Raw genomic sequence first — 468,895 nt, forward strand, 5'->3', positions numbered from 1 at the left:
TTTTGTCTATTTTATGCTGATGTGTACACTTATTTTGTTCGTTGATCGTTCTGTATAGTGACACGTTTCGAAGTGATCTAATAGACGTAATGCAACGAGATTATCAATGTCTGAAAGAGATATAAGGCATTGAGAATTTTGAGAGAGAAACGTCTCGACGTGCGGGCACGTCTTTCCAGCGCAAGTGGTTAATGAAAATATTTGTGTTTTATTTTTGAAACAAGCATAGGAATATAGGGATTTATTTGATCAATAAGAATCTATTTCGTTGTCAACATGAAGTTCGTCTCCATACAAGCTTAAGCTCGGAGCTTAAGCTCTGTCACTCAGTCATAAACACTTTTCATTTGCATTCTTCATTCACACCTTAATCTCTCGCATACCCTACGTTATTTTTGTTTTCTGTTATTGTCGAGGATGCTCGTGGTCGATCGATGGATCGAGCTTCTCGTAACATGCACATTGTGTGACGGCTGAACCTTGTCCGTGTATTCGAAGGACTTCCCTTATGGTGGGAGGAACTAAGTGCAAATGTTGATTTCGATACGATACCGTGCTCTATTCGTTGCGTGCGGCGAGCTGCTGCGTGTCGCTACGAGGTAGTTGTGCTAGATGTTTCTACATTGTGGGATGAATGGTTCATTGTGCGTGCGTGCGGGCGACCAGGTCGTGTTGCGACGGACCGGCGCGATGTTTGGTAAATAGCGTGACTGCGTTTGGAAAATCTTAAGTGACTGAGAGAATTCGAGGAAGAGTGTCCGGAATCGAGCGACTGAACCGTCAGAAAAGCGTGTACGTGACTGCGTTCAGACAGTAGGAAGTCAGATCACAGATAGTACAACATTAACCCCTTTGCCTATGATTTCTTTCTCAACTCTGATCGATACGGCTACTTTGTCATTAATAATTTATTGGAAAAAGAGAAAAAATTCTAGGCATATGTTACGTCTATATTTCCGTTTAAGTATAATAGTTGATTACAGAGGAAAAATATTCATTTTGAATTCGAATGAACTGAGTAATACATATATTTGTTGAATCATAGTGAAAATCTTCATCACGAGTCTCACTCGTAGTTGTAGGGCAAGGGGTTAAAACGTAACAATCACCACAAGAACCAAGTCTACCTTAGCACCTACTCATTTCCTAAGTTTTGTTTCCGATCATTCGGGTGGTCGAGAAGTATAAGTTTATAAGTCGGCACACCACGTGCAAATGCCTACAAAGCTCAACATCGCTAACATCGACAATCGCAGCGAGTAAAAACTGCAGAAACAAAAAAGCTGGGCCCTTCCTCCTCCTTACAGTTTTCGCAGAGTGGGGGTGTCGTCTAGGAAAGGGCGAAGCGAGCTAGTGTGACTGCAACTAATGGCTGGGTCCCAAGGAAATAACGTACGCGTCGAATTTCGTGTCCCGGCACGAACCAGATGCGTCTACAGCTGTTGCTTCCTATTTGTAAGGGAAGTTGGGAAGGGTCAGGATGGTTCTTCCCGGACAGAAATACACTTGCGTGGTAATTGTTTAGTCCATCGCGAGCAACGACTTTGTTGGTCTTGGAGGAATGCGGCTGACGAGCATTGGGCGTCTATAGACGTCGACGTGTTAAAGTGAAGTGGAAATACGAAAGAAGAGAATTCTACAGCGTCTGAAGGGAAGAAATAAAAAGTAGGCGTAGCGACAAGTCTATGGGGAATAATGCATACAAAATTACGAGGGCTGGAATACTGGAATTAAACGGAGGAAAGATAAGGGATCTGAGAATCCGAGAAGATTGAAAGTAAGAGAAAATAATGTATAAAATATGTTCTCGCGAGGAGATCGAGGAATGTCTAAATGTAGTTGAACTAAGGAATGGAGATGAAACGGGGCGACAAGGGAGGCAAAGAAACGCGGACAAGATCGATGTAGTGGGAATGAAGGGAATGGGATCACGGTGAAGAACAAAGGGGTTGAAATATGTGAAAGCGACTTTGGAACGTAAATATGGTAAAAGAATAATATTACTCGAAGTATCTGCTCGAAATTGCGGAACAGCGATGTTTTCAAACGAAAATCAGCGTCTCGCGGATATCATCACCTCGGGGATAGAATTTTTATCCGAAGACTCCCGGGCTTAATGAAACGAAGCAGGAATAATATTGAAAGGGCGAGAAGAATAATAAAAAGTCAAGAAGCAGTACTACAAGAAGTGATAAAAGAGTAAGAAACTCTAATAAAAGACGTCTATGAAAATCCTGAAAGTGATTAAAAAAGTTTCCCAGTGGTCTTAGAATATTCCTTTGCCGAACTTTGCGATAGATTGTAAGAAAGAAATGTTTACAAGGATATCGAAGTTTGAAGCAATTAGCGCGTTGAATGTCATTTGTATATAAACAAACGATTTAATATTATACTTTTTTCTATCTCGCGTATTTTGCTCTACGAAATCGCGTTCGACGTGTTAAGAACGCAACTGTTTCGCAAGTGTTCACACAGAGACAAATTGTGGCGTTGCAGTGGCTCCGATTCGGTAAAGGAAATCGGAAGAATCGAATGGGACGCGTAAGTACGTTCGCTTTTTTCCAGGCGTCTCGATCGATGGTATTTTTGCTGCCGCGGAAACACGTTCCCAAGATTGAAACGTTTGAACGTATCGAGGAGATTCGATAGGCGGGCGAGAAACATTTATATCTGACTTGAGTAATGATCGCGGCGTGAATCTGCGATACGTGAACGTTATTCCGAATGATGTATAATCGCTTCCTCTAGCTGGAGGATCCAGCGTTACGTGCAACGTACGTTTCTGTTGCCAGCGACCCACCGAGTCGTGAATATCGAGAGAAGTAACTTCGATGGGAATAATTAACGTGGCAGCGAAATGATATTAACCCTTTGCACTCGCAAGTTTTTCTTTGGAAATATTTTTACATTTTCTGATGAGACAGAGACGATATTTTGTTAAACTGACTTGCAGAGAAATCACACGTACATTGAGGAAAGCTATTTTATTTCAATATTTCTCAAATTGATGCATTATATGAGGTATAATATTAAATGTCAAATTTTATAGTTTTACTGTATGAAATCAAATGAGTGGGAGTCACCTCTCGAGCGCAAAGAGTTAAAGAAATGATCTGTCTCGATACATCGAGAGAAAATGATTTATAAATGAATCAAACGAACTTTGAATTGCGTGAATGTGATGTCTCAGTTATCACAAATGTCTGATCAAAACTATTACCAAAAATTGTAGAGAAATGTATGATATTAACACTAAAACAACCGAGCAATAGGAATGATTTATTTCTAAGGTTTTAGAAAAAATAGAACAATATATATCTCGAGATTCGATGGGACCCTTATTGTTGTATCTATACAAATACACAAATTTAACAAATTTCAAAAGCTTTGTCAGAATTTACGTTCTTGCAAACTGAACATTCTAAAATGGGTCTAATTGACTAGTAGTTTTAGTGTTAATATTAATTTTGAGTGTAAATGAAAGTTTCACGTAGAATTTCCAGTAGAAATGGATAAGTGAGATGTGGTTGTCAACCCTTTGCACTCCGAGTGTCTTCTACATTTCCTTTTCGATAATTTTACATTGCCTTAAGTGGTTCATTTAAAATCTATTTCGAAAGAAATTAGTTAGCTTAGGTCTTTGGAAACATGTCTGTTCTTTTTACTAATATAATTAAAAATTGTATAATAATATAATTTTAAAATGTATCAAAATAGAAAATAGAATAGAAAATAGAATAGAAAAGCGCACTTTTGAATAAATCGGATGTCGAGTCGTACTCGACGCAGAAGTGCAAAGGATTAATCAACGTGGTTGATTTATATTCGAATTGTGAGTAACCGGAACGGAGTGACGGAGCGTAAGCAACGAATTTTCGAAGTTCCATCATGAAATTTCGGTTCGATGGAGGCGCAAATATTTTGATACTCGTCGTGCCGAACATCGCGGAGACCCGGTGTTTCGCTAACGTCAGGCAGGCGTTCGCTGATGGAACCCGGACAAAGACGCGAAAGTTTCTGCTCTTGAAGTTCAGCACGCCGTTCATGTGTACGCCCGGCACACACCTTCTTCGGGGAGAAATTTTCATGGCCGGCGTTAAACGAAATTTCATCGGGATCGCGCGACAGCGTGCAATATTTCCCTTGGAAGAATGAGTGATATTCGGGCTGCGGAACGTTCGCCGGATATTAACTCTAAATATACATTCCCGCGAGAATGCCGCGCGCCTCGTATTCATCGTGAACGGGATTCAGATACTTTGATGGAAAACAAATTTCTCGTAAATCTGATTCGATCGAGAAATTGGTTAAATAAGAGTTTCTTGGATAGAAGTTTGGGCGGAGCAGGTAGATCGAAGATTGGGTATGAGAGACAGGTTGATGGAAGGAAACGTAATCATAGGAAATAAATTAATCGAAAAGTAGGAGTAGAAGATAGATAAATGGAAAATTAGGTATAGACAATAGATAAATAGATCGAAAGCTAGGCATATAAGATAGATAAATAAAAAATTAAGCACGCAATTGACTAGATAAACAAATCGAAAACTAAGCGTAGAAAATAGATAAATAGAAAATTAGGTATTGACAATAGATAAATAGATCGAAAGCTAGGCATATAAGATAGATAAATAAAAAATTAAGCACGCAATTAACTAGATAAATAAATCGAAAACTAAGAATAGAAAATAGATAAATAGAAAATTAGGTATATGAAATATACGAATAGATAGAAAACTAGCCCAAAAAATTGGTAAATAGAAAATTAGGCGCGAAAAATAGATAAATCGGAAACTAAGCATAGAAAATAGATAAATAGAAAATTAGGTATACAAAATATACGAATAGATAGAAAACCAGTACGAAAGATAGACAAATAGAAACTTATCCACGCAAAATAGACAGAAAATCAGTCATCTAAAATATCCGAACGCATCAATCACAGAAAACGGACATCGCCAGAAGCTCAATAAAAACGACGGACGAATCTAAAATTAATGGCACAAGATGAATACACGAACAGCGAGAAGATTAGCCGCATCTCGAGCTCCCGTTGCTCCGGCCCAAGTACCAGAAGGAATGTTTCGCTTAGGTCCCTATTAGCCCGAACAACGCCAGGCAGCTTTGACTCGGCGGCACGATGTATCCGTTCCGGTAGTTGGATAAGTCTTGATTAAATCCCGGCCGAGCCGGAGAGTCCGCGCTGCAACGATCGCGAGTCCCGCGCGAGTTATATCCGCATTAATTCCGTGGCCGGCATCCAGCGAAAATTTACACCACGGAATTAATTCCGAATTCGCGGGATTCATCCATCAGCGGCAGGCCGGGCCTCGGTTGAACGCGCGCGCGCGGACGATCCCCGACGGTGGATCCCGCCGTACCGAGTCTGAATCAAGTTTCGTGACGCGAGGATAATTCAAAGTTACAGAAACTGGTCCCCCGGTGCCACTCCCGGCGAATATTACGTCGCGGGGATACACCCGCGCCGAACGAGACGGAAACTTCGCGGCGCGCCTGTAATTGGAGCGAAGATCCACGGATCCGCAACCGCGGTCCCCGGGACGCGTTCCGGAGGCTGCGAGCCATTCATCGCGGACAAAAGGGGCCTCGAGCAGCCCACTCGTGCCTCTCCTTTTTCGTGGACGAGGCTACAGCCCCGTCTAGGTGCCGCGGAAAGTGTCTTCTCGAAAGCCGATCGCGCTAGCGCGCCGGAGCCCGTTCGGAGTCGGACTCTCATTAAAAATTCACGCGAGCCGAGCGGAGAGCGCTCTCCGGGCTTAATCAATCAGGAACCGCTTAACCATTCGGCCGTCTTACTTCTTCCCCCCGTCGGCCGGCTGAAAAGTCGGCCGAAGTGTCTGCCGGTCCTCGCGGGCTCCATTATCGCGTCGAGACCGGCTTTGAGGTCTGCCGGCTCGCCGATGCTTGACGAATAGCTCACTCGCGCATGGTTCCTTTGAGATCTATTATCATTGCGATCGATTGGCGTTGCCGCTTGTTCGCCGAATAATTCAGCGGGATTAATGCCGAAAGTTGTCGACGTTGAAATTTCGAGGGGTTTATACTGCGCCGAACGTATCGATTTCAAACGCCGGTTTTATGGATGGAACTCTGACTTCGAAAGTATGAGCGATATAAACGAATGTTTCGGAAGTTGTGGAGCACGGAGCTAAGCATGTGGTTGTGTTTGTTTACGTTATGGGCGTATTGTGAAGTTTTCTCAATGATAATACCTCGCGTTTCGATTTTGACGGTGGAAATAGAGGAACGGGATTTATTCGTGTAAAATTGTTTTTCGAATGAAAATCGTTCTGTGTAGCAGTGACTATTTAAGACGTTGGTAATCGAGCTTCGTTATATGCAGAGTCGAATCTTCGAGTTCCGTCTATGGCGCCGTCGCCATAAATAACCTGTTCGGCTCGCCGACTAACGAGCCGTTCGCAAGTACCGTGACATCCGGCGATCGAACCGTATCGGATCGCACGTGAAAAAACGCTTGATCCGTGGAGCAAGGAGGACTCGACGGTGCATCGAGAAATCGAGTCAGACGGGTCACTCAGCAGATTACATGTTTAAATATGAATAAGCCCCTGGAGATGGCTAGAGGGGACGGGGGAGATGAGACGGAGGATACAGAAACGATGGCGGGAACGTCGATAATTTAGCGCAATCGTGATAATTCAGCTGAAATGCAATTCCACCGCTGACAACGGAATCTCCCCTCCCCCCTCCGCCCCCGTTCGACGTTATAAATTTCCGTCTGGCGGCCGGCATTACCGGCGAACGTTAAAAATTCCTGTAAAATACGGCGCCCCGTCAAAAGTCTGATCCGAACTTCTTCGGCCCGATAAATCACCGGAAATCTCTGGCTCCGTCAAAAACAACGCGCGCCTCCCGCGGATATGAATCATTATCTACAAACAAAACGGTCGACGGAATTTCTTCGAAATTCTGGCTTCCCGACGGCCAGTTTTGTTTTAATTATCGAACGGACGGGATGGATCGTTGATCTCGCGATATTTAGTTCCCGATTTTCTGCGGGATTAATCGAAGTTTCTTCAAAAATTCAATTTTCTGTGGAACAGAATGCACAACAAAAGTCAAAGTAACCATCCCCATGGCAATTTCTCTAAAGAAAAGTAAAATTACAAGCTCCCCGAGGGAAAGCTGAAAACAAAACGAAACAATGAAAACTACGTTAACGCTGAAGCTACTAGACAAATTCCTGATTTGTTCTTTTTGCGATTGTTAAACAGATAACTGATGCTCCTCTGAGAAACGATTAAAGATTTAGTACTACGCGAACTGAATTATAAATTAATTAAAGTCTTGATAGATGCACTTTCGAAGTTTCTATAGGGGAATTTCAAAGTCAATTTAACTGCTAGGTAGCTTTAGTGTTAACATCGGATCTCTTATTGTCCCTTTTCTATTTTGCACTTTTTCACCTTTTTCTTTTACATGTTTAGGGGTCAAACGGCAAGTGCGCCGGTTTAATTATCCGCTGTTTTCAACTGCTGCGATACTATCCTTTGATGGAACCGGGAGCGCAGCAATGTGTGTGTTCGGATTCGGCGCATATGCGTTTCCGCGTCGCTTGCCGGTGAAAATGTAAATTTACAGAAAAATTCGAGGTCCAATTATAACGCTGGATATTACGTTCGATATTAATTAACGCTTTGACCGGCACTTTAGCCGTTTGCTGGCGGCGCTGTTCTTCAAGCGCATATAAAAACGAATGTTCGCAGTCGCGGGTCAAAGGGAGGAAATTTTGAATGAATTCGCGAGATAGAAGAAGCTTCGAAGCAATGCTTTATTAATGCCTTGCTTTGGAATCTGAACTTGGACACGTTGCAAAGACGAATGTAGCGAGCGTAAATATTCTTTGTTCCCTATCAATCGAATGGAAGCGTAATTTCGTGCTCGCGAATACCGAATTCACTCACTAAACGCTTGATTACCACAATTACGTAATTCCCTGCTGGCCAATTAACAACAAACACTGCTCACTGAGTGTTTGCGATGAGTGCGAGCGAGAAGAATGCTTGTGGAGGAGAGAATGATTTTTGGGAGAGGATGCCAGTAAGAGAGTGGCGGGGGAGGGTCGTGTGTTGACCTCCGTGGCGTTGAGTTGTACTTTTACGTGTTGTCCGTGTTGTTTCCATATTTTATATTTTGACCATAGCTTTAGCTTTATTTTATTAAATACATATATCTATTCCTAGCTCTCGATTACTCCAGATCCACCCTTCCAATATTTATACCATAGTAACAGTATAGTATTAACCCTTTGCACTCGGAAGTTTTTCACTAGAAACATTTTAACATTTTCTGATATTTTGTGAAGCTAAATCGACGAGAAATCACGCGTACATTGAGGAACAAAGCTATATTATTTAAATATTTCTAAAAATCATGTATTATAAGAAATATAATATTACATAAATTTTATAGTTTTACTGTATGAAATCAAGTGGTGAGTGAGAATCGCCTCTCGAGTGCAAAGGGTTAAACATCAAACATTATAATGTCACTGTATCGAAGCAAGTGGCGATCGAGAGTCACCCCCGAGCGCAAAGGGCGAAAATCAACGGTTCGACCAGGAATCCAAGTACACAACCGAGTGTCGATTATCAATCGTCGGATGAAACGCGAAAGGGGCGCAGGGGAGGGGAAGGAGAAGAAAACGCGAACTTCGAATTACCTGACGAAGAGAGAGCGTCGGGTAAAAAAGGAGCCCGAGCCCTCGAGGTTCCCTAATGACCGAAACCTGACTCGCCGCGTTTCAGGAGCCATCGGCTCGATTACCCTCGGAATTAATGTATGAATTAGGTACACACGGGGGAGCGTTTGTGTGCCGTGCGCCGCCGTCGATCCTGTCTCCTCCCCCGCGTACGTGTTGCCCCAGATTCCGGGGCTCTCGAACGACCGACCGGCCCATTGACCTCCCCGGCGGTCGGGCGCGCGAAGGATCGCCGGAAAATTCGCGGACCACGCGGAATGAAAAAAAAAAAGAGACAGAGAGAGTCGAAGAAGAAGAAGAAGAAGAAGAAGAAGAAAAAGGGGGGCGACGCGAGGGGTCTAACAACCGGGCGAAGGAAAAGTAGCTCGCGCGGCGATAAAGCCACGGCCCCGAGATCGATGAGGTCGTATTAATTATAACAACCCGGAAGGGCACTCGAGGAGCAACCACTTCCGGCCACTCGACCGCTTCTCTCTTTCTCTCTGCTTACCCTGCTGTCTTTTTCCTTTTCCTTTTCTCTGTTACTCTGTTCTTTTTTTTCGTTTTATTCTCTTTCCTTCTCTCACTGTCATTCCGTACAATTTTTCTTCTGTTCTTGTCTATTTGTCTTTTCTCGTTGCTTTTCTGTTACTCCGTTTGCTCGTTTTTCTGCTATTTTAGTTCTCTCCTTTCTTTCGCTGTCTCTTCGTTCTTTTCTTCTCCTTTTCTAGTATTTTCTCATTTCTATTTTCTTTTTTCTGTTACTCTCTTTTTCTTTCTTTCGTCTCTCTTCTGCTTCTTTACTCTATTCGTTCGTCTCTCTACTATTGTATTTTCTCCTCTTTCTAATATTCACTATATTTTTATTACTTTTTCTCCATTTTCTAGTATTCTCTCATTTCTATTTTCTCTTTATCCTTTCTTTGTCTCTCTTCTTCTTTGTTACTCCATCCGTTCATTTCTCTGCTATTTTTGCTCTCTTCTCTCTTTCACTGTCTCTTTGTTCTTTTCTCCTTTTCTAATATTCTCTGATTTCTATTTTTCCTTTCGCTGTACTCTCTTTTCCCTCCTTTTGTCTCTCTTCTGTTTTATTACTCTATTAGTTCGCCCCTCTACTATTGTATTCTCTCCTCTCTCTGACATTCACTGTATTTTTGTTACTTTTTCTCCATTCTCTAGTATGCTCTCATTTCTATTTTCCCTTTTCCGTCACTCTCTTTTTCCTTCTTTTCTCCCTCTTCTGCTTTGTTACTCTATTCGTTCGTCTCTCTGCTATTTTATTCTCCTCTCCTCTCTATCCTTCACTGTATTTCTGTTACTTTTCCTCCGTTTCCCAGTATCCTCTGATCTTTATTCCCCCTTTTTCCCGTTACCCTATTTTTGTTTCCTTTCCGCTCTCTATCTCCGGAGGAAACGGAATGCGCCGAAAAACCTTCTGACTACTCGTTGCTGCTGGAACGAGTATCCGAGTGGAGCGACAACCAACCCTTTCCGCTTGTGTTTTTTTCCTCCGTCAAGTTCGCTCCAGTCTTCCCGAGTAAGTACCTTGTACGTGACACCGGTGGGATTAATTATACATAAGTATCAACTAGCTCAGTTTTTATCATTTGCTGTTTGCGCGTTGGATTTGGGTTGGTTGGCGTGTGTTGATTACGGCTGGGAAATTGGGATCGCTGTGCTCGTACGCTCAGGGTGTCAATTAAAACTGTCTACTTAAATTTCTCACATACGTCTATAAAAATCGAGCGTCTCAATTACTACTAACTTATCAAATTCTAACGCATTAAATTTCATATAACTTCGAACCAGGCAATAATTTTCAATTAAATTGTAACATATGAAATCTAATATAATTTACAACCAGGAATTAATTTCCCTACAAAATATTTCCTATAAATAAGCGACACAAGTCTCGTTGCAAAATATTTACCTACATTCCTATATTACTATCACTACTACATTTAATAAAAATGATTTCTATCCTATTCACTCCATGAACAATACTTGAACTATAAACAACACGCGTCCGATCGAAGAATTGCGTGCGAAGGAAACATCGACTCACATTCGACGCGCAGGGGCTTGAAAGTAACGCAACATCGAAGCGAACCACCGGCGAGCATTGAAAACAGCTCACATTTCCTCCGCGGCAACGGCGCGTTCGTATTGCGACGATCCTCCCAGCAAAATGTCGCGTGAATAAATTTATCCGCCCTTCAAGAGGCGACGCGGATGAGTTACTATCCGTTTACATTCACGAAAATTCTCTTATTCCGACGTTATTGAGCGCGAACCGTCGCATTCGAGTTCACGGCGATCTAATATAATGCTCTCGCGTTCGAAGGAACGCGTCCACCTTTTCTCCCCGCGCCATCTTGAAGGATGTCGAGCCAAACTCCGTGTCCGGGTATTAATTCACTTTTAAATAAGCTACGCCGGCGGTTTCCCTTTTCTCCGCCCTTCCGACTGGGTGTTTTTTTATTTTTTAATTAAAACGCGCGAGGTTTTAATTAAAAGTACGTATTCATTGACACGGTCCCCGGCGGTGGGGATATCTTGAGACTTCTCCGCGCGGCGCCGAAGAAAATTCTGAAGGGAAAACAGGTAGGGAAATGCGGGCGCGTCATTTGAAAGCCGTATAATTTAAGCTGCCGCTGAATATTCCGAAAGTTACGTGGCTTCGATGTATAATACAGATCCGGGGACGTTTTGCACGAGGCCTTTTAAATACGCCATCTTCGCCGTTAAACGGGCATCCCTCGTACGTGTGGCGTTCCTACGAATTGTCCTTCGACACTCCGATTTTCGTTCGAAATAAACGAGAAGTATCATCTCTTTTTGTTTCAATTTTTCTCACAAGAGAAAGTTTCGAAAAAGAAATCGTGGATATAGAAATCAGTACGGTCCTTTCATTTTGTATGCAGAATCGAAGTGAAATAAAAACGATCGGGATTTCCTTCTGAATCGTTTCGTCTCGAAGAAGATTTCGAAGGGAAATCAAGACGCGTGCACGTAAATCGCCTTCGTTCCTTGATTTTATACGCAATTCCCACGCGAGATAAGAGAGCATCAGCATTTCGGCCGAGCCGTCTCTTTCGGGAGGAAGTTTCGGAGGAAGGAACACACGCATACAGAAATCGCTTCCCTTTATCCATATTTCATGGCCGATATTTCGTCAAGCAGACGTTCAGCCGTTCCTCCGTCTTCTCCGTTGAATGAGTGGAAACTATGGGGGAAAGTTTTGAGGGTCACTCCCGCGGGACGCTGTCGAGCACAGTCATCAAAACTGTCCGTCGAAAGCATCGCCGGTGGAGCTTTCGCATCGCGCGGCTGACTTCGAAACAATTTTTCTTGAAACGAAGCAATGATAGGGGAACAGGAAAGTTGGAACTGCGAACGGAAAGTCTGTGTCTTCGAGGCTGAAAAAATATTCTTTGGAAACTGAGAATCTTCATGAATATATCGCTCTTATTTCGCAATACGTTGAATCGAATTAAACAATTTTCATTCGAAATCTACGGTCAATTCAACGTCGAACAATTTTTCGGTTGAAAATGGAACGACGCGTTTATCGCAGTTAAAAAGTCAATTCAACTGCTCGGTAGTTTGCAAAATATTCGCATATCTTGTTATTGTTCCATAAATATTAACCCTTTGTACGAGAATATTTTTCTCGACAAATATTCATTATTTTCTAATGAAATATCAATGATACGTTTCATAACTAACATAAAGAAACACCTTGCTCAAATTAAGTACCAGAACTATTTTAGTCCCATGTGTTGCATTATAGAAAAATTCAACACTGAATTTAAAATTTTATCATTTCCATGGATCAAATTAAATGGCGACTGAAAGGCGCCTCTCGACTGCAAAGGGTTAAAGAAGTAGTTCCAATCGAACGTAATATCTCCTAACCGGTGTCGCAGTTGGAAAACTTACAAAGGCTCGAATAAAAGCTTCGATTTCCCGTTTCCAGCACGCAATACATGAGTCTCTCCCTGGAAAGGAAAATTTTCCTACGTACTGCCGAGGCGACAGCCAAAGCGCGGAGGGACGTTGGTCGGCGCAAAATGGCACCGGGTTCTCGAAACGCGCGAAAGTGTGACACGGCGTACAGTCTCGAGAGGTGGGAAACAAATGGAGGGTGGCGAGTAGCGTTGTGAGGGTAGGGATCGAGGGTTCGCCGGGTGTCGAGCAGAGGGCGCTGAAAATCCAACAACATGGCCGTCTAACACCGACACCCCGTGCAAGTGTTCGCGAAGCTGACCAGCCGGATTTCGAAGAACCGAGGAAATATCCGCGACGAGGTCCACGGACACGCTTGATCAGTGAGTAGCAATAATTCCCTAAAAACGCGTCGCCGATCGGCGCCGCGGGGCGGCGAGCGCGGTCCTCGTGCAAAAACAAAGGATATCGCGACTCGATCTGCGTGCTTTGTCCGGCGAAGGAAACGAACCCTCCTCGCGTGTGTCTACGCCGCCCCGCGCGCTGGTGTGCGTTGACATTGCCGATCAATAGAGCCGATGGCTATTGCGATATCGCATCCTCGATCGACGATTGGATCGATGAGCGTTCCGATCGTTGGAATATAAGATTCGATGGGCTCTCCGTCCGGCTACGCGGCGGAATTTCGGTTACCCCGGACTGTTTGCGGCATAAATAGCGCGTAACCTCACGCAACAGTGTCAGTGACTCGTTAGTCATCCCCTTGAGCCTGTGTTTACCGTTCGAGACGTATGTAGCTGGCACCGTCGCATAAATTTGATCCTGTAGGGTCGATTGTTATCGAGGGACGAGTGAATCATTCGTTTTGGATCGATGTGTTTTGGTTCATCGGGCGAGGCTTATAATTGAGTTTGTTAATTTGTGGTTGGTATTTTCGCATCGTGTTTAACTTGGGAGGTTTGGTACGTAGGTTTGAGTTTTGTTGGGTTGAGGTTATTTCTTATATTATTGTGTATATATTAATATACTGGTAGGGTAAAATCATGTTCGATCAGTGACGAAGTGAATTCGATGGAGGATTAGTCAACGACGAGTAAGACCTGAAGTTTCCTATGTGACATCGCTCGAGTGTACACCATCGATCAGCAAGGTTTTCTCGGCTGTTTTATTTTCTCCAGACGAGACGTGTATATAATAAACAATTTAACAAGCCATCACGAACAGAGGCGGACATTCGGTTTCAGTGACACGTGTGAGTGTTTCTGTCCGTCATCGAGACCCTCGTTTTGGTCGGGCGACCCCCTGCACCCCCGCCGCCTCGCGAACGCCAGCGAACGTTTCTGCGTCGTTGATTCTTTTTCCCCTTTGCTCGAAGAGAAGAGTACGCGTCAATAACTTCTCCGTCTTCTATAGTGTTGTTTGTTGTTCGATTTTGTCAACTAGACTTTTACTGGCGATCCCGTATTATTTTCTAAATTATTTCTCCTCCGATAACTGATATATCATAATTAATAACTTCGTGGATGAATTTTCACTAAAGAATTAAAATATTTTGCGATGGATGAAAATAGATTTTGATAATTTTTTAAATTTTAATGATATTCATAATAATTTTATTAACGCGGAATGTTGCTGATAATTTCTGTATCTCGCATTCCCTTTTTAATGATTTCTTCCCTGATAATTGATGTATCATAATTAATGGCTACACGGCTGTGCGCCCATCCATTGGCCCCAGTTCACCGGAATATTAAATTATTTTTCCACGAAACGCGATACGTAATTTCTGCCGCAAATTAACTTGAGAAATAGGCGGCACTTGCGGTATAGGAAGCGACATTAATTTCGTAGCTAATTTGAAGGTACTGTGCGTTCAATTAGAAGGTCTAAACTGATTGCTTCACGTGACCCACTTCGCCTCGTTACACGTGTTGCACGTGTAAACGAAGATCCTTGTGACGCGAGCGTTCCTCGTTTTTCGACTATATTAATTCGTTGCCAGTTGAATTTAATTAGTTAATGAATTTCCATCAAGAAAGCCCGAGCGTTCGATCTCTGTCGTTATTAAGCTCGCCCTTTTGTTCGAACGAAGATTTCTTGTTCACTGCTGGGTTTCCCACTTATTAACACGTTCACCGCCACATCGGTGATCGAAGGTTCTAAATGACAAGGAAATAATTATAACTTGAAGGAGAAGTGATGTCGAATGAAAGCGTATATTACTAGATAACAATGTAACGTAATTGTGATACCAAATAATAAATAATTCTTCCTGTCTGTATGCTACAGGAAGAACAGTGGCAGTTAGCGTGTTAACTTCGTCTGTGACGTAGAAATTCAATGAATGATTCCGAGAAAATTGCGATGACTTCGGTAGGAGGCGATTAGTAAGTGGAACAGGTCGATATTAAATCGATCAGGCCCGGTTGCCGGGTTCAAAGGAATGCGTCTCGCGTGTTTGCCAGTCACGTTTGACATTTCACGCGATTGTTTCTCGCCCCGTTCCGACAAAGCTACTAGGACTCTGAATCGCTTTAATCCCACCGTGGCAGTGCATATATCAACAGGTGTAGAAGTTTTCACGCGACTCGATAAACGCTCCCTACGAATCGCATACCGATATTCCGTGAATTACTCATTTTTATCGTATTTGTATGCAGTTTGAAAAATTACCGATAATTATTTGAAAAAGTATTCATTATCTTTTAGATACACTGGTTGTTATTACGGATTCAGTTCTGGGATGATGGAATTAGTGAAACTACGTTAGTATGATCGAAGATAAGAATAGCCTACTTAATTTTCAACATTTTAGATTTACATTCGTCTCGTGCTACAGAATCTATTTGCTTGATTATAGGGACGAAGTGGCCTACCTGTCAGACAACATTACAGTCAATCTATCCTATGAAACATTGGTCTATACAATTCATTTGTTTGATCAATGACTAGCCACTTTTACTTAGTGACTTGTAACCAATATAGGAACTATCATAGCAAATGACGCCAGCTTTCAATCATCCATGTTGTGTTAATATATTCTCTCAATTTATTACCTGTTTCTTTGTCTGGTCAATGACTGACAAACATAGGTCTTAGACAACTAGCTCCTTAGCTACCTAGCTACTTAGCCACCTAGGTACCTAGCTACTTAGCTACCTAGACACCTAGCCACCTAGCTACTTAGCTACCTAGCTACCTAGCTATCTAGCTATCTAGCTACCTAGGTACTTAGCTACCTAGTCATCTAGCTATCTAGCTACCTAGGTACTTAGCTACCTAGTCACCTAGGTACCTAGCTACTTAGCTACCTAGCTATCTAGCTACCTAGGTACTTAGCTACCTAGTCACCTAGGTACCTAGCTACTTAGCTACCTAGCTATCTAGCTACCTAGGTACTTAGCTACCTAGTCACCTAGGTACTTATCTACTTAGCTACCTAGCTACCTACCTATCTAGCTACTTAGCTATCTGTGGACTTAGCTACCTAGCTAAATAGCTACTTAGCTATCTATGTACTTAGCTACCTAGCTAAATAGTTACTTAGCTATCTATGTACTTAGCTACCTAGCTACTTAGCCACTTAGCTAATTAGCTACTTAGCTACTTAGCTACCTAGCTTTTAGGCACCTAGCTACTTAAGTAAGCCAATCACACAAAGGGAGTAACTAACTTGCCAGAGGCCGACGCTCATTTTGAAGGAGGTGGGGCTACCCTGTCAGGCCGAGGTTTATAACACATTATAAATAATATATTAAAAAAACTTTGCAGGACATTGTTCTTCACATATTCAACTATCTCAAGCAGCAGAAACATTTCAGTTTAGATAAAATTTTTAGAATGTCCTTTTGACTGGCTTGATCGGGCGCATACCCCACTGTGCGACACCCCTATCAAAATTCCATCGATTCTGAGGGTCGTGGCGAAACACTATCAGGCAGGGAGCTATCTTCCAGTGATTTTACCGAGCAATTTCAGCCTCGCTTTACACAGCGACGCTAAAACGCGCGCGGCCGGGAAAGGGAGTGGCCTGGCATCCGAGACGGGTCAGAAGTTTGTTTGGCGGTTTAGGATTACTCATCGACGCGAGTCCGTGCCGAATACTATCAAGATTGATGCCGACGGCTCGAACTTGCTCGCCGAAATTCGGCAGCTAAGCCCTCGCCGTTCCGCCAGCGGAATATCACGTTTCAACCGGGAAACGGGTCGACGGACGCGCACTCCGAGCGGCGTCGCGATATTTTTCACGCCCGCGAAACAAGACCGTCGCGACCTAAATCGTTTTTCAAGTGACTCGTCCGCGGAACACACTTTTTTTCTCCGACCGATATTTATAGGCCGCCCTTCCGACGATTCCTGCGATCCGTTCGCGGGGAAATATCAGCCGCGCTTCCGGCAATATAAATCTTTTAACGGCTTCGAGGGGACTGAGCTGCGTGACTTTTATGGCATATATGTAGGAAATATTTTTTTAGAAAATCTGATGTTCCATTGGAACGACGTAATATTTGGAATATGAAATTCTGATGCACATGTCTCGTTTAACACGTTCAGTGCCACGTGTACCACATGTGGTACACGTTAATTTTGTAACAAATTTTTAAGGGACACATAGTCAAGAATAGCTGTATACGTTACAAAGCACCGAAAACATGAAACGATATCAAAATATATAAAATTTAAAATAAACTTGAATATAACTTAATATTTTATTTAAAAAATCAATACAGTTCATAAGCAAAACAAAATTTCCGTGGCACGAAACGTGTTAAGTTATCGTTAGTGTTATTGAATTACTATTGAATCTTCTATTCTTATTATCAGATTATTATCGCATTACTATCGAATTCGTTATTTATATCAAATTATCACCGTACAATGGTTATTAGTAAATTTCTTACTCAGATTATTACCAGATCACAATGGCATTTCCTATACAAATCACCGTCGCGCAACACGATAGAAACAATGGCCCACTTTACAGATCATAATTCCGCAACGGCAATTCCGTCATCGATAAAAATCGGAATACTCTATTGTTCGGATACATCGATCAATGTTCGGCGGAAAACACGGAACAGAAAGTCGCAGGAAGTTATCCCTCACAGAGTAGCGACGGTCGCACAGATACAGGCGGAGGAACTGTAAGTAGCACGTGTCACGAATAAATCGGCCGCTGGCCAAACTTCCCGGAGAAGTTCCATCTGTCCAATTTCCGAATAACAGAGTTAATTACGTGTACCCGGAAAGTTTGCCTGCCGCGCGGTCGTTCTGTAACGATCGGTTTTCTTTCGTCGCCGGTTACAGGGCCGGGCGTTGTCCTTTGAAAACGGGACGATTGCTCCTCGCGCCGTCCTCCCGCCTTTCTCTTTCGTAACAGGAATCCCCTCGCCGCGGGGATTTCACGGCTTCCATGGAACTCGCCTTTAACGCTTCCCTTCGGCAGCCGGTCGATCCTCTTTATCGCTCGTACTTATTACGATCCGACCCCGGTAGGAAAATCGCGGCCATTTCTCAACCATTTCTGACCTATCTCGACTCGCCTTTTTTAGGCCACGTTCCGTAAGACTCGCGCGTCACCGGTGACAGGAGACTTGACACTTCCGAGCTTGATCAATTTTTTTATGATCCTCATGGACGGATGAGGGATGAAAAGGTGAGGGGAACGAGGAAGGATGGATGGGGGAGATGAGTAGTAAAAGGATAATGGATAGTTTCATTCAATCGAACAGAGACCTTTTGCGTTCGTCTGATTAACACATTCGCTGCTCCGTCCGATACGGAAGACGATAATAAAAGATTCTCGAAGTCTCGTTTATGACGTGGATGGGACAGACAGTTGAGTTTAGTGTTCATTCTTTTTTAATACTGTTGAGTTTTAGTTACTATAATCGACATGCCGTCGCGATAGCAAACATTTAGTTTTAGTCAATTTAGATGCGTACAATAGGCATGGAATTTTGTCTCTTTCGTCTTAACCCTTTGCGCTCGAGAGGTGGCTCTCAGTCACTTGATTTCCTACAGTGAAGCTATAAAGTTTGATATTTAATGTTATACTTCATATAATGCATCAATCTGAGAAATATTGACTTAAAATAGCTTTGTCCGTCAATTCGCGTGAATTTCTCGTCGAGTTGGTTTTACAAAATATCGTCTTCATCTCATCAGAGAATGTTGAAATATTTCTAGTGAAAAACTTCGGAGTGCGAAGGGTTAATAACCAAGGACGAGTATACTCGTTAGTTAGGTCAGGGTGTTATGCGTTGCCAAGAGGAGTATGCTCGTCCTACTTTCAATATGTTATAACATACAGGCTGTTGAATAAGCAAATTTTTGAAAAAAAGGATGTCGGGTCCTGATGCCTTCTCATTGCCAACGACGAGTATACTCGTCTTTGATTTTATGCATGTGATTATGTATGATAATATATGTGCTTTTATTAAGACATAACAGAACTTTGGTAAACAGTACTCAAAATATAAATGGCAATGGGAATAGCTTCATAGCTAGATTAACACGGTGGTTAACTACTTGAATAATTAGATGTTCATTAGTGGTGAATTAATTTTGCTGGTAAATGTAGCTAGAGTATCGAAACTCTTGTTTTTGTTATTGAAATTTGAAGACGTCTGACTATGCAGTGGTTGATACTACTGATGAGACGGAAGATGGAAATGTTTGTGTTTGGAAGTTAATAAGAAAGGTTGTTTTAAATATATTCGAAAGAGATTGTATTACTTAGGAAATTGCTATAGTATAGATAAGATTTTTCACGATATCCATAATAGACCGCGGTAATTTAGAAATAAATGGGTTTCACGGAGATTGTTGAAATTAATGAATCCGCGCCTGAGACCTTCGGGGGAAAATGCGCCGGCGGAACACACGCCGACCCAGCTGGATCGGGATCGTTTCAAAAATTCCAGCCCCGCGAATGAGAACGATGTAAACTCAACGAGGCTTATTGTTCACCAGATGAATGCAATCCTTTTCGGTACCGTTGAAAATTCCGTTTGAAAGGACCGGTTAAAAATTTCACTGGCTCCAAGCTCAACGCTGTACCAAAGTGCTCGTGCCTTTTATTAGTATCCCGGCGGGTAATGTATCGGGTAAGCAAAAAATTCTGGCTATAATGGAATCGATGAAAATCGCTATAACGCCGCTATAATGTCAGCGCTCTCGTTATCAAAATCTCGCTTGTATCTTCCACGACCCTAATGTATCAGACTAATGCAAGTCAATGAAAGAAAATGAAAATTGAACAAATGATTACGCCGATTAAATTTCAATGTTTCAATCGTTTTAAGCAATGGAAAATAATTATTGTAGAAAGAATTTTATTTGAAGCGATATAATTATTTCATGACAACTCACAATAGAACAATCCACAAATCAAACAACGCACACACTATTTATACACTCACACACTTTCTGAAACATATTTCGAATATTCTAGATTCACAAAAACGAACATTCTTAACACTTTGAACTCTGTAGGCTCCGATATTGCACCAAGAATAATATTAGATATTTTAATGAATCTTAAAGAAACTACCCTATAATTATCAGATTTTAACGCAACCAAATTTTCTGCTAAGAAGGAAAAAATATCTAGAAAATGTTATAGCATTTTTCATTTTCGCTAGGGATGCTATAAAAATTATCTGGAGTGCTAAGGGTTAACACAAAAATCAATATAGAGAAAATCCATTTGGTCTAGAATATTCCAATGCATTGAACATTCATTTAAAACGCGCTCACACACACGGTCAAGTCATTCATCTATTACACACGTTCATCGCTAATCAATATATCTATTCTCACACTCAAATACATCCATTATCGATGTCTGATTTATAATAGATATCGCTCTGTTTGATATGAATAGATTATCAGAGAATATTGGAGTGAATATGGTAATGATTCTACCGGGATACACCTGTCCGAATTAGTGTGGCGTCAGTGAAATTTCCCGGGGAAACCGTCAGCGAAATTTATTCCGACTCGTTTTACCGGAGCGGTTACTATTTGATATTTGACAGTGCAAACTTTCCTGGGAAGTCACCGGATTACCTCGTCACCCCGGGGTTCGGATTGCGGCTGATGCAACCACCCTTGTTCCCGAAACTCTCGCGAAAAGTCATCCCAATAGCGGGTGAAGTTCTTGCATAAAAGGATATGAAGCTCGGAGTGTTTGTCGTCCTCGAAACAATGCAACCCCTTCGGGCGGGGATTCTTCGAGGACAAGAAACTCCTCGGAGATTGTGGTGTGTTTAAGGGACAAAAAAGATCGAGCGGAAGAATAGAGCCGGGGAAGAATTCAAGTTTCGGAATTGCTCGGCACGGAAGGACGCGTGACATTATGAAATTACTAAATCTTGTAACATAACCTACATTCCAAATGAAGTAGTAAATGTTCGAACGATTCGAACGTACGAATGAAATTTACTCGAATCGCTATTTAAATCAATTTTTATTTTATTAATAAGTGTGTGAGTGTATAAATAGTGTGTGCTTTTGATTTGTGGATTGTGCTATTGTGAGTTGTCATGAAATAATTATATCGTTTCAAATAAAATTCTCTTTCTACAATAATTATTTTCATTTAGTTTTCAATGACTTTGTATTCCACAAACTATAGTAGCACGTTAATATAGAAGAATAATATAGTAACAATATAATAATATTATAAACATAATAACAGTGCATCGTAATAATTCCACCGTATTGAAATTACAATAATATTGATTGATACTAAAACCTACTAACTTTAGCAATATAACAATATTCATCGTTAACAAAAATATCACTTTAATTCAACAGCAATAGAACCATAAGAAAAACCCTGTCACGCCAAAAGTACAGGTCTGTAACAAGGTCCTCCATGTAATTTGCTGCGGCCACGCAAATCAACCCTTATTTCGCGATTCGTTCGAGAGGCGTCGAACCACGTATACACGGTAGGAATTAAAAATCATCGCTGGGTTTCGGTAGTCGACTTGGATACAGGTTGTCGAAATAAGACGACCACTTGGATGCGGCAGGGGGGGAATGAACGAAGTAGGTGGCGAAGTAGGTTGCACCGAGACCGGAGGGAGGAGTGGGCTCGGGGTGAAAATCCAGCGGATTCAATGGCCGTACACCCCTCGATAGAAGTGGACGGTCTCATGTCAGTGGCCCCAGCTAGTGCGCCGTCATCCTGGGCTCGCACCTTTCGTCCTAGTTTCTCCGTTCTTACCCTCGTTCCGACCACCCTTCCCGTTCCAACCCTTCCAACAACCTCCGAGCTTATCTTTCTCTCTTCCTCCTTTTTCATTTGGCATATCTTCGTTTTTTTTCTGTTATTGTGCTTCAAGCATTCGTCTATATTCTTGTCTGACTATGTATGTCTGTTTTCACTTCGAACATCTCGACTAACATGTTCATCTATTACTCTTTTTGAATTTGGTATATCTTTATTTTATTTTTGTCTTCTTTTATGATAATTCTTGAAGCATTCGTCTATATTCTGGTCTGACTATGTACGTCTGTTTTCACTTTGAACATCTCGACTAACCTTGTTCCTCTGTTACTCTTTTTAAATTTGGTTTATCCTTATTTTATTTTTGCCTTCTTTTATGATAATTCTCGAAGCACTCGTCTCTTTTCTGGTCTGGCCATGTACGTCTGGTTCTACTTACGAATGTACGACCAGTATTTCTCTCTGCTCTGCCTCCTCCCTTTTCCATATATCTTTATCTCGTTTATTTCTCTTGGTTAATTACGCGGCTCCAAGCATTCGTCTGCATTATGGTCTGACTATGTACATCCGTATCTACTTCGAGTTCCCATTGAATCTTCGTTTCCATTTTCCTCTCTTTGTATTTTATACGTGTTTATCTTGTTTCTGTTTTCTTCTTGCATTATACATTTCCAAGCATTCGCCAGGTTCCTCGCCTGACCATTCACGTCTGTTTCCACTTTCGAGTCCCGGTAAGTAAAGGCGCAAGAGAAATTTCCTGTTCTCTTTCCCGGCGGCCGGGACAGGAAACTTTTACGCGGGACTGAAGAAAGGCGCCTTCATGAGGTGGAAGTGGAAATTGATATTTCACCTTGGTTCCCCCTCAGCCCCGAACGCACGCCATTTATGGCTTGCAATTTTGTGACCCAGGATATGGCTTGATAAACGTTTCTTCCCTCTTGCGGAGGAATTGTTTAGTCGCCGGAGGAAGTGCTTATGCGAATTTTAAGCTCTTTCTTTGGACTTTGCAAACTTCCATATACTAGTTCCTGAAGTTTTAATGGTAAACCAGTTGTTATCCTGTGTTCCCATTTTTATGTGGCATTTTTTAAAAACCTTAAACATGAAAACGTTATCCATTAAAAGATGGCTTAACCCTCTATGGGCCGAATTTTTCTTCACGATTATAACAAAATCTATGCAGTACAAAATTAATAAATATCCACATATGAATACGAATTAACAATGTATTCAATACTTACCACAATTTCATCAAACGAATATATTTCGTAACTTTCAAGTTACAATGACGTTTCACGCCTGAGCGTATAAAAGTTGCAGTTAATCGATCACATTTTATTCACCTCTTTGAATGCAAAATGAAATAAATCAATAAGATGCCAATATACTGATATGTGACTTCAAAGTTACATGGGCTCACAGAGGGTTAAAATATATATAAAAAAGTTAGTACATCGAATTAGTCTTACTAAAAATCGTACAAAATTTCCTTAACCTATACCTGTCTAACAGTCCACTTCCCATTTGTTCATTTCTCTCGCAATATTCATACAACTTTCGTCACACCAGGAACATTATCATTTCATCTCGCCATTCACTGTCCATTTCTCCTCAGCGCAATCTCAACCGCCCCCGCCCTCCCCTGACGACGAACTCGAACTTTTCCGACCCAAAACTATAATCCCAGTTCTTCTTCTACACGCCATCGCGAATGTAGCGTGGACCTTCGGGACCGGAAGTTAAATGCGACCGTTCCAAATCACTCTTGAGCGGAACACGATAACCGCGAGGTCTCTTTTAATCTTTCTCTCTTTTTCAACGTTTCTCTCCTCCACTCTTTCTCCTCTTCCTCCCCGACGCTCCTCCTCGTCGTTCCGAACACATTCAGAAACCCGCGCGTCCTTGCTCCACTTTTAGCGCGATGGAGCCGCGCCGGTTTGTAAACCTTCGAGAGATACCGCCAGCTGGATTAACGAGTAAGATTACCCGGTCTTGTTTGCCCTTTTAATTCTTGGACAAATTCCGCGGGAATTCCGCGGAAGAACTTCCGACGAACATTTTAATTGCTTCTCGCGGGCATCGCTGGCGGCCCGGAGTTTTCATGGTCGCCGAACACCGTGTTTCGCGACGGTCCCCGTAACTCTCCCGCGGTGTTTGCGGGCCGAGTCTTGCTCGGTTGCGAATTTTCTGAAATATGCGACTTTAATTAACACGCGTTATCTCCGGGGACGTCTGACCTCGCGGTTAATGAAATATTCATACGGGAAGTTGTATTTCACATGCTGGATCTCGCACAGTTCTCCCTTTACCGCTGGGAAACTTTTGTCCGACCACGAACCGACTCATTCTACTTGTCGCTTTCGCACGCGCGAGGACACGGACGCGGATAATCGCGCATGGTCTTCTTGGAGTTTCACGCTGCAGTTCGAGCTTCTTGTTTCGCTTGGAACAATTGTTATCATTTTATTTTTATAGTATTAAAAACTTCTTGGAAACTTCACTCAACTTGTATAAAATTGTTATTGACGCGATACCTATTTATTATTCATTTACCTATTCATTATTTTACTATACGTTGAGCATAATAAATTGACGACTTTTGTTCAAAAAATATTATAGCCCGACCGTTTGATAACATTTGAAACAAATATAATAAATTTGAAATTTTTATTGCAATCTGTACACGAAATCAGCTCGTACATCATGTTTATGCTTGCCCCGACTTAATCGTGTACGGACATATTCTACTTGACAAAGTATACAGATATGTTATATAACACGCCGGCGTGCAAACACACGGCGAAACTGTACGTTGTCACAGATTACGCGCCGGGCAATGGTTGGCGACGACCCATGAATCTGCACAAAGCAGCGATTATTCTACTTGACGAATTACGTGACCCATCCGCCACAGATCAATTGCATTCATTCGTCTCCGCTCACGTTTCTATGGGGATAAATAATAGCGAATATTTGTGTTCGCGCTCTGATGAATCCCCTTTGTTTGGTGTCGTGAACAATTTCGGTTTCGCCCGGACAATACGTAAACAGTGGCCGAGCCCATTCTACTTGGCGACCCGGATACGAACCGGTTCTACGCGTCTGTGTATGGAAGTCACGTTCTACTTGCCTAATGACGCGTAATTTCGTTATCTAAGTCCGTCCGAGCACGTCCGTCTCATCCAAGTCTGATTTCGACCGGTTAGCTTCTACCCTTTCGCTCGTTGAACGGCTCCGCGTGCATTTTTCATTGCTGCAATCCATGTGATCTCATTGTGTCGAATGAATTGATTCTTTCTGTGAAATTTAATTTACCTGTACCCTTGTCTGATCATATATGAGTTACATCTATTAAAAATTTAGATTCAATTCTTCCAATTTTACTTAACCAGTTAAGTGTGGAATTTAGTTTGAAAAATCTCTCATTGCGCGCAATCAAATCAAATAATGAAGTGTATACTCGTTAAATGCTGGAATGCACTTAAAATACATCCTAACGAGAAACTAAAGCGAAACGAAGAAAAATCCATCGTTGGAAAGGTTAGCACCATTAAGAATTCTAAGATGACGTGTATACTCGTCAAACACAGTTAACTGGTTAAGGTATCAATCAAACATTTGATACATTAATTTCGTCTTTTACTTGACTGATCACACAAGCCACTTCTAATATTCTAACCATATTAACACTACCACGAAAAACAGCGTTTTCCGTACCACTTACACCTTCGTAACAAATATAAATAGGAATAATTATTAATTATCTACTATTGATGTCAGTTTTATGGAATATAATTGTTCTCAAGCCGTTTCAAAGCTCCGGTCACCAGTGACCACCGTGGCAATCAACGTGTTAATCCAGTGTAGGGTTTTTCCAGATGAGTGAAAGTTATGAGTCAGAGTAGATGTTGTAAACCACTGAACTGATGAGGATGCCTGCAAAACGGTTTGGAAAAACGTGGAGTGTGAATGAAGAGTGTTTGGGACCGAGTGGATGTTTTTGGGTGACCTGGGCTTAGTGCCTAGGAATTTTGTGTGGCTAAGGGTAACGAATGAGTGAGTGAGTGAGTGACTGAGAGTAAAAAGGGATGGAAGAAAAGGGAAAGACAACGACGGACAGTTATATTGAAGTCAGTCATAAGAGTCAGCGAGTTATAGAAATAAAGTGTTCTCCAGATTTTTGTTATTGTCACCAAGCGAGTGTACCTTTTCTTTGTTTATTCCCTACGGCAACACGTGGGATTTGTAATGAATAAACCCCATGATGCTTTCTATCCATTAATCATGCACTAATCAATTCCTGAACGAACTATTTAGGGTTAATGGAGCCAGGGAATGCAATCATAGAAAGCGGCCGGGGCGAGCGGGGAAAAGCGCGGAAGAAGCGTCCGCTGTTAGCGACAATGGCGCAATTAGGCAGAATACTTGGCGTGGGTGCGAAACGTAATCGAGGCGGATTGTGACCGGCGGCGCGGCGCGTGGGCTTTAAAATCGCTCGCAGAAGTTCACGAGCACGGGGAAATTGTGTTTCGGCTTCTGAGCTCGCGCGATTGGGTATCGGTCCCGGACCCGACCATCGCTGGAACTTCGATTACAGATACTAATTGGGATTTTGGTTGTGTTTTGTACCGTGGAGATGACGGACGAGGATTTTCAGGGAGTAGAATTGGATTGTGATGGGACATCGAAAGAGGAATTGTAGAATGCTTCTATTCGATGAACGGGGTAAGATGGAATGGACTATGGTAGTCGAGGCGTTAGTAAAATTGATAAGTATTTTTTTATGTTTAGTTAGGGGTGTATTTGATACTACATCTACCGAGCATTTAATACGATCAATATGCAATTCCTATAAAAATTGTAACAGTAGATTATTTTCAGTTTCTGACATTCATTATAGTACTGAAATGAAACTATTTTCAAAATCATTTAGAATATTCGATGCTTCGAAGATATGAATAATTGCTAAACAAGAGAAATCAGTCATTTTGACTGGTACGGTGGTTCTAGTGTTAAGGGGAAGTGGAAGTATTTATATGAGATTTCTGTATAATGGTTTGCATTAGGTCGTGCATTGAAGTGGCGTCACGGTTGGTGACTTCCATAGATATTGCTCTTGAAGGACTCATTATTTGTCCTATGATTTGTTGCTCGTCTTCACTCGATAGAACATTGATATTTATATTGTAGGAGAAAGAGAATTTTATTAGAAACAGTATAATTATTTCTTGGCAACACTTTCTAGAACGTTCTTTCATTACCATGCATTAACTTCACGTATATTTGGAATATTCTAGATTCAATATATCAAATATAATCAACATAATAAAATCAATATAATCTAGAATATTCCAAAGCTTTGAACATTCATTCAAAACACGCTCACACACACGCGTCATTCGTCTATTGCACACATTCATCACTCATCAATATATATATTCACACACTCAAATACATCCATTCCCAATATTATTTGCTAAGACTATATACTACGTAGAATAAGCTTGATGAACTGTTTTCATCGAAAATGGAATGAATTTACTAGTAGCATTCCAAGAAATCATATATAATGAAGATGGACGCGTCATTCGTGGAAATATTTAAATTCCCTTTCATCGCGTTGTTCCGTTATTACCTTAAAAACTTGGAAGCAGTTCCGGGCTGACCCGTTATAATCGTTTCTCGAGCTGCGAGGCGAAAGATTACTTCCATGACAGTTCTCGCGCGTTGTTGAGGGAATCTTTATTCGTTGTTTGTTCGCGGGACGCTTCGTTAATGCCATTCTAAGCCCTAGCGAGCAAATATTTGTCTGGTCTGCACGCTGAAAGCTTCGCTAACGACTGCGTTCCACGGGTGTCGCGCAGTTTGACTTCTGCTCGCGACGTGAAATATCTTCGGGTCGCGACCGGCCCGCCAGGACTTGCTGTTTGTCTCCCTGTATGAGTTTTAATGTTGACAATAGCTCGTACTATTAGGCGAGCAAGCTTGCCGACGCTTCGCGGCAAAAATTCTCCTCAAACTGGAGCTGCGCGGGACAACAGCCTCGGGCGGTTTACGTGTCGGTTCTGAAAGTCGAATTGTTGCCAGCTTCGAAGTAATCATAGCTGGAAACGTATGATTCCCTTCGAAATTGAGTTCGTGAATTGATTATCGCTTTATCGGTGGTCGAAGCTTGCCAAATGCTGATTCTTCGTCTCGAGGACTCTTGTATGGTTATGGTTCTCTTTAAAAATAGAGGATGGATGCAATTTTTCCTTTGAATACTGACCACTCTCGATACATAATATGTAAAAAGTCTTCGAAACTATCTCTTAACACGTTGAATGCCATGGGGGTCACCCCCAACCAAATCGAATTACTATAGTTCACTCAATTAGACCATGATTTGAAAACATTTCTATATTATAAATAATGCTAACCATTGTGGTGACATTCAGCTAGGTGAACCTGCGAGAATAACAATGCAATTCAATCAAATGATTTAATATTATATTTTTTCCATTTCAAGTATTCATCGCTAGAACGCAATCAGAAATCAGTACTTACCAAAAGATCACCCTCCCAACAAACTACCCGAAAGGACTCAGCCTTCATCCAAGTTTTCCACCGAAGCTTCTAATATTCCACTGATTTCGTTGGATTAAATGGAAAGTGATTTAGGAAATAGTTTCAACACTTAGAACGAATCTACTGTTAAACAGTATTGCGAAGGAGATTATATTCGTCAACTAAGACCTGTATTCAATTGAACTCACCCGTACGCCGGCCCCGCTCGGAATCGCGGCCAGAAATGAATCAATTTTTCATCCGGGAATGGGGATATCGCTTTAAATATGGTGTCCGCGGCCGTCCCAGTTTCCCAATAATCGCTCGGACGACCGAAAATGTAGTTCAAACGCCTCCCTCTCCGGCCGCCAGCCCGCGATTTTACATTCCGCGTCGGCGTCCGGTGCACGGGAACTCCGAGTCAGAGGTTCGACCGGCGGAAACAAGCGATGTATCGAAAACAATTAACCCTTTCGCGACGGCGCACCTGTACCATTCTTCGCCACTTCTCGCGACAGTGCGACTGACCATACTTTGCCACTTTTCGCGAAAGCGCAAGCGAACCATACTTCGCCGCCAATGTATTTATAGCTTCATTTCGAGTTCGTTGTTGAAATAAAATAATAATATAAAAAAACCAATAAGTGGCTGACGTATCGACGGCATCAGCCGCTGTGAAGTAATAAATGACTGCCGTATATAAGCGGCGTCAGCCTCTGTGGACCAAAAAGTGGCCGCCGTATATATGCGGCACCCGTCGCGAAAGGGTTAAGACACGGAGGCTCGGAAGGAGGTGTTTCCGGTGTGCCCTCCGTGTGTCGACCTATTTCCCCTTCGTCATCTACTCAGTCCCCAATCAACCCTTAGTCCCAAACCTTTTTCCCCAAACCACGGTTCGCTATTAGCTGGTACTTCGTGTATCCTATTTTTCTACACTTACTTTTCCCTGTAAAGCGAATTTTCTCATTCCTTATGTAACACGAATATTTATTTTCATTTTCGTTTTTCACCGATCCGATCGTCCCTTGTGAAAGGCCTTTCCTGTTGCGTTATATTTTCGCTGTGATATATCCTCGCTGCGAGGACTGTAGAATCGTAATAGAATTCGACTGTAGAATCGTAAATGTGGAATCGCGGAGTGCTCCGTGCGAGGACTGCAACCAGAATGCAGTCGATTTTGAGGGATCGGTTCCTCTCGGCGGCCGATTCCGTTATTTCTCGGAGAAAACCCATTTGCTGTATCCAAAACACAGGGCCTGGTCGCAGTCTCTCGCGTAGATTTCTTATGGCGTCCTTTTTGGGGGCGGACAGGGGACTTGAAGCGTTTAGAGGGATGATGCAGGGGCGTATCAGTTTAGAAATGTCTTCATTCTCAATTCCTGGATAATGACATGTTTATGCATCTGGATTTCCCTGAATTTCCCTCACTGCCCCTCCTGCTCTCCTACTTACCCTCGATTTCTCCATGAAAACCTTATAAAAAGGTTTTAAGCAACAGCAAAACAGTATTTTATTAGTATTAGTGACTTTTAAGGAGCCGGTGAGCCGCGCTAATGTTGCAATTAACTTGCAGGCGAAGATACTTTGAAATATAAAGTCTCCAACAAATGAAGTTAAATTAAATATCAATTACCTAATTAATAGGAAGAGATGCACGAGCTGATCTCTTGCTGTCAGAGTAATTCAATCATTTCCCTGCGACTCAGTCTTCCAAGTATGAACACTTCGTCTCTCCGAAACGCTGACGTTCGTCCGCAAAGGGTTAACTTGCAGGCGATTTTTATAAGTTTTTTGAAACTTTTATATTCCAAATATCGAAGCAGCTCTGCTAAACATAACCTCCCTGTTGGTGAACCAGTTATCAAATTAAAAGGGTAGAGAGCACTATGCTCTAGGTATCTTTCAAAAACCACCAGACTCAATCTACAGGTCAGTCCTGTCCAAAAAAAAACATCGAAACAGTATTGTATCGTCACTCTGCCAGAACTATACACGCCTGTGCATTATCGTAACATGCGACCGACATGGAATAAAAGTTCGCTCGAACGGACCTCGCGTTGCGTGATTTGACGATACGCGAGGACGCGACGATATCGATCGTCGAACCACGGAATTACGGGCGATGCTAATTCCCGTTAGAGATCGGCGAGCGTATCGCGGCCGGATCGCGTTTGTCGGCCAGCTAAGACTCCTCCTGGAGGAGTCGGCGGCTTTAAAGTCAGCCGCAGCTGCGCCAGGTCGACCGATAACGCGAAACTCGGCCACTGGGTCAACGACAGACGAAGCCCGGTGCACCCGCACCCGGGGACACACCTTTTCGTGGGAATGAACTACTTTCTTTGACCCCCTTCGCTTTCCCTCGGACTCCGAGCTTCTTCCTTCCCCCCGCGCCGCGTGCCCGCCGGTGGACGGAATCCTGGAATCTGACTATTCGCGTAACGAGAATTGAAGGTTAGCTACGCGTTGCTAAGTGACTGCTGCTATACGAAATGGTTTTCATTTGAGAGACAGTCATTCTCGGATCGAGCGTTCGAATTATGACACGGCTTTCGCGGTAAATCGTTAACTAAATTTCTGCTCGCACAGGTACAGCGATAAGGGTCCCATCGAGTCTCGAACGATATATTCTGATGTCTATGAAAACTCAGAAATAAGTCACTCAAATTGCTCCAGCAGTTAGTTTTAATGTTAACCCTTTGCGACTGGTAGTTTTAGTGTTAAAATACCTTCGTTTTACAGTCTTTTTTTTCTTGTGTTTTAAGGAGAGATGTAAATCAATTTTGGCAACTGAAGTGTTTATTGTTGGACCTCTCCGGAATTCGCGATTTACTACCCTATTCATATATCGTTGGAATCGAAGCAGTGTCCATTGTCATTGGAGAAACTTCTCGATATCTCCGTAATGTGAAGAAATATACAACCACCATATGTTTAGCTCTATACCTTACAACTTTTATCTGAACCAGTTGTTTGTATCACTCATACTTCTCAAGTTATCGAGTTTTCCCCAGAAAACGATCGTTTGGTCGCTCGGTTCGTGGGAGCATCGTGTTTTCCGCGGTTTTCATGAGATTCTCATGCGATTCCCCAGGTCCCAGCTGAGCTTTCTAAATATTCAGAAGACGCCACGGGAAGGGACTGCTTCTCGCATGGTTTATTATTTTTCTATAACTTCTTTCTTCGACGTTCTTGTTCGGTCGGGTTTTTTGGCGTTCAAGAGTTTCAAGATGGATGAGTTGAATTGTGAGGGGAGATTTCTTTTTCTTTTGTTCTTCGCGGAGGAATTTCGTGATGAGGGAATATCGAATTATTGCTCGATGGGAAGCGGAGTCTTGATTAATCCGGAAGAACCTGTAAACATTGATAGACGCAGCCACTCTCCGCGGAAATAAATTTCTCCTTTCATCCCTTGTTAGTTTCCCTCTGCTTCGTCCTTTCCCCGTTTTTGCCCCTTCTTCCGCCGAGGAACTTTGTAACAAGGAATTATGTATTATTACGTGGTACAAGGGACGACTTCGTAGCTGAGGTTAACCTAATAAACCAGTAAACATTGATGGACGCGTTTACATTCAGCCGCAAGGAACTACTGCTTCTATTTTCTTTTCCTTCGGAACGGGTTTATTATTTCTTTGTTCCTCGTCCATTGCGTAGTTTGAATTTTAATCAGATTCCTGATAATATTCGCTTTATATCAATAATCTCTCGTTGATATGATTATCGTATCTGTTTAGGTCTACGAAACGAGTGCTCAGATTGAATACAATTCAATGATCAGTTGACAACATCCATGATCCCATGAAATTATTTACAATACTAGAATACACTATTCAATTTCGAATCCATGCACAAGATACTGAGTTATCCCGAAAGTTTCTTTACATATCTTAATTCTCATAGTATTTCGCGTTTCGCGTTGTACTGTTTGACCCTTTGCACTCCAGACGCGCCTCTCAGTCGATTTTCTCCTTCGCTGGGAGTTCTGAGGGTTGAGATCATGTTCCGAGAGGTTTCGATTCCTTGGGGTATCTTAACGATATATTTTGTAATTAGAAAATGGCAGGTAGAATTAGTGTATTGAAGAGTTTTATCTTTTATGGTGCTTGTGTTGTGGTGTGGATAGTTTTATCCCTTTGAACTCTGTAGGCTCCAATATTACACCAGTTGTAATATTAAATATTTTAATGAATCTTAAAGAAACTTAAAATTATCAGATTTTCCGCACATCTGAATTTTGTACTACGAACGAAAATAAAAAATGGAGGAAATGTTATAGCATTTCTAATTTTCACTAGGAGTACTATAAAAGATACAGTTGCTTATAGATTACAAAACAATCTGGAGTGCTAAGGGTTAACTAACCGAACCCAGGAAAATCGTGAAGTTCGATGTTGAACATAAAATTTCGTATAACGCATCGAAACGTGATGCAATCAAAGAAAATGCTATTCCTCCTCAACGCATACTCGATTTCTCGCAAAGTCGATTTCCGGAAATGTCGTCTGCATCTCATTACAGAGCACCGAGTGTCTCCAGTGAAAAACTTCCCGAGTGCAAAGGGTTAATCGCGCGCTATCCGTCTAATCCACCGTCTTCCTCTAATCTCGTCTTCCTCTGAAACTTCCAGCGAACCGAACGATTCCGAGCGCAAAGGGAACTCAGAGCGCCAGCGCGAAGTGCATAAAATCAAAACGTCCCGTCGACCGGTCGACACAAAAATCCTTTGTCTCCACGAGTGCTGTCCGTTTCAGACGAGCCGAGAGAGCCGAAGCTAATCAAACTGGCGCCGTTCAAGTTCCCGTTCTCGAAAATGTCCAAGTCGCGCAGCAGCGACGAGAAGGACCGCGAGAAGGAGAAGGAGAAGGAGATGGACAGCGAGACGGAGAAGGAGGCCGAGGAGAACGACGCGGACAGCGAAAAAGAGGCGGCGAAAGACATCAACAAAGAGAGGAACAGGCACGAGAGATACGACCCGGAGGACAACGCGAAGGGGGCGAACGTTCAACTATCCGTGAACCAATTGCAATTGGCCACCGAGCTGGAATCCAATTTAAAGTCGCCGGCGTTTGATTCGAACAGCCTGATGGTGAGGAATGAACCGGCCATTCCGAGCTTCCCGCCCCCGTCGTACGAGCACGTTATCGAACAGGTGAGGATCTGGGTTATCGTCGGGGAATAAAGAATTATCCTCTCGCGCTCGAGCTACAATAACACGGGAAGCGAGCTAGCTAGCTCGCTCGCTTCATTAACACTAAAACTACCGAGCACTTCGATTGACTTTTGAACATTTCGCTACGGAAACTCCAAGAGTGCGTCTGTTCAGACTTTAATTGATTTACAATTCAATTGTGCTAAATGAATTTCTTTAATAATTGCAAAGAGAAGACATCGGGTATGGGTCGTTTGACCCCTCTGGTAGTTTTAGTGTTAACACGTTAAGCGCCACGAGAATCTTAAGCGTTTTCCCATAGAGTTTGCCTTTTGTAGCAAAGATAGGAATAATTATGAATTGTTTGGCGTTGCTACGTTTGCGTTACACTATTGTCAACTTAGTTGCTTTATTAAACATTCTTATTTCACATCGGTTGTCTTGTGTGTTACGATTGTTTTTTAGTAATTTAGAATTGTGCGGTGCTTTTCTATGCTATTTCTTTTTGTTGTTGTTTTTCAAATGACGAAAGCCACTTTGAACCAGTTCATTACAAGAAGATGCGCGTTTTGGCGTCCAGAAATCTTTGAGTAGCGGTGAATTATATGCATTGCGAAAATTTCTCCATGTATGAGAAATTAAATTTTTTTTAAATGATTCCATGTGTAACTTAATTATTTATTTTGTTTGAAAGCACTTTCTCACTATTTCGTAAATTTACGAGTTACGTATCTACGTAATATCTAATTATGTTCTCATAATTATGGAACTGGTCTAAGTGAAAATTTAGAATAATGAGTTCACCAGGTATTTTACATCAGATTATTTAAGCAATCGATATATAATTTAACGTCATCTACCGAAGGTTTCGTATATTTCGAAGAATCTTCGTCAAAGGGTTAATGAAATTCTACGTATATTTTAAATTTCGAGAAATTATCATTTTCTATGAAAAGAAGCTTAATGCGAGAATTGAAAGGTGATGTATTGTAATTTCGATGAATAGTATGGTACTTTGATGACTAATAAAGCGATCAACGGTAGAAAGTATCTGAAACACCGTTCGGTGACTAGCGAGCATCGATCAAACTATAGCGCAGTGAATCAGCGATCAGAATAACTCGGTGTGGCGTCGAGATAAGAACTGTTGGGAACTCATGTCACGTTCCATTACAATTTTAGACGCGATTGGAGCACGCGGCCGAGGCGCAGAAGCACGAGACCGACAAAAACAATGGGAACGAGGCGACGGAGGAGGACGGCAAGACGAAGGGGCCAAAGATCCTGCACAAGTCGAGCAAGGAATTCTACAGGGCGGTGGCGAAGCAGTGGGGAATCACTTGCAAGATGAGCGACCATTGCAGATGCTTGGATTGCCAGGTACATTTTCCGTCGACGTTTCTAATAACAATCTGTCCCTTGGAACTGGATTTACGGACGTTCATTCTGCAGTTTATTCTATTGGTTCTAAAACACGACATGTTTATTTATATAGATTGCACGAATGAAAATCGACTTAAACGGCTACTAAATATTGTTGAAAGTATTCAATATCCGTCAAATTGACGGGTTCCCTAGATCCAGTGATAATTAACGAAGTTTAAATTACCCATCTTCAAATTAACTACTAAGCTTCTAGTGATTACCGAAACCTGACACTTATATTTGATCTATTCAAACTTACAAAGATATTATAGTTAAATTAATAGTTATCATAGGAAAATTTATCAAAGATAGTATATAGTCTATTATAGACTGTAGTGGTCAGTCAGTAATCACTTAGTAGTCACTTAGTGATCTAGTCACTAGTTGTTATTTATTAATCAATGGTGATCGCTAGTAGGCGTTTAGTAATAAAAAATAATCAATAGTAATCATTTAGCGACCAATGGTGATCACTAGTAGTCACTTAGTAATCAACAGTTATCACTAATAGCCACTAACCGATCACTTAATGGTCACTACTTGCAACTTCCTACTTTAAAATAGTCAATTCCATCATTCCCAATTCCACGTACCACAAATCTTCCATAAAATCATTGTACCAGCAATCTTTCATGCAATCATTTTACCAGAAATCTTTCATAAAACCATTTCACCACAAATCTTTCATAAAACCATTTTACCACACATCTTTCATAAGATCATTTTACCACAAGCCTTTCATACAATCATTTTACCAGAAATCTTTCGTAAAACCATTCAACCACAAGCATTTCATAAAACCATTCTACCAGAAATCTTTCATAAGATCATTTCACCAGAAATCTCTCATAAAATCGTTTCACCACAACTCAAACTGTCCAGAGTCGTTACTTCGACTGCGAGTACGACAAGAACGAGCACCAGAAGACTGACGGTGGCCTCAGCGCCGGGACGCCGATGTTCATCTCCGGGGTGATGCAGAGCTCCGGCTGCGTCCTCTTCTAAAACGCCAGAAGCGAGGCTTGACACGGCATTTAGGGGATGATTTCCGTGGCGTGCCGGATGCTTCCGCAAGGGACGAGACGTTCACGTGATCGCGCACAAACCGGGCCGACTGTTTCCTAACGGACCAGAGAGAAAGCACAAGACGAACGCCAGGACCTTTCTACCATAGTCCTGACTCTTTCGAGTGGGAACGTTACGGCTAGCTGGATTTTCCTTAACGATCATCATCTAAGGTCGACTGATTGTACGGAGAACATTGATAGAGATGACCTTCGTGAGTTTTTCTTCGGGGACTCGTTCACGAACTTGAAGAACGATTCATAATCCTTGATTCGTCTGAGAAATGTTCGAGATATATTTTTGAATAGATTTTTTGAAAACGAACGATATAGCGATGCATTTTGTTCGAATGCCTTTCTTGACAAGAACTTGATCCTTAATATAGACGTTCGATGATCGTTCGTGGAAGATCGACAAGTCAATGTTTAATAATTACTCGTATACCGCGGAAGATTATTATCATCGGATTCATTATTTTCAAACGATTCGTTCGTAAGATGTTACGTTTATTCCGTTGATCTAGGATCTCGATGATATCGAATATTAATGTATTTATCTTCTTTGTCGATTGACGAGTGAATCAATGGAACTTGGACAAGGACTCCTAAGTGCTTAAGGGTTACGAGAATACTATTTTTGAGACATGCGAACGGGAAATTTGTAAAATCGAACGGTTACCGAGGAACGGAATCGCGTACGTCGAAGTAGACCCAGAGCAAAAATGCACGAAGAAATTCGCGTGAATGAGGATCGCACGAGCGTCGAGATCAACGCGAGCGAACGCGAGTCTCCGTTTTCAGCCGTAACAGCCAGGAGCACTCCGATAACGGATAAACAACGCGCGACGGTGTTCGCGAAGGTTTACCGTTAACGACAGCTCGTTAACTTATATTTTCAATAATCCATTGTACGCGTCGGGACAGCAAACGCGGACGCGGAGGCCGACGATTTCAACTTGTCAATTGTAATCATCGTACGATGCACGTTTACAGAATGATCGAGGAAGAACGGATTGGCAGACTGGGAACCGATTTCCATAGATCACAGACCAGACCTGTTCGAACGGTTGAGATTGTACAAAATAGTCGTTGCCCCATCGACATAGTGAGCATCTGACCAAACTTCTCGACGGTGTTAGCCGTCGATTGTCAACTGAACCACGTTCTTCGTGGACGATATAGTTTCCCTGGGAAATCGCGATAACCGATGAAACGAATCAACTGTTTGAGAGCTTGATTGTCTTTTCTTCATTTCGACTGATTAGCAAGATATTCCGACTGACGAGTGAACTCGACAGATTTGTTTTTTCATCCGAGATTCGTCGATTCTTGGAACTGTTTTAACGAGATTCGTTCAATGGTTCGTTTATTGGAATGGCGAGGAATTATGATTGCAGTCGTTCATCTGAACCAGGGACGTGGAAGACTAGCATAAATGTTAGAGATGTAAAACTGTATAAATAATCGGCATATTCGTCTCGAAATTTCCCTACTCTCGTAGATCACTGTTTTCTGACTCGAGGGATCGATTCCCATTGAACTTTCTACGTCGAGGAATGGAACAGTTTCGCTCGATGGCTCTTCTGACTCGAAGATGGCCAACGATGTATCGACACTGCTGTAACGCGCGACATCCTTCGTGAATTAAGTTCCAAATGTAGAAAATATTCCTTTCCCATTTGCAGTCGATGTGTATTTGGAATGCGTTTCGACATGGATTCTTTGACAACGACGAAATGGCCTATTAAATCACTTCTGCTGCGACTGTAATGATTCATCTGGAAGGAACAGTTCCCTTTTGAATATTTTTAAGGTAGATTCTGTCTGTCTACGTTGCGTCGAATAACGATAAGCTCAAAAATGATATTACCGATACATAATGTTACGATAAGCTCCGAATAACTATATTCTGAAGAAACATATTGAAATCAAATAATTCTAAATAGTTCACGAGGCTAACGTTCATAATTTCCCACGGATATCTCGATAATTTAGCGCAGAATTGTCTCCATTGCAAAATACATATTCCACCTCTACGATTTTTCGAATTATACGTATACATTAATCATTAACATTCTATTCTAACGCATCAAGACACAAATATTAGCAATTCATAGACTGCCCGAACAGTTCATTATCGCGAAAAATGGACGAACTGGGCTTCAAGCAGATCTTAACGATTTATTCGTGATTACCAAACAAACGAGTAACTTCGAATAGTAAATGATCTAACTATCTCCGAGTTCTCAAAGGAATTTTTACGAAATACTCTTAGACTAAATACTCTAACCAACATTAACACCGATAATCGATATTATCAGCAACACTAATTTTCAACGAATCCAAGTAGATTCACGAAAGATTCTTTCCGTCTTCCTCGAGAGCTCGGAAGATAGTTAGGCCATTCTTATTTCGAATCGCTCGTGTCACGATTGCATTGAAACGAGACATGCTCGGAGATATATTTTAATTAAAAGAAGTTGCTCTAGTAACGCACAATTCTATCCAGCGTCAGGTATCACTGGAACGACCAGAGGAATCTAGAAAGTGTATACCCGACGGATCGATATAATAGGATCGCATTCCTCGAGGTAGAAACTCAAGATCGATCGATCGGCCGGCCCCTATGATTTCGCTGCGCGGCCGAAGCACGTAGGTAGATCTCTGTAATTAACGATTGTAAACTACTGATTTCCGGCGGAACGCGGTCCGGGGAAATCGAAACTCGAAACACATGAAAGTATTATAGATCGAGCGTCGAGTACGCGTATACTCAATCGACTCGCGTTTAGCGACACTGCGGCGTGCTTGTTTGCGAACCACGCTCGTGTTTACGAGACGGCCGTGAATAATTCCGACTTCCGGCATCACCGAAACGATCACACCGAGCGGACAGTCTCGTTTTTCTCACACCGAATCGATCTCGTCGACGCTTCGCTGACCCTTTCAAGAGATTTCACGCTTTCACTTTCGACCCAGCCGCGACCAGCGATTCGTGAATTTAACCCTTTGCACTCGAGAGGTGACTCTCGGTCACCGCTTGAATTGATTTGCAAAATTGTAAAGTCTTATATATAATATTAAGCTTTGTACGATGCATCGATATATGGAATATTGAAATAAAATAACTTTCCTTCTTAATTTATATGTACTTCCTCGTTAATTAGTTTCAAAGGATATCGTCCGTATCTCGGAGAATATTGAACATTTCTAGTGAAAAACTTTCGAGTGCAAAGGGTCAACCGTTTGAGTGCTGAGGAGCGCCGTAGCGCTCTTGTGTTGTGCCAAAATTGCGGAGAGCGCTGTTTATCAGTATCAATTATAATTTTCTTACTATGTTTTTCGAGAGATAAATCGAAGTAAATTTATTTGAATGAATGCTATTTTTTTGTAATAACACAATATTTGTGATCTCGTTAGATAAGTACTTGTATTCATTTTTTTGTATACACACCCAATCTGTTCCGCATTTTTGGTAAATTATCCACAAAAGTTGTTTAGCATCCAAGCGGTTAATGAATAGGTGCGTGCGATCTGTTTTGAATGATTAACACGTTGAATGCCACGCGATTTCGCGGAGCGAAACATAGAGAAGGGAAGAAATATTAAATCATTTGATTGAATTGGATTGTTGTTTAGAATTGTCTCGAAATAATCATCGTTTCGTTGAATCAACTATAGTAATTCGATATGGGGTCGCACGTGACCCATAGCATTCAGCGTGTTAAAGATTAATGGTTGAATTATTAAAATTGAATTTATTTTAGTCATTGAAAATACATTAGATTGTTAAGAATTTCAGTTATTTCAATGGTTCAAATGATTCAACGAAATTTTAATGATTCAACGTGAACAAATTTTGTTTATTGCGAATGGATACGTAGTTCAATAATGATTTTCCTATGTGATTTTCGGACTCGAAGGTAGATCGTAGCAGGGTTAAGAAACTGGAACACTAGCACTCGAATATAATTGCAGTAGGACCTCGGTTAACCGAGTCACTGTTTTACTGCTGTACCTATTGTCCAGATTTTTCGAAACTATCTTCTTTTCATCGATACTAACGATAAGACACCTTGGAATGTATGATTCTATACGTGAACAGTGTATCTGTCATACTTTTAACACTAGAACTACCAAGCACCGAAATTGACTTTCTGAAATTCCTCTATAGAAACTACAAGAGTGCATCTATTGAAACTTCAATTGATTTACAATTCAGTTTGCGTATTGCCAAATCAATTTCTTTAATAACTTCTTAATGAAGAATCTATTATGTTATTAATAATCGTAAAAAGGAGAAATCAGTGGGTCAGTTTGACTCGTTCGGTAGTTTCAGTGTTAAACGGATCGTACCATTAAGGTAATCTATCTTGAAAGGGTTGAACAATAGAGGAAAGGACTAACGATGCAATTGATACTTTCAAGATGCTTTTAAAATCACTGCTTCGAGGAGGCGGTCTCCCGAACGAACGCGTTCGAAGTGAGCGCACACTTCGTTCCCAAGAGATCCCGCGATTCGCGCTCGTCGCGACATCGAGCGAACGAGACGTTAGATAGAGGGAAACACACACAAGTGAAATTCTCGACGAATTACATGCGACTCGATTGTCTGTGCACGATGTGGCTCGGATCAGTGCAACGAAGATTAAAATGTATCTTCTCCCTTTCTTTCGAGTATGAAAAGATGTTCGATCGAATTCTTAAGAATATTTTTCACAGAAAAGCGACCTTAACGAATATTTTACACTTTCGTTGAGTAACACGTTCCTCGATGCGTTTTATATATTCAACGATTCGTTGTTATTAAGGAAATAATCTTTGCAACATGAAATTCTCTGCACTCATCCGGATCGAAATGTATCTCGGACGTCGGTCACTTAAATGCGAAACATAATACAGTACCTGCCTATACTTGTCTTTTCAAGATACTGTTCTTTTGTACCTCGCGCCGAAAAGAAGACGACAGAATCGCGAACAATATATTATTTCGCGTGTGTATAAAATAGTCAGAAACCTGTGGACGACCCTCGACGCTCCCCCACCATTGCCAAATATCAGTTTTTCTATCGGTGAGAAGAGCATCCGTTTTTTACGTGAGATGCGAGTTTTCGTCGGTGCGGCGAGTTGTTCTCGTCACTTAATCGTTATTAATCTTATTATAATTCTATCGATTCAACGTCACAATTGCATCAATTGCAAAGAGTATACGATCATGTAAGCATCGAACGTCAACGCCACATTAGACTTCCACAAATTATTTCTCAGCCGAAACTTCCACAAAGATTCATTTCGAGGTGATTGCTCAATTGTTTTCTCGTCTCAGTACGAAACAAAGATATTAATTGTCTAGCAGTTTCAATCGTTGGTCGCATTGCAGTTTCAAACGAGGATTGACGAAAGAAACATTTGCTCATCTCACTCTCCTCCGGGAGCTTCCATTGAATCGACAACCATCAAACCGAAAGTAAATCGTCCAACTGAATGTTCACTAAGTCAGCTGTACGGCCACAGGAAGAAAAGACTATTTCGAGCATCGAGAACAACTCGTCGCGCGATCGTAGAACATAATTTTACTACCGTCACAGTCATGTCAAGATGCGTACACACCAGGTGCACCCGTTTCATTTACGATTAACGAAGTCCTTGGAAGCTTGCGTATGTGTGTGCGTGGGACGAGATGCTTTAGAAACTTAGAAGATGTATAGCGAGAAAGAGAGAGAGAGAGAGAGAGAGAGAGAGAGAGAGAGAGAGAGAGAGAGAGAGAGAGAGAGAGAGAGAATTCGCGTGTAGTTAGAGAAAGAGAGAGAAACAGATAAGAAGTGTGTATAGTATTTTTTTGGGCCACGGATTTTTCATTAACGTCGCCGTCGGACTTGTTAAACGAGCAAGATTCTAATTACGATCATTACCGTCGTACAACGCACGCACCGCGCCTAATGCAACGTTAATCGCAACAATTACCATTCGGGAGACTAATAATCTCGACTAATTATACACGACTTTATAAATTACATTTGTGAAACGAGAACGTTGAACGATAATTATCGTCGGGAGATAATTAACCGCCCGCCACGACTGTAATTTCGCAACGGAACGAGCTTCGGAATTTTCAGTGCGTTGCACGTCTATTCGTTTCTCGAGCAACGCGATTTTATGCGAGATATTACGGTACCTCGAGGAAAATGGGTGAAATCGGAATACGAGGATATCACGAGAACGAAGGAGAGATTACGTAGGATTGCCGTTACGATCGCGTTCAATCTGACGGCGGAATTAATCAAGGATCCGGCTGTATTTTAAAGAAACTTCTCGAGCGACCATAGACTTTAACGAATTAAGATTAATGAGCCGAGGTAGAGATCAACGGTAGAAGAGTCTCCTGAGGATGGCATGATTCGAGGGAATATTGAGAAACGTATTGTCTTTCGCTGTTGTAAAATGTCAATTCCTTCGCGAGAAGACACGATCATGTGAGCGGAGAACTTAATAAAAAATCTATAAATATTATATTATATTATATTATATATATATATATATATGAATATATATATATACATGAAAATATACAATTAGCGCGTAAGCTGCAACCTCAGAGCCTAGACGTACACTGTCTAGATAATTTATTAAGATTTTTCTATTCCGGTGATGTTCGATCGTCGCGTTCGGTTTTCTTTCGGGAAATGAAGAGGGAAAGGAGACCAGAAAATGGCAGACAGGTGACGTTTTTCGGCTTTCTCTGTTAATCGATGGACGGCGACGTGTACGGTCTTATTATTCGGCGAGCACGTTCGCTAAAAATTGTACGCGTGTGTCAATACATTTATTCTGCGTGTGTAACGCTCGTATAGAGATCGGACGGCCGTTCGGCGAACGGCCGTCCCATAGAAAATGTTGACTGTAAAACTCGATGTATTCTGGTAAGTCCGCACCAATAAAATCAGGCCTAAAGGACTGCAGACGCTCCTCTTTTCTTTGCCAGGGAAATACCATCGTGCTGGCACGATGTGCTTTAACGCGTTCAACCCGGCGCATTTTTTCTCTCTAAAAAATTTATTTGCTTCAGTACTTTTCACGTTATAGTAACAATCATCGGAATCTGAGTAGCTGTGTGAGTTCTTAAAAATACTGTGGTGACTGTTCTGTGGACCACCGGTGGTCCACGCTGGGTTGAATGTGTTAAGTGTACCACCAAGTCAACCAAGGAATTCTTCTCGGATTTATGGGTTTTTTGGAGTTTTTGTATTGCTTTGTACTTCTGTTTACATTTATTGGATATTAATTGATTCAGTGGTTGATTAATTAACTAACTGTACGTTAATCTTCTTTAGTACCAAGTTATTGGTTTTGACGTTTAATCCGTATGTATCTTAGTATTCTATTATAATTTATATGATTATTCGACTGATAAATCATCAACTTTTCAAGGGTATAAGCTGTTACATAATTGCATCGCATGAAGAAATTCATTACAGCACTCCCTTGCACCTTCTCAGATGCAACGGGACAGAGCAGAAGCATCCGGTTGCCTATATTTAGGCGTTTCCCTTATTCTAGCACGACGATAACGAAAATTCTGATCTTTTGTTAATAATTTTCAACGTCTAGATGGAATTTTACTTTTCTCCGCATCGACGAAGGAAATTGTAAGTGAAGGCTCGGCGGCGCAAGGTTAAAAATAAAACCACGAAGTCTCGCGTTCCGATTTTACAACTGGAAGAAACGTGCGCTAGCAGCGTGAGCGTCGAACGATTGTACAATTATAGCCGCAACCTTGCTCCTTTCCAACAATTTGTACCGTTGTACCTGACGTAAGCCGGCTGCAACAATTCCTGGCACGTTTTATTTACAGTCCACGGTAAAACCGACTCGCCGATGCGAGCCTCGACCTAGTCAACTCGAAATATCACTCGGAATCAAACGAGAACGACGGAGAGGAACACTTTCTGGTGATTCTTAATGAACAATCAATTTATTCTTACAGCGATCTGCGTGATATGAATCATAATATGTATTATACATATTCAGAAGCTGTAAAAAAAGAGCTTTCTGACCTAGATAAAACGAAGAAAGTAAATTCTTTAAAATTTTGCACCGAAGATGTCGAAAGACATCATTTAACACTAGGTTTACGGAACGCGTGAAATTGACGCATATTGGATTTTAGAAATATTATTTTGTAAATGTTTATCACACTAACATGTACCCCAATTACCTACTATCAAATCTCCAGATGCCACAATCTAAATAAACGAGCATCAATTCTTTTAGGAACAATAGAATGAAGTGTACAATAAATGCCCGTAAATCTAGTAAATCTAGTAAATCCCGTAAATCAAGATTTTCATCAGAAACTGCGAAGAAGTATAGTTGTTATTATGTGTATAGTCGATTTTCCGAGAAAACCGGTAGTCGAAATCACGTGAGTACAACCGATTCGACGAGGTCTAAGCGCGACGCGATTATCACAACTGTCCTTGGTGCAACGCTGCAACATCCTCGCGTAGACGCGATGCATTCCGGTTTTTTCTCGGATCGTAAAGAAGCGAATAACGCGTCGGACGAACCGAGTCGCTTATGTAGCTGAAACGAGTCCGGGATCTCGATGACGACACGACATCTTTCAGACGAGCGGACGCGCGTGTAAAACACTTGTCGCGCGTGTGCTTCTCATCCAGCCTCGTTTCGATTAGCTTTTTGTCGGTGCTCTTCTTATCGTGTCGTTTCAAATTCATTTTTAATTACACGCGATCATCGGGCACTTGAATCGAAGCTTTGACACTACGACTACCGAGCAGTTGCATTGACTTTTTGAAATTTCTGTATAGAAACTCCAAGAGTGCAACTATTGGAACTTTAATCGGTTTGTATTTCAGTTTGCGTATCGCTAAATCAATTTCTTGAATAATTTCTTAGAGAAATATCTGTTGTCCTTTTAATTTTGACGTATTTGGTGGGTTTAGTGTGAGACTTTTCTGAGTAATTGTCTTCGAATGTCAATCGATTGAAGACGCTTCGTATCAACTTTCGATTTGGAAAATGAAGAGAATTATTAGAAAATTCTGGTAGATGTTTAGTTGTTTCAAAATGAATTCCTGGAAAATAGTTGTTATGGCATGTAAAATAAGAATAACGATGATCATATTGAAAACTAACGTCACATATTAAATATACAATGTCCTTGTATTCTCGAGGAAGATGAAAATATTCTTCAGAAGCCATTCAAGCTGTTATGACTTCCAGATAACGCAAAATGTAGATCTCAATGGAAATTCGTTCTTCGTATAAAAACTTGCTAAACCAGAAGCTGCAGCAGCAACTGTTTTTTCGGTTGTTTACTCGAAACTGAAATAAAGAATCCTCTATAGTATCTGTACATTGAAAATCTTCTCAAATATTGCACCAATATTGCACCAATATTACACCAGTTATAATATCAAATATTTTAACGAATCAAAGAAACTACCCTGAAATTATTCGATTTTCCACACATCCAAATTTTCTACTGAAAAGGAAAATAAAAGATCGAAGGTATGTTATAGCATTTTTCATTTTTACTGGAGATACCATAAAAATTAGTCGCAGTTGCTGATAAATTACAAAACCGTCTGGAGTGCTAAGGGTTAACATTCGTGAAGAGCGTGAACAGTGATGAATTCCAATCTCAGCGTACAACTTTATCGATACAGCTTATTAAACACTTGTCTCCGCCGCTTCATTATCTCCTTCTTCTCGCTCTCCTCCGATAGCTTTCGCGTCTGTCTCTCTCCGGACCAGCACCAGTGGCGCGCCACATGGATAATCGTGGCCCTATCTTTCCCCCACCACTCGGGCACACTTTAAATTCCCCTCGTTCCCCATCCCTCGACACTTAGCGTGCTCTACACGTGTGCGAAAGTCGTATAAGCTTGTAGGAAACGCTACTTCCCTTCACGTTTCTTAACTGTTTCAGTGCTGGACAAATTTCATGGATATGCACAAAAAATGCGGAAGTGATTGGGTGTGTAACTAAAAATTAATAAGAGTAGTCATCCAATTTTATTAACCCTTTGCACTCGAAAGTTTTTCACTGAAAATATTTAACATTTTTCAACGAGATACAGACGACACTGTTTGACACTAATTTAACGATAATTCACAGATAAATTAAAGGATAAAGTAATTTTATTTAAATTTTCCCTATAGCAATACAAATATTCAATTTTATAGTTTTGCTGTATCAAATCAAGTGCTGTATCACTTCCGAATTTTTGGTGTATATCTAATTAGATAGAACAGTCAGCTAATTATATCCCGAATGTTGTATTATTACAAACAAAAATATCGATAAGTAACATTTATTCGAGTAAATTTACTTTTATCTATTTCTTGAAAAACATGGTAAGAGTAATTTTGACATAACGCAAGAAGAGCGCTATAATCCTCAACATTCAACCGGTTAAATAAATTAGCCCTCCGCGTTCCGAAGAAAAAGAACGTTCTGTTCGTGAATGAATTCGGCAAACGAACCTCGTTCTTCAGTGTTCCCTGTAAATTATAACGATAATTCGAATTAACGGTGACAAATAGAATACACGGACAAATATATCGGTCCTGTGTATTTTAATAATTTTCAGGGTTTCTGGAAACTCTCTCCTCCATAGATAGGGGGTGGAATTTAGTAGACGGTCGATAGGAAATTTTCGCTGCTAATAAAAGCTCTCTTTCTGTTTGTCCGTTTAATCGAACGAGATATCGCAGTAGCCGGATCAGGACTATTTTTAGGATCACTTATCGCCGAGCACCCCTTTGATCAGATTCACCCTCTTAACTCTCGTTATCAGCGGATCTAATTGAATTTATCTCCGCCACCCTTTCCCGCTGTAACCCTTTATCTCCCCCTGCTTATCAGCTATTCCGTGACGAAGTGAAATTTCGCTTATCCGCGCTTATTAAATCGCCCGTTTCCCCGTTCGCCCTTGTTAATTATCCCTACTCCGAGCTACTGCATAATTTCTTCCCTCCCCTTTGAACCCCTTCATTCGATCCACATATAACTCGATTTGAAGTGAATCGATATCCCAGAATTGCTTCGGCGAACCAAAGTCAAAATCTACAAAATTATACAAAAGAGAAAATACTTCTCAAGAAAATAAAACTCCCAATTAAAAACCATACACTGAAATACACATGAAAATCACAGTATAATTAACCATTCTTACCATTTGCACAAGTATTCCTTCAAGATTCTCTAATCCCAACAAATTAAATAAAAATAACCAACGAATCCCACAGCCCAACCATAAAGTTCAAACAGTTCTCAAATCATTCCCTTCAAACCGACACAAACTATACAATATTCATTCTCAAATTCAGTTCAAAATTTCCCTTGGAATCCACCCTACCGTCCAACGATTTAAGAGCACTGCCAATCCTATCCTCCGAAGGATCAACCCTTCATCCCCATCAATTTTCCAACACCATCCCAACTATCCTCATTTCAATCAATTATTCCGACCTTAATCCGGCTTTCATTTTCGTTCATTAATACCCTCCCTCTTCCTCCCTCTCTCTCTCTCTCTGCTAACAGCCCCCTCCCATCACGGCAGTTTCCCTCTCCGTCGAATAAGTCCTCTATTCTCCCTCTCTCCTCAGTGACTCTCACTCCTGGCGGGTTCGGTTGGCCGGGGACTGGCACTCGCCTGTCCATCGGTCTCGTCCGTGTCCCTTCGCTCGTCTCCGCGTTCGTTTTTGCGGCCAGTCAGCTCGGTATCGCATTATGCTACGGTCGCGCCGTTGCCCGTCGCTCCATCCCGCTCGTCTTTACCGCCGGTGCAGCCTCGTCGACGTGCCGCTACCTGGAATCGGTGCAACGTGACCCGCGCCGCCTGGCATGCATGCGCCAGGAAAATGGGAAAGACCGCCAGCAAGCTGAAATCGAAGCGGAGCCAGAGTCAGTGTCATTTTATTGTTTTTTTCTCCTTTTACGAATCCCAATCGTGCCACTTGCGCATCGATCATCTTGCCATTAACCGTTTGAGTGCTGCGGAGCGCTATAACGCTCTTGTGTTGTGCCAAAATTCTTCTGTTTATCGGTATCAACTATAATTTTCTTACTATGTTTTTCAAGAAATAAATCAAAGTAAATTTATCTGAATAATACTTTTTGATATTTTAATAACACAATATTTGTGATCTCATTAGATAACTACTCTTATTCATTTTTTTGCATACACTCACTTCTGCATTTTTGGTAAATATCCACAAAGTTGTCTAGCATCCAAACGGTTAAGGTTTCATGGAACATCGAGATCGAAGGTTTGAATTGTTTCCCGCTCGAATTTCGTTCGCGAAACGGGATCCCGGGGAATTCTCACTTGTCTCGATAGAAGTTGAGTAGAATGTTCTCTTTGGTAAACGTTGTAATCTGTTTTGGAGACTTTTAGTGATTTCATGGAAGTTTCAGTTGGATTAGTGACGTTGAGAATGGGTTTTTCCATGATTCTCTGTATTTGTAGTATTTAGTTTGAAGTTCGGGGGATGTAATGGTGCTTATGGAATGTTTTCGATGGTAGATCGTGTCGGTTCTATATTTGGAAGATGTTTTGAAATGTTTTACTGTACGTTGTTTTTGCGTTGGTAGTTAATCGGTTTGAGTGACAGTTGATCTCGCGTATCACGTTCGTGACGAGGTGATTCGGTTTCATGGTGAAAGGAAAGTGATGAGTCGATGAGGCTCGGCGAGCACGTGCTGGATGATTGCAGCGAATCTCGGGGCTGCGAGATCTCATGGATCGCTCGGAGGATGACGTTCGATCACGTAATTCTTTTTCAAGAGTTCATAAGGAATTTTCATGAGAGAACTTCCTACAAACAGTACTCCTCATTTATCCTACACTATATTCAATTTTCATACCACAAAGGTCCGATAAAACATGAAACTTTTCATCGGAATTATAAATTTCATTTACTAAAAAGAATCATAGCATATAATTACATTTTAGAGCAAAGAATATTTCCAAAACAGAATGTTTATGAATGACAAACAACGATCGAGATACGAAAGCAAATATTTATTTCTATACGCTCTATACACGATACCTCAAAATTCGACATTTCCATTGCACTAATGAACACCGTCCCATCGAATCGACCGAAATGTAAATAATTCGAATTCCGATTCGAACGTTGTTTCCAGTAACGACGGGAATTGGGATTTCGAACGAAACGATCGCAGGAGCACGCGAAATAAGGGGATATCGTTTTCGTTTGATCAGTGACGCGGCGCGTGACGTAAAATTGTTGCAAATGCGTTGTTTGTCAAACAGTCGGAGCGAGATAAAGACAAACGAACGCGTCGTGGGGTGGGGAGGGGGCCTTTATCGTTAACCGACGCCCACGGTGCCGATCGGCTCGCGGATCGGCGCTCGGGACACGTGTAGAATCGCGACAGACTGTTTTATTTCAAAATCGGAACTGGCACGGGGTATGCTAAACGTAGGATGTAGGTCGCGAGGTGGTTCCCTCATGCGCGGCCTCGCGAACGATAAATCAGCTGCCGCGAGCGCAGCGGAAAAACTGAAACAAACAAACGCGGACAAAGTATACGGAGCACGTATGAGCATAAGTAGAAACAATCCGTCTTTCCGTCGAAATTGTTTCGTAACATGTTCGCCACCAGCGTCGCATATTTCTGACGGGCGCACGAAATCTTATATTTTACATGAAGCAAACGAAATTAACCTTATGGATGTTGTTGCTTGAAGTTATAAGCTACGGTGTTATATTTGAGAACTGAACCGTTTGGATGCTAAACAACTTTTGTGTATGTTTACCGAAAATGTCTTATCTTATCGTTAGTATCGATGAAAAGAAAATAGGTTCGGAAAACATGGACAATAGGTACAGCAGTAAAACAGTGACTCGGTTAATCGAGGTCCTACTGCAATTATATTCGAGTGCAAGTGTTCAAGTTTCTTAACTCTGCTACGATCTACCTTCGAGTTAGAAAATCACGTAAGAAAATCATTATTGAACTACGTATCCTTTAGCAATAAACAAAATTTGTTCACCTTGAATCATTAAAATTTCGATGATTCATTTGAACCATTGAAATAACTGAAATTCTTAGCAAATCTAATCTATTTTCAACCACTAAAATAAATTCAATTTTAATAATTCAATCAAGAAAATCATTATTGAACTACGTATCCATTCGCTGGTAGCGAACGTGTTAACCCTTTGCAGTAGGCAATTGCGTGTCACGCAAGCGACAAAATATTGTTCAGTAATGTGCCCGTAAAAAATGAGAATGAGCTGTGGAGAAAAGAATTCAGTGACTCGGATATTGGACGGTGAATAAATTTGCATCAGTGTCGCGAGTAATTACGAAACCGTTAAACAGGAAGATTTCATTACTGAATATTTTATGTTAATGCCCGTAACGCGTGAATCGACCGGTGAAAGACTGTGATTAGGGAAAGAATGGACATTTGAAATGGTCATTACGCGGAAGATTCTTCGAAATATACAAAACCTTCAACATATGAAGCTGAATTATATATCAATTGCTTGACTAACCCTTTGCACTGCAAAAATTTGTCACTAGAAATATTCAATTTATTTTTATAAAGTATGGATGACATTTCTTAACACTAGAACTACCGTACCAGTGAAAATGACTGGTTTCGATTGTTTTGTTTCGCAATTACTGGTATCTATAATGAATGTTTGAAGAAACCGAAAATAGTTTATTGTTACAATTTTTATAGGGATTACATATCAATCGTTTTAAATCCGCGGTGGTTCTAGTGTTGAACTAACTTAACGAGGAATCTATTCACGAAATAAGGGGAACAATGGTATTTTATTTCCACATTTCACGCATCGACAGATTACTCGAGACTTAATGTTAAATACGAAATTTTACAATTCCGATGCACCAATCGAGTGGTGATTGAGAGGCACCTTTGGAGTGCAAAGGGTTAACAGGGAAAGAGAAACTCATTTGAGAGAAAAAATCATTTGCCCACTGTTAATGTATAATACATTCTATTCACATTCAGATTCCCTTTTTTTTTATAACTATAATTTTTATATCCAGAGTCGAAATATGAGTATACAGTTAGGCGAGTCGAAGATTCACCGATGTTCTTCCTGATTTTTATATTCGCGATTTCCCCATGAACTTTCAGCGGATCTCGTTGACTCGTTCGGCTCTGTCAGCTGTGCACAAAAACTGGGTCCAATTGAAATTCCTGTCGCGAGGTAAACGCGCATACAATTACGTGTCCACGGAGGAAACGGGGGAATCTCGACGCACGTTTCACGTGAATAAAACTTTTCGAGAAACGCTCGCGACTAGCGCGATAAATTCTCTGCGTCCGTCAAAACCGAGGATTATTTGAATTATTAACGCTAAAGCTACCGAGAAATTAAATTGTATTTTTGAATTTCCTCTATAGAAACTTCTAAATAATAAACCAAGAGCGACCAACCCGAAAATTCGGTCATCAAAATGTCGATACTCCAACGTTTCGCCCATGAAACAAGCAAACACGATAATCGAATGCTCAAAATAATATTTTACAGCCCGTCAATACCCTCGCATACTGCGGAGAAACTAAAATCCCACAGTTCAGCAGCAACTTTCAATCACTCTACCCGAACAAAAACCATTTACATAATCCGCATAAATTAAATTAATCTCCGACTCCTACCGATCTTTAAAAACAGCCATGTCCGAGCCTCTTTCGTCATTTTTCGAATACTGCATGCACGAAACGAATAATCGAAGCTCATGAATAATTAAATAATCGAGAGATTCGATCGACGGATGAGTCGCTAAAAACGGAGAAAAATAGAGAATATATTCCGTTCGGTACGGCCTCGGCTCGCGCGCAGCCGTTCCGACCTCGTAACGCGTATCGCGCCTCTTTCAGTCGATAGTGCCTCTCCAAACGTTGCATAGTTATCTCGGTAAACCGGCGACCTTATCAGTCGCCAGGTATTATGTCGACGAGAGAGCGAGCGACCGGCGCGCGACGCAAAACACACCTGCATTCCACCAGTCCGCTTTTTGAATCGGCAGGCCACCGCACACGGAGTCGTTCTTCTCCTCGTGTGTCCTGGCCTGTCCTCTCTCGAGTCTTTTTCTCTCAGCGGGGTGTCCTTTCTGTTTCTTTCTCCCGTTTCCTTTGTTTCCCTTTTCTACTTTTTTTGCCTTTTCCACGGGCGTAGTGGAATTTTTCACGGGTAACCGATGCTCGAGCTTTCGAGCTTTCTGGGAACGTTGCGATTGGAATTGGTAGCATTGCCGAGTGAAATTTATTTAAATTGTATTATTAGTATTATTATAGTTAGTTTAATATATTTTCCTTCGTTTCCCTTTTCTCCTTTTGAGCGTTCTCGGTTGACACTGGGAACGTTGCGATTGGAATTGGTAATATTGCCGAGTGAAATTTATTTAAATTGTATTATTAGTATTATTATAGTTAGTTTAATATATTTTCCTTCGTTTCCCTTTTCTTTCGAGTGTTCTCGGTTGACACTGTGAACGTTGCGATTGGAATTGGTAGCATTGCTGAGTGAATTTATTTAAATTGTATTATTAGTATTATTATAGTTATTTTAATATATTTTCCTTCGTTTCCCTTTTCTTTCGAGTGTTCTCGGTTGACACTGGGAACGTTGCGATTGGAATTGGTAGCATTGCTGAGTGAATTTATTTAAATTGTATTATTAGTATTATTATATTGTTACTATTGTTGTCATAATCATTTCAGTAATTTTATTGTGATTTTAATTACTATAGTTACTAAAATTCCTTTTGTAGCTGTTTCAATAGTTCGATCTTCCTTTGTCCCATCACTCGAACTTGACATAAAAAAATCGACTTCAAGAATTCTTTATTACTCAGAACGATCGTAGGAAAGATTTTCCAATCGGTACCATCGTAAAGTAAAAATCCCACGTTCAACAGGAACAATACAAAACCAAGCCATTCCTATTCCCAGATTACATAAAACGTCCAAACGACTTAATCACCGATCGGTAGATCCTTTCCCATAAGGAAATTACTACTCGTAATCAATGAAACCTTAATGCATATGAATTAGAGAGACACTCGACCGAGCAGAAAGAATTCAACGAGACTGCAGCAGTAGCCAGCAACAGTCGAATAAAAACACGATACGATGGCGCAGAGGGAACAACCTTTTATTCCCCAATATTTCTATTCGAACGGCCGGTGGCGAACGATCCGCGCGTCACTGGGCGTTCGTTTCACGAAACATAAGAGCGGAAAGGGTTAAGGGGCAACGCTCGAATCCCGGCGACTGGAAAGGCTGTCGAGAACAGGTTTATATCTGCTTCGCGCGCTAGAAGGCGAGCGAAGATAAACGGATCGAAGCGAAAGTGAGCCGAGGACTTCAGTTTCTGGCGAACTGCTCGCAGGATCCGCACGTGGCTTCGACAAAAGAGCCTCGCGCTAACTTCGCTCCCTGGGCCGGCGGTGAGGGGAAGGGAAAAATACGCACGCATACGTGCACACAGGCGGGAACTTCATAAATCGTAAGGACCGCTGCGCGAACGATCGTGGGCGGTTCGGCGTTCGCGTTTGAATGGGATCGGGAACACGATTGTCCGGGGCCAGTTCCGTGGTTATGCGCGTGGTCGTTCCGCTGCACCTGTGATCGCGTTCGGAACCAGCCGTGGAATTTCAATGGAAGATATATTGTGTCGTTGAGTGGTATTTGTCTGCGCGCGCTCGCCGAGCGCATAATGCAGATTTCGTGTATACTTGTTGTTTAGAGATTGATTTCTTGGGATTTTTGGTTGTCTCCGATGGAACGTTCGCTTGTACCGATATTTTCAAATGGGATTCATGTATATTGAGATGTTGAATATTATGTAGAATGTTTGTGTATCGGTTTTGTTTGTAATTGGTGCTTAAATGAAAGGTGCGACAGGAATTCTTGTATTTATGGGATTTATATATATGAAGAATATTATGTAGAATTTTTGTGTATCGGTTTTGTTCGTAATTGGTGCTTAAATGAAAGGTGCGACAGGAATTATTGTATTTGTGGGATTTATATGTATGAAGATGTTGAATATTATGTAGAATGTTTGTGTATTTTTGTTTGTAATTGGTGCTTAAATGAAAGGTGCGACAGGAATTCTTGTATTTATGGGATGAGCTTCGAAGATATAGGAGAATGATGGTATCGATGAATGTTAGTGATTTTGTTTGATTTTTATTGTAGTGTTTTATTAAGAGATAGAATTTTTATAGTTTGAGAATTTTGGTGATCGTGTGTGTTGTATATTTATGTGTGATATTTGAAGTGTAGTTGTTAGTATGATAATTGATGGAAGTGAATTTGAATGGTTTTGGAGTTATTGAATTTGTCTACGTGGTCGATATTTCCGTTCGCTGTAGAGTGAACAGGTGAACGGTGAACGCGAGGTTGCGACGAAGGGAAATGAAAGGTCGAGAAAGGAGAATGTGTTGAGAAAAATGGCTTACTGGTCGATTTTGTTGGGGAATGACGAAAATATAGTCAGTGGAACCGAGGAGACTACGGAAGAACCAAATTAATTCTAGTTTAACGAACACGGAATTTGAAAGAATAACGGAGAATTTCAATAAAAGAAAGCTATCCAGGGAACAATGCGTTGTTCTGGAGAATAATGTTTCCTCTTGTTCGAACAAGATCTTCATTATGGTTGACCTTCTCCTAGTTAACGTCTTGTTGTAAACAATAACTGCGGTGTGTCTTTGTTACATCGGAAATGGTCAAAATTATATTGAGTGTACCGACGCAGCAAGTGATAATTATAGAGAGAAATGAATGGAATAGAAAGAAAAAATTTTACTTGAACACTGAAATATTCAATTTGAAAAATTAAATACTTGAACGCTTGTATATTTAATTGAAAAAATTAAATACTTAGAAACTTGAATGTTTAATTAAAAAATTAAATATTTAAATACTGAAATATTCAATTTAAAAAAGTTAAATACTTAAAGACTTGAATATTCAATTAAAAAAATTAAATACATAAATACTGAGATATTCAGTTAAAAATATTAAATATTTAAATACTGAAATATTCAATTAAAAAATTAAATGCACAAATACTGAAATATTCAAATCAATATATTCTTCCGCGTAATAAAGTAGATGCAAAGAAAATCCAGATTTAACAGATACTATTTCTTCTGGAAACGTTATCACTAGAAAACTACTAAGCAGGAATGTGCCAATACTCTTTTGTTCCATTGCAGTTCGATAAATATTTTTCGCGACGGCCGAGAGACGGAATGATATCCGTCCGCGATACAATGGCGTCACAGTGTAAACGGTCTCGGTCGTTCCTGTGCCGTTGACAATACGCTTCGCGGAATAAGACAAGCGCGCGTGTATGAACAATATCGATAGGAACAATTAGCCGGGGATTGGGCACGCGGTTTGTGACGCAACGAGCGCGTTGACACGATTTAACCCGTAAGCGAGCGGTCCGGGATTGAGATGATCGTGAGCGACAAGGATCGAGGACAGAAAAGTAGTGGCATGCGTGAGTATTCAGAGAAATTCGTCTGTGGAACACGCCGACTGAAGCGACGGGCTAATCGTTTAAAAGCGTTGAAAAACAAGGAACGTCCGGAAATATTAATTGACAGAGCACGCTTTCCACGAGTGTTCTAATTACTTCTTCAGCCCGATCGAAAGAAAACATCGTGTAAAATACATAGAAAGTATTGGGATAAAATATTCTCTTATTTTTAACTATATAATATTTTTTATTGAAGTAATTATCTTTTTTATATTCCAAGAGTACGCTTTCCACGAGTGTTCTAATTATTTATTCAGCCCGATTGACAGAAAACATCGTGTAAAATATATAGAAAGTATTGGAATAAAATATTCTCTTATCTTTAACTATATAATATTTTTTATTGAAGTAATTATCTTATTTATATTCCATTGCTGAAAGTGTCTACTCATAATTATCTCCAACCCGAAGGAACACATTAAACATACTTACATTTCGCTGAATGGAATATTAATGTCGCAATTATAGTTCATGTGTTCCCGGCAGTTGTCCACGGAAGCACGGCTCGAAATAGGAAAAATAATTGGTGGATTTCTATTCTTCAGGCATAGCATGGAGCTTCCGGTTCCCATCTATGGGCACCCTGCAAAATCTAGGCGCCAGCGGCCGTCGTCGGAAGAGGAACGGCATATCCTCTTCAGCTTCTTGTAAGGAGCTCTATCAGAAGCGGCACACGGTTCATCTGCAACCGGAAATAATTATTCAAAAGCAGCCCTCCCTCATCGTGACGCCTCTGTCACCGGAAGACCTGCCAGAAGAGAGCCGGAGGTAACAGCATGTCAAATTAACCACGAACTTACCGTTTCACACGCGAACGACAAGTGTCTCCCATTCGAGTCACGGATCATCCTGTATTTTAATTGCAGTGAACCCCTTGATTGTCAATATTTTGAAACTCGTAAATTAGAAGTCTGCAATGTTTGAAAATTAGTACCTCAATGATCTTCATTTATAAAATTGCTGATGTTAGAAAATTAGTACCTCAACGATCTTCATTTATAAAATTACTGATGTTAGAAAATTAGTACCTCAACGATCTTCATTTCTAAAATCGCTGATGAACCCTGGACCATACCATGTTTAAACGTTTCAAATTTCAATAATCCTTTTACGAATTCTTGATTACTCCGAATGATCTTAGAACAGATTTTCCAATTAGCATCACCGAGGAAAAGTAAAAATCCCACGTTCAATAGGAACAATACAAAACCAAACAACTCATTCCTATTCCCAGATTACATAAAACGTCAACAACTTAATTACCGATCTGTTCCGTAAGAAAATTAACGAACCAACGACCTTCATTTCTAAAATCGCTGATGAACCCTGGACCATACCATGTTCAAACATTTCAAATTCCAATAATCCTCTTAAAAATCGCCAACATATAAGAATTCATAATTTCACGCAACTATTGTACACTTTGCAACCCGTTCTACGATTATTTAACTATTTAACGAAATCTACCGGTCGATCTATCGATCCATCGCCAATTCAGGGGACCCAGAGCTCCGAGAACCCAATCCTTTCAGCGACCCACAGTTCCACGATGCATCGGCATTCCCCGTGTCCCGGGCCCTGAATGCAACAGTCTTCGAGATACCGATCTACAACACCTTTTCCCTCAACCCCGTACGTCCGTGCATAATATACCGCGGTAAAAAGAGAACGAAACGGAACACAGACCTCAGGAGTCGAGGCCTTGAAAGGACTTTTCCACCGGAGTCGAGATTCTCCTCTTATAAGTTATGAATTAGCCTGTCGGAGGGTATGCCGGGTGCAGGAAAATAATAGAGGCGGCGTGTCCCGAACCGGTTTTCCTCGGTGTTAGCCTTCGAAATAACGCCCTGGCGGGAGATCAGAGAGCGCGGGAATCCCATAGAAACGGAACGGGGGAAACTGTGAACCTTGTACCTCTTTCGTAATCCTTTTGAGAATACACCGGGCGCTTTGACACGATCGTTGTCCCTGTCGTGTCGATCGGGCTGCGAGAGATTTATCGGAACGTCTGGAATGGCGATAAGACAATGATCGTTTACAGTCGAGCATTTGTCATTCAATTAGTGCGCGATTAAATCTGATACTTCTCGGAACGTCTCGAATTCTTGAGCGAGGACTTCGAAGGATGTCGCGAGAGATACTTCATTGAATGTATTGGTGTTTGAATATATTTCGTGAGATGTGTTACGTTATGAAATGTAGAGGTTTATATTCACGTTCGATGATAGAATCGATAACGAAGGTACGGCTGAATATTTATTCATTGTAACATAAGGCTTTTATCGCCATACGTTCATTCAAACTTCGACGCGTACGCGTATATTTTCGTCCGATGCATCTGCTTGTCTACGTCATGCAGAGCAAACGCGCGTCTACATATTTGCAATGCTTTGTAATCTTATCGTGTCCTTCCATTTTAATAGTACAGTCCTGTCATTGATCATATTGCAAATAGAGTCGCGCGAAGAATGTCAAATATTGTATCAAGATATCCGTTACACCCTTTCAAGAACTTTCTTGATACACTGTTTCCCTAGGGGATAGATCTGTTAGGGTATCGTCTTAAGTTGCGCTGTTAATTAGAAATATTAGCCACAGTAGGTTCCAGTTGTCTTCGGTTAATTTCAATGTTTCATGGACTCCTGTTCATCGAATTCATAGGGGTCAGCCGGGGTTATTTATGCAGAGCGTTCGGGGCGGCACGGGTCGGCCATATCGCGCAGCCGGCCGATGCAAATGCAGCCTGCAATCGTTGCAGGTTTGCATGCGAGATCCTGTCGCAATGACATTAGAGCTCGCAGGAAGATAAGGCACGCGGTTTACTTCTGCGAATGGCACGCTATCCGCTCGCATCTGAACCCTTTCCGTTGCTATTTATAACACCGTCGACTCCCAGAAAATTGTCCCCTCCTCCCCTCGACGCACTACGTAACACCAATTTGCAACGGTGACTGCTGCATCCCAAATATAGTCTGAGAATGCAATCCCCCATTCGAGGAACCTTTCCTTTATTCATGAAAAGAGCATCCTACAGTTTCTTCGATGTTCGAACATCGCACTAGAAAGTACCCTAATCTTCTGTATTATTAATTTCAATCTTCGATTCCGTATCAGGAGAGAATTTCTTGTAAACTCCTTAGGAGTATGATTATATTCACATGGATTAGCGAATTTAAAATAAAAATTGTCATAATTAAATCAAGGATGACTCAAAACGTCGATTAATTTAATTTCATTCTCGCACTGAGTTCGTTGAAATGAAGTCGCAATTAACACTAAAACCGATCAGTTAAATTGAAATAGTTTTTTTAAAGTTCCTGTATAGAAACTCCAAGAGTTCTTCATCAAGAATTTCTCAGGGAAACATCTGTTATCCTAATAATTGCAGACAGAAGACATCAGGAATAGGTTACTTTTATCAGTCTAGTAGGTTAAGTGTTAACACTAAAGCAGTTAAAGTGACTTTTCAAAATTTCTTTATAAAAACTCTAAGAGTGCACCTACCAGAACTTAAATTACTTTACAATTCAGTGTGCGTATTGCTAAATCAATTTCATCAAGAATTTCTCAGAGAAACATGTTATCTTTTTAATAATTGCAGACAGAAGACATCAGGAATAGAAGACACTTAGCTATGCAATTTTGCTAATTGCTATAGTACTTAGAAATATGAAATTTCATTCAAATTATCTATTTAAAATATATCGCATAACAATATTGATATCTGAGTGTTAATATGTACAGCAATATACGTTGATCTCACTGAAAATCTCCACCCGAACAATTCAGTTCTCTGAAAAGTCGCCGGTACGCAATGTGTTAAGACTCCTTTCCTGTTCCTTGATCAATCGATCCTTCGACTTCCCCGAACAATAGGAACAAAACAAGAGCACAGATGCGTTTTACGGGTTCCTAGACCCTTATCGAACGCTTTTGTCCGACGCAGGCGCGCGGGCACCCTCCGTGCAGCCTCCCTACCCTACCCAAACAGATCAATAACCCCCGCCGCCCCGGTGCTATCGACCAAACGTAACGCCGGCTGATAAGGAACCGAGACCCGAGCCGGCCGGCGTCGACGCTCCTCCGAAAAAAAATCGGGATAATCTTTCGCCGCGCGGTCTCCGATCGAATGCTCGGTGTCAACCCGACACTGAACACTGCTCGAGGACGAAGAAAACGGAGGCGTGGGTGAGAACGCGACGGGTGCGTCGCAGTGACGTACGAAGTGCATACGAATCTCGATGTACTTTCACGCGACGATCCTAGGGACAGATGATTTCCGGAAATTATGAGTTACGTTGAAGATTATAATAAACGCCATTGAAATTCGATACTTGTATTTAATATTCTATTCGATGTATGTTTAATGAGACTTTTGAAGGCATTAAACATGCATTTTGTATTAACCTCCATTGTACAGAACGATCGAATTCACCTAATAACGACATGCATAATACCTATATCCCATATTTATAATTCAGTCAATTTTCATAACATTCTCACTGCAATTTTCTCCCCTACCTTTGACTCGTAAATAAAACAATGTCCTTCATATCATCCCCATAATCAATTTCTACTTCACTATCTCTTCCAAAGTTGCGAATTCATTGAAAAATCACGCTCCACGAGTAAAAATTCCTCGAAACTAGAACCAGCATGAATATTAAATACTACTCTCCCCCATCCCCCCTGCGTCACAGCGACGCATCTCGCAAGGAACTCCGCTAGTTCCCCTCTGAAAATCCCCGGAATAAAAAAACTAATACATGGTGTCCAGAAGTCACAGAATCGTCTGTCAGAGGAAGAATGAAAATATTTTCGTTGACGCGGGAAGCGGTGTCGCCCCCCGTTCTATTAATACCCCACGAGGGCGCCTGCGGGGTCCTCCGAAAATACGGCCCTGCTCGCGTCGTGGGTTTCCACGCACATAGTTCAGTGGGGTGCGCGCGCTCGGCCGGTGAGCCGTGTGGCCAAACCCTATCCCTTGCCTCGACGGTCTCTCGCGTGTCCGAGGAAAACATTTTCCCGGCGATCGGCTTGAAAAAAACGTCGCTCCCGCGCCTCCGATCGAGGGTGATTGTACATGCACGCGGCGGGGTAGGGACGGGGCGCGAGATGTGAACGGTGCCACGGTGAAAAATCACTTTTTCGACGCAGGTCGTCGGAGGTGAGAGCCGAGGAAGAGGAGACGGCGGACAGAAGGGTGGACCAGGACGCGGGTTCCGGAGAGGCTGCCGGGAAAAGGGTTGACAGCGGCGACTATTCAAATTTACCCATGGTGAGTGGCTCTGCATTTTTCAAATGTTGCTGCACACTGGTTTCCGTTCGGCTTCTTTCGGAGGTTTGGGCATGGGTTCGGGATCCGGTGTTTTCAGGGACAACACCCCTTGTGTACAGGGAGGAAGTGACTAATGAGAATCTGTGAAGTTCGGGAAGTATCGGAAGCCTGTTAACCGTTTGCGGAGGGAGGTTCTTTAAAGTATACGGAACCTTGGGCAGACCTTGCTGAATTAGATATCGAATGCTTAAATAATGTAGAATAAGGAAAGCGTGTGTTGGTTTTTTGATGATTGAATAGTTAGATCGTTTGTTTGGAAGTTGGTATTACGAATATGGAAGTTTGATCGGTAAGGACACTCGTTCGAAAAGGGTTAATGAGGATTTTGGTGGGATTTTGGTAATTATTTAACTGTTGATTGAAAAGGATGTGTTTCGGAGGTTTGAAGGTTTTAGGGTGTGGATTGTGATTTGTGGTTGAAATGGATTTGTGGAATTCGTACGAGCTATTTCTGTAGTATTAAGGAATGAGGCTTCGTGGTTTGTGGATGTTTGGAGCGAAGATGTTAAGAGAGGTTTGGATAAATAGTTTGTTTCAATGATAAGAGATGGAATTAGATATTGTTATGATTATAGGAGATTGAATTGATTTTATCGATATAGCGACGATAGAACGTGGTCATCTTCGAGACGCGGTATTGGGGAATGAAGATATCGATGATCGCTTTGGAGAAACTCGTCAATCGGCTAATTCAGCGTGATCATAATTGGATCGTTCGTACGCAGCCGTCTTCGCGATCCGGGTTTCACGTGCGACAGAGTGTGTCGGTGATAAGTCGCGCACACGAACGCGACGATGATCTCTTTAGTGGCGAAGCACTCAAGGCTGTTCTCGTTAAGCCAATTCCGTGGTCTCGCAGAGTCGAGACACTTCGTCATTGATCCGTACGACTGTCTGCGAGGCTTACGAGGCAATCACAAAATGTTCAATTACAATTGTACCTCGCATCGATCGAGAGTGCAACGGACGTTACGGCGACCGCGTGTTTCGCGTGGATCTCAGATATTCAGATAAGATACGGGAAACTTGACATTTCTCTACAATGATTTATTCAATCGAATATTGACGATGTATATTATAAAGCTTGCTGAATGATTCGAGGATTGAAAGTAATTTATTCCACGAGCAATTATGAGAGGTTCGATTATTATTTCTAAACTTCGATCAAAAAAATTACGAAGATAGAAATGAGTGTTGTTCAAGGTTTAGTTCGAAAGAATAGTAGTATTCGTAAATTATAGAAAGAAAGTTCACGTTAGCACGAATATTGTGGTCTAGTAATGAAGTAGGTGTTCTCATTTCGAATCGCTGGTTTCTAGCGTGCATCATAGCCTACTGATTTAACATTCTCGGTCTGGGATGTCTAATTTAGGAGCCGCCAGAAGAGTCGACGCGTAAACTCTTGGAGCGGGAACTTCGACTTCTGGATCCGAGGGACCTAAGATCTCACGCTTGGTACCATGGCAGCACGCTGCGGGGCGGTAGAAAAGGAGCCGAGGCGGAAGTGCCGAACGACGGTGACTTTTTGGTTCGCGACTGTGCCTCCCAACCCGGAAACTATGTCCTCACGGTCCGATGGAAAGGTCAGCCTCTTCATTTTGTCATTAACAGGGTAAGTGATATTCGATAGACGACGTTTCAAACATTTGCAGCAGCTGTAACTGTCTGGAATTCAACAAGAAAATTATCTAATACAAAAGAATGGAATTGTGTAATCTCTAAAGATTGCATAAACATTCACTAGAAAACAAAGTCTCCATTTTACCTTTAGCTCCCTAAAACTTCTAGCAAAAGAAATACTTAACCTTTACCTTCATGATGTTAATTATTGAAGTAAATGAATCAATCATTCCAGATAAAATAGCTGAACATATTACCAAAGATATACATTTAGACGATATCTCTAAAGATTGCATAAACATTCACTAGAACTTAACAAAGTCTCCATTTTACCTTTAGCTTCCGAATACTTCTAGCAAAAGAAATAACCTTCATCTTCATGATGTTAATCATTGAAGTAAATGAATCATTCAAGAAAAAATAGCTGAACATACATATACATACATATACATTTAGACGATCGTACTAACGACCCTGTATGCTTTCCAGGTCGTGATCCAACCGGAAACAGTCTACGAAAGAGCGCAGTACCAATTCGAGGACGAAGCATTTGACACAGTTGCGGACTTGATAACATTCTACGTCGGCAGCGGTCGGCCCATCAGCCAGGCAAGCGGTGCTAGAATAATCACGCCGAAGCCTAGATCAGTCCCTCTGACCAGCGTCGCAGCGTCCGCGAACAGTCAACACTGTTCCAGCCCCTCCTCGTCATCCCTATCAACTGGGTCGCCACCTCGCTTACCTCGCAAGCAGCAACGCAGCCACTCGTTGACGGCCCAGCATCATCCAACGGATCAGCACGACGTTCGCCAAGCATTGAATCAACAAACAACGCCGCACATGCCAGTTCAATCCAGCACTCTGCCTCGAGTACCGCCAATTCAGAACCAACCGCCATCTTGCTCCCTGTCGCTGGGCCGTCAGAAGATCACCAGGGTCATCTCCGACCCAGCACTTCAACAGCAACAACAGCCTATCCTTCAACCGCCCAACTTGAACCACCAGAACTCTCTAGGATCAGCTCCCCCGAAACCACCTAGAATACCCTATGTCCCCAATCATCAACACCACGGGCATCATCATCATCACCACCATCACCACCATCACCAAGGCTACCAGGCATCGGGTAGCGACAGTGGAAACGGATCTGGGGACAGCGAGTTCGAGACTAACAACTCTGGAGGCACTAGCAACCCTTCAGGGTCTGCTCCTATCAAAGGAGTAGTCATCAGGAGCCATTACGCGACTAGCAACGATGGCATCAACGGAAACAATGGCAACGAATACGAGCTATCCGCGGAGGAGCAGTTGGTCGTGGCTGTGCCATCTTTGGAAATCTCTACAGCGCTGGACATCGAAGGATTTACTACTCTTTTGCTGCCTACTGGAGACCACAGGCCTCTCGACCCCACTGCGTTGAGAGGTGTCTCTGGAATGCTTCACGATTCGGCGCCCAGAGTGTTGGCTTCTCATCTGACGAAGATCGATTTGGAGCTGGCACTTCTGCCCGGCGCCGGGAGCAGGAACGGCTTGAGCGGCATCGAGTTAGCTACCTTGCCTCACGGCAGGCAGGTCAGAGTAGATCTGATCGAAAGATCTGAGTGCTTGAAACTGGTGGTAGCTGTGACGGTGTTAGCCGGAGCCACTGCCATCGAAAGAGCCGCGACTATCAGCAAGTGGATCAAAGTGGCAATTGACACGAAGACTGCGTTGGGCAATTTATACGGGTTCTGTGGCGTGATGCTGGGCCTGTGTCTGCCGCAGATACAGAGGCTAGCGAACACGTGGCATCTGCTCAGGCAGAAGCACACGGACGAGGCGTTCAGCTTCGAGGCGAAACTGAGGCCGACGTTGCGAGCTATGAACGAGTGCACAAATCCGCAAGCCCCGAATACCACGCTGCCACATTTGTTGCCTATTGCCTTGCTGGGTGAGAGAGGGCCCGAGGACGTGTTGGGTGTGTTTTGAGATACTTATCTTTCTTGTAACTTCTATAATCTCGGATAATGACTGATAGCGTGTATGATTGCAATGGAAAGCAAAAATTAAAGAAGACACTTTCTAGATATAAATCGTTATCAGTTTTTTATCGACTTGACAAGTTTTATCTGGCTATTATTTGATTACATAAATGATGACTACTGTGAGATTTATTTGAATAACACGTCTATATATAATTTCGTGTATTTCATAATGAGTAGTTAACATAAATATTATTTTCGTAGGAACGGCTGCGCCTTCGAGCCTAACAGCCGCCATCTTGTCGCCGTGGGAGAACTCCGCGCCGGACTGCGGCCTCTCGATCGTATGGTCCCACTTGGAGTCGGCTCGCAAAATGGCGGAGAACCTACCGTTGTTCCGCAGGAACGCGGAGATCGCTCTGGAGGGTTCCAGAAGTGACGAGTTACTTTCCGACGCGTTTCGAACCGAATTTCATATAAAATTTCTATGGGGCAGTCGGGGATCTACCGTGGCGCCGGAAGAGAGACACCTAAAGTTCACGCAAGTCCTCGACGCCATGTTCGACAAGTGTTCATCAAGCGAGGTGGCGGCCTAAACGACCAAAGCATAAATTATTTTGTATAAAACTGCGATCGGCGAACTCGTGCAGCGTAGACACGAGGACAAATGAATTCTTCTGTAATATTTCTGTCAGTAGCCAAGTTCAGTTGTTAACTTCAATTTTTGTACGTGAGTGTACGGATATTCTGCGAATTTCTATAATCTTTTCCGCTGAAAACAGTGAGTCAGGCGATAAGTATTCTCTCTTCTAAAATTATCGTTGCATGTGCTACTTCTAGGTTACCGTTAGTCATGTATTTACTTGTACATATAATTGGAAAACGATTTGCTTCGTAAAGATAAGCGCTTCGTCTTGTACTTTCCGAATGATTCTCAGTCTTTGTAAATAATTTCTGTGTTTCAACGAAGCGTTCATTCAAATGTATTCAAATTTCCAAGGTTCGTTATTCTGAGTGAAACAACTGAACTCCAAGTATAAGCTATTCTTCTAGTGTCCACGCTGTATGACGCTTCGCGTGGATCGTTGATGATTTTTACGAACTTTTTTCGAGAACAAACAAGAAGGGACCCGAACGAATTTCCGTTTCGCTTGATTTACGTGTAAATTATGATTATGTAATTATGTAATTAAATAACTGTAATTAATTGTAATTCTCACGATGAGTAGATGCATATTTTATTTAGCGAGGCTCGGCGACGAGCCTGTGTATACTTTAGTCCGACGGTGTTCGATTTCGAATCGCGCGCCACGACCAGCCATTTCGCGCAGTACTCGCTCGACCGGCGAAACGTTCTCTTTTTTATTGAACCGTAGCTCGTAAGGGAATCCGTGATCATGATTTTTCTATCGAGACGAACGATTCACGATTTAAATCAAATTCGGTCGTAACATAAATACGTTCGGATATATTCGACACTGTTGCGTATCATTGATCACATGAAGCAGTAAACTGATACCGTTTAAATTGGCTAGAAGTTGCTTTCTGTACACCGCAATTACGAGCATTCGCAATAATTACATTCGAAATATGTTTAATATTCACACTCGACCGTATTCATGTTACTATCCGATAAAAGGAAACGGTGACAACGAAACGGAGGAAGAGGAAACGCCCAAAAAACGCGTTCGTAGCAATAGATCGATCGTGTTCACAGCCGAGAAACAAACAATCAAAAGTGTAGCATTAACGCGACTGGAATTATAATCACAATCTTAACAATAAAACGTGTCATATTTAGCGGATAACGATTATCGAGCGTATCAAGGATGAATTGTTAATTAACGACTCGCATTTACCGTCTCGCGACAAACAGTGACGATATAATAATCAAACTCAGTTGAGGTATCATGTACTTAACTTTAACCGATTCTATATTCGGCCAATAAAAAAACGTTGTAAATGTTGTTTACGTTTGTTCATACTTAATATAATATACAAAATGAAAATCAACGATGTAATTGTTCTTCCATTTCCGGAGACTTGTAGTCTATAATAAGAAATGATTTATTTCATATGCGCACCTTTGTAATTCACTTTCGACTACAAATTTTGATCAGTCGGAGAGAAAGGTTGATCGCTGCTAAAAGTGACCAACTTTCCAACTTTCGCTACGTAAAATTCAAACTCGAAGTGTACACTTTAACATGTAAATGTATAATCATGAGAAAGTATTGAAATTCGCATCTGATAGAACATACTTCTATTGAGTTTTGCATCGCCAAATACAACAGTCAAAACGAATCTTAAATTCAGAGTCATTATGCTACTCTCAATTTATAATACTTTGTTAAGAGGAACACCAATTGCCCAAAAAGACCCAAGGAATCATATAAACTAATTTTTAAGGCACACCCGTTTCGCTGGATTCTTACATTACTTCATTTCCATTTGATTACAACAATTATTTTCTCCTAAAGGTATTAGCTATGTCATTTTAAGCTCGCCACGTTTAATCGTTGCATACCAAACGTCTTCAAATAGCAACAATTTTTTGGTTTAAAAATTAAAATGGACTTTCGGCTGCTCAGATCAGGTAAATACCCCACGGTGGTTAGGTCAATACTTATCATCTGTAGCAATGAATCTCAGTCGATCATACCTTGCAAAAGAATCATCTACTGTTGGTAATGTTACATGTGACACAGAAATGGTAATGGAGTTTCAACGCTTCAAAAAGTTAATTTTGCAAAATACTTTGAACGTTTATTCTAACCAAACACTCGCAGTATTTACTTTCTTATCGGTAAAAATATATTTAAGTAAATATATTCCTCCCTTTGGATATCCTCTTCTTATTCGTACAATATAAGAATTGTATGTTCAACCCTGTTTATCAACTCTTCACTGCCCTTACAACAAAGGAAGCACAATTAACTCTTTGCAATATACAATTTACAATATACAATTTACAATATACAATTTACAATATACAATTTATAATATACAATTTACAATATACAATTTACAAATTCTTTGAAATATACAAAACCTTCAGCAGATGAAGCTAAATTACATATCAGTTGCTCAACTAATTGACAAAAATGAAACTACGTACTGGTCTCTTGCTGTCTCAATAATTAAGTCATTTGTTTGTGACTTGGCGTTCCAAATATGAACATTTCATCTCACTGAAGTGCCGACATTCGTCTGCAAAGGAGTAATCTCCAGTATCTCATTTCTGAGCCGACTACCGATAATCACAGGTGAAGACGAGTTCTCTCGATAAGTAGTTATGAATAAACATGCGCAATCTTGCCTATCTTAAAAAGTAGTCTAAAGTGCATAGAAATGGAAAGAAATGTCCCCGTCCTCCGAATGTAAACGGTTTTTCATTATTTCTTCGCGGCGAACAAATAGATAAATTCGTTCGCTTCCTGTTTCGCGTGTCTGACAGTGAGATAATATGCGTGTATCACGCGAGAGCCGGGCAGCAGCATACAAATCATCGAACTCAACGTGTTCGGCCGTCCCGCTATGTTGACGTTTTGTGTGTCAAGTAGCTGTAATAGATATTCTAATCAAGGGGGTTACACGGTTAAAAGGGTCACTGATGCACGGTCCTTTCGTGTTACCTCTTGGATTTCCAGATTTTTCCATTGGGTCATTCTGAATCTCTCCCGGATGATTTGCAGATGCTCTGCGGACTCTCACTTCACAGAATCATAATTAATTCTTAACGCTAGATCTACCAGACAGTTCTTTTTACAGTTATTGAAAAGATAACGTGATTCTCTGAGATGAGAATCATGGGTAGAATCAACAGAAAAGAACACGATTCTCTGAGAAATTACCAAAGAAACTGATTTAACAATACGCAAACACAATAGTAAATGAATAAAAATCTCGATAGACGCACTTTTACAGTTTCCACAGAAAACTGTCAAACAGTTAATTCCACTGGTTGGTAGTATTAATAATAATATACTCGCCCTCATTTCTAATTTCCGTAGCATTATCTAAAATTCCCCGAATATTCGTTCCTAATTTGTACCTTCGATTACACGGATTTTATAAATCAATGTAACACGAACGGCTCGAATGCGCTAATACCGAACGATATTTATCTTTCCAATGACCAAGGAAGCTGAAAGATAAGTGGCTGGGTGCCTGAGAATTCATTTAATTAACGTTAATACACCCGACCGAAGTGAAACGATAAGGGAGCACGTACGGAAGCGTGAACAGTTATGCAATTTATTTTTCATTATCTTCCAACGGCGGTTATTACGTGTTTCCCAGAGGCGATCCTCAATTTTACCGATTTCCATCCTAAATCCGAACGGTCCGCATAGTGTTGCAATTACGGGAAGATAGAGGCTAATCCGCTAGCGGTCAAGATGGAAATAGGTGGAGGGAGCGGCATAGAATCGTGAACAGAAATCACTGGTTCACGCTCGCTGGTATGTCGATGCATTTCTGTGTCAGTGGTAAAGGTCTAATAGCGGGCCCGATTCTCCTATTCCTTTCGGCTTTATTATAGCTGCCGGTACACCGATAATTTCTTCAGGATCGCTCGCAGGGAACGGGTCCGGCGTTTTTTTTTTTCTGGCTCGCGATAGTATGTAAGTTCGGAGAACAGTGCTTAGCCTAGAAACTCGTTAAACGGAGGGACTTCCTAGTACGGTTCCGAAGTACCGAGGCTGTCAATCACTGCCAAACCGACTAACTCATGCAAATAAACTCACACGATAATTTGTCACTCAACATTGCGGTACCTGTGCGATCGAGCACGAGCAAAATGTAATGTAATTATGGATTAACCCTTTGCACTCGAGAGGTGACTCGGTCACCACTTGATTTGATACAGCGAAACTGTGAAGTTGAATATTTAGTATTTCAAATGAAACTTTGTATCGCTACAGGAAATATTTAAATAAAATTTGTCCCTTAATTTATATATGAATAATCGTTAAATTAGTTTCAAACAGTGTCGTCTATATCTCGAAGAATGTTAAATACTTCCAGTGAAGAACTTTCGAAAGGGTTAAAAGTAGAATCTACATTACTCCAATGAAAACTCTGTTGACATTAGATTCAATATACTATTCCAATTGCTTCAGTGATAATTCAATATCAGTTCTCGATATTACTCAATGATCACAGAAGGTAATCAGATTAACCATTACGTTTTAGCAATCACCGATACCGAGTAATCAAAGTACATTCTACCGAAATTTGTTCTGTCTAATACTCGTTAGGTCTCTTACTTCACTGGGTGCGTCATCCGGTGTACCTAAGAATATCTAAATCGCCTACGATCATTCATGCTCATCGGATCGTCTTAGGCATCCACGTTCACACGCGAATAGAGTAACTACCATGATCTTAATCGCAACGAACACTCGAAGGAGACGAGATTAAAAACATCGGAGGATCAGCTGTCGAACGATCCTGCGGCCGCTACGATATGCAACGATCGCCGACCGTGAAGCGATCGCAGGCTACAGCGCGTGACGCGCAATGAAAGATTACGCGCCCCCTTTGCGCAACAGCCACGGCTTTTTGACGCGGCTGTACTTTTCTTTTCGATGACTCGTGACCCAAAATTTTCGGTCCGAGGCGTCCGGAGCCGCAGCGGACCGAAAAATCCGCCATGTAGGGCGAACTCCTTCGATTATAGGCGGGCAGCCTCGATCATTATGTCGGGGCGCACGGCAATTCGACTCGGCAAGTGTGTCGCGTGGTCAACGACATTCGTTCGCGGCTCCTACCGCCGTTTTTCTCCTTTTTCCCCCCTTTTTTCGTCGATTTTGCGCCGCTCCTCCGATCCGGCCAGCTCGGCGCCAATTTTTTCCACCTCGGCCGGCTCCTCTGCGATCGATCCGACACGGAACGGAGAATTGGATCGGCAAATACGTTCACCGGAGGCACGGCCGACGATCTCTCCCGGGATCCCGGGTCGTTGCGGCACGCGGCGATTAGCGAGATCCTCCTAATAAGAAGACACCACGACAGCATCCCGCTACTGAAACAGTTATGATGGATCGCAGTTAGAGCGACGGTCCTCCGTTGATGGGCCGGACCTTGACAAAGAAAAGGAAAGCCTCGCGAAGCCAATCGGACGTTCGGTGCATGCGATTTTTGCCCGGAATCCTTGGGAATCGCGGTCGATTCGAGGACGAGAAACCGCTGACTCGGTATTCGCCTAATTTCTTGCCTCTTAAAGGGTTTAACACGATGGTGAGAGGCTCTGGAAAGGATGTCTGCGGAAATTCGACTTTTTTACAGGATAGAAAGATTAGCACTGGCGATCGTTGAAGGTGTCCGTAGTTTTAAAGAAGTCGAGTGACTGGAGGAACTTTCTTGGATATTAAGCGTTAATATCGATAATAGAGTTTCCTTGATGATTCACGTACGAATTACGATGAAAGTCAAAACTAAATTACATTAGATCACAGTTGAATATAGCGGAGAGCTATAAGATAGCCATCGTAATCTCGAAGCTTGTTTTCAGAAATAATTAGAGACTGCACAATCGAAAAAATGGCGTTAATCACGGTACAGGAAGCAGTCCACTTTCATTACGTCATAATTCGATCGTGGACGATCCCGGGTCCGTTGATTACATTAATGAAATTTTACTAAACGACCGATATCACAAGCTCGTGTTCCGCGATGCGAGAAGCTGGAAGTCGTCGTAATATCTCGAGCGCATGAATCGGAACAGGTTCGGAGACCAGCGCCGGGAATTTCTGCCCGGAGATCGGTGCCGACTTTTGGCCGGGAATAATTCGGTCGAGGTAAATTGCGAGCCTGGCACGTGAAGAAACTCTGTTTTAAAACTGGATCTTCGGGGTCCGTGGTGGACAGTGGCGGGAAGATTGGTCAGTGCCATTGAAAATAGTGCCAAAGGCGTGTGGTCATTGGCCGCGCGGTCTGCCCCCCACGTAAGTGCGCAAGCTATATAGAAGGCCCCGCTCAGAATTTCATCTTCAGAGTCGAGAGTCAGTGTCAAGGAAGTCCAGCTGAAAGTAACGAAGTGAGTAGTTCGCACGGCCGTCATTCTAATCCGGCCCCGGGTAGCGGGAACCTCTCTGCTAATCTCGGGAGCGATTGTACTTCCATCTCGTTCGCCGGCAACAATACATTCTTGCCCTGGAAATTAACCAACGTCGCGTTCTTCCGAAACTACGCGTACTCATTTTATCGTTCGTGTGAATCCTCCTTACACTTTACTCAAACTTTGGTTCTCTTCTAATTTCCTCCTTTCGCGACTGTCTTTCATTTATATGAACACACTATTAACTAAAAGTACTGTGCAACCTTACTCTGTAATAATTGAATCAAACTCGTTGAAATAAGAGGAATGTCCGTGGTATTGTAACTGTTCCTGTTCGTCGATCGCCTCGTAATGAACATTTGAAACTTACAATTCTTATACTAGATCTGTTTCCAAAGGAACGAAAGGTTCACAGGCAAGCTACGATCGCAGAAGTTAAAAAGTCACGGTTATTCGCGGCGACCAGGCATCAATGAAATTGCCACGCGAACAAGCCACGACGGTCGAGTGTTCCCGCCGCTTTCATTCAACTCCGAAGTTCGCGTACGCTCGCCTGTCACGAAACGTTCGGTACTATCATTTTTTCTCGCGTGATCGGCGCAAGGGCGTGCGTCGGTACGGCGCGACCGCGTTTCCCTGTAACGGTACCGGTCGAGTTCAACAAACCGGCAACATCTAAATACCGAGAAGTGGGCTAGCCGGTGCTGCCAGGGCGACCTTAACCGCTCCGGCACACTTTCCGGCTGTCGCGCACCCCGCTCGGTTTTACTTTTTCACGGTTTTCGTATGACGGTCAAGGTCTAACTGAAATGCACCCGGAAGAGCCGGAAGAGTCCTCCCCGGGGACCGGTTGTCACGAGGCTTGCGACGTTCTGTTGCAGAATGCAGCGCAACCAGTACGCGTCGTTGTTCTTGGTGGCTCTTGTGCTGGGGCAGGCGGCCGCGCTGCCGCAGAGCTCGCAGTACCCTCAGCAGGTCCAGCAACGCGTCAGGGAGGACCGGAAGTTCGCGGAGAAACCGAACGCGATGAAGAAAGTGGGCATCGACGATCTGAACGAGGTGAACTCCAATCAGATTCAGGTGAGAGTTAGCTACTCTTGTCGTTGCGACTTTATTTTGTAGAATGTTGGGCTACTTGCGATATTTATAACGCGCGTGTGTGTATGTGTGTGTACAAGGAGGAAGTAGATTTGTGGAAAGTCAGAAAATTTAATAGGAAATTTGTAAAGGGATGGAATATCCTGATCGCGTTAGATGAAAATGGTGTTTAGCGCTTGGAGCTCAGATTATTGACTTGTTTCAATAGGAAGCTAATGGCGGCAGCTTCTCCTGGTCCAACATGCTGGGAGTTTTAATGAGAATGTTGCTGGGACGAGTGGCCGGAGACAACGAAGCGAGCAAAAATGAAATTGAGGATGGCGTGCCGGCTAGTCCGTGGGCCAATGTGGTCGCAGTGGGTCTGAGAGTTATCACTGCTCTTATCGGTGGTCCCCAGAACGGCGATGTCGAGGGCATCGACAAAGGCAGCAACGATGGAAGTCCCATGCAGGTACTCATCGACTGAAGTAGAAGATGGAAATTGAAGATTCCTAGTTTGAGGTTTGATTTAATATAATTTCATTTGTTTGAGCAGTTCATCAGCATAGTGGTGAACCTTCTGGACGCTTTGAAGACTTCGTTCTCCCACCGCTCGTTCACAGCTAGGTCTGCTGGGAGAAGGGACACCGTTTCGGAGGCTGCTGTGGCGTCTATCACTATGTTCAAGGTACTCCATTCAACTTTTACTTGTACTTTTATTCAAATAGAATTGAACGAGTGAAATTTCATTAGCTTCAGCTACCTCCGTGCATTGCGAGCGAAATATTTGTTCGATAATCACGTGGAAGTCTCGACAAATATTCTTAGCCTACCTCTAATTCTTTGGCTTGTCTGATGTAGGGTTACATGAGGTCACTAAAAAGCTTCAACAATGTTGGCCGAGCTGATGACGAAGGTCAACAAGGCTGCGCCGAGCGAGCAATATGCGAGGCTAGCGCCGAGTGCGTATCGTTCGCTCAGGGGACGTCGTCCATCTTCTGTCAACTGGGATCGTAAGTGCCTACTTCGCGTTTACAACTTGTCTAATTATTAGACTGCGGATTTCTCTGTAATTTATTGCTTCTCGACGACTGAGAACCTTAAACTTTCAACTTAGATGAACGTAGATGAGTCCCCAACAGCTCTACAGCTGACACAAATTTACTTTAGAAGACATTTATCGATTAAAAGTACACGAGCGTCTGTAGTCTACTAATTGCTAAGCAAGCATCTACAGATCATTCGCTTATTTAATCATCTCGTTGAAGGTACGCGACCAGCTACATTCTCCAAAGGCAAAGCGGCATCGGATTCGAAGCCCTTTACGACGCGGGTCGACGCGGTCGCACAGGTCAAGACTGCAGAACCCTATTCCTAGACTGCAACGCAGTTTGAGGAATCGCGTCGTGACCATTCGTGGTTCCACAGACTGGCTCGGTCGCCTTCTAACACGATCGAAGGTCCTCGGACCCTGAACAACGGTCGAGCCAACGTTAACCGATTAATTGCGGCCAGCTGCAATTAATAGGTTAACATTATAGACTCGTTGAAATTTATGGAAAGCTCTCGGTGTCCACGGGACCTGGAGACCGTCCCGTGAACACTGACAGTTGAGCGAGTGTCAAGAGCAACGCTCATTCTGGCAGACCGAAGAGAACTCGAGGAACGGTCGAAGAACGTTCGATCGTTCCTCGAAGATCGTCGGGGTTTTATATTTATGTTAGTCGAATATATCAGATGGTAGAATTAGCGTGGACTTGTCAGGCGTGCACTGACACTGTCACATCGTATCCTTGCGCTTTATGTTACAATGTATTACGATTACCCCACATATCCAGGCAGACCGGTGCAAGTAGCGTATAAACTGAGAAAAGAGGAGAAGGATAAAGCCGGAGAGAAAATGAACCGAGGTCAGAATCGAGTTCACGTTCTTCCGGTACATTCTAGAACACGTTGGTAGTTGTTGCTATTTATACATGACTGTAAATAATGACGGATGTTTGTAAATAAATGTAAATGAAGTGACTTCAGGGAGACGGCGCTCTTTCACTTCCGAAGCCCAATCATCTTCCTCCTCTCCAGTAGAAAAAATTGCTTTTCAAACTGAACCGAGACCAGAAGATTCTGCGATTAACGAGCTAAAGGGAACGAGTTAAAGGGATACTCGAATCTCGATTTAACGCGTGAATATTGAATAATCTTCGCCTCTCCTTTCCACGATTCCCGTAACGCGGAAACGAAAATGGCGGCTGTTTGAGTTTTAAACGAGATCCGTAGGCAGGTTGGCTAGAAATTGAAATTTAAATATTACCATAATCCCAGCGTTCTCTTTTAATCATTAACCGGCCGAGGTAAGAACGATTTCGGCGCAGAAAAGAAAAGCTCCTCGATCGGCGGTGGCGTACGTGCATTCCGCCGCGGCGAATTCGTTCGAAATAAAAGTTGGATCATCGTAACCGTTAAATCTCGGCGAGGAGCACTTGAAAAGTAGACCTCCGGCCGTTTCAGTGATGGAGGATTGGTCAGTTCCATTGAAAATAGTACCAAAGCAGCGTGGTTATTGGCCGCTCCGTCTACCCCCACGTTGGGACCGCAAGCTATATAGGAGGCCCCGCTCGGAATTTCATCTTCAGAGCTGAGAGTCAGTGTCAAGGAAGTCTGCCTGGAAGTTAGCAAGTGAGTAGCAGAGTCCGCCACCGCGAACCGGAAGTAGCAGTCTCGTTTTCGTTTGGCATTTTCGAAATAACCCCCTCCCATCCGACGCTTTTCGACAGCTTCGAGCACGTAAGTACCGTACAAGTCGACGAAAACTTTTCCTTTCCATCGGTTCTGGACAAGCTGACGAGTTTTACTTTCGTACTTGATTACTCTAGGGTGTCTAAAAAATAAATCTTACAACGAAACGCGAATTCGACGACGCATATGGGAAATTTTAACGATTCAAGGCTTGCGCTGCAGCGCGAGTCAACACGGACGATTGTTAAATCCATTCTATTTTAGTGAATCGATTGTATAGAACGTAGCTATTTTTGAACTAGTTGTAGATTATTGATTGTTTTATAATATTTAATCGGTTCTAACAGCGCTAGGTTATTTTCTTTTGTACTTGAGAAGTTTAAGTATAGAAAAGCAACTTTGCAAGCAAATTTGAATGGGACATTTTTACCCTTCGTCTTAGATATTAGATCAATGAGGATTATTATAGTCATTTTATTCCAGTAAACTCCTAATGTACATTGGAATATTAACCATTTGTAAATGATCTGTATCGAGTTACTAGTGTCTAGTAATATAGTTTAACAAACTAGAGGAATGTCTCTAGAGCGGGAAGGATTTATGAGCTCCATCGTGCAGAGTGACTTCTAGAAAGATAAGCAGCCTCGAGTTCGTCTATAGTGAGAAAGTTCAAGTTGTTCCACAGGAGCGTGCAATTTTTCCAGCACTCCGTTCGCGACGGGAGCAGCGTTCACAAAAGGCCGAGCCGGGGAACGGGCCCGGAACAGGTAGAAAATGCTTCTCGCAGGTGTCAGGGTACAGTTAGAAATCGTTCGTGATTTTTCCGGCGCGCGTGTACCGTTTTCGAAAGGCGCGGCGCTCTTCGCGCTACGTGATCGCTCGCTCTATTCTCGTACAACTTATTCAGCACGCTACTAATCGCGATCTAATAACAGCGCAAATGAAACATTCCCGAGTAAACTCGAGCCATCGAAACTCTAACCAGTCACGTTATTTCCGAAGACGATTCCACTCTTCATTACCATTACTGCAACACCGATACAAGCTCATTAAGTTCTGAAATAACTGCATCGAAACATCTTTGCTCCGGAATCCTCAATCATTAGCAAAGCATACCGTTCCCGAGGATCTCGTAACAATGCAGTAATTCCAGAGTCTTCGGTGCATGAAGCAATGAATTTTTTACCATCAGATTTTCTCGGAACGCCCCTGGTACAGTTTCTTTTCCCCTTAATCATCCAAACGAAAATTTATCGTTACAGAATAGACATTTTCCACGTTCACATTTATCGCGATCGTCTCAGTGACCGAAAGTTTACAATCTTGTAACGGTCGAGTTTCCCATCCGGAATTTTCTTTTTCCCAATCGTCAGTAGAACATTTAAAATCTCGCGATAGACATTTCTCCGGTTTAGAATCCCTCATCGCTGATCATCTTCTCAACCAGAAAATCCACGATTTCGTAATGCTCGTTTGTCTCGTCGAGGATCGCCGGTTTTTTCGCCGATTATTCTCAACGAGCAGAAAATTTCTGCGATGTTCATGCGTTCGCGGCTTTCCATCCTCTTTCTCCGCCGCCTCTCCTTCTCAGCCGCCCAGTCGAGGAAGACGACGACGACAGTAGGTCGCGACCGCGTTTTCAGGTAACGGTACCTGTCGGGTTCAACAAACCGGTAGCTCCGATCGAGAAGTGGGCTACCTGGTGCTGCCAGGGTGACCTTAACCGCTCTGACACACTTTCCAGCCGCGGCGAGTCTTTCCTCCGCTGCGCGCCTCATTCGTTCGGGTTTATTCGTTCCGTGCTCGTGGGTCGCTTACTTTTCCTGCGAGATCCCAAGGACAATCTTACTACACGATCAAGGTCAGAAATTATAAAATAAATCCTCTCTCTCTCTCTTTCTCTCTTTCTCTCTCTGTCTTCGTCGAATTTATCTTCAGCTGTCCTTGGACCAGTCGTCGAAGGTCAAGGTCGTCGGATTAAAAAATTCAATTCGAATCGTTCGATCTATCATCGATTGTGTAACTGATTTTACTTGAGAGATTCTAAATTGATTTTAGGAAAGTAGTGATTTAAGTTCAACCGTGCTTCGAATAATGAGAATTCCAAGTTGATAGAATTCTACGTTCATTTATCAGTCAGTTAACTGTGGAATTTAGTTGGAAAAGCCTCTCATTCTGCGCGCAATAAAATCGAAAAATGGAGCGTGCACTCGTCGAATACAGGACGAATGCACGTAGAGTGTATTTTAATGAAAGATCAAAGCGAAACAAAGGAGAATTATGTTTATGTGAAAAAATAAAGAATTCATGACAGAATTAGTATCATGTCAAGCTTTACGATGTATACTCGTCAAATACAGTTAACTGGTTAATAAAAAGAATCAACCTTTAGCGGACGAATGTCGACATTTAGGCAAGATGAAACGTTCATATTTAGAAGATAAAGTCGCAAGCAAATGATTTAATTACTCGGATAGCAAGAGATCAGCGTATAGATTCTGCTTTTGCTATTATTTAAGCAATCAATACATAATTTAGCTTCATCCGTTGAAGATTTTGTACATTTCAAAGAATCTTCGTCCGCAAAGGGTTAATTGAAGGTATCTGTGCGTTGAATATCAAAGGGATTTCCGAAAATCGTGAGGAAGTTTCGTTTTATTAGAGGGAGATCGAGATTTTCTCATTTAGTTTAGCGCCCGGTTCTCGACAGATCGATTATAAGGATCGAACCGCGTGGGCTACTTATCGAATTCCGTGGACGGGGCGCGCGTGACACACTCGAGAACAGATTTTCTCCCGGACGAGTCCCGGATCCGAGCTCCTCCATTCTTGTTTTCTCTTTTGACTCATTGTCGTCACGCCGGGAGAGAGTCGCCTCCGAGGTTTTCGCGCGTTTACGCTCGAGATACCATCGAGGTGCGGACACCTTCTCCACGGCCGAACCGGAAGTCGCATCCTTCTCGATTTTCGGCAGTTGCTCGTCTTCCTTGCAGAATGCAGTACAGCCAGTACGTGTCGCTGTGCCTCGTGGCGCTTGTTCTTGGACAAGCCGCCGCCCTGCCGCAGCATCCCCAGTACTCGCCGCAGCATGTACAGCCTCAGCAAGTCAGGGAGGACAGGAAGTTCGCGGAGAAACCGAATGCTATGAAGAAAGTTGCGCTTGACGACCTGGATGACATCAGTACCAACCAGATTCAGGCGAGTGTCAATAATTCTTCCTTCAATAATACACAAAGGACATCATTTTCTCTATAACAGTCGAAAGGTACAACACTTTCTCAATAAGATACAGAAGACAGTTTTTTCATCGAATATCCGAAAGGCACTTTTTCTCCATAATATTCACAAATCGAGTAACATAGTTTTCCAATCGCTAAATTCAACGATTATTCTCATCATCGATCCCAATTGTGAGAAAGTTCATTCGAAATCCTAAATCATAGCAAGCGATGAAACAACGAATTATAAAAGTTGACATTTTGACTTTTGCTTTTCAAAATTGGAAGGGAAGATCTTAGATATCTTAAATATTACTATAATATTGTAAGTATTAGATGCGTAATACTGTTAAATATTAGACCATAGGAAGGTTTGTGATACGATGGTATCAATTAAGAAGCAACGTGTGTTAGATTCGTGTACGTCGAACCTCCGATTGATTTGTTCCGGCAGGAAGGAAGCAGTAGCGGTTTCTCGTGGTCGAACATGCTGAGCATGGTGATGCAGATGCTGCTGGGACAAACGGGTGGCGTCACCGGGCCCAGCAAGAATGAGATCGACGACGGAGCACCGGCTAGCCCATGGGCGAATTTGCTTTCCGTTGGTCTGAGATTACTTACCGCTCTGCTTGGTGGACCCCAACAGCCCGTCGACGGTATTGATAAAGTGGACAACCAGAGCAGCACGATGCAAGTAAGTTGACGATGAAGGAATGTCTGCTTTTCGAAGGCCAACATGATGTTTCATTCTCGAACTTGAATATCTACCAGTTTTAATATCTGTGCTCTCTTTTGCGAATGTTCTATTCTCAACATGAATACTACAAAAGTATTTTTTGCTTGCCATAGTATCCTTCGATCAGTCAGTCTTGTAAATTGTCCGCTGTTGGACACACTGTATAATTAGACAGTTGCAGAAGCTCCTGCTTAATAGATGCACCTTCCTCGCTTAGTTGACATGATGTTGTACTTATAAATTCCTATCAATTGTCTGTACGTTATGTTTTCAAATTCATCGAACGATACTGCGTCAATTAATCGAGGACTATTGTAATTACTAGACTGTGAACGTTCATGAAATTTCTAGTTTAACGGAATTAATCTTCGGAGAAGTGTGAAGATTGTAAAAACTTTTGTTATCCGTGAACAACGATCACAGTCCGGTAGTTAAGATTAGTAGCGCACCTATGCAGTAGATTGTATATTGCTGAGCATGAATGAGGCACGAAGAATTACATTTCCCGAATGTTATTCGAAAAGTACAATGCTTATGGTTTTTGTGTTTCACGCACACTGGTCCACAGAGGTATTTAACATCGATGCGTTTGAAATGGGAATGTTACACTCACCGAATGATATACATTTCGAAGTTTCTAAGTTAAAATGAAAATAAAATTTCTCAAAATATCTGAACTTTTAACATTAATTCTTTTACTTTGCAACTTTATAAACTTGAAAGTACAATGTATATTTTCTTGAAACTTCTTTTCGCGATCTCTTATCGTTTTCAAGATGATCTACGAGAAATTTGCATTTCTTTCAAGGGGTGGTTTCACTTTAAAGTGAAATTCGAAAACAATGGCAATGTATTAGACTCGTCTTACACACAGAGTTCCATAATTCTTTGCATTTCCGTGAGATGTCGATTTCTATCGCGAACGTATCGACTCGAAATACCTTCGTGGACCAGTGTGCACAGAACGAAAAACCAGAAGAAGATATAACGACGTCGTTAAAGAAGTCACAACGGTGTACAAAATCGGTTCGCGTCGCGAGCTGTTGCCCGCCTTAACGATGTCCCCGAGCAATTAGGGGCCGATCATTATTCTCGCACGGGGTGCGGTTCCGTTAACGATCTTCACGATTTCTAAACGATATAATTCGCCCCGCGCGATCACCGTTCACGGCCATTTTGGAGTAACTCGCGAAGTTACGACAGAACGCCGCGCGGCTTCCACAATTAATTAGCGAACCGAAAGCGCATCGTTGTGGCTGATCCGCGTAATTAGCATCGACGTTCACGGTTTGGTGTCCAACCACGACCCTCTTTGTATATAACAGTCGGAACTTGAAAGTTAGAGCACACGGCTGGTGTCGGTTGTTTAGGATATTTTGGCTGCGATGCTGGGCGCATTTCTGGGACGAGACAGGGACCCTAATCAGATTTATACCATGGCTAAAAACGCTTCCGAGGTTAGTACGCAAACGAACAAAGACTGTAAAGAGGCAGGTTTAGTGTTCGAGCTGTGAACGTTTCGCCAGACGATACAGTTGCGTAAATTAGGAAAAGAGAGGCAATAATTATTAGCACTGTCGGTTTGATTATTTGGAAAAGTCTGAAAATTTCGTTGATCGTCAGATCTGTGTGTTATATTTGTTATACTTTTCCTGATTAAAGACTAAATAAGATTTCGAGGAGTCGAGGTAAGATGAAACGAAAGGAACTACGCAGCCGGCGTAGCTACCGCCATCTTGTCGGTCCAGATGAGTAGTTCGATCAGTTCGTAGCGTCTCGGCGAAGCGTCGAGGGCTATAGTAGAAGAATACTTATGCTTTCCTCGTGTAGAACGCTTTCACTGTGTTGACTTAGCACTCTTAGTTACCGGCGCGGACCCTTTCATCTCGAATTAAAACAATTGTACAGAGTGTTCGGCGATCAAAGGGTCCAAGAGGATGCTCTTTAGATCTTGCGTTAATCGGATTCTCCTTAAATAGTTCATTAACATAGTGGTGAACCTTCTGGACGCCTTGAAGACTTCGTTCTCCCACCGTTCCCTGGCGGCGAGATCAATGGGAAAACGCGACACCATTTCCGAGGCTGCGGTCACCACTCTCACCATGCTCAAGGTAGACCTACGACGCCAAAGCGTGCTAATAAATTCACTCAACGTTTCTGCACGCCGAAATGAATGGTATCTTTGATGCAGGGCTACGTGAGATCGCTGAAATCCTTAAATAACGTTGGACGCGCCGAGGACGAAGGACATCGGGGCTGCACGGAGCGAGCCCTCTGCGAAGCCAGCGCAGAGTGCGTCGCGAAATCTCAAGGCACCTCTTCTGTTTTCTGTCAGTTTGGATCGTGAGTATTTTATTGATTCCTTGGATCACTCGATTACGCTGCTAATAGCTTTATAATGATTACCTTCAGAATTTGTAACTTTGCAATGCTTAACGTTACAATCATTAACTTTGCAATCTTCACCTAAGCAATTACCAACTTTGCAGTATGAACCTCACAACCATTAACCCCAAAACTGTCGCATCTCCAAACTTTACACAAACAAGAAGCTACTCTTCTAACACTAAAATTCAGCAACATTCGAGAAGTATACCCTGCTTCAATCCATCGAACAGCTCAACGAATACCCCAATCTAAACAAAACAAAGGAATTAACAGAAACTTTCCGTGTTATTCCAGGTACGCGACAAGCTATCTCCTGCAAAGGCAGAGCGGCGTAGCCTTCGACGCGCTTTACGAGGCGAGTCGACGCGGCCGCAGCGGAGAAGACTGCAGGACCGTTTTCCTGAACTGCAACGCCGTCTGAGAGCCCGTCATCCCGATTCGCTGAGTACGATTTAGGCCGCGCGGGACCAGACCAGCTCCACCATCCTCGATCGCGTTCGAAATTCCCCTGCCGCGGTCCCGACGCTTAGATCGCACTCAGACCGAAAACTAGCTTTACAGACGAGGGTGGAGCATACGCAAGGAACGTGTCGGAATCGCTTAGCACTCGCCGCGGATCTCGCCAGATCCTTCCCTCGAGGCTCTCGATCGACGAGCTCGGCGCATTCGTTCGACTGATTCGGTTGTCTTTCAATCAACTCAATTCTAAGACTGTCCAACGCGGGTGGTTCGTACACGAAAATTCGAACTGATACGAATGGGCCGAGTTCCTTCGGTATTTCTGCGCGACGACGATGACGACGGAGAACAATTAACGAACGATGTGCACGCGCGGGCCTGCGCGAACTTCGAGAACCGTTCGGACAGGCCTCGAGAGACCACGATATTTATTTCTATTTATTGAGTATACTAAAACCTAGCGGTAGGCAATCACTCGAAACCCGACCGGCTACGATGCGAGAAGGGAGACGGAGTTTTTCTGTTCGAATGCTTGAACGTGTTTTGAGGATTCTTGTTTCTTAGGATCGTAAGAGTTTTTTAGGATCACGTAAAACTAGGGCGTCGATTACTTTTATTACCAGACTGCGGCCGTTTATGCTAACGTAGATTCTCACGAGGCGGCGCGTCGTGATTCGAGTCAATTGGGTGTTCGGCTGCCTCGTTGAAAGGGTTCGGAGTCAGCGTACGATAGAGATCTTAGCGATCGTTAGCACTCGGATATTGATGATCGATCTATAGATGCATAAAATCCGCAGTCTACCTATTACTCACTACTGTTATAACTACTATTATTACGCGGAACTGATTTACTCGCTGCTTGCCGGCTAATTCGCGGCCCTCCTTCGCTATCGAGCGATCGTTGCGAGGATGAACAAAATGAGATAGTTCTGAAGAGATGGGATGAGGAGAAAACAGAATTTCGATGTACGAAAGTTGAACGCCGCAAGTACTTTCATTGAGCGAGTAAAAAAGCGCCGTGTAGTCGACGGTGAAAATGTTACGAAGCAATTAATCGAAATTAAAGGACAATATAGACAGATCGTCGTGCCTTCGTGAAATGTAAACGCGACCGGAAGTAAGTATCTCGAGATGACGGAACGCAATCGCGGTCTCCCTGAATCGACGAACGATAGCTTGACTTATCATTCCGTATTTAATCCCTAGTTTGTTCGCGGTTTTGCGAGACAGAAATTCATTTTACCCGGGGAGGAAGACGAGCTTAGGGCTGCTGGATCTTCGAGGCTCGGTAATTATCGGTGTGCCCGGCGGGTTTTCCGGCTCGATCGTCTTCGGCTTCCTCTGCGCTCGGAGGAGGAACGCTCCGCTCGAAGCGGTCGGACCGGAATCTCGCCGTTTTGAACGACCCTCCCTCCGATTTGAACGAGTTAACGTCTCAGGATACTATTATTCGTTTCCCGTCACCCGTCGGAACTTATCTAACTGTATATAGGCAATTATATACGCAATTAGAGACGGGTGAACCTTATCGCAATAGCCACGTTCTATTTAGCTCAGTTAGCGTTATCATCTAGACCTAAGGTGTATTTATATGCGGATTGTATTTCAATCATGCTAATAAACGGTATCGTTCGCAAGTTTCTTTGTCTTCTTCATCAATACCCTTTAACAATATTCTATAGACGCTTTGTAACAATAGCTGTCAATTAATAATGAATTAAGGGGAAACATGGTCCAACCTGTATCGCAATTTAATGTACCACAGAGAATTACAGAGTGAATCAAATTGAAAATCTGTATAACGAGGCTTTCATTAACATTTTCCTTTGTTTCTGGTGTTCGCAAGCTTCATAAAATTCAAATATAATTTACTTGATTGATCGTGTGAGAAGACCTTCACAGTGCATACAGTTAATCGAGCGATACAATTGAACCATTTCCCAGCAGGTTCTCGCGATTAACGAAGATTCGCAGTTTTCACGCGTTGTTTAACGCTGATGTTACCACGTAAACAGATCACCCAAGATTCTGTGATGTAAATTTACAAATGGGGGTGCGCGAGATGATATCAGAGACCTACTATACGAAGTTACTGTTCCACAACTGATTACTTACGTGCGCCTGTTCCAAGGCCTCGAGTAACTCCTACCATCGTCTAATATAATTAAAAGTGGAACTAATTTGTACGGTCACAAGGAAGTACAACGGAACAACCGTCCATTGTTCGCCGAAATCTGCCTCGACCTCGTTGATCGTCGTCATCAAGCAAAACAACGAGGACAACGCGCGCGTTTAAATAATGCAAGCAGCGGAAAGGCGAACAAAGTGACATTAGGAAGCGCAAAGCTGGCCACGCTACGTGACAGCAAACGGACTGAGCCGGCAGTTTGTCCGCCAGCTGAAAACAGTCTGTCACAACGCGTCTTGGAGACGAGTTGCGAAATAAGCGAGATTTATTTCAATCCTCGGTCACGATTCGTTCGAGGTTAGGCAACTGTCGTGATTGGACGCATCGTCACCGTGCCAAACGAACTGTTTACATTGTGATTATGATTTTAGATGACGTTGAAGTCGTTGATGAACTTTGGGAACTTGGGCAAGGATCACCGTCCCCCCGTCGAACGGTACCAAGGTGCTTCCAGAGGTTACCATCACAGTGGCTCCGGCGGATGGTATCGGGGGTAAATATAGCTAGTGTTCCTGTCGTAAACTTTTGTCACTTTTGTCTAGAATTATATGCTTGTTATTTTTTTCATGAAATTAGATATTTTAAAGTATGATAATGTAAGATGTAAAAAGAGTCAGAGACAATTGCGAATTGTGCGAATTTTCTTCAAACCTAAAATTCTTGAATGTGACAGTAGATAGTAAATTTCTTATTAGCGATGCTTGAGTAGTTAATAAAATAACTAAAGAGATATTTCTCTATCTTTCTGACTGTGCGAATAAAAATATTTCCAGAAACTCTAAGGGAAAAGGTGGAACCGGAGCTGCGCTCAGCGCCCTGACTTTGCTCGCATTTTTGTTTCTAATAAACGTGATGCAGGTGATTATCGTGAAATAAATCTTATCGTTTAGACTCGCTGTCATAATTATTAAAACAGTGTGAAAGACTCGAAACGCAGTTCATGTAGAATTTAAATAAATTATACTCGATTCGCGTTCGATTTTCAGCAATCGTTGCAGGATACTAATTCGACAATGCCGACGATGTCGCCTACTATGTTCGTGGTCCGTGAGGGCGAGTTACCGATAATAGTAGACGCGAAGGAAGAGAAGGAAGTGAAGAGGCAAGACGACGTGCACAAGACACAAGCGAAATCCAAGATTCAAAGGCTTAACAATCAGTATATTAAATAAAACGAATCGGTACATAATGATTGATACACGATAGTAGTCGAAAAAGGATGGAGAAAATCAACACGGATCGATCGGATTGGAAGCTGCTTCGCGCTCGTTAACAATCCATCTTTTTGACAAGGATCGCCGCCTTTTACATCGTATTAAGATAATATTTATTGAATCATTCTGTAACAATTCCTTAAACGGATGTGCTTTCGGAATACCGTATATAATTAGCGTACGCTCGTTATTCTCTTAATACACTCTCTGTACTCGTTTTTCTTTGTTTTTGTTCGCTTTTTTTCTTTTTTTTGGGTTAATTTCCACTCGTGTTTTCTATATATATATACATATACTTTGTTTTCTGTTCTCAATGGAATCAATATAATTAGCCGTATAATTTTCTTCGAGAATAAACATACATATATACAGCGAAAAATCTTGATCTCTCTTTCTTCCTTTCTTTCTTTCTTTCTCTCTCTCTCTCTCTCTCTTTTTTGGTTTACATGTTATTCGCGCGCGCGCTCGAACCTCGCGAACGCACGATCGAACGGACACTTCCGGTGGTCGACGCGTGAACTCAGTCGAAAGATTATTTATAAGAATAGACTCTATAGGAATAATTAATGCTGTTCCTCAGAAAATAACAGGCTTAGAGCCGTCCACGACCGACGCTACTCGCTTGTTACACGTGACGCTTTTTCTCTCTGCTTTGTGATTCTCACTTTTGTCTTCCTTCTGCATCTTTTCCCTCCCCTTTCCCCATTTTGCAAGATTGTTTGCCCATTCGCGTATTCGCCTCCTGTCAATGCGCGATTAAAGTTACTCGATTGGACTCCTATTTTTTGTGTTTCGCCAGTTTCCCCGTTCGAGCGTCTACCGACCTATTTTGCTGCTTCGCCGCGTCCAATATGGCGCCGCCGTTCCCGACAAAATGGCGCACGCGACTCGTTGCCCGCCGACGAAGACTCGATCGATACCGCGTCGAAAACCGTCCCATTCGAAACTCACTTTCACTACGCGAGTCGTTCTTTTCGGTTTCCTACGATCTTGAACAGATAAAAGAAAGCGAAAACAAACATGGCCTGCGTGTCTCGTTCTTGAACCGCGGACGGTTCCCCGCCACGAATTTGTACGTAATATTACCAGCTAAGCTTCCTGTACTAATTCACTTACAACTTTCCGAAGGCGAGAGAGCATTCTAGAGTCTAGAGGAACGCAATTCGAAACGATTGAGCCACCCGTCGATACGCGAACAAATTGTTTTCATTTTGTTTCCCTGCTTCTTTTTAATTCTCTTTCACCGGTTGGTTTTCTCGCTCTTCCTCTCACACACACGCGCATACACTCCCCGCGTTTCTCTCGCGGACGGGCTCTCCTTTCTCTCACTCCCTCTCATACCTCTTCTCAGAGCATTCCCGCGATATGCACTCTACGATGCTGTATTTACACAATGGTAGAAACATTTAAATACTCTTTTTTTTAGACTTCATTCGTTTCGTCGAGTCACTTAGAAAATAATCGTGAACGCTAAGGGGAGGCTGGATGTGGGTGGTTTACGGTGAATTCCAACAATACTCCTCCTTCGTATTCTCTTTTCGCCGCTCTGCCTGGAGACCAGAGAAGGGTTAACTCCTGCTGACAGATAGAAATCCATAGAATGACGGAAATTCGAAGATAAACCGCAATAGAACCTTTTCGCTATTCCCGTTAATCTTCCAACATTTCAAATTGTTAATCACGGTTAACTCGTCCTGATTTTGGTACGATTTTCAACCGCGATGTTTGCGGCACATTAACTCTTTGCTTTGCAATATACTTCACGACTAAGCTCGCTGAAGTTACTTTGTTCTTCACCATTTTTCAATAAGAAAGATAATTCTATATTTCTTCTTTTTATCAAATATAAAAGAAAAAATGTAAACCGAAAGGTTCCCATGAACTCAATTTCGTGTCATAGCCACGTGTTCAACTGTATATTACAGAGCAAGAAGATGAATTATTCAAGATCAGAACGAATCTTGTTCATCGAGGAATGAAATAACGACAGAGTCAAGTGGTTACACTGCGTTTTCTTCATTTTAAGTTGAAGATCTCCCTCGGAGAACAATAGAGTTTCGTCTGCGCTCGGCAGACGATCTCCAGGAGACTTCGCATCCGCCATTCCACGGCCGCGAACGCGAAGATAACGACGACGAGTCGTCTCAGAACAATGCCTGAACGTCCGACGAAGAGATGAAGCTACGCACATCGATATTCAAGGAAAAAACACTACTTGAGTTACGCGCGGCTAACGCCCAAAGGTTCTTCCGTTCACGTCTCGCTCTACGGTTCTCTTTGTCCAAGGGTGAAGGGTTTAAAAAGTAGAACGATTACTCAATTCCTAGACGCGCACGCGGGAGAACCCGTGGAAGAATCGGAAGTTCTTCCCACTTACGCACCGGCGCACCAACTTGGAACAAAAGCGTCGATCATCGAATTCGAGATTAACCGATTCGCCGTCGAGAAAGTCGATCGAACGTTATCTTGGATGCTAGGAATTTATTCGAAAGAAAACAATTAATTCACCGCAAGGTGTCTCGCGGTCGAACGAGCCGAGACGACAACCGGTGCGCCGCTACGGGAATCGCGTTTCCCCAGCGATTAATTCCGTTTTTGAACACAGTGTTTTCGTGAACAGAGCTAAACGTAGTCGAAGAAACGTAATTGAGCAGTGAACATGTCAAACGCGGCCGCGTTTCCTTTATTCTCCCGCGATCCTCTACGAGGCGATCGCCTGGCCGAGAGTACAGATGAGAGAGTATCGTCAATAGAGGTCGCGATTGACCAGTTTAGCTACGCTAACTAGTGTGTCCTCTAACGATCGACCAGCTACATGCATCGGCAACGGAAAAAAACCACGAACGACCGATTTTCGTCTGCCGGAAACGTTCACCGCCTGGAAAAGATCGCCTGTTCGAGGGCAGACCGGAGAATCGCATTCATCCTCGTCGCCCAATTACACACGCTGCACTGCGCTGCGGGTACCGTGGCTCGTCGCTCGTCCAGCTAAATCAACAAGATCCCTATCGACCGTAGACGATCCATATTACTTTACAATTACCTCTACTACCTTGTACTCTTTAGGTCAACTACCACGGGGCCGGAATCTTTCTGTCCAAAGGGAAGACAGCTGACACTGGGCTGCGCGAGACCAGAATTTTGATAGACCGAGACTTCCAGCAATAGAGATCTGAGTTCGAGTAGCTAACAGGTTGATATCCTGAGCTACGATGCTCGTGAAAGCGTAACTGAGTGACATTAAAAGTAAAATTAATATAATGGGATCGTAATATAATATAATGCCGTTGTTTTGCTGCAATAAATACAAATCCATAGTTTAGACTAATGTGATTCTAGAAAATGCGATTAATAGTCGAATGAAAGTGAAAACGAGAAGCTACTGAAATATACATTTGATCGCAATTACTAGCTCAGTTGGTAGGTCAAAGACACCGAGTCAGCTTTTCCCCTGCAGTCTGTTACGTTACGCGGTCGACGCCAAGCCAAGCGACTAAAGAACCGTTCAAGTCAGTCGTTTCGAATCATTCGAAAATTCTTGGCCGTCCCTGCGTAAAGTGACAGTCGGACCGATCGATTCCGACCGTTCGCGGCTGTTTGATTCTGTCTTGCGCCTAAGCTCGCTAACTAATCGCCGCCTTCGAGTTTCATTCTCGTGGCAAGCCGCTCCCGTTCCTGATCGCTCGCTAATGGCGGACGGTGGCTCGCGCCCGACAAAATGGAGATACTTGGGAAAAAGACTCGAATTCCATGGATATGAAGCGCACTCGATACTCGGACCACTCGCGCGCAATATTCTTAATTAATACTGATATAACGAACTAGCGATAACGCGCGATCGTGCGCGACCAACGAACTTCCCGCGATAATTGCCGAGATGATTTAACATCGATTCAACGATTCGTCGAGACGCAATTCTAACCCTTTGCAGTCGAAAGTTTCTCACTAGAAATATTCAACACTTTCCGATGAAACGTAAACGGTATTCGTTGGAATTAACCGATGAGAAGACATACATAAATTAAGAAACAAAGATGTTTTACTTCAATCTTTCACATATCAATGAGTTACACAATGTTTAATACTATATATAAGACTTTATACTTTTGCTATATTGTATCGAATGATGACTGAGAGCCCACTGCAAAGAGTTAAAAGACGCGTTCGAAGTTTCGCCACCGTTAAAACGTTATAACACCGTGATGTCTTCGAATCGAAAAACTTTGATTTAATCCGCCGATACGGAACTAATGGCGGCCATATTGGAAACCAGCCGTAACGCTTCGAATCGAAACGATCTGTGCCTCGACGGATAAACCGTTTCCTTTCGCTGAAACGCGTGCCCGTAAAATTCTCGCGGAATGAATGATAGCTTTTCGAATGATAGCGAATCGTCGAACGAATCGGGAAAACATCGCGTGCGTAACGTTCTCGAGCGCGGCAGGTCGTCGGAACGACAGCGATCGCGTAAGTATGCAGTTACTTTCAACATTCGATAAATTTTCTTAGCGACGCCAGACCTCTAGAGCATCACGGAAAAAACACTTACAGAGCTAAAAGTCCCTATCTACATGATATGAGAAGCTGATCGATGATTTGCCTCGGTGCACGGAGCCACCGTCCGCCGCCTCGACGGATGTCGTTCGCGCGGATGACTGAAACGTGCCGTTCTCTATACCGTTAAGGAAGCATTTTTGGTCAACGCGCGCGCACGCACACACACTCACACACACGTACACACACCCTCGCACACGCGCACACACGCACACAGTCTCACGCGCAGACACACACACGAGCAAGCATGCTTCTGTCCGTAAAAGGTAAACGTGAAATCTAGATAACGAGGAGACGAACGAGTTCTCGTGGAAGGTTGTACGCTCTTAGACTAAAAATCTCGCGAGAATGGTAACGTTCGACTATTACAAGGTAAGTATGTACAACGTGTTCAACGCACGAGAGACGATAGCAAAAAGGTAGCGGAACGCGCGGCCGTGCACGCGTTTCCGTGAAGCCGCGTCGAATGCGCGCGCTTCCGCGAGGAATCTTCCGAGCCGAAGATCCGACGGGGTTTCCGGGAAACACGGGCAAGGCTCGTTATCGCGACGAGTAAAGTCGAGGATAAGTGACAACAACGATCGAGACTGCTCGAGACGCTATGAGACACATTTCTGCGGCCGATCTACTCGCGATTATCCCTCACCGGACTCGTCTGAACGAGCACCTCCGTGCTGCGTCGAATTTTGAGTTGGCCCCTTGACGCGTTCACTATTGAACCGTCGATATGAATATCTGAAAATCGAAGTGATTCAACGGAACGGAAACTCCGAAGTTACGATTCATTGGCGATTGATCCTTTCGTCTTCTTGCATCCTGTAAATCCTACTGAAACTTGTTTCACCGATCGTGGATGTTCTATTTCGTATTTGAATAAAACGAACGGAACTAGAATGTATAGCTAGTTCAATGGTCAACGCGCAAGGAGGGGGGGTGGGCCGAAATTCGTTGATGAGTCTCGGTGAATCGAAACGGCGCGTGAAGGAAATGAAAGTAAAAAAAGGAGAGCAACGAGAACTCGGCCGAAGGAGTTCCAACGAGGAGGAGAATCTGTTAAGGGGAGAGTAAGGCGAGGAGGCATGCCGTGGAACAAATTATTGGTGCTGGATCTCGTCAGTCTCGTCCTGGGACACGATGCTGGACCTGTTCGACCGTACATCGAGGTCCATGCCGAACGGTTTCGACGAGGAGTCCACGAGAAGGGTTTGCGTGCCCTCCTCGATGCTCAGGCTACACTCCAACGAGCTGTCACTGAAAGTACAGAAACAGACTTCTACTCATCACTAGCGTCTTCGACGATTGTCCTATGGAACGGTGCCACTGTGACCGACGATCGTACCCGGGCGCGTTTACCTGACGACGCTGGCGTGATCCACGGAACCGGACGCCGGCATTGTGCAGTTGTCGCCGTTGCAGGATCGTTCGCCGTTGCTGCTGCAGGAGGACGACGTCCTTGTCGCGGCTGCTTCTCTCAGCGACGCTCTCCGCGACTCCTCGTGACACTCGCACCTGGAAAATCATTTTCCTCTCGTCAGCGATTTATTAGGATACCTATTATTACAAGAAAAAGGAATTATTAACAGATTAACACATTGTTGACCGGTCACGAGTTAAACCGTGTTTGCAACGCAGAAAAATAATATAATAGAAATATTCAAAGTTATATAGAATATGTCCATAGATTCATTGCAATGCACTATGTGTAAAGAAAGTATATTGAAGTTTATTTAGATTATTTCGCTTTCATATTTAATTGCGAAATAACCGGTGACATGGATAGCTTCTGCGTAAAATTGCCGGTCAACAATGTAATCTTAGGAGATTGAAATGACGACTTAAGAATCTATTCTATAGAGGAAATGTATTCTTTATTGAACTTCTGTTTCGATTAGAATTCAGATTATTAACTTTGAACTGTTAAAGTTGACGCTATTGGAGTATTAACATCGGTAAAGATACAATATATCAAAGTTGCGATAATGAAACTTCCAATGTTTCAAGATGACGATTCAAGGATATTGATTTCATCGAAAGTAAAGTTGCATTCTAATTCGGTATAGAGCGCTCACCTACACTCTTCCGGCTGTACGTAGCTGTAACCGCCCGATTTCGGCTCGTCCTCGGTACGCGGGATCGTCTGGATCCTCTTGGGGGCTTTCCTCTTCTCCGGGATCTCCTCGAAATTGATCCAGTTGCTAGGTCTGGCTGGTGCTCTCGGTGGCAGTGGCGGTGGACTCGGCGACTTGCCCGCGGCCTTTCGACCCCCATCGGGTACTTTGCCCGCGAACTCCGTGAACGTGTTCGCCGCGTGCTTCCGCGGGCTCTTCAGCTTGCGACTGTCCTCTCGCGGAAGAGATATCTTCATTTTCTCAATGCGACGCTCGTCGAGCGACGTCTGCATCACGAACTCGTCGAGGAGAGTCGGGTTTATGGGCGTCGTGGACCGCGGCCTCTCGATGGGTATCGTTCTGAACACGATTGATAAACCATGCTTCTTATTATTACTGCCAGCTCTAGATTTGTCTTGTAATTAATCGTCATCGAAATTTGTCTGATAATAAGTACTCCGGCGTTTTAAACGAAACTCCCTTAAGTTAACGGAGCAACGCCATATAAGCGGCATGGCAGTTTTACTTAATGAGTCCACTGCCGTGTATATGGCAAACATCATTTGATTATTTTTATCACTGTTATTCTCGTAATATTTACAACTAACAAAGATTAAGTATTTAAGTATTAAGCTAGGTCACATCTGTGAATTTCCGCTTGTTATCCACGTTACGGTATTTTTTCAAGTAAACTTGAAATACTTCCAGTCTGTTAACACTAGAACCACCGAACGAATCAAAATGTCCCATTCCTGATTTCTCCATAGAAAAATACAGTAGATGCTTTTCCGGGAGTTATTAAAGAAGTTGATTTAGCAATACGCAAACCGAATTATGAATCAATTAAAGTAATAGACGCACTCTTGGAGTTTCTATAAAGGAATTTCAAGAAGTCAATTTCAGTGCTCGGTAGTTCTAGTGTTAAGAGATACAATACTGACATAATCTCTTGAAATTATTATTACACTTCTTCCTTTACGTTATCGTCAAATAAAAAGGACAAATCATCGACCAATTACTACAATAAATGAACCCTCTAACTAGCCGCAATAATTCTCGTTAGAATCAAAACTCAGCCCCATTCTATGGTATACACACAGAATCCATAGTCTAATTCTTATCCTCCTCAACCTACCTAACTTCTTGAAGTCGTTGTTTGACAGGCAGGATCGGCACAGCCACGCTCTTCTCCAAAGGTAGGGTGGTCGGTATGTAGGGTAGGTCCTCCTCGAAGCTCTCCTCGTAAAACAATCCCTTCCTCTCGTCCGGCAGCTCTTGCGCGAGCTTCTCGGCCTTATTCCTAATGAACTCGATCTCGGAGTCCCTCTCCGACTCCGAGCTGTTATGATCCAGGTCCGAGATAACGCTGGGCGCTTTCGTGAGGCCGTCGTCCGGCCTCAGCCCGTCGTCGATCACCTCCGATTTCCTGCTCGGCTTGCTCTGCGCCGGTTTCTCCTTGCTCGGTTTCGGTCGCGCGGCCTCGTCGTCGATCCTCTCCGGCGGTTCGATCTGTTGCACCTCTTTGCTCTTCCTCTTCGGCTTGGTGATCTCCCTCTTCCCAGTGGAATCCCTCGACGAGCCACTGGACAGCCTGTGCTCCGACGAAGAGGACTTGCCGTCGGTCGGCGACGGTTTGATCGCGACCTCGGCCACGGTGACCTTGCCGTGAGCGCCCAGCTTCGAATCCCTGGAGGAGCTCCTGGAGATCTCGGAGTCCTTCGAGACGCTGCGCGATATCTGGCTGTCCCGCGAGTAGGACCTCGACGTGGTCTCGATCTGAGCCTCGGTCTTGATCTTCGAGGGCGCGGGATGATGCTCGATCGAGACCTCGGTCACTATGCTGCCCGTGCGAGGCTCCGACTCGTATTCGTCCAGCAGCTTCGTCGGCGTTTCCAGCGGGATCGAGACGCTCTCGGACGGCAGAGCCTCCTCGTAGTTCCTGTCGTCCGCGTGCAGGCTGATGAAGATCGAGTCGTCCTTGCGGCTGTCTCTGTCGGCGTTGAAGCGGAACTCCACGTTGCCGATGCTCTCCAGCGAAGGGTGCCCGCCGGTGTCGTCGAGATCGGCGCCGCACGCCGCCGAGATCGCCTCGTCGTAGCTCTTCTTTCGCTCGCGTTTCTTGAACAGGCTCAACGTCGACGACAACACCCCTTTGTTTTTCGAGTCTTTCCTCAGGCTCGAGCCCTTGTCCAATGACACGCGCTCGCGGGACTTCGACCTGCTGCGCAGGCTCTCCGTGGTGTCCTTTATCTTCGAGGTAAGACTACGTCGCGGCTTGGTGCTCGGCGACGGTGATTCTGGGCTCAACACACTGCTGTCTGTTCGGCCCTTAAAAGTTGAACACGCGGATCGTCAAGTACATGCAGTGTTTTGTTTTTACGCAGACACACCCTGCTCGACTAAGCTAGCGGATCTTCTACAAAGACAAAGCAACGAATCCATGGTGCGGGCAGAACGAAGCGGGCAAGCGTATACGCGCGGCCTGCGAGCGCTGCGGGACGATCGATCCGACGGGGGTTGACACGGTTCGCCGCGGAAAGATGGCACGGTGTGCGGATCTGACTGTTTCGAGTATACCGGGTTGCTTCGGTTAGTTACTAAAGTGAATGATTTTGATATGTTTGTCACTCAAATGGAGGATTTGATATGACAGGTGGCAATAATTAATCATGATCACCTTTAAATACTAGTCTCTTCAAAATCTTACATATTTAAAAAGTGCAATACCAATAGCAATTACTATCATTTCAAGTAACACGATAATTTCTCAATCCTACATAATCGTTTCAAAGAAAATTATTCAACTCTGCGGGTACAACGCAACTGACAAACTTTTAATAGTTAAACCGTTGATATCACGGAATCGTCGTTCCGCAAGGCTCGTTCAGCTGCGCTCAACACTACAGCGATGCTAGACGATCAATGCTACCTTGAAGAGGGAGGCGAAGCTGCTTTTCCTAGAAACGGAAGAGGGGCTCGGCGTTCGGGAGCCCTCGAGCTCCCGTACTTTCTGGTGTCTCGGTAATTTCGGGCTTCCCGTTACGCTACTCGTTGTTGGAGTCGTTTGCACGATTTCCTTGAAGTTCTGCGTCTTTTTCCTCTTGTCGTTGAAGTCCAGGCTCGCCGGCTTCTGGACCTCTTGGGTCTGATTCCGGCTGGCCGATTGTTGCGGCGTCGTTGTACCGTCCGTCTCCGCTGGCTTCTTCACGATCGGCACCTAGTAATGCAGGTAATTTCAAAAGAATTTAATTTCAATGATTATCATACTTGAAATAGAATGCAACGATGTGGTGACTGAATATAAATTTAGAGGATGATGTAGCCGATTTTACTCTTCGGATATCAGAAGATGATATCGATATCGATATCAAAGATGGAACGCAAAGTTTGGATCTGATTTACTCACTTCTATGTTAACCCTCTCCAGGAATCTCTTCGTGATCTCGACCTCCCTCTTGAAGATCTCCTTCCTCTCCTCGCGGCCCCGTCTCCGTGGTTTGTCCAGTGGGTCCGGCTTCAGATTTCCGTCGATCATCGAGACCTTTATGCTCTCCGGTATCAACGCTTTGGTGGTGTCCGCCTCGCGTTTCAATAGAATCTTCTCCAGGTCGTCGGTTTCTGGCTTCGACGGCTCTATCAGGTTGTCAGCCAGGGTCGGCTTGCTTCCGCAGAACGAGGTCTCCAGCAGGCATTTGTGCGGGCTTGGCGACCTAGCACAAACCATCTAATTTACTCAAATTTTCAACGTTTACGCTGAAACTCCTATAAAAATCCAAGTATTTTCCTAATGGGAATATCTGAATCTTCTCATAAGGCTTTCTACGTGGTTTTTAGAAGATTTTTGTAATTCTCTCGGTTATTGGTTTCATATATTACTATATTATTATATTACGATATTACTATATTACTATATTACTATATTACTATATTACTATATTACTATATTATTATATTATATATTATATTATTATATTATTATATTATTATCTTACTGTATTACTATATTACTATTTTACTATTTTACTATTTTACTATTTTACTATTTTACTATTTTACTATATTACTATATGTTATATCTGTTATATCTTAACTTCGAAACAAACATTTCCGTACTATTTACTCTACCAAATCTACAATCCATCCTCTCCCCACGTCATTTTAATCACGAAATAAATGATAAAAACAGCTGATTAAGCGAGGAAATCTCAATTCTCGTACCTGGAGGAAGTAGCCGAAACGACAGAGAGCTTGCCAGAAGCTCCCGAACCCTGGCTGCCCACGGACGACAGTCTCGACGTCCTGCCGCTGATGTTCAACAGCACGATCTCGGAGCAATTGCTATCCTTTCGTTCCCTCTCCAACTGTTTGCTACTGTAATCCGACAACGAGCCATCCTCCTTTTTCCTCTTGGCTAATTTCTTCGATTCTCGCCTGAGATCCTGCTCGTGGATCGGATCCTGCAGGTCCAGTTCCTCCGTGGACGATCTCAGATCTTGAGCGTCCTCTTTGTAACCCAGCGTCAGCTTGCACCCAGGTGGAGGCTCTCCGCCTGCAACGTTCATCGTCGGGACGAGTGTGAATGCGGCCCGCGCGACAGAGCGGTTCGATCTACGTGTAACACCGAGTCCAGGCAATCCGGAACTAGCTACTACCAAGTATCAACCTACTTCTATCGAACTATTATTGTCTACAATCGATAGAGTAACAGTTGGATGAACCGTGCCCGGATGAACGGCCAAGCATCATGCACCCCGAACTCTTCTATGGAAACGGATTTCACGAAGATAGTATACACTTTTCGTTCGTGTTGGTGGCAACTTTGAATGTATGAATCACTCTATCGGAGCTAAGGTAATCGAGTAACTGACATTTAGCATTCACAGTGTTTCGTGGAAAGTTGCTTCTTCGAGATTATAGAACGTGTTTAATGTTTCATTGGTAGCAACAGTTGGGTCTCTGCGTATGTCTACTAGAGTATGCTAGAGATCGAAGGAAGTTTCATCTACTTTTCAATAGAACTATGGATTAAAAGAAAAAATGTGTGAAATATTAGATACTAACAGATATAATGTTATAAACTACTACTTAGTTACTACAATAACTTGTAGAAATGAAATATTCCAACCCCTCGCTTCACGATACATTCTAACATCCATATCCTTGAAATTCTATTCGAACTTACGGTTACCTGACTCGATACTATCAAGCAAGGGGTTAACAATCACCAAATCAAGAGACCAACGATACTACAATATAAAAAACCATAGTATAAACTCGTTTCTATTTAAAATACAACTACCAGTCTCTCAAAGTGAGCCCTAGAGTACTTTCAACGCCTAAATACGTTAATAATCTCAACATCTCGATGCAACGGATAGAGGACTCAAACTCACAATCAATTCTTCACTACGTGTACTATTTCGAATAACTTTTTACTCAACACTGCCTTGTGACCGCCAACTATTCGAAGAATACGTCTCGCTACACCGCCCTGATTAACCCTAATAAGACCACGATGTGATTTTGAGTCACATTTCAACTTTTCACTGAAAGTTTTTGATTATTTCATACTGCATCTCCAAAAGTTTCTTTCGACTTTCAAAATTTGGGCCCGATGGATAAAAACAATAATCATTCCTTTTTCTCATAAGTGACTGAGAGTCACATCGTGGTATGATTCGTTGGAAAAACACGTGTTAAATATCCGGTGTTAACACATTGCGGACCGATAACGAGAAATCTCGTCTTTACATAAAGACACTTAGCAACTTCGCTAATTACCACAGTATTGGAAAAGTTTAATTCGAATTGATCTATTTAAAATCTATTACACAACAATATATCTGAGTATTTCTATGTATAGTGATACAAGTTGACCTCGGTGAAAATTGCCAGCCGCGCAATTCAGTTTTCTGAAAATTAGCCGGACCGCAATGTGCTAACAAGAGGACAAAGGGCTAGTTGACACGCCGGTTTCTATGGGGGCGGGTTAGGTGAAACGTGTTGCGTCTTCCTGCGGGGCACAATGTTTGCGCGCCGCGCGACAACGGTCGCAGGAATATGGGACGAAGTTTCAGAGCGCGGCCGAGTTTCTCCCACGTAACTCGCCCGCGACCTGTATTAATTCGCGGCCGCACGCAGAAACGGGGGAATCGAGCCTCGCGTTATCTCCGAGGACCATTTAGCGGGCACCGAGAACGTCTCGATCGATTCCCGGCCGCCGTTCTTCGCGGCGTCCCGCTGCGAATTCTCGTTTATACGACGCGAGGTATGGATTGCTGGGAACCACGATGTAAATCATATCCCTAGACTATTCTGCACCGATTAGTGAAATTATTGAGACATCGATGTTGCCTGCATTGTCTACAACGATCTTTCCATTCATTTTCCGCGATGGTACTTGCATCGGTTAAACCAATTGTGCACAGTGATATTTTCATCAATTAAATCAATTTTTTATAATGATATTTTCGTTAATTAAGTCAATTTTCTATAATGATATTTTCATCAATTAAATCAGTTTTCTATAATGATATGTTCATCGATTAAATTAATTTTCTATAATGGTATTTTCATCAATTAAACCAATTTTCTATAATGGTATTTTCATCGGTTAAATAAATTTTTTATAACGATATTTTCATCAATTAAATGAATTTTCTGCGATGATACTTTGATCGATTTAATCAATTGTGTACAGTGATATTTTTAAAATTCAATTTTCTACGATATTTTCATGAACTCCACCAGTCAAAGTTATAAACTATTGGAATTATTAAAATTATTGAAAATTTAAGGAAGCTTTTCTTCAATAAACTCGAATTCATTAAAAAATAGGTTAATAAGTAATAATGTAATATATTTAAATAATTAATCGTAATCTATGAAAACTGGCTGAATAAAATCACGAGAGTCTCGAAAGTTTCAAATATCGTAGCAGAAATGGATGGTACTAAAAGCGATAATGAATTCTAATTTATGTTAGCGAGAATGCATTTCCGACATGAATGATTGCACCGTGGCCGCGTAAGGGATTCAGATGTTAAAAGAAACGAAAGATCATCAGCCGCGGGGAATATAAATTATCTAATTTCTGACAACTTTTGAGTTACTTCGCCACGGTTCTCAGCACGCCATATGCAAACGAGATCAACCAGGAAAAAATAACAGTGTTTACCGGTGGGGTTGGCTTTCTTATCGCCGGAAACTATGGCTGCTGGAAACAGCAATCTATGGCTCGAGCCTTTCCGCCGCTATTTATGCACGAACAATGCAAGTTGAAGAACTTTTCAACCCTCGGAACACCGGAGGATATACGCTCGTTAGATAAACTTCAGGAAGAAAGTAATTAACCATGGATTGCAACGTACAACGATGAACCGAGGTATTGTACAGTAAATATTCCCGGAAAATTGACGTTCAACCACAGTTTCTCTTATTACTTCTCTAAAAAAAAATTGCTCGAACAGAATCGAAGTAATACGTCCATACTTTTCACTGAACGAACGGGAGGAATAACGAAAGACCGATATTCATCGAACTCGTTAAAATGGTTTGTTTCATAATATCTGTTAATTGTTCCAGCTCGCCGTTACGCCGGAATTCTACCGCAGTTCCAGCGGGGGAAGTACCTTTCAGTTATTTCAGGCAGTACATCGTACCGCATGCAATATTAAAATGCCACTGCGAAATTTGCAAGTGTATTCCATTCTTTATGCCCGATGTACGACTCCCGAGTACTTCCGGCCGACGATACAGCTAGGCAATAAACCCGGCGGGACCATAAACAAGATCATAATTCATACGCGATGCTGGGTTGATCTTATTTCAAAAATATTCGCCGCTGGTCCAAAGGGAGGAATTATTTTGAAACGGCGCACTTCGCGCCTTTCGACGGTCGCTTCGAACTTCAGCTTATTTTTACGGCTGCGTTAACTTTATCTCCTTAGACATTCCCTAGGCCCTTACAACGCGACGCTAACAGAATACTTGATTTTTACGATGAAAAAACTACGAATCTATGATTTAAAGATTGTTGAAATGCTTTATAAGACACAGAGTAGTGATATTGACATTAGAACTACCAAACCAGTCAAAATGGTTTCAATTTTTCTGTTTCGCTTATTGATATCTTCGAAGCATTGAATATTAAATGATTTTGAAAATAAATAGTTTCACTTGAATACTATAATGAATGTCTGAAGGAACTGAAAATAATAATAATAATAATGCTTTATAAGACAGAGTGATATTAACACTAGAACTACCAAACCAGTCAAAATGGTTTCAATTTTTCTGTTTCGCTTATTGGTATCTTCGAAGCATTGAATATTCGAAATGAGTTTGAAAATAAAGAGTTTCACTTGAATACTATAACGAATGTCTGAAGAAACCGAAAATAATCTATTATTACTAGAAAAAATAAAATACTACAATATTCATAACGATTACATTTCCATTGTATCAAATGCTCGGTGGTTCTAGCGTTGAACGGAACAATGAAGTGCATGTTATTTGTAATAATATACAATTTTCTATAGCAATCTGCTATTTGAGAACCAAAGGAAATTCCACCGAGACTGCCCAGAAACAGATCGTTACTGCTAAAACTGGAGGACTACAGCGTGTGCCGAATATTTTCTACGAAACCCCCGGGGAAAGCCGAGCCGCGAGACAAAGGCAGAGTCTCGGTATCAAGCTGTCATTGTTTGATTGCCACGTCCAACTTGAAATTTCCCGGCGAGAAGGGGAACCGTTGAGACGGACGCGGCCCGTCTACCGTTGGTATAATTGAATTTTGTCACACGCTTGTCCCCCGCTCCGCTCGGAAATTCAATTTTCTCGCGGTAACGGCACTGCCTACCGCCCGTTACAGGAAAGAAGGCGGGAAGGAGCACGCATTTTCGGCCCTTGCGTGCGATTCGTCGAAATCGTTAATTGAAATTGATACATTGCAACGTTCAATCGATACAGTTTCCTCAAAAGTGTGTTTGTAGTATCTATAACAAAACTATAGGCTGTACAAAGTCGTTTTCGTTTTACGTCATAAAGAGTTATACTGAGATTTATAATTGTGAACTTCCTGTGGTTCATTAAGTAAGAAACAGTTACGGGAGAAGCAATAAAATGTAGGAGAAAATGCTATAAAATTTGTCGAGAAAAATGGAACAAGAAGAAGCGGTAATACGCTAAGTGCAAAGTTTATCTGGAGAGGAAACGGTGTTAACAGCCGCGTTTACCAGCATTCCTCCCCTAGTTTCTTGCGGCGTAATTAAAAATCACCGGGAAACTTTCACGGCGCTAATTAAGGACCACCCCGTAGGAAAAGGCAACGGAACAAGAAGAAACTGGAAGAAGCGGGGATGAATTCCGAACGCATCCCGAACGTCGGGGCCAGTAACGAGCGGCGAGGAGAACATTTGCCGGATTGCACCCGCAGGACTTTTCAATATTCCCTCTAACTAGAGTCCAGAGACCGCTGCTGTGTATCACGGACCTTGGCGAACCATTGGGAAACAGAGTTTCTCGGGCGAAACTGCGGTAAGCCCGGCACGCATACAGGGTGACTGGAAAAGCGTCCGAGACTCTCGGGGGTTTACTGTGCTCGTCAAGGAAATTCGAAAGTACCACGTTGCTTAGCACATTTCTTTGAAGTTTTACAACAACGGAGAGTATCATTGGCATTACCACGTTAAGCGCCATGAAAATCTCGAGCGTCTTGCCGCTGTTATTCTTTTGTAGCAGAGAAAAGCAAGTAATTTGCTGTCGCAATGTTTGCCTTACACTATCAAGTTAGTCGCGTTATCAAACATTCGACGGTTATCTTGCATGTTACGATCGTTTTCTAGTCATTTAGAGGCATCAATCATCAACAATTAACATAGTGCTTAACGTGTTACCAGACTCGTATTAAAACAAAAGAAGAGATCGAAGCATCTTTTAGAAGCATGAAAACAAATTCTCGAATTCTCCTTCGAAATGATCGGAACTTCTTCGAAAGACGCACGCTATCCTTCAATTCTCAACCCTTCTTCCCAACCACCCTATAAGCTACACGGATCAGAAACGCCGAGGGATCGTCGAAAAACTGAAAACACGTCCGGCACGTTTCGGGAGCGGAAAAGACGTCGGGATTACCTGCGAGAAGCTCCCTCTCCGGCGTCGAGTCCCTGGAGTTACTGTCCTCATGGTGGGAGGAACTGCTCGCCCTGCTGATGTCAATTCGCGGTGTGCTGGGCGTCTTTAGCGAACTACCAGGCGTAGCCGGCGTGGTGACCTCGACGATGCCTGGCATTCGCGCAGCCGGTTCCCCCTGCATTCAAATTCGTAACGCTGGTTTTTCGCTCGGGTCACAGTCACTGGGGTGTGGTATTGATGGTTGGTGGTTGGTGGTTGGTGGTTGATTGATTGATTGATTTTTTGGTTGGTGGGTTAACACAGGTGTGTCAGCCGGCTCCCTGTGGAGGGATGCGTAGCTTCGATTTTTCGAACGGGGGAACACGCAACGATCGCCGAGTTCCTCGGCGAACGATCGTCGGGCGTGCCTCGCCCGAGGCGCAGCCGATTTGGAGAGGACTCAGGGAGGACACAGGTAAGGACTCACGTTTTCCACCTCGTCGGACAGGTCTTCGAAGGATGCTATCGGCGCTGGTCCAAGCTTCCTCTGATGGGCGCTCGATATGCCTGACGCCATATTTTTTGATAGCTCAGCCCTCGATGATGCTGCAAAACACCCTTTGTTTTAGTCATTTCTCTACAGATACGGGTTGCTCGGATTCGCTGCCTTGATACCTCAAGGTGACTGTCGGTTCGTCGATGTTTTAGTTAGTTCGTTTCTCCGTTAAGGAACGTTAAGGTTTTAATTTTCGGAAGTTTCAAGTTGATGCTTAGATTCTGGTTTGAGAAAGATCGGTCGAAGCGTTGCGAATGGTAGCTGAAATCTAGGTTTCAATGGTTTCAGGAATTGTCGAGGTTTTTACTGTGACACTGGATAGATCGCTTGTAAAGAGCATCGTCGCCGATCTTTAAATAGGACGCATTGTTCTCTGGTTCATGTTACCGCTATTAGAAGTCTGGTCACATCGTGTAACCGATACCTCCCACGCGCACCGAGCTGAAGGAGATAATCAGAGCCAGTGTTAGAACATTTAAGCGAAGGACGAACCGATTAACTCGCGCCACGTCGTTCAGGATGCGGGACATTGAGAGCCCTCGTCATCCGTCGTCGTTGATCGACCACCTGACCTCCAATTTTCTAACGAACCGTTTCTATCTACCGGGTGACCGAGAAGGTTACAACTTTTCGGCAGATTCATCAGTGAAATCTCACCACAGAATTGAAGAAATCTTTGTTTCCGTTGACGGAAACGATAGCGGCATCGATAGGTAGCAGAGGAAATTAACCCTGCAACAAAGTTAGAAGATTTAACAGACCATTGCAGGTTGAAATACGTGCACTACATTCCACGTAAAGGACAATTCGAAATTTCCGAAGCAATTTTCGCTTAAAAGGTATTTCCAAAATCCCTAAACAATTTTTCTGTAAAGGATATTCCTAAAATTCTTCCGCAATTTTTATACGGAAGATGTTTCCAAAATCCCTAAACAATTTTTCCATAAAGGATACTCCTAACATTCTTCAGCAATTTTTATACAAAGAATATTTCCAAAATCCTTGAACAATGTTTGCATAAAGAATACTCCTAAAATTCTTCAGCAATTTTTATACAGGAGAAATTTCCAAAATCCTTGAACAATGTTTGCATAAAGAATACTCCTAAAATTCTTCAGCAATTTTTATACAGGAGAAATTTCCAAAATCCTTGAACAATGTTTGCATAAAGGATATTCTTAAAGTTCTTCAGCAATTTTATACGGAAGATGTTTCCAAAATCCTTTGCATAAAGAATACTCCTAAAATTCTTCAACAATATTCATACAGAAGATGTTTCCAAAATCCCTGAGCCATCGTTGCATGAAAAATAATTGGACAATTCCTAAATAATACAGTCAGAAGACAGCTACGAAACATGCAACGAAAAACATTCCCAGCTGGTTGCAGGGAGATTGGACCGGGGATTTTTAACGAAGAACGGCCCGGGAAAGCCCGCAGCGTTCTCCGCGCCGTGCGACGGAATTAACCGGGCGTTGGTTCTCGGCGGAAACCGTAGGAAACCGTGGTCTCTCCTGCGAGCAAACATCCCGACAAGTTGACGCCGCAAACAAGCTCAGCACGGGGGAAGAGATTTATGCATATAATTGGACGCAACACCGTAGGTCGGCCCGAGATTTCCTTGGTGGTTCGATCCAGGCTGGCTTCAATAAAAATGCAAATGGCTGATCGAACGCCTTCGATCGCCGCTTCCGGGTAAAGATCGATTTATGGTATCAAATATGGAATACCGGTATGTCTGGAGCGTATCGTGTTCGAACGGATCCATTACGTTGTATATAAATATTCGTATTCGACTACCTACAACAGGAATTTCCAAATAACTACCCCAGAGTTCACTGTTAAATAAATCACGAAGAATTGGAAGACATACTTCGCATAGTTGAATAAATTGAATCACTAGAAATAATATAATTGGCAATATAATATTGCAATATTACCAAACTTCCATGTGTAAAGTTGCAAAGTAATTTAATCATTCGAACAGACCAATCCATAATTCTTTCTCTACCTGATTCGTACAATTTGATGCAGCCATAATTTTCATAATACTCAGAAACCACTGCTAATAAATTCCATAAAAGCTTCGAAAGTACTCGATAAGAATGCTTTATCCGCAACCGTGTTGTCTGGCTGGGTAATGTAAACCGACCTCGATCTAGTTCCGTATCGTACGAGCGATTCGACGAGAATCGAAATTCGACTGTCTTCGGAACTGGCATCGTATTATACGAGCGCAACGCCGCGGAGTTGAAAATATTCGGCGAAGTTCCGAAGGGAAGACGAAGGGGAACTCGTAGAGGACGATCGTTTTCGGGCAAGGTATGCGATTCCTCCTCCGTTGGCCTCTTTCGAACGGAATGCTGGAACAATCGGGCGACCGCCTTTACAAGCCGGGGAATGGAGTTTGTTCGAGAAAGCGGCCGGGATACATCTGGGGCAGAAACGAAGGGAAAACGTTGCGCGGCCAGAGAATGCACCGGTTTCATTTTTTCTATTAATGAGAGCCGGCGCTTGAATCGGTGCTCGTCGTTTTCAAAACTTTTACTCGCGACGGCACTCGAGGGGCTTCAGTATCTTGTTATAATAATAATTGAAGCGGGACACAACGGAGCGAAGAGTTTAACGAGTTTCTGAAGATCCCCGGATTCGTTTTTGAGCACTCGAAGAGTCTAGTGAGAATGTATATACAATCAAGTGTTTCTTCGAAAGACGAAGAGTCTTAGTAATCAGTGAACGGTCGCGTCTTAATTCTATTGTTGAAGCGTAAACCGAAATTTATGGAACAGATAATATATATATAGTTTTGAGATATTAATTTCGAAATATAATATTTCGAACAGTTTCAGCATCTTGAAATATGAGTAAATCTCGGCTTCCAGTTTGATTAAAAGAACAATTTCAACTCCGACGTAAGTCCGCGGACGATGGTCTCGTTAGAGGATACGCGGAGTTTCCCTAATAACCTTCAAACTCCGGTATAAAAGAAAATACGCTTTTCCCGGGGATAGATTCACTTGAGTGCACCATCCCACGGAAACGGTGTATTAAAGATTAATAACTTGAAGAGCTGTTCTCGGTCTCCTATGCATCTTCGTGCACAGGTGCATACATTTACCTGTCCCGAGAAGTTTCTATGAAAAACTTCCACACCGAAGCGAAATATCGTTCAATTCTCGTTTATCAACGCTACCAGACAGATTTTTCGACATATTCCCCAGGTGCGCGTTTTATCTTGACGTCCGATTAAAACTACTGCGAACTCGAATTAAACGCCGCGAACAACGAAATCAATGTTCCCGGACAGATTTTTCGACATATTCCCCAGGTGCGCGTTTTATCTTGACGTCCGATTAAAACGACTGCGAACTCGAATTAAACGCCGTAAACAACGAAATCCGATGAAGCCGCTGAAAACTTGGATAAAACGGAACCCGCCCGAGGATTAAGCACAGCAATTAATTAGCATACATTGCTGTATAGCTTCGATTGGTCGCCAGTTTGTCGTGGCAAAAACGAACAATATTAACTCACAAATTGCAGAGTTCATTGCGATTCTATTTTTTCGTTGCTTCCGGATCGATTTAATGGGAATATTTCCTTCGATTACCGGCCATGTAAACTTCTTTGTTTAGAGAAACTGCGATAGGAAAAGGTGCGCTAGAATTTAAGAGCAGCCTGCGAGGGAACATGGAAACAATAGGAACGGTAGCGTAAAATAGGCGTGACCTCTGTATGGGTCACGGTGGCTGATGGTTTAATTAGAGGAATGGCGCTGAGCTGGCGCCGATTTCGCGTTGGCCACGTTAGGAATTCCGCATGGAAAAAGGAAACTGGCGATGTAAGAAAGGTCGTTGATACGCTGAGTCAATTAGCAACGAAGTCTCGAGGGGCTCAGACGGAATCTCGTGCTTCAACGTGTTAAACACACCGTGCACGGCCGTTCGCTTCCTCGGCGAAAAAACCTCCCGGCGACGGTTCTCGCCGCGAGGCAACGACCGGTCGAACTTGACAGAGGGAAGTTAGCGATCGATACGAACAGGTTCGATTCGAACGGAAGGAACGATCGGAGAATATCGAGGATCGCTTGGGCGTCGGTAAAAATGGCGCGCGACGATGAGCGGGGTGTAACGAGCATTGTTGACACGGCGCATGCGCGCTTTAAGTCAATAATATTTAATCATCGGACTGCGGAAATTTACCCAAGGCCGAGTTTTCATAAATAAATTTGAAAATTTGTTTTCGCTCGTCCGTGCTGTCGGCGCGTTGAAAACGGGACGATGCGCTGGAATGAAAATAAATTCGCAGGTCTCGACGATGAAACTTTTCGTTATTAATTGCTTAAAAGATTTGCAATCAGGCAGGGGCAGGCGGTAAATGATTTCCCACGCCGTTTCTCGGCTGCATTTATCAATGTTAATCATATAAAAGCTCGGTTTCCGTATTGTGCGATGGAAAAGCGACGTTCACCACCGTCGGAACGAACGATCAGACGTCGTCGAGTTACATGTCCGTACGGGAGACGAATGTAAATATTAATCGAGTAAATTGCATCGGTGCAGCTTCAGTTTCGTTAATTGAAAGTCGCTTCGCGGGGCATCATAATTAAACGGCCCTTTAAAATCTCGCTTGTTTGCGTGCAGCAAACTTATCAATTACACGCGTTATTTGTCGCGTTTTAATGAAAGATATACTGAATATATAAACTGTGATAAAACATTGATTGGAAGCATATTTGGAGAAATCATTTTTAGACACGAATCGAATAAGAGCAATTCACCGTAAAATCCCACGTAGAATAGCAGGTATATTAGTCAAGAAGACTCTGTGATTTGAACATAAATACTCAGAAATATACAAAATCAATTCGATTGAATTGTATTATTATTGCACGCAATTCGATAGGATTGTTCATAATACAGAAATGCCAAATAATCGTCGTTTAATCGACTGAACTACAGTAATTCGATTTGGTTCACCGACCCCCGTAGCATTCAACGTGTTAAAACGGAAATCTGAATTCTCTGGGAATCCCGACATCTTGGAAACTCCATATGATTTCAATTTCTGTCCCGTTGTATACGAGGAAACGTGTCTGCGCTGTATCGTCGAAAACTTGAACTCTTCGAGATCGTAATCGCGGGAATGGGGCACGGTCGCTGGAACGAAATTAAAAGAGCAGACAAATAAGCGCGAAGGCCGTAGGAAAGTTTCGAAGGGAGGCGATCCATCCATCGCGCTGGTAATATCCTGAAAGTTGGAGAATTTGGCCCGGAGCCGAGCGAAAACCTGTATGGATTTAGAATAGGTCCGCTGGAAACCGTCCTCCAAGTTTCCACCGGCTCTTCCGTTCGGTTTGCGACTCGCGAATGATTTACGCGCGCGCTCCGCGGTTACGGTTTCGAGTCTCGAACGACCGTGGACTCGATTAACCCGTCCGACGAATTATCGTTAATTAACGGCGATAACCGGCCCCGTTATAACGCGAGAAAACAGCGCGAGCGATAGGCGCGTGGGCTCGTTAACACGATCCTCTGTGCGGAAAACGATGGATCCAATTTAAATATTGAACCGGTATCGGGAACTATCCTCCTGGCCTTTATTTTTCAGTTAGAACGCAATCAGCGGCAATCTCAGGGATCTTTTGGATAATCGCGCTCCGTAATTCTTCCGGTTTTGCTTCGATAAGTGTCGAATCGGCTGCACGCGTTTATGGTGTATGGAACTGTACAAAATGGAGGAAATCGTTTATCTTAAATAGTCAATGGTGTCGCTTTAAATTTTCCAAGCTATCAGATTTATGAATTTTGGAACATTTAGGTTTCTAGTTTTCCAACTTTTGAACCGTCAAGTCTTCGAGTTGTCCAAATTTTAAACCAAATTTTCAAGTTTTTAATTTTTGAACCTTCGAGTTTTCAAGATTTCCAGTGATTAAAACTTCAAACTTTCAACTTTCCAACTTTTAAACCTTCAAATCTTCAAGTTATCCAAATTTTAAACCAAATTTTCAAGTTTTTAATTTTTGAACCTTCGAGTTTTCAAGATTTCCAATGATTAAACCTTCAAACTTTCAACTTTCTAATGTATGTTCAACTTTCCAACTTTGAAACCTTCTAATTTTCAATTTTCCCAACCATTAAACCATTGAATTTTCAAATTTCCAAATTTTTATACCTTCAAATTCTCAAATTCTCATATATTCAACATTTCAACTTTTCAACTTTTCGAATGTAAATTCTTCATCGCGAGCCTTTCTCGATATGACAAAGCAAAAGATGAAGCAGACGTAGCAGAAACCCTGCAACGGTCACGACGAGCGGGTGAAACGACACGGAATTCGCATGCGTCGCTTGATAAAAGGATAGGATCTTCTAGGTGCCGGGCGTCTAACCATCCACAGACTTATACTACTCGAATGGCCACGGGTATATGTCCTTTGGAGCCGTCGAACGCAATTTCGTGGTCCGTTTGTCGAGGAGGCGAGCGTTTGCTCGTCCGTGGATCGACTCGTCTCGCTGAAAAAATGCTGGAAACCGTAACGTGTTTGCGAAGTCTGTTCTTCCGGGCGACGAGTTCAAAGAGATTAGCTCACGGTCTGCGGCCTCTGTTTTCGGTTACATTTGTCTAGACCGGTTAAAACGGTCTTTGTATCGCCTCCGACGGCTTTGTACGGCTGACAGCCGTGCCACCAGCCAGAACCCTTTCCCGCCCCTGCCACTTTTTCTTATTTTCGCCGATAAAACGCCGACTAAACGATTTTCATCGTCTTCCGCCGTCGCCCGCGCCGCGCGTTGATTCGACCCTTTGCCGCGTGGGATGTTACCGGTCCTTTCATCACGAACTTCGTGTCAACGTTATTCCGTGCAGCCATTACTGCACTTTGACACGTCGTTCCACCGATTTCTTTGATAAACGGATTAAACGTTTAGCAGAAAATGGATTGAACGTACGATCGACCGTGACGGAGTAAATCTTATAAACGGATCTCGTACGAATCAGTGAAACATTGCAAAGGAAAATTGAACGTCGGGTTTCTCCGGATATAAAACTGGAATGCGTTAATCCTTCGCGATCCAGTTCTGGCCGCAGCCCGAGCGTCGCGAACGATGCTTTACGAACTTTCGGGAAATTCGCAGTTCAACTAGTTAACGAACCCGTTGCCCGCGGAGCACGTTAAATTCCGGCCGAGGAAAAATCTAGGATCGGTCAAACGGTCTGGGAACTCCGGCGGAGTTCTAGAACTGTTAACAAAAATAGCGAGGCAATCAACGGGCTGCGAGTAACCAGAGAAAATTTGCATTTTTATAATCTCCTCCGAAGAACCTGGGGCCAGGTTACATGTCCTGCATTAATGCCCTTAATGGATTAGAGCTGAAAGAAAGTGGAATTACCGCATTAGCAATTCTAATGGATCGCAGATTTAAAAAAAGCGTAGAGAATTGCATTGAAATCTAAGTGTATCCTCCGAGGAACACGTTTCGTGGATAATCGATCGCGCCGAACTTTCTCGAGCGTGCGACCGTGGGTTTGTCGTCGATTCTTTCGGTACCAATTAGATGGTTCGAGTGGATCGAGTGGATCCTTTAAGGAACCCTTGATTTTTCAGCGAACGGCGACGTTCGGCCAGGGTTTAACGACTCCTGCGGACAAGATAGACGACGGTTAATGCGTGGGAGTGGCTGCAGAAGCATGGAATGCTGCCAATATCTGAGAAGTGTCTATTCCCGAAGGAGGATCGGCGGAACGGAACGACGAGGAAAGAAAACGAGAAGCGAAATAGGGTCGGCGAGATAGGGGTGGGCAGCCAAGAGAAACTAATAGCGGACCGGAAAAGCATCGGGACGCTCGCGATTCACGCTGCGTTCTCTGATAACAACGGAACGGCGCAATCGCTCGCGCGGCTTATCGGCCGGATCTGCTCTTAACGCGGCATCCAATTTAAACCGTGGAAGAGACAATCGATGGACAACTAGAGTGCTTTCCACTTCCCGGAAAGAGACTGACCCCGTGGAAAATGTGTTACGATACTCTCAATTGGTCGGCGTCCTTTTTAACTAATTAGACTTACAAATTTTTCTGAATTTAGTTGTAAGGATTAATGTGATATTGCTAATTAGTCACTATTTTTCTTGATCAATATTGGAGGATTAAATATTGTTCTTGTTAATCAATTTAATATCGAATTCTTCTTAATTTTATTTTAAAGAGAGTATTAAAATATTTTCAATTAATTACTATGTCTGATCATTATGAAGAGGATCAAGAAAAATAGTGACTAATCGAATTAATCACAGACATAGTAATTAATTGAAAATATTTTAATACTCTCTTTAAAATAAAATTAAGAATTCGATATTAAATTGATTAACAAGAACAATATTTAATCAATTTAATATCGAATTCTTCTGAATTTGATTTTAAAGAGTATTAAAATATTTTCAATTAATTACTGTGTCTGTCATTAATTCGATTGCGAAGGGGATACAATTTATTACTATATTCCCGATTAAATATTTTCCTTCTTAATCAATTTAATATCGAATTCTTCTTAATTTGATTTTGAAGAGAATGTATTAAAATATTTTCAATTAATTACCGTATCTGTAATTAATTCGATTGCGAAGGGGATACAATTTATCGTTATACTCCCGAATAATTATTGTTCTCAATTAATTTGATTCCAGAATGCCTCACAATGTTCCGAATTAATTGCTATTCTCCTCAACCAATTTAATTCCAAATAAATATTCGCGAGTAATTAGTATTTGCCCCGGCTCCCGTCGACCGGCGCGTCGCAAGAACCTTTTCCTTTCATTTCGAAAACCAACGGAACTCTCAATTAGTTCTATTCAACTCTACTTTGTCCAGGCTTTCAAAACACCATTCGAGCGTCCAACCGACGTCTCGATTGTTTCGTTTAACTGACCGAGACCTGTTACACGAGCCAGGTTAACCAACCGATGGTGCTCCAGGATGACCACGTTCCAATTATACGAAACGTGCTCCCCGATCTGCCATCTTGAACATTAACCGTAAAATTCGACTCTTCACATAACGAAAATTGAAGGTTACTGCGTTGCTAAGTAATCTATACAAAATGATTTTCATTTGAAAAATAAAGATGTGCAAATCAATTCCGTTTCTCTATTTCTATGACGTTGGAGTCGAAACGCAAAGTATCCATTGTCATTGAAATTGCATAATAACCCCATAATGTAAACAACAGCTAAGACCACCATATTTTTACCTCTATACCTTGCAACTTTTATCTGAAGCATTTGTTTATAGCACTCATATTTTTTAAGTTCTTCAATTTTATCGAACAGCTCCGAGATTCAGATTCATCGGGAACAAGCTCGAAGTCTAAGTGGCTCTTCCATTTTGTATCCGACGGTGGCCATCGATCACCGATCCCTCGCTAGGAAAGCACCCGACGTTCGCCGGATGTCGGCTCGTTTACAGGGCATTCGATTGTTTCGAGTGGCAAGGAATTTAATCAACTTTAATGAGACTCCTGTTTTATTTACACCCCAACGTGAACGCGTTCGCAGTCTCGCGAGCCGTATATGGGTCATGATTTTAAATGAACCGTTAACAAGTCGCGCGCAGTCGCGAGTATTAACGCCCGCCGCGAGTGTAATTAACCCGCCGGCCATTTCGAAATTAGCGGGACACAAACGCCACGGTCTTTTAAAGAAGACCGTTCGACCGGTCTTGAAACAGGTGTTGTTTTCCCGGCCGCGTTCGCGCAGTTAGCGAACCTCCCGTTCTCTTTCTCAGTCGGTGGGAATCTATATTCGTCCAGTTATCGCCGTCTTTTATTTTTACGCGAGGTAATGACATCACGCGCGCACTGGACACTTCGGTGAATTACGCGAATAAAGCGGAAGCTGGTAATCGGCCGAGAATACTGAATAACGCGGGGCACTTCGGGGGAATCCTGTTTTCCCGGTGATAGAGTTCAGACGTTTATTAAGCTGGAAGCTTAAAAGAAGGAAATCAGGGATGATCGCCACGTACGCCGCGACGCGCGACTTATTCCTCGCTTTCGTTCGAGATATATTATTTTTGGTCTACGTTGCATGCCGAGGAGCTACCCGCCGTCTAATCTCTTATTGAAACCACGCTGGCGAGTCCTTAATTCGCCATTGCTTTCCCTCGCGTCGCCGGCGCGCGTCTACTCTGATCGGAGTTCGGTTTTAAAATAGCCTTGTACGCGATTCTCACCCTTTAAGCACTCCGCAGATCTCGCACAGCGTTTCGTAATAAAGCCACCGATGCCGTTGCGATAATCTAGTAAAAAGCGCACTTGGTGATTAATTCCGAGTACTTGTTAATGCACTTTCTGTTCAAATTCATTAGCGGCCGCTCGCTCGGGAGCCGTTGCTCAATCTGTTGCGTGTTATAGCGCACATGTGCATTATACGCGCCTTTCAGCAAATATTTGCTGGAGGAGAACCCACTTCGCGAACAGTCTGATCGAGATGTTCGACTGGCTCCTCTGATGAATTTCTATTGGGAGATTCGTCGATTTAGAGCAGTCGTTTCGGTGATCGATGGATATGAGGCTTCTACGTTCCAAAACATCGGAAGATTCGTGTCTTCAAACATAGAATAAGACAGTATTAATTCCAAACTTCTCATTCTATTGTCCACGAATGTCCAACTCGCAAGGTAATTAAGATTCTTCAACCTATTAACTCGTTAAACTACTATTAAATCAAATCTACATTACATCACCTACAAACCCCTCAAACACAGCTACCTGAGCATCAAATTCCCAAAAAAATACAACTAGCACCTAGTCCTTTAACCTATTAACCCTTCACAGACGAATGTCGAGGTTTCAGCGAAATCGAACTTTCATATTTGGAATATGAAGTCGCGAATTATTTCATTTCTCAGACAGCAAGAGATCGGTATCTAGTTTCCCTTTTCAATATTAGTTCATTTGACATACAATCCAACTTCATTTGCCAACGGTTCTCTGTAGCCTCAGAAAATCAACGATAATTAAACATTAAATATCTTTTACACGAAACGCTTCAGTTTAATAAATCACCCTACAAATCTTTCGATGTACCCTTGTCCGGCGTCTAATAAATCACGGTTTCCAAAGAAAATCATCCCCAGAAATTTGAAAATCGTCCAGAGCCGAATCCAGGCGGGTCAAGTACGCTCTAACGGGTGTCCCAGCGGTTCGAGGCTGGCTACAAGGGAAATTGGAAAACCGTGGAGGCATCGGGAAGCGCTCGTTCCCCGATGCTCGTACACAGCGACGACGAGCTATAAATAGAGGGAGGCTTGTTAGCGGTTAGACGACGCGCTCGTACGCAGATACGTTGACTACGTACCGCGGCGGTGGTGGTGGCCGAGTAGACGCAGCGTATACACAACTCCCTTCTTTTTTTAAACCCCCGTGGAAGGAGCTCTGGCCGGCCGATAATCGTTTTCCACGAGCAAATGAACAGCCGCGCCCGGTGAATAATGAAACGGCACCGTGCCCGGCCACGATTTATGCGCCCGTTAGCCCGGCTCAACTTTAACCTCCCCCGCGACCCCTCTACAACCCTTCCGCACTGTGGACAGATCCCGTTTTCATTATATTTCCCATCGATTCGTTGCTCCGCTCGTTCACGTGAACGGAGTTGGACGAAACGTTGTTACGGTTAGGTATCAATCTCCTATAATCATTACAATATCGAGTTCAACCCGGTATCAGTGGAAGAAATTATTTATTCAAAGCTCTTTTAACCCTTTGCACTAAGAAGCTTTTCACTAGAAACACTGGACACTTTCCTATGACACGTAGATGACATTTGAAACGAATTAATTCTAGAAATTCATTGCAAAAATTACGAACAGCAATGCATAACCTAGAAGTTGCAAACTTCCGCTTTAAAAAATATGATTGCATTCTCAGTCAACAGTTGAACCAATAATTACCAAAATTCCACATACTAAAGTGTCTATTATCACTTTACGGACGAATGTCGACATTTTGCCGAGGCTGGAAGTCGAAATCGCGGCGACACTCAAACGGAAAGGGTTAAAACGCAACTTACATTCAATGGCGAGTCGTAGTTATTAATCAGGACGCGCTGCAATCACCTGTATTTCCAGTTTAGGTTAGTGATAATTGATAACTATGCAGGATAATTTGCGATCGAATCGACTGCACTGAAATTCTCGTCGGGTAAGCGTAATTAGATTTTATTTCGCCGAACTCTGCACGTGAACGCGGAGTACGATTCGACGGTAAAATCTGGGCCATCAATCGAGGGTGAAAACGCGTTACCGAGGCGCCGCGCTTTCATTGACGCGTGACAAACGAACGCTAACTACCAGATTTTTTCCCGGTGACTCGTTACGCTGTTAGTCACTATAGAATCTTAATTAACACGTCGATTAGCGAATTAATGCTCATCGGAATTCAAATCGAGCGAATTTCCTTCGGAAAATAAAAACTGAAAGGTCCGAATCTTTCATTCCACAGTTGTTCTATTACTCAATTACCTATAAACCAAATAATTCGAATTTTTAAGTCGCACCTCGTACGATTAGACTCTACAAGTTCGATCCGAAAATCATTTTCTTACGTTTCCATTATTTAAGATCGACTTATTCTTCTTATTCGATTATCATGTTCCAACCTGATAGAATGAACCCTTAACGAACTAAAACCGCCATATAATGACACTTTTACTTAATCTCCGACGCCGCATATAGCAAGCATCATTTTATTCATCACTGTTATAATATTTACAATGAACACGTTAAGACCGTGCTAGGTCACTTCTGCCAATTCCAGTCCGTTAAAGGTTAATTATCCAACTAACGAGAGACTCATGTAGTTTCTTTTCCTCTAGTATTCAAGATTTCGTTACATAATTCATTTGCTTATAAAAAGAAACGTTAAAAGCACAAAGTCTCGTCCGCGAAGAGTCAACCCTTTAACTGCGAACATCTACAAGCGTTATTAATTTGTTTCAGACAATGACCTAACAATACACATTAACTCGTTTGCTCTTCGCGTGCTGGCATCATGAATTTCCTGCTCAGGGAATAATCATCAAACTCTATCATCCAATGGAGGAAGAAGTCCATGATTCAAAGATGTAGGGAACTGGGTGCAGTTCTCGCAGAGTTGAACCCGGTAATCGAAACTCGACTGTATTGTAGCTTCATTTGCGCGACTTTAATGAGCGATCCCTCCCGCCGACGAAACCTACTTGCCGCGTATTGGATCACGGAAGCTTTGTTCGCGAGACCGTTTTGTCGGGCGAATGAAACGCGCGCGATTCCAAACGACACTTATACCGCTCGTTATGACGCGTACACCGAAATTCACCTGCGCCCGCTGAAAAGTTACGCCCGGTTTTATTCGCGTCACGGAATTGTTGCATCAATAGGACGCGAGGCTTTTAAACGGGCCACGCGAACTCGCGATCGTTAATTGCTTTTATTCGGCCCGATACCGCGGGCACGCGCGAAATTTTGTTCCGTCTCGCGGAACCTTAGCCGCGTGGGAGTTCCTCCAATCGTCGTGCATTCGATGAAAATAATCTGTGGTCGATTCCGCAACCGTGCTGTTTACCTTCGGCGATCCGTGGATTCCGGTGTCACGGATATTACGAAAGCAATTAGTCCGAGAATTTAAACTCTTAAACGTTTCAACTAATTCAATTCCATATTTCGGTTCTCTTTTGAGCCGATTAATGTGTGAAGCGATTTGTTAAATAAGTGAATTATATGTGAGTTCCATCATGCATTCAATTTTGAGACTAGTCGCGTTACGGCGAAAATCATTTTATTATTTCTATCACCGTTATTGCTGTAGTATTTACAATTAACGCATTTAGTATTATGCTGGATCACTTCTGCCAATTTGCTTCCGTTTGTTATCTATGTTACAGTATTTCTCGCGGCACGTAAACTTGAAATACTTCCGATCTGTTAATATCAAACGACAAAGCTCTCGATTATACATAATTAATTCGTTTGCGTTTCATCCGATTAACCCCTTGGCTACTGTCGACGCCCATAGGCGCTAAATTGTTATTGACAATAATTGCATCAAATCTCGCTTAGATCTATGTGCATTCTAATTCAACAAATACATCCTCCGTTAGTCGTATATTATACGTGATTATTTTAGATTAGCTTAATTTAGCACCATTCAGAGTTTCGATGGTTTCAATGCACTTTCGTGAAATACGCGTTGACACAATTCTGCTGTAGCCAAAGGGTTAACATCGTTTATATAGAACAAAGGGAAAACCTTCGATTATGATTCAAATTCTAAGACACATTCGTTAACACTTTTCGCTCGTTCTAACTTCAAGTTCCCAGAGTTGAACTCGTACGTTACATAAATGTGATTATTTTAAATTCGTTTAATTTAGCTCCATTCAGTCTCCATAGTTTCAATACACTTTCTTAGAAATACGCGTTGACACAGAATTCTGCGTAGCCGAGGGGTTAAGAGGGAAGATTCACCGAGCGTACAATTATTTTCAGCGGCATTGTACCTGATCCCCGACAGCGATCAACAAACGAACGTTCGCGAGCGTACAGCACTGTTTGGCAGCTCACCGCGTCTCAACAGGTCACCACACGCTCGTCCCAGCAGACACAAGTATCGTGGCACGGTACAATTATCAAACACCTCTGAGTCGCGGTTGAATCACACGGCCGCACGTATCGGAGCTCGCGACGAGCGTTTGCGTCACTGTTCCCCAGACCGCGCGCCGTACCATTTCGAAGCGTGACTGACGTGCGGACACACGCGCCGCTGGAAATATTTATTGCATCACTCTCGAATTTACGTACTGCCTGCGCACAATGCCGGGGACATTCGTAAGATAAAATCGAACGTTTCGAAACGCGTCCCCGTATAACGGCCACCCGGATTCCCGACGAGGCGGAGGGAAATATTTTCTTACCATCCGTCAGACGGATCGAGGATGTTTACGCAGTCGACGAAAGACGGACGACTTAGAGATGTGCTCGGTTTTTATTGTTCCCCTGTAACGTAATAAATCCGGAGATTTTGTTTCTCTTCCGAATTCCGGGCGGACATTTCGTTAACTTTGCTGCTGGCGCTATGCCTGAAATGTCTGATTCATGAAAGACGCGCATGCTTCTCTTGGTATCTGCTGTTTAGAAGACCTCTCAATCGAGATTGTAGCTACTTATTTCAGTGGGGCCTAGTTTATGCTTCTGTTCAGAATCGGCGAGTCGTGAATAAAAATACTCGACGTTGGATAACAGACGAACGAGGTGTTTGGAAGTTGTAATGAAGAATTAGGTGCAGATCGATATCGCATTGCCGGTAAGAAGAATAATAGGAGAATCAGGTGTTTGAAAGCTACGAAGAAAAATAAATGTTCAGGGATTGGAATCACATTGCGAGTTTGAGAAATAACTGAAAAATCAAGTGTTTGCAAACTGCAAGGAGATATTGACTGTTCACAGACGGAAATTACGCTGCGAATACCCATAAATGACAGAAAAATCAAGTGTCTGCAGGCTGCAAAGGGACACTGACTGTTCACAAATTGAAATTACACTGCGAATACCCATAAGTAACAGAAAAATCAAGTGTTTGCAGACTGCAAAGGAACACTGACTGTTCACAAATTGAAATTACAGTGCGAATACCCATAAGTAACAGAAAAATCAAGTGTCTGCAGGCTGCAAAGGGACACTGACTGTTCACAGATTGAAATTACAGTGCGAATACCCATAAGTAACAGAAAAATCAAGTGTTTGCAGATTGCAAAGGAACACGGACTGTTCACAAATTGAAATTACATTGCGAATACCCATAAGTAACAGAAAGATCAAGTCTCTACAAGCTGCAAAGAGACATTGAAATAACAGAAAACTAAGGTGTTCGCAACGCTGCGAACGGTTCGTCGCAAAGGATTAAAATACCCGCGTTTCCACGAAGACTGCCCCGTTCCCACAATTCGCGGAGGGTTCAAAGTCTCCGCGTCCCCGTGAAACCCGACGAAGCCTGTCGTTTCCACGAAGGAAGTCGGGTAGGGGGCGGGGGGGAAGAAAAATCCGGCCCGCTTGTTTTTATCTGGGATATCAGGCCGCGGTGGCAAGACGATCGCGCAGTAATCCAGGCCGTCCCGTGTATTTATAAACGTCCTTTTCATCGGACGACTTTCAAAATTCCAATCCCGTCTGGATATATATCGGCCGCCGCTGCGGGAATCAATACCATTGACGCACGGAAAACAGAAGGAAAAAGAAAACAAGAGAGAATCGGAACGAAAGAAAAGTGAGAAACATCCCCGTGCGACGGAACGCTTCGGCGACGCGACGTGGGCGGCGGGGAGGTTGACTCGAGGCGCGTTCCGCAAGGACGAGAGATTAATTCCGGAGACGGATGAAAAAGTCCGCCCTGCGGCCGGTAAACAAAGGCCCAGAGCCAGACGAGGTGGGCGAATTGTTCGCAAACGTGATTCGTCTGGTCCAATTAAATCTTTAGCTAATTAACGCGCTCGCGGGCAAGACGAGCGTGAAAGACGTAGCGTCTTTTGGGGGCGAGCAGCTGTGTCTGTCTTTTGCTATCGAGTACGGCGATGCTGTTTTCTGAAATAATACGCTGCAGAGTTGGCAATTGTTTCGGAGAACCGAGTTCGAAATGTTGCTCGGATCAGGTGAATAAATTTACGTTTCGTTGTGCGGTCTCGATTCGACAGGGTGTCTGCGAACTTGTTAACCGCTTGCCTTTCATTTCTCAACTATGATCGATGCAACCACTTTGTAATAATTTATTAAGAAAAACGGATCCAAAGGCATATTCTATATCAATCTTCGCTCCAAAGTAGGATAATTGATAATAGAAGGATAATATTAGATTTGAATTCAGAAGGATCGAGTAATGCTCGATTCCGTTTGAAATCTACACTACGTGTCTGACACGTTATTGTAAGGTAAGTACTAGTTATGAAGTTGAGTACTATGAAGTTATGAATGATTGATGTGTTACTAAATTAGTATGTCACGAAATTACTGTTGGAATATTACTGTACTGTTAAATTACTTTAAATTGCTATATCACCGAAACGAATGAATCACTGTGATAGACATTAGAGGTTTGTAAAACTGTCTGCGATAGATATTGCTGTCTGCAATAAATTTGAACTGCAGCAGTCAAGGATTGAATAACGAACGCAACGAACCGACTCGCGAGACAGCGCGACGAAACGTCGCTGAAGGAACGACGGGATAGATTGAAAGATTCTCTTTCTTCGTGGAAACCAGGACGCACCGTCGAAGAGGATGATGAATGGATATCGGTTGTTTGCGGATGTTTCTCGCGCGCTATCGGACGCGATTACGTGGGCGAGCTGAGCGCGCGGTGAGACGCGGATTTCGACTGGTCAGCGGCGGCGACGCGTGCTCTCTAGACGCGAACGGAATCGTCGACGCGACGGCGGCAGGACGACGTGTTCGCCGACGATGAGTCACGCGCTCCGTGTTGCGAGAATTTGAAATTTCGCGAATTCCCGCGGGGATACGTGCCACGGATCGTAAATTGCTAATGCTCGATCAATACGATTTTCACGTGAATTCCGATGAATATGTATTATTGCGGCGTTAACCCTTTGCGCACCGAGCAATTTTCAACCCTTTGTACTCCATTGACGCCTCTCAGTCGCCACACGATTTGGTACAGCGAAATTGTGAAGTACAATATTTAATGTTGAGTTTCGTATGCTGCATCTATGCGTGAAATATGCAAATAAGTCAGACTCTTTCTTTAATTTATGTACGATTTCTTAGTTTCAAGAAATGTTAACTTCATCGGAAAGTGCGTTGGGTATTTTCGGTAGAACACTCTTGGAATGCAAAGGGTTAATATGATGTTTCAGCAACCGCGACTCATTTTTGCTATGAGCAATCAGCTAGTCCAGGAGTATTTACAATAATGCGAGAGATTGAAGATCATGGTTTTTCGTTAAAAATTCAGTGATCTAATTTCCTTTATTTTACGCTTTTATAAATGAAGACGTAGTTTACTTTATAGAATGGTAATCTTTCTTCTGGGAAATTTGATAGAATTCTGCAGACGTAAATGGAAACTGTAACAATTAGTTATTCCGTTGGAATGAATTTTTGTTTCGAGAGTAATGAAACTTCCCGGTGACTTTTCTATTGTCTTTGAGATACTCGATGAATAACGCACTGCTAATGGTTAATAGATGAAAATCTGTTCCGTCGGTTAAGCCTTTGAATGGCTTCCGCTCGGAGTCTCGGCAAACAATAGACGTAATCTATTACACTGTCTTCAAATATCGCACGTAATGTATATCCCACGAACGATTTCGCTGGAAGAAGACAGACCAATTACGTCTGGTTTATGAAACAGTAATTAAAAGAACGAGCGTGTCAAAGAGGCCGTCTTCGTCAGCGAGATGTTCGAATTTCACATTAAGTCCGGTTGACCTTTTCAGCTCCCAATGCGAGGCCGCAGAGTGGAATTAATAAAACAATTTTATAAAATTATAATAAAGTTCATTTGTCAACTATAAAGTCGACCTTGCTCGTCCCATCGTACGGACAGCCGATTGGCTTATAAACTGCACGGTAAATCGATATTCCAAATTTATAAAGATTTTAATCGCCCTGATTGGAACAACGACGCTTCGAACTCATTATCAGACAGCAGACGCTCAAATAAATACCCTCCCTTAAACAGGCAAAATGTGCACTCTGTCGTATAAAATAAAAATATCACGATAGCTTATTAAACTCTCGTTTACTATAAATCGATCAAATCGACGGTTCATTGAGAACCGAAATGATTCAAGGAAATCATTTGAAAGATGCAATACATTACAAAAGTCTAAATCCCCAGTTTACCAATTAAGAATCCGACAATAATGAAAATAAAAGGAACAATTAAAACAGACGAGTTCACATAAATTTCCTCCCTACTTGACCAACTTTCTGAACAACAAAGGACATTACAAGGCAATCGTTCCTCGATAAACCATCGAAAGCACGAGCTCCATATCGAACGGACAAAGATCCGCAGATCTTGAAGTATTCCAATTTCGGCCGCGAGCCGGACCGCCCTCGATCGAGATTCCATTTCACGGGGTGTCGCGGAATTCACCCGCCGGAAAGGGAAAGTATTCCGACGGGCTCGCGGAAATACAAGGGTTGAATTCTTTCACGGATCGGTTCGCGGCTTAATCGACCGCCGCCCTCTGAGAGATCTCTCTCGTGGCACGGTGTGGTATTTTAAACCGGCACCATGATTTTTCATTGAGAACACTGTAAGGCTGGTTTCACGCGGTGATCTACGTATCGCGAAATATCGAATATCGAAAGTACTTAAAATGTTCGAAATATTTAATATGTTTAAACGACTTCTAATTTTTAGAATTATTCCCTTTTCAGCTAAGAATATCCTTCTTTCGTCATCTGAGAGCCTCCATTTTGAGTATTAAGGGAACAACGTGATACATAACCTTAAAAAGATTCCGACTTCAATTACTGAAAACTCAAAAATTATTTCCTTTGTACATGGTACTTAACACACTAGATTTACAGACATTAATATTACTGTATTCCCTCGCTCCTAGAAGAATGTTCGTTCACAGGTCGCGGAAATTAGAACTTCAAAAACAGGATTACATGTATTCGCATAATGGCACCAATCGAGATCGACTGGAATTCTTACGAAATAATATTCAAAAAATTCGATATCCTTCAAATTGCCAGGTTCCGTAAATCTAGTACTAAAATCTGCACGAAACACCGTGTTCCACGGGAATCGAATGAACGAGGAAACAAGGGCCATCAATTTCGATGCGAGAAGATCATCTAATTCCCGACAATTTTTCACTCACACCGCAATAATTCTCAGCGCGCCGTTCGTTCGCGCGTGCCTTCGTGTGAAAGCAGCTTAAGCGATGCACTCTCGATCCATATTCAGCTGCATCCACATGTTTCGCTCCATCGTAATGGCCCGGAAGAGGAGGAGGAGTCGGGTCGAGAGGGGAGGATGAAGGATCGAGGTGGGGGAGAACAGATTGCGGACGGCGTGTTCTCTCCGTGCAATTGATCGGATATATTTATCCTACGGTGGGAAATTAGCTTTGTTATTTTTACTGGCGGAGTCCTAATTCCTGCTTCCCGCCCTCGCGCCGCCGCCCTTCTTCGCGATGCCAACGTGAATCCGCGCTAATTAATCGAGTTCAAGGCAGCGATCCGGGGGCCGCGAGTAACCGCGCCTAGTTCCAGAAACTGGACTGTTCGGTCTTTAAACGGGATTCATCGTGTCGAGGGGGGATCAATGTTGAGGAAGTGCCACTTTGGATAGTGATATCGATTCGGTGGTATGCACTTCAATGTGGCCGATAAATTTGATAATCAGAGAGCGAATGAAGTATAAGTAGATAGTATTTAGTAGTATTTCATTTGATATGGTAATTGTTTGTAGGTGGTTTATTTAGGGGTGGTTTATTTATAATATGAAGAAGCTATTTCTATGCTAGGATGATCAAAGAATCGATTCGTGGTTTCCTTTAAATACATTATAAACGTCATAAACAAGTTCTGTTGACTGCGGAGCAGTTTTAATACACCAAAGATGTCGGCAAAGTGCTTTGATACAGAGAGAATACCGCATACGCGTATAATTCAATATTGCACGATAGAATTAATAAGCTGGTTAATAACGTACGAGACGCGCGAGGCACGGGAGCCTAACGTTTTCACAATATCTGCACAATTAATCTGTTCGATCTGAAGCATTAAATAACATCGAACGTACAGTTTGGTTTCTCTGAAAAAAATCAAAATCAAATTGAATGGTCGTTCGTTTTATTGGTAGAATTGACACGAAGCGGTATGACCTCAATTTGCTGTTAACAGAAATTCAGACTCCAGCAACAATGTCCCAGATACTCGTTCCAATTCGAGTTTACATCGTATATAAACTTCCAGCGGCCGGAAATCATGATGTACACAATTAAATTCGCTTGTATACTAGGAACAACAGAATCATCCCGTATCTTCGACCCTCTGGCGCGTTTAGGGGCTGGCTTCCCGATCCGGGGACGTTTTCCTTTCGGATCGATCCCGGATCATCCGATGCTAATTGGGTCAAAATTAGGACGGCCAGACGTCCCGACGTGCCCCTATTTCTGGTTCGACGTCCCGATCTCAAGATGTATTTTCGGGGTTATCGTAACGCTCCGATTTTCCGAATAGCCTTCGGCTATTATTTAACTCGATTGTTACGGTCGGACGTTGAACATTTGAATAATCCAGCGTTACTGCTACGCGACGCGATAAAGAAAATCCATTTGCAGTTACACGGCCAGTAAAAGATAACATTTCCTCGTTTTCCGTTATTTCCTTTCACATTTATTGATAATGCGTATCTCGTGTAATTGCAATAACACGGCGCAGCTTCGAAAAACCCCAACGCCGATGAACATTTATTTACAATGGAAATCAGAAGTTGTATCCACAAGCTTAATGTTTAATACAAATATATGACTTTTTATTAGGGATTTTTTAAAGTTGTACTATATTAACGCGATCACATGTATGTGTAATATGCATTCTAATATAAGGGTAGCTTCAACCCTTTGCGAAGATTCTTTGAAAACGAACCCAGCAGATGGAGCTAAATTATATATCAATTGCTTAACACTAAATTGACTTTTTGAAATTTCTCTATAGAAACAAGAGTGCCTCTACTGTAGTTTTAATTGACTTACAATTGTTTGCGTATTGCTAAATCGATTTCTTCGATCATTTATCGAACATCTGTTGCCTTTGTAATAATTGTAAAAAAAAGAAATCAGGGATGGGTGATTTTGACTCGTCTGGCAGTTTTAGTGTTAACCCATTGACGCACTTCGGTGCGTCATCCGCTCGATTCGAGTCAGTTCCGTCGAGCATCTCGCAGCCGTCGATTCCCCGTACACCTCTGAGACACCGGACGCGCCCAAAGAGCTGTTTCGTTTTTCCCCGGTTGAATGTGAAACAACGCGCCGGACCCATTGAGAAACGCAGCCGAGGCGAGAAATTCGCGCGAGAACCAGGACCACCCCGGTTTTAACGAGAAAGCTTTCCGAGGCGGGCGTGTTCCTCAAATAGAAAACATCAAATCGGGAGCGGCGATAAATTATTCAGCGCTTTCCCGCTGAACACCGTGTTTACACCTTGGAGAGTGAAAATCTGTGCCATTGGAAAGTATCTCCGTGGACTCTATTTTCTTCTATCGGTAAAATGTCTCTTGGTCTGTCCCGTTTAGAGATAAAACTCGAGATATCGTGACACAACGGATGTTTATATAAAAGCCTTGAATCCCCCAGAAAATCGAGAATTCGTAATTGAATTGAATATTCAATCGAGAAGCAAATCTGGGTGTGATATTGAAATACTATTAATTGTAATCTCAGAGACAAAAATAGTGAACCACTGGTATATTCTATAGCAGAACTATTTTCTTTACAAGTCCATCTAATCCAAGAAAGACAATTCCTCAAATACGACCGATCAAAAATCAACTTAAACAAAAGCGCAATATTCAAAATAAAGACCATTTTACTGCAACATATTAAGAAAGCAAAATTCCTTAAATACGAGCAATCAGAAATCAACTTAAACAAAAGCTCAATGTTCAAAATAAAGATCACTTAAGAAAACAAAATTCCTCAAATACGACGAATCGGAAATCAGCTTAAACAAAAGCTCAATGTTCAAAATGAAGACCACTTAAGAAAACAAAATTCCTCAAATACAATCAAAAATGAACTTAAACAAAAGCTCGATGTTCAAGATAAAGACCATTTTGCAGCAACATATTAAGAAAACAAAATTCCTCAAACACGACGAATCAGAAATGAACTTAAACAGAAGCTCAATGTTCAAAATAAAGACCATTTTGCTGCAACATATTAAGAAAACAAAATTCCTCAAATACGAGCAATCAGAAATCAACTTAAACAAAAGCTCGATGTTCAAGATAAAGACCATTTTGCAGCAACATATTAAGGAAACGAAATTCCCAGGCGAAATCAAAGTGATCCAAGAAGTAGATGCCTCCTCCATTATAACGATTCCGCCGAGGAGGGGCCCTATGGGCGAATTAGACGAGAGAAGGAGGATCTAAACGAGAACACGTAGGCCGCGGTGAACGCCAGAAAGCGACTTTCCAGCCGTGTTCAAGCTTTCCGCGGGCTCGAAAACTGTAGGGGTCGGTTAGAGCCCTCAGGTAAATAGCTCCTAACAACTTTTTCGCGCTCCGGGGGAGAAGGTGCGACTCTATTAACGTTGGAAGCTTTCCAACCCCGACGACGTCCGCGGTGAACGGTCTCGTCCCCCCCCTAACCCCTTCGTCTCGATTCGGCTCGATCGAATTCTGGAATCGTCCGAGATTCCTTCGGCGAGGAAAGTTAAGTGAAACGTTGCTTCTCGTGGGCAGCGATGACCTCGCAGGGTTGGCCGGGGTCCGAGGGGGCGGATGGAAGCGATGGAAACAGCGATTGCACCAGACGTGGCCGACGCCAGGAAGATAGCAGCCAGCTCCGTAAGTTACGTGCTTTCTTATCTGTCGCTGCATAAATAATCGCGTCCAGTCTACGCTCCTCTTTTTAGCCAGCTAATGCCGGGACTCTGGTAATTAAACTGAAGATTTTCTATATTTCCGGACCACGTTCCGTTGGAAAGATAATATTCAGCCTGATGAGGGTCTAACGCTGAAACTACTGTCAGTCGAATTTTGATGATAATATTTTGTATTTAACTCCTTGCTACTCGAAATCTTTAATTCAGGAAGCTAAATTCTATAAAGAGAGATGTGTACTTGTCTCTTGTTGACTGTTCCGATTACTTGTTTGCAACCTTGTAGATATGAAGCTTTAATGTCGGCTAAATGAAGTCATTCGTGTTGAATGCGTTGAAAGTTTCTCGTGCGACACACTGAACGAATTTGATTGGATCTGCGAGATGCTAGAAGGTGAAAAGAGCTGTGAATAATCTTGACAGCGTCTCTACTAGGAAAATCGAATCGAAGATCGCACGAGTTCGACGAGCGCTTATTCACAGGTCAACAAGTGTTAACAAGATTTCTAATCGACCGCTGCCATCTCCTCGATACGACAGAAACGAATCTCAACGATACTCCAGATACCGCGAGCCTAATCCGGGAAGATTGAAGCTCGCAGGGAAATCCTGCGTTGCTCGTCGGAAGTAATTTCTACTTTTATTTCGCGGGATTACGCGAATTGCACGCAAGCACTCTCGTGTACTGCTCACTGGCCGCGGATCAACGCTTTTCTCGGATTTATTGATCATTCCGGCACGGTTCCGCGGAAACGGCGCGAGTGCAGGTGTAACTGGAATGTAATAAGGCCGTTAAGAGAATGTGAAGGTTCAAACGAAACGTTGAGCCGCGAACGACGCTCGGAACGAGAATCGATGAAGACGATTGCGATCTATGAAACGAGGGGATCCGCGGCGCGGCGGGTCGTACGGATCACAACAATTTTATCCTCTCTTGACTCCTGACATTCGACATATTTATTCGAGACGTTCGTCGACGGTAATAATCAGATCGCTGCTGCCTCCGCGAACTGGCATTTCCATAATCCAATTCAAACTGGCGATTATCGGACGAGGATTTTGCTCTGTTCATTTATTCGGAGATCGTTACAGGATGAAACGATGTCGCGTTTGAACTCGTTAGCCGGAATAAGGGAACGAAAATTCACAGCCGAAAACGATACAAAAGGATAAATGAACCGATAACCGTGCAGTTTCCCGTCAGGTGGCCAGACGCGGCGCTTTGAAAGCCCGTGGCCGTTTTTCCGCTGTTCCTTCCGTTCGATGAACGTCAAACAACGACGCACAGAAGCGTGGCAGAGCTGGGCCCCTCATTCATCTGATTCGCGGATCTCGATTCGCGTGCAGATTTTTCACGGCGCGACGTTTCACGAGTTGCGATGAGTTTCGCGGCGAGACGGTTCACGCCTTCCATAGCAATTTATCTCGCGACTGTGTTCACTGGAATCATTTCGTCACGACCATTTCACCCGAAAGAAAATAGAATAACAATGTACAATAATCACAGACTAATACAAATCTAAACGTGTACATCAGATTCAAATTCTACTCTGCACATCGACAATCTTGACCCTTGACATTCGACAATCTCCATGCGGGAATATACAAAAATATTACCCTCAATATTCCCGTTTATCATCATTACACCGTACCAACATTGTTCCCGCATTTCGTCAATATTCCGTCGCTTCGCGAGCAGCCCGAGTGCACGGAGGAAATCGTCGACCGTTAAGGGGTTAAAGCAACATCCCATTCCGATCCATCGAACGCCGTGCATGCGTGTCGCGTTCGAACCGCAATCGCCGAGGGGTTAAGGCTTCGCGGAGCGAAAGTTCAACGGCGAGACCGATCGCGCGGAGATTAGAGCGGTTCGACGTCGCGGCTCTCGAAATCCGCCCGGTGAATACCCGGATTCCAGGTGAGGGGGCCGACCGATGCATTCTGCGCAGCGTAGATACAGGGATCAACAAAGGGAAAGACAATGGGTCACTGGCGAAGGAACGTCGGTGCGCGAGCTTTCGTCGGGAATCGTGCTCCCGGCGCGTACGCTCCCGAATCCCCGAGAACCAGGCCACAGGGGCGCGAAGGTGTCACTGCTCCGTCAACCAACGGCGACGAGTATCACGAGGAACGGACGGATCTCGGCCGCACGACACCGTCGCGGCGACGGGAATATCCGACGCGAGAACGGACGGAGGCTCGACAATTTTCTCGGGCCGTCCGCCGCGCGAAATAGGGTCGCGCGTACGTCCGGTCAATATTTTATCGATTGACAAACGCTCGTCCGTTAATCGGAATCAGGGTAGACGCTGGCCGAGCCAGTGATCGATTAGCGACGAGCTTCGGCGGATAGATCGCGGGAGGATCAGCCGTTCGCTCGGCGATCGATCGGCGAATCCTGTCTGACGGCACGGAACGCACCCCTTTAAACGAACCACGGGAACCCCCGGTGTCTCACTTACCCCAGTGCCGTGTCCTCCATGCCAACTACTATCGGGAAGCAATCGATCCCCCAGGTTCCCGCTACACCATCCTCCCCGATCGGCCCAGTTCGCTCGTCCCTGTCCGTTTGCTACTCAGCCGCCACTTTCTTCTCCCTTCTTCTCCTTCGCCTCCTCTTCTTCCTCTTCGTCGTCGTGGTCGTCTTCGTCGTCTTCGTCGTCGTCTTCGTCCTCGTCCTCGTCCTTGTCCTCGTCACCTCTTCCTGCTTCGTTCACACTCTCTCTCTCTCGATCTCTCTTTCTCTCTCTCTCTCTCTCTCGTTCTCTCTCGTTCTCGCTCTCTCGGCCTGGGCCAACGGCTACCGTGGACACGTCTCTACGCCCGACAGCTTACATCTTGACGGTCCGTGCCAGCTGTGTTCCGCAGGAGACACGCTCTCTCGGCCCTCTGCACCGACGCACGGCGACCCACGTCCTACTCATGCTCGCTGTCTCTCGACCGCGCACTCGCCACCCTTGCCCCACGACCCGCCGCGAGGCCAGGGGTGCACGACGAGCGACCGGGCCACCGGCACTACCCTCGACCCGCCATCTTTCGAACCCGCCGCGGACAAAGGGCTTCCGTTCTGGTTTTGTTTAACCCATTTATTCGTGCGCGCTCGTGCGTCGTTGGGAATCGGTCTTTTAACGCTGTCGCAGGAGATTCTTTCGGAGATGTTCAGTTGCTCTTGGAAATGGCCGTGATTCGCTGGGAATGCCTGGGTCTCATGGGGTTTCCCTGGGAATGCCGAGGGATGAGGTTAGTTATGTAATTGAGGAAAGGATTATTCAGTTCGCAAGATTGTTTCGGGAGAACGTGTTTGAAATATCATTCACTCAGCGTCTATTTCCGTTGAACGTTGAATATCGGCATCTATAGATTCCCTACTTTCTTGATGATCGCATTTCAAGTGTAAAGAGAATGTCCATAGGAAATTTATAATAAAAAATACATTGCACCCGATATCCCCTTTATTGACCCACTTGTGTCAGTCACGACAATCTCGTATCGAATCTATGGAAAATACCGTTCAACCCCTAACGATTTCGTTCGAATCGCTCACAAAAGCCTGCTGGTCACTATAAAACAAATTCCCATGAAGCACTGTTCTCGATCGCGTTTACTCAAAAATATCTACTCGAACTTCAAAATTACCTCCGCCGGAAGCGACATCATTCACAACAAACTTACCCTCCGACCTAACCGCGACCTCCATTCACCTTCTAATCTCCCTTCCCCGCTCGAATTCCCCGAAAATATTCCCAACGTCTTCTTCGACATTGTCTCGAGCCAGCAAGTCTGTTCGTAAGAGGGTTAAACTCTACCCCGTTCGCCGAGCGGAACGTCGACAAACAAGGGTTGTTTGTCAGCTGACGCGAGGTTCGCCGAAGGTCCCCGGTAGAATTTTCAGCGGGGGATGATCCTGCGGAGGGCAAATGAAACGAGGAGGCGACGAAGACGATCCGCCGGAGGAAGAGAAGGACAAGGGTCACGGGGCGCCGCGGTCGACGTGTCCTTCTCTGTGGACTTAGGCGGCGTAGTAGGGGCGCACGCTCCCCTAGGGTGGGATTAGTCACGATCCCACTCGGTCGTAAAGTTTCAAAGGTAAAAGGAAAAAGGTGGCGGCGCGGCGGCTCGTAACGAGCTGTCACCTCGCGCCGCTCTATTATTCCGGGTCGGATGATCCGCCATGTAATTGAACAGAATTTTCGCGGCGGCCCGTTAATTGTTTACCGTGTCCGCCGACGTGGACGGGTTTGCTCCTCTCCGATCGATCCCCCTTTAGAAACCGATCCGACATTGACGGCCAGCGGGAACGAGATCGCGCGGGGTAGGGCGCAATTAGAATGATTGAGCGCTGGTGACTCGCAGTGTCGGGATTACGAATCGATTCGAACGGGGCTGAAAGCTTCTCAGCTCGAACCTCGTCGCTGTTTGCCCTTTGATCCCGCGATTAAGCCTGGCCGACCTGCTGAATATACTTGGAAAGAGGATCACGTTGAGCAACGATGTTCTTAAGGGTAGTTCGGGCCAATTTATTCCGAGTACAATCGTTGTTGTATGGTAATTGCTCATGTTCGTTGATATACTTCAGGGGATCCTGTCAGGGAGAAACATATATTTTTGTCGATATACTTTGTTTGTACAATAGAATTATATATATGGGTAGAACAGATTTGCGTAAGGTATTCGTAAGGGTAGTTTGTGATACTTTATTCGAAGTATAATCAGTCTTCTATAGTGATTGTTTTCTCCTTGATGTACCTTAGAGGATACTGCAAATAATCGTCTAATGGTTAAAATCAATGTTAACAGTTAATTAATTTGTTATTCCAAGAAATCTTCTATGGAACTATAGGTGGTAGAACGATGAATCGTACGGGGTGATCGGGTTCGGGTGTTCCGCCTCTGCGCCAGGACTGAAGCTAGTCTCCCGGTTACCCTGTACAATGTCACAAAATTGAATTATTCAATGTAAACGTATCCGGCACCTGTGGTTGTTCCAGACTTATCTCCTTTTTTCATTGTATTTCACGGTTGCTCGGGGACACCGGTCCGATTCTAAATCGTGGAAACACGTACTGCGTTGCCCGCGTCAGCCAATCAGCGCGATGCCTCCCTTAGGGCCGTCGTGTCGGGCAGAGTCGCTCGGCGATCGATGCGCACACGTAGCCCGAGCGTTCCCGCTGAAAAAAACCAGTCCTCTCCTATGCAACCGGCACGAAATAATATACATTTCGTCAAGGTCGACGGATTTCCCGATTGAACGGTCTCGGGAATTTATTAACCCTCAGCCGCGGAGAAGCCTCGGGATTAAGCGACACTCGTAATTTCTATTTAATACAGGATAAAACTTCTGTTTTATTTATATCGGAACGAACGGTACTCGAATGAAACTCGATCTCTTGCCCATTAGAATCGCGTAAAAGGTTTACGACGCGAATAGAAATGATCGAAGCTACTTTAACATTTCCCTCGGCAGTTAAGGGTTACAGACCGGACACGTAGCCGAGCGGTCCCGACGAGTGAAAAGACGCCGCTGGTCTCATATAAAGATTTTATTTTCGTTAGTACGTACACGTTTGCGCCAGCACAAAAAAGGATCGTTATTATATAAAATCAGAATGATGCAGAGGTCCTTTTCCGAGACTAGACACATACAAGGGCGCAGGATCTCAGGGTCGACGGGTTACTCGTCGCGGCGGCATCGATCAAACGGGCTCGACGCCACCCCGGGCACACGGGGAACCCTGGAACCTGACGTCAACAACGTTCGCGATGCAGCGTGTGTGATCTTCGAGAATTACGTCGGCCGACTCTTCCATACAACCCCATCCCAACCCTGTCTTTTTCTTCGTAAACTGGACCGCGCATTGGAACATTCGAACTGTTCTGGAGAACGGAAAACCTGAACCCTTAAGTGCCATAAAATGTCTGTCAGACTCTTCTAAATTTTCATTTATTCTTGCCTGCTTTTGTTCTTGACTTATTATCTTCTTGTGAGAAGCACTCTTTGTATTATTGTCGAATATTCAATTACTCGGGTAAATAAACGGCCGTAATGAACATTAGTTTGCGAGATTTTTCACATAAGTCACGTCAGCTCGAACGTCTATGGTAATTAAGGGTTAAGGTGTCTAGAATCCCTGCCAAATCTCTGTTACCATTCGCGTATTCTAAGTAGACTACGAATCTTCATGCATTTATAGAACATTTGGAAACTCAAAATTGCACGTGATGCAACGGAAATATAGAAAATATCCGAAGTGTACTGCTTTGTAATATCCACTCTTGAAAAAGTCCTTTTCTATCGGAGTCTTTCTAATTACATCCTTAACAATCTGAATTTCCATAAAGATCCGCGATCAAATCGACTATCGCCTAAATAATAAATCCGATTAACAAAGCGGCTCCTGGTAACGAGTTTATATATGACTCAACAGTATCCTTCTAACGAAAGTGGAGAACAGATGTAATTAAGGTTTCCACAGTCGAAGCGTTCCAATGCTCGGTCGGACGCGCCACCATGAAGAGTCGACGAAGTTTGTGTCCGCGTTCCGGGTCGGGTCCGACCGGACGCGTGTTCATGGTATTTACAAGGGCAGTGTTAGAAGTATCCGAGTTTTACGCTAGTAAAAAGCAGGCACTAAGTGACTCTTCAAGGTTCTTCTTCCTCACGCGAGCCGAACACGCGACGTTGCTTCTCGTCCCGGTGTCTTCGCGCGCCAACGACCGGCCGGTGGAATTTATCCCGCTCTGTCGTGGACGACAGACCCACGGCATCGTTGGTAACACGCTCCACATTCTTCTGAATCCCAAAGAAAAAACAACATATACACCACGTGAAAGACGGTCGTAAATTAGCAGCTATAAAGTATAGAAAGTTCGCCGGTATACCGTGCCACGTTGTTAATTAACGCATTATCCGCCGGGCGGCCATTAATAGCCGTCGCGATCACGTCGAAAATGGCCTGATCACTGTCTTCGAACAATAGTCTTCGAATGATAATTAGATTTTATTGTTCAACAGGATTCGCTGACTCACGATTGTAATTGCCGTTGAAAGTTTGATTACAGAGTTCCCGGGATTATTGACCTTCGATTAAGCGTTTGATAACCACCGGCGAATAATGCGTTAAATTCAGCTAAAATTCATCCTCATTCTGGGAACCGATAATTCCGGGGGTTAAGTACACACCGAAAATGCATGGGATTACGACAGAACGTGTCATTTCGACGATCGGGGATGATCCTCCGACGCTGGATATCATCGAATGGTATGAAACATTTAAAAAAATTCTACTGACTGCTTCCGTCACCTCGTCGAATTTCATTCGAGACGAGATGACCATTGAACTGCGGATTTCTATGCACCTATGGGGAATTTGATAATACCAAATTCCACTGAATATGTAATACGAAAAGTACGTAAATTAAAATGTGTAACGAATTTTATAGTATTTCTTAGGAAGACCCACGTTCTATTATAATCGTACTGTTTTCCAATCATATTTCAGTTCTCTGCGAACAAGAAAACCTAAACTACTAGAACCAGAAGACCTAAACTCCTAATAACTCGAGTAATCGAATTACCCACCGTGACCTTCCGTTCTAGAAGTTCGAAATCATTGCGACAGTGCTCGTTCGCAGATTAAAAATTGGAATTTCTATAATCACCCGCAGTCCAACGACGATCGAGTCGAATCGCGACCAGCGTAAGAAGGGGACATCCCCGTCGATCGAGCACAAAAGAAAAAATTCGGTGCGCTTCTCGTGCGAACGACGCAAAGCCGCGTACCGTGTACACGTTTTCATCGTTTGCCCAGCCGCGTGTCGTCTTCAGCGCGATTTCCTCTTTAAAGAGAACCGGCTGCGGTCTACAAAAATAGTTCACTCTCTCTCTCTCTCTTTCTCTCTCATTCTCTCTCATTCTCTCTCTCTCTCTCTCCCTTTCGCTTCTCTTTTTTTTGTTTTGTATCGCGTTAAAAATTCATCCGCAACTAGAGCTTAAACTCGCTCGTCTCCCGGCGGAGTCCTTATTATTACAGAACATCGATCAACAAACTGGAGTCAACATCTCACTGCTCAACATCCGCCACAATGTACACAACAGATCCCACCCAGGTCCGTGATTCACTGTCGCTCTCCGCTCGTTTCGCCGACTAAATTGAATCAACTGGTCTGGTTAAGGTCTACGACGATGGATTCTTTTTTTTTTGATATTCCTCGTTCGAAACGTCAATGAACGGCTAATCGTTCTCTTCCTGGCCGTACAGCGGCTGCACGTTAGATGGATAGAATGCTTCCGCGTCGCCGCGAAGCGACGACAACGGTCGTCTACTACATTGGAAACGAAACTCGTGAATCTCGAGCGGCTACCTCGGACTAAGTACGTTTACGTTTATTCTCTGTTTTTTTTTTTTATCTTTTTTCGTTCGTTTGTTCCTTGATTTTCTCTCATAGGCTTGGCTGTGATCTACGCTAAACGATTAGTGCGAAGCTTCGGAGAAGAGTCGCGGGTTCTCCGCGACGTTCTCGGTGTAAAAAGGTCAACCGCGCCGGTCACGATCGATCCCGCGATTTCGACGCCCGCAACGCTTCGATCTGCTAACGGTCTACTCGAGTATCAAACTTGGGCCAGCGATATATTGGGACGACGGCGTTTCAACGTCGAAGTTGATCGTTCGTTCCCCTCGTTCGTCTGTTTTGCCACACGCGTCGCGCTCTCTTAACCCTGAAGAATCGACGATGAATACACAGTATCGCTAAAAAAAAGAACAATGTTTACTCGGTGAATGGTATATATAAAAAAATCCCGAGCGTCCCCGTTGTCGATCTGCCGATCGAGAAGCGGCTTCTTGTCCGGTTCGTGGGCCCGGTTTAATGGAGATCAGTCACCGACGATCGTCAGGTGTGCTTCGCGTCGTCCGACGATTCGCTGGCGAACCTTCTTCAGGAACGAATGGAAGACGTTGTCGAGGACGCGGACACGCAACGGTTCAGCTTGCTGTCGATGATGATCTCGTCGCCGTTACGGATGTTGTACCGGTAGAGCTGCTTGTTCGGGTACAGCATCTCTTCCGGACCGTACTGCGCCTTCATCACCTGGATACGTCGACGGGATGCATTAGAGAAGCGCACTTTCGCGGGAATCGGCACACGCTTGCACACAGTTTTATTGTATACCGTGTTGACCCTTGTGTCAATAGTCACGTTTCTAACATTCGATCAGGAGAGTACTGAATTATTATTATGGATATACAGATAGATGGATAAATCGATTATCATAGATTACTATAAGTATATAGATTGCTACAGACGGTTGTAGATAGAATAAATTAGAGATGAATATAGATAGATAGATGAGTATATAAATTACTATAGATAGATTGCTATAAATGACTATAGACGGATGGATACGTAGAGTACTATGGATTACTATAGGTATCCATCTAGAGTATAGGTTACTAGAGGCAGCTTGCCACGTATTACTGCATAGAGCTATAATTAATTGAACGTATTTCAATTTTTCTTAGTAGAGATTAGTAAGTTTTCAATCAAGAAATTCTCTTATTGATTTGTTCGCTGGACTAGAATCACTGCAACACGGTTAGCTGGATTATCAACACAAGGGTCGAGAAAAAGAAAGAAAAACAAAAGAACTTGGTACATCGGCCAACACTGTAGAAACAATTTACCTCTGGACCGTGTTCAACAACTTTCAATATTTTCGCGGGCTCGCCCGGGTTCGTGAGAGAACGCGCGGTTGGGGGGTGGATTTCTATATCGTGATTTCGTGCTTTTTAAGGGGACTCTCGAGAAACCAAACGTTCTGGAAAACAGAAGAGAACACCAGGTAAAGTATCGTAGCTCGTGTCACCTCACCTGGTCCACGTAGAACAGTCTCATCCGGTTCGCCGGGATTTTCACCATCGTTTCCAGCTTGGTTTTCAGCTCGAAAACCGTCCTGTACACGTCCACGGATCGTACCTACAATTTCCATTCACGTTTAACAAGCACCATCGGGTCGTCGAGATAAAATTAAGGAGGAAAGGAAACTTTCTTTGGCGAATTCGTTACGAAGCCATCTGTTCGATTCGGAAAACGAGAAATTAAATCGATTTACATCATCCCTTAACCATTCAAACATACACTAAAACATCATATCTAAACAGACAATTCAACAATATTAATTCTACAATTTTAATCAAGAATAACCAAGATTCCAACGAACAAGCCACTTTCCAATTTTAATTTGACAATGTTATGTCACTGATTCCTGAAACAAAGGATACAAACGTATAGTTTATTTATGAGAAGGTGCAGTGGAAATTCCTTGTCGGATTGGATGATGTAAATCGATGTTTAGGGGGTTGAACGATACGATCCGTTTCCAACGGCAACAAAAGAAACAGAAAAAAATTGGAAAAAAACAGGGAAATTTACCTCGACGAGATCTCCGTAAGTGAACGTGACCTTGACCCTCTTCTCGGGCTTCAGGTCGACGTGTACCAGCGGGTCCAGCTTGCCATGAATAGCCACCAGCTCGGAGTACCTGAAAACGGAAGGACTGGGTCAAGTTGGGGCACGCTCGTCTCGCGGCGACATCGCCGCCCGTGAAACTAGAATAGCTTTATGGTTTCTGGTTCGACTAGAATAGAATAGATGAATGCAGGGACCGAGAAGGAAGCGGCAGTTCATTCCCGGCGGGATTCAAGCCAAATTAACCCTTTGCATCTCGGATACGGCGCGGACATATACAAATCGTTGCGATCCAACGCGCCGGTCTCGAAGCGCCGCTCGTTGGAACAATGGCGGCAGCCTAATTTCAACGTTCCCTTGACGTGCAACGGAATAAGTAAATAAATAGGCGTGCGTCGGAATAATACGGCTCGTGAGACATAATAAATCTGGTCATCTATTTCCGAGGTTGCTGGAGATGAACGCGAAAGGGAATCGTGGGGATTTTATAGATTAATGATACGAATTTATAGATTGACATCTGGTAACCGAATGTGACCCATCCGTGTTTATAACGGAACGCGAGTGCCTGCCAAGAGAACCAGATTGAACTGAACATTAACACACTGAGTATCGCGATGATACTTCTGCTGAATTTTGATCGTTTGCTAAGAGACTCGCTGTACGTTTGATTCGATATTCTGTTCGATAATTTTCTATAACAAATATTAACACTCGAAATACTCGATACTTTCCAGTTGGATGTAGAGGAGATTTTGTAAAATTAATTTATCAAGAAATAAATTAGCAAGCTATTTCCTTTCAATATTTCACGTATTGATTCAGCATACGAAGGTTAACGATAAATACCAACGTTTCTAACTTTGCTATATCAAATCACCTGGGAGTCGCTTCTCGAGTACACAGTTAACTCCGTTGGAGATAGAGGTTCTCGTTTTCCTATCGATTCTATCAATTTACGAATGCCTATTACAAGGCACATTTACGAAGCAAGTGCAGTCCGAATTCAGCAGCACAATTTTTCAATGCAGCGTCGATGAGGTTGCAGAATCTACCTAGAAATAATCCTTGAGCAACATAGATCTAGTGGTTCGTTCGTTTGTAATTGAGACGCATTGCAGGAACGTTCAGTTTCGAGCGAAAACAGAAGAGCAACGGCTAATTAGGAGGCCGGCGTCAAGAAGTGGAAATGGAAAGACAAGAACCAGACACTGACGGATCTAAATTAAGGATCGAACGATTGAAAAGCGGGCCATGAGACCGGGTTGCCGCACCTTTCAGGCCTGTCCGCTTCCGGTTTGTCCATGTAGTACCGAATGAAGGCCCTTTCGGCGTCCTCGCGTTCCTGCGACGATATCACGCCGCCGCCGTTCAACGTTTCGACGTTCGGCAGCCTCGCGATCAGCAGCTGCCGCCTCTCGTGCTCGGTGTACTCTCGAGGACTCTGGAACATCAAGTTCGAACGTTTTTCATCGAGCACCGGACAGCTCCTCCGATGCAGGCGCGATAGAATCGAGACTCGCGGCCCGAGTTATTACCAGGCCTTCGTTCTATCTTTATCAACGACGTTATGTAACCTCATATTTTGGTGCTTAACGCGTTAGCCAGCTGGTGTATCGCTAGCAGCCTTTGTACTCGCGATGCTTCATTCGATGCGGCTCGCCCCTTTTGCGAGACATTCGAGAAATTAAACGAATCTTCTCGGCGGAGCCTTGTTCGGCGAACGGCGGACTGTTCTTTGTAATTTTAAATGATAATTTAAATGATACGTGAAGAATGAAAGGGAATTTGTTAACACTAAAACTACCGAGAAATTGTTCAGATTTCTATAGCAACTCCAAAAGCGCATCTATGGAGACTTTAATTGATTTATTTAATTTGCATGGTGTTAAATCAATTTCTTTAATAATTCTTCGATTCTTTTTTATCTTAATAATTTCAAGATAACTGGGAACGTCAGGAATCACTTTGACCAGTCTGATAGTTTTAATGTCGAAAGTACGTGAGTCTATTGGAAGATATATAAATTGAATTGACTTATGAGGAACCCTTTGATATAGACGATGAAAGATTAACTTCAAAGGATTAGATCAATGCCACTGGTCACTTAACATCCAGACCCCGACTCGAGCGCGTTTAATAGAGAGAAACGCGAGTCCCGACGATTGAGCCGCGTCAACTTGAAGAGGCTTGTTTTTGAAAACGACACTCGTGGACCCGTTTAAGTCCAGTTGACTTTGTGCCAAGATTTTTCTAGTAAAATGACGGAGATCCACCGGCACGTACCGGATCAACCTGCTTTAATGGTCTCGTATTTTAACGGCGCGAGTTTTACTGCCTTGCTCAACGCCGACGACGCGCAGGTTTGAATTCTTTAATAGGTCACCGGTACATCCGACGAACTCATTCATCCCCTTTACTTCAATGATAACCGTAACTCCGCGAACACACTGTAAACCCTCGACTAACACGATTAATCACTTCCAAATCGCGAAGCTTACAATTAGAAGGCACGAAAACGTAATGATCTCGTTCTGCATTATTAAAAATCGTGTCCTTTCATACAAGAAACATTGAATTTTACTAATAATAATTATTTCACCGATACAAGTTCAGTCTCTCGAAGTGTCCCACAACCGATTAAAATGGTACATTACACTCTAATCGAATTAAGTAACGTCGACGCGAGTTTCAAGGTGGAAAACCCCGAGCAAACCGCAAAAGATTAATAATCTGGTTGTCGCAATTTCTGACCGTGTTACCCGAGACTCCGTGTAACTCAAGCACCGTGTTACTCCGGGATCGCCGGTATATAGTGCAATACTCATCTCGCCGGTAAGAAAGCGTCAAAAGACGAACACCGGCGGGAAGACTGTAAAAAGAAAAAGTAGAATCTCCGTGGAAAAGATGCTTCACCTCGAAAAGGGGACAGCCCTGGATCCTCAACGACTTCAGAACGGGAAACCTGGCGAGCCTCTCGACGTCGTCCCAGGTGGACAATAAAGTTCCATTGACGTTCAAGAACCTGAGCTTTCTGAAGGGGTCGTGGGAGGACTTGATCGTGGTCCCGCTGGATTCCGATTCCGACTCGGACCTATCGTAATTGACCTTGCCCTCGCCGTATATCCTGTTCCCCTTGCCAGAAACGTTCTCGTCCGCGTCGAGATTGTTCATGTTCTCGTTGTCCTGGCTGAGATTCTCCTGATCCTTCTTCGTGGTGGTCTCCTCCTCGTTCGAGTTCCTATTGTCCACCAGGGCCAGGGACCTCAGAGGACACTCGGCCAGTACCAGACTCTCCAGATTAGGGAAAACGTAGCCCAACTTGGAGATCTCGTTCCAGATCTCGATAGGGTTCCCGGTGAAATGAAGTTTCTTCAGCGAGTGGTTCTCGTTCTCCGCCTTCTGGTAGTCGAGATCGACCGTTTTGTATTCGTTCAGGGACAGGTGCAGCTCCTCCAGGTTGCGCAGCAACCGGATCAGACCTTGAACCGTCGACCAGGACACCCTGGTCCCGTTCAGGACGAGGTTCTTCAGGTGATCGTAGCTGCCGTGCTTGATCTCCAGCACCTCCGCCAGAGAGTTGAAGCTCAGGTTGACGAACTTGATCTTCGGCATGTGCTGCAGGATGCCGAACACCTCCGTCCACTGGGACAGCTTGTTCTGCGCGAGGTCGAGCTCCTCGACGTTCTTGCATTTGCTGCGCAGCTTCTCGTCGTCGTTGCCCGCCGACTCGATGTCGCAGTCCTGGAGCACCAGCAGCGCGGGCACCGTGTGGCGAGGGGACTTTTTCGGGATGAAAATGCTGACCGAGAGGGCGGCCTTCGGCGAGCTCGACTCGGTCTCCTCGTCGGTGAGGGAGCAGTCGGTCGTTGAACTGCCGTACTTCAGCTCCAGCGCTTCCAGCAGCGACGGCATGTTTACTGCATTCTGAAAGAGGACAGAGACCGCTCTTGTTAGTCGCTCGCCGGGTTCAATTCAGTTTCGAGGCGTGAGGACGCTGGAACTGAGGCTGCATACGCTGTGTTCTCTGGGATGAATGAGGATCGTCGAGGAGATTATTGTTGATAGTGATTGGGAGAGTGATTTCATCAATTATTTACTACTCGAGATGTTATCGATATTCTTTGATATCGTAACTCTTTGGGCAACTGTTCCTTCGGTTCTAGTAAATCTAGTGTCGATCAAGTATGGTAAAATATCATGTACACTCTCTTAATTAGAAATATTCTCTGTCACTATTAATACCTTCAAGTATTACATCAAAATTGGTATGATGAGTTTATAAATTTAATCATACCAATTTTGATGTAATACTTGATGGTATTAATAGTGACTGAAAGAATATTTCTAATTAAGAGAGTGTACATGATATTTTATCATATTTGATCGACACTAGAGATTTAGAACCGAAGAAACAGTTACCTAAAGAGTTACGATATTAAAGAATAATATCGATAATTTCAAATACGTTTTGAAAAAAATTTCCTTTCTAGCCCAGTTCTTCCCAAATGCTTGAGTTTATAAATTTAAAGCATTTGGGAAGAAATGAACTAGAAAGAAAATTTGTTTCAAAATGTATTTGATGGAACTCTTATTTCTTAAATACATGTAAAACACAAAACGAAAACCATGCCAACATATATGGTTCTTATAGCACTTGGTATCACCTCAAAGGTGTAATATACACTGATATCGATGGATGAAAAAGTGGCTGAAAAAAGGAACGAAAGGTGGACCGGCAGATGTTTGAGGATAAAGAGACAAAGGGCAGTCAGAACAACCTGGCGCGAAGCGGCTTTCTACGCCGGGGAAAGAAAGACAGGGGCGTCGTCGTGGAAAGAACCGCGAGACCGGGCATCCTCGATGAATACCTGGTCTGACCATATCCGCTAAGGTCGCGGCATTGTCTTTTTGCGCGACGGAAAACCGGTACCGGTTCCCTTGTCGTCGCTGGAAAACGATTCTACGATCGAGCGTGTATCGCCCACGCAATTCATTCGGACAACGAAGCTCTCAGGACTAGTTTTATTCCCTTACAATCGTGTCGCCTCGTTTTACAAGAATCGCGAACAAAGGCCCGCGATATTTCCCCCAGGAAAATCTTCCGACATTTCCGGTCGCCAAGCGAAGCAAAAAGTCTATCTTTCAATCATTCCATTTCTCTTTGCCAAAACGAAACAATGAAACTAACAAACAGTGAAACCCATAAAAACGAAAAGACACATGAAAACCAAGCAATATAGATATATACCACGAATACCCAATCCTTTCTAAACAAATGGCATTTACGAAACGACACATTAAACTTAATTCATCACAATATTGAAGATACTCAATATTCCTTAACACGTCGAATGCCATGGGGGTCACCGGTGACCCTAAATTCAGTCACTGTAATTCTCTCAATTAAGTGATTATATGAAAACATTTCTATATTGTAAATAACGCTACCTAACGCGGTGACGAAAACAAACGATAATAACGACGCAATTCAATGAAATCATTTAGCCCTTTAATTACTCGAACAGCGAGAGATCAGCACTTAGTTTCCTTTTTTCTATTATTATTATTATTATTATATAAGCAATTGATATTATTCTATTATTATTATATAAGCAATTGATATATAATTTAGCTTCATCTATTGAAGGTTTTGTATGTTTCAAAGAATTTCCGACAAAGGGTTAATTCTTTGCACTCCAGAGGCGTCTCTAGGTCACCAAATGACTTGACACAGCAAAACTGTAAACGTTGATATTTAATATTAAACTTTGTATAATGCATCGATATACGAAATATTGAAAGAAAATAGTTCTCTTCCTCGATGCATGAGATTTCTTAATTCAATCTAAGAAAATGTCTGTATCTCATCAGAAAATATTGAATGTTCCCGGTGAAAAACTTCTGGAGTGCAAAGGGTCAATATTGCACTTTCTTCGTTTCGCGTATTCTGCGCCTCAAAGTCGCGCGGCGTTCAACGTGTTAACCGGTATAGCCGACAAGCAATCCTCCGAGTTCCCCATGATGAATCGCCGAAATCAACGTCGGTCGGAGTCACGGTGAAAGGACAATCGAAGAAAAAAGGAGCAACGAACGAGCGCCTCTCGAGGACGTCGCTAGCCGTACAGCGCGCGAGTGCAACGCGCGCTTCTAACAGGCTTCTCGTTGCCAGACCCGCAACGGAGAAAGTTAATTTCGCATGGCCGTTGAACCGATATCGCGATTACGTAGGGGAAGCCGGAGAGTAATGCAACGACTATTATGCCGGGGCCTCGTCCGCTCCTCCCCGCGCTCGCGCGTGTCGTCCCAAGCGTATCGCCTGCGCGCGCTCTTCCCGGCCGTGCACAATTTTCCAACGAGGGATGAAACCGGTGTCCCTCGAAGATCCGCGCGTTTGTCTTTTATCTTCTCCGATCCCTTGAACCCTTGTTTTTTTCTCCGTGTTGTTGTTGTTGTTGTCGTTGTAATTCAAACGATACACCGTTGGCGATTCCGCGTTGTCCCGCGATCGACGGCGCGATACGAAATTACGCCGGCCGAATTAGAAAGCGGGAGGCGCGAACGAACGCAGACGGAGCGTGGCGGTGTCGCGTCAAAGTTTCGCGTAAATGGAAACGACACGGTTTTGGACGATGTCCAACGCTCGCGGCCGCGTTCCTCCGCGACCGCTGCCACCTCGGATCTTCGCCAAATTGACGTAACTTTACCGCCCCCGACGCTCCGCGATATTCCGTAATCGTTCGTTACCGACGTGTCTCGCCGTGCCCCCGAGACTTTCTTTTTGTTCGTTCTTTTATAGAGATATAACTATATAATAACTATATATATAGTTATGGTATTGATCCGTGTGCATGAAGTAGGTATGGGAGAATTCATAATTGTTATGGACTAGTCTAGTTTCACTAATATCAGTTTTGATTCCTTATAGATTAAATACATATTGGTTTTATCTGTAACTATTTTCGCTTTTAGATCGTTAGAATCAGTTACAAATTTCAAGCGTGCGTTCTTAATAATCAAAACTGATATATCCAGTATGCACTAAACCAATGCAACCACAATTAGATATCTCTTCGGTTCTCATAACGGTTTCACTGAAGACCAACACAGGAATCGTTCAAAAATCAAAGTAACCAACTCTACTATTTATATACCCAAATTTGAAGTGTGAAATCTCTCGATTGGTTCTTCGCGCGTCACTTCGTCAAGTCGCAGAGAGAAAGGAAACAATTGCTGGACTAATCACTCCGGCAAACGAACAGCTCATTCGCGATTTCGAAACAGATGTTACTTTAAACCGCTCCGATCCCCGGATCTTTCCTCTATTATCCTTTTTTTCTCGCGAAATCTCGAGGCGAACACTGCCGCATTCCATTCGCCGCGATTCCCCGTGTCTGCCGCCGCCGTTTTCCATCGGCCGAGCGAACTCGAACGCGCCGCGCGAATCGGTTCAGGATGATACGGTAGAAAGCCTACCCCCGATCGCCGCGAAACGAACGAACCTTATCTCGGGGCCGTATCTTAACACTTTTCTACCCGGAACAACGTTAATTGGTTTCCTCATGTCGACAAGGAAAATATTTAAATGGCCCGTGCAGAGAATTACAAAAGTTATTGCTACAATTTTCAACATTCCCCGGAATGCCCGACCAATTGGCGAGCCGAGAGCGACTTAACGCGTTGAACGCCGCACGGTTTTATAGAGAAAATACACGAAATGGAAAAAGCATATTAATCATTTTATTGAATTGCATTATTATTATTGCACATTCATCTAGCTGAATGTCACAAAATTAAGTAGCATTATTTGTAATGTAGAAATGTTTCCAAATAATCGTTTAATTGAATGAACTATAGTAATTCGATTTAGTTTGGGGTCACCCGCGACCCCCATGGCACTCAACGTGTCAACAGATTCTCAGCTGCGAGTCGCTCGCTCCGAGAAACTCGGCTGATCATCTATGACAGCGCTAATATTTTTCTGCTCGGAAGACTTACAATAGTTCCTTTCATGTACAGGCTGATTGGCAGCGATCTCGTTAAAGTTTCATGAGGGAAAAAGTAAAAGAAAGTAAAAGGAATTCTTCTGTGTTACTCGGATCTTCTTATCGAAACATAATTGTACATTAATAACAGCGTTGAAGCGTTTCATGGAGGATCGTGGAGTCGTTCGAGCGGCTGCGAGACTTTCGTGAGTTCACGTGCGAATATTATCAATATATTATTTCAAATAAGATCGAAACATCGTGGAGCACCGTTAATGCTCGCGCTTTAAAGAGCCCCGAGGGATCATTAGCGCAATAAACGAACGAAATTGGCAATCTATTCGCAGGTGCTCGCTAGGCGGTAGCCAGTGCTAAGGAGTCTATTAAGCAACCATTAGGTAAAGCGTTAATTAGGAAGCTCGAGGTAGCGTAACTGTTTCTGGAGGTCTTGAAGCGAGCGAGGCTCCTTAGTTGCGGATCAGGTTCCTCGAAAACTTGAGTGGGAGGCGCGAAATGGCCATCGCGATCGAGGATCGCGACAGGTCAGCGGAGATTAGTCACTGGATACCGGGTGGCATGGAATCGTGGAAGGTCCTTCGCCTTGGTTCCTTTCCGGTCGAGGACGGGGCAGGAAGATGGGCCGGGAACAAAGTGTTTGCCTCCACGACGGCTGAAAACTGCAAAGTAATTATTTAAACGGCGACACTGCTTTCGAATTAGTATTTGCACCGTCCGTGGAAAGAAGTAGTATAACCTTCGAACGAATGGGATCGGTGTTCTGGGAATTCTTTACGCAGAAAGCTTGTTATTCGATTTCAGAAGTTTCTTAAATTAATTGGACAAAGATCATTCTAACTTAGCTGAGATGTTTACTGTCTCTAGTAGAACAGTATTTATTTGAACGAATTGAATCGATGTTATGAACATGATTTGCTTAGGAGAATATTTTTAAGTATCGAATGTTAAATTTAATTATTCTCGATAACAATGGTATTTATATTAATTAGATCAAATTATAATTCAATAATAAAATTGACGTGCTGATGATTTAGAATATTTTAAAGTATCGAATGTTAAATTAAATTATTCTCGATATCAACCGTGTTTATATTAATTATATTAGATTATAATTCAATAATAGAATTAAGGTTCTAACAATGTTTGAAACATCTGAAATCAGCAGACGTAGAGAACGTTTCCATTCGCTCGGATGAACCGTTCGATTTCGATTGACTATTTTTTTCCACGAACAGCACGGTCGCATTTGCGTCGATCCGAACCTTGAATGCCAAACGTCGTGATAATAACTATGCAAAATGATCCTAATGGAATTACACAACGCGTACCGTTGCATCACGCAATGTTTGTTAATCGAACTAACGCCGGACAGAGCAGCAACGCTGGCGTACGCTACTTTCTCCTCGGGCACTGATTTTCCGTGCACAATGCCAGACCGGCCGTAAGTCGGAGCGCACGAATCGAAATGGCGGTCGAGGCGGAAACCGGTGCACCGGGGAAACGATTAACGGGAACACCGGATAGCTTTAACTCGAATCGCGGCGCGTGTTCAATAGCAATCCACGAGCAATTTATATTCCAGTAACCTAACGATATCGTTTCAAAAATTCGTTCCCTAATTAACACCAGAACTACCGTACTAGTCAAACTGACTGGTTCCGATCTTTTCGCTTCGCAATTATTGATATCTTGAAAGCAGAATATTCGAAGTGACGTGAAAAATGAAGTTTCACTTGAATACTATAACGAATGTTTGGAGAAACCAAAAATAATCTACTGTTACAATTTGTATAGAGTTTACGTATCAGTTATATTAAATTCTCGGTAGATCTAGTGTTAAAGAAACATCGTCCCAAGACATTCTTTGAAGAAAGTGCAAGAAACGTACATATTCTCATCATTTTTAACAGATTCCTTTTCACCCTGTGCACTCGAAAGTCTACCACTAAATATATTCAACATTTTCTAGTCGGATCTAAAGAACACTCATTGAAACTGACTTAACGAGAAATCACACATAAATTAATACTAGATTTACAGAACTCGTCGATATAACGGATACTGAATGTTTTAACCCTTTGAAGATTCTTCGAAATATACGAAACCTCCAGCAGATGAAGTTAAATTGTATATCGATTGCTTAAATAATAGAAAGAAAGGAAATTATACACTGATCTCTTGCTGTTTGAGTAACTGAATCACTTTTTTGCGACTTACTTTTCCAAATATGGACACTTGATCTCGAAATGTCGACATTCGTCCGCAGAGGGTTAAACATTATTTAGTAGCAAGTCGATTTTAATTCGTGCAATTATGCAAACACGCATAATACGCTTTGAAGCTAAAATATTCATGTCTATAGAAATAAACACGTAGTTTTCAAGGCTCAATAGAACAAAGTGTAGAACAAACGTCTACAAATCCAGCGTTAAGGAACAAAGCCGTTCTATTTCACGTGTAAACGCATAACACGAAGTTCAATATCAAGTATCGAACTTCACGACTCTCCAATATGAAATCAAACGTCGATTAAAATTGGCTTCTCAAGTGCAACGATTAAATCCATTCGCTAATAAGCTCCGCAACGTATGAAACTTTGATTAAACCTTCCACGATGCATCTTTCAAAGGCAACCTGGTTTCTGTTCATCCTCGCTCTCCCTCTATTAATAAACCAACCGTTTTTACCCTGAATCTTATTTGCCTAATCGAAATCGGGTTACGGGAGATCAAATATTTACGCGGTTCGAACAGCTGACTGCCTGCCGAGTTCCGGTGTGGATCCAGGGGGCAGTATTAGGGTGGTGTCGCAGCGCACCGCGAACTTCTCGGCGAATCGCCTCGAATCCGTCGAAGGAGACGGGCAGATCTTCAAACGAATGTACACAGAGGAGAACCGTTTCGAGCGCGTCCATTGAAACAGGCTTTCCGGTGAAAAGCCGTTCGTCTGAATGCCTCGAGGATTCGAAAAGGAAGCGTCGCGTCGGTGTTGAAGCCCCATAAAAGCGCGAATTCGCTAGTCCGCGAGAGCGGGCTGCGTGGATCTAAATATACACGTCGGTGGTGACGGTTACGAAATGTCAAGCAGACGCCGCGGAGTACTGGGTCAGTCGGGAACGGCCGGTCTCGAGGAAAGACGACGCGGCGCAATCGAATCGGAGCTCGCGGAAACGAGCGTTTAACGCTGTTCCCACCGCGACCAGTAAAATAGACTGTTTTTAGAATTTCCATTAGAATCTCCTGTAGACAACGTAATCGAATCGCCTTCACGACTTTTCCTAAAATATGTGTATAAAACAGTTTTCAATATTCACACCTTTTGTTGTTTACTTTCTGAAAATTTGTAGTCTGTCTTACCTACCACGACCGGTCATTGTATCGGTAGAACGATTTATATCTTTTTGTAATAGTATTCTCTCAAAGACTCAGTTCAGGTACTATAAAGTCGTTACAAACGAAAGGTAATGTCGAATTGGTTGTTATCTTCATTCTATATTAAAAAATATCAGTCATTTGACTGATCCGTCGATTTCAAAGAGGAAAATATACAAAATGAAAGAATATAATATTAATTCTTTGGGGACGAAGATGCTTGGAAATATACAAAACATTCAACAGACGAAGTAAATCATATACCAATTGCTTAAATAATAGAAAAACCAGAAACGTGCTGATCTCTTGCTGTTTGAATAATTAAATCATTTATTGGCGACTTAGTGTCCCAAATATAAACATTAAAGTCTTCGAAACGTCAACATTTCATCTCGCCGAAATGTCGACAAATCATTTGATTGAATTGCATTGTTATCGTTGCACGTTCTAGCTAAATGTCACAAAATTAGGTAGCATTATTTGTAATATAGAAACGTTTCAAATTATAAAATAAATTGATTTACTGAGAAGCATCTGTTTCAATCATTGCAAGATAAAGGAAACAGCGATGAATTATTTAACATTGAATTACCGGACGCGTCAAAATGATATATTCCTGATTTCTTCATTTTGCAATTATTATAAAGATAACAGATGTTTCTCCGAGAAATGTTAAGGAAATTGATTTAGCAATACGCAAACCGAGTTATAAATCAATCAAAGTCTCGATAGATACACTCTCGAAGTTGCTACGTAGAAATGTCGAAACATCGATTTAACTGGTCGGTAGGTTAGCGATAATTATTTAAATCGATGCTTATCGAGCTGTCTTGGATATTTCTTATGGATCTCGTTACTAACAATTTCAGAAGCATAAATCAGAAAATCCAGTTGAAATATCCACGTTTCTTCTCCTTTCGAAGTTCGTTTCATAAACAGCGTCCTCTAGTTCCTCATTAAAAACTTACAATACACCGAACTGCCCCTTTCCAATCAAGAAACAAGAAAGAATGAAAACGAGTAAACAACCAACAAGTAAACCCCCTCAATTCCACTCTGCGAGCTGCCACTTTCAAATGCCAAAGCCAAGAAAACCAATTCCATCCGACAGGCAGATACAATCGACCGTCAATCCAAGGTATCCATCGCGAACAACTCGAAACTCCGAAGAAATCTCGAAAAATCGAGGTGAAACTAGACCTACCGATCGCTGTGGGATCGAGGAATATCAGCTACAGCAACAAATGAATCCAGAGTCTCGAGATTCCCCGGAATACAAGGGAACAAAATTCCGCTCGCCTCGGTATCCGCTCAAGGCCTTAGAAAGCCGCGGACAGCGCGGCGGAAAAGGAGCACGGCCCGTTCTCCGGTAGCGTATAGTCCACGCTCCACTATAATTTTCCCGTAATGCTTTTCGTCCAGGTCCGCGGAGAGTAACAAAAACTGATAAACGGATACTTTCTAACCGGCAGCGACGGCGCGCGCGCGCGCGCGATGAAGGAGAGCAACTGCGCAATTCTCGCTAGGCTCTTTTCCCCGTTGCGTCGCGGCTGCGAGAGCGATTCCGCGTCATTGGGCCAGCGGGGAAATTATTGGGGAAAATTCGGTTTCGTCGGAAACAAACCGGCGAGAGGGAATTATCGACGAAAGTCGTCGGCTCTCGACCGGCGCGCGAGCTGCGCAAAATGCTCTCGCCCGTCTCGGAATATTACTCGGTTCGCCAAGGTTGCCCGTTCGCCGAGAGCTCACGACCCGACAGCGTTACACACGTGCGCGGATGTATATCTGCCACGCACTTACAAAGACGGCCGCGCCTCCGCGGAGGGACGCCTATTTACGATACAGCCGCGATCCGCGAGCCTAGGAGTACCTAACCGCGCGCGGGATCGGCGTCTTCCAACCTTTTGTGTCTCTGCTCTCTGCTCTCGAACACGATTAACACTAGAACTACATGGATTTAACCCTTTGCGGTCCTGTGTCGAGTCAGACTCGACATTCTATTTTATTGCATCTACTCGTTTTAACAATTTTTTCTATATTTATCTGTATCACAATTGAACCATTTAGAGGTAACATTTCAGTGACTTCTAAATATTCTTGAATAAATAAATAGAACGTCATGTTAAGCTGTAATTGAATGAACGACGACGTGAACCTCAGACTGAAAAATCAAGAGCACGTAGTTCCTGTTTTTTCTATTATGTAAGCGGTTGATATATAATTTAGCTCCATGCAGTCGGAAGTTTCTTATTAGAAATATTTAACATTTTTTGACGAGGCGAAGACGGTATTCTTTGAGATTGAGTCGAAGAGAAATCGCCAGTATATTGAGGAACAAAGCTATTTTATTCTAATATTTCACGTATCAAGACATTACTCAAAGTTCAACATTAAATATTAGATTCTATAGTTTTACTCTCAGTCACTTGATTAGATACAACAAAACTATAAAGTTGAATATTTAATATTTCAAATTGAACTTCGCATCGTTACGTGAAGTATTGAAATAAAACACCTTTGTCGATTAATGTATCTATGAATTATCGTTAAATTAGTTTCAAACAATATCTCGTCAAAAAGTGTTGAATCTTTCCATTGAAAAACTTCCGAGTGCAAAGGGTTACGATTGATGTGTAATCCATATGAAAGTTGTAACAATAGATTATGCTCGGTTTCTCCAAACATTCATTATAGTATCGAAGTGAAGCTATTTATCTTCAAGATCATTTCGAATATTCAATGCCTTTAAGATATCAATCATTGCGAAACAAGACAATCGAAACCAGTCATTTGACTGGCACGGTAATTCTATTGTTAACCCCTTAACACGTTGACTGCCACGAGAATGTCAAACGTTTCATTGTAGCAAGATTTATTCCTTTATAATTCAGGAAAATGGTATTAGAAATAATGATTAATGTTTTGGTATTACGGTGCTCATATTATCTAGCTTCTCGTGTTTCCGAATATTTCGATTCAATGGCAATTTTCTCGTAATTATTTTAAAACAATTTGGAAGCTCTGGCCACCGGTGACCACCGTGGCAGTCAACGTGTTAACCCTTTCCACTGTCCAGTACCACTGGACATATTCCATTGACATACTTATAACGGTCCCTGCAATTGCAATCCACGCAGGAAATTGTTTCAAAAGATACCATCTGTTAGCTAATTTTAAATTATAATTTCTTTTCATAAGCTAATAAGTGAATCCATTACAATTGTATTTCTTTCATTTATTCAAATTGACTTGTTTCGTTCTATAAATTAACTTGGACCAGCCTACTAGCACTCCAATAAAAACAATGGACCATAAAGGGTTGACTCGTCAAGTGCCACGGAAATCTTGACCATTTCTCTGTACGGTTATCCTTCTTAGCAAAGAAACGTAGCAACAATTATTCACTATTTCATGTTACAGTCTTTACATACTATTATCAACTTAGTGACGTTATTAAATATTTTGATTCAACATTATTTTGCATGTTACGATTGTTTTCAATTCAGAAACATCAGTCATCTTACATGGAGACTCATGGAAAGATTTTTCATTCTGAAATTGTCAATGATGTGTCATGAACGTATAGCTTAAGTTCGGCCAATCAGCGAGGAGGGGGATGAGCACGGCGCACTCAATGATTTCGCGGTATCGCGAGGCTCAAGGTTAATCCTTCGCGCTCCGATTCGCCGCGATTGTTCTGAAGGAGAGCCTAGGATGTCTGGTTTATTGTTCTTAGGTGCACGGAACTGTCGGATGATGACTGAACGATGAGCGAAGAGGTTGTAAAAATAGAATCTAGACGCTGGTATCGCCTCTCGGCTGCGCAAATTATTGAGAATCATCGGGAGATCCTTGTTCGAAGCTAGAGCCAATGAGGAGTGATTAAACAGAATTCTAATCTCGAGAGGCGCTGCGATAAATCCGAGTTTCATATTCTGATAATCGTTCTGCAGTTAATAACTCGTAACATTCAGCGATACCTCTGATTTCAATGACTTATGTTCAATAATGCAGCTATTAATAATTATAAATAAATATTCTGAAGGTTACTCTACTGTTCGTAATTTATACTTTGATCACGGTTAATAATCAATAATAGACAACTTCCAATAGCAGTTCTACTCGTAACCATTTACAAATTACAATAACGGTTAAAACTCTGACAATTCGTAACCTCCAATAGTTCTACCTTTAATCATTCGTAACTTCCAACGATCACTCGACTATTAATGACTCTTAGTAACTCCTTAGTACTCATTGTACTGTTACACTCACGAAAATATCAACGATCCGATTCAGGCACCGAGCAAACTCTCGTCGAGCTGTGCAAAATCGATGTTTCACCGTGTCAGTCCCCGGCGATCGCGATAAAGAAGAACCAGTTCTCGCTTGAGAAACGCTCGGAGTGCAAGGAGTTAAAGGTCCCACGGTCTAGAAGGATTCGCATCGCCGGCCGATCGGTCGAACGATTTTCGCGAGGCACGTCGACGAAACGGAAACCGCGAACGGCGAACGATCGAAAGTAAAGGACGCGGATTGGGAAACGCCGCGCGCGCACGCTTGTATGCGCGCGTACTCTTTGTTCGTTTCTCGGCTTTTAAGAGCGTGTCTCGCATCGGTGCACGGCAATTATATCGATGTGTGCGTGAAAGCGGACAAGAGATACATCGGACACCGTTCACTGTGCATAGCGCGCGTCTCGCTGGTACCGTGGCTCTGCCGACTTCCAAAGGTTTCCCCGTGAGTCGCGAGCGTAGACGAAACTTACTTGGAACAGTTGAGTTGCTGGGAAGAAAAGGATTTTACCAAATAATCATTTCGATAATTGGATATCGATATTTTTCATGTATAATAGAAGACAAAAGTATATGATTTAATTAATGGTGCGATTAGTGGAATATGGATTTTAAATTAAGCTATGGAATTTTGAATTCATGACGTGCACAGTTCGTTGAGGTTTTGTTATCTAGAATGTTTAACCCTTTGAACTCTGTAGGCTCCAATATTGCACTAGTTGTAATATTAAATGTTTTAATCTTAAAGAAACTTAAAATTATTCTATTTTCCACGCATCCAGATTTTCTACTGAGAAGTAAAATAAAAGATCGAAGAAATGTTATAGCATGTCTCATTTTAGGAATACTATAAAAATTAGTTGCAGTTGCTGATAGATTACAAAACAACCTGGAGTGCTGGTTAATGAAACATGGAATTCGATTTATTTTGAACCTGGATTTTTCAGAAACTATTGTCTTATTCATATATACACACAATCGAATGGAATATCTGAAGAATCTACTAGGTTCAAAATAAAAATAGTTTAAAACTATTTAGCTTCTTTCATTCTATTGGTTCAGATAAACAGTTTAATAAACTCCGGCGTACAACGCGTATTTTCACCTATCACAGCTCTTGATTTTAAATAAATCGTACGTCCCTGAAATTTTACAGTACACTCTCCTGAATTCCAAACTGCTATCTATTATTCAATTTCCCCCTAGTTCTATCAGGCGGAATTCCTACCGCCCCGGAGGCGTGATCAAGATTGACACGTGAACCCGAAATGATTCATAGATCAGTCGGGTCCCACGTACAGAGCAGTTTCTCTCGTTCCGCGACGAATCTCGTTCCATTACGGAGCTCGAGAGCGAAGAAGGAGCAATTGCTCGTTCCGAGAAATCGTCTTCTTCAATTCCGTGCACCGATCGCAGAAGATCGCAACGAATTGTCGGGTCCTTTAGGAAATTCGCCAGCATCGACGCCGACGAAATCGATACACGCGATCGCTTCTTCGAATCAGGAACTCGAGGAATTTCGCTCGGTCGAATTCCGATGCAGATGCGTTTCTAATATTTAAAAATAAACAGCTGGCAGCCGGCCGTTCCGAACAGTTTCAGGACAATGGACGGCGTACCCGTTGTTTGCTTTCTAATCACACTGCGGCGTATTTTTGGCGTCGAACGGAGGCTTGCTGCAACGGAAGCCATTATTCCTGGGCATTATGACGATTCTCGTTCGCGCGATTTCGAGGATTCACCGTTCACCCCCACGCCGACGTTCCGTACGAAAATTTCCCGTCGACGAACCTCTTTCGCCGAGTTTCCAATCGTATCTGGCGATTTTTCGAAACGAACACCTGACTTCGTTGCGTCACCGACGTTGCGAAACTCATCTAATCCACTCGATAACGTAACGCGCAACAATTGGCAGGCTCCGCGAATTTCGCGTTACGCCAGCGCGGAAATTTAACGAAGTTTGGGAACTTCGGCTGCAGGAAGTCTATTGATCAGTCTATGAATCGGAGTACCAATACTCCGAAAGAGAGACAATAGGTTTTTCAAAGACCGTAACAAGGTTTTTTACTCGAGATCATTGGAGTGTTCGGAACGGAGCTGTTCAATACCTCCGGTTAATGATTTAAACTGTCGTTAAGCTATCGCGGAGCTTACATCGAAATCTACAACCGTTGGACTCGAAGTGGTTCTTTATCGCGATGCCCGGCGACGGAAAATCGATTTGGTCCAGTTCAACGAGAAGTTGTTCCGTTGGTAAATTATATCGGTCGCGTTTTCGCGAGTGTCATTGCAATGAATATTAACCTTCCACGGACAACGTCGATATTTTGATGAAATGTTCGTATTTAGAAGACTAAGTCGCGAACGAATGATTTGATTACTCGAACAGCAAGAGGCCAGTGTTTCCATTACTTAAGAAATTGATGTACAATCAATAGTTACATCTGATTTAACCCTTCGCGGACGAATGTCGACACTTTACCGAGATCAAACTTTCATGTTTGTAATACTAAGTTGCAAGCAAATGATTCAACTGCTCGAACAGCAAGAAACCAGTACATAATTTCCTTGTTCCATGTTATTTAGGCATTCGATGTGTGATTTGGCAGAATCTACAAAAAGTTTTGTATAGTTCAGGGAATCTTCGTCCACAAAGGGTTAATCCCTCGACACTAGACCTATCAGACGAGTCAAGCTGATTAAAACGATGCATTTCTGAGAGAAAAGAAATCCCTGCATCGTGCAACACTAAGAAGCGCATCAGAAGGTTTATAAATGTTTACATTTGGGAGACTAAATAGACAAACGATTTAATTACTCGAACACCAAGAGATCAGCAGGTAGTATCCTTTTCTTCTATCATTTGAGCAATGTTGTAAATTTAGCTTCATCTGCTAATCCCTCGACACTAGACCTATCAGACGAGTCAAGCTGATCAAACCGACGCATTTCTGAGAAATTTCAAAAGAAATCCCCGCATCGTGCAACACTAAGAAGCGCGTCAAATTGAAATTCGATTCGGAAAACGGTAAGCGACGACTTCTAAGAGGACTGTTCGAAAAACCGCCGTTACGTAAAGTTAAATTTAATCGTATGCACGAGCCATTTCGAGCTGCGAAGCTGTCGGGCCGGAATCACGATTCTAGACGCCACCTGATTCCGCATAAATTTCGCGCTTCCTTATGTCCGAGGAGACGTGTTGAAGTACAGTTCCTCTGAATCGCGTCGGCCTTGCCGCAGACAAGGAACGGCGCAATTCACACGAATCCGTGGCTCTTTGTTCGGGCTTCCTTCTTCGCCGGCTATTATCGTTCGACTCGGGAGACGTAGATAGGAAAAGTTTTCGTCCGAATAACGAGGCGAAACGATTATTCATTCGGCCGGCCTCCGTTACGAACGAAATTACTCACGCGACGCGGAACTACGGCGCATCTTATCAGCCCACGGACGCTCAATGGATCGCACTGTTTACGTAAACACACGATTTCCATGGCGCACCGCCAGATAGCCGGTCGATAACGCTTTATTACCAATAATCCATTACCCGGACCGTCCAATTCGAACAATGGATTTCACATTCTGTTTCGATTCTGCCTTTCAAACGAACGGTTCAACCCTCCGCGGAGAAAGATACTTCGGAATATTAAACGCTTTCGTGGAAAATTGAATTACACGTCGAACTCTCAAACGATACAGAAGTTCCGACCTTTCGTTTGGATATTCGCGTTATTTGTAACATTCGATTATAAATATCAGAGTTTAATATCAGTACAATTATCCTGAAAGGTTCAATATAAAAACAGGCAGACCATATTCCTTGCTTTATTCCTGTCTTTTCCAACGTCTGTCTAAGACAGACTCATTCCACTGAGCCTTAAACTTCGCAACAAGTTGCACAAAGAAGTGTGACAGCAGACTCTGACCGAATCCTGAGTCACCGTAATAGCCGTGGCAATGATTGAATACCCATAATTGCCAACGAACAAATCGTTCTGCCCGCGATAAATCTCCTCCTCGTTCGCGGAGCCGGTTCGATCGAGATTTCTCAATGAGTCCCGTAATCGAGATAGGGGGATTGCGACAGAGCACACTGAATCGAGGAAACGGCCGCGTCGCGATGAAAATACGACGCAGCGCGGCTGTCAAACTCCGGCTGGTGCGTAGATTGTCGTGTGCGCGCACAGCTGATTGCGATTATGTAAGCCTGCGTATCGCAACGCGCTGCGTAGCGGAGGCAGTGTCGATACCGTCCAGGCCCGACACCTGAACGCTCTCGTGCGAACGCTGGAAACGTTGCCTCGCATCGCGTCGATTGATTGCCAATCGAATCCCCTTTGAAAACTGCGTATCTAACTTTATCATAGACAACCCACGCTCATAATCTCCCTCCCTCCCTCTCTCCTCTCTCTCTCGCTGCGACGCACACGATAAGCGACATTCCTAGAACCTACTGAACATACACTTCGTAACGTTCCAACCTTAGACAAACAGTTCATGCGAAAGCAACGAATCACTCGAAATCCCAAGGAAACATCCACAGTAACCTCCAGCAGCTCTGACACCCTCAGCTATCAGCAGGGTTGCAGACACCCTAGACAGTGTCGTAGCAAGCTACACGCAGGCCCCAAGCGCTCCGCCCTCAATCCGAGCAGCTATCTTGATCAATCCCATTTCTATCCCCGAAATCCCCGCTGCGAAAGCCATAGCTCAGGTACCTGTTGTGGGAAGCCAGCCCTGATCTACGGTATATCGGAGCAGAAAACAGGCGGACGTGCCAGAGGTGCTATCTGCGCACGCTGATCGGACAGCAGTCGGGAGCCAGTTCCGCGAGCGGTTCTGGTTGGGAATCATTTTTGCGCCGCGGAGAAGGGAATCCGGTCGCTGGTCCCTCCACCGTGTCGCGGACACTTTAGCAGATCGATCGAGCACGGGAAGATTGAACGGGGAAGCGAAGACTCGAAGACGGGTACAAGAATACCGCGAGGGGTAAATCGGGTCAAGGATTCGCGTCGAAGTAGCGCGTAGTCGTATTAGTTCGGGGCATGCAAGATGCTGCGTTTCGCAGGTACTCACTGTTTTCCTCGTCCTATTATACCCGTCGCCAGTACACCGTTATCGCTCCAGACGGCCGGATGGGATTATTCCCTGCGGACAGGCCCGATCGACCTGGCTCTCTCTCTCTCTCTCTCTGTCTCTATCTCTCTCTATCTCTCTCTTTCTTTCTCTCTCTCTACCTGGCTAGGGGTGTATATATACGTGTATTTTCGTCCCCTTGCGTGGTTGTCCGTTTCCCGACGACGCACTCGCGATTTTTATATCGCCGTCATGAAACCGGACGCTCGCGCGCGACTCTACGGGGGGAGTCGGAACGGATTTTTCGGTGGAAAAAAAAAAATTGCTGAGAGGAGGAGTGGGTGTCGCGCACCGACACCACACGAACGTGCCGCTCGCCCGTCCACCGTTGAACTGATTTCTGGCTCCTTTGTTTAGTAAACAGAAACAGCTGAGCCGCGCTACTGGTTACGCTGGGGAAGTGGCGGGAGCTGGCCTCCTCTCACCTCTCAGCTCGCGGCGACCACTGCCACGGCGCAAGCACGCTCCGACGGGATGGTCACGTGGGATCGCAGAATGATCGGCCAATCGCTAGCGACTCTCTCGCAGGGCCGTACGCCGGCCTGGGAACAGAGGCGACGGATTAAAAATTTGACGTTTCGCTCGGTGACCGTTGTCGCTTGTGATTCGGTGGATATTTCGAGTTGTTTGGCAATTGGCGTTTGTAATTTTGGGATGTATACGGTTTGGTGTTTATGGAGTAGGATTGGGTGATGTTTTGGAGCGAGGATTGATTTTGGGTGGATGGCGCATCGATGGAGTGTGGGTTGTTTCTAAGTAGATACGCTTTGTAAATGGAAAATATTTTTAGTATCCTTGGAATAGTATACTGTTCTTGAAAGTTATTCGAGAAATTTATTGTAGGGAATGAGATCGAATAAAATATTTGAACCGCACGCGTTTGGAAAGTTTCTTTTTAAACGCATGGTTTATACGGATGTGCAGCGGTGGATTTATCGTTTACGGTGAATCCTCCGCGCGATTTTCTTTTTCGTTGCGAGATGCTTCGTAGACCGTTCCAGCGGCCGCGAGAGTCATTAGCTGCGCGGATAGCCGCCTCGTTATTAATTGAACGATGGAAATGGAACGCAACTGGAATTTCAGTGTCACGGGGAAAGAAGTCGCGGAAGATTTGATGAATGCGTCGATTGCGAAACTGCGTATATGTAAGTCACCGATGGTGCATAACAGAAATTATGTAACGTGGCCAGAGGAATGCCGTTAGACACGGTGTTAGGCGCGAAAACGCTCGATGACGCTGCGCTACTGCAACCTGTTTTACCGTTACGAAACTTACCGATTCGCGGAGGAACGGCTGCGATGAGCCACGGGCGCGTTTTCATTTTCACAAGAATCGCTAATGATTTCTACTGAACGGAGAAAACTGCGAATGACATGCCAGCGGTCTACGATCGGAAATGATGGTGCAACGGGCGACGCGGATAGCGTCATCTAGAATCGATAAAAAGATCAACGCCGTCAACCCGATTTCGTCCCTTAAACAATGTTATATTATTTATTGATACATAGAATTTATCAATAATACCATTAGCTAACAGTATTACACTTGTTCCTGCCTAGTTTACCCCCGTCAGGGGTTCTCATTTGATTCGGTTACGAAATTATAATACATACATGTGTCGGGGACCCGATCCCCTCAATCAACGCTCTTCTTTCTCTCTGTCTTTCTCTCTGTCTTTCTCTCCCTCCCTCGCTCTCTCTCTTTCTCGCTCTCTTTCTCTCACTTTCATCATTCTTTGTATACATCGCACTGATTACTATTAGATCACAATTACAGATCATACATACACGTATAATTACACATTACGACGTTACATACACGTGATCATGTATACATAATATATATTTTTGTATTTATATATTTATATATGTATAGATTTATAAATTACAGATCGGAGATTAGAGGTGATCTATTCTCGATTCATCGGGGGAATGTTTCGGTACACACGGTCGTCTTTGAGTCTCGATACCGGGGCTCGACGCGCCGTCCGGAAACAGCGAAAATCATCGTTAACGATCGAAAACGAAAGGAAGGTTCTCTAAACTAGGCGATTTCGCGTGCGTCTCGGCATCACGTGCTCGCAAACGAAACGATAGGAAAAAGAAAAAAAGGATGGGAATCGTGAACGGAACCGCTTCGAGTCCTGTTTAAATATGGGAAACCCGAAGCCTACGGGAATTTCGCTACCCCTAACGGTGTGTTCACGAACCTCGCTTACTTAAAGTTCGTTGATACGTCAGGCAATCACGTTACGACGAAGACACTAAAGCCTCGCGTTTGGTCGGCTAACGGTCGTCGGGAGTGCACGTTAAAGGAACGTTAATTAATCGTCTCATCAGCTCGAGCGAGAACCTCTGCGTGGTCCTTCGAATGGTACGCTCGTCGGGGAGTCGTCCCCGGTGTGTAGAAAATTGATTTTTTTCTTTTTTTTGTTTTGTTTTGTCGCGTACGGTTTGATAAAAAGCCTGCCGGACGAAATAATTGGATGCAAGCGCGGACAAAAATTCGCACGGGAAAGACAATGAAGGCGCGTTTTCAAAAGGGGTTCTCGATCTTTCATTGCTCGATTCGCACGACGAAACGGACGCTCTCGCTAAATCTTATTGATCGTCGATCACCACCGTTAATGACACCTTTACAGACTCTCTTCACCTGTACAGAACATTTTCTTCCTTCCGTTCCCTCTTTTGCTCGCAATTTTTCTTCCATCTCTTTTTTTTTTTGGTTTTGGTTTACCGTTAATGATAAGAACAACAACGACACTACTAGCTCTTTTACAATTAATCGTTTACAGTGACTCCAAATAACAGGTTTATATCTATTAACCTACGCAGTTTAATACTTTATGCGCGTGGGAACGGGTAATTTCTTTTTCCTGGAGATGCGGGGCGATGTTTTCAGGAGCGGCAACAAATGGAGGTCGTAATGGTTCAGCGAGATCTACCTTACCGACACGATTAAGCACCAGCGACAGCAACAGCGAATTTCCGATCGCGGTAAAGCGTTAAATAGTTTTAGGCTGTTAACAATAGCCTCTTCTGTTTGGATCTTCCTCGGAGATCGATTTTTTGTTGTTGATATTTTAAGCCTCTCCGTGCTTGAAATTATTAATCTTATTACCTATTCTTTGCTTATTACCGTGTGAGTCCACTTTCCGACAAAATGGCGCCTTCAATGGAACGTACAAGTCTAAAAGAAAACGCATCGTAGACTATTTTTGCGAAATGCCTGCGAGTGTTTAGGCAGTTACTAGTATATATCAATTGCAAATTTACGCTTACTGCTGCTTGCGCCGAAATTAATTTGTACGTTCGAATTTCTATCCGATAACAAACATTATTACCGTGGACTTAACGATAAAGATTCACACCAATGAATCATTGCAATTAGCCTTGGCACTGAAAGATGCAAATACGAATACATCGGAGATACTGAATTCGAGGCGTTCGCGAAAAGTGGACTCGGTTAAGTTATCTTGTGAAAGGCTTATCCATTGATTATGAATGCAGAATGATCTCGAACGGAGTCCTTAATCCGTATCGGTCGTAATTATAGTTCGGGACTCGATCGTTGTAACGTAGTTCATAGATCAATACTTCACATCGCGAGAAATCACGCGATTAAGCGGCCAGTAAATTATGATCGGCTTCTGAATGTCGTTCGACTATTCTCGTTCAACATTCCAGCAAAATAAATCTGGTGATCCGAAGAAAATCAATCTTGAATTACGACCTCCTCGCGCGGGCAACAGATCTTTGTGTTCTCTCTTTCTCTCGCTCTCTCGTTCTCTTTCACGCGCAATTCGTTTCAGTCACGCATGCAGCTAACACGCACCCACGCACGCACTTAACCCACACGTTGCATCGGAGAAACACGATCGGTAGGCATGCCGGTATATCATACATAAATTGCTAATTTAAATACCATTCCTAAGATATCTATCTATATACGCATCGTGTGTTTTAATCGGATTTCACTTCCCCTTTAAGTTCCACAGACGCCGTTCCGGTTCCATCGCACGACGGTGCGATATTACGCTTAGGTGAGATCACGAGCTGGAAACGTTTTATCTCGAGTCGGAGATGCCTCCCTCGAGATCCGTTTAATGTATCGAACGCAAACAGACCGTCACGATGACGCGGACGGAAAAGCTTTGGCGCTGCCTCTCAAAGAACGGAACCCAATTTTTACCCCTACAATTGCTTCGCAGCGACTTCGTCGACGGCTACGGCGTTCAATCGTTAATCACTTGAAGTCCTCGTTTACTTTGAATTTGTAGTTTCTCTTAAGCAGGCTATTCCAATACTTCATTCATTTCCTAATTGTATCCTTAGTACTTTAATTTCAAGCGTGTACGTAGAAATTGTTGTAAGAAAGCATTATGCGATAAAAATAACAGTGAAATTAATATTTATGATAGACTTAATGATCGTCTGATCGAACAGGCTTCCGCAATTATAATTTCGTTACACGACTTTCGACCAGTTGAATGTACTTTTTTCAAACAGAAACTCAAAAGGCAAAGTATGCGAAACGAGTGACCAGCGGACGCCATCTTGTTCCGCTGACGAAGCCACTGGGAAGACGCTATTACCTATGTAATAACCACGATTCGATGCATCGTCTCGCGCTGACACGGATCAGAGCGACAATCTATAAACCGACACGATCGCTTGATTAACCCTAGATTACCGCTAAAGTCAGTTGGCATATCGGCCGACATCTCTAAACGTCGTTGGATCTATAATTACACCCATATCCGTAGTGGGACGCGTGACCGGAGCTCGTGGGCGTCCGACGGGTCACGCGGTTTAATTCTTACAAGCTAAGGACTAGAGTGACTCTTCCAATCTCCTTTGCAGGATGAGAAAAAACGTTAAACCAAAAATCTTGAAAATCTTCGAAAGGAAACTTACGTGTCTACCCCTTCGCTCTTCCAGTTATAAATTAATGGCGGCGACCCTCGAGTCGCCGACCGACCTTATCCTAAAGAATTCTATTAAACTGCGATTACACTGGATGTGAATTCAGACGAGTTACCCGTTCGATAAACTCAATACTACTGAGTCGATACACGAAATCAATCAAATATCTACACAAATTCCTAGAAATCATATACGTAGCAACTTCCAGGCGTTTGTCCTCCAAAAATCTCGATGAACTCGATCAAATTCAGTCAATACGTCAATTGTCGATGAGTCGATGAGTCAAGAAGTCAGTCAAAACGAAGTACTCGAATTCCTAAAAGTGTATACACAACGATTTTCAGATACGAGTTCGTCGGAACGTCCATTCTACTGAACTAGCACGCGCCAAATGTAACCGCAGCCTTAATCCTCGCGCAGCTCTCGCGTGGAATCATTCTCGACGCTAAAAAGACCAAATCAGCGTCGGTCGATTTCACGCGAATTAACTAATCGACGAATGAAACTCGGAAACGGAAACTTACAGCTGTAAATTACAGATTAATTCGCGAAGCGTTCAAACCTGTTCTCGCGACCTAACGCGGTACGAAATAATGTTATAAGATCTAGAGAAATCGCAGGCGTACCTTTCATTCCGAACAGTCTTAGTAAGTACACTGATCCTCTTTCTCTCTTCCTATCTTTCTCTCTCTCTCTCTCTCTCTCTCTCTCTCACTCTCAAACGCAAACGCACTTTCTTTTTCTCGTTACCTTACGGTTACATTCGCACACGCACGCACACAGGCGAAACGATCATCACCCATCTCACTCGTTATAATTATTCTCTTATTTGCCTATTAACCGACGGTTATTCTCGATAAACTACGCTCTACGACTGAATAACATTCGATATACTTCCTCTGCAAGCTCAAACGATAAGATATGCGCGCACGATCCTCCGTAATTGCAACGATTTCCCTTAATTTAACAACTATTGTCCTCTGATCGACGTGTACCGCCGCGACGGGGTTTCCCGTTACCATCCGAGGAGCGTTTCGGGAGCAACGCGTGTTCCGTGTTCTATTCCGCGGACAAGAAAGGAACCGAGAAAAATATAAAGAAACATCTTCGACCGACTAGTCAACAACGATCTACGTTAAATCCACGCTTCCGCAGCGTCCGATCTCGCCCTTCGACGGGCAGCGTGGCAAAGCCTTTCGCCGCGCGTCCGTGTTTTACTACTTAGCAAGCTAAACCGAACGTAAAATCAGTATTGTCCTCCCTTACAAATTACTTGTTTCGTACGTACATTTCGTTAACTGCTATTTTGGGCCAAGCCGCGTACCCGCTGGCGCGGAACACGGGGAGCCGTCGTTCCTCCAACGAACGACGGCCGTTCTTCCTCGAGCTTGTAACGTTATCTTTAGTCCACACCGCTGTACACGATAATCGTATTATTGTATAATTAATTCGCCCATTCATTATTAATAGTTATAAACACGGGCCACCGCGCGGAAACGGCAACATCGGGACGATCGAAAGTAACACGCGAATCAAGCTAGATATTTCGTTGTGGGCACACTCTATACGCCAAGTAAATACGTACCGAACAAATGGGGCTGTCGCTAATCACAGTTGCAACTTTTATACGCTAAATCTATACACGAAAACCGGTGCAGTTTCATTTAACGCGTAACCCCGGATGTTACGGTTTCCATGCGACGCCGTGAGTTTTCTTGTTTGAGCAGGTGTAATATTGTCGTTCGATAAACGTTATAACCGTTATTATACAACAGACCCAAGCCAGACCAAGAATGTTCCATTCGGAGTCGTTCGGCGCTCGCGGGGACGCGGCTTAACGCGAAACTCGCGGCGAGGGCGCGTCTCGCGGCGTGCGTCGATCGAAACGAGCGAGGAAACGCAGCGACCGAGATAATACTGATGTGCGTTCGATGACGACTGGTTGGCCAGTCGCATCACGGAGGATTTCTCGATAGTTTCGTTCGTCGGGGTGTGTCTTCTTGAATGGATGCGGTCAGCGTTTCAAACTCGCCGCCGTGAAACCGCTCGCCGCGCGTCTTGTCACAGGCATCGTTTCCTATATATTCGTCCCATCTGAATGCCTATCGTCGACGAGTGATTAGTTCGATTGCGACTTGTCAGAGGTTTCCGCGGAAATTCGGTTGGATTTACTCGGAGTCCGAATCGAAATCGGAATCGGCTGGCGCCGAGTCCGACACCTCGCTGTGTACCTCCGGCGTTGATTCAGGGATCTTCTTCCCGATCGTCGCTGACACGTACGCGCCTGGACCTTCGCCCTGCGTATGCTCGATGCCGACTCTAAAAGGTGAATATGTTGATTTAGTCGATGAGGAATCGTAAAGAAGAAAATGGGTTGATTGAGGAAGTGGACTTAGTAGATTGCAATTAACAGGTTTGCTCGATGTGGATTTGAAAAGGTGAATTTGTTTTGTTTAGTTGTGGAATCGTGAAGAAGAAAATGGATAGATTGATCATAGAATTGGATTTAGCAGATTGCAATTAATATTTTTACTCGACACCAGCTCGAAAAGGTAAATATGTTTTGTTAGTTGTTGAGGAATCGTGAAGAAGAAAATGGATTGATTTATTGAGGAAGTGGATTTAGTAAATTGCAATTAACAGGTTTGCTCGATGCCGACTTGAAAAGGTGAATTTGTTTTGTTTAGTTGTGGAATCGTGAAAAAGAAAATTAATAGTTTGATCATGGAATTGGATTTAGTAAATTGCAATTAATATTTATGCTCGACACCAGCTCGAGAAGGTGAATATGTTTTGTTTAGTTGGATTTAGTAGGCAATTAACAGTTTCGCTCGATACTAACTCTAAATGGTAAAAATGTTTTGTTTAGTCGCTGTGGCGAAATTGCGGAGAAGAAAATAGATTGATTGATTGCGGAATTGGGTTTTTTCTTCTATTTAGGAATGGAAAGGTTGAACAGTGATGAAGAGAATTCGTGAAGTATCTAGATTTCATGATTAGGATTTTCCGTAGCACCTTAGAGATTAACTATGATAATTTTCAAGTTGATTAGTCGATAGGTTCGAAATTTCACAGATAAACTTTTCGTTCTCGAAATCTTCAGAACTGCCTGAAGCTTGGTGCAATAAAATATTGAATGAAATTCAGGAGGCTCTTATTTAATCCAACACCTGCTAGGAAGAAAATGAATGAAGGTCCGAGTTCTATCAGTAATTATCAAGATCTCCGTGCAACATTTATTTCCTACGTACCTATACTCATGCCGCGACAGGTTCCTAACGTATTTCTCCGGCGGGTCATCGCTGTCGGTGTTCTGAAGGCTGACGCTTCTCGCTGTCGTATGGGACACCTGGGTCGCCGGCATCGTGAACTCCACGTAGCAGTATTCCGCGAGATTTTCAGGTATCTGATCGTACGAAGTCAGAGCCATACGACAGACCAGTTGATGCGTCGTGTAAGCCCCTAAAAAAATTTGTCAATCCATACAATTTCTTGAATGCAACAGAAATTAAGGAATCAACATTTTTCCTAGCGACTGTTTCATATAAAATATTCAGAATATTTATATCAAAACATTTAAAATATGTACACTGAAACATTAATACTTTTAATATTACTAAATCACTATATTATTCAATATTTTTAATTTTTCAGTATAAATACTTTCAATACTTCAATATTTTTAATATTATTAAATCACTATATTACTAAATATTTTTAATGTTTCAGTATAAATACTTTCAATACGTCAATATTTTTAATATTACCAAATCACTATATTATTAAATATTTGTAATGTTTCAATATAAATACTTTCAATACTTCCATAATTTTAATATTACCAAATCACTACAATCCTAAACATTTTTAAAGTATTCCACCCGAAACGTTTCATACTTATCAACCTATACAACAACTACGTATTATCCGAATTTCGAAGGTAACAGGAAATCACCTTGACCCTCCTTCGGTAACCTAGGCATCCTCCACACGATGGCGCGATGTTGATGCTCGTATTTCGCCTGTCCCGAGGTAACTTCCATCAGCTGCGGCTCCAAAGTGTCCACCGCGCCGAGGAATCTCTCTATGCCTTTGATCTTGCCGGTTCTCCGATGGGCAGACTTCACCGACCCGTACCTGAAGTGTTTCTCGACCCTGAACAGGTAGATCCAGCACTCCGGGATCGGGAACCGGACCATCACGTCCTCGCAGGGCACTTGGCCCAGTTTCCTCGAGGCGAATCCTGGCACGAGGATGTCGGCCCTCAGCTCCACCTGATAACGCGAAAGGTTGGTGTCAATCCGAGCATGCGTGGGCGATCGCTAATCAGGCTCACAACGGACAAACACGACAGTACTGATGTATGGCGGCGGTTTTGGGTAACACGTCACAGGGTGATTAGTAGATTGCGGAGCTTTGTGCGTTTCGTATAATTCCGTTGTATTCTCAGTTTCATATAGTTCAATCGCATGAATTTTATATAATCTCGTTGCACTTTCTGTTCCACATAATTTCATAGTATTTCTAATTTCCTCTAGTTTCACTAATTTACAATTTCGTCTGGTTCCAGTACAACTGATCATGATGGAAAGAATTAAGTTGTACTATATTGATTACAATATTAATCTCTATACTAATTTCTTCCCGATATCCACGAAAATAATCTATTCTAAATACTATTCTACTCTAAACCCTCTAAAGTGACGTTGAACCGCGACCTGTACGGGTTAATCTACGCCCAGATCTACACAAACGTCCGCAGTCCGGTGATTACGGATCATGCTACATTAGCTAGGGTTTGGACATTACCTTGTTACCGGTAATGCACATTACGGCTTTAAGCTGAAGGGGAAGCTCCCTGTTTTTAGGCGGCCTGACACGGAATCGCATGAGTTCAATATAGCATGCATCGGGTGGCTTGAACCTTCAAACGGGTTAGTCATGGTTAATCGGCAGTCAGCGGGTAGACATTAGTCTCCGCGGAAGGTTCGCATGTCTTTCGATAGCGTGTGCCCGGGCAATCCTTTTTTTCCCGACTGAATTCGAGCAACTGATTCGGACGAAAGAGAGAACGACGATGGAACTTTCCGCGGGAGCTGATATATCGAGTCAGAGAATAATTGTTAGACAGCCTTAGTCCCCTGAAAGCGGCTCGACGAACGTACTTTATGATCCTCGACTTTTCGTACTCGTCCTGCTGGACGCATGCGTGGAACTCTACGTTCTCCAGCCGGATCCACTCTTCCGTGACCACCGGAATGATGTCGTGACGGCCCACTACTTCCTTCCCCTGTCGCCACATGTCGTTTATCCCCAGCTCGACGTCAGGCATGCCTAATGTAACAACAAATCGACTCTGAGGAAAATCTTCCGTGAAAGAAACAAGAGGAACATTTGAGACATTCGTTTGCGGTAGATGATCCAGATTGAAGTCATTTATTCTAATATCCTTTGTATTTAACCCTAATCGTATCACGTGTTTCTATAATCATACCACGATGTGACTCTCAGTGACTGAGGATAAAAGGAATGATTAAAATGTTACTGTTCTTGTTCATAGGGCCCAAATTTTAAAAGTCGAAAGAACTTTTGGAGATGCAATATGAAATAATCAAATAATTTAAGTAAAAAGTTAAAATGTGACTCAAAGTCACATCGTGGTCCGGTTAGGGTTAACGATAACACTGACAGAATATTCTAACCTGTAAGGAAACCCAAGAAAAACAGTCGAACGCGCGCAATCTGCTTGTCCACGTGGCCCTCGGAACTCTGCTCGACGTAGAGCTCATCCACCACGGTTATCTGCACCTCCTCCATCTTGTAAGTGAGTGCTCGATCTCGGTGAGCGGATAATCTAAACAATGCCTCCTCGATGGCGCAAGAGAATTGCTTCATGTCTTCGTACGTCTGGGAGCCGAGCTTGAAGAGCTGAGAGATCTATGATATTCAGGAAACAATCATTTGTAAATCACTGATCCACGAACTTCTTGGTATTTCTTATATAAACAGACAGTTGATCATATAAATTCACAATTTTGCAATGACGCGACAGAGTCCTAACGTCTCGAACTGTCTTCGCTAATCTCTATTAACCCCTAAAATGCTGAGTGGAGTCCTACAGGGCGCCCAGAAAGTATTTTTCTTTAATAATTTTGTAATTTTTTGCAATTTTTCATATTTTATGTATTTTCTCTTTTTCTATCGTCAAATATTATGGATGATTTTTTCCTTAATAATTTTGTAATTTTTTGCAATTTTTCATATTTTATGTATTTTCTCTTTTCTCATCAAGTATTGTGGATGATTTGTCTGTTCTAAAAACATTACCGTTATTTTGTTTTCAGCTATGAACATACTGGAGTCTCCTGGAGGACCCCACACAGCATTTTAAGGGTTAACTGCTGTATAAATAAGAACTATACCTGCGGCGCGTGTTCGACAGGAAGACCCAGCTTCTTCAGGTCGCTGCCGAACTCCTTCACCCCCTGGTAGTCACCCTGAATAGCATACGCAGCGAACTGGCTGAGCTTGTTCGTGAGTCTCTCAGCCTTGGTCACCTGACCCGGCCTGACCCCGGGGCGTTCCTTGTAGAAGATGTACTGCAGCTTCACCGTGAAGATCTTGCCGTATTGATCGAACTGTTGCGCCCCGATGTCGGAGACCGAGTAGCAAGGAAGCAGAGGCAGCTCTTGGAACGGATCTTTGTCGTCCTTATTGTTGAACAACTGGAGAACAGGATTGTCGGCCTGGTAGACGAGTTTCACGAAGATCTTCTTCCAGAACCGCTGACCGGTGATCTTCTTCTTGTTCGGCTGGCGCAGCTGCATCTCCCATCCGTCGCCGGTGTACGTCACCCTCGGGAAGTCTTCTAACGGCTGGCTGACGTCCTCGTCGAACAATGGCGTCGGTGGAGTTTCCTGAAAACGAGTTGATTCGAATGTCTCGAATTCCACCGAAGCGATTTGTCTGATTCTAATCGAGATTCTTCGGTTGAAGGATGACTCGACGTTGTCAAGAGGATTCCGAAAGTACCTGGGAGTCCGTCCTAGTCATCTCTGGCATCGGAACGGCCTCCGGCGGGACAACGGCTTCCTGAGCGAATCCGGACTTGTCGAAGGGGTTGAACCGAGGCGAGGAGTCAGCGTACGCGGTGTTCTGAGGACTCTTTGGTGGCGGAGCCAATACGGGGACTGATCCGTCCTCCATGCTCGCGGTGTCTTCTCCTGTTTTGGGTCTGTGGAAAGAGGATCATCAACATACTAAGATTTAGCTGATTTTTACGTAGGATTTCAACCAGCATTCAGTAGCTTTAGATATAAATCTTCTTCTCTATATTCATACTTTTCCCTATGAAATAAATTATACAGATCATCATTAACTCTCACTTGATGAAAACACTGAAGTCGGGACCCTCATCGGACTCCGCGGACTCCGCCCTCTTCAGCTTCGCTTCCTGCGGCGGCGCGGTCATGCTGAGGAACGAGTCGAACCCGTCAGATTCCCCGAAACCGGTCGCCGCTGTTTCCGAGCCGGTCACAGAGGAATCGCCCCAAACTGTCGAAAACACGATTCGAATTTACTCCCACGGGAAGCAGAGTTTACGAACATCTATATCATTCCATCGAACGCGAACTGACCATCGCTGGAAGTGTCCATCGCAGTCGGCCCTCCGCCGAAAGCATCCAGAAACGGGTCAGCGTTGGCATCAGGCTCGGCAGCCTTGTCGAACTTGGACGCGAAGATGTCGAAAGCATCTCCAGTGCTCTCGACAGCCTTGGTAGCGGCTGCGAACGTGTCCAGCTGCTCGTCAGCCTTGTACGGCTCGCCGGCAGGGAACTCGGAGGCCGGAAGTGGACTCGTCACTGGTGCAGCGCTGACGTCTTTACCGGTGTCCCCGAAATCACCGAGCAAATCGGACGCGAACGGACCGGAGGGCTTCGAGGAGGGTGGGCCGGTGTCAGCGGTGGAGAACAAGAGTTGCGTGGGCGACGGTTGCGGAGCAGAGGTCGAAAACGGTGAACTGGTGACGTCGGTGACTCCGAACGGAGCCGTGGTAGTGGTGTCGGTGACAGAGAAGAAATTCGACTCAGCTGTGGCGGTCGCGAGCTGGTCGGTCGCGGTTGAGAACAGTTCCGAAGCGGAGATAGCTGGTTGAGCGTCGATGGCCGCTGGAGCCTCAGCAGCGAAATCGATGACCTTCTCGTCAATGTCGCTGCCTACCACGCCCGTCGTCGAAACCACGGAAGGCCTTTTCTCGCTGGTGATGGACGCTGTTTCCTGGTAGTCACTGAATGTATCTTCAGCTGCCATCGCGGGTGCCTCTTGGTCAGACATGTTGGCGAACGGGTTGTCCTGAGCCGTGGTGGTTGACATTGTCACTCCGCTGACCAGGTTGCTCGCGTCCCCTGCTGCCATTGACGAAGAGAATATCGTGGTGGTCGTGGTGTCGGTGTTCGGCGCGTCGAACAAGTCTAGGATGTCCTGGTTCTGCAACAGTTCCATCGGAGCGGGTTTGCTGTCGTCAGACATCAGGTCCGGGACGTTCGAGTCTACGTCCAGGAGGTCTGCGAAGCTGTGCTCCGGAGTGGGGGATGGTGAGTGCATCAGCGTCGGGCTTGGAGTTCTGGTTGCCTGTAACGACCAATGGGACTTTAATTGTATGTACAGAAAACTTACAATATGTTTAACCTTTTAGCCACTGGTCGCCATTATAGTGGCTTTCATGTATATCATCTTTTCGAACGGTGTACCATTGCGGCACGATTCTCTAACAACTCAAGTATCATCGATAATAATGCACATTATAGTCTAACCTAACGTAATTGCTCACAGGATAATTCTGTCAGTTTCGAATTGCAGTGATATTACATGTACTGCCGTAGCTGAAAAGTTAACCTTTGCACTCGGAAGCTTCTCACTAGAAACATTCGACACTCTCCTATGAGACGTAGATGGCATTATTCGAAACGAACTTAACGAGAAAACATATTTTATAGAAATATTTCGCATATCGATGCATTATACGAAACTTAATACGATATATAACACTTTGTAATTTCGTTAAATCGAATCGAATGGTGTGAGACTCACCTCTCGAGTGCAAAGGGTTAAAAGCACAGTTCCACGGTTCATAATTACCAATTCTAAATGACTGCTCCGGAGCCCCGGCTGTAAAAGGATAAGTTGTTTAATAAGCTAACCTGTAGTCGATCCAACAGATGGTTAGAAGTCGCGTCCATCGCCCCGGTCACAGAGAGAATCAAATCTTTAGTGTGCTTAGGTGGCGCAGGGGGTTGCGGCCGCGGCGGAGGCGGCCTCGACGGCGCGACCTTTTCATTCTTGGGCTGCGAGGGTGGCGACGGGGCCGAGTGAGTCGCAGGTTGCCCGAAGATCTCGTCGGACGCGGGCGTCGGGGCCGCCGCGTCGAACAAGTCCCCGGGAGATTCGGATGTCACGAAAATGTTGGTGGATTGGCTAGTGAATATATTGGTCGCTGGTGTATCGGTGGTGGCGGGCTCGAAGCCTGCGCTCGGCGCGGACGTGTCGACGCCGAACGAGGCGAACGGGTTCGTCGAGTCGACGGTCATCGTCGGTTGATACGACTGGTCGCTGGCGAAGTTCAGAAACGGATTCGCCCCGTCCCCGCTCGCCCCGGTGTCCGTGAAATCCTGGAGGAACGGATTCGAGGCTTGCCCCGCGAGCCTGTCGTCCTCCTCTGCTCCGTAATCGTCCATCAGGAACGGGTTGCCTCCTTTGGAATCCATGATGGCGGACGATCGAGTCGGTGAACGGTAGAAGGTACTATTACTTTCAATAAATCGCAGTGTCGGTAGAGAAAGTCTTAAAGAGAAAGGATCAGCGCAGAAGCAATTGGAAGAAGATCCTCTTATTTGTCCATCAGCTCAGACTCTAGCAGCTTCAGCTCCGTCTTCCCGGGTCCTAGGGTGGCGAAGCTTGTATCGAACGGATCGACGTCCTCCCCGAAGACTACGCTCTCGTTCTGCAGGGGTGTGAGGACCTTGGTTCCTGGATCTTGGTCGTCGATGCACAGGAAGTCCTGGGACTCCTTCTTCTCTTCGGCTCTGGGATCGAAGTCGTCGATCTCCGGCACGCTGGCGGCGATGATCGCGGTTAAATTGACGGTAGGAGGTCGGACAGGAACTTCTCCGGAGATCTGCTGCAGCTCGCTCTCTAGGATCTTCAGCTCCGCTTTTCCGGGTAGGATGTTGGTAGCGATCGAAGTGTCGAAAGGGTCCTCGTAGGAGATCTCTTCCTCTTCGATAGCCTTGGACTCGATCCTCGGTGTCAGGGGCTTCGCGTCTACGTCGATCTCGGCGTCCAGCAGACTCTCCTGTCGCTGCGGCCGCCTCGGCTCCCTCTCCTCTTCGAACTTCTTCAGCACAGAAGTCTGCACCTCTTTGAGCTTCAAGTCGCTAGGCCTGACAGAGCCAGCCGAGAAGTCGCTCTGCCGTCTGGTCGGCTCGGTCTCGGCTCTCGGATTGAAATCGTGGTCGCTGATGCTGTGCGGCAGCTTCGTCTCCTGCTTCAGCAGCTCTGTTTCGATCAGCTTCAGCTCGGTCTTGCCGGGCGCTACCTTGGCGACGAAGCTCGTGTCGAAGGGGTCCACATCAGCCTCCTCCTCGTCGAGTGGCAATACTTCCTCGATGGATTTCTGGGAGTAATACGGTGTCAGCGGCTTCGAGGGCAGAGTCTTCTCTTCTTCGGAAGTGGCGAGCAGGTCTGGCCTCTTCGATGGAGTCGGCAACTCGAACGCGACGGCCTTGGCGGGTGCCAACTCGAGGACTTCAGGCCTCGAGGTCCTTCTTCCGCGGTCCTGGCCGGCAACCGCCTCTTCCTTCTTCTCTTCCTCGTTGAAGTCGACTTTGAACGTTGGCTGAACCGGGGCGCTTGGTAAAGGAGGTCTAGGCGGAACTTTCGACGGCGCGACTTGAGCTGCAACCACGGGTTGCTCTTCTTTCCTAGGATCGAAGTCGTCGTCGTCTAACTCTTCGCTGGTCGGCTTCGCTTGGTCTCCAAGTAGTTCTTTCTCCAGGAACTTCAACTCTGTCTTGCCAGGTGGGATCTCTTGCACCGCAGAGGTGTCGAACGGGTCCACGTAGGTGATGTCTTCGACCGGAGCGATCGGTTGGTCAGCTAACTGGCTGAGGTCGGTGGTGGATCCTCCTAGCAGATCCTTCTTCCCCCGGAGACCCGTCCCGCCATTCTCCTCTGTCAACAGTCCTGTCTCGTAGTCCCTGTTCAGGCCAGCTGGATCGGTCAGGGATATCGTCACCTCGGACACCGGAAGCTCCTCTAGCTCCTTCTCGATGAACTTGAGCTCAGTCTTGCCGGGTAGGATGTTCTCCGCGAAAGTGGTGTCGAAGGGATCCTCCTCGTCGACGAACGTGGCAGCCTCGAAGCTGGCCTCCGCGATCTCGTTCTGGAAGACTAGGCTCTCGGGTTCCTTGGCACCGAACGGATCCTCCGCCTCTTCGAGTCGCACGGGCGCATCCGGCGGGGCGTGTAGGTCGAACTCCGCGTCGTCTAAGTCCGGGATCTCCTCTAGGATGTTCTTCTCCTTGAGAACCTCGAACTCCGAGATGTCCAGAGGCTCGTTGGATTGTTTGGCCTCCGCCGAAGCTTCTTGGGCGGGCAACGGGCTGGTCGCTCGCGGCAGAACCGGGGGAAGTTTGGTTAGATCGACGGGGATGTCGGGAAGATCACTGTCATCGTCTAACAAGGTCTTCTCGACCTCGACGGGCTCGGCGGATACGGTTTCGGTTGGTAACTCGGACTCGCCGAAGTCGTCTAACAATAGGTCTTGCTGGATCCTGGGACGTCGGCCCTTCGAGATCTTGCAGGAACTGACGTAGTCGACACGGCCGGAGAGAACTTCGACCGCGTTCCCTAGGCTGACTAGCTTGTTGCCTTTCTTGTCGACTGTCTTGAGGACCTTTCGGTGAAAATAATAATAGTAAATAATAATAAAAAATAATAACCGAAGACGCGAAGATTCAATTTCAAATCGAAGACGTTAAACGTTGAACACGATATAAAACTCGATCGCGACAGTAAACATTAATCGTTATAGCCAACCTTGTCCGCGCTGGTAGTGTCGAACGGATCGTCGCCGGTGTCCTCTTCGGTAGGGCTGTCCGGTATGTAAGCTAGTTGAACGTCGATGTTCTGCAGAACGTCCACGTAAGTGGTGTCGAAGATGTCCTCGTCCACAGAGTCCTCCTGTTCATCGTTGTCATCCGGCACATCCACGAGACCGTCCTCGTTCACCAGAGGCTTCCCCTCCTTCCCCTTCCCCTCGAAGTCAGGCGGCTCCTCCTCGATCGGGTTGCCCTCCTCGTCGAAGCCCACCCACTTCTTCGAGCCCTTCTTGCCCTGCTCCTCTTGGCCCTCCCCCGCCTCCTCGGCCTCCTTCTTCTTGTCCTCCTCTAGGGGCGGTTTCCGCTGGAAGAACGAGGTCGACTTGATACGGTCGAGATCCCCCTGGGTCTTCTTTAGGATCGAGTCGACGCCGGCGGTCAACGCCTCGAACTTCTTCCACTCGTCGGAACCGGCGTTACTGGCCTGCTCGCCGGACTGCTCGGCCTTCTGCTGGGCCTCCGCCCGCTCGCGCCTATAACGCTCGAGCTCCTCCGGGTCGAACTCGTCCTCCTCCGCGCCCTTCTTCCCCTTCTTCTGCTTTTTCTTCTTCTTCAGGCCCTTGGTTATCTTGTGCATCCTCTAAGAGCTACAGTGGGTCGCGCGAGGCCTCTGCAATCAAACGATTTCCGCGGCTCAGGATCGCCTCGCCGGTCGGACCGTCGAGAGAGGATCGGAATCGAGAGTTTCCTCGAGAGAAATCTGCTCCGGTTGATTTAATCTGTTTGAAAGAGGAGACCCGAGGTTCTCCGAGGAGCACGGGCTGATTACATGCGGAGGCAAAAGTGCGTCGGTGCACCGTACGTCTCCTCTTTGACGAACACCTACCAGATCTCTATGCGAATTAAGATGCCGGAAGGGGGGTAGACGGTAAAGTAGGTAGATACTAGAATGGAACTCATAGTCTAGTTGACAACTACGGTACTTCGAATCGTGCTGGTGCGTGGGTAACCAAAGAATCTACCGAAGAACTAACAGTTGCGTTCGGAACTGGCCAACGGTCTGAACACCGAAGTTTCTCAAATGTTCGATCACTCGAATGAAAGAGTTACGACGTAGTCTTCTAAACTGCTTCAAACAACGCGCCGCAATCAAATTGGAACGTAAACAATCCCATCGCGGTGCCCAGAATCTTCGCAGTGGAGAAAGATGCCGGCACCGCCATGTTGGTCTAACCCCACGGAGCAATTCCCCAACATCAATCCCACCTTTCGACCAGTTCCTGCGCAACCACCGCTCGATCTCGAAGCGTCACAGCCAAGGGAAACTATCGTGCGGGATCTCTACAGCGTACAAAGTGGTCTACCGGCTGGTGAGAATCGTTTTCAAGCAGGATTCGACTCGAACGGAACCAGATGCGTGCGAAACACGGATGGCGTGCGGCGGATCGCGCGCGAAGGCCAGCTCCCACGCCGTTCCACGCCACTTTGCCGAGATCCTCGAATACTTGTTGCACACTACCGATCTTTATTTAGCCGGTCACACCTCGAACACGCCGCGCTAAATCCGTCCGGAACTTTTTCTCGACGAGCGAGCGAGCGAGCAAGCGCGCGCGCGCCCCGACAGACCAGCGGATCCTCGCGAAATCTAGAAGTTGCGTCGACCGGACGATCAATAAGAATCGGGAAAGGGCCAGGCGAACCTCTCCAGGAAGCGTCCTTCCGATCTGGCACAACGAACCAGTCGTCGTCCAAGTTTCCCGTGCAGGACCGATGCGAATCTCCGCAACGGACGCGTTCGCGTTACGGGATCGTTGCCAGAACTGCACGATCGATCGCAGTACCGTAACCGTGGCTGTTTCTACCCTGCTCCCTTTATTTTCTCGTTGCTACTTCGCCGTTGTTCTTCGATTCTCGCTGCCCGGAGGTGAATCGACGACGACGAACGCGACGGAACTGAGAAATGCAGATGTTCCGTGGATGCACCGTAGGTCTCGATACGTTTCGTGCGGATGATAAGGAGCTTAAAGGCTTACGCGATACGATGTTTAACTTATTAGCCGCGCTAATCCGTCTCGGACGGCGAATTTAATTAACAGTAGGAATTATCCTGATGACGATGCGTGATATCCTGTGTTCTTATTTCGAAATCGTTGATCGAACCTATGCGGTTTCCACGTTAACGAGGAATAGCGAGGAATATTTAATGTTATTCTCGGTGACGTAACTCGAGTTGATTAATTGCTGTTTCGCGAGAAGCATTGTTTGTTGAAGAAATATGAAAACATGGAATGTTGTACGGTATGCATGAGTTCCTGAGTACGTTAAAATGTACTCCGGACTCCCGAATTAATATAAATCTGTTCAATGAAGGCTTTAAACGAAGGTTTCACACGTTTCCTTTCCATTTAATGTTCAACCAGATATCCGATGAAAACTGTACGAAGTAGTTTCTAAAGACTTGGAATTCAATTTACAAACCACCAACGAAGTAAATTTACTTTTCATTTCAAATCGACCAAAATACCCAGTAGAAACTATGCAAGAAGAAAACCAGTTTTAAAAGACTTACTTGAATATTTACAATCCATCAACGAAGGCTCAACATATTTTCTTCTTATTCCAAATCGATCAAAATACCCAATGAAAACTGTCCAAAAAAAGCTAATTTTAAATTACTCGAATTTCCGGTAATATTCCCAATCTATAGCTCAACAAATTTTCTTCTCATTCCAAATCGATCAAAATACCCAATAAAAACTGTCCAAAAAGCTAATTTCAAAAGACTCGAATTTACTGGAATATTCCCAATCCATAGCTCAACAAATTTTCTTCTCATTCCAAATCGATCAAAACACCCAATGAAACCTGTACAAAAATCTAATTTTAAATTACTCGAATTTACGGCAATATTCCCAATCCACAGCTTAACAAATCTTTTCACTCCGACTCGAACTACCAACCGAAAGAATATACGAAAAAGACCGAGTTTCACGAATTTGCCTGAACATGCAGTGCACGGGCGAAAAAGTCGATAGTCCTCCAACGCTTCGCAGAAGCGACATAAAAAACGTTCGAAGTCGTCGGTTGAAAAGGGCCGGCAGCCCTCTCTATTCTATCTATTCGATCAAACAGGGGTCTACGGCACCGAGATTGACCAGCGGTGGTGTCGGTCGGCCAGCAACGTGTACGAAACACAGGATTCCGTCGATAATTGGAGGGGTGCACGTGCTCCAGATTGCTGGACAGGGGGCGGCCGCCGTGCCGTGTCGTGTCGTGTGCGCTAACAAACTCGTCGGCTATCGCGGCCCACCCTTGGCTCTACTAAAACCGATACACCTGCACGTAACAAACGGGAAGCCGGGATCGATAACGGGACGAGAATCGCCGCCGGAGCGTTCCCGTTCCCTTTTCTCGGCGGAAACGCGATCGACAGCCGATCTTACGGCTCGAACGATCCGGCACGAGATCACTCTACTTAGATACCCGGCGTTCGAGCATACCGAGGATTCTTGCCACTTTTACTTTAACGCATTCCCGTCATTGTTCGCCTCGGAAATTTCCAGCATTCGCGGGAGAACGAAGGGAATCTACGATTAAATCTGGCGAAACGCGATGAAGCTTGTAACGAAGTTTCCGGAAATTTAGGAATATTGAGGTAATGGAATTTTTGATGGAGGTGATCGAATCGCGTCTGCATTGGAAACTGCGTCAATTGCGTTTGAAATTCTATTAGCAGGAAGGTCGAAGTTGTATTCGGTGGAATTAGCGAGATTAGTTGTATTCTTATTAGAGAGATTTCGGGTATAGGTGGAATTGTTTGAAGATAATAATAAGTGGAGAAATTAAAAATAGAAGCGAGGTAAGGTTGAAAACAAGACAAAGATGTGTAAGGTCAGGGTTCACCGAATATCGAGCGTTGTCGTTGAGACTAACCCTTATACTCTTTTTGACATTATCTTTTATGGAGACGAACGTCGTGGAGGAACAGCGGAGGACGTTATTGAATCGACGCGATCTCTCGATAGGCATTCAAGTAAATATTGAAGTTCAAGTAGAATAGCTTACGTATTGACGCAGCAAACATGAAATCAAGAATTCCGATGAAATGGTTGAATCGATCAATGGTTGTGTAACCGATCAATGATTCCGCGAAGTTGAATTTGAATTCAGCGCGGCGGTTATTTGAATTTCAAACCGGTGACAAAACAAGCACAAACGAGAAGCTATAAACGAACGCGATTAACGAGTCGCGAATTAACAATTCCTCGAACGCTACTAGGTACATTCCTCGGCTGGAATATCGCTTCATCGGTTAGCTGCGTTGTCCCATTTTAAAAGTGTATGCCTAAATTGTGAGACACAATTTTTTCATAGGAATTTTATATACTTTTCCCTGTTAGCCTCTTAATATATTAAAATTCTTAAAATTTTCAACTACATTTTACTGTCCATTAAAATATCAATTTTCATAGTAAATGGTACATACACGCGATACGGCTAACGGTTAACGTCATTTCTAGAAATCGTTACCGCACACGGAAACCCCGTGTTTGCTCTGCGTCGAGCAAACGGTCGGGATAGTGGAAACAGTTGAACGCGAAGTGACGTCTCTACAGTATCGATACACGGGAGCACGACACGATAAGGTGTATTCTTATCTCCGGCAGCCAGATAATTAAATTTGGCTCGTGCCGCGTCACCGGGCTGAATAGAGATTATCGACCGGCACGGTTCGAGACCCCGCGGACTCGAAATCGAGACCGACACTTGTTACGAGTTAATTACCAACGATAGGCGAACGCTAATTCATCGGTGAACAGACGTGGGTGAAGCTCGAACGGTTTGTTTTACGAAGCCCTTCGCAGCCCTTAGTACAGCCGCCATGTTTGCGTGAAATGTGTACAAATTTGATTCGAGAGAATTCAACGTTGACCTTTACATCGATAACCAACGTTTCATAACGATGTATTGTCTTTAATTCAATCTAATTGAATATTCATCCTCGACCTCTAATTAATATCCTGTTCGTAATGAACATAGTACATCTCATATGCAAAAATATTGTAAAATCAATCCTCGTGTGTATTTTCTCATACTAATTAATACGCGAAAACAATGTACATCGATAGTATGTGATATAAACCAATCCTATTCTATATCTTCATCGTATAAATACTTCACTCGTCGTTACAAATTACGCTCGCAACGGAACAACTTCTATCACGGGCATCAATTAATTCGAGCCCCATTACAGCGCGAGAGCGATTAAGAGATACCGAGTAAACGGTTGATACACCGCTAACGCAATCGCGGGATCTAATCAGTCCACCCTATAAACAAATTCCAATCACGCTAACCTGTTCATGTTTCGTACGGCCGCACTCCGTCCGCAAAGCGAAGCGCGCGAGTTAAACGATCGCCGGGAGTTAAGCGACACGGTAGCCCACTTAACAACAATAACACGAATTATCGACTGGCACTCGTCGAAGCGAGGAAACGCACACCGTCGCCGGGCGAAGGAGTCGTTCCCGTCGCGGCGTCCGGAGAGTTCAAGGAGAGGATCCGCCGGAACGAGGTCGCGTAGCCGAATAAAGGGGTAAAAATGGTGCGCGTGCCGTTTTATATTTAGAAAATTCCCCCATACGGAATCCGGCGCACTCGGACCGCCGTGCCCTCGTGCCCGCACGCCGCCGTGAGCCGACGCGCACTCCGTTAACGCCGAATCGAGCTCGAAAACGCGAATACTTGGAACGCGTCCCGAATAAATTTCAATGGAACCACCTGTACCCGTGACACACACACCGCCATTTCGTCGGCCGTCGGCGGACGAGTGTTCCTCGAGGAACGGAGGACGGACGGGAGCACTCGAGGCCGGAAGCCGGGATTTCTGACGCGATCGAGAAACTTTCGGGCCAGGAGTATCGGTCCGATATCTCGCGGAGTTGTCCAGCGGACTTCCGGCGAAGGCGCACGCGTAATGCCGGCACGTCGACGGAGATCTCGTCGAGCAGACGCTCTTCGCCTGTCACGTCGCGACGGTGTGCGATTGGAAACCGTTCGTCGACGAGCGATTCCGCTCTAGTTACCGCTGCGAGAGATTCCCCGGTCGGTGATTAAACTTTGAGAGCGGACGAGGAGAATGAGAAGACGATGCTAGGGGTGCCGAAAGGCAGAGGGGAGTATCGACCAAGCCAGTGCTCGATGAGCAGCTTCATTATCGTCTTAGCAACGATCATCGCTGTGTCAGCTATGTCCGTGAATCCGCGGTCGAGGCGGATGGAATATTTCTACGTGCCTAGGAAAATGGAATCTGGAGCAGAGAACCTCCTGCATTCGAAGCGGCCTTGATAAGGTCCGATTGAACCTTGTAATTTTAATGGCACGGAATCTTTAGATGTAGAACGGTGTAATGGAAGCTACGCTTAGAACGGGGTTTGGAGAAGTATGGATTTTTCTCAGAATAAATTTAAATCGAAGTCTTTCATTGTTATATAATATTATAGAGTAGAGATTCTAGATCTTTCGAATACTATCCTCTAAGCTCCATCGAAATCATGAAACCTTGAATATCCTACTTCCCCCAAGAATCCCCCACTGAATCCCCTAACAGCACTATTCCAGAACATCGTAGAACCCTAGAAAATAGTCTCCCCGAAGCTACCCTTGAAGCTCCGACCCCTTTCCGACGTCATCCCCGTCCAATCGATTATGAAAATAGCCGAAGACCGACCATGAACCCCAGCCGATACCCTAAAACTCCCGTCAGAGACGGGGTTCGGCTTCGAAACCGTGGCGCACAGAATATCCAGCAGCCTTCTGGGATCGCTGCCGTGAATTGGGGTGCACGATCGACACGCGACCGAGCCGACTCCGGTATCTGGAGCGAATCAATCGCCGATGGAAGCGCAGGTGTCGTGCCGTGTCGTGTCGTGTCGTGTCGTGTCTCGCGTGTCTCTAGGCCTAGCCAGCTTCTACCGTACATCATTCCGTGGAGAGCAAAGCCTGACGGTGTAGTAGCCGCGGGGTGTTAACGCTACGTCCCCGGGGATCAGATCTCCGTCTATCACGCATCGGGGTGGTACTGTACTTACGATTCCAGCCTCGTCAGCCACATCGGTACGACGCACATTTTTTTCGAGTCATCCCGCGCGGCCGGGGTATCGAGAACACTGCTTCCCCTGCGTTTCGTTCGGCCGCCGGATGGATGACTGACTGACGATCAGAGCACACACTTTTCGGGGGTGGGTCGTGTGGATGTGTGGGTGGGAGGATCACGAGAACACCGGAAAGAACAAGTAAAAGAAAGATAGATAGGGGAGGGCTAGGAGACACTGATTCTCTCTCTCTCTCTCTCTCTCTCGTTCGCACACGCTCTCTCTCTCTCTCTCTCTCTCCCTTTCTCTCTCTCAACCTTTCTTTCGCTCTTTCTCCCTCTTCCTTTCACAGACTTTCTCACCCTTCTTCCTCCAGGATGGAGAGAAGTCGAGGACCGCGGAGAGCCGGGTGCCAAACCGAGGAAACGCGCGACCGCGAGCGAAACCCGCGTGAACGTCCGACGGAGCTTCCGTTTCTCTGTTCACGGTGTCTGGAAAATACACGGGAAAACAAGCCGGGCGTGGAGAGCCCCGCGAAGGCCCTGCCGAAAGCGAAGCCGACTCACCTCGTACTCTCTCTCCTGCGGCTCGGGCTATTTCCAGCATCGATCCGTCGACTCGCGGACGAAGAAACATGCGCGTGCACGGCTCGGACGCCCACCGACGCCCCCGACCGCCCCTGCCCGGCGATCCCCGCCGCGCCGACCCCCCGGCGTCCTCGTGCCCGCTCGCCGCCGCCGCCACCACCCTCCAGCGGCGGCCTGAAAACGCGGCGACGCGACGCGACGCGACGTACGCCGCGCGCCTACATTTCGGGATCGATTTTTTCCGACGAAATTCCGGAGCCCTTTCGTCGGAGACAATCGTCGACGGGACGAGTATGTATTTCCTGCGCTCGGGGGCTTTCGGGGGCTACTCGAGCGGGTTTGTTGGGATTGTTCGGGTGTTTCTTGGGGGTTGGGGGCTCAATTTGCTGGGAAGAAGTGAGTTTTCTCCTATTGTTCGATCGTTTTTCTGGGTTCCTTTGGATTGGCTTTTGATTCGAGGATTCAGAGGTTCATTTTCATGGAACGCTTTAAGTGTTAGGGGGTTGGCGAGGGCTGGCGCTGATTTATATTCGGTAATGGTTCACAGTTCCTGTGATGTCTTTTATTCATGAACAGATGAGGATACTTTCGTGGAGTGATCCTTTTCCGGGAGAAGTTTCCAGGTGAACCGAGTGCACGAAGGGAGGATGCTTTTGGTAATAAACGAAGGCGATTGATACCGTTTGGCTGGCGTGCGCGAAGCGTACCGCGGTGCTTCGACTTTGTAATGCAATTATGTAAGCTCAAAGGAAGCGGCCCGCGGTAATTACTCCGCGGGAAGCTTGGTATCGCTGTGTGACAACGCTGCAATTACGAAACCGTCGAGATCGGTGATTTAGCGTTGGTCGCGGGAACTATGCGAGCTCGCTCCTCGTTTTAGTTTCGTTGGAATTTGTAATGGCGTATCGATCAATGTAAGTTTAAATGGGAATGGGATATTTTTGTGCTGCTGGTGGAAACTGGAAATTGGGGCAGATTAGAGAATAGATCATGAAACATAGATAAATCGAGTAACGATGAGTAAGAATAAACGATATAATTAATAAGTTCAATTTCCTTTTTACCTGTTCGCACAGCCAACTTTCTCTTTTTAGAGCAGTTTCGGGACGGAAGCTTCAGGATATCTGAAAGAGGGAGGAGGGTATCATAGTTGGATCTGATTTTCATAGCGTGGGGAGGGGAGATGGGTGACGTAATCGAGATGGGGTGCAGATAGCAAGGAATCCTACTAGAGCGTGAACCTTTCGCAGGGATTTCATATCGGAACACAAAGAGGCAAGCACGTCGTACGGTTTCATTTATTGCTGGAATCGAATTCGTTTCCTGAAGGGTTGTAGCGTTTACCAAACATACACAAGGTGTTCCAGAAATCCCTTGCCACTGTGGAAAATAATTGCTCTTGCAAACGGTAACTCGAAGTTCTGAAATTGCACCATTGAGAACGGTTTCTTTATAAAATTAAGAAATTCCTCTGTACATTTATTTTCTCATGAAACCTTCGAACATTGCCGATTGCACTTTGATTCCTTCGACACCCGGTGTATATCCTCCACTCGATTATACCCCGCTTGCACATTAAGAACGGAGAATCACAAACAACTTACAGTCGCTAGTAAATCTCCTTAATGTCGTGGAACCGTCGTTAACCCCTCGCCTTACGATTCTGTTCGACAAATAAAAGCTACTTCATTGCTACCGATTCCCCAAGCAAAAAACGGCTCGCACCCTCATCCCACGAACCAACAGATCCCCGAAATAACCGTTCGCAAACGAGAAACGAAACTCTGATCCACGCGAACTGAATATTCGCACCCATTAAATGCAGCAATGAATCCTGGCCACGTCTCAATCTCGACGTTATAAGGCGAAAGATTAACCGACCGATAAACTCTCACCTAAATCACCTCCTCTTCGTCGCCTACACAACGCTCGTCGTCTCCTCGTCGTTCTGCAAAAAAAAGAAAACCGAGAAGAGGAACGAAAGAATTCGATCGCCTCTCGAGTCGCGTCGTGCGTGAACGGCCTGAGCGACAAGATGGCGATCGAACGCGCCCGGAGGTAGATCGATCGGGACTGGCGTGAAGTTGACAAGCGACCTTAGAAATATTACAGTAACTTTTATTTAACGAAATATATAACAGAATTATGGAGGAAACTGGAGGGAGTGGAACGGCGACACTCACGCGAGATCTCGGGATATCTCGCTGGCCCTTGGGATCGAAGTCTCGCGGTCATGTACATATGTATACATATTCATGTATATGTGTATTTTCGTATGTGTGTGTCAATGTATATGTATATATATAATATATATATTTATACAATTGGACCTCGATTAACCGAGCTTCTACGATCAGGATCGTTCAAGTGTCCACCCACGAGCTCGATAATCACTTAGATTGCACCCGAAGCTAAACGTTCTCCGTTTATCCGAACCGCTGGTCGCACGATCGATTCGGATAATCGAGGCTCCACCGTACAGTACTCCTACACGTCGCTAATCTCCGTTTGCTCTCCTATATTTACACAACGTCACTCCCGAGAAACAACAAATCTAAACGCGCGCGCGAGAGTTCAATCCCGAGGGCTTCGCTCCGAACGAAACGCATCTTCCGGTCTTCCTTCTTCTTTCAATCAACGCCGCGTAGCTGCCTCCCGGGAAAAGAATGAAACGAAAGATCCACGTGTTCCGCGAGTGGTATCGCGCGAGCGCGCGTCTCGCTTCCGGTGTACCGAGGCGGCGAGCGCGTTGTGCGCTCGCCTTTGATTCCCACCCTCGCTCGCTCGCGGCACTACGTGTCGTCCGAAGAACAATTAATCTGCTCTCGCTTTATTTTAGAATAGTTTCGCCGCGCGCGGTCGTTACGCTTCACCCTCGCGTTATTGCTGATTATTAAATACGCGCCGTCTCGCTCGTCGACCGTTTTTTTTCCGCTGACGCAGCGGGGTGAACCGCGGGGAACGGAGAATCCACGATGCCGCTTCGGAATATTTAACCGGCGAAGTGGTTCGGACTCGAGAGAACCGCGAAAGGGTTTCTCGTGTGATTAATCGCTGACGGGTTTCTTACGATTAATTACTAACGCTAAGACAACCGAACAGAAATCGTGAAGTTCGGGGGTCGCGGATCTTTCGGCACTTGTAGAAAATGCTACGGAACAAAGCCCAACGGTATATAGATTCTAACGAGTAACGAACACGGACTTAACATTCCTCATCTGGCGCAACGTTTATCTTCGGGCTTCCACTTTCATAGTTACTCCTCTCGTCAACCCCTTGTCTCGTAATCGCGAGTGATACAAGTTTCGAATGGAATTTAACAGGAATAAAATGTGTGACTGGAACATAGATTTCCTAGATTTTAGTGGATCATTAAGAAAGTGGATCATAAGACAAGGAGTTCAACAAATCTGCCTAAAAATCCGCAGCCCGATACAATGTCCTTTCACGTTCTGTTTTCAGCGTCAACAATCGTTGCCGAACGAAATATTCCTCGACGATAGCGAGTTTCTCGAGTGCAGTCGGCGACAAGATCCTTCGTTTCGAGGGTTCCTTTATTTCGAAGAACGTTCCGCGACGCGTGGAACTCCGGAGAAAATTTCAGTGTTCGCGGGCTGCCTGGCTGCGGCGGCCCGAGACTTCGGCACACGCGTGCGAGGAGAACGAAGAATCGTGCAGCCGTCTCCTGCACTTTCACCCTCGAAGGTTCACCCCGGACGCGTAACAAACCGACGAACGCTCGTTTGTTTCTTAAAGGGAAGCGGAAGCGATCCGTCCGACGGATCGGCCACGCCGGACGATATCTAAACGCGACGAGTCACACGATTCATTATTTCCGTGTTCTTTTTTTTTTTAATCTTTTGCTTTTCTTTAAACACTAACACACCACCGATTTTTTACTTTTGTTTTCTAAACGACCTTACACGAGACTCTCTACCGCATCTTATTGAATACAGTCGAACGAGGAAATCCGTGGCGTCCGCGGTTTTTTCTTCGTGGGATGAAAGGGGGGGGGGCGTAGGTGTAAACGAGGGGGAGGGTTCGGGATGACGGATGAAACAATGACGTCGCTGGACGAATACGAAAGAAGAAGAGCTGGAAGAAACGAGCACCGCGAAATCATCGTAGCCTCCCCCTGGACGAAGGGTTGGGGCAGTGGTTCCCAAACTGTCGTTTATTCGCCGCGTGCTTGGGAAGAAGTAAAATGTACGACGTATCTCGGAAGTAACGATATTTTGGCACACTCCGTACGTGAATTCGGGAACTCATTAAAAATGGATCTCAACCCTTTGCAGTCTTAAAGTGTTCTTGGCTGTTCACGTTGGAACTCGCATCGTCGACGATGCTCGGCTCGATTAGAATTCACGGGAACAGTTAGAAACGTGGAGAATTTAAAATCTATAAAATATAATCTTCCGTGCACCTTTCGTGTTTCATTCTTGAAATGTTTGAGTCTCTGTCCCGACGCTGATCGCGTCTTACAGGGCTCGGTTTGAGAACCACTGGTTTAGGGGGTCGGCGGGTTAGTCAACAACAAGTCGATCTTAACAAAATACACGCTGAATTTTGATACTCCTGTATCGTATCGTTCTCGCTCTCGCAGCACATACGTGTCCTCCGTGTGTCCGTGTACAAGTGTCACGTGTGTATGTGTGTGTGTTTTTACGCGTGCGTGTAAATACGTATGCGAGTGTATCTACCCGTGTGTATTCGTGTCCCGTGTGCGTATATACCGTACGTATATACAAAAAACCGTATATGCACCTATACATATAGATAATGTCTCTCTTTCAAAGTTGTACGTTTATTTTACACATAAAATCTGGCTGTTTCGTCGAATCAAAACGGAATCATGCTTTTTTTTTCCAATGTACAGAGAAGAATGTCGACAGGCGTTCGGTAAGTAAGTACGTGCGATTTTCAGCGCAATTTACACGTTACATACTCCGATTTCGCAGGATACAATCGGTAACGCGCGAACGCTTCGATGAAATATTCCGTGCGAGGATCCGAGGTGATCGACGATCCTCGGCGATCTTTTTGTGGGCCATTGAAAATCGATTGAACTGACGCTCGCTCGCCGCCGCCTGTCTGGATACGCTCGAGAAAAAGAGTACGGGTCGCAATAACAAACAGAATAAACGGAATAATCAGAATGATAATAATAATAAAAATTATATAATATTAATAATAATATAATATTAATATAATATTAATAATAATAATTAATAATAATAGTAATAATAATAATAATAATAATAATAATACTAAGGATAATAATAAAGATAAATTTCCTCTTATTCGTGATCTCTGTTTTTATACAAGTGCACAAATATTTACAGAAACAATGTTAACGACGAACAACGGGGGGTGTCGTTGAGCGTGTTCCGTAGACTTTTCCCACTGTCATTCATTTTCATTTTTTTCTCTTTTCTTCGTTTATATTCTCCTCTCGTTTGTTCGCTTATTTCGTTTCGTTTGCAATCTATCGATCATCGTTCCCGTTTCACGCGTGCTAAATATCACCGACCGCGAAACTCGACCGCGTCCACTCCGGCGGGCAACAACAAGACGGGGCTCGGGACGCTACGTTTTGGCACATCGTCGGTCCGCACACGCGTTCCCATCGGTCGATTGGCACAAATTGGAATTTCGAGCGCCGCTTTGAACGAAAGTACGCTTTCCATGGTTTCTTCCTTCCCCTTCGGCTGCCTTCTTCGTTCTCCCTCCCTTCGCCGCGTAAACCGAACACCGTCTTCCGACTTTCGGACAGCGTCCCGTTGCGTCGGGAACGCGGGACACTGGCAGAGCCGTCGCGGTACAATCGGATGCGAGGATTTCTTAAGCGAACGAACGAAAAAGAACGGGCGATCATGGCAGTTTGCGGTTGGACTCGGAGGTGTCTTGCCTTTCGACGAGAGCGAATGGCGATCGGTAGTTTTCAATTGGGAGACAAATTCTTGCTACCTCTAGGTGGGAATGTTCGTTTGAAATCGTGAACAACATCGTTGAAAGAATTATTCGTGAATATATTAGAATTGAAAGTTGTACTATGAGCAGATCAAGGGAATTCAAGGTTTCGCGATCGGTAAAAAGAATATTAAAATACAAAATGTATTGTAATAAAATATTGGAATTGAAATTTGCACAGATCAAAGGAATACAAGGTTTGCGATCGGTAAAAAGAATATTAAAATGCAAAATGTATTGTAATAAAATATTGAAATTGAAATTTGCACTTCGAACGGATCAAAGGAATAAAAGGTTTCGCGATGGCTAAAAAGAATATTAAACACAGAATGTATTAAAAACAGTACGCAATGAAACAGCTATTTAAATTTCATCAAGCTACCAAGATGATTAAAACCTTCCTTAAACTGCCATTCAATTTATATCAGTCAACTGATCATTGCACTAGTTTAGCCACACACTTTAGCAGAGCAAATAATTCCAAACGGACACTTCCTCGATCAACCACACGAAACTCCAACTTTGGAATAACAAATGAACATTTCGCATCGTCGATTACATTCAGTCGCAGTTCATTCAATGGAAAACAATTCATAAATCGTTGGCAAGAGCCAAGAAAACCACAAACATGTATCTAGTTGGCCGGTTCCGTTCCGTTCAATCGAAAATCCTTTCACGCTGTTTCGCACACGAGCCTAAGTCTATCGTATTAACGAGGTCTACGGGGTCAGGGAGGTGGATCGGAGGTCGGGGATGAGGTTTCGAGGTACGACTCACTTCCCTGAACAAACACGACGGAGAAAGAGAAAGAGAGAAGGAGGAGAAAGTGAGGGGAAGAGAGAAATATGGAAAGAGGATGTGTCTACGACGAACGATGATAGGGCTCATGGATAACTCCGTGTCGGCGAGGATCGCGGTCCGCGTTGAGTCTCGCCAACGTGCACGCCATCTTGTCGCGAGATGCTACGTCTAGATCCGCGACGACAGAACGTTGCTCCGTGCAACGCGAGTATCCAGTCTCGACCTTAGATATGTTGGCTCACTAGTCGCAAGCTGAAGAATCATAAGGGAATTCTACCCATGGTGCTCTATTAGTAGCTGACAGTGGCGCATAATTGAAAAGACGCATGCTATTGGTCACGCCTCGATCTACTCTCTCGAATACTCAGTTGTTTTTAACACTAGGTTTACGGACATTTACTGTGCGGTTTATTCTACTACTCCTAGAAAAATTCATTTTCGTTCATTCGGATTTTGGAAGTTAGAGATTTAAAAGTAGTTAATCAAAGTAAATATATACCAAATAGTGTCTGTAACATTCAATACGCGTCACATTGACGCGCTCCGTAAACCTAGTGTTAACATGTTGAATGCCATGGGGTCATCAATGACCCCCAACCGAATCGGATTACTATAATTCACTCGGTATGATTATTCGAAAAGATTTCTATATTATCAATAATGCTGCCTAATGCGGTGACATTCAGCTAGATGAACATGCAATAATAATGCAAATCAATGATCTAATATGATATTTTTTCGATTTAGGTATTTTGTTCTATGAAATCATGCGGCATTCAACGTGTTAATGTACGTATTCTCATTATGAATCATTGCTTTCATCTCGTTCTGTGTTCTCATCGACAAATGGATGAGAATTTTGAGTGGATCTAACCAAGACCAATAGCGTGTCTTGGATCTTATGGTCCTGGTTCTTGAAACAGTTATGGAGAATCGAAATAGAGACCTAACTGTTATTAGGAACCAAATACGATGTACCCAATAACAGTTATGATTTTATTTCGATTCTGTTTCAATCGGGAGGTTTTCAATCCCTCTCGGTTCTGACGCGTTGTTGGTCAATTATGGAAAAACGCAACGAAACTGATTGCGACGAGGATGTAATGATTATTAAACGTCGGGATTCGTTGCCCTGTGACTTTTCAGCTCGCGGATAGTCAACCGACACGTCTAAGCTCGAAAATACACGAATCGAGAAAGTTCTCCTGTCGCCGAACTTATTCTCCGCTTCGATATCGTCCGCGGGGTACGTCCTGTAGAAAGTTAGCGAGTGATCTGAAAGAAGGCCGATCTTTCAGCGTATCTTTGGGAAGAATCGTTTCGAACGCGGACTTCTGGCGTTTCCTTGGGGATCAGATTACAGTCGCGATTTAAACCTACTTCGAGCGGGCTGCCCGCGGTCCTGGGGAACCCCGTGTCCGTGGACAACCCGCGAATAAAGAGAAAGTGAGAGAAAGAGACAGAGAGAGAGAGAGAGAGAGAGAGAGAGAGGGAAGAATCCCGAGGGAAATGGTCGCGAATCGTTGCAACCTGTACGGTCGATTCCTCGGGACTCGAAAGGCTGGCGATCGTGCTTTCGTATATCCGAGGTCCAGTCGAGGAACGAAAATGATCGCGTGTACGCTCGTGTGCACGCTCGTGTGTACTTACCAGAGCTGGGCAGTGATCGATCACCTTGCCGTCACTTTTGTAAACGATTACTAACTATAATCGTTAGTCGTTTCTAGGATTAATCGGTGACGATTAGATAACGTTTAATATGCGATCATTAACACTAGAACCACCGTACCAATCAAAACGACTGATTTCGTTCGTTTTGTATCGCAATTATCGATACCTCAAAAGTATAGAATATTCGAAATGATCTTGAAATTAATCGTTTCACTTGAACAACGAATGTCCAAATCGAGAATTGTTAGAATTTTTAGGATTACATATCAGTCGTATTAAATGTTCGGTAGTTCTACTGTTAATCTGTAGTTCGTACGATCACTTTTGTAATAGTCCAATTGAATTTTTAGCGAATTGCACTTTTCAATTACAATTCACTTCAAATTTCGTGAAACGTGATCGAAGTCGCGATCATTCCGTGATTCGCTTCGATTATCTTAGACATTAATCATGATCGCCGGATTATCCGTTAACGGTAATCGTTAATCGTAGATATGACTTGACGTCGTAATCGTTGATTCGATCATCCTCTGCCCAACTCCGGCTTTCGCTCGACGCTTGAAACGGTTGCCGGTCGACGATCCTCGGAGAACATCTGATGGCACCGACGAATGCAACACGGAAGACTACGCCAAACCAGCGGTACTTGGAGTACGGATGGGTCTGGCTCAGGAGGTTTTTCGATACGCGGTGTGTACGTGTATATGTGTGTGAGAGTGTGTGTGTACGTGTGTATGCGTGTACGAAACGTTAATATTTTGTATAACAGGCACCAGATAGAAGAACGAGTCCTCGGGGAACTTCGGGGTCAGACTTTCGAGCTTGCTTGCCTTTCATTCTCTCTGGGTTTCGAACTTGAGAACCGGACCTGACGTGAAATGATCAGACTTGTTAGGAGACCAGGTTTCATTTGGGATACTGAGACCAGCCGAGAACCACTGTGTTTATTGTATCCAGGACGCTGGCACCCATTGAGGCTCCCTCTCCAGCGAATTGATCTCCGTCAGCAGATCGTTGTACGCTCGATCCGTGTCGATGTTTATGATGATCATGTCGAACAGGTGGCCGTACTTGTCCTCCATTTCTCGCGCTTTCTCGATTATGTCTTTCAGCTCTTCCTCCTTGAAGCTCTCGTTGTTCTTGATCCTCTTCTGCCTGAGCTTCTCCAGGCTGGGCGGCGCTACGAATACTACGTAAGGCTTCAGGTCCGAGTTGCGGAGGATCTTCAGGCTCTGCGGGTGGAGGTTCAGAACACAGATTTTCCCGGAATTCACCACGGTCCGTATCGCCTCCACCGAGGTGCCGTAGTACGCTTTCTCGTATTCACCGTGCTCGACGAACTTGCGCCCGAGGATGTCCGACTCGAACTGAGAACGCGAGATGAAGTGGTAGTCCTGTCCGTCTACTTCGGAGTCCTTCCTGGGTCGACTCGTGTCTGCGGGAGAACAACGTTTCAACGATCTTTCGGTAGACGGGAGGTGGGTTCGGCGGATTTGGGGATTGGGAGTGTTTCGGTTGACTTTGGAATTTGAACGGAGGAAGTTGAGATTTTACGTTTGAGACTTGAGATTTGAAACTTGAGATTTTGGGACTTGACAGTTGGCGTTTATAACTGGGGATTTGAAACTGGGGACTTAAGACTTGAGATTTGACATTTGTAATTTGAAATTTGAAATTTGAAGACATTTAAGACTTGAGATTTGGGACTTGATAGTTGGCATTTAAAACTTGAGATTTAACATTTGAAATTTGAAATTTGAAGACATTTAAGACTTGAGATTTAAGACTAGACAGTTGGCACTTGAGATTTGAAACTTGAGATTTAAAACCTGAGATTTAAGACTTGAGATTTAAGACTTGAGATTTAAGATTTGAAATTTGAAATTTGAAATTTGATATTCAACATTTGAAATTTGAAACTTGAAATGTAGCTTCCACCCAAAATCTCCTAATTTTTCAATTCAACGAACTCAGGCCTTGAAGCTTCTAAGCTTAATTCCAAGTATCCCAGACAATCCTGGATAGAATAATCTTACGAGGAATTGCCGCAGCAAAACGCTCGCTGTCTTGCATCAGTCTCTGTCTCAGCTCGTGTCGTCCGATATTCGGTGGTCCGATCAGAACGATAGGTCTCTTGTGGTCCGCCTTTGGATAGTACAACGCGACTTCCTCGTACGTTAGCACCTCCTCGCTGTCGTAATCTACGGAACACAGGCATCCCATTAACGAACAAACCCACCAATCAGTCGCCATTACAATATCCCATTATTAATCTACCGTCGATGGCAGTCGTTGCGTAATGCGGATACCCGTCGTCGTTGTAATTCGCCCCGAACTTGTTCCGTTTCTTCTTCTTCTGGTTCTTCCGGGCGCAGAGCAGCGTGCTAGACTTCTTCGAGCCTCGCACGGTCGACTTGTCACCGGCGATCGTTTGCTTCATCGACTCTCGTCTACGGTAAAAGCGATTGAAATGTTGCGCCGTGACGAAAGGTCGAAGATAAATTTGTCCGCTAAGTCCGGAACAGCTTTAACCACGAGCAGAGATCGACCAGTGTCGGTAGTTTTAAATAAATGACAAGCACGAGAGGACTCGGTCTTATTTAACACGTTGACTGCCGTCGTGTCACCGATAACCGATATTTCCGACTTACTTCACAGCAATTATAATGTCAGGAACTGATGTCGAATAAAACTATTTAATAGCATAACTACTTTACTTTAACTATTTTCACACTTGCAATATTAACCGTTATGATACTAAGTAATCAATAATTGAGTCGTTCAGAAACTAATACCGTTAAGCCGATTTTCTGATATTTTCTGATTTTTCTAAATCTCAATGGAATAAGTAATATTCTTAATATTATAATATTCTTTCGTTTCTTTTAGGTCATAAAGACCTTTTTATAGCTTCTGAATATGTATAATCACTTCGGAAACCGAAACATTAATTTTTACAATGTTTGCTTTTTGGTTAACATCATTGACTTCTGAGAGACCCAATTCTTCCTACGTATGTTCGCTAGGGAAGACTAAGTCATGTACAAAAAGAAAACTCGAGATTCCGTTGGCAGTCAACGTTAAATGAAACAAATGGATCCATTCATCACGAAACCGTAATTAAGTTATCAGCGTAATTTTAACACTATTTCTACCGAAGGTGTCAAAAGACTTTTGAAACTTTGACTAAAAGTTATTTTCTCAGTCTAATCATTCCTCAATAGAATTTCGGACATTCCCAATGTTTAATTGTATAATCGTTATTGGAGAAGTCGAAACGTTAATTCAGATCATACGACTAAACTTGTAGAATAATTGTAAGTTAAAATTTCAAAAGGTGCCTTTTGACAGCCTCGGTAGAAATAGTGTTAATACATTGCGTACTGGCTAATTTTCAGAAAACTGAATTGTGATGGCAATTTTCACTGAGGTCAACTTATATCACTACACATAGAAAAACTCAGATATCATATTGTTATGTAATATATTCTAAATAGATAATCAATTCGAATTAAATTTTATATTCTTTCAATGCTGTGGCAATTAGCAAAATTGCATAGCAAAGTGTCCATATAAAAACGAGATTTCTCGTTACCGGTACGCAATGTATTAAGTCCAGAATGAAGGAAAAATTGTATAATATGAGAAATAAAGTCCAGCTGACTTCCGTGTTCTGCCAAAGCTTTTACAATAATGAAAACATTTAACATTTAACCTAACATTTTATGATAATGAAAAATGGGATATCATATTGTTATGTAATATATTTTAAACGGATAATGAATTCAAATTAAATTTTATATTTTTTCCAATGCTGAGGTAATTAGGGAAATTCCACAGCTAAGTGTCTTCATATAAAAACTCGTTCTCGTTACCAGTACGCAATGTGTTAACCCTTTGCGGACGAATGTCGACGTTTCAACGAGATGAAATTTTCATATTTAAAAGACTAAGTCGCGAGCAGATGATTTAATTACTCAAACGGCAAGGGATCAGCACGTAGCTTCCATTTTTTATATCAATTAAGCAAATTCCTAGGTAATTCAGTTTCATCTGCTGAAGCTTTTGTATATTTCAAAGAACCTTCGTCCGCAAAGGGTTAATATACTCGAAACTGTACACAAACGTGGTGAAACTATCCCGGACTCAGCCTAATACGCGAGGATCGGCCGTCTTACTGATTCTGGAAGGCTTTGCTGGGTATCAAGCCAGCCAAAGTCTGATCCTCTTCGCCCTCCCGGTACGCCTGCCACCAGTTCGGGTCCTCCTGAGAGATCACGTGCAGCACGTCGCCTTTCTGGAAGCTGACGCCCAACTCCCGGCAAGGGATGTACGGATCCTCCTCGGGATCGTAGTCGAAGTGCGCTCGTATATGCTGTATCTGCGGAAAGAACATTGTCACGCTGATTCTTCAATCCCGCGTAATTCCGGTGAATCCGAAAGCGTCGATAGCACAACGCTCAGCCGTCGATTAATATTAATGAGCATTCATGAGTTACATTATGCCCACGTCGCGGGACCTCGCGCGTTAATGGCGTACGAGGATCTTCGGGGGATTAATAAAATGCAAATCTCGATAATATCTGGTACAGTCCCACTTCGCCGTTAATTCAATGAAGTCGCTCGCGATGGGAATTAGCTTTCACTCGACGGCCATTTAATTGAATTCCTTCGCAGAAACGCAGATCTGCGTGGGCACCCGTGCCGCGGCTACTTAACCAATGTAATTACATGTAATCAAGAATCGGAATGCGTTCGAATAATTTACTATTTATCGCGTACCGCTTGTTACACCACTGAATCGGATACCTGGTTGGTGTCGTCTCTTCTGTTCGACAAGTTGTTCCAGTGACTTGTGGGCGCCGGTAGCACGAGGAACGTTAAACTGCCTTGCATACCGGCTAGGATGTCGCAGACCTCGTTCACGCTCTTCCCTCGCATCTCCACGCCGTTCACCTCGAGGACCTCGTCGCCCTCGTGGAGGAGCCCCGACTTGTCCGCCGCGCCGCCGCGCACCACGCGACCTTCGAGACGAATTTTCTTTGTTTATCTTGTTTCGCTATTCCGTCTAACGTCGAACGTTATATTAAGAATATCCATCATTACTGACTATTATTATATTTATCGTTATATCCACCATTATATCCGTCATTATATCTACCATTAGATCTACCATTATATCCGTGATTACATCCATCATCGTATCTGCCATTATATCTACCATTATATCTATCATTATACGTACCCCATCCGCGATTACATCTATCATTAGATCTATTATTACGTCTATAATATCTATTTCACTCATAATACCCCACTGTCCTATAACTTCGGATCGTCCAATATTCCGAATCTAATCTGATTGGAGGGAACGACGGTGTCTCGAGTCTAAAGGGAACAACGAAAACGTAACCGCCGTACCTATAATGACGGCGTCACCCTCGTTCCTGACGGTAGCACCCAAGGGTTCGTTCGTCTTCTCGATTCTGATGATTTTAATGTTGTCCACCGCCCGGGGACCACCTCTCCAGCTGGACGTAGGACTGGGAGGTCCGCTCGGCGACGAGGACGAAGGACTCTGCTTCCTCTGCAATCCGTCCACGTACGAGACGATTGAATCGTGTGCGAGAAGCAGAGCCTCCATGTCGTAGCTCGTCAGGATTCCGTTCAGCTCCTCGACGGCTGTTATCGTTTCAGCCCCGCCGACACCTGTTGCCATCGACGACGATTGCCATTTCTCCAGAATCTCGACGCACTGAAACGTTGTTCCGTTTTATGGCGAACCACCGCCGCGCGCTTTCGTGAAATCATCCTCCCTCCGAGCGAATAAGAGACGAACGACCGATGAAAACATTCTTGATATTCACGGCCACGTTTCCTTCGCTTTTACGACGTCTGAGCAATCTTTGTCTAGATGCACCACGGTTCAAAGTGTACCGTGCGCTTTTGTTCGCCGTTTCGTCGGCTGCGAATCGTTTCGTTCGCGATTCGACGGAGAACAATGTTAACACTAGGTTTACGGAACGCAAATTGACGCATATTGGATTTAGGAATATTATTTTGGAAATGTTTACGCCGATTTTTATTGATGCGATCTCCAGTTTCCACGATCTAAATAAACGAGCATCGATTCTTTTAGGAATAAGAGAATGAAGTGTACAATAGATGCCCGTAAACCTAGTGTTAAAAATTGTAAGAATAGATTATTTTCAGTTTCTTCAGACATTCACTATAGTATTCGAATGAAACTGTTTATTTTTAAAATCATTGCAATATTCAATGCTTTTAAGGTATCATTGCGAAACAAAAAAAACCGGTCATTTTGACTGTTATGGTGGTTCTAGTGTTAAACTTCACTCGTTTCTTTCAATATCAAGTGTACTGTTTCAATTCTCTGTGTTAATGGAAAGCTTCTGCTACTAGGAATCGAATGGCAAGTTACATATTCATAAACTTGACTCGTAGTTGGGAAATAACATTGTCTACCGAGAACATTCGATAGTTGACGCTGGAACTACCGTGGAATTAGAGCGAGTCACTAATTTTTTACTAAGATTGGATCAGTCTCTCGAGAATTTCAATTCGAAGCGCTTCTTAGTGACACTTGCATAAATGCCGGCATTTCGAAATTTCTCAGGAAAGCATCGTTTTAATGATTGTAAAGTAAGAATCTTGGAACGAGTCATTTCTCTGGTAAGTCTAGTGTCAGGGGATTAACCCTTTGCGGACGGAGATTCTTTGAAAGGTACAGAACCTTCAACAGATGAAGCTAAATTGTACAACATTGCTTAATTAATAGAAGAAAAGGATATTACGTGATCTCTTGATGTTCGAGTAATTAAATCATTTGTCTACGACTTAGTCTCCCAAATATAACCATTTCATCTCGCCGAAATGTCCTTTTGTAGATTCTGCCAAATCACACATCGAATGATTAGATAATATGGAATAAGGAAATTATGTTTCTCGCTGTTTGAGCACTTGAATCATTTGTTTGCAACTTAGCATTACAAACAAGAAAGTTTGATCTCGGTAAAGTGTCGACATTCGTCCGCAAAGGGTTAACACTAGGTTTACGGGCATTATTGTTTATTCCATTGTTCCCGGGGAAGTTGATATTCGTTCATTTAGATTTTGGAAATTGTAGATGTAGAAATAGACAATCAGGAACGAAAACCGATTAAAACATTTACCAAATAATGTTTATAAAATTCAATCCGCGTTAAATTGACGCGTTCCGTAAACCTATTGTTAAATTAGATGTAATTATTGATCGTATGAATGGCGATCGACCAGTTGTCTCTTGTTAGGTTCAGTTTGATGCTTCTACGTACGTCCCGGGCCAAACTGGACGCGTCCTCCGTGTGATGCTTCAGAACTTTATTCGATCTCAACCTGTTCTTCAAGGCGTGGTGGGTGGCCAGGGCGGACGCGAATCGGTTTTGCACCAGCAACGTCCGCACTGCTTCAAGTTCGGCTTCTACGCCAGGACCAGAGATACCCAGGGCACCGGAAATGCTGCGCAGCTGAAGCTGTAGCCTCTCCAGGGTAGCGACCACCTCTCCGTACGCTGAAACGTGGTTTAAGGTATCATCACACTGCATTATATTCCATCATAGCGACAATCCTTTGCACTCGGGAGAGTTTTCGCTAGATATCGTCATTTTCCAATGAATTATATTAACCTTTTAGCTACCGCGAGACTAGCAAGGTTTGACACGGTTTGCGTATTATAAATGTATCACTGCGATTCGAGGAAGATAGAATTGTCCGCTGTGCAATTATGTTAGATTAGACTATAATGCGCACGACTATCTGTGACAAAGAATTGTGCTGATGTAGTGGTACAATATTCAGAAAGACGATATAAGGAAAGCCATCATGGCGACAATAGCTGAAAGGTTAATAATACTTCTTTAGCAACTTAAATATGAACAATAGAGATTAAGAGGATTCGATTTTAACATTTCATGTATATTTATGCGAACTTTAGTATTGAATATCGAATAATTTTACTACGTCAAAGTAGTCTTTAAAATGCAGAGAGTTAAATATTAATTTCTTCCGAGTTTCGGAGATTTCTGCAAGCCACGAATGCCTGGATATTCGTAGTCTTGTTGATGTGGCGTGCATGATCTTCGTAGAAAATGAATATATGTCGTTATTTAAAAAAAATATTAGGAAATTAGCCTCTTGGAGATTGGGTTAAGAGTTTGTAGAGCACTCTCGCCAAGTGGGCCGTGTCTGGGAAACTTAATTATAAGAAAATGCTGGTGCATGCTCATAAATTTCGGAATTTAATGGATTCACCGTCGATGGGATTTTCGGCTACTCTTTCCACTGCAATCGTGGAATTGAATTTATTAATTAAAAGGAAATCGACTCTGTTCGTGACGAAATTGTCAACGACGTTCGATAATTTGTATTTGTAATTCCTGCGAATTTACCAATTACCGAAGAGAACTGCCGAACAATTGGGCGTCGCGTTGCAGTGTCAAGAGAAGACGATTATTAGCTTCCAGCGCAGGGATCCCATGAATCCCGGAAGTACGAGGTGAAAAAGGGCCGACAATCGAATTATGGAAATATAAACAGGGCCTGCCTAAGTGGGCAGAGTGTCGTTACCCTGCCGTCGACTTGAGTGCCACCGTCAACGAGGATGGTGTACGCGCCGTCTGAGAAAAGGATGATCTTAAGAGACGCGGTGGTCGAGATGAAATGCGAGTGAAAAAAATGTCCTGGCGACATTAAGACGCTAATCCAGAGTACCCAGACAGACGTGACATCAGACTCGAAATACTTCCACATGTTACAAGGTGCAACGGAAAATTCAACGAAATTCCGTCTCCTTATAAATTTTACTTACATATTTCACAGAATTTCGCAATTTAGCAGGTGAATACACAAACTTCTAGAATCCAGTTAACCCTTTGCACTCGAAAGTTTTTTGCTAGAAATATTCAACGCTCTTTGATAAAATATAGACGATGCTTGCTGCGACTAATGTAAATAATCGATAAATTAAGAGACAAAGTAATTTACTTTGATATTTCACATAACGATGCGTTATACAAAGTTTAGTATTAAACATGAAACTTTACAGTTTTACTGTATCAAACCAAGTGGTGACCGAGAGTGCAAAGGGTTAATCGTATTAAATGCTCGGCAGTTCTAGCGTCAGCAGGGTTGCGGTAGATAATCATAATGTTTCGTCAATCCGAAGACTTACTGAGGGGCCTGGGAGGCTCCTCGACGTCCTGCACGGTGTTCGCGAACACATGGCTGGGCCTGGCGACGGTCGTCACCTCGTCCTGGGCGTACGCGGGATTCTCCTGTCCGGCGAGGCTCGTCGCGTGGCTCTCCAACGCCTGCAGCTTGGTCGATCCGCGCAGCGATCGATTGAGTATCTCCTGCCTCTCCTCTTCATCCTTCCGTTTCCGCAGCTGCTCCTACAATCAGATCATCGATTTACGGTCTTCCGAGACCCGAAGCCGCCTCGGATCCGACAATTTCCTGGAGCCCGTGAACCTCTTAATTCGATCTTCTTCTGGCTGCGACGACGCGAACCCAATCGACGACGAACGAATGACGCACAGCGAGACGGAAAACGGGAACAAAGACACCGTCGGAGGGCGACGGGGGCGGAGGGGGGACATTTAATTACCTTACCTCGTCGGTAACCACCGATTTACGTAATTTCGCGGATACGACCGCGGATGGAGCTATCGATCGAACGCGAACAGCTCGCGACGAGGTTCGTGTCGCGAGGAGAAAATCATTTCGAGACGATCCTACGGTAACGAGAAACGAGACGGCGAGCTCCGATCGGCCGCGGACACGATCGACGTATCCGGTGATCGGTATTTGTCAAGCGATCAGGCCTTTTCAGCGAAGCGGAGCCGCGATCGAGAGAGAACGCTCGACGACGACGACGACGACGACGACGCCGTGTCCTTGGACCTTCCGTTTACCTACCTCCTGCACCTTTCCCACGCATCTCGTGCCCGGAACGTTCGAGAAACTGGCAGAGCGGACAACAACACACCGAACGAAACGGACAACCGTAAGGGAGAGAATGAAAATGGGGGAGATGCGGCTGCTGCGCTGGCGAACATCCATGGAACGAACGGCGACTAGCGATCTGTGCTGAACGATGCAAGCGGTCCAACGGACTTCCGGCTGACGCGTCGAGTGCACGGTGATTTTCGTGCTTCAGCTGAGACGAACGTCTCGTCGAGTATTCGTTGCAAGAAAACATTGTATCGAGATGTTTCCTCTTTCGAATCGATTTGTAAGATCGTTTATGAAAATTATGAAAATTGTATCATTGGTGATTGAATCATTTGTAACTATAAATCTAGGTGAACTTGCAATTTGAATATAGATTAAACAGGAATGAAGGTGAATTGTATATATCAATTTAAGATAGATTAGAAATTTTAATAGAAATACAGTCGAATCACGGTTGTTTGAAATATTAATCAAACGAACGATTTACGATAACGTCGTAATTGCAGGTCACCGACGGCCACGCGATGTCGCCGAACGAAATGCCGGCCATCAGTGGCCGCCGCACGGCATTCGACGCGTCAATCCGAAGCGAAGCGAGAATTGCGCTGAAATGAAATCGATCCTCGCTATCGGCGGCAATAAATCCGCACGGGAATCGGCGCGATATCGGCCCCGTCCCGACACGGTTTCCCCGTCGATCCGCCGATCAACGCCCACCGGCCGATAACAGGCCCGCCGCGCTCGCGGAAAAATAGCCTGCGAAACGGCCGTCGCCTGGCCCGATTTATGTAACTCCACGGGCAGAAATACTTGGACGAAGCCCCGTTTACCCTCGTACGGCTTCGCGGGCGTCACCTCGTACCGATTCGATGGATTTCCCTCGCGGCGGCGAGCCGGGGGAAACCAGCCGAGCGTCCGAAATCGGGGGATCGAGCCTCGAATTCGCGCGAATCGATTGTATCTGCTCGGGGGGGCGGAACAGGGGTGACAAGAGCATGGTATCGAATGAGGCGGTCGCCCATCGGGCGTTTCGTTTGGTTTCCGGCGAGAGTTTTGCGCTCTACGTGGAATGATTCCGATTCGAACGGTGTAGATTGCGGAGCACGTGAACGACTAAGACACTTAACATGCAGAACAGTCGGGGACACACAGAGAACGCTAAGATTCACGGCCAGGCAACAGATCTGGAATTTCAGACGACGATGTGCATTGATTGGACAGGCTGAACCTGGAACCCGCGAACGTCGAGGGTTCAAGCTTGAACTCGACTGCACTGGAATCTTAGAGACGTGAGATCTAAGTTCTCTCTTCCGGAGAGCAGTTCGTTCAGCAATGGATTATCGGGTCTTGTATATTGACGCAGCGATGACGAGGGAATCGATAAGTTTTTCAATCTTATCTCTCGAACTTCCGAAATCGTCGAGCAAGGTATAAATTCAATAGCTCTAAGAACCATCGAACACCATCTACAACGTACAGATCGAGTCACACATTTTCCACCTCTAAGCAAATTCGAAGAATCTAGAACCATTCCCTCGAATGGCGCCAAATAGAAATAAAATCGACATCTGCGTTGAAACAGTATTCCAAACTCATAATACAACGTCATTCGCATCAACGTCTGGAAACACGAACACACGAAATTCCGTACGGTTCATCGGTGCCCAAAAATCCGACAGGCGAAGTCTCCGGGCTGCATTCCCAGCGATCCGGAGACTCTCTCGAGAAAAAAAAACCCGTTACGTTAGATCTCGCATCTTCCCTCGAGCATCTCCCGGCCGAGTGACGAGCACAGAAGCATCGGTATCTGGTCAACAGAAAAATAACGCGTTCCGTGCCAGAGGCTGGCAGCGATGCGAGCCTCGCGCGTATCGCCGGGATAATAACTGCAGGCGAGGCGACTGGTTATCGTTCACGGGGGACGATTCCCGATGGAACCGGCGTCCGAGTATCTGGTTTTGAGCGGCGCGTCGAGAAAAAATGCGGTTTCCCCGTCAACGGCCAGGGAAAAGCTCGTAGCGAGGTCATGGTTGGAGCGCCGCGCCGGTCGCGCGGGCCGGAGGGGGCTGAGTCAGCTTACGTTCCTCTACACCTATCGAAAAACATCGTAACGTTACACTCGAGCCTTGTAATCTTAGACCATTGTGCGCCGGGGGGGAAGCGGTTCTTTACATTCCAGACCACACTTGACTTAAGGTGGCCGGGGCGCGAGGGTTTTATAAGGCGGGCGTGTACCGAGAGCGCGGCGCGCGCGGCTTCGCTCCGCTTCTGGCATTTCTCACGCGCCCGCCTGCCTGCCTGCCTCGTATCGGGGGCCCTTTCTACTCCGGCCACTTTTGACTACGACACCGTACCACGGAGCTCCTTGAACTTCACTGGCGAACGAGCCGCCGGTTCTTTCTGGCTGGAGCCTGTTGATCCTTGGATCTACGGAGCTACGCTTTTTCTCGATATCTTCTCGATATATCAATAATAATAACGTAATTCAATTGCATAAGTTGGTACCACGTTATTTTCATTTTGCATATCTTCCTCGGCGAAATCGTGCGGCATTCAGCGTATCAACTATACATCCTATCATCCTCCATCTTCTTCGTTTGAGACTCGTCGTGGAGGTTGATAGGATGTATAGTTAACACGTTGAATGTCGCACGATTTAGCCGAGGAAAATATGCAAATGAAAATAACGTAGTACCAACTTATGTAATTGAATTGCGTTATTGGTATTGCAGGTTCATCTTGTCGAATGTCACTGCATTGGTTAGCATTATTTATGATATAGAAATGTTTTCAAATAATCAGTATTCAACCCTTTGCACTCGGATGTTTTTATTAGAAATATTCAACATTTCTTTCTTTCTTTCTTTTAACATTACAAATATTTAACATTGAGGAACAAAGCTGTTTTATTCAATGTTTCACGTATCGAGGCATTATACAAAGTTTAACATTAAATATCACATTCTACAGTTTTACTGTGTCAAATCAAGTTGTGACAGAGTCACCTCTCGAGTGGAAAGGGTTAATTTAGTGGACTATAGTAATTCGATTTGGTTGAGGTCACCGGTGACCTCATGGCGTCCAACGTGTTAATCCATTCGCATCGTACGAAAAAGTGAAAAATTGGTCCTCGCCACAAATGTTTCAATTGCATGAGAATAAGAATGGTTCGAGACGTATAAGAAAGTAAAAACGTGTATAGCGACAATTATTGCACTCGTAAAATGTGCCTTTCCCTTTTTTTGTGATGTACAAATTACACGGTAGCGCACATAATGCGCTTGTGATGCAAATGGGTTAACACGTTGAATGCTATGGAGGTCACTGCGGACTAATTACAATTATTATAGTTCACTCAATTAAACCATGATTATTTGAAAACATTTCTATATTATAAATAATGCTAACTAATGGCGGTGACATTCAGCTAGATGAACCTGCAATAATAACAATGCAATTCAATCAAATGATTTAATATTATATTTTTTCCATTTCAAGCATGTACCATTAAATCGTGCGGCATTCAACGTGTTAAAGCTTCGATTTTGATTAAATCGTTTGTTAGTGTGTTTAGTATACTCTGCTTGTTTTTGTTACTATAATTCGGTTTCTCTCTGAATTTCGAAGATTTCTGATGAGTTGGTTTAGGACTTCAGCAAGGTGATTGATACTCGTAAAATTGAGATTTCCCTCTAAACTACTCGAAGCACTGATCGTTCGCTATACTGAATTATTACGAAATGATTTCCAAGGTAAACTGCGATTCAGGTTGATCACCGACACGCGTACTCCGCATCTAGATCATCTACGAATCGAAGACAATCGTCGTCCCCTACGGTCGTTGCCGATCCGAAATGCGTCGCGGCTGTAACCGGTAGCACGGTGAATTATTAAAAAGGCAGCATTTGTATGCAAATTCGAAATTGATTCCCGTCAGCGCAACTGGTTCTCCGGGTCAAGATTTCTCTCGGAGCGATTTACCAGGCAGAAACACGGCAAGCGGCGATTAGAAAATTGCCTAACGATCCGCATACCGTCGAGCTCCATCCCACGGTCGGTTCTCTCTCCGAGCATCGTTTGCATACGCCTTTAAAAGCGCGTGCAACAGCTGCGCCGCGCCGGTTGTCGTAGGTATCGCCGATTAATTTCCCGGCGCGCGTGCAAACCGTTCGTTCCCCGGTTCAAATAGGAAATTCGAAATCTATAGAAACGTTGGCCGCGCCAACGGTCCTTCGGCGGCCATTGTGCGGCCGGGGCCGGCAATTTCCTGCGCGGACCCGCGGACACGCCGCGCGCCCGTCCCTTTAAACAACGATTCCGTCGATTCCGCCGCCTTTACAACCTTACGCAACGCTAAATTATTCATGCGGAATGCCAGAGCTGTGTTCCGCGTTGAATACTTCTCGCGATTACTGCCCGAAATACCCCTCTCGCCGACGCGCTCGCCATTATTTTGCTTTAGTGGCCAATTATCGACGCTGCTGGACTGGCTTCGCTGACAGACCACGGGGAAGAATAGAATCATTCTGGATGGAATCATGACATGGTTTCGATGTGAAAGAATCTTGGGAAATAATTAGGTATCTTTGATCTTTTTCGTGGGAAACTGTGGATCGTTTTATATATTCGTGTCTTTAGGAGTTATCTTGGGAAATGTTGAAAACCGAAGTTTGTTGGATTTCTGTTAGATTTGTTTATTAAAATTTACGTGTATTTCAGTGATGCTGAAGAATCTTGGGAAATGATTAAGTATCTTTGATCTTTTCCATGGGAAACTGGATCGTTTTATATACTCGTGTTTTTAGAAGTTATCTTGGGAAATGTTGAAAACAGAAGTTTCTTAGATTCCTGTTAGATTGATATTTGCTTGTTAGAATGTACGTGTATTCGAGTGACCAAGGTTCGAGTTCCGATATGACACCGTTGATTTACTGCTACTGTTTATTATAGGTTCAGTGACTCGCGCCGCAGGTGTTCCGTAGAAGTTCACGAGACTGCAGTGAAACGAAAACATTGCTAACGACTCGAACTAATGAATTACGTAGTGCACACGTCGTTCCTTATCTTTGCCAGAACTGGCAACTACGTGGCATGCAAGTGTTATTTCACTTAGCAACAGATCGGTTAACAATCGACATCGCCTCGGTCAAGCAGAATGTGAACGTGGCCGAGTGTCCTCCTCGCGAAACAATATCACTCTTCTATGTAATAGACCATAAATTAATCAAACATTCCTAATGCACACCTAACATAGAGAACTCGAATGAAAACCTATAAAACTCAAATAAATCTCGTACTGAACCAACCACGCTATTTCCCACGATAGACAAACCACAACAGACCTAAAATTTTTCATTCATCTTCGACTCACACAACCTCGTTAATTAATCCACGATCGAGAAGGCTTTCCTGAAACGTCAGAACTCCGTTCCACATCGTCAGAGACAAGGACTCCTCAGAAAAGCATGATCAACGACGATCTAGCCTCGAGCGGATCAATGAACACACAGGAAGGGCCACGGGACCGAAACCACGCGAGACGGCCGCGAACGGAATCATACCTGGTATTTTCTGATGGAGTGTAGCTGCTGCTGCGTGGGCTCCGCATTGGCGTTATCGGTGCTCTCCACATTATTGTTCTGCGTGGACAGACGTAGATTATCTTTCGGCGGCCTGGCTGGCGCCCTCTTTTGATCTCTCGGCGGTATGGCAGGTTTCAGCCCGTTCAGACCGGCCTAAAAATCCGTTCCGGAAAGAAACAGGCTCGCATTAATCCAGCCGGGAACCGGTGGCCGCCGCGCGATCGCGGCTGCGTCACAGGTGTACATCGTTTTAACAAAACTCCTTCGCCTCGGTGATTCGACAATTTCCATCGAAGGAGTCGCTCGCTCGCTTCGTTTTCGTTTCGTTTCGATTCGTTCCTCCTCTCTCCTCGTTGCCGAACGACCGGTCGTACGACCACGACGGGCACCCGTCGCGCGTCCGCTTCCGTTCTCGACCACGCGGAAGCGAACAACGCGAAGCTCGGAGAGGAACAGTTGGCGGAAAGTAGACGAAGAAGAAGAAGAAGAAGATGAAGAAGAAGAAGAGAGAGAAGATGAACAGGAAGAGAGAAGTGTGGCAGACGAGAAAGACGCGAGAGACAGAGGACAGCCGGGGCGATTGCACTACGAGAGACAGTTTCTACGGCTACGCGGAGAGTGTTCGCAATTGGCGCTGTCTACTTTACCATGCTTCCCAAGTCTACTAGTGTGTCCGTTCCGCATGCGATCTCTGTTGCCCCTTGTCCCGTGAGAAACGGAGTACTCCGTGCTCTTTGCAGCTTCGCTTGCCAGCGATCGAGGAATCACGGGGAACGTGTCTGTGCTCGTTCGAGGCTTCTTTTCTTCGCTGATTTTTTAGGAATCGCCGATGGAGATGTTGGAGTTTTGATATTTATTGTGGTAATGGGACGTAAGAGTCCCTTGAGATTTGCCTTTTCTAGAGGTTCGGAGCCGAGTGACTTAATTTATGATGGAACGATGAGATTGTAGATTTATAGATACTGAGCAAAATAGATTACCGAGTAGGATATTTAACATAATCTACACAAGAAAGCATGTAGAATAACATACTAACGAAGGAACATATTCCAATACTTTACACGTATATTTTAACACGCGTTCTGCTGGAGTCCGTCAAAATACCTGTCGACACTTTTTGCACGGTGACGCTCGCTCAAAAGAATTCTGCGCAGGCTAATGCTCAACGTTAACACGTTGCACGGTTATTTTGGACGACCGTCGTTACAGTGTATACCAGAAGAATCTCTCTTCAATATCGCAGTCAACATTGACTATATACTCAATCCCGTCTCATCGTCGCAAGAATCTGAGCGTCAACCCGTCCGAATACCACGAAGACAATTTCCATCAAACTCCATCTCCAAGAAGCCTCGAACAAGAGACAACTCCGTTCCATTGAAATCTCAATAGCCTAAGTTTCAAGCAACAATGAAAGATTCCCCGGTCACCACGAAGCCCGAAGAACCACCCGCACACTCCGTTTCAACGGGGCAAGGGCAGCGAGGAAAGGTCAAAGCAAGGTTTACCTGATGTCTGTCAAGTTGATCTAGTCCCTGGCACGAAGCGTACATACGTGTCCTCGAGGAAGCGTCCGAGGGGTTCACCAGTTCCGTGGTGTGCTGGCTCGAACCGCGTCGTCTCGCACCAGGATACCGTTTAGCAGGTGTCCACCAGGAGTTCGTTAGTCGGGCGAGATTCGTGTCCGAGTGGCAGGATCGGCGCAAGCCGGGTCGGAAGTGATCGGGTCGGGGACGGGTCAGCTCTGGGTTGCTCGTCGACGCGTCCCGGTTCACCGGTGGACCGCCGGGACAGCCCGGAAATAGCTTGGACCGTTTGTACTCGAGAGACAGCCGGGAATTTTTCTGGTTCTGCGCGTTGGGGGACTCGTCCAAGACGCTAAGACGCTCCTCGCTGACCCAGGCGGCTGGGTCCAGGCACCGCGGGCCGCGAGACATTTCGCGCAAGGAATTCCGGGAATTTTGATTGGTCTCCTCGACGAACGACAGCCGTCGCGACGGGCCGTTCGTCGAGCCTCCGGCGAACGTGCCCCGCGACGAGGACTCGTTCGGGCTGTCTCTCTCCTCGAAGACGACGCTGCACGGACCGTTCGCAGCGTCGCCGGGGAACAGGGACAAATCCCGCGAGAAACGCACTTGCAGTTGCTTAACCTTGGGACGGTCTACGATCAGGTTCTCCATGGACTCGGACCAGTCCGGCTTCGAGAGCGAACGGTTAGGACTCGAGCCGACGGTCTCGTCGTTGATAATGAATCCGAGGGATGCCGGGCCACGGACAACGCTCGGTTCGAGCCGTGAGCCAGCGCTCGGACGGAACGGCGGCGGGGTGTTGTTAGAGGGTGAACAGTGCAGCGTGCTCAAGGAAGCGTGACGTGGAAGCGTTTTGCGGTGACGTGGCTCGTGGTGGTGGTGCACGAAAGATAGAAAGCTGTCGAGAAGCAAACTCTTGACTTTGGACCTTACCTTCTTCGAGGAGTCGTGCTTTCTGTCTAGCGTGCGCGGTGCAGCGACGGTCTCGTCGCTGCTAGCCACGAGGCTATGATCGTTCGAGGGGATGCAAGGTGGTTGTGATGGTTGTGATGGTGGTGGTGGTGATGTTGGTGGTGTCGGTGGTGTCGTTTGTTGCGCCGACGACGGGGATGTTACCGCGGTACCGAGGCTAGTGCACGCGGCCGTACCGTCGTCCCCGGTCACCAGCAGGCCCACGTCGCGGTTCACGATCCCGTTACGCTCCCGTTTCGGCTCTAGAGTGTTCTGCTTGCTGTTCCCGGGGGTCTTGTTCGGCGGGGGATAGACGGGATGGCACTTGGTCACCGGCACGAAATCGGGCGGGCAATCGACGGCCACCTCGCGGTACGTCCTCCCACCGACCACTAAAAAGCTACGGTCAGCGTGATGATGCTGTTCGTGATCGGTGGACGCGTCGCTCCTCAACGTCGAGTAACCGCTAGAGATCTGCTGGTGCTTCTTCTTCTTCGGTCGCTGCCTCGAGGACGAGGAGAGGCTGCTGCCCGACTCGATCCCGACTAGATCCTCGTTAGATCCGGAAGATCGTATCAGCTCCTCCACGTCTAGACTCCTGGTTTTAGCTTTCAGCTTGTTCCGCTCCTCCATTTGTCTGCGGGTCTTCGTGCTTTTCGAGGACTTGCCGACGGTGTTCGTGTCCGACTGCAACTGTTCCTTGACCCTGGCCGGAGAGCCTCTGTCTTGGTCCCTCGGGAGTCTAGGGATGGTGCATTGCTCGTCGATCAGTCTGGTCAGGTCGGACACCTCGTCCGATCTCATCAGCAGACCCTGGAGATCTTGGAGATCTGCCAGCCCGTACGCTGGATTGTCGAAAGACGTCGCTTCCCTCGTTCTGCCGAACCTGGGAGCGACTTTGATCTCCGGGACGACCGGCCTGCAAGGAGAGCCTAGGTCTATTCTCCTGGCGTCGTACGTGGGCGAGTCTTTCCCTCTGTTCTTCGCGTGTCTCAGGACCAGACTGCTGTCCAAAGGAGCCGTGCTGTCCGACCGACCCGATGAGCTCCTCGGACTGGCTGAATCGTCGCTGCAGGTCTTGAGCATGGTCGGGTAATCCTCCTTGGCGAACGGGTAATCCTCCTCGACGTCCACGTCGACGCTGGACTCTTTCTGCCCGTTCGTGTCCTCGTTCACTCCTTCGTCCTCCTCCTCTTCCTCGAAGTCTTTGAAGGGATTCTTCAGGTCCAGCGAGCCCAACGTCGACGGACTGCGACGGTACTTATCGTTGTCCGAGTCTTTGGCGCAGTCCTTCCTGGACCGTTTACACTCGTCCTCGTCCTCGAGGCTCTCCGAACCGATCTTTAGCTCGATCTTGACCATATGCGGCTGGTGATGGCCGTTCCTCACGCACGATCGCACGCTAGAGTCCGTCACGTCCGTGTGCTCTAGGCTAGACACGATTTTCACGCGGTCCTCGAGGATGCGCGGAGGCGGCGGCGGCGGAGGCGGCGCAGGCGGTGACTTAAGGGTGTCGTTTTTAAGGTTTAGGGAGAGGTCGAGGTCGCTAGCTAGCTCGCTACGGGGGCCACGAAGCTCGTTCCTATAGTCGGAAGAGCAATTCTTTACCTTGTTGGGGTAGGCCTTCTGTAGAAGGGTGTCGGGTACGTCGACTGGTAGCTCCCGGTGAGGCCCTAGGCCGCCAGGGGCCCACATCTCATCGGGACCCAGTCCCTCCTGCGGCTTCTTCGCGTTGTTGTTCTCCTGCAGCTGGCCCTGTTGGCTCTGCTGCTGTTGCTGTTGTTGCTGCTGCTGCTGCTGCTGCTGCTGCTGCTGCTGTTGCTGCGAGTGTATGTCCGTCACGCCACTGCCGTTACGAATTCGGGACCTGTCGGACAAAGCGGAGAAGGTGACCTTTTTAACGATTTTCGATGCGTCCGGTGCCTCCATCCTGTTCACCACTTCTCTCTTTCTCTCTCTCTCTTTCTCTCTCTTTCTCTCTCGTTCTCTCCCTCTCTCTCTCTCTCTCGTTCTCACTCTCTCTCTCTCTCTCTCTCGCGCTCGCTCGTTCATCTCTTTTCTTTATCGAGATCTCCGGCTCCCCGCGTTCGGGGAACGCGGCTCTCCTCTATTCAGCCCGCGACCCACTCGCGCTATTTACAGAACGAAGTGGCCGCGACCGGTGCTTCGAAACTCGCCTCGAACCTAGACTTTTTTTTTTATCGAACTTTGATACGCGTGATTTCGTGCTCGATACGAAATGACGCTCGCTATGTTATGCTGACCGATTGACCTTCTTCGGGTGTTTATACAGTCGATGTTTGATTCTGTTTTAATTGTTGGTCGTTTTAGTGGTTTTCAGTGGAATATGGAGCCATCTGATATTCAACCGTTTATCATTGGAAGTAGAAAGACTGTCAGTGATAGATAGTATTGACAATTATAGGATGAATTACTTGAAACACCGTGACGACCAGACTGCAGAACTATATGCATTTACAGTGCATAATCTTCAGAATATCAATAAACCGTATTCTTCATTCGTATTTAATCTAAATGCACTTGTTTTAAAATCATTTGTGATTGACATGAAATTTCATTTCCAAACGTGTCTACGTGCATTTGAACAAATTTTTGCAGCCTGACAATGAACGTAACGGATCAGATGATAACCGTTCTACCACGCAGATTTTAATATTTAATAAATTATATCAAATCGTAATAATATAACGTGCACATTTTTATAAAAATATTTTGTACGACTGATGCGATTAATAAAGGTCCGAACCATCAGCTTTTGCGATCTCCGCTCAAATAAACGAAGCTTTAATGAAATAAGCATTCTATTATTCAAAAATTCCCTTGCCCGGTCACGTTCGTATCTCTATTAATTCAGACGGCTCCACTGTTTCCCCGCAACTTCGCGGATCGCAAGCTAATAAATTAATCGCGGAATTTCACCGGGAATTTCATCCACTGTTCATTTAATTCCAACGAAAATCGAAGAACTCAACGATCCGACACCGAATTAGAAAGTCCGACGATTCGAGGCAGAGTTCCACGGCACCGTGGCTCGTAACAATCGGAAATAATTAAACAAGTAACAGAGTACAGTTAACAAGACAGTGTAGGGATCGAAGACAATAAGAAAGACGAAAAGGGGGAGAATATCATAGCGACAAGACAACGATGGAAAGTAAATACAAGGTTGTTCGGTGCCAGGTTTACTTAACCCGTTAACCCGTTAAAAACCTCCCGTGGAGCGAGCAATTAAAATCGACCAACGACGAGTATACACGTCGAACGCAGAGCAAACACACGTATGATATATTTTAACCCTCGTACTAACTAACGAAACGTTCGAGTTCGTTCAAATCTCAATATTCTCAGATTCCCGTATAATCGTTCCATTTTCAGAACCGAAAAAAATTGAAATCCACGGTAATTTTCTCAAATCTCCACGAAAATGTAACAAATTCTGCTACTATAAAGATTAGTAAACAACTAAAATGTAGTAAAACAAATGAAGAGTTACATGTTTATCTAAAAAGGTAAACAGTTTATTATCAAAAAGATTCTTGTATTATATTCCCATATTTTGGCATAGCGTACCATTTTCAGAACCCCAAAAGAATTAAAATGCACAGTAATTTTCTGAAATCTCCACGAAAATGTAACAAATTCTGCTACTATAAAGATTAGTAAACAACTAAAACATATTAAAACAAATAAAGAAGAGTTGCATGTTTATCTACAAAGGTAAACAGTTCATTATCAAAAAAACTCATATTATATTCCCATATTTTAGCATAAACGTTCCATTTTCAGAACCCCAAAAGAATTGAAATGCACAATAATTTTCTCAAATCTTCACAAATATGTAGCAAACAACTAAAACATATTAAAACAAATAAAGAAGAGTTGCATGTTTATCTAAAAAGGTAAACTGTTCGTTGCCAAAAAAGATTCTTATCATTCTAAAATTCAAGATGACGTGTACACTCGTCGAACGCGATTAACTGGTTAAAATGTAACACAACGTTCGCTCGCAGTAATTGCGGATCAAAGGAAAAGCGGTGCAACGTCGAAGCTTTTGACGTGAACGCATCGGCATATTTCGGGGTGAGAGTTACGCTAACTACGGAGGAGCGGAGTGAACAATCAAGGGGTAAGCTAACGAGTTTTCTAAGCGCGTTTTCTTACGCGCGATCGAGGCCAGGCCGAGTTACAGCCACTTACCGGCGCGAAATCATAGTTCTAAACTGTCGGAGCCGCGGATGGTCCGGCCTCCGGTTGAAATTTCCTTCGGGAAAAGTTACCGTTCGACGCGCCTACGCGCGCGCCAACGGCATCGTTCTCCTGTCGAAGTTGTAAAATTAACCTCCCGCGGCCGTGCTTAACGAAACATTAAGCCGCCCCGTGAATTCTGCGCGAAGATTATTTTGAATACCGCCTCCACTTCTGGCACGTACACGCTTCCTTTTAATGCCGCTGCTATGCGGCATGGTTAATTAAACACGGGCTACTAATTTAGGAATCAAGAATTGCATTCGTTTACTCGCGAATTTCTTAATCGTGCGCTTCGCAAGAGGAATGATACAATAGTAACGGGAATTATTTTTTGTCAATTAAGTTCATTGGTAACGGAAGTGTAAATCCATCTAAATATTGTAAAAACAAAAAAAAAAAAAGATGTGCAAAAGTTCTGTTACTTTTAAGTACTTAGTCCGATATCTTAATCTCTCAGCATTGTTACGAGAACCATTCATTAAGGGATTAATCAATAAAACTATAGATAATAATAAACAGTATAATATTCTCTTCCTACGAACTTCATACAGTTACACTTTCGTTTAAAAGAAAATCCAACGCAACAAATGAAACGAAAATCGAGTCTCAGCGACGTTCGTCCCTCCGTAAAATGAAGTCTCGCGCGTTGCCACGATCGCCGCGCGACTGGATCATTATCGGAAAGGTGATGACCTTAAGGAGCGAGCAAGCAATGCATGAAAGCTCGCGATCGACGTTGAAGAGCGTGACGCGTCTCGGAAAAGGCTGCGTAAAAGTGAATTTTCACGCGACAATGGGTATCGGTAGAAAGCGCCCCGTGCGTGCAACCGCCCGCCCTTTTCACCGCGCGATTCCTCGCCCCGACCCCGTAATAACCGCGGGACGTCCGCTAGGAGAGAGCGGACATCTTGGAGAAACTTGCCCCGGTTTTCCACGACGGAAACCTGCTAGGATTCCGACAGGAAAACGAGATAGGACGCGCGCGCCGCTGTCCTATCGCGATTTTTCCGAATCTTCGCTCGCATTTTACCGAGTTTCCTCGGAACTGTCCACTCTTATCGAGATCAGACTCCTCCGCTAGGAGTCCGACAAGCGAAAGGCGTGAGATGGCCTCTCGAGATGAGGCGGGAAAGGGTTGGTTCCGAGTTTCATCCGTGAAAGGGATGAAAGAACGAAAGGACATTTGAATTGGGATTAATAGTGTAGCTTCTTAACATATTGCATTTTTATATAAAGACACTTAGCTGTGCAACTTCTCTAATTACCACAGTATTGAAGAAAATATAAAATCTAATTCGAATTGATTATATATTTAAAATATATTACATAACAATATATCTAAGTTTTTCTATGTATAGTGATATAAGTTGACCTCAGTGAAAATTGCCATTCGCACAATTCAATTTTCTGAAAATTAGCTGGTACGCAATATGTTAACCCTTTGAAATAGATAATCAATTCGAATTAAATTTTATATTTTTTTCAATGCTGTGGTAATTAGCGAAGTTGCATAGCTCAATGTCTTTAATGACATTAAATGAGAAATACTATAGTATATATAGAGTTTTTCACAGCTCTGTTTTTAGAACACTGTATGTGCAAGTAGCATTTAGTTTTAGTAACAGAAAATGGGTGAAAACAATTGTGGCACTGTATTATGTTGATGCAAAAATTTTGATGTTCGTAAGAGATAAAAGATCTCATCTGTTCGCTAGATGAACGAAAACCAAATAAAAACGGAGAAACCAGTGTCCTTCATATAGACTATAATAGTTTGAAAACATATTTGTTTTGAAAGAATAATCTTTCATTAATCACGTACAAAACGTCAAAATGGCGCACCGACTCAATACAAATATTAATTCAGGAATACGAAGAAATGGTAGTCGAGAAGAATCCGTTACACTTCGCCAAGACTTCCATTACGAATGAAATAGTGCAAAAACATCATAAAAATTCATTGCGTTTTTACTGTGCAAGATGTTACGTAAAATCGCGTTATGTCGCATACGCTCTGTAATCCACGAGTCAGTATGAAATACTCCAGTCCAGCGGTGTGTCTATTAAAAGTTAGCCCTTTGCACAAGTTTCTCACTAATATTAAACATTTTTCGACGAGACGAAGACGATATTCTCTGAAACTCGAACAGATGTCACAAGTACATCGAGGAACAAAGCTGTTGTACTAATATTTCACGGATCGATTAAACGAAGTTCAACATTAAATATCAGATTTTATAGTTTCATCGTGTCAAATCAAATGATTGTGAGTCACCTCGGGAGTGCAAAGGGTCAGATTCTATACCTCGACAGAGCGTCGACTCGGCGAGTCGACAAAGGATGAATGAAAATCGGCCGTCGATCGGCCGAGGAGGTATGTAAGTAAGTAATTAGGTTAATAAATCAATGAAAGCCACTCGCCGGTCTACGAAAGCCGAAGGGAGAAAGAGCGGACGGGTGAATAACGCGTTAGAAATTTCAGTCGAAAGTCGCGACCGACGCGGCGCGCGGCTATTCGATCGTGGGCCTCGATTGTCCGGCAAGCCGCGATCGCAGTCGTGTTCGTGGAATTTTATCGATTCAACAATTAGCACGTGCCCGCGTTCAACGAGAACTGCCCGGCTGTAACAGCCGATTTTTCTTTCAATTTTTTTTCTCTTTCTTTCTCCCTCTCTCTCTCTCTCTCTTGCTCTTTCTTTTTTGTTCACGGTCCGGAGACGAGCGAAACCGATGAAATTCCGCGTCGCTCGAAGAACTTCGCTCGTTAATTCAGCCCCGAAGAAAAAACGAGGAGACCGGTCGGTCAACGATTTCTCGTGTTATGGATACTTGCGGTAATTAGAAAAATCATGCCGGCAATAATAAATGACGAATAAACACGGTTAATGAAGCCCCACGTCTCCGATGGAACTGTTGCCTGACAGCGAGCGTGTCCCCGTTCGCGTGACACGGAATATATTATTTCATCGGGGCGTGTTTTATCTCTCGCAGCGGACGAATTTGATTAGCTTTGAACGGATTGCGAGTGGCGGGTCGGAAACGGTCACTTTCTTTTCGGATTTTCATTTGGGTCCGTTTGATAAGAATTCGATTTATGGAGACGTTATTCGTGTTTCACGGGAGGCTCGTCTTATTCGAGGTTTCAACCCGAGGTTTCACGAGTTTTTCAATGGGAGTATTCGATATTTTCTAATGAGACGCGGACGAGGTTTTCTGAAATCGACTTGTCGAGACATCGTGCGTACATTGAGAAAGAAAACTAGATTCTTTCAATGTTTCACGTATTGATTATGCGAAGTTTACTATGAAATATCGAACTACGATTTTGCTGGGTCGAATCAATAGACTGAGAGGCGTCTGTGGAGTGCAAATGGAATCTTTAATATTGACTGTTATTATGTTTTTATCTCTGAAGTTGGCAACGGCGAGTTGATTCAATGAATAGCTGAAATGATTAACCCTTTGTACTCGAGAGGTGACACCGCTTGATTTCATACAGTAAAATTATAAAATTTTATTTAATATTATATTCCCTATAATGCATCATTCTGAGAAATATTCAAATATAGCTTTGTTCCTCAATGTACGCGTGATTTCGTCGACTTAGTTTCACAAAATATCGATTTCATCTCATCAGAAAATATTAAAATATTTCTAGTGAAAAACTTCCGAGTGCAAAGGGTTAACGAAATTTTTCGATGAATTCTAATTGCAATTCTCGAGAGTAATGTTTCTAGAGTAGACTGGTCGTATAGTAGATTGTTTTCTTAAAGAAATATAAAATTGTGCTTCAGAGTTAAGATCTAGAGACGATTGTAACCAGTCGCGTATCGCTCGAGAAAGAAATCGCAATCCGGGAGTATCATCTAATTCGCTGTTCTCTAAAATCGCCCGATTTCCCGCTTAATTGACACGGATTCGGATCCCCGCCGCGACTCTTATCGACACAACTAATCGTTCGAACAATTGCCAACCATTATCTCTCCTCCAGCCGCAAACTTGTTGAATGCGTCCGGTACAAAAACAAGAAACATGCAGCGCGGGCGATGGACGAAAGAAAAGTCCTGCCGTTCCAGAAACTAATTACTCAATTAACCCCTCGCCGTGCAACGACGACTCGGGCTTCTGGTAAAAACAAAAATGTCACTCGGCTCTGTTCAGTTCGAAATGTACGTTATATTCCTGTTATCGGTTATTGCACTTTAAAGCAACTAAACACTAGTGTTATCGATAAAGCGGTCGTGTCGATCATAGTTCAGAATGAAATCACAACTTTAACACGTTGATTGCCACGGTGGTCATCGATGATCGAAGCTTTCGGATTGCTTGAAGAGAATTGCAAGGAAATCGATATCAAATAAAAGTACTTAGTAACGTAAGTAATTGTAGATAACAGTGTAACGATTAACCATGATACGAAATAATAATGATTTCTAACATTTATATACCTGTCCCTACCGTCACGGCTCAGTTTGACCCATGACCGAAATCATTTTCTTTAAAGAACAACTCAAAAGTCACAATTATACGCAACGATCTTATAAATGAAACTATGAGAGATGAATCTATAAAAGTCAGTACAAGTGGCAGAAAAATAATTTTTCTCGCGAAGTTCGAAATAGGTCACGTCAAATGATCAGATCAAATGACCAGATTTACTCTGTTTTCTTTTGGTCATTGAATTTTATATCAATTCCTATATTGTCCGATTAATTGGTTTCTCAAAGCGAGAAACCAAGAGCACTTCGGGTTAACCCTTTGCGGACGAAGATGCTTCGAAACATACAAAACCTTCAACATATGAAGCTAAATTATACATCAATTGCTTAATTAATATAATTAGAGAAAACTATGTGCCGATCTCTTGTTTCACTAATTAGATCATTCGTCCACGACTCGGTCTTCGAAATCTGAACATTTCATCTCGCCGAAACGCCGACATCCGTCCGCAAAGGGTTAAAGGGCCGATCGACAAAGAATTCTAGTAGACAGACGTCCGTTATAGACGCTGCCGGCTCGATTTCGCCGCGGCGCATTCCCTCCTCGGGTTATCCTTCGTTCGATCTTCGGCGGGCGCAACGTGGACCCCAGAGGAGGACAATAGATCCTGCGGTTCGTTCACCGTGACCGAAAACCCGGGGAGAACCGCAGACGAATTCTCCGAACGCGATCGCGAAGTGGGGGCAGGGTGAACGCGATTTTTCCCGTGGATCCAGTTACAAGGGCAACGGAAAGGGGGAGGAAAGAAGAACAAGAGGCCGCGACGGCATTACGGTTGTGGGTAAGTGGCCACGTGAATTCACCGGCCGTGCCGGCCGACGGAGGGGGAGGAGAGGGTAGGGGAAAAAAAAAGAAACGAAAGAGACAATACCGCATACCGGCTGGCCGGACAAAAGCGACAGAAAACGCGGGACGCAATGGCGCGCATACGCGCCCGCCGAACGTAAACGGGTTCATGTGCTTTCGCAGTGGATCCTTTCAAAGGATCGTTCACGAGGAACACGCCCGCACCGTTCTCTTTTTCACGGCTTTCTTCCGTTCTTTTTTTTTCTCTTCTTTTCGTTTATTAATCGACCCTCTCGTTTGGGGATGATTCGTCGATGGAATTGAACGGGTGAACGGGAATCGGAGGGTTGCCCGCGGCAGGTAGCTGGATTCTTGACATTTCTGGATGAACGTGTGATTTCACTTTTAAAGCTTTTGCGGACGGATGGCATTTCGGTGAGAGGAAACGTTCAGATTTGGGAGACTGAGTCGTGGGCGAATGATGCAATTAGCGAAGCCGCAAGAGATCGGTACGTAGTTCTCTGTTTTTATATTAATTAACCCTTTGGTCTATGGGTTCTTTTACAATTCTGATCGATACGGCCACTTTGTCGTTAGTAATTTATTGGAAAAATGGAAATTCTAAGCATATGTTGCGCGTATATTTCCTTTTAAGTATGATAGTTGATTATAGAGGAATATTTACTTTGCATTTGAATGAACTGAGTAATATATATATTTGTTGAATCATGTTGAAAATCTTCTTTACGAAAAATACGGTAACAGATGATAAGGGGAACGACATAGAAGTGATCTATGACAATACTTAACGTGTTAATTGCGAATATTGTAACAGTAACAGTGATAAAGATAATAAAATTACTTTTAACAATTAAAAGTGACATGCCTCTTACATGGCATCAGTCTGTTAAGGACTGTATTTAGCGTTTGTTTTTTTATATTTGGCACGTATGGTTTTTAGTGTTTTGGTAGCATTTATTTTGAAGGGATGAAGAAAGTTCTCTGCTTTGGAGTGACAAAGATATTTGATGGTGTATGCTTGAAATGAGAGGAAGATGTGTGTCAAGTGTAAGATTCAGGTTTCAATAGAGTATTGTCGGTTTGCAATATTTTGTTGATTTGGTATACTGTCACTCGAATCAGATTTTGTCGAAGGAGATAATAGACGTTGAAAGTCACAGAACACTGCCAGTGACAACACTTTTTGCTCAACGCTTTCTGGCATTTGTTTAATTAAACTACGTAATCACATTACAGTATTCATACATAATTCACGTAACACCATAAACATAGCTAACAGCAGGTTCATTGAGGAAGACATTAACACTATTCCTACCGAAGGTGTCGCAAGCAGCTTTCGAAATTTGAACTTAAAATTGTTTTCCAAGATCAGTCGTATACTCTGGATTGACTTTCCGACTTTTCCAATAAAGATTATAAAACTGACTATAGGAAATTCAATTGAGGAAAGCTATTAAACTGAGAAACTAATTATAAGTTAAAATTTCGAAAATGTCTTTTGACACCTTCGGTAGAAATAGTGTTAACCATCGTTCAAACCGTAACACAACTATTCTCCTAATAAAGAATATCACTACGCTCGCAGGTAAACAATCTGAAGTTACATAAATGAAACCACCGCAATCAAAATCAAGGAAAACGTCAACATCGAATCACTAACGTTGCTACAAAAATTCCAACAAAAACCTCCTCAAACATAAACAGTAACCAACCACAGTCGATACTCTACCACAAAATTATCAACCAAATGACTCTCAATAAACACTACCATCTCGCGCAAAATCATTAAAGATTATCCTCATACAAACACCAAAAGTAAATTCTCCAAGAAACAAGCAATAAAAAACAGTCTCCTCAAACATTACGAAACACGCTTCGCATATACAGGGTGTCTCCTAACATGAACTCAAATAACTCGTAAGGTATTCGTTGTACGAAAGAAATGTTTCAAACGAAAGTTGCATGGTATCTAGGAGGACATACAATGCTCTAATCTATTTTTTATTACCTTGCTTTTTTATTGAGATATTAGGGCCACCTTCAGTTTTTTAAATGGAATGTCTAATATTCTTTTTTTTCGGATAAATCATCTAATTTTGCGTAAAAAAGTACTCCGAATTCGGAAAAGAATATTCGACGTTCCATTGTCTAATATTATCTAATATTCTTCTTCAAATTCGGATAAATCATCAAATTTTGCGTGAAAAAGTAATCCGAATTCTAGAAAGAATATTAGACGTTCCATTGTCTAATATTGTCTAATATTCTTTTTCGAATTCGGATAAATCCTCAAATTTTGCGTAAAAGAGTACTCCGAATTCGAAAAGAATATTAGACATTCCATTTAAAAAACTGAAGGTGACCCTGATATCTCAATAAAAAAGCAAGCTAATAAAAAACAGATTAGAGCACTGTACGTCCCCCTAGATACCACGCAACTTTTGAAACATTTTTCCGTACAACGAATACCTTACGAGTGATTCGAGGTCGCCACGTTAGGAGACTCGCCCTATACGTTCCATACAATTCCGTACACTTTCCCATTTCCTAATTTCCCAGGAATACACAAAACACCTCAGTCCTTCGGCCGTAAAAGGGTCGGACTGTCCCGAGCAGATTCAACGATGATCGGATCTCGTTCGAAATCTGGTCCGACCATTGGTCATGAGTTCGGATAATTCTGTGTCGGTCGATCGCGATTCATCGGCGGCTGGTATCGCGCGATCAAGGCCGCCGTGGAACACGGTGACTAGCGCGGACGGATGGGAAGGCTGCAGTCGTACGTGTTTCCACCGGGCAGAACACACCGAGGAGATAAAACGGATAGGGTGACACATCGTTGCGGAGTGCATCCAACTACTACGTGGCTACTGGCGATATACAGGGAAACTCGACCGGCTCATTCTCGATTCTCTCTCTCTCTCTCTCTTTCTCTCGGCCTCTCGCGCGCTGGCAACTCGCTCGTTCTCTTTCGCACGTCCGGTCGTGTCTAAAGCGGGAGTCCGATATCTAGGCTAGACAGTGGCTACGGTTTTAATAGGGATTACTGTTAAAGGGAACGAGCAACGCGACTCGATTCGACGGGGTACTTCCAGGAAAAGCGGTCGAGAGAGAACCGACTTCTCTCGTTTCGCCATTTTCGTCTGGTTTCTGTGACCGTGAGGCGGGACGCCACTGTTTGGACACTTGCTCGGATCTCTGGCCCAAAGACTTTTTGCCCTTCTTTGCAACGCGAGCGTATTAGGCAGAATAATTGCACGTTTCGCAGTGTTCTTCGCTGAGATACAGCTGTACCCGTGTGTTCTCGGTTGTTTCAACTATTAGCGACGCGTTGAGAATTCGTGAATTTACACTGTAGCAATGGATACTGCGATGAGGATAGATGAATATAGAATTATTGTGTATTCGTTTGAGTGAACGATTGAAGCACTGGTATACAAGATACTTTCGGAGCGTTTAAAATGTTGATTTAAGTTAATGGCAGCTACAGTATTCTAACGAGGTTTATCGGTCAAAAGTAACGTGGAAATGAAATATGGTGAATATTTTAAAGTCAAGCGAGAGCTACGGTCATTAGCAATGTTAATCGTGATTTCCGTAAAGTTTACAATTAGCAACATGATTTTCTTATCGAGAACGAGCGTTTTTTTAAAGGGAAACGTGCGAAACGGTCGGGAGAGTCGGCCGCCATTTTGAGCCGTGGGTCGCCTTTGAAAGCAGCGCCCGTTGATCCGACGATTCTGAAAAGGTCCGTTTCTGTTTTACAGAACAAGCCCTGCCCTTTCGGGGCGAGAGGATCTGGTTTTTGTCTAGAACCGTTCCACAAAGTACCCCGTCGCCGTCACCGGCTCGATGCTCGACAGACCTAATGGCATTGCGCCTCTTCAGCACCCGAACCCTCTTCGGCGGTCCTCTTCTTGCAAGGAATCCGCTAAAACCAGCCCATGTTCCCTCGCGGCTCCGCTCTGGCCGGTCTACTGCTCCGAGGCTAACGTTTCGCGACAAATCGCTGGGAAAACACGATTCACAATCACGAAAACCTTGGACAGGAGGCCTCGACGCGCCTGTATCTCGAATCGAGTTCAACACGCGAGCGTGAATGGACAAATTCACTGTTTCTTCGTTCGTCATTCCTTATGCGAATGCAGGCTTTTCCAGAATATTTCGTAAACTCTGAATTTAGCGACTAAACTGAAGCTGAATTATTTCGTAAACTCTGAATTTGTTTGATTGACTTGAAATTGAATTATTCCGTAAACTCTGAATTTGATGATTGAATTGAAGCTGAATTATTTCGTAAACTCTGAATTTGATGATTGAATTGAAGCTGAATTATTTCGTAAACTCCGAATTAGAAAATGGTGAGAAATTATCTTTGGTAAAGATCTTGAACGGTTTTTTAACTGAACGATTGAATTTTTGCGTAGAAATTCCCATAGAACTGTCAACATTTATTTTCGAATTGCAATTAGAAAAGACATCAAAGTTGCATCATTTTACTTCAATGGAAACGCACATCTCGTAATTCTTATTCCCCCAACATTTCGCATAAATGAATGAATTCCTATGAATTGAAATTCAGTTGTGATCTATACAATACAAGAACAGTAAAAGTATCCAGTAGTAACTTATTTCTAACCGTTCCATTGAACGTATAAAAATCCGTATCTCTTAAAATTTGAATCCATTCAAGCGAACGAATTTCAATAAGGAATCCTCATAAAAATATCTTCATTATCTCAAATCCTAGCTCTCCAGAAGATAATAAACTTAAATCATATCCTGCCATTAAAGACACAATTACGCGATATATATTACTCGGACAAAAGGAAAGCTCCGAATCCCATAAAACTGTTCTGCGTGCCAGCCCAACAGTCAACAGGTCCATTCGTAATCCTTATCCGAACAATGAATTTGCCCATCTCCGGATCAATGCAGGGAAACAACGGTATTCAACGATGGTACCAAGGTCCTGACGATTCTTCCGCGAATCTCCTGTGAAATCTACCGGCGTTTACGTAACGCGATACGCTATCATTTTCGCGCTGGTTTCTCCGCGACCGTGCATCTTCAAATCCGTTCTCACGGATCGGGATCGTCAAACCGAGGCCTAATATTCGAGCTGAACATTTCCCAGTCGACGAACAAAAAAAAAAAAGAAACGATCCTCTCTGCCTTGCTCCATCCGTGTTCCTTCGAGTTTCGACGAAAATAGAAAATACGGCGGAAAAAGGTCGTGACTCGGGGGGAAGAAAGAAGCCATTCATCGAAGCGCAGTTTCCGGAAAAAAGGAACATTTCTGCGGAGGCTCGTGGTCGAGGGGAAAAACTGCGGGTTAGCGAGACACGGCCCTGGCACCGCGATACCTGCGGAGGCGGGCAGGTAAGCAGGACTGCAGGAACGGAAACACGGGATCCCCTCTTCCCCTCCCCCAGCGCACAATGTGAGAACAAGTGTCTAATGGCTTTCCTGGGCGAGCCATGATTATGTAACCCCGTGAATCTCGGAACGAAAATTGTTCTCGACGAGCGGCAGCGTTGTTTCCATTGGCTGCTGGAAAGAATGGTGGATCGCCGTTTTCTCGAGGAAAAATCGATTCGACCTGTCACCCGATAGTCTGATATCTTTTACGTATCTCAGTTTTGTCTTGCGGATAATGGTCTTCCTTTCATTTTAAATATTAAATTTAGTAATGGAGTAAAAATAAGTTGCTACAGGTTTCTTTTTATAACGATTCAATATAAAAAGTTGATTAAGTAATGCAATCGCTGAAGCAAGATTGAAGCGTCAAACGTAGGGAAGACGTTTTAACGACTTTAGTAATGATCACTAAAGTGTTTTATTCCGAACTGTCGCTAATGACTGCAATTAGTGATTCAACATTTTACAGATCTGCTTTCCTGAACTCGATATCCACAGCTCCGCCATTGAAGTTATTGCATAATTTCATTCAAATTTTTACGACCACGGGGAATTTTAATTATTAATCCATCTCCGATTCATTGCCACTGAATCGACGTCTCCCGTGTTCTATATTTTTCCAGGCAATCGATCGTAGCGGTGACCGAAAGCCGCGAGAGTATTTTTCATCGACGTTGCTACATCCGTGACTCAACTAAACGTTCGCAGTCGCGGAATTTCGTATCCTTAACGAAGGTTTCTACATCCTTATACGAACTTCCGGCAGCGGGGCCGCGCGGCGGTACCTCAGCTCGAGCTCTCGTCGGGGAAACAACGGATTGGAAGAATTCCCGAGTAGGAACAGAAGAATCTCTGTGTTTCGAGAAGCACCGTCGGGTTGACCGTCGATCGCCTGGCTTTCAGCGAGTACCGTTGCGTTGGCTGCCCATTCATGCTCGTTAACCGAGTGCCTGGCAAATAGTCTCTCTCGGTGCACGTCAGGATTAAATACCTATAGCTCGCGCAGGCCGGCAGGCGTGTCGAGTCGGTGGCCGTTTCAAAGGAATGCACATTTGATCGATCAACGAGTCAGCAAACGTTTTAAGTTTCCTCCGTGTACAATACGCGCGACTCGTCGCCGATCCGCCGTCGGCCGCTGCCCCGCCTCGCCGTCAAGGTTCCGATATTTTGCGCAGCGACCATTTCCGGTAGGCCAACATTTTAACGCGCCGTGCGAAAAGCCAGCTGAAACTCGTTATCGCTCGCGTACGGACGATGATTCCGCTAAAAATTCCCCAGTTTTCGAAGTTTCGGCACGTTCCCGGTGGGCTAACATCCTGTCGTTCCACGCGAGAAGCTTGCCAAAACTTGTCATCTTGGATTATATAAGCGATCGTACTCCAAATTTTCGACTCCCCGATCATTCGAGGACGTTCCAATAGGTCAACGGTCTACGGTTCCGCGCGGAAAGCTTGCCAAAACTTGTCATCATGGTTTACATGGACGAGCGTACTCCTGATTCCAGACTTCACGATACCTCGCGCAAGCTCTGATAAGCTGACACCCCACCGTTCCACGTGGAAGGTGCTGAATCTTATCACGATATACAAGTAATCCTACTAGAAATGTTCTTTTCGATAGTCCTCGGGACAATCGTTTCCGATTATCCAACAAACAATCCTTTCAGCCGAAAACCTTACTAAGACTCGTCACCATAGTCCCTACGAACGATCCTACTCCAATTGTCAACTCTCAACCGGCGTCTGCGTCAGCTCCCTCTTTCTCCGGAGAAGCCTACGACCATTCGGGGACTCGCGATTCTGAAGCGAACGCGTTCCCCGAATCGATTTCCATACAAAGAACAACCTGAACATCCCTGGCCGGGATTAGCGAACGAACGAAGGAACACGCGGAGAGCGACCAACGGTCGTCGCGCCGCCCCGTACAACCGTCGTCGCAGACCAATAAAAGCGGAAGAAGAAGAAGAAGAACAAGAAGTAGAAGAAGAAGAAGAAGAAGAAGTAGAAGAAGAAGAAACACCGGCGAGATGCGACGCGGCGCCGCCGTTCAACAGTCAACGCAGTTGGGACCTACCAGTGGAGCGTTTTGAGGATTCTCATGGCGTGGCTTCTCAACAATTCGTCCTTCGTTCAAACCTCATGGACGGACCCTCTCTCGCGCGCGCAGCTCTCGGCCGACCAACGGAACGGTCGAAGAATTCTCAATCGGTCGGCTATCCCGAGACACCTTCCATCATTCCCTTCAACGATTCCTCTTCAGCCCGCCTCTCTTCCACTGTCCGTTGTCCGTGCCCGTCCTCTTCCCTCCTCTCCTCTTCATCCGTCGATCCTCATCCTCTCCTGCAAACGAATCCCTTCGAATCCTCTCCCTTTCTACCGCTACCTCCCTTTCGCTAGCCTTCCTCCCCCTCGTCCCCTTCTGTCTTCTATCCTTCGGAACGTTTCCCTACGATCCCGCGGTCTCCTCTTCCGGTTCCCTCTCGCCGCCACTATCACTTCCCCGTTCTCGCGGTATCGAGCATTCCCACCGGATCGCACCAACACACTGAACCCACTGCCGCGCAACGGATACGAGAATACGGTGTACACACGTCCGCGTACATCCGAAGGCTAACGGAGACTCGGATCACCTGGCGGTTGCTCGGGAACACCTTCTCGAGAACACTCCGCGAACGTAACGCGCTCCGAACGGTGCACACAGAAGCCGCCCGCCGGGCATCCCCTAACGCCCGAGCCTCGATCCCCTAACCTCTGGGGCTAACCGCCGGGCACCGTCCGCGAGGAATCAGCGCCGGGGGTACGCGGACCAAGGTGCACGAAGGGAAAAAGAGCGGACGCGGAGAGAGGAGCAGCGCGCGCGCGGCACGAAGAAGCGCAGACTCGCTGGCAGGCGAAGGTGTATGCACCTTTTGAAGGCTGCATGCGGCACGAGGAACGACCAAGTCCCGTGGAGCCAGGCGTGCGGTGCGGAGCGGAGCGGCGGCACACGCGCGCGCGCGCGAGCGCGAGGCGCGCTCACTGTATCGCGTGGAGAACGCTCGTACCGGTTTTGGCCCGCCGCCGGACAGGTATTCCCGACTCCGTTAACCGCCTTAATTGCGCCCGGCTCATATCACCCGAGGGGGAAAACCGACGCTTTTCGCCACCCTCCGTATCCTTCTTCCTCTCCGTCGCTATCTTCCCTCCTCTTAGCCTCTTAATCACCCCCCAGGCCCTAATCCCGCGAGCGGAGCGATTAAGAAACTCGGCTGGGGCCGCGGCTTCCGTATACCGGCCGATCTCGTTCGTTCGCGCGATGAGTAACACAGTCGAGGAACACCGAAGTCCGAGCGTTGGGTAGCTCCTCCTAGTATTCCGCGTCGACTGGATTCCAAGATTTCAAAGTTCCTCGCGCTCGTTCCACGTATTCCTCGGGTTTCTTTCGAGATTATTCTACAGGGTGAACCGTTGTATCCACTGCAACGGAGCAGCGTCCCCGAACTCTGGTCGCAAGAGGATGGTTCCCGGTGCAGCACCGAATCGGAATCGCGCGGTTCACCAACCACCGGATCTTCGGTTTCACTTTCAAGGTCGCTGGCTCGTATCACCGAGTTTCGGCCGCCTCGGTTCCCGGATCGGCGACGCCGTGAACGGATAGCTGAGTGTCGGAGAACGCGCGAGGATCGCTGGCATCCCTCCAGCTACGAACTGACGTGAGTTTGTTGGCTTCGCTTTACTCCGACCGAGGCGAGCCGGTGTCCCCTTCTCGGTCTGTCCTTGTCCCTACCGCTGAGCCGCCGCACGCCTTCTCTCTTGCTCCTTCCTTTCCCTCGGCACATACCTAGCCCCCTTCTCCAGCGTGTGCAAGTCCTCCTCCGCCTTTCAGCTGCGCGTTCCTACCTAACCTACCCCCACCACCGTCGACGTTGCCCCTCCGTTGCCGCTCTCTCACTCGCTCCTACGCGGTGCACGCTGTTTAACCGTCGCTGCGCCCCCTACACCGTGTCTCGCTCGTTCCCTCTTTTACGGAGTCCACTTCGGGCCACCTTGTATATACCTCTTCACCGCTTCGTTCTTCCTCTGCTTCTCAACCTCTGCTTTGGTCCCTGTTGCTTCTCAATCTTTGCACTGGTCTCTGCTCCTTCGTCGTCCTCTTCGTCTTTAGACCGTGCGAATAGGCGTGCATCGTTGTCCTCGTTCCTTCTTTCGCGTGACACACTACGATCCACCGTGTATATATCTCTTGTCTGTTTGTTTGTTTCCAACCGTTGCTTCAATCCCTGCTTCTACTTCCTCGCAGGCTCCTTCTTCTTCAACGTCGCTTTCGTCTTTGTACTATGTGGACGAGCCATCCTCGGTTTCTCTTTCACAGAGAGCACTTCGCGCCACCGCGTATATACGCATCATCGTTTGGTTATTCTTCCTCCGAACCTCCGCCAGTCTCTGCTCCAACTTCTTTGTACACTTCCGATACTTCAGCCGCCTTCTTCTTCTTCTTCGTCGTCTCTGTACCTGGCGCACGAGTTGCCCTCTTTGTTCGTCGCCAGAGATTCCGGCCAGCTTTTGTTTTTCAACGACTCCCTTCCTTCCCGCCACGCGAAAAGGGACCCGAGAGCGTTTCGAGCACCCTTCGCGACTGAAATCGAAGATTGAGCGCGGAAAAGAGGACTGGTGACACCTAATTCCTTTCTTGTTGATCGACTTCTTCCTTGGCTTTCGTTTAGCTTAAGAACGCGTTTGTTCCTCGGACTGAGAAGAAATAAGGGATGAGTTAGTAATTGCCGTACCAATAGGCTCAGTACGATCTAATTCCTTTCTCGAAGCGAGAAACTTTCCATCAACGTTTGCCCAGCCTCCTCTCGATAAATGAATATCAAGGAAGCAAATTACCCTAGCATGAGTCACCGACAAAAACGGTCAACTCGATAAACGTAACCATAACCAATGCCTCGATCAAATTGAAAATTGGAATATTCTAAACGTTCGACGAGAATTCCCAGCGAAAGGGTCATTCAGTTAAGAGTTTTTCGAAGATACCGCAGGAGAGGCCCGTCCCCCTCTCTCCCGCAGGAACCTTTTTACCGAGCACTCCATTTCGCTCCAGTGTTTCCCATTTTCCTGGCTCCTTGTTATCAGTTTTTGCCCCTTTCTTCCCAACGTCCGCTCGAAACGAGCCTCTCCTCTCTCCGAACACTCGCGGATGGCTTTCTCCCACCTCTCTCGCTCGCTCTCGGCTCCCTACTACCAGCTCGTTCGCGTTCTCTGTCTCGCTGTTGCGCGCGAGCGCGAGAGCGTTCACGGTGTCGTCGCTCCTGCGTTCCGGGGATCACGTAGCCAGGCATTGAAGTCTCTCGGCCACGCACGGCCCGCAGGAACGCGCGGCCGAGAGAAGCTGATCCCACCTCGCCGCGTTTCGCGACTCGACTCTCAGCTGATTCCCCCGCGTTCCACGAGATTCCTGCTCGTTCCTTTTCCTGCGAACGATCGGGGATATCGACGCGATCCGGAGGCTCGTGGTTTGATTGAAAACAACCTCCAGCTGTACCTCGGCTTCTTCATATTTCGTTTCTTCCGTGGGCTTCCTCGTTGTTTTCGGTCTTCCTCGTTTTATCGAGCATTCGTCGCGTAAAACGTAGCAAACGAATGTAAATGATCCGACGTTCGCATATTTCTGTCGGACGATTGGCATTCGAATTTTCCTCGCGACTCATTGATATTCCATCAGTCAAGCTCCAAATTATATCGCTTCTATATTCTATCATTATTCTTCGTTAGAAGAAAAAGATAGAAAACAAAGGCAGGCGCATAGCTTAGAATGCATCACATTCTCGGAACAATTTACCACATTCCCACGTAATGAGAAAGTTCAACTCCATATTTTTCAAATGAAACCCTATAATTTCATATGCATCGATCGATAGCTTTACCTTGGACGGAAACTGTTAAGGTACTTAACTCTCCGAGCAATTAATTCCAATCTTCCTTCGTTCAAAGAACACGTCCAATTATCTCATCGTGCCCGAGCAATTCAAAAGTGAAAGGACTCAAACAGAGTCGGTCCAGAGGAGATTTTTCAGTCCGTCAGCTCGGACGCGAAATGTCGCGGCGTCCGCTGCCGCCGCTGCTTCCCTCTTTGTCCGGCGCAGATCACCAACTTCGGAAGTTTTACGAACGGCCGAGAAGATCCGAGAAGATCCCTCGTGATCGCTGAACGGCGACAGACGGTCGGAGCCAGGTCTCACAGCCCGGGGCCACTCGAGAACGAAAATAAGGCAGGATTCCGTGGCCCTCGGAGACTTTTGCCCGGCAATTTCCGCGCCGCGAATCTGGTTTCTCTCGAGACTTCTCCGCAGGACGGCACGGTAGAGCCATTGTTCTCTCGAGCGGTTCTCCACGAAATGCCATGCCGGTGGATCTCTCGACCGGCGTCCGCTTCTTGCGCTCTCGAGTTGCACGTGTCGATGCCGACAAGAAAATTTCGGGCTCGTACACGTCTGCGACGAGTCTTGTCGCTGTCGGAGGTCGGTGATTCCGCAACGCGGACCGTTTTCTATTAGTTCCGCGACACGCGGGGAACGTTATCCCAGCGGTACTTCCGCTCGCGTAGTCGTGGCTTGTTTTTGTCAAGGGCTTTGAACTGCTCGGGCACTGTATGCTACTTTTATCTTTCGTTTTTGTACGGGTAGTGCGGACGATTCGAGCATCTGTTGTTTCAAATAGCTTTGAATATCGAGGAAAACGGCGATCGTACTGTTTTCTACAGTTGTTTCGAGATTTTCGGAAGTAATGCGTAGGATTTAAGTATTTGTGGCTTTGAAAGAGCATTTAATGTTAAGGAATAAAGTCAATCTACGTTGATTTTTATTGCTGCTTTGAGATTTTCCAAAGGAATGTGTACGATTTGAGCATTTGATGATGGGGAGAGTATTGGATATTTAATAAAGAAAGGGTTCACTTGTTACTAGTTGGTCATTATATACGGCATAATTAATACAGAAGTTTCGCATTATAGCACCTGACGGGATTTTAGAACGATGCAAATAAGTTATATTAAACGATAAACATGTCTCTTCAAAATTGTTTCATAGCAGAAGTTCGTAGAGCTGTGATACACACTTTGCTTCGCTGGAGATAATACTTGATAATACTTTACGAAGAAGGATGTAATAGATCCATAAACCTGTACTTTACATTAACGCAAAGAACTTAAGCTTCTCTGACACCTGCAAGCTTTCATTACTTTATCCTCCACGAACATATCACGAAAAATGAAGCAACTTCGATTCCATCGAACTGTCGATTCCCCTATATTTCGCTTATTTGCGCAACATTAACGAGAGAATTAAAGTATCACGAGATACGCCGAGTCATCCATCCTTTCAATTTCACAAAATTACGAGGACGCTCCTGAATTATTCAGAAGAAGAAACAAGGAACAAGGAACAAAAGTCGAGCATTCCGCTCTTAGTATAATAGTATCTCCATCGAATCTGCGATTTAATCTCTCGAATAATTCCAAGCATTCGTTCCCTGTTACAACTCGTCCCTAATCGCTCGACGGTTTTCGCGAAACGATCAAAATTCCGTGAAAATCGCTGAGCATCAACGCCTCGGTGGCTCAGCCGCGCGATGAAAAATATAATAAGAGATCGATTAAACGATTCCTGCGTGTAAAGTGCGTTCTGCCCACGCGTCCGTGGATGCGCACGATTTTCATCGGTGGCCATCAAGCTCACGAGGCGTGACGATGGCGTCGATTGGCCAGGAATTTCGCGTTAATTCCGGCGAATAATTACCGGCGTTTCGTTCGTCCGAATTCAAGCCCGTAACCGCGTTTTTTCTTCTGCCCGTCCCCGCCGCTCGCCATTGTTGCGCGACGTTTCGTAATGTCGCGGTCGAATTCACGCGCCGCGCCGTTCACGGGAGGGGAAAGGGGCGGATAGAAATTCGCCGGTCGAGGATTCCGCGTCGAAAACTCGCGGAACACGTGGGACACGTCGGGAAGAACGCGGCGAAAATCAGCCGGCCCGTTCAATAACGAGCGGATTACGTAAACGATGCGCGAAAGATCGTCGCGAAGGTTGCATAATCGAGCTGCGCAATTAAAACCCGTCGGCTCGACCGCGAGCGCATCCGAACGCCGCGATAATTCCTCGATCTCGAAGGAACATACGGCCGCGAGAATGCCCGCAAGAAAATGTTCTGCGCAACGCTCCTTCAATTAATTAAGACACGAATTGCACTATTTCCGCGCACGAAGCCGGGGAAAAGTGTGTCAACGAAACTGCACGATATTTTCTGCACGGACTTATACGGGAAGAAAGTTGCGGCTTTTTTGAAACTCCGGGCGATTTCTAAGTGCGATCTTCCGATGTGTAGTTACATCGTGATTGCTATTTTCGAATGAAAATCTCGTACCATTGCACGTCGTCGTACAATACTCTAATAACGAACAAATCTCTGTTATTCGAGTAACCAGACTATTAACAGACTCATCACTTATCCTCTCCCAAATAACCAAACTTTAGAGGAATCCTGCAAAGCTCCAATCTACTCTTCGAAATCTAGTTTTCAACATCCTCGTCAATTAACACGTTGAGTGCCGATTTAGCCGAGAGAAGTATGCAAAATAATAATGTAGCATCAACTTACATAATTGAATTACATTATTATTACAGGTTTATCTTGAATGTTACTGCATTAGCTAGCATCATTTATAATACAGAAAATTTTTCAAATAACCATAGTTTAATCGAATGAATAATTCGACTTGGTTGAGGTCACCGGTGACCCCACAGAATCCGACGTGTTAAAGACGAAACTCATAAGTTCGAAAATAAAGTGAAGGCAATAAATGGCCGACGTCAGAGCTTCAGTTTCATTCGGTTTCACGGATTCGTAAGCACCCCGTCCACGTCCATTTGCCTTTGTATGCCGGCCGGAAGAGCGACTTAAACATTTCATTACTAGGTCGAAATCTTTTCGAGCACGGTGGGTGAATGGCTGCCGGCAACGGGGGACAAGTGTACAGCGTTTAGAGTGGCCGGGTCAAGCGGGACCACGGGCATATTTCAATTTTCCGCCACGCGGAGGATCCGTTCGGCGGGCAAGTCGAGCTGAAATCGCGACACGTCCTGGCTGCGCCGCTCGGCCGACAGGTGAGGAGAAACGTCGAACCGGAGCACTCGATTCTCGTTCGTTCGCGAGTAGGACAGTAGGTCGTGATATTAGAGACTCAAAGCAGCCGCGTTCCGCGAGAACCTTAATTCCTTCCTCTTCCGCTGCCTCCATTTCGCCTCGATTGACGCGGCTTCCGCTCGGACTATCGCGCCGATGCTTCGGACCGGTTTTCTCCGGCGAAAAACTCTTTTGTGGTGGATTGAAAAAAGAAGTTGGATTGATATCGGAAACGAATGAGTCCTGGCAGACGAGACGTCGAGACAACTTCGCGTTTTAGAGGTTTCTGTTAATGGAGGAACGTATGGAACTTTGTCCACGCGGAGAATTGAGTGTAGAGAGGAAATGACGCGAGTGAGCGGAAAAGAATCATTTTAGAAATCGAAGGTAGAGTTTGGTTAAATCTTGAGTTGTCAAGCTTGGGTTATTTGAGATTTAATTGAAGGTTTCTGATCGGTTTTGGGAAATTTTCGGTTTGAGAGCTTTAGTTTTAGAGATATTTTAAATCTATATGTTGAAACGGGATATTTAAATTATTTGAAATATTCCAAATTTTTAGGTTCGTACAGGGCATCTGGAATATTAGAAATTTTTCAAATTTTTGTAGTGTAACAGCATATTTAAAATATTTGAAACACTTCAAATTTATATATTCAAACAAAACATCTAGAATATTAGAAATTTTTCAAATTTTTATAGTGTAACAGCATATTTAAAATATTTGAAACACTTCGAATTTGCGTATTCAAACAAAACATCTAGAATATTAGAAATATTTCAAATTTTTATATTCGGACAGGACATCTAGAATATTAGAAAAATTTCAAATTTCTATATTGTAACCGCATATTTAAAATATTTGAAACACTTCGAGTTTGTGTATTCAAACAGGACATCTAGAATATTAGAAACATTTCAAATGTTTATACTCGAACAGTATATGTAAAATATGTGAAACATTGAAAATCCACGAGTCCGAATTTATCAGCATCATCCCTTAGCGCGTCCCTCCTGTCCGCGTGCGCACAAAAATAGTAGCACCATGGAAACGTTAATAACTTCGGGCAAAATCAATCGACCAGCTGCAGGACATTTCATTTCTGTTGGCTCGGGTCGGATGAGCATCGCTCGGGTCGACCGGCAAGCAGAAAGGTCGGCAAATAGAATCTCCGCGCGAGGATTTCGTGTTCCGCCGGGGGCAGGAAGGGAAGAAAGGGAAAAAAGAGGACCTGGTCGCTTTTCCCGAGCGAATTTGCCCTCCGGTCGAGCGTGAGATCGCGCGGGATGAAAGGAGACGGAGAAAGGAGCCCGGGGTTCCTTGTTTACGGCGAATCCCGGACGCTCGTGGAACCCAAGGCAAATGACGCAATACGAAAGACTTCCAGCCGGACCTTTTGCTTCCGCGATTCGGAACCTGTCCCCCCGCGATGCGGCGAAAACAAGCCGCGAATCGCTGAAATCTTATGATTCATGACTCGTGCATACCTACGAGAAGATTCATCCCGGGAATAGGTAGAAGAATACGAGTCGACCGAGAGCCGATGCGGTTAACACATTGTGTACCGGATAATTTTCAGAAAACTGAATTTTGCGAAAAACTCAGATACCATATCGTTGTGTAATATATTTTAAATAGATAATCAATTCGAATTAAATTTTATATTTTTTTCAATGCTGTGGTAATTAGCGAAGTTGCATAGCTAAGTGTCTTTAATGGCATTAAATGAGAAATGCTATAACATTTCTTCGATCTTTTGTTTTCCTTCTTAGTACAAAATTTAGTGTGGAAAATCGAATAATTTTAGGGTAGTTTCTTTAAGATTCATTAAAATATTTAATATCATAATTGGTACAATATTAGAGCTTATAGAGTTCAAAAAGTTAACACATTGCGTACCAGCTAATTTTTAGAAAACTGAATTTTGCGGATGGCAATTTTCACTGAGGTCAACCTATATCACTATACATAGAAAAACTCACATATCATATTGTTGTGTAATATATTTTAAATCGATAATCAATTCGAATTAATGAAAAATGGGGAGATTAAGCTTCACATAATACATCGACGCGTAAAATATCAAAATCACGCTATCAACGCTAAATCTACCGAGCAGTTAAATTCTCTTTCCGAAATTCCTCTATAGAAACTTCAAGAGTGCATTTATCGAGATTGATTTACAATTCAGTTTGCGTATCGCTGAATCAATTTCTTTAATAATTTCTCAGGGAAACGTCTGTTATCTTGTTAACTCTAATCAGACCACTGACTTTGAGTCACATTTGATCTTTTTAAATTTCTTGATTATTTCATATTGCATTTCCAAAAGTTTCCTTAAGCTTTTAAAGTTTGAGCCCTATAAACAAAAACATTTTAATCATCCACGTCACGTCGTGGCATGATTCGTTATAGAAACACGTGGTACGATCAGGGTTAACCCTTTGCACTCGGAAGTTTTTCATTAGAAATATTTTAACGTTTTCCGATGCGATAGAGAGCATATTTTGTGAAACTAACTCGACGAGAAATCACACTTACATCGAGGGGCAAAGCTATTTTGTTTGAATATTTCTCAAATTGATGCATTGTATGAAGTTTCATATTAACTATCCAATTTTATAGTTATACTGTATGAAATCAATTGGTGAGTGAGAGATAGTAAAGTTATAAAACATGATACTTGATGTTAAACTTTGTATAATGCCTCGATACATGAAACATTAGAATAAATATCTTTGTCCCTCAATATACTCCTAATTCCCTTCGAGTTATCTTCAAAGAATATCGTCTTCGTCTGGTCAAAAAATGTTAAATATTTCTAGTGCGAAACTTCCGAGTGCAAGGGTTAATAATTATAAAATAAGGAGATCAGGGATAGGCGATTCGACCCGTCCAGTAGCATTAGTGTTAATCTTTACCTGCAAAAGAGAACGGACAACCTGATCCTCCCCAGGACGCAGAGCCAGCAGGCCCTGCACGGTTGGCAGCGTGTCCAGTCCGCGTCGATCATGCTCGATCAGAAAAACATGCCGGTTCAGGCGCGCAGGCGAGACGGTAAAGCACGACACCCGCGATAAGAGGATCAGGGGACGCGGACGAACGAACCGCGGAAATAAAAACACGGGGACGGACACGGGGGACGAAAATTGTTGACACGACGCGCGCACCGTATGAACTGGTGCGCCTGGAATGTCGTTTATCGGTCTCGGCACCTGATATCGAAAGCTTATCTCCCGCGTCTCGTTCCTCCTCTGTGTGCATACGCCTCGCCTATCTTTTCCCCAAAGCGGGCCGCGTCTACGTGTACACCGTCGCGTTGTCTACGTGTCCGCCGGAGCCACTCCAGAAATCGTCTCGCGGCGACGAGCGGAATCGATTTCCGCGATCCGACGAGACGGATCAGCTCCGGAACGCGTCGACACGCTCCGTTCTGTCTTCCTCTGATGCCTTTTTTCCTGTCCTCCGTTTCGACTGTCGGCGAATCCGCTTGACGTGCCGCGGTCGTGTCTACGCGATCGACTACGGTACGCTCGGGACGATAGTGGTTCTCAGTTCGCTGGGATGAGAGGAGAATGCGAGGGAATGCTCCACTTTTCATCGCTGATTTCAGGATAAAATCGCTGTGACACCATTGAGAATTGATAGTTCGAGAACTGGTTTTCGGACGGGTGACAGTTGGAAGGTTTGGGATGGAAAGTGCGTTGGTATCTGTCCATGTCGTTTTGCTGATCTTTGTTTCGGGTGTTGATCTTGTAGAGAGTTGGTATGAGCTTCGCTTTAAGTGAATCGTCTGATTTAGTTTGTTATTGGCTAGGTAACCGTACTAATTCTACGAGGACTATTTCGAGTTCGCTCGAAAGCGCACCGTGAACGCGTAAGAATCCGCAGTCCAACCGATCGCGATCGCTTTTCCCTCGGCCGGGAGGCCAATCAGGAGATAACGGGACAGATTCGAATGAAATTCGTATTAAACGATCGTTAACTAATTAATCGACGGCCGAACGAACCGGTTAACCGTAAAATTTCGAGCGAAATCCCGCCGGTATCTGGTAAACACCTTGATCCGGTGATCTCGTTGGAGGGGGTGCGCGGCCGAGCCGCGTGTTTTTAATGAAAGATAAAAAGATCGGGCCCGAACGAACGGGTTTCTCGACTGGTCTGCCGGCGATAAGGCGGATCGTTCCCCCGTCGATCGGCCGGCGCCTTCGGAGCACGCACGTGGCCGATCGAATTCTGTGTTTGCAGGGAACACACGGTGTGCGTGCACACCTGACAGGGCAAACAGCGTGGCCGATCGGTCGTGCACGCGATAGACGCAACCCCATCGACGATGAGTCACCCGGCCAATAATGGGAACCATCATGGCGGACCGCGCGACCTTCTCCGATGAGGCGCGCGACGGAAATGGGGAATCTCCGAACGGGGACGCTACTCGGACGACGCATTAACCCTTTGGCGCTTCTACGTCGAATGTCACTCGACACCGGTTTTATTCACCGGTGTGCTCCTTTGTCGAGATATTTTTCAAATACATCGCATTATTGTGTTATCTTCGATATTATCGGTGAAAAGGATTGTTTACACTGTTCTCTGCGAATTGTTTTTCAAAATGCATTTTAAATCGGACATTAATACAGAATTATCGAGGTAAACGCAAAAGAAATTCGAAGCGGAAATTTAATTTCCTGAATGAAACGATGAATATTTGAAAACATTACTGTATAACAACGCTACTTATTGACATTCAGCAAAATAATAACAATGGAATTCAATTAAATTATTTAATATTGTATTTTCTTTATTTCGCATATTCTGCACGTTAAAATCGTATGACATTCAACGCGTTGACCCTTTGCGGACGAAGACTTTATAACCTTTTGCTCTTCAATGGCTACTCTCAGTGGCAATTTGATTTTTAATCTTCGAAATGTTGTTTTGTTATCAGTTATCGTAGTTGAGGATGCTAGAAGTTTTCTCAGGAACAGAGAAACTGAGAAGGTATAATTTTCTATGTAGATTTTCTGCTAGACTGAGCTGCTTATCGTAAGTTTAAGATCTAAACGCAAGAAGAGAGCGATTCTAGGCACATTCCATGTCCACGTTTCCTCTGATCATTCTTTTTCTACGTTTAGATGTTAAACTTAAGATAGGCAGTTATATTTAGCAGGAAATGTAAATAGAAAGTTGTAACTTTTCGGTTTGTTTTTGTTGCCGAGTGAACTTACGGGATTTCGATGTGCGTCGCGGGCAACGACGTCAACGAACGTGTCCGAGCGAAGTTTCAGCTGTCGCGTGACCCAGAATCTAATGAAATTCCCCCGTGTTTTCGGAACAGTAAGTGTTTACGATGACGAACCCGCCGGCTGATCTTCAATCGGCGATACGGAGCCCACGTGAGAAAAACGGGGTGTCCCAGAAAATGTTACGCAGGCCCCGATTACTCAGTTTCCGGTTATTGTTCTTACGGGGGAACAGGTTTATTCGCTGAATAATGGCGGAACGGTATAGGTCACGATGAAATCGTGTTTTCGGTGGTCGAATTATCGTCCGCTGTGTTTTCCAAGGAACAACAAAAAATTTTGAAACACGTTACCTCTATAAAACCAAATTAACTCTCTTTTCATCTTAAAACAAATTACGTTCAAAATCAAACAAGTGAGTTTTAACACTAGAACTACCGAGCATTCGATACGATTGAAATGTAATCCGTATACAAATTGTAACAATAGATTGTCAGTTTTTTTAGACATTCATTATAGTATTCAAATGAAACTATTTATTTTCAAGATCGTTTCAATTATTGAATGCTTCTAAGATATCAATAACTGCGAAACAGAAAAACTGAAACCAGTCATTTTTACTGATACCGTAATTCTAGTGTTAAACTGATACGTTACTATAAGGAAACGATAACTAATATTACAGTAACGAAACGCCAGTTCTTTAGAGATAATTATTCAAAGGAAAACAAAGAAAAACGAAGAAAAAAAGAATTCCAAGCATAGAGATTCGGAACAACACGTTGTTGTAGTCTTCTAATCGTCTTGCAATATGCAAACTCAAAACTCATTTCGAAAATGAAGGACCATTGTCGAAAAAACCATGAGGGATTGTTATTTCTAGATATGTACTACGACATGCATGGGGTTTCATTAAAAAAACAGATTTTTCTGTCTGGCCCTCTCATTATTAGCTCACGTTGGGAAAGTCCCGTTTCACTTTCGTCGAACGAACAAGAGCGAACCCCAATTCGGTCTAGGGCCGACGGGCTTCCGGGCGTCAGGTGCGCGCCCCTGCGACTCGGTCGGCAGGAAACGCAGGTGTACAGCCGGTGGATCCACCCTACCTGGAGGTCAAAACCTAACCCGGACTACGACTAAGCCTAAAGCCTGTTCCACACTTGACACGCCGAACGACGCGTTAGAAAATAAAATAAGGGGATAATAAGACAGGCGCGTCTCGGGGAAAAATACAAATTGACGTTGAAAGGCGCGTTCGAGAAGAGGATCTACGGAAAACGTGGAACCTGTGCGTGAAGGTGCACACAGCGACACAGCAACAGACGTAACGGAGAGAATCTGTTTTGTTTTCTTTAATGATACTTGAACTTTGAATTTGTAAACGTTTCGCAATCCCGCACAGATTTTCTTTTATAATTCATTACCGTTTGATTCGTAAGATGACAATTATGAACACAGAAAGATTAATTCGGAATAATCGAAAAATGGCACAAAATTCGTAGAAAATGTTTACAAAAAATAATTTACAATACGCCAAATCGACTGAGACATGTTATTAAAGATAAAGGATATCCAGCAGAATATTAAAAACTTATATCAAAGATATTGTTTTATAATCAACAGTGAGATGAAATGTCCCGATATCTTTGTGACGTAAAATTTGACATTTTAAACGTTTCCCTTTATATTAAAGTAACTACAAGTAATTTTTATATTACTTCTTTTGTTTATTTATTCCAAATACAATGCTTCGTAGTCGAAATTATACTGGTGCAATATTTTTGTAACCGACTGTATATTACACGCATTTACTCTGCGGTCGACGTGCACTCGTTATTGGTTAATTTGACGACAGATTTTTCAAGCTAAATTCCATGGTTAACTGGTTAAAGCGTTGACTGGGGCCAACGGGCGACGTCCCGAGACTCCGGGGACGAGGGAAGCGGATCACAATGGCGTCGGGTACAGGTAAACAGTCGCAGGTAAGCCCCGGTCGGCTTTTCCCGTAACGATTCCATTGAAACGGCCACCGTGGCTAGTAATGGGCTCGACGGCGGACGCTTTGAATCACCACGAATATATACGACGAAAGTTTCGCGGTGAATATCGTTCTTGGAACTCCGCGCCATTTAACCCGTTTCGCTGGCGCAGTTTTGACTGGCCCGGTTGGAAATCGGCGCTTCGCCAACGCGAAAACGTGGGACTGCGAACGCGCGAGGCACGGAGAATACAAACTTCGATTTGATTTAAGGGCGACGTCGAAGTTTCTTGCGCGGAATTAACTTCGAGAGGGCAATTTCTATTCGTCGCTTTCGCATTAGAGTCTGGAACTCAATTCCCTTTTTCCGTGAAATTAATCATACGAAGACGAGGACGTTTGTAATGGGTCGTACAATGCGATAGGACTTTGGGTAACTCTGTTGTTGCCATTTTTGAGAGCAATCAGCAAGCAACGATTTTCATTGTTGATATGTTTCAATGTAGAATATTTTTAATAATGGTAGAATGATGTTGACGAGTGTGATATTTAAGATTGAGTCGAACGAATTAAAAGGCGCACGATTCGAAACGCGAAGCGAACATAGAATACCGTCGCGAATCACGAAGGCGGCGATCGATCATGGCAATAGCGAAAATTATGCAATTGCCAAAACTTGTACGTGAGACAATTTCACCTTGGAAGGTTCGACGGCGTCTCGTGTTCAAGGAGTCCGAACGTTTCAAGGCCCTCGAGACCCTCGGAACGACCGAGAGTCCTTTGAGACCAAGAATTTTCGAGATGGCGGTGCACGGCCTTTCAAGAATTTTTGAGCGATTCGAATCGTCGCGTGACCGAACTGCTTGAAAACTTATACGACGACACCGTCGTCGACGCCGAATTCTTTTACGATCCTCCGGGCGAGACCGCAGTCGCCGCACGTTCCTCTCGCGACTCGATCGTCTTCGAGCGGGAAAGTCTACTGTGATTACCTTCTGTTTGAACTATCAGAAACATCATTCAATTTATGACAATAACAGACTAACATCCTCGATGGACAGGCACGAAAATCGAAGCCTTCGAATAAGACAAGTGAAATGTGAATTTCGCGTAGTTACAGTGTTCGATACGTCAATGAGTAATTTGAGATAACAGAAATATCACAATGTTATTCGAAGCGTCGTCCTTCGATCGAGTGATAAAATACACATCTGCGATGCGGTGAATATCTGAAACTCTACACTCGATCGTAGCTTTAGTAAATGCTAATGAGAAGTCAATATCACTAGCACGGAATATTAATGCATTCCCTACATTCTAAAAACAACATACCCAACGACAACACGTCACAAACGAGCTCAATCGAATCCCCAAATAAAGCAAACGAGCTTCTTTCGCGGTTCAATTATCCTTACAAGGGAAATGCTCCCCTGATTTCTCTTTGCCTCCGAGAAAAGGCAAGCCGCATTCCGATTATAACACTTGTCGACGATTTGTAATCCGATGACTGCCTCGATCCTTTTGTTCCAGAAAAAGTGACCGCCGCCCTTCGGCCGGGTCGGGGAAAATCGGCTTCTACCTGGGCGAAAAGGCGACGATCGGACGAGGGAAAGCGATCGCCGGCTAATATCGCCGATTTTTTATTGCTCCCGGGTCGAGCACGGTGCACGGGAGCGACGGTTGTAATGAACTTTCAATTAGCATGGCTGTTCGAGCCTTGACAATGGGTCAGTGGCTCTCACGCGATCGGTATCGGGCGTCGATTAGGATTCAAAACGGACGAATGGGGAAAAGGAGGGCCGAGCAAACCGCTCGACCCACTTCTGAACGGTAAGATTTCCTCCGAGGGGGTTGATCGAACGATTCAGTGGACGGGATTGAAACCGTTGGGCCTCCAATCGGCGTTCGAGTCGATGGCGCCCTTTTCTTTCCGCTAATCCCGACGCGAGTCTCGCTCGCGATGCTCCATTGTTCGAATTCGTTTGCCTCGAAATTTAAGGCTTATTATTCTTTATCCTCCGCTTTAATGGGAGTCGGAGTTTTTCATGGGAATTACGGATTATTTGGCACGAGGAGTTTTCCATGGGAATTAGGGAGTATTTAGAATGAGGGATTTTTCGTGGGAATTAACGGATTAGTTGCAACGAGGAATTTTTAACGGGGATCAGGAGTTATTTAGAATGAGGATTTTTGTAATGGGAAGTGGGGATCGTTTGGAATTAGCAATTTTTAATAGGAATCTACGAATTCAAAATGGATGTTCCATTCAGAAAGTTGCATGCGTTAGACAGTCTAATATCGGATATTTATTTATAAGTAACGTTCACTCGGATGATGCTCGTTTCAAAAAAAGCGACCTGCATCGAACGAGTTTCCAATATGGCTAACGGAAATTCAATTTCCAGAGGAAAGTCACAACGAAAGTACGATCGGTTGGAATAGAAGCTAGTTAACGTGAGATTGAATAAGGAGCAATGCGATACACCCGCGGTAATAAAAATTGCACGATTCAAGTGAAAATGGAAGTACTCCTCAAGTTCTATTTTCCGAGGTTCGTCCACTGCTCTATATATTCCACGGACATTTCGCATCCACATAATACAGCCGTAAACTTGAAAATACAAAATTAATTAACTAAATCCTCCGATCGTAATTGTTCTTGAAGAGAATAAACGATGCTCTCATAATTGTTTCCAGCATGAATAATCGGCGAGCAGTCGCTTATTAATACGACTAACGCGCGACGGCACGTTAATAGAACACCAATCAGCTTTCCACGGAAACGGACTCGCTTCTTTTTCAATCGATAAACCGTTTCAACCTTGAGCGGACGATCGGCGATCCAAGGAAAGGAATAGAGAGCACGGCCGCTCGAGTGCGCGCTTCTCGAGGCACGGGCGGGAAACGCCGATAAAATGCTCCATTTCTCAGGTGCGCGGCTCATTATGGCCGGCGACGATTGGAAAGTGTTAAGGCTAGTCCAGATTGACACTTTGTAGAGTTTATTGTATGCCACGCGCCCGTATCAAAGCAGCGTCGCTAATTACCTCTCCGATAAACGTTAAAACTACTAATTGGAACGACTTATCTCAAAGTTCTTATCAAAATTAGAATACAAAATTAGAATGGGTCCCTTCTCGTTGCATCTATACAAACAAAATCTCACAATTCTTCGCGAAAGCCTTGTCATAATTTAAACACTTGCAATCTAAACATAAAATGAGTCGATTTGAGGCATCTGGTAGTTTTAGTGTCAACGTATCGTCGTCTATGGTGTATACCTCTAAATTCAAGAAGTAAATTAAACTGTTAGAAATTGTTCAGAACAGAACTGAAAGAAATTTAATAAACCGTTGAATAATTACATACTCCACAGAAAGTGAACTTGGGAAACTAATCAAACAACGTTCAGCATTCCTCTAGAGATATTGTTTATTTTCAATGGAAAACAACCTACTAACCCAACATTTATCCACAAGCAGTAGCGTATCAATGTTTCCGCGTCGATTTTCATGGGAAATATTTTATAATTGATTCACTCTCTACACGTTACGTATTTAGCGAAGACAATATCGAGGTCTACGGTAATTAAGGTAAAACTGAATGTTCTCAAAGACACGCGCACGGCTTGCGTCGTCTCAGCGCTGAGATTGTTTCTCAGTCTGCGCTATCCTTTACGCGGTGCCCTTCTAAGTTGCGTTTCCCGGCCGACGGAATCTGCTCGGCCAAGATGTGCCGCGATACTGTTCGATTAATCGGTTTGATTAACGACCGCCGCTGCCTGTCAACGTCCACGCTTCATTATTCGATCCTGTCCCACGATCGGTCCCCGGCTCCTTCCGTTGATCCACTTATCGCCGCGCCGGTCGCCGCCTCTCACGATCCACGGCGAACCCAGAGCCGCGGTAATTAACGATTCGCGTGCACGGAACTCGAGGAATGCCCAGTCACCGACCGATCAACACATCGCGTGCGCTTCGATCACTCGAACGAGGGAACTTCGGAAGTCCGGCCGGCCGGATCGCGCCGAAATTTCGACGTTCTCCGAGAGTACCGGTTATGGAGATACGGACCGTGAAGATTCACCCTCGGAGGGCCGGAGATTTTTGGGACTTTGTAGCTGACCCTGCTGCGACAGACGCTCGACTCGCTTCGAGCGATTTTTAATAGATCGTGGACACTGTGGCCAGTTCTCACTTCGGAGACGTTTGCGAGGATTGATGGATTACCGTCGATCGCTACCGTCATCGAAATTACTATGCGTTCTAGATGCGATTGAACAACAATATGGAGTAGTATCAACTTCCTTCTGCTATTCTCAAATTGAGAAAAAACGGATGTAACGATGCTAAGAAGATCGAAAAAGAACATCTATTAACACGAATTTCTGGAACAAGAGAACAAAGAGAAAACCGGAGCAAAGGGAGACAAGAGAGATTGAGCTGACCTCGTCGAGCGCTGCCTCTTCAAACGAATTTCAATTTCAAACGGAAGTGAACGAATTTGAATATCAATGAATTCCTGTAAGTTCAAATTAAATATGACTCTTCTGTTGTCAATTATTATTCTTGAAAATAAACGTACATATAGATAAACATCGAATTCCTCCGTGTTCCTAGTGAACCATTAACGATCGAGTAATTCCAGCCGACGCAATTATTGAAGAAATCACAAAGCAAGGGGTTAACTTTCAGGAAGGAAACCCGCGGCCGCGAAACCACTCGATTTCGGAGTTTCAAAGCCTGTCGTCCCGTAGGATGGAAAGCGCCGCTTTAACGGTTCGAACCACTTTCCTGGAGGCCGCGAGAGCTCCGCTGAACGAGGCACTCGACTCCCCGTGCACTCTCGAGTAGCACGAGTACTCGCACGTATCGGCCTCGCGTGCGCATCAAAACACACGCGGGGAGGCGGACCGACCGCTGCGTTCCAGCCGTGCCGTGGATATTCCGCGTTTACCGATACCGCCTCGAATTTCGCGATAATTTCGAGTTCCCGAGAACGGGCTCGAGAGAGGGCTCCGATTGGTCAGCTCCGATCATTACGGGCCTCGGTCGAAAGCTAATGAACTTTCGTGTGTACCTCGAGAACCGATGTAGCTATCGAAATGAGACAAGGAGGATACGAAAGTAGGATTCGTTGGCTACAAGCTCTATATTTAGATTTCTACGTGGCGGCTTACTTGATTATGTTAGACACATTTTTGTTAACGTAAGACGAGTTTCTCTATCGTGTAATGGGGAGATTTTGGTGATCTACTTTCGATACGGAGATTCACTGCTGGATTAACTTCGCTGTTAGATTTGATATGAGTATGTGTGAGTGTCTTCTTTGATGGGGGAGAGAAATTAGAAATGTAAAGAGCCACATGTGGAGTGTAGCGTGAAATGATCTGTTTCAATTTTGGGTATCGTTGACGTCGCGTTCGGGTTGGAATTTGATCTAAATGATACCGTTAGTGACTGCGTTAAGGTAAGTTATTGAAATTTGGTGTGTTTATAGAGGAAAGATGTAGCTGTAATTTGAATTCTCGAGCAAGACTGTATCTTATTTTGTTCTCGAGATATAGACGAAAGTTCATTAGCATTGAGCTAGCCCTATGTTCAATTGTAACAATAGCACGCAGGTAACTAGATGTTGGATTTACCCACTCTCACGATGATTGGAGAAAACATCGAACTGAATTATCGCTAAGTAATTTTAGTTTTGTGTGTTATCTTCGATATCGAAGTGCTAGAATTCCTGGGAAGCTTTATCTACAATTTCTGTACCAATACTATCTCGATAACCTTGGTCTCGCATTCGCAGCAGACACTGAAAGTATGTGAGTTTAATTATTTGCACGGATGCTCTTAATTATTCAAGCAACTTTAATTGATCGCAGAGTAGAAAGTTATATTCGGAAGCAGAAGCGATTTTAATTATTCGTTGATCCTAATTTAAACCGGTCGACGTCAACATTCTCAGCTCCTGCATTCGTGATAATTTAATTAAAGTTACTACTGGTAACTGAAGTAACAGGTAAAAATAAGATCTAATGAGGGTGAACATTCTCAATCGTGCCCACAATTTATGTACACCGCGATCAGTGTATTTCACGTATCTCATTTCTCCTCGGATATTTCGTTAATGCAGCGGAAAATTTATGTTATTCGTACAGTCGTTGGAAACTATTTTAGAAACTATTCTCCTTTTATCTACGATTTCTCATCGAACTATTACACACTTGCCTGTATTTTACGTTTCTGTAAAAAGATTCTCACCCGTGTGTCTCTTAAACAAACAAACGGACGAAACAAGTGATTATTTATATGATCGCATTACAATCGAAGTCGGCTAATGAAAACATTCCTCTCGCAAAAAGAAAACCGACCAAGGGGATCAGAAGGCAGATGGATCGCGCGTGACCAGCGTGACGAACGCCAAGAACGTAGTTATTCGTTTTGAATGTTATTCCCGCCGCATAACGGTGTCAATGGCGTATAAATCGGTTCGTTCCGCGCTTTTAAATGTCCGTGCCTCGCGACTGCAGCCCGTGAGTCAACCGCAGCGTTCCTTTTTATTTTCCAGACGCGCGCGCGATAACGCGCGTTGTTATCACCGTTACGTAAATAATGCTCGCGCGTCCGCGGAACGAAAGAACGTTGCTCGTCGGCCGACTCGATCGTTCGATTACTCGGAAAATATAATGCCGGGTGTAACACGCGCCCCTGGGAGCTCCTTCGTTTTGTATTTCGAACATATCGGTTTCTTTGTGGCAGCCCTCTGATCTTCGGGGTAGTCGCTGGGGAAATTATATATTGTCGAACGGTGTTGCGTATTGTTATGTGAAATGGATATGAATGCATTTTTCTATTGTCATTTGAATCTCGGTCGGTGAAATGGAGTCGAACCATTTCCGCAGGTGCTGCATTGTTCTGCGAAACTCGATGGAACATGCTTTAGTAATTTGGAAGGAATAGATAGTGTATCATTGTGTACGAATTTTCGTTCAGTGTAAATAGTGTAGTGTAGTATAGTGAAATATAACATGTACTATATATGGTAATATAGTATAGCACAGCATAGTGTATATAATATAGTAATATAGTATATCACAGTATAGTGTGTATAATATAGTAATATAGTATAGCACAGTACAGTGTGTACAATACAGTAATTAAAACCAGAGAACCCAAAAATATAATAGAAATGGTTAGTGTATTATTGTGTACGAATTTTCGTTCAGTGTAAATAGTATAGTCTAGTATAGTGAAATATAGTCTGTACTATATATGGTAATATAGTATAATGAAATATAGTGTGTACTATATAGGAATATAGTATAGTACAGTATAGTGTATATAATATAGTAACATAGTACAGCACAGTACAGTATTTACAATACAGTAATTAAACCCAGAAAACCCAATAACAATAATCTCAGAAAACTGCCATCCAACCTTGATAATACAAATACAATGTATTCAAACATTTTCCATTGTCTTCGTCTCCCACGCAAGCTGCACCCACAGTTAATCTCCTAACGTAACGAAAACTCGCAAATACCGGCCTAACGACATCATCGAAAATACAAAAACACCGGAACAACAGCCTCCAATCGAATCCAATCAATCAAATCGACGAAACGAAGAACGAAATTCAATCGCGAGCTCACAGAAACTCGAATACAACGCAGAAATGTCAGCGATCGCGTATGAAAAGAAGAATGACCCGGTTAATCGCGACACGCGGCGTCGATTACGATCGAACGCCTCCCGATCGCGAACATCGCGAGCAGATTCTCATCGCGGTGAACACGGGGCCGAATAAAAGGCGTCGAATGACGCGCATAATGCGACCGGTTGAACAATAGGCGAGGCGGGCGTGCGGCGTCGATCCGACGACGCCAATGCCGTCATCCTCGTTATACGCTCTTCCCCTCCCCCTCGCGTCGCGTCCCCGGCTTTTTGTCATTTTTCTCTTTTCCTCCGTTTCTCCCCTTTCTTCCCCGCCCCGCGACTCCAGCCCGGTCCTTTTCCTTTTCATTCTTCTCGCCTTCCGCGCGCGGGCGCGCGAGCGCGCTTCTCTTCGTTTTTCTCGTTTATTTTTGAAAGCGGGATACGTGGTCGGAACAGGAAACGCCATGGGAAAGTGAGCAATCGGTATTCCACAGCTGTGTCGCCGCGGAGAACCTCCGTGAAACGCTATATTGCGTGGAGAACCGGACCTACGCACGCCGCGTTCACTGTAGTTCTTTCTAATCCGATGCAACTCGCGCATCCGATTTTTCGCCGATCTCCCCCACGCCTCCGACGATCGGTTCGGAGAACCTCTGCGACGAATCGATTCAACGGTCGTTGCACTGAATCAATTAGCCGCCGCGTAGCCCGATGTTAATGGATCGAACTTGTATCCTTGACGATTTATAGGATAACGCGTGCCGGAATGACTTCTACAAAAATTGATGGACTCTGATTGAATCGTGCTCCAGTAAATCTTCCTCGGGATGTTTTAATGCGTTCGGAGGAAATATGATTCATCTTCTTAGGCTCGCGCTCTTTTCCTCGGAGCAATCAATAATGGTTTATTAGCATTCCACCGGTGGAATTTGAATCTGTCAGTTTCACCTGTCTGGTAGTTTCCTAATCGTACCACGTGTTTTTATAACGAATCGTACCACGATGCGATTCTCGGTCTATGAGAATAAAAGGAATGACTAAAATGTTGTTTATAGGGCCCAAATTTTAAAAGTCCAATGAAAGTTTTGGAAATGCAATGTGAAATAATCAAAGAATTTAAGTAGAGTTCAAATGTGACTCAAACTAAATGTTAACCAAAAATCTATTTGAAGCTCCATCGAGACAAGAACCAACAACACGGTTTCCCAAAAACACGTGGCTGCGAGGACCACCGCGCATATTGAACGCGGCGACTCGTCATCGACGAACGCGTTCGTCTCGAGCCGGCTTCGAATTCCCGACCGGACGTCCGTCGCAGGCATGGCCGTCGTGCGAGCGAAGAAGATGATCGATCTATTTCGAGGGTGGCGCGAAGACAAGAATATTGATAAAGCCGTGGCCGGTGCGCTTTTTAAGGCGACGCGGCGCTGCGCGGCGCGGCGAGGCGAGGAGAGGAGAGTCCTCGAGCTGCGCCGGCCAATGCAAATCCGCTTCCCGGGGCCTGGCGATGCGACGTGAAAAAATGTTCCACACGGGAGCCGAAGCGTGAACGTGGACGCGAGGAGGGTCCCTGCCGATATCGATTTCGTGAGCGCAAATCGATATCCGTGGCTCGGATAACGGACACCAGAACCGCGAATCTCACTGACTCGGTCACGGTGCGCTCGCCGACGTGAAAGTCTTTCTTTTCGGGGGGAGAGGGATAAGATTGCGCTTATTCCTCTGCGTGATAATACAAGTACCTGATCGATTAGCCTTCGATAACTCGTTTATCGCGACGTTTTCGCCTTCAGATCTGAGCGTTTTAATCTTGCGATTGATATTTCGGGATTGTTTGTTTCGGTTTTTTCGAACATTCTTGGAGTTCGGTGAAAGTTTCAGGAGGATTTTCGTGTGAATTGGATGAATGGGAACTTGATCGTTATATTACGTTTCTATTGTATTATAAGTGCAGTGATTGGGGAATGTTGAAGCTGCTATTTAAGATTTAGAGTAGAACCTTATTTTCTGGTAATAGTGTTCTTAACATTACTAACATGGACGTTGCTGTATTATTAGTAGTGCTAATAATCCTAAAAAAATATTATTACCTAGTATATCATTAATACTCCCAATACTCCTAAGAGCAACATTATTACAGTACTGTCTCTTAACCGTTTGCCGTCGAGAATATTTTTTTCAATAAATATTCATTATTTTCTGATGAAATGATATTTTTTGCAATTAACATGATACCTTGCATAAATTAAGCGACAGAACTATTTTACTTCGATGTTCCATATGTTCGTACATTATATAAAATTTAATATTGAATCTTCAATTTTACAATTTCCTTGGGTCAAATCAAATGGCGACTGGAAGGCGAGTGCGTTAATTATCCGCACCACATCCACGATAACGTAAACCATTGGCTTGCACAAACCCAAAGGATCGTCTGTTTCTGCAGTAACTTCTCCGTCAGTCCCAACAATCGTCACAGTCGCGACACAATTAAAAATTCCCCGCCGTGCGCACACTTTGTTAATGCCCATCAAAGATCGAGAGGCGAGGCAACGGATGCCTGTTCCGCGTCCACATTGTCGACGCCATCGTCGAAGGGAAAACGGCGAGTACACACAGTTCTGCGGGTGTATTCGATCATCGAGGCGTCAACATCCGTCCGGCGCGCGGCGGTTGAAACGTGGGGCTCTCTCGAAACAGGAAATTCGTTACGCGGAAACGAGGCCCGCAATCTGGAGGGCTTTGCGCACGATTTTAACCGGCGAAACGCGAGAAAAAAAAAAGAAGAACCGGGACGGGGAATGAAAGGGCTCCGAAAATAACCGTTTGAAACTGTTACACCTCGGTTCCGACTGAAACAACTATGGAGAACCGAAATGAAGTCATAACTGTTATTAGGTACATCGGTTCCGAGCTGTATCGATTCCGATTTCAATCCCACGGGATCGATGCTACGTCGGTTCTATTGGGAATCGGCAGTGGCAGCTATCTTGAGGGTAAAATAAATGATAATACATCAATTGGAATGAAGAAGGGATATACAAGGCTACGGAGAAATTAATAAACGAATGAACTCATTACGTCCCCAGAAATTGTACCGCAATGACTCGTTCTTCCACATTTCTTTCAAAGCAGACTAACAGTTACATTACGTTCGCTAAAAAGTTCCGTCCCATTTTTAACACTAGATTTACGGACGTTGATTCTACACTTTATTATATTGAATTATTTTTAGAAAACTACGTGTTCATTCAAAACCAATTAAGAGTATCGCGCGAATCGAAATCGACTGGAACTGTTGCTAAATAATCTTGAAAAAATTCAATATCCATCGAGTTGGCTTCGTAAATTTAGTGTTAAACGAAAGTCAAAGAGCAATTCCGCTACGTGCAATTGCTCTTTTTAAAGCATGTGTCTATTCTATTCGAAAATCTTCTATTGCCTACTTGCAATGCTATACTATAATCTAAACACCACATTGAAAAGTAAAACAAGATACGTTGGCCATCGAACAGAACCCAATAAGCGTCTATACCACGAAAACCTAGATCCCAATGGAAAGCTGTCACTGCCAATTCCTAATGGCACCGACAGAGCATCGGTTCCAAGGACCTAGAACCGAAACTGATACACCTGATAACAGTAATGGCTCTGTTTCGGTTCCCCGCGACCGTTCCAAGAACCAGAAACGATATCATATCTGTTTTCAACCCCTGTCGGTTGCGCCGGTTACTCGATCCCCGATCCGTGCACCGAAAATCCCGGCCAGTCCAGTTTCCGCCGCGGCGATCTCGACTAGATCTCGAAACAGGCCGGGAAGCCGAAAGCACTCGGTCCGCGGCATTCAACGCCCCGCGACCCCCCGCTGGCTCCAGTAAAAGTGGCCCGATGTCAATGGGCGCATTCATTCGCACCTGAACGTTTCACCCCTGCGCCGTCTATGAATAACTTGAAGGTAATTTTCTTCCACCCCGGGGAAGGAGCGGCCGCGAGTGCGCCTTCGTTTTGGAGTAGGTCGACTGAGAGGTTTCGTTCTCCTCCTTTTTTTATTTTTTATTTTTTTTTTGAAATTGAAGAACGTAACGGAGCGGAATTAATCTTGAGAACTTCAGAATCTTTCCCTTCTCTTGGGGGTAAGGAAGATTTCGTTTTGACTTCGGCGAGTCGAGTTTTGCGAAGTTTCGCGTTGCCGGTGCTTCGTGTCGTGATTTTTTGCTGATCGCGAGAGTTAGCATTGATATAGATATTGATGAAATAATAAGAAATTATGATATCTGGTAATAAATAGTAGTAATAATGATGGTACGAATGATAATAATAACAGTAATGATAGTGAGTAGTAGTAGTAATAGTAATAATAGTAATAATAATAGTAATGATAACGAGAAACAGTAGTAATAATAGTAATTATAACGAGTAATAGCAATAATAATAATAGTAACAATAATAGTAATGATAACGAGTAGTAGTAATGATAATAATAGTAACAATAATAGTAATGATGACGAGTAGTAGTAATAATAATAATATTAATATTAAATAATATATAACAGTGGTGAGTAAATGATAAATAACAAATACTGATATTAAAGGCACTTCATGTTTCATATATTACCGCTATACAGAGTACAGGAAAATCAAGATAATCGTTTCGCAAGTGGCAATTTGTTAAAACGAGAGGACGTTTCGAAAATTGAAGATCACTCCGCCGGCTAACAGAAAACAGTATACTCTAGCTACTCGCGAGGAGAAGTGGCTCCACTCGGTCGTCTCTCCTCGTGTTCGCGCGGTGCCTCGTCGCGCCATTCGTCTCTGTCGTTCTGTCCGCGAGTAGACAACCGAAGGTAAAAGAAGGCGAGAAGAACGGCGAACGCGAGGGCAGCGAGCAAGAAAAGGAACGCAGAAAGGGAGGAATCCGAAGCCGGCGCGACAGCGTTTCCCAATCCCGCGTGTTTCGACACCCACGCCTCGCGAATATCATCCTACCGGAGCCGCTTTCGAAAAGAATATGAATGAACGAGGTGTCCCGTGAACACCTCCTAACCCAGACCCTTTGATGCTCGGTGGCTTCGCCTGGAACCGGCTGACTTTCATTTTCTCATTATTCCGGACATAAATGCACGAATACGTTGTAAATTTGGCGAGAGAAATTAATGTAACTGTGCGTTACGGATTAGATTCTTCGCAAACTCATCGTTTCGTTATTTCAATTACTAGCTATTGCAATTATTGGTTATTGCGATAATTAACAAATGGTAAGTATAAAGTATTTATAGATTGCAATTTCGATGCATTTATAAGGTACACGATTTTCTATCGTTTAATATACTTGAAAATTCCTTGTGTTCTTCATTTTGAGCGTAATAAAATTTTCCGCGGAAGACTCGATGCTCGCAGCGCCGCCATTTTGGCAACGCAAGCCGGAAACAGCAGATCATTATCGAGAACACGCTTTCTAAAACACCTTCCGTACTTTACGACACGCTCGACTACCTAAAAACTGAATTCCGATCGAAATCTCAAAGATTCTAGTCCCTTAAAACTTCGGTGAACGAGAGAATCGGTTTTACCGTTGAAGATAATGCCTCGCGCGGCACGGAACCGGGAACTTTCACTTCGAACGTGAAAAATAAAACTTCGGTGAAACACTTCCTCTCCGCGGTCCCGAGGATGCGCGAGAACACGCGCGTAGCCTAACTAAAACGTATAATCCCGGGAAAACCTCGATCCCGAGGAACCCTGGGAAAAATCAATTTACCGTCGCATCGGAATCGCGGTGCATCCGTGCCGTCGTAAAAACGAATGTCCGCGTCTGGTCGGTGAATAAAACGGAGACCGATCTCTGGCGAGCAACGACCGCGGATAATAACCTGAGCGGACATTGATAGAGAAATATTTATCATCAAACACGATGAACGCGCGGCGAGCGACCCGCAGGGCCCATAAATCCCCGGCGCCCACCCCGAAATCCCGGATAAATTAACCCGCGAACGACTGTTTTAATCTCGTTGAAAGTTTAATGGATATCGACCTGGCCGCGGGTCGTTCCGTTACAACGCAACAGCGACAGAGAAAGAAAGGAGAGAGTCCTCACCGAATATACATACTTCGCGGGAAGCCATAAGAAGAAGAAGAAGAAGAAGAAGAAGAAGGAGGAGGTTGGGAAACGCTGGGTATAAAACGAGGCGGTGCATCGCGGAGGAAAACGCATTGTTTAGGCTGCACTTACACACCGACCGACCGGTGGGTGTGTCACGAGCGTGAAATACCGGCGAAGTGACTACGAGAAGACGTGGTTCAGAGTGTAGAAGATTCTAGCGTACCTAGCCGTGAGCTCCGGTCGATCCTCCCGCCCGAGAAATTAATTATCGGGACCTGGCCCGTAAACCAAGTCCGGGCGACACGCCTTTAATTAAAAGTTCAAAGCTCGTTTTCGGAAAAGAAGCGGCGCGAGGCCGCTTCGGGACCCTCGCCCGGACATTCCGACCGAATCCTGCGGTTGGCAATAATCGGAACGATGCCGCAACCGCTGAACGAGTGGGAAAGTTTGTTTAATCGTGGGAGGATTGAGTTCTTTGAACTTCAAACTTACGAGATATGGAACTGTTATTTCTCGTATAACGTTTGTAACAGGAATTCCTTATCGTTCGTGTCTCCGCGAGGATTTAGAGGTTACTGTTACAGGAATATTCTTCGCGAGCAGGCTATTGTATCATTATATACAGCAATCATTCGTAAACGCGGTATCTTTTAAGATAATCAGATTCCATACGATTGAACTGTATTATCGAAACGATTCGATTCCAATTTCCACGGATCGCTAAGAAGAATTCATAATTCACCGGGCATCCTTTATCAATCGGTATTACAAGTATCATGGGACTGTCCACGCGAGAGCCGCCCTCGAGCAACTTTCAAGGGTGGAATTCCCGAGTGGCGGCCGAAATGCCGCACAATACGATCGGTGGGATTGATCCGGGGATCTCGAGGAAGGGGTCCTCGAAAATCTCGAAACTCGAAGAAGCAACCGCGGGGAATCCTCGAATAAAAGGGGCGGAGCCTCTCTTTTGATCCCCCGCAGCTCCATAAATGCGCACTTTGCGGAGAGCCGGCCGACGGTATTGCATTACGGTATTCCATTAGCGCTATTATCTTTATTGCGTTATAATTGCGGCCGCTGCCAGCGACGCGGCGGATTAATCCGCGACGATTCGTCTCCGGGTACGAAGGCCGACCCGGTGAAATTCTATTAAAACGGTCGAGGGGCTGTCGGTCTGGCGAGACTGATTCCTAAGAACCCTAAACCCGGCTGGGTCTGCTGGTTTCCCCCGATAACGGGGATCCCTGGCGGCAACGGCCGGCCGACACGTACACCGCGACATCTGACAGTCACCTGCGGAGTCCCCTATGCAACCGACACGCCAAGGATAGGCGCGGCCAGAGCGGTGCAGCGCGCAGGCAACTGCGAGATCTGCATCGGAGTCGGGTTCGCTATTCCGAGCGCATACTGCGTTTATGGTCGCCCTTAATTGCCGAGGGGTGGTTTCTGATGTGACCCAATTTTTCGTTTGTCTCGACGAGGCAATTTTTAGGCTGGACTTAGAAGAAATCGGAGAGATCGAAATCGATGTAAGGGATGTAGCGAGTGAAATTTAGGGGTTGGAATTTTGGATGATTTTAGAGTCGGAGAAGCATGAGTTTATATTCATCGAAGAGAACATGTTGTTCTTTGATTATGAATATTTGAAGTTTGTGGTAAACATGGTTTTAGAGTGAATATCGGAGTTGTTATAGAGAACCGTTGCAAGTTCGATACGGGTGTTTAAAATTTCGTTGAGGGTATGATTTGTTCATTTTGTGTAAAGTTCGTCTTGAAGGTTTTGATATTGTTAAAGAATATTGTAGTAGGTTTATTGTTTAATTCTATAGACGTTCGACACACGAATCCCTCGCATACCTTGCAACCGTAGCTAACATCCACTTTCAGACATCTTCCACCCACATTCGTGGCCACATATAAAAGGAATAGAACGAGAGATAACTGCTCTTATTTCTACTGGAAGAAATTAAACGTTATAGGTTCGATACAGTGAGAAAAAGGAAAGCTCGAAGTCGAAGGTAATGTAATTAAACGATAGATTAAAGTCCGCCGGTGCGCGTGTAAGGTTGTAGGGGAAGGAACCGTGCGCGCAATTGAACGAACAAAACCGTCTAATAGCATTCAACTGTGCAGCTAGAAAACAAACAAGACGCAACGGGGGGAGGATATTAGTTAAAGATGAGATCGAGCGAACGTAGGGGGGATCGATCGCCGCTCAATTTTGGTACTCGCCTGCAAATGGGTTTCTGGTCGTCACGTTCGTCCGGTTGATTCAGGAAATTGCCGTCGTTCACCGCCGACGACGTCGATCCCCGCGGCGACCTTGGCCCGCCCTCCGGTTCCCCGATCAGGACCTCTGTTTGGCCATTTTGGAAGGGACTGCTGGCGCGCCGTTCCCCGACCCTTCCGCCCTGCACCGGTGTCTGGAACACCGACCAGACGCGAGGGTTCCTCGATCATCCGACACTTTGACCACCGTGTCACTTAGGCAACACAATTTTCAGGTGAATTTAACATGTTCAATGGTAAGCCGATCTACGAACCACTCGTCTGTCCGAAAAGGGTGAATACGGAAAATGGGGAACATTGGGAAATTGAGGAAATTGAGGGAAATATAGAAAATGTAGAAAGTGTAGAAAATATGGAAAACGTGGGAAACGCAGAGAACGGTATTACTTTCGAACCATGTCAACGTACAATGAGCCAACCGTGAAACTTGAACGAATATTCATCGCGCGGACTGGAATAGCATAAACCTCCTCGCGAGCGCGTTAATTAATCATCACGGCGACGGATCAAAAAAGCCGAACTCGATTAGATCGACGAGACGTGGCAAGATCAAGAGAGCAATCGTTGCAGAAAACCGCAGCGTTTCAGTTCCCATTTCGCTGAAAGGATTCTCTGGACTGTGTGCGATTTAAATGCTGATTCGACTGCTAACTTATTAAAGCATGGACAATCGTCAAACGAAACACTCTTTACCCACGAACAAACCTTCGCGACGGCTCGCGCGCCAGATGGCGGTCGATCACTAGACCGCGGTTAAGCGTGATTAAACGTTTTCTTTTTCCCTTTTTCATCTTCGCTCCGCCCGCCCCTCGACCCCCTTCGCCGCCCGTCCCTCTATGTTCCCCGGCTTTTTATTAGAATGCATTCTTCGCCGCGTAACCTCGCGGATTAATTATGCAGGAATGAGGCACGGACAACGAATTGCGATTCCGGGAAATGCTTGCTTCACGCTCAACCAATCTCGCGCTCGGCCGCGTTTACATAAGCGCCGCGAAGGAGAAATCATTTTTACGCGGAAGGTGTAAAAGACGGGGAGGAGAAGGGGTGGGGAGGAGGCACAGTCGCTTTCAAGGATATTAAAAACACCGAGCGCGCACGAGCGAGCGCACGTTGACACTCGTCGCCCGAGGGATCCGTCTCCCCGACGCGGTTCAGCCTTTGATCGGTTCGAGGGGATGGAATGGGGAATAGGGTAAATGTCGTTAGACTGACCAAAAGATTCGTCTCCTCCGGGTGGCTCTGAGGCTTCTCGAGCGCGTCCTTTCCCTCGATCGAGTCCTTCCCAAGGCCCTTCGGGATGGTACCGTTGCTGAGCTTCGGGGTGATCGAACTTGGCTCCCTGGGACAAAGCGGGTAATCGTTGTGAAATGTGTCATCCTCAATGGGGATAAGAGCGTAACAGTATGAATCGTAATCTTAATATTTCAACGTTCTTTGAATGCTTTTATTATTTTCGCGTTTGAGGGAAATTGGCAGATGGATGACACTATTCGAGCAGTGGTCTAAAGTTAATAGTCTACGTATGGACATATATGATCTTTCGAGATTTTATTTCTGAAACAGTTTATATCTCCTACTTAGTTAAAAGAATGTCGAGCGCAATATTAAGATTACAATTCGCAGCAGCCCCTTGGAGGAAATAGTTTTCGCAAATCCGCGAATCGTTCATTCGTGAAATCTGAATGTCTCGGTTGAAACGGTACCCGCGCGTTCCGGAGGATCGATTTGTCAATGTCAACTGGGAATTAACATTTTTAAATAAAAAACCTCGACGAAGACACGTCCGTGAATGATTGCCTTCGAGCAGCAGACGAATGTTTAATGATCAGGTGTTTACGAGGAGGAGAATAGAAATCGTCGAACGGTTCGTAAATCCTGGCGAAGAAGCGGCGTCGCGCCGGGCAGCGCGGAACACGGTGAACCGGCATTGACTTCTGACACGGTGATGCCACCGGAACAAAAACAACGAGCGGTATGCGCGGTTGCGGCGCGATGGGGTATCAATCACGCCAATCGCAATTTCTCGCATCCGGCCTGTAATTGCACTTCCCATCGGTTACGCAGCGAGTTTTCACGTTTCGCCGTACGCTGCAGAGCGCACGCGTCGACGATTCCCGTGACGGATCGGAACCGTTAACGCGTCCTCGTCGGTCGACGTGATAATAATGGAAATAAACAAAAATAATGGACGTCGATTAGCGTGTCGCGTGATTTTTCCGAACGGAAAACGTTTGAACAAAGAAATAGCGAATGACCGTTTTCCGCTAAACATAACCCGATATAAACATAAACAGATATATTCAACATTTCAATTAATAAGAAAGCGATCTTTAAATGTTTCACAAATTGATACACAAAATTTAATATTATATATAGTTTTATAATTCTGTTACATCAGATTAAGTGAGAATCATATCTCGAGTGCAAACATTGAAGAAATAAAACTCAATTCTTAATAGAAATCAGAAAGATCCATTTGTATAAAATTGACTGATTGTTCGAGGTCAATAAATATATTTACCAATTCCTCTCATCTTTACAACTCCCTTTACAATACTATCGTAAAGCAGACGATCAATTTGAAAAGAATAATATATAGAAAATAATCCAGAAACCGTTCGGTGTTCTCGATATTAACGAAGGGGATAACGGTCCGCCAACACGCGTCTCTCGCGATCCTCCGTTAAAGTTTAACAGTCAATACGACGGTTTACGAACGACACGTGAAAACCGCTGCATCGGCCCGCGGTGGAAAAGAGAAATAGGCGACGCGCGAGCAGGGGTAGGCGTCCCGAAAGCAAAGAACCGTCGAGAATGAAATGGCACTTACTTGTCGGCAAGCGTCACGGTAATTTGGTTGCCCGTCACATTTTTGCCAGCGCTGTCCCCGCTCGTGGACGCGGCCGACTCGTTGATCTGCACAGAAGAACCGCGGGTACACGATCAGAGAGCCGCGTTGCCTGGCAAAGGGGTTCGGGGAGAGACAAAGGGATTCGCTGGCCAGAGAAAGCTTTTCCGGGGTTGCGTAAAATGTGGATAATCTGATTACCGAGTTCGAATTTTCGACAGTGTCGTTGGCCAAATGAAATTATGATATTTATACAGAATATCACAAAGCATTGTACTTTGGGGATTTTATATTTTATTGGGCATTTCTCAGGGACACTCTAAATTTATCATAAACGAGAAATTTTGAAGTTAATTGTGTTACTCGATCAACGTTTCCGTTACGATCATTTTTTTTCAAAAATTTAGAGTTTCAGGGGAGTTGCGTAACGCGACGGATTGCCTGGATTCCTTTGTAGCCGTTGCAAAAGATTGTGCTTTGGGGATTTTATATTTTACTGGGCATTTCTCAGGGACACTCTAAATTTATCGTAAACGAGAAATTTTGAAGTTAATTGTGTTACTCGATCAACGTTTCGGTTACGATCATTTTTTTTCAAAAATTTAGAGTTTCAGGGAAGTTGCGTAACGCGACGGATTGCCTAGATTCCTTTGTAGCCGTTGCGTAACTCGGGGATCTAAGGAAAAATACCTTGGAGTTGACCATCGACGCAGGAACATAATCGCTGGAAGCATGAGAGCTTAAGACCGATTAAAACGCAACTATCGATTCTATCGCAAATTGCTAGCAGCGATCATTAATCAGTATCAAGTATAATACAACCACCCCAGCTTCAATGATGGCTCAGTAGCAACCGAAGATTACAAAAGATGCGCTACAATCGAATGAAACGGCAAATTTCAATCATCCCTAACGACGTGTCGCCAGATTATATTTCGCCCATGCCTGTTCAATCACATGTACCATTGTGTATGATCGTGTACACCGTTAACACTAGGTTTACTGACATTTACTGTATAGTTTATTCTATCGTTGCTAGAAAAATTGATGTTCGTTCACTTAGATCTTGGGAATTGGACGTTTAAAAACCGGTAATTGGGATACGCGTTCGTGCAACCGTGTCAATTAGAATGAACGTAAACGTTTGCCAAATAATGTTTATAAAATTGAATTAAACGCGTCCTGTTGACCTAGCGTAAGAAACAATTGAAAATACAGATATTTGATAATGTTAATGCGATCAGGCCATCTTATTCGGAATTAAAATTCGATTCTGAAATTTTCACGTTTTGAACAAATACTTCGTGAAGTAAGGATACTCACAAAACTCATAAATCCAAAATAGTATTCACTTTAGACAATTACGTGATCGACTATAACACGTTAAAATGAAAATTCTGAAATTCGAAATGAATTTTCGCAAATATTCAGTACAGGTCTTCATATATACGACAAACTCAAACAGTTACATTCCTGATATTCTTTCCAATCCCCGAGCCACAAGGAACCTGAGCCAATTAACTGCGTATAACAAGTACACCTCCTTCGTTCGGCTTCAGTGTTTCACTAAACCATATCCCAGGTGCGCTCGTCCTGCGTCTGACGAGTACGCGCTTCATCCTTCGATTTTATCGAACGCGAAACGAGAAACTTTTCAAATGAAATTCCACGATTAAGACATTGCGTACCGGCTAATTTTCGGGAAACTAAATTATGCGGATGGCAATTTTCATTGAGGTCAACTTATATACATAGAGAAACTCAAATATCATATTATGTAATATATTTTAACCCTCTACAGGCCCGTGTGACTTTGAAGTCGCACATCAATATACTGGATTAAATCGATTTGTTAATTTTTTACTGCAGAATGACGAATGACATTAAATAATTATTCAACTTAAACTTTTGTACACAGGCGTTTACGTTCAACGTCGCTGTAACTTAAGTTACAAAATATATTCGTTTGAATAAAATTATTAAAACTATTGAATACACTGTTAATTTGTGTTCATATGCTATTTATTAATTTCATACTAAAATAAATTTTGTTATAATCACCAAACAAAATCCGGCCCGAAGAGGGTTAAACAGATAACCAATTCGAATTAAATTTCATATTTTTTCTCAATGCTGTGATAATCAGCGAAATCGCACAGCTAAGTGTCTTTATATAAAAACGGGATTCCTCGTCACCGGCACGCAATGTGTCAGGTGAAACAAAGCCGGAGGAAGGAAGGTGGGACCGGTGAAAAGCGTTTTTCGGGTGCAACCTGTGGAATATCCGTGGATGATCGCTGGCAACCTGCGGGTGCCGGCGCTGGGTCCAAGGACGCGGCGCATGATCGTGCGACCGCCGCTCACCGCGAATCATTTGCCTCGCATTCCGCATATCATAAGCAGCCTCCGTAAACGATCAACCCGCGACCCGGTGACGCGGGGACCTCGGTGAATCCGCGGGACCTCGCCGCGCTTCTGATTAGAATGTCCGATAGATACCGAGCCGCGGCACGCGGACGGAATAGGAACTAATTGTATTGAATACAATGGCCAGGATCGTGGTTTATCTCGCGCTCCGCCGTCATTGTCCTCCACGGGGAACAAGTGCCCGCGCGAATCGATCGTTTATGCTGCGTGTCGACTCGCCAGAAGGTTGGTATGTCTGAGCTTTGGCCGGCAGGTAATTGAGCTTTCTGTATTCCAAATCCATTGTGCGGGGGATCGAGACGTTTGCCGCGGGCGGGGTGTCGGGGAACGTTGGGATTCTGCGGCTTGCGCCGATGTCGATGCTCTTTGTCGCCGGTGAGAAATCGAAGGTGCTCAGAATGTTCGGGGGATTAACGCGCGACGGCGCCATGGGATTGCAGGCGCGAGGTTAATGGGTGTTGATGGTTGTTTCTAGGACATTTCTGGACGTAGACTTTGGACCCTAACTTCTAATATTGCGGACTCTAATGTCTGGCTCCGTCGAGTTTCATGCGTGAAATTTGGAATGTTAACGTTTAATGTGTTAAGCTTCGGTGTAATTTCTGAAATTCTAACGTTTAGTTTTGCAGACTGTAAAAATGTTAAGTTCTGATGATTAATGTCTTTAACTCCAACGTACAATACTTTACATCTAACGGTTCAGACTCTAGGAAAACTGAAGCTACAAACGATTTTCCAATAGCAAACACAGCGATTCAAATGTTTTTAACTAAGTTCCAATATTCGACATTCTAACGTTTAGTTTTGTAAGCTCTTAATATTGTAGACTTCTCAACTCCGACGTCCAATACTTTAAACTCCGACGTACAATACTTTACATCTAACGTTTCAGACTCTACTAAAACTGGAGCTACAAACGATTTTCCAATAGCAAACACAGCAATTCGATTGTTTTTAACTAAGTTCCAATATTCGACATTCTAACGTTTAGTTTTGTAAGCTCTTAATATTGTAGACTTCTCAACTCCAACGTCCAATATTTCAGACTCTATAGAAACCGGAGCTACAAACGATTTTCCAATGGCAAACACAGCAATCCCCATTATTAAAGGTAAAACCTCGGACATTGTATTCCAGTATCAACAGATGGAGACTTGTTTCTCCGTGGAAACAGAACATAAACGTCGCTGGCTGTGTCTACACGAGGGACAAGCGAAGAATCGCGAGGAACGTCGATCGACAAATGGCCGATCGTCTCTTCCTCGGCGCGATCATCTGTGCCACCGGGCAGATTCGTTTCACGATACCGACCCCCATTCGCGTATTTCTATGGGATTACGTAAGTATAGTCGTTGATCCGACTCGGTGAAAGGCCAGCGGAATCTTCTTTCCGAACTGGAAAAGCCAGGCTTCCCGACGATCGGTCGTTACAGTCGCTTACCTCTTGCTGCAGTATCGCTTGAATATCGCGGGGCTGGATCTTCCAATGGGACGCCAGTCTCTTCAGCCTCTCCTCGGCGCGCCTGGAACGGAGAAAACGTTCCCCTTGCCGTTACGGAGCCACCTCGAGCGTTAAACTTAACAATTTACCTAGCGGAGGTTATTTAACAGGCTTCCTAGAACTAACGATTAACGGGCCCGTCCACCGATCGGTGAACTTTCCAATCTCGGTCTACTAAATTATGATCGGAAGCTAATAACACCGGGGACGCGTAATTCTTGTCTAATTGCTGTTCGACGAAGAATTAATGGGATCCTTGTTAATCATAAAAGAATCTATTAACCCGTGGATTGGCAATCAGGATTTCTTTGTAGGTACACCGATCGAGTACGATGCACAAGGCGTATTCTTTTTTCGTCTTGTCGTGGCTCGCGCTTGTTACGTTTCATTGACACCGCGATCGAAAAGAAAGACTACGGTTGCGCGATTTTAATAGAGCCATTAACGAACGCGATGGCGGAGAGACTTTGATGTTGTTCCGGTAACGGTAATTAATAAATGATACAAGAGCTTCGCTTCGAGCAGGAACAATCGGCGTAATTAAAACGGACTTAAGTGGCATAGATAATTATTCTACGACTCCGACGTTCTAAGGGAGTTAATTGATTTCTGGGTAGAGAAGTGTTAATGTACGCTGCGAAAGTTCTGTCGGTTTAATCAGCCTCTTTAACATTTCGATCCGTTGTCCCTCCGTCTGCATAAATATTTCATTAACCGTTCCACTCCCCTCGCGTGCAGTTGCCGCGCTATCGGCGAAACAATGGAAACGAAAAATCGGGAAGAAAGCCAATAAACATCGGTGTCGATAAAACCGAGTGACTTCTTCGCAACGTTCGCACAGCGATCCGTTCCACTCGGACCGCGACGAATACGCGAAATCCATATCCCGACGATTCTCGGCCGCCAAACCGACAAAACTTTCGCGTCCGAGCCAACTAACGAACCCGTTAATTACCTTTCGACGGCGATGACCCAAGCTTTTCGCACCCGGCCAGCCTTGAAGCCGTCCAACTCTGCGCAGAGAAAAACACACAATATCAATCGGATTAATCGGCTAGAACCGCCGCGAAGTGCAGTTACATGTCCACGCTTAGGCGGTAACGCGATACGCGAGGTGTACGAGCGTACGGGGTGTTCCTTGAAACCATTGTGCAACCGAGAAGCAATCGACACGGAAAAATAAACGGCGGAACATGCGGTAAAATTCAAAGATAATCGACCTCGGATCCATGCTTGACACCTGAACCGCGGAAATTTACAACGAACGAGGCCCCTGAATTACGAATAGGCGCATTATCTAATTCGTATTCAACGGCACGCGCGGCTAACGAATCACTACGGTTATCTCGAGAACGGAGCGTCACAGGGAAACACGTAACTCCATACCATCCACTCGAGTAGAAATACATTTATTCTGCACTCTATTATACAATATATTTCCTCTACTTCCTACTTAGTCTTCTAGACGAGCCATTACAAATAAGTTCGTTCGCCAGAGCAATCGACTCCGTCGTCGAGAGATCAAAGGAACTCGAAGCAGATTAACAACCGACTCTTTCGCCATCGGACTTCAACCGAAATCTTCAGAACGGAGTCAATCGAATCGCCCCACGAACGATAATTCATCATCCCACGATCCCCAAACGGAAGACGAAAAATCCTAAAGACTCGATCAGGAACCAATCAAGAGCTCCATCCGCGAAAACTGTACGAAATCCTAAGAATAGAATCAACCGAATTGCCCTCTAAACAGTCCACGTTTCCCGTCGTCGCGCGACTCCTAATCAGCCCGTGCACATCGACAAATTTCCACACATGCTTTCCGGACCTCCGGCGTTCACGATGGAGCCGCCGTCGTCGTCCGGCTCCTCGTCGTCTATGAACTTAATGGCGGACAGATCGAAGTGTTTCGCGACGTCCTCGGCCTCCGGCCGCTGCTCGGCCGCCGGAAACTCGTCCGACTTTGACGTATCGTCCTCGTCCCCGTCCACGGACTCGTCGACGACGAACGTCTGGCCCTCGACGTCCGACCTCGGCGAACATCCGCAGAGGATCATCTTCCGGAAGATCCTCGACATCCTCGTGAGACCTTCTCCTTCCCGTTCCAAGAGCGGATCGAACGGTTTCAGTGTTTTTCCGTGCGCCGCTCGCTGTCCGCCGCGGTCGTTCTCATGTTCCGGGACGACGGAGCGTGATGGTCGCGACGCCCGAAAACTTTCGACCGAGCACAAACGCGCGACGACTCGAGGCGGATCCCCGGAATCGCGACCTCTCGACCCCGGGAGGAACGTCGGACGCTGTTTCCCGCGAGATACGAAAACACACGGCTAAAGAGAGGCTTCCGCGAAGTCTCTCGGACGAGGCGGCTGGTGATGATCTCGCGCGCGCACGTGTCGCCGGACCATAGAAAATAAACTCCCCGACGCGACGGGGCCGGGAATGGATGGCACGGCGCGCACCGAGCAGGGGGTTTATATTTGGAACCGCTCGCTCGAGTCGCCGATAAAAATTAAGGAGGAGAACGGCGGGTAGCGGTGTTCGGATCGACACCGTTTCACGCCGCTGCGGGTTCACCGGTTTTTCCTTAATACCTTCGCGACCGGCGATTTGTATTTCGAACGATTTATAGCTTGAGGAAAATTAATGCGCTCGAGATTGGCGTCGTGCAGTTGTGACGATCAATATTTTGCAGCTTCGGTTCAGGAAATTCGGTTGCTTTCACGTGTGTTTGTAGTTAACGTTGTAAAGGTGCACGATTTCTTTGTTGAATTTTAGTTGGATTTCATTCGGCATTCCTGCGTTTCATCGAGTATCGGAACTGTGAAGATTGAGGTTGATGCGAACGTGTTGAGTTACTTTCACGCGTGATTTTGTATGAAAATTGGAACGCATTGCGTAACGCGAGAGGCGCTGAGATTTTTCTGCTGGATTTTATTTCCGTTTTGTAGAGATGAGCTGTTGGACTTAATGGAATTTGTGATTATGAAGATTGCCGCTGAAGGTAACGCTGGCTGCGAGCGTGTCGGCTCACTGTTGTCGCTGGTGGCTGGAGTTTTTAGAATTGATTGGAGTAATTGGAATAGGAAGATTGATTCGGCGGTGGCGTGTTTGGTAATTTGAGGGGAAAGTAGGTAATGGTGTAACGCAAGAACTGTTGTGCTTGGTTACTAAATTAAGATAATAAATTGTCGATCATTTTTAATGGTGTTCATCTTTGCTGTGGACGATTAAGTAATATTATTTGAAACCCTTGAAATCATCTTGGCAGTCGAGGTGTTAATGGTTGATAATTTTGTTGGGTAGTCAATCTTATCTATAGAACGATAGAACATTGACTACGTTCGGAGGAAACATTGATAGCTCGAATATAAATAAAAATAAATGAAAATGAAATTTGCATAGATTATTGCGCAATCATACTGAGATGAGAAAACGATGGATGAAGAAGGTTTATGCGAAATTAGACTTTCGTAGATCATTCTAAAGAGGACGCTCTACTCAAGGCTAAGAGCTAGTTTTAATAAATCAACATGATAGACGTGAACAAGTTACAATGAAAACTTTGGACAGCCGGCGAAGAGAGTAGGCCTCTGTCCCTGTGAATTCGTCAAACATAAATTTCTGCAACAATAAAAATTCTATGAATATCTACTTGTCAGGGCAAAACGTAGAGACGTGCAACGTATAAGTAGAAAATCCGAGGAACATGTGTTTCACTTTCTAACTGTGTGAGTGATTTATGGTTCGGCCGAATGCGCGAAACGCAATGAACGCAACGCTGGACGTATAACGGTAACGCGAACGGGAGAAGCACAAGTATAGAAGAACACTTCGACTTTAGAAATTATCCCAAAAATTACTGCGTTCAATTGACACAACTTTTACCCTTTAAAAAACCACCCCTTAATCAGTTCCTCTTTCACGCAAACTTGCATCCCTCGAACAAAACTGCTCTCTCCAAAATATTCTCTTACAGACCACCGAAAAGATACAATGTATCCTCCTATTCTCTCGATATTCTCCACAATTTTCGAGCTAAAACACACCGACAAACAAAGTTCCGACGAAAAAGACATCCCCAAACAAATACCAAAACCGTCGTTGACAGTGCCTCCCTATTCTCTCGATGTTCTCCACAATTTACAAGCGACAAAACACACTGACAAAGCGCCGCCAAAAACGACGTCCCGCAGCAACGGAAAAACATCCCCAAGCAAATGCCGAAGCTCTCGTTGTCGGTGGAGCAAACAATTCCACGGAAGTCCCGCAAAAATCACAGAAACTTCCCTCGTTAATAAACGCTGCCGAGGCTCGTCTCGGAAGATCTACAAGGGCGGCTGAAATCCGTGCAAATTGCCGGTTCATCGCTCGACAAATTCGAGAAGAGAGCGGCCGAATTCAAGCCGACTCCGCGCTCGCGTTTAATTAATAATTGAATTCGGCCGAGCGCGCGCGAGGCTCCGGAACTTCGAAAGTTCGAAGTGGCCCGCGAGACGCGCGGCGTCGCCGGTAAACACGGTTCCCCCCTCGTTTCCAACCCCACCCCCCGCTCACAATAATCTTATCGCGCCAGGGACACTCGAGTTTCTGGAAAACAGCCACTGACCCGGAAGCCGGGAACGAGAGTCAGCAGGATTTTCATTATTTTTCAGCGGGCGGTCGGTCTCGGGTCCGCGAGCCAGCGAACCGGCCCTCGAATAATGGGATCCGGTATTAAATTCGGGAACGCGGCGGCCGCGTAAATTGCGAGCGATTTTATCCCCGGTATAATCGAGTAAACAGTAGACGGGATGGACACGCACGCCCACCGCCGGCGCGAAACACTGCGAGCAGTGTTTAATGGAGATTTCATGGAGATTTTTATTGTCTTCGATGAGCGCTTCTTGCTGTTCAGTCGTCGGATCGGGGGACTCCTCGATGGGACTGTAGGAATGGGAGTGACCTTCCGATTCGAAGGGATAAATTGGATTCCGATGAACTGCGAGAAGAATTGTGAAATTTAATGTTAACGGTTTGTCGGATATGAATGGGTTGGAGTGTTAGAGTGTATGAATTGTTGATAGAGGGAAAAGGAAATGATTAAACCGTTGAATGCCGCACGATTTCATGGTACAAAGTACTTGAAATGGTAAAAATATGATATTAAATCATTCGATTGAACTGCATTGTTATTATTGCGGGTTCATCTAGCCGAATGTCACCACGTTAGTTAGCATTATTTATAATATAGAAATGTTTTCAAATAATCATAGTTTAATTGAGTGAACCATAGTAATTCGATTTAATTGGGGGTCACCGGTGACCACATGGCATTCAACGTGTTAAGAAGAGATATGTAGTCGTTATAAGTGAAAAGTATTCAATGAAAGATTGTTAAATATTTGGGAAATGTTGAATTTTTAGAGATTACTAATGCACTTTGCGAACATAGATTTGTGAAATTTAATGATAATGGCTTATTGGATATGTTAAATGGTTTCTTGAGTGTAGAGTGTATGAACTATTGTTGATAGCTCGAAGAGAAAAGGAAAATGGCGAAGAGATTCTATGTTAATCATTATAAGAGAGAAGTATTTACTGGGAAATTGAAGGATAATGAAATATCTGGGAAATGTTAAATTATTAGAGATTACTAATGTCATTTGTGAACATAGATTTGTCACGTTTACAAGTAGAAATATATAAACTGAAAGTAGAGCACGCTGAAGCACAGAGAACAATGGAGTCTAGTGCTCTTTGATTGAATTATAACTGACGGAAGGTCTCAAGTTAAAGACACCCGAAAACTTTCGAAGACGCGATACCCCGGAAGCTCGTATAAACGTGCGATCCCCTGAAATTTTAATGGATTCGGTAGCGAGCGCGTTAAACAGGCCATAAACGCGTGGATATACTTAAACATTTGCGGTTCGATAATCGCCGACAAGCTTCCACGGGTATCCGCGGCGATAAATGCCTTTGAGGATTGACTGGTAATCATTGTTCGACGCGTTTAATGGCGTAGCCGGCGAATGAAAGATGAACAAGGGCGCGGAACAGCCCTGATGGTTCCTCGAGCCATTATTTCCGGCGCGGAGGGCAATCGGCGCTCTGATTTGCTCAAACACCGCTCGACGTGGTCGATTCGAGCGTCCGTTCGTTCTGTTGACAATCGAAACGTCTACATTCATTCAAATATTAGTATCACAATATTTTCCCGTGAATTCTTCAATTTCGAAACAAAGATCGACGAAAAAAAGTGTCTAACAACACAACCAGAACCCTTTCTCCGCGTAGAAAAGATTAAGTTACTTTCACGTGTGTCTTTATCTAAAATGGTAACTTACAATGTAAAATGTAGGAAGATTGCAAGATTTTTCAATTTTATTTTCATTCTGTAAAGACGATTCGTTCCGTTTGATAGAATATTGCTACCGAAACAAATGCTGATGGTAAACGCGTCGAGAAAGTGGAAATCCAAAGGAATTTCGTCGGATTTCCACGAGAACACAACAGTGTTCCGTAAAAGATGCTTTCGAAACGGATACCCGGTGGGCTACGTAAGGGTTAACGCGCAAATTTACCTACTCATCTCACACGAGCTCCGTCTCCGCCCTTTTTTCGCCCTTCCTCTCTTTAACTTTCATCCAGCAGGCCGACGAGATCCCGTTGGAAGAAAATTCGTAACAATGGAACGCGATCTGCTGCTGGCTTCAGAGGGAAGCCCTGGCTCCCAGCCAGAACGTGTTCAAATATCGCTCGACGATTCGGAGAAAGCGCTTCTCCGCTTGCCAAGACAATTTTTCAAGGGCGAGACCTACCGCCCACGCCGCCATTGATGCGCTAATGTCAGCTCCGAGCGAAGGCTCCCCTTCTCTCGCCTTCCCTTTTTTCAAGTCGCTCGACCCGGTAACGTATTAGGTTGTTGCACGAACAGGGTTTTTAAGTTTCTCTCTCGCGGGTTTGCTAGACTGCTGCAGATTTTTAAAAGGAACAAAAGTTCGGACATCTATTTTTGTTATTCTCTCTAAGTGTCTGTGTTGCAACTAAGCTACTGTAGATTTTTAAAGGGAAGAGTTTGAACATTTATTTTTATTATCCTTTTTAAGCTTCTGTCTTGCAGCTAGGTTACTGCAGATTTTTAAAAGGAGTCCTAATGTTTATTTTTGTTATTGAAGTTTCTGTTGTTACGCCAGAAATTACTTTAAATTCCTTTGATTGTAAGATTCTTCGTTTGATTGCTTCTCGTACCTTCGTAAAAATCGTGAATTCACAGATTGTGCGGTATATTTACAACAGTTATGACAATGATAGTGTTTATTACAAGGTCATTTGTTAAAACAGAATGAACACCGTGGAAAACGAAATCGTTGAAGAATGTCAGGTTGGAAGCTTTTCCTTTTATTCTTGAAGAAAGTGTTTGCGATGTACGATTGCAATGGAACACACTCGAATCACAGGATAAAAGCAAATAGAAAGCAGAATGCTGCATACGATTGAAGGCTGTTGTACAAGAAAAATTCGATTAATGATGTAACGAAGATCGCGAACGCGCCGCGCGTCACGTAACGAACGAAGCAAACGGCGAGCGCGAGCTCGTAACCGAGAGAATTAATCGAACTGTCAAGCTCCGAGGATTGCCAGTGCGAATTGATTTTAAACAATCTTCAACTAATTTTCTTGCTGGGCAAATAGTGTCCCGTAAACAATACGACGCACGTTTTCATTCGGCGTGCAAACAATGATTTCCGATGATCACATTCGTCCGCAAAAACTCTGTACCGAATAGTGGACGCCGACTGGCGAAATCTGCGTTCGAAACACGAATTTTTTCAAGTAGAAGGAAGTATTCAATTTATAATCAATTCACATTTACAGTCGATTAACCACATTATAAATTCATCTCCGAAAACAAGCTTTACAGACCGGACACATAAAAAATGAAAGCAAACACTCGCTGATCGAATTATCTTTTCGTGGCAGCCTTATCTAACATTTATGTATCTAATGCTTTATTCTCCTCGCTTTCTACAGCTTTCACTCATTTATTTAGCCGCATCGACTGTAACAATCGAAATGCGATTTCATTTTTAACAGACGCCATTTTAATCACCAGCGAACCCAAAAGAACCGCATTCCAATGAAAAAACTATAAACCCGTCCGCGAAATCAACCTACTCGCCGCTTCACCCGGTAACAACAAAACACATCGAAACGTCGAAAAACAGAGTTAATCGGCAGAACTAAATTCCAACTTCTCGCATAATTCATTGCATACCGCGTACCGCCGCGTAAAACCGAAAAAAAAGGGAAGAAAAAGAAAGAGGGAACGTTTATTCCGACGTTCAAGAAGCCGCGGTCGTAATCAAAAATTTCGCGGATCTAGGTCAAACAACTCGTAACCTTCGCGCCGCGCTTTCCAGCTTGACAAAGCTCGGCCAGGGGGCGGTGGGGGAGGCGCGCGACCGCTTGGAAACCGCGGAGAGCGGGAAATTTCGCGAGAAATTGCCGGGAAAAACGTCGGCGGACCGATTCTCGAGCTGCCGCGGTCGAAATTTCGCGGCTAAACCGCGGAAAAGTTCGACTCGAACCGGCCCCGGCGACGATTAACATTTTCTCCCACGGTCCGGGGCGGCGGGGGACGGACTCTCTAAACTAAATCTCGCGTAAAATTGCGACCGGTCACGGTCGAACGTGCCGCGAGCTGGCGCGGATCCGTCGAATTCGGGTCGAGGGAAACGGTGCCGTGACCACCGCGTTCCACGGAATCCTTTTCTCGGCCGGAACACATTGTTACGACCCGCGAGATGCGCCCGGCAACATTTTCCCTTCTCACGCTCCGAGGATGAACTCTCCTTTGAGGGAGATTTCGAAACTGAAAGGGGTGGTTCCTCCGCGGCGGTTCAGCTGGCAAGTGGCTCGGTTTAAATTTGAATTTTTTAGCTCGCTCCTCGGGACGCGGGATTCTGTGAAGATCCGGGGATGAGGTTACGCGGGAGAAGGTAATTGAAGGAAATTGAAGAGCGGGAACTGGGTAGCATTTTTGGAAGAATTTTAGGTTGAGGGGATGACGGTTGAACGAGACCAACCGCTTGTATTGGAACTTTTCGTTTGAGTAGTCCGTTCAACTTCCATAGGGATTTGTATTATTTTCTGCAGCCCTTGTTTCAATTTTGTTTCAGCAACTTTCGTACGAATTGCATTGTTACAATGCAGTTTTTACTGTGCGTAGGAAGAGATTCCATTTCTCGCGGGAGAGAATGAAACTGTAATTAAATAAGTGTCTATAAATGTTCGAAGACACGGACCTGTCGAACAATTGCAAAATGTCAGATAAGACTGCGACGCGAATCGGCGTGACCCGACACCGCGGAAGATTCCTCAAGTTTAACGTTAAGAGCCGGCTAAAGTATTAATAATCGTTCGTCCTGAAATTGGTGTCGTCAAGTTCGGAAACCAGGGTAACGCCTCTGGAGCTCCCCGCGCGAACACAAGGGAAGCTCGTCGCGAATGCTCAGCTTTTGTCGTATTCATAAACGTCGGCTCCCCGGAGAACAATTTTCCCAGTTCGCTACATATTGTCTGGAGGTTATGGCACAATGATTCCGCTCTTGGTAATATCTTGTTCAGCGGGTGTGCACGCGTGACAGGATTTCGGAACCGCTGACAGGGGTTCTCGCGGTCCTCGCCGAACTAACGAGCGCGCGGAGCGCGGACGCGTTTTTAATGAGTCACGCCTCGGACTCGCTTGAAAAACGCGGCCCAATTTTTGGGGGTAAGTGGCCCTCGGAGACGAAAACGCGCGGCCGCGCGGACAATATTCACGCCGGGATCGTGTAATGGCACGGAAGCCGAACACTGGCGAAGGAAACCATTAATCGTGCGCAAACAATCACTATTTTTCTGTGGGAAACTGAATCTAAATTGAGTCGGTGCGATGCTTGCATTGTGTTTTCGTGTTTCGCCTTCCTGTAAGGGAATTAGGTGTAGAGAATAATCGTCTTTGTTGTATCCTCCGTGCATCTATTCTCCGTGTACGTCTCAAGGCTCGAATGACACCATTTTTCATCCCCTAACTAGCGGTGACCGCTCGAAGCCCCATATTATCAACTGGCGATATTTATTCTTATATTTTTGTTCACGGTTTTTCCTACTTTTCCGGTTTCTTATAATTTTCAACATTTAATAACGATATTATGACAGCAAGATTTGAACGAAGCAAGTATCTTCTCGCCGATGCGAGAAAAACGAATTCCGTTTCGAGAACACTGGAGGACCATAAAAATGAACAACCATCCTACACGGAAGCGCCAACAGAGATAAACGGGCACGATAGTTGCTTCGATAAGAGATTAGCGATCTAGAGCCAAGTAGAAAGCGGAAAATTCGAGGATGATTAAAGCACCGTCACCGGCAGCGTGCCCGTGCGATTGCATCGGATGCTGAGGGCCGCGCGTACGGTACACGAGCGGGAATACTCGGCTCCGGGTACAGCTTGACGCACGACCAGGCGAAAACCAGTTTCCTAACTGTATAGGCGTTCTGTTGTGCACGATTCGCGCGTGTACGTCTCGCAACCGGACCGTAGAAGTCAGTCATCGCGCGGACTCGCTGCCACGAGACGCCTCGCGCCGCGTAAAAAGGAAAGTTCGGGCCGGCCGAGAAATCTAATTGATCCCGTCCACGTAAAGTTTGGGGGTGGCTCGATGTCTTTCGCTGTGTGCTTTGTTTATAGTTTCGAACTTAGTGTTGTAAAGAGCTTCAACGTTTAACCGTCAAGACTGAGTCTTGAAGGCTCGGAGGTCTGTAAAGCTGGAGTCTTAGAAGCTCTAAGGCTCACCCTTAAAGGCTGAGTCTCGAAGGCTTAGAAGTCTATACTGCTCGAGTCTTCGCAAACTCAACCTTAAACGTCTTCGAAGCTTCAAGACTCAAATTTGAAGCGTTGAAAGACTGATCTGAGACTTAAGAACCTTTCATTTACAATTCTTTATGCTCTTTGAGATTACATAGCTCGAGGTTTGAGTCCTGGGATCTTGACCTCTCTAAAAGAGTCGCTAGAGTTCGAAGCTCAGGACTCATTTTTACAACACTACCTTCGATTGACTGCGTGTAACCATATCGACGAATAGCAAGTTGATATAAAAAATTATGTGAGAACGGATAAAATGACGAATTGGGCTCGTATCGCTCAACTTAATGGTTACATCGAGTGATCCCCCAATTTTACCTAGTTTCTGAACTTCCACGGGCAGACGGGTATTCCGTCTCGCATGCAAATTCGCGAGCCCCGGTGTCTAAAACTCGAAGACCATGGACGCATTATCCGCCGTCTTCGAGGCGCAAATTGCGCGAAACACTCGAAGCTATTTAGCAATCTAAATGCCGGTACGTCCGGAACGTACCGGAACAATCGTGCCACCCTCTCCCCGCGACGATTTACTCTGTCGCCGTTCCGTCTCGCTGTTGATATTCCGTCTCCGGTAATTGGCTCCGTTTCGCCGGGATTTTCGTGAATGAAAACTATCCGCTAAGTTTGCCGTTTCGGTGCTGAATCGCTGATTGATGGGCCGAGTGTCCTCGCGCAAATACCCATTCCCGTCGGTTCTCGAAGTTGGAATAAAAGAACCTTCCATTCATCGATCAGAAAATTCCTCGCGCTAAGAATAGAATGCAAACATTGATCTCCGTTAATATACAAGTTTCCTTGTGTTTCACTCATTCCCACGCGAAGTCCGCGCAAACGTATCGAGACTCCATCAATCAACCGACGGAGCTCTATAATTTACAAACCAATATTCGCCGATGTTGTAGCTTTGAAAACGAATTCATCTCAATCGACCCGACATCCGATTCAAATCCACACGTTTCCTCATTAAAATACATCCCCATTATCATCTGAAAGCCGCGATAGATTGCTGCGAAATAATTGCGAGCATTCCAAAGAGATACACACGATTCCTTCCTGACTCCCTCGTTGCGATCGGGGAATTTTAAAAATACCCGAAATTAATTTCCGCGCGCATCGCGGAACCAAAAATTCCTCGGAAAAATTTCGAATATTAAAGCCGCCGCGGCATTCTAGTGCGCGCTAGCGCCACAGCCCGTCAACCCTGTCCAGCGCCGGTCCTATCAAAGTGTCGGGAGAGGCGCGTGTAACGTCCGGTTCCCGTGAAATTCCAGAAATCGTTTCGTTTCTATGCCGTACGAACGCGGAACGCCCCGTCCGTGCAGCAGCCGGCGCCGTGAAAGTAAATTCGATTAGCGCCGGCCACTTTCCACTCGCTGCGGGGGTAAATTCGATTGACGCGCGCGATAAGATCGAACCATTAGCAGCGTGAAACGCGTTGTCTAAATTGGCTGCCGCGTAATCTGGAGCACTCTCCGGCCGCGCGAGGACGTCCGCCATTCGAAAACGGGACGGATCGCGCTCGTCTGGACGCGGGACACGGGACGCGGGGCAATCCACGTCGAAACCATGCGCCGCGAATCTCTCGGGCACTCGAAACCCCGCTGAAAATACCGGGTGAACGAAAAAAAAAGAGAAAAAGAAAAAAAATGGGAAATAAAAGGAGGAAAAAGTAGGGGAAAATCTCGACGAGCCTGCATGTCGCCCGTGATCCTCGATCCTGGCCAAAGAGCATCACTTTTTTCCCATTCCTTCTCTTTTTTCGGCTTTTTATCCGTCGGAAAAGGGGTGTGGCAGGTGGGAATTCGTATTGGTTCGGAGACGAATCGACAGGTCAGCCGATAATTAGAACAGCTGTCGTTGGACGACGACGCGTACGGATCTTCCATTTCGCCCCCCCACTTTCTTCCCCTCTTTCCGTTTCCCATTTACTACAAAGATGCAAATTCGCGTTGGTTCGCGAGATCGGCGATCCGCGCGGTAATTGGAACAGACGTCGGTGGACGATAACGCGTTCGGATCCTCCGTTTCATCCTCCTCCGGTTCGCTCGTCGCGAAAAATACGATGTGTACCGGCTGATAATTAGAACAGCTGTCACCGAACAACGATCTTCCATTCTAATTTCTCTCTTCCCCCCGGAAAAAAGAGCCACTCCGCGAATTTACATGAAAAAACGAACCGGGTCGCCAATAATCAAGCCAGCCAAGCAACGCGTACGGACGTCCAATTTCATTTTCTTCGCCGTCCCACCCTCTTCCCTTGCCCGAAAACCAGGTGAAAGGTGGAAATTCGTATTGGCTGGAACGCGAACCAACGCGACAGCCAATTTAATCGGAACGCCCGTCGCCGGACGACGTCGAGTATAAATATTTTCTAACGAGCTATTTTTTCCCTCCCTTTCACCCTTCGTTTTCACGCCCCGTGACATACACCTACGTCCCTCGACCGCCCCCCGCCCCCCACCCCTTCCCGGCCGCCAGCCGCATGTCCGCGCGCGTACACATCGCGTGTACATATCTTCCTCTCCACCGGTACACACCGTATCGCCGGCGTTCTTCTCTTTTTTTTTCTCCTCTCCCGTACTTCCTCCTCCGCCTCCTCCGGTTTCCTCCTCATCCTCCGCCGCGCGCCGTAGGTATTCCCCGCAACGGCATCCAGTAATTGTCCCGTGCTCGCGGTGCGTGCAACTCCGCTTCCCCATTTTCCGCGCGGACCGCTCGCCCGAGCCGCAAATTATAGCCTCGAATTCGCAATCGGGACTCCCGATTAACCGTTCGGCGACCCTTTCCCTCCGCCGTCGGTTCCTCGCTTCTTTTTGCCCTCTCCTTCTCGCCTTCTTCGCTGCTCGACCGAGGAGCACGGGGTCGATTAACGTGTTAGCTGCCGAGTACTAGTTAACTAATCCACGCGCGTTAGTACCGTGTCCCGAGACTGGTAGTCGCATTTTCCATTGCATTACGATGTGTTTTCGACTTGGAGCTGGATTTCATATTTTCCACCGATAGAGAACGGGTTAATGAGCAAACCCGGAGTAAGGGTGATGAAGTTGGTTTTAACACTAGATCTACCAAATGGGACAAATTCTGCCTTAAATTCTTCTCATGATCATTAAAAAGATGAACGCTGCTCTAGGTTACTAAGAAAATTGATTCAGTAGTACGCAAATCGAACCACAAGTCAATTGAAATCTCAATAATTACGTTCTTAGAGTCCCTAAGAAAATTTCAAAATGTCAGTTTCATTGTTTGGTAGTTCTAGTGTTGAGGAACATGGATATTGTTGATATTGAGGGCGAGATGAGGCACAGATAAAACGTTATTGAGATTCTATAGTCAATGTTAACATAGACTTCCGTTGAAAATAGAATTCTTTCAATAACATTTAACCAGTTCTAATACGATGACACAATAGTCAAACCATCTCAATATTAACAGATCATACAGCAATTTATGCTAGATATACAAAAATCCTAGATAACTGGATCATCGTGAAACGTGGTAGAGCGAACGCGTGGTCGATGAATCCAATCGCTATAACCATCCTTGTAATGTTCCCAACAGTTGCCTGCATAGGTAGCACAGAAATCTTGACTGAAACGTTCGAACAATTCCCCTATTCGATTCGCCGAGGGTACTTCTTGGCTCTAAATAAAATCGGCGAAACAACAAGTGCATAGAAAGGAGGCGCGGGCGCCGTTGAAAAATCAAAGAGAAAGGACCACGGTCCGAGAAACAGCTTTGTGCACGCCCGATGCAGCGGCGGCGGCGGCGGCGGCGTGCGCGCGCGCCTCTTAAATTTTAGCAGGATCGAAGGGCTCCCTCCGTGAGTCGCATCGATTTCTGACGGCACAAAGGGTGGTCCGGATCACTGGTCTTTCGCGGCGCGGCGAGGTCAAACTGCACAGGTCTATAAACACTCACGGCTGCGGGCTACGTGTGTTCCTTCGACGTTTTTACACCAGGGAGAGAGGTGCGCTCTCAATCCTTGATAACGTCGATCAGTTATATTGGGCGACACGGGGCCGGGTTCTTTGGGGAATGTAGCTGCGAAATTGATATCGCTTCTGCGCGACGGAACTCCCGTGCACGTTCCGAAAGGCGGCTTACAGTTGTACAAATACTCCGAGGAACTATCGGTGATACCGCGGTCCGCAATAGAACCCCGATATAATAGCGAACCTCAACAGTTACGTTCCGCTGCGGCCCGTTGTGATTGTCCATGAGATCTTTATGCGGGTCGAGAGTTGAATAAGAATATCCGTATCGATTATGTTTATTAAAGGTCACATAAAATAGGAGAATTTCACGGTGCATAGTTGAGGGACTTTGAAGGGATAGTGTGACAACGTTCGTATCGATTTTGTTTATTAAATGATTTACGAAATATGAGAATTTTATCATACGAATTTGAGAAATTTTGAAAGGATAGTCCAATAAGAACTATCGTAAGACGTGAATATTGTATAGCAAACGGTTGAGAAATGTTGCTTCAATGATCGAATTTTCCGAGGTATCGTATGAACTCTTTCGTTGTGACACGTAATCACAATCTGCCGCATTGTTGTAATTGCTTCGTTGTCCCCGTTAGACGAGGAACAACAGAGGGAGTGAAAAAGGTGGACCAATAAGGAGGAAGAAGGGAACTAATGAAACGAGCCCAGAACCACGCCCATTGCTCTCTATAACCACTCGACCAGTCCCAAATCAGCCTAATTAATTTCTTACAGTTTTCCTAGTCCCCAAATTCCTTCTAATTGCGTCTGTGTTGCGAACTGCACGCCCGGTGAACCGTGAACGACGCCTCGGTGCCAATTTTAGAGGCGCAATCAGCAACGAATGAACTGCCGACAATCTACGCGAGAGAAGCAGCGCGCGGTAGTAGCATTTCCATGCTTAATTACTTTCCACGCACTCGATGCATCGATTCGACGGGACAGCGAGCAGTTTGCCGGTCGCATCGCGCGCGTTTGCCAACGCGAAAGTGTCTCCGGATGAAAGCGGATTCGCGGAAACCGCGCGGCACGCAGCGGCACGGAAACAAAGTCGAAGCGTGCACGCACGTCGATACGCGGTGGTGCGCCGATTGTTGCTCCGCGACGGCGAAACATTCGCGTTAAGGCTAGTCCAGACTGATAGACCTCGTCTGCAGACTACATAAGTAAGTGCTCACATGCTGGAAACTAACCGACAACGCAGTCGAAATCAATATCGCGAAAGCTTAGCTCCGAGCGAGAAGCGACTGCGAAACTTTAACCCCTTGCCTAATGTTGGCGTCTAAAGGTGCTTTAAACATTCGGTTTCGGTAACGCGTTATTGACAATAATTTCAGCAAAGTTCGCTTAGACCAGACGTAAATGAACTCTAATTCGACAATTGCATCCTCCGGTAGTCGTATATTATACAAATGCGATTATTTTATATCGGTTTGATTTAGTTCGATTCAGTGTTTCGATGGTTTCAATTCTCTTAGAAATCACGCAAAATTCTGCAGTAGCTAAGGGGTTAATCAGGTTGTAGTGAAATTAACATTAGAGTTACAAGATAGACGAGAACGACCCATTTCAATCCTCTTTCAAAATTATGGAAAAGGCACAGAAGAATTTCGGAGGAACTATTAAATAAATTGATTTAGACGAACAAAGTAGAACACGAGTGAATGCTAAATAGAAATTAAGTCTTAACACTCATTCTCTACATACCGATTTCCAAGTGAAAACTTTCGTTTCGAAGACATTACAAACGCATTAGAGCTTCCTTCGATTTATAACTACACTCCATCCTAATGGAAACGAAACTTCAATTCTCCATGTCACAGTTGCCTATATACTTTCAGAAGGATTATCCTACACCTAGTATCTTTTCTTTATGGCAGTGATTAATTGCTATATGATTATATCAACGATCAACATTTTACACTCTAACCAATTAGACTCGCATTCCTTTCAACTCGCTTCTCTCGTCACCGCCTAACACACCGCCCGTTATCAAGCATCGCCGGAGTTTCATCATTTCACAGAATTTCTCGCTTTACCAACGTCTCAATCGTCGCTCAGTCTAGAGCATCCTTTACTCGCGCGATACGCAAATGCGAGCACGAACGTGCACGTTTATCGGGCCAACAGTCCGCAACCGACATCGCCGCTAACGCGAATCGCTCGCGATCCTCTGGCACGAAACGTTCCCCATCGAGCCCTCCGAGGAAACATTCGTCCATCGATTTCCCCGTTCGATTCCCTGAAATCTCGCGGGCAGATCTCCGGTCCCCCGATCGTCGTTTCCCGAAGCCCTTTGCGCGGCCGGCCGCCGATCGTTAAAGGCACAGACAACTCGGGAAGGCGGCCCGTTAATTATCGAGTCCATCGAAAAAGCAATCGCCATTTGTCCCCTCGTAAACCTAATTACGCGATAATGTCTGTCGCCGCTCGCAATTATGAACGCATTATGCGCTCGCTAATGCCCAGGAAGGGCCGCGACATCTCGATGGGCATTCCGATCGTTTTGTAACGGCGGAACCAGTTCCAACCCCGCGGCGACGGGGAATTATTAATACCGGGGGTTGTAAATAACCCGTACAGCCCGGCGAGGACGAATAAAACAATGGTGGAACGACTGTAAACAACAATTACCCGGTCCGACCGTGTCAATGAGCGATATACGACTCGCCGAACGATCCTCGGGTGCGACGATGAAAAGAATGAAGGTGGAGGGGAAGAGGCGAGGATCGAGGTGCTCGCGTTCCGCGCGAGCTTCCGTCCCTCAAACAAATCCATTTTTACTGTCGCGGCGGCCGGGGGGTTGGCTCGCTTTCATTTTATCGCGTCGAAAGCGAGGGAAACGGAGAAACAAGGAAGAACGATCCTTCAACCGGCCGTTTGACACGGGACCGGAAATCTCTGCCGTTCGACGCGTGTCCGGGCAGATTCGAAATCTTTTCATCTGCCGCCTCACGGAAGAGATTTTTTTCCCCTTTTACTTCGATCGGCGTCGAATTCAATCGACGAGTCGCGCCTTTGGAAACGCGCGATTCGCGTGATCGTCGACGATCCGACCGCGCGAAAGTTTGGGAATGGAGATGGGAATGGAGATATCTCGCAGGTGGCTTAGCGGAGAAAAACTTTCACGGGACGAAAACCCGCGGAATTCTTGCGGATAGCGAGAAGGAAATTTCTGCTTGAAGGATCAGTTAATTGAATGGTTAATTAGATCGCGACGCGTCGCGGTTCTCGCGCGGAGTCTGTTCCGCCGGGAGATATTCCACGCGATCGAATGCAAATCGAATGTATCTCGGTCGTGACAGTTTTCTCTCGCGAACTTAACGCACCGATCGCGGTTGGTTTATCTTTCCGCGCGGGATTATCGCATGTTACTCGCTCGTTTGCCAGCGGTCGTCGCGGGAATTATATTAATGGGGATCCGCTGCAGCAGCTTCGCCCGTGGAATTTTGCGAAATAAGTGGAACGTGATTTCCATGTGGTCGGAAAGTAATTGCAAGTAATTGCATCAGCTTAGAGAAACAGGAATTAATAGTTTCGCTAGGTGGTCTGTTAGAATATCAGCTCGGGTTTAAGAGAAAATCATCGTATTCCGCATAATGGAAGCGTCGATCGAAAAGGAAATTGAGATCTACGAAATTAGGCCATCGCGGCTGCTTATCAACCTAAGCGCTGCTGAACTCCGAAAAATTACTTAAAACGGTTATTCCTGTTTATCCGTTTCACGTATTCGCTGGAGCAAAGCTCCACTCGTAATGCTCGCGTAAATTCAAATTCTATAAGGTTCATCGAAGTTTTCGAAGAGAAATTTCGGAGAGCAATGTATATTGCATCACTTTCCTCTACCTTTGTAGGCCTCGATTATATTCAAATTTCGATAATTCCACTCTAAAGTAAAATATTCCACAACGTGTATTCAATTTTTCGTTCAAATGGCAATTAAACAATGCACTTGTCTCGACTTTTTGCTTCGTGGAGTCAACCGACTTCGCCAATGAGTATCTCAGATATGTAACAAAGATGTTATATGCGGTAGCCTCGATTATATTTAAATTTCCATCGGGAATTCCACTCTGAAGTAAAATATTCTACGATGTTTACCGAATGGTTCGTTTAAATGGCAATTTTATATCGACGCATCACTTGTCCCGACTGTTTGTTTCGCGGAGTCAACCGACTTCGCCAATGAGCATCTCAGATATGTGACAATGGTGTTAACATACGCGGTAGGCCTCGATTATATTCAAATTTCCATCGGGTAGCCCACTCTCCATCGAGTCTCGATGCCGTGCGCGTAATCGCGCCACGCGTCCCACGCGCACCGCGCCGGCTCTAACCCAGAAACTGCAACCGTGACGGATTCCTCCGTCTCCGTTTTCGCCTATTAACGTGTCGCGTAAAACGATGACACATTGCGCGAGCGTCCCCGTCGCTCGTTCGACGGGACGGTACGCGACCCACGGTCACGAAAAACTCATTTTCCCTCGTCGCCCGGCGAGATACCGCCCGTATACGAGCGGCGATTACGTGCGGCGCACGATCGAACCGAAACGGTGCCTCGAAACGTGCCCGTGAAACCGGTCGTCGTCGCTTCGGGAAAACCGATCACGCCACCTCGCGATACGCGAAATCGTTCTTCCTCGAATCTCAGCCGTTGGATCTCGATCGTCGACACGCGTTGCGTCGTGTCGCTCATCTCTGAGAGACTCTGCTCCTCTTAGACACACCGTGTACGCAACATACGAGCAAGTTCGCGGGTCAAAGTGAGTTACTTTATAAACGTTTAAATTTCAGCATTGGAACTTTAGATTGATGCTCTGTGCACAATCTAGAAAATTTGACCGAAACGCTCGATTCGCGTTCCATTCGCGAATACTCATCAAACCTTACCATCGGAACACCTGACAGCTCTCCTATTCACAAATTCCCATCGAATTCCAGCTTGAGAACGCTCTGCCGATCCTCTACCTCGAAATTCCCAAGGAATTCCCTACTTTCGCAGGGTCAATCAACTCGGCAACCGAATGACCAACTTTCAATTTCCCTCTCGCCGTAGACCGGCGGCGATTCCGAAATATCCCAGCGGACAACGCAGGAAACCCCAACCCCCTAGCGAAACCCCCCCGATCGCGGTTCACACCGAAGACCCCTGAACCTCTCCGCGCGCGCGTGACACCGGTACACCGGCGATACCCTGCGGTCACGAAAGAAAGATCGATCACCTTCAACGTGGATCCGTGCGCAGCGATCGTCGATTAACGGTAACCCCGGTCAGAAATCGTGGTAGGATCCCGGGCCTGGTCGATCGCTCGTCCACGGCCCCCCGGCACGCTCGTCCACGTACCCAGCTGCCATCTGGCTCTTTGTCCCGGTTTCCCTCGACCGGTAAGACGACCGAGACACCGCGAGTCCGATCAGCGAATCCGATCACAAGCGGAACACTGGGTACCCCCGGGAACGGTGCGCCGAATAACAGCGGAAAACCACGAGAAATCCTCCAACGGTGAGCACGTCGAATGAAACGAGTCCGAGTAAAAGGGACCACGGGCAGCACACTTCGATCGGCGGTGTCCGGTCTCCTTCCTGGTCACACGGGAACGGAAAAGAACCGCGGTATCCGCGCGCCGCGCAACCAGCACTGGCTACCAGCGACGATCCTCCGCTGCTGGCACTCGCGGAACAACAAACACCGATAGGTACCGTACACACAGGGACACGTACATACACGCGGGGCCATGCACGAACGGTCACACACGGTCTACACACACTGGCGGGCACACCGGCGGTGTGCAGCGGGACGTCGGCCGGGCAAAGGTAAGAAAGAGGCGCGCGGAACGCCGCGGAACCGCTGGCACGTATGGACGGTTCCGTACTAGCGAGGACCGAGCGTGACAGCGGATACATTCGAAGGTTAGATTCGCTCGGTGTTCCTCCGCCGCGACGGGGACCCTCTCTCGACCGTGTTCCTCTCCGCGGCGAACCGTTCCCCACGCGAGGAAGGCTCTCCTCCTATTCAACTGGTACCCCGGGCCTCTCTTTCTCTTTCTCCTCGCTGCTGTGCCCCTCTCTTTAGCCTACCCACCTACTGAGTATCTCTCTTTCTCTCCGTCTCTCCCCGTCTCTTTCTCTTTCTCTCTCTCCCTTTCTCTCTGTCTACCTCCCGTCCCACATCCCTCTTTCCTTCTTGGACCCTCGCCTACGTCCGCGTCACGATTACGAGCGGCGACCTGAACGTTTTACCTGGCGAACGCCGGAATCACACGAGGAAACACGAAATCGGCCGACGATTTACCTGTCCCCCCCGTTCGGGACGGAATCGTGACTGCAACGATCGGCGACACACGCGACCCGCGTTCACCTAGCGCGTGGGACATTTTGGGGATTCGACCCGGCTGGATTTCGGGGGTTTCGGGATGGGGACGCTGGTACTGGAGGTGTCGGGCTGCGAGGATTCGATGATCAACGGGCGATCGCTGAACGATGATTCGGGAAATTTTGAATGGAGATTTTGGAGGGTTTTGGTGTAACAGGAATGGGACGGTATTAAGTTCTTGGAGTTCTTCCGAGGTTCTCTGTGCTTTGTGTCGCGTACGGTCGTGTTTGTCGGAAATGTTGTTTTCGTTTGAAGTATCGAATACTGGGTTTTAACGGTATCTCGATATCGTGGAATATTTTTTTAATATTCTACGGAGATCTGTCGCGTTCGTCGATACGTAAGAGAGCGCCGCATCTCTTCGACGTTACGTAATCGCCGGAGAAAGAGTCCGTGCATGATGCGGAGATACAGAAGAGTTTATTTTCCAAGCAAATCGCGCGGAATTAAGGGTGTACTAATGTAATAAACGATAAATTATAATACAACCATGTGGTCCGCGGAAGATACTGGCTGGGCCCGTGCCAAAAGTAACTATTCCGCCATTTCTCTACGTTAACCAAGCACTTTCGTGTTTTTCTGTCTGCCGGTCCTCAACGTTCAGCGTCATCCCCTCCACGGGAATAAAATTACCCGAGAATGTATTCCAAATTTAACCTACATCGCCAATTTATCGGATAAAGTGACAGATTATTTCTTGACGCGCGTAAAACTCGTTATTATTACAATGTGAATGATAATGGAAATTACGCAGGGGGAATTTCGTTAACACGTCGACTGCCGCTGCGGTCGCCGATGACCGGGGCTTCCAAATTACTTGGAAACAATTGCAATAAGCAGATTAATACGAAACGAAAATATTTAGTAACCCAAGTAACTAGATAACACTGTGACAACTGTGATACCGAATCATCAATGATTCATTCTGAAACGTTCAAGGTTCTCTTGGCAGTGAACGCGTTAATTCAGACACTACCTACCAGTGAAATTCAGTTCCTCTAATTTCTCTACAGAATTCTTTCCAATAATTCTGTCGTGAAAGAAGGAATCAACAATATTTTAAGCCCTCCGGTAATTCTATTATTAACTCTATCCTCTGAATACTTTTCATTACAATTATTCATGACTTTCCAATGGAACCGATCTTTCAACGCGAATCTTGCTTAAATTAACCCTTCGCGAACGAAGATTCTTTGAACCATACTAAACCTTCAGCAGATGTAACTAACTTATATATCAATTGCTAAAGCAACAGAAAATATGGAAACTACGATCTGTTGTTTCATTAATCAAATCATTTGTATGCGACTTAGTCTCCTAAATACGGAAATTTCATCTCACCGAAATGTTCGTCTGCAAAGGGTTAAGAAAGAGTTTATTTTCATGTTATACGACGTATAATATTGTACGTTAAATTTCATAATTCTGTTGAATCGGATGATGACCGAGTGTCGCCTCTAGATTGCGAAAGAGTTAATTTTACCGTGCGATCAGGTAAAAACGACTAGGCGAGATCACGTAGGAGCCTTCGGAAGAATAATAGCGGTGTTTGTATGTTTAATCGTACGCCGTCCTATCGTATTAACGGGAACTATCGTAACGGCCGCGATCGGCCACTGAAAATCGATAACGCTCGGTACTTCTAATCGTTGGACGTGACACGTTTATCCTCTTTAACGGTCCATTTTGCACATCGATTTTTCCCTCGCTTTGCGGCCGCTCCTAACGAGAAGCGATTCGAGACGTTTGCTCGGCCAGCTACGATACTATTCCCTGTTCCTCGCCGCGCGGAATTATACTAATGAAAAAGTTTCCGATGGACACTTACCCCGCTTGCTTCCGCTTCTTCTTCGGACCCGCAGACATATTGTTCGGGACTTGATGCACTGAGGAAAGAAAACGATTCCGTTAATCGACGGGACGTAAAGTTGAGAGCGCGGTACGTATCATCGAAATCGATTCAACCGTGATCAGTTAGCAGTAGAATCGCCGGACGGTTCGATTCTCGATTCGATTTCATCCAATCGCGAGTTCTACTTTTACCATTATTGAAAACGTGCAGACGCTTCTTCGAGAAGTTATTAAACAAGTTGACTCGGTGATACGCGAATTGAAATAGAAATCGATTGAAACCTTGAGGAACGCGGTCTTATAGTTTCCATAAAGGAATCATCGACAGGAAAGTTATGTTTAAAAATGAATAGTTTCGTTACACCGTGTAATCAGTAGAAATCGAATGGAATGTACTTCTCTTAACATTTTTATGAAAATTACAGACCGTAGGTATCGAATGCTCGGTGGTTCTAAAGTGAAAAATCGAGACGTAATCGCAACGCAGCGATTCTCGAAACGGTCTTGCTACTGCGAACACAGCCGCGGCTGTGACCAGACGTGAATCGGAATTTCGGTGACAAATAAACGTTAAGTACCTCGTATATATATTGAATCACTTCGGACTGGCTGGCGTTCTCCAACGTGCTGCCATTTACTTCTAAAATCTCATCCGCCACCTCCAGCGTGTCCGCGTTGCCCGGCGAACCTGTGCCACATTCGAAATATGTTCGGGTTACCGAGGAAACTTACGGGCACCGACGGCGCGGAAAAAAAAGCTGTTCGCGCGGAAGAACAGGATCCGAGGGATCGCGAAGAGAGTAGAAAATTCGTCACGACCGGACGGACAGCGGAGCGAGCGGTGTCAGTACGCAGTAGACAGGGAAGGTGCTCGGTCAGACGGATGATCCGATTATTTTCGGTGAAGACGAAGAATTTCCCGCGATATTCATGGCTTTAATGAAAGAAGCTTCAAAGCGAAGGAGCAGCTGAAACTTCTGCGTGCTTGACGACCGCCTTCCCGACCGCTCATTAAACGGCGAACACCGCTGCTAATTAAAGACTGGAAAAAAGAAGTTTTTCTCGCGGCGACGAACGAAATAGCGTTTTCCCGTTCCTTCTTCTCTTTTCTTCCTCGATCGTCGTACACGCGTAACGGGACACGAAATACGGATCGCCGTCGAGGGATCGATTTCGAATTAAAATTTCAAATGAAACGCGTTCGTATTCGGAAAACGAGTATCTACTGGGTTAATACTGGACTCACATGATACCACGAATCTCGCGAAAGTTCAAATTCGTACGTTAAGCTTCGAGACACATTCTCGCCGTGCATTTCATCGAGAAAAAGATCGAACAACGTTCCGAAGGTAGAACAATCGGGCCATGCATATCGAACACGCAAATTGTAGCACGATCATTGGAAAAAGAGAAAAAAAAAACGATGCACGAGCAACCGATTGAAGCGTCGAGGAGGCCAAATAACGTGGGAGCAGCGGTGTCGAGCGCACCGTACCCGAATCCCTATCTCCCGGGTACTCGAGCACCCGACTTGAGCCGCGAGTATCTATAACAGCGGAGGCAATCGATGCTCACCGTACAGTTTGATCTTGTCATTGTGGTTGATCAGTATGATAATGTATCCCCCGAGATCGACCATTTTCGCTGTGTCGAACGGTAGACGGTCGGTCTACACGATCAGATGCGGAGAGCGACGGTCCGACGGCGGCGGAGCGTTGACACCGGTGTGGTCCAACGGATTTAGAGGCCCGTCATCGCCGGGCGAACGGTTCGCCGTAGTTAACGTCGTTAACGCGTGCCATTCCTTCCGTTTCCTCTCGCATCTTCGCTGAACGTTCGACGGTACTATCGACCTCGCGACCTACTTTTCACCGACAATATCTACGCTTCCTATAAACGTAAACGCGCATCTTTCCACCTTGGACCGCGGGCCGTCCGGCCGATCCGGACGCACAGTTCGATCGGTAAGGGTCGCGAGCTGAACCGCCGTGAGACAAGCAGGACCCTCCGCGATCCTCCGCCGGCGGTCCTGAAACTTCACCGAACCAAGGGGGAAGGGATCACCGAACCGTTTGCCCCGAGTCCGGTCCACCGACACCGACTTACTGACCGAGGGAACGCGACCGAGAACGACGAGCAGTATCTCCCTCGAACGACGCTACCCCAACGGTACGCGTAACCTTGCCCCCGTCGGTCATTCTCGTTCGCGCGCGCCGTTAATATCGCGGCCGGAAGGAAGGAACTCCTCGTCACTCGTCGTCGACGGTTGCCCGCGGAACCGTAGGGAACTCTCGCGCGCGAGGGTAATCGAGATAGCGAGAAATCGAGTGAGAGCGCGGACAAGTCCACCCCGAGTCCACGGTGCCTGTGTTAACTGTCCCCGAGCCGCCCGATCGACGAGCGTCCTAGCGAGACGAGACGAAGTCCGTTTAGAGGAAACCCTCGTTGGGGCCCCGAGCTTGGGCCCCCTCCCCTACATCCTCGCAACGATCTTCCTCTTCCTCGAACGATCCACCGAGCTTCAGAACACCCGATGTCCTGGCTTATTGATCAGAGCACTCGCCGGACACGGCTCCACGCTCGCTTCCAGCATCCTGTCCCAGTGCATCCTCGAGCGTAACAACGCGGCTCTCTGCGCGCGACATTCGGAAGCCGGGAGGATGGCCCGGTTAGACGCGACGGGATCGACGATGGATATCCTCATGCTAGCTCTCCTTCGATCACCTCAACTCCGGCTTCCGTTGAGGCGCGCATCCCCCGATGTGACTCATAACACACGACGTTAACGGTGTCACGGTGCTACTCTTATGCAATTCCAGGTTACTTCCTTCAGCGTACGAGACACCCTCCTGTCCAGGATTATCCTTTCTCTCTCTCTCTCTCTCTCCCCCTACCTCTCACTCCCTTTCCGTCTCTCTCTCTCTCCCTTTCTCTCTTTCTTCGCTTCTTTCTCCCTCTCTGTCTATCCCTCCCTCGTCGAAGGACACTCGCGACGTCCCGATCAGCACGCAGGATCCGGGACGAGTGATCGTCGCGCGAGAACTCGCTGTATCGCTTCCGCACCTCTCAGCAAACGTCGGCCTGATCGGTCAGGAGTCGAATGTGCCTCGGGTCCGGCCCGATTACGTGACAGGATCCCGCGAACATCCGACCAGCGGAGAGACCGCCCCGCGTTCTGCGCCCTGGTGGTACGCAATTACTTTTACTGGCTCTCCACGGTTCACAATCGTGCTCCCCCACTGGGATTATCGTACAATATTATCGTGGCACACCGTTCCGATCACGTCGATTCACCGACCGCACTATCCAACGATTATCCATCCGGAGAGCAACGAGCGACCGTCTCCCTTCTGTTTCCCGCGACGCCGTGGGACAGTGGCAATCGTATCGGCGAGGATGGGTGTGAACCTGTGCGTGTTAACCGACGGCGGCTGCAGCCCTGACATCGCTCGTCGCCCGCTGATCTTCAACCCTCACCGCGAAGCGGCGACAGCGGCGGCCGCGATGCGGCGCACCCGTCGATCTCCCTCCGCGCGCGCCCACTCGCGCGCCGCCAACCCCTCCATCGCCCGACAGCTTTCAATTCGGCCCTACGGCTCTCGCTTTCGCCTCCTCGGACGACGACAACGGTTTGTTACCGTTGTAAATTAAGAATCGAGGGATATTTCCCGGGGCGTCGTCGAAGTCGGCCTCTGCCCCCCAGCGACGCCGATCGGCGACGACTGATAAAACAACCGCGTCGTTTTCCCTCGTCCGCCGCGGACGAAACGAAACGTGCCGCCCGTTCGCGCCGAGCGCGCGGCTTCTCAATGGCCCGTTTTATCGATCTATACCCCGTAATAACGTATTATAAATAAATACGGTTTTTTTAACCTTGTTTTGAACGATTACGCTCGCGACGGTGTCTATATTTACGGCGAACGCGTCGGTATTAATAATCGCAGTAGCGATACGGCCCTTAGCCCAGGCGAACACCCGACGCGTTCACGCCGAAAGGGCCATGTTATTTCAGGGTGAATCTCACGAAAATTCGCCGACCCGCGGTATAAGTTCTCTAAAGGTGTCTCGAGGTAACGTGAACGAGGAAAGATAAAGGACTTCTTGGAACGAACCGGGCGTGGAGATGTTGCGGGAGAGATTCTCGAAATGGATATTCTGTAACAAAGAGGATAGTGTCTTTTAATGTCTTCTGGCAATGATAAAAAAGAAAGGAATTGACATTCATCGTATGACGTTAACGTATAATTCTATTACAATCATTGTTACGATTGTAGAATACTATAACCTTGTCACCCCTTCTGGAAATCAAATACGTTTCTTTACTAGATCCTGGGTTCGTGTAACCACCGTACCGTACGGGGGTTCCCGTATTACTCACGGTACACATCCATCCATTGGAATCGTTCCAAGGCAAATACACAATAGCTCCGGGGTCCTTGGCCTTGATCGGTACAGGAGCACGGTACTACCAAAATAATTATCGTCATTTAATGTTCGTATTCCCCTATATACGACGGGGAAGGATTAAAAAATTTGATATGTAATTTTCGTGTCCCAATTAATAGCTTCATCGCCGCGATGAGCGAGCGTAACGGCGGCTGGTGCTGTTCAACCTACCCTTATTAGGTCGCGAACTCCGGCGATAGTAGTCGAGCTTCATACCTTGAAAAGGAAAATAAAGGAATATTCATTAAAAGGACAGAGTCGCATGAACCTGTTGTGCACGAATTGACAAAAGTAAGCTTGGATAATAGGTGACTTTGAACAGTATACCCGAAAAGGAAGCATCGTGACATTAAAATTGAGAAGGTAGAAGAAGAATGAAGGGACACAGGCTGGCGCGTAGTGGTGGTGGTGGTGATGGTGGTGGTGGTGGTGATGATGATAGTGGTGGTGGTGCACGTTCTGACATTCGTCGGATGCACTCTGTGTGTAAATACATGTTCGCGCACGTGCGCCGTAAAAGCAGAACGAGCAATCGCTGCGACAAAGAGGGAGGAAGAAACTGGCAGAGCGCGTGATCAATATAGGGTATGGGGGATGATGCTCTAGCTCTGCAATTGCCTGCTTAGTTCTCCGTACGCCATTCCCTTCCAGCTTCCAACTTACACGAATAATACCTCGAGAATGCCAGTCTCAAGAATGTCACTGGTCAATACGCCATTCTATTGTAAAGAAAACCAGCACGATACCTTAGTAACATCATTATGCTCGATTTAGCAACGAGTACTCTTCGCTTATAGAACGTAACATCATTTTAACCTCGCACATTCGAATTAGTTTGCTCTCCTTTTTCACTTTCATTAAGAACCGCTCGACGACTACCAGTCGAGTAGTAATTTCCAACAGCATTTCCTTCCTGTGCAGCATGCCAGTGGATGCTCGAAGCGCATTTGTGCAACGGACTGCACGTTGCAATCAATTACGGTCAAGATGGCGCTATCATATGGTCATAGGAGCTGAAGTAGTGCTGCCGTTGCTTTATTTGACTATGAATGTCGACTTTGATCTCGGCTGGAATAACAAAGGAGTATACGTCGTCGAGTCCATGAAAATATGGTGAGCAAGAACATCCAGCGATCGATGCTGCATCTGCGAACAGAGCGATAACATTGTTATGTTTACGGTACGCAACAGCTGATAGAACGGTTTCCCTGATAACGTTCTGACTCACTATTTTTGACATGCGATTTTAACCGATACAGACGTCAATCCGTCATGCACAAATGTACGTAGCAGTATTGTTCGTTACTCGACGGGGCAGAGTGATACACTGAGATTATCTAAACCTTGATGTGTGGATCATCGGAATTTTTGGAAATTCATGCGTTTTATTAATTTTATCACTAATTACCCGCACCACCGGAATTCATAAAAATGCATTCGACAATGGGTGCACTTATATTCGGATTAGTAATTTTGCTGTCTGTTCCCGCGTCGTTTTGTAATGTCATTTACTATCAACCTGAAAGTGTGCATCTAGCCTATGGTGGTAAGGATAACATTTTTAAAACCAAGTATTCATTATTGTAATATAAATTATGCTATTGTCATTTGTAATAAGAATAAAGTAATTATAATTTTCTGAAATTTTTAGATAATATTCATGACATTGTTGTTACGTGGAGCACAAGAAATGATACAGAAGAATCTATAGTAGAATATGGAATAGGAGGGTTCATCCTGAGTGCTAGTGGAAATTCCACCCAATTTACTGATGGTGGGGAAGAACAGCAAAAGCAATATATCCATAGAGTATGGCTAAAGAATTTAACACCCAACAGTATATATAGTAAGACAATTTTTCTTACCTTCGTATTTTTTTATCAGAATTATGTACATAATTAAAATTTTTTGTAACAGTGTACCACTGTGGTAGCAAATATGGATGGTCAAATGCTTTCTATATGAGAACTGCTCCAGAAGAATTTGTGAACTGGTCGCCGCAAATTGTTATTTTTGGTGATATGGGTAATGAAAATGCTCAAAGTTTATCAAGATTACAAGAAGAAGCGCAACGTGGATTGTACGATGCAGCCATTCATGTTGGAGATTTTGCATATGACATGAACACTGACAATGCACGTGTTGGCGATGAATTCATGAAACAAATAGAAGGAGTTGCTGCTTATTTACCATATATGACAGTACCTGGAAACCATGAAGAAAGATATAATTTTAGTAATTACAGGTCAGTTTACATTTCAAATATAATATTACTAACTACATCATTCATATTTAGTTGTTGCTAATATAAATTTCCCAGGGCTCGTTTTACAATGCCTGGAGATGCTGAAGGCTTATGGTATAGCTTTAATGTGGGACCTGTCCACTTTATTGGTATAGAAACAGAAGCTTATTACTTTATGAACTATGGTATAAAACAGCTCGTTAAACAGTATCAGTGGCTAGAGAAGGATTTAGAAGAAGCTAACAAACCTAAGAACAGGTAAAGTAGAATTTTCTCTTATTGCCAATAAACTGGAAATTAATGAAAATAATCTTTAGAGCACAGCGACCATGGATAGTAACATTTGGTCACAGACCAATGTACTGCAGTAATAAGAATGCAGATGATTGTACAAATCATCAAAGTCTCGTCAGAGTTGGATTGCCACTATTTAATTGGTTTGGGCTTGAGGATCTCTTTTTTAAACATAAAGTAGACTTACTACTATGGGCTCATGAACATAGTTATGAACGTATGTGGCCCATGTATAATTTCAAGGTAATTTCATTATCTTGTAAACTCAAGGTCTTGAGTATTCTTTCAATAGATTTAATCAATAGTAAAAAGAAACTAATCGTAGGTACAAAATGGTAGTTACGAAGAACCGTACAAGAATTACAAGGCACCTGTACACATAGTAACTGGATCGGCCGGATGCAAAGAAGGTAGAGAAAAGTTCGTCCCGCATAAACCAGAATGGTCTGCATATCGTAGTTCAGATTATGGTTACACAAGGATGAAGGCATATAATCGGACTCATCTATATCTTGAACAGGTACTGGATAATTCGGAATAATAGGCACAAGGAATGTTCGTTATTATTCATTTTACAATGTTCCAATAATAGGTATCTGACGACAAGGATGGTGCCATATTGGATCAAGTTTGGATCATAAAGGACGATATTTTCCCGGCGTACAATATAGATTACCTTGCAAACAAACTATAGAGCATATTTTAGGAAAAAGTAATTGAAATAATACATGAACATATCGTTTTAGTTATCATTTTTTCTCGTTTGACAATGTACCATGCTGTTTTATGGTAAATAGCAAAAGTCTATAGCTATAAACTTCGAACAATCGACTTTAATTCTATCTTTAAAAATTCTCCCTGTTCCCTCTCGCATTGAAACGAATAAACTACAAATATTTTGCTAATTACAAATGAGATGGAAATTAATAATGCGTACGTACAATATAATCATTTAATTGTTAAAATATAAATATATGTATATATATAATCATTGTAGCATATAATATTAATAATATAATATTAGGGTAGCATTTTATATTTCCATCTGATTCTCACAGTAAATTATTAATTATCAATGATACATAATGAAAGCGCGGACCGCAGTAAGGAAAACAAAAATTTCCTAATTCAGTAGTACTATTCATATCAAAGAAACGCTTCCCTTCGGTGCTAAAAAACTTGATTTCAGATTTACACGGTAGTTCAATTAAAGCTGTAAATGTTTCTATGCTCCTACTTTTAAAATGGATAAACCACTTGCCCTGTGGCTGGCTCCTTTGCCAAGTGTAATTTGCTATTTTGGCTTCTGCTATAACAGTTGACTAATGAATTTAAAAAAATAACCAGGAACTGCCCTTCCATAAATTATTACAATAAACTTGACGATGAAGCTAGAAAGTGTTAAATATCACTTTCATTGAACAAAGGACTGTAACTATGATTATCAAATATCGTTCTTCCACATGGAAGAAACGTGCCACTCTTTACAATGTAATACAGCATAGGGGACGAACTTAAGTTACTGTTCGTTTTCATTTTCAAGACAAAAATCTATCCCCATTGTGTCATCGTGAACCTACTCAGCCGGTATAAATAGTATTAGCTCAATCGAATTGTATAGTACACACTTTTTTCATGTACAATTTCAACGGGTATACGTGTAAGTTGCACACATGCCGCGCACACACATACACACACAAATTTGATCTGCCATTGAAGATATGTGTTAAAATTTCTCAAAGATGCACAAAAAAAGCATCATAAATTAGCAAAAGGGATATTCCAATCAATCAGCTTTAAAACAAATGTTTCCAAATTGACCGACAATACTCAATATAGTCGAATGTCTTTGTTTAACTTTTTCATGCGTTTAGCCACATATCTCAGTATATAAACAATGGAAACCCTTGATACTGTCAGTGATTAATAGAAACAATGGAAGAGGTTGCTGCTGAATGACTTTCTTGGTACGAAAACTGAGGAAAATGTTCTTGTTCTTCGGCTATTGAATTCAAACCACCGCCACTCCCTAAAAAGCTTTGATCGGGAGGTGTAAGCTCGACACTTTCACCTGTAAACTCGCTATCAAAATATCGCGTATCTGTTTCAGAAGTTACTTGTGGTTTAAAGGGAGGGGGAATCTTTTTCTGCACAAGGTCCGCCCAATCAATTGACGAAAAGAATGCGTGATCCATAATCTCTTTTGCATCGTTAGGTCCACCACCCAATCTCTTGCTTGGATCTTTTATTAGTAATCCTACAATAAATTAATTGGACAATAAATATTTTTACTTCATTTAATAAGAATTAACCGTGCCATGAATTATTTATTTACCTCCCAGCATATCTTTTGCCTCAATACTGATCGTCCTAGGAAATCTTACTTCTCCCATTACAATAAGCGAGAAAAGTTTATCATGGTCCTTGTTATAAAAAGGTAATCGACCACAAATCATTTCGTACATAACAACGCCAACTCCCCACCAGTCTACTGCTCGGCCATAGTCATTGTCTTCGAGCACTTCTGGTGCCAGATACTCGGGAGTTCCGCAAAATGTTTTCGTCGTTCTTCCTACATGATCATTTTTCAATATTTTCAAATTCAATGATACGTTGCTAATTTTACTCGTGAAAACTTACCGTATGTTATGTCTTCCTTACATAATCCAAAGTCAGCGATTTTAATGTGTCCTTCTTTATCTAAAAGAAGATTTTCCAATTTGAGATCACGGTAAATAATACCCTGTGAATGAAGATAGCCCAAAGCTGAAATGATTTCAGCCCCATAGAATCGGGTACGATCCTCGCCGAATCTGCGGACACGTCTTAAATGAAAGAATAACTCCCCGCCGTTCACGTACTCCATTACAAAGCACAGCCTGTCCGCTGTTTGAAAACTGTATTTTAAAGACTGCAAAACGACCAACATTGAACATTAATTACAATTATAAACATTTAAGTATAATATGGAGAAGTATCTATAAAACATACAATTAGGAACGGATGATTAGTAGTACGCAATACTCTATTCTCTGTAAGTGCGTGGGCAACCTCGTGTTTACGAATGATCACTTCCTTTCGTAAAATTTTTATAGCGTACAAGTGGCCTGTTGCCTTTTCTCTGCAAAGGATTACTTTTCCAAACGTACCCTTTCCCAGAACTTTCAAGAATTCAAAATTTTCAAGGGTCTGCAAAGCAATTGTTAGTAATTAACTAGTAGAAGTTCATGCTCTATCAGAAGAAAAAATAATATGTAATACCCTTATACATACTACTTTCTTCTTCCCTGTACTTTTACTACTTGAAGTTCCTTGAACACTAAACTTTGCAGATAGTTCATCGATGCTGCCACCATCTACATCCGAAGACACTACTCCAACAGACCCACTTGAATCTGACCTACCACCTCCAGAAGATTCCATTTCAACATCTTCCGATGAAGATGAATGTTGAATTGGAGATGGTTGCGGTTGCTGTTGTTCCTTCTCGCTTGCTAATCTAGCAGCTACATACCTGATTACAAACATAACATTCCAAGAATTATCGAGTTTTATATGAATTGCACAGAAAACAAAAACAAATCAAACCTGATTGCTGCCACCCAATCTTCCCTCTCCTGTTCCGTATCTACATGAAAAGTCCTTTCTATTACAGCTGCCCATTGCAAACCTCTTATAACAAATGTATAAGGCTTAGGTCTATCCACAGACATAATCTGACATCCTCGAACTGTAAAATTATTTAAAGGCTGTGCAGCTGCTGCCATTTGTTGATCTGGCTTTGCTTTAAATCCAACCAGCGTACCATCGTCCCTCAAAACAAAATATCTTGATCTCCAATTTTTTATGTGCTCCCCTATACATAAATAACAAAGTATTTTATACCACTATGATAAGTACTTAATTTATTAAAGATATAACATAAATTTCTTTGAGCAATTTAATGTTTCATTCATTTTACAACTATTAGCATTTATTTTAACTTCCTTCTTAACTGTTTTAGGCATCAGAGATACAAATAAGTGACTTAAGAATAATTAGATACTAAGTAACGTATAAATTATGTACATAACTTTAAAAATAAGGTATCTATGTTGTTATAATAACTTTCATTTTTATTTTGAAATATTTGTATTGTTATGTCCACAAAGATATAGTCTAAACAATGAGAATTTATAGCGATAAACTTGATTACATGCGAATAATCCTACTTAAACCAAAAATAAATTTACATTACCAAACATTATGGTTTCTTGCATTATAATACCATTCCTTCCCTCAAATTACTTCTTTGCCAAGAAATATGTATTACTAAGAAATATTACGTATGCGTGTATGTACATATATTATATATATACAGATATATGTAAATACATACATATATTTATATTAAGTACATATCTGAAGTACAAGGTAAACATTTTTCATTTTATCCTTTCAATTAATAAAATAAAAATATTTCAATTGCAGAAATTTTGCTTTCAATTAGAAATATTATTTCATCTGAAATTCATAGCATCCAACATTTCGAGTAGTATATAAACTATTTTTCTCTAAATGTTACCCAGCTCTAGCAGAGACTTTCTAAAATTTTCACGGAAGACACGTCGGTCAATGTATTCTTGACATTTTGCTAAACAGAGAACCAGTCAAGGTTCCAAGGGGTACACAGAGAAACGGGGAAAACTCAGTTTCAAGTTCGTGTTGCGGATTCGCTCGGAACAAGGCGAAAGAGTAAACATAAATATTATGAAACTGTTCTATGGTGTACCGCGTTTTTGAAGCCAGCCTTCTTTAACGACACGCTGACCGCCGCCACCGGACGCTGCGACGTTCATCGCTGCGTCCCCCATAACTCCTTCCTCGATACGAACTCGTATGCAGGCTCTTGATACTTCTTATTTCCGTTCGAGCTGAATATTCTAGGAAAATCAGTAAAACACAACAGCGAGAATGGCACGAGTATACAAACTTGAGCAATCATAGATACACGTTTGGCAGGTAAACTCGAGTATACTCTGATCGACGGACGCACTAATGCGCACTAACTAGCATTGCCTGCTTGTATTCCGGAGATGGCGCGTCGATCAATCATGTGTGGCGATAACGTGTAGAGACGTCCAGATGTCCACGCCACGATGTCATAGGAGGAAGAAGGTTGCCAAAGGATAATTCTCGGTCTGGGCAAAAGGCTTCTTTATTCAAAATGCCCGCTAGATTACAACTATGTAGGCCGAAGCCGAGACAGGTACGTAAACCGCCACCCGCAAAACTCTCTAGGCTAGAAAGTACCTCACGCAGAAATCGCCAGGCGAGAAATGCCGCACGCAGGCGGCGACACAGCGCTCAACCTTTTTCTCCCTACCGTAACACGCCAGAGGAGGGGAAACGAAAGAGAGAGAAGGACAGTAGTAAGCGCTCCCTACACATGATTAAGGAAGAATTCTCATGGAACAATGTTCCTCTACTTTCGGCTGCCGTCGGTCAAGCGACATTGACATTTCCCTTAGCAGTGCTTTCTATACAATCCACTTTTTCGGACAAACATACGCGAAACTTTTCGTATATCATGGTTTATTGTTACATGTAAATACGTACTGATTAGAGGGAAAGCTCGGATTTAAAAGAAATAGATACGTTCATTAATTAGTGCAAACAGAAGCTGTTTACTGTTTATATTTAATACAAGTACACCTTAAATATTTTACCAAGAGATATAAGTTTGACCACAAACTTGGAATACGAACAGACGTCTGGTGTAATAGGATTTTCCGTCTATCGTCCGAGAAGTCTTTAGAACTTATACATACCAATTTAGCGTTGCGCTTGACGTTACCGATAGTCCTTGAATTAGGGCTGTTAATAGGAATAGAGTATATTGTATACACTTCGTTCATATTTATATGATGAAAATAACGTTTACGGTATATAATATTCTAAAAATGTAGTTTTTATTCATTCATGAGTATAAATACCTTTATGCATATATTTATTTTAGAAATATCTTACTATCTTCCTCTAGTGACTCAACTGTAATTTAAGGTCAACACTATATAATGCAAATATTTCACTATTCTCAATTAAAAGTGTCATTTTTATAAATGAAAACAGACAAATGTACCTTTAAACTTGAACAACGAAATGTCTAACTTAAGTTTACTATATCTGCTCCAATCCTACAACGTCAATGGCCGCTACTGTCATTAGTATATCAGCCGTCATTATTTTGACAGAAGTTGAGTTTTCCTCTAACCTATACTTTCGTGTTAAATTCTTCTGATCTATATCAACAGTTGAAATTCATGCTGTGTTTTAAAAGATTTTTAGAGAGAAATATAATTGCAACATTTTTAAGGCGGAGCTGTGGGCATGATCGTAGATCAATGATCGAGGCTAGAAGTATGTGCGATCGATACTTACTTGTTCACAAATAGGAAAAGTTTTGTATTCAATTGAAATCAAGAAGATGGGTCCTCCACCGGTGGTCACGGGAATATCTCCGAAGGAAGGACCTCCAGGGACCCGTGTTATCGTTCGCGGTGAATTCCTGGGAAACAAGATTCAAGACCTCATAGGTTGTACCCTTTGATAAAAGTATTAGAAAAGCACATTTTATTAAAAAGTGAACTTATATTCGTATAACATCCAATGTTCGTAGGTTTAACGATATGTGGGTGTGACTGTCTATTATCCGCGGAATGGAAATCTAGCAATAAGATTATTGCTAGGTCAGGACCTTGTAAAGGTCGTGGGGACATTATAGTTACCACTCGGAGTGGCGGACAGGGGACTTCAACAGTACAATTCCGTGGATACCATGAAACCATAGGCCCTATGAAAGAGTCAGCAGTGTGGGTAGAAGAAGCTCCTTTGCAAAGTTTTGTATGGGGAAGAAGAACACTTTCTCCGACCAATTATCAACAGGAAGATCCTCTAGGTCTAAGTGTAGAAGGCAATGAGTAAGTTCTTTGAATGATTATTAACTGACATCATTATTTTAATGTGTTCCTTTGCAGCAAAAAGTTTCCTGAAGATGAGTTAATGGAACTTTTTGGAGAAGGTAGTGGTGATTTGACCAATGAAAAATTTCATCCTGGTTGGTTTCTATTGCAACATCATCATGCTACCACTTTTGAAGATTTAAAAGCTGGATTAGCATATCTTAAACGGAAAGTGAATTCTCAGAAAGAGGGTCAATTATCATTCTTGAAGGTGATTTGATTGTAAAGAAAAATTTATATAGGTTCCTTGACTCTTAATTACTCTTTATAACTTTTTAGGCTAATGTAGGATCAGTAATGGAACAATTAGATACTATAATGTTGTTAAAAGACCAATTCGAAACAGATATAAAAACTTATGGTAGCGATCCTACTGAGAAATTAGAAAAAGCTATTCAACAGTCTATGTCTGAAGCTAATAAATTATTTGATGATGTGTTAGCTAGAAGAGATAGAGCAGATGCAACGAGAAATGCTTTAGCTGTAATGCAACGATATAAGTTCCTTTTTTGTATGCCAATTAATATAGAGAAGAATATAAAACGAGGAAATTACGATCTCGTAATTAATGATTATGCTAGAGTAAAGAATTTATTTAAAACCACAGAGGTGGAAGTCTTCAAACGAGTATTACAAGAGATCGATGATAGAATCGATATGCTCAAAATATTTCTACATAAGAAACTAGAAGAAATGCCTTTAAGTTTGGAAGAACATAAAAAGATCATAAGAAATCTTGTTAATCTGGATGCTGAAGGGGACCCAGCGTGGGACGCGATAGGTATCCATGCATATTGAATGCAATAACAATATTCTATTGAGGAAAATGCTAACAATTAATTTTTTCAGTTTCACACGCAAATTACCTGAAGAAAAATATTACAGCTTGCGTACAGGAACACTTAGAATCTGACAATTCAAGTGGAGATGATTTAAATAAAACAAAATCTGCACAAAACAATAAACAATTAAAATTTAATAAAGGCGATGGGACTAATATGCCCCCACAAATATTGTGTATTGAAGCAATTTGTGATATTATAGTCGAACAATTACCAGATCTTTGGAGATTGGGTCAAAGTTATTTTACTGGACAGTTACACGTTGCAGTGGATGTAGAAAAACAAACACCTTTCAAAGTAAATTAACGTAAATTTAATACATTTATAATAAAGTTAACATTACTAAAGGGTACAATATTCATCTGATTTAATGAATTGTTTTTATGCAGAATCTTGTGCTATCTAGCATGCAACACGCAATGGAAGCTATGAGAAATACATGTAGCAATGATTTAGATGCAGTTTGGCTTTTACACATCTTACGCAGAATTAGGCAAATGTATGCTTCATTGATTCATTTGGATTTGCCAAGCGACGCACTGGATATTTTTGGAAAACTTATATTAGATCTAAGGTATAAAATACCTGAGTCCTTTAAAACGATCTATTTCTATTTAATCACGCAATGAACTCAGTATTTCTTGTAACAGATTACAGTGCTTCGCTACCCTCTTTAAACAAACAGCAGAGAACATAGCAGCTTTAAATAAGAAAGAAACTTGGCAAATTGAATATTTAAACGAAGACGGCGGCGTTACAAGAGTGGTAATTATTACATTTTATATAATGGAATTCTGTAAACATTTCTCGACTAACTATGAATTTTTAAAAATTTGAACAGCCATATTTATTCGAGGAAATGGTGATGGAAGTTTCAAAGCGAGCACGGGATACAGTTGTTGCTTGCGGTCCGCGAGAAGGTGCACTGTTCGCTAATCCTGCCCATCAACAATTATATTATAACTCCATTAAAGCGTTGTTCACATCGTTTGCACGATGTCTGCAACAGTTAGCATTCAGTGGCTGTGAGGAGGCTTTAGACGACGATGAATCCTCTGTTTCTCAGTTAATTGGTTCTCCTTCCGGCTATAAAAGCAAGAGCAACAAGCATCAAGGCCCAGTAAGTCACTATGTTGAGAACATGGTATATTTGCGAGAGAGAGAGAGAGAGAGAGAGAGTAATGGAGTTTGTGGCAGACTATTACATGTTAACTCTGTCACAAAGAAATGTAATTTCTAATGTCCTTCGAAGTGAATGCTGTATTTTTGCATTACTTCTACATTTTTTATTAGACATGGGAGCAATGCCTTTTGATCTCATTAAGTAATATTCGATATACATTAAATACCATTCTACCAAAAATTGGAGACGCGTTGAAGGAATTGGATTACCCAAGCTTATCGAATGCAGTTGGCTGGAACTCTGATTGGACACAGTTGGAAACGTTGGATACTGCCGTTTTAGATGCTTATTTGGAACGTCGTTGTGACCCATTGGTCGGTACAATCGAGCCTAGTATGTATTTAGGTGGCCTGGAGTGGGATTTTGAAACTGAACCTACTCATGTAAAGCCATATGCACAGGAAATACTGGCGAATCTAATCGCAGTACATGCAGAAGTATTTATCATTTATAATTTTGTCCGAGAACAAATATGATTTCCGCTATTATTAATTACATTTCTTTGATAGGTACGTCGTGTCGCGCCAGCTTTATTGCAACGAGTTCTGTCTCACATTGTTGAAACTGTGGCAGAAGAGCTCGCAAGACTTATGTCATGTGTTACTCAATTTCGACCTGCGGGTGTTATTCAAGCACGAACCGACATTACACTTCTACGAAATGCCTTGCAGTCTTACAGTACAACTAGAGCAAAGTACGTATCTTTCATTTGAGATCACTAATAAATATGTGATTTCTTATGCGACTTTGATTGACAGAAACTTCTTCGAGGAGGCCTTGGACGCTATACCCCAACCAGTCAGCAAAGAAGACTGTATGCGAATCGACATGCTGTTGTCGAAAGTAACAACATCCATGCAGTTACAGTTATCGTGTCTGGCCAGTAATATAAATAATACATCGCAACTGGTAGCCGATCCCAATCGCATTACCACTGTATAGTTCTAATATAGTACTTTAAGGACCTAATTTATTATACTCGCCGTTATATTTTTATACCGTTCCAACGGGATTCTCTACATTAGTCTCCATTTTATGGCTTTCGTCTTGAATAAAATGAATGACATCTCGAAATGGTAAAATTGTAAAAACAAATATGCTCGATACGCAGGAAAAATAAAACTTGTTTATTACAAATATTAATTACAAGAATATTAATTATGTATCTTCATTTCTTCTTCTGAATCACATTTCTTTACCAATTGTAAAATTCCAGAGTCTGCGATTAATAATACTGTGTCACCTAAAGATTAATATTAATTTCAATGTATTGTTTAGTTTATGTAGATGCAAAAATTAAGTTGCACGCAAGAATCTAATTTAAATAATGTATGAACCTGTTCTGAAAAGTTGAGTAGCTTTCTTCGCGGCGATTATACAAGGCAGACCGTATTCTCTAGCTACAACAGCACCGTGACTTATAAGCCCACCTAATTCCGTAACTATGCCACTTAATAAAGCAAAATATGGGGACCAAGCAATATCAGTAGCATGTGTAATTAAAATGTCACCACTTTGGATCTTATGCGCATCTGATAAATCTGTAATCACGCATGCCCTGTTAAGCACGGAACCTCCACATACCGTTACCCCTTGAATTTTTATCGAACCATCTGCCGCCAAGAATCTATCGACATTTGTATCATCCTACAATATGGTATTATCATTTGTTAAGTTCTACACTGTTGACAAAATTCATTACTTTTCTACTGAAATAAATATGAAAGTCTACCTGAATTGGAATTGGCATGCCAGTGCCAAGTTCTGGATAGCGAAGCTGTTTCACGTGGTGATATATTTTTCTTCTACGGAAAGCTCTAACAAAATACGAAAATTTTTATCAATGTTGCACAAAACTATGGAATTTAACTAATTAATTTTTTCCTTAAATACCTTGCAACACTAGAAATATTTCGGTGACTTAATATTTCTCCTAATTCCTCATTTGTTAAAAAGAAAATAAGATCCTCGCTGGGTAGATATTCTTCCAAGACCATTAATTTTCCCAATCTCCTATATGCTAATTTGAATTTGTGTGTTATACTAGAGAGTAACGATTTCGTTAATTCTCTTTGCACGATAGCTCTTCTAGACAGAGGGATCAGCTTTTTTAAAATTAATTTTATAATCCTCGATTTTGGTGTTTTCAATAAGGCTACTGTTTCCTCTGGGTTTAATGCCTTTTTTGTAACGTTCGTATTTGGGGACGAGATCATTGTCTGGCGATGGTATTGTAATTTGTTGATTATTATATATAATAGATTTTTAAATAAAAGGTAAATAGATATGAGTATCCGATTATAGATATGAGGGTTAAACAGTCTGTTTTACCTGAAGAGTTACGATAAGGTTCTCTGGTTTAAGAGACCAAGATTCTGAAAAGAAGTCTAATTCCTGGACACACCTGTGTCCATGTTCTCGCAAAATATTTTCCACCTCTATTGCAGCTGGTGGACAGTTAACTTTCAACCATTGAATAGCCTTAGTGGGATCCAACTTCTTAAATTCTTCATCAATTTCACTCTTTCTAATGTACCTTATTACTTTTTTAATTCCTATTACTACTTGACCGCTAATAATATCATTACAGGATCCCAGTAAAATAGCAGTGTCTGAAAAATGATCAGGCACAAAATCCTTATAACTTTTCATTAACAGCAATATCGCAAACATTTTGTAAGCAGTACTGACTGCTGTTGTGTGTAGATGATGATCCAACAACTGAAAATTTTACGTATTTTAGTGTTCCCTTAAAATATTCAGCAATAATCAATCACTTACTTCAGCGTATACTGGATATTTATTATTAATTTCATTATATAAGCTGTAGGTAGTATGAAAATTTTCAGCATTTAGAATAAAATTCTGATGCACTTGTTTGGCAGTCTTTTCTACAATATTGACGGTGAACATATCTGAAATCATTCTATAGAGCTGAAACAACTGTCTGCATGCAGTAGCTGGACCAAATTTTTCAAGAGCAACTTTATGAATTTCAGGCGTGACCACTACATTCCCACTGAAAGAAATATCAGCAATTTTATTCAGAGTTGATATATATTTCCCAACATCTCTGTGAAACGCCTAGAACGAAACGTAATTACCAGTTTTGTCTTGTGCAAGAATAATTAATTGCTCGCTAATAAATAACTTACATTCAAGTAATTCATAGTGCATCTCATCGTTGTTATGTTTAAAGAGGAACGATTAGAAATATGATGTCTAATATTCAATAAGTTGTTAATTGTCTTTACAAATAAAGAGATTGATAAAGGTGATAGTGGATACGGCATTACCTCGCCTACATTGGCAAACGTGAACATATCAATATCGTTTAGCACTTCTGTATCTAATTCGTGCATTATCTCAAACTCTGTCCATGTATACAAAGTAGTAATTGGTCGAGCTTGAAGCAAATAAATCTGCTGGTTTATTATTGCCCATTCTATATCTCGAGCACTACCAAATAGAGTTTCTAAATCTACTCCAATAGCGGCTAATCGCAAAGTCATATCCTCAGATATACAGATTTCCTTCTTTTCCTGCTCATTCAAGTCGACTGTAACCACACCATTGTTGCTTACTAGCAGTTTTTGTTGTTTACTGCCTGACACAGAATTTTTTACAGTTAATTTATTATCCCAACTTTTATGAACTACTATCGTGTCTGGTTCAACTGTAGCTGACACCACGGTCTAAGCAAAAAAAGAGTTCAGTATGAATTAACACAGTACTTTAACTTTCCATGTTAAGCAATTGTATTTTATTATACCTCTCCTAAACCATAATTCGCTGTGATAACAATGTTTGACGGGTTTCCAGTAGTCGGATGTCTGGTAAACATTACACCAGCAGCATCAGCATTTACCATTTTCTGAACACAAACTCCCATGGTTGCTTTTACAAACATACCATGCTGTTTTCTAGTTTACGGACATTCTAAGTTAGAATCTTAGTTTTACCGATTAAGTTATATAACCGATTAAATCTTACCTATACATGACACTTTGGTATGAGTACAAACTTGCCCAACACATAGCTACGCTCTGAATTATGTTGTCTATGCCTTGAATACCCAAATATGTTGAATTCTGACCAGCAGCTGAAGTTTCTTCACTGTCTTCGCCAACAGCGCTAGATCTTATTGCATATCTATTCGGTGTATCACTTCTATTTTCTGCCTCTAATTCATTTATTGCCCTCAGAATGGACTCCCTAATTCCATCGACAATCGGAGTCGACTGAATGATCTGGACCGCCCTATTGCAATACTCTTGCAAGTCACCATCCTTTTTACCAACGCTAACATGTTCGATATCTTCGATAACTTTTTGTAATTTTTTATGTGTATGTAATTGCAATTCCAACGCAAAAACAGTAATGCAAAATCCGTTTGGTATGACGAACTGCAAATTATTATGTAATTCATGATTTCAGGAAACAAAGACGAGTAACAATGCACCACTTACGTTTTTGTTTTTAATAGAAATTAAAATTGCAAGTGAAAATGCTTTTCCTCCGACGATATTTTCATTTTGACATTTTTTATCGTCGAAGCGTATTATGTAATCATTCCTTTCCACAGGTGCATAAAATTGTTGAATATATTGTAATTTTTGAAACGCATTTATCGGACATGGTCCGCTATATGAAGAACATACTTGTAGCAGCCCAACACCTATTAAAAAATGTTACATTATAAACGTTAATTAATGTATAAACATTATACTCTGCTGTTTTCTACAACAATACCTGGTTGTCCATTGAATTTCAATTTCACTGGAATAATCTCATTTTTCCAATTCCATGGTTGACCATAATACATAGTTACAGAGTCACCAAGTTTTATAAGAATATCATAATCTTCACCATCAGCTGAAATTAAATGTTTAATGGTCACGTACATAATGTTAAAACTGAATTAAAATATAAATTGTGATCAACCTGTAAACCATGTTCTGTACTCTGAATCGTTTGTCAATTCCTTTCCTATGAAATCAGATAATGTGAATCCCATACTATCTATATTTCGAATATCTTCTTTATTGTCTCTAAACTGTCCAGACTGTATTCTAGAATTAAGAAAATATTTTTTTTAAATTATGCGATGAAATAAATGATAGATGATTTTACTTACCTCGGAAAATTTTGCTTTGTACTGCTCGCATTAAGATAACACAAGGATCCATACAACATCACACCGAACAACGTAACAGATTCTTTAAATTCATAAGATTCATGTTTTCCCCAACGATGTTGGTGCAGTCCGCGCAAATATAACGTAGAAGTAAGGCCATCGTTATACCTTACTTGGCCCAGCAAAGATCCAAAGTAATCGGTACCTGTGTAATCCAGTTGTTTTCTAAAAATATAATAAGATTTTTAACACTTATGTAAATGAGAGAAAAATTGAGAGACAAATATAGATACATACATCTTGTTCATCCACTGAGGATTTCTCCATTGCTCACGAGCTAGAACGTCTGAATGCAGTTTAGGACTCCAATCCTCTGGCCACTTCAAGGGTATAGAGTTTGCAATAAATCTAAATAAAGAATTAAATATTTAATTTTCATTTCAGTCAAGTAATCATTCTGTTCAAAATTACTTTACTTACATGAAGTTCAACCGAACGTGTTCAATATTTTCGTCGCTACATTTATCACCCTGACTCAAATTCCTAAGCATGCCATTATAAATTATTCTCCAACGTTGTTCAGCTTGCAATAATTCAATTTTAAGATTCGCTGTTGCCCATTCCTGGTTGAAACTACTCAATAGTGTGGTATCAGGATAGTCTATAAAAGATTTTTATAATTATTTATTTGCTTTATATTAATAATAAAACAAATTCCTGTTAAATATGTGTCACTATACCAGGCAACACGTATAATCGGCCATCGAATGTTAGATACAACGACACTTCCACATTTTTAAATCCCCTATGCGAAAATTTAATTAACAATGAATTCCCTTTTTGGTCAGCACCATAAAAAAGCATAGCATTACTACTCTAAATAAAAATCGAAATTGTAAGATAAATAATAAATCACAATCGATATATTAATTAAATTATTTACACTCACATCTTTGTCTTTTATTTTTGAATTTTCTAGTTGGTTGCTTTTACAATTAGTCGAAATCGCTGCCCTTTTTCTTCTCATTTTAAGGCAGTACTCCGCTATCCAGCGTTTTAGTAAATAATTGATATCTAAAAATACATATTTTTGCTTCAATTATACATTACTTATGTTTATTCTACGCATATAATAATGTACTTACTGGGAAGTTTATACATTGACTTTGAGCGTAATGACGACTTTTTTCTTACAGTTTTAGTAAACCAGAACAACCACAGTGGAATAATAATAGAAAATATAACTTTAATAATAAACCAAACACTGACCATGTTGATCTTATGTTTAACAAACCTAACAGCTTAGTAAATTCCAATAACAGCAATAACTACTGTATGTTTTGCTTAGTCACAACACTATGTACATATGTATATATATCAACAACAAATTAAGCAAATTCTATTCATAGTATGTCCAGATATACACATTCTTTACGGAAAACAGCAATTATATATGATAAAAAAAGGTTATCGACTTTTGAATGCAATTACTATTTAAATGATAACCGTGAGGATGTCCAAGGGCATACTATCATTGTTGTAGTATATAGTATCGCTGCACTGAGCTATGTCTATACGAACATTGTTCTCGTTAAACATTACGTAACGGACTAATACTCGACTTAAACTCTCGTTTAAATGATCATTCGAAAAACTTATCTCGCAACATCAATTTTGGTATGTTTCACTTTGTATAACTCGAATGATAGTCGTTTTCTACCATATCTCATGTAGCTGGGTAATTCGCATTATCTCAAGATACGGATCACTATTACGTTATCTAGCTAAATAAAAATCTGGTAGACATCGTAATATGATAAATTTTAATCATTGTCTACAAACATAAATTTAAATAAATAGTTATAATATATTCAAGTCTCGTTGTGATGTCAATGTTCATTGAATTAATATAAATAATTCCATAACGTCGTTGTCAAAAATCACTTTCTTACACTGAATGAAATAAGTTTCATTAACGTATACGTTCCATGTTGGATTTACTCGTTTGTAACTCGTTAGAGTCTCACTATATCACAAACAGTGGAAAATGTTTATCCCTATATAACACCTTTATCTTTAACCTGTTTTTAATTTTTCTTTTTATCTAATCTCCCGAAGTCCGCAGATTCTTCGCCAATTGTTCCGTCGCCTGGACGAGATTTATCAACGGGATACAACCTGCAAAGAATTATATTTATATAAGCATTACCATATATGGTAACTAATTAAGTACTGACTCACCATCTTTGATACAGGTAAATAAGAAAGACTGCATCGTCACGGAAACAAGCTATTCTATGAGCTGTAGGTGTAACGATTATGAATGCAAACACGTCGTCGATGAATGTATTAAATGCTTTATACATAAAAGTCCTCCATGGAAGGTGCGACACAGATTTCAACTTATAATTCACGAACAGTTGAGGAAGCATTAGTAGAAATCCGAACGCATAAACGCCGTTCGCCAACGAATTTATACTCCACGAGTACCAACTGAAATTCACAATACCATTCATTTAGTATTTGTATGCACTTCAAAAAAATTCTAATGAGATTAGATACCTTCTGTGTGGCTGATAAAGCAAAGAATAAATTGCACCACCAATAACAAGAGGATATAACAAGTAACTTAAGTATCGCGTACTTTCCGCATCAAATTCTCTTGTTTTCGCTTCAGCTACGTTATCACTGCTCGCGTTACGTCTAAGTTTAAATACTTTCCGTAATTTCCATATCTGTTAAGAAGTATGAAAATATAAATAACAAACATATACTAGTACTTACATATATCATTTGATATATTACCTCAATAATAGATCCTATTCCAACAGGTACAAGAACAAGCAATGAGGAACCTTCATCTAGTAAATAGAGGAATATGACAGTCTGACAAAATCCTGTTCTCACCACAGTCCATTTACTTAGGCCAACAAGATTATCCTTTTTCCTCCAATAACTGACGTCATTTTTAAAAGCAAGAAAATCAAACAGCAACTACAACAACAAGGAATATTACAATACTTAATTAACTGTTTGAAGTATACTTTACTGGTTTCTCCAAACACGTACATGAATTGCTGTAATGAAGAAAGTTCCTCCCAAAATATATATGTTAGTATCTACAAAAATTCCTTTTACTTTATCTACATCTTTGTCAGAAAACCCGAGATTCTTTAAGTTCTCCATAGTGGGTTCAATTTGTAACAACAGTCTTAATTTCCCAAGAGATATTGGAGAATATTGCAATGTAATATTAACCGTATCATTCTTAGGTGTAATTCTCACTAAATCGCTATATCTGCTTTGTACAAAGTCGTTTTTAACAATAGGTAAAAACTTCCTGCCCTGTATAAGTCTGAAAAAGTGGAAGATTGTCAAAAATTTGCTCTAAAAGAGGTGGTAAATAAAGCAATATAATTATTTTAATCCCATACTTTAAATGATGCACAAGTTCCAAGGGTATAGCATGTGCAGAAAGCTGCACATTATCAGTCATTATCCTGAACGATGTTATACTCTTTATATGTGTTACAGGATGCATAAAACTATCTATTTTTCTCTGCTCATTTATAACTTTGTCTCCTAATAAATTAAATGCCTCTGCTTCAGGTATTATGTATTCTGTCATCTGAATAGCAGTATAGGATGTATATGGATCCTAAAACAAATTTATATGAGATACTTGTGTAAACATAAATTTATATATCCAATATCATTTACCTTTTGCATATCGATAATACTTTTGCTATATCTTTTAGAACTGGGTGCAACAACAATATGAAGAAACAATGTGCCATTGTTTCTTGTTCTTCTTGGTACATTTAATGTCACTGGACTAGAACAAATAGAGTCACGTTTGAAAATTCTAATTATTAATATTAATAGAACGCTTATAATTTGTTACATATACTCACAAAGAAGTTGGATGTGTATAATTAAAATCGTCAGTGCTGTAAACGAAATTAAGTTGCTTATCATTTGGATATATGTTCACGGAACTGTAAATTTGCAACTGCAGACATGGTTTCTCGTTCAAATACGATGTCAAACACGGACGTCCTTCTTCACAGGATGATGCCACGAATAACAGCGACAACTTGTAAATTGAATATATGATATAAGCTAAAAATATTTCCGTTAAAATAAGGTTAAATGACGGCCACTGCATTTTCTATGTTTTCTCTTATAATGTTTATAACATGATCCGTTAGTATTCAAATGATACCCTTGATTACAAGTACAATTTCGTTCAATGGGTACCTTATGCCGACAGGTTCATTGACATTTTATGTAGCGTGTTCTGTATTCATGATTTTAGCGACTCCCACGGAACGCGTCTGAACTACTGTACAAATCAAGTAGGAAAGTAAGAGTACTATAAGTACTTCTACAACAATAAAATGCCCTTTGCAATGAGATTAAATTATTTATATGCTGATAGTACCGGTAGACCAAATTGTCCGTTACACACTTTGTTGAAGCAACAGACTTTGTGATTTGCGTTGGTAAAGTAGCATTACGTTTAATTGTCCTTGCATAGATTTCAAGTCTATGATACGGATCTTAAATCTGTGTGAACATTGTCTTATTTATATTTTATCATCCTAGGCGTCTCTATTATTTCCTAATCTATGGCGACAAACCGTCGAAGTGACGTTTCTACGGACACGTCGTTACACGCGCCACCAAACTGCCCATCGCTGCGCATGCTTATTGAGTCAGTAGTAAGGTTTTCGTTTCACGGGATCCACCTGTGACAATTTGTTGTTTGAGAAGAATTCGAAATATTTGAGAAAACGGCGCGGAAAATGTCAGGAAAATCAAAGGCATTTACCAAAGAAGAAGAACTGCTTCTTCAAGACTTCTCGAGAAATGTATCGACAAAATCATCAGCTCTTTTCTATGGCAATGCTTTCACCGTTTCAGCTATTCCCATCTGTAAGTACATGGAATTTAATAAATATGATATTTATCTTAGCTACAATATTTTTAGTAGAATCTTTAACAAATTTTAGTATACCTTTATATCATGACTTTATAAATAAACAAATCATAACGAATAAAATTCGATGTCTACAAGGATAACCTCTTTTGTTTCAGGGCTCTTCTGGAGGATCCATCTAATTGATATTTATGCCAACTTAATCTCCTTTGTTTTAGTTACGTTAGCCAGTACATATGCACTCGCTCTTGCATATAAAAATACCAAATTTATTCTTAAACATAAGGTACTTGTATTAATTCTAATATGGTATAAAAGTCTTTATTACTAATCCTGGTTTTGCAAACAGGATAAGAAGTTTCTGATATTCATGATTTTTTAATGTGTTAATGCGTTCAGTTTTAAATGGAAATAGATGAAATATAATTATTACTTTAGATTGCAGTTAAAAGACAAGATGCGGTGACTAAGGAGATGAGCAGAAAATTGGCTGAAGATAAAAAAATGAGCAAAAAGGAAAAAGATGAAAGGTAATTTAAAAAATCTTATATGTTAGTACTATTAGATATGATAGAATACTAAACGCTGAAAGAATCTAAATTGTCTGATACTTTAAATAAATCATAATGATTGAGGTTTAATTTAATTATGTTTTTCTAGAATTCTGTGGAAGAAGAATGAAGTTGCAGATTATGAAGCCACTACCTTCTCCATCTTCTACAATAATGCTTTATTCCTGGCACTTGTAATTGTATCTTCGTTTTACATTTTGAAAACATTTACTCCAGCTGTTAACTACATATTCTCTGTCGGCGCGACGAGCGCATTGCTAGCGCTACTATCAACCGGTAGTCAATAATATGTACAATGTGGGAATATGTGACTGTAATCATACTATGCCAGGTGGTTCTGTGAGAATCTGGAATGCATCTTTTGATATGAGTGAATGCCTACATGTAATAAAATTTTTTCTATTTATAATATATTAATTATTTAGTCCACCCTAGAAAACGTTGAAGATTAAATAGAAAACTAGACGGAGATTTATGTTAAGTTACGATTGTGTGTATTTTATGTTTAAATGCACAATGAATGATTAATTGTATTAGACTTACCATTTCTCTCACCATGCCCATGGAGCTCCATCTGAAAATTAACAAATGGCGATTATTAACAAATATATTTGCAATGAAAAAATTTGTTTCTGGCAATCCACATTATTACATTGTTGATGCGTACTACGTTACGTTTTGGCGAACAGCGGCAGACTTTAATGCGAATCAATTAGACCCGATTCCATTGCGGATAACGAGTTATAGCGGATCACAGATTGTAATCCATTATAAACAGTCTAACGCGGGTCATTCTAATGCTTTATTTGTTTGTTTGAATTGGAAACTTGCCAGCATATAGCCCGCCGAAGGAAAATCCCTCGCCAAATCGTATATTCTATTCCTGTGCAGTAGTGAAAATACAAACATTTACTTATACGATGTTGAGACGTTATAGTCTGTTTCGTAAATGTTTGTAAAGTGTCAGTACAACTAGTAAACCTCTATATAGTCATAAACATTGAGGGTGCACTTATCATATAAGGAAATTCAGTAAGAGGTAAAAATAATTATCATCGCATTTGTACTGCAATTATGTTCAGTGTTAATTCTTTCTAAATATTTCTTAATATTTATTCCTGTATTTTAGATGCGTTTAATGTTAATGTATGTTAAATTTTATGATTAACTGCAATGAATGGGAGAGGACAGTTGCATTAAGGAAGACCATGTCATGAGTTTTTATATTATAAGGAATTTGCATTGGCACAATCGTAAAGTGTGCATTTGGCAGAGATGTATCAGCTTCCTGGTTTGATTTATCTCGCCGCGTGATATTAACGTAATCTTGACAAATTTCTTCGATTATTACGCAGGAAGTATCCAAAATTGGAGACCACTGAAATTTTTGAACCGCCACGGAATTAAAATGCCTGCTGGATTTTTGTATAACCGACAAATAATAGTTTACAACGATTGACGTACAGTATGGCACTTAGACACGTGCATTTTGGAACTTCTCCAAAAAGTTTTAATCCGCATTCTCCAGACACACCAGCTCTGGTAATTCTTGCATTACCGACTCACTTTATTACTTAGGAATGTTCCATCCTATAATTATATATTCCTGACCTGCTTTTAAGTAATGTTCGAAGATATGGTAAATAGGATGTACTCCATTATTGTGAATTACAGTTCAATAAGAAGCTAAAATTTATTAGTGTAGGTAGTAGTTATAGTAAAAAGTAATAGAATTATAATATTGTTTGTAGAGTTCTTAAATTTAATAGGAAAAATAAAAAATAAAAAGAAGATCGATAAACTGATGTTTACATATTATTTTTCTAAACAACTGTCCAAACCGGAAAAGATACTATTGGCAACTATCCACCCAACCACCCACATTTCTTTGTCAGTCTACATCATCTATGAGTAATTTGTCTATGTTGATGAAATCTCTGATGGGAACATGGGAAAGGATGGACTGTGGAACTCTTTAACACAGAGCTAAGTCCTTCATTATTCTCTTTATTTGTTTTGACTGCTGGTGAAAGAAACGTCACACAGCAGTGTTGAAATTGGGTTGAGTAATATCATACAGTTTCACAGGCTGTCCAACCCTTGTCATCAACTGGAGATTTTAGAAGTGATTTTATAAACTGTTGAATATAACTGAACATCTTATACCCGGCAAATGGGACAGAAGTCTGAATTTGAACGGACTTACCGAAGATTTATCTAAGCAATCAACTAAACATTGAAAATAATAGAGATGTTTTAAATATAAACTGAAGTCTTAGATAGAATAAACATTGTCCCTTAGAGAAATGAGTTTTTAAAAATTTACAGTTAATGCTTCAATTACCAAAGAGAAGACCTATTTTACACTTTTCCTACTGAATCCGATATAGACCTACTTATTCTGTTCTAGATTTGCTGCACGCCTATGTTACTGGCACCGACTAGTCAGCACATAGGCATAAATTGCTTCTTTTGTTTGTCACCGCCAAGGATCTCGGCCCAGCTTCGAGCAATCAGTTCTTACACCGATTCTTATTAGTGTATGCAGGATTTACTGTCGCTTACGCGTATTGTACAATTTTCATTCTCTATTTTCGTAACCGTTACAGTGAATATCATTCTCAAAGGAACGCACGCGATAGACGCTAATTCAATGAACGATTCAACGAATTTTCGAGTCAACAAAACACTTTAGCGAACTTTTAAAATTAAGAGGAAATATTTCCGCCGAGAAGTATTTGCTTTTTACACGATCCCGTTCACAACTTTTCCTTTTATTCATATTTGAATTTAAGAATTTCGAAAAAAATTCTTATTCTCTTGCTTTTATAATTTTTGCAATATTCTGTCTCTTTCCTAGCGTTCTCCAGTTACCAAAAGCAGCCTGTGAATGAAGGAGGGACTCTGTAACTTTAAAGAGTTGCACTGTCTTCTCCAAACGCCCGTTGCCCACTGGTTTAACAAAAATATCTCCAGCTTCTCTTCTTTACAGCCTGTACACAACTTGGTAATGGAGATTTCTTGGAAGCCATTAAAATTCTTACTTTGGATCCCACCAAGGAGATGTATTGTGAGAATGCAGCAAGCTTAATACCATTGGTGTAACTAATATTTTTTAATTCTACGATAAATGTATTAAGTTAATTGCATTAAAAGCGTTAATAAAAATAAGAAATGACGTAGAAAAAGTGGACGTTAAATACGTCCATCGTTCGAACGAGCTTTGAAGAAACAGTTAATTAGAGATTGCTTTATAGTTCACCTAGATGCTGTTCATCAAGTCTATCTAAAAATATGTAGAAAATCCTTCTGTCTCCATCCCCAGTCTTAACTCTTTCACGTACAATTGCGTCCGTGGGGCATTGCACATAGCTTCAAAAGGTCCATTTCTCATGGTGTTTCATCTTCCACGAGTCCGTCCCGAAGCAGTATCCGAATACGCTGTGCCTCCTACCTTACATACCATGCATTACAAAACAAAAAGAAAAAAAACTATTAATATCAGTTCAAAGGAACAAATAAATTTCAAGGAAAAAGATCTACAATTTACTGTTATTCTCCCCCCAGTGTAGTTTATTGCCGCAATTTCCGTATCTAAAATTCACGTCTGCCCTCTCGTCCCATCCTTTTCTTCTTTCACTCCGGTCGCGTCCAACTTTTGTAAATGCAATAAAGGCGACTTATTATTATCATCGCAACGGACGGTGGCGTTCTAACCGATGAACAATGGCCACCGTGCCAGAAGAATGTGTTTCTAGTGAAAGACAGAACACAAGGAAATGGTCTGGAGGCGAAGCTGAAGAGACGGCCCTGATTTCGAGCCTCGCGGCACGGTCTGCATCCCAGAAATAGCGCAAGCGCCTTTCCAAAAGTTTTAAGGCCCGCTACGAGTAGCGAGCCGAGGCGAATAGAAGAGAAGAGAAGCGAAGAAAAGAGAAGAGAGGAGAATGAGAAAAGGGAAGACGGGAGGAGAAGAGATGAGACGTGCAGAGCAGAGAAGAGAAGAGAGGAGAGTTAAAGATTGGTAAAGCTGGAGGTAGCGGGGTGCGGTCCGGGTCTGCCACGCAACCGCTATATCCTCCAATTCGAATATTACCGCGACGGTGGCCGTTCCTCGTGACAGTGCTCGACAGTCAGCAACACCTCCACCATATACAAACCACCGCACGCTTTTTGTTTCCGAGTAATATACGTGACCGACGCGCGAATCTCGCCGCTCGCCGCCGCCCCCCATTTTAGATACACAAAGTAGTATACCAAGTGTTTTAAAGTAAACCGTTTTAAGTAAGACAAAAAAAAGACCGCGCCACCATGGTATGTTCTATTGATGATATCGTAAGTCGTCGCCCTGGTAAACATACACGTTTTCCTAATGTTTATTTATTTATCGTATTTTTTTTTCTCACTTGAACATTACAATGTCTCTTCATTAATGATACGCGCCTCGCCTCTCGCTCTCTTTCTCGTTCCTCTGTCTATCACTCTGGCTGTCGTTTGTTCTTTCTCCTAGTGTACAGAACAGGCTCGGTGAACCGATTGCTTCTAGCGTCAAGCCGGAACAGTGAACAATTCGAACGTTCCACGATGATCGGGAAACAGGGTACATTATCATTCCTTCGAATTGTCGAGTCTGTTTCTTTTTTTATCTTTCCTCTATTCAATTTCGAAACTCGTGTGCTTTTTCCTTTTATTTTTCTATTGGTACTCCGTCGGTGATACTTAATCGAAGAAATCGTTAGCCTGACGTTGGAAGCGATCGCTTACCCCTCAGCCTGTCACGGAATGCTTGCATCCACTGTACTATCTGTCTCTCACTCTTTTATTTTACTTTTTTTTTCATACTATTCTCTGGCCTGTGACCTTTTTGTTTCACTTTTTTTTTTCTACGGTGCACGGTGATCGAAATTAATCGAGATTATTGTTGTCCCAGAGGCCGAGGTCCTGGAAACGTGATTGTTTCTTACATGGCGAATTTCCTGTCGGCACGCCTTTCTTCCTGCCGAGTGTAATCGTTCCGACTAAAAGAAAACAATGGAAACGTTAACTTCTTTGATGTAATCTGATAATCAGTCCAATTGGAATATTGATCTTTATTCGATACCTCCGGGTAAGCCTTCTTTAAGATAATGGAAGAAAGGCCACGACTTTGTGTCTGACCACTTACGGTTATTTCTACTGCGTTAAGTAGCAAGCATCGTTCGGTCAGCTCCTTTTATTTGTCGTCGACGATTCTTGGTGTTCTCTTTCCATTAAATAAAACTTGCAAGTCCGGTTGATTAGTGTTAACGTAATATGCACGAGTTCTATCGGATCGGTGTTAACATTGCACGACCACTTCGGGGTTCCTTCGAATTAATTCGATACGATGACATTTTACTTGGTAACAGCTCGCAGACTCTGTGCAATCAGAATAACAAAATTTTCTTTTTCTTCTTCAATAATTCTTTGACGTCCCCGTTCACGTGGGAGCGATTAATAAATTAATATTTGCAACAAGTATCTCCAGTCAGTGCGACGAGTGCGAGGAAGACGTCTTCAACTTCATTATTTTTGTGTTCACAGGCCGACGAACTTCCCCCCGAACAAATTGCGGGTATGTAACAGCCAATCCATTCGTTATCGCCGTGAATTCCCGTTGTCATTCGAATCGATCCGCGGCGGAAGATTAAAAAAAGACCTTCCTCATCGGGATCGAATGTCGAAGGAGGGAGAGTCGTATCGTGTTTACCAAACCCGGCTATATTTAGACATCGTAACGGGGTTCGCGTTAACAGTTAATTGAAAAGTTCAACGGTTCTACGGATCACAAAATAGTCTACACATCAGAACGTATATACCATCGATGTTTATCCAAATATATGAAAATCTGAGCAAGAGAAATATTGATTTCAAAGGACTCGACGAAAAATCGACGTTATCGTGAAACTTTGAAAATAGAATTCAGACGTTGGATCCGCAGTAGTTTAAAATCACGCTTCAACCGTTTCAAACGATAAACTGCTGTTTATTAAAAAGATACGAGATGTAGACGTATTGTAGATTGAACGTTCGTCGAACATGTCGCGCCATTCTTGGCTTTCCGGTATTTCAATCCTCCCGACATTCGTCGAAAGCGAAACGGTATCGTGTTTACTGGACGCAAACTAAATTTAGCCCCCTTCGCTCTCCCTCTATCTCTCTTTTTCTTTCTCTCCGTCTATCCCGCGTCCGTCGGCGACGTCTCCCTTTCGGCTTCCTGACCCTTTCGTCAGCGTAAAGCCTGGTCCGATCGTTCCGGAAGATCTCGGAGCTGCAACCGTGCTCAACTATCTTTAGTCCTTTCGTCGTGTTGCCGTCGAGCCGTGCGGGCCGAAAGCCGTGGATCAAAAAATAAGGTTGCTCCGTTCGGGCGTCAGGCCACAATTCCGGAACAAAGAAAGTCTGTCGTCGATTTCAAAACCCGTCCGGACGACTGTTTACGCAAACGGGGAACATAATTTGGCCGGGTCCCCGCGATTCAACTCGACATTTATGAAAACAACGGAAAATATTCCGGGTTTAACGTTTAAACGACGGCTTGCGCGTTAATATTCGTTTAGAATTTTATCGTAGATCGAAGGATTTCTTTATAAATTTATACATTATCTCCTGTGAAGGATCATATGCTAACAGAATTCATAGTTCACCTCCCCTTTCTGCGAACAGACAAAATATTGCCAGCCGTTAATGAAAATTCTCTCGCTTAACCACCCGATTAGGTGTTCGTTATCGACTCACCGTAGAAATTCATGCTTCCTAGTCGAAGTTTACTACGTCAGAGGATTAGTTACTCTAATTTCTCATCGTTCCAGCGATACAATCTGAAAAAGACATCAATTGTTAGCAATTCTTCGCGTTGCATAGGATTTAAATGAATTTCGATGGTCTACGTTTACTCGTTGACTCACGATAGTGATTTACGCTTCCCGATGAAGGTTTACAATGTCTGAGGATTTCGTTATGGTTTTCTGCGCTGTTCCCTTGGTCTGAAAAGTACATTAATTAGTTTCTTTGAGATTGATATTCCTCCGTTTAGATTTTTGAAACTGATAATCTAATCGCGTCGATCAAAATCGATATACATTCGCCAAATAATGTTTACGAAACTCCATACGCGCGAAATTGACGGGTTCCGTGGGCGTAACGTTATGAAAAGTTTAAATACGCCGTGGAAGAACGTGAATGGAAGTACTCGTGATTTCGAGCAACTGCATTCCGAGATTTTTCCCTCGGGATCGTTGAGACGCGAAGAGGAAAGCCCGGTGGCTTGAGAAAAAAAAATGAAAATAGAGCGAGGAACGAGCGTGCCGGATAAGTTATCTCCGCGTCTACAAGCCGCGTTCCCAGAGTTTATTTGTGCTTCGATTCGATTGAGGGCAGCCAGCGGGTGCCTATGTATAGCTACGGAACCGAGTTAGCGCATATCGCGTGACGATTCGATCGCGGGAATCGGATCGGTAAAAATAGAGGAAGGTTTCTCCAGAGGGAAGCGATCCGAGGATCGAAAAATAGAAACCCGCGGATCCCAAAGAATTGATGGCTTTCGTTCGGCGCGTCTCAATTATTACTTGACGACAATGACCACCCACCATATTGGAAAATAATTCCCAACTATGTAACCGTGTTACATGAAGCATGAATTGTAAAATAATTATACGGATAACGATTTGAAAATAATTGACGAGTTGAAAGTATCGGAACTGAAATTATAATAACTTATAGATTGGACGTCTGAAGAAATATTATATTTTCAACGAAATATAACTTCAATCGTTAGAAAACATTGTATGGTGTACCATGGTTCTGCATTTTAACACGTTGACTGCCGCGATGGTCACCGGTGACCGTCAAAGTTGCTTAAATACAATTACAATAAGGAAACTGATGTCGAATAAAAATGCTCAGTATCAGAAACAGCTGATAGTATAACACGTGTATTGTGATACCAAGTCAATAACAATTATTTCTAATACCATTTGCCTTTGTTATGAAAGAACACGTATTGTTACACGGAACGTTCGAAATTCTCGTGGCAGTGAACGTGTTAAGCAATTTTATTTTTATTGCGGCGATCGAAGACGACGGAATATTTTCTGGAACGCTCTGCTCAATTACGTTTGTTGCACGGAGGAGTGTACCATAGCGTACGGCCTGTCGTGCAGCGGATTTCTCAATGTTTCTCCGTGGCATAACGGATGTGTTTGCCTGTAAATTACCGTAAAATTTCATCGCACGGATCGCCACCAGTCGACATCGATAAATAAACGTTCTAACTAGTATGAACGATGGTGCACCAAGCCAAATAAGCTTCGAGCCAGAATTGCGGGGGTACGGAAGGGCATTAACATCGGATTCTAAATCTGAACCGTATCGCTGAGTGCTCTTAACCCGACGCACCGACGAAAGTGAAGCTTGAAATCCTTCCGCGCGATATTTAATCCTCGTCACGGCGTCTTCGAGCGATTTCTAATAATAAATCTACATATGGCAGGACCCCGATTAACCAGGTCGCGGTCTAGATCACTTAAATCATCTTGGCCGTCCGGAGATTTCATCTTCCGAAGAATCCAGTTGCACCGTGCAACGTATAGAACCGGATTTCGCGATTCCCCCTGATTCGCGAACGAAGTCTGTCCATCTAGAAATGAAAAATTAATATGAGAACAGTTTTCATGATACAAAGCTGCATCGATTTTGAATAATTCCACTCTAAATGAAACGTTAACGATAGACAATTACAACTGTAAATAATTGTAACGATAGAAATTATAATTATAAATCATTTCCAACCTAAAGACTTTGTTCCTCGAATGTGCTTCTGACTACATCGGTTAATCGGGGTAGCACTGTACACTTTTTAATTGGAGATTACGTCGATTTGCCCTAGTTCTCCGCAAAGCGTTCGACAGCTTCGACAGAGAAAAGAGCGGAAGCATACCCACCGACATGGTGGCTGACATCCTCAGACTGATGGGGCAACCCTTCAACAAGAAGATCCTCGATGAGCTGATCGAGGAAGTCGACGCTGACAGTAAGTAGTATAAGTCGGCCATTAGTCGGACGTCGCTGTGACACTTGCAATAATGCTTCGTATCTCATGGTTTACAAATAATGAAACCAATAGCTAACACAATCAATTGAATACCAATGAATGAACGAGCGATAAATAAAACATAGAAATTTTTTATAATAATCTCATAACACATTATTCCTCGACAATCCGAAAGAAACTTTTTACGGTGAATACTAGCATTATCACGCTCTATCAAATACATTAAGCTGTGGGAAAATACAGGGCTTATTGTAGAATCATCAAAAATCAGATTCAAATTCGACGGCATTATTTGTTTCTGATTTCCAGAATCCGGACGCCTCGAATTCGAGGAATTCGTCACGCTGGCTGCGAAGTTCATAGTTGAAGAGGACGCTGAGGCCCTTGAGAAGGAACTTCGGGAAGCTTTCAGGCTCTACGACAAAGAAGGTAGGCACTCTTGCAACTGTCCAACGAAATTCTACCGGGAATTCCAAAATTTTGAAATTCCGACTTATCGCCGCGAATATTCCGCGACCGTCGTCGAGCACGACTGGAGAACAGGCTGGCGAAAAGAACAGCGCGAAAGAAGAATGGAGAATGATATATACCGGGTATACAAAAATAGCCTACTGTTCTCGGAACACGTAGTAAAAACGCCGTTGACGTCCCGTTCCGCATGGGAATCAAAGCTGACCGAATTCGAACAGCCTGGCGGGCCGCTGGCCAAAAATCAGCCGCGTTTCGCCACGACCCCTCTATGAATTACGATTAAGCCAAAGAGTCTCGGACGTGAATTAATGCCATTGGTTCCGTTCAGTTGGAATTCTTCTTTGGTCTACAAATCGTGTTAAAACATTAATCTATTATCGAGCGCAGTTCGTAAACATTACTTACAATATTTCTTCAACTAATATCTTCACTGCCCGAGTTAAAGCAATAGTGTCATCGGTAATATCTGTTAATTTCTCAATGCTATTAATATTGTAACGCGATGCTTGAACAACGCGAGCAACTCATTCGAAATTCATCCAGTAGTCAACTCGTTAACAGTAAAGTAGACACCGTACATTAATCGCAGATGCTGATGTAGTTTAATTTTCATTCGATTACTATTGAATACATGTATATTCGATGATTAGCTAATTGAGAACGCCGATCGACGGAGAATACATGCATCTCTTCACAGGAAACGGCTACATCCCGACTACGTGTTTGCGTGAGATCTTGAGGGAACTCGACGACCAGCTGACGGACGAGGAACTTGATATCATGATCGAGGAAATCGACTCGGATGGATCCGGCACCGTAGATTTCGATGGTAAATTTTTCTTTCGACCTGTAATTTTGTCGAGATACTCGGAGATTTTTGATAAAATGCTTCGTGTATGATCGCAACTTATCTCACTTTGCACTGCTCGTACGCAAGTTCGTATAATAAATAACGTCGGCATACGTTATCGTTTTGAAAAGCCAGCACGTGTTCCTTAAGCATACATTCCCGTTTATTTATGTGATCGATGAAATGGGCACGCTGCTCCTCAGTTTCCTGCTCCTCGCGCGTGCTGCCTTAGAATATCAATAAGATTTTATATTGTCTTAAATTTGTTTTCTAACAGTCCCTGAGAAACACGCTTCCATAGCGTTAACGTTCGTTCACATAATTCTGCGTGATGCGGCATCGAGATTAAATGTCTTTGTGTATCAATCTATCATACAAATACTGAAAAATAATTTATTTGTACTCTTCAGTCGTTTACTCGGTATCCGTTAATTATAAGACAATAAGAATCATTATCGTCATTATTCAATTCATGAAGTAACAACCAGGATCTGGACAATCACTATTTTCAAAATCTTAAAATCAAGTTCCCTGTGTCCACACGGGTAATTTGGCTTTCTAGTGGTTTTTTATTATGCAACACGAGATCTGTCTCTTGATCTAAGTATGATACATGATACTTGGCAATTCTGGAAACTACTACACGTATCAACAATAATTCATTCAGCATGTAACGTTGCCAATACCAGCGAGATAGACAGACTGATAGAATAGTGTAGGCAAGTTGGATCCGTCCACCGTGTTATCGATATAACTGTCTCCTTTTGTTTATGTTGAATGCTCGGACCGGTTACTTGTAGTATTTCATTAACTGTTTGCAAGTCATTGTCATTTATCCTGGGACAACAACTGTATTTTGATATATTGTTTCTACTGAACAATTCTAATATGGCTACGGTCTGTTTCAGAATTCATGGAGATGATGACTGGAGAATAAACTGAGTCTGACTGGTGGTACAGCACAATCCAACTCAAACACGATATATGTGCGACGATCGCGTTACTTCAAAACTAATTATCCGCGTGGTTTCTAAAAAGGAAAAGAAAAAAATATGTAATGCACGAGAACAATGTCTGAAAAACGTACAAAGATCTCCTCTTAACGTCATGACGCGTCTCCGGTTCTTCAGGGGCAAATTCGTCGGATCTCGAGACACATTTTAATAAGGAATGGCTTCCGGTGGCCACTTGGACGGTCTCGCGCCAATTTTCCTCCTGTTTAACGAGTGCCGCCTATTAACCGTTTCGTACGCAAATTATAATTAATTATAATGTAACGAAATCACAGGTCTCATACACTTGCATCACGCCTGCTAAGTTTTTCATGGACAGTATTTATTGTTGTTAATAAAATACCATTAAAAATGATCTGCGTCGTTCCTTCCAGACGTAATCGAGCCTAAGACCCTAGATCGAATCCGGGTTACCTTTAAGTTTAATGAAGAAATCTTGAATCACCTAGACTCACCTTTATTTCATTAACATTTGATTTATAATCACAATAATCTGAGAGTTCTTTGTAATTGACATGTCAATAGTCGTAAACGTAACGTAGTATAATACTTTTAAAAAAATAGAATCGCTAGCAATAGACTAGAAAGTTTAATAACTATATATAATAGTGGCACTAATAAACTTTGAAATTTCGTCGTAAACACCACGCTGAACGTATCGTTTACAATATCCTGAATTATAGATACGCTAAATATATAATATCGTTCACAAGAAAATGTCGAGCATAAATTAGTAAATAACGAATGACTTAGAGCACTATACGGACACGCCCATACGTGGACTAGACTATGGTTTACAGGGAACAAGAGACCATAACTATTGTTCATTAGAGATTAAATTCTTCATATTTCCAATGAATATTTCTTTTTTTTCGTTCTTTTTTTCCTTTCTCGATAGCGATTCTTTACAGATTCAAATTTGTTAATATCATAATAGAATAATATTTTTATCTGTAATTTTATCCGTGCAGTCTACTTTATCTCATTACATGACTAATATCAGTTCACTTGTCAGGGGAATTGAAATAATTCTACCGTACTTTGATGGTCCTCATGCTTAGAATGAGAAAAAATTTCTCGCTTATATATATACAACAATTTTTTTTCTAAATGCTGGTCTATTTGTCTTTTTTCATCTAGATTTTCTAGTTTACTACAAAGATTCAAATTGGAAAAAAATATAATCTCCATGCGTTCGAAGGTTCTGCGAATCGTGTGCGTACTCGATAATTATTACAACTGGCTGAGCAAAATATATGCAAAATAGAAGTTAGAAAAATAAAGAACATTTCTGATTGGTAACTTGTTGATTCATCCTCAGTTTTACACTCCTATGTATTACATACATACCAGAGTGTCATTTATACTAAAGTTTGTAAATCATCCTCTTCCAAGTCTTTCTTGTCAGAGGACTCGAGTGAATGTCACATTTTGAACAAATGTGGAAATTCATTGCTGATCTCGCGTACCAATTGTTGGTCTTCTTGGCTCTCTTCAGTTTCCTCGCACAGTATCCTGTAAAATGGTATCCATTGGTATTAGAAAATCAAATACATTTTTATTAAATACAAACCTTGTAAAACATTTTAGTAGGTCCTCGGAGCGATATTTGTGTTCGTCGTAGCTGGAGTTGCGAAGTACTCGTCTACATAATTCTAAGTACTGCCTACGCTGTAGCGATAATTATAAAGTCACATTTTTTTGTTCTTGTGTAATTAAGAATAGTATTAAATATGAGATATATTATAAATCTAACATTTTATAGACGTATATGTTATAAATTTTGAAGAATTTTCTTCTAATTTAGAAGGCATATTTTAGGCAGATTTATTCTATACCTCATTCGGGTAAAGATTTTTATATTTTAGTACCTTATCCCCAGGAAACATATCATACAGTTGCCGTAATATAATATCAATTAAAACTTTGACATCATTGGTATAAAAGAGACCTGCTGTCACATCATTACTGAAAAGATCAATGAACAATTTCAGTACAGAATGCGGAGGAGGCGGCTCATGGTCGAATATTCTCACTGGATCCTCTGAAATCAATTACATTTCATTGTGACCTCGATTATGTTAAATACTACTACAGATTAAATGTGCGTATTATTTTAACTCTTTTACCTTCTCTATTGAAAAGGAGCAAATTTTTCTCAGTAAATATTTTCGCCAATGATTTCTCCTTTAACGCATTCAGAACAATGTTCTCTGAATTTGTGAATTGTAAATTGTAGGACAATATCAAATTCACAAACAGGTCTGAAATCTGATCTTCTAAATCCATGTCTGGAGGATTTTCTATTAAGTCCAGAATAAAGGCTATGAAGTCTGGGCCTAATTGCTCTGCAATAAAATTTATAGTCAGAGGCTTTTAAGTAAAGAGAGAGAATATCTTTGTAGGCAAATAATTCAATGACATAACACATTACCTACTTTACTCACCCAAATGCGTAACTGGCATGGGTTCACCCATTGAAAAAATCATAGTAAGTAATAATGAAGAATAATTTAATTTTGTCACATTTCTAGGATTACTTCTCATATCCCTTTTCAAAGATACATATTGGGTCATTAATCAAGTTGTTGTATGAAATTATATAAGATATAGTAAATAATACCTTGCTAGCTCCATTGGTAGTACGCTATTCAACATTATGGTTAAGATCACAGAGTCCAGACTACACATTACTCCGAATGACTGTAGCAGCAATTGTCTAATTGTCCATCTGGGTTCCATTTGATAATATTGTATCAATACATTAACGCCGTTATATTGATCCTGCTGTAAAATATACCTAGACACGTTTGCATCCGCATTTGTCTGTAAAATTAATAAATCATGTATATATGCAGTTTACTTAAATATATAATGATTAATTATCGTAATGTATTTCAATGTACCAATATGGATGTAAGTTCTTTGATATAGTCAACAATAACAGATTCATCTTCATATAGCATCCAATTTCTCTGTTGTGAATCTTCTTTACAAGAAGTAAGCTCTGTAAAAATTACTTTCAATCTATTAGCATCATATGTCTCCTCTATACTCATTTGTGACACTGTGAATGGTGTCTCCAACTGATGCAGCAGTGCATCAAAATAGTGGCTCACATTTTTCGGTAATAATTGTTGAAGACCAGTGACCACTACGGTAACTGCTACCTTGGACATTTCATAGCTTAATTGAGTATTTCTTCGAACTTGATCAAGTAACTGATAAGCTGTATGAGAATTAATATCACATGCTGAAGCTTTATTCTTCATAGGTGAACTGGTTGGAGTCTGCCTGTTACTACCATGAGAAGGACTCTTTCGTACTTCAGCCTGAATTTTCTGAGTCTCAGAAGAGGATTGTCTTGGTATAGACTGTCTCCTCTGCTGACATTGTGGAACAACAGGTGCTTCCTCTTTATCATCATTAGCATTAGTGTGCAATGTTGTTTGTGCTGTCATATAAGATGTGTTACTAGGTGCCGTATTAACATCTCCCTCTTTGGCATTATAAAGAGGTGAACATATTTCCTTGCTAGGTGTATTGTTCCCAAAATCGGGAGGCATTGGGGCTTGTTTCTTAGTCTTTTTATTAAACTCTGCCTGTCGTTTCTTCTCAATTAACTTCAAAAGGAGATCCTGTTTTTCCACATACAAGGATCCAGTTTGTTCTTTGGTCTCTGCCTTTACATTTTCAATGCAATCCTCCAAAAATTCAATTAACGTTTGAGAAGGTACCTAAAAAACCATTTAATTTTGTTGAATAAAATGAAGGTATCTTGTAATTTCCTTACAACCACACCTTTATAGTGGTGACGTAATTCGAAGGTATGTATCCAATAAGTCCATTTCTGTTGACCACCTGCCACCAATTTCTTTGCTTGGTATTAGTCTGATATAGAATAAAACAATCGCCCTCCTGAAAACTCAGAGTCTTGGCGAACGTGGCCTTGAAATCGTAGAGAGCCTTAAGCATTTCATAATTCTCTGAGCGTGTAAAAGAACGATATTAAAAGTTGGAATAATTATATAAAACATCGCCAGAAACTGACAGGTGCGCATTGATTAATAACCGACTCACCTAACCTCATGGAATTGTCACCCATGTTCGCGAATTGAAACGGAGAGTGGTTTTCGTTCTCAAAGGGACAACGCCCAGATGAAAAGTAAACGGGAAGAGAACTGCCTACCACCGCTCACTAATTTCACTTTCATTCGTGCTCGACATTACATTTTTCTTAGGTGTTCTTTTTTGTCCGCCAACTACATAGACAGATTCGAGAGGCCCTCTATAATGCAAGATTGGCGTAGGCCAAATGCTACCGGATTGCAGCTGTAATACTGCATAAGGGATATTCAACGCATGGGCAGATAATTACGTCTATAGCAGCTTATGTATGACTTCCACCATCATCCGTATCCAGACAGTAGATCAAAGTTTTTAATATTTATATCTAATTGAAATGAATATAATTTACATGTGTTTCGCCTAACTTTAACTTCAAAACATTTTAAAATTAACATTATATTTCTTATATACATACAGTACTTACTTTCCATTTCTATCGAACAGTAAAAAATTATTTATTAAAACTTATTGAAACTATTTATTAAATTCATAGTTGCATCTAATATGATATATGTCATAGAGGTAGGAACACGTTTAATGAAAGATTTAAATTATTTGTTATGCCGTAATGGTTTTCCTTTCCAATTTTCAATGAATCTGTAAATATAACGTTATTCGGATGATAATATTTAATCAAATTTATCTGTATCTCATGTTCGGCCATCTGTTTTGTATTTATATTATTTATAATTTGAATATTAATCGTGAAGATAATGATTACACGAATATACTTCAAAATTAGAGTCTGGAGGAAGTGAAATTAAAAATTGTGAACGAAAATGGTAGGACACCTACAATCGTAATTTTATTAAAAAAAAAAAAATAAAAATATATGTAAAAAATTATACAAATGAGGAAGGTTGACTATAAACATAAAGAACAATAACATCCTCTCACCTTACACGGTTGCGCGAAGCGGAATGCTAAGGAAACACTGCGCTTCCCGTATAAATGCTTGTGATTTCCCACCCCAGTTTGCTCCCAACGCATGCGAACAAGTGCTATCACAGGACAAACAAGTACAGAATCACAACAATTTTCTATTGTAACATTCAAAAAACTTCGATCGCGTACATTGGTTTTGCGACGTACAAATTTCGATTTTATCAAATTAATATCACCAACTAATTATTAAATGACCTTACCGTAATGAAAGAGGTGTTCCGCAACAAATGACCACCTATTTATCTTTCCTTGAACTACATACGCGTTCCGATCGATAAAAATGACTCAGTCGATAATGGATTTATACATTTTCAAATGAAACACACTTCTTGTTCCTGTAACCTAAAATAGAAGTATGTAGTATACAGACAACATATCAAAATCGTCACGATGCTTCGCATTTGAACTACTAAAACGTAGAAATTCCCTAAAGAGCAATAATCTGGACGTACTCCAATTCCAATTATAATGCATATAATATTTGGATTTCGTACGTTATTGGTGAAACTTTAGGGTAAGCTGAAGGATACTGACAGCAATAAAGTAATCGATAAAATTAGCAGTCAACACAGTTGTTAAGAAATTTACATGATATTTTATCAAGTTCACGGTGCAAACGCTGGTTTCAATCACCGTTCTGTGGAAATTATAAAATCTGAAGAATAAATACGTTAATTCCTACGAGGATCGTCCTTGAGGAACCACGCGATGCCTTCCTTTGGCAATGTGACTATAAACAAATGTCAGCTTATCACTATACGAAATTTTAATCGTACTTGCCGCTAAAATGATTAATACAGTGCGTTTTAATACATACTCGCCAATCTAAAACTTTCACGCATGGATGGAACAAATAACAACTCATTCGCTCGTCAAATGAATTCTGTACGATAACTCTCATTAATATTTCTCAACGTTTTGACGAACGTGAGTACATCTCCGTGTAACTTAAATATTTCATTTAATTCTTTGCTTCGCATTTTAATATTACATTTTACGGAGTGTATGGCATTTTATTAACAAGAATTTTATTTCTAAACATAACCTTTGTTGCTGAGATTACTGCAGTAATTGTGATGTATTTATTGCAGATTTCCATTAGAACAATAGCTGCCAAGATGCCAGGTAAAATAAAAGTAAAAGTATTGGCAGGACGTAACTTGCCTGTGATGGATCGTTCGGGAGACACAACGGATGCATATGTAGAATTAAAATTTGGCAATACAACGTATAAAACAGATGTGTGTAGGAAATCTTTGAATCCTCAATGGAACTCTGAATGGTACAGATTTGAGGTTGATGACTCTGAGCTACAGGATGAACCCTTACAAATTAGATTAATGGACCATGATACTTATTCTGCTAATGATGCCATAGGCAAAGTTTATATAAATTTAAATCCATTACTGTTGCCTGGAGTTCCTCCTACTGTTAAAAATATTTGGACATTGGAGGCAGCCATGAATACTAATACTGGTTCACAGGGTGGTAAGCATTTAATGCATCATGTTATGTCATTGAAGGACCTAACCATTTTATATTACAAGTTAAAAAAGTAATAATATTATTTTTTATTCTAGGTTCAGTTATGACAGGATGGATTCCTGTGTATGACACTATGCATGGAATTCGTGGTGAAGTTAATATTATAGTGAAAGTGGAATTATTCTCTGATTTTAATAAATTTAGACAATCTTCTTGCGGCGTACAGTTTTTTTATTGTAAGTATATAGAGTATTAATAGATACAGGTAATACTTATATATAATACTATACAGTAGATATATTAAATAATACCATTTCAGCACCAAATATACCACATGGATATCATACTCAAAGTATTCATGGCTTTGTGGAAGAATTAGTTGTTAGTGATGATCCTGAATACAAATGGATCGATAAAATAAGAACACCTAGAGCCTCAAATGAAGCACGTCAAACATTATTTTTTAAACTGAGTGGAGAAGTTCAGAGGAAAATTGGACTGAAAGCTTTGGACCTTGGTGGAAATGCTGTCATTGGGTAGGCTTGTATTTCTGAATGAAATTTTATAAATTAAAAAGTTTATGTAATACAATATTGACTACTTATTTTCTTGTGCATAGATATTTACAAAATTTTGATCTGGAAGGTGAATCTGGCATTGTTGCTAGAGGTATAGGTACTGCAGTTACTCTTGTAAAATTGCAGGACACTTTAAACTTGCCAACTGACAATATTGAAGAGTAAGTATTCATGATATTTTCAACTACCTATGCTTAATCTAATCTCTCATGAACAAGTTGTTAATTAGTTATAGTCTAAAACCCCAATAACTATTAAACTGCCTTTGATATAACAAAATTTGTAGTGCACACATTACTTTACAGTGTTCTGTGTTGTGAGTGGTATGCTGATTATTCAGTTAAATATTGAAATTTCTTTGTACAAAAAAACAATCTCTTGTATATTGCTTACTACTAACTAAATGCATGAAAAAGTCTTATAAGTGAAACTATATTTCTTATGAAAAATGCTTCTGTCATATTCTTTTGTGGAAAATTGAACTAGCTTTAAAATTTTAGTTTATAGAAGTTGTGCTTTATATTTTTTGATTATCAAAATTTAAATACAAGAACTAATAGGTACTTTTCTTTTTATCCACCTGCATGTGTTCATATAGGGCATTCTTTTCACAACACAAAGCACAAAAGGAACATTCAGGACTCGATGAGAGTTTGCCGATATATCCCGTTCCTCCTACATGTGTCCCTGATCCTTTTATCGCAAATATACGTATAAAGGATAATTTTTCACATCACGCGAAGACGTTCAAAGGACCCAAACGAACGGTAAAAACGTTTGACTACTCCTGCGATGAATCAGAAGATGCAAGAACCAATGAAAAACCACAGAGAATAAGTAGTATGAAAAAATCAGCAGTTTCTTATTCAAGTATAGCTGAATCTGTGATCCAAGATGCTTCCATAAGAATCATGTTAGCTCAGGAGGATGAAAGGGGTGAGAGTAACAAAAGTATTTTGGATGTTCGTATGAAGAATTTAAAGAAGTTGTTTGGTTCAAGCGACACGGAAAGTAAAGGGAATGCACGTTTAACTAGTTCAGCTAGGTCTTCGATTGTCAGCATATATCCAAGAAAAGAGAAAATGTTCAAAAACAGTAAGGAAAAAGAAAATATAGCTGCTCTTTTGATTAAGTCCATACACAGCATGCCTTTAGAAGATGTCACTGAAGGTCGTGAGTCGCCAGTAGCATTATCTAGTAATACGCAAGAAAGTGTTAAACCTCCGGAGCATCGAGATACAGTTATTACGCGTGAAAATCGGGAGAGAGATGAAGAGGTTTACAAAGAAAAGGTGGATGCGTTAATAGCAAAAGCAGAGAAGAAAAAACAATTTGATTCATCGTTTGAAGAGAACACACCTAGCTCTAATGATTTCTCGGATCGATCTTCAATTAACAGTGCCAATTATGATATTTTACGCGATTCGAAGTTGTCAACTGACGAAGAACCAGGGGAAAGTTACAAATTTATTAAAATGCTTGCTAGATCTAGTAGTTTTCCGCCATTAAAGTCAAGATCATCACAGAGAAGATTGCAGAGAATGGATAGTGAATCACGCCCTCTTCACCAAGAAGATACATCCGTTTTGTTCAAATGCATATCTACAAATCATATACCATTTCGTTTTGCTCCCACCAAATCACACATTGACCTTGGAAAGTCTTCAAATTTAACAACTGATAAGATAGAAGAATATAATAAAACTATAAAAGAGGCCAGAAATGTTATTTTTAAAAATGCCCACTTAGCAACAATGTCTTCTGAAAATACTAAGAATGATATGCAACGTAAACAAAGCACAGATTCACAAGACTCTTACAGTCCTCTTGCGACCAGTACGCCGGTAGAAATTCGACCACCTTTCTTTTCAGAAATGCAAGAAGGTGAAACTGTATCAATTAATACAGAACAAGAACCAACAATGAATATTCGTCAACATGCTGCTGCGAATACTAATACAACTGATGATCTGTCATATGCAGATGAGTCCGAAGTCTCCGCGTCTACATACTCTTTGCTGCAAAGCGGAAGTGATACGGAGGGAAAAGATAAAGTAACATTTAGACAAGGGAACAAAGAGAGAAGATCCCCATCTTCAATCGAAGAAACTGATAATGTTCCTCGTAGAGATTTATTTAAGAATATGGAACGCTTCGATAGATTGGAAGAGCATAATGTACTGAAGTTTTCCGCATCGACACAGTCGCTTCCATCGTTACAACAATTTCAGACTCCTACAATTATAGAGTCTCACGTAATAGAAGATACAGGCAGTAAAGTAAATGAATCGGCATCAAAGACTTCATCTAGCATTGAAAGTTTAATACAGTCTTCGTGTAACGACGTTCACGATACGGAACACAAGAACAGGCAACGTCGGATGTTGGACCTAATTAGACTGATCGACACAAAGATGATGGAACATCCGGATGGTTACAATAATAATGACCATTACAGATTAAAAAGGAAGAAGAGAGACAGATTATATAGAAACATACATCCCACGAATTTGCGGAAAAGTTTGCACAACAAACGTTTGAAGAGGCGGCTTCAAATTTACAAATCTTCAGACATGTTCCCTTCAAATCAATCCATACCGCCACCGGTCACGCCTGATTCCTCATCCTACAACTCCTCTCTCGAGAGCATCATCATTAGCGACAGTTTCATTAAATCGCACATACACAGAACTGAATCATTTAGCTCAAAGCAAAGTTTGACTACCGAAAGGTCTGTAGTCAATTTGAAATCACATGAAATCGCTGCTAAGGAATTAACCGTAGATACTCAGAGCAGTGATTCGCTTAGGTATAGCAATAGCGTAATAGAAATGAAGGAATTAAAACTGAAAGATACTAATCCATCAACATTACATTCACCCATTGATAACGCGGCACATAAGAGTCATAGCATTTGTAATATGAGTGAAGTATCAGACGATAATAAATTTACTAATATTACTAACACTGCTAATATCACTGACAACTCGTGTGTGTCCCGTCCTTCTCCCGATCACAGGCAACAAGATGAGGCATCTGTAAGTCCACCTTGTCCACTTCCGGCTGTTCCTTCTATGGTCTCAAAAGTATGTCAAGTACCGGCGACCAAGGCACAACCTGCGATGTCATTGCACCGAAGATCCAGTGATTCCGATTTGAGCATTACACCTAAAGGTGAGTTCCATGATTTAAAAGGATAATCACGATAAATTCCATTTCATTAAGTCTTATATAAAAGTTGCATTCTATTAATCGTATGTTAGAAGTATAATTATGTTTATTTCATTTGGCTGACGGTGCTACAGTTGCACTATATTTATCAATGCATTGCCCTTCAGGTAGTTCATTTTGGGCCCAGATTCAAATTACAGGTTGCCTCATAAAGTGAGTTATATCCGGCAAAGAAGAAATTCCTGAACCAAAAATATCATTATTCATGATGATTCCACATGGTTATAGGTAATCATTTTTTTACATTATTTACTTCTTTGCCCATTCCTTACTTAGGGTAAGGGTATCTACCATAATAAGTAGTGATATCACTTTATGAGACATTCCTTTTGCAAAAATGTAAGATACACAAATAAACAAACGTAAGGTATTGATCAATTGAAAACAAACTGTGATGTGTGTTATAGGGAATTCTCTTGGAACAAACGATAGATCAATGACTGGATTCTTGAAGACACCTACAGCTGTAATAAGGACCATGAATCAGGATGCCTTCGAAATGTTAGAGTACCCTTTTATCACTATGCAGCAATATCCACCAGGATTCATCCTTCATATCGGTAAGACATTCAATTTAAAATATGTTAATTCTATAGTATTTTTCATTATAAAGTTTATTAATAATTTGTGTATATTGAGACAGGTGGTCTTGTAAGCTCAAGATCAGTCAAGCTACTGGAAAGAATTAGTAATTTAGAAGAGCCCGAAAGTCGTGATAGTTGGTGGAAAGAAATTAGGATGGAGATTAGATCACATGCAAGAGCATTGGCATGTAACGTGGTTATAGGTTACAGGGAAGAAACTAGTATCTGGTAAGGGATTGTGTGATTAACATTCATTCCTATTCCTTATTTCTTTTATTGTCTCATTTGTTATTTCTTTTTATAGTGATGACGTTTGTGTATTGAACGCGTATGGTACAGCAGCAATCATTAATCTGCACAGCTCAACTCAAGATGTCGATAACGTTTTTATTAATAAAGGACAATCAGGATCAGTAATAAATCCTACCGATGTAGAACGAGAAAAGACTCAACAAAAACCAATACCTGTAAAAGCAGAAAAAACTGATACCGATACACCAGTAACAGCTTCAGTTCATCAGGGTGGTAAAGTTAGGCACACCTCAGAAAGTAAAGATCACGAGATTCAGTTCCAAAGTAAATGTAGCCTTTGTCATTTACCTTACAACGACGCGAGCGTACCTTTTCGCGTAAGCGTATCGAAATGTGCAATATGCAAACGTGCCAGAGTACCGGATGTGATGTTCACTACTATAGAACTTCCGGAGAACGTAATAATCACTGGAAGAGGATGTATTATACAGGCTACTGTGTGCAAAACCAAAAAAGATCTCAGAGGAGAATTAAATGCTAAGGAGATATCAGACTGCTTGCCATTCTTAGAATACGAATTACATAGTTTGCTTTTAAATAAATTAAAGGTTAAAGGAATGAACGCCATATTTGGTTTGAAGCTTCAAGTCTCCGTTGGTGAACGATTGATTATTGGCATGGCTGTGGGTAGTGCAGTATTTTTAACGGCGCTACCAACTCCATCGGTACCACAAATTGCTTCTGGAAATTCTTGGCACAAAGAGGAACAATTAGCGGATATCCAAAAAACTTTACTCGAGACAGTCAAGAAGAATAGAGAGTTTTATCGACTTAAACCTGTCACGGTAAGCATTAGTACTTAATAAGTGTTAGTTAAATGTTTTTAATAATAATCATCTCATCGCAGGATGTTGAAAATGGACGGTTGGCAACCTCGGATACTGATGAATCTGACGAAGAACTCCCTGATTTAGATTTTAGTGTCGGAACCAGAGATACTTGTGTCTTGGAAGTCGACGATATAGAGGATATGGATAGAATATCGTTATTAATGGACGACAGACCTCCCGATGACTTTCATGTTGTAAATACTCAAACAATTCCTGGCCTTGACGAATTGGAGATTGTTAGGAATCTACAGATGTTCACACAAATTTCAAGGACGAAAATTCCAGCGGGCCAGTTTGCGTCCATGCCTTCAAAATGTTTTGCTAAATTACTTCAGGTACATTTACAGTTCCAGATTTTCTACTTTTATTGGAAATAGTATTGATACATAGTAATGATACAGTCAGTTATTTATTCTTTCAGTCTGTGTATTTTAAATTGAGGAAAATGATCCCATGTGCCCTTTGCGACATGCAGTTTAAATTAGCCCTTCCTGAACCAGACGAAATACAGTTCACGGTGATTGGCATGGCTCTTGGTTTAGGTGATCCAGTTAAAATGAATAAACTTAAAAAGAAATTGATGACTCATTCTGTGAGCAAGGATCAAGTGAAAAAGTCGGGTAGGTCATTTAATAATTATAATTCGTTCGATCGTTTAAATAATTATCGAAGCAATTCGTCTTTCCAGATGACAGTGACATGATATTTAACTTGGACGTGGACCATAACGAAATTTCATCGGATAACGCATCCAGTAGTGTTACAGTAAATTCTTCTACTCTAATTAACGCAGTAGGATTGAAATCCAGGACCCGTTCACCATTGCGAACGAAACTTCATACTATCCATAAACACAAACATGTAAGTACTCATGTTTCAAGAAACATGCACCGGTTATCAGCGTTTCAAAAATAATTAAAATTTTATAGGTGCCTTTGAAAGGAAGATACGGCGTAGATATAACCCCTCTGTCTTACCTACCGGGTGGTCGGATAGAGAGGTATTTAGGGAACTTGAACTTTTTCTTTATTCGTGAGAGCACATCGATCAGAGAGGTTCGTTTAACGTTCAAGGTTCGGTATTTAATAAAACAATGAATAAATGTATGTGAATAAAAGCTTTCAATTGTTATAGAACGGTGGTTTGAGCGGGTTCACGCACAGTTTTATAATGGAGGTATTAGCCATTGTTCGTGCACACATAACCGCCTTGGGTGGTAACGCAATGGTCGCGTTTTTTATGACTAAGTGCGTGCTTCTTCACAGTCCCCATAAAAATCAAGTAAGATAGATAATAATTAAATGTTTAGTCGAACATCATGTTGAAACGTAACAAATGTGTATTCACTTCCCTTCTATCATTTTCAGGGACAGTGTTTAATAAATGTCGGTGGGGATGTGGTGTCTGTGTCGTACTTCGCGAACGAGAAACACTGCGGACCTTCAAATTGCTGACCCCAACCTCCCCATTCAGCGCCACCATAACTGCACTGCGAGATACACCGCCGGAGATTCGACTTCTCGGCGAATATTGTTAGCCGACTCGGACGTGCCGCGACTCATTATCCTGTGATAGGATAGAATAGGGCCTGTAAATATTCAAAAATCTAGCATAAGTACTTAACACTTCGAGTCGTGGTAATCGGGTCGATCGTAGATGACGTTCATGGATATGTCATTTTAGTCAAGCGAGTTAGCGTAAATATCAAGCAATCCCATGACGCACACACGCGGTCAAGCGATTCTAGGAACATATTCAAAGCTTTGATGATCATTAGGTGCCTTCAGAATTATACGTAAGGTCTGCGGATGATCTCTTTTGTCATCCGACAAAGCAGTTACTGTTACAGGCAAACTGTATGATTCAGGCATCTGAAAGGAGCTCAACTTTTCTTTTCATTGTAACCATTAAATATAATCTGATTATTTAAAGCGTTACATCGAATCTTCAGGACTGATAGAACTCACGATACGACCTAGCGTCGTAGAATATGTTTAATTTAAAACGAAACGAAAAAAACGATAATACCGGTGAAGTATGTGTACCCTAATTATTCGTGATATTGTTACTTTTCGTGATTGATATCTGTAAAAAAAAGAACAACGTTTGTTTCGATTGAAGTGAGGAGAAGAATGTATATGGCCTGTAAAAAGTTATCTCTGTAGATAGTAGTACGATAAAAATCCGCGGAAATATTTTCCATCTCAATGGAGGGAACAAGATTTGTGAAAATGTTTTTTCGAAATTATACGAGCTGTGCTGAATTAGATCATTGGATGACACAGTCACGATGTGTATCTTGTACATTGAATTGTTGTGCATGCGTCTCGAACCTTTTACACTCAGTTGATGTTTGCCGTTACAACTTAACTAAGTCACCCCGTGGACGTATATTGTGAAACAAGTTTTACGTTTTATTTTTACACAAACGTTAATCATCTCTTTCCCTGTTACAACGCGAACAAATAAAAATTGTCGTCGATATGAATCAATCGTCTCATTTTCTTCCTTCCCCCTCAAATATGATCATTCTCTGCACCAATCATTCCGTCTTCCATAGCTTCACCGGGGACTCAGGATGGAGGAAAATGTTCGCGCGAAAGCGTTCAATAAATTAGAGCAGCTTGTGTAATTTCTTCATTAATATTTATTTCGTTTACTTTAAACCATCCTTGCGTTAATATTATAGGAAAGATAAAGTCTTTTAGACATTCAAATTTACATTGAAACAAAGGATTTTCGATTAGAGAGAATATTATTAGCGATAGCTGGAATTCGAACGTTCCGTCCCTTACAAGTATCGTAACCGAGTCGCAAAACGAATTAACCGCTGTCGGCCCAAGTTGTTTCTGCTTTGGCTAAAGGATTTATTTGCAGGAGGAAACGAACCCTTTCGGCGTCGCTCGGCCGAACGCGGCACGCTCGATATAGGAGCAGCGAAACATTCTCATTAAACATTCATCGATTCTCGTTCGGTTAGATCTAAAATAAATCCGAAGAAAGTGTCGTTTCGTAGCTCGACAGTGAGACGATCAAGTGATAAGAAGTAAATCGTTCAATATCTTCTCAATGTAAAGCGTAATTGACTCGGGCCGATTAATGACGCCTTCCGAAGCGGAGGAAAACGTGATCGACGTCCTGCCTCTTGACACCGCTGTCCAATAACGGGATATTCTCGTGGAAACCTGGAAATATCAGGGAATAAAGCATCTTCCGTTTATCCCGACAATCGACACATTCGAGATCGTCAACGTAACCCTGCTTCACTTTCAATTTTGTTCCCAGAACACTAGCAAAGTGATCCTATATTTTTCATTTTCTTCAATGTCATTTGTTATATTTTTTAGCAGAAAGCTAGCAACGTAATTTCCCATTTTTTCAGAAATATGCCGGTCACTTCTACGCGATTTCAAAAGTCTGCAGCAAACTGCTGGCAACACAGTTCTATCGTATTTTATATTCTTACGCGTTCGAATAGTAGAGCATATGCAATTTGGACAGTAGACTTTGGGGAATCGTAACCGATCACGAGCGTGTCGATGCTCAACGTTTTCTCAGCGATATCTCACCTGTTATGTGACTTTCTTTGTCATCGATGTAACTCTCTATGTCTGAGCCGAGCTCGTATATCCTGGAAAGAGCAGCGCAGACTTTGCGGATCCTTGGTGGGAGTTCGTCGAGGAATCCGGGATTACACTGGGTGGGCAGAGCTGCTAAGACGTTGTTGCAGAACATCGCCATGGTCGTCATCGAAACGAGGATTACGATCGTTGAGCCCATCATTCTCGGTCGTCGAGAAAAATATCAACACCGATCGTCGCTGCAAAGTGGGAGAATTGTTCGGGATTATTTACTGAAAAATTAACGATCATTGGATTGCTCGTTAACAGATCGAACGTCGTTCGATTCACTTGAAATCAGTTTTTGGATTCGAGGGAATAATCGATCGGGGGATGCGCGTTTAATTAAGTATTCATGATCGAGCACGGTCGGTTTCATTGTTTCCCTTGATCCCTTCGGGTTCTTTTGGTTTCTTTCTGACGTGAATTCTTAAGCGGCCTCGGCCAACTCGCGGAAACGAAGTGACAGGGAACTGATCAATGATTCATAAGTTGATTAAGCAAGGATAGCGTCGCCTCGTTGGGATTATAGACCGGATAGCCGAGTGCGGGACCGATTAAAAACCAAGCCGGGGAGCCGACGACGAAAGATTAGCTCGTTACGTATGGATACGCGTGGGTCTAGGGGGAAATCAATTTGCCAGCAACAGGTTTCCCATTAAATTCCGTGGCTGGCTGCTCGGCAGGATCCTAACGTTACCGTAAAAAGCGTCGGTGTTCATGTTTACGATCGCGTTTCCTTATTTTCACGAGGAAATCGCGCAGTCGAAACGAAAAGGAATCGAAACTGAGTTAATGAAGGCAGAGTTCTTTTTATTAATGCTTCCGGTTGCATTCGGATGAGAATATTCAAGTGATTTTGAACCGGTTTCCGAAGAACTGTGGACTTTATTCGTGTATATTCGTGTGTTCCTTAATTTACGATGTACAAAGCATCCAATATCAAAACAGAATTATTCTTCACCAAATGATTCAATAAAACGTCCCTTAACAGCGATGGTCTCTACAGTATGTTCGCAAACATTTCTATGTATTTACTTATTATTTCCTTTCTTATTGTATTTACTAAATACAAACATCTTCTTTCATTAGAAAAACTGATCATGTTGTGAACAAAGCAATAAACTCAAGGGAAGGAGTTAAATTAAATTGCACAAGCGGAAACAAATTCACAGGTGACCTAGTACAATACTTAACGTGTTGCAACAATAAGAGTGATAAAAATAATAAAATGATTTCGAATCTCTATTGCAAACATCGACTGCATCCGGTACGTTTCGATACGATCCGTGTCTCGAAATTAATTCGCGAGAGCTAAGGGTTGATAACCATTCCTAACTGTTGTTTTCGGACGCTTAAAGAAGCAACGGAAGTGTCAAGTTTGATAGCCGATGAAACTCGCGTTGCCGGAACAAAAAAAGTTCGTAAAGGGCGATCAGTTACGAAAGAGGGTCCACTGTTTGTCGAGACCGTGGAGAGCGAAGGGTGGTATTGCATTACACAGGACAGTCACGGAATATCGAGTAAACAGGACTCGTTGATCCGAATGTGATCTCACAAGAGAGCTCAAAGTCGAGGAAATCGTATTACTGTCCTTACGTGCCCGGCGTTCCTGATGGTTTTCACTGTTCTCCTTCGTCGTAAACAAAAGAAAGCACACGCGCGGCAAGCCGGAATTGTGGTAAATAACCGATAAATTCGACCCAAGTACCAAGGTTACGGTAAATAACACATAAACACGCTGTTCCGCATCGGCCAGATACTACTCTTTTTTCCCAGCTACCGTCTTAAGACGCGAGGAGCACCGTAAACGATGCTTCGAAACTTCAACTGCCCCTTCTCCGGGGAAATTTGCACGATACACTGGTCTTTATGGAATTATTAAAAAGATTGTTGCTGGCAACCCTTCGTCCCCTCCGTTTTGCATCCATTTTTCATCGGGAAACGAACTTTATGAGGCCGCTAAATTAAGTTTCCCGTCCTTTGTGACGTCTTAAGTATCATCCCTTGTTCAGCCTGAAACTTACCGACGGGTTTCTCGAAAATTAACGGCGTATAATGAAAGTATTCTTAAACAAAGGCGGTTGGTAGAAGGAGATCAAGCTACCTCGGATCTCCGTTAACCGTTTGCGAATTTTTCCAGCGGTGTTCTACCGAGTGATCTTCGCGTAAGCTCGAAGTCGACGAAGCTGGAAGTTCTCTCGGGTGTCGGTGGAACGCGATGACGCATAGGAAAGGTCATTGGAGCAACAAATAAAGTACCGCGACGAAGGAGGAGAATGACGCAGCGATGAAATAATTCGGCGGTATATCAGTAATTAATATCCGAAATGGAATTGCTTCGAATTGCTGGTGTCTCCCGCGGCGGCACAAGGAAATGATCTCTTCCCTTGTTTCCCATTTCGTAATTAAAACCCCGCGGCGTTTACAATGGAACTGTTTGTTTTCGATGGTTCGGCCCATTAATCGGACCGGTCGATAGATCATAAATCAACCGCAGCAGGGTCGTTGGTTTTCGAATCCTCGCACGACCGGAAGTGGAGGATCCAACTCTCTTTATATAACAAGAACAGGAGAAGTTTATGGAACAAAGTATAAAGTTCTCCAGAAACTCAACAAAGAAACCAGATTTCTAACCCTTCTTCGAGAGGCGACTCGCGCCCGCCATTTTCTTTGACACAGCGGAATTACGAAGTTTCGATATTCAATGTCAAAGTTCGTTTAACGCGATTATCCGCGAAACGTTCGAGTATTCATTCCATCCCTCGATTCCTGTCTTATTTATATTAATGTCAGTCACTGACGTTTCATTAGAAAATAAAGAATACATCCAACGGAAAGACTGTCGTGAAAAATATATTTATTTGTTCATATTCTTCCAGAATATTTCTCTCTGAATCGTCAACGGTTTATCGAACGAGGTAATCGAGGTTCACAATTACCCGGCCATTTCCCAGACGATTAACGTACAATTACGGGCAAAATATTTCCTACGCGAACGGAGACGCCGCGCTTTGTTTGATCCCGACGGGACTCCGCGATGGAAACCGTGCGTCATTACCGTTCGTTTTTATAAATTTCAATTTCGCCCGGTTCCATTCCGCGCCGTAAAACACATGGCCGCGTAATCGCGTTACGCCGTCTTCATCCACGCCGCAATGAAAACTTCACTGTCCTTTAATTCAATTCCCGAATCGCGCGAGACGAAGAGCAGGGAGCGCGCTGGATAGAATATCTTCGCGGAAGCAACGGTCTCCGTCATCCCACGTACAGCGTACGTTCAGTAATTTCCCGTTTATTAAGGAATGGCGGCCAATCGACGACGCAATAAGCGAAAAGAGACTCCAGAGTTTACTTTTCGAGTTACGGCCCGATGAAGAAGAATGCGCGCTAGGAGCCGCGGTCTGACCTAATTCGCACCTACATCACTGGCGCAACGGAAAAACCGTACGTTCGACGATCCAAACGCTGCTCGATCAAACGAACTCGATTCCCCGGCGACGCACGGAATTATTTACTACCACAATCGACCGAAAATTTTCTTCTTGAAACGTACAAATCGATGTGCAGCGAGAGATTTGGAAAATTGCGAGACTGAAATTGTTGGAATTTCTCCTCTTCCTTACTTGCTGCCCCGTGTTTCGAAATTCATACTTGCTTTTTCATTACTCCGTGAACAAGGAACAGAAGACGAGGCCAATTAGATATTGCCATGTGCAAGGATTCTGTCCGCGGTATTACTCCGTAGCTCGACTTTCAATGTTCGCGGGATCTCATTTGCGATGTAATTTCGTTTAGTTCGACTTCCGAACTACCGAGCACTTAAACCGAACTTCGAGTTTCTTAAACATTTCTCAATGTGTCTGCATCTTTTCGGTACTCGCAAGGGAAATCTGAAATGGATGATTTTAAGGAATAATTAACCCTTTGGCTACGGCAGAATTTCGTCGATTTCTAAGGGAGTGTATTGAAGCCATGAAAACTGAATCGAGCTGAATTAAATCAACTTAAAATAATCACACTTATATAATATATGATCAACGCAACATGTAATTGTTGAAGAATTCATCTATATCAAGTCGAAGTGTTGCTGCAATTGTTATTACTAATTTTAGGGGCGCCAACGCCTACGGTACACCGAAACCAATCTTTTCAAGTGCTTTCAGGCGCTAAGAATAGAAGAGGTGAATAAGGATGAATTAATAACGCAATTAACAATAAAATGTCCACGTCGTGTTCTGGTAAAAGTTGCTCGATTACTTCAAATTAACCCTTTGTACTCGAGAACATTTTTCTCAAGAAATATTCATTATTTTCTGAAACATCAATGGTATGTTTTACAACAAAAGAAATACCTTGCACAAATTTAGTAACAGTACTATTTTATTTCGATGCTTCATGCGTTAATGCATTATATAAAAATTTAACATCGAATTCTATTTTATCATTTCCATGGGTCAAATCAAATGGCGACCGAATGGCGGCTCTCGAGTGCGAAGGGTTAAAGGAAAAAATGATCTCGGTCCCGAAACGTCCGCCACGCGAAGGGATCGCGAAATTAGAAAAGCTAACTCGTGTCTCCCGTTTTACCTTGTCCCGGGAAGTTTTAAATTTCAATGAATGGAGGAAAACAACGGGTATTTGTCCGTCAAACATTTTCCCAGTTCGCCGACGATTAAATTCCTGGAGGCGAAAATTCCTCCGGTTACGTACACACAGTCGATCGCCGGAGGTCCCTATGCAAATCTCGACGAGCCGAGACACCTGTCCACGGGCGAAAGAGGGCGGGAGGGAAAGAGCGGCCGGGAGAAAGGGACTTAACCCCCGTGGCAAATCGATCAAGAGGCCAGGGAAGACATCGCTCGCGGGATTATCGGAGGAAATGAATGTCAGTTCTTAATCGAGTTTACGTGTCTGAAATACTCGCTCTATGAATTCACAGTCCCGGTATATCGTTGAACGTCGCGGACGGCGGGGGCGGACGATCGCGGGGGCGGGTCGAAACAAAAGTGATCGGAATTCTCTGCAGGATCCCTCGTAGCTTGCGGTTGGCTTCTTTGAAATTCTCACAGGTTTCCTGAAATTTGTATAAGTTTCGCTGTATTTTCTTCAATTCTCTCAACCGATCGATTGCAAAAGCCCGGTCGGAAAGCGCAGAGCGGCGCAATCTTTCGTTTCAGTTCGGAAACGACGCTTTTCTATTTTCACATTGAAATGATTGTGAATAGTGATAGAACGTGATCGTTCCGTTTTTCGATTTCTAAGTAATGAGAAGAATGAAAGTAAGTAATTAGAGGGAGAGGAATGAATAAAGTTAAGAGAAGCGCTTGGCATCCGAAATTTTCGGAGATCTGAAATTCTCTGAAATTGTTCGAAATTTTCTGAAATCCTTTGGAATTATCCGAGATATTCTTATTGTAACAGGAGTTTTAATCCATGGGAAAAGAAATGATCCTGAAATTTTCTGAAATTCTCTGAAATTGTTCGAAGTTTTCTTCTGAAATTTTCTGAAATCCTGAGGAACTTTCCGAGGTATTCTTATCGTAACAAGTTTTAATCCACGCGAAAAGAAATGATCCGAAGCTATTATTCCTTATCTCGTGTATCCATATCTTTCATTAGTTTCATTGGGTGGACTCTCACGTTTCTTGCCTGTATATCAAATCATCGGACACTTGGTATTCTCGGGAACTGGCCGGCCGAGCGTATCACGAGAAACTTGTGCGAATAAGTTAAGCACACGGGACCCTGACAACGTGGGTACACCGCTCATGACGATATCAAGATCTGGATGATTGTGTGCTTAGGTGTTTCGTATACTTAACGCCACGAGGACTAAGGGGGAGAAAGTTTCTGCCCGTGTAGAAAATACAGAAAATACGAAGCTACCAAAATAAATATAAAGCTGGAAAAAAATTGCTTGATATCTCTCGTATATTCTCCCAAAAGCATCAAACCTACCGAGCAGTTAAATTGACTTTTTGAAATTCTATAGAAACTTCAAGAGTGTATCTATTGAGACTTTAATTGATTTATATTTCAGTTTATATATCGCTAAATCAATTTTTCGAGTAATTTCTCAGAGAAATGTCTGTTACCTTTTTAATAATTACAAAAAGAACTCAGGAATGGGTCATTTTGTCTCGTCTGGTAGGTTTAGCGTTAAACACTGATCTGCCGAAGAATTCGCTCAATCTTCTTCTTAATTGCTCAACCATCTTGATCATCCCCAACTCATCAAACTTCAAGCATTCCAAACCGAAGCGCAATTAGAATCAGGCCAACGAAGCGCTAAATTGTCCTCCTGTCGCGTTATCTTAGACCCCGGAATCCCCGTTGAAAAAGATTATCACTGTTCGCGGGCATGTTTTCGTTAAATCCTAAGTGATCCAATTTCTACGATTACAGGAACAAGAGCTTCCACTCTGCCGTAATCTCGTTACGGCGGAGAATCTTCCACAAACTAGTGTGTTACGCGAAGAATCCCTGTGTGGCGCGACACTTGACAAGAAATTAAACTTAAATTGTCCGCTTCCCGGAACTTCCGGCCATTCCGCCGGGAAAATCCGCGTACTATCTCTTCCCGCTAAAAAATTAACATCTTTAGGGGCGAATTCTTTCCGGGAACCGACCAAGATGATTTTAATTTCCGTTTGACTGCGGTTTATCGTTCAAACTGAAACGAATCGAACGATACGAAGGAAAAGCAAGTGCCTCTTCGATGGAGTTCAACGCTACATTCACTTTATTGAACTTTTTATGTCACGATACTTTAATTTCTAAGGTCCAAATGAAGGAGTATCAGTTCTAAGAACAATAGAGCAAACTGTGCAATGAATGTCCGTGGATCTAGCGTCAATGTGCGCCGTCCTCGCGCAGGCTGGTTCGACTCAGTTTGAGTCGTCTCGCAAGAAACGGGACGCATCCTACGGATGTTTAATAATTCCTGAGCTCAGTGGCGCGAGGATTCGTCAAATCGCGATCGAACAAAATTCTATGCATCGGGAACAACGTGTCGACGACGGTAACACCGGCGAGAGAGCGCGAGAGAGGGACAGGGACGGGGGAAGAAGAAGAAGGGAGGAGAACGGGATCGGGAAAGGATTGGTTGTAGGTGCACGCGAGTGTGATGGAATGTCTGATGGGATTTATTCCGAGCGACTGGTACGCACAATTCTATTCCGCGAGATCTCGCATCGAAACGGATTCCATTTTGTACCGTCACGGCGAAAAAAGAAACTGTGGACCGACCCGGAGAAATCCTTCGGCGAGGAACAAGAAAAGGAAACTGTATAATCGAATCTCGGGGATGGCTCGTCATCCCGAGCGTAACGTAACTCGTCACCTTGAGAATTAGCTCTAACAACGGAACAGCGGCGGAACGACGTTATTCCGTTGTCAAGCTTATGCTCGGAACTTCGCGCGTTAACGGCGACGTTGTTTCGCGGAATGCGGCGGGAGGGTTGTGAGATCGACATTGGAATTTGTATAATTGTTTTACGCGTTAGAGAGTGGATCGAGAGTTGGATGATCCGTTTGTATAGGATAAGCTGATTTGTTGCTAGTTAATCAAGTACTTCCGTGTGAAACGATTTCTTATAACGCGATTATCTGCGATGCGTTTTATGTAACACGGTTCTTTATGTGACGTACAATTAGAGACATGTGTTTTACTATTTTAGAAGGAACATAGAAAATTCAGACAATAGTCAACCGCGTATTTTATTTACGTGAGTTATTCGGGTTGCAAGAATGTAACGCGTTAACGATGGAACTGCTAATCGAAAGGACCCATCTTGGATTCTTATTTTCATAGTTTTGAAAGGACACACTGTTCTGAGGAGTTAACAAGCCGATTCACTAATGTGCATTCTAAATCAATCGAAATCTTGATAAATGCATTTTAGTCATTCACGTAAGGGAATACGTATCAATTTGATCGCTTCCAGCGTTAACGTTAAACCAAACGTCAAACGATGCGAAACTTCGTGATTCAATCGACAAGCGATAGGCTTTCCCGGATCGGTAGTCGAGAAAATGAACAAACAAAATTAATCAAGGGAGGAAGCTTGCTTCGAAACTTCTCGCGTCTCCCACGTGACGAACAAAGAACGTCCCGCCGCGATCCCGTAATTATTTACGGCGGTATCGAAAGAAGAGCGCCGTATCGCGGGAATTTTACAGCGGCCAAGAATATTAACTCGAGACATCGGGCAAGAGTCAAGTTTCCCTGCGCCGTCCCGCCGGGGCGGACAAGAGCGGCGGTTTAAAAAGTTTTGATTAAATACGTGTCGGTGCGCGTCGAGGGGTGTCGCGCGGCGACGTTTCGAAATGCCGTTATTCCGATACGGGAACTCGGAACGCCGGGAATATATTGGAATTTCCCTCGTCCCGGAGACATGTGCGACAGCGAGATGCTGGATTCCTGTTTCTTCGGAACGGGACGTTCCACGGTTGTTTGTTGGCAATGTTAAGCAAGTTTAACCATTCCGTTAATATATTATGTGTAGCAAGTTATATTATATTAACAATAAAACTATCAAAAGGTCAAAATGACCCATTCCTGATTTCTTCATTTTACAATTATTGAAAAGGTAATAGGTGTTTCTTTGAGAAATTGCTAAAAAAATTGATTTAGCAATACTTTTATAAAGCATTATATATATAATATTAAATATTATTAAAATTTCAGAAGAAAATTATATTAAAAAAATTAGATTTAGCGTTAAGCAAGTTTAACCATTCCGAAAACGATCTGGCCGAAAACTTTTGAACGCCACTTGTATGCCGCGATGACAATTGTAAGACAGTTAGGTGTTATTGACGAGTATATTCGTCATGAAGAAATGGCAAGGCTTTGTGCTATGAATATACTCGTCGAAACAACTGTAACTTAGTATTTGCGACACACTTTCGATGCACACTTCTCAAAGAAGCAACAGGTAATTGGCGAATATACACGTTTCTTAGCATTATTCGATTTGGTTAAACTGAGGAATTACGGTTACGAGTTAATTACGTGTTGTATGAATTAATATAGTTCATGGATCGTCGGATGGCAAGCTAAGCGAAAGAAATATCCCGTTCAAGGAGAAATGAGAAAGTTAAAGAAGTTAAGGGAGTCGTAAGTGGAAAATAGTTGAGGGATAAAACATTTTGAAAGTTATTGCGTATGTTTGGAAAGTATTGAATTCACGTCAGCGGACGAGACTGAGTTAACACTAGGTTGATGCTTCCGCGACGCGCCGCCATTTTGTAGCGATCCCGCGAAAATGTCTGTATCCACGTGCGAGCGTTTCACAATTTGCTGGAGACTTCAACGGTGTTATTTTGGTTCGCCGAGTATGTCGATGAGAAAAGAGAAAATTGCGACTACTCCATTGCGACTGCTTCGATGTTTAAAGATTACGATAAACTTCGAGGTATGTTTCAATGTTTCATAGCTGGAATTTTTTGTTTTCGTTACGTTGGATCGGTGAGAAAATGTTCTTCCCAAGAAATAGTTGCAGAAAATCTGTTTTATAAAATGATAGAAGAATTGCGGAGTGAAAGAATTTGGTTTATCGTTCAGAAAATTAAATAAAATTTTATTTAACGTTTAATGGTTCATTTGTTGAACTACAAGGAAAATCTAAAATATCTTACGTAAGTTTCTTAGCGTTCAATTTACAAAACTGTGGTATCAGGGGAATGTAATATTCTTTTTTAATTATCCTGCATTTGATGAACACATGAATTAGTTGTTAAGTTTAATTATTTGCTAAGCCACCCGACAATGTTGTAAGTATCATGGTTACCATATTTACTCGTTACTGGGATATTTGCTCGGTAAAGCGTAAGAAGTTAATACGCTAAGATCCCCATAAAAAAGCAGGATTGAATAAGAAACGACGAAAAGGCAGGCGATATTAAACTTCGTCGAAGTACATAAAAGACTGATGAGAAGTTGAGCAAAGAACTTGATCGAAGTAATTAAATGAATACTAATAACACGGCGATATAAAACTTAGATTAAAGAATTGAGCGGGAAGCTTAATGACGGCCCAATTAGGAGCCCAGCCAGTTTTTTCCCCGTGTAAGACGTATCTAGGTGAATTATAATAAATTCTACGAATACACTACAGAGAAGGCGTCGCTATTTCCATGAAAGAAATATGCAAAAATATACTGCAAAATTATTCTTAAAAAGGGAAACGTTTCAAAAAACTCTATCCCCGTCGCAGAACGTTCAATTAAAATGGCAAACCTCGTCGGTGGAACAATAATTTGCATATATATTAAAAACAGAAATTACTAATGAATATACATCTACATAACAAACAACCAATTACTCTCTCCTACTCACTAAACATAAAACAATGTACTATTCGCTAAGACACAAAACACCCAACGTTCCCTACCCAATACAATCATTACACCGAACCGATAATTATAAAATGATTCCTCCCAAAACTGAACACAGCTTCATCAAACAAACTCAACGAAAACCCAAAACCTAAGATTCACCTAGGAAAACCACGATCCTCACAACGGAACAACGAAAACAACCAAAAGGAACCTCCGTTCTTCGAAACACGCCCGATCAGCAACGGTACGTCCCACTTGAACCCCATGAAACACCAAAATCTCGTATTCCTGGAGCCCGTTGCATGAATAACGCAGCCGGCACGTCGAACTAAATAATGGAAATCCGCGTAACAAAGATGACACGGGCAACACTTCGTACGCGGGTCCGGCGCGAGGAAAAAGCGTCCGTTATTTCAAAATTCCATTGTCGCGGACGGGACGTCCTCTAAATAATTCACGGGCCCGCGAGTGCAATTCCTCTCGCTCCCTCGGCATCGTGAGCCTCGTAAGCCGCGGCGCTGTCAGCGATACGTGAATAAGGGACTAACCTGTTGCCCGATCGCCGGACACGAAGGGAAATGCTCTGGGAACTTCGGGAACTGGTCTCCGGAAGCGGGTCCGCTCACTTGGTAGCGCGGTCGGTGGCGTTGCTTGCGAATGAAACAGATCTTCGTCTCCTATTTCCTTCCCCTTATCTCTTCCGTTCGACTGCGGGCTGGGTCGCGTGGACAAGATCCAAGGGTACAGATGATAGTGGCGAGATCCGTGATGGTTCAGCCCTTAAATACGCGCGGTCCGCGAGGCGCGGCCATGCGCGGTCCCGCGCGCCGGCCGGCCAGGCGAAATCGCACGCACATCACACCCTTCTTCGCGGCCGTGGTTGACGTACGTTTTCAATTTTCCCGTGACACGTCCGATGAAAATTTCATGGGGCACACGCGGCGTACGCCGTTACGCAACCGCCCCCGTCCTTGTCGGCTCCTTGAGCCGCGCCGAGGCGGCCGGCAAACGAGATTTTTTAACGGTGCAACCGGTGCCGCGAACTTTCACCGTTCAACGACGGTTACGCTCAATGTTTCAGCAGCTTCCCGACGGATTTTAGATTGCACCCGGCCAGTATCTCGCGCGATCCTGCCGGAGGATCCTACGGGATCGATCAGGATTTCCGGGGGAAGAGGACTGTTCCAGCGTCGGTTCGCTGGGAAACATAAAACGCAGCGGATTTTTTGATATCATCCTTTTAAGGACCCTTCGGGGGTCGCCGAGATTCTAGATTCTCCGGGTTTTTAGATGCAATCACAGGATTATCTCTTGGGGATGATCGAGGCTCCGAGCTCGTGGGGTTGCTCGGGGACCGATGAGACTTACGCGGATGTCTTAACCCTTGTGGGGTCTTATCAGTGGAATTTCATCGTACGAATGTCCTTTTAATGGGATTTTTCATGGTTCTCTTTTGAGGTGGTTTTGAGCGTCAATGGGATTCGGTGGGGATTTCGAGGACTTCGAAGTGTGGCTCGGGCTTTTAGAGGGCACTCGGGGTGAGATAATGGGGTTCAAGTTTTGAATGCGACGAGTTTTGGCGAGGATCATCTTTATTCGTTGGGAGAGACGTTGATAATGGGCTTTGGAGGATTTTTAGTTTACTGATAGGGTACTTCAAAGGCGACTGAATAACGTTTAATTGTGCTTATTGAAATAAGGATGGAGAAGGCAAGAAGGATGCATTGCGACGCGATACGGAATATATTCTTGAAGATGAAAATAACGATGCAACGAGAAACGTTCATAGTTGTTTGTCGTGGTTATTAGTTCCATTAATATAGCTTGTTCGAACTGATTTCCTTTGTTCGATCGACACGGGACGAACACGTTGAGATGACAGGTTTATTCTGGTTTTTGGCGACGCACCCTCGGGAGGTCCAACAGTTTTTATTACGAAATCGCCTTATATGCTGTATAGAGTATACGTATTCGTCGATTTCATGTTTAAATGTTTCCCAATTGCGATCCCTCACCTCTCCTTTCCCATTCCCCCCGACCGGGAAACCCTTTTCTTGTGACGTTGCTGAATTACAAAACAATGTTCACCCTGCTCCGTTCATTTTTACGCTTGAACGACAAATGTTGCGACGGCCGTATACCGTTTCGGTAATAACGTTCTCAAATACATAACACGAAACCGAATTTCACGTTATATAATATAACACGTTTTCGTTTAGAGACATGGAATTGACATAGTCGATTACGTTACTTCAGAATCAATACATTCTAATGTCCATACAAACTAACCCCACAGAAAAGAATAATAGTCGACCAAATTGCTTAAAAGCCAACACATCTTAATCTCTAGAAAAACGATAATAAACTATTATACCTATTATAAACTACAGAACTATATTAGTATAATAATCTATTTACTGGTGCACCCAAAAGTTATTATTCCAATTTCACAGTGTTACAAAGCATATCACATCTCCATTCATCTCGATCTATTCCGTCAGAACTGAGAAAAAGATAAGTCAAGGTGATGCACCGTCCTCGGTGCAGAAGCAGTGTTATCCCCGTGAATCTCCGCATTCGAAATTCGAGGAAGCTCGCCGGAGGATAAATGTTTCGCGTGCTTCGCGAAAGTGAACCGGAGATGATCGTTAAGTAAAAGGGCTCGCCGATAAAAGAAGTTTACGTCCGCGTCTCGTTCCGAAAACTCGGCGGAGCGGTTTCGACGCTGCGCGTGGAGGATCCATCGGGAAGATCGTCGGGCAATAAAATCGGCGGGACGTGTACGGATATTGGGAGGGACTATTGGGGGATACCTCGAGTGTCCGCTGCTTCTAATCGGGAAGGACAAACATGGAATCGAAAGGGTGCCGAATGTACGTCGGCCGGTTGATTGTACAGTACTTACACGAGCCGATTAATAAGCGGAAACTCCGGAACGGAACGCGCCGCGATAAATCGAAATGGGCAAACACGGACGAGCCTCGGCAAACGGACGGTTTTTATCGGTGATAAACCCGCGCGGATCACCGCGGAAAGAAGCGGAGCAGCTCCGCGCGCGCAACGGTCACCAATCGCGACTCTACTCGAAGAAATTCCGTTTATCAACAGCTCGCGGTCATTAATCGGTTGCCTTGTAATGTGATGCGGGTCTCTCGACGAAGATTTCAAAGAAGATTAAGTAAATACAAATGGATGAAACAACGTTCGATTTCCTGAAGCACAACAATTCCGACTATATTCCAAATAAATTTGTAGGAAATTGAAATTTCAGATAATAAAATTACTCCATAGCCATTCAATTTAAATGGGAATTCTAATGAAGCTCATTAGCTATCGTTGAATGACAAACCGATCTGAAAATAAGATTCTAACGCGTCGTCCATTTGTTTTGGTTAGTTTCTCCGAGAAACGTGTGAGTCGAACGCCGCCGGCAACGGGAGAGAAAAATGGCGGATCAGTCGGCCAAACGCTCGTTGTCTGGACGAAACTCGATAACTTGAAAGGTATAAGCGACAGAAGAAAATGCTTCAGACGAAAGTTGTGAGGAATAGAGGCAAGCATATGCTGGTTATATCTTTTGATTTTTATCAAGTGTTTTCAAGACGCGACAATTTCAACCACGAATTAATAGATGACGTTGAGACAATTTCGAAGCAGTGAGTCGTGTTCAACATTTCAAACGACTTTTATTTCTTAATTTAGTTTCTAAACTTACAGTATTTCTTTTTCTAGCAATACAATTTACAATATGTAAACAGTGGTCTTAATTCAGCGTTAATTGCACTTATGTTTACTATAAATACATTTCGACGAGTTCTCGATCTGCGTATAAACTATACAGTCTGAAACTCTTTACGCACAGAAACGTTACAAAATGAATCGATTCCACGACGAATATCTTCACGCAAGCTTCGAACTGATTCAATTGAAACCAGATAAAACCTTAAAATGCGAAACGTCGCTTAAAAATAACTGTCTACTGGGTCGCGTAGAGACAACCCATATAGTAGCGAACAACGTGAAGACGTCAGCCTCTATAATTTCCAAAATAAACAAGAAACATGCACAGGAAACCGTAGTCGAACAAGTATAAGACAGTGCAGCTGAATCGAAAACCACGAAAATCGTAACGTGATCGAAGATCAACCGTTTCGTAGACTGATTCGAAGTTATACTTCACGCGCGTTACACGGTAACTCGAGTAGCCAATTACGGTTTTATAATCGGATGCGATGACCTACGAGTCAAATTTTACGGGAAGTAGATCGGTCACGTGACCAGGGTGTTTTACATAGCGCGAGGCTGGACGAAATCCGAGCTCAGTTCCGATGCGGATCGTTCGATCGCTTCGACGAGGATCGATCCGTTTTGGTGGCCGATCCGATTCGCCCGTTTCAACGTCGACGATCGCAAGTTCGCCTGAAAAGAGGTTCCCATCGGTTTCGATCGTAATGGATTACCCGCGTAATAACGGGCGGAAAGTTTGCCGTGGAACGTCTTAAGACGTGCTTCCGATCGAAGCTGTGCGACAGCGTCGAGGAGATCTCCGCGATCCATTGGTAAAGTACAACGGCGGGATAATCGAGTAGTTTGTCTCTAACGAACAGGCCGGAATGAGATTAACGCATTGCCGTGTAAGAACGAGTGCCGTATAATCAGTTCAACAGCTTGACTGTCATGCGAACCGAATTAGGATAACGCAGTTTTCTCGCGTAGATCTGGAAATACATTAGAACAGGAAAAAGTAGAGTGAAATGGAACAGATTTTTTTCAACTAACAAAGTATCTGGAGCGATAAGCGCGTGAAACCTTTTCTGGAAATCTTAGGTAGACCTTCGGATATAAGGAAATGGAAGAATTTAATTAGAGAAATGTTTCATTACGAAGGAAAATACGATTTTCCGAAGGTATACGCTTCGCGAGAATAATAGGGCGAAACGGAACACTCGCGTGAACTCATATGAAAGTTTGATTTCTACTGAATCGAAATTGCTAGCTGAGTATGTTTAATTTTTAGCCGATTTAATAAACTAGAAATGTGTATGGTTTTATGGGCGGAAATCAGAAATAAATGTGTCGCCTTCTTTGTTTGCACTGGTGCAATCTAATTGGTTTGATCTGATCTTCGAGTCTAATTTGCTATGCATCGGTACGATTACATGCAACCAAGTAACACTAGATTTACGGAATCCAATTTGACGGATACTGAATATTTTAAACATTATTGAGTAGCAGTTTCAGTCGACTTTTCTAGTTTTAAAGCTATAATTCTCGCGATCTACATAAATAAACGTGTAAATCTAGAGTTAAAACTATAAACAAAGCACATAGCAAGGGACTCTCATTGGCACTGTGCTGAAGTGTTCCGTTTGGCTCCGCACATCGGCACATCGGAAATCGTACGGCGAAAGGTTAAAAATGTCAGTGACACGTTGCCTCGTGATACCGAGCCGGACTCACGTCGAAGATCTGAACTTAGAGGAAACGATTGATATGTATATTTCATTCAGCTTGCTGGATTTTTACGATAGCTGTACAATAGCGCTTAATTAAGTTGCAACGCTGTTTGAATTTAAACGCGTTTAAACTACACCGTATAAATACTTTTAATGTTAAAACATTAAAAGTACCGAGTAGTTACATTGACCTTTCGAAAATCCTCTATAGAAAGCTTCAATTGATTTGCAATTCAGTTTGCGAATTGTTAAATCGGTTTCTTTAATAATTTCTCCGAGAAACGTCTGTGATCTTCTTAATAATTGCGAAAAGAAGACAACAGGAATGATAGTTTTAGTGTTGAAAATTGAAGGAAAATTAACCGGGCAAGCATCAACTCTCCGTAACACGCGATGATTATTGTTCACATGGAAATTAAACGAAAACTATCGGTGGTCTCGAGGTGGCGCAGATTTTTTGGCTGTTAGTGTACACATTAATCATTTCCTTAATACTAGTATAAATATTAATCAGGTCGAAAGGAAATATTTTTATTCTACGAGCGTACAACCTAACCCAGACGGAGCGCGGACTGACAATGAAGGAGGCAAGATATTATAATACGAAGATCTCCATGGAAGTTCCGATCGCTGCAATTTCATTCTAGCAACAGAAATTAACTGGAAGCTCGTTACGTAATCTGTTAAGGGTTTTATACAGTTACAAATAAGATGAGCTGATATTACGCCCATCGAAGGTCGCGTCTTATTGCGTCTCTCGACGTGCGATTTTTCGAGAGAGCTTTCCCGTTCGCGTGGAAAAGGGCAGAATTTGCAAACGAAACTGGCAACATGTATTACAGATTGTAATGCGAAATTAATTAATGCGCGATAGATAGAACGAACCCGTGCGGAATAAACACTCGATTTGGGATTCCGTTCATTAGAATTTTAAATACAACGTGATAATTCCCACAGTCTCCATAAACAATGGCGTATTATGCACTTTTTAAATCTTGTCTCATTGTCGACTGTATACATTGTTTGTTGACGACGCATTAAACCCGGAAGATAATTAGGTCGTTTGCAAAAATTTACTAATAATAACAGCGTGTCGGTTTTACGGTCCCTGCACTGTGACATTGTAGTCGAATTGCGACGAACGGAACGCAGTGATTAAAAATAACGAAACAGTGTTCATTATACGAAGTAGAAAACTGTACCATTTCGAATATACGTGGATACACGATCTTGATAAAATCATCATATCTTCGATTCGATCGACAACCCCACTTCTCATAAACAGACACGTACAGCATAAATACAGATAAAGGTACATAATTCGCGAGTTACGTGAAAAATGTCATTAACATTTCACGGTCCGATCGGTAGTCTTCGTTCTAAGTAAATCTTAACCCTTTGTGGACGAAGATTCTCCGAAACATACAAAACCTTCAACATATGAAGCTAAATTACATATCAATTGCTCAATTAACAGAAAAAACGGAAACTGCGTTCTGACCTCTTGTTGTTCGACCAATAACATCATTTTTTCAAGAGTTTTCTTTCGAATACGAACATTTCATCTTACCGCAATGCCGACATCCGTCCGCAAAGGGTTAAATGTCCACGAAACGAGCACGATTACCTCTAATCATCGATTATTATCTACATTTGATCGTTTCTATGCCGGTGATCATCCGAATCAGCCATTCCAAAATAACACGAAAATCCTCAATGAAATGAACCACGAATCTTCGGCGACTCGACGAAGAGACAGGTCAAAAACTCTTCTCCTCGATTCACGAAAAAGCCGACACGATTCCGTCGGAATCGGTCGAATCCCGCGATTCGATAAACTGCCCACGGACATTCGAGTATAATATTCGACCTATGCGAACACGTGTCTCCGGGAGAAACTCTTTTGAAGTCAAACATATGGGAGGGTTGGTCACTGGCGACGGACGAGGGTGAGGATCGGCGTTCCGACCCCATTTCGTCGGCCCGTCTTCCCACGGAAAATCTGTGACGCATAAATTCCCGAAAACATTTCCCCTCGCCCCTTGAATTCAATGTTAATGCCGCTCCTTCGATCCTTCCCTCCGAAACGTCACCGACGTTTCTCCTTCGACGATTCCTCATTTTTTCCTCTGTTTCTCTCACATTTTTGTCTTCTCTTCTCGCCGCGTTGCTATCGAGACGTCCGATCGGTAACAAAAAATCCTAACCCCTTGCCTTACGAGGTAATTCTCGACTATGATCGATACAACTACTTTATTATTAATTTATTAAGAAGAAGAACAGACTCAAGCATATTCTATATAATCTTTGCTCCAAAGTATAATAATCAATACAAGAATAGTATTAAATTTGAATTCAAAGTAATATTCAAACTAGTTCGACTCTGTTTAAAATCTACACTACGTATCTGACACGTTATTGCAAGGCAAAGGGTTAAGAACAGAAGATCATCACGCTCGAATGTTAAACATTGTTGGCGACGATTTACATCCTTATTGGCCGCGATTCGTCGCGTCCCTATCTACAATGTATTCGCAATGCAACATTCACATTCGCTGTTGTATGCCGACAGGATACCTCTGCCGCGATCTTAAAGGGGGACGCCGCCGGAATCAGCCCCGCACACCCTAACCGTTCCACGATGCAGCTGAACCACGACTTGTTTGCGACCGAGTCCTCGGTCACGCAGAAGACGAATTTCCAATTGTCGATCGCGAACACGGCGTTGCTGAGGAGGAACGACGGTTCCGGTGAGTATTTTTCCGGGCCGGAAACAAAACAATCGTCCCGAGGAGCTTCCAACCGGCGGCTACGAGTGACGCGCGGGAAAAATACGTGGGAACGATGTTCCGGAAAAATGGAACGGTGTTTAAATTATCCTTCCTGGCCGTGCTCGTCGACCTTTTTTTCTTCCTCCTTTCTTCCCGGCGACTCCTAAGTAAACGGGGAAAGGGACGTTTTCAATTAAAGGCAAAAAGGAATAGTCGCGCGGCCCGGCAGACTGACTTTACAAAATATTATGTAACCGAAAAAGTGACGTGTTTCGAGATCGACAGGTAAATCCGTGGGAATGGACTACGAAAATTCATGAATGAATATCAAAGTCTCGTGTTGCGAGTGTCGCTCGAAAACAGACGTAGCTTTTCGCGACAGATCTTAGGTACACGCTTTTCAAAGTCGCAGCAGTTGACTGGTTAAGAAGTTTCATCGATGCAACGCGTGTTTGGAAAGGTTTCTGCGTACGTTCGGTTCCGTGTTTGTTCCAAGTAACGGTGTAAACTTCTTCTTTTACCTAATAATGGTAAATATCGAGCAGCGCGCTTTGACCTACAAAATGGCGGCGTTACGCTGATTGTGGCGAGCGCGATCATCCCCGACGTCATCTAAAAATTCAAAAGCCAGCTACGTTATTATTGTACTTTCGAATTGTTGTTCGGTTCTCCTGGCTTCGTCAAGGAAAAGTTTAATTGCGGTCCCCGAAGGATATGACGTCGAGTGGTGCACGCCTATGGTTTGTTACGGCGGACTGCGAGGATGAAATCTGAGAAACAAGAACGGCGATCCTCCTCGTCGCGACGGCGTCTAACAGCTAAAAATCTATTATCGATAATACTTCTCGTATATTCCTGGCACGCGTGAACGTATCAAGAAAGATTGTTCGATCTGCAGCTTACACGAGAATTAAGAAAGTTTATTTTGAAGCTTCTGAGCTCAGCGTAACGGACTTTCTTTTATTCCGAATCTACGTTGCCACTTGGAGTGGTGAAGCAGAATAGAGTTGAATAATGTACTGATGACATTTTTATCGTGAAGTAAAGGGTTTCCTATCGAACGATTAACAGTTATGAACGTTGTTCACAATTCGTTATCAATGGAATAACGACGCTTCACACGTTGGAAGCATCGCAACTTAAAATTTAATGAAAGCGAAAGTTCATTTATCGGTAATTGAGTTGTCTAACAAGCGTACACGGCAATTTCTTTTCGTACTTTATCGTTTTACAAGCTCATTTACATTCTGTATTGCAGATAACGATGTTTCTTGATGATTTTCGCGCGCCAGCTGCGACGATGCTCGAATCAGCGGAAATCTCATTGTCGAATGCACAGATGATGCCTATTAATGCGATTAAATCGTACGACGCAGCTGTTGTTTTCGCGGGTCACGTAATCGAATCCGTTCATTCATGAGCGTCCCTAATTAATCGTTGGAAAAGAGATTCTCTCAGTTAACACGTTTGTGACCCAGATAATTTTGCATATCATTTTAATACATCGTTGAGAATCTGGACACCGAAAGTGTGTCTCTTCGTCGAGACATTTCAAAAATTGTATTATGTTATTCTACTATTTTCCTTTAATCCGTTAGTTTCCTGTAAACTAACTGTCTTTCGAAGTGAATTTCGAATGGAGCAATTAAAACAATACGAAATCATCCAGAAGAAAGTGTGCAAGAAACTCCGAGTGCGAACGGTTAACGATCGATACGTTTGCAAAACGCTTCGGAATTTTAAAGAATCAGTTCCGCTGACGTCTTTCGTTGCACCGAGATTCTCCACTAATCGCGGATAAATGTTGGAAATTTAGTTTGCAGAGGGGAAAGGGGGACACGAGCGACGCACGCTGTACCACTGTCCGACCTAATCTCGTATTTACTACTCGACCTACAGGAGATTTACGATTCCGCCGCGGAGAGAGAATCGCGCAGCTTTCCCATTGATTTCTTACGCGTTCCAAGGAACTTTTTAACCCGTTGAATATCGATGTTCCTTTACGATAATCATTCGGTTAATCAAAGAACGATAATGGATTCGCGGAACGAGCTCGATGTTATCGCAGGCACTTTATTCCCGGAATTTGAATAACTGAAAATTTAAAAGCTAACCGACTCGAAGGTATGTACTCCGAGTTGTCTAATATTTCAGCGACTCGCATAAAATTTTCATTGTAATCGAAGAATAAATTTAACGTCGCTAGAAATTCATTTATAACGGTCGGCGATTTAAAAAGCCGTTTGAAAGTTTCAACGATCTGAATCGTTGTTTCGCGCGAAGAGCAAAAATCGAGAAAACGAATGTTTCGGCTTCTGAAATTATACGAAATATTCAGAAGCTATACAAAAGGCATTCTGACCTATAAAAAAAACGAAGAACCGAGTAATCCTTTGATAACTGAGACGAATATTATTTATCTCGCTAGAATTGAGAAAAATCAGAGAATATTAAGAAATCAACTTATTCGCATTGCTTTTGAGTGACTCATTTAATTCAATAGTACTTTAACATGACAATTTCGTCTGTTCTTTAAGAAACGAAGAAAGAACACGTTCGTTTGGGAAAAACAAAAATTGTACCTATATATCATACAATATACAATGTACAGTACATAAATATATAATGTATTATACAAGTACAATAACAGTATTATCAATAATTATAATAGGAACTGCCGGTCTGACAAAGATCACAAGGGGTTAAATCTGACGCTTCTATTACCTGGGCCTATTACAATGATACGCGTGAATGATCTCATAAATACATTAATAAATAGGCATACATGCAAATAGAGCGATGGCTGCCAAATCGTGGTGACTCGGCACTCGTCGCGTGGGGATTAAAGTAAAAGCGACAGTGCACCGATCCGCGATCACCGGTGTCAACGGAAAAGTATGAAACGCCGTCGTCTCCGGTAATTCACGATACACGGAAACACAAACACGCGGACGACATGTTAAAGGGGCGCGGACAGCATAGGAAATTACTATGAACTCGGCACCGGCGACTTCGCCTGAATAATTCATAGCCGGAGGTAAAAAAAAAAATTGTCGGTAAGACAGTGTTCCGAAGTTGGGACCCTTTAAATATTCATGAAACGCGGCCGCACAGCGTAGATTACGAAGTCAATGCTACCTTAAAACACGATACCGGTCTCGATCGAAGGCGCACGCCAGATTCGGCGGAACGAGGATCACCGGAACACGATCGAACATTTCTCCGATTGTTCTTCGGTGTCATTACGTAACGCTGTCGTTGCCGATCGATTTCTCACCGTTCCGTCATATTTTAACCCTTGACGAAGATTCTGTGAAATATACGAAACCTGCGGTTGAAGTTAAATTATGTATCGATTGCTTAAATAATGAAAAAAAAACCGTACTAATCTCTTGCTGTTTGAGTAAATAAATTATTTCTTTGTTATTTAGTGTTCCAATTATGACAATTCGATCTCTCTGAAATGTTGACATCCGTCCGCGAAGGGTTAATAATTAAGGAACTGGGTTTACGGACGTTTATCGAACGGTTTGACCTTTTATTCCTGGGAAATGTTCGCTAGTACTGGAACTGGTGTCTAATCGAAACTACCGGTTTTGTTTTTTTGTTCGGAAATTAATGATATAATATTCGAAATGATTTTGAAAATAGTTTCATTTGAATAATATGATGGGTGAATGAAGAAACTGAAAATGATCTATTACAATTTTTGTGGGGATTGTCAATCGTATGAAATGCTCGGTAGTTCTAGTGTTAAACATGGAGTATCGGGGAAAGTTGGGACACATATTTGTGTAATTGCACCAATCAAAACCGACATTAACGTGGATCGCGTAACGTTTGCAAAAGTCCCGTAAAACTAGCATCAGATATAATCGCCGTGAAAATTGCTGCATATTTTGCGCATTACACTGTTATTATCATGCAGTAGTTAGCATGGTTATCGTTGCTGGAATAATTTTGCATGATTCTAATCGCACCACTTTTAACGTAGTCGATACCGGCATTCCAACAGTGTGGGAGGATACATTGTTGGAACAAGCACAGGGCTGTCTGTGGGCTGACAACCGGAAATCCGGGGTTGAAATTCAATAAGCTTCTCTTTATTCGTTCCCTTTTCACGACGTGCGCGTCGAAGATTTCCCCAAGCATGTTAACAAAAATACTTCTTTCGATGGTAGCTTCAGCGTGAAGCGACAGGAAGAATTGAACTTGCTAACAATTGAACTTCGTTATTTGAATTACAAATTTCGAGGGGATCGGAAGGGTGAAGGTCCTGAACTTCGAAAATTCGAATATTCCAAAATTCTAACGCCTTGAATCTCACAGGAATTGTAGATTCTCCGAATAAAGTTCCAAAATCAAAATATTTCAAGTTCAAACATTTCAAATTGTCAAAGCAGTGGAAGCACGGACAGTTAAAGTTTCAGAAACCCGAGAACTTTTAAGAATCCAAAGCTTTAAATTTGACTGGCATCGTAGATTCTCCGAATAAAGTCCCAAAATCAAAATATTTCAAGTTCAAGCATTTCAAAATTTCAAAGCATCGGAAGCACGGACAGTTAAAGCTTCAGAAACCCGAAAACTTTCCAGAATCCGAAGCTTCAAACCTTAGGAGCATTGAGAACTCCTCCAACAAAATCGCGAGTTGAAAAAATGTAAAAATTTCGATCGCTCGCTCGAATATTACCTAACGGCGCAGCGACTCTCGCTTGACAAGTGTCGTTATACTTGTCGAGGAGCCAAGTTCAAAGTACTTTAACCTCTCGCCGGTGAGCGGAGTTTTCGTCAAAACGATCGCCTTATAAATATGGCGGCTTGCGAGTCCAACCTTTGAATCGAGCCGTGCGTCGCGCGTTGCTTCATCGAAACGTTTCCCGGTCCCTGTTACGGGAAGAAAAGAAATAGAGTTCCACATAAAATATTCATAGATCCGACAACATCGGATCCCGAGATTCACCAGCGACAGCACCTAATTAACGCTCCTCCGTAATTTCGCCGCGCGCGAGTGCCGGCCACGAGGACGTCCCCATAATTGGTCATTTCCGAGGGGACAATGGTGCCGCGATAATGATCACCGCCGCCATGGAATTTTATGAAATTTACACGTTGTTCGATGTAAATGTCGGACAACAGCCGTGCATCGTCATTAAATAACGCCAGGCTATAAAATACGTTTCCATAATTTAAAATAGGTATCATTAGCGGTGTTCGTTACAGTCAAGGTCCGCCATTATTAAGTTCCTAAATATTCAGACAACATTGATAACTGTACCTACGTAGTAGCTTGCAAACTGAAAAATAATTTACATGTTGGCATTCATCATAACAGATAAAATTGCATTCGTAGCAGAAACAATGGCCGAGAGAACGAAATTTTCAGTCTGTATAGTCCGTTGTACCAATGGAATTCTAGCTACAGTGTTAAACGGCGGTTGATTCATGGCAATCGTGCCTACTGTATTAAACTCCTTGCTCCGCGTACCTAAAGCAACAGGTGCCATTTGTGCGGTGGTCGATACCGTTAGTCGTCCACGACGACTAACTTTCGTTCCTTTAAAAGTGTTGACGCTCACTTGGCTGTCCTAGCTACGAATTCGTACAGGAACTTCGCTAATTATCACCACCGAAATATACCATGAGTACTGTCTCTAACATTAACACCATCAGCAGTTATCATTATTCAACCGAATTTCGATCGGTTCGCGTGTCAGCGTACCAATTCACCTAAAAGCCGGCCGCGAAAGCTGTATCTTTTCAATAATTATAAAACAATCGAGTCAGAAGTGAGTCACTTCGATTCAGGATAATTTCGACGAATTGCCAATTACCGATATTGCCAACGTCCGGGTAATATCACCAATTACCCGGCGTTTTTATCACCGTTATCATTTCCCATTAAAACAACACGCCCCGACATTGCCGGTTTGCCGTGATCAACGTTACGGACAATTCAGTTTTTACGATGGTCGAGCCGGGTGAGAGCTATTACACGACTCCAGCGGCCGAATTCAGCTTCGACTCGAGGAACTATACTTTTACGATCGTTGTTAATACTCAATAGAATAACGACGCTTCCCGGCGTCATCGGTTTGTCGTAGTTAATATTAAAGACGATTCTTCTTGCTTTTATCTTCGTTGATCATCGATGACAAGGTGTCCGCGTTTTATTGGTATTCGACATTTACATGTATTAATCCTTCACGTACGAAGATGCTTTGGAATCTACAAAGTCTTCAACGAATGAAGTTAAATTAAATATCAATCACTTAATTAATAGGGAAAAATGAAACTACGAGCTGTTTTCTTGCTGTCAGAGTAATTAAATCACTTCTCTGCGACTTTGTCTCCCAAATATGAACACTTCATCTCTCCGAAATGCCGACGTTCGTCCGTAAAGGGTTAACGTCATTGTCATTTTTCGTCGGTATGTTTCATATTGTTATCAATATCGTTGACGTTCGAATATATTCGTGCTCTAACTTTCGTCCTGGTAGATTACATCGTCGCGCCACGCTACAATTATTGTCCTCAGTACGACAAAGCGTACGAGGACTCGTTGAAGGATCCGGACAAGTTCTGGGGCGAGGTGTCGCAATGCATCGACTGGAGCAAACCGTGGACGAAGGTCCTGGACAATTCGAAGCCGCCATTCACGAAATGGTAGGTGTTCATTTATAATTTATATCCGTCGCCCGGGCGCCATCGATTCTTGCGCCTCGTTAATCTTTCATGAGCCATCATCTCGCAGCCGTACGCGTTAACATCGATCTTTCTCTCTTCTTTTTTTTCTTATTCCACAGCTTCGAGTCGCGTCGACGACGAAAGTTGTTAGAGGCTGTTTACGAATCAATGAAATAATTAATATCGCTGTTCTTGTAGTGCTGGTTAAACAACTCTGGTGGTAGGTTCAATTAGTGGCTACGTAATCGAATCAATGACTATGTAGATTGTCAACAATTCTAGTGTGTAGTCGAACATCGGTCTTGTCTACCCATAACGCGGAATATTAACAATTATCGCCTGGTTATTATTCATTTATGAATTCATTTATGAACATACGTAACTTCTATCGCGCACTACCTGCAAACCCTCATTCTACCTTCGGATTAATGCTTTTTAATTCTGATAAATCCGTCAACCCGTTATTCTCAATTTGTATTGTTTATCGACGAATATTCACTCAATATTTGGTATTGTTTCGTATGGACGTTTCGAAACTGCATACGAATTACGTTCAGGTTAACGATAAACCGAAAAGCTAAATTGCACATTTACCCGAATTTTCTTTTTAATTGATGTTCAACCGGTAATCAACTTTGTAAATTAATACCGTTGATTAATTAATAGGGAACAATCGTTCACCTGATGATGCGTCTACTACGACTTTCTTCGATTTCAACGAGACACGTGTTTAGAATACAAGTGAATGAAAACGTAATTTATTGAGACAGGAAAATGCAAATATATCGAAAACACGATGAAAGGGTTAAGAAATGTAACCAACGAATTCGTCGAGTAATGGGAATCTTGATGTGAATCGTATAGGTTCATCGGAGGAGAATTGAACGCGTGTTACAACGCGGTGGATCGTCACGTTCTGAATGGAAACGGCGACAAAATGGCGTTGATTCACGACAGCCCTTTGATCTCGACGATCCGGCGAGTGACGTACAGCGAAATGTTGGAGAAAACATCGAAACTGGCCGGTGCCCTGGCCGACATGGGTGTGCGCAAAGGAGACGTGGTAATCATATACATGCCGTTGATACCGGAAACAATAATGGCCATTTTGGCGACCGCGCGGCTCGGTGCCGTTCACTCGGTAGTATTTGGCGGTAGGTATATTCATTAAATACTGTTCACTGTTAGATGCTATTTATTATTAAAATATCACTCAACGTTAGATACTATCTCTTATCAAAATATTATTTATTATAAAATACTATTGATCATTAAATATTATTTAATAATTCTCACCTTGACCGCTTCACTTTGGCCTATCCTATTAAACACTTTGACTGCTAGTCTTCCACACATGGTACCCATTTAATCAATAATGATACTCCATTTCTCAAATATAACGAGTACACATTACACCATGCAATTTAATGTGTAATTAAAATGTAATTAAAAGATCGCCGATCTTTGAGCTCCAGTAACTTTGTAGCAAAAGTGCATTCGATGCTTGTACGCTAGTTAATACAGTTGTTACGAAATCATAGGGGAAAATGATTAGCAGCAATTACCATTCAGAATATTAAGTATCCTCTGCCACTTAAAAATTTGCAATGCATTAGAACTCGCGATTCCATTCTCATAGAGCGACTCGGAAATTCCGGGAAATAAAGATCGATCTTCTTCGCAGGATTCGCCGCGCAGGAATTGGCCACTAGGATAAATCATGCGAAACCGAAGGTAGTGATCGCTGCCAGCTGCGGCCTGGAGCCGTCCAAAGTGATACAGTACGTTCCAAACCTGTTCCCTTCGTCCACGAAATTGAAAAACGAAAAAGTACAAGAGAAATCTTGATAATCCTTAATGCATTACGTGCAGGTATACCATAATGCTCAACAAGGCGCTGGACATCATTACCGTAAAAAAACCACAGTGCATCATATTTCAGAGGAGAAATATATGGCAGAGCCCGCTCTGCGAGGGTCAACACGACTGGGACGATGTAATAGCGCGATCGAAACCTCATCCGTGCCAACCGGTCGCGGCGAACGATCCTTTGTACATTTTGTACACTTCCGGAACGACAGGTAGACTCGTTGCACCCTTGTTAATTAGAAAAATCCCAGAATCAGTCAGCGAGTAAAGAAATAGAACAGGACAACGAAAAATGGCCTGATTTCTTTGTATCAATCTAACGAGAAATTCCGCGATTCTAAGTGGAATTATTCTATGAATCCTCTGAAATTGAGTATGAATCACCTTATTGGCAATTCTAATCCCTCGAGATTTATGTAACCGTTGTCTATTACTCGCTTAAGCACTGAGTAAATCGTTTTTACCTGATCAATTCTATCGTCAATCCCGAATGAGAAATGATATTTTTAATAATTATAGTTAATATTTTTAAATAATATTATATACATTATATATATCATGAAACGTGAATCCCAACTACTCGCATAAGTATCAAAAGATTCGACGGTACTCGATCGAGATAGCTCGCCCCATTTACCGTGGAATTCAGCCGGCTTTAAATTGCACATTATACTAACAAATCGAACGAATGAAGTCACCGCGCCCGTTTACATGACATTTTACAAACATGAACTATCAGCGCCTGGCATTCCACAGCCCTGGTTACGCGCGTGTCATTGCATGGTTAATAGAACTCTGAATAACTGGCATCATTGTATCCGACGAAACTCATTAACTTCTAGTTCACGACGAAGCGACGGCCGTTTTTCAAGATCCGTTGGACATATCCGATTATGCGCGACGAAACTCATTAAACAACCGAACGGGTCGCGTGTGAATATATAGAAGTTCCATGAAAAGTCCGCCGCCGCCGTTCATCGGTGGTATAACCGGGCTGAAATGGACTTTCCGATCGTAGGTCAGCCGAAGGGGATCCTGAGGACGATCGGTGGACACCTGGTGTCCGTTTGTTGGACGATGAAGGCCGTTTACGGGTTGGACAAGGACGACGTTTGGTGGGTGGCGTCCGACATGGGCTGGGTGGTCGGGCACACGTACATTTGTTACGGGCCCCTCCTTTACGGGGCCACCAGCGTAATGTACGAGGGAAAGCCGGACAGGACACCGGACGCTGCCCAATATTTCAGGTACCAGATTCCTTAACGCGTTGACTGCCACGAGAAACGTCAGAGTTTTATGTATCGCTTCTTATGGCAATGATAAAAAGCAATAGTTATCACTTGGTACTGCAATTCTTGCGTGAAACTGTTATACAGTTATTCACGGCATTGAAGATTTTCATCGGTGATCCGACGAATTGTAATTCTTTTCGAGTAATTCGGAAACTCCGGCGATTGGTGACCGTCGTGGCAGTCAACGCGTTAACACATCGACCGCGTGTTGCAAGGGTTAACATTGTAATTACCGAGCACTGGAGCAGACTTTTTCAAATTTCTTTATAAAAACTAGAAGTTTTAACAAAAATTAAACATGGTCGTGAAGCATTGCTGTTTTAATAATAATATTACCGGTTAAGTGTATCTGCTTCTTATCCCCTAAAAGCATCGGGTGTTTCGGGGAAATAACATGAAAAGGAGCCGAATTCGAATGTTAAAATGAATCTGTAATTGTTCAAAGGAAAAGGCACGGAATTAATTTCTACGCCTAGTAGTACAGTTAACACCCTCGAGTCCGTTAACAGTTCGTACATTAACAGGTTGCAGGCTAAAAAGCATTTCCTCTCTGTTTCGTTCCGTTTAAAATATTTCGAAGGAATGTTTATTGTCTTCTTCTCTGTCCCTCGGATTCCTATTTCACTGAAACTTCACAATTTTCGTCTGCACCGTTTACAATCTGGCAATTCTGATTAACCGCGGGATGCGTCTCGCAGGGTGATCGAGCAGCACGGCGTGAGCGCGTTGTACTGCGTGCCGACGGCGCTTCGCGTTATCAGACGCGCCGACCCGGACCTCGCGACGGGCCGGAATTACTCCACGAAATCGTGAGTAGCCTCTTCTTCCGTACTGTTCTCTGTCCCATTCGGTGGAGTGCACGCGCGCCGTTTGCAGATTGAAGACCATAGTCGTGGCCGGCGAGTTCTGCGACTGCGAGACGAAGCTCTGGGCGGAAAAGGCGTTCAAAGTGCCGATCCTGAACAACTGGTGGCAATCGGAGACTGGACACCCCATCACCGGGCTGTGTTTAGGATACGGCCATTATCCTAGCATACCAAAGAACAGCACTGGTCTACCTCTTCCTGGTTATCGCAGTACGTTCCCCCGAAAATGCGCATACTTTACTGGCTCAGAGAAGAGTCATAGAACGATTAGCTGAAAGAATTGTACCGTCTCAGATTTCTACCTGTGCTTCGCCGCTTAACTTTGTTCGCTAAACTTTAATCAGTTCTATTCGGGGCCATTGTCCACGATTTAATCTGTCACTCGAAGACCTGAAATTCAATTACACTTGAACAATACGGATTTAAAGACACCCTGCTTCTCAATGTTTCTCGCGTTCATAGTTCATATCGCTCGGATTTCATCGTTGGCTCAATGGCGTGCCTTCTTTCTTATTTCACTTTATTCAACCGACGCTAAGTCTGTCTGCGAGATGCCTTCTGCGTCTCGAAGGATTCACTCGTTTCGAAAGAATCGTTCACAAGCGAGCGTACTCCTGTTCCAGTCGACATTCTACGGGAGGATGGCAGCAAAGCCGAGTCCCACGAGATGGGAAGAATCGCTATAAAGTTACCATTACCGCCCGGTTGCATATCCACCCTTTTCGAGGCTGACGACAGATTCAAGCAAACCTATTTCTCGAGACATCCGGTAAGCCCAGCTTCACCGCTTTAACACTTTGACTGCCGAGTGAACGTTCATCGAAACTCTGGAATAAAGCAGAAACTAAGAAGTCAAGACTATCGCATATCCAACAAAGTTCGGTTCGTCCGGTTACCAAGAAAATTAATGTTTATGTAAAAGATGGTGTCACCCACGTTCGAGTGACGCGGTAGTCAAAGTGTTGGAGCTCTCTTTGCTTTGCTTCCATTTGGGTGGCACGTGAATTAAAAAATTATGTTTGCGAGCAACAGACCTGTTCTCGTTTGAAATGTTTCAACGAAGTTCGTTGCGGGGGACACGAACGAATTTGTTTAATTTCTAAAATATTGTTGCTTAAGCTCGATACTGTCGCTTAGACAGAAGGTTCACTGTCGGTCCCTAGGCACTGGGGATAACGCGTTAAACGAAGATAGCACTGATATCAATTGCACGACCGATGAAACACCTTTCAGGGCTACTACGACACCATGGACGTCGGCTATAAAGACGAATACGGATTCGTATACGTGATGGCGCGCGACGATGATATAATCAACGTCGCTGGGCACAGATTGTCTACGGCAGCCTTGGAGGACGTTATCATGGCGCATCCCGACGTCACCGATTCTGCCGTCATTGGTGTTCCTGACCCTACCAAAGGGGAAGTCCCGTTGTGCCTTTACGTAATGAGACCAGGTGACGATTCGACTGTCTTATCGGCCATTGTGACACCTTGGTACCGGTACCATTCATCGGTGCATTAACATTGATGTAAAGAGTAAAATTGAAACTGAGGTTGTTCGAGATTTAGATGTTAATATAGATTAGATCACTGTCACCAGTATTCAGCTGTTTAAGATGAACGCAACCCCCTAATGCAACTATTAAGCGTTAAAGAACGAATCGCTGTTCCTTAATACCAATGAGATCACGAATTGGATGGTTCCGTTCGCAGAAACGACGAAGAACGAAGAGCAGATCAACAAAGAGCTGGTGGAAGCAGTAAGAAGTTTAATAGGGCCCATAACATCCTTCAAAACCGCCGCAGCTGTGCGAGCCCTGCCCCGGACGCGTTCTGGGAAGATCATTCGCAAATCTATCGCCGATCTGGCTCGTTCCAAGCTCGTCAAGGTAAATGACCAGAAAACTAATATCGAGACGATATACATAAATTCTCTGGGAGTATCTCTTGCTCCGTGACAGACGGAACTGTTCTGATAAACGATGGTCCTAACGGAAACGATTCTCGCACACCCTCGGTACGCGAACGGATCTGTAATCATTGTAATCGTTAAATATTAATGAAACGCCTAGAGGATCACCTCGAAATGCCCGAGCATCTTTTTTCATTAATAACGAAACTGCTCGGTGGCAGCGGTCGTGAAGAGAATACGCGAAGTAATTCGATCGAACGGAAGTTACTATATCCGAGAAATGAATTTATCGTCGTAGAACTGACGTTTACTGGAATTTCTTTCCACGAAATCGAGAATACCGTTGGTCAGTCCTCTGACACTGACTCTAGAGTCGGCGACGTACACGTAACGTGCGGTGAAAACGGAATATAAAATGAAATGTCGGTCACTTTGTACGAGATAAAGAGTATATCGTTTATTCATTTACTATTCGCCAATGTAAAATATACCGTTCTTCATTTCTCTTCCAGATTTCAAGTACAATAGAGGACGCGTCGGTGTACCGCGAGATAAAAGAAGTACTTCAGAAGCTCGGATACGCTAAACTAGCGCCGGATCCTCAATGATAACTATAGTTAAGCTTTTACCATTTTTTATTATAAACCTTTGTCTCTTTCTTCTTCATAATCGTATATAAAATGTAATAAACCTACATACGATATATAGCTGACACGCATAGGAGTGTGCTTGAGAAAGACGCGTCGACGAAACTCCGATTCCCCCAACAGTTAATCCATATAAATTGCACGGAAATCTATGTGTAACATTGTTTCTGAACGGTACAATAAAGTGAACAGCTTTTTTAAAAACAATGATGGTCTCCCCGTGAACATGAAACGACGTCGGAGTTTAAGCAACTTAATTGTAGCTTCCACTCTCGCTGTATAGGCCCATTTTCTTATTTCTACAATAATTACATCTCAACGGATCGTCAATTCGGAAAAAAAAAATCAAAAGAAAAGGAAAAGAGGAAAATGAAACGAAAATGAAAGAAAATCAGTCTGTTCCATGCGAATCATGAAACAAGAATGGAAAGAAAAAAAATAACAGAACTATCTCGATCTCGCTTCAATGTATGCCGAAGGTGTTACGGCGCAAAAAAAAAGAAAAGTACAACAGAATTCGTTGCTATCGGACAATTGTTAAAACGTAAGAAAAGCTCGGTTCGATAGCACTTTTCGTTAATAGGTTTCGTCGCGAAACGGAGGTGAGATATCGAAAAGTAAATTGAAAAAAGAAATAAGGAAATCATGAGAACAAGGAAATAAACATCGTAGATACATTCGAACGTGAACGGCAAAGAAAGAGAAGAAGCAGTAAGAACGTGTAAAAAAAGCACTCACAACAATTGTCTGCTTTGAAAATTTTCTATATTAACTTCCTTTCGATTAAATCTCGACATTGAATTTGTTTGTTTGTTTGGTTTTTTTTTTCGTTTCTTTTGTTTGTGTCGCATTATCAACTATATAAATCATCGAGATTTTTTCTGGAGAAGCACAAGTGTTAAGAACATCTGGTGTCATTCTTAGTCACATAGTACATCGATACAATTACACGAACGTTGGCGGCGGCGTACGCGATAATCGTATTATCCACGGAAAACAGAGTACGTGCAAGCGAAAAGCAACAGAACGAACCCAATACACAACCGAAAGAAAAGCCACCGCAATATCGAAATTAGTAGAGCACAATACTTTTTTTGTTGCAAATTTGTTTTTAATGACAATGTAATAAGAAACAGTATAATAATAATAATAATAATAATAATAATAATAATAATAATAATAATAATAATAATAATAATAATAATAATGGTAATAATAATATTAATAATAATATTAATAATAATAAAATTAATAATAATTAATATAATTTTTTTTATAATTACAAATTGTCGTGTAACACTATCCGGCTGATTTGTATCTAAATAAATTTTCTGCCTCTCCTCTTTTCTTCCTCAGCTTCTTACCACCAAATTTTAATAATAATTATTCAATAATCAATACAATAATATTAATAATAATATTTGTTTTTTTTTCTTAGTTTTTACTTGCGGTAATCGGTAATCCTCTCCCTCACGCTCGTTTAATGTCTCGCACCTCAGAAGAATAAAAATATCGTGTTTTACAATATTAAAGGAGACATTGTCCATCATTTGATCATTATTCGACTTTTATAATTAACTCCGCTGCGAGTGTCTGTCGTTCCGCTTACCTAATTAGGAGGAACACGCGCTCTCGAGTTTCATTTATTTTATTTATTTTACTTTAGCTGCTTGTCTCCTTTTTTTTATCTATATAATCAAATCTATTTGCTTTTCTTTTTCTTTATTTCAGGTTATAAATACCCACCCTCCCCCCACGTGGTTTCCCCTGAACCCCAGCCCAACTGTCTGTGCATACGATGTAATGTGCATTTTCCATTTGACGCAGGACTTCTTATATTCTTTTTTCATTTTTTTTTCTTTTACTTGCTTCTTTTGCGTGTAGATGGGTGTATGTTACAATTAACGGTAGCTCGCGAATAGTTCGTTACGCCGGTTACATTTGCTCCTTTTAGTTTCGTTTTTTTCTCGTGCGTACTGTGTTCGGCTTTACGTACTCTTCTGCATATGTTCGTTCGTCGTATCCGAAATTGATTAATAATCCCAATCTGTGGTCACAGTTGAGCAACATTTACTCTACCACTTTCAGCACCTTACCGATAGCGATAGTCTTATCTGGAAATTACAAGACAGAACCAGTTAGTGCTATTATCGTACGCTATATATAGATTCCGCAAGTGTTAACCGATATTTCGTCTGTCGGTATCGCTTTAAAGAAAAATGTTGTCTGAAAACTTTTAATACCGCTTCGAAACCACCCGCGTGTCTGTATAAAAAATAAAAATACTCACTTTCATCCCTAAGGGTGAAACGTCCCATCTGTGGAAATAGTTTAAATCTTTCAAGGCATATGACACCTGCACATTCGATTCTCATTATAGCAACTTGGTCCTGTTTCACGAACCTCGGCCTGGTTTTGCTTTTTTCACCCGTCTTCTTGTCGACAAGGCAAATCAATGCCTTTACTCTGACTTCCTCCGCGGCGCAATGAATATGCATCACAGCACTGTAGCCAGCACAAATGATGCTCTTGTGTTCCAGAATAACCACTTGAGCATCGAACACTCTCCCCGTTTTTATGGGATTATTACTGTCGCACAATACGAATCCGGGACTCACGTCTTCCTCCTCAATGCCTTTTAACTTAATCTTTACATTTTCACCCGGACCAACCGATGTCACTTCCTCGTCATCTGACCATAATTGATCTACCGTCACTGCCGTCTAATGTAACACAAATAATGACATCGGAATAAGTAAATAGGCGTACGATTCTTATACAGTGTATCGTATTTAAGCATTAATATTTTACCCTATTAGGCATAACAAGTAATGACTGTCCTTTCTTTGCTTCTCCAGCTTCAACCTTGCCCATTACCACTGTTCCCATATCCTTATATTTATCAACAATTGGCATGATGAAAGGTCCACTATTCTTACGATTAAGTGACGGTAGAGAATCAATGAAGGATATAAATGGCGGCCCAGTGTACCACGTGCAAAGATGCTCTGGAATTGGATCTTTCAAACCGATACCTAACTGCCCCGAAACTGGCATAAACGTAAGGTCTTTCGCAGGATTGAATCCCAGTTTACGAAGATATGGCAGTATCTTGTCCCTAAACATAAAATGAATCGAATAAAATGTTTTATTTTTATACGCGCATCGTAAGCCGTTAATTATTGAAGTCTTAAGTCATAACGCCGTATGTTACACACCTGCATTCATTGTACCTTCCTTCATCCCACTCCACAGTCGGATCATCCATCTTATTTACTAATACAACCAGATGTTTCACGCCAGCCGTTTTAGCCAACATAGCATGCTCTCTTGTTTGACCGCCTCTATCAAAGCCAGTTTCAAATTCACCTTTTCGCGCAGAAATAACTAAAACCGCGAGATCAGCTTGTGCCGCTCCACCAATCATATTGGGTACAAAACTTTTATGGCCAGGAGCATCCAAAATAGTGAAATGCTTTCGTTCGGTTTCAAAATACGCTCTACCGACTTCTACCGTCTTTCCCTTTTCTCTTTCTTCCTGATTCGTGTCTAGTGCCCAACTCAAGTACCACGTCTCTCTACTTCTTTCCTTCGCTTCCCTTTCATACTTCTCTAGAGTTCTTTTATCCACCATCCCCGTCAACGCCATAATTTGACCACCAATCGTTGATTTTCCTGCATCTGTAACATTCGATTACGTTGTCATTTCTATATATCTGGTCATCTTTGACATCATATTTTCATAGATAAACAAAGTGACTATTACTCACCAACGTGTCCTATAAAAACAACATTAACATGCTCCTTTTTACTCTTAGTGTCTTCCGTTATTTTAACAGGCTTCTTTTTAGGTACTTTAACAACCATTTCCTCATCTTCATCATTGTCAACCTAAAGACAATTTAGATTTGCAAAGATAATGGCAAGTCAGCAGAGAAAATATTTAATTACCTATTCAGGCTACTAAATCTTTTTCAAGGGATAATTTGATACGAATAGTTTAATATTAAAAATTGAAAATTAAACAAACTCTGAAGGAGCTCCTCCTATGTATGTCAGGCTATTTATAAAAGCTTGAGCATACTTCTTCATTTTCAGGAGTTGACAGTGGATCTCCATCCACTGCTGCTTCTTCCCATGAATCGGCTGGTTGATGTTCATTTATTTGGTCAGTGACATTCGGAGGTGGAGCCCCTCCTCCGGCAGGTGGTTCCTCCACTCGGTTGCCAACTGGATCTGGTAGAACCACTGGACTGGTATCGCCTGCAATGAAAACATTCAATACGTTGAAACGGAAGAGTCATATTCTGTCCAGTGGACATAACTTATTCTACGTATTTTGCGCTCAAACAAGTGAACACAAGATGCACAAGTAAATAGGCAATTATATTTAATACTCCATATATTTGTGATCTGTTATACGCTTATGGAGATTTATAGTTTAATAATCTCTTATATAATCTACCATTATCTAATGAATTAAAAGGTAGTTATAGGATGCTTGTTTTACAAAAATAATAGAATTGTCTAACGTTTTCTTACATAATCAACTTTCTATTTCCATAGAAACTAAAGTGTATCTAACACAGCATTTAAACAGTGCTAATTTTATATTCATTAACTATAATAATTAAATTGTATCTAATCATATAAAAAATAAAAGTATTCAAAACAAAAAGTTTGTGTTACTCGGAACAATGATAGAAATCTGTTTAAAATCAAATTAATAAATAATCATTAACTCGATCATTTGATTATAGGAACAAATACTTCGTCTTTAATATTAGCACCAGCATTGCACAATATTGAGTTAATGTTAACCATATACGCGTTATGCAAATGCACTCATTCGAAATATATTCCTTGGGGAAACGATAACCAATGATACCCATTAGCGACAATACGTATAAATATTTGTTCAAATGTACAAAGTATTTTCACCATTTCATCCGATACTGCAACACTATTCGGCTACATAAGTCTCTGTGCGAACAAAGCAACAGGGGTTAGTCGGAGCAGTTACAACAAAGCATTTGCTGGACCGAGAGCTCCAAATCCATAACATTGTATAGTGGATAGATTGATAAACGTATTGACAAGTTTCTCACAGGATCAATTTCAATTCTGTGTTAAGACTAACCATGATGTATTTCTGGGGGCATAGAGGTGGTTACACTATTCGTCATGACAGCGACATTGCAGGAACTGTCGGCCGCGTTACTGTCCTGCGGTGATTGAATGCAGAATGAAGGCACGAATTCCGCAGCGTTCACGTTCAGGGTCGAGAATTTGCTTTCGATGGACTGATCTTGCGGCGGACCGATGTCTCCGTTGTCCGCCTGCTGTTCCCACGAATCTGGTGCTACACTGTTCGCCATATTTAACAGAGTTCGGTAGTCAAGTTGGCCTCGTGGATAAATCGTACACGAAATTCACGCTATGCTACGTGCAGGATCTCGATTGTAACCGCGATTACGATTGGGACGGGGTTTAAAAAAATAATTATTTACGATATCCGCGCACACCGTAACACGCGTATCGGTACCCCGCGTGCGACCCCCGTGGTCTGTTTCGTTGCTCCACTTCGCCGGAACTACAAACATCAAAACACCAACTTTCAACCCAAGAACATTCCTCTGACCAGGCCTTGGACGCCAACCAATGCTACAAAAATCGAACAGAAATTCGACGAAGCTATTTACCGCAGCACAACAAACGGCAATTCCAATTTGTTTTTTTCCTCCAGGCACGATTTTATCGAAAATATCTCTAGCTGTAACCGGTTATGTTGGCACCGCGAATTTCGTTCTTGGCGTAACATCAAAACCCATCGTGATAACGTGGAACTTTCCACAAAAAAGTATATGTAAAAGAGATATCTTGTTTTCACAATGTTATACCTTTCAGAACAGAGAATGATCTCACTAGAACCAATGTTTTATTGTTATTGGAAATTATACGGTTCTTACTGATTTTTATACAGCATGAACGTATATACGCATGCATGCGCATTATATATATATGTATATATATATAAATATATGTATATGTATATACATATACGCACCGTATATATAAAACATTCTTTATCAAATTTATGCTTAAAATGTATAAATGTATATATATTTATACGCGTTTAAATATTTGCGACTAATGTGCATTTCATACAAAATAATAATATGGTTTTTTAACTATTCTTAAAGAATTTGTTTACTTATGAGAATTAACTGACAATGCATAACCCCATCTTTTAAGTTTTTGTATAATCGGTTTATAACACATGTAAGAACTCTTTCATTCACGTCGAGATATCACTCAATTTTTTTCTTGTGTGCGAGTAAACATGATATATGTTTAAGAACAGGCTTTACGTATTTCTTTATTTTCACTCCCATGTTACCCCATGTGGCATTGCCGCCATGCCAATCGCAGTGCAGAAAAGCGAAGTAGTTATAGGTTATAAAATTATTTATTTTTTGTTGTGTATATTTAAAATATTTAATGTACAAAATGTTTCGGTTTCTTCTTCTTCTTTTTCTTCTTTTTGCTTTCTGCAGAATCTGTAATATCTTCCATAGGTGTATCTTCATCAAGCTTTCGCTTAGGTGTTTCTATTGTACTTTTTAATTGCACAATGTGTGCAACACCTTCACTTACTGAAGGTACACTAAAACCTGGGATCTATGACAACATAATTTTAATAAAATTCACAATTACATTTACCTTCGTTTTTATAACCTAAGTTATTGTGATATACTTACGTATGGCTTAACAAGTTTAAATATTAATTTCTCATGCTGTACATTAGTTCTATCTAAACGAATTTGCACCACAACAGGATCAAATGTACGAAACGTAATATTCCCATAAGTCTGCGAATGATCTTCACTGTTATATGTAAATGACACAGTTGACTCTTTCTTTTCATTCAAGTATAAAGTTCCTTCCAAACCATATTTTGGTATTAGCACTTGTAATGCATTCTTTCGTACAAAAAGTATATATCCTTCTTCATCTTGTACTTTCTCCCGGAAGAACAACTAAAGAATATATATCGTTAATGCAAAAACAATTAGATAATATAACTAAAAATTGTAACAAATACATACGTGTGTATTAAGTGCAACGGATGCACGAGCGGCATATTGAGCCATTCTGTTTCGGTAATTCAGATTTTGACAGAGTGCCTGATTCTTTTTCTTATCCAATAAATCAGGATAAGTGGCGTCAGCTCCTATGCATACCGCCAATAAACGATGAACCATTACATCTGCATATCTATATATTAAATGAAAGTATATTAATAACATTTTCTCAGCAATAAGAATCATTGTATACTTGATTTTTACCTTCGAATGGGTGAAGTGAAATGGGTATAAATAGGACATGCTAAACCATAATGAAAGTATTCACTTCGTTGATGCATTCCACTAATGAAGTACACAGCCTGCATCATACAACGAGTAGCTAATATTCTTAACATAGTGTTGAAGTACGGATTACCCTCTTTGTGACATTTATCTAGAGATTCGGCCAATTCCTTTCCGCTATTAGTGTTTATAGTGAAGCCCTGACGAAACATGATGTATTAATATCTTTGTCCATAAATTATATTTAATTAATCTATTAATTTCTTATACCTGATTTTTTCCAGCTTTTATTAAAGGTTCAAAATTAGCAGGTGGTGGTTCGGGATGCCTTCTTAACACAGCACACTCCGGGAATTCTTCCACTATTTTCTTAGCAACCGACGTATTTGCAAGCAACATAAACTCTTCAACCATAGAATTAGTTTCCTTCAATTTTTTTGCTTCCACATCAATCGGATCGTGAGTTTCGTCGTCAACATGAAAGCGAATTTCTGGAGAAGCTAGCACTAACGCACTAAAATAAAAAATTTCAGTCATTTGTTAGTAAAAACTTCGGTTATAAAATTATTCAAAATTTTTTATAGAGAGAATATATATACCCATTTTCTAAACGTTTCTTTTTTAACTTCTTCGCTAGATTATTAAGATTCCTCAACGACTGTGCAAGTACGTCTTGCTGAGTGATGTCATCTATTTTAAGTTGAGCTTCGTCATAAGTCATAGCTGCCCGTGAACAAATTACTGACTTACAGTATCTAGTAGTAATTACGTTCGCGTCTCTGTCCAATTCCCATATACAAGAGAATGCCAATCTTTCTTCATTCCCTCTTAAGGAACAAAGATTTGTACTAAGCAATTCTGTAATCATTAAACATATCATTAGTTATTTTAGTAGATATTACACTATTTGTAAATCCATCATTTTCACCTGGGATCATTTGAATTCTCGTGTCAACTAAGTATACGGTGGTAGCTCGCAAAGCCGCCTCTTTATCTAAAGCTGTACCAGGTCTGATGAAGTGTGTTACGTCTGCAATGTGTACACCCACTTCAAGATTACCATTTGGTAATTCTTTACAATGGAGTGCATCATCTATATCTGTACATCCTGGTGGGTCAACTGAACATATGTCCAAATGTCTAAGGTCTTCCCTGTGAGCTAAATCCTACGTGGGATTAAACCGTGTATTTAATTTGAGTATATTATTCTGACAAATAAATTTACTTTTAGTAATATAGGTACATACAGTTTCTGTGATGCACCAAGGCATTTTAGGAAGCGAGCTGAGAACCGCATCAGAAAATCGACTATGCGGAACATCATGTTCCAATAATATTACTTCATTTTCAGTTACTTTATCTCCTATCTCACCCAATGCACGAACGAAATGACCCAAAGGATACCTAGAGTTACGTGGCCATGAATCGATAGCAACTATAATTCTTTGTTTACTCAACAGATGATATTGTCTAGTCTCGATTCTAATTTTAGGTATCTTCCTTTCGGCCGGGACGAATAGATGTTTTACATTCTAATTAAATAGAAAAGAAGGTTATGAAGTATAACTATATCTATATGATGGTTCAGAATAATGATAAGAATTTATGATTTTTACCCCTTCAATGTTACTAGGTTGTAATATCCCACAATATTGTCTCCAATTTCTTCTAATTATACCAATAATCTTTGCACTGGGTGTTTTTTGCATTTTGTTGGAAGTAACAATTTGATCTAATACTTTTTCTGTTTCTAAAACATCATCCACATCCGCTTCTCCTTCATCTTGCAGAACAATGTCACTTGGTGAGGACCATTCATCCTCTGCTAAAAGCTCTATTGCAACTGTGTCACCATCAACAGCTCTATTAAGATTGCTTCGACCTTGAATAAGAATCTAAAAACAAAAATATATATAATTATACACATATTTAGGTATGACAAGTAATATAGAAAATAACCAATTACTCACAGGTTTTTCCATTCCTTCTGTATTTACATATCCCTCCAAAAAATTTTCTCTTGATATTGCAAATGTTCCTTGCAAGTATTTTCCACTTTTTATACCACTGTGTAACTGAACTGGCGTAAGATGACACGGAAAAAATTCTAACCCACTCTTTTCTCCTCCATAACTGCGTTTGCATAATTTATCTGCTAAAATGCTTGAATTTTCCAGCGAAGTCACATAATCCTCCACTAAAAGAAAATACATAAACAGAAATCAGATTAATACTTAAAATCTTTTATAATTACAAGAAGGATAGAGGCAAAAGTATTACTTGATAAAACTGGTATTCCTTCATTTTCTGCTTGCTCTTTATTTTTTGCATCATCTGTTAACAGCACAGTCTTAATATTACAACCATTAGAACTTAAGTGTTTGTTATACCACTTCGTTGCAAGTCGAATAGCTCTATCATTTCTATCGTTCATGCTTTCACCAGGATTACGTTCAATGTAAGTATCTCTATATAAAAAAGAATATAAGTCATAAAGATTTGGTTTCTGTTTAAGACAGTTCCAGTTACATTATCAAATATATAATATCTCCTACATACTTGTGATGTTCATTTACAAATACATAAAACTTTCTATGTGTGTCACCAATGATATTTTTCAACTTTTTATATACTGTAGAACTTTTATGTTTCACTTCCTCTAATACCGTTTGCAGGATTATGACATTACAAATAACTTCTTCTTCCAAAATGTCAATCTATAATTACAAAATTTCAATGTTAATGTTCTCATCGCAAGTCAATTTAAAATGTAATTGACATTTCATATACATTATACTGACTTGGTCCAAAACAATATTGGTATCCAACAGAAGATAATAGGGTTGCATGAGTTTAATATTTTTTGCGCTGGAATCTTCATCATCCAAAATAATATTTTTATTTCTGTACAAGCATTTATCACAGGCTTTGGAACCACAGTGAATATCATCTCTGAGGTAATGTTCCCGGACAGTCTGAACAAACAGAAAAAAAAAACATTTCCCATATTGATATTTATTCGTACAGAAACTTACTCTTGGTAAATTATATTAACTAAAATTGAAAAAGTTATGAAACAACTTTGTTTACCTTAAAGACTTTACCACCCTTCGTTTTCCGAAAGAAAACCTTCGTCGTTAACATTTTTCTTTTTATTATTTTGATACAAATATATAAATAATAATAATAATAATAATAATATACGTGTCTTCTTGAAAAAAATAAGAAATAATATGTACTATCTTTTAAATTCGAACATGTCTATAGATAATCCGATCAACACTACACGTGTATCGAGCCTCCATGATGTAGATAAGTGATACTGTAACACCACTGGTGTTGAAACATGGAGACTGAACATGACAGAGAGGGAAATTTAAATTTTATTTTAACATCTATAAATGATTAATTTACTTTGATATCTCTTCTCAATTTTAAGACTCATTGTGTAATATCGCTCGCGTTTGTATACGACAGCCAAATGCAACAGAGAGAAATCTGAACTAATAGTAATATATTTTTTATTCACGGTACTATAAAAGGGATTATGAAAAATATATACTTATAATATAAATTTTTCATAAACGAAATTCAAATTTCTAAATAAACCTTTGAATTTGAATGACAATAAAATCGTTTTATAAATATACAGGCTGCGTTTGGCGTCACAGAATATTGCAATATAGATGCGAATGCTGTTTTCCACAATGTATTATGCTAAAAGCAATAAAGTGAACAACTGCTATGTTCAGTTAAATATAATTTAGACAAGTATATTTCAAATTACAGGTGAAAATAAACGAAACAGATGTAACAAGTATCTAACAAAGGAAATGCACAAAAATATCTGCACTGTTTCTAAAATAGAGGTATTCTGAAAGCATCCTGACTGTGATTATGATTGGTCCGTATGAAAGAGGTAAACGATTATGAGCTACAGCAATTTCTTGTTAATTTGAGAATACTTTATTAAAACGTTTCATTTTGTTGTTATTTTTTCTTAATCTTAGTGTTAATTAATTGATATTCCTTTGTAGAATAGATAAATGTAATTAAATATATACTGTCAAAACAAATAATGTGTATCATCGGGCAATAGTGATTAAATGAATGTAATATTTAAAAAAAAAATCTGTCCCTTTAATTTACAACATATTTCCTACATCGTAATACAAAATACGGTTTGTTTAGTGCACCAGCTGATCCACACAATATGAATCATAGATCACAACAAATTGTATAGGGACTCCGATCCCGCTAGTGACTTTTTGATGGTGGGAGTGGGGTGAACAACTGCATACTGCATACTTTATCGGTTCAAAACCTGTCGGTCTACATTCCAGTGTGCTGGTAGACGCCAAGCGTCGTGTTCTATAGGAAATTGAATCGATCGAACCCTGCGACGATCGTTGAAAAGAAAAATGAAGTGATTCACCGGTATAAAATCAAAAAGACTGCTCGTTTACTTCCGTGAGGGTCATCGGCAACGAGTTCACGGATAAACCACAGGATCTGGAACGGAAGGATCGTACACGGATCGAAGGCAAAAGGGTAAGTATACTTCTAAGAAAAATACATTTCTCTTCTTCTCCGTTATCGCTGATTTCTATCATTCTTCTCGTTACGGTCCTCGGGGAGCTGTAAATAAAAAATAACAACATACAACTAAAGCCGAAACCGTGTAACGAACAACAGCGTTGATTGTCGAGAAGATTCGCTTATGGTGTCGCAGCGTAAGATCACCTGCCGGAAGGGGTGAGCCACTAGTATTTTCGATGGAATTTGAACGGCCGGTAGATCCCGTGGAGCATCGGGAAATCTGTGAGCCGCGGGAACCTGTACTCGATTGTTCGGATCTTAACGATCGAGAAAATCACCGTTCGGATAATACCGCGCTACTTAATGCGCCTGCGTTCCGATTTTTGATTAGAATACAACAAACGCGTTCGCGGTACGCGCGGGTAATATTAGTCGGACTGTCATCTACCCGGCTAAACCTAAACAAGCGGTACATGTATGCGCTATGCTAGCCGCGATAACGGTCGCGAGAAAAACAGGTTGCGACTAATAAATTGAAAACAAAAGCGACGACAGAGTTGCAGTTATGGTTTCGCTGAAAATGGATCGCTAATAGCAGGATTATAAGTCGCAGCTGTGGGGAAGCAGATTAAAATAGCGTATGACACATATACAGCTAAATATTCTTCCCTCGTTTTGCCTAAGCAGAATCGCCCTGTGCATACCGAGGAAGAGAATTAAGTTAGTCGCAGTTTGGCCTGTATCGAGCGCGGAACGCGACGATACGAAACGAATGAAAGCCGTTCACGTGATTAATCGGTGATCGCGGAGAGGAAGGGTCCACTTCTCTTGGGCCTACATCGATCAATGGGAACCCGATCTTCCCGGTTCCTGTTTGTCACGTGTAACGGAACACTGTACTTTACTCCTGTAAAAAATTAACGTCAATTCCATTCCCCTCTTTCGGCCAAGGCAATATGCGTGTCTTCGGATAGGTTATACGGTCGATGGATCAATTGGAAACGGAAGATACGAAAAATCATTTGCTCCTAACTTGTTCGTTACAAATGCCAATGATGTACCGTTGAATTCTCTTAAAATAACTTGTCCTTAATAAAAGAATATTTCAGTTTCATTTCAATTGAATTATTCTCGTTTCAAATTGCATTGTTTATCACCCGTAAAATCACGATAGCGGAAATCGTTCGGTTCACCGTTAACTGTCCACTCGATTATCCAAATTTGTCTACATTTTGGTCGGCAACTACACGGTGTCGGGTTCGTGAAAGCGGAACTCCGGTTTCACGATCCCCGATCGATGAACGAGGATCAGCATGCGTAAAAAGGATTATTTAGGAATTCGAACACCGGTTAACACAGAACAGTCGTAGAAACAAGTCTAATTCTCTTTCGTTCAGCTGTTACGATTGAGATGTAGCATGTGTACGATCGTGCGTGCGTGCGCTAGCGACGTGTCTGTATGTGTGCGTAACCCGGGTGGCATTGGCTCGTCCTTAAGGTTAGGTGCGCCGTGGCATCGTTTGAGGGCACGGGGTGCGGTGGGGGGTTGACAACCACTGCTTTGGAATTCGAGTTCTTTATTTTTATGAGAGGCAACGTCGGAAACCAGCCTCTTTGGGGCCCTTCTCACCTGTTACATACCACCGGCATTTATGCTACCATTTAACCAGAAGTTAAGAGTCCTCCCGTACATAAAACACGTTAAACTGCCTCGCGAACGGGCCGAACGTGTGCTTTTTGTCCCCTTCCCCCTCTCGAATTCGGCTCCGATGAAAAATGCCCGTTCGCTTCACGACGACAATGACGAATCTTCTCGGACGTATTTCTTTCTTCGCCGTAACAGACTCTTTCCCCATCGGCGGAGCAATGGCGAAAAATTATTGGAAACGAATGTCTTACAGGGAGATCGGTCCGGATACGAAATGCATTTCTGTATTGTATTCTAATGGGAAATTACGATGTCCTTACGATTAAGGACATTGTATTTAGTAGTAGTCACGAAATTACGTTTCCTAGAGGAATGGATACGTGTGTGCGTTAATTTCATGTAGCAGTCTCGCGTGGGCGAGCAGCACGATGTATACCGTGAATGGATCTGCCTACGTATGGCTCGTTTGTTAGCCAACAAATAATTTCCATCGGTCTCGGACGTGTCGGTACGGTTTTCTGATCGTCACTTTCGACGGTCAGCCGTTCGCACGTGGGTGGAAAGCGGTGCGCGCAATGATCGACGATTTTCGTCGCCGTATATGGTCATTTTTAGTATTGTCATTATGGCACCTCTGCCCGTTCAGCTTTGTCACGGTACAAGGCAACGTCCTTCCTGTCCGTGTTCCTTTATGCAGCGTTGGATAAAATATCATTTTGTAACGTAAATGATCTATTAGAAGTTCACCTTTAAATCATGTTCATAACTTTGTAAATAAAGCACGTGCTTTATTTGTTGTCACTTTTAAATGGCATATCATCAATCCGAAATATTACTGTTCAGCTGTGCTGGACCGATACTGTGTTCATGAAAAAATACTCGAACCGAAGAAAATGTTGAGAGATCTATTTTGTTACGTACGAATAGTATTTAAATTACGAATAGATTTACTTCGCAGAACATTATGGTTCCTCGTGTTATAATACCATATTTTTCTTGATTTATATTTATTATAAAAAATATTTGTTGTATTGGAAATATTTGATAATATTTCGTTTTATGTGTTGACAAAAACTTCGGAATAAATTCTGGTTTGCTTCGTAGAAATATTCGGCTTTTGTAAAATGCCGTTGAAGTTCCAACCAATCAGATTACAGGTATTTCGTTCTAAGGCGTTAGCCTCCCTCTATCTTCTCGCGCGCTAGATACAAACGCAACTTGATGTTTCAAAGTTCTTGTACTACGTACGGTATATATGTTATATATGCATGTATTACTATGATATCGTGGATGTTTGTGTGTTCATACTGTAATTAGTAGTTTAAAAGATAAAATAAATACATTTCAATCGGTGGAGCTATTGGCGCGGGCGGGACTTTTGAAAACGGGAAGCTGGTTTACCGTAGATTATCCATTCCGCTACGGCTCAGTATGCCCGGTCTCATTAAGAGTGTTGACGTTTTCACGTCTCGAAGTTGCCAACCACGATATCTTGAAAACTAGAACGAGAATGCGTTCTATTTCCACATGAACTCTCCGCCGTTCTAAACTTAAACATGCTTGCCGGGCATTAATTTTAGTGGACTCTTGCCGGCGCCTCAAGTCTTCGCGAATTTTCGTCCCACCCCCGGGCAACGAGGTCGGAAGAGCAAAGAAAAGAAATACCTGGGGCACGCGTGACAAACTTATCTCTTCCTTCATTCCAGAATGTGTCAAGATGCAACCTGTGCCGTCCCTGTGTGGCGTCGTTGCCGTATGGCTTCATATTCTGGCCAGCTTCGCTCATGGTAAGTGTGTGTCTATATCGTCACCGATAGAAATCTATGGTGTTCTAAATCCTCTGAATTTACGCAGAGTTCGTTATATATAAATTTTTGTCCATTGGCAGGACAAAGACAAGATGGTATGTCTTTTACAAGGCACCCTCAACCGCTGGATGCACCATTAGGAGACGATGTAAACTTCGAGTGCAACCTCAATCTTCCCGCTGAACGATTCGCTTGGCGTCATAGGCGGTTAAATTCAGACAAATGGTTGGCAGTTCCTCATATACCCAGTAACGGTGGCAAAACGTCCAGACATGTTGTGAATTTCGATGACGAGTCGAAAGCCGGAGATTACCGGTGTATAGCTTTTTATGGTGGGCTTTGATTTTATTTTTCTAGACCGTACAATGTTTCCGCGAAACTGCGTGACAGTGGACCTATATTAATTGTTGTAGGTTCTAGTGGATTAGCTTCTGATCCAGCACGATTAACGCTTGCTACTCTTCAGAAGTTTACCGACAAGAGCGACGTTGTTATACGCGTTGCAGCCGGGAATACAGTACCTATTACCTGCCCTGTGCCTTACTCTGCACCAGAAGCTATAATTCAATTCTACAAAGACAATAATCCTATACAGAATGTTAATGGGAAAACCATGGTTATCGAAAACGTTAAAGTATCGGATAGCGGAAGTTACCATTGCTCTGCTAGTAATTATATAACTAGCCAATTGTTCAGCAGCAATCACAAAACTATTTTGAATGTGCACACGAATCCCACTTTTCAACAGCCGTACTTCATCAAACAGCCGCAAACGGAATATAAAGTTCTGCGGGGAAAGAATGTTACTCTAGAATGTTTCGGCGTTGGTTATCCAGTGCCTTCTGTTACGTGGAGCAGATTAGGTAGTCCGTTACCGGCTAACTCTATAAAGACATCGATGGGCTTGACGATAATGAACGTCCAGTCCGCAGACAGAGGAGAATACGATTGCACGTGGATCAGTAATAATAACGCTCATATCAAATCTGTGATTATATTAAAAGTAATGGAAGCGCCTAAGGTGATCAAATCGCCGAAGGAATCCACGTTTTCTGAGGGTGGGGAATTGGAGCTTTCTTGTTCAGTGACCGGCGAACCACACCCGAAAGTCGAGTGGCTAATCAACGGAGAATCATTGTTGCCCAACGACAATTTGGAAATTAAAGGCTCCACCCTTGTTATCTCCGAGGTTGAGAAGAAACACGCTGGCATAGTACAATGCGCCGCAAGCAATGAATACGGTTCAGATTCTGGCTATAATTTGTTATGGGTTAATCCGAAGCAACAGATTGGCACAACCGAATCGCGACCGGACTACGGAGTTCCCAATCCAAGGCACAAACACACAAGGGGAGGCGGAAGGAGAAGAATCAAAGACGGAAAGCGAAAAGGAACTGGTAATGTTTCCATTGTTTAATTTAGCGAGGTACAATGTTTCATTCCGTTTAAATGTATGTCTCGTCTTTTTAGTAGTTTTAGTACCGCCAAATCAGCCAAACGTCACGAGACTTTCAGACGCTTCCGTAATGGTGAGGTGGTCCGTACCTAATAATACGGGTTTGCCAATTCAGTTTTTCAAAGTTCAGTATCGCGAATTTGGACAAAAGGTGAATTTGGGTAAACAGGGAAAGTGGATGACTCCGAATTCTGAGATATCGCGTAATGTGACAACGTTCGAAGTGCCCGATTTACAGCCTGATCATACATATAGGTTTAGAATCGCCGCGGTTTACTTAAACAATGACAACAAGCTTAGCCGGAATTCAGACCGTTTTCATCTGAAAAAAATTGGCCGGCTTCAGAGGAACAAAATGCCTATACCGTTGCTAACAAACACAAAAGCTTTGAGTCCTCATGAAGTGTTACTTATTTGGCAAAATTCGGATCCATCGGCAGAAATAGATGGGTTCTACGTATATCATCGGGCCTCGACAACGGCTGAAGACTATGTGAAGACCACGGCTGAAGGAAAAAATTCCTACAACATAACGATATCTTATTTACAACCTGACACGACGTACGAGTTCAAGGTACAGAGTTTCTCCGTGGATGCCGCTTCGGAATTCTCGAAGATTCTTCGGCAAAAGACAAAAAAAGTCGTGATCGAGCATCATGAGAACGATAACCGTAACGATCACGGTGGCAATCTGACGTTGGACAGTCGGGTACGGCCCGCAGACGATAGAAACGCGAACATGTATGCGATAATAGGCGGAGTTCTCGGTGGATCGACTCTACTAGGTGGCTTAACAGCTGTAGCAGTAGTATATAAGAGAACTAAGCATAAACAGAGCCGAGAGTCTTCGCAAAGCGAAGGTGGCTATAGCTTCTAATAATAAGCGTATTGCAATAATAATATAAACTTCATAAAATGTTTCTCTTTGTGGCAGGAAAACCTATTACGAATGGAAGAGTAATGAACGGTGGAGTTACCGACTCGAAAATGAATATAACATCAAATCCGCTCGCTGGTCTCGACACATCTGAAGATATAATACAGCCTAAGGTCGGTATTTGTAAGTAGCAATATCAATCACTGTTGCTCTGTCTCGGAGGGAAAGAATGACTGAACGCTGTGCTAATTTCATAAAAAAAGAAAAAGAAATACTGCTCTGTTTTTATGTACAATACATAACAAAATTTCCAATTGTCTAAAGTCATTCGACTTTCCCCTTACAGTCAGAAGTACACTAGGCGAACGTAAACACAATCTTATTCGCGTACGTGTCCACTTTGTGCGCCTACGATGTTTGTATTGCGAACATTCGTATAATTCTGTGTGTATGTGCGCGTGTTCTGTGGAGTTGGAATTATGGCCGGAGTTCGATCTTAGCCCAACGAAATGAATATAGCGAAATCGAACAAATTTCTTGTTTTCAGTGATTAGATTAAATAAATTCCGGTCGTGATGGCAAGCAGACTCTTGTTAAATATATTCTCTATCTAATTCGATCAAGCTTATACAATTTTAACGAATGGATGCATATTAGGTTGGACGTAATCGAGCTCCGTTATATTCCAATGGTACGCCATAAAGTTTGACACGTTCATCTTTGTGGTGCTTCGGCCCCCGTTCTATTTTAAAGCGACTTCCATTTTATTTTATTTTTTTTCTACGCACTATCCGCACGCGACTGCATCTATGTATTTACATTGGACTAACGTGTTTCTGCTTTCAGACTATTCGATATTAAGGAGACTAGTCTTTTCTAGCTTTAGCATTGGTCGCGTGTGCTGCTACTTTAATTCTGCTCGCTCTTTGCACTCTTCTCTGGAGCCGCTTTTCTTTTGTTTTTCTTCCGAACGCCACACATGTACGTTATCCCCTCAAAAAAAAAAATATCTCGCTCCCTTCGAGCTGATCTGTAAGAAGCGAACGAACACGCATGTTTCTAAACAGAGCGGACAACAATCGCCGATGGAAATGGCCTCGTTTCTAAACGGGCAAAACAACAACAGCAACAACCATAATACCAGTGACACAGTTGGAACTGACGTGAACACATCATATACTGAGCCCACTCTGCTCCAGGGATCACTGCCTATTGAACAACCTCTGTGAATAATGTTTCACAGCTACATCACATCCACATCATATCTAGATTTCCGATACCAGTTATCGTGCCAGGATTAATTTCAAATTTATGTAGATACATAATCGATGTTTCTTTTCGAATGTGTTGAAGTAGGCGATAACGATGCTTTTTTTAGTGAGACTTTAAACTTGTAGATTTTAGTTATCAACGAGTCGAACAAACAAACCGTTATAAGACATGTACAGGGTGCCGTAATAGGTATGCTCAAATACTTGAATTAATTACTGGACGTTCGTTCGTCCAGTAATTGCATTCTTATTCAAGACTATGTCTTTCCTTTACGCATAATACCTTCTCTTAAAGCTCAAGGTAGATAAGGGCGTAGAACGTACAAGGTAGATATGGTGTTCGACCATAAAGTGTGTATGTTAAAGTTATTAATGCATCTGTTCGACAAATCATTTTCTTGTTCAATATTGCTGACTATACGCACTTTATGGTCGACATAGTAATCAATGAATTTACGTGTAAGTCAGCTTACGCGCGCATAGATAGCCCGTAGGATCGCGCAGGCTCAGAACTGAACCAATTTTGGGGTGAGGGGGGGTCGGATTCGCGTAGATTTTATATTAATTTTACACCAGGCAGCTTTTAAAGTTATCTATGTTTCCTAATTTAAATTAACTAGTGTTCACGGTTTTGTAAATACGCGACTTATTATTAGTTAGGTCGAGTTCAGACATGAATGAAATTGTGTTTGATATGCACAAGAAAAAGATAGCTGTGCTATGTATTTTATATTGTGCGTTTTGAATGTTACTAATGATATCGAAACTTTTAGTTACTTTTGAATCGCCGACTTGACACCGCCGCTTGTATTCAATTTTCGTTACATTATCATAACCGACGCAAGAAACATTATTTAAAGAATTTTTTATTACGCTAGAAAAAAAATCTTACACGAATCCCTAGTACGTACGTTGCTAACAGTATTTGTTACATAATACTATGAAGTTAACTTATAATAGCAGTATTTTTCCTAGCTTTGAGTTAGATGCAATAATTGTTTAGTGATCGTTGTTGTATTCTTGACGGTAATCAAGCTTTATAATGACTCTCGCGATTAAAAACTCATGAAACGTATGAAGGCCCTACGATTTGTTAGTTGAAATTTCGATATTAGAAAACGAGGAAATGAACAAATTTGTAAATAAGTTTTTGTAAAATCTTACGACGCTATTTCTTTACATATACATATATACACATACTTTGAACGTAAAATTAGTTATTTAAATCTTCTATATTTTTTAAAATTAATTATGGCGATTTATATTGCCAAGGACTATTGTGAATGGGAGAAGGAAAAAAATGTTGTATATATTAGCATGGTTCAAATTTTATGCAGGAGCATACGTGCCTTACATCTTGCCTCTACAAAATAATATTAAGATTAATTATTTATACACACGTATGTATGTATATCTACATTTTATGTACTTAACATTTTTTAAATAAACATATCAGGAAAAATCTGTTAAGTAAGTTAGTAGTTCCTTTTGAATTTAAATTATAGTTGCCCACATTATTTCGAGACCTCTGAGAGTCATTAATAGAAATTAGAGTTCCCTCTTGACCGTGCGATATTGAATCACCGACAAGACATTATGTATAATTGAATAGAATAATTATTTTAACCAAAATAATTTAGAAAATTGAATTGTTCATTGTGATATATTTAATTTATATTTTACTTTTTTTATAGTCTATAATTAGTAACATTATTTTGTCTAAATCTATGGTTCGTATTAGAACTTCAACTTTTTACCGTAGATAGCGTCACGTGCCGTTTTGATCGTTACCACCATTCGTAAACAAATCAAACATCAATTAAAAATATCAGTATCGGTAATTGTTAATGTATAGTAAATACTTGTTTGAAGTTTACACAAAGTAAAATATATATATATATATATATATATATATATATTGTTTATATATTTATATCATCGTATATTTATACATCATTGACTGTTATGACTCAGGAGAGATCATATTTCGGTTAACTATTTGATCGTCCGGTACATCATCTATAGCATAATATTATGTAAATACCTCGTTATAAGTTAAGTAAACCTTTTAATTGTTTAATAAAGGTATTAAAAGATGGCTGCAACTGTTAAAAGTGATAAAATGTCCGTTAAGACAGCTATAAAGGCATTTACAGACATTATGCGTTCCTTGAATGAAACGGACCAGCAGATATTTTTGTCATTTATTGCTGATAGTTGGAGACCTGAAGAAGTAAAAGTTCGATCACTTTCACAAAGGTTTATAGGTACATAACATTTAAAATTTACATTTAAAATATTAATTTATAACATTTTATATCTATAAGGTAAAAAGCTAAATGAGCAAACAATGTTTTATAGATGGTTGCCCTAATGAGCATAACACACAAGAAGAACAATTAAGAAATATAAGACAAATTGTTATTGACATCAGGAACAGGGTACCCTTTGATGGTATACTGCCATCAGAAAACATTGTGCCACCAACAATTGGACAGGTTTGTTGTTCGATATTATACAGAGTTATAATTTTGTATTATACTTGTAACCTATTAACAGATACAGAATATGTTAATGGTTCGATAAATGTATAGAATTCGGATTGTGATGCTATGTCAACAAAGCATTTCGATGCATTTCTTTATGACAATAATGAAGTTGTTGAGTTAATTGAAGAAGGGAAATTAGATAGTCAGTATTGTGCCAAATGTGGATCTACAAATGTGAAACTATACAGTAAGAAAATACTTGTTGAGCTTCTTTTCTTAATTATGCGACAACTTTATTAAAGTAATGCAGCAACTTTGTTTTAGATATTATATCACATTCTATGTCAGTTTCTACTATGATCTATGTATTCTCTATTATTTTACCATCGTTAGAGGGAAAAACTGTACTCGATATAGGATCTAGATTGGGTGCTGTTTTGTACGGGGTAAATATTAAGATTTTAATATCATTAACATAAATGTATATAATTATTTTTAAATTAATTTTCAGGCACATATATTCTCATCAGCACAAAAAATTATTGGTGTTGAAATGAATAAAGATCTCTGCACATTACAGTCTAATATAATACATAAATACAAAATGAATGATCGTATAGAAATTATAAATAAGAGAATCGAGGAATGCCCAGACATTGTACAAAGAAGTAATATCATTATTATGAACAACCCATTCGAATTTTATGTTCCAGAATCTGTACATGTTGAAATCTGGAAATTTTTAAAAGCCAACATTCAAAAAGGAACAATTCTTATTACCAGACCAGCTGTTGAAACAACTTTTAAGACTCTAAACACAGGAATATTGGTAAAGAAGTGGTTAAAACCCTGTCAATTGGATAGGTTTATACAAGAGCCTCAAGTATTTGGATCTTTAGTGTTAGATCCCAATGAACATTGTGATATCAGTTTGTACGAAGTCCGATAGAAAAGATTATATAGAAGACTGATTTTTTTAAAATAAAAATATAAAAAAATAACTAAGAACATTTAATTCTGTTTATTGTTAGAACAACGTGTTGTGTATGATTTTATCAAAACAGTAGCGTGTACAACGAGATGCATAGTGTCTAACTAAATTTCCTTGATCACAAGGAGAAACTAAATAATGCGGTTATGGAATCATATGAAACCTAGCGGTTTAGGTGGTATCATAATTACAAGTTTTGCGTCAATCGTAGGTGTAAACCTTCCTTCTGGGAGAACTGATTTCAATGCAATCGATCCCCCCCTTTTAGACAGGAACTCGTGTATAGGTGGTCACCGCGGAGTGGTCAAGTTCAAATCTCGAGTTCAGTCAGCCATCAGCTACGATTGACGTACAATCATCGCACGCATTGCTCCTTTCAGTTACCATGATCGAAAATTAACACCCGTGGAGATTGCGAGCGATAATGAACGTCGAGGACGTCCGGTTGAATTCCTTAAATTCCAAATACAAGAATCTGGTAGTCGTATCCGTGTCGTCGACGTGTTACTTGTTAACATTGAATAATTTTCAAAACATTTCTTTATCGAAACTTCATTATTACTCTTGCACCCCAAATTTATTATCTATTTAAAATCGTTCTCATGTTATCGGTCCAGAATAAAATGCAGAATACAACATCGGAATGGACAGGTAAGAGATGCAACGTAAAATCGAAAACATCATTTCTTCATTTTTTTTTCCTGCACGTCGGCAACACTACGCATTTTTGACGATATTCAATGTACAGACGATATTCGTTTCGACGACATTCTTCACCGCGGTATCTAAAATTGCAATCGGCAACCATTAATCATTTTCGTTGGAAACTTAAATTGCTATTAAAATATCATTCGACCTTATGGACATTGATTAATAATTACCATCAATAAATACAAATTTTTTTCAAGTCATTTATGAAACGTCGGCCACCTGATATTTACTGTAATTGTACAATTTGTTATTGCTTATCTGGAACACGAACGAGTCATTAGCCTTGGGCTGACATTGACCCGATTTCGTCACAAATATGAGTCTGGCTATATAGCCTCGTCTAGCTTTCCTTCATGCAAATCATCTTTGAAGTCCCAAACCGAAGGGTCACGGAATCATTCTAAGTTTTTCGTTGAATGTCTCCCCTGTACTCATCTAACATCAAAAAACCTAAGAGACATCCGGTTCTATCGCGAACATATCCGCAATTATTTTCGAACATTCTTATCTCCCTTTGCGAAATCTAAGACGTAATCATAGAATATTTCAACACGGTTATTTCCAATTACGTCCTTGTTTCGTATCGAACTTCCCATCTCGACGTTCTCGCGTCTCTCGAACTCTTATAAATCTGAAATATAAATGGAAGCAAAATTCAAAGCAGTTTCAACAAACATATGCATTATTTATGAACAGGAAAACTTTTTTATCGATTCATCTTCGAACGAACCCCAAATAAATTTCTGAGCTGCCAAAGGGGGTCGCCACCAGTTGAATCGTGGGACCCCTGTCATAGATTTTTGTCGAATTCGCGTAGAGACAACGTTCTATTTACGCGTCACGACTCGTTTCCTCCTAGTCATGAAAAAAAAGGAAAAAAAAAAGAACCGACAACGAGCCTCCTGTTTCGCAATCTTATCTCGGCGTTGCCGTAATGCTAGGTCGAGTGCAATCAGGAATGGTTCCCTTGCCAATGGAAAGCGATGCGTGGGTGATATATAAAAAGAGGAGAGGACAGATGGAAAAAAATCTTCGTAATTCCGCTCGTTGCGCTACACGGCTATTTCGTACAATGAAACAGCCGAACGACCGAACGAACGTACGAACGAACGAACGGTCGCAGCACAGATAGGCTCAAGTGGCCAAGGGGCACTTGAACTGACGAGATAATGGACCGTTTGTCGAGAACGAGAAAGAAGCAACGATACACGGGAGCAGTGGTACGCGGTCGCCTGCAACCGCCGCGCGATCATTCAATCGCACTTTCTTGTTTCTTTGCCTCCGATGACGCACTTGTGACGTCAATTGCAGGAGCAAGGAGCAACCCTGGCATACCTCTTCCATACATCTTTCCCTTCCCATTTCTTCGACCCGGATACTCGGTCCTTGACTCTCGCTCGGACCGTAGATTTCGCGAAAAATAATTCTTTTAACTAAAAACGAACCGGCAACATAAGCTGGCTACCTAAAAAAACTGTGGATTTTCGAATCTGCTATTTGTAAGGAAGGTGGCTTTGGGCACTGTTTCCGACAGAAAGTACTCGACCAAAAAGTGGTCAATTATTTGTATATAAATGTTAAATACAAAAAATATTGAATAAATAATTTTATCATGCAATTTTTATGACGGATGCTTAGTTTCTGTGGTCGAATGCTTTTCTATGAATAGTATAACGAAGACGATCGAAAGTCCCCACGAATTGTACTATTGTTACGATTTAATATCGTTATTTTAGCTGTAATTTTAGATTATGACGTAGAGCAGATAAAAGACTAAAGAGAATATGTGATGACCGTTTCGTATGGGGAACGGTGAGGCGTGTAATAGTATTATTCCGAGATTAGATAAGAGCACGTAATGACTGCGGCGGTATTAGAAAAATTTATGTCGTCTGGTACATGCGTATTGCCATAAAGCCATTCAGCCGTTGAATAAGCGCTTTTTTGGAAGGGGGGACTTTGACGTACACGAAGAAATGAAACACATTAATCGACAAAACACTTTTTTATAGTCACGGTACTATTAATATACGAAGAGTTACGTACATACATTGTTTTGATTGTTTCTTATTCATCAGTCATTTTTGCGCCCGACAGCTAAATCGACACGCTCGAGGCAATGTACTTGCGGTACGAATTTCCCCCTGGAAACAGCTTGAACCGTCAAGTGATTAATTGAATTTCGAAGAAAAAACAAATGTATTTCAATGAATCCACTTCTATACCACTTAAAAATCCAAGTTTATATTCAGACAGCGGAACAACGGTCGCATTCAAGCGTTCCGTAAGGTCTACGGGTCTCTCTAAAGTGGGGCACGATAGTAAACACATAGGCATCATTATCATACATCAATCGAAATGTATTCGAATCGCGATTTCGAATCACATTTCGTCTCGTTCCAGCCGTGCGTCCCTGTCGAGCAACATTGTCATCGCGAATCAGGCGCGGGACGATCCCACCGGGAAGAAGGACCCGGTCGAAAAGAGGGTGAACTTCTCGAAGACCGTCAACGTAGCGGACGAGGACGAAAATTGCCCGACCGTGGCCAGATGCCTGTCAAACGAGAGGAAAGGCAAGAAAAGCGAAGATACCCCGGAGAATCGCGAGAAAAATCCTTCCAAGCCAGTTCGTAGCCGATCGTCGAAACCAGGTCAGATGATCGACGTACGTTTTCCGTCTAGCTCCCGCGTGGTTTACGGAATTCAATATGGCGACCCGTTTCACCAGCGTCGACGCCGCGGCCGTGATTGGTTCAGGCACAGTGCGCGATGCGTCTCCCGTATTTCAAATCGAACGTCTGGCGACCTAGTGCGGAGAGGACGATGGGAATCCTCACGGAAACGCGGCCGACGTGACGACGAGGGTTACACGGCGCTGAGACGGCGGCAACAGTCGAAACAGCTGTCACGGGAAGAGCACGGGCCCGAGCGGGAGCAGCCGATCGGCGCGGCGGAATCGTCGTGGAAACGGAACGACGTCTCGGCCGGTCAGATCTCCCGGAAACGGCGTGTCGGTATCGTGGAGAATCAGTACGTAGCCGGGAGCGAGGGTGGTTCGTCGGTATGCGAGCTGGTGCACAGCCTCGAACGGCTGTTCGGTGAGAGAGAAGCCGGCGACGAGGCCGGGCACGCGATGAGATCGAAGAAGCAACAGACCACTGCTGAAGAGACGACGGCGATCGACCCGATCGAGGCGAACGAAACATACGACGAGTTTGACACAGTCAGAATGCCGATAGTACGGTCCCTGAGCAAAAGCCCGCAGAGCGACGAGGGTATCGAGGCGGACCCTGAACGTAGGAGGGGCTCCGTCGCCCGCTGCTGGAGCCTCGACTCGGCGGCGGCCAGCGACGAGGACTTAGCCTCGCTAACTACCACGCACCAGCTGAAACGGCACAAATTGCAGGTCACTAGATGTTGTAGTTCCGACAGCGCGGTCTTGAGCGACGAGGATCAAATCAAAGGTAAGGGGGATGATATATATATATATATATATACATACACGTACATATCGTGACACCGGTTGCTTTTGTCCGCGACGCGAGTGGGGAGGGGGGAGGGAGGGAACGACCGTTCAAAACACGTTTCTTCTCTGACCCACGCGTGCTGTGTCGTGGACGTCATCGTTCCTCATGCTCCTACTTTTAATTCGTTTTTCATTTGCGTAGCGAGTTTTTGAAATTTTGTCTGAGGGTTTTTGCTTGGGTTACTGTAAGTGTAATATTTGAAATGTTTGATGATATACAGTTCAGATGACTGGTTTTTGGAAGAAAAAAATGAATTTATTGGTTAAAATTTCTATCATTTCTGTAATTATTTTTGGTATTTTTATGAAATTTATTTCTACAAATGATTTAAGATAGTATTGTCTGTAGCACGGTTTGAATTTTATTGAATTTAAACAATAATTTGATTAAAAACTTTAATGATTCTCTTGGTATGTTTGAAAGTTATAAATTTTGATTGATTTATTAGAGTCCTCAATGAAATCTATTCTTAAACATTTAATGTGTACCGTTAAGTATAAAAATAAAATCATTTCCAGGGTGGGATAGTACAAATGTGGTGGAAGGAAGCGAGACAGAGCACAATGAAGGAAGACCCAGATATTGGAGAACACCAAGCGTGGTTGTCAGTGACTACTCAGATTACTCTTATCTTGACGAAAGGCTCGAAAGAAATGACCTAGAGCTTGAGAAATATGAGGGAACCAGTGGAACACCGAGTCAAGCGAGCAGCTGCTCGTGTCTGGACTGTGATGAGATTCGAGAATCATTAGATAATCAGTTCTTAAGAGTTTGTCGCAGTAGAAGACATTCGGACTCATGTTGTCTGTGCCTTGATTCTATGAATGCTACCGCCACAAGGTATCTGTTTTCATATTATGCCAGCTAAACATCAGATTACTTCAGATTAGCTGTACCTAATATTAGAAAATTTATTTAGAAATTATAATGAAGCTGGGAACAGACGGAACTCCTGTCTGGATTCAACCACTTCCTATTACTCCAAGCTGGACTCTCAGTTGCTGCAATATACTCAAGAAAATTCTCAAGAGTTACAAGAAAAAGCGAAGATCGAATTTCTGAACATTCCGCCGTCACGAAAGATCTCTGACTGTTCAACCTCCAGCCTTAGCGGTGACGAGTCCGACGTGACTGATCAGCATCATCCGAAGCCTAGAGTAAGTGCATCATTGATATTATCGCTTTCTCGTTAGGTAAAACGCAAAAAAAGAAGGAAACGTCAATCACATCGAGTACGTCTTCGCATGAATCGCAGAAACTTAACTCATTGGCAATATTCAGTTATATCTTTCACCGCAGTAACGAGTCCGCAACTATTTCAAGGGGAAAGACTTCGTAAAAAGAGCGGCGAAGAAGATAAATAACATTTCCATAAATCCATTGAACGGTCCGGTGTCCGGCGTTCTGACGTATTCCTATTGCAGGTGTATAAATATTTCAATGTTACACCGAAGGAAAAAGCTATGTTTAGCGCGACACCACCAACACGTTCTCGTTAGCCGCGCGCTGAACACGCGGCTAATTTATCTTACGCAACGTCACGCTTGTGCTCCAGTTCGTGAACAAACGAACCGTTCATACGACGAATACGGAATTCGCGTTGGTATTTAGGGACGCTTAATGAAAATGGGAACGAGACTATACTCGGTTTAGCTTTATCCGCGGTGTGTTTATATCTCTTTTTCTCTCTCTCTCTCTCTTTCTCTTTCTCTTCGAAGTCTCTAATTTTACCTAAGAACTATTCTTAAACGTTTCAGTAAACAAAACAATTCGATATCGAGGGATCACTAAAAAGTTTCCTAAAAGAAGAGACATATATAATACGGGAAAGAAGCGGAGATACATTGTCGCTTTCGAAACGAGTCTCACGTGCAACAATGCGGCAAACGAAGGAATCTATTGTGCATGTCTTTCCTTTGTGCGTACTACATACACTAACGCCCATAAGCATCCGAGCATTTACGATTTTTCCAAAAGGTATTAACTGCACAGCTATCTTGATCAAACCTTTTAATTGTTATTCAACTTATACTTAACAGTTTTAAAAATATAATCATACGCGAGACCATTGAAAACAGTATCAGACGTCGTGTCGTGTGAAAACGAAACTTTCGTTGATTACAGTTAAATGAAAACAAATGATCAACGTCCTACGCATGACGAACATACGATCGTAACGTTAATTAAAGCGTAACCGTCGATTAGATTTCACCGTGCACGTAAATACTTATGATCGATAGTGTGCTTACGTACCCCGCCCTATCTGCATACTCATTTTCCATACGGATGGATGCAACGTGTTTACAAACCCGACGCGCACGTGCGCGTTCGCTTTGTGCATTCTTCGCGTGGGTTCGACTGACGTACGCGCTCGCGAAACGCACAGCGACCGCGCTCGGCTCGTTGTTTTTCTCCCGTCGCGGAAACCCGTCTCCCCTTTATTCTCCGCGGAAAATTTGTGTTGCGAAAAACGGCGGTACGAGTCGCTGAATAGAGGCGCGGAAGAAAAGGGTATTCACCGGTTTCCTTTATCTCCCAGACACAGGGGACGACGCGTTTCAATAGCCAGCGTCTCTGACGTAGCGCGGCTATCACCTGGCAAGAACCACAGCTCATAAACACCGTCGTAAATTCTACAATTGTTTGACGTCACCGGTTGCTCCTTTCCTCCCCGCGAGCATGGAATTGTCGAGCTTGCGAGCCGGATTTGCGCGTTGCATAGGCGCCGGTCTAGCGTGACCGACAGCGCGCGATTTCGGCTCGGATAATTGGAAAAAACGCGGCAGGAAGGATTAAGTAACCGGCGATCCCGCGGCGGACGTGAACGCGAAGGTCTCCGATTCCGTTACCGATGCACGAGGCTCTCGATTCTTCTCAGTTGATTACTAAGTTGAGTCATGATCGGTCGATCCATCATCCCGCTAAGCCGAGCGATTATTTTATTCAAATAGCGAGAATAGCTTCTCTGTTGCTTCCTTCATCGCAGTTGATCGCTCGCAAACATTTCAACACACCTGCATACTGGCTGATAAACTTATGACTCACGTTGCATTCACACTGTGCGTACTACGAATGAACCGAATTTTATTCTTAGGATAGACGACGCCTGACTTGTTCCTATCGAACCAGGGTTTCGCTGTAATCGATTCTTTTTCCATTTGTTACCCTTGCAAGGGATGTAACAGGCGGCGAAGGAATAATTCTACATCTAAAGAAAGCTAACTGGAGAACGTAGAACAATTTATCTTCGAGCCTTCATTCCCGAAATAATCGCCTTGGAAAATCTGTTGAACATCTGTTAATAGTCCGCTTATCGTTTACCTATTCCATTTGTGTATACCACACGCTCTGAACAAACTTTCCAAATCGGCTTCCTCGCGAACGAGGCGAAACAGATTTGTTCCTTTCTGTCAACTTATTTCTACCCGTAGAATCATCATCTACGCGACTCCATTCATTTCTCTGTACGCTTTTATCCTCGCAGAACATGAACCGTCGTCCAGCGAGTCCGCTCCGCGACTGACCGTTTCTAGAGCCGCGAATCGCGGGCTAGACACGGCGGAGAGACAGGCTTTTACTTTCAAATGCTCCATTATTCCGCTCCGTCGAAGGAGCCTGAAAGTTCAAGCTCGAGGCATCCTCCAGTCTAGCCGGAGTTCTCGATGTGGTAACAGCCCGGCAAGCGGAGGACCGGCGACAAACGGTGGTGTTAGTCTCTCGGCAGTGTCTCCGTTCGCGGCGCCGTTTTCTAGGGGATTCGGTCAGTCACTGTCAGCCAGGCTGCTCGCTCGTGCACGCGGGCCTCGTTATCATCGCCGGTCCGCGAACGCGGCGGTTCACGTCCGCGGGATTACCTAGCCGACCCGATTTTCCGTTCGGCGGTGTCGCTGGGAAAAATCGCGGAAAAGTTCGCGCGGTAGCTGGTGGCTCGGTAACGAACGGAACATGTTCCTAAGAGATCAAGGAGCTGATCGACGCTTTGCCTGCCGGTTGTTAATTGTCTTTTAAGAGCTTTGCCGCGTTTGATGATCTTTTAAGCGCCGAGGATTAACTCTGGAACGACTGGGGTTTCGTTTCTGCAGTTTTACCGAACCGAGGACGGTTCTTCAATGTCAGCCTTGAAGATTAGTATCTATCGATATCTTGCTTCGATTTGTTTGTGGCTCGTAATTAAGGATTTATCGATGAACTTCTCTATGGATCTTGTAATAACATAGTGTATAACAGACGAGGTAATTTGCTTAAAAGTTATTGCTTGAGGAGGATTGTTAATCTTCCAAATACAACACGAGCGTTTAGAGATCTATTAACAAATCTGTGGAAGGTAAAGCGTTAAGTTTCTTTAACCCAAGGGTACTTGAGATTCGAATGTACGTTTAACATACGTCCGACAAGTACTCGCAATTAACACTGTTACCGTGATCCATATACCAGGTATCCTGTGAACGAAGGTCCGTTTTACGCGAGAAAGCGCGTCGAGGAGATCGAGCAAAATTCCCTCGCGTTGAGGCTTGATACACATGCGTTCATATTTGCAGGAAGTAGAAACGGTAAATCACGGACAGACGCGTCAGCCGATTTCCGTTCAACGGCACGTGTGCTCGAGAAATTTGTTAATTCGATTGTATTGCGTACGAACCAACTTCCTTTCGCGTTTTCGATTCGTCTCTGCGCGTACAGTCACGTTTTCGCCGTGGGACACCCTGTGCAAGTTCAACGCGCGATTCCTGCCCCTTTCGATCCGCCGTGTCGCGTCGGGAAAAAATAGAATTCCAGCGAACTCGGGGGAGGAAGGAGAAGTTGTTTTATATAAAGACGGCCTATCGCCTTGTGTTTGTTATGTGTGGGTGAAGATGGCCAGGAAGAACGTATTTCGGTGACTCGGTGTATTTTCGTTCGCCGCTGGGAACGCTTCGGAATTGATTTTTGCGATGTTAATCCTTAACGGATCGGAAGTATTTCAAGTTGATAAACATAAATAACGAACGGAGACAAATTCACAGAAGTGGCCTGGCGCAATACTCAACGTGTTAGTTGTAAATATTACAACAATAACAGTGATAAAAATAATGATTCCAACAATCTTTCCATAGGAACTCTAACGGTGCAGGTATCGAGATTTCGATCGACTTATGATTCAGTTTGCATATTGCTAAATCGATTTCTTTCGCAGTTTCTCAGTCTTTAGTCAATTTGACCCGCTACCATCGTTTGCTTCCGTAAGAGGAGTCTTTTCGATTATGATGTTTCATCGAGCGCGACTCGCCAAGTCGATCTACACGAAACATCGAGAAAGAAAACACGACAATGGAGTGATTGATTCGCTGACCAACGCGGTGCGATTTCAATCTCTCGCCTCGCGATATCGAGTCAGACACGCGGTGAAGTATCTCAAACGAAATTCAGCGAACCTGAATGTACTTTGCATTTACTCTCTTTTTCTTATGAAATTATTAACTCTTCGCACTCGAGAGATTTTCATCGGAAACATTAAACTTTGTCCGATGAGATCTGGACGATATTATTTGACGTCAAGTTGAACAGAAATCACACATAAATTAAACAGTTAAGGAGCATAGATATTTTACTTGAATATTTTAATCATAGAATAATATTCAGTTTGGACTCTAAAGAATTGACATTCATATCTGCTAACATCAAACGTACCACGCCCGGTCAAACGATCTATTCTTATACCCAAAAACTTTATACATATATAAAAATATACAATATTCTTCTTATTATCCAAAAGTTAGTGCACAGTCTCTGTAAATCGACAATTACCTGTATTCCCTCCGCAAGAATATGATCGGTAGCTAAAGTGTCTGTTCACCGTTAAATTTCAATTCTTCGCCGCGAGTCTGACGCGTTATCGCAGGGCAGGAGATTAACAGGGGTGCGCAGGTGTTCGCAGTAGAATAGTCGGTTAGTTGTGAAGGCTCGTTCGAAATCGGCGATGCGCAGTTGCGGCTCGTCATCGAGCGGCTGCCATCAGATAAGAATCCCGCTGCGATTTCCGCGAAGGGATCTCGTCGCGTGCGCGCCGCGGATTCGCAGTATACGGTTGCCGGCCGAGCACTTATCAACAAACATTGCCCGCCGATAATACACGTTGTCTTCCTGGGTAACCGATGGCAATTCCGCGAGCCGATAGTTTAAACACCGATACGCTCCTGAGGACTGCGCCCCCAGCCCGGCCGAAAAAACGCCCGGGGAACGTTCGCCGGACGCGGAAGATGAAGCGCGGCAAGCAACGGCCCCTCGGCCTACTTAGAATCGACCATCTGGACGAGATTCTCGACGGAAATATCGGCCGCGACGCGTTCATCTACAAGGTATTTCGAGATATTTATTTTTTCGGGGGCAACATTAGGCGAGATCCTTGGATCCCCTAAGTCCTGGACGGCCGTATGCTTCGTTCCGTCGACGGTTTCGAGATTGTTTTCGAGTTTTTACGGTTTCTGTTATCGGATCGGGCGAATCTTGGGTTTTTCCAGTAATCGGACGCCACGTGGTTCTTCGTGGAAGGATTTTAGAGTTGCCGCGACGAAAATCCTTGGAACAAATCGGAGATTCTAGGATTTATCTTCTGGCAATCGTAGGTTCCACCGATGCAAATGTAGACCTTGGTTTCTTTCTTTAAACGATTGCTATCGTTTCGTGGGGGGTTTTGATATTTTGGAATGTTCGTTGTGGAGAAATCATTTCAGATTCTTCTAATGTTCAAGTTGAAACGATTATACGTTGATTCCTCGCGCGAGAATCCTGAAGTTCCCGCGATGAAACTTGTGAATCTGATTAATCTTCCGTTGCTTCCATTAATTATTCGAAGACTGAAGTTTCTGCAGATCGAAGGTCGTCCACTGTTTAGATTCTGTTCTTCCAGCATTTTCTAGAATAGCTTCACTATTATATACTGTTCAGGTTTTTAGGTAACTTTCTAATGGTCGTTGCGCTGCTGTTCATTTCGATTGTCAAACTCGACGGGCGTCGCTCGTTTGTCCCTCATAAAAAAGTCATTACGAGCGTTCAAAGGAATTCTTTCGCGGTTACGTTTTCTCCCGGTTGAAGCGTAAACTTCGAATGCCTGCCGATCGAAACGCGAACGCGAACGCGGACGCGCGCTGAAGATTTGCCAAGCGTATCCTCGTTGGCCGCCGATCGAGCTACGCAATTCGCGTTCTAGCTGCCCGTCATAGACGATTCGCGTCGCTCACGGGATGACACGCGCGTGTTATGAATAAAACATTCTGCGGCGTGACCGAAAATAATATAATAGACGTGGTTCGTGCGAAATCTCCGGCCTGCCGATTTGTTTTCCAATCGTCCGGCCGATTACCAGTTGCGAAGTCAACCTTCGCGCATCAATATTCAATGTACAATCGCTTTCGATTCGGAGCTATACCTGTTTTCTTATTCGTGGAATAAGAAGTGGAAGGTCACCGCGGAGAAATCGTATCGTGTTATTGTTGACAACAATAAATCAGTTGATAACGCGATAGTAACGATACCGATAAGCACTTGTTTTGAACCTTGCAGCCGATAAAAGAATACAAAAGATTCACTCGATTTGGGCGTTTATCATTGTCGCGAACGAAATATTCGTCCGTGTAATAGTCGCCGTTTCGATCTGTACGATCGCCACGCCCACCGTCGCGAAGCTAGCCGACGATAGGCGAAGGGACGCAAACCTCCGACCAATGAAACAACTCCAAATCATCTCCAGTATTTTCTACAGACGCGACCCCGCCCCCTTTACAATTTAAAAGAAAACATTCTACTTTATTCGACGTACAATTAAACTCTGTTAAGTATTACTTCCCAACGGTGGACTATTTTCATGGAAATTCAAACTTAAGTCGATCAAGCTAAACTTCGATAAAGCTGTCCTTCCTGTATTACGCGTTCGCGATTGCTGAAAAGCGTATAAAATCCGCGGTCTGACGATGGCTAGCAAAACTTTGCATCTTTTATTCATCGGCCCGAACTTTTTCTGCGACTTCCCCATTCGAATAACGCTTTGGCAATCTCGGAGCGAGCCGCTGCGCGCGCCTCTTCGCGGCATCGTTCAAAGGACGCAGCCTCAGAGACTGGTACGTTATCCGCTAAAAGGCAGCCGGCTTCCTTTCACGGCGAATCGCGTTTCCACCGCTTCTTATCCAGCTCGGCAGCGCCGTTTTCGCGACTTAAACGAACGACTCGTGACCGGGAATATTTATCGAGCCGATTCCTACCCGTTGCGTCGGGTCCGAAGATTACGGGCAGGCGCTATTGATCCTCCGAATCGCTGATAGCAATGATCCCAATCATGGGATTCGCCGATAACGCGTGCCGCGTATCGTTCTCTCCTCGTCGTTCGCGTTCAGATAGAAACCCGCGGGCCTTAGCCGCGTTATTCGTTCGATATTAATGGCCATTGTTCGACGGGTCACGGCAGAAACCATAAATCGCCGCGCGTAGATCGTCGACGAAGGTTTAGTGAAAGTCGCGGTGCTTCGTTTTGTTGTGACAGCCTGTTGAACGATCGCCAATTGTACCTTCGGCTCCGATTACTTTTCGGAACGGTGATCCCAGCGTGCTGATTTATGCGTAACGGTTTTTCTTTACGCTGGGTTTACGAAACGCGTCGATTTGACGGATGTCGAATACTGTAAACATTATTTGGTGAATATCTATGTCGATTTAGATATCTCGACGAGAGGTTTAAAAGTAAACAATTAGGATACTTATTCGTTTGATTGCGTCGAGCCTCTAATTTCCAAGATCTAAACGAACTTGAACCTTGTCTAGGAACAACAGAGTAAACTATAATAAATGTCCATGGACCTAGCGTTAAGAATCTTGGTGTATTGGTTTCCGAGATCGGTCGTTGAACGATTGCCAGTATGTATCTCCGAAACGTTAGCCTCTAATTCTCTGAACGTGTTTGTTTTCCAGTGAATATCGAATATGTTCGGAGGGTCTCTGTTGTGTAATGATTCAGATCGATCGTTGATGCTTCTCAAAATGATTACCAAGCGTTGTGTAAGGTGACGTTCGTCTTGCAGTTTCTTTGGGGAATGTTTCGAGCGTGAGGTATCATTGTTTCATGAAAAATCGGAGATCGGAAAACTTCCGCTCGGACAAAGGAGCTATTAGCCGTAGAATTATCGGCACGCCAGGTGAATAGATTACGTGGAGAGGATCAGATACTGGTTCATTATGCAAGCGGAGGATTCCGACGAGATATAATCGGACACCTTTTGTTCCTTGCGCCGCCAGACGGATTAGCGACGCGGATTTGTCTTCGGAAAATCATTTCGCTTCCTTCATTATGAAACGGATGCAAATGGTCTGGATGTCTATTATTAACGTTCAACACCTTCGTCGGTAATTTCTCCCTTTCCTTATCTTCGACGCTAGGCGGTCGTCCATTTGAATCTCAGAAATCAGGCCTTTAAAGGTAACCAATCATCCGCGTAATTGTATCGATCGAAATCGACGCGAACGATTACCAAATAACGCTTACAAAATTCAGTATGCATCAACTTAACACTTTCTAATCGACATGCTACATTCGTCTATGTCCAAATCTCCAATTTCCAAGATCTAAATCGGTTACCATAGGAGCAACAAAACAAACTGTAAATGCCTATAAATCTATTGTTGACCCCTTGCCTCGTAACAACGTGTCAGGCACGTGGTAAAGATTTTAAAGAGCACCCAACAAGATTAAACATCACTCCATCCTTTTGAACTCAAAGAAAACGATATTCATATCTTATCAATAATTACACTTCAGAGCAAGCAGGCATGTACCTAAAATATTCCTCCGCTTTCGATAAACCATCACACTAGATTTACGGAACTCGTCGATCTAACGGACAAATTTGTTAAACATTCAGTAAATATTTAAGTCGACTCTGATTCGTGCAATCATGCGAATTCGCATTGTAATACCGTAGCTTTGCAGCTACAATTTTCGCGATAAATAAACACGCGGTTTTCTAGAAGCAATCGAATGAAATAGAAACGTCCGTAAATCTACTGTTAATGGCAAGGTAGTCGTGTCGATCACAATTGGCAAATAAATCGTAGAACAAGAGGTTAACACTAGAACTACGTACCAGTCAAAATGACTGGTTTTGATCTGTTTGTTTCGCAATTATTAATATCTTAAAAGCATTCAGTAATTGAAATGATCTTGAACAGTTTCATTTCAATACTATAATGAATATCTAAAACAACCGACAATAATCTATTGTCACAATTTTTATACGGATTACATATTAATCGTATTAAATGCTCGGTAGTTCTAGTGTCAACGACACCCGGTAAAGCCGATAAAGGAGCAGGGGTTGTCGGCTAGGCGTCGGATGCCAGGTGGCAGTGTCTAGGATGATCGCAGCCAGGATTAGCCGCGCGGACACGTCGATTCTCACACCGATTCACGGTGCACGTGTTGCGCGGCGCAGATAGGTGACACACGCGATAGATGATCGAGTAATACGCGGCCGACTGGTTAACAGGAAGCGGTCAATTCGGGTCAGTAGAGGAAAAGTGTGCGGCCGGGCCCGGCTCGACGACCGGCGATCCCGGCTGATCCATGTCCTCGCGGATCTCTCCTTCCTCCCAAGGACGCCGGACTTCGCACATCGGCGACCGCGCGAATTGGGCCTGTCCACACGCCACCGGCGGCGCGACGCGCAGTTTTCGCGCGCGAGGGACTACTATTCGTGAACCCGAGCGTCCTCGACCAGCCTCGGACAATCGAATCACGATCGCTACGTACGCGCTCCGTGTAATTCATGCGAAATGCACCACGCTGAAAATATGTCAAGCGTGGCAACGAAACGGTCCGCTTTTACGCAATGGCGCGGCAAAAAGGCTTGCACTGTTTTTACGAAGCATGCATAACTTCAGTTCACCGTGTTTTTAAGATCCACCTGTTCCAATGAATCACGTCTTGGCGTCAGTCTCGTTCTCTCTGCTAGGGAGTTAGCTATCTCTCCGATGTGCTCGAATCTTGGATTTCTCATTTTTGGTGCAGTTTCGTAATGGAAATGATGGTAACGCCTCGCTTCGTTCGTCTCTCGAACGTCGAAGATAGTCTGTCGTCGAGTTGAATGGGAGGAAGTCTTTCATTCGAATTTCTAGGTAGGCTAGATCTCTTCGAGAGCTCGAAGTAGACTCCTAAGAGCTGTGGAAATACGAAAGGAAAAGGAATCTCGTAACTGGACCTATTAGATCAACCCGAAGGCCGCGATTTTTGCTGTTTCCTCGAGCGCTCAATTGAACGCCGCGTAAATTAGCAAGTACTCAGAAATTGATCCCGCCGCGAAGTGTCACGGTCGCTGTTTTTGCTATGGCACTCGGCAATGGGTTCGATGCGGGTGTTAGTGTTCCGAGGAACGTTGCTGGAAGACCAGAGGCACGAGTGAACGTTTGAAATGTCGCAGTTCGCCGCCAGGATCGTTCAGAGGAACGCTGATCGAACCGAGTTGCCCCGTGAACCATCAGCCAGGTGACTTAGAGCCTCCGGTCTGCTTCGTTGAGTACTGACTCCGAGGAGTGTCACCTATTCCGTTATTCAGTTCACCGTGGTCATCTTATCGTCTTCTAGACGTTATAAACTTAATGATCGAACCGAATGCTTTTCGAACGTCAATGGAGACTTTGAAGATCTAGAACATCAGAGGAAGACTCAAAGTTCGAGGATACCTAGAAGAAAAGGAAGCTAGAGTCCTCCAGGATTTTTCGATGAATTTATCGATTGCCAAGAGACGGTTCAAAGTTGAAGATCTAAACGAGTTCAGAGAAATCGGGAAGAATCTGACTTAGGCGTCAATCGAATGGTCTTGGAAAAAGGACGCTTGAAACCAGAGGAACCTGGGAGATTTAATTGTCCCCGAAGAATCCTTTAAGTTGGGCTCGCCAGAGGTCTAGAAATGGAGCAGGAGAAGAGGATGGCCAACTCCAGCCCAGCGTCGCCGACGCTCTCGACGCCGCCGACGCTGAACCTGATGGAGCAGATCCTGCTGGCGAAGATCGAGAAGCAGAGTCTACGCGAGGACGAGAACGAGGCTGACAGGCGGGGAGCGGCCGCGAGGAAGAACCATCTTCTGCGGAGGGCGGACTCGATGGACAGTCAAACGAGCGCGAGCACTTACAATTCATTCCTCTCGAGCGACTCCGCGTCCAGCAGCAATCTCTACTGCAAGTGCGACGATTGCCTGCTGGGAATCGTCGACCAGTACCAGCGGTGCCCGCCTCCGGTCGGCCAGAAAAAGGTAAACCCCAGCACTCTGCTTTTCCGCCTCGCGATAACGTTGCCTCGGTGATAGTCCCCGGCGGGGGCCGGACGCGAGCGATTGTCGAGGCACACGGAGATCTCGGAATCCTTTTATCCCGAGCTACTCTCGCGTTCGATTGTTCCAAACAGCCAGAGATCCGAGGTTTCACGATCCTCTTGAGTCACTTTAATTACTGTACGAATGCAACGGAATAAAAACTGTGACGATCATCCACGGAGCTATTATTGTCTCCTCCAATTGAACCGCGGACCTTTTTAATCAATCGGAAAGTTTCGTTTTCGCGAAGGACTCGATCCGAAAGAAACGGATGTTTGAAAATGCGATTCAACCGAGGAATTAAGTGAGCTTCAACGAAGATTGAACCGTCAAGGTGCATTCTATTCTGTTCGCGGTTTCCGACGAGGGGGACGACGGGAACCTTCAGCCTCGTGGTTGCGCGATGTCTCAATAAAATCAATCAGCCCGTCGTCCGCCGACGTCTTTAGTCAGCCACCTGACAGGAACATTGTTTCCTCTCGACGGGTGGACGGCCGGAGGGAGGAGGGAGGAGGGGGGCTTTCGAAACGGCCGGGCCGAGCCATCGATACGTTTCACTTTCATTCCGTATGCCGCGTGACGGCCGGTGTAACGAATGCACGGACGTCGACAGCCCGATGATTGATTAGAAACTTATTAACGGCGGGTTGCGCAAACGGGTTCGGAGGCCTAAATTCTTCGGGAGTTTCCCCGCGGCCGCTCGTGCGCCGGTCACCGCTTGCGCTTTTTTTTTTTCTGTCGCTCCCGGCCGACGCCGATTTATGCAACCGTTGTCGTTCGTCCGCGAGAAAAGCGGCACGGTCAATTAGCGGTCGTGTTCTCCCTTCTCGTTTCAATCCCACCGGCTAATCAGCCGGGCTCGGTCCAATTAACTCGCGCCGTTCTAGTTTTCTTTAGACGCGGAATGCCGATCCGCGACCGGGAATCCCCGGTCTCTCTGCAGAACTGGAAAATGGCGCGCGCGGCGCAGCCTTAACGAAGGACCGTTTTATCCTCGGACACGCCCAGACCAAGTACACTTGTCGCGCCGCTTTCGAGGATTTGTCTTTTTATAGTCCTGCGCAGTTTCGGCTGGTCGGCTGACGTGTTTCCAACTCGTTTAGATGATGATTTTCGTGTTTTGGTATTCATTGGAATTGTTTGTTCCCTATGCGTCTATGAACCTCGGAAATGAACGGAATACGAACGGAGGTTTCAATTGAGAACGTGAAATGGCGCTCCAGGTTGGAATTTGAAATTTAGAATTCGAAATTTGACACTCAAATTTCCAGTGGAAGTTTATCATTTGAAATTCGAATTTTAAACATTGGACATTGAACGTTCGACATGTTCGTTTCGCAATTAAATTTCTCAAAAACCGAGAGTGATAGTTTTTCCTCCAGGTTCCTATTACAGACTGGAAACTCTACCAAAACCGAATATTCGCAGCTCGAGCTTTTCGTCGTAGTGTTATCATTCAGGACACTCGCGCGGATCAACACGTTCGAGGCGTTCGGTTGTGTTCCGATCGGCTCGAGCCACGAGTTTCCGCGACGCCGGAGCCTTGGCGCATATTTATCGAATATTTTGTTTGTCGGATGGCATCTGGGTCAAGGGTTCTCGTCTCGATCGAGCCTGCCCTCTTCCCCTCCGTGCCTCGTCGTCCTTTTCCAGCGATCCGCCACGCGAACTTCTCACGGATTCCCTCGACAATTCGAAAAAAACCGATCGCTTGCACGCTACTTCCCAACGGAATTACCAAATACCACGGTCGCTTCGCGTAAATTCGTATAAAGCAACTGAACGGATCAATCCTCTATAACTCCTTCACCGATCACGCTCGCGAAACCTACTTTGTCGCTATCGATTCTCCAAAAAACCAGAAATTCTACGTTCGTTATAAACCGACGTGCGGCACGCGAGCCGAATACCGAGAATAAACGGTAACAAGAAAAGCGTACCCGACTTCAACTGGAAAAGAAGCGTTCCCATTGCACCCGATTCATTTCGAAATCTCGAACGAGGACTCTGACTCGACGCGACAAGGCGAAGGGGTAATTCGCGAGCATCGACAGAGAAAGCCGAGGGAACACTTAACCCCGATAACGCGTTACAAATTTACGAGGCGCCATTAAATTTCCATAAACATCGTTCGGCGAGGCGCGGCCGATCTACCGGCTGTTCCGCGCGATAAGCCGCGCGCCGCCTGACGCGCTATCCGCGGTATCGCACGCGATTATCGTCGCGCGCGTGAAATTGAACGATTAAACGGCCGGCTTAAAGCCATTCGCGCTCGTTTTCGTTTTTAATCGCCGCGTAAAAGGCCGCGCGTGTGGGAGATCCGCTCGAAACGGCGAAACGACCGTGAATCCGCGCGCGTGTGCGGCTTTTACGAGCTGCCGGACGGTTGAATGAGGATTGACGATCAGGGACGGATCGACTGTCGGCTGGCCGACGCGTGCTACACCGGATGCCTGGGATGTCTGCACGATTTTCACAGCGTCGAGGAATCTCGCGGAAGATCTATCGACGATGTCCGGTAAACTCGAATCGAACGTTGCGAACGAAATCGATGATCTCTTGGACTTTCTCCGTTTCCCCCGGCGAATTCGTTCGATGCTGATGAAGACGCGTGTCAACCTTCAATGCGAGAATTCGGTGATGTAGTTGTAAAGGCATTCGAGAGGAAGTACGTGTAATGTTTACAGATGTTAGTGTTTACGTATCTTTTTGTACCAGGCGTTACTCACTTCGGCCGTTTGATCTTCGGGTGATTACTTTTCCAATGTAAAATGAGTTCGGTGTAAAATTCTCTTTTTTCCAATGTTGAACGTAGTAGTTGGGCCAAGAAGAATTTCGAAGGGTTCCTTCAATCCCGATGGTACCCGAACTGCCACTTCACGTGCTCGTAGTTTTATCCGATGCGAGGCAAAGCTAAAAGACGACAAGAAGATAAGTGGTATCAGGTGAATACAGAATAAATGAAAGACGAGCGAATGTACTACTAACTCACGCGCCGTTCACGATAAAATCATCATCCCGCAATGCCAAGCAGCTGTTTTCCCAGCAGGAATCGAGACAATCCGCGCCAATTACGCCATCGACTCGCGAATGCCCCGCGCACCTGCGAAATTGTTCTCCGTGTTAGTCGACGTAATAATTGAATCGCCTTTTCGGGTCGTTGATTGCTCTCCCGGGGGGCTCGGCTGGCTCGCTCACCTGACGTTACAATCTTCGGCTGACCTTTTACTTACAGCTCGGATATTCTAGAATCCGAGCGGGGGAACGCGTCGAAAGGTTCGAGTCATCGGTAACCGAGATCTAATCTAACAGCTCGCAGTCGCGCGAAGAGGACTGTTTACGAAGACATTCGCGCGACCAAATACGGCGAATGTTCCGCTCGAACGGGGACTTCTGATGCTCGAGCGGGAAACCCCGAAGGAATTCCGCGGGACGAGGCTACGTACATAGCTGCCTATTTTTTCCTAACAGCTCTCCAGATGTACGAGTCAACTTCGATTCATAAGCTCCTATAGTATTCGAAGCGAAGAGTAAACCTCGGTGTTTCGCAAGATGCCCACATTTTTAGTGCAAGATGTTTACCAGCGAGAATAAAGCGACACGCGTCTATCGTCGAGCGGTTCGATAAAGCCGCGAATTTACGCAAAGATCCGCAGTCTAATCGCTACGCGTGATGCAACCGTTCGCAATGCCACCAGGGAACTTCGTCACGCATCTCTAGCCTTTCTTTCTCCATTCAATCCTTCCCTCCTCGTCGCCATTCAGCGTACAATTCTTCCCCTTTCCGCGATTTCAGCCTGCGCGCACATTATTCTCGGCCCGGTATCTTCGGGCCGCGATAAAGACGCGGCGGCAATATGCGCGGCGAACGATAAATAACAATTTCCGCGCGTCGGTGACGTTCGCCCCGGCCCGTTTCGTCCACTCCCGATAATTCCGCTAATGACGGCCGCGGACGCTGGTTAATTAGCCGATGACGCATTTCGATCACCGCGCCGCGTCGGCCGGCTCTGCACGGCTCGGCTCAGGCTGCGGATCGAGACAGTCTCTCTCGTCGGCCGACGAAATTCGCTGGATCTCGCCGCTGCGGTTTTTCACCGTGGACCGCCGCGCGTGCGGCCGAACGGCCGTTTTCTGGACGAAACGCGATAAACTTGAGAATTATGAGCGATAGAAACGAATGATGACGAAAGTTGTAGAGTATAGTAAACATTCGGTGGTTATGTTTTTTTGCTACCTTACAGGGATATTATGAAGTTTTCTTAACGCTAGATTTACGGAACTCTAGAATTCGACGGATATTGAATGTTTTAACCCTTCGCGGGCGAAGATTCTCTGAAATATACAAAACTTCAACAGATGAAGCTAAATTATATAATTACTTGCGCAATAGAAATGTGCTGATCTTTTTCTATTCGAGTAATTAAATCATTTATCAACGACTTAGTCTTCCGAATATGAAAACTTCATCTCATCGAAATGTCGACATTCGTCCGCAAAGGATTAAACATTATTTAGTGTTTTAACCCTTTGCGGACGAAGATTCTCTGAAATGTACAAAACTTCAACAGATGAAGCTAAATTATATAATTACTTGCGCAATAGAAATGTGCTGATCTCTTTCTATTCGAGTAATTAAATCATTTATCAACGACTTAGTCTTCCAAATATGAAAACTTCATCTCGTCGAAGTGTCGACATTCGCAAAGGGTTAAACATTATTTAGTGTCGGTTTAAGTCGATTTCGATCGGTGCAATTATGCAACACATTATAATTCTCTATTGTTGAAACTCGAATTTCCGCGAACTATAGGAACAACCGTGTAGTTTTCTAGGTACGATAGAATAAAGTGTAGATTATTATCCGTAAATCTAGTGTTAACGACAATGGATGTTCTGCGTTTCGATTCAAACGTTCTATGAACAGACGGGATTTCTTTGCACGAAATGGCTGTTTGTGACGTGAAAGTCACTTCGTCCAGCAGGACATCGGTGACCTTGAGTTTTCGTTATGTGAGTAGTTTTTCGGAGTTTTGTCCACAGGCGGCCGCACTGTGCGTCGCCTCGACCACTAAATTTCCAACCGTTCGCTGAACGAGATCGCGTGTTCTGTCTGCGCAAACGGAACTGCCGTTGTTATTGAAGCGAACAATAGCTACCAGGAGTCCACGTTCGTCGAGGCTCGCTAGATCAGCTCCTCTTTCGTTCGGTGAACTTGCTCGGTACATATCCGATGAAATCTGACGGTTTTCGGGCTGCCTTTCGTTGTCGCCTGAAAGGGTGATACATGGATTAGGAGATGCCTCATGGTTTTCGGTGTTCTCAACTAGCTACATCTTCGATCGCGGTGTATCTTAGGGTTGCAATCTGTTGCGAGACGATTAGAACCACCGAGTAATTGAATGATCTAATTTTACAACGAGCCTTGCTGCATTTCTGTGTTCATCTCGAGGTTCATCGGTTGGTGTCGCAAATGATGCATCGGATACTTCGACTAATTACGCCGATGACTCGGCGGACAGCGTATTAACCTTCACCTTGCCGGACACGTGTCCGAGTTCTCGAATCGAATTTTCCCAGTGAATTTCAATAAATTTGAATATTCCGCAATTGTTCGTATCGGTTGAAAGTCAATGCGTTCGCGTGCAATGGCTTCGCCGCCGGCGAGCTACTAAGAATAATGCAAATTCGTCAATTCGGAAGCGAGATAATTCGCGAAACAATCGGTTACACGTGGACACATCACGCGAGGTAAATATCGAAAGCATTTTCAACGATAATCCGTATAAAATCAACTCGACACAATAGCCGGAATGGCATGCTAATAAAAGCATGCGACGAAAACGAATTCCTGCGAGTTCGGAAATAAAACTGCTTCATAATACACGGAACTGGCGAGAACCGTACCGATCGGATTCACGAACAGTGTCCCGCGCGAGGTGATACAAAAGCCTCGGCGACCGGTTATTCGGCCAAGTTCTCGTTCCGCTGTTCGCCCGGCGGAACACGTTTCGAATACGCGGGATCAGCCTCGAATTGGAGGGTTCCCCGACGGACAGCGACAGGATCAACAAAAAAATCAGAAGTGCCGAGAAATCACTGATAAACCTACCACGACCGGAAGTCCTCGCCGGAGTCAGATAAACGGTCGGCGGAGAGATAGCGACGGTCGCGAATATTCCGTCGAAAAGGGATTCCTCTCAGTGACATTCCGTCGAAGCGGAATTCTACGCCGCGACATTCGAACCGGTAGCGTTCGGTGCGAGGGTTATACATTCCGGGGACCGATCGTCGCGGCCGACCGAGCCCGAACTACCGGCGGACCTCGCCGCCGCGTGGCATGCGGGATCCGTTCCGCGGAGTTCGCGGCTCGATCGGCGCCGATTGACGTAAACCATTTAAATGTAAATAGATGCGTGCCGCGAAAGCGTCACAAATTATGTAACCCGCGTCCGGGAGGACAAAGCGCCAGTTATTCGAAATGTCCGCCGATAAACAAGCGAGTCAGTCCGGTCGCTGGCGTTGATACCGCGGCGGTTTCGAAGAGAGAGAGAGAGAGTATCGCAAGGATCGCGATCTTCTCGGACAAGGAGAGTTCTTTCCTGGAAAACCGACGGCGGAGTCCGATCCTCTGCCGACGAGAGTCACGTGGAACGCGACTAATTGCGGATGAGCTTCTGCGTACGCTCCCGGATGTACAAGCTGCGCACGGAGGAAGGCGACGAGGCGTCGATAATTCCGATCGCCCTGTGATTTCTGGGGTTATTAATCTCTGGCCTCCGCTTTCGTCCAGTTCCGACGACTGGCAGGCTCTTCCGCTGCGATCTGAAAAGTGTTCCGCACGATCGAGAGACCGGTCGGAGTATCTCGGAATTACCATTGAAGATTCATCGCGAAGACGCTGGACCGAGTCGCCGGCGCGACTCTTGCGTCACGAGGCTATTGGAGCGGTGCTCACCTTCGCGCAACCGTTTCGCTGTGCAATAAAAACGGAAAAAACTGCGAGTGTCGAGGTATAAGAGACACAACGCGTGTTTACCTCGCGCGGGCTGGGCTGGCGCCAGTTGATCACCCGGTAGATCGATCGACGGGTTTCGGAGCGCGGTCGTGCCGGATCGTGAGGATCGAACGCGACGCGCGACGACTGCTGAGGAACCGTCCGCCGCGAACGGGCGAACGGAGAAGTAGGGTAAAGTTGCAAGGGGAAAAAACCGAGGCTGCTCGGAAGCGGAAGCGTCGAAGACGAAGAGGATCGCGGTGATATCGAGCGAGGCACGCTAGAATTCGAATCCGGAGGAAGCCGCGGGGACTGCAGAGCCGACAGAATTTCGCGTAACGCGAGTCCGCTCGAGTGTCGCGGTCCCGAGAGGCGGAGGAGCGCGGCCGGCCGAATAAAAAGTGGCACACGGCGGCTCGCTTTCCACGGTCGCGTGGGGCCCGAGGAAGAGGCCGGGGCGTGGGTGGACGTGTCCAGTCGATTCAGGTGTCCCGATTCGCGCGCACCTCGCGATCCGAGTAATTACGAGGCTCGACGCCCGGTCGAGCCGATCTCGTCGGATTCCGAGCGCGAAGTCGGGGGGAGGATCGGAGAAAATGAATGCGCCAGCCGCGAGGCCGAGGATCGAGGCTGGTTGACGAAGAAAGTGATCGCCGCCGCCGCTGTCGCCGATAACGAGTGACCCGTCGCGCGATCCCCGCGTTACGTCCAGATTATCTCCGTCGATCGAGACGTCGCGCGGCTCGCGGACCGAGCAACGCCAGAATTAGACGCGAATCAGACGGATGACCGCGAGCGTGGCTCGAACGGGAAACGACGGAGGAGCGTGAAAGTCGACGCACTTCGACAATTTCCATTGACGTCCGCCGACATCCGGTCCAGGACGCACACCAGCAAAAGTGGGACGCGGCCGACACCTGTTCGCTCGGACTCGGGTCGCTTAGGAAGAGCGGACAGCAATCGTCAGCGGTCTCTCGGCGATGCGCGGGCTGAAACTGTAAGGGGAGCTGCTGGTGATCTTAGGAAGTGTTACCGGAGGATTCGAGTAATCAGTTCAGTTAATGGTAGACGTTGAAAGTACGCGGAGTTCACCGTTCGTACGTTTAGAGGCGCTAAGTCTGAGGATAGGCGATGAAGAATGATACGAAGGATCGTCGCAGTGAATAGACGTTTCGACGGGTCGCGACGATCGGAGTTCACCGTTGGCTGATTCTCGTTGGATCCTTCTCGCGAACCGAGGGAAACAGGATTCCTCGTTGGATCGTCGCGGCTGAAGATGCAGAAGTCTTACGATAGGATCGAGGTGCCGAAGATAGTGGTGTGCTCTAAATCAGTGTTGGACGATTGCGTGGACGCGGAGGAGTGCGACAAGAGGTCGTTGTTGAATCAGAGGAAGATGATCAGGTCACGGAGCAGGAGGCTCTCCAGGCGGTTCTCGACGTCGATCATCGACCGCCGCTCGTCGTCCTCCTCCAGGAGTCCGTCGCCGTCTTTTCGGCGGACACAGGCGCAGGGTCAGGACGAGGAGTCGCGGGAGAAGATTAACGACAACGGCGGCAACGGTAAGCCCGACCTCGGGCCGGGTCAAGGGAGTCACCTGGTGGAATCGAACGTTGAGATCGAAGGTCAGGAATCCACGTTGGACAGGTTGCAAAATGGCTTCTCGGCCGGCGAGGATCGGGAGGGAGGCAAACCGTGCCCGAAAGTGATCGTGGAGAACGTCAAGTCCTCGGAGAGCGAGACCGAGCCCTGCAAGAGTAGGCATAGATGCGAGAAATGCGTCAGGGGGCGGAACAACAAAGACGAGGCATGCCTGATCAAGTGTTCCGGGTATCAGCAGTACCTTCGGCTACTGGTGGTACCGCAAACGAACTTGGAATGGGGAGAGGGTAGCGGTGACGATTTGAGCTCGGAGTGGGACTCCGATCACACCGAACGGTCCAATGAACGAACGATCGCCAAGGTAACGGGGACGTGTCTCGTAACGAATTGTTAGACAATAATAAACGACTGTTTAATACCTTCGATCCTTTCAGCAATCACGGAGAAAATTCGATCTCCGCTCGAATGATTCTTGTCTCGCGTAAGTGATCCCCTTACGGTTTCAACGGCAAGGATCGTTCGAGTATCGGGTTCCCGGTTGGTCAAGAGAACTTGATAGACGAAGGCGGGTTATCCTCTAATAATATTGGCTCTCTGTTTGATTTCAGTCGTCCGGGTGGAGGAAGCTTAGGAATATCGTGCACTGGACACCGTTCTTTCAAACGTACAAAAAACAGAGGTATCCGTGGGTGAGCATGATTATTTTCTTATTCCAATGTCCCCTCTTTCTAGAGACAAATATCTTATTAGGTAGAATCGGTTATCGTAGTTGTTCCATTTTAGAAAAGAACAGAAGTCATTTACTGGTTTAATTAACAATTTAACCCTTTGAACTCTGTAGGCTCCAATATTGCACCAGTTGTAATGTTAAATATTTTAATGAATCTTAAAGAAACTACCCTAAAACTATTAGACTTTCCATACATCTAAATTTTGTACTAAGAAAATAAATGATCGAAGGAATGTTATAGCATTATTTTCGCTAGGAATACTATAAAAATTAGTTGCAGTCGCTGATAGATTACAAAACAGCCTAGATACTAAGGGTTAACACTAGAACTACCGTACCAGTCAAAATGAGTTTTCAGTTTTTCCGTTTCGCAATTATTGATATCTTCAAAGCATTGAATATTCGAAACGATTTTGAAAATAGTTTCACTTGAATACTACAACGAATGTCTGAGGAAACCGAAAGTAATCTATTACTACAACATTCGTAGCGATTACATTACGTATCAAATGCTCGATAGTTCTAGTGTTAATGTAACAAGGTTACCTAGTTGATTCTCGAAGACATTTAATTGAACTGTTTCTTTGCGTTGTTCAGGTTCAGTTAACAGGACACCAGGGGAACTTCCGAGCGGGGCCCACGCCTGGGACGATTTTGAAGAAACTCTGTCCCCAGGAGGAGGCCTGTTTCCGGTTGTTGATGAACGACGTGTTAAGGCCGTACGTGCCGGAGTTCAAGGGTGTTCTGGACTTGAAGGAGACGGAGGAAGGAAACACCGATGAGACTGAAACAGGGGAGACTGTTCAGAAAGACGGCGTCAATAAGAGGACAGTGATGTCCGCGTATTTGCAACTTCAAGATCTTCTCGGTGACTTTGAACATCCCTGCGTGATGGACTGCAAGGTCGGTGTTAGGACGTATCTGGAATCTGAGCTTGCGAAAGCAAAGGAGAGGCCTAAGGTACAGGCATCACAGCCGAATGGGACGAAATAGTTTAAGAATTAACGCAATGATCGCTAACCCAGCACCCATACAAATTTAGTTAACATTTTTCTTTATATATATTTTTAAGTCGCATCAACATCTTCGTTGTTAGCGACTGTATGTACTATTATACTGTTTTTCTAGTAGTTTATCCTTCAAGAACTTGTCAAAATTTTCTATTAACCCTTTGCAGACGAATGTCGGCATTTCGGTGAGATGAAATGTTCAGATTTGGAAGCCTAAGTCGTGGAAAAATGATCTAATTAGTCGAACAGTAAGAGATCAGCACGTAGTTTTTTTCTTTTTATTAATTAAGCAATTGATATATAATTTGGCTTCATATGTTGAAGGTTTTGCATGTTTCGAAAAATCTTCGTCCGCAAAGGGTTAAGTCTTTTACGCTCATCGAAACTCCTACGCAATCGAAGCAATTCTTAATAAAGCTGAAACTAAAAGGTCAATATTCTTCATAACTATCTACTATCTTTCCAGTATCTCATACATAACAGAATTCGGTTCGTTCGTTACGTCACCAAGAAAATTATGTTTAAGTTTATATAAATAATGGCAGCTAAAGTGTCATGGTCCCTTAGTGTTGCTGTTTTGAACGGGTCACATTGGTTACAACCGTCTGTTTTGAGCGAAATTTGAACATTATAAACTAGAATTAAAAGGTGTTAACCATGTATGGAGCAGTGCGGCGGTCAAAGTGTTAAGATAGATAGATAAGGGCTTTACCAGATGTATCCTAATAAGAGTTTATCCTCAGTTAAGGAAAGACATGTATGAGAAGATGGTGCAAGTGGATCCGACCGCACCGAGCGCAGAGGAACGTCGCGTGCAGGGTGTCACTAAACCGAGGTACATGGTCTGGCGTGAAACTATATCTAGCACGGCGACGCTTGGCTTTCGCGTAGAAGGCATTAAGCTTGCGCACGGCAGCTCGTCCAAGGACTTTAAAACAACCAGGACTCGGGAACAGGTTTGTTAATTGCCTGGCTAATTGACTCGGTCGTCTGTAAATTACGAACAAATGAGGTTACACTTGAGATATGAAACAAGAAAAAGTATTCGGTCCCCGATACTCACAGGGGGAGAGAGAGAAAGAGAGAAAGTCCATACCAAATTTTTTCGCCGTCTCCCCTCTTGGCCAGTTACACTGTTGACATTGAACAAGTAGATCCAATCCTTTCACAGTGCATTAAATTGACGAAAAATATTTATTATTTTTTTTGTTTCTATAGTCACGTTATTCCGTCTCTTGATATCAATTCCATCGACAATCCTATCCATTAAAATTTCATTTATATCAGAGCTCTCGTTGCATACAGTAAAGTAGAAAGTGAAATCGTTTATTTCGCTGCGCATAAGAGATCAAAAGTATTCGGAATGTAATCTATAAAGCTACATACAATTCTATACGTGTCTTGTTCAAGTCTCTCCGGAGTAACGCCGCGAATTCCGGCGATCTACGCGTGTCCGTTCAGGGCTACGTTCCGAGAGGATTAATTGAAACGCAATTATGATTTGCAGGTAACGGAAGCGTTGAGGCGTTTCGTCGAGGGCTATCCGCACGCGGTGACCAAGTATATTCAGCGGCTGACGGCGATCAGGGCGACGTTAAAAGCGTCGCCGTTCTTCGCGTCGCACGAGGTCGTCGGGTCCAGCTTGTTGTTCGTTCACGACGCGAAGAACGCCGGTATCTGGATGATCGACTTCGCGAAAACGTTACCGCTACCGCCGCACCTGCCTCGGATTCGCCACGACGCGGAGTGGCAGGTCGGAAACCACGAAGACGGTTACCTGATAGGTGTGAATAATCTGATAGACATATTCCAAGATATACGAAATTCCGAGCAGACATAGCTATTGTCGTACAACGTGCTTAACGAATGCACAGAAAAATATAGATAAAAAGTATTTGCACGCTTAATTTATTCGTAAGAACTTTGTGTAAAACATGGTACATCAATATCACCTAGATTTTTTTTTTGTTTTTTTTTAACCACTTTAACACTATCGATAAGAACTATACAGTCTGTTAAGCTTCCCGTTATAGTGAAGTTCCGAAGTAACGAGATACTTTTTCTTGTACATAATGGAGTACTAAAGAAAAAAAGGCTAGGTTGTATTAATGCGCTATTTCTTTGTGTAACGTTATTGCGAAAAAATTGAGTGTACAAACTACTTTGTTCACCCGCTGTATATACTTCCATACGCGTCGCTTGTTCTAACGATAAGTATTGTACATATATAGATATTTCACAGTTAGGACGTTCACTGGTAATTCTCGCGAGAAACGGACCAAAGACGCGGCGGCCCTCGCTGCCTAGGTATTCATGTAATAACGTAGACCGCAGAGAGAACCCTTTGTAAAAATAATTTAATCGTCTACGGTAATTACGTAAGATTTATTTATACGTTACATACAACGCCGCAGAATCTTCTTGATACAAGAGAGAAAGTGTGTGGGACTGAGTGTACGCGTGTGTGTTTGCGTGTGTAAGATAGAGAACGGAAAGTGTTTTTGTATTTAAAAATCGTTCCATGCATTTGTAAATAATCCAACACTTAATAGAAAAGAAGGTCAATGACTCCGTGTGTGTACTTATTTCGCTGGCTTACTACTATATTAATCGCGCGTGTCGTCTTATTATGATCCCGAGATTATTTTCTTTATTGTAAGCGGTACGCACGAAACGGCAGAAAAGTTGCCTGTGTTTATACTGCTTTTTACATGGGAATCGTGCTCCAGCATACCTTGAAGTTCCAAAACTACCCCGCAGGATTAAACTAAACAAAGAACATGTAATGAAAACAAGAAAGAACCGGTATCAATTCTGTCAGGGTGCATTGTAAGGACTATTCCTCGGTTGCTGTTGAGTCTGTATGGTCTGTTGCTGTTGATTGCCCGTAGACTGGGTCGACGTTATCGTTGTCGGAGCTATCACTCGTGCATAAACCGCGGCGCCGGTGGTTTTCAGACCCGCCGGCGTTGGTATCACCTTCAGACCGTGCAACGTTTTGATGTTGAGCAACTGGCTCGGCAGAATGATCGGTTGTTGTTGCGTTTGCTGCTGCGACGACTGTTGCTTGCCAAGTACCACGCTGCCGCTGCTGTTCACGCCGACACCGACGTTTTTGTTACCGCTGGCTAAGACGATCGGTTTTCCGGCCAGCTGAGCCGTAACCATTCGTACCGTTTGAGCTTGCTGAGGCTGGGATTGTTGCGTACTCACGATGATCTTCGATTGTCCCGATGACGTTTGCGCTTGCGAGACAACCTGGGAGTTTCCATGAGATTAGTATTAGAAGTGAATCACAATACAACGAACTTAAAAACTTGGTAACTTTTCTCTAGATTATGGGTCTACAATAGATTATCTCTTAAATACATATATTTCAATGTATGCCAGAAAGAATAAATATCATCAAGAACAACATTTTAGAATCGATTATATACGTTTGTTTTAGTACGTTGCATTCATTGCTGAACTGAAGAAGAGTAAAACATCAATTGAAAGTGAATGTCGCACCTGATATTGTGTCATAACTTGCTTCCCCTGTCTGTTGAGTTGATTGGCGTGGCTAGTAGTGGTTGCCAATTTTAAACCTTTCTGAGCGAGAAGACTCTCCACGGAGATCAGTTGACCACCACCAGAACTCGTCAACACTTTGGCCAGTATTTTCTGTTGTTGCTGCTGTTGCTGTTGCTGTTGTTGATGCGGCGATTGCTGAATTTGCACAGCAATCGGCTTACCACCGATTTGTGCTATTATACGTTGCATGCCAGATGTTTGTAACGATTGTTGTTGGTTGGTTACCACTCGCTGTTGAATTTGTGGTTGTTGCTGTTGTTGTTGCTGTTGCTGAAATACGATGAATATTTTGATTGTGAGATGAGAATTGTAACACAGAATCATTTTTCACAATTTGACGTACCTTCAACTGTTGTTGCTGCAACTGTTGTGGTTGGTTTCCAGATGGTGATGATTGTTTGATAAATATCGTTTGACCTTGAAGACCATGACCCGTAAGAAGTGATTTTATTTGACCCGAACTGACCAACTTGATCTGAGAGGCCAATAGAGTCTTTCCAGGTAATACATGTTGTTGCTGTGATTGCTGTTGCTTTATGTTAGCAGTCTGTAAAATGCTCTTTCCACCTTGGCTTGTTACTATAGTTTGCGCTTGTTGTTGTTGCTGTGACTGTTGCTGCTGCTGTTGTTGTTGTTGACTTTGTACTTTAGCAGAAGGGAATATAGTTGTCAAATTGGTGTTCACGTTGGTTGGATTGCTAGAGGCGGTACTAGCTGCAACCGATTGGGCAGAGTGCAATACAGAGTGTCCGGATAGTCGAATGGTCTGCAGACCTGCAGAAGTGGACACTTGAATCTGGTGATGAGGGAAATGTTGCTGATTCGACTGCAGTAAACTCTGAGCGCTTGTCTTGACAACAGCCACCGGTTTTCCTCCAATGTTGGCCACTTTCTTTGCCGGAGCTGTCGTGGTAATCAATGGTTTCACTTCGTTAGGTGTAATTTCTTTTTCCACGGTAACAGTGCTCATCGAAGCAGAAGAACTGGGAAGAGTCGTAACAGGAACTGGCGGTCCTGTAGCACTGATAACGGCTGGAGTGGTAGCGCTCATTGTCGTCGTTACATTTGTAGCGACAGCTTGTTCGGTTGAAACGGAGTGGTCACTGGCCACTTTTTCTTCGATTTTCTTTTGTTCTTTCCTGTAACAATGATACCACTTAAGAATGTTCTTTGCTGTTCTAAATTTTTGATTTGAAAAAGAGGAACTATAAAACTCACCTGGATATAACTGGCTGTGCGGTAGTTGTGGTTTTTCTTTCCTTTTTAGGTGTAGACTCTTTGTTGTTGCTTGGAGATTGCTCCTTATTGATATTAGAAGGCTTTATGACAGCAGGCAGCGCTTTATTCCTTGACATACTGCCTACATTCTTCTTATTTTTAGCGACTCCTTGCAATTGTTGATGGTACATTTCTACAAATATATGACGCTATTTATTTTACTGAGACCAGTATAAAATGACGATCAATGACGGTTCGGGTAAATACAAACCAAATTCTGATTCGGATCGCGCTCGATGAAGATACAGCCATTCTTTACGTCGTGGATAGTACCGTACACACGGATCTGTTTCATAGTGCAACCGATCCAAAGCACCGGACACAACAGAATGCAAGTATCCTTCTTTATCGTCGCTATCCGTTTGCTCTCTGATATATTGTGAATCCTTTAGCAACTGACAAATATCGGCTCGAGTGCCTTCACCGTTAGGCAGTCTAGCAGTGGCGTCTCTGACCAATGCCAGAATGGTCACGAAATTCGGACGGTCGGCTACCAATAATGAATGTCCTCGAGCCTTGGTCAACCCTGAAGCTATGAGAAAATTAAAACAACGATCACTATGCCATTATGTCATTCTTTACAATTGCTTTAAAAACCAGAACCAACAGTGAAGTTTTAAACTCATTAGGTTTTATGGGCGAACGCACCGACATTGTGTTGATAAATGCCTTTAACGGGGCCCACAACGGATGCGTAACCGTGCATTCTATACGTGAAAGATTTATGGGGCGCAGCGTAACGCATACGCTCTTGTCTTCTGAACTCTTCTCGTTCATCCGCCGTGGATGCTCGCACTTTCCATTCCGTAGGCCACAGGGCTCGAGGCGGTTCCCATTCAGCGACAGTGTTAATGGATCCCCCATCAACGCTGACTGATTCTATCGCAGGACTATTGGCTCTAACATTTACGGTTGCATTTCCATTCCCGGAACTACTGTTAATATTATTGCAGGTCAGCTGAGATATTTGAGACTGTTGCTTTACAGCTACCACAAGGCCATTACTAGAACTCGACGGTGGACCTAACGAATCTCTGAAAGAATGATTTTAATTAAACCCATTGCTCGCAGGATAATTCAGGAATCATGAAAAAAAAACAAATGTTTCTGTAAACTGACTTGTGCATCAAGAATTTCGCACACAACTCCGAAAGACGCGAATCTGAATCTCGGCCAGCACCGATCCACGCGTAAACTCCATTTCCTTTATTTTCTAAATATGGAACAAGCTCTGGTTCTCGTTCCTGGCGGTCGCCCAATTCTTGGGAGTAAGTATATTCTCCAGCAAGAAAACCTAACACTAATGGAACCAATGCAGTCCAAGATGACGCCATTGAATACCTGCGTCAGCAATAATCAGAAGTTAAGAGCAATGTTTAAGTAGGAACTGGCGTGTCCATTGATGATACCAACCAATCATTCAACGGAGAAATAGGATTTCCCTGCCACTGCATCACAGCATCTTTCATTTCATCGGTGCTCATTCTGTACTCGCCTTTCGAGGTGAAAGCGTCTCTTAGAAGCGAAAAGAAACAAGCGTGCGTTTCTTGCATCAATTCTGCTCCGCTGTTAATATCAATAGTTTCGTCGTTTGTGGAAACGTTCAATTCTTTGTCTGGTATCGATATAACGCCTTCGTCCTCGCATCTGAAACAATATTGCAATTGAATGTATGAATTGTAACGTTCTAGCCAAACGTAAAAAATAAAACACATACTTCACGTCGTCTAATATGTCGATTCCATCATCGAGTTGGATCGGTATTTGCATCATGTCGATACTATCTAAATCCAGTTCCTTTTTATCATTCTCTTCGTCCTCTTCTGCCTCAGGCGGAATATCTTCGTTCATTCCGCTGCTTAGCTCTGTTTTAATCTCGTCGTACTCAATGTCCTCTACTTCTTTCTTGATTTCAGGCGTAGACATTACAGATGACTTACTACCTTTCGGTGTAGTCGGACTTCTACGAAAATTAAATTTTCAGTACCTAACCAAGACCTTTAAATCTACAAATTAGTTGTATAAAATATAATGAAAGTACAATTTCTTTTTAGCCATTTGATGTACTTCGTATCCATCCATAGGTTCCGTCTTGATCGGCGTCAACATTCTGTGATCCATGTCCAACGCCCCAGAATGCCTGTTGTCGTCCGTTGTATGCGAATAATCACTGTTATCACTCTCATGTTTTATGGAATTCGAATTGATTAATCTTGGCGCGGGCGGGCAAAGGGACGATTGTTCCAACTTTATTCGTTTTTTTGCAGGTGTGATACGCATAGATGGTCCAATGGACAGTTTGTGCTTTTGGCCAATTTGTGCTCTTTGAGTTAGATCTGCCAGAGCAATACCCTGAGTATTTAATTCCGGATGAATCTGAAATCATATTTTTTAATTAATAAACACCAAACGTACAACATCGTTAGATCAAAGTAATACAAACTGTGGAAAGAAATAATTATTTTACGCACATCGCGACGTGCTCTTCGTTTCTTATGTTCGAGCAGCAGTTCGCGGTACATCTCCTCTGTCTGTTCCCGGATAAAGAACGATCTGTTCATGGGGAAATCGGCCCGTTGCAGCGTGGAGAAAACAGGCCGAATCGTCTCGTCGTCGTGGTTCATTTGCAAGCCCCGGATAGAGAAACCCTGCGAACCCAGGAGAGAACGCCTCTTCTTTTTCTGCTTGGCCCCAGTATGCTGATAGTACGGATAGTTCTCCTCATTCTCGGACGTGGTGTCGGCTGCAAGCTTGGCGCTTACTCCGAGCTCGGTCCTCAGCGCATTCAGTTCCTCCAAATAGCGCAGTTGCGTTTTTTCTTCAACTGTCGGTGCATTGCTTGTTAGTATTGTCCCTCGGAAGTTACTACATAGTTCTCTGCCAAACGGCTGGAGTGTGGGGGAAGTATAAACAGCCAGAAAATTTTTAACAATCGTTCACAGCAATAACCTGACTTACCCATAGCAGGCTTCGGTTTTCTCCAATGGATTTTCGATATCGTCCTCTGGGCCGGTTGACAAAAACCTTGTTTGTACGCGTTTGACAATAAACTCTCCCTGGACTTGAGTAACTGACTGGCGAGCTCGTAGGATCGTTTCCGTTCTTCAAACAACAATCGCCTTTGCTGAGCTTTACGAACTAGGCTGCATATCCTCTTGATGTCCGGTCGGTAATGCCCGGCAGACAGGTGATTGTGAAACGCTTCTAATGGCGCTACACCAAATCTAAAATAAATGTAAATACGTTCAGATGTTCAGCTCGCAAAATTTATTTTAAGCAGCTTATTTTAACTTACCTTTGATTCTCATTATCGAATAGCATTCGTAGAGTCCTTTCTGTTTCTAGTTCTGTATCACAATCTTTTGGAAACACGGGTAGCAGATTGCAGAGTGTCTCCCTTTGATTTTCTGTGAGACATTCGTTCCATATATAAGAATAATCCAAGAACTCTTTAAAAATTGCAGAATGTTCACAGAGATCTTGTGGTAGTTTCACTTTGGCATTCGCAACAACGCAAGTCTCCCACTTCTAGAAATGAAGTCTCTCTTACATAAATGAAATTTATGTACATTTATCTCTAAATGAAAAAATTATGATTTCTACCAATGTATCTGGACTCTCCGCTTTGATAGAATACTCTGTATTCTCATTTTCGTCTTCTTCATCTTCCCCAGAGCTATGACTCTCGCTACCACTGGAACCATGTTCCTCTCCACTTTCATCTCCACTGTCACTAGACGTACTACTCCCACTAATGCTACTACTACTGCTATTGCTTCTAGAACCATGAGAAGAAGCATCATCTTCATCTTCTTCTGCTCCACTCTCACCTCCAGCTGAGCACTCGTCGACCTATAAGCATAATATAAACATTGACCAGATCGGTTGTTGACTTTGAGTTACACGTACATTACATATTACTGTCATTAAAAATAATTAATGCTACATTGTAGATCATAAAAAGGTATCAGGTGGTGAAAAAAAAAAGGAGCAAATGCATAGTAAACACGAGTCCATATAAATAATTCATGAGCACGTTTCAAAAGTTTCACAGGCGATAATCTGATTAATCAATTATAATACCGACTGGAATTACGAACATCATAGAAACAAGAGTGAACATGATTGTTTTTTTTGGAGTAACATGTCACAGGGTATACATTACGCGTTCCTAGCGGACAGTGTTATCGATCACGCAGTCGTGTAATTTCGAAATAATTAATCGCGACCAACCTCCATTCTTTTCAGTTTCTCTGCGCTTGTTCTCCCCTTCTCTATGAGTTCTGCTATTCAGATGAAAACACCGAATTTCTGCAGTTAACGATAATTTCCGAAACAGAGAAATCAAGTGCCGTGGAGTGATTTCGTGGCGTTTTTTCGATCCGTGAAATCCTTGTCTCGTATCGAGCGAATATTAAGTAATCTCACTGTTAGCCGTTTGACCTGTCACTGCTACTGCACTCCTACTCTTCCGACAAATTTTAGTCATGGCGTGGAATACAGCAAACAGAACCACGGTGTTTGTATATGAAGGATCTCGAGAGCGCGCACCTTCTTCGCCGGTTTATAGCCGCGGTCGTTCAATGGCGGAGATTTTAGGGCCAGTTCAAACGCAACTCGACGAAATGATCAATAATGCTGTTAAAATTGAAAAACAGAAAGGCATAACGTATGTTTCGCACATCGATATACGCGTGCATTTAACGAATTCATCATTTTATTTAAAAAGTAAAACCGAATGTTCTTCAAATTGTACACAAGTTTTTCTAGTGACATTCGCTCGACGTGTCGTGCACGTTGGTACGACTGAAAGAGAGCGAAATCCGATTTGAACGTTGACAATTGACGAGCTGCGGTCAATGGAATTTTTTAAATCGACATTTAAGGAAAAACTGACTCATAGGATGAACGAGGTTGTTGCATTGGTAAATGCAGAATTTTTTATTTGCAAAAAAGTGTCTTAACAATCAATACATGAAAATTATAACAGCAAAATATATTATTCATGAACTAAAGTCACCTGTATAAAATTTCAGAAAGACTTGTTTTAGCTTTGGATAACCTATGTTTGGCGATGATGAAGTTGTACAGTATGGAACAATCTACTGAATATGATTATACAGGCAATTCACTTATTGCTTCTATCTAGTTCACTATTACTACCTAACTACTAAAGTATGTTGGTTTGTACTATTGCCCTTAAAGTACTTACAATACGCTTTCGAATGCTGAATATCAAGCTTTTTAATTTATGATATTATTATTTCGAGAATACTAATATTCTAATTAATGTTATGTATCAAAATAATTTTGCGTTGAAACTCGTATGAATATATGTGTTACACATATGTATATTTTTAAGTACTACTGATATCAGTCGTTTAGATAATACTGCTAGTAAAGACTTTCAGTCTTATGATAACTTGGTTTATTGTTATATACCGATGTGTATATTAACGTAAAAGGAACTAACTGAATGAAGATTATGAGCGAAGAATGGAAATACTTTTTTTACGCGATCTTATCAAAATATAATGTACCTTATGTAAAATATATTCACAGATTGGAACATACTTGCATAGTCATACATTCTGGGGTTTGATTATTCTGATTAATGTTCTGTGTTAATCCGTTACAACCAGCATCCGCAGTAACTGGTAACACTGGTGCATATTGCATGTAATGCGGTTGTCCAGCAACTGCATACCAATGTTCTTGCATGTTCTGAGGTGGTATACTATATGGGGCTGGTTGAGGACATATGTATGGGGGGCACATGCCAGAATAAGCTTGTGTGTAATCTATTCCCTGGCATAGATGTGGCGAGAATGGTTGCACATTGCTGTTGTCGGGTATATCAGAATGCGGTAGGCAAGGTATTGGGAAGAATCCTGGATTCGGTGCATAATAAGGATTCGCGAATGCTTCTGCCTCATTAGCATAATATGGCATACCAGAATATACGCCTTGTTGCATGTAAGACGTTTGATACGAGTTCACCGCAGCAGTTGCAGAACCGTGTACCTGATAAGGAACTACTCTTGATGGTTGAACACTTGCGCTATCACCCTTCATCTCTGGCGATTTTGAAGATTTCGAATTTGAACCACAATGTGGGTACTGGTTACTTGATTGCGTAAATTGCGAAGCGGTACGATATCGACCTGAAGAGCAAACAGTATGTTTGTTAAGTTACAGTTAATATGAAATGTTCCATTTACAGAGACTGTTAAAAGCTTCTACTACGTACCGTCTGAACTTTTCTTAAATCGTGGACCCAAACTATTCCTATTTAAACGGGATGAGTCTCTGTTAACTGATTCTTGATCTTTCACTTTCTCACGTGGCGAATACGACACATCTTTTCTGTTGTCCGTCTTCGGTGGTTCCGCCCTTTGAATTTGCATATCTTTGGCACGATTCACGCATTTCTCCCCGCTTTCTTGAGAGAACGATTGACTGCTGTTCTCGTTCTGGTCGATATTATTTTCTTGTTTCCCTTGTGTCAATGTGCAATGTTGCATCACACCATTCGAAATGTTCGTAACTTCGTCCTCGCTTTGCGGCATATCTTTACAACAGATACATTCCCGATTATAGAGTGTAATGCTGCATGCATTGTGTTTACATAAATCCAGAAGTTAACGTACCTTGGTACCATTGCTCAAAATCGGCCGACTGTTCATTGGTCAAATAATTCCAATTGTTGCTCCCGCGAAAACATTCTAATCCTAAGTTATAAAAAAATCTCAAAGTAAATGGATCTATAAGGAAAAAATATAATATGTAAACAGAATAATTATGTTGTATGTATACAAAATGATTTTTACTTATACCTGATAATGGTAAATCGCTACCGTTTACATCGACACTTTTTTGAACCGAGCAATTAATGGAACGCAACATATTGTCCACTTGAGTCACAGAAACAGGTTCCCCTAAGAATTTATCAATTACTGAAAAAATAATTTTAATCAATCAAGTGATTAATTTTTCATTACATACCAGAATACGAGGGGTAGTAATTTTCATTTTGCGTTCTTTGGTTCGAGTACGAGTTAAATCCGGTATTATTGTCAGAGTTCATCACGTTATCAGGTTTAGAATTTTGTATTGAATGCTTTTCAGCATTCTTTTTTCCGAATGAATTTTTTTCTTTGTGTCCTTTAGCGTTTTCTGGTTTGGTAACATCCACTCCTAAAGACTGAGTATTATCAAGATTCATTCTTGAAGGAAACATTTCAGTAGAAGTAGAATAATTTGTATATTTTTCCATTCCATAGTTTTCGTATGCTTGTGTATGTTCTATTTTTCTATATTAGAAGGAAAATTTGTTACTTAATATATTATATCATTAGTCCAGATATACATTTCATGTAACATGAAAGAAACACTTACAAACTTCCTTCTTTCCAATCATTATTTTTATTAACTTCATTACTGCAATTGTTATTATTTCCATTTTTGTCAATATTACCTGGTGAAATATTTCCATTTGAAATTGACTGTTTGACTTTTCGCGAGGTTCCACTGTATGGCTTTTTCCATTTCTGATCTAATAACATGTGAAATAAGCTTTTACAAATAAGTGTATGTTTTGATTGTCTACGTATTTTTTTAATTACTAACTTGTATCTAAAAGTACATTTCTTTTGCATACTGGTAGCCAATTGTTTTGTTTACTTTTTTTTAAGGGTAGTGGCTTAAGAGCAAGATATGGCACTACTTTCTTCTCCCCCAATTCTTCGATGAAAACTAATACAGGGCCCTGATTTTTACTCATTTCTTGAATATGACCGTAAAGAAATATAGGATCTTGTTTGTCTTTTTTTTGTAATGCTTTTGTGTCATTGCAGTTAACATCATTTTCAAGCGAAGACACACAGATATTATTATTGTTAGCTTTGTCAATGTCTTCTTCATTAAAATTCATTTGAACTAAACATTTACCGCCAACTTGTAATTCATTACTGTTGTGTCTTGTCCACCCTGCATTTTTTACTTCTAAATGATTTAAATTACTGTTATCATCTTGAATACACTAATGCAATTGTAATATAGACAGAGCTATGTTACCTCTCCTAATTTCATGCCATATATCAAAGTCAGTATTACGATAAATATTAGGGTCAAGGGCTTTTGCGACTCTATAAGGAAACGGTGGTATATTTTTTACAATGCCCTGTGCATCATCCACCTCATCATTTCCATTGTCAGCTTTATTGTATATTTCTGCAGTCAATTGACTAAACAGGGATAAAGTAGCTTTATGGTATTTTCCTGTTTGGTTATTAATGATTCAAGTATTAAAAAACTTACTCTCGTAGTTCTAGATTGCCTTTAAGAAAAAATTTGTCATGTCTGAAAGTAGCAGTTCTATCATGTAACATTTTATGAACTGTTGATTCTATGTTGGCCATGTTAAAGACATCCTTATAAAGTATTTGATAAACAATAGCTGTAAATCAACATGTAGATTATAATATGATTGTGATTATTTTGATGATTCAATGAAAAGGACTAAACAAGTATGGTTCTTACATTGGCAATAGGCAGCCGATGCAACAAAATCTTGTGTGTATATACTTTCATACTGTTTTTGCGGGGTATGGCACAAATAGATTGCATCTTTAAAACCATTGTTAGTAACATTACGTTGAATTTGCTTCTGGCCATTAAATATAACAAATTCCCTTTTGTACAACAACGACATAGCTTGAATTTCGTTCATACCACCCCATTCAGTAAAACATGCCATTTGTTCTAGGTAATCTTCAAATGGAATCACTATATTCTAAAAAAAATAATTTTTTAATGCAAAAACGTAATTAACTGGGAAATAAATATATCAGTCTACCTCAAAAAACGATTGTTTCAATTCTCTCATAAATTCCACACATTCTTTCCTGACCCTGAGATGGTAATGTTGCGTCGTGTAAATTTGTTCACTGACTGCTCTAAACAAACAAGTTGGATCTCTAGGTGCATGTTTTCTAAAATATCCTTTAGTCTGCAGCCATTCGTCGACGGGTTCTTGTGCACGTTTCGACGGCTTTCTGGGAGATATTTCCATCTTATTGCACTGAAGCATCCGAGAAAAAACTCTGGCTTTGAATTCATTCGCCGATTAAATAAAATCAAGATTACTGAAAATTATTTCTAGCTATTTGTTTATTAAAGTTTAATAATCCTAAGTAATAGACGAACTTTTTCCGTCCCTTTCTCGTGGCAAGTACGTGAAACCATGAATGTAAACATTCAAACATCATAAAATCCCAATTAACATTCTTAAATAGATTTGATAACAATTAGGGACACGCGAATAACACGGAAGGACATTACTGTTCGTCTTCAATCGTGAATTGCTAATTTGAAAATAAACAACAAAAAATAAGGTTTAGTTTGATAAAAATATATATTTGTACCTGTTTAGAGAGGAACTAACGATATATTGTTCGAAGTTCGTTCGAGCAAAGATCGTCAATCGTAACGTTTTAAAATAAACAATTTAACTGTTACTTCGCACCTGTGATAGGCAGCATGGCTACCAAAGGACTAGCAACAAGTCCTTTCTCACGAGGTTGCTATTAGAATCAATTTCCTCAAGACTATTGGACGAAAACGACTCGTCGACCAATCATAAGTCGTCATTCCGTCACTTTCTGACTTGGTTTCCATTGGAAAAGGACATTACCGTCGTCAGCTAATAATGCCCTGACTGACAATTTTGTCTTTGTTTGAACTTCGCGCGCCAGTTCAAACGAAACTCATACTCTAAGCACTTGGAGAAAGTGGGCGTCATAAGAATCAGTAGCTTTCATCTGTTTTTTTTTTTACAAATTACTTTTTTATTCGTCATAATTTTTATCGGAATGACAATGCGATGTGTACGAAATATTAAAAAAGTACAATAGCCCGTTTATATAAAATATGATTTTTACACAAATATAAGATCAACCGCTGTACCATTGCGATATATCTGTAACACATGCAATGCTACCCAATTTTGTTGCTATCGAAAATAACGTTCGTCTGGCGTGCAGAGCTTTTCTTAGTATAAAAAGTACATCCTTTGGCGAGTTAGTATATAAAGACGGATGCTGATACAAGCCCAAAATGCTTAGATCGTTGGTAACGTTAGGAATCGAACCGGTTTGCGCTTTATTGAACTTCGTATCCGTATTTTCTTTTTTTTTTCTTTTTAGTTAAGATTGGGCCCGAACCTTCATCGCCGTACCGTTGTTAATACAAATAGGTCCGTGTAAAAAATCGACTTGTACGTCTCGCCGAAAGGAACGCTCGTGGCGGTAGGATAAGTATAATCATAAGATTACATTAACACAGTGTCTCGCATTCTCCTTTTTTCCTGTCGGCAATGTATGAGTAATTATTATAAAATGTCGTGATATAGAAAATGGAAGAAATGAGTCGCTGCTCCCTTTCTTTTTTGTTTTTTTTTTGTTTTTTTCTTCTTTGAATCACAAAAGCTTCCTTTAAGCAGCTATTTTCTCAGCATCGATCGCTGAAACAGTAAACGGTAATTCCAATTATTTTCTACCCTTCGAGATACACTTTCAAGCTGCTAAAATACAGTCGACGAACAAAGGCTCACCTTCTTTGGTTGGCAGGGGATTTTTCTCCAGCGTTTCCGCGTGCTTCAGTTTCGCCTGATCGAAATTTTCAATTCCAGAGATTAGCTGTTGTTTACCCTTCTCCTGCTGGATCACTGTATAACGAGAGGCATGCAACTTTTACTTTTCACGTGTATCAGAACCAACGGAAGGAGAAACAAAGTATAGAGAACGATACTGTACCATCCTTGTCAGGTAGAGGATTTTTTTCTTGGGTCTCAGTGCGTTTTAGACTGCTCTGGTCGAATTTTTCGATGCCGGCGATCAACGTTTGTTGAGTTTTCTCCGCGGCTACGTCTATAAAATCATAAATAACAGTTAAAGAAAAATAGAAAAGCAAATAAGTGAAAGTCTTCAAAGCTTTGTTCTCTATACAGATGTATGATGTTTTTATGAAAAGTATAGGGTGGAACTAAATGATTGTCCCTTCTTGTCGTAACGTGATTCTACACTTCCGGTTTGATGGAGATTGAGGTAACGAAGCTGCCGCGAAATTCACTTTCATCTTGAACGAAAGGGTCCAAAGTTGGAACGCGATATCGATTGTCCTTTTCTACACTCCATTAAAGAGAATGAGATCGATGAGATTTCAACCCTTTTAGTCAAGGTCAAAGGGAATTTTGCGGCAGCTCGTTTATCTTAGTTTCCATCAAACTGAAAGTATAGAATCATGCTATGACAAAGGAAATAAAATAATTTCTCTCCACCCTGTACAAATCCAAACGTAAGCCATACATGTAACGACTGTTTCATTAAATATGGACATGAGTCTGGCAGAAAACGTATAATTCAAAGATAAGTTGAAACGGAAGTTGAAGTTCTCTTTCGCGCATTTCATTCTGTATAATTATAACGCATATTTTATACCCTCATCAAATTTTACAAACGTTCTGGCTTTGACTACTAACCATGTCCAGATTTTTTGAAGAATCTTACACGACCGTCCCTAAGCGACCAATGTTTTCATGAGTTATCCCTTAGCAAAGAATGTTAAAAAGCTGTGGAGTGTTATTATGATACTTCGAGAACGTGTCGCCGTGATATTCTCGTTGACAGTAAAGAGACCAAGAAGACCAACGATTTCCCATGCAAGGATCAACGCACAATTCCGCCTGTGCTATCCGAAAGCAAAAGCGAGTGTCCACGAATTCGAGTGGCCGCTCGTGTGTGCGTTTGCTCGCGCCACCTCGAAGCACCGGAAGCAACAGGCCCCTCTGTTACCGGCTGAAGAAACGGAAACCTGTCTTCGGTACCTTTGGCGTTGGGTAAAATAATCTTCTCTTTTGTGTCGGCGTGTTTCAATTGATCTGGCTTAAACGATTCCACGTCGTGGATCAATTCGGAATGCTGTCGTTCTTGTCGCACGTCTAGATATAATACGCATGTTACAATTCTTATCGATCGATTAACATCGGATTCTAGCTAATCCTCTGTCACGGGTATATTCTTCTTATTAATTACAAGAGACATGTACGTTAGAAAACAAAGTGCACGTGTACAGGGTGACTCTAAGGTGTCACTGAATTTTCAAGCGTACGTTACGCGTACTGCGAAACCAATGGACATGGTTCTGAAGATTACAAGTCTCATTCCTTTCTGACATTATGATAAATGAAATGTTAATAATGCATTAACCCTTTGCACTCAGTCACCTTACTGTCGCAAACTTATAAAATTTTCAATTCAATGTTGTGTACTGTATCAATACATGAAACATCGAAGTAAAATAGTCTCTTAATTTATATAAGATAATTGATAGTTGCGAAAAATATCGTTAATACTTAGGAAGTAATGAATATTTTTAATGAAAAATATTGTCGAGTGCAACGGGTTAATAATGTAAATAACATTGTATCTCGATGAAGAGACGGTTCCAAGGCTGACATTCGCTGTTCGTTAATTTCGTGACGTTAATCAAGAGGCACCCTGTACAACGTTAACGCCCGCGTTAAATGTACCTTCGGCGGAAGGCAAAACATTCTTCTCAGCGGTCGCTGCTTTCTTCATGCAGCCATGGTTGAAACCCTCCAGCTCGCTTTTCAAGTCTAAGGCTACTTTTGGCAAATCCTTCAGCGACGGACTCGACATGGTGGCTTTGTTGTACTCTTTAATCTGCAACGAGAAAACGATCGTTACCACCGAGAAAATCCATCCTCGAAAAATCCAGATATAACCTAGGCGGAATCATTCGCTCAGAACCCAAGCATCGCGAGGTCTCTTCGACGCGTAAAGACACCTTCAGATATTCTTAATCGCCACGACAAATATTTGCTCTCGGTGCTTCGCGACACGCAAGCGAACTTTCGCTGCCAGTCGAACCGGCCGGGTCCCCCGGAGCACGAGATTACTAGCAGAAAAAGAAATTTCAACAACAGGAGTGACATCAACAACTCGAACGGTCTGAAATTAACCGTCCAGCCGTTTCTTCTTTCTTTTTACTGCGCGACCGCGATACGTTGCTGTTTACCGCGCCGCGAATGACAAAGCAACCGCGGAATTGATAAGGACGGCACCGCGGCTGGACAATTTGACGAATACGAAACACGTAACAATAACAATACACCGAGTGATACGAATACTCCGCCAGTAAGAAAATTAAACAATCATAACATACAACAAGTTCGGTACAGAATGACGATTAGAATATTATTTTACATTCAAACTGTACACCGTCAGGCGAAAATGAATTCATATAAACGCCATAAAACAATATGTCTTCAAAATACTTCATCACGAGACTCCCGTGAATTACTTAAACGAATCATATCGTACACTCCATTCGTCTACGTAATTCTTTGATAATCATTCCACCGAAGAACCGGTGATTCCATGAAATTCGCGTTTGCTCGCCGTTGTTTACACACGTAAAGTACACCAGGGGATTCCTGGTAAGGTGCAAACGACTGAGACGGGCGGCGTTGGCCATCGGAAACAAGAAAACGCGCAAATCTCCCGGTGCCGGCGAACGCACGCGTCGGTTCATTGTTATCGTGTTACCGGGAATGGGGCAAGGTTGATGCGTCAACGTGAACCGGCCGTTCGCGGCCGCGCGCGGCCTATCGGCGGCGGTATCGATGGGGACGGCGCTTCTCGTCGCGAGAATTATTGGCAGAAACGTCGGGGACACGTCGACGGGGGAGCGTTAAATAACGAGGCGTTCGCCGCGTTTTCGAGAGCTGCCGGCCGACAACGAAATTAATATTCCCGACGCTTCGGCGCAGCCTGGCGAGACGAGGAGGCGAGGAGGGACGAGAAAGAGAGAGAGATAGAGAGGTGTTCGTCGATTTTCGTTCCTCCGGCGAGCCTCCGCCGATCCCGACGAGGGGAGATGCAGCGAGCAAGCCGAGGAAAGGCGCAAGTGTCATAAATTCCGGACGAATAACGGCACCCGTTTCTGGCGAATGCAAAAGCCAGGCAGCTGTTGCTGCTGTTCGCTTAGCGTTTCCGGTCTTCTCGCCGTCTTCTTGCAGAAAATAACGGATTTTCGAGTCCCCGCTCGAAACGGAAGCTTTTTTCCGGCGGGATTCTAATTAACGAACACGCGCGCGCGCACCGGCTCGCTTCAAGCCCGACGGGGTTTAGAGGTTTTTATATTCAGGTGGCTGGACACGCTGAAAAAGAGAGAGAGAGAGGGAGAGAGAGAGGCTAGACGATTATTGTCCGCGTTCAGCGAGAAAGACCTTCGTGATCTCGTTAAAATTCGGCCGGGAACGAATCAGCAGCCGAGACTTTTCTTTATCTGCGAATCTCCTCGCTGCTGCTGCTGCGCTACCGTCGACTGACGTGTTACGAAGCGGAAGCGGCAGAAGCTCGACGCTTCCGGTCCCCGCCTGCCCCTGCCGCTGTTTCGTTTCTTGTCATACATACTTCGCCGCGTAATCTCCTACCGAAACGCTCGCGTTTTTATCGAACGCGATTTTTTTTCAAGGTCCGGCCACGCGTTCTTTTCCCCGAGGAGAACCGGGGAACACGGAGGAACGACGCTCCGCGTTCAACGTACAGCGAAATAACTATCTCGGGAATTGAACTAGTGAAGCGGGTGAGATCGAGGCGAATCGGATCGGAACGAGAATCCATCTAGCACTTGTTCTATCCCGAATTCTATTCATCTTTCGTTTCTCATTTGCGAAAGGAATATTTAAACCTTCCTCATTTCGCTATTGGTATTCAAGCATTCGTACGTCTGTCTATTAACCAATACTACTCAGACAGTTCCCTCGTTCCGATCTTTCCCTAAAATCCGTTCTTCTACGCGAGTCGTTCGTTTCGGTTTCCTTCGCTACGTTGGTCTAGCTTCGAGTTTCCGTCGGCTGGACAGGACCGCTTCGCTTTTCTTCCACAGGATTTTCGCGCGTGCCTCTTCACGCCTACGACAGAATCACAGTTAGCCGAGGGGAAAGCCAGTTTCGCGCGCGCGGCGCGTCGTTAAAAACGGCGACGCGCGCGTTCGTTCCATCGGCGCGAGTCGAAATATGTACGAACGGGCGGAAAAAACGAAAGAAAGAGGGAAAGATCGACAGTCCCGGCACGTACGATGACTCGGGGACTCGTCGTCGTGTGCTCCTACGATTCGAATCCGGCACTCGCGGTGCTGCTTTTACGCTTTACGGCTGTTAAGGCCAGTGACGCGCAATCGTCGACGGCCGCTGTGTTTTCGCGTGTTATCGTGCCGCGGCGTTATTGCGCGCGGAATGTCTCGCGCGAGGAGAGCTCGATTCCCGTGCACGGCGAGCCGACGGCGACGGGGAACAGTGTAAATAGAGTCGCGCGTCGCGATTGTACGCGAGTTAGGAGCGACGTGTAATTAAAAAGGAGAGAAGGAAAAAAAAAGAAGTTTGCGCGCCACTGGAACCTTACGGTGACTCATGCCGGCCGGGCCCCCACCCGCTTATTTCTTTTCTTCATTTTCTCTGACACACGTTGTTGTCTTTTTCGTCTATTTGCGCCGGCCCGGCCGTCCGCGTTCGTCAGTTTTAGCGTCTAGATGACTATTTTTACGAGATGATACGCTAACGAGAGGGAGGAGAGATTCATCTGCATTCTTTATCAAAACGATCGCGTCGTATGACTTTTCAGCGGCTCGTTATCTATCGATTGAGTCACCAGTCGCGATTTCAAGTGCAATGAACCACGCAGCTTGCGACGCGAAGATGATATTTCATGGATCGATCGAAAAAGTATTGCTTTCCGAGCTGACGCGAAGATTCTTTTATTGTTGGCGAAGTCGCTTGCACGATTTCCTTATTGTCCATCGGTTATTCGCGAAAAAGCGACGGTTCTGTAACTGTGCCGTGAACGGACTGTTGCGAGTGTGTTCAGGAAATTTCAGCGTCGAATTACATACTTCGCGAACTCGGTTAAAATGCGGCGAGAAGAATTCCGCTTAGAAAACAAGTCGGAGCGGCGGCGTTCGGTTTACACCGGCTTCACGCCCGGCGATTCCTCTGTGTCGCGAGGAAAACACGTGAAAAATGCGCGCCGGTAAGCGGAACAGAGAAACCGCGCGCTGAATAAAAAGGACAGTCGCGAGAAATCGCTCGTAAATCGTCGATCGAATTGGAGCAACACGCTGGCGACTTTATTCGACCGATTACTTTGTTCGTGGCGAGGTGGATAAGAGGAACGATAGCGTTAACGGTAACAACCAAAGAATCGGACGGATTAACGGGAGAAAATAAATTTGGTACACGAAGCAATCGAGATTCTCGTGTCGGTCAGCGTGTTAATGCTCGGACGTTGACTTCATTAAATTTCGAAGGAGGAACGTTTCGTTGTTTGCACTCGGCAGATTTTTCAACATTTTTTTACAATTATAGCACTGTACAAAACTTCATGGCAAACGTCAAATTTTGTAATTTTGACGCATCGAACCAAGTGGCAACGGAGAATCGCTGTATGTCCAGAAACGATTAGATCAGGGATCGACAACTTCCATCTAAAATCTGTTCTACTCGAAATAATTACTATCTAATGCACAACTGAATCTTCACAAATGAACATTTGTAATAATATATATCACCGAGTCCACATATTCTTCCGAGCAGACGTTTAGCAACACGAATTTCCTTAAACGTAACGTAACGTCACAGCTCAACGATATTAAACTGCAGAGTCGCTTAAACCTTGAAGACACCCATCAGCAGAATTCGCATTAATTTCCTAATCATTCGATTAACTACATTTTCAGTCAAGTATATATTCACTATATTCTTCTTAACGAATAAAATCACTTAACAAAAATAATCTACAAATTGATACTTGTATAATCTTCCAAATATATCTACGAAAGAACTCAGTGACGCCCGTTTGAATCTCACTACTTCCCGAGTTTTGTGAAATTTAAGCGAGCATCATCGTACATTCTCGTGAATATATTTGCAAAGTATCGATTCGCAAATTAGTTTTATTCAATAATTTCTGTTTACATTCGTAATGTAATTTTGTTCAGTGGTTCGCAAACCTCGGGAACCAGCGCTGACATTTAAGCGGGCATCGCCGTAGCTCTTCGCTAAAAGAAGGTTGCCGACCCGTGGATTAGGCCGTCAAAAATGATACGGGGCGCGGGGCTAGAGGCAGGATAACGACGCGAGAATGGTGCAAGAGCGAGTCGCGGGTTCGAAGTCCAGAGAGCCGAGCAAATGAGCGTACACCGTGGCTACGGGAGAGCGTTTCGAGGGATACATGTTCCAACGGTGGGTCAGCATCGACAAGGCTGTGTATAGGTCCTTATATGGTAGCCGGTCGTATGGCTGTATATAGTGAGAGCTCGAAACAGGCCGAATACGCAACCGTGGAGCACGCTCCCGCGTCCTTTACGTGTCCGCTCGCTGAATATTTCTCTCTTCTCGTCCCTATCCACGGCACCGCGGTGTGTAGGAGGGTCTTGCATCGAATGCGCACCCACACGTACGCGCGTCCGCACACCGATCTCCTCGCGTAACGGTAACAAAACGAAGAGGAGATATACCTCGACGATTAGTCCCTCTTAAGGCTACCGTGCGTGGTCTCGACCTCCATCGATACATATTTCCACGATCGATCCCAACGCGTCCTTAATTATTACTAACGGTAGGAAGAAAAGGAAATCCGAATTTCACCGTGATTCTCGAGCAACTTTAGCTCTTGGAGCTAAGCTTCTCAAAGGAAGACGATTTCTACGTCTCTATCTCCGATTCGAATCAGTCCTCGCGGTATCTCTACCGAAGAGAAATCAATTATAGCGAACCATTCCCAGCGTGTTTCATCGATATACATTGTAAATAAGTACATATTGGTAGCGTCTGATGGAGTAAATACACTTCGACGGATGCTGTGTCGCACTTCGTTCTTGCGCACGGTTCGAATTAGCCTTGAGACGTGGGTTTGCGATGAAAATTCGGAATGCTCTTCGCGGTTTAAGAGAAACAAACTTGCTGCGGTTCGGGTAGCTATTTCGGAGATACTTTGCGGTTCGGACCTACGTAACCTCTTTACCGGCGATTAAGGTCGCGGCTGTTTCAATGGCGGACGCTGGGAGAAACGAGTTCAATTGACGTTTCCCGGAATTGTCCATCGATACGCGGCGGAGGACCAATTAACGGTCATCGAACGCGTATTTCGTGGCCACGGTGTATCGCGTCACGGCGCGATACGGCGTTAAGTCGGTCGATTTCACGGGAGCCAGGAAACCGTGGTCCGTTCGAGCGACGCTGCGCCGCGCCGTGCCGCGTGTATCTCGCCCGTGATGGCGACGGGAGGAGAAATGAAAATGCTCGGTACGGCGCGCACGGTTGTCTGGAGAAATCACGATGAATTCTACTCGATCTCGCGCGGTGAAACGAGGGCCGAGAGTTAATAAGGAAACTAGGTTGGCCGCACCGACCCGCGCTAGCCGGTTTGCGGGACGCGTCGGTGTAAGTACGGCCGAGAGTCATACACGTCGCAACAGCATCAACGTCGTCGCGGATTCGCGTTCGACTGGTCGCCTTGGAATCCGCGAGAGTCATCCATAAAACGGACTCTCCGCGCGCGGAATTTCAATGTCGCGCACGATCGTTGATTGCTCGGCCTACGGAGGATCGATACGGAGCCCCGGTGCCACGAAAAAGGAGCGACCACCGTACGTTTGGGCAACTAGCTGGCGTTTAGATGAAAGATCGAACTGCCTCTGAATTGTCGCGGGAACCTCGGTGACCGTTGGAAACTGCAGTGCTTGTCGCATTTTTAGAATCCGGAGATACTTCGCGGATCGTTGGGCACTAAGCTTCGAATTGGAAGAAATTCGGTCACTAGGATTTTACTAGAAGCAGCTAGTCGCAATTACACGTGTCCCTGTTATACGATAACAAACTGTAACATCGGAACTGATGGTTTGTTACAAGCTGTCGAGGTGCGACAGCTCTTGAAAGCTCGGGTCGAAATTGATTCACGCGTCGCCGTGCTAGGGTCAAGGCGTTAGATTTCTTCATTGACTAGGGTTGCGCGTAACTGGATTACCCATTGGGCACGTTCCGTCTATCGTCGAGTAGACAACAGCTAGCCGCGAATATGCACGGCATTGTTCCGGTTCGAGCGATGCTTCTAGAACAGAGGTTTTATGACTGGATCGTTGTAATAAATTGGAGTGTGCATTCTAATAAGATGGCTTCGCCGACTGTTTCTCATTTCCTACAGCACCTGATCACGACTAGCACGTCCCCAATCGGTAATTACAGTAATACAGTCTTCGTCATAACTTGCAGACGAAGAGTTTGGTAACTACCGAGATATCTGTCTCTCCGGAAGGAGACTGTACGTAGACGGTACCCTATTCATCGTAAGCGCTGAATACTTTCCTGCGCTGTTAAGCTCTAAGTATTGCTAAATTGCTTCAACTGTCTCCGTAGACTCCAGATATCGCGTTTAACGTATCCACAGGATAAAACGATGCCGTTCGAGGAGGATCAAGGGTGCAAGGGAGCCTTAACGCGACCCTGGATTCACACCTACGGAAGCCAACGAATTGTCGCATCACGGCTTCATCGTCAACACCGGAATGAATTCGCGTAACGATGCGTTGCAATAAACGATCAGCTGTCACGGGTATACGTGGCTCACGAGGTATGTATTCGGTAAACCGGCTGTTTGAAGCTGATCGATCGTGAGCGTATTTCCGGCGCGGCGGGTCGATAACATCGGCCGGTGATCGTCCAAGGGTTTCGGACATTGTGGTGGTAGATTCCGGCATATAGAGAGAGGGGGGGCGGGCAAATGAAGAGAGAGAGAGAGAGAGATCTTACGGCTGACGGCTAACGAGTTCGCACGGGCCGCCAATTAACTTGGAGTAATCGCGTTTAACGGAGAGCCTGCCTCTCTGGCTCGGCTCGAGCATAGAGCCCAAGCGGTTGCGAGCGTTGCGGAGCGGCCGTTCGGCGCGTGTATCGACCGGTGGGCTGCAGTTGGCCACCTACGTGCACCTAATACCCACGTAAAACGCGCAGCGTGCGCCTAGAAAATGCGTTGCGATGATTTCGTGTCGCGCTCGCGCCCGAGGCGGACGCGATATGGCCGCCCTCCCTCTTTCTCTCCTTCTCCCTCATTCTCTTGCTCTCTCTCTCGCTCGCTCTCTCTCTCTCTCTTTCTCTCCGTTCGATGCGACCGTGACGGCTAACGAACCCTGGACGCGCGCGTATCGTATCGAGCGGTGGCGCGAACGTTCAGGGGCGTATTACGTGTTACCAAGCGGCTTATATCCCGAGCGGTGGACCTCGACAGGGACGACGTTCGGTTTTCGTGCTCGTGCCAGCAGGGGAATCTCCGAATTACCGAGCCCTGGCAAACCTGCGGCGGACTTGCGAATTTCTTCGTGCCAGAAACGGCGATGGTCAATGGAAACGCTGCTCGCTTCTACGGAATATAAGGGATTTTTATTCGAATGCAATTGAAAAGAGCAGATTCGACGCATACGTACGTGCATATTGGATCAATCCTTTGCGGACGAGAATTTTTGAAGTGTCCGAAACCTTCGGTGGAGGGGGTTAAATTATACACTGAACTCCTTAGTACCGAAGGAAGTACTCAAGGAGAAAGAGAATTATACACCAGTCTCCTGTTATTTGAATAATTAAGTCGTTCGCTTGTAACTTTGTATCTTAAATATGGAGGTTTCACTTCAACAAAACGACGATATTCGTCCGTAAAGTGTTAACACGAGCGGATCCCGGTGCTGCGATACACGAATCGCACCAGAGGATCTTACGCCAATGGGAAACACGAACGACTTCCTCTTAGCCGGTTGAGATTTTGTGAACGGTAACCTCTAGGTACGCAAGACGTGAATGAAGCGCGCAAGCGAACCCTTTGACCTAATCTCGTAGATTGTAGATTGCTTTCGCCATTAAGCTTCCGTGCGACGAGCGACATCCTGGTCGCGGCACTTGACAAATACAGGGGTGTGGTACAGTCTGGCACAATAGTTACCGGGTCCTCGGAGTCGTCCCGGGAACCTCCAAATCTCGACGACTCTAACCGACGATCGTGTCTCGTCGAGCGGAATAAGTTAACCATTTGCACTCGGAAGTTTTTCACTAGAAATATTCTAACGCTTTCTGATCAGATAAAGACGATATTTCGTGTAACTAACTCGACGAAATATCACACTATTTTATTTCAATGTTTCTCAAATTGTTGAATTATACGACGTGTAATATTAAATATCAAATTTTATACTTCTACTGTATGAAATCGAGTCGTTATTGAGAATCACCTCTCGAGTGCAATGGGTTACATTCGCGTACTCTAAAAACTGTATTTTCACATTTTTATCAAGATCTATTATATACCGATAAAATGTCACTTACTCAAAACGTCAATTGCTCAAGATAAGATTCCTTTTTGTGTAATGGCGTAAGATATGCCAGTGAATAGCGAACGCCTCTGTACGGTAAATGTTGTCTTCGTTACTATTATTGTTAAATGAACGTTTCGTTTTATTTCCGTTCTGTGTGTTGCGAGATTTTTCTGCTCGTGGAAGTCAATGAAATACGTGAGCGTGTGTGCGTTTGTACGTGAGGGGTTGCACCAAGGGAGCGGTCGACGGGTGGCAGACGGTTTCATCGATTGGCAATGCGGGGGTAGAAGAGAAGGGTTCGTGAACTCCAACACCTATCTGCACACGTATACCTGTATATATGTATATTTGTGTAAATGTGTATGTATGCACATATGTATACATATATATATATATATATATATATATATATATATATATAGTACATAACCTCGCAGTACATATTACCACATAACGTATCGACGACCCCGACGATTTTTCATGGTCACAGCTGAACCGGGGATTTTTCAATATTTCACCTCTCGTGGAACCGATCTTGTCCATCCGCCATCTTTTCTCTCACTCATACACGGCACCGAAACGATCCCCTCCCCCTCCCTGCCGTTCCATAGATCGGACAAGAATATTTCTCGGCGCAATACGAATCGATAAACAGAATTAGTAGAGTACTTATTCGAAAAGTCCTTCTCGTTCGCCTTGAGGCATGCCAACTCGTTCGGGACATGATAAGATGCAAATACACTTCTTCGCGGACTCTCCCTCGACTCGTGATACGACAAAGAAAACATGCGCGCACTTAATTACAGGATAAACGTTGTCTCACATCGGACGTTCTCGCGAAAACCGTTCGCGCGAACTTATCGGGCGAATTGGGGAACTTATTTTGAAACTTTCAAAAAAATCGTTTGCAACCCCCCGATAAACAGCGGTATACATTTGATTTTCATGAGACGCTTCATTGAGACGCGACTTCGAGTATTTAGATTCCGCGATAATGTTTGGAATAACGGTGAATATTTAACAGAAAAATGGAATGTCGATTAAATATTCGGTAGCATCGTAAACGATCGTGTTCACCGCTCGGCAACGAGAAATCCATTTGCGTGGCCAATGCACAGCGGTGTGCATCTGTCAAAACCACGCCCTTGTCCCATCCTTCCTCTCGTCCTAACGAGGTACACACGGAAACCCGGCCGGTAAAGACGCAGCTCACGAAATTTGACGGGGCCATTTCCTCGAAGCTCGAATTTACTTTAGTTTCTCGATTCAGCGAAATACACGATTGTAAGTTCCAATGGAATCTGTCATCGTGACTTTCGGTTCTAGCCCGCACGCCAAAATTTGTTTACTTTCGCGAGCAAGAGTGAGCAGAGATACTGTCCGTCAATTTCCCGAGGAAATCGATTTCATCGCTCGAACAATCGTACCGGTCGACTATCGCGAACTGCAGAGCGGAACGAGGAAATACGAATATCGAATTCTCGAAATTTACCGATGCCCGTGTTCCTTGTGTGGACAGTACTCAACGAACGAATTTCTCCGCAAACTTTATTTTCCGAATTCGGTTTCTAAAAACAGGAATTAACGTACACGCGGGTAACGAGAAATCTGTTAGGGTCGACGCAAGATTCGGGATACGCACAGTGATTTGACCACACCCCACCATTTTCGATCCTCGAATATAGAAGTCGATCAATAATCGAGACAAGAGCGTGCCGTGGTGCCGGTCGATTCGCTGGTCGACGAAGTGTATATACGCGAAGAAAACGAGCAACGAACGAATCGATATGCAGTGGTAGTCTGAATGAAGTGTGTTCGCGACGTTGGAATCACATACGCACATGTTGAGAACACGCAGTCAAGTGTTAAGGAGCAGATATACTACCAAGGAAATGCGACATTTTTTCTTTTTTTTTTTTTTTGAGAAAGCAACTTGCCGAGATCGCAACCGGAAATGAATTGAAACTTTCGGCCAGCAAATTTCAGATGCGCTTACTCGCGTTACGAGAGTCGGTATCGATAAAAAAAATGTCGGAAAAGTTCCTTGCTAGTGTACGTACACCTTAATCTCCGCCGGTCTTTCTTCGAGCGCACGAAGAATGCCGGGTTCCGCGAGTATTCGCCCGCGAATCTCTACATTCTCACACGAAAAAAGCATCGTCTGTCGCATGCAATTTCTAGCAACAATAGATCGGAATGTGTCGCGGCGAGGAGCACTGACCTGTCAGTTGACACTACGAGAGGTAGGCGAGCGCAAAGAACACCGTCCAGCCGAGCGTTCAAGGGCAGGAAGGAGACAGTACACTGACTGACCGGCTAGTGATTCTGTGGCACGTAACACCAGGTAAGACCGGCGAGCCACTCTACCACTCTTCCCTCTGTCGATCCTACGCTCGCACTGTCCCGTCCCCACTATGAATTCCGACCCCGAAGCTTCGACCAATCGGAATCTATCGTTCATCCCTCCCCTACCGTCGAACCTCTCCTACTATCCGGCAAACGTTTCCTCCAATCGTTTCCTTGACCGTCATCAGAGGGTGGCTGCAGGGCCGTATTATCCGGCAGGCACCTCGAGCACGATGCCAGTGGCACATGACAAATTTTTGCTGCTGAAACAAATTGGAAAATCTAAGAAATAGAAGATCGGTTAAAGGAAAACGAATCGGTTGAATCATTTAACCAGATGTCAGATTAAGGAGAAAGATAAGAGGCGCAGGGTGAAATGAGAAAGTGCCTAAGGTACGCGGACATCGTGATACGTCACTGGGCGACTGACTCACCCTTCGCGACGGAACACGATTTCACATTCGATACACGAAAAAAGAAGTCCCGCGTGAAGCGTGAACTCGCTTTTTACGGAACTTGTTCGGTTATTGAACTATATCCGTAAGATTATATGTACGTATTTGGAATCTTGAACAGACTGGATTCAGTGTTTTTCGTATGGGATAATTTTGGATGGAATTGCTTGTAGCTATTTTCGACGGAAAAAGGAGAGGGTAGGGCCAAAGGACATTTAGGGGTGGACGAGCCCGAATGACTCATCGTGCAGTTATTCCAGCTGCGCGTCATATGGCAGTTTCGTTGGGTGTTTCCAGTACTTGGGAATCATATGGTCTACTCGAATGTGTCGAGTTAGCTTCGAAGGGGATTAACGAAGAATGGAATTGTCATATTTTTTAATCGCATGTAACGTTCGAACCGGTAGATAGCACGAATGGAGATTTTCCATAAAATGTTCGATTTATGAGATCGATTCGAAATATTTAATATGATAAATGGTGCTTGAAATAAATACTATCAATGTTTTCAATTGATTTTTGCATATATTTCGTATAAAATACGTATTCTTTTTCGCCCACGCAGGCTAGCAATAAAAACAAGTAGCGCAACTGGTCGGTGACTGAAGAACATGTTAAACAAGGCAACTTCTATACCGGCAAATATATCTCTATATCTACTACAGATAATATAGGAATTATTCTCTGCGTTTACCGACTCCTAGAGATAATTTCAATAATTTAAAGAACACCAAACACAACATAATTTCGTGAATGAAGCTTAATAAACATTTCGTTGTATATTGACTTTCTGCATTTTTTTAAAAAGACAGGACGCAATGCAAGATTCGAGAATTTGGGTGTTTAAGATTAAAAAAATTAGACATAATAGTTGAAACTCGGAATATTTCTAAGTCAGAAGAAGAGATATGATTTAAAATACATTACTTTACTCTTGGAGTATGAAACTATTATTAGGAATCTACTATTTTCTATATTTAACCGTATGTAATTTATAAAAAAGTTTTGTTATTCTTTTTATATTAGATACATTAGTCTTAGGATTTTACTGCTGTACAGTGTACAAAATATCAGGGATTCATTTGTCGTTAATCATTGCACCTTTTGTCACTGAAACGTATTTTTTTCTTCCTCTGAACCTAACGAGCACTCGATACCTTGCTGTGTAACAAAAACGTTCTGCGATTTTGATGCCATATTCCCCTGTAACACCACAATCGATAGGATTATTAGAAATTTACAGAATTTTTATATTAAAATAGTACGCATACCTGCGAGATCGTAGTAGTAGAGGTGTGACTACTATTCGACATACAAACGACCACTAGTTTGGCACCGCTACTTTGTAGGTGGGCCTTCTGTTGAACAACATTCGTCTGAGAAATTTTAACTTGTTGCTGCTGCGATTGTTGTTGCTGTTGCGTTTGAGACGGTTGTTGCTGCTGTGATTGTTGTATTGTACAAGTTGCGGTTGGCGTTTGAGACCGTGATTGTAAGATCACGAACTTTTGTGCGCCGCCCGTGGTGGTTGTACCAGGCGTTCTACTTGTGCCCAGCATTATTGTACGTCCAGCTTGTTGCCCAGGACTAGAACTCGTTACTTATATGAAAAACGAAAAAAAATCAAAGGAGCTTAATTCTACGGCGCACACAATGTTACCTTATGAGAAATCAAATTACCAGCTTGCATGATGGTTTTGCCAGTGCAAGTTGGACCTTGTTGACTCGTCGTCAAAGCTGTTGTTGTAGATGCAGTTGTTGCCAATGTTGCTGGCTGTGTACGTGCTTTTGCGACTGCTGCACACAACGCTGGTCCTATATAACCGTAATCTTGTTTGTAATCATCCACATAATCGGGTGGGGATCGTATAGTTTTTAAGACAGGAGCGACTGATTTCTGTAACATGTGTTAAAGTTCTACATCGATGCACAAATTATAACATAGTAAGATCTTCGTTAATGAAAGATTTAATTCACCACTAGCAGAGTTTTTATGTGACCCGCTCCATTTTTATCTACGCTCGACAAACCTGGCCCCTCGATACAAGATTCTATACGTTCAGAAATAGACTTAATTTTTGGAATAACCAACGCTTTTATAACTTCTGGGCCTAATTCACACAATCCCTCAATTGCACCATAAAGAGATGCTAAAGGGGTCTACAAAGAAATTATTGTTATTTTTACTATCATTAATATTATTATCGTCTTTCGTATGATCCTTTTTAATTTTGTTATTGTACCTGACTATTCTTCGCCAGTGCTTGACTGAACATTCTAGTCACTCTGGTTTGTACGTTGTTTGTAGATGTATTGAAGTTTTTGCATATTTGAGCCATAAGGCGTGAAGCAAAGTCACGCAGAGCCCAGTGATTGTCCATTTCCGGTCTCATACATAATTGCCGTGATACTATACAAGTTGCAATAGATGGTATTAATTCATGCAACTGTAAGTTAGGAGAACAAATTAACAAATTAAAGATTTTTTAAATCTTGAGGAAAACAAAAACTATATTACGTACATATTTCTCCAAGTACAAGCTCGGATTGTCCAGAAGAGCTTTAACCATTCGCATGAGATAAATTAAGAGCGCAAGATGATTTTGTACAACATTTACGCGGACACCTTCGGCAATGAAAGTACACATGCGTGCTAACATTTCATGTAAACCAGGATCGGCCGACAGAGACTGAAGTGCTTCTGCTCTGCGCGCTTCATCAGATCCGACACAAGCTTCCGTAATTTCTTTATAATACAATTGTTGTTCAACGCTTAATTCATGAGTCGCTAATTGCTTAACGTGAACAGTTTCCACATTACGTAATTTCTGACTCTTGCCTCCACCACCTGGTTTTCCAACACCAATGTTTTGATTCTTGTTTGACAGTGTACTTGTTGGGTCAACACTTTCCAACTTTTGAATATCTGTAACACAATTGGTAAATATAATAAGCTTATTAATACTGACAAGAAGCTAATGTGTTAAAGCTAAAGCTAATAACTTAAATCTGTAACCTTTAGACACTGGAGGTGGATTTTCTGGTATTGTGGGTTGAACACCGTCTATACAGAGCCAATGAGTTCGCAGTGTAATCTCCAAAGGTAACTTTGGCCACGATTGTCCACCAGACATTGATATAACTTCATTTAGATCAATTTCTTTCTCTTCCACAAAATGTAATTCTCTACCACCACCAGAAGCGAAGCGAAATGGTACATGATCCTTAGCAAAAAATCCATATGTTGGTTCAATATTCTTAATTTTCAGAGCACAATCTATATCGTGAGTGGTCATACGTTGACGTTTACCATGTCTCATGAACTTAGCTGCATCCTAAATATAAAATCTCAATGTGTAAAAAGTAAATTTTAAGAGAATTAAGTCTAAATGAAATGTATTCTTACTTTAAATATACAGACCTGAATAATTTCCTTAAGTCTATAGCTTACATCTTCAGCAAGGTCTTTGGCTGCTTCATCAGGAAAATTTCCAACACCTATGCTTTCTGCGATTACTTTTATTGATTCCTGGGACAATGTGGTCCCATAAACAGACTCACTTTCACTCATTTTCAAAGTATTTTGGTCATCGCAGTCCATATGATACACTTTAAAGATTTAAATATTGTAATTTCAATTGTAGAGTTATTACCTGAACATGCTTCATGCTGTATAATTACACATTTTATCTTATATATACTTACTACTTTTACAAATGTAATTGAGTTCCAATTACAGCTAACATTGTTGTTAATATCAGCTATGTAAACAGTAACTAAAGTGGACTTTTTCTATGACAATATACTCTCATAAACTAATGAAATTCTCGGTCGGAGTAAGACATAAACTCGATTACATGATATTTAAATTTTTACAATCAATGATCCAGTCAAGTAGAAAAATATACTATTGTTTTATCAATTTGCTTCTTAAATGCTAACCTCAAAAGAAGTTTACTACAACAGTGCACTCTATTAACCGAACATTGCAACTCAATAAAATTTTGATAATATAATCGGTAATTATGTAAGCTACAATACCTTCGTATACATTTCTTTGTTTCTATTTACGTAATTTTTTATAAGTATTCGATGTTTAAATCAGTTCCTATGATTAAATGACATTCAATTATATGTGAGAAAGCACATTTAATTTTTGGGAAATACTTTTACGAGTGCTAGCACGATTTCCTTCTGTACTGAATATAGTTTTTATCAATAATATGAATTTGAGAAATTGGCCAATCTTTGATTTCTTGGAACCAACATTTCGGTCAAAGATTCATATGGTATTGGTATATGGTAATTTAATTTAGCTTAAAACTATATAGGATATATTAGAAAAGTTGTTGTAACCTTATATTTTATGAAATAGGTGACTTAGGTAATGAAGCTTTAATTGTAACACAAGATAAATGGGTATATGCAATAGGAACTAATAAATCCAGCTGTCTGGGAACTGGTGATACATGTAATGCCTTTTATCCAAAGCTAGTTGAATCATTATGCAACAAGGATATTAAAACCTTTGCATATGGTAAAGGACCTCATGTTTTAGCTCTTACACATGCAGGAGAGGTATTAATAATTTGCTTTTAATAATAAACAGTAAAAAAATAACAATATTCTGAAGAGTTGTTATTATTATAATTATTAATAGGTGTATTCATGGGGTAGTAATATTTCTAATGAATTAGGAAATATTTCTGCTCAAGGTGTTCATGAAAGTTCAACACCAAGTCTTGTACAAATCTTGTCATCTGATACAGAATTTATTGTGGATATAGCTTGTGGAAGTTATCACTCTATGGCATTATCAAATATTGGAGAGGTAAACCAAATCTTACTCGATTTAATATATAGGTAACTACTGTATAACATGATACTTATGTTTTTTAACATTGTCATGCTATGATAATTTACATAATTACAAAATACTTTGTTTTTATATGCAAGAAATATGTTTACAAATTAAAGTATCAATAATTTCTTTTCACAAAAATGCCATATTATATCAGAAATTATTTTATTTCTTTAATTACGTTACAACAAAACTGTGTTCTTAAGATGCTATGTTATACAAGAGTTACCTATACTAATGAAAAATATTTACAGATTTCTTCTGTGTATTTAGGTATATGCATGGGGCAAAAATCACTGTGGACAAGCAGGTCTTTGTGCAAATAATGATACTGAAAAAAGATCTAAGAAAGTCAATGTTTTATTAAAGAACAAGAAATTTATTTGTATCAGTTGCGGAGATTCGTCAAGTACTGCAGTTACAGACAATGGTGAGGTTTATACTTGGGGTGACAACAGTGTTGGTCAATTAGGAACTGGGAATAATATAGACTTATACTCTGACAAACCTTGTCAAGTTACAAAACTTACTGGAGTTGTGATAAGTACATATACTTTTTTCTTTAAGTATACATTAAGTGTGCATTGCATGTAAGTAGTGATCACTTTTATTTACAGAAAAAGTAACTTGTGGTGGATGGCATACTCTGGCATTAAGCGATGAGGGTATTCTTTTTGTTTGGGGTGATAACAGTCATGGACAATTAGGCATTTCTTCAAGTAACATAGTCTGGACTCCTGTGATGGTAAAATTTAGTAAGACTTATGATTTCATGAAGTTTAGTTAATGAGATTTTGAAGTTTGGTTAATAAAATTTTTTTAGTTAACCATGCCAAAAATGATAAAAGTGTTGGATATAGCAAGTTCTCATTCCACTAACATAAGTATAGCTATGGGAGACAGTAATCAGATATTTATATGGGGTTCTTGTCTAGGGCAATATATCAAAGCACCAACTCTTACATCAGTAAGATGCATCTATGATGCTTTTGCAAATTACGCAACACCTAGAGTTATGCATAAACCTCTTATTCTTCATGAAGATAAAACAATTCATATACTTCAGTCTTTAAAGGACGCATTTAATGACCCAGTATGTATTTGTGTATATGGTGTATATTTAATTGTTTAATATTATTGACTGAATTTTTGGAATGTTATAGTCTACTAGTGACCTTATTATTCAAGTAAAAGGGAATCCTATTTATGTACACAAATTTATATTGAAGATTCGTAGTCATCACTATAAAACGATGTTTCAAAAGCAGTCAGTGGAAAATGATCAATGGTAAACAAGCTTTTAAATTTATTTACAATATTTCTTATTTGTTAACCTGATTATTTATTTCAGTATCATAAAAGAAGATCAATTTTCGCACGATGTATATATAACTTTCTTAAAGTATTTGTATACTGATGAAATTGATAATTTGTCTCCAATAGATATTTTAGGTAAATACGCAATAACATTTTTCAATGCGATACTATGCCTTATCTGTTATGCTTCGTTTTAGCAGAACTCCTTAATTTAGCAAATATTTATTCTGAGTCTCAATTACAAAGACGATGTTTACAAATAATAATAAAAAGAATCAGAGTATCAAATGTGGCTTGTCTATATGGCACAGCCATTGCTTATAATATTAAGGTAAGATAACATATTTCGGGTTTAATGTTTTATATACTGTTAAAATATCTACAGCATTATATGATTCCAGGCAATAGAAGAATCTTGTTTCAAATTTGCTTTAAACCACATGACAGCAGTTATAGAAACTCCAAGTTTTGCTGAGTTAAATGAAACCATAGTAAAAGCTTTTATAATTAAAGCTGCTAAAGCAGGCGCATTTAAAACATGATTTCTAGTAACTATGGTATGATCACTAAAAGTTTTAAAATAACGGATCAGTAATTAGTTTGTTCCAGTATGACTTCTAGATTCTAAAGCAAGGGTGTCTACATCGGTGCCTGCGGGCATTCTAGTGACATTCCGCTTACGCAAAGTTACCTTTTATCTGTTCGTATTGAACACTACATAGAACTGCTTAAAAGTGTAATATTTAAAACAAAGTGTATCTACTTAGAGATAAAAAGATTATTCTTTTTCTTATTTTGTGTGTATTTAATAACGGAAGTACTTCTGATTACTAAAATTGATTACCGTTCATCGATCATAAGTTGACCGATTATTTACAACCTAAAAGAGTACAGGAGCAAGGAAATGGACGCAGGCGCCATCTCGGTTCTACCGGGAAACATGGTGGTACATACTTCCTTCAGTAAGTATTAAGTCGATATTTAATCGGACATTCCCAGGTGTACCTAAGATTCCATAAATCAGAGGTGACTAACAACATATTTCCTTCTCGTTAGTAACTCGAAAACAGTGTTCCCACTACCTTTATAATTTAGTAGCTGTTCAAGACTGTGTTGTTATTAAACACCCCTGTTCTATCAATCTACCAATCTAATTATTGTTTTCCAGATATCTAACTCACATTCTGTTTCAGAATTTTACGTGGACATACCCAAGGCAATTTTTAATCTTTTATTTAAGTAACCATTGCTAAGGCATTGGCTGATAGAAAGAAACAGTCCTCGGTAACTTCTACAGTAGAGGAACCACGAATGAGCATCACTAGCTTGAAGGGAGAGAATTCGATATGTCTGCTACAGAGACTAAAAGATAAACTTTGAAGAAAGTTTCTCTGGAAGGTTTTATTGGTAAGAAAGCATACTATGCTTGCCTTGTCAGTTACTAAATTTTACTGATTATTTATATTACAGATGGGGTATTAGTACCTATAAATTCGTAGTCACCTTAGAGAACCTTCATCAGTGATGTATTATAACTTGCAGAAATTTTATGTAGTAATATAAGGATCCACGGTGACTACAATCCATGTGGTTAAAAGTGTGATAAGTACTTATAAGTATTTACACGAAGGCAAATATGATTCCATCAGAATTTGTGAAGTGGCGAATTTTTAATTTATTAGAACCAGAATTTATAGCAAATATTCGTCTGGTTTTTGTGTATGGTACCTAATGTGTAACAGATATTGCTGTATAATAGTATATAAAATAATAAAAATTTTCATAATGTTAAGTTTCTTTGAATAGGTAATTCAGGCGAGAAAAGTTTAATTGTAACAGAGGATGATATGGTATATATCTTAGGGAACAACACTAATAGATGTCTTGCAATTGACGATATTCGAGGTATTCATTATCCAAAAAGGGTTCCTGCATTGTGTGGCAAAGGTATTAAAACCTTTGTCCAGAGCAGAGGATCATATTTTTTCGCATTGACAAACAATGGAAAGGTATTGTTAATTAATTTTCAGGAATATGTAGAGTATAAAGGTACAAGATAACACTGTTAAGAGAAATATGATTTTTAAACATATAAATATATCTTATATATTTCTAGTTAATATTAGATATAGTGCAAATTTTTTGCGAAGTAGACAGAAAGTAGAGCAAAGGTTAAATATATGCAACTATTTGTATATACATGTCACATATATCAGCAATATCTTCAACTTTGTTATCAGTGCAATTCCCAGTTGCCTCTTCCTTGTCTAGTAATGATAACTTATGAATGTCAAAGTGTCAAGGCAAATTATGTTTAGGTATACTTCTGGAATAATACATCAATTGTTTTGGTGGAACATTTGAACTTTAAATTTGTTGTGAATATTGCATGTGGATATCATTATGCTCTGGTATTAACTGAAACTGGAGAGGTAAAGTATTAACATTAAAATAAGATAACTGAATTTTTGTTAGCAAACAATAACAGTTTGTATTTAGGTATATCAACTGAGTATAAATGTGAAGGGAGCGAAATGTATTCTAAGTAAGAATATATTTATCAGCATTAGTTGTGGTCATGCATTCAGCATGGCAGTTGCAGAAAATGGAGAAGTTTATACATTCAGAGTGGATATTCCGGGTCAGCAAGATCCACACGCAGTCATAGGATTTAATGGAATTAGGATAGGTACTATTAAACATCACTTAAAACAAATAAAACCAGTATTGATTAGTAATGTAATATATTTACAGAGAAAGTGGTCTGTGGTTACGATCATACTCTTGCACTAAGTAATAAAGGAGATCTCTATGTTTGGGGTGAAAACAAATATGGACAACTAGGTCTTGGCACTCGATACAGTACAAGGACTCCAGTCCTGGTAAAATAACATAATATGATTGTGTTAGCAAGAATGAAATAGTAAATGCTTTTTTAGTTGAAAATACCAAATGTGGATAGAGTATTGGATATAGCAGCTTCATGTTGCAATTACATCAGTGTAGCTGTGGGAGAACACAATGACATTTTTATATGGGGTTTGTGTCTAGGACAAGCTATTTTAACACCACTATTAACTTCATTGAAGAACGTACATGATGTTTTCGCGTGTTACGCAACGACAAAGGTTATGCATCAGCCACTGATTCTTTCCGATGTAAAAGCAGAAAAGGATTTAATGGATTGTCTAAAGGAAGCATTTGATGATTCGGTATATAATCTTATATAACCGTGCAGCTTCAATTCTTTGTATAATAATTCTTTTTATACATTTAAGACTACCAGTGATCTCACTATACAAGTTGAAGGGCAACCAATTTATGTACATAAAGCTATGTTAAAGATACGCTCTCAATACTTCAAAACAATGTTTCAAGATCACTGGATAGAAAATAATAAAAGGTAAATTAAATAACTTAATATGAATGTACAGTTTCATTAGTACAGTATCCTTTGCAGTGTAATAGAATGCTCTGAATACCCTTACAAGGTATACAGAGCTTTTCTAAAATATCTGTACACAGATGAAATTGATTTATCTGCAGACGAAGAAACAGGTGTCTTGGGTAAGTTGTTGGACATTTGTAAATGTATACTGTATTATATCTACATTGCTTCCTTTCTTCTTTCGGTGACCAGAACTCTTGGAATTAGCGAATCGTTACTGTGATATTCAATTACAAAAGCGTTGTATACAGATTATAAAAGAAAGTATTACTGTGTTTAACGTGCCTGTTCTATATAGCATAGCTAAACAATATAATTTTCCGGTATGTAACATTCTTTATGTTATACCCTATGTTTGTACTTTATATTACCAAAACGTCAACTAGCATTGTAAATTTTCAGGAATTAGAGGAGTATTGCCTCAAGTACGCTATAGATCACATGGCTGTCCTGATCCAGGCTTCGCGTTTTAGTGAGCTGAGGGAGGATATGATGAAAACTTTCTTAATTAAAGCCGCCGAGGCTAGTACTTCTAAGAAATGACTTGAGATTACTTTTTGTTTAAATATTAATTATATTTTTTTACGCGATACATGTCATTGTATACATAGTCTCAAATAAATTTCTCTAAATCTGTAATGATCATCAACTATTTTCTTTGTATGTCTTTCCTAATGTACTCGAGATTGAATTATTTACAGTTTCCAACGCTTTCCGTTAAAACTTCATCGTGGGATATTCTTGAAATTAATTGTAAATCAAATACTTCGTTTGAAAACATTTTTATTGCCTAGAATCCTAGCGAACTTTTTCAGAGGAGACAATTAGACGGGGAAAGGGGAACAAAACTGCATTTGTTATTCGTACATTATTTTTATTACGATATTCTCAATATATACAAGCAGTAAATTTTTGTTCTTCGTATAATATGTACGTAACTACCGATTATTAATAATATTCAATAATGGTATTTAATAAATAATCATTATACTTTATATTTATATTTATATATTTATATATATATATATATGTATATATATATATATATATTTATTAATTTATTTAATTATTTATATGTATAGGTAGTATTAAGGTATTCGGTCTGCCGTTTGGAAAGTAGTTATGTGTCTGTATTTCAGCCGTCGCAGCTGGACCGCCCCTGTTTCCTTTCCACGGTCCCTGGAGAATCTTTATCCACGGAACAGGCTCAATTAAGTCTCGATTGAAAAATTCAAGGGGATCGTATTGTCACGAAGCCATTCTCAAAAAATCAACTATTGTCAAGCTATATATTTCCAGTTGCACCGATCGTCGTCTAATGTGAATCGAATAGAATTGTTTCCAAGCGAACGTTACTCAAATGAAATTCTTTCGACGCAACCGTTCGCACGACCGACAAACTCGTTCGAAATAATACAATATTCGCTTGAATTTCCCGAGAATAATTTATTTCATAGAAAACACAGTCTGCCGTCAACATAATTTAGTCGTCCTTTCCCCGGAGATTCCAAAGAGACCGGTTCATCGGTACGTTTCTCGTTAAAAAAAGGAGAAATGGAAAAGAAACATTCGATCATCTTAGATTTGAAATAATTGACGCCCAGGCTGGTCCAGTTAAGACCAGCTCTTTCGGACACGTGTCCCTGATTCCTCCTACCAAGGACGGTATCACGACGGTTCGTGGACCGGTACCAGTGACGGCCGACAGCCCCTACGACGGCCGATCAGCGTCGAGAATCGGTGTCCGATACGACCGGGAGCACAAAAAGCGATCGGTGTTCCCCAGAAGGTGTCGTATCGAATACCTCGACCAGCTATTCGGCTAGGATAATTAATTAATTAGTTTTTTTCCTGTGTACTTTATCATTTTTTTTTTTTCATTGGAGTTAATTAGAGCGTATTTAGGCCTGCGGGCTACTTTTCCAGCGACTCGCTGTGAATCCCATTGACAGAAGCGAGATTTCTCTCGTCTCGACGAAGGAGGAAAGGAAAAGAAAACAACGATCTTTTCGCTAAAATCGTTTCTGTTACCATTCTCGGCGCACGTCGGTCCTCCTCTCATCCTTCTCTCTCTCTCTTTCTCTTCGGCCCTGCTTCCCGGCACCTCTTAAGGCCATCCGTGCACGTTGGAACGCGTTGCAACACGGTTCGAGCCTTCAGTTTTACGATATATGTTGCGCTCATCCGAAAAATGAAAAAGGCTCAAACCCATCGCTGCCTATGTTCGAACGTGTACGGCGGCCCATTGGCTTCGACGTGACTTATCAATACCGTAGAAGTCCCCGTAACGCGATTAAAATGTTCCACATTACACGGTTTTGCGTTTACGAATTGGATCCAACTTGTATCAGTTTCTCATGGATTTTTTAATCGCGTTTGCAGGGTGTTTCACCGTAATTCTCTCGTATCCAGTGTCTACGCGTTCGCGAGTTTCCTTCTATCGCGTCTGTCGCGATCCCCGACCGATCGCGTTTCCAATCGTCGACGCACGTTCGCGGCCCGTCGTAACGAGGTATGTATCTACACGTACGCGGGACGCACGATATTTACACGAGTTCACTGCACCGTCGAACACAGCGGCGAACAAACCTGTTCGCGTCGTTCGCCGGTTTTTCCTGCGGTAGTCCCGTGCCGGCTTGAACATTGCGCGATTCTTGATGCAATTTAAATGTATCGCTGCTTATTATCGTTACGCAACCGTACAAATGGAGGATAAAAAGTACGAGGATCGTAAACGCTTATCGCGAATGTAAGTTGAACCGAATTGCTGCAGTAACTCGTAGCGTAAAACGGAGAATGTGCCGATACGCGTGCTCCGCTGGAAACAGCGGCACAAGTATATCACCTATGTACGTGTTTTTTAGTACTCATCGCTGCTTGTGTGGCTGCTTAACGATAACAAATTACGATGCACTCTAAACTTCGGATTGGGACGTTAGAAGGAAAACGTAGCAGTTAGATCGAGAATCGCCTTTCACAGATTCGCGATACTTTTCTTCGTCGCTGTGCATCGATCGCCGAATGATCCACGTTAGAGCCTGGTCGGATCTACTTGTAACCTTGTGTTCAACGCTTAGATCGCCGAATTAGTATTCATCAAAATCCCGTACGATCGAAACGACTTCCATACGAAAATTACGAACTGAAACGTTAACATCCGTCGCAGGGATCGTTCTTCTAAGTCCTTTGTTCCACAAGCGATTCGTTTCGAAAAAGCTGAAGACGATTGACCGAGGAAAAGTTGTGGAGAAGTTTTTCGAAAATATCGTTAAGCGTTTATTCAATAAACGTACGTTCGGTCGGAAGTATCTTACCGAAACAAGTACACCGGAGCAAAATGGGTTAATCTCCTCAAATCTCCCGGATTCGCCGAAATTCGATTTGTTTGATGCATCACCGAGAAAATTCAATTCGAAATCCTTGTAAGTACCCGTAGTTGTGTCTGTTAAATTCCGCTGACACGGCAATCGAAGCTTTAAGCAGGATCCAGCGTTTCGAACTCGACGAGGCTCTCACGGTTCCACGCGTGGCACAATCGTCCCGACGAGCAATCGGCGATCGGAAACCCCGTAATCCCGCCGATCTTTCGTTTCCAGCCCCTTACGTTACGGCCGAGACGGTCCTGAACAGTGGCGCGGATGGCGGAGGACCGACGTCCCGACTCTGTGCGATTATTGTACATTTAATTACATACATAGAGCCACAATTATAGTTGCACCGTGACCGCGGGTCTCGCTTTTCCTCGGACCGATCTTCTCCCGTCGCTTCCGGTTCACCTTCGCTCGCGTGTTCGGCGAACGAGAAAGCGACTCTCGTCGATGGCTGTGGTGTCGTCCGGTTCCCACTTTCCCTTTCTTTCTTCCCTCTTCATCGCGGTTCCGCGACTCTTCTGCGCGCGTACTTACATACGTATTCTTTTTTTCTTTTTTTCTCTTCATTTTTTTGCTTGTTTCGTTTCGCGAAATCGTATTTTGGTTTTTGTTCGTTCGCTCGAATTCACCTGGACGCCTAGCGTCTCTGGTGGAGGATCGTTTAGAGTCCTTTATACAGACTTCTAGGAAATCGTTCTGGAACCTTTGCCGTCCGCTCCGCGTCGATCCCTCGGCTCGCGTCCGCTTTTCTCCTCGGTTTCCTTTTTCGTCACTTTTGATTCGGCGTGTTCGCGAACCCCGCGTTACTATTCCCGGCGTCCCGACCGCGTGAATTTCTCGGTCGCCGCGCGATCCGTCGAACGCTCGCGATCTTGACACCGGGCTGATCCTTCTTGCGCAACGATCTGCACCCTCGTTCCTCGTTCGAACGCAAACGATAGCGTGATCGGATGAACTAACGGATGTAATGGTCGTCGACCGTTTGGAAATCTGAAGTACTCAATGGCTCAATGGCGGATGAAATTAATTTGGCGAAGGTGCAGCGAGGATCTCTTACAGTGTCGACCGAAGAATAAAAAATGAACAGGCGAATGGAAACGAAACTTTGTATCGTACAGAAATTGCGAACGTCCGATTCTTAAGGATAAGAAATAGTAAAGTGAAACGTCCGAAGATCGTAGGTGTCTAAGGCCAATAACGCACGAGCGGTTTGCGGGAAAATTCAGCGGCCATTGTTACGGAGTAACAGCGAAGCAAAGTTCTTGCGCGTCGCGAAAGGAAGGATAAGAGAACTTTACGACTCTGCTCTACGAAAATAACCATAGCTACGAAATTCCGTCGCAAACGGCACGTGTGCGTTTGGCCCAAGATGGCCGCCGGTCGCGGCACAAGATGGCCGCCGGCGGCCGCACACGCCGGAAGGATACGAAATAAAAATCAATAGAGACAGACGGACCTCCTGGAAATGTTCCAGCGGCGTCATTCTTCCAGATTCCCCCGGAACATCCGGACAAACGATATCTCCGGTTAGGATCGAGAAAATCGACGGCGCTGGGACCGGGACAGCGACCGAGCCGAAGAGAAATTAACCCTCGCGGTGATTTCAGTGTCCGTGCGGATGACTGCGCCGATGATCGCTGACATTAACGTTTCCAATTTATATTTTCCTTTTCTATTCTTCTCTTTGCCAAGGAATGTTGTGTTAACCAAACAATTGAACAATGCGAGGATTGCAAGAAAAGGTGATGGTCATCAGCTCGGGGTCCAAATGGCGAGGGTTAATCCTGCGTCGCGCCCCAATTTGAATTTCATCCGCGACATCGAAGCGTTTGTCCGCGACGGGCGAGAAGAACGACGCGTCCGAAGTTCTTCTTTGTTTCTTTTCGTTTGTCGTTCAAAACGAAACGCGGGGAATGGAAGTTGATCAATCGAAGAGGAAACGCGTTCGCTTTGGTGACGCGGAACACGAGTTTCTCTCGTGTGACTTCGCTAATCTTCTTCCGCGGCTTTTATCGTGCCGACGCCGCTCGGCGCGGAAGAAGACGGGAAGAGGCGGATCGACGTCTGGATCAGTCGCGGCGCGGATCGTTTCACAGCGTTCCCGCGGTGTACCCTTCCCTTTGAACACTTTCAGCCTCCCCCTCGTTTCATTTTCCAGCGATTGAGCCGACGCCACCGATAGGAAGTCTCTTCTCCCGCGAGTCCGTGCGCCGACCGACTCGATTCGGTTCTCCATTTCATTCCATCGGAATCTCCTCCGGTTTTTCTCTTTCCATTTTGGTTCTCGAACACTATACACTCCAGTTTATTGAACAAGGTTCGCTGATCTTTTTCGTTCGTATGGTTTCACATGCAGATACGTGCACGACAATACAATTGTCAGACTACAAGGCGAATTCAACGATACTCGTAACTCTACAGAAGTTTCCTCTGTAAGAATGAATAATGTCGAACAACCGAGTTTTCGATATTTACATACTTCGATGCGTAATCAAACGTAATGTACCGCAAACTATTTTCTCCCATTGTATTTTCCTAGTTTCAACTAGAAGTCAACTCTCTGCATTGCGCTCGCAATTTCTCGACAGACCGTATCTTTTAACCGTAACTTGGAACGCGTTATAGTTTTATTCCCGACACAAAGAAACCGATTGCTTCTCGTTGTCCGTCGTGTTTCGCATGCGACGAAACTGGAATTACCGAGCGGTCGTTGCGAGCGGCTCGTGTTTTCTTATAAAAATTGCGAGAGCGTTCTCGTTCGTACCTACTCCGTACCGAGCGGATCCACTTAACGCCGGAACCACCGAGTGCTCAGCATGATTGATATGTAGTTCTTATAAAAATTATAAGAGTATAATTCCTTAAGTTTCTGTAATTACTCGTTACGCCACGTGAAACTGTTTATTTCTAAAATAACTTCAGATATGTTACCAGTAATCGTGAAATAAACGAATCGAAACCATTGATCTCGATCGGTACGCCGGTTCCAGCGTTAACGCGTCCCCATGGAAGAATCGTGATTTCTCGAAAGCTCGACTCGTTCGGCAGTTCCAGGCGTGGAACGAACAATGCATATCGCGAACAAGGGGAACAGATTTCTTTGAAATGGATCCGAATCGATCGACGGACTCGCAGGGCTCCCCTCCTGTTTCGTATGATCTCGCACTGCAATGCCTCTCTCTCTCTTTCTCTCTCGTGAGCCGCAATTGTTGCGCGTGACAAAGTATGTACAAACCTACGACGGTACCGTCTCTATAGTATATATCTCTATACACGCTACATATGTATATATTTATATATGCTTTATATGTATAGTATGTATAATATTATCATACATAATGCATTGAAATCATCGCAGTGAGTTTAACGCGGCAAGGTAGACGTGTGCGAGCACCGGCTCGCGCGTGCCATCGCGTTCATTTTTTGCTTGTCCCCGGTGATCGCTTCCTCTCTCGCTCTCTCTCTAATTATTAATACAATTATATCACTCGTCGTTGATTCATTCATTTTCCAATTTCGAGATTCGTCCGTTCGTTCGTTCGTCCTCAACGCGAAATCCTCCTGTTCGCTCTGCGACACGTTCCTTCGATAGTTAATACAATAATTCGTGTATACTATGAATAGAATTAGAATTATAATGTGTATAATTATATTTACTTCAGTAATTTCGACGCTCGCGCGTTCCCGACTGGGGTGCCACTGAAACGGGGGAATCCGAGGCGAGCTTTCGATGGTCGCGCGAGGAGATCGACGCGACTGGACGCGGCCGATGGCGATAAAACCCGCGACGAGAAGCTTCTGGCGAGCGGCCATCGCCGGGGAGAAACGTCTTCGTCGACGAGAAGGGGAACGGTAAACGGTTCACGTTTCCTCGCATTTTTCCAATCAAATTTCCTTACGGCGAACGGAGGGCGACAGAGAAAGCGTCGGGGAATTACGGGACGGGTCACTCGAAACGTTGAAATATCGAGACCTCTCGGTATCTCGAGTTTCGACGACTCGAGAGTTTCCAATCTTCTCGCGAAGCTCCCGAAACTCGCATAACGGAAGATACGAAATCAGCGAACGGAAGAGTCATTCGCGGTGTTGTTAAACGAGAGTCCGAATCAGTTTTTGTACATTCATTCTACTTTTTGTATCTGTTCGTAGACGATAAAGATTCACATGGAAACGCGTGTTCGGTCTCGAAACGACGCTCCTTTCAAGCGAGGAAAACCGATGCTTCGAGTTTCGAAAGTTTCGAGAGTACCGAGAATTCGGCATTTTCTTTCGGACCCACCCGTGCGCTTTCGAGACGGTTCGTCGATGGACGCGCCAGCTCGCGCCCGCACGCACGCGCTGTCATTCTACTTACAGTAATAGTTACTATAATATTATTAGTGTTTAATCTTAATTAAACTTAGCCTGCGTTCGTGCACGCTGCATTCCCGATCCTTGGCGGAGGAAAGGCGGGAAGGAAACAGGGGCGGCCGGAAGTCTGTTGCGCGTCCGCTCGCCCCTTAATCCTTCCCCGATTCCGTCCTTCCCTTCCAGTGATCGTTCGTCCCGCTGGATCGCCGATCCACGATCGAACTATGCCGCTTCGTTCCGTTCAGGGACGGCTCGCGCAGCTCCGAGGCGCGTTTCTTCGTCGTTTGTCGTCGCTTTCGTTGCTTCGTTCGATGAGCAACGGAATACAACGGGGAAAATGATCTCGTAAGGTTTGATTCTTTGGAGGATCGAGTTCGGCGGTTCCTCTGATCGGTCGGTCCTGGAATCCTTACGGAAGCTTCTCGGAGAAATGTTATTTGGAAGAGACGAGTTTTCGAGAACGCTTCGAAATAGATCGCATGGAATAGAAAATGAAAGAAAAATTGGACTAGGACTGCTGAACGATTAGAGTCACTTATATCGAGTAGTTATTACTCGATGCGAGAGTAATTGTTTATAGTGTCTACAGACAGTTATAAATTGATCTTGTAATTTCCCACGAGAGAATCTTCGTAATTTCGATAATAATAGAATTGAAATGCTGGAACGGTCGCTTCCACTCTAGTTTCAGCGTTGAAGATGGTCGCTCGAATCGTTTCATCGCTTCAGAAACTTGTTAACGATACTTAATATTTCAATGTCCAATCCATCGCGTCGTTTTGCGTGAATAGCATTCCCGGCGTTCGAGTATATCCTCGCTGGGCGAGCGATTAAATTCCAAGAGCGCACCGGCTATCCTTCACCTTGTCAAAAATGGCGGACGGTTTCAGGGCACGGCGAACAATATTACAGCGTAGTCTCGGTTATACGAACCGCGGTTAAGGCTGGCGCATTCCCCGTCGCGCGTGGGATTTATTTTTCGCGTGAAACACTTTCCTTCTTTCCGAATCAAAGACAACTGTCGCACAATGAAGGAAATGAAGAAGTAGCGCGAAGATAAA

At 43.1% G+C, this 468,895-nt stretch overlaps 31 protein-coding genes and 3 long non-coding RNA genes across 107 annotated transcripts; 18 read left to right on the top strand and 16 right to left on the bottom strand.

The window, feature by feature from the left end:
- The first annotated feature begins 12,922 nt into the window (after positions 1-12,922).
- LOC116435125 (uncharacterized) lies at positions 12,923-43,041 on the top strand. The gene is made up of 4 exons (XM_031994357.2): positions 12,923-13,053; positions 33,206-33,603; positions 34,786-34,983; positions 35,911-43,041. The coding sequence occupies exons 2-4, from the start codon at positions 33,265-33,267 to the stop codon at positions 36,031-36,033; spliced, it is 660 nt and encodes a 219-aa protein (XP_031850217.2). The 5' UTR covers positions 12,923-13,053; positions 33,206-33,264; the 3' UTR covers positions 36,034-43,041.
- A 4,693-nt stretch (positions 43,042-47,734) lies between these two features.
- LOC116435110 (breast cancer anti-estrogen resistance protein 3 homolog) lies at positions 47,735-66,623 on the top strand. 2 transcript variants are annotated; one of them, XM_031994321.2, is made up of 6 exons: positions 47,735-48,024; positions 56,237-56,459; positions 60,849-60,969; positions 62,402-62,641; positions 63,139-64,606; positions 64,875-66,623. In XM_031994321.2, the coding sequence occupies exons 1-6, from the start codon at positions 47,982-47,984 to the stop codon at positions 65,204-65,206; spliced, it is 2,427 nt and encodes an 808-aa protein (XP_031850181.1). In that variant the 5' UTR covers positions 47,735-47,981; the 3' UTR covers positions 65,207-66,623. The 2 variants fall into 2 exon arrangements, with proteins under 2 accessions (XP_031850181.1, XP_031850180.1); XM_031994320.2 differs by lacking the exon at positions 47,735-48,024 and adding an exon at positions 55,155-55,652.
- A 5,932-nt stretch (positions 66,624-72,555) lies between these two features.
- On the top strand, positions 72,556-74,145 carry LOC116435126 (uncharacterized). The gene is given in 4 exon segments (XM_076366795.1): positions 72,556-72,753; positions 72,980-73,438; positions 73,612-73,763; positions 74,019-74,145. Coding segments are annotated over 4 exon segments (936 nt in total).
- Positions 74,146-78,480: 4,335 nt separating this feature from the next.
- Positions 78,481-82,249, top strand: LOC116435109 (uncharacterized). Its single transcript, XM_031994319.2, has 6 exons — positions 78,481-78,684; positions 79,159-79,398; positions 80,811-80,897; positions 81,420-81,551; positions 81,632-81,783; positions 82,123-82,249. The coding sequence occupies exons 1-6, from the start codon at positions 78,481-78,483 to the stop codon at positions 82,247-82,249; spliced, it is 942 nt and encodes a 313-aa protein (XP_031850179.1).
- Positions 82,250-84,621: 2,372 nt separating this feature from the next.
- On the top strand, positions 84,622-86,048 carry LOC116435077 (uncharacterized). Its single transcript, XM_031994233.2, has 4 exons — positions 84,622-84,772; positions 84,847-84,968; positions 85,249-85,333; positions 85,462-86,048. Exons 2-4 carry the CDS (start codon positions 84,847-84,849, stop codon positions 85,645-85,647), a joined length of 393 nt encoding a protein of 130 aa, XP_031850093.1. The 5' UTR covers positions 84,622-84,772; the 3' UTR covers positions 85,648-86,048.
- LOC116435076 (uncharacterized) lies at positions 85,616-130,986 on the bottom strand. Of its 9 annotated transcripts, none has more exons than XM_031994227.2 (11): positions 120,314-120,407; positions 103,143-103,464; positions 102,955-103,073; positions 102,489-102,663; positions 96,570-96,900; positions 95,758-96,061; positions 95,281-95,568; positions 93,487-94,679; positions 92,313-92,711; positions 91,597-91,752; positions 85,616-91,494 (listed from the first exon to the last, which is right to left on the bottom strand). In XM_031994227.2, exons 3-11 carry the CDS (start codon positions 103,042-103,044, stop codon positions 91,338-91,340), a joined length of 3,093 nt encoding a protein of 1,030 aa, XP_031850087.2. In that variant the 5' UTR covers positions 103,045-103,073; positions 103,143-103,464; positions 120,314-120,407; the 3' UTR covers positions 85,616-91,337. The 9 variants fall into 9 exon arrangements, with proteins under 9 accessions (XP_031850087.2, XP_031850089.2, XP_031850082.2 ...); XM_031994229.2 differs by having other exon boundaries at positions 103,143-103,291; positions 120,314-120,406; XM_031994222.2 differs by lacking the exons at positions 103,143-103,464; positions 120,314-120,407 and adding an exon at positions 129,099-130,986.
- LOC143174482 (uncharacterized) lies at positions 102,599-103,449 on the top strand. The gene is made up of 3 exons (XR_012998478.1): positions 102,599-102,728; positions 102,792-102,942; positions 103,312-103,449. It is a non-coding gene; the product is annotated as an uncharacterized LOC143174482 (long non-coding RNA).
- A 1,172-nt stretch (positions 130,987-132,158) lies between the features above and the next one.
- mlt (tubulin folding cofactor E like protein mlt) lies at positions 132,159-159,306 on the bottom strand. Of its 3 annotated transcripts, XM_076367245.1 has the most exons (8): positions 159,179-159,306; positions 157,843-158,444; positions 145,520-145,762; positions 140,017-141,027; positions 138,375-138,544; positions 137,065-137,173; positions 136,504-136,608; positions 132,159-135,723 (listed from the first exon to the last, which is right to left on the bottom strand). In XM_076367245.1, exons 4-8 carry the CDS (start codon positions 141,013-141,015, stop codon positions 135,571-135,573), a joined length of 1,536 nt encoding a protein of 511 aa, XP_076223360.1. In that variant the 5' UTR covers positions 141,016-141,027; positions 145,520-145,762; positions 157,843-158,444; positions 159,179-159,306; the 3' UTR covers positions 132,159-135,570. The 3 variants fall into 3 exon arrangements, 2 of the variants coding, with proteins under 2 accessions (XP_076223360.1, XP_076223359.1); XM_076367244.1 differs by lacking the exon at positions 145,520-145,762; XR_012998477.1 differs by lacking the exons at positions 136,504-136,608; positions 145,520-145,762 and adding an exon at positions 136,317-136,450 and having other exon boundaries at positions 135,576-135,723.
- Positions 159,307-159,369: 63 nt separating this feature from the next.
- Positions 159,370-182,625, bottom strand: LOC116435092 (uncharacterized). Its single transcript, XM_031994290.2, is given in 14 exon segments — positions 159,370-165,147; positions 166,080-166,290; positions 166,784-167,102; positions 167,638-167,752; positions 167,994-168,162; positions 168,531-168,765; positions 169,251-169,745; positions 169,861-170,062; positions 170,214-170,382; positions 170,466-171,459; positions 172,029-172,714; positions 172,717-174,781; positions 174,925-175,596; positions 182,018-182,625. Coding segments are annotated over 13 exon segments (6,450 nt in total). The 5' UTR covers positions 175,564-175,596; positions 182,018-182,625; the 3' UTR covers positions 159,370-164,996.
- Positions 182,626-187,881: 5,256 nt separating this feature from the next.
- LOC116435093 (uncharacterized) lies at positions 187,882-291,816 on the bottom strand. 5 transcript variants are annotated; one of them, XM_076366521.1, is made up of 20 exons: positions 291,610-291,816; positions 291,035-291,079; positions 287,993-290,882; positions 286,996-287,105; positions 286,395-286,452; positions 264,272-264,329; positions 263,257-263,338; positions 259,371-259,456; positions 257,753-257,879; positions 256,484-256,674; positions 209,105-210,989; positions 206,622-206,795; positions 200,279-200,498; positions 198,384-198,619; positions 196,471-196,804; positions 195,859-196,073; positions 195,228-195,430; positions 193,327-193,499; positions 193,086-193,250; positions 187,882-192,484 (listed from the first exon to the last, which is right to left on the bottom strand). In XM_076366521.1, exons 3-20 carry the CDS (start codon positions 288,054-288,056, stop codon positions 191,994-191,996), a joined length of 4,872 nt encoding a protein of 1,623 aa, XP_076222636.1. In that variant the 5' UTR covers positions 288,057-290,882; positions 291,035-291,079; positions 291,610-291,816; the 3' UTR covers positions 187,882-191,993. The 5 variants fall into 5 exon arrangements, with proteins under 5 accessions (XP_076222636.1, XP_076222638.1, XP_076222637.1 ...); XM_076366523.1 differs by lacking the exons at positions 256,484-256,674; positions 257,753-257,879; positions 259,371-259,456; ... (5 more) ...; positions 291,035-291,079; positions 291,610-291,816 and adding exons at positions 222,564-222,707; positions 226,193-228,022; XM_076366522.1 differs by lacking the exons at positions 256,484-256,674; positions 257,753-257,879; positions 259,371-259,456; ... (5 more) ...; positions 291,035-291,079; positions 291,610-291,816 and adding exons at positions 222,564-222,707; positions 223,664-223,980.
- Positions 291,817-291,868: 52 nt separating this feature from the next.
- Positions 291,869-294,229, top strand: LOC116435145 (acid phosphatase type 7). The gene is made up of 8 exons (XM_031994406.2): positions 291,869-292,043; positions 292,123-292,409; positions 292,515-292,709; positions 292,781-293,108; positions 293,184-293,366; positions 293,426-293,645; positions 293,728-293,922; positions 293,995-294,229. The coding sequence occupies exons 2-8, from the start codon at positions 292,295-292,297 to the stop codon at positions 294,094-294,096; spliced, it is 1,338 nt and encodes a 445-aa protein (XP_031850266.1). The 5' UTR covers positions 291,869-292,043; positions 292,123-292,294; the 3' UTR covers positions 294,097-294,229.
- On the bottom strand, positions 294,140-298,324 carry Akt (AKT serine/threonine protein kinase). 4 transcript variants are annotated; one of them, XM_031994401.2, is made up of 7 exons: positions 298,174-298,324; positions 296,991-297,258; positions 296,676-296,916; positions 296,394-296,591; positions 296,043-296,313; positions 295,738-295,974; positions 294,140-295,659 (listed from the first exon to the last, which is right to left on the bottom strand). In XM_031994401.2, exons 1-7 carry the CDS (start codon positions 298,253-298,255, stop codon positions 295,319-295,321), a joined length of 1,638 nt encoding a protein of 545 aa, XP_031850261.1. In that variant the 5' UTR covers positions 298,256-298,324; the 3' UTR covers positions 294,140-295,318. The 4 variants fall into 4 exon arrangements, with proteins under 4 accessions (XP_031850261.1, XP_031850259.1, XP_031850263.1 ...); XM_031994399.2 differs by having other exon boundaries at positions 296,664-296,916; XM_031994403.1 differs by lacking the exon at positions 298,174-298,324 and adding an exon at positions 297,967-298,165 and having other exon boundaries at positions 296,664-296,916.
- A 179-nt stretch (positions 298,325-298,503) lies between these two features.
- On the top strand, positions 298,504-303,580 carry Sec5 (exocyst complex component secretory 5). Of its 6 annotated transcripts, none has more exons than XM_031994391.2 (12): positions 298,504-298,650; positions 299,758-299,977; positions 300,061-300,361; positions 300,419-300,614; positions 300,683-301,184; positions 301,253-301,542; positions 301,635-301,819; positions 301,896-302,010; positions 302,087-302,365; positions 302,539-302,865; positions 302,938-303,122; positions 303,187-303,580. In XM_031994391.2, the coding sequence occupies exons 2-12, from the start codon at positions 299,869-299,871 to the stop codon at positions 303,368-303,370; spliced, it is 2,673 nt and encodes an 890-aa protein (XP_031850251.1). In that variant the 5' UTR covers positions 298,504-298,650; positions 299,758-299,868; the 3' UTR covers positions 303,371-303,580. The 6 variants fall into 6 exon arrangements, with proteins under 6 accessions (XP_031850251.1, XP_031850253.1, XP_031850248.1 ...); XM_031994393.2 differs by lacking the exon at positions 298,504-298,650 and adding an exon at positions 298,795-298,813; XM_031994388.2 differs by lacking the exon at positions 298,504-298,650 and adding an exon at positions 298,824-299,326 and having other exon boundaries at positions 299,401-299,977.
- On the bottom strand, positions 303,533-308,933 carry LOC116435140 (rifampicin phosphotransferase-like). 3 transcript variants are annotated; one of them, XM_031994386.2, is made up of 18 exons: positions 308,711-308,933; positions 308,515-308,639; positions 308,306-308,441; positions 308,046-308,226; positions 307,863-307,973; positions 307,566-307,790; positions 307,373-307,500; positions 307,181-307,303; positions 306,898-307,106; positions 306,422-306,834; positions 306,201-306,351; positions 305,584-306,123; positions 305,210-305,512; positions 304,760-305,149; positions 304,322-304,647; positions 304,161-304,245; positions 303,766-304,075; positions 303,533-303,671 (listed from the first exon to the last, which is right to left on the bottom strand). In XM_031994386.2, the coding sequence occupies exons 1-18, from the start codon at positions 308,835-308,837 to the stop codon at positions 303,583-303,585; spliced, it is 3,972 nt and encodes a 1,323-aa protein (XP_031850246.1). In that variant the 5' UTR covers positions 308,838-308,933; the 3' UTR covers positions 303,533-303,582. The 3 variants fall into 3 exon arrangements, with proteins under 3 accessions (XP_031850246.1, XP_076222642.1, XP_031850247.1); XM_076366527.1 differs by lacking the exon at positions 308,711-308,933 and having other exon boundaries at positions 308,306-308,436; XM_031994387.2 differs by lacking the exons at positions 308,306-308,441; positions 308,711-308,933 and having other exon boundaries at positions 308,515-308,635.
- A 197-nt stretch (positions 308,934-309,130) lies between these two features.
- LOC116435148 (uncharacterized) lies at positions 309,131-310,544 on the top strand. Its single transcript, XR_004236697.2, has 3 exons — positions 309,131-309,242; positions 309,684-309,820; positions 310,397-310,544. It is a non-coding gene; the product is annotated as an uncharacterized LOC116435148 (long non-coding RNA).
- LOC116435144 (lipid scramblase CLPTM1L) lies at positions 309,372-312,222 on the bottom strand. 2 transcript variants are annotated; one of them, XM_076366530.1, is made up of 9 exons: positions 312,010-312,222; positions 311,480-311,910; positions 311,286-311,400; positions 311,000-311,223; positions 310,635-310,920; positions 310,371-310,559; positions 310,128-310,300; positions 309,807-310,058; positions 309,372-309,743 (listed from the first exon to the last, which is right to left on the bottom strand). In XM_076366530.1, exons 2-9 carry the CDS (start codon positions 311,731-311,733, stop codon positions 309,653-309,655), a joined length of 1,584 nt encoding a protein of 527 aa, XP_076222645.1. In that variant the 5' UTR covers positions 311,734-311,910; positions 312,010-312,222; the 3' UTR covers positions 309,372-309,652. The 2 variants fall into 2 exon arrangements, with proteins under 2 accessions (XP_076222645.1, XP_031850265.1); XM_031994405.2 differs by having other exon boundaries at positions 311,480-312,222.
- On the top strand, positions 312,221-313,490 carry LOC116435146 (translocon-associated protein subunit gamma). The gene is made up of 4 exons (XM_031994407.2): positions 312,221-312,503; positions 312,666-312,793; positions 312,946-313,037; positions 313,168-313,490. The coding sequence occupies exons 1-4, from the start codon at positions 312,374-312,376 to the stop codon at positions 313,364-313,366; spliced, it is 549 nt and encodes a 182-aa protein (XP_031850267.1). The 5' UTR covers positions 312,221-312,373; the 3' UTR covers positions 313,367-313,490.
- Positions 313,491-313,622: 132 nt separating this feature from the next.
- Positions 313,623-320,092, bottom strand: LOC116435149 (uncharacterized). Of its 2 annotated transcripts, none has more exons than XR_012998333.1 (6): positions 320,006-320,092; positions 319,836-319,918; positions 318,244-319,753; positions 316,623-318,097; positions 316,342-316,533; positions 313,623-313,653 (listed from the first exon to the last, which is right to left on the bottom strand). It is a non-coding gene; the product is annotated as an uncharacterized LOC116435149 (long non-coding RNA). The 2 variants fall into 2 exon arrangements; XR_012998332.1 differs by having other exon boundaries at positions 318,181-319,753.
- Positions 317,244-324,838, top strand: TpnCI (troponin C type I). 2 transcript variants are annotated; one of them, XM_031994409.2, is made up of 6 exons: positions 317,244-317,393; positions 318,642-318,672; positions 321,985-322,128; positions 322,459-322,578; positions 323,318-323,449; positions 324,379-324,838. In XM_031994409.2, exons 1-6 carry the CDS (start codon positions 317,391-317,393, stop codon positions 324,405-324,407), a joined length of 459 nt encoding a protein of 152 aa, XP_031850269.1. In that variant the 5' UTR covers positions 317,244-317,390; the 3' UTR covers positions 324,408-324,838. The 2 variants fall into 2 exon arrangements, with proteins under 2 accessions (XP_031850269.1, XP_031850268.1); XM_031994408.2 differs by having other exon boundaries at positions 317,270-317,414.
- An 839-nt stretch (positions 324,839-325,677) lies between these two features.
- On the bottom strand, positions 325,678-329,899 carry LOC116435142 (NCK-interacting protein with SH3 domain). Of its 4 annotated transcripts, XM_031994397.2 has the most exons (12): positions 329,757-329,899; positions 329,509-329,612; positions 329,036-329,208; positions 328,564-328,936; positions 328,285-328,469; positions 327,390-328,220; positions 327,107-327,309; positions 326,931-327,034; positions 326,613-326,831; positions 326,355-326,527; positions 326,057-326,154; positions 325,678-325,998 (listed from the first exon to the last, which is right to left on the bottom strand). In XM_031994397.2, exons 4-12 carry the CDS (start codon positions 328,586-328,588, stop codon positions 325,908-325,910), a joined length of 1,929 nt encoding a protein of 642 aa, XP_031850257.1. In that variant the 5' UTR covers positions 328,589-328,936; positions 329,036-329,208; positions 329,509-329,612; positions 329,757-329,899; the 3' UTR covers positions 325,678-325,907. The 4 variants fall into 4 exon arrangements, with proteins under 4 accessions (XP_031850257.1, XP_031850258.1, XP_031850255.1 ...); XM_031994398.2 differs by lacking the exon at positions 329,036-329,208 and having other exon boundaries at positions 328,569-328,936; XM_031994395.2 differs by lacking the exon at positions 329,036-329,208.
- Positions 329,840-339,064, top strand: LOC116435138 (C2 domain-containing protein 5). 7 transcript variants are annotated; one of them, XM_031994381.2, is made up of 16 exons: positions 329,920-330,070; positions 330,161-330,355; positions 330,648-331,044; positions 331,137-331,277; positions 331,361-331,577; positions 331,661-331,780; positions 332,218-334,793; positions 335,258-335,410; positions 335,494-335,662; positions 335,739-336,531; positions 336,594-336,911; positions 336,998-337,196; positions 337,265-337,437; positions 337,506-337,631; positions 337,711-337,857; positions 337,944-339,064. In XM_031994381.2, exons 2-16 carry the CDS (start codon positions 330,344-330,346, stop codon positions 338,028-338,030), a joined length of 5,628 nt encoding a protein of 1,875 aa, XP_031850241.2. In that variant the 5' UTR covers positions 329,920-330,070; positions 330,161-330,343; the 3' UTR covers positions 338,031-339,064. The 7 variants fall into 7 exon arrangements, with proteins under 7 accessions (XP_031850245.2, XP_031850241.2, XP_031850239.2 ...); XM_031994379.2 differs by having other exon boundaries at positions 330,161-330,282; XM_031994385.2 differs by lacking the exons at positions 329,920-330,070; positions 330,161-330,355 and adding an exon at positions 329,840-329,909.
- A 163-nt stretch (positions 339,065-339,227) lies between these two features.
- Ms (neuropeptide receptor myosuppressin) lies at positions 339,228-351,287 on the bottom strand. 2 transcript variants are annotated; one of them, XM_031994314.2, is made up of 3 exons: positions 351,092-351,287; positions 340,146-340,396; positions 339,228-339,761 (listed from the first exon to the last, which is right to left on the bottom strand). In XM_031994314.2, exons 2-3 carry the CDS (start codon positions 340,357-340,359, stop codon positions 339,673-339,675), a joined length of 303 nt encoding a protein of 100 aa, XP_031850174.1. In that variant the 5' UTR covers positions 340,360-340,396; positions 351,092-351,287; the 3' UTR covers positions 339,228-339,672. The 2 variants fall into 2 exon arrangements, with proteins under 2 accessions (XP_031850174.1, XP_031850175.1); XM_031994315.2 differs by lacking the exon at positions 351,092-351,287 and adding an exon at positions 341,796-341,834.
- A 7,353-nt stretch (positions 351,288-358,640) lies between these two features.
- LOC116435137 (acyl-CoA synthetase short-chain family member 3, mitochondrial) lies at positions 358,641-372,357 on the top strand. The gene is made up of 12 exons (XM_031994378.2): positions 358,641-358,749; positions 365,268-365,433; positions 366,319-366,608; positions 367,139-367,235; positions 367,327-367,535; positions 368,342-368,570; positions 369,314-369,424; positions 369,492-369,691; positions 370,105-370,250; positions 370,715-370,937; positions 371,197-371,372; positions 371,908-372,357. The coding sequence occupies exons 1-12, from the start codon at positions 358,641-358,643 to the stop codon at positions 372,001-372,003; spliced, it is 2,052 nt and encodes a 683-aa protein (XP_031850238.2). The 3' UTR covers positions 372,004-372,357.
- A 481-nt stretch (positions 372,358-372,838) lies between these two features.
- On the bottom strand, positions 372,839-378,008 carry eRF3 (eukaryotic translation release factor 3). The gene is made up of 7 exons (XM_031994317.2): positions 377,183-378,008; positions 376,127-376,305; positions 375,813-375,933; positions 375,261-375,723; positions 374,854-375,160; positions 374,333-374,765; positions 372,839-374,156 (listed from the first exon to the last, which is right to left on the bottom strand). The coding sequence occupies exons 1-7, from the start codon at positions 377,418-377,420 to the stop codon at positions 374,113-374,115; spliced, it is 1,785 nt and encodes a 594-aa protein (XP_031850177.1). The 5' UTR covers positions 377,421-378,008; the 3' UTR covers positions 372,839-374,112.
- A 484-nt stretch (positions 378,009-378,492) lies between these two features.
- On the bottom strand, positions 378,493-382,748 carry Dis3 (exosome complex exonuclease RRP44-like protein Dis3). The gene is made up of 14 exons (XM_031994316.2): positions 382,503-382,748; positions 382,214-382,387; positions 381,972-382,129; positions 381,693-381,880; positions 381,383-381,609; positions 381,029-381,307; positions 380,660-380,944; positions 380,341-380,578; positions 380,012-380,270; positions 379,683-379,926; positions 379,392-379,612; positions 379,152-379,320; positions 378,804-379,082; positions 378,493-378,723 (listed from the first exon to the last, which is right to left on the bottom strand). Exons 1-14 carry the CDS (start codon positions 382,554-382,556, stop codon positions 378,541-378,543), a joined length of 2,958 nt encoding a protein of 985 aa, XP_031850176.2. The 5' UTR covers positions 382,557-382,748; the 3' UTR covers positions 378,493-378,540.
- Positions 382,749-383,708: 960 nt separating this feature from the next.
- On the top strand, positions 383,709-392,467 carry LOC116435115 (interference hedgehog). Of its 12 annotated transcripts, none has more exons than XR_004236687.2 (8): positions 383,709-383,963; positions 387,306-387,386; positions 387,488-387,739; positions 387,821-388,804; positions 388,878-389,723; positions 389,798-389,913; positions 390,587-390,721; positions 390,808-390,957. XR_004236687.2 is itself a non-coding variant. In XM_031994336.2 (7 exons), exons 2-7 carry the CDS (start codon positions 387,317-387,319, stop codon positions 390,967-390,969), a joined length of 2,430 nt encoding a protein of 809 aa, XP_031850196.1. In that variant the 5' UTR covers positions 383,709-383,963; positions 387,306-387,316; the 3' UTR covers positions 390,970-392,467. The 12 variants fall into 12 exon arrangements, 9 of the variants coding, with proteins under 9 accessions (XP_031850196.1, XP_031850200.1, XP_031850202.1 ...); XR_004236688.2 differs by having other exon boundaries at positions 390,621-390,721; XR_004236686.2 differs by having other exon boundaries at positions 389,798-390,721.
- A 296-nt stretch (positions 392,468-392,763) lies between these two features.
- LOC116435118 (uncharacterized) lies at positions 392,764-394,515 on the top strand. 3 transcript variants are annotated; one of them, XM_031994349.2, is made up of 6 exons: positions 392,764-392,848; positions 393,097-393,278; positions 393,373-393,509; positions 393,606-393,747; positions 393,825-393,946; positions 394,012-394,515. In XM_031994349.2, the coding sequence occupies exons 2-6, from the start codon at positions 393,107-393,109 to the stop codon at positions 394,447-394,449; spliced, it is 1,011 nt and encodes a 336-aa protein (XP_031850209.1). In that variant the 5' UTR covers positions 392,764-392,848; positions 393,097-393,106; the 3' UTR covers positions 394,450-394,515. The 3 variants fall into 3 exon arrangements, with proteins under 3 accessions (XP_031850209.1, XP_031850208.1, XP_031850207.1); XM_031994348.2 differs by lacking the exon at positions 392,764-392,848 and adding an exon at positions 392,855-393,021; XM_031994347.2 differs by lacking the exon at positions 392,764-392,848 and having other exon boundaries at positions 392,855-393,278.
- Positions 394,516-394,791: 276 nt separating this feature from the next.
- On the top strand, positions 394,792-423,968 carry IP3K2 (Inositol 1,4,5-triphosphate kinase 2). Of its 13 annotated transcripts, XM_076366748.1 has the most exons (8): positions 394,794-395,142; positions 397,606-398,666; positions 399,248-399,569; positions 399,649-399,886; positions 420,266-420,346; positions 420,985-421,347; positions 422,141-422,353; positions 422,905-423,968. In XM_076366748.1, the coding sequence occupies exons 1-8, from the start codon at positions 395,135-395,137 to the stop codon at positions 423,235-423,237; spliced, it is 2,619 nt and encodes an 872-aa protein (XP_076222863.1). In that variant the 5' UTR covers positions 394,794-395,134; the 3' UTR covers positions 423,238-423,968. The 13 variants fall into 13 exon arrangements, 11 of the variants coding, with proteins under 11 accessions (XP_076222866.1, XP_076222865.1, XP_076222864.1 ...); XR_012998398.1 differs by lacking the exons at positions 420,266-420,346; positions 420,985-421,347; positions 422,141-422,353; positions 422,905-423,968 and adding exons at positions 400,154-400,393; positions 400,487-400,706; positions 410,168-410,660 and having other exon boundaries at positions 394,792-395,142; XR_012998399.1 differs by lacking the exons at positions 420,266-420,346; positions 420,985-421,347; positions 422,141-422,353; positions 422,905-423,968 and adding exons at positions 400,487-400,706; positions 410,168-410,660 and having other exon boundaries at positions 394,792-395,142.
- NFRKB (nuclear factor related to kappaB binding protein) lies at positions 423,319-430,630 on the bottom strand. The gene is made up of 15 exons (XM_031994331.2): positions 430,482-430,630; positions 429,852-430,100; positions 429,544-429,776; positions 429,207-429,472; positions 428,720-429,072; positions 428,290-428,624; positions 427,966-428,211; positions 427,662-427,895; positions 427,368-427,589; positions 426,897-427,282; positions 426,460-426,780; positions 426,189-426,381; positions 425,314-426,109; positions 424,908-425,240; positions 423,319-424,655 (listed from the first exon to the last, which is right to left on the bottom strand). The coding sequence occupies exons 1-15, from the start codon at positions 430,485-430,487 to the stop codon at positions 424,215-424,217; spliced, it is 4,614 nt and encodes a 1,537-aa protein (XP_031850191.1). The 5' UTR covers positions 430,488-430,630; the 3' UTR covers positions 423,319-424,214.
- A 598-nt stretch (positions 430,631-431,228) lies between these two features.
- On the bottom strand, positions 431,229-435,924 carry LOC116435114 (uncharacterized). 4 transcript variants are annotated; one of them, XM_031994333.2, is made up of 12 exons: positions 435,674-435,924; positions 435,106-435,330; positions 434,790-435,042; positions 434,568-434,706; positions 434,325-434,494; positions 433,878-434,252; positions 433,647-433,803; positions 433,254-433,561; positions 433,085-433,186; positions 432,899-433,012; positions 432,499-432,819; positions 431,229-432,412 (listed from the first exon to the last, which is right to left on the bottom strand). In XM_031994333.2, exons 2-12 carry the CDS (start codon positions 435,319-435,321, stop codon positions 431,805-431,807), a joined length of 2,763 nt encoding a protein of 920 aa, XP_031850193.2. In that variant the 5' UTR covers positions 435,322-435,330; positions 435,674-435,924; the 3' UTR covers positions 431,229-431,804. The 4 variants fall into 4 exon arrangements, with proteins under 4 accessions (XP_031850193.2, XP_031850195.2, XP_031850194.2 ...); XM_031994335.2 differs by having other exon boundaries at positions 433,932-434,252; positions 435,106-435,356; XM_031994334.2 differs by having other exon boundaries at positions 432,899-432,979; positions 435,106-435,356.
- A 506-nt stretch (positions 435,925-436,430) lies between these two features.
- Positions 436,431-450,089, bottom strand: cib (thymosin beta cib). Of its 2 annotated transcripts, XM_031994355.2 has the most exons (6): positions 449,908-450,089; positions 438,838-438,991; positions 438,133-438,246; positions 437,063-437,176; positions 436,861-436,974; positions 436,431-436,770 (listed from the first exon to the last, which is right to left on the bottom strand). In XM_031994355.2, the coding sequence occupies exons 2-6, from the start codon at positions 438,965-438,967 to the stop codon at positions 436,742-436,744; spliced, it is 501 nt and encodes a 166-aa protein (XP_031850215.1). In that variant the 5' UTR covers positions 438,968-438,991; positions 449,908-450,089; the 3' UTR covers positions 436,431-436,741. The 2 variants fall into 2 exon arrangements, with proteins under 2 accessions (XP_031850215.1, XP_031850216.1); XM_031994356.2 differs by lacking the exon at positions 438,133-438,246.
- Positions 450,090-451,475: 1,386 nt separating this feature from the next.
- On the bottom strand, positions 451,476-454,342 carry LOC116435111 (TBP-associated factor 6). 2 transcript variants are annotated; one of them, XM_031994322.2, is made up of 9 exons: positions 454,193-454,342; positions 453,909-454,096; positions 453,504-453,822; positions 453,010-453,413; positions 452,731-452,934; positions 452,465-452,647; positions 452,168-452,384; positions 451,759-452,087; positions 451,476-451,690 (listed from the first exon to the last, which is right to left on the bottom strand). In XM_031994322.2, coding segments are annotated over exons 1-9 (1,941 nt in total). In that variant the 5' UTR covers positions 454,194-454,342; the 3' UTR covers positions 451,476-451,594. The 2 variants fall into 2 exon arrangements, with proteins under 2 accessions (XP_031850182.1, XP_031850183.1); XM_031994323.2 differs by lacking the exon at positions 451,476-451,690 and having other exon boundaries at positions 451,880-452,074; positions 452,148-452,384.
- A 163-nt stretch (positions 454,343-454,505) lies between these two features.
- On the top strand, positions 454,506-457,368 carry LOC143174141 (RCC1 and BTB domain-containing protein 1). 3 transcript variants are annotated; one of them, XM_076366607.1, is made up of 10 exons: positions 454,506-454,789; positions 454,863-455,065; positions 455,148-455,318; positions 455,622-455,892; positions 455,966-456,103; positions 456,284-456,441; positions 456,512-456,636; positions 456,700-456,800; positions 456,863-456,996; positions 457,067-457,368. In XM_076366607.1, the coding sequence occupies exons 1-10, from the start codon at positions 454,711-454,713 to the stop codon at positions 457,205-457,207; spliced, it is 1,521 nt and encodes a 506-aa protein (XP_076222722.1). In that variant the 5' UTR covers positions 454,506-454,710; the 3' UTR covers positions 457,208-457,368. The 3 variants fall into 3 exon arrangements, with proteins under 3 accessions (XP_076222722.1, XP_076222720.1, XP_076222721.1); XM_076366605.1 differs by having other exon boundaries at positions 454,507-454,789; positions 455,966-456,093; positions 456,172-456,441; XM_076366606.1 differs by having other exon boundaries at positions 454,509-454,789; positions 455,966-456,093; positions 456,172-456,441; positions 456,866-456,996.
- A 247-nt stretch (positions 457,369-457,615) lies between these two features.
- On the top strand, positions 457,616-460,756 carry LOC116435112 (RCC1 and BTB domain-containing protein 1-like). 4 transcript variants are annotated; one of them, XM_031994329.2, is made up of 12 exons: positions 457,616-457,691; positions 457,859-458,072; positions 458,136-458,400; positions 458,472-458,674; positions 458,984-459,097; positions 459,165-459,354; positions 459,420-459,547; positions 459,605-459,877; positions 459,944-460,068; positions 460,126-460,232; positions 460,306-460,436; positions 460,516-460,756. In XM_031994329.2, the coding sequence occupies exons 3-12, from the start codon at positions 458,397-458,399 to the stop codon at positions 460,654-460,656; spliced, it is 1,416 nt and encodes a 471-aa protein (XP_031850189.2). In that variant the 5' UTR covers positions 457,616-457,691; positions 457,859-458,072; positions 458,136-458,396; the 3' UTR covers positions 460,657-460,756. The 4 variants fall into 4 exon arrangements, with proteins under 4 accessions (XP_031850189.2, XP_031850186.2, XP_031850190.2 ...); XM_031994326.2 differs by having other exon boundaries at positions 458,136-458,389; XM_031994330.2 differs by having other exon boundaries at positions 458,136-458,384.
- Positions 460,757-468,895: the final 8,139 nt, after the last annotated feature.

Source organism: Nomia melanderi, chromosome 4, assembly GCF_051020985.1.
Source record: "Nomia melanderi isolate GNS246 chromosome 4, iyNomMela1, whole genome shotgun sequence".
Classification (NCBI taxonomy): domain Eukaryota; kingdom Metazoa; phylum Arthropoda; class Insecta; order Hymenoptera; family Halictidae; genus Nomia; species Nomia melanderi.

What these genes read in the sequence shown, in the direction of transcription:
- LOC116435125 (XM_031994357.2), top strand. Translation starts at nt 33,265, where the DNA reads ATGTCCAAGTCGCGCAGCAGCGACGAGAAGGACCGCGAGAAGGAGAAG. An exon ending in ACGAGCACGTTATCGAACAG is followed by an intron (nt 33,604 to 34,785) that starts GTGAGGATCTGG and finishes TTACAATTTTAG; the next exon opens with ACGCGATTGGAGCACGCGGC. An exon ending in GCAGATGCTTGGATTGCCAG is followed by an intron (nt 34,984 to 35,910) that starts GTACATTTTCCG and finishes CAAACTGTCCAG; the next exon opens with AGTCGTTACTTCGACTGCGA.
- LOC116435110 (XM_031994320.2), top strand. Translation starts at nt 55,607, where the DNA reads ATGATCGTGAGCGACAAGGATCGAGGACAGAAAAGTAGTGGCATGC. An exon ending in ACAGAAAAGTAGTGGCATGC is followed by an intron (nt 55,653 to 56,236) that starts GTGAGTATTCAG and finishes TCTATTCTTCAG; the next exon opens with GCATAGCATGGAGCTTCCGG. An exon ending in TTCATTTTGTCATTAACAGG is followed by an intron (nt 62,642 to 63,138) that starts GTAAGTGATATT and finishes TATGCTTTCCAG; the next exon opens with GTCGTGATCCAACCGGAAAC.
- LOC116435109 (XM_031994319.2), top strand. Translation starts at nt 78,481, where the DNA reads ATGCAGTACAGCCAGTACGTGTCGCTGTGCCTCGTGGCGCTTGTTCTT. An exon ending in ACCAGAGCAGCACGATGCAA is followed by an intron (nt 79,399 to 80,810) that starts GTAAGTTGACGA and finishes TCGGTTGTTTAG; the next exon opens with GATATTTTGGCTGCGATGCT. An exon ending in GTTTTCTGTCAGTTTGGATC is followed by an intron (nt 81,784 to 82,122) that starts GTGAGTATTTTA and finishes GTGTTATTCCAG; the next exon opens with GTACGCGACAAGCTATCTCC.
- LOC116435077 (XM_031994233.2), top strand. Translation starts at nt 84,847, where the DNA reads ATGACGTTGAAGTCGTTGATGAACTTTGGGAACTTGGGCAAGGATCAC. An exon ending in TCCGGCGGATGGTATCGGGG is followed by an intron (nt 84,969 to 85,248) that starts GTAAATATAGCT and finishes AAATATTTCCAG; the next exon opens with AAACTCTAAGGGAAAAGGTG. An exon ending in TTCTAATAAACGTGATGCAG is followed by an intron (nt 85,334 to 85,461) that starts GTGATTATCGTG and finishes TTCGATTTTCAG; the next exon opens with CAATCGTTGCAGGATACTAA.
- LOC116435076 (XM_031994222.2), bottom strand. Translation starts at nt 103,044, where the DNA reads ATGGCGTCAGGCATATCGAGCGCCCATCAGAGGAAGCTTGGACCAGCG. An exon ending in GGAGAGGGAGCTTCTCGCAG is followed by an intron (nt 96,901 to 102,488) that starts GTAATCCCGACG and finishes TGAACGTTGCAG; the next exon opens with GCGGAGAGCCTCCACCTGGG. An exon ending in GTACAGCCGGAAGAGTGTAG is followed by an intron (nt 91,753 to 92,312) that starts GTGAGCGCTCTA and finishes ATGATTTTCCAG; the next exon opens with GTGCGAGTGTCACGAGGAGT.
- mlt (XM_076367244.1), bottom strand. Translation starts at nt 141,015, where the DNA reads ATGCCGTCGCTGCTGGAAGCGCTGGAGCTGAAGTACGGCAGTTCAACG. An exon ending in GAAGCGGACAGGCCTGAAAG is followed by an intron (nt 137,174 to 138,374) that starts GTGCGGCAACCC and finishes TTCCGTTTTCAG; the next exon opens with GTACTCCGAGCTGGTGGCTA. An exon ending in GACTGTTCTACGTGGACCAG is followed by an intron (nt 135,724 to 136,503) that starts GTGAGGTGACAC and finishes CGACGTATCCAG; the next exon opens with GTGATGAAGGCGCAGTACGG.
- LOC116435093 (XM_076366521.1), bottom strand. Translation starts at nt 288,056, where the DNA reads ATGGTCGATCTCGGGGGATACATTATCATACTGATCAACCACAATGAC. An exon ending in GAAGAGACGACACCAACCAG is followed by an intron (nt 195,431 to 195,858) that starts GTATCCGATTCA and finishes TTCTTTCCGCAG; the next exon opens with ATACAGCATATACGAGCGCA. An exon ending in CGCAACGACTGCCATCGACG is followed by an intron (nt 193,251 to 193,326) that starts GTAGATTAATAA and finishes TGTGTTCCGTAG; the next exon opens with ATTACGACAGCGAGGAGGTG.
- LOC116435145 (XM_031994406.2), top strand. Translation starts at nt 292,295, where the DNA reads ATGCATTCGACAATGGGTGCACTTATATTCGGATTAGTAATTTTGCTG. An exon ending in TGTGCATCTAGCCTATGGTG is followed by an intron (nt 292,410 to 292,514) that starts GTAAGGATAACA and finishes TGAAATTTTTAG; the next exon opens with ATAATATTCATGACATTGTT. An exon ending in AACACCCAACAGTATATATA is followed by an intron (nt 292,710 to 292,780) that starts GTAAGACAATTT and finishes TTTTTGTAACAG; the next exon opens with TGTACCACTGTGGTAGCAAA.
- Akt (XM_031994399.2), bottom strand. Translation starts at nt 298,255, where the DNA reads ATGGGGGACGCAGCGATGAACGTCGCAGCGTCCGGTGGCGGCGGTCAG. An exon ending in AGAAAGTAGTATGTATAAGG is followed by an intron (nt 296,592 to 296,663) that starts GTATTACATATT and finishes ATTGCTTTGCAG; the next exon opens with ACCCTTGAAAATTTTGAATT. An exon ending in CTAATCATCCGTTCCTAATT is followed by an intron (nt 296,314 to 296,393) that starts GTATGTTTTATA and finishes GTCGTTTTGCAG; the next exon opens with TCTTTAAAATACAGTTTTCA.
- Sec5 (XM_031994391.2), top strand. Translation starts at nt 299,869, where the DNA reads ATGGGTCCTCCACCGGTGGTCACGGGAATATCTCCGAAGGAAGGACCT. An exon ending in CCCAGCGTGGGACGCGATAG is followed by an intron (nt 301,185 to 301,252) that starts GTATCCATGCAT and finishes TAATTTTTTCAG; the next exon opens with TTTCACACGCAAATTACCTG. An exon ending in GCAACAAGCATCAAGGCCCA is followed by an intron (nt 302,366 to 302,538) that starts GTAAGTCACTAT and finishes ATTTTTTATTAG; the next exon opens with ACATGGGAGCAATGCCTTTT.
- LOC116435140 (XM_031994386.2), bottom strand. Translation starts at nt 308,837, where the DNA reads ATGGTCAGTGTTTGGTTTATTATTAAAGTTATATTTTCTATTATTATT. An exon ending in ACCTTATCGTAACTCTTCAG is followed by an intron (nt 304,648 to 304,759) that starts GTAAAACAGACT and finishes TACCATCGCCAG; the next exon opens with ACAATGATCTCGTCCCCAAA. An exon ending in GCATGCCAATTCCAATTCAG is followed by an intron (nt 304,076 to 304,160) that starts GTAGACTTTCAT and finishes ACCATATTGTAG; the next exon opens with GATGATACAAATGTCGATAG.
- LOC116435144 (XM_076366530.1), bottom strand. Translation starts at nt 311,733, where the DNA reads ATGCAGTGGCCGTCATTTAACCTTATTTTAACGGAAATATTTTTAGCT. An exon ending in TATACACATCCAACTTCTTT is followed by an intron (nt 311,401 to 311,479) that starts GTGAGTATATGT and finishes TATTTGTTCTAG; the next exon opens with TCCAGTGACATTAAATGTAC. An exon ending in ATTTACCTGTATCAAAGATG is followed by an intron (nt 309,744 to 309,806) that starts GTGAGTCAGTAC and finishes AATTCTTTGCAG; the next exon opens with GTTGTATCCCGTTGATAAAT.
- LOC116435146 (XM_031994407.2), top strand. Translation starts at nt 312,374, where the DNA reads ATGTCAGGAAAATCAAAGGCATTTACCAAAGAAGAAGAACTGCTTCTT. An exon ending in CGTTTCAGCTATTCCCATCT is followed by an intron (nt 312,504 to 312,665) that starts GTAAGTACATGG and finishes CTTTTGTTTCAG; the next exon opens with GGCTCTTCTGGAGGATCCAT. An exon ending in AATTTATTCTTAAACATAAG is followed by an intron (nt 312,794 to 312,945) that starts GTACTTGTATTA and finishes TTATTACTTTAG; the next exon opens with ATTGCAGTTAAAAGACAAGA.
- TpnCI (XM_031994408.2), top strand. Translation starts at nt 317,391, where the DNA reads ATGGTATGTTCTATTGATGATATC. An exon ending in CGAGGAAGTCGACGCTGACA is followed by an intron (nt 322,129 to 322,458) that starts GTAAGTAGTATA and finishes TCTGATTTCCAG; the next exon opens with AATCCGGACGCCTCGAATTC. An exon ending in CAGGCTCTACGACAAAGAAG is followed by an intron (nt 322,579 to 323,317) that starts GTAGGCACTCTT and finishes ATCTCTTCACAG; the next exon opens with GAAACGGCTACATCCCGACT.
- LOC116435142 (XM_031994395.2), bottom strand. Translation starts at nt 328,588, where the DNA reads ATGGGTGACAATTCCATGAGGTTAG. An exon ending in TGACAATTCCATGAGGTTAG is followed by an intron (nt 328,470 to 328,563) that starts GTGAGTCGGTTA and finishes TTACACGCTCAG; the next exon opens with AGAATTATGAAATGCTTAAG. An exon ending in ATTACGTCACCACTATAAAG is followed by an intron (nt 328,221 to 328,284) that starts GTGTGGTTGTAA and finishes ATGGTTTTTTAG; the next exon opens with GTACCTTCTCAAACGTTAAT.
- LOC116435138 (XM_031994379.2), top strand. An exon ending in CCAACTGACAATATTGAAGA is followed by an intron (nt 331,781 to 332,217) that starts GTAAGTATTCAT and finishes GTGTTCATATAG; the next exon opens with GGCATTCTTTTCACAACACA. An exon ending in ACAGTCCCCATAAAAATCAA is followed by an intron (nt 337,858 to 337,943) that starts GTAAGATAGATA and finishes TATCATTTTCAG; the next exon opens with GGACAGTGTTTAATAAATGT.
- Ms (XM_031994314.2), bottom strand. Translation starts at nt 340,359, where the DNA reads ATGATGGGCTCAACGATCGTAATCCTCGTTTCGATGACGACCATGGCG. An exon ending in CAAAGAAAGTCACATAACAG is followed by an intron (nt 339,762 to 340,145) that starts GTGAGATATCGC and finishes TGATATTTCCAG; the next exon opens with GTTTCCACGAGAATATCCCG.
- LOC116435137 (XM_031994378.2), top strand. Translation starts at nt 358,641, where the DNA reads ATGCAGCTGAACCACGACTTGTTTGCGACCGAGTCCTCGGTCACGCAG. An exon ending in GACGCTGCCCAATATTTCAG is followed by an intron (nt 368,571 to 369,313) that starts GTACCAGATTCC and finishes TGCGTCTCGCAG; the next exon opens with GGTGATCGAGCAGCACGGCG. An exon ending in CGGAATTACTCCACGAAATC is followed by an intron (nt 369,425 to 369,491) that starts GTGAGTAGCCTC and finishes CGCCGTTTGCAG; the next exon opens with ATTGAAGACCATAGTCGTGG.
- eRF3 (XM_031994317.2), bottom strand. Translation starts at nt 377,420, where the DNA reads ATGGCGAACAGTGTAGCACCAGATTCGTGGGAACAGCAGGCGGACAAC. An exon ending in GCCCCCAGAAATACATCATG is followed by an intron (nt 376,306 to 377,182) that starts GTTAGTCTTAAC and finishes TTTTCATTGCAG; the next exon opens with GCGATACCAGTCCAGTGGTT. An exon ending in GGAAGGTACAATGAATGCAG is followed by an intron (nt 375,161 to 375,260) that starts GTGTGTAACATA and finishes TTTTATGTTTAG; the next exon opens with GGACAAGATACTGCCATATC.
- Dis3 (XM_031994316.2), bottom strand. Translation starts at nt 382,556, where the DNA reads ATGTTAACGACGAAGGTTTTCTTTCGGAAAACGAAGGGTGGTAAAGTC. An exon ending in CAGAAGGAATGGAAAAACCT is followed by an intron (nt 381,308 to 381,382) that starts GTGAGTAATTGG and finishes TTTTGTTTTTAG; the next exon opens with ATTCTTATTCAAGGTCGAAG. An exon ending in AAGAAACGTTTAGAAAATGG is followed by an intron (nt 379,927 to 380,011) that starts GTATATATATTC and finishes TTTTTATTTTAG; the next exon opens with TGCGTTAGTGCTAGCTTCTC.
- LOC116435115 (XM_031994336.2), top strand. Translation starts at nt 387,317, where the DNA reads ATGCAACCTGTGCCGTCCCTGTGTGGCGTCGTTGCCGTATGGCTTCAT. An exon ending in TCTGGCCAGCTTCGCTCATG is followed by an intron (nt 387,387 to 387,487) that starts GTAAGTGTGTGT and finishes GTCCATTGGCAG; the next exon opens with GACAAAGACAAGATGGTATG. An exon ending in CGGAAAGCGAAAAGGAACTG is followed by an intron (nt 388,805 to 388,877) that starts GTAATGTTTCCA and finishes TCGTCTTTTTAG; the next exon opens with TAGTTTTAGTACCGCCAAAT.
- LOC116435118 (XM_031994349.2), top strand. Translation starts at nt 393,107, where the DNA reads ATGGCTGCAACTGTTAAAAGTGATAAAATGTCCGTTAAGACAGCTATA. An exon ending in ACTTTCACAAAGGTTTATAG is followed by an intron (nt 393,279 to 393,372) that starts GTACATAACATT and finishes AATGTTTTATAG; the next exon opens with ATGGTTGCCCTAATGAGCAT. An exon ending in TGCCACCAACAATTGGACAG is followed by an intron (nt 393,510 to 393,605) that starts GTTTGTTGTTCG and finishes ATAAATGTATAG; the next exon opens with AATTCGGATTGTGATGCTAT.
- IP3K2 (XM_076366748.1), top strand. An exon ending in ATGAATGCTACCGCCACAAG is followed by an intron (nt 399,570 to 399,648) that starts GTATCTGTTTTC and finishes AAATTTATTTAG; the next exon opens with AAATTATAATGAAGCTGGGA. An exon ending in CAACCAGGACTCGGGAACAG is followed by an intron (nt 422,354 to 422,904) that starts GTTTGTTAATTG and finishes TATGATTTGCAG; the next exon opens with GTAACGGAAGCGTTGAGGCG.
- NFRKB (XM_031994331.2), bottom strand. An exon ending in CGGAGAGTCCAGATACATTG is followed by an intron (nt 429,777 to 429,851) that starts GTAGAAATCATA and finishes CTTCATTTCTAG; the next exon opens with AAGTGGGAGACTTGCGTTGT. An exon ending in GACATATTAGACGACGTGAA is followed by an intron (nt 427,896 to 427,965) that starts GTATGTGTTTTA and finishes ATATTGTTTCAG; the next exon opens with ATGCGAGGACGAAGGCGTTA.
- LOC116435114 (XM_031994332.2), bottom strand. Translation starts at nt 435,339, where the DNA reads ATGCTTCAGTGCAATAAGATGGAAATATCTCCCAGAAAGCCGTCGAAA. An exon ending in ATGGCATGAAATTAGGAGAG is followed by an intron (nt 434,253 to 434,324) that starts GTAACATAGCTC and finishes TAAATCATTTAG; the next exon opens with AAGTAAAAAATGCAGGGTGG. An exon ending in ATTTAAGAAAAGTTCAGACG is followed by an intron (nt 432,413 to 432,498) that starts GTACGTAGTAGA and finishes TTTGCTCTTCAG; the next exon opens with GTCGATATCGTACCGCTTCG.
- cib (XM_031994355.2), bottom strand. Translation starts at nt 438,967, where the DNA reads ATGTCGAGTCCGTCGCTGAAGGATTTGCCAAAAGTAGCCTTAGACTTG. An exon ending in TGTTTTGCCTTCCGCCGAAG is followed by an intron (nt 438,247 to 438,837) that starts GTACATTTAACG and finishes TATTATATCTAG; the next exon opens with ACGTGCGACAAGAACGACAG. An exon ending in TATTTTACCCAACGCCAAAG is followed by an intron (nt 437,177 to 438,132) that starts GTACCGAAGACA and finishes ATGATTTTATAG; the next exon opens with ACGTAGCCGCGGAGAAAACT.
- LOC116435111 (XM_031994322.2), bottom strand. An exon ending in CAAAACCATCATGCAAGCTG is followed by an intron (nt 452,088 to 452,167) that starts GTAATTTGATTT and finishes TTTTCATATAAG; the next exon opens with TAACGAGTTCTAGTCCTGGG. An exon ending in CTACTACTACGATCTCGCAG is followed by an intron (nt 451,691 to 451,758) that starts GTATGCGTACTA and finishes GTGGTGTTACAG; the next exon opens with GGGAATATGGCATCAAAATC.
- LOC143174141 (XM_076366605.1), top strand. Translation starts at nt 454,711, where the DNA reads ATGAATTTGAGAAATTGGCCAATCTTTGATTTCTTGGAACCAACATTT. An exon ending in GTCTCCAATAGATATTTTAG is followed by an intron (nt 456,801 to 456,862) that starts GTAAATACGCAA and finishes GCTTCGTTTTAG; the next exon opens with CAGAACTCCTTAATTTAGCA. An exon ending in CCATTGCTTATAATATTAAG is followed by an intron (nt 456,997 to 457,066) that starts GTAAGATAACAT and finishes ATATGATTCCAG; the next exon opens with GCAATAGAAGAATCTTGTTT.
- LOC116435112 (XM_031994326.2), top strand. Translation starts at nt 458,302, where the DNA reads ATGATTCCATCAGAATTTGTGAAGTGGCGAATTTTTAATTTATTAGAA. An exon ending in ATTTAATGGAATTAGGATAG is followed by an intron (nt 459,355 to 459,419) that starts GTACTATTAAAC and finishes ATATATTTACAG; the next exon opens with AGAAAGTGGTCTGTGGTTAC. An exon ending in GTACAAGGACTCCAGTCCTG is followed by an intron (nt 459,548 to 459,604) that starts GTAAAATAACAT and finishes ATGCTTTTTTAG; the next exon opens with TTGAAAATACCAAATGTGGA.